The sequence below is a fragment of the Delphinapterus leucas genome, chromosome 10 (genome assembly GCF_059928025.1).
Source record: "Delphinapterus leucas isolate spDelLeu-1000000601 "Yukka" chromosome 10, BTC_Dleu_Yukka2, whole genome shotgun sequence".
Classification (NCBI taxonomy): Eukaryota; Metazoa; Chordata; class Mammalia; order Artiodactyla; family Monodontidae; genus Delphinapterus; species Delphinapterus leucas.
Genome location: NC_143138.1, coordinates 26,049,480 through 26,626,195, shown reverse-complemented (window position 1 = coordinate 26,626,195; position 576,716 = coordinate 26,049,480). Strand labels below are relative to the sequence as shown.

The 576,716-nt window shown below is 40.1% G+C and overlaps 1 protein-coding gene and 1 pseudogene across 1 annotated transcript; both read right to left on the bottom strand.

Annotated features, from left to right (window-relative positions):
- Positions 1-132,021: 132,021 nt before the first annotated feature.
- Positions 132,022-557,190, bottom strand: PKHD1 (PKHD1 ciliary IPT domain containing fibrocystin/polyductin). Its single transcript, XM_089918628.1, has 66 exons — positions 557,043-557,190; positions 555,509-555,586; positions 554,755-554,899; positions 551,910-552,018; positions 547,646-547,703; positions 544,229-544,307; positions 542,027-542,101; positions 541,013-541,077; positions 539,684-539,723; positions 538,764-538,834; positions 537,340-537,441; positions 536,460-536,555; positions 533,081-533,222; positions 531,037-531,151; positions 529,743-530,021; positions 528,560-528,649; positions 528,244-528,334; positions 527,356-527,498; positions 525,904-526,034; positions 524,969-525,144; positions 522,079-522,217; positions 519,826-519,971; positions 517,219-517,403; positions 516,197-516,319; positions 514,866-514,971; positions 513,630-513,902; positions 502,760-502,890; positions 499,867-500,002; positions 496,913-497,108; positions 496,136-496,203; positions 492,880-494,472; positions 490,644-490,787; positions 484,347-484,566; positions 474,366-474,516; positions 424,299-424,455; positions 401,861-402,073; positions 380,183-380,393; positions 378,747-378,904; positions 376,294-376,485; positions 373,055-373,180; positions 370,512-370,568; positions 370,146-370,276; positions 361,953-362,065; positions 360,376-360,481; positions 358,036-358,170; positions 351,958-352,093; positions 348,959-349,205; positions 336,556-336,733; positions 334,965-335,160; positions 323,512-323,577; positions 316,804-316,932; positions 282,874-283,011; positions 263,258-263,371; positions 260,503-260,590; positions 243,705-243,859; positions 242,194-242,346; positions 236,787-237,665; positions 235,916-236,084; positions 234,134-234,291; positions 172,619-173,633; positions 162,644-162,779; positions 161,355-161,442; positions 152,853-152,960; positions 146,383-146,541; positions 142,794-142,916; positions 132,022-132,687 (listed from the first exon to the last, which is right to left on the bottom strand). Exons 1-66 carry the CDS (start codon positions 557,092-557,094, stop codon positions 132,227-132,229), a joined length of 12,243 nt encoding a protein of 4,080 aa, XP_089774754.1. The 5' UTR covers positions 557,095-557,190; the 3' UTR covers positions 132,022-132,226.
- Positions 276,241-282,022, bottom strand: LOC111178911 (ubiquitin carboxyl-terminal hydrolase 1-like; annotated as a pseudogene).
- Positions 557,191-576,716: the final 19,526 nt, after the last annotated feature.

Sequence of the window (576,716 nt, the reverse complement as noted above, 5' to 3'; positions counted from 1 at the left end):
CGGCTGCTTAGTTGTAACATGATAAAGGAAATGAGACATAAACACAGCCAGCAACTGATGTGCAATTTACAAACAAGGGCAGAATTGCATGGGATTCTATGCATTAAAGTCGGGAATATAACAAGCTAAAAATTATAGGAAGTGGTTAAGCCAGGGTAAATTTCTTGGAAAAGGCAAATCAATGTCTGTCTATGTTCAGAGATCTCCAATTCGCCACTTTTAAACCTAATCATTTCCGACAGTGTAAGGCCTTTTGCCTTTTAAAATGCATTAAATCCCCTTTGTTGCTCCTGCACTAAGTTCCCACAGTTTTTTACTGAAGATTATATTTAATTCCTGGAAATATTGAGAAACTTGTTTTTATCTGGGTTTCACAAAGTTACCCACAGATGTTATGTGAAAATTCTGGCACTGTTTCTGGCTCTTTCCCCTCCCTAATCTCCACTTGGTATTGCAATACTTACAGAGGTCTTCCAAGTCATCTGTGCAGTGTAGCACATATTCACTGAGCAGTGAGCTTCTCGATAAAGATACTGATTTTTAAAAATGCCCTTGCTCTGTCGATTGCCACTTTTGTTGCTAGTAAAATGTGGTCCTAATTAGCAAGGTGTTGAGTAACTTCCCAATTAGGAAGTACTGGGCTGACCAGCATTTCCATTCTCTTCTATTTTCTTTCCATAACTTAGACTCATGGGGAATTGTACGTAAATTACAATATTTGCAATTCTGAGAGATCTGAACTTAAAAATGCATTCTTTAGGGTGAGGCTCTCTCACTCACTACTCCTGGGAATCTTCAACTGATAGCTTTTCACCTCTATGCTAATGTGAAAACCTACACCACTGGTTGAAATTTTTTAAATTACGGCAGTTGGCTATTTTGTTCATGTACACCAAACGTATTTAACTAATATATTTTTGAAATGTCTACTTATGGAATCAAATGATTGTTTTGAGACGCACTGGAGACAGGCTGTACTGGGCAATATAAACAGAAGGATAAGAAGGGAAGGGAGGGCCCAGGAGGAGAGAGGAATGAAACAGGATGGAAGGTGAAAGTCATGTAGGGGGATTATATCACTGTCTAGCTCCGTCACTTAGCACCTGGCAGCATCACTTAACACCTGGCAGGTCCTTCATCAGGTCAATTTGGGGTAGTAGGAAACACTGGTTTGGGAAAGGAATGTCTTGGCACTTAGGAAAATAAGGTCTAGAAAAGGCTGATGAGGTTATTAGTTCTATTTTTTTTTTCAAATTCTGTAATTACAGATGTCTGGATTTGCTAGGATGGTTACCAAATTTCAAGCATTTGGTGACAAACCTTTATTAAAGAGGAATCAAATTACAGATGTAGGATGGAAGAAATGTACCCGAGGTGTGAAAAAAAAAGTAGCAAAGATTAGGAAATGCAAGAAGAATTTTCAATAACACAACCATCAAGCCCTCCCATCTTCACCAAGATCAAACAAAAGCTAGTATGAGGGATTCAGACAGATCTCAGTTCAGATTCTATCATTCATTCATTCATCATTCCTTACAGCAGGGTAAAGTCTTTGAGGATGGAGTGTAAGAGTGATGATAACGATAAGGCTTTCTCTAGAGTTATCCATATCTAAGGTCATTGGATGATAGCAAATACACTCAGAACTCTAAGGTACATCCGACAGTCGGATGGCAGCCGATGTCGAAGGCATGCTAAGAATCCAGCCAAGTACTGAGAATCATTGTTTTAAGTCTGGTGTTGATGGGGGTTGCCATCATTCTAAAAGACTGTTTTCTGAACTTAGTATAATAGATTGAATGAGTTTGAAGGGTGTTCATTCTAAAACCTACTCAGTTTCATTTCAAAAAGAGCTGCCAAAAATGTTTCACGCACAACATGATAATTCTAATGCTCTCCTGTGTGACATACTCTCACGGAATAATATGGGGAAATAGCTAAAACTCCTTCCCCACAGAAGAGTATATTAGAATGCAAATAAGTGAGAGTGCCTTCTCGTTAAGGATTTTTTGGAAAATTCTTTGTGACCAAAGTTTGGAAATTCTTTGTAAAACAAACACACACAAAGCCCTCCTACGTGTACACAGGGACTTTGCCATGTTGCCCACTGTATTCACATGGTGAAAACGGTGTTTGGCATGAAGTGCCGGCTCAGTAGATATTCACTGAATATGTGAATAAACGCTGCAGTGCAGTAGGGCACCGGGGCTGGTAAGCACTTCTGTGTGACCTGTCAGAGTGCCTAGCTGGCAGAAAGCATTCAATTGCTTAATACAAATGGATGAATGAGCACTTGTTATAGGCAAGATAAATGATCTTACGTGGTTTGTGAATCGCCAGATCTGAATTATATATTAAAATAAGGGGATGGGGAGGACGACACCACCAGTCTGACATGAAATGTGGGATTATTGGAAGATAAAATGGCTCTTTGCGTGGCACCATTCCATTAGAAAGCCTCTGATTCTCAGACAGCGAATCATATATTTTTCCATATTCGTCATCCCCTTCAAGGTTTACACTGGGTGTGTGTTGGGGGATGGGTATCTTCAGGGGAAAGTGCCACGGTAAGGACTTTCTCATGCAGAGACTACACCCGCAGGGTATTGCCTACCTTGCACAAGGTTAGGGGTCTTGGTTGAGCCACTCTCCCCTAACTATATTCCCCTATGTTAATTCCTGGAATTCACATGGACTTGCTTTACTGTTTTCAATCTTTTATTTTCATGTTTTTGAATATCATGTATGCAGTTTTCCTTCTCGGCACAATTGTTATCAGACGTATCTAGTACTTAAAGGAAAGCTTTTGGAACTGGAAGGAGAAAAGAAATAGTTGAGAGGGAGAGAGAAAGTATATGGACACAAGAAACCTGAGAGGAACACCATCGAAGGAAGGAAAAGTGCAGGATGGAGCAGCAAAAAGGCAGAACTCTGAGGCTCAGCGTGTCCCTTCCGGTAGCAGGAAAAGTAAAAGACTCTTTGGTACATTGAAGAAACTAACCTGACTCCTCAACTCCAGGCATTCTTCAGTCTACTACTCTGAGTTTCTCTTTCTGACACCGAAATTAGTCCAAGTAAATATCTCATCCCTTCTTCAGTAGCTTGTGCTGAAAATTTCAGAGTGCCCTTTTGGGCACAGAGTCCTGGGCCCTTCACGATACCTCAACTCAAGGAGACCAGGCTGGAGGAAAGCAGGGGAAGGCTCTACCTGAAGCTGGGACTAGTTTCCCCTCCTGGTTGGCTCACCTCCAGGATAGGGTTTCTAAGGGACTGTTTACAACACAATTCTTTTTCTCACTGACATCTATCGTCTTAAGCCAGAGCATCAAGTCAGTCCTGGCTCTCAGCTGCACAGTCACATGTACCTGGGCAAACTCTAGCGCCGAGTAGGCTTGGAGTAATTAAACCTGAACTGGGAATCCAGAGAGCTAATAGAAGAGAGAGAACTCTTGGCACCTTCCTAGGTCTTGGATTTAATAGGGGATATATCCAAAAGAGAAAAAACAAACTAACAATAAAATGGCAGTATGTGGTGACTACCAAATGAACAAAGCAAACGCTGAGTGTGGTGAGAGGGGGTAAGTAGGAGTGGGGCTTGGAGGTTTGGGTTCCAGACCTGGTTTATTTTGATGGGTACACTTAAATGGATGCAATAAAAATACATTTTTCTGAGAGTTGGGAAAATATTGGATATTTCAAAAGAGAACACATTTTGCTTCTATCTAGGTCAAAATGTACTTCAAGAAGCTCTCAAGGAGCTATCCATATGCCTCTATAAGTTCAGAATTTGGTTATTATTTATTTTTGGCTGTGCCATGCGTCATGCGGGATCTTAGTTCCCGGACCAGAGGTCGGACCAGAGGTCGGATCTGTGCCCCCTGCAGTGGAAGCGTAGAGTCTTAACCGCTGGACCGCCAGGGAAGTCTCCAGAATTTGGTTATTTAAGATTTTGTTTAAAGTAGTTTTGGCTAGGACTAGGATACGGAAATCTCTGTTTTCAGAATTCTGTTGCAATAGGATGTGACAGGTAATCAGAGGTGGGAGAATCTGACTAGTGAACTTAAGGTTTAGTCAACCATGTCTTTTTTTTAACTTCTTTTTATTGAAGTATAGTTGACTTACAATATTGTGTTAGTTTCAGGTATACAGCAAAGTGATTCAGTTATATCTATATCTATCTATACAGATAGATATAGATATATAGATATAGATATATATAGATATGTAGATATAGGTAGATATATACACACACAACATATATATATTTTTCAGATTCTTTTCCTTTGTAGGTTATTACAAGATATTGACTATAGCTCCCTGTGCTATACAGTAAATCCTTGTTGTTTATCTATTTTATATGTAGTGGCGTGTGTCTGTTAATCCCATGCTCCTAATTTATCCCTCACCCCCCTCCTTCCCCTTAGTCAACCATGTCTTCATGTGGAGCTGGGGATGAGGAAGGATGGAAGACGTTTTTAAAAGTCTGTGGAGCCTGATCTTTCCAATCATTCATAAGGCACCAATATTAGACACCTTTGTGAATGAAAATAACTCAGTACACGTGAAACAAAAGTGAGCTTTCTTTTTTTTCACAAATTGGGAGAATCAAGGCACATATTCATTGAGGACTCCCAGAAAATGAACAAAAGACACATGCCCAATGACTTGGCAAGAGCTCTTAAGGAAACAAGAAAGAGCACCATCTCAACTTAAACATGCTCGGAAAGGGGAGGAGACCAAGAATGTTGACTTTCAAGTGAAATCAAGCCACAGAACTTCAGAAATATGAATTAAATAAACACTTGCTTGAAGGAAGCTGATCTGAAGGGAGCATATGTTTTCTAATTATTTCAGAAGCGGTCATGAAGTTGCTTTTGGAGAATACAGAGGACTACTACTTCTCAAAGTGTGAACTCTCCAGCTGGTGGTCCTAGGAAGATGGTCATACGGCACAGAATGTCAAGACTGGCTCCCAGAGTGAATAGATCTGCTAGGCTCTGTTTAGGCAGCATACCATTTAGCTGCCCGCTTTCCTCTCTGTAATTGACTCCGCTCCGCTCTGTACTTGTCAGGCAGACACATCAGTTCTGATAGCATGTGCCCTGCTCTGTATGCAAAAGATATCCATGAGTATTAACTAAGTTTGCAAGAGGAATTAGGAATCCGTAATAAATGCTTTAGCAAAGAGGCTTTGGGGACTAAAATTGTGTCTTCAGGCAAAATTCTCATAAACTAGACATCATCTTTGATTTACAGTTCATAGTATTTTCTTCACTGGATCCAATAGCCCCAGCTTGAGGGCTCCTGCCCCATGTGGCATGATTGACTGCCCAAGGTGGGAGGGTAGTTCTATCCATCGAAGTGAAGTCAATGAGATTAGAAATTCAGGAAAGCACAAAACAAGTAGAACTTTAGATTTTTTTTTTCTTGGTTTGTATTTTTAGTAGCTACAAAAAAAAAAAAAAAAGAAAGAAGAAAGAAAGAAAAGAAACTTTATCTACTACTCCACTCCCCCAGCAGGAAACCATTTCAAAAACCTGACTGCTATTTTAGAAAAGGCGACCCTACTCTCTCTTTTGATATTAGGCACAAGATGCAGGCCATGATCGGGAAGGTGTGTTGTCCTACTTTTTACTGTGGACATCAGAGATTCATTTACCCAGAGTTTTCAAACATGGAAAAGAGAGGCCTTGAGTAAAGATGAGGCTAGATCTTTCAGATCACTCAACACTCCACCAGATCTTAAGGGTAAACAAATTAGAGGAAGAAATGAGACATAGTTAAACAAACTTGATTTAGCATCAGTTCTGCTCAAGGCACAGTGGTAGGCACATTGGCAAACTGTGTGTACATGGTAATATACTGGCATAGGGTGGAAAAAAGGTCAATATCTCATCAATCTCCAAAAGGGGATAACAGTCATTAATTAACTAACACGCAGAGGACAAGAAAGGAATCGTAAGTTTTACAAAAAATTTTACCTTTTCTTTGAGCCACATATATATTCAACATACAAGACCATCAGAATAATTAAAGACACAAGAATATACTTCTACAGAGCCATATAAGTGGATGCATAAAGAGCTGATATACATATTTGGAGCTATCAATTTGGCAAATGAGTGCATGGGCACGTGTGATTTATAAGTTCCTTAGCGAGTGCTCATTTATTCAAAGAGACACATAGATGGTCGAAAGCATCTCTGAACATATTTTACCCAGTATGTTACACTGATAATTTTAATGATATTGCTATTAAGCGATTTATAAGCTACTCATAGTTTATGAGTAGGTTCCAAATTAATAACCTCCTTGTCCTTCTTTTCTGCACTTCAAAAGTTATTTATAATTGGCTAGAAACCATGGGAAAGTACATGGCTATTTCCACAAAATGTTCTTGTGTATGTGCGTTATGTGAAAAAAAAACAAAAAAGGTAATGAATGTGCTGAAAAATTATTCTGGAAAATTAAAAGTTCTTCCAAGAAACCAATAAATGGCAGGAGGAGATATCCTTGGGAACTTTGAGATGTATGCTCCAATAGCCTGCATTAATGCAGACAGGCAGAACAAAATAGTTCCATAAGGAAATTGTATAAGCCACCCATCCCCCCGGAACCAAAAGCTGAAAATTTTTTTTACGGTACTTCGCACTAGGTTTTGAAAGGACTTATGTGACTTTAGAATATATACTGGTTCCAGATTATCAGCTCTGTTTCTGGATTTGAGTTTTCTCATCTCTTAAAAACTGTTCATGAATTCCTGGGACAATGCCTGTTCTCACGAAACGTAGGTTTTCCATAAAGTAGATATACCTATATCCCGACCAAAATTTAATTTCTATTTCTTCACAGAATACTTCCTGGAGAGAGGCTATTTTTTACTTTCCTTTTCTAACTGCACTTGAAACGACCAAGTATGAGACACTATGAATATTCATAATCAATATTTACTATTTTGACAACTTCCTATGCTTTTACTTCTCTCAATGATGTCATGTCTTTTGTCTCAACCAAAGGGGCACAAGTATTCTTTATTTTAATAAAAAGCTTGATAATGTCAAGAAGAAAACCAACATATTCTGTGGCAAATCTGAGTAAATTAAATGTACGTCAACACAAAGTATAACACCAAGATTTCCAAAACTGTGTAGGGCTAAAACTAATCAAAGTAAATAATAAAATCTAAGGGAAAAAAATTCTTACTTCTTATTTTCCACATCCTACAGTAATGATTCAAATGGATGCTATTGAAATCTGCGCACTGATTCATTTTGGTGTGAAACTGGGGTGGGAACATGCAAAAAATAAGAGATATTGGATAAAGAACATAAAGCCTTGTGGGATGGCTGGGTTTCAGAATGGACACTTGGGCTTTAGTGTGTATTTGGGCTTAGAGTACATGAAAACTTTGGAAACAAATGCACATATTCACTTCCTAGCCCAAGAGAAACTATCTCTAAGCAACTTATTTTCAAATCATTTTCTAACTCCATTGTTTTTTATGGGGGGCTAAAAAGAAGAACAAGAAAGTCTTGTTAGATCATGCGGATGCACCAGACTCCTCTGTTCTTAGCCTGGTGGTCTCCTTTTCAGCAGAAAGTAGGAGATATCTTCCCTTCGTGCTGCATAAGGATGGGCTACACAAATAGACACTAAAACCCATGACTGTGTGCCTGTAGAGATCAGTTTCTCTCTGTTTCTTCCTGTAAGTTTTACCATATAACCAGCGAGTGAAGGTACAAGAATGAGGAGGGTTGTAAATAATAACATCAAGAGGAAATGTAGAAATTAGAAGGGTAGCCAAGGTTTCTGCTTTTATATGTGGATCTGGGTGAATCCTGTTCTCCTACAAACCCTCATTGGATTCCTCCCTACCAATGTCCTCTGAATACCACCACAATTTAGAAACAAAAACAAAAACAACAGACATACTTTGAAGATGTTTTTTTCCCCTTACTTAAGAACAACAACCTCCCAAAAAAACAAAAACAAAAACCCGAAAACCAAATTCATCAATCTCAGGACTTTTCAAGAACCTATGGAACTTTCTTCTCCTGGAGTCCCAGTTGAGCCCTAAAATAAAGACAGACAGTCGAAGATACAATTCTGGTCTTCCCAAGCTGGCTTCTAGACTAGTGTAGCAGCTGATTCTGTGAACTTGGCATCAATAAGGGAGGTGCCCTCCCTGTTTGTATTGTGTGTGTGTGTTAATCTACCACCCATGTCAAATTGCCTCAGCACTAAGTGTATTTGAAAGGTTCAGCTTGTGAGGTGGCTGAGGATTTGGGGGAAGGGTAGAAAAAGCTTGGCTTTTCTTATCTCATTCAAATTGGTTTGTCCATCTCTGTGACCATGTGTCTCACAAACATGAAGATGGGTGATCTCCTGGGGGACTTTTAGTACATTCCCCCCTGTCAGTTGAGGATTATATCCTACAATCTGTCCCCTAGCGCTTTAAACACACCCATTTAAAATAACTCCAGTAACAGAATCTTTAATTGACTCAGGGGATGGTGGGGGGCTTCCCAGTATGATTGTCGTTTTGGTTCAAAGGAGAAGAATGAAGTTGATTCTGTGCCTTGTGTCTGAGTAACAATATGTGAAAAGGTTCATTTAGTCCTTAATCCTTATGGAGGATCTGAAAAGAGCTGATCGTTTAACAGCTACGCGGTGTTCTGCTTTCGAGCTGTTTTCCTTATTTATGTCTTGGTTGTTAAAGCTCTAACCATTCCCTTTATTGTTCAGTGGAGAGAAAAAAAAGAAAGACAAATTGGTATTAGCAATTCACAAAGCAGTGACTCCACACTTAAAAATGAAATCTACTAAAGTCTTGCAGGAGGAAAAGGTTTGGTTTGGCAGATTTTGTGTCATTAGAGAACAGAGCCTCCTGCCTGACAACCGGTTTCTTGTGGAGAAATATGAAAAAATTTAAAAAGGGCGAAGGAAAACATCAGCTTTGAGCAAACTGATGCAAATAAAGTGAACTTGGCTTTACCCCAGCTGGGTCTGCCCTTACTTGGGCACAAATGAGTTGAAACAGGTATGGGATGCATTGGTCTAGTATTCATAGCAGAAATACTGGGCAGTTTGGAATTTCCATCATGAAATGTTTTGGGGTATACACAGGTAAAGGTTTCCTTTTAATTTCCACCACATGCCCAATAGTAAGTCAAACTAAGAATATTTATTACAAAATTACAAAAGGGTAAGATTATGCAGGCCAGTTACTGGTAAGCAAAATGATTAGTGTTTTCCTTTATTCTTAACAAACAGTGTTTGCGTGTCTCCATCTGTTCTTACCAGGTTGTACTGTTTATGTCACCTGAGAAACTATCAGAGAACAATCTAAACAAAAGTTCGCCAGGTTTCCTAGGATGGGGGAAAGTAGAGGCTTAATGAAAGAATGTTAATAGAGATAATATTTCCTAATTTTCCCTGGAGTGGTGAGTGGCTCACCCACTCATATCAATGTGACCCCGAAGTTTAGTGTATGTGGGACACAGGTTGAAAAACTCAGTTTGGCTGGGATATGGCTTTTTCTTACTGTATTGGATCGTGATTTTAGATATGTGCATAAGGATTCATCCTGATACAGAGTAGTTCTGGAAGATAAATAAATGAATCAAATCAAAACAAACAGAAGCATATTTAATTAAAGTAGCATAAAGTCCAATGAGACAAGGGCCATGTCCAAGGCACACATATGAACAACCCCCAAATTACTAAAAGAGCAAGAAATAGTGTCTAATATCTACTAAAATCTTGATCTGATTCCTTCTTTACTTTTTTCCTATCTTTCCTTTTTTTAAATTTTTGAGAGAATCAAAGAATTTGGGATTCAGTATATCGAGATCAAATTTCAAAGGAAATTGGACATCTAAGAAAAAAAATTTACATATAAATGTAGCCCTTAAAATCAAATGAGCTAAAATAAATTCTCAATTGAAGAAATTCTAAGTTATTATTGAAGAAAGTTCTGGAAAGGCAGTTTTGAAAGGAGTCAGTGCTATAACCCACCTTGGAGATCCAGAGCTTGGCTGCATAACTAGAAATAAATACGCTCTTGGCAAGAGACAATTGGGTTTTCACTAAAAATAAAACTTTCAACCTGAGATCTGAGCTAACTTCCATGACTGGCACTAATTCTAGACCAGGGAGAGGGACAGTGAATATCTCAGCAGCTTTCAACCATGTAGCGTTCCTATCCAGGAGATCCAAGGACTTCTGCTATACTCTTCATCTGTCTTGTGATCATTATGTACAGAATTTAACACAAGGAGCAAGCCTCAAGAACGTTTCCAGCTCTCACTCCGAGCCTTGTTGGCATTACTGAAGTAGGAACTACTCTTACTTGGTCAGTCAGCCAATTAGTTTTGTCTCGGTAATTAGAAAAAATTAAAAAGCAGGCAACTTTCCTGATGCCTTTCCTTAAATGACCACACTGGTATTTATTTCTGCATCGACCAGTATAGCTATCTTAACTTGGCAGTGGTATAATATTCTGTTTTAATTGTCAGTTCACAACCATTAAATCAAACAAACAAACAAACAAACAAAAAACTGGGTGTGTTGGGTCAAGGTCTAGAGCAGGTATCATGCTGGTTGACACATCTTTTTGCACCTTGAAAAAGTAATGAAAACTAATCATTCTCCTGCTAACACTTGACCTAGCTTCCTTCATCTGTTTCACTGAATAACATTAACTTACTCCATGAAAAATGAGATTGCTTTACTCAGAAATCATGACTAATATTTTCTACCTCAATACTGTGTTGTTGTTGTTGTTATTATTATGCTACCTATAGATATTAAATCCTCAAATCAATAAATATATTAGAAGTCTGCTATGTACAAAGCATGATAAAAGGGGCCATGTACGATTATAAAGAAAGCTAAGACATGGCTCTGCTTTTAGGGAAATTACAAAACCCTTCTATCATTCTATTAATATGAAAGACACTTTTTAGAAACTGAAGATGGACTTTGGAGAGGTAGACAATTAGGGACTTCAGATTTCAGCGTAAGATCAAACTGATCCAAAGTCACTATTACTCTATTTTAAAGAAAAAATAAATGTTTTATTTTTAAAATTTTTCTCCTAAATGTCTACGATGCTTAGGATTGATGGAAATCTTATTACATACTTGATATGTCTAGAGCAGATTTGGGTAGAACACTATCGACATGCATGTACAGAGAATTGAAACCTAAAGGATATTGCTTTAGAGAACTCATCTGAACTGATTTTTAAGGATTTGTTTATGGTTTCTCTTAAAGGAAAGATAAGGGTGACTTTTGTCTGTTTGCCAAAGTGATCTGTACAGTTGGGGAGTTGTCATAAAGGAAATCTTTTATTCGCTTCTCAAAGGAAATGGGTTACACATATGAAAGTATTTTAAGTACAGCAAGTATTAGAACAGACCTTTGGGGGAGGCTGCCCAAATCCTCACTGACAACCGAAGGACCTGGCAGAAACCCCTAAGGCACAAATAGTACAGTAGAGAAAATTTTGCAGTCTCCATCATGAGACTTGTTCACCTCACACCTCTCCTACATCTATTGACCTCTAGCGACTTTAGAAAGGATCCCTACAAAATCAATGAGATCTCCCTCTTATTGTCTATAAAGGAAGGGGGGAACAAAAAGAACAGCTCTTTGATATGGCCCTAGGGAAAGGAGAGCCATCATCTTCAAGAATATTTTCATCCTAAAGAATTATCCCAGAGAGAGACCATGAGCATGGGCTACCCAACACTCTTGAAGAAGATATTTCAGTGCCTAGAGATTCCTTTAGATGCCCCACCATGAAGGCCATCTGCTTACTACCTACTCCTCTGGCCCGCCATGGACCCTGGAACTCCAACTTAGGTGATTCATGGGATGAGATGCCAAACCTGAATTATAATATTCTGCGAAGACTCGTAAAAGACACTTTGTTGATCTGATAATAAAATCAGATAATAAAATCTTCCTGAAGGGAAGAACCAAGTGGCCATTTAGTCGTTCACTAAAGACCATGAGGAGTCTGTGATCTCTGTTCTTGGTGGCTGGAAATAAGGAAGGAAAATAAAGGTTGGAAATAAGGAAGGAAATAATGTTGTTAATCAGCTGACCTTAAAATAGAGATTTTTCTGAATTACCTGATTGGGCTCAATGAAATCACAAGGGTCCTTAAAAGTGGAAGAGGAAGATGTACTACAGAAGAAGGGTCAGAGAGATGCAATGTGGCTGACAGTGAACATAAAGGTCTATGAGTCAAGCTGGAAAAGGTAGGGAAATGGATTCTCCCCTAGAGACTCCAGAAGAGGAATACACCCTGACAAATCTTGCTTTCAGTCCAGTGAGTTCTGTTTTGGACTTCTGCCCTCCAGAGCTATAACATAATGAACTCGTATTCAGCCACTAAGTTCGTGGCAGCCCTACAAAACTGATATAGCTGGTATATACAACACCTCCTCCTTCATCCATTTCCATTGGCTTTGTACCCAACCCACAGCTTCACTTTCCAGTCTGGTCTCCTATCAGCTCCTGACCTCAGACCCTGAAATTTGTTAAACACTGAAGGCCACCTCTCTTGAATTGCCCCAGTGAGCAACAATGAGAACCTTGTGACAATCCTAGGACCTATTTATTCTTTTAGGTGAAGTTCCAGGGGTCTAAGTTGGATAATTGGACACTAATAGCAGAACTCATAAGCATATAATGCTACATCAACTAAAGAATGTATTGTGAGTCAAGGTGAAAGAAAAATTTCATGCTTTGAAATGTTCATAGCTTATTTAAGGCTGGAAAGGACTTCTTATTTTTTTTAAATTGAAGTATAATTGATATACAATGTCATATTAGTTTCAGGTATACATCATAGTGATGAGACATTTTTATATATTAAGAAATGGTCACCATGGTTAAGTCTAACTACCATCTGTCACCATGCAAAGTTATCACAATATTACTGATTGTATTCCCTATGTTGTATATTACATTCTCATAACTTACTTATTTTATAATTGGAAGTTTGTACCTCTTAATCCCTTTCCCCTACTTCATCCACCCATCAATCCCCTTCCCCTCTGACAATCACTATATTGTTTTCTGTATCTATGAGTCTTTCTCTTTTGTTTGTTCATTTGTTTTGTTTTTAAGATTTCACATATAAGTGAAATCGCATGGCATTTGTCTTTGTCTGCCTGACTTATTTTACTTAGCATAATACCCTCTAGGTCTATCCATGTTGTCCAAATGGCAAGATTTCGTTCTTTTTATGGCTGAGTAGTATTTCATTATATCTATATATACACATATATATATGTATATATATAAAGAAATAGATATATGTAAAAAAATATATGTTTTACATATATATATATGTAAAACATTTTTTTTATCCATTCATCTATTTATGGACACTTAGGTTGTTTCCATACCTTAGATATTGTAAATAATGCTGCAAGGAACAAAGGGATGCATATATTTTTCCTAGTTAGTGTTTTTGTTTCCTCCAGTTAAATAACCAGAAGTGGAATTGCTGGATTGTATGGTAGTTCTATTTTTAACTTTTTGAGGACACTCCATACTGTTTTTCATAGTGGTGTGCTAATTTACATTCCCACCAACAGTGAACAAGAGTTCCCTCTACTACACATCCTGGCCAAAAATTATTTGTTGTCTTCTTGATAACTGTCATTCTGACAGATGTGAGGTGTTATCTCATGGTGGTTTTGATTTACATTTCCCTGATGACTAGTGATGTTGGGCATCTTTTCCTGTGCCTGTCGGTCATCCATATGTCTTCTTTGGAAAAATGTCTACACAGGTCCTCTGCCCATTTTTGATAATGTTGTTTTTTATGATATTAAGTTGTACAGATTTTTTATATTTTTTGGATATTAATCTCTTGTTGGATATACAGTTTGCAAATATCTTCTCCCATTCAGTAGGTTGCCTTTTCCTTTTTTATGATGGTTTCCTCTGCTATGCAAACGTTTTTAGTTTGATGTAGTCCATTTAAAAATTTTTGCTTTTATTGACCTTGCCCAAGGAGATATGTCCAAAAAATATTGCTAAGACCAGTGTCAAAGAACTTGCTACCTATGTTTTCTTCTAGGAGTTTTATGGTTTCCAGTCTTGAATTTAAGTCTCTAATCAATTTTGAATTTATTTTTGTATATGGTGTACAATAGTGGTCTATTTTAATTCTTTTGCATATATCTGTCAGTTTTCCCAACATCATTTATTGAAAAGACTGGATATTCTTTCCTCCTTTGTCATAGATTAATTAACTGTAATTGCATGCATTTATTTCTGAGCTCTCTGATTTGTTCCATTGATCTGTGTGTCTGTTTTTGTGCCAGTACCATAGTGTTTGGCTACTGTAGCTTTGTAGTATAGTTTGAAATCAGGGAGTATGAAACCTCCAGCTTTGTTCTTTCTCAAATTACTTTGGGATTTGGTGTCTTTTGTGGTTCCACGCAAATTTTAGGATTATTTGTTCTAGTTATGTGAAAATGCCATTGGTATTTTGATAGGGACTGCCCTGAATCTGCAGATTGCTTTGGGTAGCATGGACATCTTAACAATATTAATTCTTCCAATTCATGAGCACAGTATATCTTTCCATTTATTTGTGTCATCTTCAATTTCTTTCATCAAGTCTTATAGTTTTCAGAGTATAGGTCTTTCCCCTTCTTGGTTATATTTATTTCTGAGTATTTTATTCATTTGATACAATTCTATATGGGATTTTTTTCTTAATTTCTCTCCCTGATAGCTTATTATTACTGTATAGAGACGCAACCAATTTATGTATATTAATTTTATATCCTACAACTTTACTGAATTTATTAATTCAAATAGAGTTTATTTGGTGGGGTCTTTAGGATTTTCTGTATATAGTATCGTGTCATCTGCAAATAGTGACAGTTTTACTTCTTCTTTTCCAATTTGGATGCCTTTCATTTCTTTTTCTTGCCTAACAGTTGTGGCTAGAACTTCCAATACTATGTTGAATGAAAGTGGCAATAGTGGACATCCTTGTCTTATTTCTGATCTTAGAGGAAAACTTTCAGATTTTCATTTTGATTATTATTTTAGCTGTGGGTTTGCCATATATGGCTTTTGTTATTTTCAGGTACAGTATCTCTATACCCAGTTTGTTGAGAGTTTTTATAATAAATGAATGTTGAATTTTGTCACATGCTTTTCCTGCATCTACTGAGATGATAATATGATTTTTTATCCTTCGCTTTGTTGATGTGGTGTATCAAGCTGATTGATTTATGGATGTTGAACCATGCTTGCACCCCTGGAATAAATCCTACTTGATTATAGTGTATGATCTTTTTATCACATTCTTGAATTCAGTTTGCTTACATTTTGTTGTGGATATTTGTATCTATGTTCATCAGATATATTGATCTGTAATTTTCTTTTGTTATGGTGTTTTTATCTGATTTTGGTATCAAGGTAGAATATGGGCCTCATAAGATGACTTAGGAAGTGTTCCCTCATCTTCAATTTTTTGGAAAAATTCGAGAAGGATAGGTATTAATTCTTTTTTAAATGTTTGGTAGAATTCACCTATAAGCCATCTAGTCCTAGACTTGTTTGTTGGAAATTTTGAAATTACTGATTCAGTTTCATTACTAGTATTGGTATATTCAAATTTTCTACTTCATGATTCATTCTTGGAAGATTGTGTTTCTAGGAATTTATCTATTTCTTCTAGGTTGTCCAATTTGTTACCATAAATTGTTTGTAGTAGTCTCTTATGATCCTTTATATTTCTGTGGTAGCAGTTGCAACTTCTTTTTCACTTCTGATTTTATTTATTTGGGCCCTCTCTTTTTCTTGATGAGTCTGGTTAAAGGTTTATCAATTTTGTTTATCCTTTCAAAGAACCAGCTCTTAGTTTCATTGATCTTTTCATTGGTTTTTAGTCTCTTTTTTATTTGTTTTATCTCTGATCTTTATTATTTTCTTCCTTCTACTAATTTTGCATTTGTTTGTTCTTCTTTTTCTAGTTCCTTTAGGTAAAGCTAGATTGTTTATTTGAAATTTTTCTTGTTTATTGAGATAGGCCTGAATCACTGTAAACTTCCCTCTTACAACTGCTTTTGCTGCATCCCATAGATTTTGGAGTGTTGTGTTTCCATTTTCATTTGTCTTCAGATTTTTTTTTTATTTCCTCTTTGTTTTTTTCATTGACCCATTGGTTGTTTAGTAGCATGTTTTTGGTCTTCATGTGTATGTGTTTTTCCCAGTTTTCTCCCTGTAATTGATTTCTAGTTTCATACCATTGTGGTTGGAAAAGATGCTTGATATGATTTCAATATTCTTAAATTTATTGAGACTTGATTTTTGGCATAACATGTGATCTATCCTGGAGAATGTTTCACGCTCACTTGAAAAGAATGTGTATGCAGTTTTTGAATGGAATGTATATATCTATTAAGTTCATCTTTAAGGCTGATGTTCCCTTATTGATTTTCTGTCTGGATGATCTATTCATTGATGTAAGTGGAGTATTAAAGTCCCCTACTGTTATTGTGTTACCATCAATTTCTCCCTTTATGTTTGTTAATATTAGCTTTATATACTTAGGTGCTCCTGTGTGAGTTCATAAATGTTTATGAATGATGTATCCTTGTATTGACCCTTTTATCATTATGTCTTTTGTGACAGTCTTTGTTTTAAAGTCTATTTTGTCTGAGTAATGCTACCCCTGTTTTATTTTCCATTTGTATGGGATAACTTTTTTCATCCTTTCACTTTTAGCCCGTGTGTCTCTTTAGACCTGAAGTGATTTTCTTGTAAGCAGAATATGGATGGGTCTTGATTTTTATCTATTCTGCCACCTTATGTTTTTGGATTGGATAATTTAGCCCATTTACATTTAAAGTAATTATTCATAGGTATGTCATCATTTCCATTTTGTTAATTGTTTTATGGTTGTTTTTGTAGTTCTTCTCTGTCCCTTTCTTCTCTTGTTCTCTTCCCTTGTGGTTTGATGATTTTCTTTAGTGTAGCGTTTGGATTTCTTTCTCTTCATTTTTTGTGTATCTATTATAAAGTTTTTGGTTTTTGGTTACCATGAGACTCATATATAACAATCTATATATAAAACTGACTATTTTAACTTGATAATCACTTAAGTGTGAAGACTCTAAAAGCACTATGTTTTTATCCACCCCCCATGTTTTATGCTTTTTATACCATATTTTATAAATTTTTACTTTGTGTATCCCTTAACTACTAATTGTAGATACAGTTGATTTTACTACTTTTCTCTTTTAACCTTCATACTAGCTTTATAAGTAGTTGACACACTACCTTTACTATATATTTGCTTTTACTGGTGAGTTTTTTTCTTTTATATGTTTTCTTATAACAAAGTTATGACCTTTTCTGTTCCTCTTAAAGAAGTCTCTTTAACATTCTTGTAAGGTCGGTTTAGGGGTGCTGAGCTCCTTTACTTTTTGCTTCTCTGTGAAACTCTTGGTCTCTCCTTCAATCCTGAATGATAACATTGTTGGATAGAGTATTCTTGGTTGAAAGATTTTTTTTTTCCTTTTTAGTGCTTTCATTATATCATACCACTTCCTTCTGGTCTGCAAAATTTCTGCTGAAAAAGCCACTGATAGTCTTTTGTGAAAGTTCCCATATATGTAATCAGTTGTGTTTCTCTTGCTGCTTTTAAAATTCTCTCTTTAACTTTTTGATATTTTAATTATAATATGTCTTGGTGTGGATTTCTTTGGTTTTATCATGTCTGAGATTCTCTGTGCTTCCTGGAACAGGATGTCTGTTTCCTTCCCCAGGTTAGGAAAGTTTTCAGCCATTATTTCTTCAAAAAAGTTTTCTGCCCTTTTCTTTCTTGTCCTCTGGGATCCATATAATGTGAATGTTAGTGTGTTTGATGTTGTCCCCTGAGGTCCTTTAAACTATTGTCATTTAAAAAAAATTCTTTTTTCTTTTTGCTGTTCTGATTTTGTCATTCCCTCTACTCTGTCTTCCAGAGAGCTGATTTGTTCTTCTGTATCATCTAATCTGCTATTGACTCCCTCTAGTGCATTTTTCATGTAAGATATTTTATTTTTCAGCTCTGATTGTTCTTACTTATATTTTAAAAACTTTTTAAATTCTCACTGTGTTCATTCGTTCTTCTCCCGAATTTGGTGAGCATTTTTGTGACCATTGCTTTTAATTCTTTATCAGGTGTATTACTTATTTCTGTGTACTTATCTTTTCTCTGAAGTTTTGTCTTGGTTTTTCATTTGGAACATAGTTCTCTATTCATTTTGCTTGGCTCACTGGGTTTGTTTCTATGTGTTAAGCAAATGCCTACCTCTCTCAGTCTTGAAGGAATGGACTTGTGTACGTGATGGTCCTTCTTGTCCAATCCTGCTCTTGCTTTTTGTTGTCTCTTGAATTTGAGCTGTCCATATCTATACCGTCTGATTTATTCTTGATTCACCACTGTTGTTGATGGTGTACTCTATCAGTGTTCCAATGGGAGAAATCTCATTTAGCACCTAGCTTCGGGCTGATTGAGTGCCAGACTCTCAGGCAGCAGCTTTTAAAATATGCAGATATATACTGTGCTTTGGGACTACAAGAATAACCCCTTCTGGCATTCAGACCAGGAGATCTGGAGGTGTCTCCTCGGTGACAGTTGCAAAAAAACTGGGGCTCCTTACAAGTGTATAAGCTCCTTTCTGGGGAATCTCATCAAGCTGTAGTAAGGCCAAGGGGCCGTGCAAGGATTTTGTCGTTCATGAGTCCCATGGAGCTCAGGAATGCCAGCCCCCTTGGTCACCAGGGCCAGGAGATCAAGTGGTGTCCTTGTGTGGATTGCCTGCACCCACTGGCTTTATGTAGGCAGCTGGAGTGTGTCATCAGCCTTGTTGGTTTTCTAAGCCAGATGTTTTGGGGGCTCATCTCTCTGGTGTAGAGCCCAGGGACTGGGGTGCCTGGTGTGGGGTGACAACCCTTCACTCCTCCTGGAGAAGAACCCATCTGGTGAGATCCATCTCTATTGTGTGCTACCACATGGGGAGTGGGTGTTTTGGCAAGAACATTTTTCTGCCTTTCCTACTTATTTCAATGTGGTCCTTTTTATCCTTTCTTGTGGAGCAGGTGTTCAGCTAATTCTCAGGTTCTTTTCAAAGGGAATTGACCCACGTATAGCTGCATATTTGTTGGTTCCATGAGAGGAGGTAAGTTCAGTGTCTCCCTATGCCGCCATCTTGAACCATCCTCCTGGAAAGGATTTCTTTGGTTATTTGGTCTAATAGTCTCATTTCAAATACTCAGCTTTAAGGTGAGGAACTGGGCTCAGAGAGGTTACTTCACAAAGATCTCACATCCAGTTAATAGCAGAGCCAGATCTAGAACAAACTCTCCAGATTCTGAGTGCAAGGCACTTTCCTGGCCTTCACTCAACCTGAGTTTGATCTTATAAGTGAAGTCTTAGAAAACCTGGTGGAATGAAGTGTTTTTCTCCCCAGAATTCTGAAGATACAGTTTCCTTAATCCTGAAATTCCAGTCCAGTATTTATTCTCCTAACTTAGCATAATTAACTTGATTTTCCCCTGCTTCCTCCCTCACTCCCCAACATTTGTAAACTCTGATTTACATCTGGACAGGAAACATACTCAAAATATACTCAAGTGTTTACCCAACAGTCCCCCAGGCAATACCAACAATGAAGAGCAAAAACTCATATATTTGTTATTGGTCATGAATGTTTACTTTGTGACAGAATCCTAATCCACTCTCAAATAGTTACCCAATTCACTAGAACTCTTTACTGGAAGAATTTTAAGTCTTTAAATAATTCACCTTCATCCCAGGCCCACAAAATAAAGTCTGCCCCTGGTCTTTAACTAGAGTGGTCCACGCTTAAATAATTTTTAAACATTTTCTCTTTTTAAGTGATCATTATCTTGAACCAAGTTGACACTTCAACCTTTACCTTCAAGCAATCAAGCACATAAAAACTCCTTCTTCCTGTTGCATATTTATTTGAATTAAGCCTATAACTCTAAACCCTGAACTGGCTGCTATCTTATCTTACCTCATTTCCCCTACTCATAACCTGACACCTCACTTACTGAATTTCTTCTAGTTCTTTGACTTCACTGCAGTAATTCAGGGCGTAATTTATTTGCTCTTACTGATTATTTTCTCCTGAAATATATCCATCTACTATTCATTTATTGCAGAGTGCATTTTCTGAAGACCACATGTCAGAAATGAGGCAATGTGCTGGAGTGGTCATGAGCAAAGCACAAAATCCATGAATTCATAGAATGTAGGATACAGTCAAATGAAATGGCAGTTTCAAAAGCACATAAAGTAGGTATAACAATAGGGTAAGTATAGATCTGTTTGGGGGAAACACCTAAGCTTGCCTTTGTGGAGGGGGTCTGTTTGAGGGTGAAACCATGGCTATCATCATCCCTGTATAGCCTGGGAGTGACCAGCATATAATACATACACACAGTATATGTTGATAGAATTAATGAGAACAATCTGTGATGAAATGCCTCCTGAGACACAGAGTTACTATGATTCTTTTATTTGCAAATGACTTTGTATCATAAACATTTGTTGTCTGTCTAGATAGGGTTAATCAGAGAGTGGTAGAAATTACTTGGATACCTCCAGTTTGTAAATTTAAAAGCTTTTGAGTTATTTCCCCCACTGAATTATCTAAACTGCCTGTTCAACTGAGTAAATGTAATCACTCCAAGGGTGAATAAAAATTTTGGGGTTAGACATAACAGGCATTGAATCCTGACTTTGCTATTTACGCACATGTGACGTTTGGCAGGTTACTTAAACTCTATAACCTCCATTAAACGGGTTTAATGATGATATCTTACAAGAACTCAAAGTAGTAACATGCAAAGGATCTGAAACCACGACTGCTACATAGTGAATACTCAGTAAATGTTAGTCCTCTTTGCATCTCATATCTTTGATGATATATATTTAGCACAGAGTTTTAGAATAGCTGAAAGTAGATGGAATTATGCACAAATAATTGAATTTCTACTCAGCATTTGGCACAGTCAGTATCTAATACTAGAATGAAAAAAATCAAGAATTGGAGCTTGGTTAAGTACATGCCCTTCCTGTCCTTTAAATGCTGCAGCTCTCAAACAAACAATAGGAAAGAAAGGCAGGCAGAAGCAGGATCCTCCCTCCACTTATCTTATTCTATCTCCATATATAATGGACTATCTATATAATGTTCCTGGATTTTAAAAGGTAAATAGAGTTTTAAATAGCATAATGGTATCACTTGGAAATTCAATTAATTGGAAAGTTGTTGGTGTAGGGATATGTCGTAGAGACCTCTGGCTAATCATCAAACCCATCTTCTCTTCTTCCCGGGCTCACAGTGAGACTACAGTTTCCAGTCTCCCTTGCATCTAGGATTGGCCATGTGACTAAGGTCTAATCAAAAGAATGTGATTATATGTGATGTATGCCACTTCCCAACCTGGCTCTTGAAATACTCCCATGCATGATTCTCCATATCTCTACATCTTCTAGGTGACAGGAAAGAATGAGTTCTTTGGTTGAGCTCTTGTGGAGATGGCAGAAACACAGGTTGGAAAGTCCCTGCATTTCTGTTTGGAGGACTGTCCAAACAGGAGCATCCTATTGGATTACTGAGTGATAAATAACATATTATGCTAAGCCACTGAGATTTGAAGGTGGCTCTTTTCAAGTACCTAGCATTATCCTTTTTTAACACATGACCTAAAAGATAAGGGTTCAAATTTCTTTTCCTCTCTTTATTAGCAATTGGCCTCATTTTAAATAATGGCTTACATTTTCAAGATTTTAGATAGACTGTTTAAGGGGAGATATCACTTCTTAGTTTTCTTATTATTCTCAGCACATAAACATAGTACCTAGAAGACAGTAGTCGCTCAATACAAATTTGATAAATGAAGTAATTCAATAAGCAATTTTTATACTGAGAAGAGTCTCTTTGATATAGTGTTAATGTGCATAAACTCTCCAGCCTGGGTTCAAATCTTGGCTCAAATATTTAATGGCTGACTTGGGCCAAGTTACTTAACTTCTCTGTGTCTCATTTGTAAAATGAACATAAAAATAGAAACCTACCTTGAAGTTATCCTCTACTGTTGTGGGAGTTAAGGAGTTAATAGATGTTACTCTCTTAAAATAGGTCTCAGATATAGCAAGAAGTCAGAAATATCATCCTATATTGAGTATTATTTGTGCCAGTGTTCTGGTATCATTACTTCACTAAAGACAAAGAGTGTGTGCTTCTTATAACCTACACCTGTATTTTGTGGTGATAAATTGGAATTCTATTGGAGTGTGTGCTTTATTGATAGTCATTTAGGCTGGGTATCTGAAACCAAGGATTAAGTGCAGGAATATTTTTTGGAAAAATTACAATGAAAATGGAGCTTCAGTCTTCAGAAAAGGAGTTTTATAAAGGCAGCTATTAATGCACAGAAATCTCTAGCATTCCTACACACTAATGGTGAAAAATCTGAAAATGAAATCAAGAAAACACTCCCATTTACCATTGCAACAAAAAGAATAAAATATCTAGGAATAAACCTACATAAGAAGACAAAAAACCTGTATACAGAAAATTATAAGACACTGATGAAAGAAATTAAAGATGATACAAATAGATGGAAAGATATACCATGTTCTTGGATTGGAAGAATCAACATGGTGAAAATGACTCTACTACCCAAAGCAATCTACAGATTCAATGCAATCCCTATCAAACTACCACGGGCATTTTTCACAGAACTAGAACAAAAAAGTTCACAATTTGTATGGAAACACAAAAGACCTCGAATAGCCAAAGCAATCTTGAGAACGAAAAAAGGACCTGGAGGAATCAGGCTCCCTGACTTCAGACTATACTACAAAGCTACAGTAATCAAGACACTGTGGTACTGGCACAAAAACAGAAAGATACATCAATGGAACAGGATAGAAAGCCCAGAGATAAACCCACGCACATATGGTCACCTTATCTTTGATAAAGGAGGCAGGAATGTACAGTGGAGAAAGGACAGCCCCTTCAATAAGTGGTGCTGGGAAAACTGGACAGCTACATGTAAAAGTATGAGGTTAGATCACTCCCTAACACCATACACAAAAATAAGCTCAAAATGGATTAAAGACCTAAATGTAAGGCCAGAAACTATCAAACTCTTAGAGGAAAACATAGGCAGAACACTCTATGACATAAATCACAGCAAGATCCTTTTTGACCCACCTCCTAGGGAAATGGAAATTAAAACAAAAATAAACAAGTGGGATCTAATGAAACTTCAAAGCTTTCGCACAGCAAAGGAAACCATAAACAAGACCAAAAGACAACCCTCAGAATGGGAGAAAATATTGGCAAATGAAGCAACTGACTAAGGATTAATCTCCAAAATTATAAGCAGCTCATGCAGCTTAATAACAAAAAAACAAACAACCCAATCCAAAAATGGGCAGAAGACCTAAATAGACATTTCTCCAAAGAAGATATACAGACTGCCAACAAACACATGAAAGAATGCTCAACATCATTAATCATTAGAGAAATGCAAATCAAAACTACAATGAGATATCATCTCACACCAGTCAGAATGGCCATCATCAAAAAATCTAGAAACAATAAATGCTGGAGAGGGTGTGGAGAAAAGGGAACACTCTTGCACTACTGGTGGGAATGTGAATTGGTACAGCCATTATGGAGAACAGTATGGAGGTTCCTTAAAAATCTACAAATAGAACTACCATATGACCCAGCAATCCCAGTACTGGGCATATACCCTGAGAAAACCATAATTCAGAGAGCCATGTACCAAAATGTTCATTGCAGCTCTATTTACAATAGCCCGGAGATGGAAACAACCTAAGTGTCCATCATCAGATGAATGGATAAAGATGTGGCACATGTATACAATGGAATATTACTCAGCCATAAAAAGAAACGAAATTGAGCTATTTGTAATGAGGTGGATGGACCTAGAGTCTGTCATACAGAGTGAAGTAAGTCAGAAAGAGAGAGACAAATACCATATGCTAACACATATATATGGAATTTAAGAAAAAAAATGTCATGAAGAACCTAGGGGTAAGACAGGAATAAAGACACAGACCTACTAGAGAATGGACTTGAGGATATGGGGAGGGTGAAGGGTAAGCTGTGACAAAGCGAGAGAGTGGCATGGACATATATACACTACCAAAAGTAAAATAGATAGCTAGTGGGAAGCAGCCGCATAGCACAGGGAGATCAGCTCCGTGTTTTGTGACCGCCTAGAGGGGTGGGAAAGGGAGGGTGGGAGGGAGGGAGACAGAAGACGGAAGAGATGTGGGAACATATGTATATGTATAACTGACTCACTTTGTTATAAAGCAGAAACTAACACACCATTGTAAAGCAATTATACTCCAATAAAGATGTAAAAAAAAAAAGGCAAAAGTTACCAAGAAGCTGCAATAACATCTTTGCCTGAAATGACTGCTCTGATCTGGCTGGATGTTCATCTTATCAATCCTTGAAAGCTCAGCTCAAATGTTACCTCTTTCACAAAGCCTCTGTTGAAGGCTCCATAAGGAAATTGTATGTTCCTCCTCTGTGCCTTTCATTTGAATTTTTTTCTACTTTGAATTGCAGTTGTGTATGTGCTTTTGTTATCTCCCATATGGAAATAGAAGGTTCTTAAAGCCTGAGTCCATGGCTTACTCATTTTTGCATCCCTAAGTCCCCTCCTGATAGCAACCTTGTGATGAAAGCATGAAATACAATGAAAAATGAAACAAACTGGACATTTCTCATGCCTTCTAACTTTTAGGCTTTCCCGAATGAACATCAGAGCAGAGTAGCACATGGAATTTGGTGGAAGAGGCAACTCTGTAAGAAAAATTGCTCCCCTTGTTTTCAGGAAAAGACTGAGGGTGATTTTTAAAGTAGAACATAGGGATAGTTTAAAAATAACCTCTATATGATTTTTTTTTTTAAAGGCAAAGCAAAAGGAGACTCTGAAGAGCCATTGCTGTAGGGACTCTGGGAGTAGCACTGACAGCCTCCAAGCCCTGGGAAGCAATTTAGAGGCATCCTTTTTGGACTCCGACACGCACTTCCACAGTGGCTGGGGCTTCTGGTGCCCGGTCCCAGCTTCCAGACCAATAACAGGGATCGATGATTCGGATAAATGCATCCAGCTGATAACTGGCCGTTTGGGTCAGAATCCCCAGCCTGTTTCAAGGGTAAAGACACCTGCCCGTGAAGAGAGAGTCCCTTTCTCTTTGGCAGAGTCTCAGCTGCCCAGCTCAGGCGAGTTATGTCAACACTGAGAGTGGCATGGTCCGGAGTCCAGGAAGTCTGAGCTCTGTCTTTGAGCTAGCAGAGGGTCTGGCACAGATGAAACAGACAAAGACCCCTGACTGGCTCTGGACAAGGCATTTAACTTCTCCGGACGCCCAGTTCTCTCTTTAGGAGAAATGTGCAGGTTGAACCACACTCTTTTTCATCTGGATCACTTTTGAGGGTATCAGAGCGAAAGCTGATGTCCCTTCATAGAGAAAAGACAAAACGGTGTTATAACTCCCTCACTCTTTACCATCAGCACGAATCTGTGTGTGCAAGTATGCACACACATGCATACATGCACACAAACACATACACACGCTTGCCCTGGCATCATTGTTCAAGCAATCTCAATTAAAAAAAAAATAATAAAAAAACCAGTTTACTGAATCTTCCTCTGGCAGTCTGACCTAATACTGCCTCTACCCAGGTGACATTCTAACTATGTACTGGATCCCCACAGGTGCATGGTCAGCTGACTTTGAGTGAGTGGCTTTTAAGGGCTGATTCTACAGATCAGATTATCAGGGCTGGCTGCAAATATCGCCTCAGTAGAGATCTCCATATAGCCCAGAGATTTTGAAGCCTTAGGAAAGCCTGAGAAGCAATCTTTTTGAGGTCAAGCATCCAGTTGATTAGAATACTCAGCTACGCCTTTAGCAACATTTGTTCATTCTGATCAACCCTTTTTCCTTGGGTTCAGAAATATCTGGTGGTGCCTAACCCATCTCTAGAATTCAAAGCCAAGTTTTTTCCCCTAGAGCACTTACGTCTTTACCAGCTACAGAAACTGGTGAGATCATGGGCTGTTCTTATTGGTAGTTTATTGAGGAGAGAGGGCTAATTAAAAAGCAAAGAAAGAGGGCTTCATCTCACACACACACACATGCAAACGTAAGTGCCATCTCTGCCCTGTCCTGCTTTGCAGCACCCCCGTGCGGGCCCCCGTACACATTCGCATCGCACGGAACAAATGGCCTATTTTCAATCAGCTGGAGTCAGCTGCCTCTCATGTGCCACTGCCTGGCTGCCCCCTCATTGTTCTTCGGGCCTCCAGCAGCAGGAGGCCCGGGACATGTGGAGCCACTCTCACCCTCTGGCCCGACGTCCAGCCCCTTTCATCACACCACAGACAGACCCTTTCCAAGAACTTGAATGGGGAGCCACAACCTCCCCTCTGATCGCTCATTAATCTGCTCCTTCAGACATTCCTCTGCCTTTTGGCTGGTCTGCACCCGCCCCCCGCTTGCCACCCGCCCCCCCAGGAGAATAATGTTCAGAGTGGAATCACTTCTTGTGAGCCATAAGTACAATTCAAGAAGGCAAGCTGTCTAGCGGTATCGGAGTGTTAAAGATACCTGAGCCCCCTAAATTTAAGCTGCTCTCTGGACCTGAAATGCCCTGAAATAGTCACTTTGGGAGGAATGGATGTGTATCCATTGGGGGGCTGCCATGAGCCAGGCTCTTAGGTGCCTGGTGATGCTAAAGGGAAGGAGACGTTTCACATTGCAGACTTGTCTTTAAGAAGCTGCCCTTAAAGAGACTTTGCAGAGTTTTTGCCTTTAAGAAGCTGCCTTTCTAGTTGGGAAGGTAAAACAAGACCATATGAAGAGGAAGTAAATTATGAATTTCAATGGAATACAACAGCATCAGGGAGGGAAAGGTGAATTTCCAAGCTGAAGGCTCATGAAAATCTTGAATAAGGAAGTGGGATTCGATTTGAGCCTTTAAAGGATTGGCAAGGTCTACACAAACAGGGTAGCGAAAGGGCAGTGGTTTGAATGACAACCATGAGAAAGCACAGGGAGTGCAGCTATGAGGTGACTGGGCAGAGGGTTGGGAAACAGGAATGGAGGGCGGGGGTTCAAGAGACCTTAATTTTCTTCTGTGATTGCCGTGGGACAAAGGTTCATTTGCCAGCTCTCTGCTATTTCTAAGATGAGATGGGAACACTTCCCTTCAGCCTCTATGATGTTTGAGGGTGATGAAAATGCTGTCTGTAAAGCACTTAGAAATAGGCAGCCCGTTCCAAATAAGAAAGATATTTCCTGATTGTTTCAAACCAAGCCTTCTCTGTTTAATGCAGCAGCTTCTCACCTAAGCTGCTCCCTGGGTGTTCACCCGGCACTTTAGGAAGCAGCGGGAGATCTCTGCCAGGCCCCAGGCTACCACTTAGCCCAGTGAAGCGGCAATGGAATGGTCCCCCGGAGGCCTGACGGGGTCCTGTTCTCTGTGAGGTGTCCATTTGACTCCCATGGAAAGGACTGCCTCAGTAGTTACAGTCAAGCACGTACAACGCAGGAGATGCTGAATAGAGCGCAGTGCTTACCAGTGGCCTTTTGTGTTTCACAGAACAGAGCGTGGGCATGTGGATGGGACATGTTGCTCGGGACCCAGAGGGCTCAGAGCTGGGGTCTCTCTGACGTAGGGAAACCTCATGATGTAGAGTCCGTGTACCAAATACTACTCCAGCCACCAAATGTAGATCTCAATTTTGACTTTTCCGTGTGCCACACTGCCCGTGTGAAACTTTGAAGAAAAGGAAACATGGGTGTTATTTTTGAAGGGGCTGCATACGTACACTCTCTGTCCTGTTCTATGTTGGGTGTGAGGCCACAGACTCATCTGAGCACTGAAGCCAAAGCAAAGCAATCGTATGCATTTGCCGTTATCTTTGAAAAAGAAATACATCTTAAAATGTGTTTTATAAGGTCATTTCCTTAACATCACCATCCCACCTTATTCCAAAAACCATGACATTTTTAACAATTTTCATGGGACCGAAGCTCAATTTTTGGTAGAGCCAGGGAACCAGTTTTAGTCTCACTTCATGGACATGCACGTATTGCTTTAGCAGCTTTCCTGAAGGTCTGCTATCAGTGCATGTACACAGAGTGACAGTCTCTCTTTTTTACCTTTAGCTCTGGGAAATGCGAGTTTACAGGAGTTCTCGATAGAGAGAATTGAAGAATGAATAAAATATCTGTAGAGAGCTGCAGAGAATATTTCAAATAAAGGCATTAGGTAACTGTAAGGTAACTGAGCCCAGTTCTCCCACCAGTGGTCCAGGAAGGGCAGGTGCTGGACGCTGCTGGCCTCCCAGGCAGAAGATCCCCGTCTCCCTTCCTTGCCTCCTGGATTCTGGGGAGCAAAGGGACTCATTCCAAAGCGCCCCAGCAGAGTCAGTAGGCTGACGATGAGAAGCCTGCCCCTGACACACTCAGGTCTTAGAATGTGTAAATCTTGTTTCAGCTTAGTGGGAAGAAGATAAGGGGCAAAGGAACGGAAGAATTATATGATACCAGCTTCAAAGTGATGAGACTCCCTGAACCGCCTCCCTTCTCGTATCTGGGCTAACAGAACACTAGGGTCCCAAATTCAAGGACGGAGCAATCCTTTAGAGGTCTTCCTTACTGGCTTTCTCGTCTCTCCCATCCCTTTTCCCCACCAGCCCACAACACTAGAGAGAGAAAAATATTCAACTAACAAGCCTCTTTGTTCATTTCCCAGGCAGAGAGAAGGCCTCATTGTTGACACCGCTGATGCTTTCAGAGGTGAAGACTAGCTCAAATGTCAAACAAGGTTGAAAGGTCAGGTTGCATTTATCACTAATCTCAGTTTCCACCATCCAGTCCCTGTGCTTTCCTCCACCAATGTTTTGCCAAAGGAGGAGATTCTTCAAAAGCCACAGTACCACCTGGCAGATGCTGGAGCTTCTGAAATTGGGCTGAGTCAGACTGAACGCATCTCTCCTATGAGTTACCCTATCTGGGTTCTTGAAGAAAAACTTTTGGAGGTCACTACTAGTTTCCCAGAATTCCCAAATGGGCTTAATATGCCCTGAGGTATTTTGAAATCTCATGACCTCTTCTCAGGCAGTGCTTTTGAAACAAACCTCCGTGGCAACCCATCCATGGATCCTGGTTAGCAATAAAAAAGAGAGAGAGTGAGAGAGAGACAGAGACAGAGAGAGAAGGAAAAAGAGGAAGATGGAGGGGGGGAGGGGTAAGGAGAGGGGGAGGGGTAAGGGGAGTGGGGGGAGGAAGAGGAAGAAATAAATACAGTGCAGAAAAAATATCAGAATACATTCATGTAAAGAGGGTGGGTATCGTTTAATGAAATGTGTTTTAGTTCTATATACATGCCAACACACACACGTTTAAGAATGTGTGTGTGTGTACTGGGTCATTCTTTAAAAATCTGTTTATTACTAAAAATTGCACTCAACTTTTTGAAAGCTGCAGCTCTGGGGTAAATAAAATATCCCTAGGGAATCGCAGCATAAAAACAGGCCCCCCTGGCTCAGTGACACACTCCTACCGGCCCAGAGGGTACAATTTTGTACTCTCTTTGAGTTTATTCAACAAATTGTACCCCAATGCCCCCTAAACTTAATGACTGAATTATTTAATCACATGTGCTTTATCCACACGTACGCCAAAATCAAGTATTTTCACTCCTCCTAAGATTCCGTACATGGGAATACAAGCAATCCACGTTTAATGCCATTGCTTTTTGAAGAGCTTGTTATTCCTTGTGATTAAAGTATTTGCACCAGGCTAGGCCTGAGCACCAGCTCTGGGCTAAGACTTCTCATATGGGCGAGGTGATCTCATTTAATTCCAGCCCATGCCGGGCTGCAGCTGAACCCAGCGTGAAGTTCTGAGGTGCCCAGCACGCTTTGTCGAATGGGTGGGGCCCACCCACCAGACATCTATTTACATGGAAGGCTGAGAAAACATCTGGGAAACAACACAACCCCGTAAAAAGGAGTTTGTCAAGACAAACGTGACCAAGGAACAAAGCTTTAGTTATCTGAGTACATTATTGTCCTTCAGCCTTGCCTTTTGGCTAAAATAACAACTGAGTCATGTTTGAATCCGAAGAGACCAGATGGTATGGGAGGAACCAGGAAGAATAACAGCAACCGGAAAGAGTTGAACTCAAACTCTATGCAAACAGCAGTGCCCTGGCATCCTTTTAGCAGAGCATCCATGGGTGGGATATGAGGCATTTCCCCTCCCCTCCCCTCACATGCTCACATGGCTTTGGTACCATTAGAGTTCCTGTGCTTGGGCATCAGTATCAAGTAGGAATCTGTGGTGTCGGGAGGAAAACAGCAGTGTGCAGTGGACAAGGTGGTACCTAGAAGTGGCAGTGGTATCTGGCAGGAGCAGTGGGTGATAACTGAATGAATGCTCAAGAGCACAGGTGAAACACCCTCTGAAAACTCCCAAGTTGTTTTTTTTTCTTTTTCTTTTTTTTTTTTTTTTTGGTACGCGGGCCTCTCACTGTTGTGGCCTCTCCCGCTGCGGAGCACAGGCTCCTGACGCGCAGGCCCAGCGGCCATGGCTCACGGGCCCAGCCGCTCTGCGGTGTGTGGGATCTTCCCGGACCGGGGCACGAACCCGCGTCCCCTGCATCGGCAGGCGGACTCCCAACCACTGCGCCACCAGGGAAGCCCCCAAGTTTTTTTTAATTGAGGCATAGTTGATGTACACTATTATATGTTTCAACATAGTCATTCACAATTGTTAAAGGTTATATTCAATTTATAGTTATTATAAAATATTGGCTACATTCCCAGTGCTGTACAATATATCCTTGTAGCTTATTTATTTTATACAGAGTAGTTTGTATATCTTAATCCCCTCCTCCTATGCTGCCTCTCCCCACTTCCCACTGGTAACCACTAGTTTGTTCTCTATATATGTGAGTGCATTTCTTTTTCATTATATTCACTAGCTTGTGAAAACTCCCAAGTTTACTTTAAAATTGGGACTTTGGAATGTTGAGAGAAATAGAAAAATCTTGGTTACTCATATTTTTAGAGTAAGTATTAAATGGCAAGAAACATCATAAATCAAATGTTTCCTTCAAGTGTCCTTTGGAGAATACAACTTATCATATTTTAGCTACTTGTTTTTCTCAGTTACTAATAAGGACTACACAGCATGTTCAAGGAGATGCTCTACATAATTGAAAGCTAGATATAGACACACAGATCAGAGAATCTGGGTCACAAAGGAGAAAATGCCTCAGACATCCTGGACATGCACTAAGGAAGATGCATGGCTTCAGGTGAGCTCTGATAAGAAGATACTGAGGAAAGAAATATGAATTGATCATTTCCAGATTCATTAGTTTACAGCTGACTCCAAAGGCACAGAGGGTGTCAGAGCATTTGAAAATTAAAATGATCAAGTATTAGTTTTTAAAGCTCTGGCTGCAAGGAATTTCTACAATGTAAGATATCAAAATGAGGTATCTGGTTTCCTTGCTGAAGTGTTCTGTTTACAAACAGGTAATCTCTTGATATTAGATAATGTACTATTTTTAGTCATTTTTCCCCTAGTTTTACTTTTGTGTCATTTCCCAAGTTTACATGAGAAGAGCTTTCATCTCATTGGGGGTGGGCAAAATGCTGTGATTGTTTTTATTTTTTCACATATTTTTGTATTTTATGATCTTGTGACCTAAAATTATCAAACACTATAGCAGTTGGGACACATGGTACCTGGATATTAAGCTCATTTCCTGGTATTACACTCTGGTTTTTGATACATTCTTTACATGTAGAACAATGGCTACCAACTAGGAATGGACAACAAAATAAGCATGGTTTTCAGATTTTTCAGGTTGGGGAATGGCATACAGTAAGCTGAAGAAGAGAACTGCTCTTCTTGTTTACACACACAGTGAATGCAGCCAAAATTTAAGAGCATGCAGGCAAGCATCTTAAATATTAAATCCATCCCTGTTGAACATCATTTATTAAGTGACTACCATGTGCAGGACCCTGTGCTGAGTGTAATACAGGCAAACCTGGTTCCATACAGTTGTGTATTTGGGGCACTTGTGATCAGCATAGACCAAGTAAAACATACCAACCATTATTATAAGGCAGATTATGAGAAACTATGCAAAAGCTTTACAAGGGCTTGATATATAGGTAGGAGAAGAACAGGGATAGTTTACAATAAGTAAAAGAAGAGTCAATAGAGGAGCCTAGGACCAAAAGAATTAAATGCTTCAGGGAGTTTAAAGGGAAGGAGGGGCTTCCCTGGTGGCACAGTGGTTAAGAATCTGCCTGCCAATGCAGGGGACAGGGGTTCGAACCCTGGTCCGGGAAGATCCCACATGCCATGCGGCAACTAAGCCCGTGCACCACAGCTACTGAGCGTGTGCTCTAGAACCCGCAAGCCACAACTACTGAGCCTGTGCGCCACAACTACTGAAGCCTGCTGCCTAGAGCCCATGCTCCACTACAAGAGAAGCCACTGCCATGAGAAGCCCGTGCACTGCAACGAAGAGTAGCCCCTGCTTGCCACAACTAGAGAAAGCACACGCACAGCAATGAAGACCCAATGCAGCCAAAGTAAATAAATAAATAAATATATATATATATATATATATATATATATATATAAAATATAGGGAAGGAAAACAAGAAAAAATTTTTTTTGAGATTTCCTCCATCCCCCTTTTACAGATGAGGAAACTGAGACATAAAGAGTTAAAATAACTTGCTTAGGTTCCTATAACCAGAAAATGGAGATCCAGAATTTAAATATGTTTATTTGACTATTAAAGTGTGGACCTTTAAGTAGCAATGAGGATCACACAGGGGTTAACCAGTGAAAACTGCTGAGGATCAAATCAGTATTTTTCTTTATCTTGGTCCAATAATTCTTACGATCCTGGAAGCTACAGTAGGGGTAGTAACTAAAGGATTTACGCAGGACTGGAAATGGCGTAAGTTCAGAAATTGAGAAATCTAGTGGTGGAATTGTTTTAAATTGTTTTAAATGGAAGAAATTAAGTGAACGTGAGCTGTGGTTGGATCTTTCATAAGAGCAGTAACAAGTTTAATAGAGTGAGAGAGTAGAACAGACATATTCAGAGAGAACTATTTTAGAGTTTAAGGTCACATACGTGGAGTTGCAAAGTAGTGAGGTCTGACACACGGACGTTCAGGCAGCATCTACTGAAACAGGTAGAAGTGAGGTTTCTGAGTTTGAATAATTGAAGTCAGGGCAATAGAAGTGATGCAGTGAAAATCTACGTGATTCATTTAAAGATGAAAGTTAGATATCACTCTTGTACCGAACAAGCCAGGAAGTCTCCTATTTTTTCATGCAGCAGGCATTGGGGTAAACTTGGGAAGCCAACTGGACATATGGAATTCTCCTTTTTCTAGTTTCAGCCGATGTACCCGATGACTGGATTGGAAGAATTGGAAAGAATAACAGCACCCATATTTGCATTGTTCTTCATCATTAAATTCTGAGTGACATATCCTATCATTTTAGCTCACATGATTATTTTATATTTTTCATGGATATATGGGAGAAACTCAGGCACAAATAGAGAAATTCAGTCACAGAGAAGCTGTATACCTTTAAAAAAACCCTCAGCCCAATTTAAACCTGACCCCATACCTCTTTGTGTTTGGACCTGCCAGGAGAGAAAAATTCTTAGAAATATATACTAACGCAGAAAAAAAATACTGAATACTTCCTCTGTACAAAGTATTGTGCTAACTACTTTATATTATATGATAGCTTCCAAAACAGTTTCCAATGATCACCACCTCCTGGTGTTAACACCCATGTTTCATTCCCTCCATTGTGAGAGTGGGCTGGATCTGGTGATGAACTTCTAGTGCATGTAAGATGGCGAAAGTGGTGGAAAAGCATTTCCAAGATTAGGTTAGGAAAGGTCGTGACTCCTGTCTTGCTTGCCCTCTCTCTTGCCTCTCCCCTGCTCACTCTGAGAAATGAGATGCCATGTTGTGAGTGGCCCAATGGAGGGACCCACATGGCAAGGAACTGGAAGTGGCTTCTGACAACATCCAATGAGTAACTTAGGCCATCAGTCCCGCAATCTGCCAACAGTCAGTCACATGAATGAGTTTAGAAGTAAATCCTTCCCCAACTGAGCCTTGAGATGATCACTGCCCCAGCCAACACCTTGATTGCAGCCTTGTTGAAGATTCTGAGTGAGGGAACACAGCTAAGCCATGCCTGGAGTTCTGACCCACAGAAACCAGGATATAATAAGTGTTGTTTTTAAGCCACTAAGTTTTGGAGGAAGGGGTCGTTTGTTACACAGACATAATAACTAATACACATGGTATATTTTGGTTAGCCTTCACAATAACACTATGTGGTAAGTATCATTATGTCTACTTTATAGGTGAGAAAACTGAGGTTTATAAGTCTTAAATGATTGCCCAAGATTACATAGTGAGTAGGTGGTAGAGCTGAGATATTAACCAAAAAATGTGGCTTTGCTCCCTAACACAGTGCTGCACATAACATAACTAGAAGTAGGTAGGATGGTTATAAAATGTACACTTATAGAAAATTCTTTTCCTGATTTTATGTGATTGTGTAGTCAGTCATGACACCAGTGCCCCAACAGGATTGAGGTAATTCATCTTAAAACAAACTATCATAACGCAAAGTCTTATGGTCCTCAAAAGTCTTCGTCTCCATTAAACTTATTTTGGGGACTAAACTGAAATTTCTTTAAAAAGCCCAGAGGATGTAGTAACCTTTTATTTCAAAAAGTGGTGGGAAATATGTCATCCAATCATCCAATGACCTCTTGTGGATGAATCTAACTGGTGAAAAATGCAGCCCACTGCTAAATACCTTCTAGAGTTTTGTCTTATACTGAATCTTTTTGACCTCAAAAACTCAATCCAAAATCTTAGCTCTTTTTCCGGTAACTCTCAAGATTCTTCTCTATGGTCTAATTTTACATACATGCAGAAAAAATAGATTTGAAATTCCCTGTGAATTTCAGATGTGCTGAAATCTGCTTCCTTCTTCTAACCTTTTGCCCTGAAGTGTTTTCCTAAAAATCACCATTTCCTAAAAGCTACTGGCATGGAAAGTTGCAGTTGTTATATTTCCTGAAAATATTTTTTTTTAGCAAATGTAAGAAAACAAACCTCAATTTATTCTGAGAAGCAATACCTTGCCTGTTGATGTCTGATAACCATAACATTAAGGTTTCTTCAAGAGATGATACAAGTTGATGTCAAACATGGAATATCTGTGTGAGAATGCGTGTTTATGTGTGAGTGTGTTGTGTGTTTGTGAATGTATATGTGTAAATGTGTGTGTGTGTGTATCCAGATGTGTATTAACACTCAGGTACCTGTGTAGATCTATGGCTATACTTACTACCTCTGTCACCTCTGCTTTTGACCAGTCCAGTTTCCCTATCACCTCCTCCTATTCTTTACACTTTCTCCCATATCCCCCATGAAATGATAACAAAAAAATGAAAGCTATAAGATAGATAGACCGTTCTCCTACAAACTCCATTTTAGAAAAAAATAAGTGAGGCTCAAAAAGAAGAAGCTAGTGCTGGATTGGGAAACAGAAGTAGTAATTGTCCTTTATGGAGGCAAGCACTGTTCTGAAAGCTTCATCTGGAGGAACTCATGTACTCATCAAGACAGTATTACCAGGTGGCATTATTAGTTTCCCTATTTTGTAGATGAGGAAACCGAGGAGCAGAATTGTGAGTAACCTTTAAAAGCCACACATGGTCTAAGGGATGGAGTCCAGATTGAAGGTCAGGATCTGAATGTATGAATACTAATCCCATGCTTATAACCTCTCCATTCAGAAACCATGCTAACATGTTTTTTTTTTCCACTATATCAATCCGCTTTATGTAAATCTAGACAGATCTGTACTTTTTAGCCCCAGATGTTGACTATCTGTGTTTAATCTTGAGAAGGATTCTGAAACACTGCCACATACTTCTTTTCTATATTTTATGGGTTCACAAAAGCATATTATGGATATAAGAGCTTTTCTATAATACTAGCTAAAATGTCAATCCTAATACTTAACCCTAATCAACATAGTATAAATATAGCTTATGTGTTTCTACCAAGGACATATACGTATTTTACCTGTGATACCCCATAAACCCACAATCTACAAAGTCTAAAATTGTACTGTAAATGCCTTTGTAGAGTAATAGACACAATCATAGGTGGTGTAAATTTCCAATTTGAAGTCTCTGTATAACTCTGTATATAGCAAAAGTCTGAGAACAATAAACATTATTTGGAGAAAAAAGATGATTTCAGTATGATGAAAGGTAACTTCATTCTATTAACATACAATATTACGCACATATCATTAAATCCTTTATTTGTGTTCCCAAAACTAACCTTTCTTCACATCTCCCAGAGTCATCCATATCTCGGCTAAGACAAATATTTGTTATTTGATCCTAACATAATTTATACACTGGCATCTCAAAACACAAATTTCTATGCCGTAGAATTAAGTATGAGATACTTTTTTTTTAAAACAATTTGATGAGGGTGGGAAAAGAGGGTGTATATTACTCAAGAAGCCAAAGGAACATATGATACCACTATGTTTAGTTTAGGATCTACAAAGGGACACTGAATAACTCCTGTTAATCACATCACTATTAGTAAAACTGATCCCAATTCTCTGACCAGAGATAGAAGACCAGAACTCATAGTCCTAGTAAGTTAATGTGAGTGGAGAAAAGAGGAAATCCTCTAAGTCAGTAGCTGGCAAATGTTTTCTTTAAAGGGCCAGACAGTAAATATTTTAGTATTTGCAGGCCATCTGGTCTGATGTAACCACTCACCTCTACCATTATAGTCAAAAACAGCCAAAGACAATACATAAATGAATGGGCGTGGCTGTATTCCAACAAACTTTTTTTTTTTTTTTTTTTACAAAAATAGGCTCTAGGCCATCTTGGGCTAGTTTACTTATCTTGCCTTAAGTTATAGGTTCACTATTCAATTCATTTCAACACGTATTAAATAAGTTCCCAAATTGTGTAAAGTATTATGTGGAATATAAGAAAAAAATGTATGACAACTTTACCACATTCAATAATTTTATATATTTTTTTGGATGGAGTATGATGCCTTGGGGGAAGAATTAGGTAAGAAGCAATTGTGAGATCACATGCAAAACAAAAGAGTTTATGAAGTATGCTCTCTTAACGTGACTGCTATAAGATCATAGATGTAAAAAATGGATGGGGTCCTCAAGTTCATCCCCCATTCATTCAGTCACTTATCAAATACTGAGGAGTGTTTGTGTGCAATGCACACTGGAAGGCTTAGGGTGACGATGAACACCTCATTGGGTAGCAGAATAGAGGTGAGCCCAAGATCAAAGGATATGACTTATCGTAAAGGCATCATGTGGTCCAGACCCTGCCTTCCTATAGGCTCATTATTTTTATTATTCCCATTTTGCAGTTGAGGAAGATCAGGTTCAGAGACTTTTGCAAAGTCACCTATTGAAGGAAGTTACTCCAGATTCTTAAAGAGAAAGACAATTTTCTCTTCCCCAGGCAGCCATCTCACACTTACCTTCCAGCTGGACTCTGGCTCTGTGAGTGGCTCTCATCTGCACTATCATAGTGCAGACCTATAAGTAAGGATGCTTAACCTTTTCTTACCTGCATCCTGAAATCGATGCTTTTTGTTCTGGAAATACTGGTCCCTTTGCTATTCATCTTTAGTTTTGCTGGTTGGTTTTTTTTTTTTTTAATTTTTATTTGAGTATAGTTGATTTATAATGTTATGTTAGTTTCAGGTGTACAGCAAAGTGAATCAGTTATACATATATCCACTCTTTTTTTTTTTTTTTTAGATTCTTTTCCCATATAGGCCATTACAGAGTATTTAATAGAGTTCTCTGTGCTATACAGCAGGTTCTTATTAGTTATCTATTTTATGTATGGTAGTGTGTGCATGTCAGTCCCAATCTCCCAGTTTATCCCTCTCCCCCGGTTGGGTCTTTTTAGTTGTGAAATTATTTACTAATTGATGGGGATCAGAATCTCCAAGTGTTGTCCTCATGATCCACCCCACAGACCCACTTCCTCACCTCTAACCCTGCATAAAGAGACACACACTGAATTGCCAATATCTCTAACGCTCCCTGGATTGGCTGGAGAAAGAGCCACCTGAACTCCCTAGCAAATTACCCTTTCTATACTTTTACTTCACACATTTACTTTGACTTTTAAGTCTGTGGTTTAAGAAAAGCCATATCTGCACACTTCTGATTTGCACTTTATTCATTTTTAGTGCCACTGAGTGATATTTTAGTGTCATAGGAGAAAAAGGAATAAGTTAAAACCAGGCATAAAAGATCCACCCTGAAAATAACTATCAACACATTTTCTGGGCTCTAAACCCACTCTCCACTTCTTCCTCCCGGACTCTGATCAGTGACGGGTTTGTAAGCTGCTTGGGGGCCCCCATAAGCCACGACACAAACTAAAAGACAATCTGGCTACTTTTACCTAGTCATTGAATGAGAGGCATTTAGTTTTTAGTTGGACAGGTAGGAAGATGATAGGAAGCTCTAAAAACACTCGTCCAGCCTCAGAGCCACAACCTTGTGTCACCAGGAGGGAGCAGAGAGGAAATATCACCATCAGTCTGCCATCCAAAGCAGAAAATCCGGAAGGGCTGATATCTGCCTGGGAAACTCACTTCCAAGAAAGCCTTGGAGAAAGACCTTACCTCTACCTGAGGTCCCAACCCCACTTCTATCACAATAACCCCAAGGAAATATAAAAAGATGAAGAAGGACAGAGTTCACTCATTTAATATACTTTCCTCTCTTGAAAGTTCGATATCCTCTTTCTTGGGGCATGGAGGCCGGATATTCTTTTGGTCTTTGGTCTCATTCCGAGTGTGTGAGTGTTCACGAACATCAGAGGCTACTTTGAAGAGAGTGGATGTGGAAAATAGCAAGATAATTCAAACTGCACCTCACACTATGTCAAAGCCTTAAACTGACCACATTCCCTCGTAGCATGGCTCAAGTGATAAAACGTAAAATTGAAGGAAATTTATAAAAACCTGTCCTCATGCCTGTATAATCACAACGCCAAATTAACACTGAATGACTAGAAAACAAACATCTAGAGTATTTTTCACTTTTGGTTATTCTCAGCACATATCATTAGTTGTGATAAAGGGCAAAAGAAGTTGAAGAGAATCAGATAGTGATTTAATTCCCATCTTTAAAAAGAAAGAAGGGTTGGAATGAGAAGAGATTTTGATTTTCGTTTTCGTTTCAGTTTCTGAAACTCCTGTAATTATGTGCAATTACCTATTATGTCTGAAATTGGTTCTCGAAGACGTAGAACCTACTTTGTGTTCTTAAAACAAAACTGTACAAAATATGCAATTTAAGAAGGGAACAGTTTGAGTGGGGAGAAAAATGAAGCTACAGCTGTAGGATTTTCTTATGCTTTTCATACGAAATCACAAGACCCATTAAATTATTTATCCTACAGACAGGCGTTGTACTGCAAACGTTGAATACAATTGCAGATTCCAGGAAAAGAAACGTGTGCATTTTAATGACCTCTGATTTAAACAATCCTTAATTTCATTAGCCTTAACTTCTTTTCTTCAAGGAATAAGAGTTCAGTTTTGGCACAGGGATGCGAATGACACTGATGTTTTTTTTTCTTTCCTTAAAGAAGCAGGCTACTGAGTATTAAGCCACGTAGGAGCACATGTCCACACATACATGCAAAGTACATACACATGCGTGGCGATCTGCAGTATGCCCCCAAAGAATTCACAGTGCACCTAGCATATTCCTGGCTCTTCATGAATGCATATAGATTGGCTTTACTCTATTTCACTTCCATTGTTTCTCCTGCTACTGTTACAAATGAAGAAATACTCCAGGAGTCTGGCTTAAAAAGCAGATTCTTGTTCCCAGATGAAGAAAACGTAAATTTACCAAAGGTCGGGTCACATGGGGGAAAGCTCTCTCTCAAGTCATAGTTTTGGGTTCATTTGAAAAATCTGGGTCTTGCCATCCTCTGTAGTTAAAACTCTTCTGTCTTAAGATTTGTCGGTGCAGTAGTGAACGCATTTTCAGAATGTTTCTTTGCAGCAGCCATTGGAAATCTCTAACTCTGCCTCGGGCAGGATGCCGTGGCTGCTGTATTTTTGGGGTCTATTCTCCCCATGATAAATGAGCTTAACTTCAAAGATAAGTTACAACAACTCTCGGAGGGGAAACCCTTATTACTGTTCATATACGTTAGTCTCTATCACTGCATTTCAAATACTGTTGCATGGAAAAGGAACCATACAAGACTGTTTACGTGTTCCTTTGTCAATAGAGTAAGGGTATGCATATGTAGAATTTAACTGAAATCTTGGGTAATTATTTCTTCCCTAAATTCTAGCTATTTTCTTTGTGTGTGGGGAAATGGGGATATTGAATTCTATACAATCCAATGACACCACCCGTGTGTGTGTGTGTGTGTGCGTGTGTGTCTGTGTGTGTATGAACAAAACTCAACCTTATGGTGCTAAAAGTATTATTTTACTATCTGATGCAATCAGTATTATGCAGAATTGGCCCAATTCAGAGACTCCTTAAAGTGAGTTTTTTTTTTTATTTCATTCAAATGCTACATGATCTTTAAAACAATATGTGATTTTAATGCGATTTTGACTATTTCAGATTTCATAGTTTATTTCTTCCTTTCAAAGCCCTTCTTATTCCCATTTTTATACTGTAGCCCTTTCTCTAAAGCTATGTTTCCTGAAGTTGTTTCTGAATGAGCATCTAAAAGAAAAAGTGAAACTTGTAGTTTGGGGAGTTTGGGTTTCCCAGTTCCTGAGTTCACCCCTCTCCCACCGTGCCTCAGCGCTTCTGGGCACAGGGTGTTTGTCGTCCTGGCTAATGAATGTTTCTCCTCTTCCTGGGTTGTTAGCAACATCTAGATGGATGGGTGTGTGCGGAGTGGAGCCTGGCCCCTTCTCCTCTGAAAGGGTTAAAGTGAAAAGGGGGCTTGTTGAAACTGGGGAGTTGGGAGGGTGGGGGGAGGAGGGAAGGCAAAAGGAAAAAGAAAAGGTTAGTGTTTTCTGTCCATTAAAGAGAGTATTCTGTTCTGAAACCGAATTGGTCATGCATTCCAGAAGCGTTTCCTGGTAGAGCGGGGTCTGACCGGAGCACCTGCTTTGCTATATTGTACTAGGTCTGCGTTGCTCTCCTCCGGCCCCTTCCTTTATATGAAGGGGAATCTGTCACTTATTACAGACAGATTGCTCGTGGGCCCAGAATGGCTGTGCGCCACCGAGGGATAGGGAAACACTACGACAGCCTGCATCTCCATCCAAGCCATCCTGCACACAGAGCTTTGTTTTTCCTCTCTTAAAAAATATTGACGTGAATTCCTAATGACATCACGTTGAAGTCCACCAACAAATGAAACCATCTGAACCCGGGGTACGGATGGGTTCATATCCCAAGCTAAAGAGTAAGAAATACAAAGAAAAGGTGGGAGTTAGGGGTTCAGCCTTTCCGGAGCTGGAAGAAAAGGGGGCATCGTAGCCGGCGTGCATGCCGCAGGTGGAATCTGTTAGCTCCGTAACACTGGAGGTGAAACATAGGACTTGTTCTGTGAATCCTGGGAGGAATTCCCTGGTGTCCCAGCTGTGTTTTTCTGCACCAAGTACCTCTGTGGATTTATGTCCTGGACAACACCAGCACGGAGGAAGGACACCTTATCCAGAAATGATGTCATAGCCTTACTGCTGCATATTTCAACTGGTTATTTTTTTAAAGTAATGCTGCTTAAGAGACACACACATTGTGTATAACTTTTTTAATGCATGCTTTTTTAAGGGATTAGTTGGTTCTTTTCATCTAGTTATTTTTGTTTTCTTCTTCATTGAAGAAGCGCATAATGAACAGAAGAAGAAAACTAGGTTGTTGGTTTTTTTTTATCATTGCATTCTTTTTAATGTGTGTACATCGAAGGAACTCACTGTGATAAAATCCAGTTGTGGAGAATACACATTGCCCTGTGGCTGTCTGTTCAGATTAATGAAAGGTGGCCTTTGTAACCAAATCTTCCAATCCCAGGGTCACCCTCTCTGGCCCTCTAGAACTGTCCTGCTGAACATGAGACAGAAAGACAAACCTTAAATATGTTGGACTTTGACATCTTGGCTAATGTCTCTGGATAGATGTTAATTACAAGAAAAAAATGATAGTAGAAATGTATATGGTATAGAAGATGTCTATTAAAACTCAATGGTTTTTTAATCTTAATTTTTTGTCAAAAGATTTGGTTAGGAAGAGCACAGGCAAAAACTTACGCAGAGCACCCCTACCCCCTTGTGGCAATGGCACTTGTAAAGTGGAAATTTCATCCTTTTTTAGAACTGTTGAGACTTTTGTACTCAGAAGCACCTGACTTAGACCTTAAGGCACCGCCAATTCTGCTGAAGACTGGAACATATAAAAAGATAGATGACTGCCCAGCTCTCAGGGAGAAGCGAACGGGTCTAAGAGATTTTGCTTTTTGACTATTTTGGTTTAAGTTGCAACACATTAAAATGTATATAGCATATTTAATCATTGGGCATCCTGGCTAAAGATAAAGACCTCACTATTTAGTTAACCTTAAATATTTGTTATCCTAATCAAAATAAATAAAAACTTCATAGTTTATAAAAAGTTATTATAACCATTAACTAATGTGATGCTTCCCATCACTCCAGAGGGTAGTTTGTAGTTGTTCTTATTTTGCAGATGAAGAAACTAGAGCTCAGAAATATAAAGAGACTTGCCTAAGCTGACATGACACTCATCAGAACCATCACAGGGTAACACATTTGGTCAAGGAGAAAGCCATGAATTGAACCCACTTTTTCAAAAACTAAACCTGGGATTTTGTGGTGTATCACCTGTACTTCATAACTTAAAAATTTCCCGTCCGTTTATGGCCTAAACTACACAATTTTGCACATTGAGCTCTTATACATTGTGCTCTACACCTTCTTCATCCACAAGGTCTTCATCTACTTCTCTGCCCAAATTCCTGCTCATCCTTGAAAACTCTGATGAAATGTCACCTCCTCCATGAAGCCTTTTCTGATTCTCATAAGCAGTCATTCATTTTCCCCTCTGTATTCTCTCTGCACTCCATTCATTCCTCGAATTTAGCAGTTACCATGTTATATTGGCATTACCATTTTTTTTTGAATTTTTGAATTTTATTTATTTTTTTATACAGCAGGTTCTTATTAGTTATCTGTTTTATACATATTAGTGTATATATGTCAATCCCAATCTCCCAATTCATCCCACTGTTGGCATTACCATTTTAACTCATCTATATCTACCTTTAGCCTGTGAGTTCCTTCTGGGAGAGGTCTTATCTCATCAATGTCTGTGTCCCAACATTTACTATGGAACATGGCACATAGTATCTGTCAGGAGATATTTGGGGCTCCATGTGATAAACTGAGTCATCCTTACTGATAAGTAAGCCCCTTGTCTATAATGTCAGTGTCTGGGAACTCTAAAGAGGCCTGTCTGTGAATAAGCTCCAGGATTCCTTCTCAGATGCCAATCGGTTCCCCCTTGCTTTCCATCCTTAATGTAACATATACCAGTTACCTAACATGGCTCTGGCTTCAATTTATTCATTCACGTAATAATTCAGCAAATATTGAGTATTTGCTCTAGGGTAGGTGCTATGCTAGGTGCTGGGAATACAGAGGTTAAAAAGATAAAAGAAAGAAATAGCTTCTGACCTCAAGAAACTCACAGGATAACAGCAAAGACAGCAAGCAAATAAACATGATGGTGGGGATATGCACGATCATGGGCATAGTTTTCTGTGAACGGCAATTCTAAGGGTCAGGAGATAGCTGGGAGGATAAATTTATAAAGTTTCCTGGAAGAGATCATACCTGAGTAGTATTTCGAGTAGGCGTCAACTGCACAGGGACTGTGAATGGAGCAAGGGGAGGTGCAGGAACAAGGGTTTGAGTAAGAAAATACATAGAGATTGTGAGAAAACACAGCACGTTCAAGGTATTTCAAGAAGTTAGGTATGGCCGTTATGGTATTAAGGAGGAAGACAGTGAATGATGAAGCTGGTGAAGGTGGCAGGAAGCCCACTATGAAATACTTTGAAAGTCCTACAAAAATATTATCCTAGAAATAAAAAGCAGTGAGGAGCTACTGAAGGATATTAAGGAGGTTGAGTATTGTGATCACATTCGCTTTTTCTTTAAAGAAACTTCACATTGATAGAAGTGTGAAGAACACCAGAATGAGTCAGACTTGGAGGAAGAGATGCTGGTGAATTAAGGATAAAATTGGAGGCGAGGAAACCTTTGGGATGTTACACCGACTGAGGCAACAATCCAGGTAATAATTGATGAGGGAGAAAACTAAGAGCATGGGAGTTCTTAAACATATTTTTAAGATCTAATTTATATAGAGGAGGTTCCTGGGAAAAAATGCTAGCAGAAGAAATAAATATAGAGGGAGAAGTGAGAAAACAACAGAAGACCCACTCCCTCAAAATAAGCCTGAAAACCAAAGTTCCGAAGTTTCATCATTTAGATGAAAAATTAAGTACTAATAAACAGTAAATTAAACCCAGACAGATGACAAAGACTTCAAAAATATATATATGTATATGTATATGTTTGGGATTTTCTTCTTTTTTAAGTGTACTAGTCAGTAAATTTTAATATATTCACAGAGTTGTACAATCATCCCCACCATCTAAACCCAGGACACTCTAGTCACCAAAAAAAAGAAATTCTATACCATCAGCAGCCACTCCCATTCCCCGCTCCTTCCAGCCCTGCAACCACTAACCTATTTTCTGTCTCTATGGGTTTGCTTCTTCTTGGGATTTTCAAAGAGACAAGTGAAAGTATAACTTCCGTTTAAAAACACAAGAAACGTATCAAAACCTACCTATCAAAAATAGGTACAAATTAAATGAAAACAAATATGAAAGGGACCAACTGGAAATTTTGCAAGTGAAAAGTATAGTCATTGAACTAAAAAAATAAAATTCAATAAATGAAATAAATTCTGGATCCAAATAGTTAAAGAAAGCTTAAGTGACTGAAGTATTAGCACAGAACCCAGCACCAAGAGACTTCCACCAGCATATAAAGTCCAAGAGTTTTTTGTTTAAGGAGGGTGAGAGTTTCTTACTTAAAAACCGACTAGTCCTGGGACTTCCCTGGTGGTGCAGTGGTTAAGAGTCCGCCTACCAATGCAGTGGACGCAGGTTTGAGCCCTGGTCTGGGAAGATCCCACATGCCGCAGAGCAACTAAGCCCGTGCGCCCCAACTACTGAGCCTGCGCTCTAGAGCTAATGAGCCACGATTTCTGAGCCCTCGTGCTGCAGCTACTGAAGTGCCCGTGCTAAATCAATCAATCAATCAATCAATAAATAAAAACCGACTAGTCCTGACTAATGCTTTCCTATTTCAATAGTCCCTTCAGCTATCAATGCCCCCTTCACATGTCCACTCTAACCTCATTTCTAACCATCACTACACACTCCATCCTCGTGGTTCATTCCAAATACCAGACCTGTGTCCAGGTATCCTAAGACCTGCTGTAAGTCTGCAGTCGCCCAATGCAGGAGAAGGCATCTGCTCCTCATGCTAAATATCAGGTTCAAAATATAAAGGCAATGGGCTCAATTAGGTTTTGGATTGGGAGGATTATTTTGAGGGAGAGAGGCGGAGTGGAACCATTCTCCCTGATGTCCCTAAAATCACAGGGGGTAGGAGACTGACTTTACAAACGAAGAGTCTGTCGTTTTAGGGGGAAACATCTTCCTTCCTATCAATTATTTTATTTGATTCTCAGAATAACACTATGAGATAGACAGGTTTGAAAATGTGCTCCAAAAGGGAACTATCACATAGACTTAGTCGTTCTATCAAAGTAAGGGTACAGATACCCAACATATCAGTGACAGTGGTGCCTTGCATTTTATTTCATAAAGTCATAGGACTTAAAATTAGCCTGGATTCAACCATGAAGATATGAGGATTATATGGATATTATGATCTTACAAGCAATCACTAGGTTCCTTTTGAACGAAGAGATACTTGCAGATTTAAGTTTTCCACCTAATGGAATTTTCGGGATTATTCAAGTATAATAATTTTCACAACCAATCTAATATTTTTATAGAATACTTGAGCAGTTCTTTAATTGATTGTTCCGGCTCTCTAGGGATAGCCTTTAAAATTAAGGAATGTCTTCATTAGACCTATACTGTATGGAAAAGTACAGAGAAAATGAGAAATGTCACTGCTGTTGATAAAGGTGATATTCACCACCTGTGAGATGGTGGGCTATATACTTTTCAGACTTAGTAATGAAATGATATTTATTAGCAAGGAGAGTCCCAGAGGGAGTCACAGGAATACTTGGAGGTCAGGACACTGACTTGCGCTAAAGAGGCAGGGACAGTTGAGGATACTAGAATTTGATGACCCCCTCTCTTTCTCCCACTTTCTGACCCAGCTGTTCACTAAAAGCGGTTTCCATCTGGCACAAGGCAATTTGGGGGTCCCTTTTTAAGAGGATGATGCAATTGCCTAGAGCCACTTCCCCCATTCCAGTAATGGGGTGCCTCTTCATGAAGCTCTGTGGTTATCAGCATGGTAACGATATCAGCTGAGCACCTACTTGGGAATCTGTTCTGACAAGTGTAATTATCAGAGTTTAGAAACTGTACCTGAAATGTGCAGGTGTAGAACTACTAACATTTATTTCATCTGTGGTTTACTGATATTTATTTAAGGTACTGCTTCTCAAATTTGTTTTGAGTCCCGAAATGTTTTTCTGTAACACAGATTACTATTCTATGGATCTAGTGGCGAATGGAAAAGAACACACTTTCGTGTACATGGTAATAGATGATCTTTACAGGCTACCTTCTCCTGATGCTTTATCCTATTTAGTTGCCACAGCAACCATATGAGGTTAGTACTCTCACCACACAGATTTACAACCAAAGAAACAGAGGCATAAGGAGTTTTAGTATCATGCAAAGTTACACAGCTAGTATATGACAGGCTTGGCTACAGACTCAAAACGCCTGATTCCATGATCACATTCTTAACTACCATGCTAATGGCCTCTAGTTAATACTTCCTCATTGCTGCTTGTGCATTAAATACTCACCATGGTGGCCCATAAGTACATGCTTGAATAGAAATCACCGTACACTTTGGGAAATGTTTATGGAGCTCATACCCTTCTGCAGAGCTCGTTGGCCATGTCATCACTAACTCTGGATACCATACGACTACCCAGGGTCTCAGTATCCTGATCTGAAAAGTGGCCCCAGAAAGAAGCAGTCCCTCCCCGGGAGGATAACGACATAGGGAATCAGGTTAGCTGGCCTCATAAGCTCTTCTCTGGGAGTGAGCCAGGTCCTTGTAGAAGGTGAATGGTTTTCTCAGGTGATACGGGTGACAAGAGCATCACCATTCCTGTGCCCTAAATGTTCACCTAGCATCCCAGAAGCCCTGACACTCGCCCATCCCAAGTGACACTTAGAGCCCCCTGCCCTCCCAGCATCTCATGGTTTATTGTGGTGAGATACGAGGTCCTCAGCAAGAGAGCTCACTCTTAGGTTGTGGAGTTTCGGGGGGAGAGTTTGGGGGTTCTTGGAACTTCTTAAAAGTTAAAAAAAAACAGTCTAAGAGTAAAGCAAGTGCATGTTATGATCTGCTGGTTTTACTTTGTCTCTAACTTGCAGTTTTTAATATTGCAACATGTTTTATATTTTATTCATCTACTCATTCACAAAATAAGTCCTGAGAGTACTCCACATGCATGGAGCTGTGACAGCAGACTTGAGATCTGGAGAGCTCCAATCTGCGGAACTGTCAGGGAGGGAAAACCTAATAATCTGTTGTCTTGCAGAAGTTACTAAATCTCCAGTATACATTTTAACTTGCATTTTAAGAGAGGGAAGCAACCTTACAGTTATAGGCAAACTACCAGGGGTTAGGCATGGTGGTAGGTCCTTTACATAGAGTTGATCCTCACTTCAGTATTATGAGATTGATATTATTTCTCCATTATTACCTATTATTTACAGATAAGGAAGTGAAAACTCAAAAATTAAGAAGGCAGGTACCAGTCACGCAGCTCAGGGAGTGTGAGAGGGCTGGCTACAGAAGTTCCTGCTCATGTCGAAAACCAGAGTCTCCCATCCATTCTAGTAATTCCGAGGATAGATTGTTTGTAATACTGGTTAGGAAGAGCCACTGAGGAAGTAGTAACCTTGAACCCTAAGCCACAAAATCTGGGACCATTAGAGAGAGTCTTTAAGAGAATGAGCCGTCATGTTTTAAGTCCCTCTACACAGAGGGCATTTACTAGGAGTTAGCATTGCATAAAGTCTGAATTCTCTTCCCAGTCAGAACTCAAAAGATAATGGGTGTCTGGAAGATAGGTAGATAGATAGATAGATAGATAGATAGATATAGATAATATATGGATAGATAGATGATAGGTAGATAGATGATAGATGGATAAATAGATAGACAGATGCTGGTGTGAGAGGAGTGAGAAGCAATGGAGGAGAGAGTCATCATTACATTTAGAAAAAGAATTGGGTGTCTAAACCTGCAAGGGACTTTGGAGGTTTACTCACTGACTCTCACTGAATGTAACACACATTCTCCAGGACATGCCAGCCCAAGGATAAAAATGGAGCCTTTGTAGTTTTCTCTCTCTGGTTACCACTTGGATCTGATAGAGAGAAACCACCAGCCCACTGTTTCTGGAAGGTATATAGATATCTCACCCTTAGTATCAGAAGTCTCCTTCAAGGACTTTTAGCTTCCACTGGCTCCAAGGGGCTTCACCCTCTGTGAAGTCCCTGAGGTTGCCTCCCCTCCGCTATGCTTGCTCACCCCAAACCCTGGCTGCCGCCTGAGACTCCATCCCAGGCAGAGCTGCAAGAATGAGTGGTTACCTAGGGAGAGAGGGGTGAGTCTGGCAATTTTTACTGAAGCCACCATCCCCGGGAGTTGAGAGACTTCTAAGAAATGTATCTAGTTGTGCCCAAGATGGAACAGTGAGTTTCTTTAGTTTGTCTTTGACAAACAACTACATGTGTTTAGGGAGAAACTAAGGGTCATGAAGAATACCAGTATCAGAACAGAGATCAGAACCCTCAAAGTCAATGTTTACCAGGCCAGTGATGTTTGTCTATACTACAGTAGGCATTAACTTCCCAGGGGCAGGGCCTGCGTCCTCTCCATCTTTGTATACCCAGGTGTCCAATACATATTGAACAGAATTAAACTTTCCAGACACTTTCTCTGAAGCCTGTCTCGCCAGTCAGTCATCAACATTGTACACCTTATTTCCAATAATAATCATTTTGTTGATTTTCATAGCGATGAGTGGGATCTCATTTGTATCACTTGGCAAATGATTTTCCAAAGCCTCATACTAGCATTGGGTACAGCATCTGGAACTCCGGGTGTCCTCTTGGAACTTTCCACCCATGGCAGCCTGAGGAACTGATGGCAGATCGGAGGGAGGAAAAGAAGAGGTGTGGCATGGATGTGCATGAGTCCACAATACCGCAGATTCTTCATCCCAAGACTCACCAAGTCAGGGGTGGATACAGATGGGGAGGAAACAGGCTATATTCCACATAATGGTTTTGTCAAAGTTCTAAGAGAAAAGATCATCTAAGCAAGAAACCAAAAGCCAGCAACTCTGGAGAAAGGTTTTGAATTATCAGGCTGGTGGACACAACACCTTCTATAGAATGACATTTTATCTCCTCCTTCTTTATAGTGAGTGACTAGTTAGAAATAGGTGGAAAAATACAAGTCAACATCTGAACACAAGGGCTCGACTCCCTGGCTTTCCCACTACGTCCAGAAAAGCTGCCTCACTGGGGCTGAGAAGCTGCAATTGTATATGTGTGTGTATATAATATAGGGTGGCTACAAACAGCCCCCAAGTTGTACCCTGGACCAGTAGAGGAGGCAAGGTTTTATTCCAAAGTTTGCTATTGTTCTTCTGGGATTCTAGGTTCTTTTTATAGCATTGGGCAGCTGGGAATCCCCAATATTACCCTAGTTAAAATTGTAACCGAGATCTCTGTTTTTAAACTAGCCTGGTTAATGCTTGACAGGTGGCAGTGTTTGAAGGCCACCTTCTGAGAGTGGGTTTACGAGAGCACCCCAGGCACCCTCTGCAGAAGGGTTTGTGCTAAATTCACAATCACTTTGTTATTATTTTTTTCCTTTAGAGTCCGGTGTAGTTTACATCTGTTTGCCCCATGAGTCCACTCGTAAAACAAGAGTCGAATTAACAGTTTGTGAGGATTCTTAGGGACTTTATATGTTTGTGAAAATGAAACTAATTCAGCCTAACTCCAATATAACTGCTGCTGCATGCTGCGCACAGAGCCCTGCCACCCAGTGGGTTCCACTAACGGTTGTTGACTGACTGATAAACAAGTTCCAGGGTTCTAATTGGCCCAGGGCCTCCCTGGATGCTCTGGTGATATATTGCTTTGGGTGAAAGATCCAGCCTATATCACTCAAAAACAAGCCAAACAAAATTAAACAGAAAAGATTGCTTTGTATGGATAAAACAGATCTAATACTTGAGGCTCCACCAGCTCCTGACCCCCTCTCCTTCCTGGACAGCCCTGGGTTGGAGACCCATAGACAATGCACTTAGACCCAGTGAGGATGTGTTAATAATGTGAGCCCAGAGGAAGGACCTGGAGCCACCTGCGGAGTCAAGGGAGGGCAAGTTCAGTTCAAGGGAGAGCACTTGAACTCAACAAACATTCATCAAACAACTTCAGGCCAGGCTAGACACTGGAGATGCAGAGATAAAAGGCACACTTCTAATTTCTCAGACGCTCCAAGTCCAGTGGGGTAAAAGGCAAATACATAGTTAGGAGACCGTGCCCTAAGTGCTTATTTGAGAGGTTACATATAGGGAAACGCCTTGGAAGGTCACCCTGTACACTGGGTGGTCATGGGGAATTGCAGGGAAGCTTTCCTCAGCTGAGCTTTGAGGAAGAAATAGAAAGGATCCTGGTGAAGATGCCAGGCGGCCCTAGCAAGAGAGGAAGAGGGTGGACATAGGGGAAGGCCAAGAGGATGGGAATGGCTCAGTATCAACCAGCTTGTATATGCACTCATCATGCAGTTTGTAAAGGCCCTTCACAATACAATACCTTCGCAATACAGCCTTTCCCCAGTATTGGAACCACCTATCACACTTGTAACAGAGAAGAACAAACCTGACTCCATAGTGGATCTATCCCTTTAGCTCTAACCCTTGTGCTCTGTAGCCTGTGCTTAGTCATGCTGGCTCTGCACCTTTTGTAAAAGAATGTTGCCTATAGCCTGAAGTACAGGATAGCCCATTCTTAAGGCTCTGACCTTTAAGGGTATAACACTTTTCCATTAAAAAGTTGCAGGACAGAGAATAACCGTTGTCTTGTTGTAGGTTTAAAGGAACATTGTGACCAGACCTATGTGCACAGCTGCAAGAACAAAGGATTCCAGCACCAAGAAGTTTGCAGCCACCAGCCACACCCCCTCCCCTTTTAGTATAAAAGCAGCCTGAATTCTAACTCAGGTAAGATGGTTCTTTGGGACACTAGTCCACCATTTTCTCAGTCTGCTGGCTTTCCAAATAAAGTCACTATTCCTTGTCCCAACACTTCATCAGTGATCCCCAGAGACTGGCACCCCACCAAATGAAGCAAAGTATCTGGAAAACTTCCCTTTGTAAGTCTTTGAACATGCAGACATAGGGTTCCAGGAAATTTCCACAAGCAAACCATCACATGCTAACGTGTGGAAGGCCCAGGTAGGGCTCATTACCAGGTAACCCTACCACTAGATAGAAGCAATCAGATGGGCCTGGATATTCTCTCTTTCTCCTGGGACCTTAACCAGAAGAAATGGGCTAACCAGGTCTCAGCAAAAAGGCAGGTTGTACTTTTAGGTCAGCTTCCTTATTGAGGGGGTTATAACTCATAGGGCTACATAAGAACTTTTTATATATAAGTTAGAATATCCACAAAATTATTTTGAAGCTAGAACATCTGAATCGGAAAGAAACCAGTCCAGTCTTAAAGAAACCAGGCAGTAGAACCATATAACTGTTATTTTTTTAAAAAAGATGTGACATGGGTCTTAATGCCCTAGAATCGTACTTTAAGCTAAAGGTCCTATTAGGTGCACTGTTGGAGTCTACTGTTGGTAAGCATATTAATTGCCTGGAAGGCTTTTTGAACTAGTTTACAAAGCCAAGGGGTACTGGTCTAGCTGGAAAATTTCTGGTGTTAGCTTGCCCAGGGGGGCAGAATGAAGGATGTAGACCACCTGTCCTTCTGGGATTCTTTCTAAACCTATATGGAGCCATAAAATTCAAAATGAAAGCAAAATAAAAATAGCCAATTGCACACATTCCATTCGCATACACTGATCCAGCGCCTCCAAGACATCAGCCAAAAAAGAGGCAACCGTGCAGTGCCTCCATCCTAATATTGTTGCTCCAGCTCTTCAACATGTTAGAAACAAACAGACATCTCCCAAATCAGCACAGAGTGAAGACCACGATTGCTGTGCAGTAGTCATTCAGCGAAGAACCACATTAGCACTAATTATATCCTGGCTTGCTGTGGTGCAGCCAGTGTGACTTCACAAGGGAAAATGGCACCCGTGGCACTAGGGGGCATCATCTGACACATTTACAGACTATTAGCCAGCGCTAATGTCATTTCAAAGGACTTGTGTCCAAGTGGGGAGAGCACCCTAGGAGAGCCGCTCAGCCTGCATGATCTGTGAGTGAAGCTCTGGGCGCTCCCAGTGGAGAGGAAGGGCTTGCACTGGGGGGTGTGTGTGTGGGGGGGTCCATTCCTGACTAACCTTGCTCCCAAAATGTAGGTCACTCCAGGCAGGTGGTATCCTGAGGCATGTAAAAAGAAAACTTCTGGAAACTTCTTTTTACTTTGAGGGGGGCAGGGGGCTGTCTTGTCAGGAAGTGCCCTTGCCTCATTAACTCATAGAAGGATCTCAGTCCTTCCTCGAGGTGTCTGAGAGTAGTGGCCACGTGCAGGAAATGCTTCCTTCGTAAAAGTGGTAGTTTGTTTCCGTCATTGGGCTTTCAGAATCAAGGCCCTCAGCCTCGCAAATTTCTGTCAGAGGGAGATGGGCAGGTGGGCTCTGTGAACTAAAGGAGATGCTAGAGCAGTGGGGATTCAAAAAAGTTCATGGAATGTTGAGAACCTAGGCAAGAGAAGCGGTCACTCAGAGTACAGCAGCCCTGGGGAGTTGGTTAGAAATGCAGAACCTCAGGCTCTACCCCAGCCCTCTAGGTCAGAGTCTATATTCTAATAAAATCATCAGGTGATTCCTGTGCATCTTAACATTTGAAAAGCACTGCTCTGGTCTATCCCTGACTACAAGGACGCTTTATAAGAGAAGGGGTCACTTTTTAAAAAAAAAAAAAAAGAATTTCTATACTCAGAGCTCTTTCTTGGGCTCAGAACCAGGTCTCCACCAAACCTCTTCTCATATCAGCCTCATCCCCCCTTTCACCACTCTCTCCCTCTATGCCCTTCTCTACGTCTTCTCTATGCCCACCCAGCTCATACATTCTGCCCTCCTGGCCATCTGGATCCTGCCAGGAGAATGCCCATTCTGCAGTTAGAGCAGTGGAAGTGGGGAAAGCACTCAGTTCAGATCAGAAGAACCAAATCCAAGCCTTGGTTCTGCAGAATCCTGAAAATAAGTCTCTTCATTTCTCTAATAACACCCGTTTTCCTGGATGCAGAGGCCAAATGAAACAGTACGTGTAAAGGAACATTATGAGCTATAAAGCATTAAAGCTATGCCTAAGGTCTTGCTCCCCAAGGGGCTATTTCTGAACACACGCTATTCATCAAGGGGCCAGCACTGTAGTCTAAAGGTTAAGAGTGCGGACTCAGAGCAGATTGCTGGGGTTCAGATCCTAGAGTTGCCACTTGCTGGGTTGACCACATTTAACTCAGCTTCCTAGTTTGTAATAGAACCTACCTACTACTCTGATCAGGCTGTCATAACGAGTGAAAGAATTAATGTATATGGCTAGCCTAAACATGTCCTATAAACGTCAGCTGGATTACCGCTTGTCCATAAATGTTTGTAATCTCCATAAATATCAGCTATGATCACTGCTAAGTGTGGGTAGCTTGACATCTGGGGACTTTATCTACATCCTCTGTAAGGGAAACACAGAGACATGAGATGAATGATCAGGGAAAAAACTCAGAGGCATTTCAGAGTGGACAGAAGGAAAGAGAAACAGACAGATAGAGACCCAGAGATACAAAGACTTTGAATAAGAGGCAGGCTTAAGTGAAAGGCAGCCCTGAGAAGATAAATTTTTTTCTAGAAAAATAAGCATCTGAAGGGTATCCCTGCAAGCAAGTGATTATTTGCCATAGATCAGAGCAAACGTAGAGTAGAATCTTACATCAGGTGATAGGCCACCTGCAATGACAGAATTGACACTGTGCGTGGAGGCTAATTCAACATATTATATCAATAAGTCATTGTGCCATGTCCTTAAATAAACCAACCCATGTTGATAAGAACGTGGTTTTACGCAACACAACAAAATTATGGAAATGCATTGAAATGTACTTACCTAACATCTCCAGAAAGAGCTCTATATGCCTGTGTTTAATACTATCACCCTCCTCTGTGTACGGAAGTTCTTGCTTTCAGTACTAAGCCAGACCCTTGACCTTAAGTCCTGACCACATAGGAGACCACAAGGAATTCTGTAAAATCCTGCCGTGGCCCTTTTCCTGTGGCCAGGAATCCCTATTCCAGCCATGGCTCCAGGGCCACCTCTCATTCCAGCCACGGCTCCCAGCTCCTTACGTCTGCTTTAAGTCACCGTCCTCCTTCCCAGAATCTTCTTCTGTCTGGTATCCTGGGAGGGAGTGTTTGATGTCTGCCTGGGTCATGATTTTTCCAGATAGCTTTGGATAGGATTGATAGGAAAGTGCCAGTGATGATGATCAAGGCTAGTCCTAGGAGAATTTTCCACCCAGGGCATTTTAAGTGTTGTCCTTCCCTTTTCACAATCCAACCTTTCTCCTCACTTCGGAGGCCCCCGTCCCTTCCCTCAGTGCTCTCATTCTGCCCTGTGTTGAGCATGGCACTCCATCACTGTACTCTGTTCTACTCAGATTGGTCTGCCTTGGTGTCTGAATTCCACCCTTATGCATCCATTTCTTAATATAAATACCCCTCAGAGGAGTATCAGTAACTAAGCCATTAATAACCATTTGGGAGAGGTTGGTGAAAGGGGATCCAGCACCTTAAAATGTTTAGGATTTGACTGGATGGAGCAAAATTCTACAAGTTCTTATTGGAACAAGAGTCACTATGCCAGGAGAAAAGGTAAGCGGGCTCTAGTCAGGACGCAATCCTCAGGTGGCTGCATTTTGCAATAAATGAGGCATAATGAGGGGATTCTTAGAAAACTCCATTCTGCTTCAGTTATATTCAGGTGTTAATTACAGCAGCAAGATCATTGCCAGAGTCCTCTAAAATAATCTTACATATGAAATTTTGTGGATTTGTGTTTGAAGTATTTAACTCCTTCTTGAGTCCAAAGGGCTACACAGGTCCACCAAGAATTCAGTTAATAGCCTTGCCAACTGGAACCAGGGTGCTGGATCAAGTGTTACTAAAAACTTGTGCCTTGGATGCAAATCAAACCACAATGAGATATCACCTCACATGTGTTAGAATGGCCATTATCAAGAAGAGAAGAGATGCACAATGTTGGTGAGAATGTGGAGAAAAGGGAACCCTTAAGGTGCCCTGTTGGTGGGATCGTAAACTGTACAACCACTCTGAAAAACATTATGGAGCTTCCTCGAGAAATTAAAAATCGAACTACTCTAAGATACAGCAATTCTGCTTCTGGGAATGTATCCAAAGAAACAGGAAACATTATGTCGAAGAGATATCTGCACACCCATGTTCATTTACAATAGCCAAGTTATGGAAACAATACAGCAGAAACTAATACAACATTGTAATGCAATTATACTTCAATAAAGATGCTAAAGGAAAAAAGAAAAGAAATAGACGAATGGATTAAAAAGATGTGAACTACAAGATGGAATACATACAGTGGAATACTGTTCAGCATTAAGAAAGGGGGAGGGCTTCCCTGGTGGCGCAGTGGTTGAGAGTCCGCCTGCCGATGCAGGGGACACGGATTCGTGCCCCGGTCTGGGAAGATCCCACATGCCGCGGAGCGGCTGGGCCCGTGAGCCATGGCCGCTGAGCCTGCACGTCCAGAGCCTGTGCTCCTCAACGGGAGAGGCCACAAAAGTGAGAGGCCCGCGTACCGCAAAAAAAAAAAAAAAAGTGGGGGGGGGCAATACTGAAATCTGCCACAACGTGGATGAACTTTGTGGGCATTATATTAAGTGAAATTAAGTCAGACAGAAGAATAGAAATAGTGTATGATCTTACTTACATGTGGACTCTAAAAACAACAGCAAAAAACTCACAGAAAAAAGATCTGATTTGTGGTTACCAGAAGCAGGAGGTGGGGGGAGGAAAAATTGGATGAAGGTAGTCAAAAGGTACAAATGTTCGGTCATAAGATAAACAAGTAATAAGGATGTAATGTACAACATGATGACTATAGTTAACCCTGCTGTATGTTATATGTGAAAGTTAAGAGAGTAGATCTAGGAGTTCTCATCGTGAGGAAAAGAATTTTTTTTCTATTTCTTTAATTTTGTATCTATATGAGAAGATGGATGTTCATTACCGTGCTCACCATTTCATGATGGACGTAAGTGAGATCATTACGCTGTACACCTTAGACTTATACAGTGCTGTAGGTCAATTCTATCTCAATAAAACTGGAAAAAATACATGCTTTGCTAAGGAGTGATTTAGTAACATTTGCAGACACTGTTCCCACAGAAGTTCTGGGAAATAGTCTTGGATCTCCTGGTCCAAGGCGTGCAGGAGTGAGCCCAGAGAAAGGCTACAGTCGGCTGATAAAAATGATTGAGATTAATAATCATTTATCTTCCCTCCATTTGTGAAAGGGCTTTCTCTGAGTGGATCGTATTTAGAGTATGGATTCATGATCTAAAAGAAAATAACAGAGGATGAAACTGTTCATTCATCCCTCCTCTTTGATTCTTCAACAATCTCCATCTCCACTGATTATGAGCACGTTCACACCTACATTTGGAGGCATCAGTGTGTTTTTCATTTCATTCAGGTGTGTGTCTTCTCTGTCTCTCTGCTACTCCCCTCTCTCTCTGACTCTCTTGAATTATTTAATGTTTTTCCCCAGTTAATCTAAATTAGAGTTGTTGTTTGTTGTTGTTTTTTGGTGGAGGGGGGATGGGAGGAAACTAAAAATAGTCACTGAAGCCAGGATATATTACACCAACTGCTTTTGCCTCTGGTGGTGACTGGAGTTTCCTTTGTTGTCTTGTTTGATTGTTTCATTTATATGGCAGGTTAGACAGCAACAGACTTCTGTTATTGCCTTTTCTCAGTGGTGGATTTTTTAGGCTCAGATCCCCTGAGGCAGCCACTCCCCAGCCACAGCTGGTGACAAAAGGTGCTGTTGCTCTCAGGACAGACACCTACTGGAGGAAGATCAACAGAGATGCTATTAAGTGGCATAGGGTGTCTCCATTTTTAACTGTTCAGGCTTTTGTTGAGAGGCAGAGAAAGAGAGAGAGAGGGAGAGCGAACACTGAGTAAGCTGCGTCTTCTCCATCTTTATGGACCACTTTTGCAGATGCTTGGTTATATGTTTCTTTATTCATGTCTTCTCACATCCCCTCCTTGGAGGGGATGTCTGCTGCTATTTTTCAATCCTCAGAAAAGATTTTTTCAATCAAATCACAATAGAAATATGTTCAAGTGAAGAAGACATTTGTCGGGGGCGGGGCTTTTGCAACAGAGTGAGAGTATGAAGGTCAGAAATTCAATCCTTGGGGCTATTTTTAGAAGTTCTCCCAGGAAAACTTTGGGTCCTCAGTTACTTTCTAACTTTCCATTACTCTTCTAGTTAATGCAGACACAGAGCATCATCCTTGGCATAAAACTGGGAATGAGGAGATTTATGGATGGACAGGAAGTAAAACTTTGTAAAGTTAAACAGATCAGATGGCTCTGGTGATACTTCAGGTGATAAATTAGCACTGCAAATTGAGAAGAGACCCCCCCAAAGAATCTTGGTCATTAGAAAAGGGTTACCACCTTCCAATCTTGTCCCCTTCAGGGTCTCAACTGCCTTTTTTTCCCCTTCTAGTCCAAGGGCTGAGAGCCAGAATAAAGAAACTCCAAATGGTCACTAAGTTTTTTGTTTGTTTGTCTTTTGCCAAGGACACTAAAAGCAAGGTAAGGAGAGGTAAGGTTAAAGAATCTCACCTAGTCTTTTCAGAGCAAATTAAGACCAAGACAACTTTGAGCGCCTACTTATGCGCACGACTGAGGCATAGGCTACCATACCCCAAAGGAGACAGTTCACAACTTTTTTTTTATTTTATTTTAAGGCCCCGGAGACAGGTACCTGAATTTTAAACCATAATACAGAGGATGGCAAAGGTCCTTAAGGAGATTACAAGAGAAAGGCAGGAGACTCTTGTAATAACAATGCGAGTCACCAGGTGACAAAGAGCCTGCATTAATCCCTAAAGAAGATCGAGGAGGCTGGGGTAGTTGGAGATGGCCTGGGTGTGGTCATAATATCACTGGGAATGAGAAATGAGACAGAAGTATTATAGACAGAAGGAGCCCTTTTAATATGTCTCCCTCCTGAAACCACAAACTATGAGCTACCTTGGCTCCATCTTTTAGAAAATACCTTAAGTCCTGGCTGTTTTCTCTTCTGAATAAACCTAATAGGTGCCAATAAATATTCTGAACTCACCCTCTGAGCAGAGTGAAATGCTGGCGTTGTCAGACGGTAGAACGCCACAGTGAGAAAGGCCTTCCACATTCTGTGATTTCAATCACTTGTCCCTGGATTAGTCCGTAATGGGATTTTGCAACATTTTAAAACTGTGAATCCCTTTCACAGAAACATAATCTCGAGAACCCCCTAAGCCATTTATTAATCATTTCACCATTGTTGCCTGGTACAGGGTAAGAAAATTTTACAAATAAAATATATTTCATTTAAGGACTGTATATAACTTAAAATCGTCTGATAAAGTACATTCCAATATCGTATTTAATAACATTTATGACATGTAAAAGTAAGTTTTACTTATTCCCATTTAATAAGTATGTACTGTTTCATTTACTCTTTTTTTCTTTTCCATTATGGTTTATTACAAGGTATTGAATCTAGTTCCCTGCGCTATACGGTAGGACCTTGTTTATTTTATATATAGTAGTTTGTATCTGCTAATCCCAAACTCCTAATTTATCCTTCCTCCACCCTCTTTCCCCTTTGGTAACCAAAACTTTGTTTCATATGTCTGTGAGTCTGTTTCTGTTTTGTAAATAAGTTCATTTGTGCCTTATTTTAGATTCTGCATATAAGTGATATCATATGGTATTTGTCTTTCTCTGTCTGACTTATTTCACTTAGTATGATAATCTCCAGGTCCATCCATGTTGCTGCAAATGGCATTGTTTCATTCTTTTTTATGGCTGAGTAGTATTCCACTGCGTATATATGCCACATCCTCTTTATCCATTCATCTGTAGATGGACGTTTAGGTTGCTTCCATGACCTGGCTATTGTAAATAGTGCTGCTATGAACATTGGGGTGCATGTATCTTTTTGAATTAAGAGTTTTCTCAGGATATATGCCCAGTAGTGGGATTGCTGGGTCGTATGGTAGTTCTATTTTTAGTTTTTTTAAAAAACCTCCATACTGTTCTCCACGATGGCTGTATCAATTTACATTTTCACCAACAGTGTAGGAGGGTTCCCTTTTCTCCACACCCTCTCCAGCATTTGTTATTTGTAGACTTTTTAATAATGGCCATTCTGACCAGTGTGAGGAGGTTAATTTACTATTTATTTATGTAAGACAAAACATTATTTGTGCACAAATTTTTTTTAATATATTAAATTTGGTTTGGGGGCCTTTGTATGAAGCCATGGATTAAAAATTAACTATGTTTTACAGCATTAAAACCCTTACAAATACTATTATAACCTCTTGTTTGGAATTTTGCACTTCATGCTAAAGTAATTATCTTTAAAACCTTTTTTTCTGTTGTGTTTATAAAGGAAAAGATAAGAGAAAATGTTTGGGGCTGCTACTTGCATTGTGTCTCTGAAAATAATATATCTTAGATATGGGTAGTCCTTGTTCCCAACAAATGAGCAGCAAAACCAGCCATAATACATGCTACATTTCTAATATTTGTTTTGAAGGACTGTAGATAAAGTAATATAAGAACTCTGATCAGATGAGTGTATGTGGGTTCTGAGGAGCTTTTATAGAGAGCTAGCACAGTGTGATGTTAAAAGAGGGGCCCTAAGGCCAGGCACCTGAATTTAACTCCCCTTCTCCACGTTCTAGCTGTGTGACCTTGAGTAAGTGACTTAACCTCTCTGTGCCTCAGTAGCCTCATCTGTAAATTTGAGATAACAATAGTGCCCACCCTCTGTGATTACTAGGAGGATTTAGTGAATTAGAAGTTTTAGAGCTATTAGAGTAGCACTTGGCATATAGTGCATACCAGTATTAAAGATATTAGATAATCGTTTATGTTCTTCTTGCTAATTTGTATTAAAATTAAAATACCAGTGGTATTTCTTAGTGTCTGTTATTTGTATAAATTATATCCTGGTGTCTAAGAGTAAAAATGATTTTAAAATGTGTAACTCTTTAAATAACAATTTTTTTTTCTACTTGATGGCCAGCTCCAGGGGCTGGGTCTCATGCATACTCAGAATCTCTCAGCCAGCATGCAGATTCTGTCCTTATTTGCAAATGTTCAAGCTCCTCCTTCTTTAAGGGAAAACATTAAGATAATTACTTTTTAACTGAAGTTGAAACTAACTTCATCGCCACATTTTAAAACAGGAGTTTCCTGTTTTAAACATGCTTCCAAATCCCATGATTTAGAAAAGCAGGTCGGCAATATCTCTAGATCTGAAGGCAGCTCATAGACCCTTGGGAAAGCTTGATTTGATTTTCACTCAATATAGGGAAAAAGTCTCCACTCCTTTCAAGCCTGCATCCTCTAAGAGCGGCTTTGTACAGTTGTACAGGCTGTATACTGCACATCTCCAGGGCTCCTGAGCTGCTTGCTATGTGAACACTGCCACCAGAAGTGTGTAACTGGGAAGCCCTGAACACACCAGCCCCTGGGTAATCCCTTGCTCCATTAGGACCCATCTCGTCCCTCTGTCACGTGGCAATGCTCCTTCAAATACTTAGAGATAGTGATCATATTTTTCCAAGTCTTCTCTTTTCCAAGTTAAGCATCATGACTTTCATCAATCCTGCTTCACTTGGCATGTTTCCAAATCCTAAATTTGTTCATTCAACACTTATGGAGTTGTGACTGTGTCAGGGGCTTCGTTGATACCACGCTTAATAAGGTAGAGCCTCTGCCCTCGAAGACCATACAGTCCATGCCCCAGCGTGTTGAATACCCTTCTATTTTGCCCAGGACTCAACAGCATACTTGGTTGATGGAATTTGAATGGCATCTATCTTTCTTGATTGCCTTGGCCTCCTGCCAAGCTTGGTGAGTGGCCCAAATCATGTATTCTGTGCTTAGCCTCATTGCTCTCTGCCCAGGCTTTGGCAATTGGTATAGCCTACATTTGTTCCTGCTGAATTTTATCTTCTAAGATTTAGTCTATCAAGCCCCAGTTATCGATTTAAAAGTATTCAATATATTCACTGTCACTCTAGATGATATGGCACTTTAAGTCATCAATTTAAAATGTTGGACAGGGCAGTCAAGGATGGAACCCTACCACCCAGCACTAATCCCACCCAGTACCCACTGCCCTATGGCTCCTGCTGTTTGCATGCTGATTATTTACCCGTAAACAGTCAGTGGTCCTCAAACTCATCCACTGAAAGCCCGATGAAAAGCTCTCCTGAGAGGCTTTTCAAATGTTTTACTAAAGTCTCGCTTGTATGTTGATCACATTTCCCTAATTCTTAGTCTAAGGATCCTATCAAACGAAAAACCTGAAGACTGAAGAAACTGCTTGTTTTTGGTGACCCCGTGTTGGTTCTTAACAATCACTACTACATTCTCCAGAGATTCTTAATCCAGCCCCCTTAATAAAAAGTCCTAATTATTTTCGGGGAAGAAGTACTAGAACGAAGGACCCTCGTAGGTTGTTTGCAAAATCTTTCTTTATTCCTCTCAAAAATCATCCTGACAACTCCAGGTCGTCAATTCTTCTGGCATTTCTAAGTTTCCTCTAACATCAAGAATTACAGTTCCGCCATCTCACTGGCAAATCCTCTCTGCAGAGATAAAGGCCAGGGTAGAACTCTCCAAAGCTGATAGGAAGCATCCCTTGCCTCTGACAGGATCATCTCAGTTAATAATAATCACAATAATATTGTGCTTTGCATTTTATCCAGGGACACCTGAACAGCTGAATGCTTTATGAACATTATTTAATTAAGCCTTATGACGATCCCGGGAGGGGAACTGGGAAACTGAGAGATTGGCTTCACCTCCGCGCGGGTAAAGAGACGTGTCAGGAGGAGACAGGCTGGCAGGTTAAAATGCAGAGAAGAGGGACCGATGGCAGATGTGCACCGAAACCTTACTGACCAGCCACCAGCCTCATACCTGGAGGAAATTCTCCTCGTATCTGAATCCTTCCGAAATGCTCCTGTGGAGTTTGACATTTGTCACTCCAAAATAAGAACAGTGTTCTATGCGATCCAATGTTCTAGGTGCGATTTTAAATTTACTAGAGAAAATGCTGATTAAACAATGTTTATATTTGTTTCCTCTCTCTCTTGCTGCTCCCCCCCCCCCTCCTTGGCCACCTCTCTGGGGCTCAAATCTGTCAGCAACAAGACTGACCGCGGCACAATCAAGTAAAGCAAATGCTCACGTTCATTGCCAATGCCAAGCCCAGACCCTATTCCTATCCCAGCGGTCAGAGCCTCAAGCTCCGGCCTGGAGAAAGCTATTCTAGAGTTTTCAAGGGCATTTCCGTTCTTGCCCAAGAGGACCGTGTGCATGTACAGGCATATTGCCCGGGGCACAGGCTGGTGCCTCTCTGCCCTGGGGAGCCAGATTCTTTAAAGGACTCCCCTAATCACCGAAGAAAACAAAACAGAATAAACAGTTCAACCTCGTCTTTGTGAAACTCCCTTGAGAAATAAAGTCTGTGTGATGTTGGATAATGGGAAAAATAATTTGAAATTTGCTATACTTAAATATAACGTGTAGGAACTGTTTTTTTTTTTTTTTAATCCTGGGGACTTCTAAATAAAATTTTAACCACTCTGAGAAGTATTCACTGAGCTAAATGGTCTTAACACCCCACTACAAAATCAAGGGGTGTTGAGTTGAACTACAGTAAGTTGAGTGGAGGTCTCTTTCTCAGAGGAGCTTACTGTCTGCTGTCCCAGTTCACCATCACCTAGCACTCACACACTGTGTCCCCTGGCCACGGCTTCCCTCTCCTGTACTGCATCTCACAATTCTATCTCCCTGGACCAAATGATGCACGAGAAGAAAGCAGAGGCATGAGCAACTGGTTACTGAGATAAACACCAAGTCACTTAGGTTACTTGGTGCTCTCTCTTAAAAATCAGTCTGAGGTGCCATCACCACATTTTGTGGAAAATTCCCATAATTTTCATCTTTCCCCCAGGGAATAAAACCCATACAGCAGCCAGCGATGGGTTCAGTGTATTTAGAATTGCCCATGCCTGTTTCTCTATTACAAACTTCTCGTGCATATATTTGAACAAGGAGAGAGAAAATGTGCATACATTTAAATATGCACGTAAAGGATCTATATCCTCTTCCTATCCCCTTGTTACCAACACCAATTGCTTCATTAATGAGGAAATGAAGTGCTCTTTTTGGAGAAAAGACTGATCTCATATACTGAGTGTCCAGAGACTGACCCAGCCTGCCACACATTCAGACCTCCAGGCAGTCAAGCGCTGCTTTGTTCCAACGCTTACTTCCATACGAAGTTCAGAGTCTCAGATTAAATGAACCTTCTTCAGCCAAAAGAAAAGGCTCCACAGGCATGGCTGCCACGCTCCCTGTGTCTGCCTGACACTGGAGAAAGAATGAACTTGGGCGATTCGAAACTGGCTGCCAATTATATTTTTAAAAAGATGTTTTGCTGACATCTAGAGGCATTTGGGTAATAACACTTATTAATAATAATTCCTCACACTTATAGGGTGTCTTGCGTCGTATGATCTCCCAGCACTTTACACACATTAATTAATTACTCATCACAGCACCCCTGTGAGGTAGAGTAGGTAAGCATTATTATGTGCAAAGGATTTATTGATTTTTCAAAGCAATATATAGCTGTTGCACAGAGGGGGAAACCATAGGAGCATGAATTAAGGATGGGAAAAAAAAGAGGTATGGTGAATGTTAAAGAAAACAAATAAAACTAAGAATTACCCCCACTGTGCTCTTTAGTGAGGAATGATTATTTCAAAAGTTCTGAGGGCCTGAACATCAACTAATTTGGTTGTTCGTAACTTAGGCAAAGGCACATAGGAAATTGGAGGGAGGGAGTTATCAATAAAATATCCAAGCTTTTCTTTTCTACCCCATTTACAAACCTTCTTGCTAAGGGTTTTCCCCTGCCTGGGCATTCCTGGTAGTTGTTAAGGGGCTGTGATGGAAGGACAGCCCTTGGATTTATGATGGAGACACTTTCTTTGTTTATGGTGGAGGTGGGAACTTGGAAGGGGGTGCAGAGAAGAGGAGAGAAGGAGAAACTCCAGCCAAGTTTCTATGCAAAAATACTCTTGGAGGCTGTGGAATTTAAACTATGTCCCTGAGTGTAGCTATATAAATTGACTATCTTTCGAACCCTCCTAGTCTTGGCTCAGCTGTTATTTTTTTTAAGTGGTAACTATTCTAGGTTCTTATTTTAGGCATGATTCTTATTTATTTTCATGGAGCTAACACTTCTGAGACTTACCGTTCATTTCTAAGCTGAAAGGTAATATTCTACTTTAAAAGAAAAGTGCCGTAAAATCACCAGCTTGCAGACACCAAGATATGATAGAAGACTCACGAAATGCTTTATATTCTTCGTAGAAGTTATTGTACGCTTTGTTTTTATGAGGCTAACAGTAAGCTACCTTTAAAACAACTTATTTTGCTCAAAACTCTTGTACTCATTGGGTTTGAAAAAAGGTAACAGCAAACTAAAGTGAACCTAAGCGAGCACAAATGGCTGTTGGGGACTTGGAGGTACTTATCTTCTGGAGTTGACACCAAAATTAAAAGTTACCAACTTGACCTTGACCTCCCTGGGCACTATTACTCTTCCCCCCACAATCCCAGGCACATCAAGAACCCACATCTGTCACCACAAACACTGCTACCTCATTTGCATATTTGAGGAAAATTAAACCCTAGACTTAGGCTCAAAGTTAGAGGAAAAGGAAATACTTAGACAAGCAGGGCCAAAGAGCAGATCTGATGCCTCGGCACCTGTCCTAGTGGGTCCCCTTCTTCTGTTCTCTAGTAACTTGTTTTCTTTTCTTTCACTTCATATTGCCATACTGACAGAAACCGTGCTCATTCTAAATTTATTAGCTTAGAAGATGTTCTATTTTTTAGACTTCATACATGACCTGTTTATTAGTCATCCATCCATTGGAAGGAAATCATTGGTCAATTTCCCTCCCAACATGTAGCTGGGACCAGGTGTCCTGGATCCAGTGGACTTAGGTTTGAGGTGGTGGAGCCATTTGCACCTGTGGTTCACTTTGGTGAGAGGCAGGCTGAAGTGTTACTGGACATAAGACCTCTGGAGACTTGGGAGGGGGACTACTGGTTAGAGGGAAAGAGGTGTCTAGGGACAGGTACCCAGAAAACCATCACTCAAGATGTTGCCTGGCTCTGTCTCAATGACTCAATGAGGGAAGAAACCCCTTTCTCTCCCTCTTTCTTCTCCTCTCTCTGCCCTTAGCTTGGCCTGCTGTTCCCAGACATCACCTCTTTGCTATCCTCCAACTATGCTTTGGGTTAAGGAGCCTTCAGAAGCTCACCAGGAAGCCCAAATACCACCAATAATCTTGCTTATCAGGGAAAATAATAAAGTTCCCAATTGTGGGACAAAAAGACAATTCTGAAAGCCACTCCCTTCAAAAACTGGAGACAGCTTCATCATCAAATAGTGCTGAGAGTCGAGGCATCCAATATCCATCAGTATGGCACTAGGCTTCTTTTAGTTTCAGGACCCAGTTCAGCTTGTGGGTATTACCATTTATACGTCTATGATTTAAGAGAAGAATTTAGTATCAAGCTTTTAGTGTACTGTCTTTTCCTACAGATATGCAGCTACTTGCCTAAGACAGAAACAATTTATACCAGGTGAATATTAACAAATATGTATTCCCCTCTTTTTTGTAAGGCTATATGCCTCCTGGGTGAAGAGGAAGTTGGGTAGTTAAAACACTGTCATGCACTGGAAATACGTTCCCATGTGCAAAGCAGCCAGTGATACAAAAGAACATGTGTAGGAACTAAAAACCAAGGGTTTTACTAAGAAAGACTTATTTTTAGGACTCGCAGCCTTGGAGGGTCATTTCCAGTTCTGTATTCTTTGAAACAAAATTTTATTTCAATAAAACATTTGGAATGAGTTGAAGGCAGAACTCAGCAAGTTTCTCCCTCAGTTTGGCTGTCTCTCTCCCCACTTAGGACCCTCACTTCCTTTTGTTGATCGCAGCAGCAACCAGGTGGTTCTGTCATCCAACCATGAGTATGGACTGTCCTCTGGTTCAAAAGATTAAGACACACTCTTAACATAAGCATCTCTCCTTTGTCCAAAACTCTCCAGTGACTTCTTATCTCATGTAGAATAAGAGCCAATTCACAGACATAGAAAAGAATCCTATAGTTACCAAAGGGGAAAAGGGGGTGGGGAAATTAGGAGTTTGGGATTAATATGTACACACTATTATATATAAAATAGATAATCAACAAGGACCTACTGTATAGCACAGGGAACTATATTCAATATTTTATAATAGCCTATAAGGGAAAAGAATCTGAAAAAGAATATATATATGTATACATATATACATATATATGAATCACTGTGCTGTACACCTGAAACTCCCACAACATTGTAAATCAACTATACTTCAATTTTTTTAAAAAAAGTTTAAAAAAAATAGAGTAAAAACATGCAAGCAATGAATAATAGTTTCGCCATGAGCCGTGACATTAAATAAGAGAAACAAGGTACTCTGATTTTATCCTAAACACTGGCCTGTTACCTTAGTATCAAAATAACTGTGGTATTTGAGTTTAGAGTCAATATTTTAGTATCTGAAAGCAAACAAACAAACAAAAAAGCCAAAGTCCTTACCACAGCTAACAGGCTCCTGGCTGGTCTGTCCCCCTCACCCCTCTGACCTCAGCTCCTACACTCGCCCAGTCATTCACTCCACTCAGGCTTCCCTGCTGTTCCTCAAGCACTTGAGAAACACACCTGCCTCAGGGCCTTTGCCCTTGCCATTTCTCCAATCTTCTGTTTCCCCAGGTATCTACAGAGCTCCTTCTCTCACTTCCTTCAGGTCTTGACTTAAGCGTCGCATTCCGAGGGGGGTCTTCCCTGGCCTTCAACCAATTTTTCAATGTTCCTTTCCCTTCCCAAACCCCGGAGGCTTCCCCTCCTCCAACTCTGCCATAGTTTTCTTCTTGGCACTCTTGTAAACCTGATATTGTTTGCATCTGACTTCTCCGTCTTGTTTAGCATTGGTATCCCCCAAGTAAGACAGACGCGCACACCATCAGGAACGGTTGCTTTGTTCACCGCTCTATCCTCAGGACCGAGAACAATATCTGGCACTGAGCAGGTGCTCAAGAGACGTGAGTTAAAGGAATCTTCGGAAAGTCCTGGGGATCAAAGGCAGAAATTGTTCACAGAAATCTGATGCGTAAATGTGGAGGCACCAGGCAGTGAGTTTAAGCACGCAGAGAGATAACTTTCTTTAAAGTGGCCAGTTGAACAAATGGAAATCACAGACCAAATTATGCCATCGAGAATTTAATGAAACGGCCACAAGTTCATTCAAGACCGCCCAGATGATTTCAAAAGCAATGTGGCAATGTGTGTCTGTTTCAGAGTGATAAATGCCTGTTCAACTGCTAATGTTGCTTTCAGAAATCTTGTGTAGCTTCAGTGAAGCTCATTTATAAACCTTAACTACTGTAGCTAATTTAAGGCAACGTGTTGAATTAAAATCTGCATTTTATTGTGTATCATTTTGTGTACTGCTAACATTAATATGCATTTTGTAACGTGGAACCACAGATGTTTTAAATACATATTTAGGCTTTCAGAAGCGTTTGTGTTAACTAGGTTTCTTTTCTTCTGTACATTTTAGAGGCTGTCCTTCAGACCATACATCCACCAGGCAGAGCATGTGAAAACATGCTTAGTTCTGCATGGAGCCAGTTGGGAGGGACCCTGGGTCTGAAGGCCTGATGGGAAATCAGTAAACTCTTCCCTTCTCTCCTCTTACTGGAGTAGCAAGAAAATGTGGTCTTGGGGAAGGATGCTGAAAACCTTGCAGCTGGTGTCTACCTGTGACCCCTCAGACTAATGGGATGAGGGCATAAAGGAGCTGTGTGGCCAAAAAAAAGAAGGGAGCGTCATTGGCAAATGGTCTTAAAACAATATCATAGCTGGTCTGCAAGCCTTTTTTTTCTTTTTTTGGCCTCATCCCGCAGCAGGTAGGATCTTAGCTCCCCAACTACGGATCAAACTTGTGCCTCCTGCAATGGAAGTGCAGAGTCCTAACCAGTGGACCTCCAGGAAAGTCCCTGCAAGCATTCTTGAAGAACACTATGTATTAAGGCCCTTTTCTCTGCTCCCATTTATTTATTCTTTTATTTTAATTTTTTAATTGCAGTCTAGTTGATTTACAATGCCGTGTTAGTTTCAGGTGTACAGCACAGTGATTCAGTTTTTCGTACATATTCCTTTTCAGATTCTTTTCCCTTGTAGGTTGTTACAAGATATTGAGTAGAGTTCCCTGTGCTATACAGTAGGCCCTTGTTGGTTATCTCTTTTATATATGGTAGTGTGTATATGTTAATCCTAAACTCCTAATTTATCCCTCCCTCCTACTCTCCTCGTTGGTAACCATGTTTGTTTTCTCTGTCTGTGAGTCTATTTCTGTTTTGTAAGTAAGTTCATTTGTGTCATTTTTCTAATGATCTGCTCCCATTTAAATCTCATCACTGTCCTATAACCCTAGGTATGTTGATAAGATGCTTTAGAACTCCCACCCGTGTTTCACGTATGTCCATTCTTTCTCCCTTGCAGGCTTCTCAAATTCATGCCGGAATTTCGTCTATGACCCTTGTCTCCAACCAATCCCCCGCAGACACATCTTTTCTTCCTGCCTTGAACCATCTGCTACAGAAAACAGTGCTACATAGGTAGAGATAATCTCAATAGATTATTGTTCATAAAAGCAAAAATTTTTAGATGTATGTATATGTGTGTGTGTGCCTACTTGCTCCTGGCCTCTATATAGAAACAGATACACTCATATCACGGCGAGGTTATCATATCCTCAGACTGGAGGTTAAGTTATTTTTCAGGCTGCTTCTACAACTATTAAACTACCTACTTTTTCAGGGAGGGCTCGTATCTTTTCACGATTTATTTCCCCAATTGTGAGGTTGCACGTACGCTTTTGATGCTTACTAGTAGGAAGGGCTTGTGTTATACCATCTGTAGACAGAAAATATTCTTAGAATAAATGCTGGAAAAGAATGGCTCTGTTATTTGCAGGGAAGTGTATTTCCTCACTTTTACAACACAGGAAGGATGAAGAGTTGCATTCCCTTACCCTCTTTTCTTAAGCATAATTTGCATTTCCTTTGAATGAATATCTATAAAATACCTTTCAGGGACTGGACCAAGTTGTAGTAAAAGTAATGAATGCATGAAGGAAAGAATAATAGTAAATAAAAGGGTTCACAATAGACTTTGCTGGAAGACAGCAAGGGGTGATAGGAAGAGTATGGTGTTTGGTGAAACAAGCTGAGTTTAAATTTTAGGTCCACTACTTACAAACTGTGTGTCATCTTTAGTAAGTTGGCACTCACTCACTTTGACATGGGTACTACATACTCATTATACAGAGGAAGAAAGAAAGACTCAGAAGGTTTACAAAAGAAAAATATGTAAGTAAAGTACTTACCACATGGTAAAAGCTTGACAAATGTTCACTCCCCCAAAATAACAATAAAAATCTTACCTGCAGTTACGAAGCCTTTGCTTTTCCCTGGGAAAGACCACAGCAGTGAGCACTTGTCAAAGACTCTGCCGTGGTGCCAACACTGAGATTTAGGTTCCCTGATTTTTTAACCCCAGTACAAAACCCAAACCCTTAAGTTCCCTTCATACTACAAAGGGCAGTTACACATTGAGTCATGTTTTAGATCTTTCTAAATAAACCCCATATATTCCTGAGACATCAACACTAAATGAGGTGTATTCTGTTTTGCAGAATCTGACTCGTAGGTAGTTGCCGATATTCCCAAGTTCATTTTCTGCAGCCAAGGACATTTCCCCTGAATTTGGTCTTTCCTTAAACAGTAAAGGAATAAGATATTCGGCCTTATAGATGTGAACCTTTTAGGTATCTTCTTATGTAAGGCTAAGACTACCCTCTCATGAATGACTTTTTGCCCCATTCAGATAAAGTCCTGTGCTGATTCTCTGTAGCAATTCTGATACCCTTCCATCCCCAAATCAAAGTGGAAAAGAAGGCTGGATCAGTGCTGTTGGAGGACTTCCTGGTCAGCATGGGGCATTGAGAAGGACACCAGGAGAACATGGGAACTTAGGAATTAGAAGCCCTACAACTCCTAGAGGATGGGAGCAGCCCCCAGTGCCTCAGAGGTCAATGCAGAGTCAAGGTTACAGCATGCACGCTTACCAGCAGAAGACGGATGGGGATCAACGGTGGTGTGAGCGACTGCGAGACCGTGGTCAGCATCGGGGTAGGAAAAGGGTGAATTCTTTCTTGGTTCCATGTAAAATGGCCTTTTTTCTGAGAAGCATCCCATTAGAATCAACACTGGAATAAAAGAGAGGTCATAATTGTGGTTTTATGATTTTTATAGCAGCTAACAGTTGTTGAGTGCTTTATAGTTGACATAGTATTTTTCTAACGGTTTCTCACTTCTGAGCCTCACAAAAGCCTTGCAAGATTCTGAGGATCATTGTTTCACTTCACAGATGAGGAGACTGAAGGCTCAAAATTAAGTGAATTCATGGGAAGGTTGACATGGCCAGTAGGCATGATGCAGATGTCACCTGCGGACAACTTTGCGAGGCTGGGTGTATCATCTCCATGTTACTGATGAAGAGAGAGAATCTAAGCAAACCAACTGAAAACAGAGCAGACAAGCAGCAGATACTGAATCCGAGCTCTTCACTCCTCGCTCCAAGGCCCACAGCATAACACGCTGCCTCCTCACCAACATTCCCTTTCGCTCTTTAAGGTCTCTTTAGTGTCTGTGCACCATCAGCCAATCCCAAAAGAGCTTTATAAAGATCATAAATGGGAAGAGGTAATTTAAGGTCCTTGGATGGATATCAAGTTGGGCTCCAAGAGGGGTGAAACACATGCAGAGGCCAAGAATCTGAGGCAGCTCCTGGTGAGCAATTTCTCATGGAAAACAATAAAGTGGAATCTGTCGGAAACACATGATAAATTGTCCACACAATTCAAAGGCATGGAACAAAAGGATATACATCCTTTATGAAAAATACCAGCAAGACCGTAAGGCACATATGTCAGAAGAGCTTTGGACTCACAGCCTCAGATGACCTCTCAAAACTCCTCTCCTTTGTGATTTCCTCTTAGCCATAAGTAAAATTCAGGTCTTATGACAAATCTGAACAACAGGTGTTTATTGAGAGTCTCCTGTGTAAGAGGTGTATGGAAATTAAGGTCTGACCATTAGGAAAACTCACCTGTTTTTTATTTCCCCTTGAATCTCATCAGTGATCTCAAATCACTTGAAAGCATACTTTAAGCCATTTTTTAAAGCTTTCTAGTTCTTTTAAGGAAGAAATTTAATGAAAATCAACACAGGTTTATTAAGACCCTTCTCCAACAAAATTGAATGTGGATATCTATCTACCGACGTGTCTGTCCATGTACACACATACATATACATACATATGTATGTATAACTAAGACTTTCAAGATGACATGGCCTTCACAAAAGTCGGTGTTTTGCAGAGAGCTAAGGAAACATCCTTACAAGCCAAAGGTTTAATTAAATTTGCTGTACAGCAGAAATTAACACAACGTTGTAAATTAACTGTACTTCAATAAAGAAATAAATTTTTAAAAATTGTATCAGTAAAAGGATAGGCTGCATATATACAAATAATTCTGCAGTCCTCTTTCTTACCCAACCATGCACTCTGCATCACACAACTCTCCCTTTCTTTCTCCTGTTCTCCCGAGTCCCCTGTCTCCTCCTCTCTTTCCTTTTGCCTTTATTAGGGAGTCTTTGTCCTTTAGCCAGAAGCCAGCCTCCAGGCAATACCCCATGTTCCAATAAAGCAGCCCTTTTGTCAATGGCAGTAATAATTACCTCTTTTGCAGCTGCCCCTGGTGTTGCATTTTTGTAACACAATTTGGCCTCTTTGGGCTCTGGTTAGTCTTATTTAACTTACTGCAGGGGTTCCCTGTTTGATCTCTAATTGATATAATTGACTGGGAATAATCGAGAAGGTTTTATGGATGTTTATTGATAGCTAATTTTCCTTCATCCATTGTTTAATTCGATAAGAGCATAACCTAATTTATTGTCACTCCAATAGGGATCCATTACCCTTTTGATAAATGCTTCTGGGGCTAACTTGTCAGTAACTGATTTCAAAGAGCTGTTTAGCCTACAGAGTCCATCATTAGTTAATGGCAGTTTAGAAAGCTAATGATGTTATAAATTACAATCAATAAGAACATGGAAATTACAGTAGTTGAGAGACATAACACTGTATTATTAAACAAACATTAGACCACACCTTTGCTTACTATACGTATGGAGGGTTTGCAAATCCATTTAATGATTCTCACAATTAACCCAGAAAGTCATGGATCAGGAGGAAAACTGTGGGACTCGGGATACTTATACTTAAAGGCCCATTTCAAAAAGATAGAGGAATTGTGCTATGTTCCTTGACAATGGAGAGAATCTACGGGACCAGCACACAAGCACAGACACATACACGGCTCTCCACCTTTTCATGTCTTCAATCTGATCCTACCACACTTTCTCACAAATCATAACTTAGCAAAAGCAATACTTGAATTCATGAACACAGATGATGAACTGACTAACCCTTGGAATTTCCAGATAAAGTCATCCAACTTATTAAAAGCGCCTTGTTGGCCAGGAGCAATTTTCTACTTTCTACTTAGGAAAACTTCACTATAGTACTTTATGTAGCTATGTCCAATTTTATATATGCGTACATTTAATTTATATATATATGTGTATATATATGTATGTGTGTGTGTGTGTGTGTGTGTGTATACACACACACACACACACACACACACACACACACATTTAATTTCTTCCCTAAATAGTACCACCAGCCAGTCTGGTAGAACTTTTGGTGTTCAGAGTTGCATAGCATAGCTGTCTTTCTTAGTGGATCAGAATTGATTCAGGACATCACACTGTGTCTCCATCCTTACTTGTATTGGTGGCCAGGTCTTCCTTACTGATTTCTTGATGGTTGAGACTGCCCAGCCTTCTTACTGGCATAGAACCTTAGTCTTTTTGCTTTGTTCTCTGGGTCTAATTTCTTTCTGGTGGTCACTCATCTTCCTCAACTGCTCATAGAGGAATAAATGCTGGTTCTTCCAATGACACATTCCACTTTTCCCCATCTATAGATTTTCAATCAGTTCGTCTTTGAGGAAAACCAAAATTGTTTGTCATCCCTTCGCTTGTTCTCAACTAATAAAGCAATGAGAATGGTGAGCCCAAGACAACGGTTGAGTCAAGCAGCAGGGTCTATCTTTTGGGACAACAGCGTTACTTTTCCAGTTTTCTTGTTTTTTTTTTGAAGTCTTAGTTGTACAAGGTAACATTAGAAAAACTAGTAAGGCACTATAGGTGGATAAGACACAGTTCAAAATCGAATCGTCAGAATGTAGAAAATTAAAGCACACATTCAGCAAAATGATTTGCAATAATCACGTAAGATAAAGGGTGAAAACATCTCTCTTAATAAGAGATTCATTTCAAGAAAGGTAGACAAGATGAAGAGGCAGAGGGCTATGTACCAGATGGAGGAACAAGATAAAACCCTAGAAAAACAACTAAATGAAGGGAAGATAGGCAACCTTCCAGAAAAAGGGTTCAGAATAATGATAGCTAAGATGATCCAGGACCTCGGAAAAAGAATGGAGGCAAAGACTGAGAAGATGCAAGAAATGTTTAACAAAGACCTAGAAGAATTAAAGAACAAACAGAGACGAATAATACAATAACTGAAATGAAAAATACACTAGAAGGAATCAATAGCAGAATAACAGGCAGAAGAACGGATAAGTGACCTGGAAGACAGAATGGTGGAATTCACTTCTGTGGAACAGAATAAAGAAAAAAGAATGAAAAGAAATGAAGACAGCCGAAGAGACCTCTGGGACAACATTAAACACAACAACATTCGCATTATAGGGGTCCCAGAAGGAGAAGAGAGAGAGAAAGAAACAGAGAAAATATTTGAAGAGATTATAGTTGAAAACTTCCCTAACATGGGAAAGGAAATAGCCACCCAAGTCCAGAAAGCGCAGCAAGTCCCATACAGGATAAACCCAAGGAGAAAGACGCCGAGACACATAGTAATCAAATTGGCAAAAATTAAAGACAAAGAAAAATTATTGAAAGCAGCAAGGGAAAAATAACATACAAGGGTACTCCCATAAGGTTAACAGCTGATTTCTCAGCAGAAACTCTATAACCCAGAAGGGAGTGGCATGATAATACTTAAAGTGATGAAAGGGGAGAACTTACAACCAAGATTACTCTAACCGGCAAGGATCTCATTCAGATTCGATGGAGAAATCAAAAGCTTTACACGCAAGCAAAAGCTAAGAGAATTCAGCATTACCAAACCAGCTCTACAACAAATGCTAAAGGAACTTCTCTAAGTGGGAAACACAAGAGAAGAAAAGGACCTACAAAAACAAACCCAAAACAATTAAGAAAATGGTCATAGGAACATACATATCAATAATTACCTTAACGTGAATGGATTAAATGCTCCAATCAAAAGACACAGGCTCGCTGAATAGATACAAAAACAAGACCCATATATATGCTGTCTACAAGAGACCGACTTCAGACCTAGGGACACATACAGACTGAAAGTGAGGGGATGGAAAAAGATATTCCATGCAAATGGAAATCAGAAGAAAGCTGGAGTAGCTATACTCATATCAGATGAAATTGACTTTAAAGAAGGTTACAAGAGACAAGGAAGGACACTACATAATTATCAAGGGATCAATCCAAGAAGAAGATATAACAATTATAACTATATATGCACACAACATAGGAAACCTCAATACATAAGGCAACTGCTAACAGCTATAAAAGAGGAAATCAACAGTAACACAATAATACTGGGGGACTTTTAACACCTCCCTTACACCAATGGACAGATCATCCAAAAAGAAAACAAATAAGGAAACAGAAGCTTTAAATGACACAATAGACCAGACAGATTTAGTTGATATTTACAGGACATTCCATCCAAAAACAGCAGATTACACTTTCTTCTCAAGTGTGCACGGAATATTCTCCAGGATACGTCACATCTTGGGTCACAGATCAAGCCTCAGTAAATTTAAGAAAACTGAAATCATATCAAGTATCTTTTCTGACCACAACGCTATGAGATTAGAAATGAATTACAGGGGAAAAAACATAAAAAACACAAACACATGGAGGCTAATACATTACTAAACAACCAAGAGATCACTGAAGAAATCAAAGAGGAAATCAAAGATACCTAGAGACATGGGCTTCCCTGGTGGCGCAGTGGTTGAGAGTCCGCCTGCCGATGCAGGGGATATGGGTTCATGCCCCGGTCTGGGACGATCCCACATGCCATGGAGCGGCTGGGCCCGTGAGCCATGGCCGCTGAGCCTGCGTGTCCAGAGCCTATGCTCCGCAACGGGAGAGGCCACAACAGTGAGAGGCCTGTGTACTGCAAAAAAAAAAAAAAAAAAAAACAACAAAAACCTAGAGACAAATGGCAATGAAAGCACAACGATACAAAAGCTACGGGATGCAGCAAAAGTAGTTCTAAGAGGGAAGTTTATAGTTATACAAGCCTACCTCAAGAAACAAGAAAAATCTCAAGTAAACAATCTAACTTTACACCTAAAGAAACTAGAGAAAAGAACAAACAAAACCCAAAATTAGCAGAAGGAAAGCAATCATAAAGATCAGAGCAGAAATTAATGAAATAAAAATAAAGAAAACAATAGGAAATATCAATAAAACTAAAAGCTGGTTCATTGGGAAGATAAACAAAATTGATAAACCATTAGCCAGACTCATCAAGAAAATGAGGGAGAGGACTCAAATCAATAAAATTAGAAATGAAAAAGGAGAATTTACAACAGACACCGCAGAAATACTGAGCATCCTAAGAGACTACTACAAGCAACTATGCCAATAAAATGGACAACCTGGAACAAATGGACAAATTCTTAGAAAGGTATAACCTTCCAAGTCTGAACTAGGAAGAAATAGAAAATATGAACAGACCAATCACAAGTAATGAAATTGAAACTGTGATTAAAAATCTTCCAACACACAAAAGTCCAGGACCAGATGGCTTCACAGGTGAATTCTACCAAACATTTAGAGAAGAGCTAACACCCATCCTTCTCAAACTCTTCCAAAAAATTGCAGAGGAAGGAACATTCCCAAACTTATTCTATGAGGCCACAATCACCCTGATACCAAAACCAGACAAAGATACTACAAAAAAAGAAAACTACTGACCAATATCACTGATGAATATAGATGCACAAATCCTCAACAAAATACTAGCAAACAGAATCTAACAACACATTAAAAGGATCATACACCATGATCAAGTGGGATTTATCCCAGGGATGCAAGGATTCTTCAATATACGCAAATCAATCAATGTGATACACCATATTAACAAATTTAAGAATAAAAACCATATGATCATCTCAATAGATGCAGAAAAAGCTTTTGACAAATTCAACACCCATTTATGATAAAAACTCTCCAGAAAGTGGGCATAGAGGGAACCTACCTCAACATAATAAAGGCCATATACGACAAACCCACAGCAAACATCATTCTCAATGGTGAAAAACTAAAAGCATTTCCTCTAAGATCAGGAACCAGACAAGGATGTCCACTCTCACCAATATTATTCAACATAGTTTTGGAAGTCCTAGCCATGGCAATCAGAGAAGAAAAAGAAATAAAAGGAATACACATTGGAAAAGAAGAAGTAAAACTGTCACTTTTGCAGATGACATGATGCTATAAATAGAGAATCCTAAAAATGCCACCAGAGAACTACTAGAGCTAATCAATGAATTTGGTAAAGTTTCAGGATACAAAATTAACACACAGAAATCTCTTGCATTCCTATACACTAATGATGAAAAATCTGAAACAGAAATTATGGAAACACTCCCATTTACCACTGCAACAAAAAGAATAAAATACCTAGGAATAAACCTACCTAGGGAGACAAAAGACCTGTATGCAGAAAACTATAAGACACTGATGAAAGAAATTAAAGATGATACCAACAGATGGAGAGATATACCATGTTCTTGGATTGGAAGAATCAATATTGTGAAAATGACTCTACTACCCAAAGCAATCTAGAGATTCAATGCAATCCCTATCAAATTACATTTTTGTAATCCCTATCAAATGGCATTTTTTATGGAATCAGAACAAATCATCTTAAAATTTGTATGGAGACACAAAAGACCCTGAATAGCCAAAGCAGCATTGAGGGGAAAAAAACGGAGCTGGAGGAATCAGACTCCCTGACTTCAGACTACACTACAAAGCTACAGTAATAAAGACAATATGGTACTGGCACAAAAACAGAAACCTAGATCAATGGAACAAGATAGAAAGCCCAGAGATAAACCCACAAACCTATGGTCAACTAATCTATGCAAAGGAGGCAAAGATATACAATGGAGAAAAGACAGTCTCTTCAATAAGTGGTGCTGGGAAAACTGGACAGCTACATGTAAAAGAATGAAATCAGAACACTCCATAACACCATATACAAAAATAAACTCAATAAAAAAAAAGTAATACTTTCTAGAGCAGAGAGGGGAATGAGCAGCTACTGTTTAATTTATATAGCTTCAGAGTGAGATGATGAAAAAGTTCTGAAGATAGTGGCGATGGTTGCATAGCAATATGAATGTACTTAATGCCACCGAACTGTACACTTAAAAATGGTTAAAATAGTAAATTTTACCTTATATTCATTTTACCATAACACAAAAGTAACGTGTTCTAAAGCACTGTTTGCCTTCTACATTTATATAATAGTTTTGATATATTAACATTCAACGATTAGAAATTTAATGTAGACAGAAAATTTACGGAAAGAAATTTTATCTGGAGAAGGCTTAAACTACAGGTGATTATATCTGCGTCCATTCACCTATTCCATCGAAGTTTTTTTTTTTGCGGTACGCGGGCCTCTCACTGTTGTGGCCTCTCCCGTTGCGGAGCACAGGCTCCGGACGCGCAGGCTCAGCGGCCATGGCTCACGGGCCCAGCTGCTCCGCGGCATGTGGGATCTTCCCAGACCGGGGCACGAACCCGTGTCCCCTGCATCGGCAGGCAGACTCTCAACCACTGTGCCAGCAGGAAAGCCGTATTTTTTTTTTTTTTTAATGAACCAAAGTCCATATTGACATCACTGTTTACTCTTGGTGTTGTATATCTATGGATTTTGACCACTGTATGATGACACATATCCACCATTATAGTGTCATAAAGAGTATTTTCACTGCTGTAATTTCTTATACTTAATTTTAAGAAATTATTATAATTAAGTTGCTATATTATTAATATACATGATTTCTTAGTGTTGCACTAAGAAAGCTGAAATGGTAAATAAGTATTGGCTCCAAAATATAAGATCAACATCTAATAGAGAGGTTTATATTTAAAAATATAACAAACAATATTGCTCATTATTTGAAACATCTTCCTTATTCTATTCACACACTAAAAAAATGTAAGCTCTGCAAGGGTACAAGTTTTTATCCATCTTGTTCACTGCAGTATCCTCAGCAGGTCGACATAATAGATGCTCAAGATGTAATTCTTAACCATATTTGTGCAGTGATTTGTCTTGCAACAATGCTGATTTAAAGCAATATTCTACACTATCTCTGTTTCTACAGGACTGTATAATTCAATTTTTCATTTGTTTATTTGATATTTATTTAATACTTGGTATGTATCTCAATGGGGATACTATGGTGAGAAAACCTGAAACAGTCCTTGCTGTAATGGAGAATAATAATCTAATTAAGAATCTAGATATTAAGAAAATTACAAACAAATGAAAGAAAATGGCAAACTCCGTGGTAAGAACTATGAAAGCTAAGTACAAGGTTCTATGGGAGTACCCATAGATGTGGGTCTCTGTGGCAACCCCAGAAACTGGAAGAGTCTGAATTACCTTAAATCCTGAAAAGCTAGACATTTATTTTTGTCTTTGGGGACAGCATTTAACTTGGGGTTCTGTCTACAGTAATTGATCAATAGGTATTTATTGAATGGAGTTATTTTCAAATTGATAATCCAAATATTTCACTCATTAATGAGAATAGTCAGTTAGCTAGAGTACAATCTTACTTAATAAATCCAGAAACAGGTACTTATTCTCATTTCTTTTTTCCAAAAAAACAAGAGAAAAAAATTAGATACACAGTTCCCCTCATATATAACTTTGCATGGTGCAAAGTTATATTAATTCAATCAATTTAATTCAAATCAAGGAGGAGTTATTTCCTGTACATTTCCTTAACACATAAATTTAATTAATGCTATTTCTATGGAAGGGGTGAGGGAACTCTATTCAATGGAAGGGGTGAGGGAACTCTATTCAATGCTCAAGTGTGAAGTGGGCGTCATGAGTCATGTCTACCATTACTATGCCTTAGATTTTCACTGAACCACTGCCTCAAAGAAACTCTTTTTAACACATTTTTACTGTACAAAGCAGGAATATACTATTGTGCATATTTTATATTTCTCTAAGGCTTAAAATTGAGTCATATCATACAGAATCTCCATTTAGGGTCAGAAGGAGAAGTATTGGAAAAGGGAGGGGCGTCTCCACCAAAGACTTGTCTCTCTTGTCTCTCCCTCCCTCTCCTGTTCTCTTAGCATCTCCACTCTGTCATTGGCAGCATCAAAGTCATTTTCATAGAAACCATTTGTAACCTTTCAAAAATGGATTGTGATTTGGGGTTGGGCTAAACAGCAGAGCAGATGAAATCTTTAAGAATAAATAAAATATTCTAGATCCAGACATGGGCCATTAACAATAAGCAAGGAAGCACCATGCAAGTCCCAAGGAGGGAGCAGATCCAGAGAGACCCTACATCTGTCTTCTGTGAACCACTGGCTGCCCTTCCACTGTGAGCTCTTTGCTCCTCTGAAGACACAGCAGAGGGGTTAGCAGGTCAAGGGAACCGCTTGCAGATTGATTTCCTTGCTTCAATAGCTCCTTGACATGGCAAAGTTTGGCTCCATTCTCTTTTCCAATTGAAAATGGATACAGAAATGAAAAAAAAAACCACCACACCCAACAATGAATTAATAACAGCTGCCAACTAGCTGCTAGGGCCATTATATTCATAATGCTCCCGATGCTGTGCCCATCGCCCGCAAAAGAGAATTTGTCCTTAAGCTGCTTATTTTCAAACTACATGTGAAGACAACAAATTGTATGGCATGTTGATCCAATAAGGCATAGCAAGAAAACTAAAGAATCAGCTGGGAGGGAGTGCAAAGAAATAGAAATTTAACAGCTAGCCAGCCTGAAATAAAGCAGGCGCGATTACAAGACACATGTACAATTCTCCATGGCCCCTAAAGTCTCTAGCGAAAAGGTAGAAATGAACTAATTTATTAGTAAAATCACATCAGGGGCAGTAATTTCATGTTAGTGAATTTACATGTAATAACATTAGGCTCCCTGCCTCCACCTCACCAGTGTGGCCCCGTCTGATGATGAATGAGGTGCCTAAAGAAAGATGATAGTTTGATTGTTTTCACAGCAAACAGATCAGCATTTTAATTTCTTGCCTCTGTGTTTATTGCTTATTTGGCCCTTTGCTTGGCTTGTAAAAACTTGGCTAAATGGAAATGAATAAATGTAATTACTGCGGGTGACAGTGGTAATCTGTGTGGGTTTTTCATATTGGCTTTGCCAGCACTAATCTAATCACCGGAGAATATGTGTCACCTCGCAAATGCACTGACGGAAAGCAGAGTCCTCAGTCAGTGCCAAGTACACACAGGCTGGGAAGCTCAGAGGCAGACGGCTGTCTGCACCCACTGCTTGTTTCCCCACTGCTATGGAAGCAGAAGTTACCAAAGAATCCTGAGAAATAAATGTGTGTGTAGGAAATAGGTCCTCGTTTGGGGGAACCCAAAAGGAGGCTCATGGATGACCCTGAAGCCAAAACAAACACTAGCCAAGGTGGTAGCCAATGTCTTCCCAGTGTGGGGATGAGATGTCCAGGGCATAGGGTGAGCGGAAACTGCAATTTTCCATTTCTGCCTAATAGTAAATGGCTGGGAAGTCTAGCTAATAAGTGGCTTCATGTTTCAGGGTTTTGTTTTCCATCTATAAGACAGACATGGGACAAATCAGATTGCTTGATGTTAGCATTGCAGGAGGAGCGGTGGGGAGGGACCCAGGCAATCAGAGTGGAGGAAGAAGGATGAAATGAGATAATGTAGGTTAAAGTGTCTTGTGAACTACAAAGCAAAGCTAAATGAAGCAGAAGAGGGTCCTCTGAAACTGACTTTATTATATATAAGATTTATTTTATCAGAGCAGCAGGGAAGAGAAAGATTATTCGGTAAATGGTAGTTGAATGGTTGCTTAGCATTTTGGAAAGAAAAATAAATCAAGACTTGTAACTCTGAATATTGGTCAAAAGTAATTCCAGATGGATAAAATAATTAAATATAAATATGAAAATCAAAATGTTAGGAAAACCAGATGAGGAATTTAATATTCACTGGATTTGGAGGATTTGAGAGAGGACACAACACAGAATAACAGTAAAAGAAATCATGAAGGAAGAATAAACAAATTTGATGACATTAAAGTTACAAACTTCTGCAGTCAAAGTAAGGTAACCCAAATAAGAAAGCAAATAATATTTTCAGCAAATAAGACAAGGGCCAATAACTATGTTATATTAAAAGCTCCCAGATGTTTATTTTTAAGTAAAATAAGACCCCATAGACAATTGACAGAAAGGAAATAGATGAGAAGTGTTCACAAAGAAATACAACTAATAAATGCGTGAAGGCAAAAGTATTCAAAATTGCCAAGAATCAGAGAAAAGCGAATTCAAACAAGTTAGCAAAAATGGATAATGCCTTGTGCTTTCAAGGTATGGAGAGACTGAAAATTTCTAAACTGGCAATGGCAGGTGAAGTTAGTATAAACTTTTTGGAAACCGAGAGACATAAAAGTTTCTAATTTGGACCTAGTAATTCCACTTCTGAGCATACAATTTAAATAATATTTTTTAAAAAGGAAGTGACTATATCTCTAAACATATGTATTTTTTAAAAAAATTAGAAATAGTTAAATGGTACAGTTTATTGGTCATCATTTAAATAATTAAATGAATTAGCTAGTCTTCCTGTACAAATAAAATTTTTGTGAATAAAAATTATGAAGATTTTAACAATGTGAAATTATTTGATAGACAGCTAACTGAAAAAAAATTCTGCAAAATTGTCTTTTTCCAGAAGCCCCCATTGGACGTCTCAAATATCATAAGCCAGTATTAGGTCACATGCCCATTTCTAAGCCAATCATTGCAAGAAAAATACTATAACCATGATTGACTTAGAACAATCATTTTGGGGAATGGTTATTGGGCAATGCTAAGAGAATAAAGGAATGAGGACCACCAAAAGATATTCTTAGAGAAAAAATAGGTACTAGACATGTATGGGGTAGGGGAAGAGGGTCATGGTATATAAGAAGGTAAAGGGAAATTACATGTATTTAGAAAATTATGGGAATAACTCTGGTTTCTTAAGTGAGATATTAAAAAGTCTTTGTCCTAAACTTCAGAAAACAAAGAAAGAAGGAAAGAGAGAGAGAAAGGAAAGAAGAGATAAAAGAAAATGAGATGAAGGAAGGAAGGAATAAGAATAAAGAAAGAGAAAATCGCTTCTACGGAGCCTCAATCTTAGAAGAAACCCTGGCATCTAACCCCTTCTATGTAAAACAAAGACTTCCATCATCATACTTTCAACCTGAAGATGGTATCAGAAGTGTAAGGCCTCAGGCAATCTGCTAGGAAGATGGCTGAGAGGCTTAGAACTTTCTTGTGAAGCCTAAAAAGCATGACAAAACCAAAGTGAGACCCTCTCCAAGGAAGGCATACAAGGTCTAATCTGACCCAAAGTGCAGTAGGTAGACCTCCACTCTTTTAAGATGTAGTGTGTGAACTAAGCCATGATGAGAGACAAGGAACTGGGAAGATGTAGCAGTCAACCAGACCTCTCATCAAAGAGCATCTTCACTCCAGAGAGTCAAACTTAAAAAAAAACAAAACCCACAACTCAATGAATATCGAGTCAGAGCAGCTAACCTCCAGAAATAGGACATCAGAGAACCAGGCAGTAGACATGATGTTCGTAAAATGCCTCTTGTTGGCAGTTTATTTGCTATTTGTGGAGAGGATGAGGACCCATTTCTAAATCCTTCCCCTAGCTCACATCTCTGGAGTGCATTGTGATGAGTTTAAACAGGAAAGCACTTCACGTGTGGCAGTCACTGGGAGAAAGAGCCCAGATCCAGCAAGAGATGTACAAACCTTCTCTATTGCCTTCAGGGATGCCATGGAGCCATCTTCTCTGGAAGGGAGTTTACAGTTATTTTTATAGAGTATCTATACAACTCTTTCCAGATCAGGGAAACATAGTCATTGAACCTTCCAAAAATTGGATTTTCTCATTCTTTAAGTCAGTGATTTGGATTCTCACCTTGTCTGAGAATCACAGAGATGGTTTGCCTCTGTTTATACCCAGGAAGCTGGAACCAGTGGTCCCAGGGGCAGGTGTGTCACCAGCCTCCCAACTTCACAGCCACTGAGAGGAAATCAAGTGAATTCAGTGCCTCTGGTTTTGAATGTGAGCACTAAAGTACAAACATCGTCCGCTAGCTTGACAAAAAATAAAGATGGTGAAAGGTTTCTTTTATGTTTCAGGAAATTATTACATTTTAGTGAAGTGCTTAGAGGTATAATATGAGCTGGATAATTTTCACAGCATTTGATGTAGTGAATGCGGTGGGGCTCTTCCATGACACATAACCAGTATTAAGCCAACATTTATAAAATAAAAAATGAAACCAAGTTTCTCACCGGGAAAAATTAGTTTCCGTTCAGCAAGATGTCCTACGGCATCCTTATAATTTTTAGGTTTCAGTTTTCAGTACTAACTTTTACCACAAGGGATGACATTTAGAAAATAAAGAATCCTAGATGTCCCCTAAAAGGAACTGTACCAAACGATTAGGAGAGTATCTGACCCCAAGTAAATCAATATTTAATTATAACCATTGGTCTGAACCTTCTTCTTGCCCTCTTCTTATTATAAAAACCCCAATATTGCTGTTTTCTTTATTCTTCCCTTTTGAGTAACTTTACAGATCAACCCTTTTCCTAATATTATACTTAGTATTAAGAAAATGGACTTTTGACATGTCTATGGAGAGCTACATAAATTAGTGCTATTAATATTAAATAATATTTAAGACATTGTGTAAAATAAATAGCAGTATAAAATATAATCCCTGCCCTTTAACAGCATGTAACTGAACAGGGAAATAAAACATATATGCTTATAAAAGTAACAAATAGGGCTTCCCTGCTGGCGCAGTGGTTGAGAGTCCGCCTGCCGATGCAGAGGATACGGGTTGGTGCCCCAGTCCGGGAAGATCCCACATGCCACGGAGCGGCTGGGCCTGTGAGCCATGGCCGCTGAGGCTGAGCGTCTGGAGCCTGTGCTCCGCAACGGGAGAGGCCACAACAGTGAGAGGCCCGCGTACCGAAAAAAAAAAAAAAAAAAGTAACAAATATATAAAACATTATGCTGATACTTCTAAAAATATGGTCTACAGGTGATCTGTATCAGATGCATTTAGTATGCTGTTAAAACAGATGTGCCTAGGTCCCATCACAGATTTACTGAGTCAGAAATTCATGGGAATAGGGCTGAGGAAGCTACATGTTACAGGCACTCCAAAGTTTGCACCTTTTTTTTTTTTTGTAGTATATGGAACTACCAGAAAATATTAAGAACTAGAAGTTCTCTCAGCCAGCAGTAGAAGGGGGAGATTATATCCAGATGATCAGGAAAGGTGGCTGAGTATGTGAGATTTGAACTTGGTTTTGAATAATGAGCAGTATTTTGGCAGTGGTGGGAAGATAATACAAAAGATAGGGATGTAACATTAAAAAATGCTGATGGGGGAAAAATAGCCAACTGGTTCTGCTAAAGGTGAGGAGTGTTTGGAGAAAAATCTGGAAGGATAAGTTAAAGAGCTTTTGAATGCCTAGCCAAGATCCCTAACCTTTTCCAGTTTTTAAAAAAATAGTGAGGTAAATATTAATTATAAATAATGCAACTACACTACTAACATAAGATTACAGACACTTCTGAGTTGTGTGGGTAGAGATGGCCTTCACAGAGCATGCGCCATCTTGAAAACAAAAAATAAAATGAAAAATCCCTCAAAACCACCTTTTCTAAGAACCAGCCCCAGAGAAATCAGGAGTTTTGTGAGAACTACAAAAATAATTTCTCCTGCTCCTGTAACTGCCACAGTGACCAACTGATTCTCTGTTTTCTATTTACAATTCAGGGGCACTGATGTATGGTGCAAGTCCTTCTTGCTCAAATGCATTTTCTTTCTTTTACAAGTGAAAAAAAGGGAGCACCGTGGAAAAATCTATTCTGATCCTGAAAGCAAAAACTCCTATCCACCAGTTGTTGAAAACGAGAAACAAGCTGAAAAGTTAATTCTTGGAAAATTGGCAGAGTGAATTCACTTCCTACTCTGCATATGTGTTAATAGGTGGATTCCTACTACTGCATTCACCTGCCAAGGTGAACCTTGGCCTGAGCCATGGCCCCTTTCCGGCTGGTGGCAGCAGGAGAGTTAGGGAACGCAATTCACAATTAGATGTCCAGCAGAGGGATGGTGCTGACAAACCCAGGTAAAATTACATCAGGCTCTTTGAAAGATGCGGCCCCTGGCTGGGGATGCCTCACTAATTCTGTTGAAGGCTTTCTCCTCAGGAAGGAACAAAGCAAGATCTAGGTAAATGAAGGAGGAAAAGAGAAAAAATGGAACTGCAAGACACTGAAAGAACAAAAGAGAATGTGATGTTGAAACCTGGAGAATGCTCTGAGTCCTGAATGAATAGGACTAAAATTAAAAATAGATCTTGTGCAGTAAGTCCCAGTAGGATTTTTTGATACCACTGGAAGAAATATATATGGGGGGGGGGTCGGGCTTAACTTAAATCTTTAAGAATATTTCTGCGCAACTTTTTCCTCTTATCAACATGAAGCATGAGAACACTGGGACTCATGTCCCTCCAAGGGACATGGTACAAAACTAGAAGCCAACAATGGAAGTTTAAAGCAAGATAGAAATGAAGTAAAGTTCTTTACTACAGGCAAGAACTGAGGTTTACCAAAACAGATGGACTTAGTAAGAACAAGGGTAGGTGGGAAGGAGGTGGGTCAGGAGATTTCTTAGTAACTGGGGAAACACACCTGAGGGAAATGCAAGGAACACAGATAAAGAAACAGCTTCTTGGGCTCTCCATAGCAACGTCTTCGTCTGCAACTCTCACTGTACATACAGTTTCATTTCTGCTGTGCTTTCTTCTCCCACATCCTCTTAAGACTTGAGACTTAAGACTTCTGAATGTAATTCTCATCCTCAGTACCAAGGACGGTGGGAACAATTACTCTCCCAGGAAAATTTTGTACAGTGGTTTTGCAGACATACTTGTGTTGGAGAGTGTTCTTCATCCTACTTAAAAAAAATTTTATTGACATATATTTGATATATTGTGTAAATTTAAGATGTGCAGCATGTTAATTTGATACATTTGTATAGTGTAATGTGAATGCCATTGTAGCAATAATTAGCACCTCCATCAGGTTACATAATTATCATCTCTTTTTAGTGGTTGGGCATCATCATACTTTTTATTGAAACATGTTACCCACAAATGAGGCATGCTGAGAATAATCCTGTCCGTGGATTTTGTTCTGCACTTCTTTCTGCTATTTTGTTCACCTACATATTTTAAGTGAACTTGCATCTTTCTTTTCACTTCAAGACTACATCTTCCTGGTTTAAAAAAATTTTTTTTGAGCTTGCTCCCATTTTCTGCATGATACGCTGTAGATAAGAGACTTGCAGTAAATTCTATCCTGAATATTAAAATACTAGAATCATTATTATATTTTGTCTACAGTATGCAAGTCAAGTAAAATGATTATTAAAATAGCAGCTAATTGTTTTTTGATTTTACTATGAGCCAGGAACTGTTTAGGTGCTTTTCATGCATTAAAACATTTAATTATCAAAATAGAACTGGGACATAGATATAATAATTATCTTCATTTTACAGATGTGAAAACTGAATCATACAACAAAAACAATGAAGAAGAGATGAAGCAATAATTCTAACTGCTAAGTTCACAGTCCTTAAGTCTTAATAACTTCAAATGGTGTGTTTTTTTAACTTAAAAAATCATAAGTGGAATATATGTACCTACATACCCCAAACTCAGAGGCAACAAATACATAAAACTTTGATTTATGCAAAATGAACACTCTGTGTGTTCAAATGAAAGGGTTATAGAAAACAAACCCAACATATATGATCATGAGGGACTTAATAAAAAATAATCTGGAGGGACTGGGTGCTAAAGGCATGACAATGAGACTAAAAAGAATTACCAAAAAAGTGAAAGACCACGGTATTTTCAGGAGCTCTGGTCTGGTTGTATCCTCTGGGTGCTCATCCTGTAGGCAAACATTGGAAGGAAGGATTCATTCCAAAAATTCTTCGAATTGGAAAACTGGAAGGGAGTCCACTTTATAAAGGATATGAAAGTTAGTGGGCTCTCCTGCCTGAAATGCCTAGGAAAGATCCGTTGTGAAAGGCTGGCTGTGGGAGTTCCGTGGAACTGAAACTGAGGAGGGTTGTCTTTTGAAGTCTTTTATTCATTAGGGCCAATCACTTCCTGTCCATGTCCACTGCCCATCAATTGGTTACTTTGCTTTCATGTATGAGAAGATTTCTTATTTCTTATGCAAGAAATGACCCAGGGAATATACTCTTGCTTTGGTATTCTCTGTCCATTGACAATTGTCTCAAGCCTTCCTCCCTAAGGTTTCAATTACGGAAGATAGTGTTAACTTTTCATAGTCTTCAATTTAACATCTGCTCCTGCCAGGTTTATTTCATCCAGCCTGGGAGAAATAGCATAAATAACACTTCCCCTCTCTTCTGCTCCACCTGATGAAATGGGGTATAAAACACAGAATGGTGGCAAACAGGGAAACATATCAGAGCTTCTCTACCTGAGATCATGAAGACTATTAACAAAGACGTAAGTGGCAGAGAAAAGGATTATCAGATGGACTTGTTTTCCTCTGATGGGTTAGAGAGTAAGTGTTACATATCATTATGTGACTATCATTAGCCCCCTAGTTTACAAGTATACTATAAAGACTACATAAAATGAAATAAGAAATAAAAACAGTAAGTAGGAATAATAGTAGATGCAAATAAATAAGGCATGAAAAAGCAGAAACTATATAGTATTTCATTAATCCTTACTCCTATTTCTATTAAATGTGGTAGGAAGTTTTAACACATATCTTTTAGAGATGCATGGTAGCAGCCCCTTGGATGTCAGACAGAGGTACATAGAAGGGACTCTTGCTGATTTTGCTGTCTAGACTAGGGCTTACATTGATCAGTTTATATAAAAATAATGAAAGAAGAACTGGCCAATAAAAACAGAATTAGCTAAAGAGAGGCTTCTTGACCCAAATGCAAGTCAAATGCCTGCAGCTCTGGGATGAGAATAGGTTACAGGTTATTTGATTTTTTGTCGTTGTTGTTTGTTTGCTTCCTGACCATAAGAATTAGAAGGTTAGTTTGGGCATATCTTTTGATTTTTCACATCAATATTTTCCCCAAATATTATTTCTCAAACTGTATTTGTTGAGACAACACAAAGGTTCTAGGCTACCTATTTCCTTTTGCTAGTGTATGTCTGAAAGGACAAGAAGTGGAAGCGGTAAATTAAGACAGGGCACCTGACATTCTTTAGAAAATTTACTAGTTGGACTTTTCAAAGATTCTGTCTTTAAAAATGTGAGGAAAAGTTAATTTTTAGGTTAAGGAAGAGTTTAACATTTTACCGAAATGATCATGTGTCTCTAGGTCTGGACTAATTTCCTACAATAAAAATGTCAAACCAGAAAAATCACACTCTCTTGTGAAATTCAAGTATACTCCTTCTTAAGCAGAGGCTATGATAAATGTAATTAAATGAGACTTAAACAAATTGTTATGGAGGTTATAATAAAAGTATAAACACGACCCAGTGAATTCACCATAGCTATTTAAATACATCATTAGTAGGTCCTACATGTCACTACATATAAGACATCCATATAAAGTTTTGGTTTTCAGTAGGGGTGTTGTCCCCACAAGATGGAAAGAGAATACTTTGTGGAAGGTGACACTGGTGGAACGTGGGATAAATCCAAAATTCTGACACCTAGTATTAGTGGGATAATCAGTCTAATGAATTTTGCCCATGGAATGGAAGAGAATCTAATACTCTACATTATTTTAAGGTAGATAATAAATATATAAAATTATAACAAGGTAAAAGCTGATTACCTTCTGTATAATCAAAAGATTATAAACCATCAGCTGATTTTTGTCACACACAAAATACAAAATGTCACATAGTAATTTCTCTAGATCAGTTACAGTTGGAAAAATTAATGAAAGTGATATCTTTTGTAATGGTATTCCAAAAATGACATGTCTAGGAATAAATCTATAAAAATAAATGTAAGACTTTTCTGGGGAATATTATAAACTTTATTGAAAACCATTTCAAAAATCTAAATAAATGGAGGTATATGCTACGTTCATGAATACAAAGTCTCACTATCATGAGGTCAAATTTTCTCAAATTATGTACAATTTCAATGACATTTTAGTCAAAATGCTAGAGTTTTGGGGGTTTTTTTTTGTTTTTTGGGTTTTTTTTTAAATAAAAAGAGAGAATTGACTAGATGCTTCTTGAATTTGAATGGAAGAGCAAAGCATTAGAAAAAAAAAAGCACCGAACATTCCTGAAGAAGAACAAAGAAGACTAATGTATGGCATGAGGGGTGTATGACACACACTAACAATGAGCAACTATTGTAGTTTGGGCCCAGAGATAGCTAATACAATGACCAAGAAAACAGAAGCTGAGCCACAAAACAGGCCTAGGCATATATGTCATCTTGACGTATGACAAAGCTCACATTGCTGGGTAAAGGGTTGGCTATTTAAAACAAGGTATGGGGGAAAATTATTTATTGGGAAAAAAATTAAATTTCTAGCTCACACTTACAAAAATCAATTCCACGTAAAGACATTTAGTCTCATTGAATTTAAGATTTACTATTTAACAAACAATACCATGAAGGCAACAATACACTTGGAATACATAATACGTATAACAAAAGGACTAGTATAGAGAATACAGAAAGGATGCCTATGAATCAGTAAGAAAAGAATGGCTAATCACTAGAAGCAGGCATTTCACTTATAAGGAAATGCAATCAAACAATAAATACATAAAAAGAAATCAATCTCATTAGTTCTATCAAGTACCAATTAAAGCCAAATGCACTAGTATTTTATATCCTTTAAATTGGAAAACAAATGAAAAGCATAGCAATGCATTAGTAAGGATTAATGCATTCAAAGTTCTCATCTTCCACTGGTGGTCTTAAAGCCAACTACAACTTTCAACACGGAGAAATCACAAAAATATGATGTTGTAAAAAAACAAAAAAGACAAGTCACAGAAAAATGTAGGCCATATAAAGTTGTTTGTATAAAAATCAAAACTAGCAGAACTAAACAATCAAAAACAATCAAAAAATACACACAAATATAGCAAAAAAAGAAAAAAAATTAAAAACATGTAAATGATTAACACCAGATCAGGACTGTCATTCCCCGGAGAGGGTGAAGGTTCATGAGTGGTTAGTGTGGAGGAGATGGCTGTATTGGACATACAGCAAGCTGGTAATGTTTCGTTTCTTAAGCCAAGTGGTAGCGATATAGTGTTTATGTTACTATTATTTCTTAAGCTGAACATAAAAGTTAATGATGATTTATATATAATATATTTTACCCTTAAAAATTGTTCATATGTAGTGGAATTTCACATTGAGTCTAAGACTCATTCTTTGCTGGGGCTAAGATAAGTTTAGAGATTTCAGGTAAACTAATTTATAAGGAGCACTGAGGAGATCCTTGGGAAGTAATGCAATCCTGAAGAAAAGGGGCCAGGTATGTTGCCTTTATTACTGGGAAAAATTAGAAAATAAGGATAATAATAAATTAAGGATCAGTCCTTAATTTTGCAGAGGGCTGGAGCCCTTTTTAGAGAGAGGAGTACCAGAAAGTGTTAGGATATCCACAGGTATCTCATTTAATGCTTGTAAGAACTCTTTAAGGTAGGTAGAATTTTCTCCATTGGGGCAAAACGGGCTTGTCTTGCATTCCACAAGGAGATGGACTCAACGATGTAATTTGTCCTATGGTCACATCTTAGTCCAGGTGCCCAGTACCTTTTCCCTTACCCTAGAATTTCTCAACTTCTGCACTATTGACATTTTGTGCTGGATATTTCTTTGTTGTGAGGTCTGTCCCATGCACTGTAGGATGTTAAGCTGCCTCTCTGGTCTCGACCCACTAGACACCAGTGGCACCTTGTCCCCCCACCTCTAGCTTGTGACAGCCAAAAATGTCTCCAGACATTACCAAATGTCCCTTGGACAGCAGAGACCCCCTTACCCCTCGCCCCTCACCCCCCAGTTGGCAATCACTGGCCTACACCATATTTCAAAGGAGACCATGATTTTAAACGTGTATGTGTACATCCTTATACATTTTTGTAATAGTGAATTTCTAAAAGTAGTTCGTCTTATGAAGCTCTGAGCCTCCAGAGTTCACACCAAAATTACTTGTAGCACGTGCTTATCAATATTGAAAGTCTAAGTAAATGTGCATAGAGACACATATGGTGAGATATATGTACTTTACAGCTATGAAAAGAAATACCAAATCACAACATTTTTAGATGCTGAGGTAGAAAGAGAGAGAGTCCTTTTTCTTTCTTGATTTCCATCTCAAAAATTTTAGATCAAATGAATCCAAAGCAGTTGTTGAAATAACTCCAGACAATACGAGGGCAACACTAAGGAAGGAAAAGTGGTGGCTGATGCGTATATTTAATCAATCAGTAACTTTATTGTTTCTTGATTGTTTGGTTTATTAGAGCAGTAATCTTTTTCATACCAATCTGGAGGATTCTCCTATCTATATCTGTGTCACCCATTAATTGATTCAAGGTGTCATAATTTGTTAACCTGCAAACTGGAAAATTTATTTACGTGATGCTCCATGAAAGGGGGGAATCAGGAGAACATATCTGGAAGTTGAGAATACAGTCTTTTATTTATTTAAAAATACGTTAGCCCCTATTTAATACCAGGGGCTATACTAGATATAGGTAGAAATGTGATGAAGATATTTCAAGATTAATTCAATGCTGCTTAGGAAACAGTGTTCAATCTATGGGTAGGAAAAATAGCAGAGTGAATTGGCTGGTTTTGTTCTGGAGGAAAACCTGCCTTCTTGGGAACTTACAATAGCATGCATGTGTTTTAAAGCCTAGAGGAAAAGAGACTTTAAAATCTGTTCATGATCTCCATCTCCACTGTGCTTAGTTAAGACTTCAGTTTTGTCATTAAAAACAGAGGAAGTATTACTCTTTTATCTAGTCTCCACAACAGACCAATTTTCATCCCACCAAAAGAAGTTTACAACTGAGAATGGTATCAAACAACTGACAATACTTTCATGCAGTGACTTCTCTTCCTACGAAAACATATCTTCAGTATGCTTTATCTATATTTCTAATTTATCAGTGTACACACCCACCTGGGTATGCACACACATACAGAGTTTTCTGCACGAGTCAGAAAGATAAACTAAGCCTCTTATCTGAGGTTTTAAAAATAATAATAATTACCTTTATTCCCAGCATAAACTCAAACCAATGTACCTATCTTATTCATAAGTGTGTAACTGTATTATCCACTTGACAAATTGGTAGTTTGTTACATAACCTTATTATCACCAACATGAATGTATGTCTTCCCCCTTAAAAACATCAACATTCGAAGAAAATGAGATAAGTTCCCCACTCTCTCAATCTTCTAAAGATTGAAAACCTAGTCATAATGTCGAAAATTATCATGGATTCTTAATTGACAGTAACTTTATTTGAGCTGCATCTATCGATTTGGAAAACATACTTTTGAAAACTGTAGTTCTATGAATGAAGTCATGTTTTAAGTACATTTACATTTTATTTTTCCTAACATCTACATATATTTGAAATACAGTAACTATATGTGAAACATTTAGCTCATAGAAAATGCCTGGCGTGCAAAAGGAGTTCTCACTCTGAAGTTGTTTGTCAGTAAACACAAGATGGGGATTACTGAAAGAAATAAAGGACGCACAAGGAATTTTTCTCCCAGATCTTGGGAAACACAAAGCCAATCAGAGACAGAACCCATAGAGTCCTCAGAGACTCTCAAGGGTGTCAATGTCCTTGGCCATAAGCTTGGGACAATATGTGTCTTCAATACAAGGAAAGTTTGGTAAGTCAGATATTAATTGTTAACTAAAAATTGTCCCTTGCCATCTACCTCTACAGAGAAATAGCAAGAAAATTGATCTCCTTTGCCCTGTTAACACTTCTCTCTGCACCCTTTCCCCATCTCACTTTAGACCCAGGCATCCACTCCTCCCTTCCCAGGTGCCTTTGGAGTACCAGGTGCCAACTAAAAATTGTCGCTTGCCATCCGTTTCTACAAGGATGAAGCCACTAGCCACTGCAATCACTGACTTTCGACACACCCTGAAAAGAGTTCCCGGTGGAGATCAGGAATGGGGCACTCTGTGCTCTGAGAAAAATGGCAGAATAGACCTTCACATAATTAGATATTTTCAGGAGAAGATTTTATAAGCCCAATTTCTTGCATCTTCTCATATCTAGAAAAGCACTAAAATTATTAAGAGACATCTGCCCCTCATGACTAGCTGCGACCTTCTTGTGACCAGCAGCAAACAAGACCAAAGGGTGCAATCGAGCTGCACAAGCAGGCAGCCCAGACTCTCTTATACCTGTCACTGTGACATTGCACCTCTCCCTCAGATTAGACCTGTGGCCACATGGGGTGTGTTCCTTATGACCAGCTGACAGAGGAGAGAAAAAGCCAAGCTTGGTTCATGGATGAGTTGGGTCGGTATGTGGATGCAAACTGAAGACAGACTGCCTGCCGGGGGCGGCCTCATTGATGGAGGTGAGGGGAAATCTTTCCAATGGATTGTCCATCTTCCCATCTGCTTTTTGTGGATTCTAAGGGAATAGGGACCTTGTCTACCTCCTTTAACTCTGTATTCCAAGTACTTAGGAGTTTACTGGCAGAGAAAGAGGTACTCAATAAATACCTGTTGAACGAATGAGTCAACTCAACAATATTCATTAAGCACATATTCGAACCCAGGAATATCATAAATATTTGGTGGCTTATTAATTAAGACTTTCATTGATTTTGTACCTGGCACGTCAACACAAAAACTAGGAAATGTGCAGAATCCGTTTTTAAAAAAAGCATTGGGTAGATCTTGAGTCTTTACTTGATTAGACAATTCATGCATAAATAACCAAGTTTGGAAAGGAAGCACAATGAAGGTGTCCAGATACAGAAGCATGGGGAAAAGGTGTGGATATGATTTGACACTATATTCTCCTCATATTTCCATAATTCTAAAACTTTTTTAAAAGTTTTTCATTTATTTTGAAGTAGATGCACATACTGCCCTTACACTTCTTTTGGAAGGAAAATTACTTTTCCCAGTCATTATTCCATTGGGTTATCCCAGTTTAACACAAGCATTTATAGATTTCTGCTGAAATGAATTGAATTTAGTTCAGTGAATGTGCAGAAAAGAAAATGCAACATGTAACTTAAATCAGATATTAGTCCGGGGGCTGATAAAATCCAATCAATTAGATTGTTTTATTTGTGGCAAATGTGTGTGATAGTTCATACCCTGCCCATAGGCTGTAATATGGAAAATGTGCACACACATACGTAGAATCCTGGTCCTTGCAAAACTTCTGTTCAAAATTCCATATGTACAAATAAGACTCTGATCCAGCAATCACGCTGCTTGGTGTTTACCCAAATGAGTTGAAAACTTACGTCCACACAAATACCTGCACAAAGATGTTTATAGCAGCTTTATTAATCGTCGCCCAAAGTTAAAAACAACCAGGATGTCCTTCAGTAGGTGAATGGATAAATAAACATCCAAACTATGAAATATTATTCAATGCCAAAAAGAAATGAGCTTTCAAGATATGAAAAGACAGGAAGGAAACTTAAATGAATATTACCAAGTGAAAGAAGCCAATCTGAAAAGGCTCCATACTGTATGAAATCCAACTATATGACATTCTCAGAAAAGGCAACACTATGGAGAGTAAAAAGATCAGTGGTTGCCAGGACTTAGAGTAGCAGAAGGGATGAATAGGCGGAGCACAGAGGATCTTTAGGGCAGTGCAACTATTTTGTATGGCACTATAATAGTGGATACTTGTTATCATAAATTTTTAAAAGTTCATACAGTGTACAACACCAAGAATGAATTCTAATACAAACTGTAGACTTCGAGTAATAATGATGTGTCGATGTGGGTTCCATCAATTGTAACAAATGTTCCACTCTGATGCAGGATGGTGGCAGGAGGGAAGGCTATGAATGTCTGGGGGCGGGGACTATATGGGAATGCACTGTACTTTCAGCTCAATTTTTTCTAAAGCTAAAACCACTCTAAAATATAACATCTATTAAAATTTATAGAAAGAAAGTAAGCAAAAAAAAAAAAGTAATTTGCTATAGGGACACTTATGGTTCATGGGCAGGATGTTAGCTAGGCTTGATAAGGGGCTGGGCAGAAAACAAGAAAACTATTTGGAATGCAGGCAGGCATTCTCTTTTTTCCTTCCTCTGAGACCAATCCTTAGTCTATGCTTTTCTAAAAAAACAAACTAGCATCTGTAACCCACACTGGTGGTTGCTTGCTCAGTGTCTATTCTCTGTATAGTTGTCTCTTCCCCATTACTAACAGAACTCCAGTGTGCTCAGAGAAGCAATATGCCTAGCTTTCCCAGATACCTTTGCATCTTGGACATTGTCCAAGCTAATGAGATGTAAGCAGAAGCAGATATCACAGGGTGATGATCTCAGAAAGCTGTGAATGAAAAAAACTCTGATGGTGTGGACCTTTTTCCATTCTGCCTAGAATGAACCACCATGCAAGGAGATGGAGTACCTATCTTGTGGCCGAGAGGGTGACAGCCACATGCTAATGGTCGTGGAGCAGAAAACTAGAAGAATTATGGGTATTTTACCAGCCCAGGACTGCCTATCTCTGTACCTCTCATTATGTGGAAAAAAATTTTTAAAGTAAGCCGAAGTAGTTGGGTTTCTGTTTCATTCTTTCAACAAATCTCTAATTGATAAAACATCTACTAGTTCTTTCTTTCTGGGCAGATACACATTCTCTGCTGCTCTGGTCCCTGGAGAAAGATGGCTGCCCACATATTTGCAGTTTATATTATCTCAGTTGGTGAGAATGGTCCAGACTGAACTAGAATCTCTCAGATTGCAGGTGAGCTTCATTAGAGAAAGAATCTGATGAGCCTGGCTGGTCCAAATAACTATGTGTAGGGGCAGGATAACATCTATAAATATGGCTGCCCGGGCCCTAACACTGAAGGATTTCAGAGAAAAGGGTTCAGCATAAAGGAAGAAGATAGTCTAACTGTGTGAATTGCTATCACTTTATTTAGATTCGGTGAACTCAACCACAGCAGCTGACTCTCTGATCACTTCTGTTATGCGTGCGCAGATACAACTGTGCCTGATGATTTAAGTTCTCCTTAGCAGGGAGCATTTCTGCGTGGAAATAACTTTCCTGGAAGTTGAGTTGAGATCAGAGATGTGTATAAGAGGGTCCTTGATCTGGCATCCATTTTTCAGAATTTCTGTGTGTGTTTGGGGGGGGTTCATTTATACATAAGTGGGAGCCAAATTCAGTCAGGACACTGTCTATACCATCTGTACCACCTATATGCAAGGACTGGAATATACTAGCAATAGGAGACATGGTGTCTGTCATTTCATACTTATAATTTACCTACAGAGGCAGGGTATACACATAAAAGTAATTAATAAGGTAAATAAAGTTCCAGTTTCTCTGCCCCCAAAATATGATTTAGATCACAGTTGTTATAAGAGATCAGAGAAAAGAGAGAAGATGGTTGTCATTAAAATTTGTTTGAAAATGACAGATCAAGTTCTATCCCAAGGTGAAGCAAGTATTATAATTAGACAAAAGAAAACTATATGTGATGGTTCTCCATTCAACCGCAGAGTTACTGTCTGAGAAGACACATCTAAACACAGATGTATAAAGGAGTGACTTGCCAAAATCTTCTGTAACACAGAGTGGAATGGAATCCGGTAGTCTGCAACTATTTGACACCACTATAGTACCTGGGCATAGACCTGACAGCCTAAACTTCCTTACGGCCTACAAATCTGTTAAAGGAAGTGATGTCACATGTCAGATGCACTTCACAACCTCAGGGTCTCCTGGACTTATTCTGTGAGATATACTTTCTATCACTGGTGTTTACAGAAACATTATAGTACTGGCTACTCGACAGCTCATTTTAATATATTTTAAAGACACCTTCTTTTATAATCCAAAGACAATAATCCCAAGACTGTAGTAAAAATTTTGATAAGAGATTCTGTGAGAATCATCACCTAAGACTTGCAACATCCTTCAGAATATTATATTCCCCATCCCTCAGTCATATTTAATTCACACATTCAGTCCATATTTGTTGTGTGCTTAATCAATACCAGGTGCAGTACTAGGCACTAGGAGTACAGAAGGGAATAAGACAAATAAGTGTCCCTCGCTCTACGGAATTTACAGAGTACTGAGGAAGACTGATGTTAAATAGTTCCAAATGTAAAAAATGCTACGAGAGAAAACATATACAGACTATGATGGAGTGACCTAAAGTTAACTCATGGGAGGAGAATAGTACCAAACATTTACACCCTTTCCCCATAATCCAAATTTAAAGTGTTAGATTATCAACCTTTGAAACTATCTCTGGAAGGATAAGATCCGAAAATGCTCAATTCCAAGAGCACTTCCACTTTTTGGAACGGTAACTTGGGCCTTTGCCAGTATCACACCAAAAATAAATAAATAAGCAACGGGACCCATCTATATGCAGCTGTATCGAAAATTGTATTCCATATGTGACAACATATTATTAAAAGAGCAAAATCACAGCTTCCAACTGCCTGTTGAGGTGCACAGCATCACTCTTTTCCCTGTAATGTTAGACTTTATTGCGTTTGTCAGCAGCATATTCTATTTTAATATTTGATAAATAGATACAGAACGAATTGTTTCAAGCTACAATCCTGTACTGCTTCAGCTGTTCACCTCCTTTCTGAAGCAAACTCTACCCTCAAACGAATATCCCCCCTCCAAAAAGGAAAATCAATTTTATATGACTGTGGAAATGTGTTTATTTTTCTACCCTCAGGATTAAAAAAGCTGAGAAATGATTAATAATAATTTGTCTAGAAAGATAACACAGGCATTTTAGGGGGGTAGTGATTTAGCATCTTTAATTTTCATCAGTTCTAACATTTTATCATTAAAACTGCATGAATATATATAGAGAGAGAGATGAAAGAAAACAAGAAAGGTAGTATTACCTCCTGTCTCTTAGGCGGTATTTCCTATGTTTCAGATTTCTACGTGGTCTGACCCCATTTCAGTCAATTTTCCATAGCCTGCCTGTCTCACATCCGCTGAGAGAACACACCAGCGCTGTGTTTATGCTAATTTTATGCTCTCTGAGTTGTGTCTGTTATTCAAAGCAGTTGAAGCAGTTATTGCCAGTAATCTTATTTCTGTGGGAGCCCCAGGGCAGACGAGGCCTCAAAATCAGGCCTGCAGACTGAGGCAAAGCCATCAGAGCCTGCTGGTAAATGGCAGTTCTTCCCCTCCGAATCTGATATCAGTTACTTCACAAACACAGTAATAAAATGAAACAAATCAGATTTTCAAGTAAATAAACCAGACTTCAGTGAGAAGCGACAATGGTCAGGGCAACAGGAGTTTAATAAGTGATACATAGGGGGAAATACAAAAGCACTACGCCCTTCCTCTACCCTCTTTATTTTAAAGCAACCTCCCTAACACTGGAAACAAAGTTGCTTGAACCCAACAGCAAGAAGAGAGGAGGAGAATCAAGCAAAACCAGCAGTAAGGTCGATGTCGACTTTCTCTTTTCTAAAATCAAGCAACAGTACTGAAAACTGTATTATTTGCTATTGAAGTGTGGCTAGGGATGTGTAAACAAAAGATTCACAAAGACTAATGGACTTGTCTGTTCTCTTCACCCATAAAAACTAACAGCCTTTAAAAAACTCAACAAAATGGAAACAAAGGTAACCAGTGTAGTTTCCTGATGAAGGGACATTAGTTCTCCGGTTAACACAGGGTAACAGAAGCGTTTTGATGCAGCAAAAGTGGTGACCAAGGTCTCTTTGTCTCATCGAAGAATCGCAGACTCAGGGGATCATTCATTTCCGGCAACTTCTTGTTTCCAATAGGTTGTTAACTCTGTTCATTCTTGGCTACTTCCCCACTCCACCCGCCTCCACCGTTATCACTCACTGGTTATAAACAACTAAAACAGCTGCCCCGCAACAAAAAATAAAATGAGGAGTGTCTAAATCTACATTAGTAGTATGACAGAATCCTTCCAGAAACCATGTGCCTTCCGACACTGGCTTCCTTCATTCAGCATAATGGACTTGAGACCTTCCCGTAGTGCCTGTGTTAGAAGTTGGCTTTTTTTCCTGAGCAGTATTCCGTTGTATGAATGTACAACATACTTTATTCATTCACTGAAGGACTTTTTTTTTTCCAATTTGGGGCATTTAAAGCTTTTTTTTTTAAGATACATTTATTTATTTTTGGCTGCATTGGGTCTTCGCTGCTGCACGCAAGTGGGGGCTACTCTTCATTGTGGTGTGCGGGCTTCTCATTGCAGTGGCTTCTCCTGTTGCGGAGCACGGGCTCTAGGCGTGCAGGATCAGTAGTTGTGGCTGGAAGGCTCTAGAGCGCAGGCTCAGTAGTTGCGATACACAGGCTTAGCTGCTCCGTAGCATGTGGGATCTTCCTGGGCCAGGGCTCGAACCCGTGTCCTCTGCATTGACAGGCGGATTCTTAACCACTGTGACACCAGGGAAGTCCCCAGTTTGGGGCATTTATTAACAGAGTTGCTACACACATTCATGTACAGATTTTTGTGTGAACACTGTTTTCATTTCTTTAGGGTAATTATCCAGAAGGGCATTGGAGGATTGTATGGTAAATGTATGTTTATTTTTATAAGAAACTGCAAGCCATTTCTATAGTGGACGAACTACTTTTTATTTGCTCCAGAATGTATGAGATTTTTATTTCCTCCACACCTTCACCAGTACTTGATACTGTGCTAGTATTTTTTAAATTTTAGCTACCTAAATGGATGTATGCTGGGTTTAATTAGCATTTCACTAATGGCGAATGATACTGAACATCTTCTCATGGGTTTATTTACCATTTTTGTCCTTTGTCTGAAGTGTCTAAGCCCTTTGTTCAATTTTAAATTAGGTTGTTTGTTTTACTATTGCAGAGTTTGAGAGTTCCTTAGTGTATTCTCAATACAAGTCCTTTGTTGGATACGTGACATGCAAATATTTTTGTCAACCTGTAGTTGTCCTTTAATTATGTTACTAGAGTTTTTTATAGAGCAATTTTTAAAATTTTTGAAGTCCAATTTATCAATATTTTCTTTGATGAATTGTGATTTTATGTCATGTCTAAGAAATATTCCTCTAATCTAAGTCATTAAGATTTTCTCTTAAGTTTTCTTCCACAAATATTATAGGTTTACATTTCACGTGTAGGTCCATAATCCATTTTGAGTTACATTTTGTATAAAGTCAGTTTACTTTTTTCCACCTTTGGATGACCAATTATGCCAATATAATTTGTTGAAACCAGTTGGGTGTGGAGGAGTCTTCTTAAGGAGATTTCAAACAATAAATTCAATTTTATCAATTATTATAGGACAGGCAGGTTATCTTTTTTATCTTGGGTATGTTTTTTTCAATATTTTTCTGTTGTTCAGATTAGATAATTTCTACTGATGTATGTATCTTCAAGTTCACTAACTCCTTTGTCATCTCCATTCTCCTGTGGAGCACTTTGAGTGAGTTTTATCTTGGTTAGTGCATTTTTACAATACAATATTTAGGGAGGGACCAGGCTGCTAACTATGAAAGTGACTTTTATGGGATCACTTGGAGAACTTGAAATACATGACCTCCTGGGTAACATTGAGGACTGGTGCCTGATTCATGCCACGGAGAGCTACAGTGGCATATGTCAACATCAGAATTGGCTTGCATTTGCAAAGTTTGGCAAAGTATGCATCAGTACTTCCTATGGTCCAGAGGCTGGTCACATGGAAGAGAGAGCCAGCTTGGAGCTTTTTATTTCTATTCTTCCAAGAGTGAATATATTTTAACAGAGAGTCTGTGTAGTGTGAATTTATGGAAAAGTAGGCACTGAAGAGGGAGTTGGGAGTCCCAGGGAATACATTACCCATGAGAAGAGAAATGTAATTAAGAGGAGGTTTCCCAAAGCAGAGGACTCTGAGGACCCAAGGAACATCCCTTTGTTAAGAACTGTGAAAGGTCTGAGATTTTGTTTTTTTGCAAGCTGGGGAGTTCACTTCCCACAGTTTCATGGATGCTGGCAGAGGATACAAGACTCCTGCATCAGAAACCAAGGGCTTTATTACATCACTAGCAATACCCAGAAAAATCAGCATTTTCTTGCACTAGTTCCCTAAGCTCCAGGTTCTACAGGGAATTGCAGAAAGGGTCAGACGACACCTACCTGAGCAATGGGTTGCATTACAGAAGAGAAGCCCTGAGCTCAAGGAATCTAAATCTTTTATACTGGAAAGTACACATGACTATTTTTTTCTCTGGAGGGAGACCCTATTCCTATCTTCTGAGACTATACACTGTATAAACACCCTGAAAAAGATAGTCTAGAACAAAGGCAATCAGTGCCTCTACTCATGAGGTGTCCAGAAACAGAAGAGACCCACCAACAACTGTCTTCCAACATCACAAAAAAATCAGCTTTGAAAATCTGCTCAGAGAGAGTGGCCCAGGGAGGGTAAACGTCAACTTCCAATAATACCTGTCACTTGGCCAAGACAAGTATTTTCTTGTCTTTTTTTCAAAGTGCAACCCAGCAGCTAGAGCAGGAAGCGATGAGCAGAATAAGAAAGCAGAAGCCAAGCACACAAGGCAAACTGTCCACACGTACAAGTCAGCAGGAGGTGGGGAGACTCTTACTTTCCCATGAAGCTGAAGTGTTTACTGCTATGTTGAATGGAACACCTTTTCTTTTTAATAAAACTACATTTTTGTATCATAAAGTACACAGAACTATCTAGTATAAGTGGAAGGAAAGGAAACTCATGTGGTCTGCTGAGTTTTCATCTAGTGGCAGAAGAAAGGTTTTCTCCAGCCTATAAAGTACAAATAGGTGGTGAAAGAGAAATATGTGTTACATTTTGATTATTACCACTTGCCATGTTGTTCCATTTATTGGTTACAATAATAATGATGACTACTCTTTATTGAATGTTTTCACCCTACTGGCACGTTCTTTTTCTTTTGCATAGATTAACTAACTTATAAACAACCCGCATGGTGGTGGCCACTATTATGCCCATTTAACAGAAGAAAAAAGTAAGGTATAGGGAAGTTAAGCAACTTGCCCAAGGTTGCAGAGCTCATAAGTTGTGAAGATTCAAACCCCAATATCTGACTCCAGAGCCTCCCTTTCTAACCTGACTTATGGCACCTGCCTCTGTGAAGCTAAGCATATGTGTAAAAAAAAAAAAAGAAAGGTGAAGAAGATGGGGAGGGAGAGATGCTGCTTTCTGGTTGAAATCCGTATATAATTTTAGAAATACACTAATGATGTTTGAAAGCCACCACTAAACCTTTGTGAGTGGATAAGCAGAAGGCATACTTATCATGGATTTTTAAATTATCCTTTTGCTTCCCTGTGGAGTTTAATGATTTAATCTATTTAGATTTTATTATTTATCTCTAATACAAGGGTATTAAATGGGGGAGAATTCTTAAGTTCCTTACGATTCTTTAAGTCCAACCTATGCAGGCAAATCAAGACCCCTATGACCTCAAAACTTCATAGGCAAAGGGACAGAAATGCACTTAGATAAATATGACAGAAATAGAGAAAGTGTGCAGCTACATAAAGAGATGGTATATATAGATTATTTTGTAGAATGAGGAAGTTGGCGCAGTTTCAGGAAAGAATAAAATGTACTTTAGTCAAGATAGGATCTTGTGAGAGACCTTCAAGATGGCGGAGGAGTAAGACGCGGAGATCACCTTCCTCCCGACAAATACATCAGAAATACATCTACATGTGGAACAACTCCTACAGAACACCTACTGAATGCTGGCAGAAGACCTCAGACCTCCCAAAAGGCAAGAAACTCCCCACGTACCTGGGTAGGGTAAAAGAAAAGAGAATGAACAGAGACAAAAGGATAGGGACGGTACCTGCACCAGTGGGAGGGAGCCGTGAAGGAGGAAAGTTTCCACACACTAGAAGACCCTTCGCGGGCGGAGACTGCGGGGGGGGGGGGGGAAGCTTCGGAGCCGCGGAGAGCACAGCAACAGGGGTGCGGAGGGCAAAGCGGAGAGATTCCCGCACAGAGGATCGGTGCCGACCGGCACTCACCAGCTCGAGAGGCTTGTCTGCTCACCCGCCGGGGCGAGCGGGGCTGCGAGCTGAGGCTCGGACTTCGGTCGGAGCGCAGGGAGAGGACTGGGGTTCGCAGCGTGAACACAGCCTGAAGAGACTAGTGAGCCACAGCTAGCCGGGAGGGAGTCCAGGAAAAAGTCTGGACCTGCCCAAGAGGCAAGAGACCATTGTTGAGGGGTGCGCGAGGAGAGGGGATTCAGAGCACCACCTAAACAAGCTCCAGAGACGGGCGTGAGCTGCGGCTATCATTGCGGACACCAGAGACGGGCGTGAGACGCTAAGGCTGCTGCTGCGGCCACCAAGAAGCCTGTGTGCGAGCCCAGGTCACTATCCACACCTCCCCTCCCAGGAGCCTGTGCAGCCTGCTACTGCCAGGGTCCCGTGAATCCAGGGACAACTTCCTCAGGAGAACACACGGCGTGCCTCAGGCTGGTACAATGTCATGCTGACCTCTGCCGCCGCAGGCTCGCCCCGCATTCTGTACCCCCCTCCCTCCCGCCTGAGTGAGCCAGAGCCCCCGAATCAGCTGCTCCTTTATCCCTGTCTTGTCCGGGTGGGAACAGACGCCCTCAGGCGACCTACACACAGAGGCGGCACCAAATCCAAAGCTGAACCCCAGGAGCTGTGGGAACAAAGGAGAGAAAGGGAAATCTCTCCCACCAGCCTCAGGAGCAGCGGATTAAATCTCTATAATCAACTTGATGTACCCTGCATCTGTGGAATACCTGAATAAACAACGAATCATCCCAAAATTGAGGCGGTGGATTTCAGGAGCAACTGTAGATTGGGGTTTGCTTTCTGCATCTAATTTGTTTCTGGCTTTATGTTTATCTTAGTTTAGTATTTAGAGCTTATTATCATTGGGAGATTTGTTTATTGATTTGGTTGCTCTCTTCCTTTTTTTTTGTATGTATATTTTTTCCTCTTACTCGTATTGTGAGTGTGTATGTGTGTGCTTCTTTGTGTGATTTTGTCTGTAGATATTTGCTTTTACCATTTGTCCTAGGGTTCTGTCTGTTTTTTGTTTTTTTATTAGTATAGCTTTTAGCAGTTGTTATGATTGATGGATTTGTTTATTGGCTTGGTTGCTCTCTACTTTCATTCTTTATTTTTTTAATGACTTTTAAATTTTTAATAATTGTTTTAATAACTTTATTTTATTATTTCTTTCTTTCCTTTTTTTTCTCCCTTTTCTTCTGAGCTGTGTGGCTGACAGGGCCTTGGTGCTCCAGCCAGGTGTCAGCCCTGTGCCTCTGAAGTGGGAGAGCTGAATTCAGGACATTGGTCCACCAGAGACCTCCTGGCTCCATGTAATATCAAACAGAAGAAGCTCTCCCAGAGATCTCCATCTCAATGCCAAGACCCAGCTCCAGTCAATGACCAGCAAGCTACAGTGCTGGACACCCTATGCCAAACAACTAGCAAAACAGGAACACAACCCCACCCACTAGCAGAGAGGCTGCATAAAATCATAATAAGGCCACAGACACCACAAAACACACCACAAGACATGGACCTGCCCACCAGAAAGACAAGATCCAGCCTCATCCACCAGAACACAGACACTACTCCCCTCCACCAGGAAGACTACAGAACCCACTGAAACAACCTTAGCCACTGGGGGCAGACACGAAAAACAACAGGAACTACGAACCTGCAGCGTGTGAAAAGGAGACCCCAAACACAGTAGGTCAAGCAAAATGAGAAGGAAAAGAAACACACAGCAGATGAAGGAGCAAGGTAAAAACCCACCAGACCTAACAAATGAAGAGGAAATAGGCAGTCTACCTGAAAAAGAATTCAGAATAATGATAGTAAAGATGATCCAAAATCTTGGAAATAGAATGGAGAAAATACAAGAAACGTTTAACAAGGACCTAGAAGAATTAAAGAGCAAACAAGCAATCATGAACAACACAATAAGTCAAATTCTCTAGAAGGGATCAAGAGCAGAATAACTGAGGCAGAAGAACGGATAAGTGACCTGGAAGATAAAATAGTGGAAATAACTACTGCAGAGCAGAATAAAGAAAAAAGAATGAAAAGAATTGAGAACAGTCTCAAGGACCTCTGGGACAATATTAAACGCACCAACATTCGAATTATAGGGGGTCCCAGAAGATGAAGAGAAAAAGAAGGGGACTGAGAAAATATTTGAAGAGATTATAGTTGAAAACTTCCCTAATATGGGAAAGGAAATAGTTAATCAAGTCCAGGAAGCACAGAGAGTCCCATACAGGATAAATCCAAGGGAAACACCTCAAGACACATGTTAATCAAACTATTAAAAATTAAATACAAAGATAAACATTAAAGGCAACAAGGGAAAAACAACAAATAACATACAAGGGAATGCCCATAAGGTTAACAGCTGATCTTTCAGCAAAAACCCTGCAAGACAGAAGGCAGCAGCAGGACATATTTAAAGTGATGAAAGGGAAAAACTTACAACCAAGATTACTCTACTGAACATGGATCTCATTCAGATTCGATGGAGAAACTAAAACCTTTACAGACAAGCAAAAGCTAAGAGAATTCAGCACAACCAAACCAGCTTTACAACAAACGCTAAACGAACTTCTCTAGGCAGGAAACACAAGAGAAGGAAAAGACCTACAATAACAAACCCAAAACAATTAAGAAAATGGTAATAGGAACATACATATCGATAATTATCTTAAGTGTAAATGGATTAACTGCTCCAACCAAAAGACATAGACTGGCTGAATGGATACAAAAACAAGACCCATATATATGCTGTATACAAGAGACGCACTTCAGACCTAGGGACACAAACAGACTGAAAGTGAGGGGATGGAAAAAGATGTTCCATGCAAATGGAAATCAAAAGAAAGCTGGAGTAGCAATTCTCATATCAGACAAAATAAACTTTACAACAAAGACTATTACAAGAGACAAAGAAGGACACTACATAATGATCAAGGGATCAATCCAAGAAGAAGATAGAACAATTGTAAATATTTTTGCACCCAATATAGAAGCACCTCAATACAGAAGGCAAACACTAACAGCCATAAAAGGGGAAATCAACAGTAACACATTCGTAGTAGGGGACTTTAACACCCCACTTTCACCAATGGACAGATCATCCAAAATGAAAATAAATAAGGAAACACAAGCTTTAAATGATACAATAAACAAGATGGACTTAATTGATATTTATAGGACATTCCATCCAAAAACAACACAATACACTTTCTTCTCAAGTGCTCATGGAACATTCTCCAGGATAGATCATATCTTGGGTCACAAATCAAGCCTTGGTAAATGTAAGAAAATTGAAATCGTATGAAGTATCTTTTCCAACCACAACGCTATGAGACTAGCTATCAATTACAGGAAAAGATCTGTAAAAAATACAAACACAGGGAGGCTAAACAATACACTACATAAGAACCAAGAGATCACTGAAGAAATCAAAGAGGAAATCAAAAAATACCTAGAAACAAATGACAATGAAAACACGATCACCCAAAACCTATGGGATGCAGCAAAAGCACTTCTAAGAGGGAAGTTTATAGCAATACAATCCTACCTTAAGAAACAAGAAACATCTCAAATAAACAACCTAAACTTACACCTAAAGCAATTAGAGAAAGAAGAACAAGAAAACCCCAAAGTTAGCAGAAGGAAATAAATCATAAAAATCAGATCAGAAATAAATGAAAAAGAAATAAAGGAAACGATAGCCAAGATCAATAAAACTAAAAGCTGGTTCTTTGAGAAGATAAACAGAATTGGTAAACCATTAGCCAGACTCATCAAGAAAAAAAGGGAGAAGACTCAAATCAATAGGATTAGAAATGAAAAAGGAGAAGTAACAACTGACACTGCAGAAATACAAAAGATCATGAGAGATTACTACAAGCAACTCTATGCCAATAAAATGGACAACCTGGAAGAAATGGACAAATTCTTAGAAATGCACAACCTGCCAAGACTGAATCAGGAAGAAATAGAAAATATGAACAGACCAATCACAAGCACTGAAATTGAAACTGTGATTAAAAATCTTCCAACAAACAAAAGCCCAGGACCAGATGGCTTCACAGGCGAATTCTATCAAACATTTAGAGAAGAGCTAACACCTATCCTTCTCAAACTCTTCCAAAATATAGCAGAGGGCAGAACACTCCCAAACTCATTCTACGAGGCCACCAACACCCTGATACCAAAACCAGACAAAGATGTCACAAAAAAAGAAAACTGCAGACCAATATCACTGATGAACCTAGATGCAAAAATCCTCAACAAAATACTAGCAAACAGAATCCAACAGCACATTAAAAGGATCATACACCATGATCAAGTGGGGTTTATCCCAGGAATGCAAGGATTCTTCAACATATGCAAATCAATCAATGTGATATACCATATTAATAAATTGAAGGAGAAAAACCATATGATCATCTCAATAGATGCAGAGAAAGCTTTCGACAAAATTCAACACCGATTTATGATAAAAACCCTGCAGAAAGTAGGCATAGAGGGAACTTACCTCAACATAATAAAGGCCATATATGACAAACCCACAGCCAACATCATCCTCAATGGTGAAAAAGTGAAACCCTTTCCACTAAACTCAGGAACAAGACAAGGTTGCCCACTCTCACCACTATTATTCAACATAGTTTTGGAAGTTTTAGCCACAGCAATCAGAGAAGAAAAAGAAATTAATGGAATCCTAATAGGAAAAGAAGAAGTAAAGCTGTCACTGTTTGCAGATGACATGACACCATACATAGAGAATCCTAAAGATGCTACCAGAAAACTACCAGAGCTAAGCAATGAATTTGGTAAAGTAGCAGGATACAAAATTAATGCACAGAAATCTCTTGCATTCCTGTACATTAATGATGAAAATCTGAAAGTGAAATCAAGAAAACACTCCCATTTACCACTGCAACAAAAAGAATAAAATATCTAGGAATAAACCTACCTAAGGAACAAAAGACCTGTATGCAGAAAATTATAAGACACTGATGAAAGAAATTAAAGATGTTACAAATAGTTGGAGAGATATACCATGTTCTTGGATTGGAAGAATCAACATTGTGAAAATGACTATACTTCGCAAAGCAATCCACAGATTCAGTGCACTTCCTGTCAAACTACCACAGGCATTTTTCACAGAACTAGAACAAAAAAGTTCACAATTTTTATGGAAACACAAAAGACCCCGAATAGTCAAAGCAATCTTGAGAAAGGAAAACAGAGCTGGAGGAATCAGGCTCCCGTACTTCAAAATGTACTACAAAGGTACAGTAAGCAAGACAGTACGGTACTGGCACAAAAACAGAAATATAGATAAATGGAACAGGATAGTAAGCCCAGAGATAAACCCATCACATATGGTCACCTTATCTTTGATAAAGGAGGCAAGAATATACAATGGAGAAAAAGACAGTCTCTTCAATAAGTGGTGCTGGGAAAACAGGACAGTTACATGTAAAGGATGAAATTAGAACACTCACCAACACCATACACAAAAATAAACTCAAAATAGATTAAAGACCTAAACGTAAGGCCAGAAACTATCAAACTCTTACAGGAAAACATAGGCAGAACACTCTATGACATAAATCACAGCAAGATCCTTTATGACCCACCTCCTAGAGAAATGGCAATAAAAACAAAAATAAACAAATGGGACCTAATGAAACTTCAAAGCTTTTGCACAGCAAAGGAAACCATAAACAAGACCAAAAGACAACCCTCAGAATGGGAGAAAATATTGGCAAATGAAGCAACTGACAAAGGATTAATCCCCAAAATTTACAAGCAGCTCATGCAGCTAAATATCAAAAAATCAAATAACCCAATCCAAAAATGGGCAGAAGACCTAAATAGACATTTCTGTAAGGAATATATATAGATTGCCAACAAACACATGAAAGAATGGTCAACATCATTAATCATTAGGGAAATACAAATCAAAACTACAATGCGATATCATCTCACACCAGTCAGAACGGTCATCATCAAAAAATCCAGAAACAATAAATGCTGGAGAGGGTGTGGAGAAAAGGGAACCCTCATACACTGTTGGTGGGAATGTAAATTGATGTAGCCACTATGGAGAACAGTATGGAGGTTCCTTCAAAAACTAAAAATAGAACTACCATACGACACAGCAATCCCACTACTGGGCATATATACCCTGAGAAAAGCATAATTCAAAAAGAGTCATGTACCACAATGTTCACTGCAGCACTATTTACGATAGCCAGGACATGGAAGCAACCTAAGGGTCCATCGACAGATGAATGGATAAAGAAGATGTGGCACATATATACAACGGAATATTACTCAGCCATAAAAAGAAACAAAATTGAGTTATTTGTAGTAAGGTGGATGGACCTAGAGTCTGTCACACAGGGTGAAGTAAGTCAGAAAGAGAAAAACAAATACCATATGCTAACACATATATATGGAACCAAAAAAAAAAAAAAGGTCATGAAGAACCTAGGGGCAAGATGGGAATAAAGATGCAGACCTACTAGAGAAAGGACTTGAGGACATGGAGAGGAGGAAGGGTAAGTTAGGACAAAGTGAGAGAGTGGCATGGACATGTATATACTACCAAACGTAAAATAGCTAGTGGGAAGCAGTCTCATAACACAGGGAGATCAGCTCGGTGCTTTGTGACCAGCTAGAAGTGGGGGATAGGGAGGGTGGGAGGGAGGGAGACGCAAGAGGGAGGGGATATGGGGATATATGTATATGTATAACTGATTCACTTTGTTATAAAGCAGAAACTAACACACCATTGTAAAGCAATTATACTCCAATAAAGATGTTAAAAAAATACTCCACATTGTATAATGTGGAATTAATAATAGACTCTAATAAATAGGATTGTTTTTTACAGTGTATCAGTGTAGATATTGTGATTTACAAAGCTTTTAAAATTCATTATTATGATTATTTCTCTTTATAGGGTATAAAATGGTACTGTACTTTTTAAGAATATACTTTCCTAAGGCTATTTATATGGCACTATATACGCAACAAAAATGCCTGTATTCAAAAGAAACTATAAACTATCTGTTATCCTACCAGAAAGGCAGCAAAATGAATAACAGGTGAATAATCATCATAATATTGTTTCTAAGATGTATGGCCTTTAGTTAACTTTACTGCCTTCCTCATCTGAAAAATGGAAATCAAACTATTTCATCACTGTGTCTTCTTCATTGGAAAATATGTTTATCACTACAAAGTGTAATTATTATTTTTACAATTATCAATACAAAGCATTTTTTCCAAGAAATCGATATACTTGTCAATTCTCCTTTAACTTGAATATTCTATTTCAAAAAACTTAATAAGTTTTTCAGTATTTATGTAAACATTTAGAAAGAGTAACAAGATAAAAGGAATCACGAGCAATCTAATTATTACCAGCGGCTGTAACCTGTTGCATGCAATGCAGGGACTACAATCTGGGCTACTTTAACCAAATGTTCAAGCATTTAAAACGCTTCTTTTCTCTGTTCTTGTGATTCAAAAGGAAATTACAGAGTGAAAGCCTTACGCCAGACACAAATGTGTTTTCTACCACATAGAAAAAAATCTTAATCCATCTCCAGGTAGCTTTGACACTTCTGAATTATGAGTCCCCTTAGTTCTCAAAAATGAATTCTATCTCCTATAAGTGGAGATGTCAAGTATTTCACACCATGTGGTCTCTTTTTCTCTGCTCTATTATATATCACTTTTAAGAAGATGCCATTGCAGTTTGTCATACTGCACAGTGATTGGAATAAATTGTTATGGTGTTTCATGGGAGAATAATCTCCTTTTAACCAAACATGATCAATGAAAAGTTGAGATTTGGGCTGATATTTTATTTGAAAATCACAATATACTTGATTTAAAAACCACAATTTCAAATAGCAAGTTGTCACAATTCATTTAGATGGTTCTATTTATATACACATATACAATTTACAATGTGCTTCTTACAATATTTCATGAAGCGAGATATTCCTCTAATGAAAAAGAAATCAAGGGACTTCCCTGGTGACGCAGTGCTTAAGAATCCACCTGCCAATGCAGGGGACACAGGTTCGAGCCCTGTTCCGGGAAGATGCCATACGCTGCAGAAAAACTAAGCCCGTGCGCCACAACTACTGAGCCTGCGCTCTAGAGCCCACGAGCCACAACTTCTGAGCCCTCGAGCCACAACTACTGAAGCCCACGCACCTAGAGCCCATGCTCTGCAACTAGAGAAGCCACCACAATGAGAAGTCCGCACACTGCAACGAAGAGTAGCCTCGGCTTGCCACAACTAGAGAAAGCCTGCGCATAGCAGTGAAGACCCAATGCAGCCAAACATAATTAATTAATTAATTAATTAATTTTTTAAAAAAGGGGTCAAGCTCTATTTCATTCTCAAGTTGCAATACACTGCGTCTTTTCCCCTAAATATATCCCTTAAATAAGCTTACTTATAGCCTTTGAGTGGTAAATGTACAAAGCTTCTTACAAAAGGTTCTGTGTATTATAAATGATGCTCCATTCTCTTTAATAGAATTTTCTTCATTCATACAATGGGAAAGGGGTGAAAGCAGAAAGAGGTTAGAAAATGCAGTGTAAGGAGAGAAAAATTATAAGAAAGAGAAATAAGACTTCCACAGTTTGTTTTCTTATAGAAAATGCAAACGACATGGGACAAAACCATGAGAAAATTTGTCTTCCTTTGTTTTAATTGAAATTAATTTTGATTTCTTTTTCTGGTGGTCATTGGGTGGGGGAAGCTTAATGCTTTGTACTATAGAATTGGAGAATTAATACTGTTCCTTTCTGGTTCCCTATAACATTGCCAAGTGTCTGATAATGAAAGTGTTTTGTATGGTGACTTTTTCTGTTTCCTCCCTCCTTCCTTAAAATAAAGTTTATTGCCTTTCCTGACCATAATAAAGGAGAAAAACATATATTATTGAATTTATTTTTTTTTTAAAAAGAAACCCCAAATGTTGTATGTTCAACATACAACATATGTGAGCCTCCCCTCACATCGAGGCTCGGGAAGAATTTAGTGCTAAATAAATGCTGCCTCAAACCAGGGAAGATAAAACATAAATCACTGCATTAAAACCTCTAACAAGTCTATCTGCTTTTTGAAATGACTGGGAGATGAAAGCGAGGAGTCTCATTTAAGAAGGCCCAGCGGATCAGTTCTGCATTTATAAAGCTGTTATCAAAAGCAATTCATTTGAAGATCAAATAGACTGACAGATAGGACAAGCAGGGGATCACCACTGCCTTCAGGCAGCCCAAAGCTGGGACGACTCCCCAGCACCATCACTAATATTGAGTCTAGTCAACGCTTGTGTTATTACCACTTCCATCCTCTGCCAACTGCACAGTAAGGCACACTTCTTCCATCCCATCTGAGCCAAGACACTGCAGAGGGAAGAGCAATGAGAATAACATTTCCCCAGCTGGGTCTGGTGGAAAACCCCTCTGCTGTACCACAATGAGAAGGCTATGTTCATCCTAATTTTGGACGAGGGTGACCAAGGTGATGAGGAATAAAAGCAGGAAGTAGTAGAGGCTTGCCAAGGGACCTCAGGTTGCATGACCCCTCTGTGGTTGGCATATTCCCCAGGACCTCACCACGCTGCAGCTGGGTCCTCTTCAGCTGACTCTCCCACAGGGGAACAAGGGGGAGGCAAGCCAGTACAAAGTGAATTTGCGCAGGTGGGCACCTCCCAGGCTAGCGGCGGTGGGGAGGGGTGTTTATCAGTGCAGAGGCTGGGGTCTCTAGTCCTTTTTAAATAGAACTTATTGGATTTTTATCTGATTACAAGGTAACTTGTTAATGGTTGAAATTCTGAATAAAACAAAAACAAAGAGAATGTAAAATACAAATAAAACCATCTTTCAGAGATAACTCTTGTTAACACGTGTACATATATATATAAATATGGGCTTAAGACAGACGTACAAATGTATGTGAGATCATGCTCTATTTGTACCCTATAAGTTTGACTTACTAGTGAAAAATAAGGATTTCTTATGCAATTATTACATGAAAACATAATTTTTAATGAATCAAAGTCTTTTAATTATATGGTTGTATCAATTTAATTATCTCATTTACTTAGTTTTTAATTTAATTTTTTCTCTTTTGTCAGTAGTTTGGGGAATTGGTTGTTATTGTTTTGGCATATAAGTGCAGTGTATATTCCAATGAATTATTTAGGTAAAACTTTTTTGAATCACTTAGACAAATGTATACATTTTATAGTCCTTTGATAATGATCAAATTGCCCTCTATAAAGTTTATACCAACTGAGAGCCACCCCACATGGGAACACTTATTAGGCAGTATTTTTGCCAATACCAAGAGTATTCCCATCTACTGGACCTTACATATTCTTTAAGTATTTGCCAATTGGATAAATGAAATGTGGAGTCACCTTGTTGTTTGAATTTGCATCATCTGATCACATTGAAATGAGCCTTTTTATATGTTTATTTTTGTTTGTATTTTTTCTTTTGTAAACAGTATGTTTACCAGTTTAGTTATGGGTGGGGTTTGGCCACAGTCATCTTTTCCTAAATAATTTTAAGAGGCTTTTATTTATTAAGTATATTAATCTTCATTTTCTTTGTTATAAATATTTTTATCCAGTGACCAGAGCTTTGAGGTAGCATTAAATTAAAGATCTAAAAGTGGTGTGATAGTGAAATAGACACATTACTGACTTTAAGGTATAGTATCTCTACCAAAGGTTTATGAAACATCATGTGATTATATAAACCTTAGGTTTTAAAACAGTACTACATGTGGTATATGCATAAAGTACTTGTTTTTAACTCACATTATCCAGGAGCAGACAAATGGGAAAAATATTATTGTAAGCTCCTCCTAAACTTGTTTTACACTTAAAACTTCAACCATTTTGGCATAGAATTTGGGGGGAAAAGGGCTAGAAAGCTAGCCAATGCCATGAAAATGAACCCAGAATAACTTTCCTTCTGTAGTACTTAAGGAACTATTTGTTGATTGATCAATCAACACATATTTATTGAGCAACTATTCTCCTCCTCTTTGCCTAAGAGCATCATAAATATTTAGAAATGTTTATTTACAAATGTGCTGAAAGCACAGATCTTGACTCAAGTCTGATTTAGGAAAACAGTTTTCCCATACTCATTCATTCAACATCCACATCCACTCTGTTACTAAGTCACTGTAGTAGGAGTGTGGTGGAGAACTCACAGATACAGGAGACACGGTCCCTGCTGTCACTATGTTTATAACCTGGTTGGGGAAAGACATATTCTCCAAAATGTCAACAGCCACTCCTCACCTGGGTATGGCCTCGTATTGTAAGGAAGGCAGTGTAGACAATCCCCAGGCAAGGGAAAGCTCACTGGGGCATGAGAGACCAGAGGCAGACCTTGTCTGGGCCCCAAAGAATGTATAGGATGTGAACTGTGGAAGGAAAGGAAAGGAAAATCGCACATATAAAGAAAAAGATAAATATTCTCTCTTGGATTTCTTGAGCATTAAAACATATCACTTTTGCCTCAAGATCCAATAGGCCCCATTACTTTGATCTTTGTGTCTGTGGCCCCTTTCCTGAAGCTCCTATAACCCCATCCCAGCAGCACTGAGAGGGGGCCTTAGAAAGGACTGGACGGAAGTGGACAGGAGGGCTTCATTCTATGACCTCTCCATTCTCACTACAACAGGGACCACAAAGGTATCTGATGCTGGTGGTTACCACCATGCAGTACTCCATCCCCAGTTCCCAAATTATATGCTCAGCTGCATGGAGGGATAAGGTTTGTCATCATTATAGCTTTTCCTTCCTACAGAGCCAACTTCACCATAGACATAAATAACCAGAGAGAATATTATTTGTAGGAGGCTGAATAATGACCTCTCAAAAGCTATCCTCACCCTAATCCCTGGGACTGTGAATGTACCTTACATAGCAAAAGGGACTTCCAGATGTGATTAAATTAAAGATCGGGTAATGAGGAGGTTATCTAGGATTATCCAGATGGGCCCTAAATGTAATTGCAGGGGTCCTCAGAGAGGCAGGAGATCAGAAAAACATTAAATGTGAATCAAGAATCCGAAGTGAAGGACATTGGAGATACATTTTGAAGATGGAAGAAGGTCCACAGGCCAAGGAATACAGGCAGCCATGAGGAGATGAAAAAGGCAAGGAAACAGATTCTCCCGTAGAATCCCAAGAAGGAATCAACCTTGAGAGCATTTTTATTTCAGCTCATTGAAACTGATTTCAGACTTCTGACATCGAAAACTTTAAGAGAATAAATTTGTGGTGTTTTTAAGGCAGGAAGTTTGTGGTAACAGCAGCAATAGGACACTAATATCAATACGTTATTGGAGGGACCTCTCCTAATATAGCCTTCTCCACTTACTGGAATTCAATCTTTAGATCTATTCCTTTAAGCCATGCCTTGAGAAATCTGTTAAAGTGAAAATACCATAGGAGGTGTGATATAACTAACATTAAAACACTAGTGTGAAGTATTCTATTAAACTATCTAGAAATTCCAGACAAAATGGGTCACTGGATAGGTAAGTTTGATGGAAGGATATAGAAATGATAGGTCCGGAGCTTGAAATACATATGGTATGAGCTGGTTTGAGTACCAAAGGTGTGGAGACTAAGATTGGAAGAAATAAAATAAGACAAAGGTCAGGGCAAACCCAAAATACACACGTTAATGATTCCACCATTTTGCCTTGAGTTAGTGCTGCTTTTATGCTCTTTACACATATAATTTGTGCCCATTTTTAAAACAAAGTACCCTATTTTAATTAATTAGTACACAAAAATACCAAAAAGGAGGAGTAGTTAAGAAATCAAATATATTTCGTTAAGCAATCAAGGATTGTGGCTTCCAATACAATAATTCAAGTTAAAATTTCTACATTACCGTATAAACTCTCTTCTTGTGCAGAAAATAGTGTGGCATTATTTTAAAATTCTAAACATAGCACCATCGATCTCAGGGGTCAGACCTCTGCCAGGTGGGAAACGAATGCACTGCTTAGCCCAATACTTAACTTACATTTTCCGATCTTAAATGCAATACTGTATCTAAACTGCGTTTTACCTTTTAACTAGAGGCATTTGTTTATGCAATATCAGTTGTGTTCTAGCACATCCCTAAGCCTCTGAAAAGCAAAACTCGGATGCCTTTATATTGATTACCTACAGCTGTATCAGGAAGCATGTTCTTAAAGCTTAACCACAAAGAAAGAAAAGGATAAGAATGCCATTTTCTCAGCTATCAAGTGTAATGCTTGAGCTGTGTCCTCACCTATTTTGGAAGCCTGAACTCTATCTGCCAAGTTTGACCAAGACAAGGAAATCACTTCCAGATACAGCTATAAGTTTATTTAGCTCAAAATCATTTCTCAAAAATAAAGTCTACAATACTAATAATTTATTAGAGTATAAGGGATTACTACTTTATATTATTTATAATAGTAATGTATTAGGGTGACCAACTCATCCTGGTATGCCTGGAACTTCCTGGGGTTTTCTGGTTTTCGCGCTGAAAATCTTATATGCTGGAAACCCTCCAGTCTCAGGCAAATCAGACCAGGTGGTCCAAATACCGATATGTTCTTGACAAAATGTCATTTCAAAAATAGTTTACCCGCTTAAATGAGCAAATTAAAAGAAAATAGATTCAATATTTTTTTAAAAACGTACAACAGTATTTACAGTTTTCATTTAAATTTGTCAAGTGGAATTTGGATAAATAGAGTGTGTATTTTAAGTAGTCGTGGTATTTTCAATGTTCACTTTTGGTTCAAATTTTGTTATTTTGAGAGGCTTCCGGGAAGATGGCGGAAGAGTAAGACGCGGAGATAACCTGCCTCCCCACAGATACACCAGAAATACATCTACACGTGGAACAACTCCTACAGAACACCTACTGAACGCTGGCAGAAGACTGAGACCTCCCAAAAGGCAAGAAACTCCCCCCCCCCCCCGCCACGTACCTGGGTAGGGCAAAAGAAAAACCAGAGACAAAAGGATAGGGATGGGACCTGCACCAGTGGGAGGCAGCTATGAAGGAGTAAAAGTTTCCACACACTAGGAAACCCCTTCGCGGGCGGAGACTGCGGGTGGCACAGGGGGAAAGCTTCGGAGCCGCGGAGGAGAGCACAGCAACAGGGGTGCGGAGGGGAAAGCAGAGAGATTCCCGCACAGAGGATCAGGGCCGACCGGCACTCACCAGCCTGAGAGGCTTGTCTGCTCCCCCGCCGGGGCGGGCGGGGCTGGGAGCTGAGGCTCGGACTTCGGTCGGAGCGCAGAGAGAGGACTGGGGTTCGCGGCGTGAACACAGCCTGCAGGGGGTTAGTGCGCCACGGCTAGCCGGGACGGAGTCCGGGGAAAAGTCTGGACCTGCCGAAGAGGCAAGAGACTTTTTCTTACCTCCTTGTTTCCTGGTGCGCGAGGAGAGGGGATTCAGAGCGCTGCTTAAAGGAGCTCCAGAGACGGGCGCGAGCCACGGCTAAAAGCGCGGACCCCAGAGACGGGCGGGAGACGCTAAGGCTGCTGCTGCCGCCACCAAGAAGCCTGTGTGTGAGCACAGGTTACTATCCACACCCCTCTTCCGGGAAGCCTGTGCAGCCCGCCACTGCCAAGGTCTCGGGATCCAGGTACAACTTCCCCGGGAGGACGCACGGCGCGCCTCAGACTCGTGCAACGTCACGCCGGCCTCTGCCGCCGCAGGCCCGCCCCGCACTCCGTGCCCCGCCCTCCACCCCGGCCTGAGCCGGCGACCTACACGCAGAGGCGGGGCCCAATCCAAAGCTGAGCCCCGGGAGCTGTGAGAACAAAGAAGAGAAAGGGAAATCTCTCCCAGCTGCCGCAGAAGCAGCGGATTGAAGCTCCACAATCAACTTGATATACCCTGCATCTGTGGAATACCTGAAGAGACAACGAATCATCCCAAATTAAGGAGGTGGACTTTGGGAGCAAGATTTATGATTTTTTCCCCTTTTCGTGAGTGTGTATGTGTATGCTTCTGTGTGAGATTATGTCTGTATAGCTTTGCTTCCACCATTTGTCCTAGGGTTCTATCTGTCCGTTTTTTTGTTTTTTTTTTCATTTTAACATCTTTATTGGAGTATAATTGCTTTACAATCGTATGTTAGTTTCAGCTTCACAACAAAATGAATCAGTTATATATATACATATGTTCCCATATCTCTTCCCGCTTGCGTCTCCCTCCCTCCCACCCTCCCTATCCCACCCCTCCAGGCGGTCACAAAGCACCGAGCTGATCTCCCTGTGCTATGCGGCTGCTTCCCACTAGCTGTCTACCTTACGTTTGGTAGTGTATATATGTCCATGCCTCTCTCTCGCTTTGTCACACCTTACCCTCCCCCCTCCCCATATCCTCAAGTCCATTCTCTAGTAAGTCTGCGTCTTTATTCCTGTTTCACCCCTAGGTTCTTCATGACATTTTTTTCCCTTAAATTCCATATATATGTGTTAGCATACGGTATTTGTCTCTCTCTTTCTGACTTACTTCATTCTGTATGACAGACTCTAGGTCTATCCACCTCACTACAAATAGCTCAATTTCGTTTCTTTTTATGGCTGAGTAATATTCCATTGTATACATGTGCCACATCTTCTTTATCCATTCATCCGATGATGGACACTTAGGTTGCTTCCATCTCCAGGCTATTGTAAATAGAGCTGCAATGAACATTTTGGTACATGATTCTTTTCGAATTATGGTTTTCTCAGGGTATATGCCTAGTAGTGGTCCATTTTTTTTTTTAGTGGTCCGTTTTTTTCTTAATAATTATTTTATTTTAATAACTTTATTATATTTTATCTTACTTTATTTTATTTTACTTTATCTTCTTTCTTTTTTTCCTTCCTTCCCTCCCTTCCTTCCTCCCTCCTTCCCTCCTCCCTCCTTTCTTTCTTTCTTTCTTTCTTTCTTCTTCTACTACTTCTTTCTTTCTACTTTTTCTCCCTTTTATTCTGAGCCGTATGGATGAAATGCTCTTGGTGCTGCAGTCAGGAGTCAGTGCTCTGCCTCTGAGGTGGGAGAGCCAACTTCAGGACACTGGTCCACAAGAGACCTCCCAGCTCCACATAATATCAAATGGTGAAAATCTCCCAGAGATCTCCATCTCAACACCAGCACCCAGCTTCACTCAACGACCAGCAAGCTACAGTGCTGGACATCCTATGCCAAACAACTAGCAAAACAGGAACACAACCCCACCCATTAGCAGAGAGGCTGCATAAAATCATAATAAGTCCACAGACACCACAAAACACACCACCACACGTAACCTTCCCACCAGAAAGACAAGATCCAGCCTCATCCACCAGAACACAGGCACTAGTCCCCTCCACCAGGAAGCCTACACAACCCACTGAACCAACCTTAGCCACTGGGAACAGAACCAAAAACAACGGGAACTACGAACCTGAAGCCTGCAAAAAGGAGACCCCAAACACAGTAAGATAAGCAAAATGAGAAGACAGAAAAACACACAGCAGATGAAGGAGCAAGATAAAAACCCACCAGACCTAACAAATGAAGAGGAAATAGGCAGTCTACCTGAAAAAGAATTCAGAATAATGATAGTAAAGATGATCCAAAATCTTGGAAATAGAATAGACAAAATGCAAGAAACATTTAACAAGGACCTAGAAGAACTAAAGATGAGACAAACAATGATGAACAACACAATAAATGACATTAAAAATACTCTAGATGGGATCAATAGCAGAATAACTGAGGCAGAAGAATGGATAAGTGACCTGGAAGATAAAATAGTGGAAATAACTACTGCAGAGTAGAATAAATAAAAAAGAATGAAAAGAACTGAGGACAGTATCAGAGACCTCTGGGACAACATTAAACGCACAAACATTCGAATTATAGGGGTTCCAGAAGAAGAAGAGAGAAAGGGGCTGAGAAAATATTTGAAGAGATTATAGTTGAAAACTTCCCTAATATGGGAAAGGAAATAGTTAATCAAGTCCAGGAAGGACAGAGAGTCCCATACAGGGTAAATCCAAGCAGAAATATGCCAAGACACATATTAATCAAACTGTCAAAAATTAAATACAAAGAAAACATATTAAAAGCAGCAAGGGAAAAACAACAAATAACACACAAGGGAATCCCCATAAAGTTAACAGCTGATCTTTCAGCAGAAACTCTGCAAGCCAGAAGGGACTGGCAGGATATATTTAAAGTGATGAAGGAGAAAAACCTGCAACCAAGATTACTCTACCCAGCAAGGATCTCATTCAGATTTGATGGAGAAATTAAAACCTTTACAGACAGGCAAAAGCTGAGAGAGTTCAGCACCACCAAACCAGCTCTACAACAACTGCTAAAGGAACTTCTCTAGGCAAGAAACACAAGAGAAGGAAAAGACCTACAATAACGAACCCAAAACAATTAAGAAAATGGGAATAGGAACATACATATCGATAATTACCTTAAATCTAAATGGACTAAATGCTCCCACCAAAAGACACAGATTGACTGAATGGATACAAAAACAAGACCCATATATTTGCTGTCTACAAGAGACTCACTTCAGACCTAGAGACACATACAGACTGAAAGTAAGGGGATGGAAAAAGATATTTCATGCAAATGGAAACCAAAAGAAAGCTGGAGTAGCAATTCTCATATCAGACAAAATAGACTTTAAAATAAAGACTATTAGAAGAGACAAAGAAGGACACTACATAAGGATCAACGGATCGATCCAAGAAGAAGATAGAACAATTGTAAATATTTATGCACCCAACATAGGAGCACCTCAATACATAAGGCAAATACTAACAGCCATAAAAGGGGAAATCGACAGTAACACATTCATAGTAGGGGACTTTAACACCCCACTTTCACCAATGGACAGATCATCCAAAATGAAAATAAATAAGGAAACACAAGCTTTAAATGATACATTAAACAAGATGGACTTAATTGATATTTATAGGACATTCCATCCCAAAACAACAGAATACACATTTTTCTCAAGTGCTCATGGAACATTCTCCAGGATAGATCATATCTTGGGTCACAAATCAAGCCTTGGTAAATTTAAGAAAATTGAAATTATATCAAGTATCTTTTCCAACCACAATGCTATGAGACTAGCTATCAATTACAGGAAAAGATCTGTAAAAAATACAAACACATGGAGGCTAAACAATAAACTACTTAATAACGAAGTGATCACTGAAGAAATCAAATAGGAAATTAAAAAATACCTAGAAACAAATGACAATGGAGACACGACGACCCAAAATCTATGGGATGCAGCAAAAGCACTTCTAAGAGGGAAGTTTATAGCAATACAATCCTACCTTAAGAAACAGGAAACATCTCCAATAAACAACCTCACCTTGTACCTAAAGCACTTAGAGAAAGAAGAACAAGAAAACCCCAAAGTTAGCAGAAGGAAATAAATCATAAAAATCAGATCAGAAATAAATGAAAAAGAAATAAAGGAAACGATGGCCAAGATCAATAAAACCAAAAACTGGTTCTTTGAGAAGATAAACAAAATTGATAAACCATTAGCCAGACTCATCAAGAAAAAAAGGGAGAAGACTCAAATCAATAGAATTCGAAATGAGAAAGGAGAAGTAACAACTGACACTGCAGAAATAAAAAAGATCATGAGAGATTACTACAAGCAACTCTATGCCAATAAAATGGACAACCTGGAAGAAATGGACAAATTCTTAGAAATGCACAACCTTCTGAGACTGAATCAGGAAGAAATAGAAAATATGAACAGACCAATCACAAGCACTGAAATTGAAACTGTGATTAAAAATCTTCCAACAAACAAAAGCCCAGGACCAGATGGCTTCACAGGCGAATTCTATCAAACATTTAGAGAAGAGCTAACACCTATCCTTCTCAAACTCTTCCAAAATATAGCAGAGGGCGAAACACTCCCAAAATCATTCTACGAGGCCACCAACACCCTGATACCAAAACCAGACAAAGATGTCACACACAAAAAAATACTAGAGGCCAATATCACTGATGAACCTAGATGCAAAAATCCTCAACAAAGTACTAGCAAACAGAATCCAACAGCACATTAAACGGATCATACACCATGATCAAGTGGGGTTTATTCCAGGAATGCAAGGATTCTTCAATATACGCAAATCAATCAACATGATACACCATATTAACAAATTGAAGGAGAAAAACCATATGATCATCTCAATAGATGCAGAGATACCTTTCGATAAAATTCAACACCCATTTATGATAAAAACTCTGCAGAAAGTAGGCATAGAGGGAACTTTCCTCAACATAATAAAGGCCATATATGACAAACCCACAGCCAACATCATCCTCAATGGTGAAAAACTGAAAGCATTTCCACTAAGATCAGGAACAAGACAAGGTTGCCCACTCTCACCACTCTTATTCAACATAGTTTTGGAAGTTTCAGCCACAGCAATCAGAGAAGAAAAGGAAATAAAAGGAATCCAAATCGGAAAAGAAGAAGTAAAGCTGTCACTGTTTGTAGATGACATGATACTATACATAGAGAATCCCAAAGATGCTACCAGAAAACTACTAGAGCTAATCAATGAATTTGGCAAAGTAGCAGGATACAAAATTAATGCACAGAAATCTCTGGCATTCCTACACACTAATGATGAAAAATCTGAAAGTGAAATCAAGAAAACACTCCCATTTACCACTGCAACAAAACGAATAAAATATCTAGGAATAAACCTACCTAAGGAGACAAAAGACCTGTATGCAGAAAATTATAAGACACTGATGAAAGAAATTAAAGATGATACAGATAGATGGAGAGATATACCATGTTCTTGGATTGGAAGAATCAACATGGTGAAAATGACTCTACTACCCAAAGCAATCTACAGATTCAATGCAATCCCTATCAAACTACCACTGGCATTTTTCACAGAACTAGAACAAAAAAGTTCACAATTTGTATGGAAACACAAAAGACCCCAAATAGCCAAAGCAATCTTGAGAATGAAAAACGGAGCTGGAGGAATCAGGCTCCCTGACTTCAGACTATACTACAAAGCTACAGTAATCAAGACAGTACGGTACTGGCACAAAAACAGAAAGATCAATGGAACAGGATAGAAAGCCCGGAGATAAACCCACGCACATATGGTCACCTTATCTTTGATAAAGGAGGCAGGAATGTACAGTGGAGAAAGGACAGCCTCTTCAATAAGTGGTGCTGGGAAAACTGGACAGCTACATGTAGAAGTATGAGATTAGATCACTCCCTAACACCATACGCAAAAATAAGCTCAAAAAATGGGCTTCCCTGGTGGCGCAGTGGTTGAGAGTCTGCCTGCCGATGCAGGGGACACGGGTTCGTGCCCTGGTCCGGGAAGATCCCACATGCCGCGGAGCGGCTGGGTGCATGAGCCACGGCCACTGAGCCTGCGAGTCCGGAGCCTGTGCTCTGCAACGGGAGAGGCCACAACAGTGAGAGGCTCGCGTACCGCAAAAAAAAAAAAAAAAAAAAAAAAAAAAGCTCAAAATGGATTAAAGACCTAAATGTAAGGCCAGAAACTATCATACTCCTGGAGGAAAACATAGGCAGGACACTCTATGACATAAATCACAGCAAGATCCTTTTTGACCCACCTCTTAGGGAAATGGAAATAAAAAGAAAAAAATGGGACCTAATGAAACTTCAAAGTGTTTGCACAGCAAAGGAAACCATAAACAAGACCAAAAGACAACCCTCAGAATGGGAGAAAATATTGGCAAATGAAGCAACTGACAAAGGATTAATCTCCAAAATTTATAAGCAGCTCATGCAGCTTAATAACAAAAAAATAAACAACCCAATCCCAAAATGGGCAGAAGACCTAAATAGACATTTCTCCAAAGAAGATATACAGACTGCCAACAAACACATGAAAGAATGCTCAACATCACTAATCATTAGAGAAGTGCAAATCAAAACTACAATGAGATATCATCTCACACCAGTCAGAATGGCCATCATCAAAAAATCTAGAAACAATAAATGCTGGAGAGGGTGTGGAGAAAAGGGAACCCTTTTGCACTGTTGGTGGGAATGTAAATTGATACAGCCACAATGGAGTACAGTATGGAAGTTCCTTTAAAAACTACAAACAGAACTACCATATGACCCAGCAATCCCACTACTGGGCATATACCCTGAGAAAACCATAATTCAAAAAGAGTCATGTACCAAAATGTTCATTGCAGCTCTATTTACAATAGCCCGGAGATGGAAACAACCTAAGTGTCCATCATCAGATGAATGGATAAAGAAGATGTGGCACATATATACAATGGAATATTAGCCATAAAAAGAAATGAAATTGAGCTATTTGTAATGAGGTGGATAGACCTAGAGTCTGTCATACAGAATGAAGTAAGTCAGAAAGAGAGAGACAAATACCATATGCTAACACATATATATGGAATTTAAGAAAAAAAATGTCATGAAGAACCTAGGGGTAAGACAGGAATAAAGACGCACACTTACTAGAGAATGGACTTGAGGATATGGGGAGTGGGGAGGGTAAGGTGTGACAAAGTGAGAGAGAGGCATGGACATATATACACTACCAAACGTAAGGTAGACAGCTAGTGGGAAGCAGCCGCATAGCACAGGGAGATCAGCTCGGTGCTTTGTGACCGCCTGGAGGGGTGGGATAGGGAGGGTGGGAGGGAGGGAGACACAAGAGGGAAGAGATATGGGAACATATGTATATATATATATAACTGATTCATTTTGTTGTGAAGCTGAAACTAACACACCATTGTAAAGCAATTATACTCCAATAAAGATGTTAAAAAATTTTTGTTATTTTTATTTCAATAAATATGCAGTCAAAATTTGCTTTTTTTCCACTAAGTTAATCACACTTAAGACCCCAAATCAAGATTTTTCTGTACACACAGTCAGACATCACCTGTCAAAATTCCAGACAAGCCCGTAATTGTGCACATACACCCAGAACGAAGCATCTATATTTCTAATGCAATTTCAAGCCAGTGTATCGGGTTTAAGACCTTTATTATCTATGAGACAGGACAGCATGTAGATAGATGTCTGGATGGTCCAAGCTTTCAAAGAATGTCGGCATTTATTCTGTTGATATGCATCCCTGCACAGCCACCATCCAGGACTGTGCATGACACAGCTAAATACAATTCTGTTTTCCCAATCCCCTACCTCTTCCCCTTTGCCCCCGAAATCTCCCCTCGTCTTTTCTCTGCTCTCTCCTTCAACTGTTCATTTTGAAGATATACTTTTCACGAGGATTAATACAGGGTTTGCATTTACAATTTTCATTTACCAAACAGAAAAATATTTTACTAGAAGGGAATGGTATTAAGGAGAATGATTTTCCATGTGCCCCGAGGCCGGGCATAGGCAGGATTTGATTTGCTATGTTCGGCTGGAATCTGAATTGATACGCAGAGAGAAGAGGGGGTGTTTAATAAAATTTACATTTCATTTTCTCACTTGACATCAGTCTCCTGTCACACATGGAACTGATGGGGATGCTGCAAATAACTTTTTTCAGAATCTAGTTGGGGGGACAGACTGGGAAATGAGAAGACAGAAGGGAGAGAGGGAGACAAGTACAGTCTGGCTTGTTTCCATCTTGTGGTTCCAGGACGGGAACAAATCCATGGTGTCTGGAGGACCTGAGAGCCGGCATCCTCCACCCTGGAAGGAGCGAGCGCCAGTGGGACACCCAGAGAGGCACCAAGACTGACGCCATCCAGATGCCCACAGGGTAATCTACGGGTCGATTGAGGGGTTTAAGCTTCTGGTGGACTGGAATTGATTCATGTCCACTGAAAAAGAGATCAGGAGACGTCCAAGAGACTGGAGCAAGGACAAGACAGAGGACTCGGCTCCCCTTTAGTTCAGGGACACCGTAGTGTCTCTATAGCTGCGTAACAAATTACCACAACTGAGTGACTTAAAACAGTACCCACCATGGAATATCACTCAGTCTTAAAGAAGAGGGAAATCCTGCTGTCTGCAACAACACCGATGGTCCTAAAGTATATTATCTAAGTGAAATAAGCCAACACAGATAGATGAATAATATATGGTCTTGCTTATATGTGGATCTAAAATAGTCATACTCAGAAGCAGAAAGTAGAATAGTGATTGCCAGAGGCTGTGGGCAATGGGGAGGTGATGGTCAAGAGGCACAAAGTTTCAGTTATGCAAGATAAGTTCTGAAGGTCTACCATCCAGCATTGTGCCAACTGCTAACAATACCGTATTACCGTCAGTGGTCCCTCGGTATCCATAGGGGATTTGTTTCAGGAGCCCCTGCAGATACCAAAATTCGCAGATGCTCAAGTCCCTTACTTAAAATGGCATAGTACAATTGCATATGTACTTATTGATACAATCTTCTGAGAGGGTCGATCCTATGTTAAGTGTTAAAAGATATAGTGATAATAAAAAATGAGTCATCATTTTGAGACTGAAATGAGGGATGATATAGAGCAATCAATTCAAATCCCAGTAAATTCTAGGAAGTCCTACAAATGTGTTAAACAGATCTTCCATCTCAAAACAGACCAGATTTATGGGCAGAATCTATTCTTTTTTTGAATTGTTCCAAGCAAAGAAATTCCCAGTCTTTTGAGGCCTAAAGATAAAAATGGCTAGAAGAATACTTGTAAACACCCAAATCTATGTATTCAACCATTTAAACCTCATTTAACTTTATAAAAAAATGTTTTATCCCTTTTTAAAATATTAAGTTCTGGAAATGTGATTTGCCTCTCAAATATAACTGTAATTTGTCCCAGTAATATAGTATACGCTGAAATCAACAGTTCTACACTCATCAGAGTAATTCCTTCTGCTTATAGCTCTTTCAAAATTGACACAATACATTGTAAGTTCTGGAAACAAAATATGGAACAAATGCATGAATTTTAAATGACAGAATTAATTAAAATCCTTTACTGTTATTGACATGTACATGACATTTTATAGAAGCTTGGTTGATTAATATTTGCATGTAATTTACATTCAATTTTCCCATGCTCGTTTTTGCATATAGTTTGCATACATTTCAATGTATAGTAATTTTATACTTTTGGAGTTAGACTGTTAGATGGAAGGGAGCCATTCAACTGAATAATCCTTGAAAGGGGACATCCCTGAGGTACTCAAGCCTCAGTACTCAGCAGCCTCTTTGGGCAATGAGACGGGCAAGTTTGCTTCAGGACACAACCTTGGTCAGATTGGCCCAGGCTCTCACTCTGAGAGACACACGAAGCTCTGTCAGAGTCTGGTACCTTCCCTGAACACACTCCCCAAAACTCAAGAGATGGTGGAAACTACCCTAGCTCCCATCATCCCTCTCAGCTTTAACATCCATAAATATTTACAAATAATTTTGAACTGTCTAGAATTTTAGTTTGTTCAGTATCTTGGAGGAAAGGAGTCCATCACACATAGAAAATCAGAAATGGGAGGCAAGAAGAGGTCCTTTGAAATTACACAGCAATAAGACATTTTAAAATTACTTATTTGAATAAAGGGTAAGGCTTGTTACTGCTGGGAAACACTTACTGGGTTCCCTATGTTAATGGTCTGAGTAAGTTTAGGGTTGACCTACAGCGGGGCTTTATTTAATCAGCTCATCTCCAGACAAAAAGGAACCAAGAACTCTTCTCTTTGCTTCCAGAATTTACCCAATTCTCCCATTTTCTGAGAATGAAAAAAAGAACTGCCTTACTATGGGCTGGGGATTCTGGCTAGACTCTGAAATCCCATGACACATGCAAGAGCCCTGCAAGTTACTCTGGGTATTTCTGGCTGCCGTTCAGGCCCAAAGAGTCCATTCTGGGCCCAGGGATCCTAGGTTTTGCTAGGGTAAAATTAATAGGTCGATTATGGTTGCTCCCAGCCAGAGGCATAGGATCAAACTTGCCTTCCAAAAAGATCAGTGTTTAGCACATGGAGGGTGGATAAGAAGATAGTAGAGATTGGGAGAAGGTAAAGAAGGTGTAGAAATAAGAGCTGGTAGCTGACTTTTGGGGAAGGGTTAGATAGAAGAAGAAGTTGTGGGTAACTTCTAGATTTCTAGTCTGAATGTGGTCATGCCATGCACTGTATGAGGGCAAGCCTGAGGAGAAGCAGGTTTTAGGCCCTGTTAACATTGTAGTGGCTGTGGGATAACCTAATGGAAGTTCTCAGTAGGCAGCTCGATAAACAATATAGAGCTCAGGAAAGACACCTGGGCTGGAATTGGAGGTGGTGAAAGGGAGAATGTACAGACAAACCCTTAGTGGGCAGTTTTCTACTCGTCAAAAGCCTGAACTTCTGAAATGTTTTTGTAGTGAAAGATCACAGCTCTCTGAGGACCCAGAGAATCCAACACAGTGTCACAGAGAAGACTGCCTACCTCCTTTCAGGGGCAGCTTTAAGATCTGAGATGTCTGCGAGACACCTAAAGAATGGACACAGGGGCTGAGAACTTCCCTGCCAGCTCATGGTAGAGTGAGACATACCTTCCTGCTGATGCCCTCAGATGATGACTTTCTGCCATTAATACCTCCTCCGGGGCTAATTCCAGGACATCATTGTTTAAATTCTGCCATGGAAGAGTGTGTTTCCTTCCTCTGCCCCAATTCAAACATAGGACAGCCCCTTCATCTTTCAGAGATTGGAAAATCCTGGTTTCGATTTAGGGAAAAGCTCAGAGCAAGTTCTTTCTAGATATTTTCTTCACCTTTGCGGTCTTGGCTTTACTCCCTTGGTGCATAAGACCTCCTGGATCCACAGCCAAGGACACAGGCTGCTTAAAGTATGTTAGTTAGGACACAGATGGGCCCTCTGCAAATGTGTGAATTGGGTGGAACTGCCTTTCATATCCTTACTCAACTTATCAGCATAGCTAACCCTCTGCTCTGGTCTCCACCTGAAGCCCTAGCACACAGCCTAGAGAGGCTGCATATGATGTAATCTCTCCCATGCACTGTCTTCTCCAAAAAGCAGTTAGTTCTCTAATAATTAAGTTAGCTGATAATCCACTTGGCCACTTGGTCACCTCTAGTCTCCCAATACAGTTTTTTTCCACTTGTAAATTTGGCTCAGTTATTAACAGAAAGAACTATTGAAAAATATAACTGTGGTCCATGGACAATTTCCTTACCCAAACTTGCTATTTTTATATTTTGTCCTTAACTAAAATCTCAGCAAAGCCCAAAAAATCTCAATTTCCATGGATCAGTACTCATGAGGTGCAAGCTTGGTATGTTTGCTCAACTGTGGGCTCCTAATAATGATTGAATTCAAGCCATGAAATAAAATCATCTTGTGAAAAACCAGGTGGTTGCCTGGTGGTTGGAAGGTAAGGCTGACAGACCAGGGAGCGGGGTCTTCTCCTGTCCTTCAAATATTCCCATAGGAAAAAGAAATGTTTTGCTTGAACACTGCAGAAATAGCTGTAGCAGACCAGACTTTTTCATGATCCCTTCAATAAGAGAAGCCCAAAGCTTTGTGGGTGATCATCCTAGAGGAAGCTTAATACCACCCCCTACTGGTATAAATCAGCATTACACCGTTATTAAAATTGGGAAATCAGAAAGATAACCAGCTTAAGCTAAAAACAAGTAAAAAATTATCTAGTATTTGGGAACCTATTATTTGCCTGACATTGGACTAGGATTCGTGATAAATACAAAAGATGTATCAGATACCATTTCAATGTACATTCATTTATATGACTGTCTTCCGTTTTAAAGTTGAAGACAGAGAATTCAGAATCCATATTCTCCCTTCTTAGTGTCCAGACTGCTCAGGCCTCATCTCCCCTACTCACCATGATCCAGATATATTTTGAACATCACGACTTTCAAATGCCCTCACTACTCCTTGATCACAGCTGCCCCTGAACGGCCTCCGGACACACTGAATGGAGGCAGAATGCCTCGGCGGCACTGCAGGAGGCTGGCTTCTCCTGGGGCAGCCTCAGGCTGACATGCTCCTTGCCCAGGCGACTCCGGCCCTGCAATCGCTGCGTCTCTCGTCTGAGGTCTGGGCAGGGCAGCAGCAGCTGATCTTGGCCCGACAGCTGGTATCGGAGCACCTGCTCCTGGGACTCCTTCCAGCTCCCAGTCTCCTGCAGGTACAGCTGCTGCGCAGGAGAACCCAAAGCACACGTGTTCCCATGTGATGCGACACTGGCAGTACCGGGAGCAGGCACAGCGGCCTCAGCCTCTTCTCGGCTGCCACCTTCCTCTTGGACTGCACGGCGGCTCACCTTCCTTCTGGACACACCATTCCGTGCCTGATGGGGGAGCTGGTTCAGCTTGCCCAGCATGACCTTCATCCTCAAATCTGTGAGAGAAAAGAAGGAGGAGAAATAGACTTGGTCCTCAAACAGCTGATTGCACATTTGGCACATTTAGCATTCCTGAAAAGATATCTCCAGCTAATTAAAGATTGAGTTATATCAACTTATCGATTTCCAAATATCTTTGGGAATACATACTTTTTCAGAAAAAAAAAAGAAAAACACGATATCCTAAGCCCAACTGATAATTAATATTAACTAACACAAAGTTGATAATATAGCTTCCCAGAAAAAAACTTTTATGATGTTAATAAGTCAATCAGGATTTTTCATTGTAAGCATGGCAGCTTAAATATGAAAATTAGGCCAGAGTCAGACCTTACCAAGTGGGTTAACTCACACCTGTATTTAGAAATGTGAGCTCTAAAAACAAGTCTTATTAATACTTTTGGCTTTTAAGCCAAATTCATCATTTAAATATTTTTGATTTTACAAAAACATAAATATAAACATATGCAGAGATAAATATATAAAAAACACATATCCATATGAGTGTGTATATATAATTTTTTTAATAGTGATCTTGGGGTCTTATTTTTTTATTTTGTTTATTTTTGGCTGTGTTGGGTCTTCGTTTCTGTGCGAGGGCTTTCTCTAGTTGTGGCAAGCGGGGGCCACTCTTCATCGCGGCGCGCGGGCCTCTCACTATCGCGGCCTCTCTTGTTGCAGAGCACAGGCTCCAGACGCGCAGGCTCAGTAGTTGTGGCTCACGGGCCTAATTGCTCCACAGCATGTGGGATCTTCCCGGACCGGGGCACGAACCCGTGTCCCCTACATCGGCAGGTGGACTCTCAACCACTGCGCCACCAGGGAAGCCCAAATTATTGTTTTTAAACAAATTAAAGGAAATTCAAAATTATTCTATGTTAATGATACTCATCCTTATACATTCCAGTATGTGTTCTTTGAAGAGAGAGAGGATAATAATCATTTAAAGTAACACTTATATAGCAATTATAGCAATTATCACATGCTGGCCACCAATTTATATATATATATAAATATATATACATACACATATATATATATACATATATATAATTTAATCCTTACCAGCACTCTGTGAAGTAAGTGCTATCATTATCTCCCTCTTAGAAGGGAAGCCATTGAGATACAGAGAGATTAAGTAACTTCTTAAGACAACATATAAAGGAATGGCAGATCTTACTTACATTACAGAGGTCAAGACTTGTGGCTCCAGAGTCTGTACTGTGAGAACCACACAATATACTGTGTAAAGTTAAGATGGCAGTGGGGAGTTAAGAAGAAAGTCTGGCTGGATACATGCATGAGAGTGGGGCATGACATTTCCCATCCCTGCTTATCTCATATCTCACCACCAAATGCATAATGTGAACTGTTGGGAACCAGCTGCAAGTTGACACGGTCCTTGCAGCTTAAAGCATGGCAAAGTCCTGTTTAATTCTTGACAGGACCCGAAAGAGTTATTAGAGAAGATGTGAGTCTTAGCCCGTGAGGTTGCTTGTGATTTCTCTAACAATAGTTTGCACTCGGAATGCTTCAGTAGTCACAGTCTGCTCTCACGCATGTTTATATCCTGGTTCGCAGAATGTTTTGTACTATAACTTCAACATTAAGGAAATACTATCTGATGATTCGGTTTGGTCATTTTAACAAAAACATGTACTGTCTACTGCAATATATAAAAACAAGTTTGACGAGAAATAAAGTGTGTGTGTGCTTGTACACCACCCTCCTGACCCCGTCTCTCCTTAATCCCCTCCCCTGCTCTCAGGACCTGTTCCTCAATCTAACAGCGACTGACAGTGAACTTTTTGTACATGTATAGTTTTAAATACAAAGTAGATGTTAATTTATGAACCTGTGTATTATTATCCTCTCTTAGTTTACTGAGACCCATCTTGGCTTGTGTTCGGAGACAGTCATCATGTCTATATCATGGTGTAAGAGACAGTATTGAGGCAAAGGGTAACAATTTCCCACCTCAATCTAATCCAACAATGAATGGGAGCTGAGGTGAGGAAGAAAGAAGGTAATAGCAACATAATATAAATCTGAGTACTCTCTCTATATATAAAATATATATAACACACTGTTAATTTGGAGCAGTAAAACAAGATAAGTAATCATGTTGTTTATATAGTTTTGATGATGTGTCAGTTAATATTCTACGAAGCCCACATTATCCACATCTTCTCTCTCTTCTTCCACAGTCATTTTGCCTAGCATGTATCTGCCATGGTCCTCTAACTATGGGATAATTCTCTTGCTTAGAGCTTTCAGGTTATCCTAGTCTCACTTATGGGATCTTCAAATCCTTCCAGAACTGTTCCTTGACAGCTTAAACTACATTGATTTGTGCCTCAATACTTGTTGGCTGGAGTTCCTCATTTGACTTGGGCAACTCTTTCTGTTACTGGACACCTTTCCTTGTATGATAGTCTCACCTTCCTCTTAGGACTTTGAGTTCCTTCAGGGAAGGAACTTTTTTTGCCATTAACCTTGTCCCTCTGTTAAGCCCAATCCTACGCCAAGTATTGAGCTTGGTGTCATCTCTATAATTACCGCTCCCACCAGGAGAAAAAGATATAGTTTATCAAGATCAGCAAATAACCAAACAACAAGAATACTCAATTGTCAGATAGAAGCAAAGTTTAAGAAGGAAAAAGGGCTTTGCATTTTTATCCCTTGGTACAACCAATACCATCTTATGTAAGGGGAATCAAACACTGCAAGTCACCTATTTTCAATCCATTGAAGGTATTGTTATCCTGTTTTTGAGAGACCGTCTTTGGAAATCTATTCTCCCTTGTTCTTCAGGTCTGCGTCTATTCATAAAAGACTAACACGAGTGTAGCTTTCCTCTGCAGGCCCAAAACCATTTAAAAATCTCCCATGAATTATTTACATGGCAGCTCCAATCAGCAACATAGCTGACAGACTCCCCAGCTGAAATGAGAGTGCACTGAGTAAAGGTGCAGAGGGGGGCTGGCCACTTCCCACTGTGAGGTTATAGACAGAACTAAGTCAGCACACATTATATGTCAGCACCGACATCAGAAGGAATCCGATCCTTTGATCTTGGACCTCCACAGGAAGCTTAGATCTCAGACAAATGAGATAAAAAAAATGAATTTATAGCAGATATGTGTCCTAAGGCATTCAGCTGAATATTTGGGTTTTAGGGAAGGAAGAATAGTGAGTATCAAATCGTATGAAACGGCATGCCTCCTTTCCACCTCCACCTCATTGGTGAGTCCCCATTAAAATGGAAAGATAGCATTTCACATTGCTCCTCCACGTTATCTCAGAGTCCCGTTTGTGGGTTTGATCAAGTTTCAGGAAGAATGGGGTAAAATATGGGAACACAGATCCTTTCTCTATGAAAAGGAAGACTCCATGGTTTTGGGTCCATCCAGGTTCATCCACAGTCAGTGAAACTTTTCCAGGTAACCTTGATCTCTTTTGGCTTCCAGAACTTTCTTGGGCAAGAAATATGCTGAGCTACGATTTTAAAAATTTGTGTGGGTAGTAGTCATTGGCTTCTTTTTATTTTTTTTTCCTGCTTTTTTGTTTCATTCACTAGTTTGTTGTATTTTTTAGATTCCACATATAAGTGATATCACAGTATTGGTGATATCAAAGACAGTATTTGCCTTTCTCTGACTTATTTCACTTATTGGTTTCTTTTGCAATGGGATAATTAACAATGAATCTCCCCTCTCCCCACCCCACTCCCACCCTTTATATTTTCATAGCATAGTCTCCATGTGCTGCATTTAGTGTTGGATGACCTGGATTCAGTACAAAAGACCCAGTATAATGACCTCTGTTTTGAAGCCTAAATAGGATCTAAAGCAGCAAGGTGGATGGCTGATCAGCCAGCATAAAGAATGGGCTCCACTTTGGTTTCTCATTTGTCAATAAGGGCACAGTCCTGCCCACTTATTGAAGAAGACATATACATAATTAATAAATAACATTAAATTATTCATTATTAATTGGTAAGTATTAATATTAATGGATAAATATTATAAATACTATCACCAATGTCCTTTCTAGATTATTTGTTCCTTTAAATGAAAAATTATTATTTATTTTTAATAAGCAATGCATGGCAAATAAGGAAGTATGAAAATTTTTAGAAGATAAAGAAAAAAATGCCTTTAATCCCACATATCATAAGTAATCTCCACTTTATTATGTTTGTAATACTCTAGCAATGGCTATGTTTTAGTAAACGTAATTTAACTCATTAATCTATCTACAGTTTACTTTGGTGTATTTTTTGAAGTGTGAATCTAGATTAATAAATGTTCTAAATAGTCAAATTTATAGCCCCATTTATAGACTAATGCTTGTGTTTTCCTTTATTTTTATTATCTCCATCACATGTTACATTTCTATATCTAATATCTATATCTATACCTAATTGAGATTATTTCTCATAATGTGCTCATATATTCTTGTGTCAGTATCACATTGTCTGAAGAAGAGTGACATAAATATTATCTCTCTGGTTGAGCTACCTTTTCCCACTGCCAAATAAAACAATTTCCTGTAAAAAATTAGTTTTCTAGTATTGATCTATAGTTTCTGAAGAATCTTAGAATCATCTTATACTGTTCTACTCCTGTATGAAATAACTGGAACTGTGTTAAACCAAAGTTAATATAGAAATAACTGAGGTCTTTGCAATATTAGTCAACCTAATTAGAAACATGCTGTAATTCCCTATGTATTCAAGTCTTCTCTTTAAACTATTCAATAAAATATAGTTTATTTTTTATATAAGTCCCATATATCTCTTGTTTAGATTTTTTTCTCCAAGGCAGCATATTCTTTGTCACTAACGTGTATTTCTTTGTCTTTCCTAACTGTATACCATGGGCTTATACAATATGATTTTTGCATAGACTGACATTATATTTGAGTAAGTTACTCAAGTTATTTATAAATTATAGCAGTTAGTGGTTGACTCTTTAAGTTACCATTAAATAATCATCTGAAAATCATCATATATCTTCTCCAAAATTGTCCTCTAAATTTTGTTTTATATCTGACTTTGTTTCTTCCCATCCCAAAATATATGTTATAAAATTATGGTAAGAATGAGCTCTGTGTTTTATCCTCATTTAAGTAGGAATTCTTCTAATATTCCGTTGTTAAAGGTAATATTGGATCTCGGTTGCAAATAGCATTGGAACGCTCCATCTTATTTACCAGGCATCTTATTTATTGCTGGTTATTTTATTTTAAAGTTTCCTTAAGGAGTAAGTGATAGATTTTATTTATGTCTTTAAATTAGGAGATGTTCATATCTCTTTATTATATGGAATGGACATGCTATTTATTAATAACTTCCAAATATAGTTTTACTTCCTTGGGAACTTGGGACAATTTCTTGTTCTAAACTGTTTTGCTCTTCACTGTTTCCAGGCATCTTGAGGCCAGCCCTCTCCTCTCCTCTCCCTGTCATTCCTATAGATTTGTACTTACAAAAAGGTAAATTGACAGTCTTTTTTATTTTACATTCACAACACATAGCATATACAGTCAGTAGAATTCAAACGTGGTAGAGATAAGAAATCCACAAAGTTAATGTTTATGGTCACACTTGCATGGTATGGAGCCCCTTTTCACACGTCAGTCTTTCATTCCCAATATTCGGGGCATGTATTTCACATACACACACACAATAGTGACCAGTAGCCAGGCACAGATCAGGGTGCGATTTGGAGAAGGTAGCACTGAGATCTCCAGCAGCAGCTGTCCTGCAAAGACAAAGGCAGTCCCCAGGAAACTGGGAGAGGAAACTCAGGTGGCCAGCAGACAGCATCGCCTGGAAGGAAGTTGTCGCTTTTTGCCCACTGTTAGGACCCAAAAGATGTGTGGCCATTGCCCTGTTGTTAATCTTATGAACCAGGATAAAATTTCTCCATCTCTTTTAGATGAGATGAGTAGCCGTTCTTTTTTTGTCAGCAGTTGTAGGAACTGCTGGAATCTAGGGGTCTCTGGAAAGGGGAGAGGGAAAGGAGAAAGGCTCATTTCATCTCTACCTTCATCATTTACTCAACAATGGTGATCAATGGTCTCATGTCCTAACACCCTCTGGTAAATGTGCTGCTGGGATTAGAAGAGATACAGAACTTAAACAGAAGAATCTGGACAAGATAAAAACAAATAATTATATTACATATAAAAGGTGTTAAATGAATAAAAGGGAGGTGTCACAAAAGTGGACAGAAGGCGACTATTCCTTCTAGATAAAAGATTTTGAAAAAAAGAGAAAAAGTATTTGATCTGGGATTGGAAAGAATGGAAACTTTAGATCTGTGGGTACATTATAGAAGGGTATCTTGAAACCGAGAGTCTTATTCTCTGTGTACAGGGAATACTGTCCTGGTGGGAAAAGAGAAAGAGTGAAGGAAGAACATCTATAAGGAGTGTATTAACTGAGGCTGAACTGAAGATATATCTGGGAAGTGGAGTGGGTGGGAGATGAAAACCAAGACACAACAGAGGTGGAATTGATAAAACCTAGCAAACAAGGGGGCAGGGTGGTAACGGGAGACTAGCAGTTAAAGGTAACTCTGAGGTGTCTAGCCTGGGAGATTTGGGGGATATTAACCAAATAAGGGGAATAAGGGAACAGGTGAGAAGGAATGGTACAAAACTGAGCTTCAGCAGAGCAAAGCAGGGCTGCTTCCCTCCTCTTCTGTGAACCTGAGTTTGTGCAAAGTACACAATTAAGCCCTTAGCAATTGGGATTTGAAACCGTGTGATATGATTTGGGAGCTGGAAGCACTAAACATGTAGCTTAGGATAATGGCATTCTTTCTCTCCTTTGGCATTCTCTCCCCTCTTCAAATTCTTCAAATACATATTGTTTGTTGTGATTGCTTTACACTTAACTGTTTATTGCCTGGAATTGTTCTTTCATTTTCCCCCAAATATTATTCTTGTGTCCCAATCATATTAGAAATTCATAAAGGATAGGAAGCCAAATATCATCTCTTTGTAACTATACAGAAAGGACCTTATAAGGTACAAAAAAACTCAGGAAATAAATAAATACTTATTTAATATGTATTGGAAGATAAAATTTAAGTTCATTCATTGTAATTCCAGCAATCTCTCACCTAAATGTTACAAAGACGAGTAATTGCTTCTGCCAGGATTTCTCAACCTTGGAATTACTGACATCTTGAGCCAGATCATCTTTGTGGTGGGGGTGATCTCTTTTCACTAGATGTTAGGAGCATCCCCCTCCCCCAAACTGTGACAACAAAAATGTCTCCAGACAATGCAAGGATCTGATGGAGGTAGGATGACCAAATGTCCCAATTCGTCTGAGACTGAGGGAGCTACTGAGACACAAGGCTTTCATTTTTAAAACTATGAAAGTTCTAGGAAAGCCAGGATGATTTGGTCACCCTACTTGGGAGACAAAATTGCCCCTAGTTAAGAACCATTGGCCTGTGGGAACAGAGAGCCATCTTTATGTGACAAATTCCAAAAACCATTAAGTGCTACTATGGAGGTATGATTTCAGTATTTTTGGAACCCCAAAGAGGAAAATATTCATTTTCATTGAGGTGGGGAGGATTAGAGAAGATTTTATGAAAAAAAAGGGCATAGCAGCTGGTGTTGAAAAGCTTGAGGAGGTTTTAACAGGTGAGTGTGAGGACGGGGCAAGAAGATGAAACCCAGAGCAGGAGGAGGAAGACACAGTGGAGTCAGGTCTTGGAGGGCGTTGAGTCCTAAGTAACGAGAAAGACCAACAATAAGTAACACATACACAGCACATACAATACGCCAGGAATCTTTCCGCACTCTAGAGTGACATTAACTCAATCAGCATCACAACATCTGAGTGTGGGCAGTATTCTTAGGACAATCTTCCTGATGAGGAAACCAAAAGGCACAGAGAGGACTGTGGACCTGCTGGAGGCCACGAAGTAAGTCAACAAGGGAATCAGGATTAAACCCAGTCTTGCTGACACCCGAGTTTCACGCTCTTAACTGTTACATTCTCCTGCCTGTCTAACTGAGGCTGGTAATTCATTAAATCTTCTGAGTAGCAAAGTCACAAAAGCAGATGTGAATGTTAAAAGCTAGCTCAGATGCTCCCTATGTCAAAAACCCTGGTAAACGTAAAACACAAGGGATGCATGCTTTACTCCCTTCCCTGCTGCGTACATACAATTTTTGCTAAAAGCCGTAACGTGAATTTACAGTCTGAATCTACTGGACAGTCAAAATGCTTGATTCTACCAGCTAAATATGTGATGGTGATGCTGTGTGTTTGCAGAGTGCTTATGAGAGAGACGGCCAATCGCTTGATCAGCAAATGCCACAAGTTTAAAAACACAGAAGGAAAAGGAAACTAGAGTGCCATGGTAATAATAAAATAAAACCTAATTTATTTAAAGCTAACAATAATTAGATGTTTTGTAGCTGGTAATAATCTCCAAAGAAAAGCAAGAGATGCCTCGTTACTTCCCTTGGAAACAATGTTCTTAAGATTCGGACAAAACTTAGAAGATAAGAAAACAAATCCGCTCTGATCCCCAGGGGAGGATTTGGATCACACATCTTTCTACTTTTAACTTGGATGTCCTAATAAAATGGCCTCTTTCATTCTTCCATCTCTTCAATCTAAACTCTTCCACAGGAGTCCTGTCCCTTGCTTCATTCCTGATAATTTATTAATAAGCTCCCACATAAAAAATGTCCCTTAATAAAACATCCAGGCATTGTGGACTGTGCAATGTAGTTAATTTAAGCCGGGAAACTGAGTTTCATGTAAATGGCCATATTAGATTAGGGGAAAGATTAGCATCACTCCTGCTGTTCGCTGGAAAATGCAGTTGAATATGCCCTTCTTCACAGAGCTGGGTTCAGAGGACCATTTTCAAACACCTGTCCTGAATTTGCACGCCATAATATGGACAAGAAGCTTCTGGAAACCAAAGTCAAAGTGGTCTTAGATGGAATCTAGAAAGATTCCTGCCCCCTTCTCTCTATCTTCATCCTTCACACCCCCACCCACTCACATTCCCTACTACTTTTTGAGGCAGGTCCAGGAGGTGAATGGAGTATGGATGGCTAATTTGATGGGAAACTTAAAAAAAAACCAAACAAAACAAAACCCCCTCATTTACTCTGTGGGAAAAAATCCAAACAGGCAAACAAACTGATACACCGATACACACAGTCACCAGAGTTCTTTAAACTCATTAGAGGCAGAACAACTTCGGACTGCTATGGTTTGGTGAAACATCCACTCAGAACTGGTAAGATTTGGATTCCTTTTCGAGCAGAAAATATCATGATAATTGGCTATCATTTAGGGGAAAAAAAGGAAGATTCTCCTGTTTAGAGCATATGTTTCAAAATATTTCAGATCCATGGAAGTTTCATGTTTTTCATACACCATACTCGTACTTGGCAAATCCATCTTGTGTTCTGCCCATTGTCTTTGTAATTTCTGTGTCCTTAGAAGGACAAAACATTGGTCTGCAATAAATGCTTATCTTTTCTCTGCTTGGCAGCATCTCTAATGACAATTTAACAATATAACAAGCAAAATCATCTGGCATCATGCACAACAGAGGCAAATAATACCTTTTGCAAAAAGTACAACGAAACACCAAAGCAGAGCTTAACAAAGCTGACTTGTTTCTTGAGGGTTCTGCTTTCAATCTATTTTGCATAGTTAGTATTTGGCAACTCCATTCTCTTCTTTCCCAGATTCAATTATGTTGCCAAACTGGCAGCTTTGCACTAGCTAAGGGAAAGATTATATGCCTATACTCTGGTTTTTCTTTCCTCTATATAACGAATTCAAATGTTAAACCCATAACCTTCTAGTAAGAAAAAATATATATAAATATCAACTCGGATAACTGGTTAGTAGCTGAGTGAATCAGCTGGACTTGCGTGTTCTTATGCTGGGGTATAATTTCCTTGAGAAGAAGTAACAAAGGCTAAAGAAGGGGCTATAAACTAAACTGATTCAGAAACTGGCAGCCAGCGGGAGGCTACAGTTCACACACAGTGGGTTTGTTTCTCTTGTGGGAATCATCCCACTGTCCAAGCTTACCTTCTGCCATCATGGTGCCTTCTTTTTCAGTCTCTACTTGTGATTCTTGGCGTTTGGGCGAGACGTGGCTATGATTCTTTTGATCATTAGTCTGGGATTCAGAAATCTCTTCACTTTTTATTTCTGTATTAATGAAAAAATACATTGGCTTTTTTTAGAATAAAGTGACATTTTTCTTATAAATGGGCCCTAAGTGTTAGGATATTTCCCTTCTCCGCTCCCCCAAAATTATTGTGATATACATGCAGTAGAATGCATTTAATAGTCTCAGAGCTTAAGGAATAATGAAATAAAATCCCATATACTGACCACAACATTGAGGTATAAAACTACCATCCAATATAGTTGCCACCACATGTGGTTACTGAACATGTGAAAAGTGACTAGTTCAAAAAGAGATGTCCTGTAAGTGTAAAATACACACCTGATTTTTCAAAAATGTAAGATATCTAATATTTTTATATCCATTACATGTTGAAGTATTATCTTGATATTTAAAGTTAAATGGCTGCTAGAAAATGACACTATGTGTCTCACTTTGGTGGTTCGTGTTATCTTTCTGTTGACCAGAGCTGCAATGTTACTAATACTTTTTAAAAACATTTTATTTTGAAATAATTATAGAGTCACAGAAAGTGTCAAACGAAGTGTACAGGGATGACCCATGCACCTTCACCCAGCCTTCTCTCTACTTCCAACAACTTGTATAACTGCAGTATGACATCAAAACTAGGAAATTGGCATTGGTGCAATCCACAGAGCTCACACAGCTGTGTGCTTTTGATTGAAGACTTTATATCTTCAGTCTGCTCTTGACTAGAGTGATGCCTTCTCTCCTATTCATTTATTCATTAAATATATTAATAAAAATACATTTATATTCTTCATGCCAGGCATTGTTCTAGACACTGGAAAGCCAATGGTAAGTATGAAACACCAGGTCTGCCCTTATAGAGCTTTTATTCTAGTTTGGATGGCAGAAGAAAAAAAAATAAATTGTAATATGATGTCAGATAATGCCATGCCAAGACATATGATGATTTTCTCAAGGAAAGGCACTTTTGTGATTGAGTTTTGAGCTGAACTAGTTGATTTTTTTCACAGGACACCATTTTTACGTTGAAAGAACTTGAAAGAATGATTGAAAGACAAATTATGGTTATTCATACTTTGGTACTTGGGAGATTTTTTTTTTAAGTAAATGAAGTGAGCCTGTAACTTCAAAGAAACGATTGACAGTATTTGTTGCCAGTGATATAAGTCAAGCTCACATGGGAAATTTTAGAACTTAGAAAAATTTTATCAACTACTATAAGCTTCACAGATTTCTAATTCTGTTGATATTAACGTGATTTTTTAAAAAAATTATAGAAGGAAATATATCAGCATTTTGTAGACCTGCATAACTCAGTGAAATAACATTTCCTAAATGGCCAAAGCATAATGTTTCAAAATCACGCATGCGCAAAATCTCTATTCAAAGTACAAGGTAGACTGGTGCATTTTCATGTAACAGAATACAAAAAGTACATTGAGATGTACCTTTAAGTAACTTCCTTTTGTCCAGTTTGGGTGCAGTATCAAAGAAGAATGTCTACAATATCTGTAAAGGTTATTAATATTCTTCCTTTTTCTACTATGTATCTGAGTGAGGCTAGATTTTCTTCATATACTTCAGCCAAAACAATACATTGCAACAGACTGAATGCAGAAGCTGCTAAGAGAGTCCAGCTGACTTTTTTCAGGCAGACATTAAAGGGGTTTATAAAAAATGTCATTCTTTTCACTATATATTTTTAAAACATAGCTTTTAAATTAAAAATATGTTATATTAACATATAATGCATGTCTTATTTGTATTTTAAAATAAATTAATAAATAAGCTTTACATGTTCTCTCTTAACTTCTAATTTGGAAATACTGATAGATAGAACACACAGTGACAAAAGCTCTTTGGGGATTTTGATAATTACTGAAAGTGTGATGAGGTCCCGAGATCAAAATTTTGTAAAGTGCTGCTCTAGTCTGTACAACTGGATCAGAGAATCACTTTCTAGGAGGAAGATGGGGAACAATATCCTCTCTGATTCTAAAGTAATAAATGCTAATTACAGCAATATGAAAAATACAGAAAGATATAAAGAGGGAACTAGAAATTACTCATATACAACTGATTACTATGTATTTTTTCATGAAGTTCCTCCTAATCTCTTTAGATTTTTTAAAAGAAAGTTAGAAGTCTGTGTCCAGTCAAGAAAATATGGAAATTAAATACAGGGAAATGTGTCCAAAGATATTGAAAGGTTGAAAAAGCAAAAAGAGGACACTGAGATAACTGATAATTTTAGTAACTACAGGAAGAAGCTTCCTCTAGAGTTGGGTGAACAAAAGAGAAGAGATGGGGTGAGCGAGCTTAGAGGACAGTCCCTCCATGGCTGGGAAGTTTAGCTATAAAATGGAGGATGAGAATTAAATCACCTACTTCACGAACCATGAGATTAAAAATTATGAAAGGTCTTTACTTTCAAGCCAGAAAGCACTACTCACATACACACACACACACACACACAGATTTTTAGATTTTAAAACAAAGACCAAAACCCGTGATTCAACAAATCACAGGCAACAAACCAGGATGAGATCCCATTCTTCTTGAGAAAGACAAGGGATCCTTGAGTTTTCTTTAAGTCTGTGAAGCCTGATGATGCCAGGGAGGGAGGGAGAGACCAGGCTGAAGCTTGGTTCAAACTAAAGAGCATCTAGTGGAGCTTCCATCCCTCAGCATCTCTCAGAAATCCAAGCATAGTGAGCTGTCTAGTGGTGGCACCAGGCTACCTCCTCTTTCCTTTCTTAATTTTTCACTTTCTCTCTTTGCCTCTCCTCATTTCACCTCTTTTATTCTCACTCTTCCTTATCACTTTGGTTTCCTAGTATCTCCTAATGTCAAAGTGTTTCATCCATGTCTCCACCCACTGCCCCCCCCAAAAAAAAAGAAAGAAAGAAAAAGATCAGCTTCGGGGAAAATGCCTAAAAACACAATTTCTATGCTCCTAGCGAAAAAAAAAACAACAAAAAACCACACCAAGCACTCTCTTCCTTCTGAAAAAGCAGAGGACATCCCCCCTTATTGAACTCTCCTTTTGGAGGGTCACATGGGCTGTAGGGCACAGTGTTTCAAAGAGTCAGATATGGAGAGAACCAAACTTTGATCCTGGCGGTGAGACCTTGGGCAAGTCACTTAGCCTTTCTGGGCTTCATGCTCCACCCCTGAAACACAGATGTAGAACTTAGTACCTACTTCACAGAGTTGTTGTGAGAACTGACTGAATTCACATCTCTAAAGTACTTAGAATCCTATCCATAGTGAGTATTCAAAAAATAAGAGCTGGTATTATTATCGCTATGATTACTATTTAGAGTTAGACAATCCTTGTCTCTGCTGTATGAGTTGAGTAATTTGGCTTCATGTAGTTTGATATGTTACAGAGGCTCATAAAAATGTCTCTTTGGGGGAAGAAAAAGAATAGTTAATATATTGTAAATGATGGCATTCCCTTCAGATATTTTTACTAAAAAAAAAATTACATACTTCTGCTTTTGCTTTTCTTAAACCAACAGCATACGAGGCAGCACAGAGCCAGCCACGAGACCCCTGAGCACAGGGAAGCAGCCAGTATGATCGTGGGCCTCTCGGATGGAGTTGCAGGTAAGACAGCAAACAGCCTGGAGCGAGCTGTAAAATTGACCCCTGTTCAAAAAAACACACAAATATAACAAAATAATAAAAATAGCATATTAATAACATGCTAATATAAAATATTGTGGAAAAGATATGGTTACAATAGTACCTGGCACATAGTTGATTCAATAAATATTTATTGAATTAGATGATTCAATACATGAGTCAATAATAAATCCAAGACTCATATTTCTAAAGAATTTCAAGATTCCAACAATAATATATGATTGTTCTTTCCACTTCTGTCCATTATGATGGGGAATTCTTCCAATGCTGTCCTATTTTCAGACCTTTTTTCTCCACCAGTGCAAAGCTGTAGCTTCACTCTCATGTTCCACTAATTAGAACAGAAGCACTCTGTACTCCAGATTGCGTGAAACTACTTGCTATGACATATGTATCTCATTTCAAATACAACATGTAACACATCAAAACAAGGGCACAGGGACTCCTACTATGGAACCAAGAGAATTTCTAAGGTCCACAAGAATTTTGTTATCTGGAAAACTAGGGGTAGAGCAGGGATAGATGGATAGAGCCACCGTGGCTATGGATGAAGGGGCAGAATGGCCGTTCCCTTCAGGGAGGACATCTTTCTAAGAACTCGTCTCAAACTCCTCCCTGTTTTGTAGACTGAAAAATTTGGTTCTCACTCCATTAGTGTTTTTGAAGCAAGGTAGAAAGGAATCTAAAAAAGCAACAAAACAAAGCAAACAAACAAACAAACCCTGTCTATACACACAAAAACCTGTACACACGTTTGTAGCACCTCAATAACCACCCAAACCTGGAAACAATCCAAATGTTCTTCAACAGATGAATGAATAAACCAACTGTATTTTTTTTAGGCAATGGAGTATGACTCAGCCAGAGAGAAAAAGAGAAAAAGAAAAAGGAGTGGGGAAGAGGATGAGGAAGAGAGGGAAGGAGGATGGAGGGAGGGAGGGACGGAGGGAGTGGGGAAGAGGATGAGGAAGAGAGGGAGGGAGGATGGAGGGAGGGAGGGAGGGAGGAAACTATTAATAACCTGTAACTACTGAAATGAACATCCAAAGCATTATGCTGAGTGAGGAAAGCCCATCTCTAAGGGGTATATATGATATGGTTCCATTCATATGACGTTTTAGAAAAGACAGAATTATAGAGATGGAGAACAGGTCAGTGGTTGCAGGGATTAGTGGGAGGACGTGAGGACAGAGGAACAGCATAAGGGAGACTTCTGGGAAATGTTCTGCATCCTGATTGTGGTGGTGATTGCATGAATCTCTATATATCTTTGAATTTATAAAATGACCCCCTAAAAAACATCATTTTTACTGTATGTTATTTCAAAAAATAAAAATTTAAAAACTTTGCCTATAATTTTGGGAATGATAGATATTTTCATCATCTTAACTGTGGGGATGGTTTCATGGAAGTACAGATTCATCAAAGTTTATCTAACTATGCTTTAAATATGTATAGCTTATCATATGTCAATTATATCTCAAGACAAAAATTTAAAAGTCAAAAAAAAAAAAAACACTTGCCTGTGATCATAAGTTAGCTATAACCAGCATTTTTGAGTAGGTCGTTCAAAACAAACAAACCCCAAATCTCTGCTTTCATCTGAATAATTCAGGCAAAAGCAGAGTTTGTATTTTCTCTACTCAAGGAAACACCATGTTTTCTTTGCTGTGCTTTCCTTGGGCTGAACCTGACAATTTGATTGGAAGTCACAGTTAGAGCTCCAGTCTCTTGACTCCTGGCTGACTCGGTCCCAAAGCTACTATAACAAAATTATCTAGAAATGCTTCTCCTGTGGGTACATCTTATCCTTGAGCCATATTTGGCTTGTTTGTTATCAATTAGTTGCTTTTTGTGGGCAACTGAATAAGCTAACTCTAGCCCAGAGACAGGGGTATGGATTTTACTAGGGATTTACAGAATTAAGAACAAAATTCTTTATTCTTTTATCCATTTTCCAATAACTGCTCAGTGATTGTTTACTTCACCACGTGGATAAGTTACTGTTCTCATTCTTAAGATATTTACAAGCCAATAAATGAAATAAGATACACATACAAATATTTTCCATACAAATCAGAATGTGACCCATGCCACCAGAATAATGCAAATCAATTGCCTTGGAAGGTTATTTTCTAGCAATATGATTGGGGAAAGCTTCCCAGAGGAGAGAGTATCTAGATGGGGATCTGCAGGTTGAGCAAATAAAGACAGAAAAGAGAAAAAAAGCAATCGATGTTGAAAAAAGTACTGCCAGGAGATACTAGGAATCAGTGCAGGAAAGCATGTGAGGCAAATTTTGGCGGGCATTAAATGTCAAAAGCCAAAAGGCCCTTGACAACATTCTGAAGGCAATGAGGTGTCCCAGATGGAAAAATTCTGACCTGAGAAGTGGCATGAGCCACCTGCGATATAGAAGATCAAGCCATGGAAGTGTTTAGAACACAAATAACGACAGAGAGGCTGAAGTCAGGCCTGGGGTTTATAAGCCTGGAGCAGTAACCTGAGTCTAAGGGTGAAGACCACCAGTTTTAAAATATTTTTAGCAGCAGAACATTATTTAAATGTAATCTTAGGCAGAATCTCAGTATACTCACTTATTCATAAACAAATATTTATTTGTTGTTTTTATTTTTAACACCCTGAGGATGTAATGCTGAACTAAGCAGAATTCCGGTCCGTCCTGGGACTTAGGTTCTAATGGGGGACAGAGCAGGCAGGCAATAGACAAACAAGCAAATACACAGATACGCTGACGCTAGAGAGTGATGAGTGCCATGCAGGAGTCAGAGGATGGCTGGGGAGGGGAGCAGGGTTGAGACTGTGGTGTGGACAGAGTGAGGCAGAAAAGGGCTCTCTGAGGAGGTGACATTTGAAAAGAAACCTGGGTGAGCTGGTGAGCGAGCCATGAGAAGTTAGGGAGGAGGAATATTCCAGACTCGGAAACGGCCACTGCAGTTGAGTTTTTCTGGGCTGGGTGGCAGGGTGCATCCTGTCTCAACCCAGCGGCCCTGGAGAACCCCCTAAGAGTCCCATGGCTCCAGGAAATGGTTAGAGAAACCGCAGCCTAGACCATGGTAATGACAATGCATGTGGAAAGGTTGGGTGGGAAGTCGGGAGAACAAACTTAACAGAAACTATGCCCTCTTGACAGTCTCAGGAAGCTCAGAAACAGATAAATGAGTTGGATTAGTCCACATGTTATAAAGACTTATGAGGATTCCATACATACTTGGTTAGACCTATGTAACTTCTCAGTTCCTCAATTTCTATATTTCCAAAATAGCATAGCGATTATAGTCAATGATACTGTATAATAAACTTCAAAGTTGCTAAGAGACTAGGTCTTAATTGTTCTCACCACAAAAAAGAATGATAATTATGTGATGTGATAATTATGCGATGTGATATATGTGTTAGCTAACACTACAGGGATAATCATATGGCAATATATAAATATATCAAACCACCATGCTATACACCTTAAACTTATACTGTGTTATGTCAATTGTATCTCAGTAGAAAATAAATTATATATATGTATATATATATATATATATATATATATATATATATATATACATATATCTTTAATGAACTAAAGTCCTTAATTATAAGTCTTTGGTGTATCTACGGAGCTGAAGAAATGTATGTCTTTGTATGCAGTGATCAATGAAACATTGATTAAAGTGACATCTAGTTCCACTTAAAAACATAAAGACATGGACAATGCTGGAAACTTTAGAAAGATAGATTGCCAACTTCCATGATCTAAATATAATCAGGAACCACATCTGCCATCTCTGGGCATTAAGCAGATGTTGAATTCTGTCCTTTTTCTTCCGTTTTAAGAAAAATAAATAAATAATGAGACAAAAAAATACTAAAATAGGAATAATGATGTGTTCCTCTCTCTAAGGGAGAAGAGGGAAAATAATGAAAATGATTGCAAGTCTTCTGCTTGATTCAGAGATGAAGCAACAATTACAGTCCCATGAATCAATGCTTGTCACAGCTATTCTTTTGGAGCTTACTAAAAAGGAGAAATGTCATTGAGTGGCCTATCAACGTGAGGATGAGAGCTGCTTTCCCAAATAATTCCAGCCTTAGACACTGATACACCTGGAAACGAGGAGTCACTCTCAGGATCTGTACTGGTAATGAACAGGTGGCTATGGGGTCACAGAAGTGCAGGCCTTCTGATGTTTTCTATTTCTCCTCCATCTTTTCTCTTCTCACTTAAACAGAGCCTCACCTCATAGAGTCAGTCTTGAAAATTACGAAGAATAATTTAAGGAAAATTCTAAAGGAAAACTTCTCAAGACGATTCCTCATTTAGGGGACTTTACAAGCTGAAGGTGGAAATTAAAGGAAGCAGTAGTCCAGTAAATGTGAACACCAGGGCCAGCTCAAAATCACACTGTCACTGAGAAGCTGCTGTCTACACTATAGTTTACATTCGGTTGTATAACTTATGCCTTAAAGTAAACTTGATGAAGTATTTAGTCTTAGTTAGCCACTGAGGAAGCTGGAGGGCAATGGTCTTTTAAATATGCAGCAAATCGGGACCAAAATATCCAGCTCTGCATGTGTTACCCTTCAAAATATATCCTTGGGAATCCCATGGTCAAGGCGCTGAACATTCTCCATGAATCTGTGCTTACATCAGGACAACGTCTTAGGTATTATAAGAATAGGTGCCCTACACAATTAATACTACTACCTGACCCCAGATGGTATTCCCTTTGTGAAGAAAAATTGTCCAAAACTTGGAACTGAGAGAAAAATAATGATTACAGATCTTAACAATATCATACTGGAGCATTTTCAAACAAGCCCATCCAAGGTTTATCAAATTCTCTGGAACACACTTTTGTTTAACTTAATATTCAATATTTAGGGGTCCAGTCTTGTGAATTTGTAGAAGATTGGTAAGCTGCAAGTGATTTTCATCCAGTAAGAATGGAAGTGATATTTGTAGACATGCAACTCAAAGATTAGAGTTTGATTGCCCTGTATCCAGTTTAGCAAACTGATTTCAAAGCAGTCCTTTCCAGGCTATAAACCTTGCCATCCTCCTGGTTCCCTCATTAAAGAGTAAAGTAACTTGTTGACAAGTACTCATTATATATTTTCATGAGAGCCATATTTTTAACTTTTTGAAAAGTATACTGGTGGTTTGAATTTAAGTTTCATGAAGGAGAACTAATACCTGGCCTTAATTAAATATTTGTTGTTGGGCTTCAGACACCTCACATCAAAACATTTAATTTCGTTTGCCATTTCCAATATCTAAGCAGTTTAAATCCACTCATGATTGTTCTAGTGTATTTTTTAAAACTTTGCATTATCACAGCTGCGCATTAACTACTTTCCACAACGGCATGTCTTAAGTACCAGACTAATTTCCCTGACTCAAATTAATAACTGATTATAATTATCTACCTTTCAGTTCAAACGTGGTGTTAGTATTTTTAGAACTCTTTCAGATGCTCTCTTAGGTGAGGAGGGTTTTTTTCTGGTAAATTACAATATTTAGATAACTTTTTTCAAGTGGTAATTCTGTGTCTCTATCAGAGTTCAATCCTTTATAAAAAGGATGTCCAAAACTGGACTCTCGCTACCCCTCTGTAGGGTGCAGCCTGGACTCTACCCATCATGGAAATGGGAGAGTAGTATTTTTCATAAGCTCATCTGGCTTTGAAGTTCAAGTAACATATTATTTACTACAAAGTTACTGAATAGTATTACACTCTAATAAAGCAAACTTTGTCAAGAATACTTCCGAAGGGAGAAGGTTTCTCTTTAATGTTTTGTCAAGAAGAACTGGATCATATAAGCAATTTACACACACCTTATACCTACCCTTCTAAAGTACCAAGATTTTGAGTGGGTACAGTCACCATTTTAAAGGTGGGGGTGGGGCAGTGGATGAGGAGGGCAGGACTGAAAGATAAGATTTCATAATACTTGATACCCCGGGACTCTCCTTCTTATAAATTAAAATTCTTAAATTAATACCCAACCAAATTCCATCAAATGTCATAGAAAAAAAATAGAACATTCAAAGTAAATTTTAATAACTAGAGGAAAATGTACATTTGGATTCTTGCTTACCATGATTCTCATGAGGCTTGATTTCTACATGTGTTCTTGCTTCTCACACCTTAATGATACAACCAAGGGGATTTTTTTCTCTAAACTACAATGACTTCTTATTCATGATAGAAGCTAGTCCCATTATAAAGGAGAAGGAGTTTTTTTTTTTTTTTTAAAAAGGAACAGATAATAAAAACACACTGTGCTGAAATTACCTGGAGGGAAAGTGACAGTAAAAATAAAGTGCCAATTTGACCCAGAGATCAAAACTGCCAAGTTGGAGAACCTCACATAACCATCTTGAGTTTCTGCCTGAGTACATCCTACAAATAAACACAAAACCAAAAAGTGAATGTTAGTTACCTACACAAGAGCGATTTCTTCAAGTCTTCCCTGTAGAGAGGCAAATGGACAATATGGGAAAAAAAATTTAATTGAAGAGGTTACTAAATCCATCAGGCTTCTCTTAGACAAATCTTGGAACTAAATAATCCAAGATAGAATAATAACAACAAAAGCCAACATATATTGAAAGCTTACTATGCCAGACGTTGTGCTTTATATTCATCATTGTACATAAACTACACAACCCTATAAAATATACTATTACCGATATTCTAGAGATTAAGAAATAGACTCAAGAAAGGTTAAATTACGTGGTGAGAGGGTTATAGCTCAAATCTGCCTGTTTTCAAAGTTTGTATTCTTAGCCTTTATTATATACTGAATATTTAAATGTCTCTCAAGAAAGAAAGTCTATTCTCTTTCTAGGTGGTCAGTTTCTAGGCTCTGCCTCTCTTCTATTCAAGGGATCTGTGGTTTATGCGGTGACAGAGTTAGGCCAATAGATCAGGACCACAGCAATGCATCAAATCAGGAGTGATAAAAGCTACCCTCTTCAGCAACTTGGATCGTCTGGGCTATGGTTTCCCTGAATAAAATGCAAAAAGGAAAGCTGACATCTTCTAACAATAGGCCATCCATTTATAAAGTAAAAGAAGGAAACTTAGCTCTGGATCCCATTCACAATGCCTTTAATTAGTCTTCTGACTCCACTATCCTCAAATTACTTTGCTAATTAACAGCTGCTCCATTTCACTCTGGAAATGTCACTATGATTGGTATGATGGACAATGAGATAGGAGAGTGGTCCTAAAGTTTAAAAATTGGTTTGAGATCTTTAAGGCTGAAAGGTATCATAAAGATAGAATATGCATAGTGTTCTATTTCTCAATTCAATTGCTCAATCCTTTTTGGGAAAACATTGTCTTTCTTCATCAATTTTTCAGAGCTAACTAAAATTTCCATTTTCAGAAACATCTTTTCCTTCATCTCTTCAGAGTCCCGAAATAAATAAAATGCCCAGAAAAAATGGAAATAAATAAGCCAAGACTGAAATAAACGATAGGCACCAAGACAAACGCTGTTTATACTCTTTAAAACCTATATGCATCAAAATTATGGTCAATAAACTCTTGCAAACAGTGAACTGCAGAGTACAGATGTTCAACATGAAATCATTTGCTACAGTTTTCCCTTTGACAAACGTTCTTATTGTTCCCATCTTTGGAGGAATACAAAGCAGCATTTAATTGAAATGTGTCGGGCGAGCACAGTGAGTCTGCCTCATAGAACAGCCGCCAAACTGCCTAATGGAAAGTACTTTAGCTCCAAATCGGTTTGCTTTTGTGTTAAATACAAGCTTGCCTCAGAGATCTCTACAAAGATTCCCATATATATCTACGATATTCTCAGCTTTGAAGCATATGTGCCCCAAAGCTGAGGCAGTTTGCTGCCAAGTACAGTACATGACTCCGGGGTTCATCATATCTCTGGAATGGTAATTGTAAAATAGACAAATGTCATTGACAGGCTCCCTGATCAAGCTGGTCCTGGCTGAGGGAACCTGGGAGGAGATGGGGTGTTGGGCTTCACACAAGATTGAAGCTGATGACATGCTTTATCAGGGAATGCTACTTGAATGTGATTCTGTAGGGCATAGGGTTTCTAAAATACTTTTCACCCCCAAAACTATCCCTCTTACCCTTAGCTATCCACACTAGCAAACTGTTACATCATTAATGTTGAGAGTTTATTTTTTTAGTATTAAGAACACATTTTTTCTACAACTAGGATCTATAGCTAAATATCAAAGGATCTGAAGGACCCTAAAATAATTGTCTTTGCGTATATAAACCCATTTTTGGTTATAACCTCTTTTTTTTTGAACTGAAGAGGATTTACTGAGACAAAAGAACATGAAGTTAAACTGCAGAACAAAAGATTTAGGCTAGACATATAGACCGGGTTTTGTTGTTGTTATTTTTCTGCAGGAAATACTTAGAATAAATTAGGTAATCCATGCCAAATGGTTTTGCTTCCATTCTTCCTGAAGTTAAGGAGAAATATTTCATGATGGCTTCAAGAGATACTTTCAATCATTGAAATAGGGTGTTTGGTGATGTGGGCATTCTACAAAGAAAATGACACCAGATTTTTTTCCTATTTCATAACACTCACACACATGCACAAAAACGTGTGCATATAAGATGACCTCAGCCCATTCCTCATACGCTCTCATTGAATCTCCCAAAGAGAACAACGGTGAATATACTGATCCAGGGGAGTCAGTTGGCTTGAGCATGAGTTGGTGTTAATGGAGGAAAATAACAAACAGTTTCATGCCTCATTCATTTTGCATGATCCAATATGATTCTAAGCTAGACAGTGATGATATCCTTGGGATAACTGAGAGGAAACCAATGACGAATGGGGGGAGTATGTGTCAGGAGTGGGGCACAGTAAAGTATGGAGGCTGAGTAAGGTATAGTAGAGGAGTAGGTATGGGATACAATAAGGTATGGAGTGTGAGTAAGGAACTGGGTATGGGTAATGTATGCAGTATGCCAAGGTACATATTTTATAGGAGGCATGTGAATGAGCTTAGACTCAAAGCCAGGGTAGAGCAAGAAGTAACTGGAAGAGGGCAGACAGCAGAAGCAAGAGTTCTACAATCCTGCAGCCTGTAGAACAAAAACCACATTCACAGAAAGATAGACAAGATGAAAAGGCAGAGGGCTATGTACCAGATGAAGGAACAAGATAAAACCCCAGAAAAACAACTAAATGAAGTGGAGATAGGCAACCTTCCAGAAAAAGGATTCAGAATAATGATAGTGAAGATGATCCAGGACCTCGGAAAAAGAATGGAGGCAAAGATCGAGAAGATGCAAGAAATGTTTAACAAAGACCTAGAAGAATTAAAGAACAAACAAACAGAGATGAACAATACAATAACTGAAATGAAAAATACACTAGAAGGAATCAATAGCAGAATAACTGAGGCAGAAGAACAGATAAGTGACCTGGAAGACAGAATAGTGGAATTCACTGCTGCTGAACAGAATAAAGAAAAAAGAATTAAAAGAAATGAAGACAGCCTAAAGACCTCTGGGACAACATTCACATTACAGGGGTCCTAGAAGGAGAAGAGAGAGAAAAAGGACCCAAGAAAATAATTGAAGAGATTATAGTCGAAAACTTCCCTAACATGGGAAAGGAAATAGCCACCCAAGTACAGGAAGTGCAAAGAGTCCCATACAGGAAAAACCCAAGGAGAAACACGCAGAGACATATGATAATCAAATTGGCAAAAATTAAAGACAAAGAAAAATTATTGAAAGCAGCAAGGGAAAAATGACAAATAATATACAAGGGAACTCCCATAAGGTTAACAGCTGATTTCTCAGCAGAAACTCTACAAGCCAGAAGGGAGTGGCATGATATACTTAAAGTGATGAAAGGGAAGAACCTACAACCAAGATTACTCTACGCGGCAAGGATCTCATTCAGATTTGATGGAGAAATCAAAAGCTTTACAGAAAAGTAAAAGCTAAGAGAATTCAGCACCACAAAACCAGCCTCTACAACAAAGGCTAAAGGAACTTCTCTAAGTGGAAAACAAAAGAGAAGGAAAGGACCTACAATAACAAATCCAAAACAATTAAGAAAATGGTAATAGGAACATACATATTAATAATTACCTTAACTGTGAATGGATTAAATGCTCCAACCAAAAGACACAGGCTCGCTGAATGGATACAAAAACAAGACCCATATATATGCTGTCTACAAGAGACCCACTTCAGACCTAGAGACACATACAGACTGAAAGTGAGGGGATGGAAAAAGATATTCCATGCAAATGGAAATCAAAAGAAAGCTGGAGTAGCAATACTCATATCAGATAAAATAGACTTTAAAATAAAGAATGTTGCAAGAGACAAGGAAGGAGACTACATAACGATCAAGGGATCAATCCAAGAATAAGATATAACAATTGTATGTATATATACCCAACATAGGAGCACCTCAATACATAAGGCAACTGCTAACAGCTATAAAAGAAGAAATTGACAGTAACACAATAAAAGTGGGAGACTTTAACACCTCACTTACACCAATGGACAGATCATCCGAACAGAAAATTATAAGGAAACACAAGCTTTAAATGACACAATAGACCAGATAGATTTAATTGATACTTATGGGACATTACATCCAAAATCAGCAGGTTACACTTTCTTCTCAAGTGCACATGGAACCTTCTCCAGGATAGATCACATCTTGAGTCACAAGTCAAGCCTCGGTAAATATAAGAAAATTGAAATCATATCAAGCATCTTTTCTGACCACAGCACTATGAGATTAGAAATAAATTACAGGGAAAAAAATGTTAAAACACAAACACATGGAGGCTAAACAATATGTTACTAAAAAACCAAGAGATCACTGAAGAAATCAAGAGGAAATAGAAAATACCTAGAGACAAATGATAATGAAAACACAATGATCCAAAACCTATGGGATGCAGCAAAAGCAGTTCTAAGAGGGGAGTTTATAGCAATACAAGCCTACCTCAAGAAACAAGAAAAATCTCAAATAAACAATCTAACAATCTAAATTTACACCTAAATGGACTAGAAAAGAAGAACAAACAAAACCCAAAGTTAGTAGAAGGAAAGAAATCATAAAGATCAGAGCAGAAATAAATGAAATAGAAACAAACAAAATAATAGCAAAGATCAATAAAACTGAAAGCTGATTCTTTGAGAAGATAAACAAAATTGATAAACCATTACCCAGACTCATCAAGAAAAAGAGGGAGAGGACTCAAATCAATAAAATTAGAAATGAAAAAGGAGAAGTTACAACAGACACTGCAGAAATACAAAGCATCCTAAGACACTACTACAAGCAACTCTATGCCAATAAAATGGACAACCTGAAAGAAATGGACAAATTCTTAGAAAGGTATAACCTTCCAAGTCTGAACCTGGAAAAAATAGAAAATACGAGCAGACCAATCACAAGTAATGAAATTGAAACTGATATTAAAAATCTTCCAACAAACAAAAGCCCAAGACCAGATGGCTTCACAGGCGAATTCTATCAAACATTTAGAGAAGAGCTAACACCCATCCTTCTCAAACTCTTCCAAAAAATTGCAGAGGGAGGAACACTCCCAAACTCATTCTATGAGGGCACCATCACCCCGATACCAAAACCAGACAAAGATACTACAAAGAAAGAAAATTACAGACCAATGTCACTGATGAATATAGATGCACAAATGCTCAACAAAATACTAGCAAGCAGAATCCAACAACACATTAAAAGGATCATACACCATGATCAAGTGGGATTTATCCCAGGGATGCAAGGATTCTTCAATGTACACAAATCAAGCAATGTGATAAACCATATTAATAAACTGAAGAATAAAAACCATATGATCATCTCAATAAGATGCAGAAAAAGCTTGTGACAAAATTCAACACCCATTTATGATAAAAACTCTCCAGAAAGTGGGCATAGAGGGAACCTACCTCAACATAATAAAGGCCATATACGACAAACCCACAGCAAACATCATTCTCAATGGTGAAAAACTGAAAGCATTTCCTCTAAGATCAGGAACAAGACAAGGACGTCCACCCTCACCACTATTATTCAACATAGTTTTGGAAGTTTTAGCCACAGCAATCAGACAAGAAAAAGAAATAAAAGGAATCCAAATCGGAAAAGAAGAAGTAAAACTGTCACTGTTTGCAGATGACATGATACTATACATAGAGAATCCTAAAAATGCCATCGGAAAACTACTAGAGCTAATCAATGAATTTGGTAAAGTTTCAGGATACAAAATTAATGCACAGAAATCTCTTGCATTCCTATACATTAACAACAAAAATCAGAAAGTGAAATTAAGGAAACAATCCCATTCACTACTGCAACAAAAAGAAAAAAATATCTAGGAGTAAACCTACCTAAGGAGACAAAAGACCTGTATGCAGAAAACTATAAGACACTGATGAAAGAAATCAAAGATAACACAAACAGATGCAGAGATATACCATGTTCTTTGACTGGAAGAATCAACATTGTGAAAATGACTACACTACCCAAAGCAATCTACAGATTCAATGCAATCCCTATCAAATTACCAATGGCATTTTTTACAGAACTAGAACAAAAAATCTTAAAATTTGTATGGAAACACAAAAGACCCCGAATAGCCAAAGCAATCTTGAGGGAAAAAAATAGAGCTGGAGGAATCAGATTCCCTGACTTCAGACTATATTACAAAGCTAGAGTAATCAAGACAACATGGTACTAGCACAAAAACAGAAATATAGATCAATGCAATAGGATAGAAAGCCCAGAGATAAACCCATGCACTTATGGTCAACTAATCTATGACAAAAGAGGCAAGGATATACGATGGAGAAAAGACAGCATCTTCAATAAGTGATGCTGGGAAAATTGGACAGTTACACATAAAAGAATGAAATTAGAACACTCCCTAACACCATACACAAAAATAAACTCAAAATGGATTAAAGACCTAAATGTAAGACTGGACACTACAAAACCCTTAGAGGAAAACAGGAAGAACACTCTTTGACATATATCACAGCAAGATCTTTTTTGACCCACTGCCTAGGGTAATGGAAATAAAAACAAAAATAAACAAATGGGACTTAGTGAAACTTAAAAGCTTTTGCACAGCAACGGAAACCATAAACAAGACAAAAAGACAACCCTCAGAATGGGAGAAATTATTTGCAAACAAAGCAACTGATAAAGGATTAATCTCCAGAATTTATAAGCAGCTCATGCAGCTCAGTATCAAAAAAACAAACAACCCAATAGAAAAATGGGCAGAAGACCTAAATAGACATTTCTCCAAAGAAGACATACAGATGGCCAAGAGGCACGTGAAAACCTGCTCAACATCACTAATTATTAGAAATGCAAATCAAAACTACAGTGAGGTATCACCTCACACCGGTTAGAATGGGCTACATCAGAAAATCTACAAACAACAAATGCTGGAAAGGGTGTGGAGAAAATGGAACCGTCTTGCACTGTTGGTAGGAATATAAATTGATTCAGCCACTATGGAGATTTCTTTAAAAACTAAAAATAGAATTACCATATGACCCAGCAATCCCACTACTGGGCATATACCCTGAGAAAACCATAATTCAAAAAGACACATGCGCCCCAATGTTCATTGCAGCACTATTTACAATAGCCAGGAAGCAACCTAAATGCCCATCAACAGAAGTATGGATAAAGATGTGGTACATATATACAATGGAACATTACTCAGCCATAAAAAGGAACGAAATTGGGTCATTGTAGAGATGTGGATGGACCTAGAGACTACCATACAGAGTGAAGTAAGTCAGAAAGAGAAAAACAAATATCGTATATTAACGCATATGTGTGGAATCTAGAAAAATGGTACAGATGAACCGGTTTGCAAGGCAGAAATAGAGACACAGATGTAGAGAACAAATGTATGAACACCAAGGGGGAATCGTGGGAAGGGGTGGTGGTGGGATGAATTGGGAGGTTGGGATTGACATATATACATTAATATGTATAAAACAGATAACTAATAAGAACCTGCTGTATAAGAAATAAATAAATAAAACTAAAAAAAAAAAGTTCTGAAATACGTTGCAGCATAGATGAATCTTGAGGACATTATGCTAGGTGAAATCAACCAGTCACAGAAGGACTAACACTGTATGATTTCATGTATATAAAGTATCTAAAATAGTAAAACTTACAGAAGCAAAGAACAGAATGGTGGTTTTTGATTTTCATATGCACAACTCCAGAAAAGTAAATGAAGCTAGCAGTGGTACTGGGACTGAACAGGAAGGTAACGGAGGACCAAGAAAGCTGGAGAGGAGAAAATGAGCTCTCAGGGCCTGTTCTGGGCCAGGCGCTTTGCATTTGCCATCACATTTATTCTTTTTAACATTGAGAGCCAGTGTTTGTTTCCCCATAGAAACCACATTGTACCTATGACTTGATACTGTACCAGAGAATCATCTGTACATGATTAGGGGGCCATGACCTTTTCCTTACACCATACTGAAGATACAGGTATGACAATAATACTCCTCACCATGTTGGCAGGGGTGGGGGTAGGTGGGTAGATGGTTTGTTAAACATCTCCTGCCAACCTAATGTTCCCTTTTGCAGACACTGGCGTTGTAGACTGGTGGTGAAGGGGATTTCTTCCAAACTAACAAAGATACTGAGTATTAGCGGCTTTTGTTATAGATTCCCAACAGCAGCAAACATTTCTGTGCGGATGCAATTATAGCAGGTCTCCGAATGTCACAGGTACCTACCTCTCAGCATGGAATCTGATGTCCCTTCCAGAGAAACAGAAATGACCCAAGGCTCTGATGGGGGCCCCAACGACTCTACTCTCCGATTCTGGAAACAGGAAAAAAGGGGAAAAGTTGGACTCAGAAGAGAATTTTGTGAAGTTATCTGAAAAAGAAGAGGATTCACACAGAATCTTTTATAAAGCGCACATTCATGAGAAATAAACAAAGGAAAAAAATAATAAATAAATATTTTCTTTCTCATGTTAAGAAGAATATATCAAATTAGCTTACTGAGCAGAGAGAAGGGAGATTATTGCAAGAAAAATTGGGGCAGGGCAGTGAAGAGGAGAAAGGAAAGTTAAGTTTACAGAAAAGGAGAGTGGCACGGTGTGCTGAGGGTTAATAAGGAAGGAAAGATTAAGACGACAAAGCAGGAGAGAGTTGGGTCAGTGCCAGGCTAGAGCAGAAGTGTGGACCTCAGGCCCATGGCCTTCCGCCCTCTGTAAGCACGTCAGGGGAGGCATTTCTAAAGTCAAGAGTGGAAAGCTGATTTGAGTACCATATTTCACTTCTTCCCCCCTTGATATTAGTAAATATAGACAAGATAAAATAGAATCAGAGGGCATGGACACTGAAATTAGAATTAAGCACAGAAGCCTCTTGTTGATGCTGTACTTAACCACATACAGGAGAAATCATTTAAAATAACATAGAACTATAATGCAGATGTGATGGCATAAATTCCTTCATTAGCATATGAAATGACTTCTTCAGATATAGATCCAACACTTGGAGAAGGCGAGATTTCTGAGAAGATACATGAGACCTACTGTAAGAATTTGCTTGAGGAGGGCTTCCCTCATGGTGCAGTGGTTGAGAGTCTGCCTGCTGATGCAGGGGACACGGGTTCGTGCCCCGATCCGGGAAGATCCCACATGCCGCGGAGCGGCTGGGCCCGTGAGCCATGGCCGCTGAACCTGCGCATCCGGAGCCTGTGCTCCGCAACGGGAGAGGCCACAACAGTGAGAGGCCCGCGTACCGCAAAAAAAATTTGCTTGAGGAGAAAAAGTATCAGAATTCTATTTTTACCCTTGATCAAATTCTGGACATTTATAGAAAGTGGAAGGAAAGCAGGCTGTGAAATGGAAGGAAAATAATGAAAGTAGTCAGATGTTCTAAGTGCACCAAATGTCACAGGGTGGGCACTCTGTACATGTGTATCGTGAAGATGATGCAATATGAAACGTGCGCCAAATACAACATGGTACCCGGCTCTGAATAAAGATTGTTACCTGTGCACAAGGTACCTGCTTATCCAGAAAAATGAGCTGTGGTTGTACTGTAAGCTCTTTTCCCACTTCTCCATCTGAAGGCTGGACTAGGACTGAAAGACCATAGGGCCGAATATATATCAAGTTCCCAGTTTCGAAATTGCTTGTATTTCTGGCACATGTTAAAAAAGAAAAGAATACATGCCTAAGATTACAGATATCATATCACTGCAGTAGCTTTTCTCCATAACACATTATTACCAGTGAGAAGATTTGCATTTGCCTTTGTTTCTAGAAACTGAATAATACACTGTATAGCAAACATGACCTTATAACTAAAGAATAATTATATATTTACTTTATATGTTTGCTTTGCCATAGGAAAGAATGCACTGGTTGGGGCAGGGGGGGTGGGGGAGGTGGGAGGAGAACATACTATGAACTTAGATTTTTATCACAATTTGTTAGTATCAGCTCCAAAAAAGCCTTAGTGAGGCAACTTAGCAAACTAAAATATTTAGAAGGTGGGGATGTGTTCTAAGTATGCTAGTAAACCAGCTCTCCCCCAAGAGGTGTTAGTGTTTTCCAATTTCCACAGTATAAATACATTCACCATGGCTAATTCTGTGGTACCAAGATGACGTCACCGAAAAGAACTGGAAAGAGATGCCTGGGAGCAACCTCCCACACCACTGTTTCACATGGAATAGCTCATTTAATCTCACAACCGCCATTTCATGTTCATTGTCTCCACAGGGTGCTTGCACTAAATAGAATCGACAACTGTGGAATTCATTGATTAATTGATTTCAGTTGAATGAAGTCCTTAGGGAGAATAATACTTATTTATAATTAATATATGCTGAGCACTTACACCCTGTACCAAGTACTATTCTATGCTTTCTACCTATAAACTCATTGCATCTTTAAAGTGACACTATGACATAGGTACTCTTATTTGCACATGAAGAAACTGAGGTCCAAAAAGGCTTAAGTATTTTGCCAAAGGTCTTACCAAGAGTAAGTGTATGACCAAGGTCCAGAGCTATACTGTTTTTCATCTCTTTTGAGCACATTAATTGCTGATGTGACTTAGCAATAAAATGGAATAATTATAAAATAAAATAGTTACATAATTCATGATACCTCAAAACATCTTTTTACCGGGGCTTTGGTATTTTTGAAGACCCAAGGCAGCTCTATTAAACGAATATTCTGGGTTATACACCTATTGTCCCATTAAGCCTATTGTGTATTACACATCAGAGGCATGCAATAGAGTTTTAGCAATTAAATGGATATATATAGACACCATATATCACACATATTACCCTAATATAGGGTAATAGATTACCCTCAAAACACCCTAGGTCAGGTCTAACAAGGCTTTGAGTTTTTTTTTTAAATAGTATCCTACCCAGCCCTCAATTAAATGCTTGTGAGTCAACTACTTGATCCCCTAATCTTTTTTTTTTTTCTTATGTGAGGAGAAAAGGATATTTATTTTAACAGAGAGTGTATGTGAGGTAAAGGTGACAATTAGTCCTAAGAAGAGGAAACAGTGCAAGAACAAATACAGAGGATCACAAACTATGAAGTTTCTGTAGGGAGCAATTTCCCTCTCCCCTGAGAATCCTGGAAAATGGGGGATGGGGCATGTGTGGTCCTACGAATCCCTTTTGGTCATTTACCAGCTAAGGCCCTGACCTCTGCTAGAATCACTCACTGGGAATTCCACACACACTAGTCTGATCATCATTTATTAGTTTGCTTAGCCTGAATGAGTAAGGCTCCTTTTTATTTAAAGAAAAAATTGAAATCATATTTTAAAACCCCATGTTATTCATTGCATCCTCTATGGCTCCTAGGTTACTGGAAAATTCTAACATTGTTATCAGATGCTATTTCTCCACTGGCCTATTTCTTAAAAGCTTTCTGATGCAGGACAGGATGCAGGCTGGCCGTGTAGGTTAAAGAAACCAAAAGACTCCATCCAAGGTCCTGACATAAGTACGTTGATGTCTAGAGACGAAGGGATGGGAACCAACTACCTGAACACTTGCTAAAAGGCCCATCCCTGACACACTTTAAAGTTTATTGTGAGCAAACATCTCTGATTAAATGTAAACAGCATCCCACTGGAGGTCAGAGACTTGCTGCTACAGCATATCCCAAGGTAATACCACTTTAAGCTCCACATAAACTCGTAGGCAGTTTCTAACCTAAAACCTGACCGTAGGTGGTACAGTTTTTTACGATATGTTATAATAGTGCAATAAATCTGTTAGCTTAAAATCGAATCTCCGTGGCCTTTTAGAGAAATCATCATTAAATGCAGGGTCTTGTTAATGATGCCATCGAAGTGAAATTGTTTAATCTGCTAAGGGGGTGAAAGGTCACCAAATGAATTTTTTATAATACATCAACTTGACACGCAATAGGGAAAACTGTAATAGATAAAAGCAAAGGAAAAGGGCACTGTCTTCTTCTGATAGGTCAATAGCAGCCAAGAGAGTCACTCATCCACTTTCCTTTCACGATGGGGCTCCTTTTGCATTTAATATGGACACCCAATTAATACCTCAGCACCACAGACAACCTCATTTTAGGTGACTTATAGCAATTTCTCCCCCTTCCCTGAAATGAAAGTGATCACAATACATCATAGCATTGTGCGAATTAACGTTAATTGATTCAAGTTACCAAGCAATGATGGGCCACTTATATAACCTAGGCGTTATTGGGTGCTAGAAGGGATGGAGGGAAGATTAGATTCCAGTGTCCGTTGCTGTGACGACGGGAATCACCTGACGCCTTGTTAGACAGTTGTAAGGTTCTATTGCTGGCCCCAGTGGGGTCGTCAGTAAACCGGAGTGATGTCCAAACCTCATTATCCGCTGCTCCGATATTAAAGCAAAGGGATTAGCAACTTATTGCAAGCAACCTGGATTTGTCATTGTGCTGTCGTTATCCAATTTCCAACCGCTAATGTGACTGTAGCCTGCAGGCGGAAGGACCTACAGCCAAACTTTAAAAAATGGGGGAGGAAAGTTCCCTCCAATCCTCCCAGTTTAACCACTATTTCACAGCTTCCAATAGCCAGCCAGGTATGTGGAAGAATTTTTTTTTCCTTCAGTGCTTAAGGGCTAGCAAAAGAGAAAGACCAAGAAAATACAGAAATGTCTGAGTTCAGAGATCACTACTATTCACTCCAACTCTTGCTTTTTAATCTGCCAGATCTGAAATGCTTCCCCTACAGAAGAGGGGATTGTTTCTATCTGCATGGCAAACTGAGCAAACAAATAAATAAATCATCTTGATGAAGGCTAGCTCTGGGCAGTGAGGTGAGGGTGGGGCGTTTTGAGATACTTCCTCACTTCCTCTTCAGCCTTGGCCTCCTCAAAGTTACTAAGTCAGGTTCCTATAAAAGAGCCCCATGTTTTGATTAAATTTTTTAGGGTATGCCGTGAGGGAACTTAAAGTTCAGAGGAGTTTGCGAGATTCTGTACCCTGGAAGAAGAAAGCAAGTTCTCCACTCGGTTCAGTTTAACAAACAAATGTTAACCCTTCCACCATGTACAAATATTGTTTTAGGCACTATGAGATAGGCAAAGATAAATACAACACCATAACCTCGGTCCCTCAGGAATGTTCTTCCACAGAGTCCGTAAGGCAAGAATGACTTTCCTGGCTATCTTTCAGAGCTGACACATACCATTTTATTTATATTTCATAGTCCTAATGCTCCCTGTTAAACCTAGCCAAATGCCCTTAGCTGCCATCAACTCCTAAGAGAGAAAAAAATGTCTTATGATCTCATGGTTTCTTTCTGGCACCATAGCATAGTGATTCCAAACTTCACACATTACAAGCATCCAATACATGTTACTATAGGAACACTATGACCAATCAGTACCCACCATGCACTTCCTCTGTTCTTAGGTCATTAAAATGCCTCTAGAAAGCCGCCACCTATCTTGGACTGGCCAACTTCAAATTCTGATACACTCTTGAACTGGTGCACTTACTGCTGTGCTCTAATACTTGTTATTAAACTCTTATGGTTCTTTGGAATTTTTCATTTCAAACTGAGATTTGAGGAACCACAGGCATAGGTTGCACTGTGCCATGAGAATATAAAGACACAAAATAAACATGGCACATCCTCCAACAAGGTCAACTCAGAGGTCAAAACCTAAGTATTTTAGTCAGAAAATTGTTCAAAATAATATTTTATAATAAATCTAGCATGAATATCTTATCTGGGATAATGTAAATTCTGAATACATTTTTTAAGATCATACACAAATATTCAAAATTTCCTGTTTGTGATGGAGTCCCCTAGCAGTCATAGTCTAACCAGGAAAAGAGAAATCACTCAAGATCTTTCTGATGGAAGAGATTTGTTACAGGATATTGGTTGCACAGGAGTATTAGAATAGCAGAGAAGTCAAACTGGTTACATTTCACTATTTGCAACATGTATTTAATGATCACTTATGGTGCATGACACTGCTTAGGTACTCTTGGGAGTATAATAGTAAATTGAAGCCTTGACCAACGAATGAATATTATAAAGATAAAAATATACTAATTTTATGAAAAACTAGATTAATGGTTAAGCAGGTTCATATTGAATTAATGATTTCCTTGTAATAGATATAGAATAATGAGATTTAATATACCATATTCTTATTAGACAGTTGTGTAAATGTTTGTTTTCCCTATCTATTAATTTTAAAATCTCTAGATTTTCATATGAGCCATACAATTTTTTGGACATAATAACTGTTCAGTTAATGTTTGGGAAATAAAAAACATTCAAATGTAAGTTATCATGAGTCTTTATCATATTTAGCTACAACTTCACCACCCGTACACATAAATCTTAAATTGATTGTAAGGTAGTACGGTTCCGGTTCAATTTTGGAATTAGAACTACATGTGCATGTGGGTGGAAAACTACTGGATGCAGATAAGTCAACAGCAATAATGGATTAGAATTTTCCTCCTGTTTATAAGGAAGAGAGAAGGGAAAATGTAAACTGTAGAAGTAGAATCAAAGATTTAGTGGTCTGGGGCCACTTAGTATAAGAACAAGGGTCCCTAAGGGCATCACTGCAGTAACAGAGCTGTGAAATAAATGATAGCTTTAATGATGACCATGAATCATCAATAAAAATGTGAAAGGTCTACATTATTTTCCATTTAATAAGGCTGGATAATATCTATTTCTTTTTAGTTTAAGAGATGAAGTCTTTTTAAAAATGTAGTGATAAAATAAACAATTTTTAATTAAATGGAAAGTTTACTTATGCAGAGCATCTCATTTTCCCACAAAGCCACATATATAAAATACCATTATGATAATTTTGCCATCCACCTAACTCAACAAAGCAATGAATTTGTATTGTAGTGAAAAAAAGAAATGGTGCAAAAACACTCTTTAATGGCAAAGCTGTGGTTTTGCCAGGAGGGAGGAAAGAGACAGGCTAGCAGTACGGGAATCCCTTCCCGGATGAATATTCTGCCAGTCTTGAGAAGAGCATCCTTCAGTGTTGACAGAAAGACCCTGTCCTTGCATACTCCAAATAGCTGTTTCCTAGAAAGCAGGTGCCCAAGGGGCAGGGAGAGATTGCACAAGAGAAGATGTTAAATGAGCCTGAATGTCACCAAAAGACTCATGTCACCAATTGTCTCTCCTAGTTTTCTTCTCTATTCCAAGTCAGCTTGATAAGTTGTGCCTTATACACAGTGAGGAAACTTAAAAAGCTACTAATGTGAAGGGTGCAAAAACACATAGGTGTATACCGCCACAGAGCCATGCTCACATTCCCTATAACTGTTTTTAGGGTCCAAGGTTCATGGCAATGTCAGAAACAAAGAGTTTTATGTGAGATAGCGTATTAGTTTTCTACGGCTGTGAAACAAAACTCCACACACTCAGTGGCTTAAAATATCACAAATCTATGATCTTCAGGTTGTGGGTCAAGAGTTTAGATAGGCTTGGCTGGGGGTTCACTGCTTAAGTGGAGGCTCTCAGGAGAATCCACTTCCAAACTCATTCCAATTGTTGGTGGAATTCATTTCCTTGTGGCTGTGGAATGGAGGTCCCTGTTTCCCTGTGGGCTGTCAGCTAAGGTCCACTCTGTACTTACAAAGTGCATCTGATTTTTTTCTCATGTGGTGCCTTTCATCCTAAAAGTAGTGACACTTCAATTCCTTCTCACACTTGGAATCTCTCTGCCTTCCTCTTCTGCCACAGCAGGATAAAGCTCTCCTGTTTTAAGGGCTGTTGTGTGTAATTGTGCCACCTTGATAATCCTGGGTATTCTCTCCAACTTAAGGTCTACTGTGCCACATAACACAGTGTCTTCATAGAAATTCTATCTGATCCTATTCATAGGTTCCCAGGATTAGGGCAGCATACCTTTGGGTGGTCATTTTAGAAATTCTGCCAACCACAAATAGCTTTAGCATTTCAATAGCTAAACTTCCATGAAAGATACAGATATATTTATGCTTACTATATGACAAAGGATATTATTTAGAGGTGGGTTGTTTTTATGAAGCAGGAGAAAGAGAGGGAGGAGAAGAAAAGACAGGAGGGAAAGAAACTCAAAAGAGCAAAAATCAAATTTCTACTGCCAGGATTCCAGATAAAAGGCAGAATATAAAATAAGACCCTCGTTGGGAACCCCAAGTTTAAAAAGCAGAGGTTGAACATATGTTTATCTCTGTTCCCTCTACTCCACCGAAATTACTTAAAAGGAGAAAAATGAATAAAAATGGTGTAAATCAACATGGATAAAGAAGGCAGGAGAGGAGAGAACAACCAACAACAGAGGTTAACAAAGCTTTGGAAGACGGAAGACAGGTTCATGGAAGTGACTTAGCCATGCAGAAGACACTTAAATCTAGATGCCTCTAGAGGAGGGTAAAGACTGGGAGAGGCCAATGTGTTGTATATTATTTGATTAAAAAAATAGCACTCCATTTCTCCCCACAAAGCAGAAAGTGGGTAGCTTTTTGAAAGCAGGTAGTACTCCCCTTGATAAGTAAATATCTGATATGGCCTCAATTTGTTGAAATGCATGTAACGCCATTAAATTAACAAGAGTGAACCTTTAAAGAACATTGTAGATGTTTCCACTGAAAGGCCTGTGTCCTCAGACTAATTTCTGCTGTCTAAAGGTCAATTCATTAGCTTGTCAATGGCTCTCCAGTGAGTTCAATGGAAGTCTGAGTTGACACTGATCAAAGTTGAAAGAAACAGGGCTGGCCCTGGGATCTGCCCCGGGCTTCAGGGTTGTTTACCGTACTGTACAATTCTTAGGACCATGGGAAAACTTGCTGGTTCTCGTTAAGTCCCTTAGGACATGGCATTTCTCATTCTGCAGAGATTTATTCAGATATACTTAAGAAGCAGCCTTTCGTTAGCTTCAGAAGCTTTTTTTTTTTTTTTTTTTGCATATCTAGGAAACCTCTCTTAAAATACTAAAGAAACAGAGAGATGGGGACTATAACACATCCCAACAGAAAGTTGATGCTACATGTCACCAATTGTCTGTCTGAGTTTTCTTCTCTATTCCAAGTCAGCTTGATAAGGTGCTCCTTATACAGAGTGAGGAAACTTAAAAAGCTACTAATGTGAAACTGCCGATACATGTTCAGCAGTTTCTTATCAAGTCAGAAATACATGAGTCAAAAATGAAAACATGATGGCTATGACAGATGGTGGGCAATAAAGGTGCTCTTTTCTCTGAAGCTCACGATAGGATGATATCCCACACACATATGTGTGCATACTTACACTTGTGCTGGGTCCACTCTCTTTCCTGGGTTTCCTCTGCTTTATCTCCATTGCTTCTACTCTTTGACTTTGCTCTCCTTCTAGTTAAAAGCTAAATATTCACTGAGTCTTTTTTGTTGTTGTTGTTGTTTTGGGTTTTTTTTTAATTTATTTTTTTTCTTATTAGTCATCCATTTTATACACATCAGTGTATACATGTCAATCCCAATCGAGTCTTTTTTTATATAATATAAAAATCAGTCATTTTGGAAGGATGGCCTATTAAGAAAGCTCAGTACTGTAAAATCTAAATAAAATTGAGCAAAGAACTGGCTCTATTTCTCTCTAGTCACCCATACATAGAATATGCTCATAAGAACTCGGTGGAATCTAAATGAAACTGGACTAAAGGAAAGAAAATATATTTAAATGTAAGCTAAGATACATTAGCACCATCCTTTCTCAGATTCCTGATTTTTATATTATCATGCATAATATCATAATTACATCAATAACATGGTGAAGGTTTAGTGGTTAGTAAAACTATCCAAGATATAATAGATTCTGAGCACTCATGCAACTAGGAGTATTTTTAAATTCTAAGCTAACAATCCTCAAAGCCCTTCACATCAACCAGAATCCAGAAAAAAAATTGCTTGAGTTTTCTTTCCATATCTTCCGTACATACTAGTGTCCTGTAAGGAAGAGGAACACCAAAGACAGGTAAAATATGATACATAAACATTAGCAAAGTTTTCATTTGGATATGTTGCTCTACGTATAAAAAGGCAATCAATGTATTAGTTGAATATTCCTTAAAATGTGAAGGTATGTCTTTTTGTTTTGCTTTTTACTTTATAGTGAATACCACATCCACTGGAGATGGTTGTATAGAAGTAATTAATACCCATTAAATATTAGTTGCTTATTTATTAGCACTATGACAAATACAGTGAAAAAGCAGCAAGAGAATAATCTAAAACAATATGAGCATTCTAAACTTTCACTGAGTAACACAGCTCAGAATCTAAATAATTTTTACCTATTTCAGGGACCCAACATCAACTATATCAACTCAAAACGTGCATAGGTTTGAGCTTATTTTTCCAGTGGTGATGACAAGCTTGCAGGGAATATCCATGTTTGAATCTTCTGAGTCCTCTATAGCCAAGCAGCATGCATGTGTGAAACGGTTAGTTTATACACGTTTTCTAAGCATTATGGCAATTTCATATTGTCTCTCAGTTTGCAGTATCATTTCTGGTTCTTTTGTATCTGCTAAAAATTAGAGCTTGGGACTCTAACAGTCTTGACCTTGTGACAGATGTCTTAGATGAACTTGGGCTGGACAATTCATTTCTTGGGTAATACAATGTACAAAAAAATTGAGAGTCATTTATACTTGCCTCCTCTTATTGTGTACTTCATGTACTTCTTCATTTACTAAGCTCGGGGAAATATTCAGCTAAATTTACTTCTGAAGTGTGTAGTAAACATTGATCTGGTAAAGAACTTCAAAATACAAGCTTGTAGAGTCAGAATAGCATAGCACAAAGGATGTTATGGATCCTACACAGGTCTGTGCCATAAACATAGTTGGCAGCAATTATGTTCTGCCTCACGCAATTTGACATCCTTTCAGGGCTTTATAATCCTAGGTTAAATAAAACCCAATCAGGGTCACGGCTTTAGCTTAGTAAACTCCTGGGCATCCCTCCAAAATGTTCCTAAATATAAGTCTCTTCCCCAGTCCCTACAGGCAGTATTATTAACAACACCCTGAGTACTCAAGTCTTAGCTCATAGCTCTATGGAATTGTGATAGATAGTGTTTTTGTCCCATAAGGCAAAGATCATATCTGTTTCACCTTAGCAAACCCAGAATCTAGCCCACTGCTTAAATATGCATTACATGATAAATGAATGAACAAGCATATTGAAAACAAGTTGCCTTAGAAAAATCTCTTCCTCCATGTTTTTCATTTTAAAGTACCAAAATAAAACGTCTACATCTACCCAGGAAATAGAATAACCATGAAGACTACAGATTTAATAAAGAATTTTAAAATTGAGAATTTAAGTCTATAAGTGGCTCTTGACATTTTTATTCTTATCTTAAAAAGCAGACAGGTTATGTGACTCAGTGTAAGTAGGCTGACATTTGCAATATGCATCCAAGAAATCAGCTCTCATTTAGAAGTTATTATAATTAGTACTTACCCATAGCCGATGACTCCCTTTGACTGAGTCACTAGTAAGGCCCCAATAGTCATATTCAGAACATTCTCTAGTACTCCAGTCTGTTGAGCAGTGATAACCTGGTGAGCCAAAGTCTGTAATTTGTTACTTGATAAGGATGGAATTACTCCAGTGTTCCTTACTGCTGGCAGATCACCAATTTCAACGACCATCACTTTTGAGATAGTTTCCATAGTGGTGGGTGGTAGGACTCTATATGAGCTCATTTCCATCATGAGAAGTCTACGCTGACCAACTCTATCATGACTGGCACAAGTCACAGTTGGGCAATTGCGCTTTCTCTTTGCTCTACGGTCAGCCATGGCCTTTAAGGTTGCTTCATTACCAGGCATCTCATGAATAAACCTGATTTGGTCTTGGCTAACCTGCAAGAAGTCAGTTAGTCTTTCAAGGGTCATCATTTCCCAGCCTTTTTCTAGAACTGAAAACATCACAGTGAGGGCCAAATGAATGGAAACACCTGAGCGAATTTCAATGGGCTCCTCTCCTTGTAGGACAACATACAAGAGGTTATCCATGATGCTGAAATAGTTGGCGCCAATAGACCCATTCAGCAGTGAGGAAGTTGATCGAACCTGAGTAGGTGTAATGAATCTTTCCCCTAAGAAAACATTCGGGCTCTGGAGTTCATGGTAGAATACAGCCAAGAGGAGCTTGGAGGTACTTTTGTTCCCCAATAGAAAAAAACGCAAAACTTGAGGAGTCTGATCCACAAAGCAGACCTTGGTGATTTCCTTGGTGGGTAAAATGGAATAGAAAGCAGATACAGACCCTGAAGTGGAGCAGGGAGTATTGGCATTTACGCTACTGAAGGTGTCAACAAAACCACTAGTCACAGATACAACTGGATATAACTTTTGCATTGCCCAAGTGGCATCAGCACTGTCAAGAATTAAGATCACTTGGTCAGTCTGTTTGCAGATGTAGCCTTGTATCAGCGATCGGTATGTGCATTTCTGCTCGTCTCTAAATGTGCCTATAAAATAAAGGAAAATAAACAAGTGACGTAAGAACCACAATCTCTCAAAGATGATTTACAATCCATCACTCTCACCATCATCAGTAACCTCAGGAAACATTTACTGAATATTCAAGTGTGAGAATGCAAAAATTCTTGGGCAAAATATGGAAAGATACAGCTCTTTAATATAATTTAAATTTATATGTTACATAATATGCTATTTAAAGTTAATAATGGGCATACTAGCTAAGTGGTAAAAGAGCTGAATAAACAAAGTAATTAAGAAAAAGGAATAATCACTAAGGTCTACATAATGGAAAAAGGATAGGCGAGAAGAGGATAATGATATTTGAGTCAATGGGAAAGAGGTAGATTGAGGGGGCGGGAACAGAGATTTTATGGAGGTATATTAAAATTGAAAAGGTATATTGTAACCAGATTGTGAAATAGTTTGGATGTCAGACTATATAATTTCCTCATACTTTTTCTCTAAACACGAAGAATAAAGAAATACAACAGGCGGAGAAGAGGAAAGTAGTAATTTGGGGAGTGTTGACATTAAATAGAGCCCAAGTTGAGGATGACTGCAGCTAATGAAAACATTTAAAGAAACAGCATTATTCACTATTCCCACTATTCCTAATCTTCCTGTCTATGAACCTAGAGTACTTCCTGTTCTGAATTCAAAGGTATATGTTACCTTCCAACCAAAAAAAGTTCCTTTGACTTTAAATTAATAGTCACAAAATTGTCTTGTATTGTTTTCTACATATTTTAATTTTCCTTACTGCACGTTCATCTAAGTAGCCTAAGGACTGGAACCAAAAAAAAATCAAATTATTACTATGTAGGATGTACTACATTTGAGCATGATCTAGCCTCCTTCTGCATCCTTCCTTCCATGTAATATGAGAAGAAATCTGTGCCAAGCAAAAGTACAGTGAGGTATCACCTCACACCAGTCAGAATGGCCATCATCAAAAAGTCCACAAACAATAAATGCTGGAGAGGGTGTGGAGAAAAGGGAACCCTCCTACATTGTTGGTGGGAATGTAAATTAGTGTAGTCACTATGAAAACAGTATGGAGGCTCCTTAAAAAACTAAAAATAGATTTACCATATGATCCAGCAATCCCACTCCTGGCCATATATCCAGAGAAAACTGTAATTTGAAAAGATACATACACCCAATGTTCATAGCAGCACTATTCACAATAGCCAAGACATGGAAGCAACCTAAATGTCCATCGACAGATGAATGGATAAACATGTGGTATATATATATATATACAATGGAATACTGCTTAGCCATAAAAAAGAATGAAATAATGCCATTTGCAGCAACATGGATGGACCTAGAGATTATCATACTAAGTGAAGTAAGTCAGAGAAAGTCAAATATCATATGATATCACTTATATGTGGAATCTAAAATATGATACAAATAAATTTATTTGCAAAACAGAAGCAGACTCAACAGACATAGAAAACAAACTTATGGTGACCAAAGGGGAAGAGGGGAGGGAGAAGGATAAATTAGGAGTTTGGGATTCACAGATACAAACTACTATATATAAAATAGATTGAAAAAACAAGGTCCTACTGTATAGCACAGGGAACTATATTCAATATCTTGTAATAACCTATAATGAAAAAAAAATATATGTATAACTCAATCACTTTGCTGTACATCAGAAACTAACACAACATTATAAATCAACCATACTTCAATTTAAAAAAAGAGTGTTATAGGGCACTGAGGAAAGCTGAAAGAAGAAAAAAAAAATCTGTGCCAAAGCTGCCTATGGTGTCAATAAACTTAATTACCAAAATGCTACTTCAGGAGTAGGACACACAGTTTACCTGAACCTCAAAAATAACAGCAACAAAAGGGTCAAAATTATAAGGAAAACTGTAAAATATTTCAAATGGAATGATAATGAAATTTTAGCATATCAAAACTGTGGGATGTGGCAAAAACACTGCTTTGAAGGAAACTTATGTTAAATGCTTATATTACAAAAGAAGAATTGTCTAGAAGTGATGCCTTAGGTACTCCCTTACAAATCCAGAAAAAGAGCAAAGTAAACCAAGAGTAAGTAGAAAAAAAGGAAATGATAAATGTAACAGCAAACGTCAATGAAACAGACAACAAACAAACAAAAAAGAAAAAACAGAGAAAGTGAACAAAGCTAAAATTTCGTTCTTGGAAAATGTCAACCAATTGATTAACCCCTCGCTAGACTGATCAAGATATAAAGGAAGAAGACACATCACCAATTTCAGGGATGAAAGAAGGATTACTACTTCAGATCCTACCGGCAAAGATTAAGAGACTCTTACAAACAAACTTTATGCCAACAAGTTCAAAAACTTCGATGACATAGGCAGATTCCTTGAAAACTGACACAAAGCGGAAAATTCTAATTGCTCTATGTCTCTTAAATCACTTGAATTCATTAAATATGAAATTGTTAATCTAAGTAGAGATTTAATTATAAAATATTTTTTAAATGGTCACCTATACACAGTGTGTTTTTCCCCTGTGGTAATATAATATGGAAACGCTAATGTGAAATCAAGAATTATCTTCCAAAGCATGGAACCAGTATGAAGGGGATTAATTAATTGCACGATCTTAATAGCCATGGAAATTTTGCTTTGAGGCCCTGATACATCAATCGCTACTACAGGTATATCATTTTCAAATGAGATAGTAAGGTAGCCTTTCCTCATGGATTATCCTCAAATCACACTAGTTCCTCTTTTCTAAACCTACTGCTCACTCTCCTTTTTACACACTTTTTTCAGCCATGCTGATGCCATTGATGAATCGTTCACATTCCATCCAGTTTTATAGATCTCTGACTTTATTTTTCTTGCTTCTCATTCAGGAGTTATAAGGTCTTTCATAGTGGCCTCTGTAGATTGCTAAATTCTTGGAACTGTACCTAAATAAAATACTTATTCTCTTAGTTGATATGATTCTCAATCATTCTCTGCTACTAACTAACTATATGTACTTTGATAAATTACATAAACACTAGGAACCAATGTCCTTAAGGTGTTATTTCTCAAGGCCCAAGGCCATATCTCATATTTAAATTACCATAGGGTTTAACATCCTACCTCAAACACAGTAGAAATTCCTTAATATGTATTAGTTGATTGACATGTAATGTCCTTTTCAAAACTCCTATTCTTCAAATAATTTTTATCTATTATTTCCAGGTGTCTAGTTATAAGATTATTATTCTATAGCTTGAATGCAGTTTAAACCAACTCATCACAAGAACAGAGTATACTACAGAAGGGCATTGTGAGAATTGCCCCTTGAATTAATGTTAATATTTGATAGTGTTCTGTGAGAGATCCAACCATTTCACATGAAACCATAAGACTAAAATTATGGCTGATTATGTTTATATGAATCTTCTGCTCTTGAATCACATAATAGATTTGTCCACACTCAAAAAAATTCTGTTATGACAAAGCATTTTTTTTCTTGGCTGATTCATTCATTCATTAAACAAGTGGAGGAAGGGAGTGAAAGGTTGGATGAGCCTATGAATGAATCAGGAGAACAATGTGTCTTCTGCAGACGGTAAATAGAATGTGCTGGTGGATTTGCTGTAATGACTGAGGCAGCAGGGATACTAAGGAAAACACACCGTATCCTTATATTCTGTAACAGTGGCATGGAAACTATCAGAGGGGTCCTCCTGATAAGACAAAACTTTCACACAGTTTTGTCAATGGGAGACTCTGACTTATTGCTTCAACAGGTCTTAGATGGCCAGAGGGTGGTCATCCCATGTTGTTGCAAATAATATATAATGGTTGCTTGGGAGAGCTTCAGATAGAGAAATATCTGACAGGAAGTCCATAGACTCATGGGAATGGTACCTGGAAGGGGTATGGGATAAAACAGGGATTAGAATGCCAAGAGGAAGACTTGACCTCACTACAAAGATACCCTCAAGCTATAAGGTTGGTGATCCTTCCTTCCTTCCCTTTTTCTTTCCTCCCTCCCTCCCTAACTTCCTTTACCTAAAACTTTCTAATAGCAAGTTTAATTATCCGTAGTTTGTAGATGGAAAAACCGACTCACAGCAATTATGATTCACACAATTACTTAGTAACAGCCATGAGGAAGAGGAGGAAGAGAAAAACATATTTTTTAACTTCTACATGTGCTTTTGGCAAAATAAAATGGAATCCAAATAGCTTCATTTGGGGACTGTATTTAGATGTGGGGTCAGCTGTGATGATTAACCCTGTGGGAAGGGTGCTGTATAGTCAGGAGTTCTCTTAACACAGTCTATTGACAGGAACTCACGGAAAGGTTTTTGGTTATTTGTCAAGTCACATATTTGGCAAGAGTCCATTTGCTTCTTTTCTATTACCATTTGGCCTTTTTAATATTTTAGCATACTTTCCCTGAAGTATAACCGTATAGCCACTAATTTAACAAAGGCAATAGACTAAAGATTATCAGCAAGTCACATTATGTAGTTTTGTAGCCAAATGTGGAATCCTGGTGTTCATAAATAAGAAACTTTACTTTTATTTCTCCAAAACTTACCAATGACTAAGAGACGGTGGTTTATTGGTATCTTACCATCAATTTTCCTATTTCACCTTCAGAGTTAATCAATTCCGGTATTTTAATTTTGATGTGAGGCAAAAATCAAGCATAGGAAAGCAATGCCCTGGGATTCCAAAGCTCCTACGTGGGTGCAGTTCTTCATTGTGGGAGAGAATTGACATTAACTCCTTAGGAGAGGGCTACACACACCCAAACACATGTCATGTCCCCTCTCCCAGACACAGCTGGCAGCACCAACATGGACAGTCTAGCTTCCCTTCTAAATAGCGATCCATCTCTTCCTTCCCTGGGTTTCTCTTCCTCCTACCTCTCTCCATTGGAGAAGGATGTAGTTTTCAGTAATGATTCTCTTTCTCACTTTTTTTTGTCTTTTCTTTTCTGATTTCTCCAAATGGCCTTATCTGCCAGTCACAATTTTTGTGGTCTGCAATTCTGATCACTTTTAAATGAAACCCATGCTGGCTTTGGTAATCATAATGTCATTTACAATTTACCACTAAGCACGTTTATTCAGTTAGTAGCACACTGGAGAAAGAGAACTCCATATGAACTCACCGTGAAAGGCCTAATCTGATTATTTCCTCATGCAAATCCAGGCAGGGGTGCTTGTAAGAGGGGCTGAGAGAAGAAGGGTGAAAAAAAAAAAAAAAAAACCACCAAGGTCTGGCCACAGCTGACTTTCATAATCAATGTGAATAGATAAAGTGACCCAGCCTGTCAGGGGCAGCCACCCAGTCGCCCCAGGGCATTCCTCTCCAGAAGGCAAGAGTGGACAGGACTTAATAAATGCTGAGTGACCAGTGAGTATTGGCTTGGCCTATGCTCTTTCATTCAAGATGGACAAGACCAGTGATAAAGTCCAGAAGCTCCTCTCTAAGTGGGGGAAATTAGATGAAGCAGGTCGTATGTGTGTGTGCATGTGTGCATGTGTGCACTTGTTTCTGTGTGTACTTCAACATCCTAAAATATCCTAGACATACAATACGCTCTGTCCGCCTTTCCCTAGATTGGAAACCGTGGACCTAGAAACCAGAAAGGAGGAGCGTTAGGTACTCCTGGTAAAGGAGGAAGCAGAGGAAAAGGTGGGTGGGTATGTATGTGAATGTGTGTGAGTGTGTGTGCACTCAGGTTGCTTCCAGGGTTCTAACAATTATTAACTTTATGTCAATATTTGTCCTTCCTGTCTTGAAATGAGGATTTTCCACTTCATTTCACATTTGGAAAGAAAATATGCCAAAGGGGTCGTCTTTGCTAGAAAAAAAAATTAAAAGAAAAGGAAAAAGAAAAAATTTCTATCCTTTATTTAGAAAAATGGATCAGAAGGAAAGAAAGAAGTATTTTAAAAATAAATGTTTTGACTCAAAGGCACATGGATTCCTTCCATCTTCCCCATTTCAACAAAAGAGAAAAATTTATGTTTGAAAATAGCAGATAGCAGATTTTGACAAAAGTATAGCAGATTTTGACAAAAACAAAATATATAATCATTCTCTTATTTTCAAGAAATGAAATCATTTACAATTCTTTTCTGTCAAACAACATTTACACCTCATTGTTTCTAATTTAACAAATATAAATGGCCACAGATCAAATAAAGTGAAGACAAGTTGAATTTATCCCCATTTATATAGGTTGTCATAGACCTTCAGGCTATGAGGAATGAAACCCCAAAATCCGTGTTCCTAAATGTACAAATGGAGTAACTGAAATCTTGCAAAGAAATATTAAAGAAAATATGTATTTAGTCATATTAGCAATAATAGAGGAAAACTATCTACCTTTTGGAATGGGGAATTCAAGCTAAAAACTAGTTGAGTCTCCTTGCATCATTCTCAGTGAGGAAGACACTGTAACAGCTGGTGGTTGGCATGGCGAAGTGACTCCCCGTGTTCAGGAGTCAAGAGAGGACAGAAATAAGCCATAATTGAAAAGAGTATAAAAAAGGAATGTACATATGTGTATAACTGAGTCACTTTGCTGTATAGCAGAAATTAGCACAACATTGTAAATCAACTATACTTCAATTTAAAAAAAATAAAATTAATAAAAAGAGAGATGTCTGAGCATGAAGACAGCTCTAAACGACAAGATACTGCAGAGGTGCGAAAGGCTCTTAATGACGAATGCACATCTAGAGGGGTAATGGGCTAACAGACTTCAGGAGCTACAGATTCTAGGATCTGTGCCCATTTTTGAGCAATCTCACCAAAGTTCTTGAACTTGAGTCTATTTTCCGTGGGAATACATATTCAAACTAATGTGAGAAAAATGGAAAACCACATAAGACCAACCATTATATGAAGCAAGGATGCCTGTAAGGCCTTCTGTGAAAGGTCCTTCTGTCCTTACTAAGTTCTCTTGGTGAATATTTTGAAATATTTGTTCCCTTTTATAAAAAGTGTTACTTTGATCAGGAGATGAAACTACTTTGAATGCAGTGGTAATGAAGATGAGGGAGAAGGTCAGATATGTATCAAATAGACCTTTCTTCTGAATCAACCATCTTTCCTTTTTCCTTTTTCAAACTAAAAAAAAAAAAATCTTAATTTTGGTGATGGAAGTCCATTCAAATTAATTCTAGAGGACTACTTTATATGATTTCACTATGTTGAAATGTCATTGTCTATATTTTGCTTGAAATAAGTGTCATAGAAAATATTTTTGCAGTTTTGTTATTTTATTTTGGGTTGTGTTGGGTCTTCAATGCTGCACGCAGTCTTTCTCTAGTTGTGGCGAGCAGGGGCTTCTCTTGTTGTGGAGCACGGGCTCTAGGCACGCGGGCTTCAGTAGTTGTGGCACTCGGGCTCTAGAGCACAGGCTCAGTAGTTGTGGCGCACGGGCCTAGCTGCTCTGTGGCATGTGGGATCTTCCTGGACCAGAGATCGAACCCATGTCCCCTGCATTGGCAGGCAGACTCCTATCCACTGAGCCACCAGGGAAGCCCAATTTTTGTTATTTTGTTGTATCATGATTTCACCTGCAAACGTCTACAGGTATGGTCTCAATTATGATTTTTATTCAGTGAATACTGCTCTGAAAACAGCCAATGTAAATCTAAGTTCAGGAAGCACAGTTTTGGGGGCAAGAGATCAGGTTTTCCTGTTAGAGAAACCTGCATTGCGTCCTGGCTCTGCCACCTTCCAGCTGCAAAACCACAGGCAGGTTACATAAGTATCCTCTCTCTGACTCAGGTAACTCATCTGTAAAAGTGGTTGAGAGCAGTTCCCAATCCACAGGCTGATGAACAGCATTAAATGTGATGATGCACGTGCAGAGTCAGGAACAAACACTTGCTAATATATACAAGCTGTTACATTCGCCATAATTTAAAAAGGAGTATTTTTAAAAATACTTTTTGCACTCTCCTCTTGCTTTTTTTGGCACTATCCTTATCTCCAACTAATGACATTTGCCTCGTAGGAGTCTAAAACAGCACCTATAAGCGTTGCAAGCATTCACAATAAAGGATTTTGAAAGAGACAAGTTACAGGTGAAGAAAACACTAAAATGTGGGCATAAAATCCTGTGATTTTAGAAAATACAGGTCAGAAAGAAATACATGTATACACACATACATAGGTATGTGGGCACATGCACACACATGTGTCTCTAAGCAGGACACCTATTTTTTTCCACTAATCAAAAAATAAATTAAAACCTGCAAAATTCAAGGTGATTTCCCTTTCATCTAATCTTTACTTTTCCCTTAAATACTCATATAAGTAGAGGACTACTTTATATGATTTCATATACTCTCCACCCCATTCCACCTTTTCTCGCCACCCTCCTATTTCTTTTTTACTAGCAAACTTTGCCTGCCAGCTTTGAACAAAGTGATGTCCATGGGCTATATTAAAGGAAGGGACAGCCAACAGCCTTCTTTACAAATACAATTCGGGCACACTCTCTCCCCAGAATGATAAACTTATCCCCACTCCAGTCCTCGGCGTGAAGCTAGAGCAGTAATTCTGTCGGATGCCAAAACTGAAATGGATGTAGCCATGCCATGCCCAGCTCTGAGCTGCGGCTGTAATGAGATTTGAATGGGAAACCCCGGACACAATAAATCCGCACCATATGTGACCGTTTCCTGTGTCAGTTCCTTTCTCATAACCAGTGGAGACTTTTTTTTTCCCTCTCATGACCCCACACCACGACTCTGAAATCCTTCATGGCTGCTTATGGGCCGCAGGCTCTTTCCAGCAGTTGTATAAATAAATGACTTTGACAGCAAACATCATAACAGTTAGCAGTAATGTGTGTTCGCCACAAGTGCCTATACTGCTCAGTGGAGAAATGGCAGAGGAAACAGCTTGTTTTGTCACCTAAACAAAAGTAGTTTCATTTGACAAGTGGTGAAAGAATTAGTCAAATAAACTTGAAATCCACTGGGACTATTTTTGCCAACTCCTCCTGCCGGTGAAATGTTCCCAGCTTCTCAATGCCCATGACTCATGAGAGATAAATCCCCCCCCTTTATTCTGAGATAAGATCTGGGCTGGGAATACCAAACCTCTGGCTGATATTTTGTATTAATCTGCTTTGCAAGGCAAGACTGTCATGTATGGGAACTCAGTTACAGCAGGGGGTTTTCAAGGAGGCTTGTGGCAGACAAACCAAGGACACTTCAGGTGGGAGGTAGAAGAGGTGACAGTAATGACCCAGCTCATTGATTACCTGTTGACAGCAAACTGAAGCCTCTGAGTGCTTCCTTTTCTTTCACATTCCCTTCATTCCAGAAAGAGAAATGTCTACACCAGACAGTTGCTGAAAGAAAGGGGGTTAGCATTTTCCCTGTTATCTCCACAGTCCCAGGAAAATGAAGTTGCCTCTATTCAGTGAATCTGTGGTCAATTTAGATAAACACCAAAACAGCACAGATTTTCCTACATGACATGGATTGATTGTTTATAAGTCCTTAAATTTTGCTGCTTCTTCACTGGCGTCTCAATTCTAATCCAATTGTCCCAGCTGTGAAAGATGTCAGAGCACAGTGGTTATTCCTACAGTTGCTGGTTATTTATGGATTCTGGTGCAAACTGCGGTGGTTCAAATCTTGGTTCTGCTACTTACTCTCTGTGTGATATTAGGCAAGTAACAACTTCACTGTGCCTCAGTTTCCTCCTTTGCAAAGTGGGAAGAAAAATGGAGTGGTAACAAGCTCATAAGGCAGCTGTGACGATTAAATGTATTTTAAAAGGTTCAGAACAATGCCTGGGACATAATCAGTGGTATTATTATCATTATTATTATTCCAAACAAAGAAACTTAGACAATAGTCTCTTTAGAAACACTAGAGCTTTTCTCTATAATAGCTTGATATTGGCAGTTAATCTGAGAAATGAAATTTGAAAACATAGCACCTTCAAGTAAATTACAATTAATTTCAAGGTATAGTACAACAGTACTTTAAATAAAAATATCATCTGGACCTTGAAAGTACTTCTTTTACATGTAGGTTATTCTCACTCTTTTTAAGTGAGTGTCATGGTCAAGTAACCTTTGCCTTTAGAATCTTCTCATATTCAACTGAAATATCACTGATTAGGAGGACGAAGGTTAAGGGCTATCACCAACTAAGGGATCTTAGTTCAGGTATATGTTTTGTTCTCTGTTTTTTATCTTTTTGAAATGTAACTATTAAAATGGCTTACTGAAGTGTTTTGCTGTCTGATAATATGCAAAAAATGCCCTAAAGTTCTAGAAGATATGGATTATAATCAATATGAGCAGATATTTCCATGTATAGAGAGCCTGCTACCTGTAAATAGATTCCTAGTGTCTCTGTTTTAACTGACAGATCCACTTGAATATACATTTCTCTATATCTAGTCAAACTCTTCCTATGGAGAAAAGTCAGATATATTAATGAGTTGAAGTGTGTAAAAATAAAGGCACTCATTAAGTTTTGCTCTTAGAGCAGTAAGTACCAATAAAACTTAAAAGAGGCGAGTCAACGGAAGGCACGGAACCACTTGACTTTATAAAACAATGGTGAACCAGGAGGGGGCGAGGTGGGATGAGGTTGGTTTGATTTGGGGAGGGAGGTAGGTTTTGCTAGAAAACCAGATACATAAAGTGACATCATCCTGTGGTACAATGGGTTTAAGTGAGACTCCATCTATAGTAAAATGAACCGAAAACCCCATCTGTCACTGCTCCCTGTGACCAGGCTGCACTGCAACATCAGGAAACTTCTCAAAAACTGGCCTGCGAGAAAATGACTTGTCCCCTAGGCAATTTCACTGTTGAGGAATGTCATCTGATACAATGCCTCTCTTGCTCCTTCCAAATCCCTTTCCAAGGTCTGCTTCCAGGGTGCATATCCTGACTCACTTTAGGATCCCCAAAGGTGAAGGCACATGGCCCCCAAGGCTGCATAAACAGAGCTGGGCAGCATCCTCTTTGACTACCCAGCCACTTTCACCTCCTGTTAAGGAGCAAATGAACACTGCACCTTGTAAAGTCTGATTTTCTGAGTTAAGGAGAAAATTGAGGGGACAGGGAAACTTTAAAAGACCTGTAGGTTTAATCAAGCATTGTGGAGCTGTGAAAATAACTGCTCAGCTATTCATCATTTTCCAGGTATGTGTGTGAACACATGTAAGGTCGGGCTTACCTTGGGAAGTTACAGGCTTGTACTTCCCCATCCTCTCGTGGTTGAGTAGAATCATTAGTTAGCCGTTAGTCATTGAGCAGAGGTACCAAGTGTCCCTTTGGGGCTATGCAACTTAAGTGAAACAGCTGGCAAACTACAGGCCATAGGCCAAATCCAGCCCACTGGCTATTGTTGTAAATAAAGTTTTATTGGAACACAGCCCATACTCATTTGTTTATGCATTGTAAACTACAGTAACCTCTGATTTTGCACTGCAGTAGCAGACTTGAGTCATTGTAACAGAAACTCTATGGCCTGTGAAGTTGAAAATATTTACTATCTGGCCCTTTATAGAATATATTTGCCAACTCCTCCTCTAAAGAGTTCCAAGTTTGTCGCTAAGACAGTGACCAGCTAAGTACAAGATGAAGGTTGATTTCTCAGACTGGGTCCCTGCCAACCAGAGATAAATAAGAAGTATAAGCAAGAAATAAACCTTGGTGGTGTTTTTTTTGAGGTACTGAGATTTGCAGAGTGTGTGCTATGGCATCCTAATCTAGCCTACCCTGATGGATACAGCATCTTTGCTCTTCTCATATGTATCCTTTTCTCTGAACATACATAATATATCCAGCTTTAGGGAAGCGAACAAAGAGCATAAAAGGACTTTTGTTGTTGTTGTTGTTCCTCAGGAGACAGGATGAGGACATGAAATGTTTGAATTCTCAGTTAACGTTTGGCCTAGAACTTTCTAAACATAAATATTCTTTACATAATTGATCCTGATATTTGCTTCTAATACCTGAGAATCAATCTTCTCTGTTAAAGCTCCTTGAAAAACTAGTCCCCTGGATCTCTGCAAATTTACTTTCTTTGCCATAAAATTTCCTCAATATACTGCACAGAGAAGGTTATTAACGTCATTGGGGGGAAAGATTTCCATAAGCCCAGAACTGAAATGCTCGTGTCTTTCAGAATGAGTTCTTGCATTTGGGCTTTAGGAGTTTTAATATGGGTGAAAAAATGCATACAGATGGCCCAACTTGCTCATTTTGCTATATCTAGATCTTCTCCTTTGGAAGAATAAGAAAAGGTCCATTTGGGGGGCAGAAGACAACATGGTCCTTTTCAACTTCACAGAAGGACAAGTAGGGTGGACAGCCTGCTGCTCTTTGGAAGCAAGAAGTGATGGAGACACCTTGAGAGCATTGTGTTCCTGGTGTCAGACACTGAAAGGGGAGCCAAGGGGTATCTTGCCAAGAGAAGTGCTGTGATCAGATGGAGAGAGACACTGGAGTGAAATGTCAATTCCAAGTTATCTTCTTCCTATTCCTGGTAACCTTTGACAATAGACCGATCACTATGCACCTCAGTTTCTTTATCATGCATGCAAAACAATATACATGGATATTGACCTACAGTGAGATGGCATAAACGTTAATGCGCTAATGTCTAGGAAACGTGACAGGGGAAAACGGGTTGAGAGAGGAGGCAGCCACCCAAGCAATCTGCTCACCGAGGGCAATAAATAGGAGCCAGGAGGGAGAGTGGATGGGAAACATGATCAGGTTGACCAGACACTGTTCAGTCATTTGAACAAATAAGTTGTTAGGATTCTTACAAATAAGGTAACAGACCAGGGCCTTGCAGGTAAGCAACTTCCAAGTCATCTTTTAAATTCAATGTTTCCTTTTGAAAACTGGTGCAACACAATTCAGCAAGGTGAAAGTGTTTTAAGGACATTTTGGAATTCAACTTTGAGTAACAAAACATAGCTAGATTACTGAGATGCACAATTGGCACCAAATAGTCAGACAGAAAAATAGTGCAAGTGAACTTATTTACAAAACAGAAACAGACTCACAGGCATAGAAAACAAACTCATGGTTACCAAAGGGGATAGTGGTGGGGGTGAAGGGGAGGGAGGGATAAATTAGGAGTTTGGGATTAACACATGCAAACTACTATATATACAATAGATAAACAACAAGGATTTACTGTATAGCACAGGGAACTATATTCAATATCTTATAATAACCTCTGATGGAAAAGAATCAGAAGAAAATATAGATATACACACATATATAGGTCTATAACCGAATCACCTTACCACACACCTGAAATTAACACAATATTGTAAATCAACTTTACTTCAATAAAAAAAAAACTGAAATTTTCATCTCCCTTTTAATTCTACCCTTCCACTTGTTTACCCTATCTTGGAAAAAAAAAAATTCAGACAGAATGGCTTATTTATAGCAAAGGCTTTACACAAAATGGGAGACAAAGTAGTGGCTGGAGCTATGAAAACAGGTACTTCAAAAAAGATCTACAAATGCCAGCAAACACTATATACAAGCTTAACATGAAAAGGATAACAGATTAAGCAAAACTTTAGTTATACACAACCATACATAAGATTTTTTTAACATCTTTATTGGAGTATAATTGCTTTACAATGGTGTGTTAGTTTCTGCTGTATAACAAAGTGAATCAGCTATACATGTACATATATCCCCATATCTCCCTCCCACCCTCCCTATCCCAACCTTCTAGTTGGTCGCAAAGCACCGAGCTGATCTCCCTGTGCTGTGCAGCTGCTTCCCACTAGCTATCTATTTTACGTTTGGTAGTGTATATATGTCCATGCCACTCTCTCACTTTGTCCCAGCTTACCCTTCCCCCTCCCCATGTCCTCAAGTCCATTCTCTACGTCTGTGTCTTTATTCCTGTCCTGACCCTAGGTTCATCAGAACCATTTTTTTTTTTAGATTCCATATATATGTGTTAGCTTTTATAAGCAGTTGCATACTGTGGTTTGCATATAGGGATCCTTCAAGATAATCTCTTCAATTTGGATGAAGGTTGGTATAGAATCAGGAAATCGATAGCCATCCTGAGCATTACCTTATCATCTTGGATTTTTGTAAATTCTGGGGGCAGGTGGGTGACGGAAAGAGAAAACAGGAAAAGAATCTAACTTTCTAGTTCCTTCATTGCACTGATTTAACCCTACTTATTAATCATTATCCTGATAGGATCTAGACCCTGGGAACATGATAGTGAACAATAAAAGGAGAGACACAGTGTTTGCCTCCATGGGACTGACTTAGTCAAGTTTCTAGTAACAAATGTGCCTCCTCTTTTAGAGACAGTGAGCTCGTGAGCAGTTTGAGTATAGGTATCAGCCCCACTTCCTCTTGGTGTGTCTCTCTCCTTCCCTATACACTCACACCTGTGCCTGATACACACACAGAGGGAAGAAACATCAAAACTTCCTGACCATGTACTATGCACCAGGCCCTGTGAGAGTCATTCAACATGTCATATTTTATTTAATCGGCACGGCAAACACAGAGGTATGTTTTTATGGCTTCCATTTTCCAAACAAGGAAACAAACCTGAAGTTGGACTTGAAGGACTCTAAAATGGCAAAGCCAGACCTTAGCCAGCCTCAATCCCGGTGTCACCACCAGATGCACAGCTGCCAGGGGTACCACGCACCCACTCTTCATCAGGCTGGCATGTGAGTAGAGACAAACTTTCCATTTCGTTAAACAATAGAGATTTGGGGGTTATCTGTTAACTGGAGTTAATTGCTCTGCCCTACACAACGTTCGTCTTATACCTAAGTAAATGAAGTCAATTTTAAAAGTGAATCAGTACACAGAGGCAAAGAACAAACAAGGTTAAGGTCTCAGTTGGTTTAGAAGCATTAGTAAGAGGAAAGGCCAAAGGCCCTGCCTCTCTGACCTAAACTATATCTACCATTTTAAAGAGGCTCCATTTAATAAGAGTAGTGGCTTTCCTATTCTTAGAAGTTCACTGAGGATTGACTACAAATGAGTTCTGCCCTCCTAGGTGATCTCCACTCAGTGGCCAGCTCAAAATTTATGTGGGAGCCCTTAAAGCCAGCTAAGGATTCAGAGCCTCACTAAGGTCTGGAATACAAGAGTTCCAGCAGCATCCTACACGCCAAGAAGGAAAGTCCAAAGCGACAGGCAGCTAGTTTGAACTTTGAAAAAATTTTGGCAAAAGGGCAAGAACATATTTTTAATTCCTAAGGGATAGCTCATGTGCTTTCCATTGGACCTGCTCTGTGTCAAAGGCCAATTTCCATCCATTACGATACTCTAAGTTAGTTACATGAATATTATGTTTAGACACATTCACACACTGGGTCAAAAGCAAAATTAGACCGTATCTGTCATTGGGGAGTTTATCCTTCCACCAACTACAAAATTCTTTTTGTTTGGATTCAAGGCTGATTTCCCCTAAAATACAGGATTTTCCAGATAAAACTAGCCACTGGTCTTTCAAGAATGGTTTTCCAGGTTAATAAGAGCTGTCTCCTGGGAAAATATTACACCCCATAATGCACCTGGTCAATCGTTTGGTGTCATTCAAATTGTTAGGGGTAAGAGTGGGAGAATTCCTTCCTGTCCTCTGAGACAATCATTTTATGCCCCAAAGCTTCAACCTCATTATTCTTATCTTAAGGCATAATTACAATGTTATTATTGGTCATAAAATTAACCAGATTTTCCTCTCTTCTGTTCCTCTTCAACATTTGACTCCCTGACCTTCCTCAGCTGAAAAGTCTATGGACTTATTATGCACTAAGTGTAGAAGTATTTCCTTTTATTTGTTTTAAATTTTCCCACTGTTCATTTCATTGAGAGCATACTTGTTCTCATATTGTGAAATGGGGTAAAGAAAAGAATAAAAGAAGAAGAATTTCCACTACTCCTTTGAAACGTGAAAATGTTTACTCTTGTCTCCCAGTGATTCTAAAACTTTTCACTTTTGTTATCTCACTATCCAGAGGTCCTACTCTGCGTTGACTTCACCCTGTGGGTCCATGGTTAACCTTATAATCCAAGCTTCTTTGCCAGTTGCTCCAGTGTACTCTGTGCAAACTTCACCTCACTATTTTCCAAAGCAACTTCTTTGCCAAAATGGCCAAAAAGGTTTCACTCCAAAGGCTGGTGCCCATCTGTGGCAGCAGTTGCTAAAATACAGTCTTAGGAAAGGCAATGAGACCACATGCAAAGAGTCATTAGAAAAAGTGTTGTGATAGATGAGTAGTCTGCTGGGATGAGGGGTATACCTATGGTGGGTCTTCAACAAAATTTACTCTCAATACAAATACCACTACATCTGCTATGCAAACATCTTGCTCAATAGAACTTACGTGAGCCAGAATTTCATGGAACCAGAATCTCAACCCTAGTCCACCCACTATCCAGAATTCTATCCAAATTCTGTTCTACCAATGCACATCCTTTTAAGCATCTAAAAATATTTTCCTAATATTCTTTCCGTGCTAATCACTGGCTGGCAAAATGTATTCCATCATGTACTCTAAAGTTGAAAATTATAATCACTGGCTGATAAGAATCATTATAAACTGACTAAAATTGAAAGTGTTGTCCCAGATGGATGGCAGCCTTGGTTGACACCAACTAAATCTTACTTTTCTGAATTCAGAAAGGCAGTAAAGATGCAGGATGAAAAGCCTTTTGAACAACTGATTCATGCTCCTTCATAAAGATGGATGATTCCCCTTCTACTTTATATGTGAAGGGAGTTTGACTTGATAATCCTTAAAACCACACCAAAAGCTGGATTTCTTTGCAAAAAAACAGGGTGCCTTACGTCTGACCTCATCTTTTGATAATTTTCCTTTCCAACACTCTGCTCAGACCATTCACCCTCTTTGGGGCCTCGGACAAGGCAATCTCTCCACTCTTCTCCCAGCTTAGTCATGTGGCCCATTTCTACACCTTTTTTCACTTTTCTCACGTTTCCCCCTCCATGAAGCCCACCTTGATCAGCCTATCCTCACACATGCTCTTGTTGTCTCTTATGATGCCTTGCATTTTAACATTTTGTCCATGGCATTTTTCCCTTTCTAACCTAGTAGATACTTCACTTATCTTTTACAGAGATCACTTACTGTCTCTTGCCTCTGGAAGGTAAGCTTCATGAGGGTGAAGATCTTTGTCTCATCTTACACTTATGTACCCCAACTAACTGACATCTTAGTCCAAAGATCTTGCCATAACATGATGCTCTTTGTGTTTCCTATAAAATGAGTAGTGGGTAGACTTATGAGTGAATAAATCAACCAAGGCTTGACTCTGTAATCGTCAAAGTGACCCTGAAATTACTGTATTTTCGTATTTTCAAACCATGTGGATTAATACCCAAAACATTTTTAATGAGAACATAGAAGAGGAGCTAAATTCTCAGACTGAATTCTACAATTACAGCCTCGAGTGCCATCCACTTGAATTAATCAAAAATGCCACTAATTAGCTAGACTTAAGCAAGGGCTGGTGCGAGGCAATGTGACTTTTTTATGTCACGTGTCACCTGGATTACATTTTCTTTCTGATATACAAGCCATTGGTCAGGATTTGACACTGTGGATTTATCTGATGAAGTCTGCAGAAGAGATTGGTTTGTTAATTTCTAAGCATGATCTAGAATCATTTTATGAGTGTTTCCACCTTTACTGAGCAAATCAATACTTCAGTGTTTCAAGTATATAATGGTATGTTTTATTAAACATAGTCCCATATTGGGAACAAGGGGATCTGGGTTCCTTTGTTTTGCCAAAATCCACCATTCTTAAACAAGTTGCCTTAGCTCTCAGAACTTCCAATTTACCATCTTAAAAATGAGATTAGGCTAAATAAGTTATTGTTGAGATCCCTTTCAACGTTCTCATCAAAAAGGATTTTATCACTTACACATCATGCTACTATCCCCTCAAATGGCCGTACTCTGGCCCTTTCATTTCTCTGACATCTTAGAAAGGAAACTCATCTCTCCAACCAAACCTCCTGCCTTACAAAAACAAATGAACAAGCAGGCAAACTCCTTGTGTTTATACTCCTGCTGTACCTATTCCTTTACCTCCTTGAAACTTTAGTCTTGGTTCTTCACCCTCTCCTCACTTCCTTCCATTTCTTACCTAATGGTACTTCTTCCTCATCACTTCTTTGACCCTGTCATCAGCATTTTCAGTAATCCCAACATCTCCTCCCTCATTCTCCTCCCATGTCTACATATAAAATCCCCATCCTTGACAAAGCTATGCATCCATTTCCATCACTTTTGCTCCTGGGAAGTTTAAGAATTCTGTAGAAAATCACATAATTAAAAAGAAACTTCCAGTTGCAAAATAAATGAGTTATGAAATGTACAATGTCGGGAATATAAATAACTGGATATCTTTGTGGTGACATATTGTAACTAGACTTGTGGTGATGATTTTTGAAATGTACAGGGAAAAAAATCACTATGTTGTATAACAGGAACTAATAGAGTGTTGCAGGTCAATTATGCTTCAAAAATAAACACTCATAGAAAAAGAGGTTAGGTTTGTGGTTCCTAGAGGCCAGGTTGGAAGGAGGGGAATTGGATGAAAGTGGTCAAAAGGCACAAACTTCCAGTTACAAGATAAATAAGTACTAGGGATGTAACGTACAACATGATAAATATAATTAACACTGCTGTATGTTATATATGAAATTTCTAAGAGAGTAAATACTAACAGTTCTCATCACAAGATAAAATTTTTTTCCATTTCTTGAATTTTGTATCTATTTGAGGTTACAGATGTTCATTAAACTTATTGTGATAACAGTTTCTGATGTATGTAAGTCAAATCATTATGCTGTACATCTTAAAGTTATACAGTGCTATAGGTAGATTCTATCTCAATAAAACTGGAGGAAAAAATACAAATAAAAATTACAAGCATAAAACAAGAATAAAAGCTCACATAACTGAGAACTGTATCATTTGGTGCTATCACAAATATTATATCTGCAACCTCAATTGAGCCTTTAGTATTAACCAAGCCCTCTTCCGCTCACCGCTAGTTAAAGTTCTCTTCTGTTCAAGGATTTAGTTGCCCCTACCCTCTCATGTTAATGACCAAGTCACCGACTTCACAAATAAATCTGGGGACACGAGGAACTAATTTTCCTACATTTACTCCTAACATTTTCAAATATTCACTGTTCTTTTTCTTCTTCTCATCTGACTCAAAGAAATGGGTATCTTTCCTCTTTCCCAAGCTAACTTCTATATGGGCGACCTCAGCCCTGTCTCCTTCTCCTTGAAAGTCACAAATTAGCCTCATCAACTGCTGCTCGTTTCTTGGGTCTTCAAACCTCTTCCCATTACCTGGAAGCATGTATAAGTTTCCCACCTTCCTTTCTTTCCGTTTACTCTCACATTCCTTGAAAACATAGGTTTTCTTTTTATTTTGTTCTGTGTTATTTATTAATTTTTCTCATCTTCTAGATGGGTCTCAATCCACTGAAATCTACATTTTGCCCAACTCACTCTATTGATACTATTCTCAGGGATGCTACTAGAAGCTTCAGTTCCAGTTCTAAGATCCAGTTGCTTTTTTCTGATTTAATCATAGTTGGCTTCATTATAGCACTTGTTGTTCTTCTTGAAATACTCCTTTGTCCTAATTCCTAGGACATATTTATCTGCTATTCCTCTTACCCCTGTTTCTCCTCAACTGCTGTTGTTGTTTGGGGGCCTCCTTCATCCAACCCTTTAAGGGATGGTATTCTTCAGGGTTCAGTTCTCTGTCCTCATCTCACAACACATATGCCCCCTGTTTGTATGCCCCTCACATATAAACAGAACGAGAGAGAGAGAGAGAGAGAGATTGATTGATTGATTCATGTGCTAATGGACCCCAAACTCATCATCTCTCTTGAATGACAGAACTGAGTCAACTACCCTCTCTTTCAAGGCATTACACACACCTCAAACACACCCACTGTCCTGCAGCCCCTCTATGCCTCAACATGAACTACATGCTCGTTATCTTCTACGTAAGAATGATTAGACCTAAGAAACCCAGAAGGTAACATCACTTATCACATATGTAAGTTTATAGAGAGAGGTTCCTATAGAATAACTTCTAACATTGAAACCCTGACTGTATGCCCGAGACTGTGGGGAGTGGTTTTACAAGCATTGTGGTAAGTCTAACCATAACAATAAACCTAAAATGTCTACACTATTTTCATCTTCATCTAAAGATGTGGAGACAGAGTAAAGAGAAGCTCAGAAACTTGCCGAACAAATATGTGATAAAGACAGGACTCCCAACCAGCCCGCCTGGAGGCAGAGCTGCTCAGTGTGTGATGCTGCATCCAGAAGTATATGCAGCTTCATGTAAGGCACCTGATGACCGTGGTACAGCCGTTCCCCCCTTTGCCCATTGAAAACAATCGCAATAATAATAATAATAGCAGGCTACATGTATCGAGTGATTTTAATGTGATTCATACAGTTTTAAGTGCTTTATAAGCATCAACTCATTGAATCTTCACAGTGACTCTATGGCACAGGTACTACTATTACTCTCCTTTTACAGATGAGGGAAATGAGGCATATATGGTTTAAACATCTTTTCCATTTTTCAGTAGCTTGAGGAAAGTGAACACGAGGCAGTCTGTTCCAAAGCCCATGTCCTTGACCTCTATCCTACACTCTCCAGCTATTTAAGCATTTTACTGTGTTTCTTAAAATAATATTATGGGCTGGTTCCTATACATCCCTTCCTCCACTCACACCATCACCAAAACACCTGGCTTTATCCTAATAATTATAGCCCTGTGGTCATGATGCTTACTTGTATCTTTTCTCCCTCTCCCTGTTTTGGCTTGTTAATTAATAGCAATGTCTGCAAATGTTTTCTTTCTCAGTTCCTACAAAACCCTTCCATATTCAGTTTCATTCTGGATCATCTAATTTTATTGATTCTTTTTCACAAGCCACACACTCCCAATACCATAAAAAAATAAACAAGAAAAGTCAAAAAATAAACACTTGATCCAATTACCATTCTCTCCATATAGCCTCCTAAGTTGATGGTGATCATGTAACTTATTGTTCAAACCAAGACACTTTTGAGAGTGGATGTATTACAATTACACTGGAACAGCAGGTATGAACTTAGGTTGTCCTGGGCAAACCAGGAGGTATGGTCAAATCACTTCTGGCACACAGAGGACAATTTAGCTACACAACCACATTGTGACTAAAAGAGATTTCCTAGCTAACAGCTTACCCACTGGCAATGATATCATGTCTTCTTCCAATAGCACTGGCTACAGAAGAATCAGAATTCTGCTGGGGCCTTCGAATAACAACAAGCACAAAGAAAACAATCTTGCCAAAATTTTAAAACAAAAAATGAAGAATAAAAGAATAAGCCTTAAGGTTCTAAGTCTATTATAACCAATAGCAAGTAGACAGAACTGAATAAAAATGGACTTAGAAGTATTTAGTAATATTTCTTTAAATCAGCAGGGTTTAAAGAACAGAGACCTTACTTCTTAAAGTCTTTCCAACAAAATCCTCAGTTAAATCTTATTGAAAACACTCATTTCTTGTTAAATAAACATTATCTAATGAACAAAGGATTTTCACAAAATCCTTTCATATCTTGTTATTCTCAAGTATAAATTAAAGCTTTTAACTTGTCTTTATAATGCAACCTCAGTGTCAACCCTCTAACCTTTCTCCATAGTATTTAATACTGCTATTTCTGAAACATAAAGAACAGCCACGTTGCCAAAAAGAAAATAAATAAAAGAAAAAGAAGATGAATAATATATAAAATGAAATCCTGACCTTGTAATTTATTAAATTGGTAATGATCAAGAAATAACTTTGACCTATTCAACCTATTTTCAGGGTTCATTGCTATAGTACTTCAGATTAAAACAATGTTGCATTTACCTGTCTCAGAAATTGATACTCGAGAACATTCTTTCATAGATCGTGAAAATAACTCTTGGCTATTTAATATCATTGGTTTAAAATAACAATATGGATATATGTGAATATCTCTGAGAAGTAGATTAATTATAAATTTCTAGGTTTTGTAGAGACTTTAACGAGCCTGAAATTCTATTAGGTAACCGTGAATTCTAGAAAAGAAATCTTAGTCCCTTCTCTTCCCTGCTCTACTATCTTGTATCTGTTGTACATCTGGATAAGAAAAGTATAAGAAAAATGGCACAAGCCCAAAGTGAAATTTTGAAGTAAGAAAAGTTTGCCTTTGATGGCCTTCCTGGCCAGGAAGAAGAAAACCTCTCCTGCTTTTGGGTTCCCAAAACTATTCTCTGTTCCTACAGAAGAAGAAAGAATCTGCCAACCTTATTTGAATTTTTATGAAAATTTGTTCTAACAAGTTGGCACCCCCAGTTTGCATTTATAAGTTTAACTTTTAAACTCTCTAGTGGATTTGAAAGTTTATCTTCATGTAAAGGAATGCAACAAGCTTTCAAGCAGTGCTGTGATTTTTAGAAAAGCGTCTTCCCCAGTCTGCAAACCCATAGCACTCTGAAGGTGGATCTGAATCCAGTTCTTCTTTAAGGATTTGGCAGTGATAGACAGACACTAAATTAGCCAAGGGTGCTTGTTGGTCTATAGCCCATAGACCCATTATTGATCCCCAGGAAAGGGACAAATGGGACTGAAGATTTTTAGGAGGTGAGTTCTTCTCAGGACCAGCACAGCCAGATTCACAAAAGCCATCATGAGCACCACCCAATAAGGCAAAACTCTATCCAAACTTTTTTGGATAAAAATCACCCAATCCAAGGACTGAGATACCCATCCTGTCCCCATGCATTTTCCCCTGCACAACCCACTGTATATAGTCATCTCCTGGTCCAGATACCCTACTATTTACTATCTCATTATAAAAAGTTTATTTTCAAGATCCAGAATCCAGAGAGAGACAAATCAACAGGATTTTTCTGCTCTAAACCCCCTCAAGTTTAAGATCATACAGCTAAAGAGAGGATTAGCAAAACAGAAGTTAGAGGTGAAACATAAAACTGTAGCCCTGGGGCTTCCCTGGTGGCGCAGTGGTTGAGAGTCCGCCTGCCGATGCAGGGGACACGGGTTCATGCCCTGGTCCGGGAAAATCCCATATGCCGCGGAGCGGCTGGGCCTGTGAGCCATGGCCGCTGAGCCTGAGCGTCCGGCGCGTGTGCTCCGCAATGGGAGAGGCCACAACAGTGAGAGGCCCGCGTACCGAAAAAAAAAAAAACTGTAGCCCTGGAAAACTGTCAGGGGCAGCAAGAGAACCCCAGCTGGTGGAACACGTGCTCCAAACACTGAGAGCCGTTGATGGTGGGAGATGAGGAAAAACCAATGACCGATCCTTGAAAACTATAACAGAGAAGAGAGGAAAACAATGCTTAGTCTCATAGGTTAAAAAATAATACTAGTAATAGTCCTCTTAATAAGCTGCTTTGCATGTGTGCCTAATCAAACATGCTATGAAAGAAGTGTAATGCGTATCATGAAATTTGTGGTCAATACGCATTGCTTTGCAACTTGCCTGATTCCAATAATAAACACTCTCCCTTTCTGCCCTGAGTCTGATTTGAGCAGTCCCTTGTGAAAATCCCCTCAATATATTCTCTGCACCTATCATATTCAAGGCATTGTGTTTGACGCTCAAAGCACATCTTCTGTACTTTATAGAGCAGGGGTTCTCAATCTTGGCACAATTGACATGCTGGACTGGACAGTTCTTTGTCGTCAGGAGTGTCCTGGACATTGTAGGATGTTTAGCAGCATCCCTGGCCTCTACCCACTAAATGTCGGTAATTACACCTCCAGGCCCCCAGTTGTGACAACCAAAAATGTCTCCAGATATTGCCAAATGGCCCCTGGGGGTTAAGCATCCTGGTTGAGAAAACTGCTGTAGAAAATTCTCTACATACCCTATCCTTAGGTTATTTACTACTCACGTGGTGTAGTTGCCTCCTTACCAAACAAACACCTCAGCTAGAACTCTGCTTAAAAACAACAGTAACAGCAAATATTCTCATTGAGCAGGAAGCCTAAATTCCAATTCCTGCATGTTTGTAAAAGGATATGTCTCTCACCTGGCTTTCATTTTTAAAAAGTCTTTGTTAAGAAGATGTAAATGCTAAATAAGTTGCTGTTGACCCTAAAATAATGCCTATGCATTTAATATCTACCTAGGAGATAGGAAGGCAGAAAAGGATCACATTGTACCAGTCAATTAAACTGTTCCATTTTTAAGGAATCAAAGCAATATATTAGAAAGAAAATGGTAAAAAGTAACTGTCTAAAGAGTTATTAGTTGTCAATTATTTGGGAATAATTAGTTCTGAGACCATAGCACATAAAGCTCTGAACAGTCATCTTACAAACATGGAGAGGATCATTTGCTTTTCGCCTTATAAAATATAGGACTTCTAGAAGTATAAAACACGTTACATTATATGGCATTTTTATCTAGTCATTCTTGTAGCCTCATAGGGAAGTAGAAAAATCAAATCTTTGAGCATTAAATCAAGTGTTTCTTATCAGTTGGGATCTAACCAGTATGGTCAAAATGGCCAAAATAAAATTAGATTTTGAAAATACAAATGAATTTAATTGCACTAAAAGAAATTTCAGCCCAAGTTTCTCATCCACATCTCAACAATGAGAATCAACACTATGTGAAACAATGGTCAGATGCTTTATAAGAAAGATTTAAATGTCCCTCAAAAGCATCAGATAATTACCTAAGCCAGAAGCAAGATGTTAGACTAGGCAGACTAATGATCTGATCTAAGATGGTAATTCCCATGGTTCCTGAGGAGTACAAACATCTATCATTTAATAAATATGTGGTTTCCATTGGACTCCAGACTGGGTGAAAAAAAAATCTCAGCAGTGAGAAAATTGTCCAAGTTTTCCTGGCATATCAATATGCACGTCCCTTAAAGCAAGGCTATTTCTAACATAACACATTTCTAATCTTTCTTTCAGATTCTGTTAATGCCAGAATAAGCACCAGAGGGGAAAATCTACATAACTGGACAATAAAGTGATGGCTTCAAACAAGATCTCGCAATTCTGTTTTTTGAATAAAAGTATAGGAGAGTTTCCTTTTTGATAGTACTACTTTATTTCTTTTGTAAAAAGTATACTATAGCTTACTTTTCTAACTTTCCACCTCTCAGATAACTAGATCATGGCTTTTAAAACCCACGGTCTCCAGTTGTGATGTGCCTGGGAAGATACCACTTGACTGTAAGTAAGCAGCCGTTGGTTATACAATTACTTAAATCTTACTAACTGAGAGATTTTTTATGTTATTTTTTAAAATTACCATATGGTAATTTATTTTCTGTTGCTGTAAGGGTCTATGGATTTCAACAATGTATGGATTTGTGTAACTACCACAATTAGGATACAAAACAACTTGCTGATGCACCTAAAACCCCCTGTGCTACCCCATTATAATACTATTCTCACCACACCCAGACCTCTGGCAATCACTGACCTTTCACTGTCTTTACAGTTTTCCCATTTCCAGAGTATCACATAGTTGAAATCATACAGTATGTAGCCTTTTCATACTGACTTCTCTCACTCCCACATGTCTTTGGGAATCATCCATCTTGCCTGTATCAGTACCAAAATGTATCAATAGTTTGTGCCTTTCTGTCTCTGAGTAGTATTCTACTGCATGGATACATGACAGCTTGCTTATCCAGACCCCTCGTGAAGGACACTGGGTTGTTTACAGCTTCTGACTATCACCAATAAAGCTGCTCTGAACATTTTAATGTAATAGGAAAGAACAAATCTGATTCCATGTTAGACCTGGTCTATTGCCTGTGCTTAGAAATGTTGGCTCTGCACATTTTGTAAAAGAATGTTGCCTATAGCCTGAAATATAAAGGATAGCCTATACTCAGTTCTCTGACCTTTACGAGTCCTTTCATATAGAGATAAAAAGTTGCAGAACAGAGAATAACATTTGTTTCATTGGAGGTTTATAGGATCATCCTGACCTGACCTAAGTGGACAGCTGCTAGAACAAAGGATCGGACACCAAGAAGTTAGCGACAACTAACCACACCTCTCCCTCACCTCTCCTTTAGAAGTGCTTTGCTGGAACCCTTCCAGGAGTTCAGGGCTTTTTGGGTATGAGCCACCCTTTCTCCCTGCATGGCCCTGCAATAAATCTTTCTCTGCTCCAAACTCCAACGTTTCAGTTTGTTTGGCCTCACTGTGTGTTGGGCGCACAAACTTGCACTTGCATTCGGTGGTAACAATATGTCTGCATGTTTTAGTGGGAACATAAGTTTTCATTTCTCTAGGGTAAATAACCAGAAAGAGGATTGCTGGGGCATATGTTAAGTATATGTATAACTTTGTAAGAAACTGTCAAACTGTTTTTCAGAGTATCTGTACAATTTTGCCACCATCAAAAACTCAAAACTCCCACCAGCAATGCATGAGAGTTCCAGTTGTTTCACATCCTCACCAGCACTTGTTATTACAGGTTGACAGTTTTAATAAGAATTCTAGAATGACTTAATTTACAATATTTTTTTAGCTTTTTAAAAAATTTTTTTATTTTATATTGGAGTACAGTTGATTAACAATGTTGTGTTAGTTTCAGGTGCACAACAAAGTGATTCAGTTATACATATACATGTATCTATCCTTTTTCAAATTCTTTTCCCAATTAGGTTGTTATGGAATATTGACTTCCCTGGTGGTCCAGTGGGTTAGGACTGGGCACTTTCACTCACGGGGCCCAAGTTCAATCCCTGGCCCTGGTCGGGGAGCTAAGATCCTGTACACCAGGTGGGGCAGCCAAAAAAAAAATATCTTTATCAACTGTTATAATACATTTTAGCACTCCAATTGGGAAATAGCATTATTTTCCAATAAAGTGTTTTGTAGAAAGTACTTTGAAATCAAATATTTGAAACCATAATAAAATGTTTTATTCAATACTGTAATATCCTCTAAAATTGTATTATAAAATTGGTCAGGGGAGGTGTAATGGCTCTGAACTACTTATTTACTTCTTTTTGTATTTATGACAACTATAAAAATGTGCTGCATGCTTTTGGGGCTGCTGCAAGGACCAGAACCACACTCATCAGTTCAGCAAACAAATATTCAGTGAGAGTTATTATCCTAGGAATAACTGTGAAGAGAACAGACTCGGCCTCTGTACTCGTGAGGCATATATATATATATATATATATATATATATATATACACATACAATAATTCAGTTATTGTGATTATTCAATCACAATGTTATTTGGTCTAAAGATATGCATAGGGTATATTAGCTGGGGATGTTTTAGAACTTGGCCTTAGTTTGAACAATGCCTGGTACTCACTCTTAGGAAGCATAAATAGAAAATGTCAAATGTGCTTTAATCCTGACTTTGTAGCAAATAATGAAATTCCCAAGTGTTCCTGAGACATTAGTACAAATTAAAACCTAAAATATAATACAAATTGTGATAACTGAACAAAAACCTCCAATATTGGAAGAAGCAGATCTATAATGCAAACAGAAAACCATGAACGGTGCTTTACAATATCAAACCTCTTTAGATAAATGGAGGGAACATATGAGTGTTATCGATAGCTAAAAGTCAATTCTCTTTGGCTTAGGAATGTCACCAGTCCCCACAGCTTTCCCCTCTTCTTTCTCTGAATGCTCTCTTGTCCAGATTCCCAGCTCTCATCTCATTAATAAGGATCATATCAGGGTTCTTATTCTCTAAGTCCTCTGGATTGCTGACTCTGGATCATATCTGGAGCTTCGCAGTGGCAGACAACAGACCACGAAGGACTGCATTTGTCCCAGTCTCAGACTCCTAACTCGCTACACCCCAGCCCCTCGACTGGCTCATCCAGAGAGGGAATCAGACATGAAAAGCTCATTTGTGATTCACTAAGGAAAGGATAATATCCCGAACAGTTCTTTACACATGCACTTAACATTACTCCCTTCGGTAACATGCAGCCATTACCTGAAAGCCGTGTGAAATTTGCAGGGAATTGAAAACCTCATGCTTATACAAAAGGCTGAGTCGTTTTCTAAGAGTTAGGCAAGTCATTCAGAGAGTTCAACTGCTAACAAGATTCCTCAGACATGAAGCCAAGGGAACATAATCAGTTCACCCTAATTGATTGCTCACAGTTTTATTACAAAACTGATGGTTTTAAACCCCAGCCAATTAGTTTGTCAAAGAGAGGTTAAATTCTTGACTGGTTTATTCCAAGTACATTTAGGCAGGATTTACAATACAACCCGCCTTATCCAGGCAGCCGGAAATATACTTTTAACAAGTGAATTTAGGAAGGACTTCCTAGTAACCAAAAGGGAAAAAGAAATTCCACTAAAACGCTCAACTTAACTAACCAGGACATTAACTCTGGGTTTTTTTTTCACTCGATGTAATTCCTTTGCTATGTAGTTACCTGATTTTGAGATCTTTTAAAATATTTTTATGGTTGGTGTCACTGGTAATGCTGCATTTGAAAATATCAAATTAGAATTAAGTAACAATCAATCTATTTAGCCTGACATGTTCATTCAGAGCCATTTCTTAACCTGGGTGAGTTATCACCCCCGGTCCTTCACAGATTTTGCCAACTGGTAACATGCGGCAGAGAGTTAAGTCTGCCTGAAGATTCTGGCATTTATTTCTGAGTGTACGCCTCATAGTCCAGGCCAGTCATTTAAAATAATCCTCATTATAACTATCTGGGTTTCAGGGATTCCCTGGGGGTCCAGTGGTTAGGACTCTGCACTTTCACTGCCGAGAGCCCAGGTTCAATTGCTGGTCCGGGATCTAAGATCCCGCAAGCCTTAGGGCACGGCCAATAAATAAATAAATATTTGGGTTTCCACTGCATTTTTAAGAAGATGCCATTCATTAAAATTCTAATGGGATCAAGCAAAATCTTTTCCTAAAACTGAGCAGCTTGAGAAAAAAATCAATTAACCGTTACTACTAAGCATCCATTCTGCGTTCAGCCCTATGCCCAGTCAAGTAAAGTACAAAAGAAGGTCAGACATAGCTATAGGTGAGAAGCAGAACTCACCGTTTTAATGTGCAGGCCAGTGTTAAAATGTTACATTAGAGAAATTTTTACAAATCAATTGTTTCTTAAACTTATACAAAGTATTTTACAGAACAGTGGTCAGCAAACATTTCCTGTAAGAGATCTGATAGTAAGTATTTTAGACTTCACAGGCAAAGAGGCCAAGTTGAGGGTATTACATACATACCTATATAATGAGAGAAAACAAATTTCCACAAACTTTTAAGGATGAAATCCAAAACTTGTATCAGATTTACCTTATCTCAGACAATGTAGTTAGCAGAAGTAGCTGCCACATATTTTATCTTCTAAGACCTCAGTGAATAATATGGAATGGACCAAACTTTCTCTGCGACTCAGAATGATCAGAAATCCATTTTTTGCTTGGAGTTGCCATCCATTAAATATTATTTACTATAATTCTCCTGGAATTTGTGCTAGGTGATGAGGACACAAAGAGAAATGGCCTCTTGCCCTCAAAGCACTAAAATTCAAGAGCAGAAATACAAATGGACAAAGTACAGTAATGGTATGTAATGTGGCTGCAATAAAAGTATGTATAGTGTTACATAAACATTTGTTTAAAGTGCTACATAAACACAGAGGGAGGACTTAGGAATATGCTGTTGAAAGTTTCTCATCATAAAAATGTATATTTCTCCTCTTGCAATCTTAGCAATAAGGACATTGCATCTTCAGAATATTTAATGAAGAATCCCTGTATCGCTTCTGAATAACAATTCTGGTCTATTTTCACTGTATAGCTTTACAGACAGGCATTGCAGATAATTTGACTGAATTGAAAGGGACGAGGAGGACACAGTCAAGAGTATTTTATTTATATTTTTTCACTACATCTATCACAATAAATTTTCTTTTATTCTGACAATTAAGATTCTTTTTATTTCAAAGCTCCAGCTAATGGAGCATTGTTCCCTAGCCATCTCAAGAATTAAAATGAGGAATTATAACAACAAACAAGAAAACCCCAGATTATTCAATACAAATCCAAGCTAGAATAAAGAAGAGAGAAAACTTTAATATTATTTTTTTTATCTTTCAAACTAGTGTAATATACAATAGGCAATAAATACCAAAACCACACACATATTTTATAAATTCAGAAGGAAACCAAAATCTTATGTCTCCTCTCTCCTGAGGGGGCTGGTGGTGAACTATGACCTAAAATGTGGCAACGTGGCTGATTGATGAAGACTTAAAAGGCTCATAACCTTTTCCTCTTCAGATCAGTCAGATGATGACTTCAGCATCTCCCTGTATTATACCAAAAGCTCCACCTTTGGATTTTTTGTTTGTTTTTTTTAAAATTTTTATTGGAGTATAGTTGCTTTACAATGCTGTATTAGTTTCTACAGTACAGCGAAGTGAATCAGCTATACATACACATATATCCCCTCTTTTTAGGATTTCCTTCCCATTTAGGTCACCATAGAGCATTAAGTAGAATTCCCTGTGCTATACAGTAGGTTCTCATTAGTTACCTATTTATACATAGTATCAATAGTGTATATATGTAAATCCCAACCTCCCAGTTCCCACCTCCCCCTTTCCCCCTTGTTATCCATACGTCTGTTCTCTACATCTGTGTCTCTATTTCTGCTTTGGAAATAAGACTGTCTATACCAATTTTTTCAGATTCCACATACATGCATTAATATATGATATTTGTTTTTCTCTTTCTGATTTACTTTACTCTGTATGACACTCTCTAGGTCCATCCACGCCTCTACAAATGACCCAATTTCTTTCCTTTTTATGGCTGAGTAATATTCCATTGCATATATGTACCACACCACCTTTAGTTTTCATTCCTGGAAAGCTTTTCTGGTAATAAACATAAATACAAGGGTTTAGAAGATGCTCTGCTGTTTCTGAGGGATGCAGGCTCTTCACATCTCTAATGATCCTAGTTTGGAGGGTTCCTAGCACATTTCCAAAAAGTTATTTCTACCTCAGAGTCCTGCCAGTCCTGCTAATACAGATGAGAGGCAGTGGTAACCAGATGAGAAATGATACGTCCTCTACCCTTCTTTGTTGTTCCCCTGACATTCACGTCAATCGAGCAATACCTGTAGAAAGGGATTTTACTCCACAATCCCTTCTAGCATGGAGTCTATATTCTAGATAGATAGACACTCATGAAACTGAGAGAATGATCCAGAAGCACATACTGTCCAAAGGTACAGAGGCCTCAAGCAACATGAAATGTTTAATTGTACTGTGGAGAGAAGTGGTGCCTGAAGAGGAGGGTGGGGTCTTGTGATGGACGTTCCATCACAAAGTCCATCAGATGTTATGCTAATGAACTGAGATTTTATTCTGCAAAATTAAGGGAAGCCAGTTAACAGTTTTATGCTGACACTTACATGATCAGATTTGCATTTTAGAAAGAGCACTTCTTCCTTGTGTAAATTGTAGAATTATAGAGGTTTAGAGTAGGGAAAAGGAGAACAATATTCACTGCTACAGCTCAAATAAAGGCTTACTCTAAGGCAGTAGGGAGAAATGGAAGAGAGGATGAATTTAACAACCTTAATGGATTTGGCAAGCCTTTGTGACTGCATGAAGGAAGAGGTTGAGAGGGCAAAGCAGCCAAAGGTGACTACTAATTTGGGAGATTTAAGAGTAGGAGGGCTGAAGATAAGGCATTCTAACATGGATAGAATGGAGATATCACACAGATAGTTGAATATTCAGATCTGGAAAGAAGGGTGAGTCTGGAAGAGAAGTAGAGATTTGTGACCTAAGAGTCGAAGGCCAGGTCATAGATAAGATCAGGAGGGGGAAAAGAGGGAAAGGAGAAGATTGTTACTGACAAAACTTTAAAGATCACTAACATTGGAGGGATAGGAGTAAAAGGACTCAGATGGAGAATATTAGGAGGAGGCAACGGCTGGGGCAGTGGAGATTCCAAACTTTCTATTTTGAAAGGACTCAGACCAGGAATCAGGTCAGAAGGGGGTTTGAATATTCATTACAAGAATAAGGAAATTCAGTCATGTGTACCCAAGAGTGGGGATGCTGCTGGACATTACACTTCCACCCCAGCCCCCACTTTCAGTTACCCTACTACTGAGAGGCTGGAGAACCAGGGGAGCACGTTGTCTTGGAAACCAAAGCAGGATGCAATTTAAAGAATCAGGGAGCAGACTCAGAGTCAAATTCTGCAGAGACCATACAAATAAGGAGAAAACGTCCAGTAATTTGCAATTGCTGATGCTGGTCAGCCACAATGCAGCGGGAGAAACTGAATGAGACATAAGGAAGAGTCAGTCAGGGCACTTTTCCTTAAAGAAGTTTGACCATGAAGAGATGAAGAGGATATGGCAGGAGCCACAGTGGGATACAGGGTCAAAGGGCCTCAAGAATAGTTTGAAGACACAAGTAGAGACCCTGTCTCAGAGCTGTTCCTCACAACCCACTGTGATAGACCTGCAATGCCCATCGCACAAATTGATGGTTGCCCTTCTCCAGAAAACACCTCTCCCATAGGGCCCCATTTCCACCTAAAAGTCCACTATGAAAGATTCATTTAGCTGGACCTTAAAGGCTTTTTACCGGCAGCAAGTTTCTATTAAAGTGCAAATACCCAAGTAACAACTGGAAATGAGGCCAGGATAGATGCTTGAAGTAGAGAAGGGAAGTGAGAAGGCAAACACCAAAGAAAACCAGTGCCTGCCTCACAGCTTTGCTTGAGTTGGCCCTGAATTCAATCAGCAGTAATAACCGAAAATGGGCAGAGAGCACTGATTAATCACTGGTGCTGTTTAGCTGAAATTATCCTTTATGCCCTACATACAGAGAAGCATCATACATAGATTGTCAATTTCCAAGAATAAAAATTCAACTTAATACACTTAATACTAATCTGGATAAAAATTCAATCTATTAGGTGATATACACGGCACTTAAAAGTGTTAAATGCCCAAGGTCAAACATAGGAATTCATTGTAATTTCCCCTAACTACAATCACAGAAGTGAAATGAGGATGTGGGGAAATCTGACAGCGGTTACTAGGTGACTAGGTAGCAGAATATGCCTCCCCGCAAAAAACACCAGTTTGGCAGGCTGATTATTTTGAGCTGAAGATAATTTAGAAGTAAGCAGATACAAGAAAAGCCCTCTGCACTCCCCCTAAAAGCAGAATATACATTTGCAAAGGTGTTTCCCCTCCCCTCTCTACCAGAAAGGACTGAAGTTAGTCATCTGAGATGCTAGACCCTTATTAGCCCAGAGATAGTACCAGGGAAACCATATAACTCTTATCTACCATTAGTGTCTCCGTACATTTACCTTCCCACAATTTGCCACCTCTGGAAGCTCAAAGTCCCTTTCTTTTGCCTTGTCACTTTTCTTTGCAATTATTGTTCTTTGCTAAGATGCTCAAGGTCTAAGCTCAAGTTCGAACCACCCTTTTGAGTTACTCATCACTGAGTACTTCCATGTCCATGCACAATGTACACATTAATGAACTTCTGTTTGCTTTTCACTTGTTAATCTGTATTTTGTTAAGTCTAAGTTGTGGGACTCCAGCCAATGAACCTAAGATGGGTAGAATATTTTCCTCCCCTACACATTCCTCTCTTGATATTTCTTCAACAGCCGGAACAACTCACTGATATTTGTGTCTGTTGTGTCTGCTGCTCTCCCCATGCCAAGTCTTGTTTTTTGGATCATGTTCTCTCATACACTGAAGGCAGGTCATTCACAATTTATGCATGCCCAACCTATTCACATCCCTATGTGCACAGAAGCAACTGAAAAAACACTTTTAACCTGTATCAGAGGTACCGCAGCCCCAAGAAGGACCTTCCTTTCTACTTCCAGTTGAATGTTCTTTCCCATCCCTATCAAGGACAGCTTCATACGTCATCTCTAATTATCACCTCACCCCAGGTTTGGTCTATATTGGTAGAAAATGTGTAGCATAACTAGTAAAAGAAGGAGAAGAACGAAGAAGAGGAGGAGCAGGTAGACTAGGTGGAAGGTGACTCATTAAACACCAGAAACTGTTTTGCATCTACTTGCCCAGCCATTCCTTCAATATTGGGAGACTCTTCTCACCCTATACACATAATTCCATTCAGTTTCTTGGCCTTGGTTCCCATCTACACGATGAATCTTACATCTTTGACCTTTCCTGTGAACTACAGAGCTGTGCATCTAACCCCCTATTGGGCACTGCCTCTCGGAAGTCTAGCATACACCTCAAATTCAGTCTGTCTAAAATGGAATTCTTATTCTTTTCCAAAGTTGCTCCTTCTCCAGGGTTCTCCCTCAGTAAATGGTATCACCAGCCACCCAGTTATTTTAGGAAGAACTCAGAAGTCATTCTTGACTCCTTTCTCTTCCTCGTCCAATCAATCAACAAGTCCAGCCATGTACACCTCACAAATCTCACTTGAGTCCCTGTATTTCTCATGTCATCATCCTGATCTGTGCTGCCTCATTGTCTATCCTTTGGACCTTTGCCACTGCACTGGATGCCCTGCTTCCTCTCTTGTCCCATCCAATCTGTTCTCTACAGGGCAGTCAGAAGAATCTTTTAAACATGCAAATCTGATCATGACCCTCCTTCCTTTTAAGTCCTTTATGAATGCCTCTTAACCCTTAGGATCAAGTCCAAAATCCTTAGCAGGGTTATAAAACATTCTGGGAACAGATCTCACACATCTCGACATAATCTTGGGCCACTCCCAACCAGGATGGATTTCTTTTCATTCTCCGGTCCCTGTGCCTTTGCACATATTACCTTTCCATATCCTTTTTCTACAACTCTTCCCCTGGCAGACTCACTCACCTTCTAAATCTCTGCTTACATAGCCCTTGCTCCAAAAAGGTTTCTCCTAGAACAAGGGTTGACAAACTATGGTTGACAAATTTGCCTGTGGCTGTTTTTGTACAGCCCTCAAGCTAAGAACGGGTTTTAAATTTTTTAAAGAATTTCGAAAGAAGAAAAAGAAAAGGAGGAAGAGACAGATGAGGAGGAGGAGGAAAAACAGAAACCATCTATGATCATTAAAGGCTAAAAGAGTAACAACCTAGAATATCTCCTATCTGGCCCTTTACAGAAAAGGCCCCTGCCTTAGAGCATCAACCTAAGGTCCCCTACTATGTGCTCCCCTGGTGCCTGGACTTCCTCAGTCATCACTTAGGCTTTATTACAATTAGCTGTTTAATGTCTCTTTTTTGCACTAGACTCTAAGCTCAGCAAAGTTGGGTACCATGTTCATCTTTACCACACTATATCTCCAGTATGTAGTACATGGTAGAAACTTAGTAAACATTGTTGAATGAACTGCAACGAAAATGAAAATACGTGAGAGCTTCATATTGCTGCGTCCACAGACAGGCCATGGAAGTACTTCTAAACGAGTATGACTAGGACAACCATCCTCCCAGTGCTCTCAGGACAATGATGGTTTATGCTCGTTCTCACAGAAAAAATATTAATAGCTCCCCCTCTACTCTCAAAAGTGTCCCTCTTTGGAGGAGTTAGGAGACTTGGAAAAAGTTCATAGGTCCAACTGCCTGGGAAGAGAGAAATTTCCTAAGATCACTGGAGCAGAAACCACAGTGGCTTTTGTAATCAAAAGGTGGAACTCTTTCCATGGAAGAGTTCAAATCATTATAACACGTAGTATTCAGAAACCAGACTAATAGTAGAAAAGTACTGTGTTTATGGAACATCATGATTAAAATAGACTTTTGCTTTACTGACCTGGAAGTCTGCCTATTATTTTTAACATAGTCATTGTGTGAGAACACATCCCTCATTGTAAATAACCAACTTTCAAAACTCAATCCACCTTGAGTTTGGAATGGCCAGTATAATTACTGTGAATAAATACTTTTATGACAAGCTCTTTTTTTGACATACACAGGTGACTCAATCTTTTTGTCTTTCAGTACAAGTGGGAAATCAGGTATTCTAGCTAACTAATATTCAGGAATAATAAAATAAGTTATTTGGGGATACAAAACTTAAGAATTGAAGTAAACTTCAGAAATCATCTGATTTAACACGCTGACTTTACAGATATGAATTTGGAGAACACAGGAAGCAAATGTTCCTGCTCTGTGTAAGGCTCCCTTGGAATCAGGCCTGTTTAAAATTTTCCATTAAATTAAACATCATTAATAATCAAATTTATCCTGTATCTATTTCTTTAATGATTGTGACATCACTTTGGTATCTTCATGCCTGAGATTCATCTTCAAGAACAGAAATCTATATTGTAGTTTATGTGTACATGAATCTCACCTGTCTAAAGAAAGGCATGAGTCCTACATCTTTCTTAAATTCCCTTTTCACTTCTTCTCTACAGAGTGTTTTGCCACCATCGGTCTGAGCTGTAGGCCAAACTCATCAAACCTATGTCGATTATTCATACTATTGATTATAATGATAGTATTTACTGAATTTGTACAAGGCACTAGGCACTAAGCTTATGTGATTCACTTTCTTGTCACGACAACCAGATGAGGTTAAGTGTTATTAAATTAAAAGGGAGAAAGGTGGGCCTAGGAGCAAATAACTTGCCCAGGATACAGAGCTGGTAAGTCATCCAGATGGGGCCTCAACTCATATCTCTATGAACTACCAGCCTATAATAACAAATTCCTCAGGGTGCTGTGTTGGATACCTGCGTGTACCATGTCAAGTCCTCTCCATCCCATCTCTTATTCCAGTCACTGACGTGTGGCTCCCATTTCCACGCAAAAGAAAGCTGACAGTGCCTTGCCTTCCGCCCTTGGGCCTCTCTCATGCTGCCACATGAGATGAACCATTTAGCATTCATACCTCTGCAACCAGGAAGTGTTGGGTTTGGAGCTTTGACCAGTTGGAGACATGAACCAGTGTCTTCTCTTTTTGCCCATGGGCAGAATTGAGATACACTTCAAAAGGGTCCTCACAGGATCAAGCATCTCCTGTAGACATCTTGAGCTGCTTTCCCTCCTTTGTTTCACTACTTCTGTCCCCCATTCCTGCTCCCTGAGATCATCTCCCAAATAAATAAACTCTATGCAAATTTTGTCTCAGGCTCTGCTTTCAACAGCATCCAGGATGAGAGGAGGCCTTCTTCCCCACCATCAGACCATCTTGTTTCTCTCCTCCTGAGCTTTCTATCACTAATATGCAACAGCTAACATACTTTATCTGAAGAGGAAATCCTCTGTCTCTGATGGACCTGACTTCTTCATTTCCTGTGAATAGCAGAGCTATCTGCATCTGTAGGGTCTCAGGACCACATTGAGAATATTTGTCTACCTCTGCTGGAAACCCTTCTGATTAGTCAGGCTCCTTGAGCTGGAAACATAAGGATTTATAATGAAAAAGAATCACACAGTAAAAACAGAAAGAATGAAAAGAAAACAAACCAATAAAGAACCTATCCTATCATAATATTTGAGGTTCTGGTATTTGCTGGCTTTGGAGGGAGTTCAAAATAAATGAAAGAAATGTGTATTTTATTAAATGCTAATATTTAGAAGATGTAGGGGGGGAAGGAAAGATAAAGGCTTCCAATCATATTTGCAAATATGGGTCGTCTCCTAGCCCCTTCAAAATGGTTAGATGTTTTCCTTGCATCGGAGCCACCTCCGCAGTTTTGGAAGTAACACCTGGGACCAACGAGAAAATCATGCAAGGGGTAGCGAAGCTGCACGTGTATCCAGCCCACAGAGCTGGGCACCACACCGTGCTCTCAGCCTGGACTGTATAATACGATAACGAGCTCTTTCTAGCCCAGTTGCAGCTGCCCATCTGACTTCCTCCCCAGGAATAGCCTATTGCTTCTGACCCCACATAGGTCTGCCTGTAATAAACTCTATCCTTCCCTTGCAACATCTGCTATTGTTAAAATGATCTCTGTTTGTCTTGAAGTATAAATAGGCCCCAAATTTCAAGAGTTCAAAATACACTGAACCGTAACAGCATAGCTTTTTCTTTTCCTTCTTGGTAAGAGCCTTATCCCTCTCTTGGGTTTTGGAATTCATTTTAAGAATAACAATGAAATAAAGTGGAGAGGAAGAAGATTTGAGAGGGTCAGGAGGACTCTAGGGGGTCAGAAATGAAGAGCTGGCCCTGGCTTTTGTTTTTCCTATATTTGCCGGAATACATGTTGATGGTCCATGTGAGCCATTTTCTGTATTCTTGTTTCTCCATACTAAACTTAAGACTTTGGGGCAAGAGAAGGAACTAATTTTGTTACTAATTAGTACCCAAAGTGTTTTGCAATGTTCCAATCGACCAACTTTTAATTTTGCTTGAACGAGACAATTTCTTGTTCCTCATAATGAATGTACTTGTTTTCAAGAAGAGAAAATAGGGGAGCCTTAGTCCTGGCCTCAGATGTAGGGTCTTGGTGAAAAGCAAGACACTGAGGCCTGGCGGCACTAGATTCCCAGCCTAGACCTGCCAGTAGGTAAACTGTCCTCACTCCTCTGAACCTCAATGGATAAAATAAGTGATTGTTTCATAGCACAGTTAAAGTAGTAAATGAAATAATGCACATGAAATGCCTGTTAAGTGTGGTTAATAACTACTAGATGATCATGATTTTTCAGTATATGAGATTTTATCTTCCAGTGAGACTCAGAAAGTCTTCCAGTCCAGTTATCAGAGCTTCCTCAGATAGAGAGGAATCAGTTCCATATGCATCTCCAGCTGAGGGGTTAAAACAGATAACATGCTTAGAAGAGTGCCTAGCAGGTTGTAAATACTTGATAAATGTTACCTATTCATCACCATCATCATCTATGTATCATTAATAATGTACAATTATCCTTATTATTATAATCTGTTTACTGAGTGACCTGGACTCAGCAGGTGCAAGAGAGGAAATTTAGTCTTCCTAACCCATTCCCATTTAAACTCATGCTGTCAAATTACTTTTCTCAGATCCTGGATGAAACCCCAGGCAGATGACACAGCTTTTCTGATTACTTTCACATATGAAACATTCCAGTCCAATCCAATGCAATCTCAAATCCTTTTGAAACCTTCTTCCTTCCTTCAGCTTCAAAATCTGGGAAATCTGTGATGGGGAAAATATTGTTGGCTTTGCATTACTTCTCCCCCTTGATTCCTCTTCCTCCACTCACTACAAAGCCTCTGGTTTTCCAGAGGCTTTGTAGGCTCAGAGGGTTTGATACCCTCTGAGTATTGCAGATGTCTAAAACTGACTCTTTTTTGAGTCCTCCTGTGGGTTCCACAGAGACTTGCACTAAGGATCTGCGGTTGCCTGTCTGGCATGGGAGATGCCTGTTCCTGGTGGCTACTTATGACTTATCTGAAAGCCCCTGATGCCCAGTGTCCACCCCCACTTGAGGTCACCCCACACCTCTTGGGTGGGTCTCTGTTAAAATGGTACATGATACGCTCCCCTAACAAGTCCACCCACACCTGGAATACTGTGGGCCTGGCATCTTTGCTCAGCAAGCTAGGAAATGGAAACTTCTTCAGCACAAGGCACTTCGGCCAGTCTCTCACCAGTAGACTCTTCTTCAGTGTGTCAGACAACAGTCTCTGTCAACTTCTAGTGGAGCTTTAAAACCCAGCTCCTCTGGCGAGGAACATGATGGCAAGCACTAAGCTCTGCCCTCCTGTGAGCAGAGATGAGGAGTTCATTGCACACTGAGAATTAGCTACCATACGGTCCTAGAACAGTTCCCTTCCACCTCCCAGTGAATTCTCCTCTTCCCGTATACCCGGAGGTACATGAAGGGCTAGAGAGTCAGAGGCTACACTAGGTTCTAGCCACTTCGTTTACAAGATCAACATAGATTATCTTAGTCTGCACTGTCCAACACAGTAGCCACTCACCACATGTGGCTATGTTAAGTTTAAATTTTAATGAATCACAGTAAAACAAAATAAAATTCAGTTCCTCAATCTTCCCAGTCACTTTCAAACACTCAATACCCACATGTGGCTAGTGGCTACCACACTGAATAGCACAGATGTAGAAAATTTTCATCATTGCAGAAAGTTCCACAGACAGAGCTGGAACTCTGGAACCTCACTTTAGAAGGTGAAGGTTTTGTCAACTATTGTTTTGTTCTCAGGGCTTGGAGCTTCTCTTAAGGTCATAGTACGAGAGAAGATTCATATTTACCAGTTTTTTAGATAATCATTAAGTAGGTCGATTTTGACATCTGGGTTCTGGACTAAGAATGTGTTAAAGCAAATGAATACAAGACCACTTTTCATGATGCTAAAATCTTAGATAAAGCAGAAAAAAAATTAATTGGGGTTCTTATGTTCAAGCCTCAAGTCTAAAACAATGTCTACTAAAAATAAAATTAACAAAAGGAACAAAAGTAACCCATATCACTATTTTTTCTCACCTGGATCACTGCAATAGAACGGCTAACTCATCTTTCTCTTACCCATTCCTGCAAACCTCCAGTTACTCTTCCAAAGTTTAAAAAATGCAAAGTAAATTACATCAGTTTCCATTGCAAGTCGAATAAAATCTCATGTTCTTAAAATGTCCCATAAGCTCCTCAGGATCTGCCTCTTGTTCACCTGTGCAACCTCATCACAGGCTACTCGTCTGCATGCAAGCCCACTATTATTCAGTCCTTGTGGCCGTCCTTCCTCCGAGGCTCTGCTCCTCCAGCCTTGGGATTTACACACAAACTGCTTTCTCTGCCTTGAAGGTTTTCCCCTCCACATATTACCTGGCCAACTCTTATTCAGTCTGGGTCTCAGTTTTACTATTTCTTCCCAGAGCAGCCTTCACTGACTCACCACCACCACCACGACCACTGTGGTGCACTTATGGCATGCCTGTTCTCTTCTTTATAGCATTTATATGTAACCATATATTTAGATGTTTACTTTATGTATATATTGCTTACCTTATGAGGATAGGAACCATGTCACTTTGTACACCAGCTTTTATCCTGATACCTGGAATGCAGCAGCTGCCCACTAAATAACAGCTGGGTAAATGAACGGATGAATAAATGAATGTGCACATCTTAACACTGACTTTCTTTTCTTTTTCTTTAATTTAATTTATATTTTATACAGCAGGTTCTTACTAGTTATCTATTTTATACATATTAGTGTATATATGTCAATCCCAATCTCCCAATTCATCCCACCACCCTTCGCCCTTGTTTTCCCCCCTTGGTGTCCATATGTTTGTGCTCTACATCTGTGTCTCTATTTCTCCTTTGCAAACCGGTTCACCTGTACCATTTTTCTAGATTCCACATATATGCGTTAATATACGATATTTGCTTTTCTCTTCCTGACTTACTTCATTCTGTATGACAGTCTCTAAGTCCATCCATGTCTCTAAAAATGATCCAACTTCGTTCCTTTTTATGGCTGAGTAATATTCCATCATATATATGTACCACATCTTCTTTATCTATTCATCTGTAGATGGGTATTTAGGTTGTTTCCATGACCTGGCTATTGTAAATAGTGCTGCAGTGAACATTGGGGTGCATGTGTCTTTTTGAATTATGGTTTTCTCTGGGTATATGGCCAGTAGTGGCATTGCTGGGTCATATGGTAATTCTATTTTTAGTTTTTTAAGGAACCTCCATACTGTTCTCCATAGTGGCTGTATCAATTTACATTCCCACCAATGTGCAAGAGGGCTCCCTTTTCTCCACACCCAACACTGACTTTCTGAAGGAATAGCTCTAGCAGCAAAGGTAGCACTTTCAGCCTAGAAGGAAGGACACAGCATGGGTAGGGAAAGTGTTTGGGGGTCAGCAAGGCCCTGGGTGGACCAGTTCCTTAAATCACCTTGTACCTGCACCAGTTTCCTCCATCGACACACAAGACTGGCCCAACTTCTCCTCTCACTAGAGGACAACCCACCCCATCTTTGTCACAGCTCATTGTTTTCCTTAAAACACCTCAGAACCCAGCAAGGAAGCAAAGAGTGAGAGCTTTCCCGCCTCTGGTGGGTAGTCCTACCTCTGTGCCCCTTGTCTCTGCGACAAACAGTAAAATGTTAAGCCTCGCTTATCTGCTTGCACATTTCCCAGTGAAGGCTCTCCTCAATGCCATGCATTCCCCAAAGTACGGGCTTCAGTTTCTTTTCTTTCTTCCTTCTTCAGCAATCATTTGCTCTATTGTTTCACCTACCAGCTAATTCCAGACAATTTTCAGTTTTCTCTCTAGCTGTGCTTTATCTTTCAGTTTCTAATCCCAGAGATTCCCGCTGCCAGATGGATATTTGAATAGTTCCTCTCCCCTACAGTGGGCATCCCAAACTCACTAAAGACAAAGCTTAGGCCAACAACCTGTTCCTTCTTATTTCCCCATATCTACTGTTGGAACCTTTGTTCCACAGGATATGCTGACTATGGACAATAGAGTCACTCTTGATTTCCTCTCATCAGTTCCCAACAGTCAGGAGTGGGCAAGCCCTTTCTTCTCCCTCTCTTTTGTATGTCTTTGATCTGTACCATCCTCTCCCTTCTGATGACCATCAATCTCCTCCAGATCCTCAATGCATTTCCTCTAAAGCTAAACAACTAAAACAGTGTCCTATCAGGTCTTTCCATTTGGTCCATGCTCCAACCCAGTCTTCGCCCTGCTTCCTGCAGCCTGAGTACAGTACAGCTTCCCATAGGCTCCTCCTCTATCCTGGACTCTTCAAAGTGTCCTCAACAGCTCATGAAGTAAATAAAGAAAAGTACTTCAGTCTGGCTTTCAAGGCTCTCCAAAACTACAGCTCTGTCCTCCCTTTCTTCTGAACATGTTTCCCATTCTACAGCCAAATGAAAATACCCCACACGTTGTGATGTCAGTGTCCTTTACTCATGCCTCGATAAGGGAAGTTTTTTCTCCTTCTGTCAAAGTCCCACCCATCCAGTTCACTCAGAGTACTATGTATGTATTTGCAGGTGCTTATCTTACATTGTTTCGAACTAGGGTCGAGTACTCGAATTATCATACTAAATTATTATACTAAATTATCTCCTTGAGGGTCAAAGATGAATCTCACCTATGCATAATTCCCCAGACAGCCTATATCCAAGAAAGGTCATGGTCATTAAGAAAAAAAAGCATGGGTTCAGACAGATTTGGGTATAAATCTTCCCTTTATCACTTGACGTACATCTTAAACAAAGCCCCTAAACTCTGTGAGCCTCAGTTTCATCATATTTAGAATGATAAAAATGAGACTTACTTCCCAAGTTACTGTAAAGGTATGATATATAAAGCACCTAACACGATGTCTGGCATGTAAGAGGCACCCAGTAAATGGAAACTACTGCAATAGAAGTAACTATCATTAAATTGTAATAGGGAATCGATATGTATTGGTTAAACTAAGCTAAAACTAGCATAATAAATCTATTCTGCCTTCCAGAAGGTTATAATCAAATTGGGGAAAGAAGGCACCACCTGATTCTAATATAATTAATCATGCTGAGCAAAACGTAACATGAATGATGACATTCCAGTAAGAGCCAAGGCAGTCTGAGGAGGAAGACTTCACTTCCTCCTGGAGTGGAGAGGGCATCCCCTTGAAGGACGTGTAGATCCTCAGTAAACTCTTGAAAGATGGAATAGCCACAGGAATAGGCCTACTCTGAACAGTAAAGGTTACCCTCTATTACTTTTTCTTTAAAAAAAATATTGAAGCTTGTTTTAAACGAGACCTTAGTCACTTCATTAGTGTTTATTTCACTAATTACTGATTTCTTTTGTAATTAACTTTTTCTTAAAAGGGAGTTTAATACAGGGGGAAAAAATACCGGCTTGAAAAGGAACTAAAAGTTTGGTCTGATAGGCTATACGATTGTAAAGGAGTCACTTTGCTCCTGGGATCTCTGTGATATCAGCTGCAGACAGTAAAATGCCAGATATGTTTTTGAGGAAAGAATCAGGTGATGAAACGCATTTTACAACAGATTCAAGAATGAGTTCACAACATGGATGGACCTGGAGATTATCATACTAAGTGAAGAAAGTCAGACAGAGAAAGACAAATATCACATGATATCACTTATATGTGGAACCAAAAAAAGAAAATGATACAGATGAACTTATTTACAAAACAGAAACAGACTCACAGACACAGAAAACAAACTTATGGTTACCAAAGGGGAAAGCAGGAGGAGGGATAAATTAGGAGTTTGGAGTTAACAGATACGCACTACTATACATAAAATAGATTAAAAAACAAGAACCTACTGTATAGCACAGGAAACTATATTCAACAACATACTGTAGTAACGTATAATGGAAAAAATCTAAAATATATATATTTCATGTATATATGAAATATATATAATATATATGTATATATATATAAAATATATATATGTGTATATATATATATATATATAAAACTGAATCCCTTTGCTGTACACCTGAAACTAACACAATATAATAAATCAATTATACTTCAATTTTTTTAGAAAAAGAGTGAGTTCATATGGAAGATCTAAATGGCCTTGGGAATTCCCTGGTGGTCCAGTGGTTAAGACTCCACGCTCTCACTGCCGAGGGCCGGGGTTCAATCCCTGGTCAGGGAACTAAGTTACCACAAGCCACTCACGTGCGTACGATATGGTCAATAAATAAATAATTTAAAAATAAAAATAAATAAGAATTTAAAAAGATAAAAAGCCTTTCTCCTTGTCCCGTAGGGAGATAATCTTTGTTAGCACCCAGCCTCCTGCAATATTCATTCCCCAGCACACATGACCCTGTGTGGAAGGGGAATATATATAGGAAATTTACAAGCCTTTCTAATTACTAGGTACTATCACACAAACCAGTGCCAGAGTTGATAGCTATAAAATGATTGACTACTCAAGAACAATTCATGTGTGAGTGGAACCATTTTGAGAGAGATGGGAAAGTCAACTGTTGAGAATTTCAAATGGTGATGATAAACCTACCTACAAAACCAGAAGTGAAAATTTAAAATGATATAAAAAAGTGATGGTGAGGTGTTATTTTAAATTTGTTTTGAGTGTGTGATCAAGAGTGATTTAGGTGATTCAGAATATTTTCTTTCCCCTTTCTTTTTCATTCCTGTCAAGAAGAGAAAGGGAAAGAATATACCCTAATTGTCAAATCTGGACTTTCTAGATTAAAATTATATATATTCTGTATTATCCAGGTGGGCTCTGCTGGGGAGGGAGAAATTTCCCCCTCTACTTCTCTTGAGTTCTTTTGGCCAGACTAATAATAAAATTGACACAAGACAGATTAACAGCAGAAAGAGGAACAAATTTTAATTCATGTGCACAGAGGTCTCATAGAAATGGGACCTAAGAAGCGGCCAAAGCCAACAGCTTTTATATTTTTTTAGACATAGAAACAATAAATTTGAGAGGAATTGGCAGGACAAAAGAATTTAGGTTTGGGTGCCCAATTAGTAAGAAATGTAAGCAAAGTTTGGGCTTGGGTAATAAATTAGGAAAGAAGTAACAAGGTTTATTTATACAAGCTTCTTGGCCCTGAATTCCCTGTGCCTAGCGATAAGGGTGTCCCTTCTGCCTCCAGATGCATGAAGGGCACCTTTCACATGGGAGATTTATTTCCTCCTTTCAGGGAGACAGAGAAGAGGGTCAGAGTGTCCCTCTTGCATCGAACGTTTCTTAAGTAACTTTAATTCAAAATAATCATATGCCATTAAGGCATATTTTGGGGTCATCTACCCTGGGCCCTAACAGTTCTAATATGATCACAAGTGTCCTCAGAAGAGTGATGCTGAAAACGTTTGAAGGAAGAAGAGAAGACAAAGTGACTACAGAGGCAGAAAGAGTCATGCAGGGACCTGCAAACAGCAATGTTACTGAACTGAACTTGGGCCCCCTTGCCCGATGCACAGCTGAGTCAATCTACTGACACAGGTTGTGGAGAAGGAAAGTACAGCATTTATTGCAGGGCATCAAGCAAAGAGAATAGGCAGCTCATGATCAAAAGACCCAAATTCCTTGATGGCTTCCAGGAAAGGGTTTTTAAAGGCAACATTTGGGGTGAGGGCTGCAGGGGGCATGACTTTCTTCTGATTGGCTGGTGGTGAGGTAACAGGGTGGTGTTTCAGAAATCTTCATCATCACCCTCTGATTCCAACAAGTCTGGTGTCTATGCTCAGCATGTATTCACCCTCCTCCACCTGGGTGGGTGGGTGGGGTCTTAGTTTCAGCAGAACAACTCAACGATGTGTATCAGATTGTTATGTATATCTCTTGAGGAGGAGTTAGGACTCTGTTTTATCACTGAAATATTGTTTCTTGACTGCTTTTCCTTTGTTTCTGTATTCCCTCACTTCCCTAATTAGTAACTGCTGGAGTCTGCTCTTTGAAACTCCAGAAAGGTCTAGGAGACTAAAGCCTTTTTCCTACAAACAAGAAACTGGGGACCCATAGGGGCCCTGCTAAGTTTCAACAAGATGCAAAATGAAGCAAAACATTCCAGTCATGCAATGAAAAAAAATTATAAGACAGGTGCCAGCTACGAGGTTGTAGGGAGAAAAGGGTCAGCGAGAAGAAATGCTCCAGAAGCAGCTTTCATGCCCTGTGGTTCAGTGCTTCCTGGTTGGGGCCTTTGTTATGGGGGAGTTAGAGTAGGTCTTGGGAGAAGGGAAAGCAGCTCAAACTAGTCAGGTTCCTGGAACACAGAGGCACTTCCTGTGACCTGTGTGCATTCCTGCTGTGGGAAGGACCCCTCCCTAGGCCAGAGAAGGTACATCACCCATTCACACGGTTGGCTTACCTGGAGGCAGTTACTAGGCAACCAGTGTGGGAAGACTAGCACGTACCCATCAGGAACAGGCATTTGGATCTTTTTTAAACAAGACTAAATAATTGCTCCTTCTTTTTCAAAACTCTTCTGTTTCTGTAGCTGTTTTCATGTTCAAGGCAAACAGAGAGCCAGTGGAAGCTTGGCAACTGAAACCTTGCCTCTGTTTTGTAGGAGATGTAACTCCAAGTGTCCTTTGGAAAAATGTCCCACCATGGATTCCATGACCCACATATTCCATTTGGAGAAATGGAGGGAAAGAGGAAGAAAAGGGGAAATACAAAGAAAAGAAGAAAAATGAAACAGGAGCACGAGAGTAGGAAAGTCTAAGAAAGAAAGAGGGAGAAGGGAGACCATCCTGCTCTTGTGTGCGACTCTCTTTCATATGGAATTAATGGTGGTTTAATGGGGTATGAAGGGCTGTTTTACTGGAAACAATGAGGAACAATTGTCTAGCTCACGTTTCATTTCACAGGTCATTATTGCATTAAGAAGTAAATCGACCAAGTCCGGTAAATAACAGTCTGCGTATTGCCGAGAGCTTCAAACCAACAATTTTAGCCATCGCCAACTAATATCTCTGTCATTTTAACCCTTGCAGGGGAGTGCTAGGGGGCTAAACAATTACAGACTTCACCCAGCTCTAGCAGGTGAGCATAATTCATTGCCCCTCCAGTCCCTCCTTTTGCAAAACCCAGGAGGCCATATTTTAGCATTGTTTTGTTGACGAACCAGCCAGAGCCCACTGCAGCTCTGGTGGCCTTGAAAAACAGCCCCCATTTTAGTGAGTCCTGCAGGCATCTTTAAACAGACTGCTTCCGCTGCAAAATTAATTGCTGCAAAATGCGGTGCTCCCTCATCTAAGCTTTTGCAAGTTCATACTCAGCTATTTGGGTGGGCCATTGATGTGTCTGAGAGAGCCAGGGAAAATGAGCCGCTTTCCCTTATTACAGAAGTTCACATTTGTGTCACCAAAAATCATCAGGCACTGGACGTTCAGGAGTTCCTAATGCCTAGATTCTGTTTCCCTTAATTCAGGGGAAATTCGGTGACTGAGGCTGTATTTTGAAGTGATAGCATTGTAAATAAATATATCAAAGACAGTTTATAATAAAGTCATAGTTAAAACACATGTAATAAAATACATATTTAAATGCATATCAGTACACAAGCATACCTCATTTTATTACACTCTGCAAATACTGAGATTTTTACAAATTGAAGGTTTGTGGCAACCCTGCGTTGAGCATGTCTGTCAGGACTATTTTCCCAACAGCATTGGCTCACCTCGTGTCACTGTCGTATTTGGGTAATTCTCACAATATTTCAATCCTTCCACCAGCAAAAAGATGACAACTCACTGAAGGTTCGGATTATATTCAGCAGTTTTTAGCAATAAGTATTTTTTAATGAAGGGCTGTGCATTGCTTTTTAGATAAATGCTATTGCACACTTAACAGACTAGAGCATAATGTACACATAACTTTTATATGTACTGGGAAACCAAAAAATTTATGACTTGCTTTTTTGTGATATTCACTTTATTAGGCGGTCTGGAACCAAAACTGTGATATCTATGAGGTATGCCTATAAAATATTTTTTGCTTCAAATTGTAACAAAGATGAGACAAAAATCAGGCTAAGAATCATAATGTTACATAATCATATCAAATAAATCCAGTTCTACTGATAGTTTTTCCATCAAAACCTGATGTTCACCCCGGAGAGCAGATACGGAGACCTCCATATTTCTACAATACCTCTAAAATCAGATAAACCAGGTCTTCCTTCTTTCCTGAGATAAAAGAAATCTTTCAGTGATAGCATCAGTATTCCAACTTACTATTTCTTGTTCTTCCCCTTTCCAAACTAAAACTAAGGCCTTACAAAGAACTATGGTAGGCTGAGTAATAACCTCCCAAAGGTGTCCATGCCCTAGTCTTGACCATGTGAATACGGACTTTGTTGGTGTAATTAAGTTTATGGATCTTAAAGTGGGGAGTTTATCTGGGTGAGCTCAATCTAATCCTATAAATTCTTAAAAGCAAAGAACTTTCTCTGGCTAGAATCAGAGAGATGCAGCAGAAGAGAAGGCAGGAGAAATTCAAAGCATGTGAAGGACACAAGCCACCCTTGCTGGCTTTGCAGGTGAAGCAGGTCACAGTCAGGGAGTGTGGGCAGCCCTAGAAGTTGAGCATGATTCCTCCAGTCTACAACCAGCAAGGGAATGGGAACCTCAGTCCTACAGTCACATAGAACTGAATCAGGCCAAGAACCTGAGCGAGATTAGAAGTGGATTCATCCATAAAAACTCCAGAAAGAAATGCAGTCCTGCTAATATCTAACTTTCAGCCTTGAGAGGCTCTAGCAGAGAAACCAGCCAAGTATCCCAGGCTTCTGACTTGCAGAACTGTGGGACAATACATGGGTGTTCTTTTAAGTCACTAAATTCATAGTAATTTGCTATGGCAGCAGCAGAAAACTGGTAAAATAACCAGTTAAGGTGGATGCTCAAATGTTCAAGTCATCACCCCAGTCAGAGGCAGGATAAATGGAGGCAACAAAACAGTGGTCACTAGTACTTACTTAGTGCCTATCCCAAGCCAGGTGAGGGGCTGAATAGTTTATAGGCATTGTGAGTTTTATAGCTCTAGGATCTGCTCCTCTGCCTCTAAAGTGCTCAAAGAAGAGAGAATATGGTCTAGATGTAGGGATAGGCTGGTTTCCACATGGGCCATGCTTAAGGAAAGTTGTATCTCACCAACATCACCCAAAAGGGAAGAGATTATTATCCACAGGCACAGAAAAAAATCAGCTTCAAATCCCTTTCTCCATGGCAATTACTTTCAGGAACTTATATTCAATTTTTATTAACATTTTTCCTGTGAGGGAGTTAAGCAAATTGGAATTGGGTCCTACAGGGAGTCCGTAATTCCGTAGTAGACAGATTGGCTTCTAGGGCTAGGAAAATTTCTTTTCTTCTGCGTCCCTTTTCCTGACATGCTTTACATAATAACCAACTCATATTTCAGGATTCCCATTTGTTATATAAATGAGTTTTACTATCATTATTCTTATTAAAATAATAAGTAATACATATATATGATGTTTAAAAATGGAAACTTCCCTCTAAGCTGCAGCACTGAAGATCGGGATAGCAGAGGGTAAAGACAGGGAATTTTTTTCTTTTTCATTATATATGTTTTACTGTCTTGTTTATTCGTTCAACAAAAATTTTTAGGATAACTTCCTAAAAGTGGAGTTGTGGAGTCAGAGGTATAGGCCTTTAGATAGTTGCCAACACTACTGCTAAAATAATCGTATTAATAGTAAATAATAGTGGCAATGGTCATCACGGTCTTGGTAGTAGTGGTGGACACTTTTGTTGAGTTGCTCTCTTTTAATCCTTCCAATAAACGTATGAGGATATACCATTAATATCTCCACTTCCTAAATGAGGAAACGGAGGCTCAGAGAGAATAAGAAGCTTTCTTGGAGTTGCCCATCTAGTAAGTGGACACAATGCAGACAGCTCAACTCAGTATAAAAACTCTTAACCAACGCTCTGATTATGAGAGAAACCGTCTTTCTCTCTTTGTATGTTTTGTATGGCTTTTTGTATGCTTTTTGGCATTTGTATTTATTTCTCTGTGAAATGCACTTTAGAATCCTCTGAATATTTTTTGAATTGGTTTGTTCTTTTTTTTGTTCTTAAATATTAGTAAGAATTTTTTTGGTATATTAAGGAAATTAGCCCTTTTCTATATGAGTTGTATTTTTTCCCTAGTTTTTTAGTTTAATTTTTAATATTCTTTGCAGAACTTTTTAATTTGAAAAGAGTCAAATTTATCAAATATTTACATATATGTCCTAGATTTTGATTCATGCTAAGAAAAATCTCCATAACTCTAAGGATATATAACCTCACCAAAATTTCCTGGTAATTCTATATTTTTTTTTCATCTTGAATCTGTATGAAATTTATTTTTATAAAGAGAAAGATATGAATTCCTAATTATTTTCCCTGAGTGATTAGTCAAGTGCCTCAGTATCATTAATGAATAGTTTCTATTTTCCCATGATTTAAAATGTCATCTTTGTTATAAACTAAGTTCTTTAATGTATTTGGTATCTATTTCTGACCTTTAAAAAAATGTTTGTTCCATCCACATATTTATTTCTAGGAGATTTTAATGATTGCATTCAGAATGTCACAAAATAGCATTAATTTTACACCTAGTGAGTGTGCAAATATATGGAGAAAAAAACTTTAAACTAAATCAAAGAATCTTTCAGATCCATAATATTGAAATGAAAAGGTCTCAGTCATGAACTTGCTTAGCACCTATTGGTAAGGCACAAGTGCTTTATGTATCAGTGGGACTGCCCAAATGTTTCCTTCCATTAAAATGCGTGTGCACGCATATACACACACACACACACACACACACACACACACACACAATAATCAAACACATAGAAACCATCCATCTGTCTTAGGCATAAAACAAGCTAAAGTTTGAGCTTCTGCCTTCTAAATCTTTCAATAATTCTTGTACCAAAAGAACGAAAGCAGCATTGAAGGATTCCTCCATTATTAAAATTTTACTTATAAGACCACAGTTTACTATTCAATGAAGTCCTGGAAATAATCCAGGGGCAGAGGCTGGGGGAGGCAAGGCGAAAGAAAGACAAGAAAATGAAAAAGAGAAAGGAAAGAGCCAGTATATCATCATGGCAAAAAGTTAAGTAATTTCACTTAGTGACCGACATTCAAAAATAGCCCCTCTTGTGGAACACTGATGTTACTACTTCTCATATAACAAACCATAGATATGTGAATAGGTTTCTCAATAAAGGATTATACCCTGAATAGTAAAATTCCCAGGCTCAGAAAACCTTGATGCTTTATTTGGAGGACTGGATATTTAAACAGTAGTTTCTGCTAATGGCAGATAATCCCAGCTAGGCAAGCTTCTCTCTTTTACTGACCGAGTTATATGCCCAGAACCAATTAGGTGGTCTCCAGAATGGCTTCTAATTCTGTGGTTAGTTTCTAATTGTAGAAACCCAAGATGTATACGATGACCTATAAAAAGGACTTATAAAAGTGAAACTTATCAGAGACAAATACAGTCTAGCACATAGGTTTTAAAAAATCAGTTCTCTTTAATATTTATCCCTCCAGAACAAAGGAAGAGATACTCATCTGCGTGTAGCTATTTAGGCCTTGAAAAATGACTAGTGCAACTGAAGAACTAAATTTTAAATTGTATAATTTATATAATTATATAATAATTTATAATTATAAATATATAATTTAAAGTGTAAAACTGATAATTTAGTTACAAAAAATGTTTAGGTATATTTGGAACAAATTGTACGTGCATCTACTTTTCAATTGTAAAGTTTATGAAATCTAGATACAGATCAAATATTTCTTATGAAAATGTAGTTTCTGAATTGAGATATGCTGTAACTGTAAAATTCATGTGAAATTTTAAAGACAGTATGAAAAAAATACAAATATCTCAGTAATTTTGTACTGATTACATCTGCAAATAACTTTGAATATATTGGATTAAATAAAATATATTATTAATTAAATTTCACCTGTTTCTTTTTTCCCTTTTTTAACCTGGACACTAGAATATTTAAATTACACTTGTGGTTTGCATTATTATTTCTATTGGACAATGTTGTTCTGGATAGGCAATGCTCAGTTCTGGTTTCTACATTTTGGAAAGATCATCAACAATTGAAGAACATCAAAACAAGCCAGTTTAGAAAGTGAAAACCTGAAAAAAATCTGTCATATATTTCCTAACAGAAAAAAGTTTAGAATTTCTATGCTAGAAAAAGGTAACCGCTTTTGAATATGTAAAAAATGCAATATGGAAAGAATTATTTATACTCTGTCACCAGAAAGCAGACTAGGTTGGTAGATAGAAATCATACAGGAAGATCCTAACAATTAAAATTATTCAAAATATATTAGGCAGTCTTGTAAGAGAATGAATTCCCACTTCCTGGGAAAGTTAACAATAGAGGCCAACCTCACATTGAATGGGAAGTGCAACTGATTGACCTTCAAGAAACCATCAAAATCAAAAATACTGTAATCTTATCATTTTGTTTCCAACTGGCATGTATTTCTGCAGGCTAATGGATTAATATGCATTCTGAACTACACTAATTCCAAGGAGTACTCATGCGTAGTGTGAAAATGTATTCTGTAGTCAAAAAGTTGGAGAAATACTGGATAACACAAAGTTGAACAGTTTTTGCTTTTGTTTTTAATTGCAGGACTTATCAGAACCTTTAACATTTTAATTCATGTGATGAATCTCCAAAACGGGAATGGTCAGAGTTTTCAACATATATCTGGCCATGCATCACATTTTTCACAATCTCCTAAGATAAGTGAATGGGAAACACTCTTTAAAAATGCTAAAACAAATTATACATTGAGTAAATCTACAAAACATTTTGTGAAACAGCTGATGGCAAACTTCAATTCTTGACTTTTTCACTCATTTAGTCACCCATTTATTCATTTATTCCCTCACTCAGTAAACATATACTGGGCACATATTATGTTCCAAAGATTGTACTAAAAATTCAAAGATGTTTGCCTTCAAGGTACTCAGTCTGGTGAGAAGGCAGGCTTGTAAAGTGATGGCTGTAGAGCATGAGATGAGCTATAATGGAATTGAGTGATAGATGAAACAAGGACATAAAGAGACAGAGTCCCAACTGCATGTGGGAGCCAGGGGCATTCCATAGGAGAGCTATTACATTGCAACGCACAGGAAGCCCTGCATCTGCTCCTTCTAAACACAATTATTTACTTGCCTCTTTCATATATGGCTTCTTTTCTTATCTACCTTGATGTTCTTTCTAGGTTACTCCAACAGTACACAGTGCTTTGCTCTCACTGGGTACTCGATAACTATTTGCCTAGGTTGGAAAAAAAAAAAAACCCTACAGTAAGTCACTGGGGGAAAAGGAGAAGCTACAGAAAAATTACCACAATACACTTTTGATCTCATGACCAAAGCTTCTTCTCCATACAACTCTATTGCCATCACACAACCTTCAGTGGTTAATGCTGGCAAAATGCTTTTCTTGGATGTGACAGAGTCCATTTAGTTTGTCCATGAAAACTAATATATATACACATATATACTAAGAGAAGAGGAACTAAATGAGGTTTTTGTGTGATTGTTATTACATTGTTTCTTAAGAATGTCATAGTAATCGACAGTTATTTTTTTTAAACCTAAACATCTATTTCCTACCGTGTAAAGTGGAAATATGTGAATTACTCGGTTAAATATATCTCTGTACAGCACCCCACCAGATGATTCAGACCACACGATGATAATTACCTAGAAGTGGTTACAAGCCCAGACTTTGGAGTCAGACAAATACAGATTTAAATCTTGGTTCTGCACATTCTAGCTGTGGGACCATGAAAAATTAGTTAACTTTTCTAAACCCTTATTCCCTCAAATGCTGAAAGGGATAATAATTCCTACATGTTAAGGTTGTTGTAGGGATAAATGGGAATGTTTATAAGCCACTTAGCATAATGCGTGGCACATGGAATATGCCAGATAAATGGTAACTATTATTATTGCTAGTTGGGGTGGATAATTGCTGGAATAATTGCACAGTTTCAGTTTGCTTTGTTCTTCGTAGATAGAGCTTTGTGTGTGAGAAAAGCTGATAGATCTAAGAGAGCTTACCTTGGACAATGTAGTGAAAGAAGAAAGAAAAAGTCGAAGGAGGGTACTGTGTACAGTACAGCACAGTGTTAAAAACACGAGTTCAGTCCTGAATCTTCTATTAATTAGTTGTATGACTTGGGCAAGTTGCCTATGTGTCTCATTAGCTTCCACATCGATAAAATAGAGGGGACAAGAATATTTATCTCCTAGGATAGATCCTGTCCATGGCATTAAATGAGATCATTCATCTGAAGGTCTTAGCACAGAGTCAGAAACATACTCAACAAGTATTAGTTGTTAATGGAAGGGCTGAAGAGCAAGAGAATCACAGAAATAGGATGTCTAGATTGAAGAAAGGAAAGGGAAATTGCTCCTGTAGATCATAATGCCTCTTTACATCACCCTTTACAAGTCACACAGGGAAATCATTCCAATTCACAGTACGGATTATTTAAAAATGCAATCAAATATTGTTATGCCCTTCACTGCCTGGAGACCAGACAAGTCGTGGAAGAGGGAGGGACTAAGGTGGAAGAAAGGTGCTCTTTGGGTCTTACAAAGCATCCCCGGAAGTTTTATCCTCCTCTGCTCAGGATAAAAATCCCTGCAGTCACATATCCCAAAGGTTCTAATATTTTCTGAGACTCCACTGTGCCTTTATATTTTAATACCCTGACATCTGGAATCCTAAAAGTCTAATGTTTAACCATAAATACCTGCTGAGATTAAAGAGCTATAGACCAAGTCTCAATCTTTGGGGCCTATAATTGCTTGGGAAAAGAGAATGGTATTTCCCCCTCTAGCTAGAAGAAAAGACCTCTACAAGCACATATATTGGCAGACAAATTTTCTAACAACCGTTTTCTCTCTCCGTTCTGTCCTCTCATTTTCTCCCTCCCTCTCCTTCTCCCATTTTATAATACCATGTTGCTGTCATTCCCAGGGCAAATGGGAAAAAAGAGAAGCCTGGAAAACTTAAAGAAAAGACACATTTCAAGACCTAGCAACAAACAGTTGAAAACATGCTGGCTGCTCTCTGTTAGGCAGCTGAGCACACGTCTCCACACTGAAACTTGAGTTTCCCCATTATTCAGTTACAAACCACTTCATCACTCTATGTGCTCACAGTCAAATGCCAGCTTTATTTTCTTTTTCACCAACCTCATCTTTTATTTCTGATTTGAGGCTAGTCCCTTTTAAGAGCTCCATAATGGTTTATAACTTTCTTTCTCAAGAAGTGTCCAAGAAGTAACACGGTTTGAAAAATGTTTCTTACTCTTTCCTGGGAAAGAATGGGAAACTCTCACCTGCCCTGAAGGTGGATTTGGTCAGAAGTCCCAGTCAGACCACAGTACTTTGCTGGGCATGATGTTGAGGAAAGTGTGGGAAAAGCTTATCACGAGTTTATACTTTTAGTACAATGATTCAATATATAGTTTAAAAAATAAACTTAACATTGAACCCATTTTTATCCAGTGATATATTGTGAAAGTGATATGTTGAGGTCATTTAACTCACTTCAACACTGGGAAAAATAATCTGAATTTTTTAAAAAGGTTTAATATATTCTTATTATTAAAGACTTAATTTAGATTGTAAATACTCCTATGTCTTTTTAGTTAATGTTCTTTTCCCTTTCAGAAATATATCCAGTGTGTATATAAGCAAGTATGTTTATGTCTGCTGGTATTTGGCACAGAGGGCTTATTCTTGATTCTTCATGAGAAACTGAAACTGCCCACTTTTTAAATTAAAAACATTAATTGTCTTCTTAACATCCTGTCTGTTTACTTCAAAGGGGGCGTATAACTCTATAACAGTGATTCTCAAACCTTAGCACAGCAGAATCACTTGGGGAGGACATCTGTGTGTGTGTGTGTGGATGTGTACGTATGCGTGTGTGTGGGTGTGTATGTATGTGTGTATATATGTGTGTATGTGTGTGTATTTGTGTGGATGTGTGTGTGTGGATGTGTGTTTGTGTGTGTGTTAAATACAAAGGCTTGGGCTTCACACACCTATCGACTCATGCAAACGAATGTTTAATGTCCTAGGTGATTCTGATAATAAGCCAGCTTTGGGAGCCACTGTCCTAAGCACATCAAATTTACCTCCTAAATTGAAGAAGGAGAAAAAGGGCAGGAGAAGGAGGGGGTTTTATGTTTTCTTTGTTTGTTTCAAAATTTCCAGTCTATTGAGAACCAACACATTTAAAATATAATGCAAATTATCAGACAAATTAGACACACAAAATGAAAGCCCTAAGTTTTGTTCATTAGATCCAAGAGATGTACAATTACTGTCAAGTAGCTCTGGTTCTACAGGTGACATTTCTGTCATCACCTCACTGTGGACCGGCGCAGTCTGTGGGCAGCACAGGGCGGTGGACCACTCATGGAGTCCTGCGTCTGTTGGGCCCCCTCAACCCCAGCTTTCTAACTACACTGCCTACTCCCAGCCTCGCTCTCACCGTGATCCACTCACTCCACAGCAGCTTGTACGATCTTTTCAGAAAGTGAATAAAATCCTAGCACCACCTTCCAACCCCATCTTACTAAATTACTCTGGCCTATAAAGGGGCTAAGCCCTGACTACCTGCAACTACGCCCCCTCTCATTAACCATACATCACTCCTATGGGTCTCTTTTCCACCCACCCCTCAGACACATTAAGGCCATTCTGGTATCAGAGCCCCTGCTCTGGCTGGTCCCTCTCCCCGGAAAGCTCCTCTGTCTGCTCAGAGGAGTGATTCCTCGCTCCTCATTCAGGCCTCATTGAAATTGTAACTCTATTTCTAATAGCAGCTCCCTTACACACACACACCACACCACACACTACATACACCCACACACACCTGAAGCTACCCCTCTAGCCCAAAACTCTGTTTTATTTTCTTCATACCTCTCATCACTATTGAAATATTTTTATTCATTTGTTTATAGATATAGATATATAGATATAATCTCCACTGGAACGTAAGTTTGATGAAGGCAGAAATGTTATTCACAACTATAGTTCCCATCCTTAGAAAGGCACTGGTAGACTACAGATGGTCAAATGCATTTGCTGAATGAGTGAAAATGCCAACTTCAGCACATTGTGTGAGGGTGCTCAAGGGATGCTAGCTTCCATTACACCCCCTTTCTACTTTCTATATCACGGCTAAGAAATTGTAAAATGCCATTGAAACCAAAGCTCTGATTTCCTTCAGTCTTCTCCCAATAACATCAGTAGCCATATGTACAAAGTGGGCTGAGAGGTGATTCCATGCATTTGTAGACTGGGACAGACAGGAAATGAGTCAGAAGCCAGGGTGGAAAGGTCTAGTACTGATCTAGTCCTACCTAAATGGGATATTAATTTCAAGACTTTGTTTTTATGATTTTGGATTTTCAGATGATCAGATGCCTCCATCATCAAAAGAAATTCTCTCCAGAATAAAATGCAAATGGCTCTTAGAGGTTCTCCTGCCTGGGATTAGCTGCCTTGTACCCTGTTGCCATGCATGTTTCAAAGTTGGCTGCAAATGCGAACTTACAGATAAGTACAAAACAAAATTAACAGCTCACTTTTCTCCTGGCTACACACCCTGCATTACACAGATAGCAAAACCCACTGGCACAGTGTTCCCCATAGCTGATCCACGTGGATAATTTTTGCTCCCAACACCAGAGCATATGACAATACATTGGGACCTGTGGATATCTGTCTGAATTTTGCATGTGAACTTATATGTGCAAATAAAATTTGTATTTTTCAAATTAAAAATAAACCTCAAAGGCAATGGACTCCAAACTGTTTGTTAATAAAATGGAGAAAGGCCAAAAGGGTGTGTTAAACTCAACGCCATTTGGAATAAATATAAGAGCTGGTTCCAGAGGCCTCCATTTTCATCTTTGCTGGCTGCTTCCACTGTTTTATAGATGACCATAGATTCTTGTCTTGAAGAGGAAAAATACAAAATAGACATTTATTCTCTTAAGATTAAATTTGTGCTTTTCTCCTCTACCATATTGTGGACAGAAACTGGAAAGTAGCATAAAACTATGGTTTAAAAAATGAGAAGGGACTTGAACTAGGGAAGGAGGGATCTATTCCCATTTTGGAAGTCACAGGAAAACACTCCAATCCTGTTAGTACCTGGAAGGCACCATTTACTATGTACTGTCTCCTTCACGGCAAGAAGACACAGACTGTATTTGTAGTGCGATAAACAGTGGATTCTACTGTGGGAATCCTTACAGTTGGGACCTACAGCCACCTCATTTAAAATGTTATAAAGCTTTAAAACATCAGGAGTTTAAGGCAGTCCAGCCTACACACCTCCCAATATACCTTCAGCCTCCCACACGCATGCTCACAACTGTCCATATGCTGAAAGTAAGTAGCATGTAATATTGTAATACCTATCAGAGTTTTACCATTGAATCATGTTTCATAACCAAGACAAAGAGTGGTGAAAAAATAAAATATACAGCTTTTCAACCAGCAGCAAATATGCTTGTGCCTAAACAGTATATTTACACCACATGGTAATAAGCATCACCTGAGAATTCACTGAAAGAATATTATTATTCACACCTGGAGTATTTGATGGACATTTTAGAGTTCCTGTTTGCAAGAGACATTTTCAATGTCACCCCATATCTTCCCGGCATTCACCTTCACATACCAAAGATGGCTGCTACAAAAACCTACCACTCCTTTCTGAGGAAGGTTTTTCCTTCCTCAGAAGGAAACCTTCCAGGAAACGTTTTTCCTGGCCTTGGGAAAGAGCGTGATTGGCCTGTTCAGGGAAAGCCAAAGGGCTGGAGAGTTAGTGTACCCAGGAGCATCCCTCGGCCAATGAAGAGTAAGGTTTTGAAGTGTCAACATTTTAGCTTCTGCATGGCTTAGCTGGGACAACTGTGGGTCACGTCTCCAGGAGTCCCCATTTGGGGCATATTGAGTCTGAGATGCGAATTATACCTCCCAGTGGAGTCATTTGGTTATAACAGACTACAGTTCAGGGTGGAGTCTGGGCTGGAGATATAAATTCATCAGCAGTAAATGGTATTTCAACTTTGGACTTAGGAGCAAGATAGGAAGAGAAGATAGTCCTGGAATATTCAAAACTTCAAAAGAGAAAGGGAGACTAGAAAAGAAGTCTGAAAAGAGACATCCAATGAAGTAGGAAGAAAGTTGGGAAAGTTCTTTGGATGTACTTGCAGCAGTTTCCACCTGAACAAAAATGTAAACTCAGAGTTGCGTTGTTTGTAGAAGCAGAAAGAGGATGATCTCTCCAGGGGTCCAGCTATAAAAACTGATAGCCCGATGGGCTTGTAAAAGCAAGAAGAATAAGAAGGGATTTTGATCATAGCCCCCAGGGACAATTAGAAGATGGAGAAAAGGAAGGCAAAAAGAAGGCATGCCATCTAGTCTACCACCCTTTCCAGAGTGAGGGCCTTTAGCTCTGGTGGAAGAGAAAGATTCAGAATCCAGAGGAACTGCTTCCAAGGCAGACACTGCGAAACGCTGAGCACAGAGAGTGCTGCTTCAGGCCCAAGAGATCAACCTAGTGAGAGGACCATTCTCTTCACCTGTGCACAGGTGGGTGTTGGGAGTCTGTACCTTTGACATGGACCACAGGCAATCTCATGGAGGGCAAAACAGTGGTATTGTGACATCCCTTAAGCACCCAACATTCCTGAGATAGAGGTGAGTTGAGCAGCTTACTGGCACAGACTCCAACTCTATTGCTCAGTTCCTCTCCAGGATATTTTGTTCCCACTGGACCACACAGCCAAACCAGCTCCGTCCCATGCTTGTTCCCTCTACTGGAGACATCGAGTTCAGATAGAACTGACCTGTGTTGAAGAAGGATCCAGTCCATTCTGCTTCAATTTTAGGAAATACAGAAACTGGTGGAGGCAGACCCAGAGCTCTCCCATCCAGATCCTTAAAGAGATATTTTCTAGGACTTTCACAGTCAGATTCAGAGCAGACCAGTATTCCTAAATCTTTCCTGGGAAGATAGATAGAAAGCAACTCTCTCATTTCCATGATAAGCCACCAAAAGGAAACATATATTGGTAGTGCTGACGTTATGAAAAATAAATTCAATAAAATTTTATTATTGCTAACGTGTTACCTAGATATGAAATAACACTCTATAGAAAATGTTATTTCCCAGTTATATGGTCAAGAAAAAAAGACAATTCTTATTAACCAAATATTCTGGATATCGAGTTATATAATCTTTACATAAATCACTAATTTTCTAAGATACAATAAAATGCCCCTAACTAATAATATTTATTAAACATGATGTGATCAATGCAATGTTCCAATGCAATGGAACTTTGGGGCCTTGCAGTATTTTAAGATTATCATTATAAATATCGATTATACTTGTACTATATAAAAACAATGTAAAAAAAGATGTTCTCATGCAATAAATATCTATTGAAAACCTACTACTTGTACGTTGGGGAATACAATGGTGATAAACATAGGCATCAGAATTTAGAGTCAAGCAGGGTATATAAAGAAGTTATTGGTTATAAATAAATAAGTTATTATTATTCAATTATAACACTGAATTATAGAGAATTTATTTTATTTCCTCTCATCTAACATTTTTAGGTATCATTAGTAATAATACTAAATATTTATTGCATGCCAACCATGTGTCGGGTATTAATAGTACAAATAATCAAATGCTAATATCATTTAGCTTTATAACTATTTCATCCCATAGGTAAGACTTGAACATAAAGAAGATTGGACAGTAGAAAAAAATGACACACAAATTGTATACCTAATAATGTTTAGGTTCCAAAAACGGTTCAGGGATGGGCATCAAAAAGAGATTGGTGTTGGGCCAAACATATAAACTTTCTAATTAGGGTGCTTTTCCTGATTCTTTTATTCCAACTAAAGAATTTTTCCCAATGTTATAGGAAAGAAAAAAATAACTATTTTCCCTGCTCTGACTTTCCCACTCCCTCTTACAGCAAAAAAAACCAAAAAAAAATTCCTTGTCTAGTTTTCAGATTCTTGAATAAAATTCTCAGATCATATGTTCAAGAACAGTAGTTATGCCTGGTCTGAGAGCAAATATCTGTCTAAGCCATACGGTTCATTCTAGGGACTCCTAACAGCAGACATGGTCTCCTTCCCCACCAGTGCCTGCACAAGGACACCCAAGCCTCCTTCTGAAAACTAGTGACACCATACTCCATGGAAGGTTCAAGAATCAGGGTCAATTTTTTCCATTGATTTAGAAAACATCCCAAAGAAGTACCTCTAATAAAGATAAAACAATTAAACAATATCAATAAAACTTGCAATCCATCACTTCTGCCGCTTTTGTCTGCCAGAGGACATCACGTGGTGGATTCCAGATTCAAGGAAGAGAGAAACAGTGTCTTTCTCTTCAGTGAGAGAGATTGCAAAAATTGTATCTCAAAGGGCACAAATATAGGAGGGTAAAGAATTGGGACCAATCAATCTACCGTATTTTTCTAGAAGGACTTATTTCTATTCCCATTGATGATTTTATCCTTGTTTAAAAAACATGTTGAGGTATTTGGAGAATTACCAAACCCTTCATAAATATGGCTCACCATAAATACCAAAACCGGTACCTGGTTTGTAAAGGAGGAAAGTAGAACTTGTTTTTATCTTTGATCTTTAGCATCCTGGTCCTCTCTGCCGTTATTAGAGGCACGATCCCAGTGTCCTCTGCATTGGACAGAATGCAGACATCTAGATCATCGCTATAGCAACTCTTCACAAAACTAGAAAAGGTCACATCTGAAAAAAAATGTTTAAGGTATTACAACATTATATCATGTAAACTACCAACCACAAATACAGACTACGCAACTAAATATTCCTATACTAATGTATGTCCAGGAGTAAGTTTAAGCTACTGTCCAGGGTAGTTCCAGGAGTTTACATAAATCTTGACTTAAAATATCTTTAATTCTTGAAGACATGGACATTGTATACAAAGCAGAAGAGCATTCCAACACATTGACATCTTAAGAGCAATACTTTCCATCAAAGGTTTGATCAAAATCCAGTGAGGAGTGAGTACAATAGTACAAAAGAGAGCTGATAGAAGATTCTCTGCGTAGGTTGTAGTATAATTGGATTAAATCCTGGCTGCCCCACCAACTACTTGACAACTTCACTGAGGCACAACTTCCGCGTATCAATTTCCTCCTCTGTATGACAGGAAAAGTAACACGTACCTAAGAGATTAGGCATATAATCAAATTAAATATTTCCCTGGGAAAGCTCTTCAACAAGTATAGAGCGGTGACTTTTTAAAGAAATCACTCACTGTCATTATACACTACCATTGTGGTTATCAATGCCCAGTAGATGGTCAATTGGACAGCAAGCACCAGACGACACTGTACGCTTTTGTTGATATAATTTCAAAATGCTGTTAAAGCTTCTATGCACAGATGTATGACACTACATTGCTTGGAAACCCAAACATCCTACCTTGAAGTTTCATGATGCCTGAAATTAAATGGCCATTCCTCACTTTGTGCCATGGCTCCTGAGGCCACCGATTTGGTTCCGAGGTGAATACAGGCCACAAAATACCAACTCGACCCCCTCTGGGATTGGAAGGAGCTCGATCAGGTGATGTCACGTTGGCAGAACGAGGCTTAACTCTATCCTGAATGCAGTCAAAAGATGAGCTAGTGGCCACGATGACTGAATTCCTAACCACAATCTGTAGATTTTCACTATAACACTGTGGGGCAGGAGACACATAAACTACTGCCAAAAGGCCAATAGTATTGTCGACCAGAGTGAGGTTCTCTATTTCCATGGCATGCTCCACATGGAGCATGGCACCGTAGTCAAAGTTCTTGAAAGCCAAGAAGCCAGAGATATTGGTACAGTTGTCAAGTCCAGTCTCCTTATAGAGATGAAGGCCGTGAAGACTTGAGTGGGCCACGTTGTCAGACCAAAGGGCTTCAGGAGAGGAGCACCTGTAGCCTCGGATGTGAAAGCCAAGTCTCTCTGATCCTGCCACAACGTTGCCACGGAGATGGATGTCCTTTGCCTGATTCACTTTGATTCCTGCCACCCAAATGGGAGACCAGGCTGACTGTGTCATCAGAACCACAAGGTTATTAGAGAGAGAATAGTCCTGACCCTCCAAATCAATGCCATGGCCAGCTGTGCTAAACACTACATTGTCATTTAAAACGATCCCCTGACTGGCAGCTGCACGAATGCCCCCACCACAGCTTTGGTGCAGAGTAGAAGATATTATCCAGGATCCTGCCGACGTATCAGTGAGCTCGATGGAGGAATACAGTGGCGAGCCAAAGTTCTGAATTTCCACATTGAAAAGTTGAAGGATACCTGCAAGCAAAATGCATGTCATCAGGTACTTGCTTCTTCCCTACAAAAGGCAGGATGGGGCTTCCCTGGTGACGCAGTGGTTGAGAGTCCGCCTGCCGATGCAGGGGACACGGGTTCGTGCCCCGGTCTGGGAAGATCCCATATGCCGCGGAGCGGCTGGGCCCGTGAGCCATGGCTGCTGAGCCTGCGCGTCCGGAGCCTGCGCGTCCGGAGCCTGTGCTCCGCAATGGGAGAGGCCACAGCAGTGAGGGCCCCGCATACAGCACAAAAAAAAAAAAAAAAGGCAGAAGGATGGTCCATCCAATGGCATCGGGATATGCAGATTTTTCATTAAAATATGTTTATTTTCAGCACCAGAACTATATTTTACGTCATTGAGTCTCACTAACAAAATCTGAATCATTAAAAATATCACAATACTGCATGAAAATTTTCCTGTGCATTCTGAAGAGTCTGGTGATAGGATGGAGAGAGATGAAAGAAAGACAGGAGAAGGAGATAGGCTTTGGGGATGGGCACAGCTAGCTTAAAGATTCTGGGCACCTGTCTGTAGGGCTGGGTCAAGGAACTGGCTAAGAATGAAAGTAATGTGGCTTCCTGGCCACTCACCTCAAAGTCATGTCTCCTTTCAGGGACCCCATGTGAAAAGGCCACAGCCATCCCCACAAAGATATTGCATGAATGAAATGCCAACTATATACAATATATTAAGCATTTTTAAAGAAGAGTATAAGTGCAAAACTTCTGCTCAGTGGATGTCCAGAAACATAACATTCTTCTTGATGAAGACATAATACAGGTGGATAACATATTTTTAAGTGACTTTAAGACCCTTAAATTTTTTTCTGTATTTTATTCTAGCCATACTATAATCCCTGTTTCCTTTTCACAATAAGAAGATTTTCTACATTTTTTATGTCAAGGGAGAATAGTGAATTATTTAGTCTTATTGGGAATTTTATTTGTACTTTAAAAATAGATATTGTTAAAACAGTATAAAATACAGTCACTAGATTGATTTAAAAATATAATGAGCACAAATTTGTCAGTGTATATACTCTTGGTAAAATAGATAATAACATGAATATGGGGGGAAATGAGTTGAATTAATAAATATAACACCTAACTCTAATATAGCACTCATTATATACCAGGCACTGTTCTATATGTGTGTGTGTATGTGTATCATATATATATATATATATATATATATACACATATATACTCTTAATTTTTGTAAAAATCCTATATTTGATAGGTGCTGTTATCCCCATTTTACAGATAAGAAACCTGAACCCTTGCAAATCAGCTGCCAAGAAGAACCAAGCTATTGTGAGAAGGGCAGATGACATGTGTGTGTCTTTCTTGATGGTCAAACAGGATTCCAATGTATCTAGATTTCTCAAATGACACTGATTAAGGAGACACTGGTAGGCGGTGTGGAAATATTCACAGAATGATAAAACATCTGAAAACTATTTGTCTGGTGATAACACTTTTTGATGTAATTTAAAGCATCCCCTGCCAGCAGCACCTAGCTGAGAGGGCCATGGGACCTGCCTCTGAGAACTTTGGCACAAAGGACACCATGCTAGAGTGTGTCCACACATAAAAGCTTATTTTGTAGAATGGAAAGTGGTTCTAGAATCTTGGTCAAGGCGATGGATCATTATCATTTTACTTAGTGTTCTTTTTTTCCATCATACTTACATGGTTATAATTCATAGTTTTTAATTGTACAAGATCTTTTTACTTGTGTGCATATTAACCAATGATTGAAAACTAGTCAATAGTAAATACTTAAGATGTCTTGAGCATTCAGATGGAGAATTAAGCAATGATTTTGTTCACGACTGTTTTCTTATTTTTCCTTTTGTTTATCACAATTCTGAGCACAACGTGCTGGATATTTCTGGTCAGAAGGAAGAGAATGACAGAGGCCTCTGATTTAAAAGCAGGAATTGTTAAGTCCTGGCCTACGTTTCTGCCCTGTAACCATTCAACACCATAGCTGGCACCCTTGACCTACACCTGAAGATGCTACCTCATCTAGGCTCTGGAATATGTTACAGAAAAACGCAAGGGTTCTTAATACAGTGTCGGGACCTGGATTGGATTCTGGAATAGAAAGAGGACATTAGTGGAAAAACATGTGGAATCTGTATAATGTCTTGAGTTCAGTTAACACTAATGCACCAATGTTAATTTACTGGTTTTGACAAATGTATCAGAGTTCTCTCAGATTTTCACAGTAAAGGAAACTGGATGAAAGGTACACAGGAACTCTCCATACTACCTTTGCAACTTTTTTATAAATCTAAAGTGATTATAAAATTAAAAGCCTATCAAGGGCTTCAGAATCAGGCTTGAATTTGAATGTTACATCTGCCACTTGCGAGCTGGATTACTTTTCTAACTCTTCATTTATTTCACTCACATTTATTAAGCACCTAATACTCAGCAGTTACCATATTAGGAAACCAGGGCTGAAAGCCCCAAACTTACCCTCTAGAAGTTCAGAAGTTCATAATGGAGTTTTATAAATTAGCAGGCTATTTTATTATAGACTCAGTTTCCTCATCTATAAAAATGAGGATAGGGCTTCCCTGGTGGCGCAGTGGTTGAGAGTCCTCCTGCCGATGCAGGGGACACGGGTTCGTGCCCCGGTCCGGGAAGATCCCACATGCCGCAGAGCGGCTGGGCCCGTGAGCCATGGCCGCTGAGCCTGCGCGTCCGGAACCTGTGCTCCGCAACGGGAGAGGCCACAACAGTGAGAGGCCCGCATACCGCAAAAAAAAAAAATGAGGATAGGGCTTCCCTGGTGGCGCAGTGGTTGAGAGTCCGCCTGCTGATGCAGGGGACACGGGTTCATGCCCCCGTCCGGGAAGATCCCACATGCCGCGGAGCGGCTGGGCCCGTGAGCCATGGCCACTGAGTCTGCGCTTCTGGAGCCTGTGCTCCGCAACGGGAGAGGCACAACAGTGAGAGGCCCGCGTACCGCGAGGATAAAATGTCTTTCTCACATAGATATTAGGATTAAATGAAACAAAGTAGGCATGGAAACCATCGTGGTTCCTAGTCCATAAGAAGCATCGAATACAGATTCTCTTTCCCTTCCCCAGGGATGATTTAAGAGCCCTGACCATCAACCCAGAGGCTCAGGACTGAGCCAGCATTGCTGGTGGTTGGGCTCTGGCTTTGGTGCTCAGCTGTAAGAATCGGCCTTCTGTCCTGCTCTGGTGATCAGGTTCCAGCCTGGACTGCAGTTACCGTGGAAAGGGGCCCTGTCTTGTGCTCCCTCCCTAATTCTCTGTCTTCATAAACTGCAGGGTAGTTTTCGTTTTACACAACCACAACCGGGATTCAGCCTTTGTCTAGCCTTCCAGAGCAGGGTTCCTCCACCTCAACATGACTGACATTTTGGACCAGATAATCCTTTCTTGTGGGAGGCTGTCCTGTGCCTTATAGAATGTTGAGCAACTACCTGCTATATGCCAGAAGCTCCACCAAAGCTGTGACAAGCAAAAATGGCTCCAGATATTGTCAAATGTCCTTTGGCCAGGAGGGAAGAGCAAAATCACTTCTGTTGAGAACTGACGGAGCTGGAGCTTATGGAGAGAGAGCTTGTTCTATGAACCAGAAATCGCGAACTTCGGACGCGCAGGCTCAGCGGCCATGGCCCACGGGCGCAGCTGCTCCGCGGCATGTGGGATCTTCCCGGACCGGGGCACGAACCCGCGTCCCCTGCATCGGCAGGCGGACCCTCAACCACTGCGCCACCAGGGAAGCCCTCGAACTTTTAAGGTTCAAACATTGCTCTTTACTATACTGGTAAAGCAGATATACCCACAAAAAGTGTTCCGTGCTCAATATATTTGGGAAACCGTTAGATCCTTTGCTCTAGGCTTTCTCAGAGCCTTTATTATATTCATGTACGCAGTGACTTTCTGAGATGGAGCTTTATTTGACTAGGAAACAACTTGGGAATCAATTTTAAGGAACCTACTAAGTTTAAGAAAAAGGTACTAATCAAATAACTTTGCAGCATTCCAGAAGAGCTAAAGCTTGAAAGAAATGAGAGAAATTTAACTGATCCCTAAAGCAGTCTAGAATATGGAAATCATTCTTATTTAAATTTACACTATTAATTTATACCATGAGATGAGGCCTGCCATCAAATAGAGCATGCTACTGGGAAAGAGTAATAGAAATTCAGGAAAGAGATAAAATTCAATGGGTCATTAAATCATCTATAATTTCAAAGCAGAGGAAATTTCACATCTGCTGAAGATTTTTTTTTTTGAGGTAAAAATGTGCCTGTGTGCTGATAGCTAGTATATTATTTTAACATCACACTGATAATTAAGCACAGATTAGTACTGAAAATTCATAGCTTCTCAGAGCACAGAGAAGTATCTATTTCAAATATTTTGTTTTATAAATGAAAATTCCCACCGTTGGAATTTCTGAGTGTCCCAGATGCATAGCCTCCAATTGGTAGTGCTTAGTAACTTAAAATTTCAGTTACCTGAAAATTCTTCCACGCTGGACTTCCTGAAGGACCCCACAAGTAGTCTCCCCCCGCATGATGTATCACCTTGGATTTGTATGTTTCGGGTCAGAAGTCCAACCTCTGAAGCCAAACGAATGTGTCGGCCATCCTCCATGACGTGGACACTTCCTGGGGCAACGGGAGTTGGGAAAGGAAAAAATTTTTAAAACCTATTTCGGAGATCGCCAGCTGGGGACCCAGTGAACCTGACAAATAAAAACACTCCTTTCCCCGCGGAAGTCCTCCCAACATTAAGGTCTGCTTTTCCTCGGGCGTCCTCCACAAACGTCGGCTGAGAAATGAAAAGCCCGTTCACTGGTCTCTCATTGGGATCAGAGTGAGCGTGTTTGAGCAAGAATTCATTTGTCCTCAATCACTATGGGTACCGGGACAGGGATGTCAGGGAAGACCGGTCCAGTTAGTGGGGTCCCCGGTCTCCTTCCTTCCATTCCTCAGTGTGAGATTCCCGCCTTTGGTTGTGCATTGTTCCTGAACCTCTTTGAGAGAGCGAGGAATCGCAGATCCACTGAGGCAGTGATAGGACTGAAGCAGCAGCGGCAACGCCCTCTCCTGGCGGGTCTGGAACTCGTCACTCCCAGAAAGAGCCTCCCCAGTCTTGCTGGTTTGTTCCACTGCCCACCCCACTTTGCATTGTACGTTGTGTATTATAGGCAAGGATTGCTAACGATGTCTCTTTTCCCCGCCGCTCTTTAGAAACAAAATCATCCTTAAAACCATGATTTAGAAATAGCTTTAGATACAGTCCTGCTGAAAGCATGTATTTCCCTCTCACATATCAGAGACAAGAAAGATATCCCCTAATCCCTTTATGTCCATGTTTTTTACTTATTAGCTATATTTCCTGGGTTAAATTTATTTATTAGGCTGAAGCGGGAAATATGGTTATTTATTATTTATATGCAATATATTTTAAGTGTGTATACTGTATTAAAATATTCAGTACTTTTTTTTTTGAAGAAAAAGGTATTTGGCTTTTATTTATTTATTTATATTTTGGGGCAGTAGTAGTAGTCAATTGATACAATGAACTTCATGTCATGAAGGACACATTCCTAAGTATGGAAAAAGGAGCCATTATTTACAATGACTACCACATTCTAAGTGGCTGTGTGATTCAGTATGCCAGGAAATGAACTGGAAACTCATCTCCCATGAGATTTATTCTGGCTCAGCCATGAAAATGCCCGGTGACCTTGAACATGGTTCTTAACCCTTCTGCTTGCTTCTAGGCTTGCCATTATAAATAAAAAGTTTAAAAATTCCCTCACATCAAAGATTTTTTTTTAATTAGGCAATAAAATTAATGAAGGGATGGAGATAAAGCCTTCTAAGGATGAGCCTAGGGCAGCAGTAAAATATTATCCATCCCCTCTGAACGCCGATCAGATCCAAGGTCCCAAGGCAGGTTGCTGAACACGTTTTTCTTGGCTCATTCACTTCCCTTAACTAACAAACCAAAGCCTTACCGATGTGCCGGTGTCTGAGCCGTTCATGGATGCTAACATGGTGGCCCCTGACTTCTTTCACAGTGAGGACCTCTGCTTCGTGAGGTTCATATGAAGAGGAACTAAGGACAATCTTGTCTTGGGGTCGCCAATCCACTGTGTTCTCGACTATAATTCTGTAACAGCATAAAGATGGAATCAGGTACACTGGCAGTACAACACAGGTGACCTACTAAACTCCAGGGAGAAGAGGAAATCCACTGCAGACAACAATTCCCACCAGGGAGAGTAAAGTAGAAATATCAAGTCAAGACAGAGAAAAAAGGTCTTTGCAAAAAAATTAATGCCAATGGAGTTCATCTTCTGGCTGATATGTATACAATACAGGGTTAACAAAGATATTCTGTGGCCATGAAGTACCAGACAAAGCAACAAGAAAGAGTGAAAGTTCCAGAGTTTAGTATATGCCGTCTACATATGGCTTCCTAAAATGGAAATCGTCTTCCTCGATTGGGAAACAGTTTGAATAATAAAGGTATTTCAGAAGGGATCTTTTCTCAAATTTTCTGAAGACCTCTAATACCATTTTCAGACAACTAATCATCATGCATTAAGGCTCATACCTTCGTGGTCAAGCAGAAACAGTGTGAATCCTAGAGGTTCCACTTAGTAGCTGTGTGACCTTGAGAGATCACATAACTCTTTTGAGTTTCATATCTTCATTTGAAAAGTGACGATATTTCGAGCTTCCCTTCCCCATCTCTCTGTTATTGCAGGGACAAAGGTATGTATTCTCTGAGGGTGCTAAGTTCCAAGCATTGTGCTTTCATCACAATATGTAATAAGGGTTTTGTTCACTTTTATTTTTTTAACTCACATTTAATAAAGTTTTTGTTCAATCGTTCCCTGCTGCCTAGCTTTTCCAGTGAATATATTTGCTTTATTCTCCATTTACAGTCATTACCAACTTCAATAGCGTAAGTTTATATTAATGGCCTGCCTCTTTTGCTAATGTCCACACTTTAGCAAGTGTTGACAATAGAGTCTCCTCTACCAGTAAAGGTTCATCCAGGCAGCAGGTCCACGTGAAGGCCATTCAACCGAGCAATATATATTGTCCGCTCTAAGCAACAGTATGCACCAGACACTATCGTAGGTGCTAGAGACATAATGGTAAATAAAACATATGGCCTTTGTGTTAAAAAATGACAACTTAGATTTTGAGTAGCAGACACCCTTAAAGAGTCTATTGTGTGAGTGGGGAATTCACAGATGCTTCGTACATAATATTAACACCAAAAAAGAAAGAAAGAAATTAAAGGGGGTCATTCTTGGGCCAATGATATGAATCTGTTATGAACCAAAGATTGTAATTAATTTAAATCTGTGTGCCTGAGGTTAGACAGAGAATAAGAGAGAGTAAAAAAGAGAAAAAAAAAGACAATTGTGGATGGTTGCAATTTTAATTAAAGAATTTAGAGTCTTTGTAAGACAGGATTTGCTGATTTGCTATTACATCCTAGAAAACTCACAGTTACAAAATAATAAAGCAACCCCTAACTTTTAAAGGTGAGGAAGCTAAGATTCAGAGAGAAAAAATAACAAAACTCAAGATTAGATAACTAAATGGAGTTAGAGGTTGAATTAGGACAAAGGAAGGCTCCTGATCAAGTCCTCGTTCTTTCCATTAAATGACATCACTCCACCTGTTTGATTCTTAGTTCTTCACCTGCAATAAAAAGCAAAACTCCCACATTTCATAATGACTGTATTACGATAATCCATGAATTTATGAGGTCTATGACCCATACAGTGGATTATTATACAGCCATTAAGAAGCACATTGTAGCAGAGCACTGAATTACAATGAATTCTGCTCATTATGTACTGGTTGAAAAGAGATGGATATAAAATAATATGCCCCATTTATTTTTAATAAAAATAATGCATGCACAAAAACAGAAAATAGGAAAGATGCACACTAAAAATGTCAGCTCACCAGTGGAAGGTGGGTTTATTAGTCATATTCACTTAAATCTAAATTTCCTAACTTACCAGGTAGTATATTGAAGTAAGAAAAAAATACCTCTTAAAAATAAAACCAGGGCTTCCCTGGTGGCGCAATGGTTAAAGAACCTGCCTGCCAATGCAGGGGACATGGGTTCGAACCCTGGTCTGGGAAGATCCCACATGCCATGGAGTAACTAAGCCCGTGTGCCACAACTACTGAGGCTGCGCTCTAGAGCCTGTGAGCCACAACTACTGAGCCCACATGCCACAACTACTGAAGCCCACACACCTAGAGCCTGTGCTCTGCAACAAAAGAAGCCACCACAATTAGAAGCCCATGCATCGCAACGAAGAGTAGCCCCTGCTCGCCATAACTAGAGAAAGCCAGCATGCAGCAACAGACCAAACACAGCCAAAAATAAATAAATAAAATAAATAAATTTATTTTAAAAAACATGTTTAAAAAAAAAAGAAAGAAAGAAAATCAGGTGATGAGTATAAAGTCACACCAAACCAAGTTAGCAGTATAACTGAAATCAATTCTTTCCTTCATGGCCAATGTTACTGGGATAATCTTTTTATTTTTATCTATATTATTGAATAGAACTTTTCAGACAATAGGTTACCACAATGTTCAGGAAAGTTACTTGTGAAAATGAGATTAAAACTTATTCCCTATGGAGCACAGGAGATTTTTAGGTCTGTAAAAGTCTTATGTGTAATACTATAAGGATGGATACATGTCATTATATATTTGTCAAAACCTACAGAACAACACAAAGCATGAACCATAATGTAAACTAAGAAATAAATAAAGCCTCATCCCCCGACTTCCTTATATAAGTCCTCTGCTCCAGCCTGATAAACCTACTCACTCTGCCAAGAAACAGATAATGTTTCTCACCTGTCACTTAAAATGTCATCGCCCTTATTCTGCTCTTCAGTCCTAAAAACTTACTGGAGTTCCTTTGCCTTCAAGAAGGGGGCAAAGGGGGTCTCATGGCATGGGGGTCTCTTCTCCACCCAGTCACCTTTCTGTTCATCATTTTGACACAATAGATACTGCTGCCTTGTAAATGATTTTGTACTCTTGTCTTCTGTGGCTGTTCAACTTTGATATTGTTAGTTAATATTTAATGAAAATGTGACTATCCAGCTATGTAAACCCCAGAGCACCTCGCAATTTTCTAGGCAAAGAGAAAAAGGAATTATTGAAATTATTATCCCAAACTTTATATTAAAAACATAAATGAACTTAAGTCAACCTTTTTCATGAAGACTTCCCAAACTTTACAGATTCATAAACATTTCTCTCTCCTCTATACTCCTGAAGCCTTGAGATTCTATATCTCATAAGAACATACACAGATGGCAAGGGAGCATGACCCTATGTCCACACAGCAACAGTGGTAACTTGAGAAAATTTTGATCCTCATATCAATAGACTAAAAAGTTTTGCTAGTCAAGTATCAGTATTCAGTATTCCTTAAATTCCAATATCCACTCTTCCTATTTGCAGTCTTTGACTCTTATGGTTGCCCTTCAACCATTTCAAGAAATCCTAGCTTGGGCTTCCCTGGTGGCGCAGTGGTTGGGAGTCCTCCTGCCGGTGCAGGGGACACGGGTTCATGCCCCGGTCTGGGGAGATCCCACATGCCGCGGAGCAGCTGGGCCTATGAGCCATGGCCGCCGAGCCTGCGCGTCCGGAGCCTGTGCTCCGCAATGCGAGAGGCCACAACAGTGAGAGGCCTGTGTACCGCAAAAAAAAAAAAAAAATCCTAGCTTAAGGATTTGAATCCCAGCTTAAGGATTTGAATCCCAGCTCTATTTCATGTATCTGATTAATACTAATAAGAATCTTATAGCTACAGGGAAGAGGAGAGACCTGCTCATTGTTCTGAGCAAAACACACCAAAATTAATAAATAAACAAAAAAATTAAGAGTTGTTTGCAACATAATTGGACCTAAATAGAAACCATATGAGAAGAGAGAGGAAACAATAATCACTGAAGAAGTCTCCTGAAAGATAACTTTTGAAAAGTATAAAGAAGATATCAGCAGTTTCCATTATTCTGGCATTAAATTTTACCTAGTATAGGGAAAATATAATACTTTTCGTCAAAAGAACATAATTACAAAGAATGAAAAAGAATATACTTCCAAATTTGATTTAAAAGTTTTTACCACTGTGTATAAAACATTCATATAGAAACACCCATAACTTAAATGAATTTAACTAAACTTTGGGGAGGTCTTAATGATAATAGCTGCACTTGACCACAGTCTCAGAGTGTCCAGATGCCAAAATGTTTTCCTCCAAGGAATAAGAGTGGCCATAGACTTCTGAACTCTAGTAATACTGAGGCTTTTTTTTTTTAAACTCCAGTTTAAACTTTCTTTTGTCAACTGCCGTTGAAATCTCCTGACACTCTCAGACCACACTGGACTATGTGAGGTGTTTAAGAAATCGAATCCTGTAATGATGCTGATGGTGACAATAAGAATAGCTGTCGTAGGTGTCAACTGTTTGTCTACCTGACCTCCTTTCTCCTTTGTTCCAGGAAATCCACCACATCTCTTCTGAGAACCGCTCTCCTCACCCACCACACTAAGTGGTCCTAGTGAGATCTGAGAATTGCAGTCTCACAAGCCTTTTACCAAAGGGTGAGCAAGGGATCCAACCTGTCTTTGTTGATCGAAATCCTTCCCCTTTTCCAGCTTTATGAGGTATAATCGAAAACTAAAATTGTAAGATATTTAAAGCGTAGAATAGATGATTTGATATACGTACCCATCGTGAAAGGATTTCCCCCATTGAACGAATTAATACATCTGTCACCTCACATATTCACCCCTTTCTTTTGCTGGGTGAGAACACTTAAGTTCTACTCTCTTAGCAAATTACACAGTACAGTGTTATCAACTGCAGTCACCTGGACTTTTGAATTGAAACTAAGGGGAAAGAGAAATGTCCTCCCTGGTGGTAAAGCTGGGAAGAGCCGACAGCTCTGGGTTCACGTGCACCCTACAGAACGTGGAAACCTCTTCAGCAGAACTAAATGAGGTTGAAATATAGAAACAGGAGAGGTGGAGGGAGGGCCTGATGCAATCTCCCAAGTGGATGAAGAAGGGTGGCTTTTACTTTTACTTTTGACTGAAAGAATCAGGATTCTTACAATACAATACAATAACTACGATAACTACCACGTCGTGAGGCTGACTTGGAGCCAGAAACCGGGCTAAGTTCTTTATCCACATTAATTTACTTAATCCTTATAACTACTCTATTAACCAGGCATTATTATTCTCATATTATAGAAAAAGAAACTGAGACTCAGAGAGAATACTTTACCCAAAATTACACATTTAGTTAATTGCATAATTAGAAGTATTTTAACCTGCCTGCCCTAAAAGTCCAAGCTCATTTTCATTGTAGAAATCTATTGCCCTCCTCCCTTCCTAACTCACATGTCTTTTCCTAGCATGGAGACAATAGGCAATCTGAGATTAGCACCCACTAGTTCATTGGACCAGAAGGAATCATCTTCTTTTGGAGACTACAAAAGTGATCCTGAATTCCTGCTAATAAATGAATGAGGCCACCAGCTCTACGTTCTAACATTTGAACTAAATTTTTATAGTATAATAATGAGGTTTGAATAATGAGCCAAAAAATGAGAGTAGTTTTTGAAATTAAATTCAAGGTTCTAATTTATTAGACAAGATGCCATTGAGTCAACAGGCTCAACAAGCTCTGATTTCCAGAAAAGATACATCAATCCAGCATAGCAGGCATTTATTGGAACTCTTCTTTATGCTCTGTTGTGTACTAGATGCTAAGTAATACACCGAATCAATAAAAAAACCCAATATTTTCCTCTCCTATAGAAGCTGCTTGGAAGAACAGGAAATACATACCTGAAGCAGTTCAGTATCAATCACTAAGAAGCGTATTTAAATTAAAATTATAAATCAGAAAATCACATGGAATAGTGATTCAGACAGTGGGAAAATCATTGTGTGCTGGAGGGGAGATTGAATGCCTTGTACGAGATGTGATGGAATCTTTAAGGATCAGTAGGAAGTGTAAAGGTAAAGAGGAGATGCAAGGGTACTTTTGACCCTCTAATTGCATATATCAAATATTTAGTAAGCCAGTACAGAAGCTGTTATAGAAAACCATGTGGAAGTGCCAAAGTGAGAATGTAGCAGAAAGGAGACAAACAAGAAATATTCCAAACAAATGTATCCATAGAGCAGCCACTGTGGAAAATAGTACAGAGGTTCCTTAAAAACTAAAAATAGAGTTACCATATGATCCAGCAATCCCACTCCCAGGCATATATCCAGAAAAGACAAAAGTTCTAATTTGAAAAGATACATGCACCCCAATGTTCATAGCAGCACTGTTCACAATAGCCAAGACATGGAAACAACCCAAGTGTTCACTGGCAGATGAAAGGATAAAGGAGGTGTGGTATGTATACACAATGGACTATTACTCAGCCATAAAAAAATAATGAAATAATGCCATTTGCAGCAACATGGATGGGCCTAGAGATTATCATACTAAGTGAAGTTAGAGAAAGACAAATATTATATGATATCACTTATATGTGAAATCTAAAAAATAATACAAATGAACTTATTTACAAAAGAGAAACAGACATATAAAACAAACTTATGGTTACCAAAGGGGAAGGGGGGTGGGATAAATTGGCAACATGGGATTAACAGATGCATACTACCATATATAAAATAAACAACAAGGATTTACTGTATAGCACAAGGAACTACATTCAATATCTTGTAATAAACTATAATGAAAAAGAACAGGAAAAAACCCAAAGTATATCTGTAGAATACCATCATTGATTGGATATGGTAGATAATAAAATAGATATCATCAATGATAACCTTAGAATTAAAAGCCTAGGTCCTGGAAAAAGTTGAGACAAGAAATGATTTGTTCTTCAGGTCAGAGTTATTTTCTTATAAATAACAGAATAAGTTAATAAACCACTTAAGAAACAGAAAAATACCAGGACAAAGAGGCCGGCCAAGGCTTTACGCACTTTCTTTAAAAAGTAAATGAGAGGGCTTCCCTGGTGGCGCAGTGGTTGAGAGTCCACCTGCCAATGCAGGGGACACGGGTTTGTGCCCCAGTCCGGGAAGATCCCACATGCCGTGGAGCGGCTGGGCCCGTGAGCCATGGCCGCTGAGCCTGCACGTCCGGAGCCTGTGCTCCACAACGGGAGAGGCCACAACAGTGAGAGGCCCGTGTACCGCAAAAAAAAAAAAAAAAAAAAAAAAGTAAAAGAGATAAGAAAAAAATGAGGGCCTTTGAGAAAGGTTCCCTATAAGCCTACTCTTTTCCCTGTTGTCCTCTTCTCACTAAATTATATCTCACTAAATTATATCACTCTTCACCCAGTTGTTCAAGTCAGTGACCTCTGAACTCTTCCCTTTTGCCCAGCCCACCAGCAAATCATGTTGGCTCTTCTTCAACATCTATTTAACCACTTCTTTCCTCTTCCATCCTCTTACCCCAATCTAAGCCATCAGCATGTGTCACCTGAAATACTGCAATGTTACTGCAATGTTTTTTTTAATTTAATTTAATTAATTTATTTTTTATATAGCAGGTTCTTATTAGTTATCTGTTTTATAGATATTAGTGTATATATGTCAATCCCAATCTCCCAATTCATCCCCTCTTGCTTTCCACCCTTGGTGTCCATACATTTGTTCTCTACATCTGTGTCTCTGTTTCTGCCTTGCAAACTGGTTCCATGTGTACCATTTTTCTAGATTTCACATATATGCGTTAATCTACTATATTTGTTTTTCTCCTTCTGACTTCCTTCACTCTGTATGACAGTCTCTAAGTCCATCCACATCTCTACAAATGACCCAATTTCGTTCCTTTTAATGGCTGAGTAATATTCCACTGTATATATGTACTACATCTTCTTTATCCATTTGTCTGTTGATAGGCATTTAGGTTGCTTCCATGACCTGGCTATTGTAAATAGTGCTGCAGTGAACATTGGCAAAGCTTCAGTAATCAAGACGATATGGTACTAGCACAAAAACAGAAATATAGACCAATGGAACAGGACAGAAAGCGCAGAGCTAAACCCATGCATCTATGGTCAACTAATCTATGACAAAGGAGGCAAGGATATACAATGGAGAAAAGACAGTCTCTTCAATAAGTGGTACTGGGAAAACTGGACAGCTACATGTAGAAGAATGAAATTAGAACACTCCCTAACACCATACACAAAAATAAACTCAAAATGGATTAAAGACATAAATGTAAGACCAGACACTGTAAAACTCTTAAAGGAAAACATAGGAAGAACACTCTGACATAAATCACAGCAAGATCTTTTTTGACCCACCTCCTAGAGCAATGGAAATAAAAACAAAAATAAACAAATGGGACCTAATGAAACTTAAAAGCTTTTGCACAGCAAAGGAAAACATAAAGAAGATGAAAAGACAACCCTCAGATTGGGAGAAAATATTGGCAAATGGATCAATGGACAAAGGATTAATCTCCAAAATATATAAACAGCTCATGCAGCTCAATATTAAAAAAACAAACAATCCAATCCAAAAATGGGCAGAAGACCTAAATAGACATTTCTCCAAAGAAGACATACAGATGGCTAAGAAGCACATGAAAAGCTGCTCAATATCACTAATTATTAGAGAAATGCAAATCAAAACTACAATGAGGTATCAGCTCACACGGGTTAGGATGGCCATCATCAGAAAATCTACAAACAACAACTGCTGGAGAGGATGTGGAGAAAAGGGAACCCTCTTGCACTGTTGGTGGGAATGTAAATTGATACAGCCACTATGGAGAACAGTACGGAGGTTCCTTAAAAAACTAAAAATAGAACTACCATATGACCCAGCAATCCCACTACTGGGCATATACCCTGAGAAAACCACAATTCAAAAAGACACATATTGCAATGTTTTAACAGTTAATCTCTCTGCTTCCACCTTTGTCCTCCCAACAGTCAATTGTCCACACAGCATAAATCAGATTCAAACATAAATTGGACCATGTCTTGTTTAAAATCTTCCCAGACCAGGATAAAATCTGAAAACTTTATCATAGGATTCATCAAGTAACCACTTAACTTCAAAGAGCACATGGTCTCCCTTAAGAGACCCACAGTAAAATATACTTAATGGATACAATACATACTTGTAATGGATAAGAAATGAATTTCTTTTAATCTAGGTATAACCTCCTTTGACTTATCTGTAATCCAAAAATCCAACATTTTTATTCATCAGTCTCCCCAAAAGTCAACTGAAGCAAGCAACAGCAAAGAGTAATTTAATTTAGAGAGAAATTGATATAATAATATATAACAAAAGAAACTTAATTTTTTTTTCAAATATCTGGCTAAGCTTACTTTGGTTGGTAGTGTAAGAAATGAGCCTAAGTTTACAAAGTTAAAGTTTATAAAGTCTAAGTTTATAGAATGAAAATTTTCCTCTGAAGATTTCACTGTAACATCCTTCATAAAATAAATACATTATATACAAATAAATTCAGATCTACAATTCTGGTAGAAAGAATTCTTGGTGAAAGTTCATAAAGGGGTCCAAGTAAAATCTGTCCCCATAACAGTATATTAGAAAGACTTACTAAACTGGCTTTTGATGGAAGAAAGATTGTAGATCAATGTTTAAAGAAACAGTTTGAATAAGGTCTGTAGTTCGGTTAATACTGTACTAATATCAACTTGCTGGATTTGATAAAGTCTATGGTTATGTAAGATACCACCAGGGAGTGCCAAGTCAAGGGTACATGGGAACTCTGTACTATTTTTGCAACTCCTTGTGAGTCTTAAATTATGTTACAAAATTTTAAAAGGTTAAAAAAAGAAATTATCCATAAAATGAATACACTGTGATAATTACATATCATTCATATAAACTCATTAAAGTACTCCTCATCAGGACTGATACTAAATAATTTTGTTTTTAATATGATTTTGTTTTTAATATCTGCAGTATGTAGAACACAAACAATGGAATCAGACCAACTGTGGTAAAAATTCAGCCTCAGGAATTCTAACTTTATGACCTTGGAAATTTTACTTACCTTCTCCAGCCTCAGTTTTTATATCTGTAAAATGAAGATAATAATACCTAACTTTTAGCACTCAGAGATTTAAGTGAGATCATGTATATAAAATGCTTGGTAGATGCCTGACAAAGAGTGAGCCCACATGATAAAAACTCAGTAAATGGCAGCTAGTTAATTACTATCGCTAATTTTAATTAATAAAATTGAGTTTCTTTCAAAATAGCCTGTAGCTCAGATTCTGAATGAGGTTTTTAACACATTCTTATAAGAAAAATCCACTCATATGGCTCCTGCCAAATTCCAACTTGCTAACCTGCTAACGATGAAAGATTCTTACTGATCCCTGTTGGAAATGCCTCCCTCACAAATCCTTCTGGGGATCAGAAAAGCACTTCAAACTCAACATGACCAAATCTGAGCTCATAATCATTTCCCCAAAATTTAGTCCTCCTCTAGTGAATGGTGCCACCATCCATCTACGTAAACCAGAACCAAGAAAGCACCTCACGCCCGATTCATCCAAGAGATTCTATGTCCTGTCTATACATCTGCCCACTTCTCTCCATTGCCACTTCAGCTCCTAACCACAAGTTACACTATCTCTTGCTTGCACCTCCTAAGTGATATCCCTAGATCCATTTTTGACTCCTCTTATAGTCTGCATTATAGCTAGAAATATTTTTTTTAAGATATAAAAATGTGATTATCGGTGCTACCTCCCACCCATACTATCCCCTTAGAAACCTAAAACAGCTGCACAATGTTCAGGAGGCCAAACACAAAAATTCTTGACATCACCAATGAATATGGCCCTGACCCGTAACTACCCCTTGGAATCCTATCATCATGGCTTGGTCTGTTCTCTTTGTCAGCCATCCTGGCATTCTTTCAAGTCCCTCGTGTTCTCCATTCTTTCTCCCAGCACAGAATCACCTCTTAGGTCTCTGTTTCTCAATCACCTGTGCTGGGTTCTCCTCTATCAACTTCTAAAAAATAAGACTGGCCCCAATCTCATTTCCAGGATCCAGTTTTCTCCTCTACCCATTGATAGTGTTATCAATAACATCATCCACTTCCAGGATGACTCCCTGTCACTGTCTCCCTGAGCCCTAAGTTATGTGTTAAATTGCCTTCTTCACATCTCTACTTGGTGTCTCCAACTCAGCACATCCCTACTATCGTCCACCCTGACAAGCTTGTTCCTCTCCCAGTCTCCCCATCTCAGTGTGTGCTTCCACCACCCACCAGGTTGGTCAATCAAAAACCTGAAGGACTCCCCTCACCTCAACATTCAATTCATGAGCAAGTCCAGACAGCATCATTTCTTCTCTCGATCTCCACTCCCTTTAGTCCTAGCCATTATGATTTTTGACCTCGACTGACCTCCTGATACCCCAGCTTCTGCTCTTGTCTCCATGATCCATCATCTACATAGCAGCCAGAGTGATTTTCAAAACCTAAATCAGACTCCACCAATTCCCCTGCATAAAACCTTTCAGTAGTCTCCCTTTGACCTCTCACACCTAAACAAGGTACCATGTGACTTGGCATCTGTCGTGTCATGCAACTCTACCTACTGCTCACTCTGGTCCAGCTAGAGTGACCACCTTTCTGTTCCCCGAGCCCCAAAGGCCACCTCAGAGACACAGCTGGATGTCCATCCTTCACTGAGAACCCTTGTCCGTTCTCACCAAACAGGAGGATCCCTCTTACCATTCATATCTCAGCTTAAATTTCCCTTCTCCAGAAGGATCTTCCTTGTCCATTCAGTATAAAAGGGTACACCTGATACCCCCACCCCCAGCTATCTTGGATCATACCACCCTATTTATTTCCTTTTTCTTTTCTTTTTAACATCTTTACTGGAGTATAATTGCTTTACAATGGTGTGTTAGTTTCTGCTTTATTACAAAGTGAATCAGTTATACATATACATATGTCCCCATATCTCTTCCCCCTTGTGTCTCCCTCCCTCTCACCCTCCCTATCCCACCCCTCCAGGTGGTCACAAAGCACCGAGCTGATCCCCCTGTGCTATGCGCCTGCTTCCCACTAGCTATCTATTTTATGTTTGGTAGCGTGTATGTCCATGTCACTCTCTCACTTTGTCCCAGCTTACCCTTCCCCCTCCCCGTGTCCTCAAGTCCATTCTCTAGTAGGTCTGTGTCTTTATTCCCGTTTTGCTCCTAGGTTCTTCATGACCTTTTTTTTTTTTTTTAGATTCCATATATATGTGTTAGCATACGGTATTTGTTTTTCTCTTTCTGACTTACTTCACTCTGTATGATAGACTCTAGGTCCATCCACCTCACTACAAATAACTCAATTTCTTTTTTTTTAATGTCTGAGTAATATTCCATTGTATATATGTGCCACATCTTCTTTATCCATTCATCTGTTGATGGACACTTAGGCTGCTTCCATGTCCTGGCTATTGTAAATAGAGCTGCAGTGAACATTTTGGTACATGACTCTTTTTGAATTATGGTTTTCTCAGGGTATATGCCTAGTAGTGGGATTGCTGGGTCGTATGGTATCTCTATTTTTAGAAGAAAAAGTATCCTTATAGTCTTAATTTACTGTTTATTCCAAGAATGCAAGCTGAATTTTACTAAATGCATTTCTGTTTTGTATCAAACTGAACACATTCTTAGTCTTTATGTTTTTTGTTTAGGTAAATTATATTAATTAATTATTTCATTTTGAACCATCCTTCACTTGAATAAATCATACTCTTTTTTTAAAAAATAAATTACTGGATTTCATTTGTTGCTGTTTTATTTAGGATATGGCTTGGATGTTGCCTTAGTTTTCTTTTTTTGAGTTACCTTTAGCAGCTGTTTTATAAATTACTTTATGCTTGCTTGCTAAAACAAATTGGAAAGCTTCACATATTTTCCTATGCTATGGAATAGATTGTACAACACAATAAGTGTCTGATGACTAAGTGAATGGCTAGAAAAACATGACATAAATTTACTTGAGCCAAATGTATTCTTGGGAATAAATTTGTGATAACTTTATGTCTTGCTGTTATTGGTTCTTTCAGTTTTATTCTTCTTTAGCTGATTATGATCATTTATATTTCTTTTTTTAAAATTTATTCATTTATTTATTTTTGGCTGTGTTGGGTCTTTGTTGTTGTGCGCGGGCTTTCTCTAGTTGCGGCGAATGGGGGCTCCTCTTCGTTGTGGTGCATGGGCTTCTCACTGTGGCGGCTTCTCTTGTTGTGGAGCATGGGTTCTAGGCATGCCAGCTTCAGTAGTTGTGGTACGTGGGCTCAGTAGCTGTGGCTCACAGGCTCTAGAGCACAGGCTCAGTAGTTGTGGTGCATGGGCTTAGTTGCTCCGTGGCATGTGGGATCTTTCCAGACCAGGGCTCGAACCTGTGTCCCCTGCATTGGCAGGTGGATTCTTAACCACTGCACCACCAGGGAAGTCCCAATCATTTATATTTCTATATATAATTTTTTAATTTCAGAATGACACTATATAGATATATACATTTTTAGATTACAATTTTAATTTCTTTGATATCTATTATAGTTGTATCCCCATTTCTGAATTACATTTTGTTCTCTTTGTATGGTTAGTTATTAGAGATTAAACCAGTACCTCTAAAAAAAAATCAAGTCTATTAATTTCCTACTTTGTAATTCATCAATTTCTGCCTTTATCAGGTACAGATTGATTTCATTAGATTTGTTGGTTATTTTCTTCCTGATTTCTTACATTGACAACTTAGTTTATTTTGTACTTTCTTATTCAACAATGAAAGCATTTAATGTGATGACACGTATGGCTGTCTCTCATGTAATACTCTCATTACTGTTATTTTCCAAGTAGTCTATTGATAAAGGTTTGATCTCCTCTCAGATACAAAAGTTATGTAGGAGAGCGTTTATCTTTTTTTTCTTCCATCTTGCAAGAGATTAAGGTTGTTGGCTAAACTTTTATTTTAATCTCCATGTTTATTTTATTGTGATTATATTGTATCAATATATAATTTCTGTTTATTAAAATTCATTAAGGTTTTTAATTATATATATTGGAGTAAAGATATAGTATACATATATACAAATTAAATTGCCTTTATTATATTGGTTATATTTCTTAATATTTTCTTTATAATTTTAATCTAAAGGTTAAAAACTGAAAGAGGTAAGTAAATTTTATTACTTTCATTACTATTTTTGTTTCTGTTAATTTCCTCTCATATTTTTTACCGATTTACTTTATATATTTCTATATTATGTTATCTGGTATAAAACTTTCCTTACTACTGGGGTCTCACTGAAGATTGAAGTCTTTATTAATATAAAATGTATGTATTTTGATTTTTTACTTTTCTTGTGAATAATTTTGAAGTCCTTGCTTCCATTTTATTTTTATTTTAAGGATTCGTTTTGTCCAATATTTAACTAAACATTTTTCTGAACTGGTTTGTTTTCCTCTGATAAAAAAAGTTATGATTATATTTTTATTCATTACTAATTTTTTTTTCTATATAGGGTCATTTTTAACAAGCATATTTTCTTTTTATAATTGGCAGATTTAGTCTTACTTTCTTACTTTTATTGTCATTTTGTACCTTTTTTGTTGTTTTAGTTATCACTATTTCATGGTCTTCTCTGTATTTCACCATTTTATAGTTTCTTTCATTCTTTTTTCTCTCTGGTGATTTGGAAGGTATATGTCTTATTTTATTTATTTATTTATTTATTTTGTGGTACGTGGGCTTCTCACTGCTGTGGCCTCTCCCATCACAGAGTACAGGCTCTGGATGCACAGGTTCAGTGGCCATGGCTCACGGGCCCAGCCACTCCACGGCATGTGGGATCCTCCTGGACCGGGGCACGAACCCGCGTCCCCTGCATTGGCAGGCAGACTCCCAACCACTGCGCCACCAGGGAAGCCCTATATGTCCTATTTTTAATTCTGTTAGAATTAACTCATATTTACATATTTACTTCCTATGGCTCTCTTATGTTCCATCTCCAGTTTCCTGTGGCTATAGTCCCCAATTTCAAACCTAGATTTTTATTTGAGAATTATAACCTGTGATGGTTAGTTTATGTGTCACCTTGGCTAGGCTATAGTAGCCAGGTATTCAATCAAACAGGAAGTTTACTGTTGTTGTGAAGGTATTTTGCAAATGTGGTTAACATCTACAGTCAGGTGACTTTAAGTGAAGGAAATGGCCCTCAATAATGTGGGTGGGCCTCATCAATCAGTTGGAAGACCTTAAAGCAAAATTGAAGTTTCCCTGAAAAAGAAGAAATTCTACTTCAAGATTACAGTATCAGATCCTGCTCAAGTCTTTGCACCCTGCCAGCCTGCCCTACAAAATTTTGAACTTATAGCTCTCCTAAGCATATGAGCTAATTCCTTGAAACATATCTCTTTATATATAACATATACTGTATATAATATATATATATACATACATACATATATAATCTACTATTATATATATTTTATAGAAACAGAACCCTGACTAATACATTAACTTTCAGATTTTATATAGTTTCTTTTATAAGTGCAATTAGAATTTGTCTTATTTTAATAACCATAGTTACAGTATTATATTTAACTTATTCCAATGCTTGCCTTTGATATCCATACTTTATCTACCTTTATAGAATTCCTGAATTCTATTTGTATTCTTAAATTTTAGACTCAGTTTAATCTCTTTATTATAACACATTTTTGAATTTTTTTCAGTTCTTGCAAAGCAAAAGAAATCTTTTGTTTACATTCACATGTGAACAGCATTTTAGCAGGGTCTATGTTTACAAGCCAGGCCTTTGCTTATAATCTTTTTTCCCCTGAACATTTCTAGGTTTTGCACCACTATCTTCCTACATTTGATGTTGTAGAAAATTCTAATGTTATCAAGCTTTATGTCCCTTTTTGTTTTTCTTTTACTTTTTCACTTTTTTTTCTTGTACTGTGAGGATATGTATCTATCATTATTCTCGATGTTATTCAAATTAAATAGAAATAATCCCAGGTCTGTTTTGTGTATTTTAGTTAAGTTTTAGTTATTCTTTGTGTTGTCATTATTCTGGACTCATTAAAAAGAGCAGTTATCAAAATGCGCTTTTATTTTCTGTTCTCTATTTCTAATACCTTCTCTTTTATTATTTTTATCTCTTGATTTTGTCTTCTTCATTCATGTAGACTCCATCAATTTCTTCATGTTGCCTGCTCACTTTGACACAGTAGTGATTTCATTCTTTACTGCCTCCAATGCGTTATTAAATTCTATTACTGCAATTTAAATTCCGTAAGATTCTTTATGTGCTTCATCTCACTCTTATTTCATTTCTATCTATCTCTTCACCACCTATCATTTTAATTCAGACATTGCGGTCCCTCCTTATATTTCATCTATTATCTCATAGAATTCATATTTTTAAAGATTTATTGGCAGCAGAAAACATGTATGATCTAAAATTTACTCCTTAAATAAATTATATCCCCCCTGCCTTTAGCTTGTTTTGTTCTTCCTCCATTATGTTACAGAGAATATTTTAAATTCCTTCTAGCCTTTTATTTTTCTATTTATTCATCCTTAAATTATGATCCTTAATCTAAAATTTAATTTCATATTGTAACAAAACCTCCAGCAGAAGCAAACCAAACCAAAAACTACATCCCTAAGTTACTCTCATTCCTTACCTCTCATTGCCTGAGGCAATGTCAGCCCCAAGATGTGTCCAGGATTTCTTAGGATAAGCACTATGAAGCTGAAGTTTCCCAAACACCCCTGAAAATAAAAGGAGCAACAGTTGGATAGGAAAATCCTTCCAAGAAATTAAGGCCATATAAGGAAAACTCATTAGAGAGCTTATTGTGCAAGATACATGATATAGAAACTATATATGAAGATGTCCACCTTATCAGAAAAAGAACACTTAACATCTCACTTGTCTATGAAACATTTTTATTCTCTCAAAATCTATAGAGAAATGAATGCTACACCACATCTAGTAATCCAAGAGCTGGGAAATAGACCACTCTAATGGTCTATTCCCAGCTAACTAGTTAGATTTCTACCAGTAAGTCACTCCAAACCATTTGCAATTCTGTTGGAAGTTAACTGGTTTTGATATTTTGTGTTATACAGTAGACTTTCCAAAGGCAAGGTAATTTTGTTTCCTGAGGAAAGAGATTTGCTGCTATTAGCTTTGTTTTCCATAGCTGGACCTCAGATACTTTTGTATTACAGATATCAAAGGATAAATCTCTAGCTCATTTGTTCAAAATATAATTTATTTCAGACTCATAAATTAAAGTCTTACCAGGGACATGCTTGATGCAGTCCAGTTTTATTCCTTCAGGTATTTCCTCTTACACATTTTATTGCCATTTAAAATCACATGAAACAAAATTCCTCATATTCTAGTGGTCTAAACATGTTTTGAGCATGAACCCAAGCAGTAACAAAATTATGATCATGCACACCTAACACACGTCTATTTGTTTGTAGATAAATAACCATACATACAAATGAATATATTCATACATGTTTGAATAAAAGTTCTAATATTTTCTTCCTGCACCCAAATGGATTGATTGTCTTCATACTCCTGGATTAGTGCACCCCCATTTTATTGCAAATCACTAATTGTGAAATCTAAAGATTTCACAAATTTTAGCAGAAAATGTGTAAGGGAAGTAAAAACCAGTAAGGTACAAATAATATGCCTTGGGTTTTCATCCAGTGTGAACTAAAAAAGCTCAGTTAATTAGAACCAAACCAAGTGTTTAAGTCAACATCCATAATTTTACCATACTCTAATTCAGCAAAACTTCAGAAGATAATAAAACTAAAATAAGGATCAGTGGAAATGGAAAAAATACTCCCACTTTTAGGACATGACCTGGAATCAATCTTTCATAATAATAATATCATCATCAAAAAATGAATCACTATTAGCTAAGTAAGCTAGACAGGAGAGTAACATGGAATAGTTTAGAGAAATTTCCAACTACAAAGATTTTAACAAAAACCAGTTTATTTCCTTCAATTTACCAGAAAGCAGATTTCTTGATCATTCCCAATCACCAAAGGTTAACTGTAAAATGACACCATTTCCTAGTTGTTTCAAGGAGATTATAATACTTGAAGAGATTAAAATATGTTATTTACTTATGATATCACCAAATTTTAAGCATGCAGTGACAAACATTTCATTCCTTTTTCAATTTAGTATCAGAGAAATTTTTAGAAACACTTGTTTGGCAATACAGCTGGCACTGGGGATCAAGACAGGCACCCTCACATGCTCCTAACACAAAGTCCAGTTCAACATGGCACTCCCTGGAACAGAGTGGACACCACAGGCAAAAAGAGTCCACGCTCCTGTTGTGATCCGTCTAGTTTGTCAATTTGAAAAAAGTAAAATATTTCTTAACCTCATATTCTTAAAAAGATAAACTAAATAGCATATATGAAAAATCATTTGAAAACAATAAAGCACTATCAAAGTATTAAACGGCAATGGCTATACTTTATGAAACCAGGTTACCAAACTTCAAACTATCCTAACATGATTGTTTTTACTGAGTCACTGAAATCTTATAAAATTAGGATTACCTATTGGCTCGGTGATTTGTGACAGCCTGGAGGGGTGGGATAGGGAGGGTGGGAGGGAGGGAGACGCAAGAGGGAAGACATATGGGAACATATGTATATGTATAACTGATTCACTTTGTTATAAAGCAGAAACTAACACACCATTGTAAAGCAATTATACCCCAATAAAGATGTTAAAAAAAAAATTAGGATTACCATACAAATATAATTTTAAAATGCTAGAAATCTATAAAAAGCCTCTTATACCTTTCCGTTAAAACTAAGTTATTGCGTGGCCCTTACATCATAGTTATACAAGTCCAGTCCTAGTTTCTGTGCTCTTCTGTGCTTTAAAAAAGGATTTGAATTGGGAGATTGGGATTAACCTGTATACACTGATGTGTATAAAATGGATGACTAATAATAAATAAACATTAAAAAAATAATAAAATAAAACAGGATTTGGTATTGTGGCAGTATCAAAGGAAGAAACTACCAACAGTAAATGTTTCTTAGTAATCTATAGAGCTATCAGTTTAAAAAATTATCAGTAACCACACAGAATTTAAAGTTGATAACACAGACTCTTCATCCAGCCTTCGGTGTGTGATCAATCTGGATATGAATCTAAGTTCTGACAGTATAAAACTGTGTGGCTTTCTGCATATTGTTCACCATCTCTGAGGCTTAGTTTTGACATCTGTAAAATGTATACTCCTTACAGGAGAGCTGGTAAGTGAAATAATAAATTCTCTAGAAGAGTGCCTGGAATTTAGTAGGTGTTCTATGAACGGTACTTCCCTATCAGAAACACACACACATTTCATTTTTAATAAAGCTGCACTTTACTCTTACCAATTGTTCCTGGATCAATACGAATTCCGATGAAACGGTCACAAAAGACTCCCTCTGAAGCTCTAAGGAGAATCAGAAGCTTTTTTTCTTTTTCTAAGGGATTTTCTAAAGTACCTGTTTACAAGAAAAGTATATCATGTAAATTAATTTGAAATTTAAGGAGGGAGAGGGAAATTGTGATGTAATTTTGAGAATGCAAAGTAGATGCTATAAAGTAGACTAGATGGAGAAAAGCCAGTGTTCATAGATGAAAAAAGAAAAGGTGGAAAAATGAGATGCAGTAAACTTCTCTGAGGGAGATTGGATTATTGTTCAGCAAATATTCACTCTTCTTAGGGCAGAGTATACTTTCCTGACCTATTAATATTGAGCCTGGACACATGACTTGTTTTGCCCAGTGAAATTCGGGTAGAAGTGACAGTAATGCCAATTCCGAGTTGATGCTTTAAAATGCCTGGCAAGTTTCACCAGATCACTTGCAATAATGTTCTCTGCCATGAAAGGAGAATTCCTTAAATAACCTCTAAGGCCTGGATGAAGAGACGTACACAGCAGACCCGAACAGAACCCATGAGCTGGAACCAAGTCAAATCAAGTCCCGCATCAATATTTGTTGCTGTGAGCCACTGAGACTTGGTGATTCTTTGTTACACAACATTATTACAGCAAAACCTGATTGATACACTGTCTACGGCTGGATCCCCACATTGCTCTACATGTATTTTAGCATTAAATCTTCACAGCAGGGGCTTCCCGGGTGGCACAGTGGTTGAGAGTCTGCCTGCCAATGCAGGGCACATGGGTTTGAGCCCTGGTCTGGGAAGATCCCACATGCCGCGGAGCAACTGGGCCCGTGAGCCACAATTACTGAGCCTGTGCGTCTGGAGCCTGTGCTCCGCAACAAGAGAGGCCGTGATAGTGAGAGGCCCGCGCACCGCAATGAAGGGTGGCTCCCGCTTGCCACAACTAGAGAAAGCCCTCGCACAGAATCGAAGACCCAACACAGCCATAAATAAATAAATTTTTTAAAAAAATACTGGGGCTTCCCTGGTGGCGCAGTGGTTGAGAGTCCGCCTGCCAATGCAGGGGACACGGGTTCGTGCCCTGGTCCGGGAGGATCCCACATGCCACGGAGTGGCTGGGCCCGTGAGCCATGGCCGCTGAGCCTGCGTGTCCCGAGCCTGTGCTCCACAACGGGAGAGGCCACAACAGTGAGAGGCCCAAATACCGAAAAAAAAATATATATATACTGATTACCATAAATCTACTGCACCCATTCCCCTGGCATTTAAAAAAAAAAAATCTTCACAACACACTTGAGAAGTAAATATGATTCTTATCTCAGTGTTAAATATTCATACAGAATGAGGCTAAGGGGTTAAGGGACTCATCCAAATTTATCCAACTAGTAAGTATCAGTCTGAATTTGAACAATGGTCTGTTTATACTGTGTTCTATTAAACAAGTAATAGGTTATCATCTAAGCCTAAATTCTTTTAGCAGTAAAAGGACACAACCTTCAAGCTGTGATACTCAAATAGCAGTTGGGAATTAACTTTTGACCTCAATCTGCTGATGTAAACAGCAGACTTTGGTCACTTTCACAGTATGAGAATAATTTGGGGAAATTACTAAAATTGTGTTTCTGAGTACGGACCTGGCAAAGATTATTTTCTTCAGAAAATATACCTTAGAGTACATAAAATATTACAAAGCATTAGATTTTTTAAGAAGCAACTAGTGAGAAGATTGTCTCCAAACTATATACTGTATCGGAGAAGTTGACAAAACACATCTGCTATCAAACATGCCTTTCCACTTAGAAATTCCTGAAAACATAACCCAAAATGAGTTTGCCAAATATGGTAAAATGAGGTTGCTAAATATGGTAAAATGAGGTTGCCAAATATGGTAAAATGAAGTAAATGGAAACTTAAAATTGCCTGGTTGTGCTTTTGGCTAAGTGGTCTTTCAGGGGCATAAAATCATTTTCCCCAGTTGGCACCCCATATATATATACCTGGTTAGCCAAAGGCTCGGTGTGAGTTTCCAGCTTGCTACATACCTAGCTCTAGAGTTCAGCCTGCACAACCACTGGTCTACAGGGACTGTTGAAAGTAAGACTCAGAGGGGTAAGTAAATTTCCCTGGAGTCACACAGTAGGCCAACGGGCATGCAAGGATTGGACCTCACAGCGTGTGCTTTCCCAAGAAAACGCTAAGGTACACAGAGGCTCCACGTAGGGAACGTCAATCCTCAGCTGAGTGACTAACACATCCTCTTAGCCAAAACAAAGATGTGCGAGAGCAGAAAGAAGGGATGTGGGGAGGAGGAGAATGTGAAGAAAATGTGCGTGGTATAGCTCTTATCTGGCCAGTAAGCCGTTTTCCAACTGTGATTTCATTTATTTCACAGAGGGTAGTTTAGATTCTTGGGGGAAAATGGTCTAGCACTAAACAGATACCAGAGAGAAAAAAAGTAGGACAGTTTTTGCCCTAGAGAAATGTACGCAGAGTCCCACGAAAAGAGTTCAGTGTTCCTCTAAAATCAGAGATTAAATCAATTATGCAACCCAAAACGGCAGCACATGTGGAGCTTTCACAGAAAGCCTGTGCAAAATTAGTCAGCCTGCCGTGATCTTTTGGTATCTGAAATGACCAGAGTTTGTATTCTTTTTTGTGATGTGGAGGAAGGGAAAGATGGAGAATAGGGACGGAGCAGAAAGAAGGCAAGAGTGACCTAAGAGAAGGAAATAGATACTATTTTAACATGAAAATGCAGTGCTTCTCAAATGTGTGAAAGCTGGTAAAGGGAAAGCCTTAAAGTCCGGACTCCCCATTTTATTCTCAAATCGAGCGCTCAAAGAAAGGTGAGGTGCTCTCACCAGCTTGGGCTTTGCCCCTAAATGAGAGGAGCCACCGCTAAGAGAAGGCTCATGGGATCATGCAGTTCTTCTCTGATTTCCCTTTTCAAAGCTGCTTCAAGCTGCTCTAAACTGTAACAAAAGGCATTTTCAACCTGGATGAATGCAGATACTCACAGTGGAGGGGAAATCCTTGTCGTCATGCTGCCAAGACAAGCCAGGTGTTTTTGCATATGTGATTTCATTTAATTATCATAACCCTGTGAAGGGTATTGTTGAGGCTCTCACAAGGAAACGGAGACAGAGAGAGGTTAAAGAACCTGTCAGAAATTACACAGCTAAAAAGTGGGGAAGCTGGGCTTAGACTTATAAGTCCCATCCAAGGACACATGGACGTAGCGGAATAGGAAAGAAGTAAACGGAAGTTGTCACAACTTAGGATGATGGTGGGCAACGGAGGGGAAACAGAATATGTTCCAGATGCTAAAATCACCTGGGGAGATGGAAGGAAAATAAGTTCTGGTATATAAAAGATAACGGTTATAATGATTTGAGGAATATGGTACAAATGGATTCCATGAACTTCAAAGGTAAGAAAAAGGTTAAAGGACTTTATATGATTTTATTAACTGAACTTTTTGATGGAATCAAATATAAACCTAGTTTACATTTAAGTCCACCCTTTTAGCACGACTCCCCACAGCTTGTGACTAAGCCAGCCCACCCTGAATTATTTATCTCCACCCTCCTCTGTGCCCGTGAGATTTCCCAGGCTTTTATAATGCCTGCTTTCATCCTGTCTAACTCCTAATCATCCCTCAAAACTTGGCTCCACTATAATTTATTTCTGAAAGCCTCCTATGACCTAGAGCTAGATGCCCCCTTTTGTGCATAAAAATGTCCGCACCTCTTGCTGCAGTAAGTCTTCTTCAAGGAACTTGTCCTAAAGAAATAGTATAGAACACGGGCAAGGGTTCATGCTCAAAGTTCTCCACTGCAGTGCTACCTATTTACAATACCGGACATCGGAAAACTCCTTGAAATAGCAAATGATTGGGAACAGCTTTGTGCATTTAGAACCCCTTCCTTCCCCGCCACCTGCGCCCCGGTTTCCTCGCCATGCTTGAGAGCTGAGCCACCTAAACCGAGTCCCCAAACAAGAGCAAACCCAGCTCAGAGGCCACCTCCTCTGGGAGCCTTCCTTGTCAACTACGTCTGTTTTCAGTAGCCCACTGTGGGCTACCACACAGGCCATGCTTTACCTCAGTGCTTCAAGACTGTACTGTAAGTGTCTTTTATCAGACTGCCTCCTCTTTACAGTACACTCCCTGAGAGAAGGAGCTGTGTCTTTCCAGCAAAGTTCACATCTATTTTGTTCCCAAAATGGTGAACTAAGTAATTTTAACCAATCCTCTTGCAGAAAACAATTAGAAATAAAGAGGGATACTCCACAGTAAAAAAGACACCGATGTTATAAGAATAGTAAGTATGTGTGTGCCTAGCATCATAGCTTCAGAATAAAGCAAAAATGAGCAGATATACCAAAAATAACAGTGGCAAATTAAATAAACAAGAAAATAGTAAGGATGCAACAGTTTTGACTAATATAATTAGCAAACAACATAATATGTGTAGATGCAAAACTAGACTCACAAAGAATACATATTCTTTTCAAGCTTGCATAAAATATTCACAAATATTGGTCATATGATGACCCTAAAGCAACTTGAAAGCTTTTGCGCAGCAAAGGAAACCATAAACAAGACCAAAAGACAACCCTCAGAATGGGAGAAAATATTGGCAAATGAAGCAACTGACTAAGGATTAATCTCCAAAATTATAAGCAGCTCATGCAGCTTAATAACAAAAAAACAAACAACCCAATCCAAAAATGGGCAGAAGACCTAAATAGACATTTCTCCAAAGAAGATATACAGACTGCCAACAAACACATGAAAGAATGCTCAACATCACTAATCATTAGAGAAATGCAAATCAAAACTACAATGAGGTATCATCTCACACCAGTCAGAATGGCCATCATCAAAAAACCTAGAAACAATAAATGCTGGAGAGGGTGTGGAGAAAAGGGAACACTCTTGCACTGCTGGTGGGAATGTGAATTGGTTCAGCCACTATGGAGAACAGTATGGAGGTTCCTTAAAAAACTACAAATAGAACTACTATATGACCCCGCAATCCCACTACTGGGTATATACCCTGAGGAAACCAAAATTCAAAAAGAGTCATGTACCAAAATGTTCATTGCAGCTCTATTTACAATAGCCCAGAGGTGGAAACAACTTAGGTGCCCATCATCAGATGAATGGATAAAGAAGATGTGGCACATATGTACAATGGAATATTACTCAGCCATAAAAAGAAACGAAATTGAGTTATTTGTAGTGAGGTGGATGGACCTAGAGTCTGTCATACAGAGTGAAGTAAGTCAGAAAGAGAAAGACAAATACCGTATGCTAACACATATATATGGAATCTAAGAAAAAAAATTTTCATGAAGAACCTAGTGGTAAGGCGGGAATAAAGACACAGACCTAGTAGAGAATGGACTTGAGGATACGGGGAGGGGGAAGGGTAAGCTGTGACAAAGTGAGAGAGTGGCATGGACATATGTACACTACCAAACGTAAAATAGATAGCTAGTAGGAAGCAGCCGCATAGCACAGGGAGATCAGCTCGGTGCTTTGTGACCACCTAGAGGGGTGGGATAGGGAGGGTGGGAGGGAGGGAGATGCAAGAGATAAGAGATATGGGAACATATGTATAACTGATTCACTTTGTTATAAAGCAGAAACTAACACACCACTGTAAAGGAATTATACTCCAATAAAGATGTTAAAAAGAAAACAAATATTTGCTTTTTGTAATAATAATAGTAATTATTAATAAATGTTGCTTGATTTGAAAAAAAGACTTCAACAAATCAATATAAAAAAGATAATTCATCATTTTAAAAGGGCAGGGCAGGAATAAAGATGTAGACATAGATAGTAGACTTGAGGACACAGGATGGGAAGGGGAAGCTGGGGCGAAGTGAGAGTAGCAAAGACATATATACACTACCGAATGTAAAATAGATAGCTAGTGGGAAGCAGCCGCATAGCACAGGGAGATCAGCTCGGTGCTTTGTGATGACCTAGAGGGGTGGGATAGGGAGGATGGGAGGGAGGCTCAAGAGGGAGGGTATATGGGGACATATGTATACATATGGCTGATTCACTTTGGTGTACAACAGAAACTAACACAGTATTGTGAAGCAATTATACTCCAATAAAGATCTATTTTTAAAAAAAAAAAATGGCAAGAGAACAGCTACTTCACAAAACAAGATACCAAATAGAAAATAAAAATTTTAAAAGTGCTCAAATCACATTAAATATTAGAGATATGCAAATTAAAACAACCATGAGATCCCACTACATACCCACTAGAATGGATTCTTATTTAGTTGAACTTGTACTTTTTACTTTGCAAACTTTTCTGAACGTGTGTGTCATAGTTCATAATAAACTATTATGTTTCAAGGACACTCATCAATACGTACTTGTTCATCAATAGAATGGGAACTCATCAAAATTATATTTGTTTTTCTGCTTCTCTAACGCATTAAATTCTTTTACAGCTTTAATGAGGTATAACTGATGTATAAAAAAAACTGCATATATTTAATAAATATTGACCAAAAATTTAGACTCATCTCCCTAATAAACTTTTTGTCGGGTCCTGTTCACTGAATCCAAAACAACAAATTGTGTTTCTAAATAATCTGTATTTCCCTCCAAGTTAACCTTGAAATTCCATAAATATCATGATTGCCCATAAAAGATAGGTTAAGAAATTACCCCCAATATCAATTTTACACATTTTCTCCTGCCCTCAGAACTAAGTTATACATTGATGACTTTGGAAGCTGAGCTTCCAACTGAAGCATGACTATTTTTCTCATGTCTTGCTGTAGCTATTTTCTTCAGAGTAGAGCCTCCAGAACATTCTGGACAAATAGTGATAAATCAATTAAATTGTGAAGACTGTTTTATTCTGAATTAGCTTTTAATTCCCAGTGTATACTTGACCCACTTAGCCCTAAAACACCCCTCCTCAACAAAATCAATCCCACGTGAAAAAAAAAAAAGGAGGGTGGAAGGGCTTTCAGCCCAATGAAATAAGACATGGTTATAAGAATAACCAGTAGACATTACCAAATGACAATCTCCAGCCCCTCAGAGAGTGATTTTATTCAAACTGACAAATTTCCATCATTGATGAGGAGGGCTCTCAATTTGTTAACAGTTGATAGAAATTAAAATAAAAGTTAATATATAACATATTCATTCACATATTTGCAACATGTATAAAAACCCTTATAATTTCATAAATAAGACTGAGCTAATTTACTTCTGTAAGCCTCAGTTTCTGCAACTTCATATAAAACAGGCACAGTAAAAGCATCCATTTTTAATTAGGCTTAAATAATTTAGTACATGTTAAAGATACATGGCAGGGTCTGCATATAATACATGCTCTTAAAAATGTTGGCTCTTAGTAGTAATAACAGTGTAGACAGTAGTGGTAGTAACAATAGAGAAATGAAACATTTTAAAATCAATGTTTAAATTTGGAAATTAAGAGAAAGAAGGCAAGCTCTTCCTAGCAAGTAAGGTCCTATCCCTAAGGTACTAGAAACTAGACATTTCAAAGGTAAACATATTATGTGATCACTTACTTGAATGTCCAGACCAAGGAACTGCAGAAAACACAATTAAATTCCTCTTAAACTCAAATACTGTCATAAGAATTTTCTAACCAAGAAAATATTCATTCATTCATTCATTCATTCACTTGTTTGCTTAAAATTATCTAGCTTTTCCATGAAAAAATAATTAATATTTAACAAATTTTAAATTTATCATATAATTAACTATTTAAACATTTTAAAATAATTAATAAATTTCTAAGGAATTTTATGTTATTGTGATAGAAGTGTCCAAAATATATTTGGGGAAATGCTGATTTAGAAAGTATTAAAATATTAAAGTAAAATGATTACTACAATTGTGTTTAGTAGAGACAAACCCAGCAAGATAGAAGGATTATTTCTTGTATCCATGTTTTGCTTAAAAATACATATACATTTAAGAATAATGTGATACATGGGCCAGCTTCCAATCTTTCTTAACCAAACTTTTACAACATTTACTTCACTTGCCTTCCCTCTGGTTTCCCCCAAACCATCCACCCTTTCCTTACTTAGGGTAAAGGTCAAGCTCCTTAATGTGACCCACGATGCTCTGCTTTCTCTGATTCGCAGCTCTATCTCACAAACCATTCTCTCTCTTGCTAACACAGCTTCAGTTACACTGGCCTTATTTTAGTTCCACAAATGTTCCAGCTTCCCAGTTTTGGGGACTTCAACATGCTATTTCCATTGCCTGAAATGCTCTCTGGACATGACTTGCATCTCCATCTACCACTCCATTCTTTCTTCATCTTCCCTGCCCTCTCCCCCGAATCTTTTGCTTTCTCACACAGGGTGAGCAGAAGGTCTTTAGTAAAATAATATACCCACGTTGTACTATAAGAGGAGAGCAATATTTGCAGGAAAAAACTCTTGTTTTCAAAATGTGTCTGTGTGTTTATTTTGTAGGTGCTACACTCTAAAGATCCTAAAAGGCCTTAGTCAATTAACATGAAGGTTTGAGAGGTCTCACAATTGCCCTCCTAGAACTGTAGTAGAGCCAGGAATTTCCATGGACTTGACCACAGAGAGCACTGACTGGATGGAGAGGATCCTGGGGATAGGGCAGAGGGAAAAAAAGGGAAGACGAGATGAGATGAGAGCAAAAAGGGACCCTGGCACCCATCTGATGCTGTCTCTGTACGGAGTTAATTTAATGGAAAAAATTAAAAAATGTTTCACATCAAAAAAAAAAAAAAAGAAGAAGAATGTGATATTTGTCAAAGAACTAATATCCATCTGAAAACAAACAGATATTTCTATGCCTGATCTAACTTTGAAATATGTATTATTTAACTGTTGGCTACCAATCTTCTGAGGAACTCACAGAAGTGGAGTTTAGTGCTTCCTGAACCTGTAAAGAACAAAGGTTTTATGCTTTTGCCCTTACAGTTAAGTATGATATTTAAAAATCACATCTCTTTGATTTCACCTTTTTATTAACTAGTAGTTTGATTAGAGAACGGTCAGTATAAACAGAAACTGATTTGTTGACTGATGATCTCTATTAGCTAACTTATAAACCATTTACTTTATAGATATCTATGTACACTTATATTTACACATTAAATTTGTGGTTAATTTGTATTATTTTTTAATCATAAACTTGAAAGAATATATTTTTGTTTGGTTTGTTTTTTTTCCCTTAATATATTATTTTTAAACAAACATCACCACAAGATTCTCGCTGGCTACTCAATGAGTCTGACTACTGGGTATTGTGTCTTTAAGCTGGAGGATATGTTTTAATCTACACTTTTCTCTGGTTTGTCTCCTTCTTATTACTTAATCATCCAATGAGCCTTACAGAACTGTCAGTTTGGAAGGCAATAAACTGTGTATGGATTTTTCTTCTTCTTTAGGATTGAGAAAGTCCCAATCATGCAAGCAATGAAAGAAACTTCCATACACCTAGTACTTCATTTCCTGACAATCAAAGTCATGGGCTAATGATGACCTTAGGCTCCTGGCTACAAATGTGAGACAGGGCTGACAAATACACATCACTGGCTCTGCAAAACAATATGTGACAAGTTTTAGGATAAAAACCCAGTTCCTAGCATAATTACTGAGTGACTAGGCAGTGCATCACGTGACTTGGCTCTGACAGGCTGAAGGAAAAATGCACTGCTGAGTCCGAAGGGACTCTGAAATGTGGGGCATGTGTTGTTTACTTAGGGATCAAGGAGACGTCTGTTAAGTTTTAAAGACACACATATATTATTACTGATTATCCCTCTCTGAAATCCTCCTACAAACTATCACAAGAGAATTTTCCATTTGCAATTTTAAAAGTATGCATAATATTAAAACACTTTCAGTGAGTTGCACATTTGGATCAATAACATGTTAATATCACTGATATCTAACATAACAAAGGATGCATATTAAAGCATGGAAATGATGTCTCAACTAAAAAAGGACACTGGTGAAAAGGATGAGTTCAGACAGCTATTCCTGTACAAAGAAATACAAACATTTAAAACACTCAACAAACCAATGCTTATTGAACAGGCTTTGAGTCAGGCATTTTTATTAGCTTTCCTCTCCTAGACAGAATAAAATTTAGATTTGTACAAGATCATCAATTTTTTCTATGTGTTTTTAGCCCCTGTTTATTCCTTTCATATAGGGAGAGGGGGGAAACATTGTGGTCATTTATACATTAACACTGTAAGCCCTTCCTCACAGATGCTGACATTTAGGTGTCAATAGACTGGATGTATTACAAGAAAAAGGCATTGAGCTGAAAGACAGACTTAGATGTGTCCATTCATTTATCAATAAGCTAATCAGTCACACAGCACATTATCAGAAGCCTACTATGCACAAGGTAGTAGGGTTACAAAATTCTGTAAAGAAGCCTATCATCTAATACAGAGAAGACATTCATGAAAACATACCATTTCATAATAGTAAAATGAATGCAGTAATGACAATACGAATGAAAGAATGGACCAGGAGAAAAGATACACTGAAACCTATTGAATGGAAAATGCCCATAGTAAAGGTAGTCCTTGGGCAAAGGCTTGAAGAACAAATATTTGAAGTGACTAAAATAACCTCTAATCCTGGTCCTGCTCTTTACGAGCTATGAGACCTTGGAACCAATCAATAATCTCTTTGGATCTCAGTTCCATTATCCATACAATGATACAGATGATTCACATAATCTCTGAGGTCTGAGATATCACAGTTATAAATCCACTATTGAGGAATTTTCCAGAAGTTGTAATAATGACTTGCTAAACTAGATTTATAATCCAGATTTCTAGAGTTCCCCTATTCATGAAGGTCCTAAACTAATTTCTGTCTTCTTAAAGTCATATGCATGAGTTTATCAAAAAGTAGCAATTTTCAGCACAATTTGGACTCACTCGCGTTCTTCATCACTTTAGAAAACAACCCTGCATAGCTTAAAATCCATCCTACACTGTGAAACTCATGCCTACTTGTCACTAGTCTCCAGCTACCAAGGCAGCCTTTCTGCCTCACAATTATGTAAAGCACATGCCTGGCTCTGCCTCAGGACTTCTGCACCAGCTCCTCCTTCTGTCTGAAACCCTCTTGTTCAAATCTTTGTGAGTCTAGCTCTTTCTTGGCTCTATGGTCTGTAGTCACACTGATTCTTCAGAAAAGTGTTTACTGACTACCTAATCTATGGTGCCAACACCTCTCTTCAGCTCACTCCTCCATTTAGTTTTCTTCAGAGCATGTACTGCCATCTAAAATTATCTTCCCCATTTACTTTACTATTTCATTGTCTATTTCCCCAACAAAAGAGTGCATGCAGGAATCTTACCTGTCTTGCTCACTGCTGAATACTCAAGTCCCAGGGAGAATGCTTGGCACTGAGTTGGCATTCAATGAAAGAGAAAGTGAGAGAAGTGGGGAGGAAGGGGATGGAGACGGGGCAAATCTATTTTCTCCTTAATATCTACTGTTTTGCTCCATTTTATCATCGAAAAGAAAGTTTGTTACTCATGAAAGCATAGAAAGGTTTGATGACATCACTCTTAATATAGACAACGGTTTATTTTCAAACATGAGATTGAATCTGTTCAATTGTACTTAAGGCTATATTTTAAGCCAAAAAATGAAGTTGTTAAAGTATAGGTAAATGGCATTAAGCTTATTAGAAGTTACTGTCTTTCATGTATTGTGTCGAATTTTTTTCTTTGTTCAAGAACCTACTGTGGGGGCTCCCCTGGTGGCGCAGTGGTTGAGAGTCCGCCTGCCGATGCAGGGGACACGGGTTCGTGCCCCGGTCCAGGAAGATCCCACATGCCGCGGAGCGGCTGGGCCTGTGAGCCATGGTTGCTGAGCCTGCGCGTCTGGAGCCTGTGCTCCACAACGGGAGAGGCCACAACAGTGAGAGGCCCGCGTACAGAAAAAAAAAAAAAAAAAGAACCTACTGTGTAGCACAGGGAACTCTACTCGATGATCGGTGGTGACCTAAATGGGAAGGAAATCTAAAAAAGAGTGGATCTATTTATACGTATGACTGATTCACTTTGCTGTGCAGCAGAAACTAACACAACATTGTAAAGCAACTATACTCCGATAAGAATTAATTTTATGTAAAATAGATAGCTATTGGGAAGCAGCCACATAGCACAGGGAGATCAGCTCATGCTTTGTGACCACCTAGAGGGGTGGGACAGAGAGGGTGGGAGGGAGATGCAAGAGGGTGGGGATATGGGGATATATGTATATGTATAGCTGATTCACTTTGTTATACAGCAGAAACTAACACAACAATGGAAAGCAATTATACTCCAATAAAGATGTTTAAAAAAAAAAGCCAAAAAAAAAGAATTAATTTTAAAAAAACATGCAAAGTAACATTTTCTATCACAACTATATTTGACAGCCATTATATTAAAAAAAAAAAAAGAAGAAGATGGACAATTTCCTTTCCTGCTTTCTTTATTCTCTCCGCTGTATCTCATACTACTAACCACTCCCTCTTTCTTGCAAATTTCTTCCTTTGTTTCAAGACATTATCTTCCTTTTCTTTTCTTTTTTTTTTTTTTTTTTTTGGCGGTACGCAGGCCTCTCACTGTTGTGGCCTCTCCCGTTGCAGAGCACAGGCTCCGGATGTGCAGGCTCAGCGGCCATGGCTCACGGGCCTAACCACTCCGCAGCATGTGGGATCTTCCCGGACTGGGGCACGAACCCGTGTCCCCTGCATCGGCAGGCGGACTCTCAACCACTGCGCCACCAGGGAAGCCCGACCTCTTGGTTTTTTAAAAAAAAGTTAAATTTAAGGTCACACCTCTAAGTTCAATGCACTATATACAGATCATGCAGAGTATGACTATGAAGAGATACAAATTAGTCCATGCCGAAAAAGATTTACTAGGGTACAGAATCACTTTCATAAATACATATAAAAAGTCTTGTGAAGATAGAAGAGGACTGACTCTTCAGGTTTTCTGAGACACTTTTCAAAGTGATTCAAGGCACAAAATGTGCACTACTGTGAATACATACATGTGCCTCTAATAGAGCCCATCAAATATTTGGCTTCATGACTTACAAAACTAAATGTACTGAAATGAGATTCTGCTTCTTAGCTGAAAAACCACAGAAGCTATAAACATCATGTAGATAATTACTCCAAAATATGGAGATACAAATACAAGCACTTTATTTGAAAAAGCAAACACAAAAGATAGGTAAATTCAAAGTATTTAAATGCTTCCATTTTGAATAATTCAGTTAAGAACCTATACAAGTTTGTTCCCAGAAGCTAATGCATCAATCACTAGTCTCCACTAAGGAAAATGAATTCTAAAAATTAACATGGTTTTCAATAATTCAAATTTCACTATTTATATAAAAACCTAGAGAGACCAGTAATACCCAATAGCTTCAAAAGATAAGCTAAAGACTTTTTTGATGTAATCAATTTACCGATGTTTGTCCAGGTCTGTTTAATATATACGCAAGGAAAATACACTCACTCTATAATTTCTTATAAAATAGCAAGTAAGGAGTAGATGTAGGAGATGTAGAAGGGGAAAGGGAATTCAAAAAGTCCTTCTCCTCAGTAACTTCCACTTCAGAATCATCAAAAAGCAACCACTTCCCCTCATACTCCTTTAAGCTTTGCACTACATATGAAATTTTGTTTTCAAAACCACTCATGTTAATGCCTGTTTGGTCACTGGATTCCTTGTTTCTATCAGATTCATGGGTCTCATTAGTACTATTAGTCTCAGAATTTCTATTTTCAGCAAATGCTGTACTGGCAACTTTATCAGGATTAGATGCTTTGTTGTGTAACTCATAATCTGCTTTACTCTTTTGTCCTCCAAGAACTCCGATAGCGTCTACATATTTTTTGTTCAAAACTTTGCTTGGCTGGGTATTTCCACTGACTCTAATCGACACTTCTTCATTGTCATAATTTTCAACCACACCCCTGGCTTCCTCCTCATTCAATGGTTCTGGCTTACCTATTTCACACATTGGTCGTTCACAAAATTTTCCTTATCTAGTTCCAAACTGTTAAGGTCAGTGACTTTAACAGAAGCAGTATAATGCCCACTACTAATTGTAATGCCACTATGCATCACAACTGCAAATAATCCATAGCTGTCATTGGTTGGTTTTGTGCTCCATTCTTCTAGTGACAGTTTAAGAGGTGTCAGTAAAGGAGTGTTGATTTTGGAAAGTCCACCACCATAACAATCAAACACAAAGGATACTGAAATAAGTACTAATATTCAGGTGCTTCTGTGAAGGATATATGGCACTTCCCCCCTTAATCTTCTTTATTTTCTCCAAGCCACTAGCAGCAAAGCACTTCAAATGAATAGCTATAACTTCAGGCATTTTGTCAAACAAAAGACTTCGTTCAGCTTCAGTATAATGATGGCAATTTTCATAGAAATATTTATCTTTTCCTACAATCCTCTCCACTGAAGCAAACTCTGAAATTGCCCATCTCAGGGTCTTCATTTCTGTTTTTGGCTCTGGAGAAATTTCAGAACTCTCCTCTACTTTGGAAAGCTCATCTTCTTGCACTGGTACACTGATGTCTTGAAAATCTTCTCTTCTTTCTGTTAAACTTTCACATTCTAAGCAATGAGTCCTTAATACCAGCTGACCTTGAAATAATTTCTCCACTAGCTCAAAACCAATTTGCTCTGCACCTTTGTTTATGGGCTTAACTTCATTAACAGGCATAACATTATTCCCTGGAGATACAAGTACACAACCATTAGCTGTATTATCATTCTCATACTTCTCCAAGTCCTCTTCAAGATCATATTCATTTTCTTTAGATTGTCCTTTGGATTCTTGGTTTGTTGTTATTTTACCCAGACTACAGAATTTAGAAATAATGCTGGGTTGCTTAGCTGCAGACTTTAACCAGTTTATAAACTCTTGATTACTTTTGTGAGGGTCTTGCACTCTCATTTTCAGAAATGTACTTGGGGATTATTTTAGCAGGAATATCTAATGAATCAACTGTAGCTTTTCTTTTTGATCTGGTTTGTCTCTGGTTTTCTTCCAAAGACTAGTGTTCCTTAGAGACTTTAACTTTTTCCTTCATGTTACTAAATTCAGTGTCACTTTTTTCTTTTCCCATTTACTTTTGGCAATTTTTCTTTATAGTCTTCCGAATGCCTCATACTGTCCATCTCCATGCTGTTATTACCACTCATTTCCTCTTTCTGATGTTTTTCTTCTACCTTAGTAGATAACTCTGCCACATTTTTTACTTCTTTGTTTAGGAGTTGGCATGTTTCTTGAATGTTTCCCAAAATACACTGTAATACTTCCTGTGCATCATGCTGTAGATATCCTTCATACATAGGGTTGAGTTCCCTGAGCGTGTTAAGTAGTCGCCTTGGCTGAGTAGCAAGTTCACCAGTATATTTCTCTGGATTTAAGAGAAAACTAGCCTGAAGCTGTTTGACTGAAATGATCAAGGACCGTAAGCTGCATATTAGTTCATAACTTGCTGAAGAATCATCTTTGCAACTTCCCTTATCTTTTTGACTGGCTTCATCTTTTAGGGCTTCCACTGAACAAAGAATGAAACTGAATTTGGCATTTGTGATGCAGCTGCAGCCCTCTAAGCAAAGCTTTTATCTTAAACTTCCTGTCTAATGCTAGCATTATGATTCCACTCTACTAAAAGTCAATTGATACCTTTTGCCAGCACCAGTTGCCTTAAAAGCAGGACCACCAAGAAATATAATTCCACAATGTTGGGACTTGGATCAAATGGCATCAGATAGCAGACAGACTCTGGCAGTGCTCTGTGCCAATGTCCACATCTATTAGATGTATTTGCTAACTAGTCTTATTATCTATTTCATGTTGGGATTTCTGTAGGGTGTGGTAGAATGGGACAGATGGGTTGAAAGTCTTCCTTCAGGCATCATACAGATAGGATTGGGCAGATGGGTTCCTTTCAGATAATCAACCTTTAAGCCTGGAACACATGGACAAGCAGAGAGAAAAAGAACATACCATGTCTAGTAATAGATAAAAATATAGTTGGTAATGGACACAATTAAAAATAAGGTTTGAAATGTATAAATCAAAACTGGAAAGTGGCATTGTGTCACTTCCCTTCAAAAGTACAGATTTTCACAAGTAACAAGTTTGAATTATAGTAATAAGTGACCTCAGAAACCTAAAAAACTTACAAAAAAAGATCACTCTTAGCAGTAGAAGATGCCAACCTGAAATAAGTTTTGTAGTAACAAGAACAAGGCTCAATTTTATTGAATATTTCTATCAGTTAACTGGATGAGAATTTTATAGAATATTAAACAAATGAGCAAGTGATATTAATCTGGGAGGAAAAAATCAGAAGCCAAAAGGATTTCCTCACTGTGGAAAGATGGATTGAAATAATTAAAAAAAGACATAAGTAAAGAATATTGCACTTAGGTCTCCCTAAAACCCAAGTGAAAACAAAATAATTCTTATACAAGTGTACAATGTAGAGATATGTATTTGAGGCAACATATGCAAAAAGAGAAGGAATTAGAGTTGATGAAGTAGTTGGCATAATCAGCTGGATGAAGTTGAATCTTTGGCTGTTTTAAAAGAAAAACTGTATCTGTGGTGGAGAGCGCCCACTGATACCTCATTTCCAAACTCTGCCCTCCTTTGCTCACTGCCCCAGCTGTCCTGGACACAGGACATCAGTGAATCTTCCTTTATTCGGAGTTCTGGTTGGGTTTGGCTAAATGGTAGCATGAGCAGGAGATGAGGGAGGACAGAGAGTAAGATGTGGGTATTTACTCCCAGAGGTCCTTCTGGGTACCGAGTGTGTCCCAGTCACACAAAAGTTCATGGTGCTGTCTGACAACCATCTTCAGGCATTCACCTCCATCTCTGATTCCAGTTAACAATCTCCTCTTACTCCTTTAGGGGAAGGGATGATAAGGATACTCTCCTGTTTCTAGCCCTGGGGTTTGCCCCAGGCCTTTTGGATTTTTGTAAATGGTTCCTTCATTAAAATCTCCTCCAATTGCCCAAGTTAGTATGACATGTACTTCCCGCAGGCACCCTTACAGATAAACTAGCATTTATTAAACACCTACTATATGCCAAGCACTTAGTAGGAGCTGTTATACTTATGGTTTCAGCATCCCTCTGAGGTAGGTTCTATCATATGTTACAGATGAAGTGATGGAGGCATCCAGAGGCTGATTTATTTAAGGCCAAACATCAAGTAGGTAACCAGGTCAGATGTGACCCCAGGCTGTCTGACTTAGAGCCCATGAATATAGCCCAATTCTGCTATATTCATTTCACTCTGTTCAGAATAAGTCATGACTTATGCTTATACTCTTAATCTGGAGAATAGTTCTTTCCCCCTGGCTTCATACTTTCAGAGGAATTAAACAAAACAAGTGTGTTTAGTGACAATTTCAGGAAGCATGAGGGGATCTCATAACTCAGAAATGTGGAGGCAGTGCAAATTTGTAAAATCTTTCCAAAAAGCAATTTGACAATATGCATCCAGGACCTTAAAGCATGCACTTACCCTTAGGCCCATTAATTCCACTTATAAAAGTCTATCCTGAGAAAATAATCAGAGTTGTAAATAACGACTTAAGTACTAAGATGTTCATTGCAGAGTAAGTTACAAGGACAAAAAAAACAAAAAAATCAAAACCTGAAATAACCTTGAAGTTCAACAATAGAAAAATAGTTAACTAAATTATTATGCAGGTATGTATATGTATAGACTCACATGGATGTGGAATATTAAAGCTATCAAAATTGTGTCTTGGAAATAGAATGAATTGAGGAAATTCTCATATTGTTAGTATAGGATTCAGAAGATTATCAGGCTGTATACTCTATGTTTTAGAGCACGTGTGTGCATGTACACATGCACGTGTAAGGAAAAAAAATGATTTTAGGGCTACAAAACATTAACTGCATCTATCTTTACATTTGGGAGTATAAGTGATTACTTTATTTCTTTGGTATAACTTTCTACTTGCTTTTCTGTATTTTCCAGGTGGCACAATAGAAGCAAAAATAAAAATTATTTTAAAACATCAATAACTGTGATTAAAATGATATAACTATAATTATATAATCATAATGATAACTGTGATTAAAATAACTGCGATTTATATATGGCTAAAATAGTAGGAACTGCATAACCTGAAAAAGAGAAGATTCAATAAAATGTAGATGAAGGGCTATCAAAAGAAGAGTTTGACACTCGTCCTAAATAGATCAAACAGAAGAACCTGAACCAACAGAAATTAGAGGAAGATAGATAGACTTTGTCTATAAGAAGGGAAAGAATTCTAACAGACTTTTTAAAAGTGGGAACATGTTGTCTCAAAATGTTTTGATTTTTCTGTCACTGGAAGCATTCAAGAAGAGGTTTGACCAAAATTTTTCAGGAAGCTTCTTGCAGTGATTTAAACTTTGGACAGGTAGTTAGGCCTAGAAGTCTCTCCTTCCAGAGAGTCTAAAATTTGCATGCTACTGAACAACAATATCTAAACATTTCCTCACCATCAGAGATTGTTTCTTTGGGATAAGGTATTTTTGTTTCTGAAAATTCTCTTTTAATCTCCTCTGTGGGGTCAAAGTAGAATGCCTTTCTGAGTTCAAAAGTAGTTCCTTTGAGGGCAAGGGACATGTCTTCCCATCATTGTGTACAACAGTTTCAAGTACAGAACCTACCTAGAGCAACTCGGGTTTTTATTTAAGTAAGCCAGTGTACCAGGCCTGGTTAAAGACCACCCCAGATCCACTCCATCCTGCAACATCCCTCACTTCCCAGCAGGAGGACCCTCATCTCCTAGCACCATTGCATCTCTGGCCCCTGACCAGGAAGCCACAAAACATAACAGACAGAGCAGTTCATGGGTTTGGGGGGGAGGGGGCCAGGTGAATTGCTTGCCTTCTCCCAAGCTTTCTCCCTTTACTGTCCTAGGATGTGATGGCTCTATAAGGCTCCTCTCAAGGCATCTCCCACACTGCGCAAACAGCCCTGCTTCCTTGAGAGACTCACTCTCACTTCACAGCGATTTCTGCCCCAGTACAGCACGAGCGCACAGCTTAGCTTTCAGGTCTGTTCGCTGAAGGATGTGCACTAAGATAGCAACTGAAATTTTCCTGTGAGTTGCTTGATGAAAGGATGACAAATCCACCCTATAAGATCTTCTGAAAGAGTGAGCCACGGGTAAATTCTCACACAAAGAACTAAAGGGAGAATTGATGTGTGGCCTGAAGGAGGCAAAAAGAGCCCTGCAATGAGTATGAGGACCCTGGGACCAGATGGCAGCAGACAGCGGGTGGACAGGAGGGGTTGACCAACAAACATCACCTCTGTCTGTGTCCAAAGCTTGCCAGGGAGAAGCTTTACTAGCAAACTTCCTCCTTGCCTCAGCCCTCCCCACACTCCCTCAAGCAACCCTGCTGGAGGACACCATACTCTCCCAAGGTCTCTCTCTCCTCCCAATTCTGGTGCCCTTGCCTTTGACTCACCGACTTTCAGTTCCCCGCCTGCAATGAGCATGCACGCCAGGCTCAGAACGTTGCTTCTGTCCACAGGGAATTCTAGAGTCCCCATCACATAGAGGCCTCTGAGGGACGGAAGATCTGTATCCACAAGGACAGTCCTGTCTGCAGAAGGAAAAGAAATTGCTCAGACCCATAAACACAACGAGAATTACCTCCTCTCCTCCAGCGACCTGCACTGCGGTGCTCGAGACAGTTCAGGAGCTGCTTCCCTTGCTGCCTGGGCCAGGAGAGGGGCAGGAAGTGGAATAGCAAATGGTTTTCCAAAGTCTAGGCTTTCATAAAGAGGCAGGGGAAACAAGAGGCATGATGCATACATTCTGCCATCATTTTACAAACTGGGGGTCATGGCCAAAGGCATTGCTGATGCCCCAAACCCTGCCCCAAGCCTACTTTAGTGCAAACGTCCAGATGAGCTCCACACCCTTTGTCCCCATTCCTCCAGTTTGGCTCTCCTGTCTAAGAGGTAGACAACCATACAGACGACCTTGGCCTCTGAAGTCAGACTATCTGGATGTGAATTCCAGCTCTGCTACTGTCTGACTGCGTGGACCAACAATTTTACCCCTCTGTGCCTCAGTTTTCTAATCTGTGAAGTGAGGATGATAATAAAAATACCTGCTTCATTCATAAGGTTTTTGTGAGGATTAAATGAATCAATAGACCTAAAGGGCTGAACCATTCTCAATTCCCCAATCCCACCACGAAAAGCCCAGTGTCTGGTACATGCTCAATAAACACTGGAAATTTTCATTATTAGTACTGTTGTCCATTAGCTTGGCAAGCTTACAGAGCTCATGGGACAAGTTAAAACTTATTCTTAATTTCCCCTTCCATAAAAGCAGTTTCCATACAACTTCAGGAGAAACATTGATTTTTGTTTGAAAGTAACAATAGAGTAATACATGAGTAAAAATTCACCTTTAAAACAGTAAATATTTCATGTGTGCCAAAGTATTAAGTGTTACTTTCTGAGGTTTGGTAGTAATTCAACCCAAATTAAAGATATCAAATAAACATTTCTGCTTACATCTTAAGTATCATAATCACTGACACATGCAAAGATTTTTAAGGAATTTAAAAAAAATTATTTTGTTGAAGTATAGTTGATTTACAATGTTGTGTTAGTTTCTGGTGTACAGTAAAGTAATTCAGTTATACATATATATATATTCTTTTCCATTATAGGTTATTAGAAGATAATGAATATAGTTCCCTGTGCTATACAGTAGGTCCTTGTTGGTTATCCACTCTATATATAATAGTTTGCCTCTGCTAATCCCACACTCTCAGTCCTTCCTTCTCCCACCCCCTCTCCCTTGGCAACCACAAGTCTATTCTCTATGGCTGTGAGTCTGTTTCTGTTTCATATTTAAGGAATTTTTTAACATAACCTCACTTCTCATTCCAGAAAACAATGCACCTGTTGTTCTTAAGGACCTGCTCACCCAAATTAACTTCTCAGGAGTTGTCTTTTCTGGTTCCTGCCTACTGCTCAAAGGATAAGACCACCACACCTTCCTATGGCAGAGAGTAGAGGGTTGTGAACCAATCATTTCCCTCTTCCTCCTGGTTCATAGTTAGACTACCTTTTCTAGCCTCCTCTACAATTAAATGAGCCATGTGACTGAGGTGTAGTCAATAAAACGTAGGCAGAATCGAAGTGTGACATCCCCGGACCTGGTCCCTAAATTCTCCTGCACATATTCCCTCCCTCCCCTTGTGTCTCAGTTAAATAGTAGAACACAGGTTCTCATGGTGTGGGCGTGGGCCAAACAGCATCTGCATCACCCACTCATTCATCAGAAGCAGCCCAAGTTTTAGCTCTGCTGGTAAGCCATTCATGGTCTCACACTGGATCCACCACTCCCCTGTGAAAATCTCTCTTCTTACAACATAGCACTAAAACACATTATTGTAATTACATACATGATTATTGCTTGTAAGGAGGGAACTGTCACTGGGCTGGTCCTCAGTGTAATTATGTCTTTCTCTCCAACTGTTACTTCCTTAGGAGAAGAGAACATCCCTTTTTCAAAATCCCTAGTGCTTACTGTGACATCAAAGATAAAGCCGTTAAATAAACATTGCCCAGATCTGTTGAGTTTAGTTCCCGAAACCCCTTAAAATTCAAGTTTATTAGTGACTGATACAAAATGAATTATCAGGCTAAACAGATGAAAATAAATTTGCATTTCAATTTCATGTCTGCTCCTTTCCACACATTCAAACAAAAGAGTGAAATATCTAGAGAATGTTCTAGGTTTAACATATATTTTATAGATTCATGGCTTTAACATGACTTCAAAAGCAAGATAGAAATTATTTCAAGCAAACACTTTTCAATACAAGAGTTCTATACAAATAGCCTTTATCTCTGCCAACCTATGGTCCACTCTACCAGTGTTTGGCTGTTGAACCTGATTGTACAAAATAACTGAATTTCTTCAATAAAGGTTTTCTCTCATTCACAAAATACTTACACACAACACACACACACACAAAAGCATGATATTAGGCCTCTTTTGAATATACTTCTCAGTTAAAATATGTCTATTACATGGAATTTAAAGTTTTCCCTTTGGTCTTTAGCACATTCCCCCTTCGTAGATGTTTTTCTTTCTTTCTTTTATTTATTTTTTTTACTGCGCCACGAAGCTTGCGGGATCTTGGTTCCAAGGCAGGAGGTCAGGCCCAAGCTCCTGTGGAAGGAGCTCTGAGTCCAAACCGCTGGACTAACAGAGAACCTCAGACCCCAGGGAATATCAGTCAGAGTGAGGCCTCCCAGAGGTCTTCATCTCAGCACCAAGACCCAGCTCTATACAACTGCCTGCAAACCCCAGTGCTGGATGTCTCAGGCCAAACAACCAGTAAAACAGGAATACAGCACCACCCATCAAAAAAAAGAAATGACAAAAAAATATGTTACATACAAAGGAGCAAGGTAAAAACCTACATGACCAAATAAATGAAGACGAAATAGGCAACCTACCTGAAAAACAATTCAGGGTAATGAGAGTATAGATGATCCAAAATCTCGGAAACACAATGGAGAAAATACAAGAAACATTTAACAAGCATCTAGAAGAACTAAAGAGCAAACAAACAGTGATGAACAACACAATTACTGAAATTAAAAATACTCTAGAAGGAAGCCATAACAGAATAACTGAGGCAGAAGAACGGATAAGTGAGCTGGAAGATAAAATGGTGGAATAACTGCCAGGGAGCAGAATAAAGAAAAAAGAATGAAAAGAACTGAGGACAGTCTCAGAGACCTCTGGGACAACATTAAATGCACCAACATTCGAATTATAGGGGTCACAGAAGAAGGAGAGAAAAAAAAAGGGCCTGAGAAAATGTTTGAAGAGATTATAGTTGAAAACTTCCCTAACATGGGAAAGGAAATAGTCGATCAAGTCCAGGAAGCACAGAGAGTCCCATACAGGATAAACCCAAAGAGAAACACGCCAAGACACATATTAATCAAACTATCAAAAATTAAATACACAGAAAAAATATTAAAAGCAACCAGGGAAAAGCAACAAATAATATATAAGGGAATCCCCATAAGGTTAACACCTGATCTTTCAGCAGAAACTCTGCAAGCCAGAAGGGATTGGAAGGACATACTTGAAGTGATGGAAGAGAAAAACCTACAACCAAGATTTCTCTACCCAGCAAGGATCTCATTCAGATTCAATGGAGAAATTAAAACCTTTACAGATAAGCAAAAGTTAACAGAATTCAGCACCACCAACCCAGCTTTACAACAAACGCTAAAGAAACTTCTCTAGGCAGGAAACACAAGAGAAGGAAAAGACCTACAAAAACAAACGCAAAACAATTAAGAAAATGGTAATAAGAACATACATTTCAATAATTACCTTACAAGTAAATGGATTAAATGCTCCCACCAAAAGACATAGACTGGCTGAATGTATACAAAAACAAGACCCATATATATGCTGTCTACAAGAGACCCACTTCAGACCTAGGGGCACATACAGACTGAAAGTGAGGGGATGGAAAAAAATATTCCATGCAAATGGAAATCAAAAGAAAGCTGGAGTAGCAATTCTCATATCAGACAAAATAGACTTTAAAATAAAGACTATTACAATAGACAAAGGAAGGACACTACATAATGATCAATCCAAGAAGAAGATAGCAAAGATCAATAAAACTAAAAGCTGCTTCTTTGAGAAGATAAACAAAAGTGATAACCCATTAGCCAGACTCAACAAGAAAAAAAGGGAGAAGACTCATATCAACAGAATAAGAAATGAAAAAGGAGAAGTAACAACTGACACTGAAGAAATACAAAGAATCATGAGAGATTACTACAAGCAACTCTATGCCAATAAAATGGACAACCTGGAAGAAATGGACAAGTTCTTAGAAATGCACAACCTTCCAAGACTGAACCAGGAAGAAACAGAAAATATAAACAGAGCAATCACAAGCACTGAAATTGAGACTCTGATTAAAAATCTTCCAACAAACAAAAGCCCAGGACCAGATGGCTTCACAAGCGAATTCTATCAAACATTTAGAGAAGATCTAACACCTATCCTTCTCAAAACCTTCCAAAATATAGCAGAGGGAGGAACACTCCCAAACTCATTCTACGAGGCCACCATCACCCTGATACCAAAACCAGAAAAAGATGTCACAAAAAAAGAAAAGTAGAGGTCAACAGCACTGACGAACACAGATGCAAAAATCCTCAACAAAATACTAGCACATTAAAAGGATCATACACCATGATCAAGTGGGGTTTATTCCAGGAATGCAAGGATTCTTCAGTATATTCAAATCAATCAATGTGATACACCATATTAACAAACTGAAGGAGAAAAACCATATGATCATTTCAATAGATGCAGAAAAATCTTTCGACAAAATTCAACACCCATTTGTGCTAAAAAAAAACTTTCCAGAAAGTAGGCATAGAGGGAACTGACCTCAACATAATAAAGGCCATATATGACAAACCCACAGCCAATATTGTCCTCAATGGTGAAAAACTGAAACTATTTCCACTAAGATCAGGAAGACAAGGTTGCCCACTCTAACCACTATTATTCAAGGTAGTTTTGGAAGTTTTAGCCACAGTAATCAGAGACGAAAAAGAAATAGAAGGAATCCAAATCGGAAAAGAAGAAGTAAAGTTGTCACTGTTTGCAAATGACATGATACTATACATAGAGAATCCTAAAGATGGTACCAGAAAACTACTAGAGCTAATCAATGAATTTGGTAAAGTAGCAGGATACAAAATTAATGCACAGAAATTTCTTGCATTCCTATAAACTAAGGATGAAAAATCTTAAAGAGAAATTAGGGAAACACTCCCTTTTACCATTGCAACAAAAAGAATAAAATACCTAGGAATAAACCTATCTAAGGAGACAAAAGACCTGTATGCAGAAAACTGTAAGACACTGATGAAAGAAATTAAAAATGATACAAAATTAAAGATGGAGAGATATACCATGTCCTTGGATTGGAAGAATCAACATTGTGAAAATGACTCTACTACCCAAAGCAATCCACAGATTCAATGCAATCCCTATCAATGGCATTTTTCACAGAACTAGAACAAAAAATTTCACAATTTGTATGGAAAGACCAAAGACCCCGAATAGCCAAAGCAATCATGAGAAAGAAAAACAGAGCTGGAGGAATCAGGCTCCCGGACTTTAGACTATACTACAAAGCTACAGTAATCAAGACAGTATGGTACAGGATAGAAAGCCCAGAGATAAACCCATGAACATATGGTCACCTTATCTTTGATAAAGCAAGCAAGAGTATACAATGGAGAAAAGACAGCCTTTTCAATAAGTTTTTCTGGGAAAACTGGGCAGCTGCATGTAAAAGAATTAAATTAGAACACTTCCTAAAACCATACACAAACATAAACTCAAAATGGATTAAAGACCTACATGTAAGGCCAGAAACTCTAAAACTCTTAGAGGAAAACATAGGCAGAACATTCTATGACATAAATCACAGCAACATCCTTTTGACCCACCTCCTAGAGAAATGGAAATAAAAACAAAAATAAACAAATGGGACCAAACGAAATTTAAAAGCTTTTTGCACAGCAATGGAAACCATAAACAAGAGGAAAAGACAATCCTCAGAATGGGAAAAAATATTCGCAAACAAAGCAACTGACAAAGGATTAATCTTCAAAATATACAAGCAGCTCATGCAGCTCAAAATCAAAAAAACAAACAACCCAATCCAAAAATAGGCAGAACACCTATATAGACATTTCTCCAAAGAAGATATACAGATTGCCAACAAACTCATGAAAAGATGCTCAACATCACTAATCATTAGAGAAATGCAAATCAAAACGACAATGAGGTATCACCTCACACCGGTCAGAATGGCCATCATCAAAAAATCTACAAACAAGAAATGCTGGAGAGGTGTGAAGAAAAGGGAATCCTCTTGCACTGTTGGTAGGAACGTAAATTGATACAGCCACTATGGAGAACAGTATGGGGGCTCCTTGTAAAACTAAAAATAGAACTACCATATGACCCAGAAATCCCACTACTGGGCATATACCGTGAGAAAACCATAATTCAAAAAGAGTCATGTACCACAACGTTCATTGCAACACTATTTACAATAGCCAGGACATGGAAGCAACCTAAGTGTCCATCAACAGATGAATGGATAAAGAAGATGTGGCACATATATACAATGGAATATTACTCAGCCATAAAAAGAAACGAAATTGAATTATTTGTAGTAAAGTGGATGGACCTAGGGTCTGTCATACAGAGTGAAGTAAGCCAGAAAGAGAAAAACAAATACCGTATGCTAACATATATATATATGAAATCTAAAAAGAAAAACTGATTCTGATCAACCTAAGGGCAGGACAGGAATAAAGACACAGACATACAGAATGGACCTGAGGACACGGTGAGTGGGAAGGGTAAGCTGGGACGAAGTGAGAGAGTAGCATTGACATATATACAATACCAAATGGAAAATAGACAGCTAGTGGGAAGCAGCTCCATAGCACAGGGAGATCAGCTCGGTGCTGATCCCACCTAGAGGGGTGGGATAAGAAATGTCGGAGGGAAACGCGAGATGGAGCGGATATGGGGATATACGTATGCATATAGCTGATTCACTTTGTTATACAGCAGAAAGTAACACAACACTGTAAAGAAATTATACTCCAATTAAGATGTTAAAAAAAAAAAAAAGATGAGTTAGACATGTCTCCCATCATCAGGTGAAGACAGACAAATAAATACAATGCAATATCCTTGAAATGATAATATACTTTTTCATTACATGGAGATTGACCTCATCTTCATTTTCATCGACTTCAAAATAGAAGGTCTGTCCAAGTGCCTATTATAAAAAAAATTCTGTGAAAATGAAATAAATCTATTACCACTAAACAATTTTGTAAAAGAATTCTCCTTGTATTACGGTAACAGAGATGACAGCTAGCATTGCAAGTGATGCAGGCAAAACACTTCCTCCTGACTTAGTATCTAGAGCAGATCAGGTCCAAATGGACCAACCCTCAGCTATAATGACAGCTTCTAGAGGATTTCTCTCTGTTCCAGGTGTGGAAAGTTAGGACCAATATGTCACATTGTCTAGGAGTAGCATGATTTCCATGAAGTTACTCAAGACATTTCAGAAAATTCAGAAGCAGTTATGCACACAACCCACTTAGAAACTTGAATGGCAGACCACATCTAATTTAACTGTGGCCCAGTGCTTTTCACCTTGTCTTGACTTGGCCAAGGCTCCTGCATCCTACTATGTCAGTGACCAATCTATCCTACTGAAGAGGATGAGCACTGGCATATGGGGGGAACCATCTGGAATTTCTGTTGCTCGAGGGGAGGTTGATGGGGGAACATATCTGGAAAGAGACTCCAAAAAGAATTAATGAGTACCAGATGTAATTAAAGACTTCTTTCCCCCTCAGAGGAGCTCAGGACCAGCCATGGGGTGGTGACTCTTGGTCCAGAATTACACCCTCTTTCTATTTGTTCATCCATCAAACACTAAACATCCCACCATCTTTATTTTAGTGTTTTTTCCCATGCGGTGTTTGGGTTTTTTTTTTCCTCCCCTGAAATGGTTGTATTTTGACAATGAGAAGGATAAAGCTTTATAAATAATATCTGGAAAGTTAACACTCAGGAAAAACCACCTGACTTTCCCCACGTATCAAATACAACTACAAAAATAAAAACAAAGAGGCATTAGTCTTCTATAAATGCATAGCTACACTTAAGACCAGAAATCCTGAGCCACATCAAAAGGCAGATGTCTCCGACAGAAGGCGAGGGCTTCTTTGTATCAGGAATGATCTGACTACTATAGCTACAAAGCGTGCCATATAATTTCAAAACTAGATTTAAACTCATTTTTTTCCCCCAGCAAAGTCAGGGGATCAAGGTCACTATTGTGTAGCATTCCAAGGGTCTGACATTCATCTAAATCCTGTAGAAAAGAGATCAAGGGCGAAGGGCACAGATCCTGGGAATAATGATGGGGTCTCGCAAATAAGCATAATTTAGGGCAGGCAGACCCACTGCTTGTGTTATATTCACTGTATCAGGCCCATAACTTAGGTGGTGAAGACAGTTTCCACTACAACCCTTCTACTGTCAGGAACACAGCCTACACCAACTTTGGACATGTCTCTGACTTCTAGGGGAGAATGATGGCATGCAAGGGCAGAGCAGGACATACAAGGACTATTTGTAGGCTTGTTATTTTCCTGTACCTTCCATAATTAATAAGCTTGTTTCCACATTCAGTCTTAGCTCCAATACTTTCCCATAAATATGTGAACCAATGGAAAAATAAGTTTTAATGCCATTTCAATCACTATTAAGTGACCCAATCTTCCTTTTTAAAAAGAGAAGACTATTTTTAGCTCTAAAGTAACATTTTAGATACTTAGATATACATATGTACACAGTCATTGGTAGTATTTTCTCTCCTTTGTAGTCATTTAGCTTTTGGTGACTCTAACGATTTATCCAAATATTCCATCTATCACGATATATGAGGATGGCTCATCCAAAAAAATTACTTTTAGAATAGAATGGAAATTGTCATACATAAACAGTTCACAGGAATGAAAGGTTAACATGATTGAAAATGAAAGTCAAGTAGACTAATATACAGAGATGTTGGTATTCATTTATAAAGAATTCGTTGTCTTATAGAAAAATCAGAACAAAGAAGTGCTAGAAGATGATGCAGTCTTTCTATAGCTATATTCTTTTCAAAGAGCTGCTAACTTTACAGCCTGCCTTTTTTATCAAATCCACACAGGTGGTTTCTTTATTCTACTCTATCATTCTTTTCAAACTGGTCTTAAATATAGGCAGAAGAGGCAGTTTTCAAAGTACCCAGAAGCACATGATTCAGGCCTGAAAGCCAGCTTCCTTACACCTTGAAGAAAAGCCATCTGCCTGCCTGGTGTGTGTGTCTTTGGGGTGGGGGTAGGGGGAGGCTGCTCTCTTCACTCTCACCTCATGAGAAGAGTCCAATTTAAACTTCGGACAACAAATTCCCATCCCCTCCCCACACACACTCTCTCTGTGTCTTTCTCCATCACAGACAAACATGCATAATTCCCACAGTAGAATCAACATTTTAAATTATGATATTTTAATTGATCAATAAAATGTTTAACATACAGTGTTTATCTCTTCCTCTAATCTATACCATCTGTTCTTCAAAAATATTTTGAATCTATTTAATAGGAAGGTCTTTAAGTAAAGTTACCAACTGTATCAGATCAATCCTCTAAAGCCCAAATTCTGAAAGGAACATACCAGAAGGTGCTGCCATTTTTATAGAAATAGAAAAGAATTTGTGCCTTCTTTTATTCCAGCTTTCTTGGTTTTGTTTTATTTTTAGTCTTGAGATGCTGTTATGCTGCAGTTCTCTCCATTAGGCTTCAAAGAATTCAGCGTGGCCAACTTGGTATTGCCTTTTTTTAATACAACTTTAATATTTAAAAAATTGATGTATAATTGACATGCAAAAAGCTGTACATATTTCATGTATACAACTTAATGAGTTTAGAAATAAGTATACACCCATGTAACATCACTGCAATCTAGGCCATAAACCTATCTATTCTTTCCAAAAATTTCTTCCCAACCTTTTATCAACTTATTTACTTATTATTACTTTTGGATAAGAACACTTAACCTAATATCTACCCTCTTAGCAAATTTTAAGTACAGAATATCGTATTGTTTGCTATAGGCACTTTGCTGTACAATAGCTCTCTAGGATTTATTCATCATGCATAACTTAACATTGTACCCTTTGACTAGTACCTCTTCGTTTCCCCATCTTCCCTGTCCCGGCAACCACTCAATTTAAAAAATGGGCAAAGGAACTGAATAGACATTTCCCCAAAGAAAACATAACAAATGTACCACAGGTATATGAAAATGTGCTCAACATCACTAATCATCAGGGAAATGCAAATCAGAACTACAAGATATCACCTCACAACCCTTAGTATGGCTTTTATCAAAAAGAAAACACAGGTAACAAGTGTTGGCAAGAAATTGAAAAAATGGGACCTTAGTGCACTGTTGGTGGGAATTATAAACTGGGACAGCCACAATGGAAAACAGTATGGAGGTTCCTCAAAAAATTAAAAATAGAACCACCATATGATCCAGAAATTCCACATCTGGGTATTTACCCAAAGGAAGTGAAAACAGGACCTCAGAGATATCTGCATGCCCATGGTCATTGGTTTTGCCACTTGAAACAAGGTCCATGGTGCTCTGATTGCTCAGGTGACTCAAGACAAAAAAACAAGCAACAGGATAACAACAGCAAAAACCTAGACCTTGCAATCCCCAGGAGACATAAAAGTGAAGAGCAGGCATTCTGATAAATTTGAGGTCAGATGTTTTATCCACATAATGAGGGCAGAGGCTTTATCCACATAATTCTGTTATCTCAATGTATCATTAATGAATCTGTACTAACCTGAAGTTTCATGATTAAATTCCTCTCCATCCCTTGTCGTACATGACACATCCATATTTGGAAAGGCATAAACTGATAAGTCTCAGGTGATCCAATTATCAAATTTTTACATGTGGCAGTTAGTGTTAAAGCCAAATGAGGCACCAAATTTATTTTCCTATGTGGGTTTTTGTTTTGATTTGTTTCCTTAAGAAAAATAATGAAATCAGCTTGTAGTAAATAAATATATTTTCCCAATTTAATCCTGAAGAAAAAACATGAAGATCTATGAAATAAGTGATATAGCTCCATGTAGCAAACATTATTTTCAATGAGTTTATTTCCCCTTCAGCTCTTTTTTGAAAACAAATCCTCTCTTTTTTTCTCTGCTTGACACTAGAGAGGGCAATGTGTCCAGAAAACTATGAGATTCTTTACTTTTCTTTAATGTTACTGGTTATTGTTTTCTCAAGCTTTCAATTATTTCTTCCAGCTGGAGGGAAAAACCCCTCCAAAACACTATTAAATTCCTTAAAAATAAAATGCTTGTATTCTATTTGTTTTAAAAATTATATGCATTATTTCATAAATGCATAATTGATGCTTAAAAGAGAACTTAGAATATAGTACCTGACTAATAAATATTGAGTAAATAATCTCTGTTCTACATTTTAACACATTGTATTCAAGTTCATAACTTCTGAGCAAACTAGTCTGTATTTTCCATTCCTAAGATCGTGAAGTGCTTATGTTCTATATAAATATAAGAATTACTTCTGTAGAGGTGTTCACTGTTCCCAACATTTCCATTGTTATATATTTTAAAAATTCCCAAAGTCTTTAAGAATTTCTTTGTAAATTCCAATAAATTACATTTATTTAATGCTTGGGGTTTCCAAAATAACTTCCTTTCCCCTTGAGTTCAAATACATCCCAGAGACCATGAAGGTTCCTAAAAACTTTTATTCACAATTCACATGTATTTCAACAATAATATCCAGACTTTACAACCCCTGCCATAAGTCCCAATACTCTAAAATATCTTCATACTGCTTGGCAAAGATACTGAAATCCCCATCCTTAGGTTTAATCCTTCTTTTTAATCCAGGGTGTCTAGAAATTCCCAAGAGAAGAATGATATATAAAGCAAAATTATCACTGACCAATAAGTTTATTCATTCACCCATTCATTCACTTAGCAAATATTATCAAGTGCTTTGTTGGATACTGACATATGTAAAAGAAATGAATATAAATAAAATAAGGCTTCCCATTCCACAGGGAGAAGTAAATACTTTTATGAGATTGATCGGATGAGTTTTTGGTGGAAGGAAGAAGTAGATCTGAATCCTTTTTAGTATTTGCTTCTGATATGCACCAAAATAATCATGGCAAGACCCAGGCACTATTTCAAAGTAAGGAACATTGTGTCTGTTTCTCCCTTCTTTCTAGTGCCCATCCATCCCCGAGAACCCAATGCCTTCATTTGCTCATAACCCCCAATGGCTGGAATCCCCATGATGCCCCAACTACCTACCCTCCACACATATCCAGGGTCTAAGTAGTTCTATAGTCCCATTCACATCTCAACTATACCCCCATTCTCTCCAGGCTATAGTCACTGACACCTGACTAATAAAGAATTAGTGTAAGAAAAACATGTAGGCTAATCCATCTACTACTATTTGCCCAAGTGCAGCAGAATGCTCACCTGATTAGAATTCAGAGACCTAAATTTGAATCCCAATTAAGCCATTCCTTGGGAAAATTGCTTAGCTTCTCTGATTTTCTGTTCCCCGCGTGCAAAATAAGAGAACTAAAACTTCATGGAGGTGATAGTAAGGATTAGGTGAAACATCACATATAAAAGTATTACAGTGGGGCTTCCCTGGTGGCGCAGTGGTTGAGAGTCCGCCTGCCGATGCAGGGGACACGGGTTCGAGCCCCGGTCTGGGAAGATCCCACATGATGCGGAGCAGCTGGGCCCGTGAGCCATGGCCGCTGAGCCTGCGCTCCAGAGCCTGTGCTCCGCAACGGAGAGGCCACAACAGTGAGAGGCCCACATACCACACACAAAAAAAAAAAGTATTACAGTGCCTGCCCTTACCAGGCATAAAAGTATTAGCTATCATCTGTTTTTTACACCCAATATATATTTTTGAATGTTCGCTCTATGCCTGTCACTTCATTATTTGGTGAGCCAAAGAGACATAGGCCTGGCTCTCATGAAACTTAAGTCTTTGTGGAGGAAATAGACATCTAAATATAATCACACAGATAACTATACAGGCACAAACTGTGCTAAGTGGTAAGAAGGAAAAATGCAAAATATCATGGGGATAGAGCACTCTAGACAGAAAAAGTAGTATATATGAATAGCATAAAGTGGGGGAAAGCTCCATACACTCAGAAGACTGAAAAATAGCAAGGGCACCTAGACTGAAGAAGCTGGAGGGCAGTGGTGAGAGGTGGAGGTGGAAAGGCAGGCAGATGAGCGGGTCAGGCAGGACTTTGAAGGCTACGTGACAAATTGGAGACATTCTCCTAAGAGTGACATAAAGCCAACAAAGAGTTTTAAGCAGGGAAATTACATAACCACTTTGTATTTTTAAAAGATCACTCTGGCTGCAGTGGAGAAGAATGGAGTTGATAAGGGCAAGACAAGCCAGAGGAGAATAGCTAAGGGGCATCCTAGTGGTTCACCTGAGAGGTGGTGAAAGGAGAGATGATGAAAAGCAGGCAGATGGGAGAAATACTTAGGAACAGAATATACAAGATTGGTTGAAGTGTCAAGAAGAACTGTGCAGTCGGTAATGGGAGACGACATCATGGGCTCAATCCGAAAAGCTGGGGAGGGGCAAGGTGGCAGCTGGGAATGGCAGACTTGTGCAGGGAGGAGAGGAATAGAGGATGCTCTCCAGGGGTTTAGTTTGAGATACCTGTAAGTCATCTTTGTAGAGGTTTCAATTTGACAGTTGGACATATGGGTCTGATACTTGGAAAAAGAAAAAATATTTTCCTGGCTTTAAACACTGTCTATAGGTTGATGGCTATCAAACTTACATTCTCAGAAATACTGGGGAAGCAGAGACAGAACGAGGAGAGAAGAACTAGCATCAAGAAGTCGATGAGGGCTCAAGGGAATTTTTTAATCATATGGACATGCAAAAAGATGCATAAGTGCTGTTGGGAAGCATCCTGTACCAGGGAAAGGTTGTAGACAGGGAAAGGAAACAACCTGGAGGGGAAGACCGGCACGTGATGCAGGGAACGCCAGGTGAGACTGACCTTTGAGAGAAGGTAAAACACTTTCTCTGTTAGAACAGAAGAGAAGAAGGTAGGGGCACATGCAATCCGTGTGCACTCATCTCCTTTCAAGAGGAAACTGAATATTTGTACAAAGTGTACAAATTAAAACACCCTGCAAAGATTACAAACTTGGGACACCCTTTCAGCTCACCTTTAAATCACATAATGTAAACATTAAAATCCACCTGACAATAACCAATCAGGGATGATCTCTATTACAAAACTTTTAGTATGAAATGAATCTATATATCTGGGCATTTGGCTTAGTTTCTCCCTAAAAAATTATATTCCCTCTACAACATCTGAATGGGGTTCTTTTAAAAGTAATTGAATTTATAGATTCATATGGGGGAAAAATGTTTGCAACGTTGTGTCTTCTTGTACTGGTGTGTCATAATTTATTCACCTAAGTTTTAAGGGTTTTTCTTTTTTTCATATGCCTTGTTAAGTTTACATCTAGGGTTTTTTTCCATAAAAATTAGAATCTTTTGTCTATTACCTTTTCTAATTGATGATTATTATGATATAAGAATGCTATTGCTCATTATATATTGGTGTGGTTTCAGCTGTTTTACTGACCTCTTTTGTTTAACAATATTTCATTTGAATTTCTTGTATTTTTCTAGTGAAAAATAATATGTTTACCAGTAATTGTTTTCCTCCTTCTTTCTCATGGTTATGCCCTTTATTATATTTTTTCTTGTCCTATTGCATTGTCTGTCATCTCCAGTCATAAGAGCTGGTTTGCTCCTGACTCTAACAGAAAGTAATTAATCTTTCATGGTTATCTTTGAACTTTCCTGTGGATTTCTTATAAATACTTTATATCAGGTTAAGAAAAATTTCTTCTATTTCTAGCCTAATAATTTTGGGGTTGGTTGAGTAGGCAATGAAATCGATCAGATGCTTTCTTTTCATAAGTTGGTAAGCCTTTGTGGGAAATCCTCTTGTTACTCCTACAGAATCCTCTTGTTATTACCATGTAAACATTTTTCCTTTGGGTGGGGAGAAGATAAGTTTGACACACTGTGATCATTAGTTGTAACTTTTGCCCCTAAGTAATGCATAAAGATAGCTCTGTGCCCCATTCAAGAGGAAGACTGCATATTTTTCACACCAAGAAAAAAAAGCAGAAAATGGAATACTGTCAAAAAATCTTGCTTGAAATATTTGCTTAGATTTTATTTTTATTTTATTTAGATGCTTCTATGAAATAACTTGGAGAAATTTTCCCTTCAGTGTCCCAAATATGCTGAGAAACTTGTGACTGGACACCATTATAAACCTATAATTTGTTTCAATGATTTAATCCTTCCTCAGCACTTCTTAACCCATCCTCTTTGCCCCACTGTCCTACTATGTTTTTTTTCTTCATACTCAAAGTTAGTTCCCCAAAATAACACTTCCATCACTCACCCCCATGACTACATGGGCTCTGCAGCCTTGGACGTTTTAGGTCTTCAAGAGCCCATTCTTAGGTAGAGAGACAGAGTAATGTAGGTGAAAACTGGCACTGTATTTGATAAGGGGAGAAAGTTAAACTTTTTTGGCCGTTCTCTGGATCTTCATATATTGAAAAGTGTGCCTTATTATTATAAAGAGATTCAAGGTACAGTCTTGGGGAGAGAAAAGTGTTCCAATGTTGCCTTAATTAATTACATTAATAAATTTTTCCTGAAGTAGAAACATACTTGCATTCCTAGGATTAAACTCTATTTAATCATTATATATGATTCTTCTAAAGTACAGGTACATTTGATTTTCTAAAACTTCTCATCAATGTCAATTAGATTAGCACCTAATATTCTTTCTTTGTGCTCTCTTTGTCTAATTTTAGAATCAATTTTATAGCTTTGAGAATGAATTCAGAAGTTTTGTGTCTTCTTCCGGGCTCAAAAAGTGTTGATATTTTGGTGATTACATGTTCCTTGAAGGTATGTTTTGAATTTTTTAAGAAGCATCCTGAGTGATTTCAGACATAGGTGGGCTATGGATTCCACTTTGGAAATCAATTGGCCCAGAGAAATTCTCCCACTCGTACAATAAGGTATAAATATTTTTGCTGTAATAATGCTTGTAAAAATTGGGGAAAAAATTTAAGTTCATCAGTAAAATAGTAGTTCAATAAATCATGTTACATTTTTTCTCTGGAATAGTATGCAGTCATTTAGTAGGACGCAGTAGATTTCTTTTTACTGATATGTTGTCTCCAAGACATATTGTTAATTTTTTAGAAGTCCATATGAATAATTAGGACATATTTTCCTGAATTGATTCAAAATGCAAATGATTAGTAGTTTACAACCATCTCAGTTGATCTCATGCATGCTAAAGTTTAAGAACTTCTGCTCTCAATCTTGGTTTCCTTGTGCATAGAATGTGGTGCCAACATCACAGCATCTTTATAAAACTTAAGTGAGATAAAATAATATTAACACAATGCCCGGCACATAAAAAAACTGAACTCATTTTATTATCTTATTAAACAAATGAGTGTATTATTACCACTGGCACTACTATTATCACTATACTGTAATTACTGTTACTATTACTAAATGAAGGATCGAAATCTCTTTGATCTGTCATATGTTTCTGTAGCCTTATATTTACATAATGTATTCCTTTTTTTGGCTCAAAAAATTAAATTTGAATACTTCTGCTATTTCTTGCATCATTTCTTGCTGATAATATTTTACTGCCTTCTGATTTTAACCCAGCCTCTCTGACTACTATCATTCAAGTAATGTGGGACCTTGTAGCAAGGCCAGCACTTGGCACTGAAGTGCTGGAATGGTCCTTATTATGCAGTGTGATTTGGGTTTGTCTGTGATGAAATATGGTGGAATTTGGATGGGAGAAGAAAAGATACTAAAATCATAGAGTTGCCAAAAATTGTGGCTAAAGTTTTCCTCTCTGAGTGGGGCTTGAATTAAGCATGCTATGGCAAAAACTATTTACCATAAAATACTCTATTTTCCAAGTACCAACCAGTCTCTCCCTTTTCTCTGTTACCTGAAAGACCTTGGCACGAAGCTACATGCCCCTTTGGTCCTAGTTCTCCTTTTCCCTTGGGGAAAAAAGTCCACATTTCTCACACAGCTTAAAAGAAGAGACTCATAACCATACTTAATGTATAAAAGCTGTGATTTCCATGCAAACTGTTGCCTTCCCAGAAAAACAGAAAAGCCCTCTTTAGCAGTTTAAAACCCTTTAACTGTTTCCTTCCCTTTCCACTTGAACTACTGGGCTGCTCTGCCGGAAGCCTTCTCTGATGAATGAGGTAATTTAAGAAGTGTGAGAAGCCTTTTTAATTCATTCAGACTCTTAAGATATCATTAAATACACACCAGGTACACACACCCGGAGCCAAAAAGACATACTGCACCACTCCGAAGATTCCCTCAGTTACAATGATTTCCTCACTAGTGCTGCGATTCAGACGTGAACTAGTCAAACAGCAGCACTTGGGTCCCTTTGCAGTAGCCAGTGTCATAGCTCTAAGCAGGCGCTGATGTTTTCTCGTTTACCCTCTTCCTTTTATAGTTTCACCAAAAAAAGAAAACAAACAAAACCAGGTGCGTCCACGCTACGCAAATGAGAAAAGGTAACCTCTGAAACAATTTCCCAGCAAACAGAAGATCCTCAAGCTGCTCTAGCTAACACCACAGGAGGTGTGTCATCCGCCCAGGTGCTAAGCCAGGGCGGGCCTGCGGGCTGGGGAGGCAGTTAAGTCCCCAGAGAGCTCCGAGCTCCTGCTCAGCAAGCCACGCCAGGCCCAGCAGATCCTCAGGTGCTGACCCACGGGGGGAACATCAGGCTCCGGTGCAAGGTGCGGGGAGGAGCTTGAGCGAAGGCCACCAGCTCAGCAGGGGAGAAGGGAAAGCCACTGGGAACACAAGAGTTCGGAGAACTCCATTGACAAAAGGAATGAGCCTGGGGCTTCCCTGGTGGCACAGTGGTTAAGAGTCCACCTGCCGATGCAGGGGACGCGGGTTTGTGCCCCAGTCCGGGAAGATTCCACATGCCGCAGAGCGGCTGGGCCCGTGAGCCATGGCCGCTGAGCCTGTGCGTCCGGAGCCTGTGCTCCGCAACGGGAGGGGCCACAACAGTGAGAGGCCCGCGTACCAAAAAAAAAAAAAAGGAATGAGCCTGCCCTCTCTTGCACAGAGCATCCTCTTAGCTGTGGGAAGCACAACTCACAGAGAGTAAGTTTCTGGCCCAAGGAACCTGAATAAATGCTGGAATTGAATGATTCCCAGGCCGGGTTCTGTGGTAGACCACCAGGGCTCCCCAACAAGGTCAGCACCTGCTAGTCAGTTGCTAAGGTTCTTAGGGTCTCACCACCCTCCACCCATCCCTAGTGTGCAAAGATTCTCAGAGTGACAGTGACAGCTCTCCCTTCGGCTTCCAAAACCCCTAGAAACACTTTCACAGGAACCGACTAGGCAGTACCTGCCTCTCACTCTCCTTTACTCACTCTAGCATTTATGGAGTCTCAGCTCCACGCCAGATCTTGTGTTTTCCACTGGGATAAGTTGAATAAGATAGGGCCTCTGTCCTCAAGGCAACATAAACGTAAATAATAATTACAGAATAAGGAAATAGGCCCAAGGTGTTGTAGGAACACAGAAGAAAGAGAACTACATCAAACGGGATTCAGGGACACTTTCTGGAAGAGATGACACTAAGTTGAGCGTTCAAAGACAGAAAGTAGCAACTGGCAGAGGGTTAGGGTGGGAAAGGGGGCGGGGGTAAGTGGGAAGGAGGGGTGGGGCAAGTGCCAGGCAGAAAGAATAACAAGTATAAATGAGCAGAGAGGAGAAAGAGCCGCCTCCGTCCGAAAACAGTAAGTAGACGCGTGCGATTGGTCGGCAGGGCGCACAGGGGAGAGCTGGGCAACGAGGCCAGATCACAAAGGACTCTGTGGTCCAAATCAATGACGTGGAGATTTACCCTAAAGGCCTTGGGGAGCCCCTGGAATATTCTACAATATTCTATACCCAAGACCAAGGCCTTCGGAAAATTGAAACTTGCTGCTCTTGACAGTTAGGTTTTTCAGGTTTCCAAAAAGGTTAACCTATTCTCAAAACAAAATAGGTTCTGAAGTCAAATTTCTAATTTTATATGTTGTCACTTAATTTTTAAAACATCTAAAGTGATATACATATAGAATGATATGTACCATACACAGCACAGTCCAAATAAAGAGGACTCTTACTATAGTTAGTAAACACTAATATGGTATTACAGCAACCACCCCAAGGCATCCAGCCTCACTATGCCAACAACAATCATTCCTGCTGACCCACTGCAAGTCCAGCAAGGATGCCATCAATATGAATGGAAGAGAGGGGCTGGGATTCATCAGCATTCCATCCAGTTCACTGTTCATTCATTCATTTAACAAAAACACAGAGAGCATCTCCTCTGTTCCAGAGCTATCATGGACCATAGGAACACAAAGATGCGAAGTTCCTGTTGGTAGTCATCACATGCTGGAAGACAGCAGGGTGACGCCCGCCTTTTGCACCTGTGAGCACAGCCCAGCCGATCCTGGCACAGTGCAGCAAGCTCACCACCTCTGTGCAAACCCTCCACACACTACTGCCACCTGAGAAATGCAGTCAGAGGGGCTATCCAACTGTCCTTAAACCAGACAAAAACCCAGCTCAATCCAGGTAAGAGCAATGTTTTTTTATCCAGACACTAACTTGCCATCAGGCAATGTTATCATGTAAATAAAGAGAGGAAAACGGATGGCTTCAGACAGGATCCAGGGCTCACAAAGCATCACTGATGTGACAAATGCAAGAAAGTGAGGACAAGCCATTCGACACAGAGCAGGCCCTAGGAGTACACAGCAGCCTGACAAACAGGATCCTGGTCTTAACAACACATCTGTAGCAAAAGGCAGTCACATCCCACCTATAGGTTTTTGTTTATTAAATGCTATTAATTTTCAAATATGGGGATATACCTCTAAGAAACAGATATTCCTAACTTTCTCTTAAAATATGCTTTATGGTGGTGTATCTGTTTATATCACCATGACCCTTTAGATCATAGCCTTTGAAGGGCTCTATTCTGATCCCTCCCACATGATTAAATAGGGATAGTGTAATGAACTAAACACACTCAAGGAATCTGGAGGCCTAGATTTGAATCTGTGCTGTCTCCATGATCTCTGAACTCTTTCTTGGATACCCCTTTTGGGTCCCATTTTCCTCAGTTATAAAATGAGAGATAATTGTGGCAGAGACCATTAGTTGTCTCCCAGTATCTTTTTTCTTTTCCCTTAGTCACAAGAACTCCAAGTTTTAGCTGAATACATTGTCACCTAGCCAAAAGATTACATTTCCCAGTCTCCTTTCCCATTAGTTATGGCCATTCGGGCAAGTTTTGGCCAATAAGATGTAAGAAGTGGTGTCAAGTGTGACTTAGAGGTGGAATCCTTCCTAATTCCTGCTGCCTAGAATGTGGTTGCAATGGCTAGAGCTCCAGCCGACATCTTGGACCACAGAGTAACTTTGGGAATGGAAACAGCACATAATGGAGCAAATAAGAGTCCAAGTTCCTGACACCACAGAACAGACATAAGAGAGATAGAAATTTCTCTTTTTCAGGTCTTTGTTACTCATAGAAGACCTAATCTTACCTAATACAACTGATGCCTAACCTCATGGAGTGGTAGCAAATGTTAAGTGTGAGAGTACTTTGTACTCAGAGTGTTTCCCTAAAATCTTGGCGTCATGAGCTGCTCTGTGAATAAAAGGGTTACATGGTTAAACATCCTGGAGAAACAGCACATACTATATCCCCCTGGAAATTACACAATCCATATTATCATATAAAGGGCTTTGAAAAGAACGGAAGCAAAGAAATTATTTTTGTTTAGTCCCAAATTTCCCAAACTCATTTGACGTCGTTATCTTTCTTACATGGGATGCTTATAAAGAGCTAATTTCATAGGAAACAATTTGAGAAATTCTGGGTAAACTTACCGTTAGTAATAGGCAACATCTACATGACTGTTTTAGCCTTACAGTATGGTTTACCTAATTAGATTCATGTCATTACAGTCCACGTCCTCAGGTATATGCTTTCATAACTCTCTGTATGTTTTCTACAGCAATTCTTTTTATTTATTTATTTATCTTTGGATGCGTTGGGTCTTCGTTGCTGCGCGCGGTCTTTCTCTAGTTGTGGTGAGTGGGGGCTACTCTTCATTACGGTGCACAGACTTCTCATTGCAGTAGCTTCTCTTGTTGACAGCATGGGCTCTAGGCATGAGGGCTTCAGTAGTTGTGGCTCACGGGCTCTAGAGCACAGGCTCAGTAGTTGTGGCTCATGGGCTTAGTTGCTCCACAGCATGTGGGATCTTCCCAGACCAGGGCTGAAACCCGTGTCCCCTGCATTGGCAGGTGGATTCTTAACCACTGCACCACCAGGGAAGTCTCTCTACAGCAATTCTTAATTTTATTAGTTTATAATGCTCACTTTGAGGAGGAGTTTTAACCACTTTCACTCCCTGGATAGTGTGAAGGCCAAGGACTCCTCAGGGCCCATGTGGATCCTAATGAACTGAATGTAGGAATCCGCCTTCTAAGGGAGCATTCCTGAATACACATAAGAAATTCTGAGAAACACTGACATAAGGGTAAAATAAGAGATTTTTAATGTGTTTTCAAGTAAGGGGAAAAAAACAGAGTTACCAGCAAGACCCCATTACTGGGCTCAACTGGTCTGGATGTCCAAGAGAGATAACTTACATGGCTGGAAACTGATGTTGGCTACTAGCTAGAGTTCATCTGGACTGCCAAGCAGTGTGAAAAACACAGGGCCTCCATAGAATTTGGGGTTCCCATAGCCTGAGGGCTGCATCCCAAAAGGGAGCATCCCAAGAGCAAGAAAGACATCCAGGCAAAATGGTCTTCTTATGCAAGTGTTCTTGTGACCTAGGCCTGAAAGTCCCAGAACATCACTTCTACTATATTCTATTGGTCAAGCAAGTCAGGAAGGCAGACTCACATTCAAAGGAAAGGGAGTGAGCCTCCACTTCTCCAGGGGAGGAATAGCACACACTTACAGGGAGAGAAGGAATTTATGGCAGCACTTTTCAAAGAATATCTACAACAACAACACGGACGTTACGATAGTAATTAGAACCAGAACTAGATACCGTTATTTAATGTGCTAATAAAGAAGCATATATATTAGTATATCACAAATTTGTTTTTTAGTATTTTGATAGCTGGATCAATACAACTGGCTTCTTTTCTGATCCTATTTTATTTTATGCATTAAAAATATTATTCTGAGAATGGATCTAGGCTTCACTAGACTGCCAAAGGGACTTAGGGCACACGAGAAGTTCAGAGTCCCTGGGTTGTGTGAAAGGGTGGTGACCCCCAAGGATCAACAGTGAACCACTGTGTTAGCCCCGCCCCTGCTGGCCGGGCTGTACCTCTCATGGGCAAACTTCTTATCTTTAAAGCTCTACATACGAAGAGACTCCAAAAGCTCCCTCAAGAAAGTATAATCAATTCAAGAAATGCCAACTGTACCTAAACCAATAATTGGGAAATCATGAATTATTTAATTCAACATTCTGAGAATATCTGCATGGAAAACAGACCATAAAGTAAAGTGAAAAAGAAGTAATTCAATTAGAGCAAGTGAAAAAAAGCCCTGCTCTAGATTAAGGGCCCAATGGGCAGCTGTTCCTTACTTGGCTCAAACTTCCCTGGCCCCAACCAGGAGGGTAAAATACATATGCAGTCACTCAGGTCCCCTTCTCTTATAAGAAATCCCTGTGTCTCCTCAAAGAATATTAATTCCATGAGACAAATTTCTTAGGGGAACAAAATGAGGTAAAATATAGGTTTCTGCATTAACGTCAAGGAAAAGTTTCATTAATTCTCAGCAAATTTGTTGCAGTGCAGATCACAGACTATGAGGTCGGTAAGAGCTTGAAAGGTGATTTCTTAGTAGGGTGACCAACTCGTGCTGGTTTGCCTTGAACTTTCCAGGTTTTATCACTAAAAGTCATGTGTCCCAGGAAACTCCTCAGTTCTGTATAAATGAGAGTAGTTAGTCACTCTATTTACTAATGACTTTAAAGAGATTAGCTCCTAAGGTCAACATCCCAAAATAAATATCAAAATCTCTGGATGCTGCTTTCAGTATTCTGAATTTGAAAGGACTTCACCAATGTACTCTGATGGACTACTACTGGCTGTTTAAAATATGACCTTCAAGGCTTCCCTGGTGGCGCAGTGGTTGAGAGTCCGCCTGCCGATGCAGGGGACACGGGTTCGTGCCCCGGTCCGGGAAGATCCCACATGCCGCGGAGTGGCTGGGCCCGTGAGCCATGGCTGCTGAGCCTGCACGTCCGGAGCCTGTGCTCTGCAACGGGAGAGGCCACAACAGTGAGAGGCCCGCGTACCGCAAAGAAAAAAAAAAAAGACCTTCAATATGACCTTCTGACCTCCAGAATTGAACTCATTGTAACAATTATATACAATCTTCTACATTTTTATAAAAAATGTATTTATTGTGTTGATTTATATTTTTGTAATATTGTACCCCTTTAGGAAATGACAATGATATCTTGGAGAAGATAGCCTAAGTCTACTCTATTCTCCCAAACTGACTGAGCTATACAAATTGACCAGTTCTGCTGGACTAAGCCTATTATATGACCTATTTATTTAGAACATTTGGCAATACTCTAGAGAGTGGCTAGGGACAACCGGGCCGCCACCCTAGAAGTGCTGCTGTCTCACCAGGGAGTAATTGCTTTAAATTTTAACAAATTTTCTTTCTTTTAATTTTCTCCCTTGTGGAGGAAAGGGAACCCTCATACACAGTTGGTGGGAAAGTAAATTGATGCAGCCGCTGTGAAAAATAATATGGAGATTTCTCAAAAAACTAAAAATAGAACTACCATATGACCCAGCGATTCCACTCCTGGATATATATCCAAAAACAAAAAACAAAACCACTAATTTGAAAAGATACATGCACCCCAATGTTCATAGCAGCATTATTTACAATTACCAAGATATGGAGCAACCTAAGTGTCCATCAACAGATGAATGGATAAAGATGTGGCATACACACACACACACACACACACACACAATGGAATACTATTCAGCCATAAAAAAGAATGAAATTTTGCCATTTGCGGCAACATGGATGGACTTGGAGAACATTATGCTAAGTGAAATAAGTCAAAGGAAGATAAATACTATATGATATCACTTATATGTGGAATCTAAAAAATACAACAAACTAGTGAATACAATTTAAAAAAAAAGAAGCAGACTCATAGGTATAGAGAACAAACTAATGGTTACCAGTGGGGAGAGGGAAGAGGGGAGGGGTAATGTAGGGTAGGGGAGTAAAAGATTCAAACTATTATGTACAAAAAAAGCTACAAGAATATATTTTATAACACAGGGAACATAGCCAAATATTTTATAATAACTATAAATGGAATATAACCTTAAAATAATATGGGGATCCTTGAAGGCACTGATCTCTACGAGGGTTTTTACAGAGATCCAATACAGATGTGTTAAACAATAAGCCAAGACAAGCATTAGATTCTGCATTTGATTTGTAGGAGCCTGCAGAGAGTATACAGTTTTCTCTCAGGCAGCTTCTAAACTACCACCCTCCTGGTCCTCCATGGAACGTTTACTATGAACCACCTCCACCACCTCGGTATCACTCTTTTCTTGCCTTCTGTTGTCTGACTTCTCCTCCTGGTTTCATGATTGCTCCTTCTCTGGGTTCTCTTCCTTCCATTTAAATTAGAATTTCCTCCAAGATGTTGTCGCCTACCCCCTCCTTGCATCTCTCTGTTGGCTCCCATGCTGGCTCTAACCCTAGTTCAATCTCCAAGGCTTCCTTAGTCAACTCTTCGAGGATTACCAAATCTAAATCCAGATTCCCAACTGGCTTCCTTCCCAAACTCCTGAGTCATCTTTTCAGCTTCATTCTCCTTTACCCTTCACAATTAATAAAATGCCAGGTCCTGCCAATTCTCCTTTCTTATCAAGTTTATGACACATACTTGTATTTTTCCAAAGCAACCACCAATGCATTTATTGCTACTAGGAATCTTATAGTTTGTACTGTGATGGTCAAAGTACTCTTAAAAGTCCTAAGGAAAATAACACATAACTCCTTTAAAAATTAGTTTTAAACTGCACATGGAGAAAGAAGTTGTTACAGTAGCAAAGGAGTCACACCTAAGTCAATGGAAGAAACGCACCAGAGGTGTTTTATAGGTATACCTGTTAGGTTCCTCTCAGGCTAGAACCCAAAGTTCCCAGAAGGGTCACACTTCTGGGAGACTGGAGTTAGGAGTTTGTAAAGTTATAAAAGTAGTGATTCTCTAGGTGCAGTAAGTGCCAAAAATAAATCCTAGGTCTCCTACACACTTCACACTCCAATATCCCCCCACCCAAATTATGATCCGCAAGCCCTGGGGAAGTATGTGCCCTCCGAGAAAATTGCTATGATCCTAATACTAATGGACTATGACAATGAGTGTGTTTCTCAGGTGAGTAAGGAAAGAAAAGAGTTTGAAAATCCGCTCAATTAGACTAAAACTCCAATTAGTTCCAGCAAGTTAGCAAGCCATAAAGTGTCAGGGTCTACATGTCTTGGGCCCCAAGAGAAGATTCTAAGTAAGTTCTAATTAGCCCAGAAACAAGCGCCATGACTGAGTCAAGCAGAGATTGACAAACTGAGATTAGAGAAAGGATATCAACTTATTTTAATATTTTTTATTGTGCTCCTTTTGTCACTTGCAGGAAATGAAAATCTCTGCTGTGATTTTAATTGAAATTTACTTTTTATGGGGAAAACATATACAGTTGTAAAAATACCTAAAAAAAAAAATTCAACTCCTGGTTGTCTACCCCTGGCAAGGACATCCTATCACAGGTCTTGCCTGGTAGTTATGGCATTACTGCTATTCATTTGTAAAAACCCGTTTGAATCACAGTCATTGCAACTAAAAGGAACTCCCTAGCCTCCAGTGTGTCTCTCAAATGTAAACCTATTTTAGGGACACAAATCATCTAAAATTTAACAAATAAAGCAATAGTGTTTCTTCTTATAAATTTTAGAAGGCAATTTGCAACACTTGGGTTGAAAACAAGGAGACTGAAATCCCACTCTTATCCTTGATACAAAATGTCATATATGTTTGGGCAATGATAATAATGTGTTTCATAGGATTCTACAATTTAGAAAACACTTGCATTATCTTAGCTCATTTGAGTTGAGTGTCACTAAGTTCCCTACCAGCTCAACAATTCTATGTATCCATATTTTACATATATATGTTTACTTAATACAACTAAATTCACGGAAAAACACCAAAAATACAACAAATAAATTGTTTGACAATCATTCATTTCATCAAAGGAGTCCATATTGCAAAGGATTTTGCACTTAGATTGCCTTAAATAGTAAGCTTCTATGGTACATTCTTAAATATTGGATATATAAAAAGTCAGTTTAAGTTAAACATTTCAGAACTGTTTGGGGAGGCCTGTGGAAATACTTGCTTCAGGGAGCTTGGGATCCTGATGTTTCCTTCCTGTGGGAAGGACATGGCCTCAACACCCTTTACCATGAAGAAAGGTTTCCGGAGGTCTGTGCTCACCTCTAAGAAACTGCCTAAAAGAAGGAGATTTATACAGTATCTAAAGGTCCTTTGATCTCTCTTTTCAGATTTTCTTTTTATTTATTTGCTAATAATGCTGGTTAAAATTTCTGTGTCGAGTACCTCTTGAAATCATATTTGTTTGTTCTTCCCTTATATAATCGTAAAGAATAGCTTTCCCGGGCTTCCCTGGTGGCGCGGTGGTTGAGAGTCCGCCTGCCGATGCAGGGGACGCGGGTTCGTGCCCCGGCCCGCGAAGATCCCACATGCCGCGGAGCGGCTGGGCCTGTGAGCCATGGCCGCTGAGCCTGCGCGTCCGGAGCCTGTGCTCCGCAGCGGGAGAGGCCACAACAGTGAGAGGCCCGTGTATCGCAAAAAAAAAAAGAATAGCTTTCCCATTCATGTTCTAAATAAGGTAAAAGAATTGTTGACTGTTATCCTTGCAGACTTTTCATTTCTGCCCTGAAGGAAACAAAATGCTCAACGTATTCGTGCTCCACTTCTCCCCTCACCCCAAAGCACTCCTCTCTCTCCCAAGAAGAGGCTTCTGGTCACCCACATAGAGATTTGGACACAGGCTGCGGCCCAAACACTGTCATCCATTGCCCGTCTCAGGGTGAGAAATCCCAGATCAGGGCCCCAATTTTGTTCAAGGGTTGAAGAAGCCGACTTTCAGGCAGTGAAGAGGCAATACCATAACACCTGGCATGGTAGGTAGTAGAGAATAAAGAAACTAAAATCCTTTGACCAGTCTGTCTCCTGGTGTGCTTCAATTTCTGACTCACTTAAGCCAACAGGATCTAAATAATGTCTGCCCAGGGAGGGAAGACAGCACAAATTGACCAGACCCTAAAACTCTCAAACCTTTTGAATTAAGTCAGGTACATCTGCTCTTAATTACATACATGCACACACACTACACACATAAACGCATACACAGTGGTAGGTTAAAGACAGCTGCAAGTTCTTTGCTCTTCTTGCCAATAAAAGTAGAACCTAATTCTCCTCCTTTGTATCTGCGTTGGCTTTAGTGCCCTGCTTGACCAAGAGAATGTGATGGTCATGATATTCTGAGTCTGCTAAGGCTGGCTCGGAAGGCATGCAACTTTCACCCAGGTCTCTTGGACTGCTCACTCTTGGGGAACTCCGCTTTAGGATGTTCCTTCTTGGATTCCAGCTGCCACACTGTTAGAAAGCCCAAGAAGCCCCACAGAGAAACCCATGTGGAGAGGAACCGAGGCCTCTTAGCTGACTGCCCTGACTGAATTCCCAGCCAATAACCAGTGTCAACCACCAGCTGCATGAGTGAACTCTCTTGGACCACCCAACCACGCTGGGCCTTTAGATGAGCCCAGCCACCATCGACGGCAATGCATGAAAGACCCCAGCAAGAATACCCCAGCCTAGCCCTTCCTCACAAAACTGTGAACAAAATAAAACATATGTTTTAAGCTATGAAGTTTCTAGGTGGTTTGTTAAATATTGATAGATTTCCAGAATACACACACTCCCGCAGTCACCATACTAATGCCATGCATCCTACAAAGGACTCCAGTAACTCAAGTTTAAATTAACTTCCCCTTCCCACTTGCTAGTAATCCAGAATAAATGGGGGTGATGGCTTGTGTGACTTTCTGTCCCATCCAAATGGGACAAGACCAGAATTTTGAAACTATTCAAGAGACAACACTGATATTTATGGTATTTGGTTTCTAATTGACTTTGCAGACCCAAATCTCTGTGTTACGTGTATCTTATCCTATATCAGTTATAATCTTGGGTAAGAAAAAAGTATATTAAGCTTGTAATGCTCTACTCTCAACATTTTGTAGAAATTCCTCCCACAGAAAAATTATTTCCTGATTTATGGTCATCTTAACTCATATCTCCAACCTCAACGTCTTGTGATTTAACAAGGAAATACGTTAAACATTGTTGACTTTGAAAATCCCAGGACATTGATGAGCCTCACTGCCATTTAAAGTACCCGAGTACTGAAAATCAGAACAAACAGAAGAACTATTATGAAAGAAAACCAGTACTTCTCCATTCATCTCTTCAAATAACGACAGTTCAAAGTAATATGGGAAAATGGAACACAGTGAATTCTACCACACATACATGCAAAAATAAAACCATGCTGGAGGCTATATGATATCATATCTGTACCCTTAAAAACAGAATCCTGCCACCTGGAATTGTAACACATTTTCCTTTCATTAAAGCTGCTCTGTGTGAAAAGGGTGTCATCCTGTCATGGCTGAAACTCCTTCAGAGAAAGAACTGGAAGCATCAAATCCTCGCAGGTCAGTTCAGGACAAAACCTGTAGTACAAGTTAGCAGGATCATTTGTGAGGGTTTGCGATTTGCATGATTTATTAGATAGAACTTGTTCCCACTCTGTAAGATGTCTTGAATGCATTTAGACCAATTCTCCCAGTATTTAGGAGGCAAAGACAATCAGATATACTTGTTTGTGTGAAGCAAAGTTATCATAAACTAAACTACAAAAGCAAATTCTCCATGATGACTTCAGCTCACTCCATATAATACCACCAAGAAGAATTTACAGCTTTCAAAATCCAATGTCTATAAAGACAGAATGCCTCAAAGGAAAATGGTACCATACTTAAAACAGTGATATCTTTTATTAGTACAGTAAAGTCCTATTTTTATGGAATAGGATGGGTCTGAGGTCATTCCATAAAATTGATTTCCCAGAAAATGGAAATAGGCAATTTACCCTAAGAATTTTATTGAAAAATTATGCTAGTCTATTTGAATAATGATGGGAATGTTCTACACATTTCCTTTATTAATGAATTAAAATACACAAAACATCATAAAATTATATTAGAGGTTCAAAAGTATCACTTAAATCTTCTTTACCAGTCACTTTCATTTTGTAACATCAGCAGTTCCATTAAAATCGTATTATGTAAAAATGGGTTTTTACTGTAATAATAGTTATTACCTATTTAGCTCCCAAGGTTGGTGTGAAAATTAAATAATAAGCCATTGGAAAGCAAATACAAAGTGTTGCTAATACCAGAGGCCAAGAGGGGCAGGCAGATGGGAAAACGAAGGAAAAGAGCACCTGACACATTAAAAATCACAGCGTTCATCTATAATTCCATTATTGCCAACACTCCACGCAGCAGTCATGTGTGCTGATGTTATCTCATTTAATCCCCTCAACATGATGATATGTTAATTTTAACCCTCATATTACAGATGAAGGTCGGAAACGTTTAAAACGTGTCTAACGCCACACAGTTGGTAAATGTCAGAATCCAAATGTGAACACAGCTTTGCCCTCGTCAACAGCCCATCCTGTACCTCCTAAAACATTGCTCCCTCCCCAGTACACCCTTGTGTCTCGTAACTGACCTTCAGTTTCTTATCCCATCTATCAAGGTCCTCTTCAAATGCCTCTTCCTCCCTGAAGTCATCTCTCTTCATCTTGCCTGGGACAAGTGTTTGATTCTAAACACTTCTGGTGCTTATTACAGCTATTTGTTGTATTATTAAGTATTAGTATGTGTTTTATCAACCCAGCTAAGTTACTAGCTGTTTGAGATCACGGGTGTATCCCATTTGCCTCTGGAGCACCAGATCAGAGCACCTGGTGTGGTGACTGTTCAGTTATTGTTGGTTAAATTGAATTGGAAAGGAATGTTAACTTGAATTAAAACTATATTTGCTACCAGATGCAAAGCAGATACTTCTACCAACGGCTCATGGCATCAGATACCTCTTTGGGAAGTTTCTCCAGTTTCTCCACATGTATGTACCTAATGAGAATGTAGCAAGATTGAATTCCTCATGTAGAGTATCTGACATATGCTAGGTATTCAATAATTTTTTTTTAAATTCCAAGTGAAGGGAACAATGGGAACAGGAAGTAGAGAAGTATAAATTCAGTATAATATGGAGTCTGATTTGAGTGACTCAGAGCAAGTAGGAATGGTGAGTTTTTTAAAATATATATGTGGTAAAGAGTTAGGGCTCTGGAATCAAACTGTCTGCTTTCCTGGGCCAGCCTTTTTACTTATTAGCTGGGAGAAACTTGGGCAAGTTACTTAACCTCTCTATGTCCCAAATTCCTCAGCTATAGAAAGGAAGATAACAACAGGATCCAAATCAAAGTAGTTGTGAGGAATGATCGAGAAGATCCATGTGGAACACTTAGCACAGTGCATGGCAGACACCCAGCACTCAAATTATAGTTGCTGTTACCATCATCGTCATCATCAGGAACATCTTAATTCTTAGGACTCTGTTCAAAGGAAAAGGCATTACTTTCCACAGACCTGTAAATTCTGATAGCTGTACTGGGTCGATCCTGTGAAATCCAAAGATTCAGTTCTGGTATGAAATTATGGATGCAGCATGGAGAACATGCGCTTCATTCAAGCAGTACTCGGTGACTTTTTTGTGCCAGACTTGGGTGAACAAACTGACTTGTTTCAGAGGAGGCAGGGAGTGAAAGAAACCAGAACAGCCAGAAAGGTCAAGAAGGTAAAACCACAAGTAGAAAGACGAGATGAATTCAATCCCAAGGTCCATCAGAGGTCAAAATATCAGGGTTTGCCAAAAAAATCAAAACAGAAGAGTAAAGCCAGTACAGTGCCTACAAAAGACCCCCAAACTAGGGCTTCCCTGGTGGCGCGGTGGTTGAGAATCCGCCTGCCGATGCAGGGGACACGGGTTCGTGCCCCGGTCCGGGAAGATCCCACATGCCGTGGAGCGGCTGGGCCCGTGAGCCACGGCCGCTGAGCCTGCGCGTCCGGAGCCTGTGCTCCGCAACGGCAGAGGCCACAACAGTGAGAGGCCCGCGTATCGCACAAAAAAAAAAAAAAAAAAAAAAGAAAAGAAAGAAAGACCCCAAACTAAACAGAACAGATTAAAACACTGGCAACTATAAGAAAATTTTCTGGAATTAGGGCTTCTTTGAGGAGAGAGGCAGCAAGAAGTAAGGACTTCATTTATTATATATTACAAATCTATTTTCATTCCCTTATCTTTCCAACTGAAAACTAAATAATGAACAATAACTGCAGATTTTAAAAATCTTAACTTCTCTGATCTTTACAATAATACTGAAGGACCAAGTGGGAGATACTTCAGACACCCAGTATCTGTGCCCGCCCATCCCCCTGCCGCCCTTTTCCAGAGCACTGATCTGTGCTCTTTAAGAGCAGCTTCACGGAGAACTCGGGTCCATCTTACAAGCTGACCATGAACAAAGGAATGAAGGATGATGGCGAATGCCAGGGGCCCCAGCAACCAGGACACACAGTGGATACAGTCAATGCAGTGCCAAGCAAGATAGCTAAGATTGCTCCTCGCTCAGCATAAAGGTCCCAAGGATACGAAAAGCTTGGCAACCTTCAAAAGCTTCTCTTGCTTCCCGCATGCAGTGGGGGAAACAGTTTGCTCAGTGGGAAAAACCATAGCCCAGGGCCAATCCACTGGCTACATTCATCAGAAAGAAGGCTGAGGCAGAACAGATTTTTCCTTTCCGTATAGGAATGACTCATGAGCTTGTTTATTCAAAAAGTTCCATCCTCCATGGAGAGAGGTGGATGATAGGGGGGTGGGATGATAATAACAGTTTAAGTTTGTACTGGTCAGCCCGCTCCCTCTGTCCTCACCTCTCTGTGCAGTTCCATGTGCACCCCACCAATGCCCAGAAGGTGGTCAGTATGTTTTAACCTTTCTGCCTTCATTTCCCATCGTAAATAAAGCAAACAACACCACCACTCTTTTCATTTACCCTTAGTCCTTTTAGAAAGGAAATGTACTTGATTGGTTAAGAATAAGGACTTGGAGTCAGATCGTCTGGTTCAAAATCCTGGTTGTGCTGAATTGCAAACTGTGTGGCCCTGGGCAAGTAACTTAACAGCCTTGGACCTCTGTTTCTCTGTCAGTAAAAATGGGAATGATAATATTACCTGTATTGCAGAGCTATTGTGAGGATTAAACTAGTTAATATATGGAGAACAATTCCCAAATATTGTTAGCTGTCAACAAATGTTTGATATTAGCATTATTATTATTTCACAGATGACCAAATATTCTTTTTCCAGTACTGATCTTCTTTTATTCAGTATTACTTTGAGAAGTTCCGAATTAAACCATAAATGGAAATAGGTCTTAAGAAATATATCTGTTGTATGAAAAACATTTTCTTCTTGGGCTAGGGAAATTTTCTAGTAGTTTCAAGAATTCTCTCCTAAGAAAGAAGAATTTTGTAAGTATGGTGTGTATTTCTGCACCTCTGAGGAATCGCCTTTCCCTTCTTATGTCAACAAAAAGAGAGCTCTAGGTAGATGGACGATGGAGAGATGGGTGATAGATTAGGCAGCTGATAGATTGATGGAATTTTATTTTTCTATTTGATTTATCTGTTCCTTTTCCGTCATCCTTGAAAAATCAAGGCAACAGAAGACCTTGTCATTCTTCTCAGTCCTATATTTAAAAGATTCACAAAGGCAAACGATAGGAGGTGTTTGAAAGTTGCTTCTTTCCATATACCCTGTGTCATTCAAACATAAGGATACTAAAATTTTCTGTAAATCTGTTCTCTGACACATTAGAAAAATTATCCAGCTAGTGGATTAGTCTAACTCCTTTTGGCATGGAGACTATTTATCCCACCTTTAATGAAGGTAGGCTGAACTATTTTTTCTGATTTTTACTGGATTATGAAATTCCTCTCCTGTAATAACCCAAAAAAGAAAGTGGTAGACATAATTGCCTATTTATTTCCACATTCTTTACTGTGTTGTTCAATATATTTAAATGACAGATAATCCCCAATTAGATTGGCCCAGTTCAGTCTGTCTGTGATTATTTACCCCATAGATTGTTTCACTCACTGGGTAAAATCAGGACGTCATCCCCAGGGCCTGGAATGGTACCGCTGTGTCCTCCCCAGCCCTTCTCCATGCCTTCCCATGCTTCGGGGAGGGACCATTTTAAAACTGACTCAGGTGCAGAGGAAGAAGCTAGAAAACAAAAGGAAGATAGCAAGGGTAACTATGAAAATCTGATTCACTATGATAACTTACAAATTCTATCCTTTATATTAGGATCCTGGTGACATTTTCACTTCCCAAAGAAGCTGCCTTTAGATATTTTATAATGTTCCATAAAAACATTTATCAGGCATAAGGCAGGTAATTATTCAATCCTTAGAAGACTACCTCCACTTCTAGGGAAAATATATTCTACTTTTGTTATTAAACTTTTGTGTTTTGCCTTTACTATAAATACTACAACATATGTTTATCACGAAACATTTGGAAAATGCAAATATAGAAAGAAAAAGAAAAATAATAATTGTCTACTATCTCACCACCTAGAAATAACCGCCATTAACCTTTTATTTGTATTTCCTTCCAGAATTTCTCAGCATTTTTACATAATTTAGATCCTATAACATGCAATTTTACATTCAGTTCTTATTTTACTTGGCAGTTTTTCACATGCATTTTGTAATGTCATTAAAACTCCTTGTAAACATGATTTTAATGGTTACATAATATTCTATCACATGAAAAGCCCACAATTTATTTAATCCCTAATGTTTGGCATTTAGGCTTTGTCCACCCTCTTTTCAAATTATAGAGAATGCAGTGTTAAATATCTCTGTGAAAATCTGCCAGTAATCATGATTTCTTCTTAAAATAGAATCTTAGCAATGGAATCACTAAGTCAAAGGGTATGATTTTCTCACAGCTCTTAATGCGTATTAAAGGCAGGGCAATCATCTGAACACCTCTCACTGCAATAATTTACATATAGTTCATAAGTTACAAATGGTTTTTATTGATTCTGCCACTGATGATCAAGTGGCATTTTCTTTTCAACCATCCCACTGGCCTCTTCAAGAAACTGTAGCAGAAATCTAATAATTTCCAGTGGGGACCATACCACGCCAATGTGAAATGTACCCACACATTCTTTTCTGGAACATGATCCCTGGTACAGAGTCAGAAGGGCAGAGAGATTGGCTCAAAAGAGGAGGATGAAAAGATTCACAGATGACCAAACTCTCTTCTTCCAGTACAGATCTTCTTTTATCCAGCATTCACTTAAGAAGTTCAAGTTAAACCATAAGTGACATTAGGTTCTTTTAGGGGAAATATATTTGTTCTATGAAAAATATTTTCTTTTCCACCTAGGGAGATTTCCTAGGAGATTCAAGAACTCACATGATGAGGGAGGGAATCTCATCTATTACTTGCTAATTTCACAAGCATAAATAATGAGTGCCCTCTCCATCAGAACAGTCCTAAAAAACAGTGATGCAAAAATAAATAAAATGTCATGCTTGCTCCCAAGGAGCAACTGGCATTGTGTAAGTATGTAAGTAAATGCTGGAGGGATAGAACGCTAAAGGGAGTACCTGACCAAGGGAGGGAGTGAGACCTTGCCAGGGGAGGCTTCCTGGAGAGAAGCATCTGAGATCTGAGCTGCACTGTAAAGGCTTGGGACCTACCCAGGTGAAGGGGGTGAGGGTGTGTGGTGAGAGTCTGCACTCCAGACGGGTGAGCACGTGCTGTGGCAAGAAATGAGAGATCACGTGGAAAAACTATAAGCAGTTTGGTGTTGCTGAGTCACAGAGCTGTAAAGAGGCAAGTGGTAGGGCTAGAGGAATAACCAGAGGTCAGAGTGGGAAGGGTGACAAAGATGGAGGAGCCAAGGGTAAGCCCTGGGTTTCCAGCAGGTGTGGTATCTGGTGGAGATGCCCATTAAGACAGACATCAACGAATTCAGTTTGGGCCATTTAGAGTTTGGGGTGTCCTTGAAGCCTCCAGGTGGAGATACACAGCAAGCAGGGGATGGCTGTGAATCTGAAGGATGGGAAAGAGCTCTAAGTCCGAGAGATGGATTTTGGCATTATCTCCCCAGAGGCTGTATTTGAAAATCTGAGGATGGTTGTGAGAGCTCCAGGGGACTACAGTGTGGAAAGACAAAATGCCTAAGGTCAGAACCACGGGGAACACCTGACTATTTTGTCTACCTGAACCCAACTCTCCAGTGGTCGTGGCCTAATTAGGGCCCTGGGATAACTTAAAAGTACATGGATTGTGGTCAAGTAGAAATCCTAGGGATAGGGAGGGTGAGAGGGAGGGAGACACAAGAGGGAAGAGATATGGGGACATATGTATATGTATAACTGATTCACTTTATTACAAAGCAGAAACTAACGTACCATTGTAAAGCAGTTATACTCCAATAAAGATGTTAAAAAAAAAAGAAATCCTAGACAATTTAATTAACACAAAATATACCCCACACCATGGAAGCCAGGCAATGTTTTGCAACAAATCCTACTCAGAAAGAGGCTTTAGAAATATTTTATACTTATTCAATATCCTGTAATAAACCATAGTGGGAAAGAATGTGAAAAAGGATATATATATATATGAATATAAAAAGAATATATATATATATATATATATATGTATAACTGAATCACTTTGCTGTACACCGGAAACAAACACAACACGGTAAATAAACTATAATTCAATTAAAATAAAATAAAAAATATAAATATTTTGGGCTTCCCTGGTGGCGCAGTGGTTGAGAGTCCACCTGCTGATGCAGGGGACACGGGTTCAAGCCCCGGTCCAGGAAGATCCCACATGCCACGGAGCAGCTGGGCCCATGAGCCATGGCCGCTGAGCCTGCACGTCCGGAGCCTGTGCTCCACAACGCGAGAGGCCACAACAGTGAGAGGCCCGCGTACCGCAAAAATAAATAAATAAATAAATAAATAAATAAATATTTTATAAACACCAATAATGCCTTTCTAAGTTTCCTCCCAGCTTTGTCTCCTTTTCAATACTATACCCTAAATACCCAGGTGGGGATAGGGTGGGAGTATTTGTTGAGGTGCCCACTAACACCATAAAGTCCAGAAAAAGATGTTCTTACTTCCAGTGATATTTCAAACAGGCAATGACCATTTCTTTAAAACCCTACTCCAAGCTCCAAAAACCCTTAATTGCTTCAATCTTGTATCACAGATGTTGGAAACAAACATTCTTCAAGTTTGTCATCTTCACTCTCGTTTATGGGAAGGTTGAAACTGTCTTTAATTGAACAAACTAAATCTTAAGGTAGCTATTCTAAGCAATGTTATGATGAATGAATTTGATCATTCTATACCATCCTGCCTTAAAATAACAACCCTAAATGGAAAAGGACATGTTTAGTCTCCTGCAGAATTATGAGATGTCTATACAGTTAAAATCAAGCTTCTAGATGACTATTTTTAATATAGAAAGAAGAGGGGAGGAAAAGAAGCCTATAGAGTTAAAGCTATCAGAGGCATACATGGAGAACCAGAAGAGAGGAATGTCTTGGAAGACTAAGAAATAGAGAATGTGCAGAGAGTAGAAGTGATCTTGTTAATAGTAAATTTCCAATAAGAGAGGGAATAAGAAGTGGCTATTGAATGTGACAATTAGAGCATAGTGATCAAGATGAAGAGGGTCCCAGTGGAGGATGGAGGTGGCAACCACTTGGATTACAGTGGATTGAGGAATGCACTGGAAGTAAGGAAGGGAAGACGCTGGGTCTGATCCTGCAAAAAGCTCATTAAGGAATGAATAGCCTTAAGATTTGAGACCCTCAGCCTTTGATCTGTCTTCCCAATCGTTAAATACACTAGACTTATCTTGAAACTGGAGTCCATGAATTTTGGTCAGGACCAACCTTTGTGATGAGCCCTCACCCTGCTTTCCTCTCAAATTTGTCAGTCAACAACAGCCGCCATTTGAGATGGTCTCCAACTTGGTACGTGAGCCAAGTATTCCTTCTCCACCTTAATCCTTCATCTACCCCAGCATTCTATGGCTCCACATCAAGAGGAGGCTAGTATTTTGAGAAGTTTGCAGGAGTGATACAAACTACAGGAGGATTTAGGGTCCACGAATTTTGTTTTGATTTGATTTTTTTAATTGAGAGGTGACAAAGAGTCATTTGCTGATAAAACAAAGTTCAGAAGATGTTAGGAGGGGTGGGATGAGTTTAAACAGGAGAAAGGCTGACAGATCCAGAGACCAGAGCAAAGGAAATAAACTTGATCTGTGGGGAAAGTGATGGCAAATTTACAAAGACAGTATCTGATCATCTGAATATTTTTATATGACTGTCAACAATATTTGCAACTAGCCCCCACTGAAAAGACAACATGGTTGAGGTAAAGGTTCTTCAGAAATATTTTTTGTGTTCCCCCAGTGTGGGTTGCTTCACCCTCCTCCTCTCTCCCATCTTTTATAACGCATCATGGACACCAAGAGGAAATCAATGGAGCCACAGTGTTGGAGGAGCATGAAAAACCTGCATTGGCGTCTTCAGAAACCTGGGTACCATCTTCACCCAAATTAGCATACATCCTTATCCCAAACCCACTAAGCAACCCATACAACAACTTTCATCAGCACCACCTCCTCTGCTTCTTCCCAGCATTGGCCCACGTATACCCTAATTTCTGCTGCCTCTGGAGTATCCTGTCTACCAGGTCCCCATAATGACCAGCACAATCCTGTACACAGAATAAACCCTCAACTAACTGAGTGACCTAAAAGGCCCTATAGCAGAACACCTCAACCCAAAATGTTTTTTCTGCATTACATATTCATTGTATCTCTGAATCGGTCAACATATAGATGGAACTCCATTATTTATTCAATTCTTGTTTTGTCAAAGAATTTTTGATATGGCAAAAATTGTATTATTTTTCATAGAGCTCTCCATTAAAAGACATGCCATATTTAAATTTTGACATTATCACTTATACCCCACACGACAGAAATCAAGCAATGTCTTAGAACCATATTAATAATAAATATTTGAATATAACGAATGGTAATGTACTAGTTCTGTAACTCCCTGGGTCTTAGGAGTTTTCTGTCCCAACCTGTGTAAGATAGGAAAATGGCTATATATATATAATTAATTTTAATCTAACCAAGTTAATATATGCCAAAAAGGTAATTTGAATACCTTAGGGTTTAAATGGTATAACAGAAAGAACACTGAACTGAGTTAGAAACCTGAGTTCTCATCCAGGCTCAACCACTGATTACTGATGTGACTAAGTAAACTATTTAATGATTAGGCTTCCATGCCCTCATTTGTAAAATGAGGCAATTGGATAGGACAGCTTGTGAGGTTCCTTCCCTTATTAAAATTCTACAACTCTATGAAGCATCAGCTTTCTATTTATTCAGCATGTTGTAACTGACAGGCCAAGTGAAGCATCTCCCAGTTAAACTGACCCCTGCTGAAAAGCCCTAGATTCCAGCCACCCACAGTGTCCTTCCAAAGAGTCCTTAATACAGAAATCTTCGCACTAAGTGCTGAGAGGCACGTCATGCTGACGAAAGCTGCCCAACCCAAGAATGGCCACCCACAGATGGTCCAGTATCCTCTGAGGGGGCCTGACATGAGAGCTCCCCCAACAGGTAGGTTCTCTACAAAATAGGGGCTGACCCAACCAAACGTATCTCTTCTCGGGGGAATTTGAACACAGGACATCCAGAGAGGAGAGAGTTGTAAGATACTATTCTTTGGTAACAGTTATTTTAAAGGAAACATATTCCTTGATTATTTAGTCATTTGATTGACATTCCCCGGTGACCATAAGACCCCATGAAGTCAAAGACCATTCTATCTTGTTCACTGTTGTCACCTCCCACACCTCACATGAGAGGCATTCAACAAAGCATTTTGAGTCACCTAAAGGAAAAAAGTGATAAAGAACTAGGGACAGAAAGAGCAAAGGCTATGGCAGCTCAGAAACAGATATAAAAACAAAGAATCCCTTTCTTCTCGGTCCAATAAGCATGAAAAGGTCATCGTCAGTACTTCTAGTTTACATACAGTTTTAGTCCCATACCGTAACCTCATTTATTTATTAATTTAAATGGAGAAATTAGATCATTTTCTGATTAGCCTGGGCTCTTCTTTGACATAACACAAAAATGCCACTGGAAATCAAAGGAAAACTCAGCCTTTGAAAAGATTTATCCCGGCTGCAAATGTATAGTTAAAACAGACTCAGGGTAAACAAAAACAAACAATGAAATACATTAGAAGGCGCTTATGAGTCATTTAGTCTTTGAGAGTTTAGCTTTTATGAGTTAGAAAGATTTCACAGAACCATCTGACTTATGGGGAGGATTTGTTTACCCTGATTTCCTGAAATTACTGAGAACAATTACAGTTTTAAGATACCCTGAATTTTTCTTTCCATTTGGTGGGGGCCTAATGGCTCATCTGCAGATCTGGACTCCTGTGTGCACATATGGTCCATAATTCATGAAATGTGCTTATTTACATGTTGCAATTCTTACTTTCCTATGTTTTGAAATGCACCAATTCTTATATCTTTCTTTGACATGCAGACATATATTTTAGCTGTAGGGGTGACACAATAAGGAGTTGTCAGACATAAAAGCATTAGGGCTCATACTTGCCCTACAAACAGTATGATGGGAGGAATTTATAAAACGACTGGAGGACATTCTGCTGTACCAGACAATTCTATTTGATGAGTTAATACTCACCTGAAATAGTTGGCGCCACACCTTCCCTCACCTGGAGAATTACTTGAACTTGGCCTTCACCTGAAACTGAACACAAAAAACCATAACTTGGATGTGATACAAAGATTATCTTGATACGAAAGACATTCACGTTTAAGAACGATGGCTTTGTGCTAAATTCTCCCCAACCTAACTAAATTTTCAAAATAAAAAAATGAAGTCCTTGTTAATTAGTCTAACAATTGATTTCCAATATTTGATTTTGATTGTTTTTATTTGATTAAACTTAATTGCAGTGAGCTTTCCAAAAGAATTGGCACATAAATAATTAGGGAAAAAATTGTTTCACCATATGTTCTTTGGAGGCCAGTGTTGGTGAGCAGGACACCCCTCATATCCTATTTCCCCTCCATCAGTTTGAAGGCTCCGCTTTTAGAATTCATGTATTTTTCACCAGTAGAGTTCAGATCACCCATGAAATGTATTTGCTTTACCTTTATCCAAACAAATTGTCCTTTTAATGAAGCCTTTTCCCCACCCCGCTTTCTCCTCCTATCTTCCAAACCAACTGAGCACATTTAAAAGGCCTGGGGTTCATTAATTTTAAGCGTTCAATAAATTAGTGGAAATAATCAAAAGGCCTGATTCTTTCTGATAATGACAATTTGATGTCAGTATAAACCAGTAGATTAAGCTGGGAACATATGCTCCTTTGCCAAGAGAGGCTGCTGTAATTAAATAGTGAATGCATCTACAAGGTGCTCTCACGCCTGATTAATTAGTAATCAGGTGCGCGAACTCCACTCTTCAGTAACACCTTGTCTCTTAGTGGTTAATTACCTTTCTGCCTTATTCGATGCCATGGAGCAGCACCTCCCACCACCGAAGGACCCAATGATGCTGAAGGTTGCCGCCTTGGGGCCCTGGTCCCACCCATGCTCTCCTTTTGCCTCTCCCTGGAGCCCTAAACTCTCTCCTCTATCACAGAATGGAGTAGACCTAGGATCATTCTTTCTAATCACAAAGCATAAGCGTCAGAACATTACAAAGAAAATAATCCCCCAAAACACCCATGATGAGACCTCTCTGATTCTATTCTTATCTTGTTCATTATTCTCACTTAAAAATTTTCTGTAATAACCTATAATGGAGTATCATCTGCAGAAATACAGAATCACTATGCTGTATACCCAAAACTAACATAATATTGTAAATCAACTATATTTCAATCTAAAATTTATTCCCATTATAAAATGCATGAGTCTGTGGCTTTCTCCTTCCACTGTACACACTTTTTTGACCAGGTAGAATGGCCAACATGTTCTTTATGTGCTCTACTTTATCATCGCTTCCAAAGCTTTACCTATATTGTTTCTTTATACTATTGCAAATTTCACCCACTTTTCTAACTTAAATAATAAAAGTAATTAATAATAAAGCCACCAGCTTAACATCTCTTTTTTTCTATAATGTCTAACTCATCCACTTCTGCTCACACTGAACTATGCATTTTCTAAAGTTTAAAAGCATTTCTAAAACCACACAGTGATACTTATCCCAAGCTCTCTTTCAATTGAGCAAATACCACTGTGCATCAACTGTGGTGAATTTAGGATTGTCTCAGTCCTTAGCTCTGTCTTTAAATCTTTGAGGGAGGGACTTTTCTCCTGTACCTTAAGACACTAGACATTATTGGACATGTACATACTTAATTATCATGGACCAATCAGAAATCCTAAATTTATACTGCTCTACTCTGTATGCCAGAACTTAACTGGCAATTTTGACAAATTAAACAAATGGAGGCAGGAATTAACCCTTTTAAAGGCGGCAAAAGACAAAATGGTAAAAAAGATAGGTTCCATCAGAAAGAAAAGAGAAAGGGAATATGGCAAAATGACATCTAAAAACATGTAAAAGTCTGTAACAATAGAATACCCTTGTACAAGAGAAAGTAATAAAATATTGTAATGGAATCAAACTCTAGGAAAGGTAAAATTTTTTAAAATTCCAAGAATCATTTGGAAAGGGAAGTCAGTTCATTTAAAGATGTTATAAAAATCATCCTTGTACTCACTGATATAGAAAACAAATTTATGGTTACCGAAGGTGGGGAGGAGGGATAAACTAGGAGTTTGGGATTAGCAGATACACACTACTATATATAAAATAGATAAACAACAAGGACCTACTGTACAGCACAGGGAACTATATTCAATGTCTTGTAATAAACCATAATAGAAAAGAATATGAAAAAGAATAACAAAACGTTGTAAATCAACTAGACTGAAACATCGTTTTTCCCACTATATAGAGGAGGGAATTTGAAGTAGAGGGAAAATAATCAATGTATCCAGAATCCCCTGGGTGAAAAGGATACCGCCAGCCAGTACGGTATCAGGAACTGTAGTTGTGATGATTACATAGTCTTCATAGGCAGCAGTGATGATTACCCGGAAAACTGAAAAGGCGAGCCCTGGACATACCTGACCCCCAGTACAGGCTGTCCCACTTTTCTTCATCCATTAAAGCCCTTACCCAGGCCCTGTTCCTGGTAAACCAAGGCTCCCTGGAGCAGCGAGCACCTCGGCACCGGTGGCTTCTGATCTGGGTGGACTCTGACTTTGTTCAGCCTCTACACGTACACAAATGGCTCCCACCTCCAGAACAACCTCTTCCCCAAAGCAGACACTGAAACTAAAACATGCTTTGAAAAGCTATTGTTCACTTTATTAAAGCAGGTGTGTGAATATCATTCAATCTGAGGAGAGAAGCAGTTGCAGTATCACAGGAAATGGAGCAAGATCACCAAAAGCAGGAAAGATTAGAAAAGCCTGATTTCCTATACCACAGGCCCCCTGCAGGCTGGCTCTGCGAGTGGGAGCAGAGGGCTCTTTCTTCCCAAACACCGCTTCTAGGCGGAGAGAGACCGCAGAGACGGAGCGGGAAGTGCGTGGGTGAAATCCAACAGCCTGGATTTGAATCTTGGGTCTTCCAGGTCCTAGATGAGGGTACCGGACAAGTTCTGAACCTCACTCACTTCCTCTGAAAATGGGAATCATCGTACTGTCTTACATCATAGGGCGATTGGGAAGAAAAGATGGAAAATCCAGGTAACGTGCTTAGCATAGCATTTGGCTCAAATGAACAATACGCGTGAGTCATCATCAATACCGTTATTACGACAGGCTCATTATTCTAGGAGCCAGTTAACAAAACCCCAAAAATATGCTTCCACTCTTTTGACAGCTGCACCTAACCACAATAAGCCCTAGTATTCAGGGTTGTAAAGCAACTTAACCAGATCCGCTGAAGTTTGCTAAGTGCTTTGACTCTATAAAAGCGTAAATGCAGTGTCATTTCCAATTTGGAGAAATACCAAGAGGGATAAAAATCATTTGAGAATAAAGGTATTGACTCAGGAAGAGTTTAAGAGCCTAACACAAGCTGTGACATTGTACATATGCTTTCTCAGTGCTTATGATTTCTGATTTTGTATTTGTAATATGAGAATGGTTAATCTCCTTTGTTTATCAATGGAGCCTCACTGCCGTTGATCCTTCCAAGACTGTAAGAATATCTGGTTGGTCCTCAAAAAGAAAAGAAGCCTTTGGGTCAATTATAGCCAAATTATTCTGATGAGTGCTACATGATCTAAGCTTGCTATAAACACAGACATCTAGGAGAAAGAGAGAAACGTGTAAGAAAATGGCTCCCGGTGAGAGAAAAGAGAGTTACTCATGTAGATCTGATTCTCATGCCTGCCAGAGTGATGTGTTGGCAAATTTTGTCCTCACGAGGGCCCCAGGGAAGAGAAAAATTAATTGATTCTCTCCCAGGGCAGGTCCCATCTTCTCTTGGAATTTTGGAGGGAGAGAGTACCTGCTTACCTAAAAAGAAAAGCCAGCTGGTATTTTAGCAATAGATCCCTTGCCTGTTTTCTTCTTCACTCTATCCCCAGGCTCACTTTGCCATTGAGGACTGTACATGTATTAGGACCTCTCGCTCAACTCACATTTATCTAGCATGAGTCAGCTACTAACTACACATGGAAAGAACGGGAAACAGCAACTGCTTCTGTGTCTGTGAGTTCCTTCCAGTCTCACCTGACTCGTGCCTGCTCTCCCTCTCTTTCGGCCCTGGACCCAGTTCCAGTGCCATGTTCATGGGCCAGCTCTTGGGTTGGTCCTCTCTTTGCATTTTCATCTTCACCTGCCCTGTCCCCGACCTCCACCTCTTCTCACACTCCTGCACCCTCCTGCTCTGTTTCTCCCTCCCTGTTCAGTTCTTGCTCCCCAGAAATGAGCCTCATTCACTCAGCCACAGAGAAGGCTTTCTTGTCAACTGGTCCCTGGGCAGCTAAAGCTTGATTCGCAGGACCACTCTCGTCTGATTCCAGCCTCTCGGAGAGAGCCACTGAGTGACCTTGACCTCGTCACCCAGGATCTTTTCAAGACCTTCACAGAAATATGATATGAAAATCCTTCCAACACTTGTGAGTCTTCTATTATTCCCAATAACACTCATTCATAAAAAGGTGTAATTTTTTTAAAAGAACTTGATCAAGATGCTGAGAGATACATCTGCATTAACCAGTCCTGAGAGTTAGCTCAATTAAACCTTCTTAATTAACTCAGAGAACAATAACAACTATTATTCTGACTCAGAGCAAGGTTTGCCATGCTTGCACAGGGCATATGTGATTCCTGGGCCCTGCACAGATCTACAGAACCAGAACTTCTGGGGGCGGGGGACCTGGGAGCAAGCATTCCAGCTGTTTGCCCATGAGGCATACTTAGAAAGCACTTCTTGAAGGAATTTTACAAACTTTTCCATACTCTACTCTTAAAAATGTGGTTTTTACTCACAGGTAAAAACCTGTGAGTAAAAGTTTCTCTTAGCAAGTGGCAGGTATTCTTAGCAAGTGAGGAAAGGAACCCAGGTTAAAAAAAGAGAGAGAGAGAGAGAGAGATACTTACATTCACAATTCTTACTTTTCATCAATTATACCAAAAATTTGAAAACCAAAGTATACTCCCAAAATACAAAATGTAATGTGATAATTTTAGTAGTATAAAAGTTTTATTTTAATAGTTATGAATGTTAATGTGTTTTAGAGAAAGCAAGTAGGTCATTAAACCCATGATTTTATGGATAATATTGCTTAAAAAAAAGACAGGTTTTAAAAATAAGGCAGTGTGGGAGTTGATTTAAGAAAAAAATCAAGTAAGTAATAGCACAGGAGGCATAAGGATGTGACAAAGTGTGAAGGCGGTACTCAAATATGTAAAGTTCAAGAAGCACAGAGGAGTTAACAAGTACAGCTTTTTCCTACAAACAGGAGAAAGAAGAACTGGTTTACAAGGGTGGGTAGGTACATAAGCTTAGATTAAAACAAGACAAAACAAAACACTAGTATACTAGAAAAAACACTGAAATAAAGTCAGAAAAGCCAAGTCAGCATACTGGTTATACCATCCATGACCTGTGTGAACGGAGGCCAGCCACCAGCATCGCTGAGAATTAGCTCCTTAATCTTGAGTGATTCCTTGAAAAAGTATCTGATTCTGATTCCTGAGTTTTCCTTCCTTCCTTCTTTCTTTCCTTTCCTCCATTTCTTCCTTCCTTCTCCTTTTGGAGAAGTTGCTTGTAACTGAGAGGCAAAATCCCTTTTCACATCCGCAGCTCCTGTTCCGTTCTCTATATTTTTGCCATAAAGGTTTGTCATGCATTTCCCTGAAGTCAGCTCTCTATATTACCGGTACCAATCCTTGGGGGTCTTTGGGGAATGAGTTTTCTATAAGAATGTAAATTAATTTATTAACTAGAATGCTATAGATTGCCTTAGAGGGCCTCGGCATGGGAATGGCTGCATATTTTCAAAGGATTATGATTCTGCTCTGCTCATAAAATCCTCCCAAAGAGCTCTGGGGAGCCAGCTGAGTCCTCTCTCATTAGAACCTAACAAGATTCCTTCTCAAGGAGTTGCATGGGGTCTCCTAGACCAGCTGAAGAACAGAAGGGTCTAGGCAGCAGCCTGCTCCATCCCAGTGCCTTAGCGCTTTGAGAAAAGAGAAACCTGGGCCGAATCCCTGCTCGTCTCACTGCCAACTTAGGAAAACATGTCTTATTTTCAGGATCTCCCAAGTTAACAGCATCTTTTCTGAGCCTTCTGGGTGATGTGACTTGAGTTGTTTTCTGAGACAATAAAGTCCATCTGTCTTTCTATCCACAGCCCACTTGCCCTCATAGACAACAGCCCCGGCTTCTTGCCAAACAGCCTGCCTTTATCCTGGTGAGGGGGACATTTGGAAACAAGCACTGACCAGCCTGGCTAGACGTGTCTTTTTTTTTTCAGTCTGATCAGAAGAAGGTGGTACACGAGAGCCTCCAAGCCTAGCAGGCGGACTTTCTCAGCTGCCGCCTCACACAATATCCCAGCTTGGCTGCATCTCTGCTGTATGAACTCGGGCGGGGGGGCGAGTGTGAATGGCTCAGCATCTGATAGGAATTTATCACCCACCGGCTGCTGGTTGGGCAGGGGATAAAGCAAGGGGAAGGGGGCTGTGAGTGTTTAATGCACACTGCCACAACCCAACAGTTTTCCCTAAAGAGCCTCTTCCCAATATAAAAGGACAGGGTCAAAAGTAAGTTGACCCCGGACAGAATGTACAATTATTAGAAGAGAACTGTGCAGGAACAGCTGCTGGGACCCCACTGGTTCCGCATCAGGCTTCCAAGAGTCAGAATATGAATAATCAACTCAAGGGTGTTTTCTCCACCCCTCCTCACCCCCACCACCTCCCCCAGCCTTGTCCTCCTGTTTTGGGCAAGTCCTATTGCGTTTCTACAGGAAGAAGCATAGCCCTCCCTAGCAGCTGCAATAATTGTGTCCCTATTGTGATGAAGACCTCCTCCTGGCCACCCCCCTACAAGTGGCCATTGTCAGCGTGGAGTCAGTGATTACACGCTCCGCCTGATGCTTTGGGGGACCCAGCTGCCTAAGTGCTGACACACGAGTGTGCGGAAGGCCAGGGAGGGGACCGGTGGAGGTGGAGGCAAGAGGTGGGGGGAGCCCACGGCTGTGAGATGGGATTCTGACATACCAGACCTTTTGCATAAGTCAAGCCCAGAACAAATGAGGCTTTATCAGGCCCCAGTGATGAGGGGGTCTCATCTCCCTTTGAAGTGGAGCAGAGCATGGGGCCTAGCAGCTTTTCCTCCTTTGGACCAAGCAAACATCCTGCTTTTGATACGCTGCATGCTCATTATCTCTGCCCCATTTAATGATTTTTGATTGAAGGGTGGCGGCTGGGACGCCGAGAAGATCGTTAGAGAGGCTCCATCCAGCCAAGCCCGCAAGAAAGGCTTTCCTTGTGCCCGGGCGTAAATTCGGAATTTCTTAACAGTATGCGCTTGTTCTTAGAGGCAGATAAGGGCAGAGCGTGAAATTCTTAATTAAGCAATAAATAGAGAGTGGGGTGTCAGCAGATGTAGCCGGTAGCCATGGCAACGGGAATCACATGGGCAAGAGAGCTGAGACTAGATGTAGGCCTCGGGCCTGGGCCTGACTGACAGCTGAAGAATCCTACAAAGCTTGTAAACCAGATTAATTAGCTGACTAATTATTTCATAGCGTGAATGTAACTAAAAAATAAAAATAGTTCACCACGAACTAAAACATCCCTGGGAAAAAAACAACAGGGACAGAGGCAGTGGGAAACTGGCTGTGTAAGTCAGAGACAGGAGTAGAGTGAATCCGATCACAGAGACTGAAAAATGGGCTCTCTGGATTTGACTCCAAGTTTGACAATATGAAGGAACGCTTGTTTTACAGTCAGACCTGTTCGCAAGCATGGTGTAGAAGTTGCAGTTCACCACTGCCGTTCATGATACTTTATCACACCAAATATTTCCCCTCCGGGATCCTACCACATAGAACCAATCTCCTTAAGAAAGATTCTTAAATGAGCAAGGTTATCTTATTCTGTGGGTAACAACTGCTTAAGTGATATTAAGTTTCAATCAGGGGGCCCATATATCATATACGCCATGTTATCATGAATCTGTTATCTTACAAAAGCTAGTCAAGGAAAGTAGAATGAGACTCTTTCAGACAAGTTATGACAGGTATATGGAATTCAAGGCACCTGAGATTGACCACCTTCCAGGAAAAAAGAAACATTCTAGAGAAATAATCTACTGAGAAAATGTGTAATAAAATAACATGGCATGCTAATCACACTTGAAGATGTTTGGGTGTTTTGTACCACAATTCCAAGAGATAAGTAAGTATTCTTAACCTCCTTGTATAGATGCAGCCATGGAGGCATGGAGAATTTATAATTCCATGCCCCAGGTAAAACAGCCAGCCAGCCACTGATTAAAACCCGAAGCCCTAAACTCTGGCCGTGAGCTTTCCAAATAAGCTGCATTCTGTAAAGACATTGCTGAACAAAGACAAAACTTGCCTTGGTAAAGAAGAGAAAGGCAAGAGTCAAAAAATATTATATGTGCGGGACTTTTTTCTTTGTCATGGGGACCAGTGAGAAGTTTTCTCCTGCACCACTGCCTGGCACCCCCCACCCTTGTGGGTCAGTGGCCCATGATTCTTGAGTGGGCAGCACACTCTAGTGGAGAGAGTCACAGCCAGGAGCCAGAATGCCTGGGTTCTGCTCTCTGCCATTCTCGGCTGGGTCAAAGACAAGTCAGGCATCTTAAATCACACAGCAAGGAGCTAAATGGAGGAAATGAAGATAATTGTGATTTTTTTAAAACTTCCTCTCTGGGGGGATGTGGTAGGGCTGCACACAAACAATACAAAAGACGGTCTGCTTAGAAGTGGTCAAGGAATGAGTGAAAGCCAGCCAACTGTCAGTGCAGCAAGACTCCAGATGGAAGGCCAGCAGGGAAAGGGGCAGTGTCCCCCCAGCCATGCCCACCCCCCAAAGCCTGACAGGAAACTCGGTGGACCTGGAGGAGGGTCAAGCAGTTTCCCTATAATAAAACGAACCTTCTGTATACACAACCTCCCCCTGCGTTTTTTGTTTTGTTTTGTTTTTTTCATTGCAGGAATATGTCCACATAGACTGTGAGGGCTTCTCTTCTTGGATTAAATGTACTTTATGTAAATTATCCCAATCACAGAGACCTATAAAGCCCCATGGTCCAAAGAAAACAATTAAGTGAAAGTAACAAACTAATCAATATGTAACTGAACTCTACTGCTTGGAGGCTTTTTGAGGGGTCAGCCACAGCTACCTCACTGCTGTTGGGCTGTTGGGTCTACGGACACCATGGTAGCCTCCTCATCAACTTCCTAGTGGTGGTGCAGACTTTACACAGAAGACATCCAAAGTCATACCTGATCCACACAACCCAATGTAGCTGCGTGGGACAACACCACGGAAGACCAGTGTGAGCCTCAGTTCCTCCTGAAACCTCAAGTCCTCACTGTGCCAGCCCAGGAATGGGAACAGGCCTGGCTCTCGCCACCTACCTACTCCATTCAGACAGAGGATGGCGGAAGCACAGATGGCCATGAAAGCCGCTACTTGGAGGACCAGGAATCCTCTCCAAGGAGTCCGGGTATCCGACTTGCAACCCTCTGTGACCTCCTGTTCCTTGTCCAACTCATATTATTCAAAAGTGGAGATACCAAGGTATTCTGATACAAAGACTCTTTAATTAGTAAAAGCCATCTGCCTAATAAAAATGGCTTATACTGAAATATTCATCTAAGTCCTATATATGTATATATATAATACAGATGCACATCTACATAAAATATATATATACTTATACAGATATGCATTTATACCATATGTGTAAATATAGTATAATACTATAACTTGCTGTTAATTCAATAAATAATGGGGGGGAAGAAAATCTTTAGCTGCACGACTTGATTTTGTTTTCTTTATGCCACAAATGTTCCTTTATCATGCTTGGTTTATGCGACTGTTCAAATTAGTTTACAGTTCATGAACAAATCTGATCAATGGACAAGACAGGCTCCTCAGAAGCATGCTAACTAATAAAACAAGAGCAATTTGAAACTAAAATTTTGTTTCAGAATATACAGCAAATGAATAGCCGTAGTTAAAGTTAATGGCAACTACCTGCTCTTACCTAATGGCTGTATGTGACTCTAGTGGTAAAACAGTCTCAGGGTTCTCTGTCCATCCTGATTTTTTATAGTTTTAGGTTATATTTATGGATGAATCAAATCTGGAATAAAATGTGAATGGTACAATTCAGTGCAAATAAAATAGAGAGTAATCCATTTGGCCAAGACTTTTTAAAAGCCCGGGAATCACCATCCTCTCCTCTCTGGTGCTATTAAAATGTAATCGCCCCAGGGCTCAAGTGTAATCAGACCCAGTTGACAAACGGCTATAGGCACCAGTGAGAGGGACAAAGAACTCAGGGCGCCTACCAGCTCCCCAAACCCTTAAGGCCAAGTCTGGCTTGTGGCAGAGACTGGGACTTGCCATGCTTGACATGGCCCTGATTTCAACCAGGATCTAGTAAGACCAATTCATAACAAAATTGTCCTTTTAGAGACTCATTTTGTCAGATTCTCCTTCTTAGAGACCACACTGAGCTAAGGTTGGTAGAAGCGGACACCATGTACTCAGAGTGACCAATGCTGAAATAATATGGAAAAGAAATATGAGATTTCAGGAAGTCAAATATGAGATTTCAGGAAGTCCAGGAAGTCAAAAGAAATGTATGGCCCTGACCCACACATTGGGCTCCCGTGAAACATGCACAATAAGAAGGTAAGGAAATCCTTTTGGCCCCTGTTACTCTGCAATCACTGTAGGGTTTCTGGTTCTATAAAATGAGGCTCCTGGACCCTTCACCCTGATGCTGCCTCTGACACAAGACAAGACAGCCCATCCCCCAGTCCTCAGATAGCCTTCCCTGCATCTCATTTTTCTGACCTCAGATTTCCTTCCAAGGCTTCTCACCTTCCACATTGACTACACTCTTCATCCTGCCTCTCTGTACCTTTGCTGTTCCTTGTATCTGTGATCACAACCAGCCATCCTGTCTTTACATGTGCAGTTGACTTTTCTACAAATGCAACATGGCCTTAACATGAATGAAAAATATGAATAGCAGTCAAAGTTTATTAAGCACTTGCTCTGGGTTAGACCCTCTGCTAAAGAATTTTACATGTTATCCTTGATTTAATTTCCTATCCTTTAGATAGGTCCTTTTATTATCCCATTTTACAGATAAGGAGGCTGAGGCTTAGAAAGGATACCTGCACGATGTCCCATAGCTAGTAGGTGCTAGAGCTGGGATTCAAATGCAGGCAGTCTGATTCAGAGCCCAGCCACTTAACCATAACATGCAGCGGTCTCTTTCAGCTCCTCATCACTTCACAGCACCAATGTTTGGTATTCCAAAGGGAATAGTGGTTTCTGACTATGTGCTCAACATGCTCATCCAATTATACTTACCCAGATAGGTGAGTTGTCTCAACTGGCTGTGGAAGAACCAGTCACAGCCTTGGTCCCGACCAGGTGATGGAAGAGACGGAAGGGACCGCCCCACTTGACTCCCGCACCTTATGAGGATGTCAGGGTAAGGCCACAGGTCTGTGTGCACCAGCAGCAGGTAATTCCCAGGAGCAAAGTTCTCAAATATCGCTGAGTACTTGAAGTGAGAGAAAAGTACAGAAGTGCTCATTGAGTGAGGAAGACTCTTCCCAGAAGAAGAGTTACAAAGAACTCAGATGGAGTGGTTTAGAAACAGGACTGTTCACGCCGGCTACTTTTCTTGTGGGAAATGGGCTTACTTAAATCTACTCCATCATAAATTCATAACTAAAGCTACAAAATCATACAGTGTGAGGACTGAAAGCTGTAAGGTTCTTCTTGTTTAACAATCTCAATTAACAGAGGAGAAAACCAAAGTTCAGACAAGCGAAGTAACTCGTCCCAGGTCAAACAGCAAGAAGAGACAGAGACACATGTAGAATTCCTGTCCAGTTTTCCCCAAGAATCAAACAGGCAGGCAATGATAGGAGTGCCATCCATTTATAAGAGTAACAGCTAACACGGTTGAGCATTGGCTCAGGTATCATTCATATCAAGGCATCCAACCCTTGAAAGACTCTGGGGATTGTGACTAGTATTGCCTCCATTTTATAGACGAAGACACTGAGGCAGGTGGAGGTTCAGTAACTCTCCCTACATCACAAAGCAGGACAGTGCTGATCTGGGACAGAGACCCACGTGTCCACCTCCAGAGTCACCATTCTACTGCCTTCACCTTCCCAGAATGTTCTCACAGGAAGCTCAGGGGAAGGGGAGAGAGGTGTACATTCTTCCTGAGAGCTGTGGTGAGGGGATCAAATGGATTCTGCTTTGAATTCTTCAGATCTATGGCACACCTGCTTCCAGCTCCCTAAGACCTGCTCTTATGACCTTTAGGGAGAATGCGTGTGATGAGACGGGAAGAAAGAAATGTGTTAAAAGGAATAAAAGAAGCTTGAGGAAATCCACTGGATTGATTTTTCTGCAGAAAATGCACCTATTTTTCTTATGGTTTTTCCTACCTTCCCTCCCCCTAACCATCTGACTCCTTCAACTCAATCCAAACGAAAGGCTAGTGCCTTTCGTTTTCAAGTGCAAGTTAATCTTTGACCACAAGGTGGCAGTGTGCAATGTAAAAAAATGCCTTGTGAAGCTATTATCTCTCGGCTACAAACGCTTCCCTGGGGTAAGTTGGTTCTTAACCCATAATATATAAGACTACAATTCTATAGGATGCTTAGAAGCTGTTTTTCATTGTATTAATAAAGTTAAAATTTCAGGCAGAACCATTCTGTGTTCAAGGTGAGGTTTAAAGGGATTCTAAAATTTTCAAGTTTAAGATAAAAGACAATCATACCTCAAATTCAGGTTACATTCATCTGGTCAAAATGCTGCTGCAGTTTTCTTGATCAGCACCAGAAGATGCTAATACCTGCAAACTACTGCGTCACAGAAGGAAAGATGGGAACCCCTGGGGAATGGAATCTACCATCAAGTGGATGCCGGGGGTTACCTGCAGAGAGCTGCTGGTCCAAGGGCTCTCAAATCGCAGTGAGTAGGTCTCTTGATCCAAGAGCAGCGCCATCCAGCCATAAGGGTTGGACAGTGTGTCATGCACATAACTGACAGTGGTTGCCTTATTTCTGCTGTCCGTTATGGTTAAATCATAAGAAACTTTTGGGGCATTGGCTCTAGAGTGATTTAAAAAGAAAAAAAGCAGGTGGTAAGTTTTTTGTCCATCCTGGATCTAAGGCACTCCTCTCCCATCAGCTATAATTCATCTATTTTCTCCATGTACGTCTCTCGTCCCAGTGTCTATAGAGGTTTTAGCGGTCATGGTGTGTGTCAAAAAGCCCAGTGGGAAGGTGTCACTGGACCATTTGTGCATCACACTGACCTGTAACACTCAGATCTTAGGCCACTAATCAATGCCATCTTAATGAGTTCATATGGGCCAGGACTATATACTATTATTTTAAAGAAATGTCCAAGGTCAGAATATTGCCATAGCCCGGGTTTATCAGCAGCAGCATGCGTATTACACAGTCACTAGTTATCCCTCTGGGGAGCAGTGGCTGAAGCCCAGAACCTCAGAGCCTACCTCCAATGGCCCAGCAGGAACAGCCTCAGTAAGCTTCCCCAGAACGCAGAGGGCCCTGGGTCCTCTCCTGTGGGCTTACACGATGCCCAGGGCTCACTCAGTGCCAGTGGGTTTGCGTTCTTGCTTGTTAACAAGGAATGCGACATCCTGAAGCTAGAGACATTTTGTCTTTTCTGGTGTCCTGCCCCTTGGCACTGGGCCCTGCACATTATGGGCACTCAAACCATGTTTGTTACACAAACGAAGCCTGCATGGAGGAGCTCTTCCCAAAAGTGATGCCAACTTCCCAATGTATAGAAAGGGTTTCTAGAAGAACAGCATTTTACCAAGTGAGGAAACTGAGACAGAGTATGGTAAAAGTAGTATGTGAACATCACAGGCAGAGCTAGAAAGTTTTAAATTTCTACAAAGTATTCTATGCAGCCCATTCCAGAAAGTGATTTTTAAGACTTCACTAGAAGATAAATAGATTTTGCCACCTGCTTAGACCCTAAAAGAAAAAGTGGACAGAAAAAAAATAAAGCAAAAGCTAAAAAAAATCAACACCCATTACGACCTTCCTTCCCCTTCTGGTTTAGTTTTGATGAGAATCTTTAACTGTGGCATGTTGCTACAGGAAGATAATTAAATTCTCAAAGTAAAGGGAAATGAGACAAAGGAGGACGTTGGGTTTTCAAAGTGAAGGGGTGATGTGAGCACATCGAAAGCCAATTTACAATCTAGTGGCATATTATAGAGAGGAGACTGGTTTTAGTGTTAAATGCTTGGGCACCATTGTCAAATGGGTGTAAACTGCAAGTCTATATCTGCGTGCACTAGATGTATGAATTTGGGGGACCCACTGACCCTCTTTACGCTTTAATTTCCTTTTTTTTTTTTAGTGGAGACAACAACAGTATGTATCTCCTATAGCAACTGTGAAACTTAAAGTCATAATCTATGTGAAGTATTCAGTAACCATCACTAAGCCCAATAAGTCTACCTATAGCTCATTTAAGAAAGAACCTCAGATGTGCCTGGTTTGCCACGCTGTCTACTTATTTTACTGTCTAGAGTTTATCCAGGATATTTGGTCATTTAAAAACACACTCAAAACCTTTCATGGTGCAGAGCTGTAGCCCTGGCAATGTAGCACCTGATACATATTTCTTGTAAGATTAAATGTGTTTGTTTCATCCATTAATAAGTAAAATGAAAGGGATAAAGAATGCTCAGGGCATTTGGAATAAAAGAACTACTCTTTCCCAGATGTTCCTACGTAGCATTCACCAAACCTTTAGAAATCTTGGAGTAGGGGGGCCTCTTCCTCTCTTTGGGCCTGGGATATGGAGGGCTTTTTTGCATGTATATCAAGATTTAAATTGGAACTTAAGTAAATCCTGGACTCACATTCTTAGAATCAGAGTGGATATGAAGGGTCATCTGTTCTAACATCCGATCTACTGTGGAAATTCCCTCCATATTTTATCTTGTTCCTTCTTCCAGCTTTGGGGAGTTCACATCCTCAAATTCCTCCTCCATTTATGAAAGTTATTTGTAAATTTTAATTTTAGACAAGCTTGAGAAAGCTTAATTTTCTCCCTTGTATTTTCTAGCCCTTTCTCCTCAATCGCTATGGCTTTCTCTTACCCTGACTGAGTCCCAGGGTCCCAGGGTCCCAGGGTCCCAGGAGATCAGCCAGCACAATTTGGCCCAACTAATATATTTACTAAGTGAAGATAGGTTGCTGGGAAATATATGTAAAACAAATGTGATAAGAAGAGATAAGTTGAAATACCAAAGAGGCAAATGAGTTAGCCGCAGCAAGTACCAAGGTCAATACATCAGGTGGGATTCCCCACAGTCCAGAAAATGATTCCGAAAATTTCAGGTTCTGAAAGAGCAGCCCTTCAGCTTTCACAGAGACATATGGGCTCTGGAAAATGAATCACAGGACTGAATTCCAAGAAAGACTCACTGATAAATCAGAATTTCCATTTAGTAATTCGCAATGAGAAATAAAACTGCCTTTCACATAGTGGGTATTCAACAAATGTTTGCTGAATGAATAAATGAGTGTTGAATGGACTAGAACACCCTAACTGGCTATTTAGTGATGTTTGGTCCCAGGGAAGTCTACCCAGAAAACCACATGAGTGTCAGGAGATTTCTTGTAAACTTACTTATCGAAGGAGATAAGCAATTGATCGTAAGTTATCAGATCCTGATACAGTCAACCCCATTATCAGTAAGATATTCACCCAAAGGACTTACACACTTAAGTTTAGTGGTCAGAAAACCTCTCCTGGACATACACAAGCAATCTGCACTAACAGTGGGCCCTGGTTTAGTAAAATGCTAAGATTTCCTTATGAACTTAGATTTCTTCTATCCTAGTTGAGTGCTCTCAATTGAACCACTTTTACATTAGGGTTTTGGGGTGTTTTTTTTTAACTATAGGCCAAAAGAATTCTATTTGTTGAAATGCATCCATCTGTTCACAACTAATCACTCCAACCTGTATTTTGTCACTTACTTTGCCTGACCATCCTATATTTTATCACTCTTTTCTTAAGAGATAATGCATATTTCCAGAAATTCTTCTTCATTCCAGCAATGTGGCCCCAGGAATTCTCCCTGGTCACTTGGACTAGACTTAAATTATTTCTCAGATTTCTATCAGCATCACATTTATAAGTCAGTTTTAAGATCTAATTTCTCCTGATTCTGTTTCTATAGATTGTAATTTCACTTACTGAAGGAGCCATTTTTCAGGCCATACTCCCCAGTTTCAGAAGGCCCCCCTATAAACATGACCCTGTTTTCAAATATTGTAAAACCACTAAATGCTAACATTAATTCAGTTCTATTAATCTTTGGGACTTTTCCACCTTCTTTTTTTTTTTTTTTTTGCGGTATGTGGGCCTCTCACTGCTGTGGCCTCTCCCGTTGCAGAGCACAGGCTCCGGACGCGCAGGCTCAACGGCCATGGCTCACGGGCCCAGCCGCTCCGCGGCATGTGGGATCTTCCCGGACCGGGGCACGAACCCGCATCCCCTGCATCGGCAGGCAGACTCTCAACCACTGCGCCACCAGGGAAGCCCTGCACCTTCTTTTTGATGCCCTTCTTCCAACAGTATCCAGTAATCTGATACTAACTTGGTCAACCAGAGACCCAACCATAGTGCACTGTGATCCTAAACCATCCTTTCCTCTACCTTTTCCTCATTCACTGCCCGACCCTACCAAGCCGCCCCATACATCTTGACCAAGGTTTATGTGGAATGCAATTTCACAGGCACTCGAGGGCAGCATGAGCTTTCTTTAGGGAAATACAGGTAGAGGAGGAGGTTATCAAATATTCCTTTATCACAGTCGGTAGTGGAAAGGATCGTATTGTGCATTCTGAAAAGCAAATCAAAATGTGAAAGACCCATCTCCCAGTAGGCAAGATGCCTTTTGTTGACCATCACCCCAAGGGCCAAAAATTCTAGGTCAAATCAGCTCCCATCCTTCTAGGACAAATGCCAGCAGTGACAGTGGTGAGCTCTTCTGAAAAGCACCCAAAGAACATCAAGAGTAGAAGAATACCGTGAAGAGAATTTACCAACCATGATTACTACAATTTTCGCTTGCCCTAAATAGCCACCAATCTCCCTCTCTTTACTGTTAATGAAGCAAAGGAGCACACAAGTATTTCTAATTTGGAGAAGCCAAGGGAGTCTGCATGGGCCATTAGCAGCAGAAAGCTTCATTACTAGGGGAAGAAGTCTCTCCCTGAACTTCTCATGGCTTTATGTGCAAGAAATCAGGAGGCAACCAGTCCATTTGAAATGTTAACCCTTACCTCCGAGTCAGCAATGGCTCCTGTATACAATCAAAATGACAAGAGGACTTCAAGCCTTTCCTTTTCTATGAGGTAGCTTAATTTTTTTTAAATCACCAAGCCTGTTTTTAATTAAGGGACATTTTCCTTTAGAAATATAGCACTATCACTTGATAAAACTTCCCAACCTAAGTACCAACTTACAATACTAGTTGCATCAACAGTTATGTAATTTAGTGCCCAGATACTGTGCAGAACTGTTGAGTGTATACTGCCCACAGAGGATTTGCTAGGCAATCAACAATACCAGTGAGAACAAACATTAACTCCCTGGTTTGTGTTTACCATTAGCTTACTTTTCCTGAGGGTCCACATCTCTGTGTATTAAGACAAACACTGCACTGAGCTCTAAATGCTCTAAATTTGGAGCAATTGTGAAATAAACCCTTTATAATTACACATCTCCTAAGCCAGACACATCATAAAAACGAGCCCCAAATGGTACTGTCAGCATTGCCTGGATATTCATGCTTGCTGCTGTGACTCTCATCTTTTACTGCACAAAGAGGACAAAATCAAAATGCTGAGCACAGCCGACAAATTTTTGTGGCACGACTTTTCTTGAGCATCCTTTAAAAATACACTGGGCTCATAAGAAGTCCCTGTCAGAAGCTCCCCACTGTCCTTCATTTTGGAGAGTCTTATTTTTGCATAAGTAGCCCATCCTATACAGGTTGCTAACCGTGTATTCCCCTTGCCCCTATGGCCATTGGTGTAAATAAACCGCACCTCCCCATTGGTGAGCAATAATAATAAACAGAATTTTTTTACATGAAAAAAAAAGTCCTGTCCAAGAACCACTATTCTATCTGCTGATCTGCCATCACCCAGTGATAACTGACATGTATCAGTAAGGGGTTTCCTGTATATACTACCCTTATTGATTGAGAAACAAATATTTCTCCTTCTGAGTAAGAAACCTAAGAGAAAAGAAACCCTAACCCTCAGTCTTTCTTCCAAACTTTTAACAATTCTTAAATTCATGTAAAAAAATAGAAATGATAGGCAGAGAGGCAAGCCGTATGAATCCTTGCATTTCTGGCAGGTACACCCCACATCACTCCTCCATGACTTTGCAGATATATATTTCTGTTTATCTTTTTTCAGAGTTAGCTAAAGCAATAATAATTGATTGTAGAAAAGTCCCAAAATCAACCTAGCACCTCCCCAAAGGTAGTGTCTAAAGTTTTTGCGACACACTTGGGATAATAATTCTTGCTTACGATACCCTAATCCTTGAAGAGAAGCAATAGATGTCTATTGTCCATCTGTCTATCCTTCACACACTATTGCGTCTCTTTCTTGATCTGTGGAATACAGCTGGAATGGCTATCTCAGAACATGAAAACACCACCCTTGGAGCTACACAACTCCAAGGTAGACAACTGCTTGTCAGGAATACTGAAAAACAACTGTATGCATCTAGTAGGGAGTTAGACTATAAAGCCTACCTCCTCTTTTATATATATGCACACCTGGTGCTGGTGGGGCTGACAGACTCCCCCTCATGAGCTCACCATCAGCCCCTCTTCCCAACTCCGTGTTCAGTGATATCAGGACAGATCATGTGAGAGTATTTTCACCACGGAATTAAGCAAATGCTACAAATCAGGGTCTTTATTCTAGAAAGCTAGTTGTAAAACAGGTACCAGCACACCCCTGGACCCCTTTATTATTCATAAAATTTAATAACCATGGAGTATTGTTGATGATATTCCTCAGTGTGGGCTCCATTTTGATGTTTAGATCCTTTTCTATTTTACTGCTGTAACCTCTGCTGCCGAGAGCGGATAAAACTTCTTGGAATTTTCCTGTCTCACATGTGGTTTTTTTGAGAACTGAAAAGATACCATTAGTGATGCTATGCCTATTTATCCCTAGGAAGGAGCGTTAGGTGATTATTAAAGGAAAAGCTAGGCCACAATTTCCATTTCAACTCTTCTTTACTTTTGCATTCATAGAGGCAGGGGGTGCCTTGTACTCTGAACACTGACACATTAAGAGCAGTTCCATAGGTAAACCCTGAGCACAAGCACTACAGGGAAGGATATTAAGCAGGATCTAAGAATCAAGGTGATCAACAGCAACATTAGCCTTTTCTTTTCTAGGAGAAATAGGAAGAGAGAAACAGAAGCTTTGGGGCACAATGAATCATAAACTGTGTCCTGAAAGACTCCAGATTCCACGACTTTCTGGGATATTTCGTTGGATAAGTGCAATGTCATGTGGCTATTGGAAAGTGTTCCCTATTTTTCAAGAATTGGATTAAGTTTCATTTGAGCAAACTTAATTCCCTTGCCAGGCATTTGCTTCTCAGAAACGTAATCATCTATAATATTTTATTCTATTAGTAGTAAGTTTATATGTTGTTTTGTCAATCATAAATGTAGAGACTTTTTTTTTAAACTTCTTTATTGGAGTATAGTTGCTTTACAGTGTTGTGTTAGTTCCTGCTGTACAGCAAAGTGAATCAGCTATATGTATACATATATCCCCATATCCCCTCCCTCTTGCGTCTCCCTCTCACCCTCCCTATCCCACCCCTTTGGGTGGTTACAAAGCACCGAGCTGATCTCCCTGTGCTATGCAGCTGCTTCCCACTAGCTATCTATTTTACGTTTGGTAGTGTATATATGTCAATGCTACTCTCTCACTTCGTCTCAGCTTACCCTTCCCCCTTCCCGTGTCCTCAAGTCCATTATCTACGTCTGCGTCTTTATTCCTGTCCTGCCCCTAGGTTCATCAGACCATTCACAAATGCAGAGACTTTTGAAAGACAACATTTACTGAGCACTTACTACATGCCAGACAACGACCCTGTGAGTTAAGTACCATTTGGCTCATTTTACTGATAGGAGAACTGAAGCAGAAAGAGGTGAAGTAACTTGTCCAGGAACATACCTAGGAAGTGGCAGAGGGAGGGTGGGCTATGATTTATGCCCACAAATGATTCTTAATTACCTCTCTATTCGTCAGCCTTTGAAAAATAATTTCAAACATATGCACATATCTTGACTTTCTTTTATGTACTTCCTATTAAAACTCAGAAGGACTGGTTGGCCAACCTACAACATCTTGTAAACTCTTTTAATTTCCCCCACATTCAACTCAGTACATAATTGGAAGACAGATCAAGGCTTGATTTACTGACATTTGAATAAATCTATGTCAACTGAAGGAGCTGTAGAGTGCTCTAAACCAAAAAACAAATAATTCCCAGATGGTAATTGCGAAAGTTCATTCTCATTCCCCCCATCACAATTCTATGCATCTATACCACCAGGAAAAGAAAAGGATTGCAAATGTACGCAAACTGCTGATTCGGTGGGTGGGGTAGGGGCAGAGTGGAGAAGAAATCAGCTGTTAAAATAAATCATCTGATCAACTGACAGCCCCGGGCAAGCAAAAGCCCAGAAGACATTATGAAAGGATATTCTTAAGTATTTGATGTTGCTAGGAATTTTAGAAACAAAGACTGAGGATAGTATTTTAATCCTGGATCTTCTAAAGAAAAGTTAAGGGCTGTGGACTCCTCATAAATATGTCCTAAGAGAGAAATGGACAATAAGGGCACTACAGGAAGATTTGGGGGAGTCCACAATTTCTTAAATGATATTCATTTATTCAATACTAATTTTATTGAGTCACTATATGTTCAACATGGTACTGGGCACCATAATACAAGCAAACAGAAAACCCTATCCTTGCCCTACTTACCATGTATGAGGAGGGAGGGGCAATTTATAAAGCTATGTAGGAGCTATGAGTATTGGTTAGAGCAAGTATAGAGAGCCAGCACACAGCAGGGATACAAAAGCTGTACAGAAAGCTCGGGGAAGCTTACCAGAGAAAACAACCTTCATGTTGAGTTCATGGAAGCTGAGCCTTATGGGCTGAAAAGCACAAAGAAGTTGAGTATGGCTGAGGCATAAAATGCAGGGAAGGGAGGGCAGAGCATTGAGAAATGATGCTAGAAGTACAAACAGGAGCAGGTCATGAAGTGCCCACAAGACATTACAAATGGCAGGCTTTCATCGGGAGGCACTGGGAAACCTTGACAAAGTTTCTACAAAGAAATGCATGGATGGCAAGACCAGATCCGATCTACAAAGCCTCAAAAAGTTTAAGAATGGCATCACAGCAAGGTGGCAAGCTAAGAGGCTGTTGTGGTTATACAGGTGGGAAGCAGTGTCAACCTGGACTAGAGTAGCTGGGAAGGAGAGAAGTAGAAAAACTCAGGAGAGATTTTTTAGGAGATAAAATGGGCTGGACTTGGTAGGTGATTTCTGTGAGGAATAAGTAAGAAGATGAGTCAAGGATGACTCCCATCTCTGGTTTAGATATAACTGAATCAGTTGTCTGAACACCCAGAGATTCTGAACACCGAGGGAGGAATAGGTCCGAGGAATAAAGACCATACGTTCACTTTTGACAAGTTGAGTTTGAGATGGCTGTTGAATACTCTAGTGGAAATACTGAAAGCATAGCTGCTTAATGGAAATATAATACAAGCCATAAACGCAGGCCGCAGATAGAATCTTAAATTTTATTGTAGCCACATTGAAAAATTTAAAAGAAACAGGTGAAATTAATTTTAATAATATATTTAACCCAATATATTCAAAACTTATCATTTCAACGTAAGCAATATAAACAAATTGTTGAGCTCTCTTACATTCTTTTTTTTCATACAAAGTCTTAGAAATAAGGTGTATAGGTTAAACTTATGGCACATCTCCATTTGGGCGAGCCACATTTCACGTGTTCAGTAGCCACCTGTGGCGAGTGACTTCAATACTGCGCAGGGCAGATTGGATAAATGGATCTGGAATTCAATAAAGCGATGTAGACTGGAGGAAAAAAATCTAGAATCAACAGTGACTGTTAACTGAGGCTGTGGAATAATCCAGATCACTTGGGAAGAGCATGACGTGCAAGGAAAGCTTCTCACAGAACCGTAAGGAACACTAGCATTTAAGGGGCAGGGAGACGAACTTACAAAGGAGGTCTACAAGGAGCTCACAGAAATCCACTGGTGAGATGATCCTCATTCCAGGTAATTTATCTCTAGACATAAGAAATGTGGGATCAGTAAATCCAGGAACTGATTTCTGGAATGTGAGGCACGTTGCCATTATGAGCCCTCTATAGGAAACGTGCCTGACATTTTTCTGAAATGAGGTCCTGACTTACACTGATAGGGCTAATGCTTTCCAGTCTTATCAGGAAGGATGGGGTTGGGAGAATGAGATTGGAAGCCAGGAAAGGAACGCTATGCTGAGTACCTGTGGCCCCTAAAGAAAGCACGTTTTTAGAACTGGCAAGTGAGAGGGAACTCACCCAAACCAAGCGTGTCATCATTTTAACAAAACAGAAACTAGACTCTGCCTTGTAGAGGGTGGGAATCTTTCCTTCACCTAAATATTAAACATTATTACCAACTTCAAACATTTTTAAGCCTCAGTCAACCCAACTGCAAGGTCAAGTCAGAGGAAGGTACAAAACCGGAAATGCCACAAGGTAAGCACCCATCACTCTTGGAAAAGTTAGTGAGGGGAGGTCGCCAATGTCAAACAAGGAACTTATAGTGAACATGAACCAGAAGGGGCCTCCAAGGAGGAGATCACACTCCAAGCACTCGGTTGCTGGTTAGGGGGCAGAGGTGCCCCATTAAACAGCTGTGCAGCCCTCACGCCTTGCCCTCTGGGGACCTGGGCTGAGGGAGGCAGGAGGAGGCTAAGAGTTGAAAGGGAAGAGGGCAGGGTCCTTGTGCCACATCAGATCTCCATCAACATGCAACCCCAAAAGATGGGGACCGTGAGAGCTTTGTAAATCAACTCTTAGGGTGCGTGCTCCAGGGCAAATAGCACAACAAATTAATCCTTTCTCCATGAAATGCAGCAAAGTTTGTATCTACGCAGAATTCAAATTGCTCATTAGCTCTGACATGTTCCTAATGAGGTTATAATGTTCTGGGACAGAGATCAAGTCACTGAACACAAATAGTTGAGGACAGAACCCTGGAAAGCTCAAGTTAGAAAGACCTTAGGGCAGTGCTTCTAAACCTTGAGTATAAATCCCCTGTGGGTCCTGACTCAGAACGTCTGCGGTGAGTCTGAGATTCCCAAGTCTAATCCCAGACCACACTGATGCACTCTGACTAGCAAGGCCTTCGAGATCATCTAACCCAACCACCTTACCCTAGAGATGAGGACATGAAGGCTAAGAGGCTCATAATTGGGAGTGTGCTAAGACTCCCCTGGGGCGAATTTGGGGTCATTGAGCACTTGTCCGCAGACCTGTGAATCAACCTGAAAATGTTTAAATAGAAGCCTAGGGAGTAGGGTGACCAACCAACCTGGTTTTCTCAAGACTGAAGGGGTTTCTGGGACACGAGGTTTTCTATTTTAAAACCAAGAAAATTACAAACAAACCAAGGCAAGTTTTTCACCCCAGTAGGAGTCTTTTGAATCTACTTAGAAGACAGTATCAGGATTATTATCTTTTTGACCTTGTCAGTCCCTGAGTGCTGGGATCATGACCTGCTGCCTAGGTAAGCACCTAATTATCCTGTCCGAAGATTCTCCAAGAGCAGATGTTCAGAGGATTACACCTGCAGAGCCTTCTAATGCCGCTAAACGCCTCTGTAAGACACAGTCTCCCAGTAGGTCTCCAAGTAAGGCATAAAAAAGGAATATCAACAACACAGAGAAATCAATATCATGCAAGCACAGAATGTTCTTTTTAACTACATAAATCTATTTTAATTTTCCTCATTTGGAAAAAACGCATATAAGAAATAAATCGCTAACTTTAATAAAGCTCAAAATGCTCATTAAAAACATCTTTGTTAAAATCACTAAAATGATAAAAATCAGGATGCATTCCTAAGGATGAAAAGAAAAGGCATGCTCTGCAAAATCCAAATGATTAGAAATGAAAATATATCCCTCCACATTGTTATTTTACTCGCTGGAATTGGGTCCATTAACATTAGATAGAATAATAAACAGTTTGAAAAGCAAAAGTGGAGCATTTTCAGATGATTCAATGCTAGCAGGGTATTATATTACTAAGGTGTCTAAAACAGCATGTCAAGATACTGATGCCATATGCGTTCAGAATGCAGACTTAGTGCAATCCTGACCATATAGGCTCACTCTCTGGAGTTTACCTGTTTAAATAAGATGCCAGCATGATCTGGCTGAGGCACTTGACTTAATATTCATGCAGTTAGGACACAAAACAAAAGGAAAGAAGTGTGGCTAAATGTATATAATGCATTTGAAATAGGTAAAAGATAGAACCCTGGACACTCAGCAATCTTTACCTGGAAATTAAAGAGGGCAGAAGCAATCCTATTATGCATTATAAACAGCCCAGGTGCTGACCTAATGGTAGTTTGGGTAGCATAACCAAGGAGTCCTTGCTCCAATATCAATAGGAAATGTATTGTACAAATGCAATAGTTCAAGAAATTAACAAGGAAAATGAACTGGGGTGAAGCAACTTTGCAAGTAATAGGGAGGCATCAGCAATTGCTTCCCTGGAGCATACTGAACACCTAAAAAGAGCTCAGGGGGACTAGGTGTACATAAATGAGAATGGACATTACTGGAATTTTTAATAATCCTCTTAATTTAAATATATTTCAAATTCTCTGTTGGTTGCAAGTCTTTTCAAGAGGAAGCTATCAGCTCAAAATGCCAATAAGAGGTCAAGGGCTATGAGACCTGGTCCATTGTTATTGAAAGTTAGCTGCCATTTGAATCAGTCTAAAACTACCGTAAACTTATGATTTGACAGTTGTCAAAATTATCCCGTCACTTTTGTAGAACTAAATACTTCCGAAAGATTCCAGAAAACAATTTCGCTTCTATAAATATCAACAGCATGGATGATATATGCATGTGCACTGACAAGCCAAAATGTAGAGTTAATTCAACTTACAAACCAATAGACATACGATGAAAGAGAACATTTTCCTCACAGACACTTCCATGGACAAGCTGACTGAAGCTGGCCTTGACCAAACAAGAAGCTGGAAGGGTTTCCATAGAAGCAAGAACGTGACTTCTATTTTTCCCGGACAGAGACCCATCCAAGTCTTCCAAAATTGCTGCATGAGGAAATGGAAACGCTACCAAGTTTGGAGAGTTTGTAAACTTCAACTGGTTGGTCTTGACAGTAAATCCACCTATAAATTGGAAGAAAGACTGTGATGCAGTGACACCAAAGAATATGATCACAAATGGCAACTGAACTCACGGGGATATTTTCAGTATTCTAAATTGCATATTTATACAGTTTTACAATCCACTCAATTTATTCAAGAAAAAAAAATCCTAGGTGTTGACTATATGCCAGGCTCTGTGCTATGTACTGGAGAGAGAGGGAAACAAGAACAGTAGTGGCACTGCCCTCATGCAGCCTGTATTCTAGGGCAAGGATTCTCAACCAGGGGTGGTTTGCCCTCCAGGGGACATTTGGCACCACTTGCAATCATTTTTGGCTGTCACAACTGGGTGGATGGCAGGGCTACGAGCATCTGGTGGGTAGAGGCAAGGATGAGGCTAAACATTCTATAATGCACAGGACAGTTCCCACAAGAAAAAGTTATCCAGGGACTTCCCTGGTGGTCCAGTGGTTAAGACTCCGTGCTTCCACTGCAGGGGGTGCGGGTTCCATCCCTGGTCCGGGAACTAAGATCCCCCATGCTGCTCTGTGCAGCCAAAAAAAAAGTTATCCAACCCCAAATGCCATAGTGCCAAGGGTGAGAAATTGTGGTCTAGTGGGAAATGATGACACATAACATTAATTGACTAATTATTAAATACTAAAATTGCTGTGGGTTAGTCTCTCCATCTTTCTGCTCTAGTTCTTCTATGGCAAACCGAACCCCACTTTTTATGAGATTTATACTTTAATCATTTACTCTCAAAAGCAATATTCAATCAATCACGTGGGTAGATAGTAACAGTAACATTTTTCAAATACTAGCTCTAGGGCTACACTTCTTAGCAGGGTTTCCCTCATGCCACCTCCATGTGATTCACTGTGATTCTGTTGCCAGTCCAGTTGCCCAGGAAAAAACGATGGCAGTGGTCTAATACTCACCTTCCTGTCATTAAAATTTAAAAATTCAGTACACATCTCTAGTATATATGCTACCATATTACTACATACCTTATAAAATACACCAAAAAAGGAAAATTTTAAAATAAAATATTGATACAAAGAGAGGCCCTAATGCTTTCATTCTCATCCCAGTAGAGTCCATGGACTGAATTGTCACACATTCAAGATGCCACGATTCCACCTCTGGCAACTTCTGTAGTTCATCTAATACCACAAGCAGCTCTACAATTCAGTTATACTGGATTTCTTTGCAATTCCCCAATCATAACTTGCTCTTTGGAATTTTTTTTGCATATGCTGTTTCTAATACGTAGAAACTTTTCTCTGCCTATTCCTCCTTGCAAACTTCTCTTCACCTTTCTAAATCCTGCTCCAGGCACTCTATGATGAAATCTTACCTGACCCCTTACCTTGCTCCCCTCACTGACCTTGTTCAATCCTCTAGTACTGGACTTATCACACTATTACAATCGCTGGCTTAGACATTTATTTTTGTGCCTAGATGGAGAGTACGCTGGAAGACAAGAACTATGTGTTTTTCATCTCTGCACTGCCCAGTTCCTTAAACCGAACCTGGACTAGACAATTTTTAAACAAATGAAGGAGATGGCTCCGCCAAGACCATCCAGTGGGAAGAGATTAGAGCTCATAAGGAGCAGGGTGCTTTTTTTTCAGTGTCTTATGAATGATATGAAACAGTGAAGCTATTAAATGACTGAGGAATTATGATTTGAAGTGATTGCCATAAGGCATTTTTTATTCCCATTATTATTTCTACAATCTTAAACTCAGATGCCACCCAAGTAAAAACAATATTTGGCTCTGCCTATGGCGGGGGGGGGGCGGGGGGGAGGCAGAAAAAAGCACAGTGGAAACTTGCTGATTATTCATTTAATTAAAAAAACAAACAATTATCTAAATTGGTGATTCAAACCACAAGAGCATATTTACTTGAATCACTTGGTTTGTCTGTATACAATGATCAAATCAACTAGATTGCTCTCTGCTTCTTTTCACCTTGGCCCATGAGTTCTCCAAGGTATTTCTCACTGCCTCTGAGGTGTGGTTAACAAGTGGACAAGAATTCCTATGGTGCATACAACAAGTCTTGGGCTGTTGCAAACATAAAGTACCTGAACTCTGGCTCTTTCAGGAAAGCTTGCATGTGTGTTAGTTTATATCCATATGTCTATCCGTCCAGTTCCATTCATTGATTTAATCAATGAACCTACTGGGCATCAGGCTACTAGTTACTAATGATAAAACTCTGAGCAAAAGAGATGTGATCAGATATAGAGAACAAACTGGTGGCTAGGTTGGGGCAAGATGGGGGAGGGGCTCAAGAGGAACAAACTAGTATGTATAAAATAAATAAGCTACAAGGATATATCGTAGAGCCCAGGAAATATAGCCAATATTTCATAATAACTTTAAATGGAGTATAATCCATAAAAATATTGAATCACTATGTTGTACACCTGAAACTAACTGTAAATCAACTCTACTTCAATAAAAGAGAGAGAGAAAGATGTGATCCCTGCCTTTATGAAGCTGAGAGTCCAGCAGAGACATGGCACCACAGTCACAGAGTGTGATAGGCACCATATAGGGAAAGACTGGGGAGCTGCAGGAGCCACATTGGGAGCACCTGGCCTCCTCTAGAATTTCTCTTAGGAGATTTGAGCAGCAGTTTCAACTAATGCAATCTTATAACTAAAAGAAACAATGAGTCACAATGGCTTTTGCCACTATTTATCACATTTATATGAGTACTCGCCTTATTCACTATCTATCTTATCTACTTAACTTACCCTGTCCTCGGGAACAGCCTGAACAGGTCCTGATGGCCACACAGTCAGTGAGATCAAAATTCACAAAGGTTGTGTTAGACACTGTCAGTTCCCACCTTTTGGGAGTTTTGATCCCAGCTGACATACACAGGCTTCCCTGTGATTTAGAAGGGGAACAAAAGGGAAGAAAAATAAGGGGACTGGCCACATGAAATACAATTTTAATACATGAATAAAAACAATTAAGTGAATAAAAAGACAAACTACAGACTGGGAAAAATATTTGCAAATCAAATATATGACAAAGGATCACAATGAAATATGCTACACACCTGTTAGATGGCTAAATGAAAAACTCGTGACCGTACCAAGTGCTGATGAGGAAAAGAAATAAATGAACCTCTCATACATTGCTGGTGGAAATGCAAAATGGTACAACCACTTTGGAAAATAGTATGGCACTTTCTTACAAAATTAAACATACTCTTAACATTGACCTAACAACTCAACTCCTAAGTGTTTAGCTTAGAGAAATGAAAACTTATGTTCATACAAAACCCTTACACAAATGGTTAAAACAGTTTTCTTTGTAGTCAATCACCAAATCTGGAAACAACTCAAATGTCCTTCAACAAATGAGTAGGTAAACCTGTGGTAGATCCCTATAGTGGAATACTGCCCCACAATAACAAGGAATAAAATACAAGTTAGATAAATACTAAAGGATTCGGGAACAAAAGAAGCCAGTCTCAAAAGGTTACATACTATCTTATTCCATTTATATGATTGTTGAAAAGAAAAAACTATAGTGACAGAGAATACATTAGTGACCTCCGAGGGGTTAGACATGAGAAGAGGATGTGGCTACAGAAACGGAGTCAGAGGGAGGTTTTTTCAGGCTGATGCAACTGTTCTGTATCTTGATTGTGGTGTTGGTAGTTACAGAAATCTACACATACGTTAAAATTTATAGAATTGTATATCAAAAGTCCATTTTACTGTATATTAATATAAAAATAAATAGTAAAAAGTCTAAAAAGAAACAAAAACTGCTTCCAGGATTTTCCACAAAATCTCTTCAACAGACTCCATCTAATCAAGCTGTTAGTGCTTCACTGTTCTGCTGCTAAAGATAATTGTCTGTCTGAGGATCACCAGAAATTGTCAAGGGTCTCCAGCATGGAAGACAGTGATAAAAAGAAACAAACAGAAGAAAACAAACCCAGTGGAGACAAAGCCAGTATAGAAATCAGAAGAAAACTTAAAAACTATCATTAATAACATCAGAGAAATAAGAATATCATGTGCATGAAACAAGAAGCCTAAAAAGGAATTTTTCGGAAAAGAAAAAGAGAACAGAAACAGGAGAGCAGTAATAATAAATTCAATAGAAAAAATGAAATAACTTAGAAAGTAGGCTAAAAAGGCAGTGGGGCAGTGGGAAATCAGAAAGAAAATTAAGAAGATTAGATAAGTAATTTAGAGAGCCAATATCCGAATAATAATACTTTCAAGAAAAAGGAAAATATATAGGAGATAAGTATCAAAGAAATGTGAAGGAAACTTCCCAGAAGGAAAGGATATGATTTTCCACAGTGAAAAGTCTGGCCCAGAGCCTAATACAGTGGTTAGAAGAAAAAGCCACACAGCAAGGTACACCATATTGAAATTGCAAAATACCAGGGACAAGAGCGAGACCCTAAAAATCTCCAAAGAGGAAAAATTAATAGGTTACATATAAAAGACCTAGAATTAGAGTATCTAAAAACTCATTTCTTTTTGCAAAGTGATTCGGCATATATATATGGTTTTTTAAATTATTTTCCATTATGGTTTATCACAGGATATTGAATATAGTTCTCTGTGCTATAGAGTAAGACCTTGCTGTTTATCCATCCTATATATATACATAATGGTTTGCACAGAGTATCTAAAAACTCTTTAACCTCAAGACTAGAAGCTAGGAGACAATGAAGAATTGCCTTCAAAACGTCAAGGCAAAATGAACTACAACCTAGTAGTCTATAGCCACAACCTTCCAAGAAGGGGGTCTCCATTTGTAGGTCAAAGTCTTTAACTTCCATAGACCCCCAGTTAGTTAAGAAAGTTACTGCAGGCTAATAAAATGAGAATTAAATCAGAAAGGAGGGAGACAGGGGAATCAGGAACAAGAGTTCCAATATTACAGAGACATGAAGAAAATCTCCAGAATGTTGGTCAAGAGAAATTCCAAGACCTAGCTATGAAACCCTTCTCTCACACTGCTGGTACAAGTTTAAATACTTGTAATTGTTGTTTGTCGTTTGGCATCGGCCACGAAAGCTGAAGGGATATACTCTGAGCCAGCAATTTTACAATCTGGCACATGTTCAACAGAAATGCATGCTTGTGAACACCAAGAGACATATACAAGATTGTTCATAACATCTTTCTCTGTAATAACCTAAAACTGGAAACAAGCAAATGTGCATCAAGAGCAACATAGCTTTAAAAAATTGTGATAGAGTCCATAAAGTGGAATACTACGTAACAATGGGAAGAATAAATGATTGCAACATATAAAAACATGGATGAATCTCACAGACAATGCTATGCCAAAGAAGCCAGGCACAGAAGAGTTACACGATTTATGATTCCATTTATATAAAGTTCAAAAACAGATTTGAAATTAACCTATGTCTGAGAAGTCTAAATAATGGTTCTCCTTTGGCTCGGGGGCCGGGGGTTGGGTTAACTGGGAGCAGGCATGAAGGGGTTTCAGAGGAATTGGTGATGTGCTATTTCTAGATCTGGGTGGTATGCACGTGGTTTTTGCTTTATAAAAGTTCATTGAGCTCTTCACTTGTGATTTGTGCACTTTTCCCCATAAACGTTATATTTCCATGAAACAATTTGTTTTAAAAGGCGGGACAATACTAGAGAAAAATAACGTATAAGATGGGAGGGTGAAGAAATAAGTTAGAGAAGTTTAAGGTCCTTGTATGGCTCATGTAATTAAGTGCTGATGTAATTAAGACTTTGTGAAGACGAGCAGGTGTGTCACAAGTTTAAGTCCAACGTGAACAATCATAACAGAATGAATAACGTTCGAATGAGTAAATATAAAAAAGATATTCAATGCAGGACAAATCAAGTTCCGAAAGCAGAAAAAATGAACCATAGAACACAGGTTGCAAACTGAAAGCACGAAATAAGATGGTGGAAATAAATGCAAATATGTGGGAGACATCAGCATGTGGATGGTAATAACTGAAACCACTAGAGAAAATGAGATTTCTCCCAGGGAGAGCAAGTATATGGAGAGAAGAAGGGGCCCTACGATAGAATATAGACAAACAAAAAGATGAAAAGTCTGAACTGGGGAAGAGAAATCCACAAGTGAAGATGAGGAGTAACCCTGAGACAAATAGGAGAAAGAATGAAGCATCCCGCACAGCATCTGTCCGAATAAGACTTTTTTTAAAGTAGTATCATCTGCTTGAATTAATTACAATAACAACAAAAAGGCAACCATCCTACAGTTACTTCCAAAAGGAGGATGACCATAATTTACACCCAAATCAGGACATCCTGAAGAGTGTGAAAAGGGGTGCTAATTAGATGGAAGGCTAGGACCGCACAACAAACAAAACCACACAACCAATCTAGCATGTATAGTCATGGTTAGCGCACCTCCTTCTCTTGCATAATAAAGCCATCCTCATTGAAAATTATTCTACCCATCTCAGCAACAAGGTAATGCTGGGTATGAGGCATACACAAATATGCCTAAAGGAAAAAAAATCCTTTTTTCTTCCAGAGAAAACTTAGTTTTCTTCCAGAAACTAGTGTTTGTTTTAGAATAAGACTCACTGATAGCAGAAACTAACACAATATTGTAAAGCAATTATACTCTAATAAAGATGTTAAAAAAAATTTTTTTAATAAAAATAAATTTAAAAAGTCTCACTGATAATTGTGTGTCACCAATTATACGTGGGTGGAAGGTCTAAGAATAGTTAAGCCAAATTCTCTGAAAATTTTAACTCCTAAAGAAATGGCAAGTTTGAAAGAAAGAGGCTAAAATCAGATTTCCACAACCACAGAGAGGTTTGGCATCCTCCTTTTAAAAAAAAAAAAACAATTAACACAGTTTTATACAGCAATAAAGTGGTTCCCAAATAAATCTGAGCAATGTTGTGTTAACTAAAGATTCATAGATATTTTTCTTGTTTGTTTTTAACTCTAGAACTTTGTGAAGATTTTAAAGTGTCAATATGCAATGTGAGTTTCAGGGGATGGGAGGGATGGTAAACAGCATATCCTGTATGTAATTAACCTAAGAATCTTTCTTTTCTCAGAGTCTCTCTTGGGACCAGCCTTCAATGAAAAACACTTCAGAGAATACTGGAGTAGGCACTAATAAATGCTTATTGCCAAAGCCATTTTCCATATGTAATTAAACGAGTATTAGACCAGGCATGGGAAGATATCCAGGTGGTCCTAGCTCCACAATACTGGGCATGATTTTGGGCTATCATTTGACTCCCCAAAGCCTCCATTTCTTTACCTGTAAATTCAGGAGTTCTAACTAGACCAACTCTTAGGTAATATTTACCTCTAAAGTTGCATGGTTTTATGATTTGGATGCCTAATCAAGATCTAGACCTTTCCTAGAACAAGCTGTTTAACATTTTCCATCCAGGGACTTTGGTTCTGCACTTACTTGTTAGGAGACTCAGAAGCCCTCAGTTGCATTACCTTGCTGGTGAATCACACCCCAGGGGTGAGATTATTTTTTGTTATCTCATGATAAGCACCCTTTTGTCATAATCTATCTCTTAACTTATGTCACTCTCCCATGAATTATGATGTCTATTTAGCATCAGTTAGGATGTTGTGACATTGATTTGCCAGGACAGTTATTTACTCAGCTTGATGGGCATTTTATTTTTAGCATCTTCTCTATGGTTATTTCGGAGACATTTAAGGGCCTGGGTCAACCAGTATCACAGAATCTAAATCTGGGTCCCATGCTCTCTCGAAAACTATGCAACCTGAAAAGAAGAATAATCTCTCAAGGTGGTAATCCTTTCAGAGAAAAGGAAAAACTGGCAGGTATTTTCCCTCCTGAAAAGAATGGTTCAGAAGAGAAGTAATGAAGGAAGTTGGAGAATTAAATATAGGAAAATGTAGCTTAGTAAGAAAATGATTTTTTTACTCTTAATGTTTGTATCTATAGCTATGAAATAGTCAAGGGAAGTACTAAAGTCAATAATTATCACTTAAATATCAGTTGATCAAAGCATTCAGGAACAAACTAAAGAGAATGCTCTTTCCTTGGTCCCCAGAAGTACTCTAGGTCCCTTCCATCTATGATTATTCTGACAATGTGACACTAATATTCATGTAACTCCTTCAAGAAAAAGAACTTGGGGGACCCATTATAGGTCTGAAGCCAATGGCAGCCATGGACTTCCCTTGAGAACTAGTACTTCTTATCCAGGAAGTCCTCTAAGCTCACCTACATTCTGGGCCCCTGGCCATGCAGTGGCAGGGAAGTCATCTATAGGTTGATGTTTATCATGTAGAAACCCACACTGAGGCAAGGATTAGGGAATCACATAAGAAACCGTAGTATATTAAGCAAACAATGTAAATTATATCACCTTTTTCTCTGGGGCAGGGACCCTAAATAGAGTAAGAACTCTATGAACAAAATGTTGATGTCGAAACTTGGCAAACCACAGATGCACAAAGACAAATTGGAATCACCTCATAATCCTTGTGAAGTTAGAGTAAATGACCCTAAAATTATTAGGCTTATTATTGAATTGTATGGACAATAACGCTAAATCGCAAACAAATAAGAGTTCTGCGAACTACTCAGGGCTTTTGTGATGTACATGGACACATAACATGGAAATCTTGTGTGTATTTGAATTTTATGATAAACATCACCACTGTTACAAATCAAAAGCTTCCTCCAAATTTGACCAATTAAATACAAGATTTACTAAAGAATGCTATTTAAATTACATATCCTGCATTAGCAGGGGACCCAACACATGCGATTCTGTTTTGATGGACAACATAAAAGAATCACACGAAGGCACTTACCTTGGGGGCAAAATGAGCAAGTAATAAGCTGTCAGTAACTGAAGTATTTGCATCACTTTCCAAGATGTCAATTCCAAAATCTCTGCATGCATAAACCTGGAAGTTTTTCAGGTGAAGATTGCTACTTCTAAAAATCTATAAAACAACAGCATATATTATGTCAAAGGTCTGAGGCTTGGGTTTTCTTGCAGACTTCCTGTAGCTTCTTTAATTATTGATGAAGTATAAACAAGCATGCTATACCATATTTAAGCAGCTTTTGTCCATCAATATCTGTGCAGGCGTCCCAAAGTTGCCGTGAGGTCAGCACTAACTAGTCCCCTTTGGTAACATCCCCTCTATACTTTTCATTTCTCCTCCTAACAATTGATGCATTAAAAGGTCAATGTGGGGCTTCCCTGGTGGCACAGTGGTTGAGAGTCCGCCTGCCGATGCAGGGGACACGGGTTCGTGCCCCGGTCCGGGAAGATCCCACATGCCGTAGAGCGGCTGGGCCCGTGAGCCATGGCCGCTGAGCCTGCGCGTCCGGAGCCTGTGCTCCGCGGCGGGAGAGGCCACAACAGTGAGAGGCCTGCGTACCGCAAAAAAAAAAAAAAAAAAAAAAAAAAGGTCAATGTGAATTCTTTACTTTAGTAAACTTGCAACTGTCAAGTAACACAAAATGAACGGAGAAAAACAGAGCATCCAAGAACTCCAGTACTTAACATTTTCCTCGGTGTTGTATATGTTTACTAATATTGTCAGAAAATTGTAAATATGAAATAAGTAATTCAGCATGACTACAGACTCAAAATATGTTATATGCATATATAATGATGACAGCTTGGGCTAGTGGCCCTAAACAAGGATCAAGTATTAACAAAATGAGCTTGTTAGAGTTGAATCACACTACCTTGAGGGACAGAGCCCTTGGTTTTTACCTAGCACTCATATTAACTAATTATGTGATCTTGGGCAAGACATTTAACTTTTCCTAGGCCTCACCTCAACCACCCTGAAAATCAGGGTGCTGTTAGGACTACCAGTTAACCTTACACAGTGGCCTCTTTGTTTACTAAATAGGGTCATGCTTACGTTTGTACCTTAAAGTGGGAGTTTCCTATTACTTAAGGCCAAGGAAGCCTTGATTTATCACAGTATGGTGCTTCTACTTGTCGATCAGTCTTTGTGCTTGAATTTTCAAGAACTGAATAGCTTGCATTTCCCACTATGTATGCGCTGACAGCTTTTATAAAATGATAGATCTTTGAAGACACGTTTATGTAAACAAAATGGGTACGATCTGAACTGATAACTTGACAACAGTTGTTACCTAATTACAGGCATCAGCCCTTCTGCAAGGCACGAATTGCTTCCCTGCAAAAGAGGGATTTGTCACCTCTATATTTATAATGCTTATGGGAAACAAAGTACTTTATCGAATTTAATGAGAAGAAAATACTTAATACAATAGGGATTCTTCCTGTTAGCTAACCCAATTTTGTATTTTGGGACTTTCCCAAATAGTTCTCCTTATGTTGGATAGGTGAAATATATGCCTAACTTTCTTACTGTGACTTAATTATATGTTTTTATTCTATTTACTGAATGCCCTATAGATATATTCCTTCATCTGTGTATCTTAGGCTCCCCATTTCTATGTGGCAGAGACCAAATGTATGTAATTTTCTCTGTGCAGCACCAAACAGTGACCCTGGATAATTTTTATATGGTGCTGGTAATAGTGAGCATACAAAGCTTTCTTATAAAACATCACTGAAATAATGAAAATTAAATGGATAACATGAACATTGTTTCCTTTCAAGGAAAATAGGAGAAAATCTGGCTCATTGATGAAGGTAAGAATGCCACCTTGAGCTGGAATTTTTGCGTTTCAGTGATGAACAGAACTTTTCCTTACAACTGAAACATGTACTATTCAGGATATTAGGGTATCAAATGCACAACTTTTGGAGTCTGGATTCTGCACCTGGTTTTGCTGCTAACAAACTGTGTGACCTTTGGCAAATCCCTTTACTTTCTGAACCTTAATTTTTTCTCTCTAAATAGGCATGTGAGGAGAAGAACAGATGACCCCTATGATCTTTCTTGGTTGCAAATCTCTACAGTTCTGTTGTTCCCTATTAGAGCTGCTGGAAAATCGCCATACAGGCAATGAACTAACCTTGGCTTACTGACTAGGAATCTGTTCATGCAACAACTATTTCACACACATCTATGATGCTGTTGGCTCCTTAAAGCTGTGAGAATATCGCAGTGCTCCCCCAACAGCAAATCATCCCCCTTTAAGTAGAGATGCACAATAAATCACCACAAGAACAAAAAACTAAAGAAACGTACCTGGGCACCACCTGCACTTCCCCAAACCGTGAAATTTTGGAACAGGGTGGGACCAGTGCCATTATCCCAAGTTGGCTGAAACTTAGGGTATACAAAGAGGCCACACCTAGGAAGAAAGATAAAGAGTGAAATTCAGCCAATTTCTGCATTCCAAATGTCTCACTTTTTCTCATTGGAAAATATAAAACTAAAGGTACTGAATAAGGGAGAGTGAAGAGAAGACCTGCGAGCCTTCTCTCTGACTGTCATTGCCTATCCCTCAGCCTTTCCTTTCTGTCACCCTCTGTGACCTACTCCTGGATCTCAACAAGACACAGACTGCCACGGTCCCATTCCATTCTCTCAGCCCTTCTAGATTCATCCCCTTCCTAGGAGCATGGATACCCCTGCCTAGCCCTTCAGAACATGAGCCTCACTCTTCCATCAGTCCCTTCTAGATCCATCCCTTTGCTGAAACAGCAGATACCAGCCCCTGTAATCCCTGCAACTTTTGTGCTTCTCCCTGAAATGCCTTAGCATTGTGGTATTTTGGATACCTTCTCCCCTCACATCCCAGGGCTGCTGAGAGCTGCTAGATAAAAAACTTCATAATCTTAATAATAATCTCATGACACATGTACTAATTCTAGCCTCAGCCGGCACTTCAACATGGCAGAGCAATGGTGCTTAATCCTCATTCCACTCTCCTTATCATTTCCCATCATTGCAGTATTATTTCACTATTATTAACGTAACTACTATCAGAATTATTTATATCGAGGAATTCCCCGGCAGTCCAGTGGTTAGGACTCCATACTTTCACTGTTGAGGGTGTGGGTTCAATCCCTGGTTGGGGAACTAAGATCTCACACGCCACACTGCATGGCCAAAAATAATAATAATAATAATAAATAAACTGTTTAATAGAATTATTTATATCAATTATTGAGTTCCTACCATATTTGAGATGTTCTCTTAGGTGCGTTATAGAAGTCATCTCTAATTTTCACATCAAACTTTCACTAGAGATCTGTCCCTATTTCACAAATAAGGGATCTAACTCTTTAGAAAAAAAAAAAAAAGGCAGTTTACTCAGACAAAGTTCAGATCTGAATCGGGGCCTGACTGATTCTGAAGTTCACATTTTTCCCACGTTCCCATGTTTCCCAGTCGTTGCTCTTAGCAGACGACCTTATCCTTTAAATAGCAAAGACTTTGAACGAGCCCCTCTCATCTCACAGTGTGCAAGTCACAGGCAAAGAGCCTCTTCTCCAAACTTCATTTCCCCACTCAGCTCCTGAGCTCAGGCACTCTGGCTTCCCAGGTGCCCCCAGTCTGTTGGGAGTTTAATTCATCTCTCTATTGAATTCTCCTCTGGCCACAAAAGGTGCCCTCAGTCCTATGCCCCTTCAAGTGACCTCTCTCTCTTTCCCTTCCCTTCACCACCAAATTTATGATCCAAGATGCTCACTCAGACACATCATCAAATCTCACACGGATGCCAAGCATTACACAACCCTCTCTGTGAGTGTTGTGCAAAAAAAATGTTAAACCATAATGCTTACACCCAAAATGTAGATGAACTTCCCCCAAGTTACCTCGTACAAGCATGTGCACTGTTCCGGGTAAAGGAAAGAAGCGGAGCTTGGGATGTTTGGTTGGTCACAAGGTGAAAAAAGTAGCCATAGCCAGCAGCACACACCCTGTTTCCCTATGGAAATTAAGGATAGTTAAATCATAGTCCATCACAATAAGGCTGCTGGAAAGAAACACTCTTCTATGCGCTCATTCTGCGTTTTCACTTACTTGCTGCCAAGGTATATTGATATACCTTGGGTCAAAAATACGCTCATTCCAATAAAGAAGATGTGGTGTGTGTATATATAGATATATAGAGATATATATATACACACACACACACATACAATGGAATATTACTCAGCCATTGAAAAGAATGGAATAATGCCATTTGCAGCAGCATGGATGGATGGACCTAGAGATTATCATACTAAGTGAAGTAAGTCAGACAGAGAAAGACAAACACCATATGATATCACTTATATGTGGAATCTAAAATACAACACAAATGAACATATCTATGAAACAGAAACAGACTCACGGACATAGAGAACACACTTGTGGTTGCCAAGGGGTGGGGGAGCAGGAAGGATTAGGAATCTAGCATTAGCTGATGCAAACTATTATACATAAAATGGATAAACAAAAAGGTCCTACTGTATAGCACAGAAAACTATATTCAATATCCTGTGATAAACCATAATGGAAAGAATATGAAAAAGAATATACGTATGTGTAACTGAGTCACTGTGATGTACAGCAGAAATTAAACACAACATTGTAAATCTAAAAATATATATATATGCTCATTCCTCTTCCTCCAGGCAGCTCAATTTGACTGTACTTTGTCCACCTCAATAGCTGGCATCTCATGTTAAAACGTCCTTGTAAATTTCCACAGTGAGAAGCTTACTTGTGTCACTTCATACAAGCTCTCCTCTTTAGTGTGTAAAAAATACTCGGGAGCAAAGTCGTCCCTAAAGCCAAGTCTCCACAGAGTGTTCTCTCTGATCCTTTGAACAGAAGAAAAAACTGAAATTATCTGCAATGGTTATTTAATATCAGTGTAGATGGTAAGGGATATGCACGTTGGGATGAGACACAGAAAAGGGTTAGAACTGAAAGAGGAAATTCTGACCCACTCCAGGACAGAGCTCTTCCTCCCAGCCTTTTAGAGAGCTCAAGGAGTTTAGTATACTACACTGTGAGTAAGGATTAAGACCAAAGACCGCAATCACACCCTTTGAATCATAGCTGTTCTCTGTTTATCCTTAGGTTAGCAAACTCATTTCATCCCATAGCTTCAGCCATTCTAGACTAATATTTTATTGGCTTTAATTTTTAAATGAAAGGACTTTAGGTATTATTAAAGGCAGCCCTCTGAACCTGGGTGACCCACTGGCAGTCATTATATAGCAGTACTCCCTACAGAAGGGGATTTTAAAAAGTCTGTTCCTCTCTGGGAGTGCCACATGTTCCACACGCATGTGTGCACACGCACACACACAAACACACACACATACGCACAAGCACACAGAAGCAAGCAAAGTCGGTATGGAAGAAAAACTAAAGTAGGATGTTTTAAAACAAACAGTACTCAACTCCTGGCTTATGTGAGAGAAGGCACCCCAGCACCTGGAGGCCATCAGCCTCTGGAGAAGTATGAATGAGGGCCAGAGTTGACACTGAGACGGGAGGCCTGGCCAGCAGGCAGCAGCTGGGACCTGGCCAGGGGAGCCAGCTCGTGCTGACACAACCACAGGTACTGTTTCCTGAACATCAGCCGGTAGTTCACTGTGGGCACTGAAGGCCCTCTCACCCTGGGTATCTGTAATCCACCAGCCATGCCTCCTCTTTCACTCCATTACAGAACGCCTTCTTTCTTTGTGCACTAGTGGCCCATTCGTTACTGCACTTCATTCTTTTGGATTCTAAGCATTTCTCCAGTTTTCTGAGGCCACTTAAAATTCCAATCACATGTCTTACCACATACTAAAAGTGCTTTTGGACATCATTGAATATGAAGCTGAATCACTATTCAAGATGTTAACATGACTTCAGGACACCTGGGACACATCTCTGGGACACCAGTTATCTTGGGGTGGCAGAGTCTGGAGCTGTGGTTGTCATCCAGGGATGATATTGTTCCCCAGAGAGCATCTGGAAATCTCTGGAGACCGTTTTCATTGTCACACTCAGAGGGAGAGGGGTTTTACTAGTATTAAGTGGATAGAGACCAGGGATGCTGTTATATAGAGGACAGCCTCTCACAAATGTGAGAGGCCCCAAATGTTAATACAAGCACAGTTAAAAAAAAAAAAAGTCTAAAGTCTTCACCTGTTCTTGAAATAACCCATACCCACTTTCCAGTATCCCATCTCCACATTTTGATGGAAAGGCCAACCTAAATATAAAAACATGGTTAATTACAATAAGAATACTTTGACAGTTTTTACTGGGAGGGCATTTATATCTTTTTAAACAACCAAATCTGCCACTAGACACTCCCCCAAAGAACACTTACTGGCATTGCATCAGTTATCTCATTCTTCCCTCATGCTAGAAAACAAGACATGCACTTATGATCCTCAGTTTTGGAATAATCACTGCCATTGGGCTGGCAAATACAAGCATCCAACAGAAGCACCAAATACAAGTGCCCTCACAGAAGCACAAGCAAGTAATATGGCTGTGTTTATGGAGTTCCACCTTCCACAGAGCCGGCGTTGAGCGGCTGTGTCTCTACCACCCCCATGAGCCACGAGAAAGGCCATGAGTATGTAAGAATTGAGGGTTAGGGAATGGGGGCTTCTGAAACACCCACCTTTTCTGCAACTATACAAACAATAAGAAAGGTGCACTGGGACTTCCCCGGTGGTCCTGTGGTTAGGTCTCTGCACTTTTACTGCAGGGGGTTTGGGTTCAATCCCTGGTCAGGGCACTAAGATCCCACATGCCTCACAGCACAGCCAAAAAAAAAAGAAAGGTGCACTAGAGGCTAGAAATGATCATCTCACTTGGACGTACACCTCTATTTCACTACCAGCAAGATGCTAATTCATTACCATGACTCCATGAGGAAGGGAAAGATTCAAACATATGCAGAATATATTTCAAGGACTTCATCCTTATTCATCACCTTGGCCATACAGGTGCTCAGAGAGCATGTATTTTGACTGAATGAACGGATTTGTTGAATCATCTTCCGTGGTGTCAATAGTATTTTTGGAGCATCTGGGTGGTCATGTATAAATGCTTTCCAAGTGCATTTATAGTTGGGCAGGATATTGCAACTTCGGTCTTCTGTTAGCCAATAAGGCTCACTTTTCTTTTAAAAGAAGCACTTGAACAGTGAGATGACATTACTTTCCAGTCCTTTTTACTCTGCATTCCAGTTGGGTATGCTACAAACGATTTGTGAGCAGAAACCACATATGTATGCAGGCAGCCGGCGGCTTGTGGGGAAGGGTTTAAGGCAAGCAGGGAATTTTGTGTGGAAATCAATTCTTTGCGGAAGTCAATGTATTATGGACATTCAAGCAAGAGAAATTCCAGAGAGAAATTAACTGCCCAAGTAAGCCAATTCCTTGTGGTGCGCATCTGTAGTCACTAAAAAAAAAGTGAGTTAACCCTTCAGGCAGCTCTTAAATATACATTAGCTATTGAGTGGAGAGAGCTAGAGAGCTGAAATCGGCCTTTAAACACAGAATTCCTTACAAAATTGATTCACAAACCAGAACAAATTCCCCTCAAATTAAATGGATGTTTTCAAAGGGCTGGTCTTCAGGGGGTTTCTGTTGGCTGTTCTAAACAGGGGTCTGGTCGTGGGAAATGTCCAGTGCCCACAGACACACGGGATATTCTGGAGCTCTGGGAGTGAACAGTCTCTTGCTGATGGAGAGCAAAGACCTTCCAGCCTGAGGTCAACATAGGTTATGTCTCCCGGAAAGATGAAGCCTCTGGACAGATAAGAAACACCCATAAAGGAGTCAGAGACTCAGATGCTGGAGTGCAGTGGGGAGACAGCCTGGAAATGAAGTGCTCCAGACACTGCAAGGTGATGCATGCAAAGCCTATCTAAGGAGTATACAAAGGATTTTCCAAGTTCCTTGTACATTCAGATGGGAATATCATGTTGAGTCCTCACTAGCAAGAAGGCACAAAGCTCAGGTTTTGCTTCTCAGAAAAACTGCCCTGGACCTGGTTCAGCAGCAGCCTGGGCAGGGAGGCAGGCAGACCACTTGTGGCTATGAAAACTAAAAAGGAATATCGCACTTGAAATCCCCTCATACCAAGCAGGGCTGAGGGTGAGTGAACTGTAAAGATGGCTTCCTGGGAGCCCAGGTGAATTCCATGCACTGGGCAGAGCATTTGGTCCTAGGCTCTGTGTCTGAGCATTCCAGGAACAATGTACAACCACAAATAACTGCAGAGACTTAATTAAGGATCAGCTCCGTTTCTTCCTGCCCACCTGCCAGGCCAGAGATTTTAAGGTCAACTTCTGTATGCAGGAGAGAGGGTTTAGGCTATCTGGATTGGTTGCCCAGCCACTAGGATTAGGTCACCTTCAAGTCTAAATAAGGGCTTTCATTTACATAACAGTCTTGTCCCAATGTCCATTTCCAGGTTTTGCCATTGCTCTACGGCGATGGTTATGGTTATGTTACCATTGGGGGAAGCTGGCGGGAGGACACACAGGAACTCTCTGTTCTATTTTTGCAACTTCTGAGCCTAAAATTATTTCAAAATTAAAAGTTTAAAAAAGAAATAGCCTAATGAATCACAGTAATACAGTGGCTTTAAAAAAATGTTTTGCCAAACTGCAAGGAAACTGAAAAGCAAGGTGGATAAAGGGGTCACAAAAACTGAGCACATGCAAGGCTTGGCTCGATCCTCTTAAGGGGCGGTCAGTTCTGAACCACTCACAGAGCAGAACATAAACGCCATGCCCCGTGACACAGTTCCTCACAATATAAGGGATATCTCTCTCTTGAGCATCAGAACAACACTGGAAGAGGATAGGTTTCTGACACACACACACATACACACACACACACACCTCACCACTACCACTGCCACCCTTATCATTGTTGTTGTAGCCTCCTTATTATCACTTTGGGATAAAAATATATTTCTAAAATATATTTTTCAAAGCACTCTGTGTATCATCCACATAGGACACACCTATGTGGATGATAAACACTAGCTTACTTTTTGCCCACTGACTGAAATGACCTTCGTTGGCACTAAGAGAAGTTCCTAATTTTTAGGTTCTGACACATACTACCAGTCACACCTATGTCCTTGGTTGTGGCACACTCCAGACAATAGACTATGAAAGAGACAGCACAGTGGAACCCCAGTGGCGCAGCTGCAAAATTGGAGAGGACTGTGCAAAATTTAACACTGAGAGGTGAATTCCACAGGATCTAAATGCTGACACAGATGAAACATCTTACTTGTCAGTCATCAAAATGATTGTGGGATCTTGGAATCTATTTATTTTCCTTTTTCTTCCCCCTATTCTTTGATTATGGAATTATACCTACAGCCATTCATTCATTATATTTCATTAATTCTTACTAAGCAACTATTACGTTTCAGATGCTGTGCTAAGGTCTAAAAGTTAATAAGCGAATGAAAAGAGAACTACAGAATTTTAAGATCAATGAAGATGAAAATGTCAGGAATTTACCTAATGAATATACTTAATGAATTTACATTACCAGCTTAAACTAAAATCTCATTCTCCAAACACATGCATTGTATTATTTTTCAATTTTGTAAAGTGGATATAAGGGGAAGAAAGTAAATGGATGGAAAGGGAAGGCATCTAACAGAGAACAAACAATTTGTTTTGGGCTCAAATTTTTCATTGCTTTCTAGGCACTGTTCTGCAGGTCAGTCTGCAAAGACTCAAGTGACCTATAAGTTTGTAGGTGGCTCTCTGGTTCTCTGCACCTATATAGCCAGCTCATTTCTTTTGTTTTGTTTTGCTTGTTTGTTTTGTGTTAGTTTCAGGTGTACAGCAAAGTGATTCAGTTATATATACATTATATATATATGTATGTGTATGTATATATACATATATATATTCTTTTTCAGATTCTTTTCCATTATAGGTTATTGCAAGATACTGAATATAGTTCTCTGTGCTATACAGTAGGTCCTTGCTGTTTATTCACTTTATATATAGTAGCTGGTATCTGTTAATCCCAAACTCCTAATTTACCCCGCTCCCCCATTTCCCCCTTGGTAGCCATAAGCTTGTTTTCTGTTTGGGAGTCTGTTTCTGTTTTGTAAGTAAGCTCTTCTGTATCATTTTCTTAGATTCCACATATAAGTGGTATCATATGGTATTTGTCTCTTTCTTTGACTTACTTCACCTTAGTATGATCATCTCTAGGTCCATCCTTGTTGCTGCAAATGGTATTGTTTCATTCTTTTTATGGCTGAGTAATATTCCATTATATATATATACCACATCTTGTTTATCCATTCATCTGTTGATAGACACTTAGGTCACTTCCACGTCTTGGAAGCATTGCAAATAGTGCTGCTATGAACACTGGGGTGTACGTATCTTTTCGAACTAGATATACGCCCAGGAGTGGGATTGCTGGGTCATATGGTAACTCTATTTTTAGTTTTTTAAGGAGCCTACATACCGTTATCTGTGGTAACTGCTCGTCAGCTCATTTCTTACTAGTCAAGTAGTAGCCAGAACACCCACCCAGGAGGCAATGAGCTACCCAGTGAAGTAAAGCCAGGCAGCACCTCTGACACTCAACGTGGGATTTAGATACATTCCAGCCTCCTGAAGGAAAATGACCTGGGCAACCCTGAGGGTCTCCTACTTCAGAGTAGTCAAGATTATGTTACCCAAGAAACTAGGCAAAAACATTACTCTTTAGTCCCCAAAGCTTGCTGGCATAATTGTGCAGCAAGCCCTGTGGTCACCAACAAGTTAAACGTCACTCTCATTGTTCTGCGTCTACAGGCTGGTTTCCTTCAATCCATGCACTGCTGCCTCCTGTCCTCACTGGCACATTAGCTGCCCCCATTAGGCACCGAAAATAGTGTGTAAGCTCTGCGCTTGGAATAAAGGTAATTAAGAGTCTGGCGGAGGGTTGAGGAGATAGCCATGACTTTTATTAGGGGTTATTCAGCTGGGGGTAATTAAAAACAGATGATCAGAGAGGGAGAAGTTCCTTCTCTCCGGTCCTCAGAAACTTGGCATAACTGTCATGACACAGTAGGTACTCAGAGCCGAGTCCTGAAGAGTGAGACCCTTAACCCTTTCATAGATGGTCCATGGGACAAAATTATTGGAAAAGGGGAAACTAAATGGCCTTCCCACTACTCTGATGCAATTCCTCATTCACGGATCTATGGTTAAACTACCAGAAAAATTAATTTCTTAAAGTGTTTAGAGAGAAATTTACCAAGAAGAAGTAACGTTAAGTTGTATTAAATAATGGGATAAAAAACCAAGGCCATCAGAGTGTATAGCTGACCCTTGAACAATGCAGGGGTTGGGAGTGCCAACCCTCTACGCAGTCAAACATCCACCTATAATTTATAGTCCACCTTCCATATATATGATCCCTCGGTGTCCATGGTTCCACATCCAAGGATTCAGCTAACTGTGGATAGTGTGGTAGTGTAATATTTACTATTGAAAGAAATTCGAGTGTAAGTGGACCCATGCAGTTCAAACCCGTGTTATTCAAGGGTCAAATGTAATTCATTCATCCTGGAATGTGATGTGATCTCACACACCTCGTGACTCCGCTGACCCTCAGTTTTGAACATTCTTAAAGGGCAACAATATGACCACATTAGTATAGCAACGTAGTGAAGATTTAGTAAGTAATTATTATTGGAATCGAGACCAAATTCAGCAACCACAGCAGATGGCTCAGGAAGATATTTTAGTTTGCATTAATCTAAATGACCAGAAAATAATCAATATCTACTTTGTTTTGCTTTTTATAAATATTGCTTCAAAGTATGTTCACGTGAATTCTGAGGGAAGTGATAGCATTTATCCTAAAGCACTGTTTAACCCAAAATCATAAAGTAGTTTCCTGTTACCATTGTGCAGCTAGTAGATGCTGCATTCCACACCACTGATGCTGCCACTCTGGATAACTTCCAGAGTGAATTTTATGCCTCTCATTTCTGACCGTCCTGGGAGCTGAAGATCTTACCTCTACAACATTGGTGGGATCGCGGATGTAGATACCAGAGGGTGTCATCATTTCAGTACTGGAAAGTCCCTCGGCGCCAGAAACACTGATGATCACATTGTTTCTTATTATATTCCCCTGTTCTGACCAGTCTAATTTAAGAAAAGGGGATTCACCAACATAATTAAAATGTACTCAACTCAACGTTCTTATTTCTACTAATACACGTTATAGTTCTCTTCATGCATACACATATATGTATATATATAAACATCTAGTGTGTTCAACAAATTTAAGATATCTAACATACTGCCAGCAGGCTTGTCTATAAAATGTATGACGACTTAAATGGATGGTAAGGGTTTTAAAACCAGTTTACATATTTACCATTTTCTCTTCCAGGAATAACCTCCCAAGGAATATACCTTATCTCGGGGGGTGTACCTGAGAACAAAAGATCATGTTAGCTCAGCATGTTTCATGCCACCCAGGAAAATGAGAGATGCTGAAATACTATTTCTTTTTCTCGGTGTGGCTTGTTTTGATTTTGTGTTTTGTTTTTATCTATGAACCAGACAAACAGATTCAGATTATGTGAACTTTTTAGTTCTAGAGTATCATGAATCAGAAGCTCATTTTAAATTAAAAAAATAATAACAAAGAGATAGATCTACCATTTTACTTCTTAGGAAGAGTCTGACTGTCTTCGTAGTTAAATGTCACACACCCCTGTGTCAGGTCCAGCCCCATCCTTAGCTATTGAATTGGCCACTAGCCATCTGCATGCAGGAATGTCCTGGAGGAACAGGCTGGACAAGACCTGAGACCCTCACAGTCAAACCAGAGGTTTGAAATAGAAGAGAATAAAAGAGCATGGGCCATGCTACACAGAGATCAGCCACTTATGTGGTATCCACACAGAGCAACCCCACAGACCCCCTTTCTTCTAGGTCTTTAGGTGTCTGGGCTTCCCATGTCACTTCATGAATCTGAGTTTGCAAACTCATCTTGCGTGGATTGAGTACATTATCTAAAATGCACTGACAGATGTTCTAATTCCATCGCCTGTAATGCAGTAGATGTCAAGAGCCTCCAATTCATGATATCCAAGCACTCAAGGCCAAATTCCTCCTGCAGGTTTTCTTCCTTGCCTAGTTAATGTCTATTCCATATAATTGTTTCCTCCTAAAATAATATTGTTAGGGTACCTCCCTGAATTTCTGCTCCAGGTTTCAAAAAACTTTTCCCTTACAGCAACAAAAGTAAGAATAAGCAAAGTCAATCCTCCACATGTTAGTCTGACTGCCCTGTAGCTGTCCTTTTCCAATCAAAAGATTTTCCTTCACCTGATGACTTCTACTGTCCTTAGCTCTTTGCCTTTTCGAGCTTGAGTTAGTTTACATGATCCATAATTTCCCACTAAACAGTTTCCCTCTCGGGGTTAGAACCTTTCTAGCGTTTATCTTAACAGATCATTCCTAAATGAAACATACACATTTTCTCACTGATGATATCATAGAATTTATTTAAATAGAAAACACTATCTAACAAGTACAGTTAGAGTCTTACTTTCTGTGAAAACCTCTGATTTGCTTTTTTATTCCGATATAAACAAAGAGCCGTTGTTCATTAATACATTCACTTCTTTCAACAAATATAACTCCAAATGCACTAGTTAAGGTGCTAAGCGTGAAGGGGACAATGTTCACATGAAATCTGGTGGTAAAACACATGATCAGAAACGTGATATATAATTTTTAAAATCAATAAGTAATGATTGTTGGTGAAAGAGCTCAGACAGACGGACTTGCCTTGGGCGTGTGGGGGAGACACTCTTACAGGAGGAGAGTGAGTGGTATGAGCAGAAGGAAAGAGCCGTGCAAAGGCCCTGATGCAGGAGAAAACGTGGTCTTTGGAAAGAATTAAAATAAAATAGGTCCGTGCAGTTAGAGTACACAAGGAGAGGACAATAGCCGGATAAGTGTACCAAGGTTAATAAAGGCAAAATCACTAAGGGAGGCTTTTAAGCCAGAGTAAGGATTTTGGATTGTATTCTAAGAGAAATAAGTTTTTAAAGGGCTTTAAGGAGAGGAGTGACATGATGCAATCTGAGATTGTTAAGGATAATTCTAGGCATAGCAAGGGGAATGAACTTTAGGAAACAAAAGTGGATACAAGTGACCATTTAGAAGATTCTTGAAACATGGGCTTCTTCAGCAAGCCACAAAAGCAGCAAAGAATAGAATTCAACATTTTTAACTCCTTGTTCAACATCCAGGTTTGAGACTGCACAAAAACCTATTTATGTGACTTTGAATTATTGTTAAAATTACTGACAATAAATTTTTAAATCTCCCATTATATATTTATTAACCTGAACTGAAATGCCATCTTTAAAAATCAGTTTCCTCAGAAACAGACTCAGAGACAGAGAACAGACTTGTGGTTGCCAAGGAAGGGGTGGAGGAAGGAAGGATTGGGAGTTTGGGATTAGCAGATGCAAACTATTATACAGGATGGATAAACAACAAGGTCCTACTGTATAGCACAGGGAACTATAGTCAATATCCTGTGGCAAACCATAATGGAAAAGAATATGAAAAAAAAATATATATATATATATATATATGTATAACTGAGTCATTGCTGTACAGAAGAAATTAACACAATGTTGTAAATCAACTATACCTCAATAAAATTTTAAAAATAAAAATAAATAAAAAATAAAAATCAGTTTCTTATTGGTAAAGCTTAGTTAGCCAATAAGTAATGACTAAATTTAAAATTAGAATTTTTAACTACGGCCTATTTCTAATGACCAGAGGCTAAGGTTTTTACAAATTGGAAATTTAAATTTGGGGATGATTCCTTTTATAAAATGATGCGTCCTCCACCAGAATGCCAAAATTAAACAAGCTTGTTTCACTTACCCACCAGCAGTGTGTGGCCTAAAATATCGTAGAACACGTTACTGTCCACCTTCAGGCCCAAGGTCCTGGACATGCTGAGGCCTCTGCTGAAAGATCGCCACACGGTACAGCCCCGCATGTAGGAACCTGAACAGCAAAGAGGAAGGTAAAAATTAGATGGGAATTTTGAAGGTTCCTCACATTCTGTTAATCATCTCCAAAGCAAGCTAGAATATAACTAAGAACATTCTCCCACACAATATATAAAACTCAAGAAATAAGGAGTTGGCAGCATGAATCAAATCAAGAAAATGGGCAGCACAGACCAAGGTACCTCAAAGATACCAAAGATAAGCAGGGTGGAATCCAAGGACCACGTGTAGTAAAGAAAACCACCTGAGAAAGAGACAGTATGGCCAAACCACAGAGGAATACGTGGCCGTCAAGATTTCCAACGGGCCATCATCTTTGGTATCTACTCTAATCACAATATGGTGCATAGCAGCTCAAAAGATGTTAAGGACGATGTGAAGAGCACTGCTTATGGACCAACACTGATCTCTGAAAACTGCCTCTGGCATGAGGAGAGGTAGTCATTATTTCCTGAGCTATGAAGTAATTTTTAAATTGAAGTATAGTTGATTTACAATGTTTCAGGTATATAGCAAAATTATTGAATTTAACCACCATTGAATACGGTGGTTTGTGAAACTGAAGGGGAAATACCCTCTACCATATTAAGAGCCATTGACATTTTAGGAAAACCATTGCACTGGCTCCATGGCATATTTTATGATCCCCAAATCATAAATCATGTATGTGGACTGAATCAATCAATGAATAAATATTTACTGAGTATCAACTATATATTTCAGGAATTGTGCCTTGTGCCGGAGACATAAAGATGAATAAAACTAAGTAAATTCTGAACTTGTGTATCTTGAGTCTGATGGAGGAAACTCACATTAAAATAATAAAAATGGATTATTTGGATAGTAAAATTCTAAATCCTCAAAAAGGAGTTTTGTATTATTTCCAGGTAGTGAGAGAGTTTATATCAATACCAAATGTCTGAAGTATTGGAAAAATGACTTTGGATTACGTAATAATTTGACTTTTAAATTGGGACTCTCAAGAAAATTCTCAACTATGATGTCCCCTAGACACAGAGCCTGTAGATTCCTCTCGACCTCAGCTCCCCCAGTACCAGATGCCCTCACATCAGTCACCAATGAGTTAACCCATTCATATCCACTCACGTAGGAAACACTGCCTGCTGCAGACTTTTCCCGACTCCAGACCTCCACCATAACGTCACTCCATCAGAATACGCCTGCCCATCTGAACAACCAGGAAGTACTAATGTGCTTACAGAGCTATCTATTGTGGGTGGAGGTCAGGGCCCAGTAAACCTTTAAAAGCAGCTTGCATGCCAAGATTCCAACACTCTCCAACTCCAGTAACTGGCGACAGTTGGCCATACACGTCATGGGAGTCTGTAGGGCATGAACCAATAAAGGATTCTTTGGCAAGCATGCCAGAAGTTTCTAACCTCTGCGTTAATGGGTTTCCCCCTCCCAGGAAACACATTTGCATTTTAACAGAGACCTATAGGAGATAATGTATTAATTCAGTGGATTTCAAACTTTCGTTAAGCACCGACCCCTTTTTCAAATAAAACTTAATGTATATAAATAAATAAAAGTGCAGGTACCCTGAAGCAGAGGTTGAGGAGGCAGATTAAGCGAATTTTTGATGGGGGGGGTTGGTTATGTTCACTGATAACTCATATGTGACTACTCCCCTCACTTCTACTGGAACTGGCCCACATCAAATATTCCTCAGCATCATAAGCACCATGAGACCGAAGAAACAGAGAGAAGGACACGAAGATACTGATGGTCCTAATGTGCTAGGGAAAGAGCCATGTGAGGAGCCATCCTCCTATAGGGGCATAAAAAGAAATAAATAAGGTGGAAGAGATCTGGAAAATTAGGATAAATAGACATTCTTGGCATGCAGATGATTTGAAATAAGAAAAATAAAATGCTACAGCTGTCTAGCCAGGATCTTGCTTTCAGTGACCTCAAGGATTACTTTGTCACTACCTGTTGAAATCCTAGCACCTCTCAAGGCCCACCTGAACCTCCAATATGCCCTGATGTGCTTTGCCAGGCATCAACCCCCAGAGCACCACCCTACCAAGGAAGGCAAAGCTTGCGTACGTGGGTGCTGAGGTGCTGAGGTCTGGGGAGCATAACTGTGAAACGGCGCTGCTGTCCTCATCACTCAGCATCTGTGCCCAAGTCTCTCATCTCTGTATCTCAGGTTCTGGCATTGGCATTTTGCCCTGGATGCTCCCACATCCCTCCAACTTTGATCTCAGAGCCTTTATCAGGACATCTGGTCATATTCTTCTTTTCTGATTCTGATCTTTTTTACCTACTTGTCCCCACCTGCCTTGGATGTCTCCTAATTCCTTCCTATCTCTTTAGGTCTGGCCAAGATCTGCACACTCTGCCTGCTCTATATCCCCTGGAAGAGTGCCTGGTTCTCAGCCATTCTCTCCCATTTTCCCAGCAGGAGATTCCTCTGCGTTAGGACATCTTCACAAAGTGCTTTCTGCTAGCCTTGATTGATGATTTACACTTTTCAATGTCAATCTGCCTGCAGTCACAAAGCCAGTAAATCGCAGTGGTAGGATTCAGAACACGGAGTTGTGTGGTTCCCTCCACATCTGCTGTACCTATAGTGACATTTCTCAAAGTGTACTCCTTGGACTACTTGTTCCAGCATCAGAAGGTTTGTTAAAAATTCAGATCTCAGGGGCTTCCCTGGTGGCGCAGTGGTTGAGAGTCCTCCTGCCGCCCCAGTCTGGGAAGATCCCGCATGCCACGGAGCGGCTGGGCCCGTGAGCCATGGCTGCTGAGCCTGCGCATCTGGAGCCTGTGCTCCACAACGGGAGAGGCCACAGCGGTGAGACGCCCGCGTACCGCAAAAAAAAAAAAAAAAAATTCAGATCTCTAGGCCCACTTTATATCAGAATTTGTCTCAGCAGGGTCTCTAAGTGAGAATTTTAATAAGCTCCCCAAGTGACTTTTTAGGCATGTTAAAGTTTGAGAATCACAGATCTAGGGTATAGTTATCCATCTCTGATCCCCACCATGTCCCCACATACCACCTACCAGGACCCCCTGCATGGAGAGCCTAGAATATGGAAGAGGAAGGAAAAATGAGACGTTATGCCTGGGCCTCCTTACCTCTCAGAGCTCCCACCAGAGTCAGCGAGCTCACATGCTTACAGAAGGCTTGCCCCAAGTCCCGGAACTGCACTCCCTTCAACTGGACCCAGCTGGGCTCCTTTGGAAAAGACTGAATGATGACTCTGGCCCCCAGATCCCTGGATCCCAGCATCTTCTCACTCTTGAAATACAAACAGTTCTGCAAATCACCTGAAACACAGAACGAAGTCAAGGGGAGCAGAAGTATGTACAATATGCTTCGGGACAAATCTCCCAGTACGAAAAGAAAGGCACTGTTGGCACAAAGGGCAAACCATGATTCTTTGTTTCATTTAATAATCTTACTTCCCTTTTACTTTGATTCTCCCCTTTGGATTATTAATTAAAACATCCAATAACTAGGACATGATGTTGCCTTCACTCTATTATTTCCAGAAGGCCCCAAATCATTCTCCTTAATTACTGTCACAAAGAGGATGACTAGAACCCACAAACCCAACCTAAACAGATGCTTATTTCAATCCAAAGGATCCCCCGGAGGGAGTGTGCAATCAAATGACCCTCTTGTGGTGGATAATTGTAGGGAAGAGATGTGAGCGCTGAAGGTAACCACGGCTCTTTTTAGTCTTGAGATGTCCAGTGGGGCTTTCCCAATATTTTGCCGCTTTATGGTTTGAAGGCACAGCAATCACACCACTGAAGAAATGGCAGAGGGCTCCAGAGGAGTGACTGAGCAGCCCCCCACACCAGGGCCTCCTTCCCAGCAGAGCCCCTAGTGAGAGCAACAAACAGCATGAACATAATACCACACGCAACTACCAAAGTGTTGTGACCTCAGGGTCCAGACGCTTTGTGTTGACACATGGCATTTGGTGGTGTGGACTGACCTCAGGATGGAGAAGAAATCATCTCCTGAATTAACTCTTTATTATCCAGGTTAGTAAACCAAAAAAGAAATGTCACTAATACAAAATGATGGACCATTCAACAGTCATTTGCCAGCACCCAAAGGATGAATATATGAGGTGAATAAAGAGGTGTTTTATATTTGTACACTTTGTCACAATTTTGATTATACATGACATTGATCCATAATGTTTTCCAGTGTCCAGGCCTCTTGTTATTGTATCTGGCTACCTTGTTCCCATACTTGAGCCCCACACAAAGAAGAGGTGAGTGACATATTATTTTTTTAATAAGGGTCTATGAATTTTGTTTTATTTTTAGAATTCTTTAGTAATGTTTAAAAGTTGTGGTGTAAGTAGGGTTTTTTTTTCCATTAGGAGACAACAGATTTATACTGGTGTAAACCTAGAAGCATGGTCTCTCTTGCAGCATGATCAAATGCCATGATTTGTACAATATGATCTGAGAATACCTGTACGAGAATTACCGAGAGAGTTTGAATGGACTGCAGGTCCCAATTCAGCAGAATTGTTAAAGTTGGCAGTCACTGGATTCTAACCCACTGGATGCAAACATTTTTTTCAGAATGACACATGTATGAGCTAGATGACTAGAGGGGTGGAGAGTGGGATCCAGGTCCCTCTTACCCAACCACATCCCAACATTACACCCACAGGTGTCTATACATAGGCATGACTCGAATCTTTAACTCCAGCCTTGACATTTCTTCCAGGCTCCAGACACTACCAGACATCTCTACTCACAGGCTGGCCTGGCATCTCAGCCCCGACATGTACAAAATTAAACTCATGATCTCCACCCTCCCACCCCCAAAACCTGTTCCTCTTCCCATCTCAATAAATAACCCCCTCATCCATCCAGAGCTCATGCCTGGGAGTCATCCTTGACACCCACCCCATCCTGGACCAAAGCTGACAAATGATGTCTTCACGACATGTGAAAGCCTCATAATCCACAGCCTGGGAAACCAAAACATAACCTACTAAACTAACCATCCCTGAAATAGATGTTTAATAGGTACATCAGTGTGATTCAGTGCCTGTTATTCTTCTAGAAGATAAACTGACTTTTTCAACCACTTACTTAAAGTATGTGGTAATTTCACTCAGAAAACAAACTCTAAAAGTGGGGGTGGTGGAGGGATGGAAGAGCCTTACAGGTCTAACCCATAAGAACGTGCTGCCTGTATCCCTGACCCTGTCATTAATCAGTTTTCCTGAGAATTTTAGAAGAGGGCTGGAATCAGTGTCAAGACTTCATTATAACCTCTAACCTGGAAATTTAATTCAACTCTCCAGATTTCATTATTTAACAGGAATATTTTTCCCCAGAAAAAGAATTACTTTCTCAAGCAGATACTTTTGTCTATCTCTTTCACAAGGGGGTTGAAGGCAGGAGGGGAAATGATGACTTATCAAGAGCATGGTGAAAACTACAGAATATTAGGAACATGCACTTGAAAGAAGTCATCCACACCACTTATCATTGGACAGTAAGAACATTCTTTTTCACCCACTGGACTTCCCAACAAAATGCTTCTCTACCTTGTGAAGCACTGGCCCTCTGGCATGAAGCAAGGAGCTGCACCCTCTCATCAGTGAGATTTCCCTGTATGGTAACACTCCTGCTGAGGAGAACCACCATGACCTTTAAAACACGGAGCTCTCCAGCCACCCAGTTCTCTGTGGAGTTGTGAGAATATCTGAAACAAAGAAAAAGAAAATGACACATCTGAAGATATCACCCAAAATCTTTGTTGTTGTTGTTGTTGCATTATTTTTTTAACATCTTTATAGGAGTGTAATTGCTTTACAATGGTGTGCTAGTTCCTGCTGTATAACAAAGTGAATCAGCTATATGTATACATATATCCCCATGTCCCCTCCCTTTTGCGTCTCCCTCCCACCCTCCCTATCCCACCCCTCTAGGTGGTCACAAAGCACCGAGCTGACCTCCCTGTGCTATGCGGCTGCTTCCCACTAGCTATCTATTTTACATTTGGTAGTGTATATATGTCAATGCTACTCCCTCACTTCGTCCCAGCTTCCCCTTCCCCTTCCCTGTATCCTCAAGTCCATTCTCTACGTCTGCATCTTTGTTCCTGTCCTGCCCCTAGGTTCATCAGAACCTTTTTTTTTAGATTCCATATATATGTGTTAGCATACAGTATTTGTTTTTCTCTTTCTGACTTACTTCGCTCTGCATGACAGACTCTAGGTCCATCCACCTCACTACAAATAACTCAATTTCGCTTCTTTTTATGGCTGAGTAATATTCCATTGTATATATGTGCCCCATCTTCTTTATCCATTCATCTGTTGATGGACACTTAGGTTGCTTCCATGTCCTGGCTATTGTAAATAGAGCTGCAATGAACATTGTAGTACATGACTCTTTTTGAATTATGGTTTTCTCTGGGTATATGCCCAGTAGTGGGATTGCTGGGTCATGTGGTAGTTCTATTTTTAGTTTTTTAAGGAACCACCATACTGTTCTCCATAGTGGCTGTATCAATTTACATTCCCACCAACAGTGCAAGAGGATTCCCTTTTCTCCACACCCTCTCCAGCATTTATTGTTTGTAGAGTTTTTGATGATGGCCATTCTGACCGGTATCACTCCAAATCTTACTAGGAATAGTAAGCCACTAAATTAGCCTAATTCTCCATCTGGGGCTCTATTTCTTTAGAAAACTCAGATAAAGAAGAGTGAACTATCATCACAAGTATGTGAAAATTAGGAACTATGCTGACTATTGCACTGACCATCTACTGCAAGACGAAAGTTCTAGAGTCTTACCAGAGAAACTTATTTAAGAAGTCTTAATCTTCCACATGTTTCATGCTTTGTAATCTTGTCAAAATGTCTACTATTATTTAATGTAAAAATGCATTATCGAAAGACAAACAAATGTCAGACAACAACACAGTGAAGACCTCATCTTCTTCCATCTAAAAGGAGCCAAGGTGACATGCAGTACCTCAAGGGTGACCTCAGATGGAGGTCTGTATTCTGTGCAGTCTCCACAATGACAGTCTCTTCCAAGGGCTTGGCGCCTTCTGCACCCATCCCACTGATGACAATAACTTCATCCCCCGCGTGCCAGTCCACAGCATCTTCCAGAGCCAACACCGTGTCACGGGCATAGGCAGCTGCTCGAAGATGGGTGACCACTACTTCTGGGAGTGAACCTAAAGCAAATCCGAGGGAAACCTGCCTTTAGACATTTTTAAAACTTATTATGAACGTGATGTTATTCAGCCAAAAAAATCCTGTGAAAGAAGAATCTGGGAAAGCAAGCTTCAGGCTCAATAGGCACCAATGCCTTCACTTTTTTGGATATTGGGTTTTTTTGTCTGTCACACAGGGACAATAAAAGCAATCCAGGATAGACAATGATATGGGGTGAAAAACACAGGAATTGGAGTCAGACTAACTTTACAGTTGAATCACAGTCTTGCCATAGTCTAACTATGTTTCTTTGGGTGATATACTTAAAGGTGAGTCTCAGTTTCCTCAGTTACAAAGCAGAAGCAGCAAAGCCTTCCCTCCTGGGGGTTTAGGACGGTTCAATGAGAAAATATCTGTGAAACAACTAGCGTGGACCTTGCCACATAACAGACCCTCAATATATTTTAGTCTGCTCTCTTCCCTCCTTGCATCACACTGTTTTGAGGATGGAATTTGTCACCTCTTTCTTCTTCCAAGTAGACTCTCCAAGATAGAAGTTCACCATGTATTTCTAAACTGAAGACTTCAACTCACTATACAAATAGTAATAGTAGAGTTAAAAGTCAAAATTACCCTCAGAATGGTTGTCCTAAGTCTTAGGGTATTAAGTGATCCCCTTATACTGTAAGACAAGGTGTATCCAGGACAGGATGGCTCAGCAAAGCTGAACAAGGGGGAACGTGTGACTCTAGATACCTTGGTTTGTTTTAGGCTCCAGTGCAGCCGTCTGATCCTCCCCAAACCAGTATGCTGCTCCTTAACCAGTCTCGTAGTTTACTCTGGCCTTTTCCAGCAAGGGTCAAGGCAAAGATTTTTTTCCAGCCATTACCTGAAGCAATACCTCAGAAAACACAAGGCTTACTCCCAACTCCTCCTTTCCTCAGTACATTTCCTTCCTCCTTCGCAATAGATCATAATTTACCTCTAGCCCACAGCAACTTCCTGTCCTCCCTTGTTGCACTAAAGTAATAATCCTTGAATCTCTAACTACAGAGGTGGGCAACAATAAATCATTTTCAAATTATTTTAAACTTCCCTCTTTATTTATTTGTCTATGTTGGGTGGCGGGGGCATTGTACCAGTAATGTTGTTCTAGGCTTAGGAAGGTCTCTGGGTTAATGATGTAATTTCCGAAGTTTACTTGGGCAATAATTTTATCTTAAAAAAAATTCCCAGAGTTCAAAATGTCTAATTATAGAGCAGGTGAAAATTAAGACATAAATCATCCCCAAAAGAAAATAATTTTAATTTTTTTCCTGGTTTGTGTGTTTTAACCTTTGGGAACAATAAATGAAATAAAGTCTATTTTGATGTATATGCATATATATGTGAATTTCTATGATCTGTTCTTGAATGTCTGCACAGAAAAATCTCTAATATGCATAGAAAATGTTTGTCAAGGACAAAATTCTATTAAACGCTGTGATCAATGGTTCATAATACTCAGTCAATACTCAACAAACACCTGCTGTGCGCCTATCAACAAGCAGCTACATGTGGCAGAACCAAGAATAGGCACAACAAAGATATTTTTTAGCTAATCATTCTTATAAATAATAGTCAAGTCAGAATGAATGGGAAAAAAAATCACAGAGGATCTCTGAAGTGAATTTTTAACTATTAACATAAACTTAAGACCTTTCAAATGTTGACAGAGCCTCTAGAAAGCAGTAAAATTATCTCATAATTTATTCGCTCTCATTGCGAAAACAACACACCTCTACATGTCTGACTAAAACATCAACCTGAGTGTCTGATGCGTGCCAGCCTCATATTTGCAGCTACATAGCAGATATGGATATTTGGATGAGTTACCATCGTCTCAAACTGGAGAATGTCAAAATAAATTTAATAATCACCTGAGCTAGACCCTCTGCAAACAGCTTTTATTCTTCTGACCATTATGCATTGTTCTTTTTTAATTACATCCCTTCATTGTTCATTAACCTGCAGTATCTGCCTACAGTACTCAGTAACAAAGGCACAAATTCCCTTCTTGACTTTCAAGAGTCTCCTTAATCAGACTCCACTGTATGGTCTCTGACTCCTGAATAAACTCTCCATTCCAGGAAGCCTCTTTACTGTACTTCTTCTCATTTAACAGGATCATTCCTACCTCTACTCCTTTGCCTGTTCTATACCTTCCACTGGGTGCCCAGTTTTCTTCCCCTCATCTGCTCTCCTAAAAACAGCTCAAGCCTCACCTCTTCTGTTGGATGTCAGGGAGCACTTCAGCCCATGCTGATGTCCACTGCCTCCTATAGACACCACAGTGATAAGGGAGGGGGGCGGTTCTTATTGAGTAAAAGGTCAGTGTACATCTGGGACTAGGCACGCCACATGTCTGGCTGGATTGTGGGCCATTTAACTGAGTTGCTTTGCGTGGGAGAAGAAGTTCCACAAAGGAACAGATAGGAAAGGATGACAGAGATGGTACGGGGTCTGTCTCAGACATGGGCTCTCTCTCATGGACCCGTGACTGAACCTGAGGAAAGAACCTGCAGGAACTCTCCAGATGGATTTTGTACCTGCTGCTCCTCTGCCAGGGATTCCTTCATCAACTCACTCTGCCTCATTCTTCAGAATGATGTTCAACTTGGTCCTTCAGAGAAACCTCTGAGACCTCCAAACTAGGTCAAACCCTGACTTATAATCTGTCATATCACTGTGTCCCTCTCCTTTCTAGCACTTAACACATGTGGTTTGACCTCTATTACTGTCATTCTCCATCTCCCCTATTAAACATGGCAGCAGAAGTTATACCTATACTTGCCCACCATCATAGTACCAATGCATATCACAGTGTCTTGTATATAATAAGTGTTCAATAAATATGTACTGAAGGAGGAAAATCATGACGGAAACATGGAGAAGCAAGCACCCCAAAGTTTTGGCACCCAGATGGTCAGATGGGACCCCAAGTGGCAACAGTGGTTGCCTTTGGTTCCATCATGGAACACAACCCTCCCACACCTGAGGGTTGGACCACCTGGGCAGCAAGGAAAGTCTGCACCCTTGGCACCCTGTGTTCAGTATTTTCATGGCAGGTACCCAAAGCAAGGGCAGCAGGGCAGCCCCCAGCTGCCTTCCTTCTGAAGGGAGCACAGTGACCAAGAAAACCAAAACAAGAGGAAAATAGACTAACTGATGAAATTGTCATGAGAACACCTATAACAAGCAGGCAGGGATGTTGGTAAGGGCTGGAGGATCTGTGAGAGTTGGGGGAGGTGAGCAGGAATACTTTTGTTATCACTATTGAAGTATCCACAGGCTGAGAGTGTTCAGGGGGGCCTGGGGAGACTTGAGTGATGTAACCTATAGTCAGCACCATATATTTCATACTAAGTTATTCTGTAATTATTACAGTACCTATGTCTCTTGCCCCACCTTGAATGCAGGGCCACTGCCTCATGCCTCCTTTACAAATGTCACAATTTCTAACACAGCGTTCAACTGGGTTCATGATTAGCATTCAACTCATAGGGATTTAAATTATTCTGACTATTGCCATACGGACCATCACCTACAAACCTTCATCAGATATATACCTAAGTGAGCATATGATATCCAGCATGTAAAAAGCTGAAAAACAACACAAACATTATTGAGAATTTAGAATAAATCCAACCTATGCTAAGTAGTGTTACTCTGAAGTAAGAATTGTTGGTTTTCTGGGGTTTGCTTTGTTTTGTTTTCCTTTTGACAGATTGTACAGATTAGGAGGCTAAAATAGGCTAAAGTAACGCTTCCAGGACAAAATCACACAGTAGGAGATGTCAGTGCCAAGTTCTGAAACTGGCTCTTCTGAATCCAGAACCAAAGAACTGGACACCTAATGGAATTCTAGCCTCTGGAAGCAACTGTATATTAACTGTGCCCAATTAGCTTTGATACTCAAAACATTATAGCCTTTACTTTATAAATACTATTTAAAAGCCATACAAGGTGGATCAACTGACTTCTCTGATGAAAACAGCATCATACACATTTCAAATGTGAGTCATTTCACTTCACAGAACTCTTCAGAAACCCAGCTTAGGTGTCTCCCTTCCTTTCTGTACCACAAATAAATAAAAAGAAAAAAAAAGAAAAACCATGTAAAAATACACTTTAAAAAGCTCAGTAATTTATGCATATGCTTACAAGAAAAAAAGATTGTGCTCTTGACTCGTAATTTAATACAATGTTTAACCTCTTTGGGCTTTCAACTTTGACCTGTTAACCAACAAACTACTCATTTTCTCCCACTAATGATTTCTACTCATAATTGTACTTCCTACAAATTATTGTTCAAGCATTTCAGTGCCATTCATCCATAATTACACAGGCCCAGAGAATCATCTTGCCAAATGGTCATGGAGAGAAAGAAAATCATCTTTGTGGGTTAACACACTTTAAAATCACTAATTATCCTCTGTTTGTTTTGTAGGACTTCAATCGTTCAATTTATTCCAAGTGAATAACTGCCAAGACCTTTCCAAATCAGTAAAGGGCAGGGGGAGGGGAAAAGGGGGGTGGGGGAGAGGGAGAGAGAGGAAGGAAGGCAGAGAGAGGAGGGAGGGAAAGAGGGAGGAAAGAATTATTTCATCAAAATCATGTTCACATCAGAACAGAAATATAAAGAAATTCACAAAAGAATTAGAAATATTTTTCTCAAATATATGTAAATTATTTCCCCTTATTTCTGCATGCAGCTTCACTGTTATCCATAGCAAAACAATGAATGCTATCTTTCCTTTCGTGTAGATGAACATCTGTCAAGCACTGGCAAGACAGACATAAAGGGAACAGAGTCACTGTCCTCCAGGGTCCATGAATAGTACAGGAAATAAACAGAAAAATCACAAATGCACTCTGTTAAGTGTTAAGGCAGAGGGACACCCAGGGTCCGCCAGTGAAGAGACATGGAACACCTCACACAGAGGCAGGGGTTGTTTCTGGGAATGCTTCCCAGAAGACGTGACAACTGAGCTGGGTCTTGAAGGATAAGCCACGGTGGAGCAGAGGACAAAATGGGCAGAGCCCTCCAGGCAAAGGCAACACTGTGTACAATGGTGTTGGCCAACATGACACACTCAAATAACTGCCATAGAGGTGGCACAGCCAGAATGCAGGTGTATGGCAGGGATGGGGACCTGACGAGGGTCAGTGGGAATGCACCTGGAAGGGTGAGCAGGCCCTGCCCTGGAAGGACCCCGCAGGCCCTCCCAAAGAGCTTAGAGTTTACTCCAAAAGTGGTTTGGAAACCACCAAAGAAATATTTCACATGACAACTAAGGAATCATACTGCTGTGAAACCAGCCATATTTTAAGTTCATAAGCTTTTACATATCAAACTGAGGGGAGAGAATCCTCAGAGAGAAATTGTATATACTGCACACCAGGGAGAAGGAGAAAAGTCTGAGTCATGTCCTGAGCTGGGTAGGAGCCAGCCAGGGGGGAAGGCGGGAGCTTGATGTGCTCCAGGGACTGAATGGAGATGGGGGTTTCTGGAGCAGATGAGTAAGAAGCCATGGTGTGGCTGGGACAAATAATGCCGGACCCTCTTGGCCTGCTTTAAAGGAACTGAACCTTATTCAGAATAGTTACTTGATCAGATTTATGGTTTTAAGCGTCACACTGGATGTGGCATGAAGAGTAGATTACAAGAAAGTGCAAAAAAGAAAGAGGTGTATGTAGAAGGCTTCTGCAGTTTGTAGAAGGCTAATGTAGTAGATCAGACAAGAAGTTTTGGAGGTCTGAATAAGAGTAAGGCAGCAGATCTGGAGAGGAGTATAAAAATTTGGGGTACCTTTTGGGGAATCAAGAGGACTGGGTGATTGGCTCTAAAGGTAAGGGGAAAGAGGTTAATAATGCCTCACAGATCCAGAGCTGATGCAAGTCGGTAGACAACAGGGACATCTTGGGAAAAAGATAACAAATCCATTCGATAAATATTTATTGAGCACCTACTGTGTGCTATGTGCCATGTGCTGTTCTAGGTACTGGGAATACAGTAGTGAGAAAAACAGTCAAAAATCCCTGCCCTCATGTACTTTATATTCTAGTAGTATTCAGTTTTAGACATACTTGGTTTTAGATGACCATTTTAGACAGGTTACATGTTAGATACTAAAGAGAATATCCAAGTAAAAAGTTGAGTCTGAAGCTCAGAAGAGAGGTCTGAGGCTCGATATATAAAGAAATATGTGCATAAAGGTTAATGCTGGGAATAAGTGGGGTTTCTTGAGAGAAAGTACATATTATAAATGAAGAATATTCAAGACCAAGCCCACGGGAACATCGTCATTCAAAGATTGGGCAGATGACGAGGAATGTAAGGGGATCAGAAGAAGGAAGAAAACCAAAAAATTGAAGGTATACATTTACCCATAATTACAGAAAATAATGCAGTGGAAGGAAAGTTTTAGCTCTCCATACACCTGCTTGAGGACTCATTCCTCCCCCATCTCCTTGCTCTTTTTTGTAATGTTTAAGCTCTGGGCATCTGCCCAGCATTTCTTGTACTTGAGCCCTGTTTCCCACTGTTCATTTCATCCATCTGCCAACAGAAGGTAGAGTAGCAGGATATGAGCTTTGAGAGGAAAGGGGTGGAGAGAAAACCCTGGCTTTCTGCTGTTTCTCAGTTCCCCTCCCCCTGCCAGCAGCTGGCCCAGATTCTCTGATCATACACTACCCCTAACAGCAGCAGAAGGTTACAAGTAACCAGAGGAATCAGGAAAGGGCTGACTACTGCTGATTACTCCACCTCGCATCTAAGCTGGCTCTCTCTGCTCCCAGAACCCACACTGTGCCAGGCCATCGTGTCGCCTCTGGGCCACAGAAGCCACTCTCAGGGCAGAGGGACTTAGCACCCTCTGTCACTAGTACTCAACAGGAAAAGACTGATATAGTAGAGTCCAAATGGGATGAGAGCCCAGAGAGATGTGCCCCTGACATCTCATGTTGAAAATGGACCTGCTTCCCCACACAATTATTCGTATACACAAAGGTCAGCTGCTATACTCCCCTTAGCATTAGACAGAAAAGTAAAACACACTTTTGAGGGCTCACATAGGCCCTTAACCATAGGTTTATCAGCATTTCTTTTTCTTAATAGAAGTATAGTTGATTTACAATATTGTTTTAGTTTCAGGTGTGCAGCACAGTGATTCAGTTATACATATATATCTATTCTTTTTCAGATTCTTTACCCTTATAGGTTATTACAAAATATTGAGTATAGTTCCCTATGCTACACAGTAGGTCCCTGTTGTTTATCTATTTTATATATAGTAGTGTGTATATGTTAATCCCAACCATCTTTAAACAAATGTATTCCAAGTTACAAACAACCAACTTAGAAGGGAATTCTTTGCACCCAAACCATTTGTGAATCGGAGGTGATCCAATTTACTTTACTTCAGAAGAGAAGACTGTGACATTAGCGTTAATACAGGACTATCTGGCAAACCAAAGAGATGGAATGGAGGCATTTTGCGTGCACCATTTCCCTCTGCCCTTGAGAATCACTCGCTATGATTTCTCTCTTGGATGAAGACAAACCCTGGCGGGGGAATCCTGTATGAGATTGGCTCTGTGTGTGCACTGCGAGCCTCCTGCATCCTTACTGGTCAATCTCCAGCGGTATTGATGGAGCCGTTCTCTAAATGTGCAGATCAGCTGGCTCCACACACAGCTACTCAGCAAACATTTATGCCCTGCAATGAAAGACCTGGGTACCGCATCTGTCCCCAGTGCTAAGAAGTCTGCCATTCTTTTGGCACAAAGGGTTAGGCCAAGGCTAACCAAGGTTATTTGGATGGTGCAGTGAGCCCTACTATAACTGAAGGCCTTTTCTAGAGGTATGAAAGAAAGGCTAACTTTTTATTTTGACCGATCTGAGCTTTACTGTTGCTACTATAATTTAAAAGTGACTGAGAAGAATCAAAGGATAAAGTTCAAAATACCAAGGAAATCGTACATTGTGAGATAAGTGGAAACATCTGGAATGCTGTTCCTAGCTCCTGTGTGAATTTCAGGCCAGTTCAACAAATGCCATTCTTAGGCCCTATAGAACTGTGCGGAAATTTCGTTAGAGGGGCAAGATAAAGACTTCTGACTTGGTCAGAGATAAAGACTTCTGTAGAGTATCTTTAACATCCACTTCTATTCATTGTCAAAAAAATATATAAAACCTCAGACATATTTCTGACCAGATAGACAATTGTTTTGATAATCATTGCTATGGATTATGCTGTGGAGTGGAGGTGACAGTGAAGAAAGAGCTATTTTTTAATAACATAATTTCTTTTAGAAAGGCAATAAATGTATAATGTTTAAAATAAAAATATAGACAAGCAAAAGAAGACAATAAAGGCATCCATGATCTTATTACAACAGGTTAATATATGTCTTTTCTGTCCTCCTTTTCCTGTATTCATATGTTGACAAGATTTCATATACATATAAACAAAAATGCTATAATTCTGTACGTACCATTTTGTGAAATTTTCTTTACTTAATGGAGAAGGAACATTTTTCAATTGGATTATATACTATTTAATATCATTATAGCATCATAGTATCCCACTTTAAAAATCTGTATTTTATATACTAATCCATTATTTCTTCATATTCAGCTTTTTCTCCATATTTTTCTTTCATAAACAGTGAAGATGTAAACATTCTTGAGCGTAATTTTTATGCATACGCATGATCATCTCACTAGTATAAATTCCTAAAAGTGACACTGCCATATCAAGGCATATGCCTAGGTTTAACCTGTTGATATTACTACCAAATTGCCTTACAGAAAGACTGCCCATACTCTATACACATTAGCAGTACATGTGAACGCCCATTCCTCAGACTTTCTACTACTCTTTTTAATATTGGTGAAGTTGATGGTTAAGGGAAAAAAAAATCACTTTTGTTTTAATTTGCATTTCTGTAATTACTAATGACGCAAAGATAGGAGAAAACTCATTAGAATAAAAAAGAATCTCTCCCTCCTTGTGAGCACAGGATAACCCAAGCCCTCTCTACATGCAGTCATGTTGGTCATTTGCATTAATTATACTGATATGTCTATTCACACCCATCGCCAGATTTTAAATTTGTTCTAAAAAGCTCTTTATTTATAAAAGACATTAATCTGTACCTGTATCAAATAAGAATTTAGTGTCTGATAAAGGTAACATTTAAAATTCCCAGGGAAATGTATTAGTTTCCTATTGCCGCTATAACAAATTACCACAAAATTAGTGTCTCAAAAAAACAATGCAAGTGTACTGTCTCATGGTTCCAGATGTTAGAATTCTAACATTGGATTCACTGAGCTAAAATAAAGGTGTCGACAGGGCTGCTTCCTTCTGGAGGCTCTGAGAAGAAAATCTGTTTCCTCGCTCGTCTTTTTCAGCTTCTAGTGGCCACCTGTATCCCCTGGCTTGAGGCTTGTGGTTTGTGGCCCCTCCTTCATCTTCAAACACATCACTCCTCTCTCTGCTTCCACCATTGCATCTCCTTCTCCTCTGACTCCTCCTGTGTCCCTCTGATAAGGACCAATGTGATTACATCGGGCCCATCTGAATTATCCAGGATAATCTCCCCATTTTAAAATCTTTAATTTAATCACACCTGCAAAGTCTCTTTTGCCAAACCTTCATGGGTTCCAGGAATTGGGGTGTGAACATATTTGGAGGCCATTTTTCAGCATACCATAATTGCACTGTTGCATCAATAGTGTTGAGAAAATTGACCAACCATTTGGAAAAAAGATTAAATAAATAACTTATACACTATATCAAAATAAATTCTAGATGGACTAAAGAAGCGGTTGGCAAACATTTTCTATAAAGGGCCAAACGATGAATAGATTTTGATCTGCAGGCCAGGTTGTCTCTGTTGCAACTCAGCTCTGCCATGGCAGCATGAAGCAGCCATAGATGATACCTAAACACATGGGCATGGCTGTGCTTCAGTAAAATTTTGTTTGCAAAAATAGGCAATGGACCAGATTTGTCCCATGGGCCATCATTTGCTGACCCTAGATTAAAGACACTAATGTGAAAAAACAAAACAAAACAGTAACAGAACCAGGAAACAAATAGATAAATTTTTATATAGTCTTTGTACAGGTGAGAATTTTCTAAACATGAAATCAAAGGAAGAAACCATAAAAGAAGATATTTGTAGATTTGCCATTATAGAAATCAGAAAATGCCATAAAAAATACTGAACATAATAAACAAACTGGGGAAGAAGCAGGTTCTTTGTACCCCTATCAAGAATACTACAAAGGGAGCCAAAAGGAACAAAGCCCTACTTAGAATCCCAAAATAACTTGAAAGAATTAAAATTAGGAAGAATGCTCCAGAAACCTGGAAGGAGTATCTTCTGTTTATCTTTCTGCCACAGGTAAACACCAGCTATGTGTATACAAAATAACAGAAAGCCCATGTGCATCATAAGCCTATGAAGAGGATGGAGTGAATACTAGTTAACTCCCCTTCTGGGCTCCAGTTTCATCATCTCTGAGATCAAAGTAACAATCCCAGTCGTTCCTACTTCACAGAGTTGTGAAAGTTAAATGAGAGGAAAGAATGGGAAGCAGCTTTGAAAATTATAAAGTGCCAGGATCTTGGTAAAACTCCAATTCTAACAAATACTGAATATAATGCCCAATCCAGTGATACTCCTTCTTCAGGACCAGGCTGAAAGCAATACCATTAATAATATTGCTTTGATGATACATGTGGAAGAATTCTCTTTGAAGGAAAAATCACATGCTCCTGCCTATGGAGCATTCCATTTACTTAACAAAGCTGAATTTCTTTTGGTACTCAAAAATGTAAAAATTGTAAAATCTAGACTACATTAACCATTTAATAAGCTAAAAGAAGGTTACTAAGGGCTTCCCTGGTGGCGCAGTGGTTAAGAGTCCGCCTGCCAATGCAGGGGACACGGGTTCGTGCCCCGGTCTGGGAAGATCCCACATGCCGCGGAGCGGCTGGGCCCGTGAGCCATGGCCGCTGAGCCTGCGCGTCCGGAGCCTGTGCTCAGCAACGAGAGAGGCCACAACTGTGAGAGGCCCGCATACCACAAAAAAAAAAAAAAAAGAAGGTTACTAAGACTGAAAAGCACCGCAGTGAGGGAGGAGTGAGGGTTGGAGAACACAGCAGGCGATGCAGGCAGAAACCTACATTAGAGAGGGTGCTATAACCATGTTAGAAATTTTGGACTTTCCCAGGGACAACAGGAAGCCACTAAAGGTTTTGAGCAGAAGCATGATGTGAACAGATCTGTGAAAAGATCACCCTGGCTCCAGGGTAAACAATGAATTGGAGAGGGAAGACAATAGCAACTAAAAGATAAACTACAAAGCTTAAACAAGAGTCCAGGCACAAGCTCATGGCATCATGAACTAAGGTAATAGTCACGGAAGTGGAGAGAAGTAAATGAGTTACCCAAGAATTAAAATCAAGACCTAGTGATGTACACAATACGGGGAACGACAGAGATGGGGGTATCAAGAATGACAACCATGTTTCCAGATGACAGATTACTGAAAAGCAATAAACACCATCCCAGCCTTCTTAGAATAGCGAGGCAGCTTCATCAAGTCAAAACTGTAGGCATATAATTAATAATAATAATACTCACTGAGTAACTACTCAATGCCTGTCCTTGTGCTAAGTGCTTTACATGTTTTGTTTCATTTAAAGCACCTAACAGCACCATGAGAAATGTTTTAGAATCATCTCTCCAACTTGTATATGGAAACTGAAACACTGAAGAGTTGACCTTTTCAAAGACCACCCGACAGTTAGTGGTAGAGATGGCGTTTGGAGCCAAGCAGCCTACTTCCAGAGTCCTCGCACCTAACGCTCATCCAGAGGAAGATGAGTGAGTGCTCTGTGACTGAGCAAGGCCAAGTTCATCTGGAGAAGATGCAGAATGTCAGCCAAGATCCTCATGACTTAGAAGGAGAAAGTAAACTACAGAAATCTTCAAAGGAAGACATGGATCTCCCTTGGAAAGCTTTGTGTCAAGACAAGAGGCTTGCTACCTTCCTGGATTATGTGTCTAAGATGTGATACAGGGTCAGTTATAGAAAATGGGATCCACTTTAGTAAAGGTGATGCGTCAACTTGACTGGGCTTTGGGGTACCCAGAGAATTAGCCAAACATTATTCTAGCATGTCTGGAAGGTGTGTCTGGATGAGACTAACATGTGAATCCATAGACTCCCATAAAGCAGACTGTCCTCTCTGAGGTGGGTGGGCTTCATCCAGTAATCCATTCAAGACCTGAATAGTACAAAAAGCCTGAGTGAGCTGGAACTCCTGCCTAACTGCTGAGTTAAGACACTGGTCTCTTCCAGGCTTCAGATTTGGACAGAAACTCTGGCTCTTTGGTTTCAAGCCTGCTGGCTTTTGAACTGCAACTAACACCATGGACTCCACTGGTTCTCAGGTCTTTGGACTCAGACTACAGCTACATACACATCAGCTCTCCTAGGTCTCAGCCTCTATAATCACATGAGCCATTTCCTTATAATAAGTTTCTTCATATGTATATATATCTATATGAATGTATATATAAATAGGTGAATTAGTGAATGAATAAGCCACTAGTCACTGTAGGCAGGGTGCTCTGGATAAGTAGAACCAATGTGATATCTATGTATCTGTATCTACATCTATCTATATACCTATCTATCTATATGTATATATATGATATCACATTGGTTCTATTTATTTGGAGAACCCTGACTAATACAGAGACTTGTTCACTCATGACTAACACTGCCAAAAGAAAGTACAGAAAAACCTTTGGAACCATAAGGGCTTAGATAGGAAATTTAAGCCCTTATGTACTATTTTCATTACTTCATTCTATCAACGGTTAGAATTTTAGAAGGAAGTAGTTCACGGTTTTAAGACAAATCCATTTTTCTTATTTGAGAAATACCTTCCTAATTTATCTTTCATATGGTCTAAAGACTCTACTATACTACCAATATTTATAACATGCCAATGACTCTGCTTTTAAGTCCCAGGGGATGGAAAATTCACTAGGCCAAACAAAGGGGAGGTCTCTATTTTTACTCTCCTCCCATTACAAGGATAGGGAAAAGGGTCCAGGAGGCAGCTCCCTGGTTTCTGCCTCCTATTCAAGAAAGGCCTGGACTAGGTGGGCAAGACCAGCTCTCCCCTGAGCACTGGGGCAAGTGTGTTCTCCTCTCTTCTTGGACTGACTGGCTATGCTGGACTTGTCTTCCATCAAGGGCAAAGTCCCCAGTGTCTTGTGTGGCCTTAAGGAAGGAATGCTAGCTGTTGTCCATCCCCTTCATAGCTTAGTCAAGAATTAGTCACATGATACAGCATTGTTCACGAGAGGTTCTCTTTGGCTTGGGCCAAACCCGAATATGCAATGGTGATGCCTTAGCTGGCCATTCCCTGGGATGTACTGATACATATTTACACAAGAGTGGCCAGTCCAGATCAAGATCCATGTGGTCCTGAATCCCCTAACTAAAAACTATCTTACAAAGCAACTTAATACTTTCAATAACACTTTCTAAATATAATTGAATCTAGAAAATATCACAACGTTGTTAGACATTTTTTAATTCTAAATTTTCTATTAATTGTGTTTCTATCAATAGTGAATTTGGTTTTGCTTAGTGAAGTAACTGACTGGAATTTTTCTTATTTTCCTAGCCAAACTAAACAGGTTTGAAATATCCAGTAAAATTTTATTAATTTTCTCCAAATTAGTAAAAGTAGTAAAAATGTCAGATTGTCAAATATTTTAAAAGTAGACAAGCTATTGTTTTTACTTGCTCATTCTCTTATTCTGGTTAGATAACACACCTCTAATTTTAAGGAATCATCCTCTCTCAGTCTCAGACCATGTAGTTCTGGGGGGGTCTATTATACACTTGCTCCATCCCAGCCAGTAAGAGCACCACTTCCCCAGCCACGGTAGCAGCTTCAGTGATGGGCTTATGACCCAAACAGGGTCAAAGTTAATCCTGAGTCTTCTGCTTAAGCTTTTCATTCAGTTATTCACACAACATATACTTCTTGAAAGCCTACTGTGAGTCCAGCCACTGTTGTAGGGATTAGGATATTGTCAATAAAAAACAAAACAAAACAAAACATGAAAATCCCTGCCCTCATGATACATACATTCTACTAAGGAAAACACTAGAATAAGTACAATAAATATCACAAATAAACTGTATATAATACGTTAGACAGTGTTAAAAGCCAAACGGGAAAAACAAAGGGGGTGTGAAATTTTGATGAGGGGAAATGTTGGAATTTGCTCAGAAATAGTCATTGGAAAAGAGCCCTTATTTCATCTGTAGCCACAGGGGCCTATTTCTACCTCTAGGAGTCAGATTGGTAAAGGAAGCCAGTTCAGGAGAAAGCAGAACCTAGAGCTGCAGAGAAACAAAGGCCTAATGACTTCATCGAAGCACCTGGACTCAGCTGTGCCTCCAGTTGTTTTAGTTTTATGAGGCAATAAGTGCCCTTATTTTTTGTTCGAATTGGGTTTTCTGTCACTTGCCACCAAAAAAGACCTGATGAATGCCAAGATGTTCAGGTATATATAGAAACTTAAAGTATCTTATAATGTGTTTCTAAGTGGGATTCCTGCTGTACTTGGATTATCGGATAGCTAGAACTCATTTCTAATTAGCATTATACATTTACATGTAAACACCTAAAATGCTAAGGACCTTAAAAACAGCATGTTCACTTTAAAGCGTTTAAATGAGCTCCTTAAGGTGTGCTTTATACTCTGAATGGAAGGAACCCTTTCTAATCCATTGTTCCAAGGTCACTCTTGTCCAGATCAAGCAATTACAAATTCTAAGTTATCTCAGTTAAGAATCAATGAGATTTTACCAGATATGTTTCTTCTATTGCACATATACAATAGTTGTATTTTGGATTTTTTTTTTTTGAAGCCTTGTTAGGCAACAGAGAAAATTTCTGCCTCAATTTTGTTAGTGGTGTTGGTTATATTTTCAGAGACACATAGTTAAGGACCAATCCTCAGGTGCTCTGAATAGAGAACCAGTCATTAGTCACTGGCCATCCTACATGCTGAGGGTTCCAAGTCCACCAGAACCACACTCACCAGCATTAACTTGACTGAGTAATTACCATCTGCCCCAACATACCAGCTGACCAGAACTGCCATGCTGGACTGAAGTGTGTTTGAATTTAAGATTACAGAAAGCAACGAATAGGTTTTTAATTTTTCTTATCCTTCCTCCTCTATTTCTCCTTTCACTTTGATCTTACTTTCTTCCCACCCCTAAATCAAATAAAACCACACACACACACACACACAATAGCTGCTTTCCCTTTCACCTAATATCCTTCTGCAGCACCCTTTCACATATGTAGCAAACTGTTGAGCATAGACTTCTAGTCCCCCAAACCCACCAAGAGGACCCAGGCCAGGGACAAAAGATGATAAGCACCCACATTGTATGTGAGCCATAAACAGACAGGGAGCAGACATTTCCTTGGGGCTTTTTTTTTTTTTTTTTTTTTTGCGGTACACGGGCCTCTCACTGCTGTGGCCTCTCCCGTTGCGGAGCACAGGCTCCGGACACTCAGGCTCAGCGGCCATGGCTCACGGTGGCTCACGGGCCTAGCGGCTCTGCGGCATGTGGGATATTCCCGGACCGGGACACGAACCCATGTCCCCTGCATCGGCAGGCGGACCCTCAACCACTGTGCCACCAGGGAAGCCCCCTTGGGGCTTATTTAAAGGAGGCTAACTAACTCTGCCATCTGAGCCATGCCTGGACAGACCCCAGCCCCCAGCTACATGATCAACCAAGAGAGGAAATTAAAAGAAGTTCTCAGAGATGGGGGTGAGTCATTAGCCTCAGTGAACAGCCATGGCCTTTTCCTCTCCTTCCCATACAGGGAGATCTGAGGCTACTTCTCTCCATTTAAGCAAAGAAAAACGGCTTCAAATGTACCAGTCATACAGTTGCCTGCAAGAAAAGGAGATTGGCTTCTTTTTCCCAGGTTGGATGTCTGCATATGCAGCATATGTGTGGGCTACCCATGCTTATCTGAGCAGGGGAGAGGAGACTCAGAGAGAGAACAGAGGAAAGGGTGCTGAGAGGAACATCTCTGGTGTCTAAAGATTTGTAAGTTTCCTCTGGATCAAGTGGATTCTGGGGAAGGTAGCTTGACTTGAGCCAAATTTCTGGTGGAAGCTAAGGGGACTGCAAACCCAGGTGGGGCTTCCACACTGGAAAACAGTGGGAAGATTTCCTACAGGACTCCAGTGGTCGAGGAGAGAGAATCAGCAGTCAGCCAGTATTATCCAGAGAGGCAGCAATGCCCAGCAGAGGATACAACTGCATGGTTCAGTAAAAGGCTGGCCAACCTTCTTGCCTCATCTTTCTACCTGCCCATCACCCATCTCACATCTTCCACTTGCCAAGCACACGCCTCACCTCTTCTACCTGCCCCAGCACCAGCACCAAGAGACCACAAAATAAGAAGGATGGATCATATGGTAATTCTAGTTTTAGTTTTCTGAGGAACCTCCATACTGTTTTCCATAGTGGCTGCACCAACTTACATTCCCACCAACAGTGTAGGAGGGATGTAAGCTATTATATATAGGATGGATAAACAACAAGGTCCTACTGTATAGCACAGGGAACTATATTCAATATCCTATGATAAACCATAAACCATAAGAAAAGAATATACAAAAAGAATGTGTGTGCATATATATATATACATATATACACACACACACATATATATGGTGAATCACTGTACAGCAGAAATTAACACAGCATTGTAAATCAACTATATTTCAATTAAAAAAAGAAAAAAGATGAGCTACTTGAGTAATTTTTAGTCACTATTTTAGCAAAAGAACTCTTTCTTCCAATGAAATATTACTTTAACACAAATTTAAGCTAGAGATAAAAGCAATGAAGCAATTACTTGAGCAATTTAAACCTTTATAGCTTGATCCTCAAATACTTCATTGTTGGCAGAACCCCTGAAGTTCCCCCAGGAAACATTCAGATTTTGTGGAGCCCGGTAGGAAAACCACTGCCCAGGACACACGTATCAACTCCATGCACACAATATTGTGCTTCCAGACAGCCTGATACCCTTTAGCAACAGAATATGAGTGTCCATAGACAGTACTCATAAAAAGCATGGAGTTTACATACAGATATTTGGTACTTTGAGAAGGGAAGCAAACTGTATTTAAACCTGCTTATTTTAACTCCTTTTTTCCTATTTATTCCTACAAAAGTCTCCTGTTCATAACATTATACTAGTGTTTTCCTCAACCACGTTCCCACATTCTCGCTTTTCCCAGAAACTTCCATTTATATTTAATGCCTGATCTTGTAATTTCTTGAAAAGGACAAAGACAGAAGTCCATTCAAGGCCAGAAGACGGCTTTTTCTCCTAAGAAACTGTCAGCCAAATTTCTCAGGGAGGAACTGGAAATGAAGTGAGAGACATTGATAAATTTCCCTTCTGAACAATCAATAAAAGCCCCACCATCCTGTTCAGACTCCCACTGTGGAAGCAAGGGCCATAATTAGATTGTCAAAAATTCAACTTGCCCAAGCTGACAGCGACCCCCTCGAAAGTGACATGTGATTGGCACTCGGTCTGGGGTGGTGATCCTGTATTGGCAGACAGAGGGTAGGGAGCAAAAAGCAAGAGTGAAATTTCCTCATTGAAAACAGCCCCCCAAACCCCACACTGATGAAGAATCTGCGACCCTTTAGTCATATTAACATAGCAAAGTGTGCAGCTGACAACTTACTAAGCCATCTAATCTCCACCACAGATTCAGAACCCAGCCTGCCCCATCCACTCCCAAACCCAGAAAAAGAGGAATGTCATTCCTTCACGACCTCCAAAGCTAAAACCTCTCTCTTGCTGTGATGAAGAGGTAGACAAGAACATGAATAAGGAGAAAAATCTCCAGACAGAGATGGACCCGTGCCAAATAGAAGTCCCTCCATCCCTCACCCCTGAAAGAAACTATGAGATCATAGGCACAGGGGACTCACTGCTTTGGGGGAAAAATATCATGAGAATAGCCATAACTAATAGTGCTGGAGTGTTAACCGTGTGCCAGATACTTTGGAGCAGTTCACAAGCGGTAAATCTATGAGGTAGGAACTATGTTTTCCTGGTTTTATAGAGATTGATTTGCCCAAGGTCTTAGTTGATGAATAGCAGAACTGGACTGATTTCTGACTCCAAAACTTATATAAACCACTAAAAATAGCGTTTCTCCACGGGTAGTCAGTGGGCCCCCTGAATCAAATCACCTGATGGTTCCATTGAAATGCACATTCCTGGGCCCACGCCAAACCCACCGAGTCAGATTCTAGAAGTGAGGTCCAGAAACCTCTATTTTTAAAATCTTCCTGAGAAGAGCCTTCCATGCACTAAAGTCGGTGAATCTCCTCCCTACAGCATCCTGGGAAGCTGAGTGAATGTTGGGTCTTTAGGGACCTTCTGGGGGCAAAGCAGTGAATCAAGTTGCTCACTGTTTTGCATACTTGACAGCAAGAGAAAATTAGTTTTTCCCTAAAGCCCCAGTGTCACTAGACCCACCTCTGGCCCTGGGAAAAGGCCAGTGAAATTACGTAACGATTTCAACCGTGATATACCACCACGCCGCCAGAGGGGAAGTCTGTTTGAGACCTCAGGTGGTGAGGGAGAGAGAAGGGAGAAGATTGATGGACCTCAGGCTGTGACTGGGATTCCCTGCCAGAGAAGGCAGAAGGGAATCCCTCTCACCCAATGGCTAAGCTCTTTCCTACATACTATTTCTTTCAAATGGATGAGATGCGGCAGCATCACCTCAATGAGGAAAACAGCTTGATTTCGCCTGTGTTCAATGTGCAAGCTCTGTGGTTCATGAGAGATTCTACTCAGGCCTATATTGACAGGGCTGTGGGGAAATGGGTAAAACAGCCATTGATGACACCCTAGTCCTGGGAATACAGGAAAGGAGAGGTGGAGGGAGAGGAAGGAGAGGGAAAAAGAGGAGAGGAAGAGTGTTGGGAGAGGAGAGGTGGAGGGGAGAAGACAGAAACGAGGGAAGCAGGGGAGAGGAGGTGTCCACGCTCTCAGTATCCAGTAACATCACCAGGATAAAGTAGCAACACTTGTAACTTCCAGAATTCTCAGAACACATTACAAGTATCTACTTTGCTTTAATTGCCCCATCTTAATTATAAGCAGTGGTCCTAGGGATTTTCTTAACTTGACATCTGTTAAAACACAAAGGTTAGGAGCACAGGGTACATTTACAATGCAAGCACATAAAGGTTATTTGTAAACTCTTTTGCTGATCCTTCATAATAGAATGTGAGGAGAAAAAGGGGCTGGAATGAAAGAAGCCGAGTAAAAGAATGAGGAGAGTTTCATTCTTCTTCAGGTGAATTTCCATTTCGAGCAAGAGCTGTGCCATCTGCATCTTAGAGGACAGTGGCTCTCAAACCAGAGGATCCCTGTTGAGCTGCAGGATACTTCAGACGGCCTATGGGCTGGTTGAAACACTGATCTGTGCCCTCTTTTTCTCCAGCTGTGTTTTCTCAATGGTAAACAGCAGCACATTGGGTTAGTGACCTAACTGGCTGTTAGACTACAGCAAACACTTGAAGACCATCGCTGACCTGTGAATAGACAGAAGCCCCTCATGGATCCTGGGCTACAAGATCGATATAAGTGCTTGATGAGGGATACAGGAAGAAAAAGGTCCTCCTTAGAAGTAGAATACAAGAATCAATATTGTAGGTATTTTGAATTTCGGTCTAGATAATTGTGGGTTTTTTAATCCTTACAAAATTTATCCCCAGTGTGTATCACTCTGGCTGGTCCATGGTCAACACTTAATAAATGCTTGATGGGGCTTCCTTGGTGGCACAGTGGTTGAGAGTCCGCCTGCCGATGCAGGGCACACGGGTTCGTGCCCCGGTCCGGGAAGATCCCACATGCCGCGGAGCAGCTGAGCCCGTAAGCCATGGCCACTGAGCTTGCGCGTCCGGAGCCTGTGCTCCGCAACGGGAGAGGCCGCGACAGTGAGAGGCCCGCGTACCGCAAAAATAAAAAAAATAAATAAATGCTTGATGATAAGATCTCACTTCCTCTCATAGTAAGCCAAAAAAGGCAAAAGAGGGCTTTTAGTAGACAATGATTGAGGGCCACAATTTGTGATGGACAGAGCCTTAATGGAGCAAGAAGGGTGATTCCTCAGCATAGCCACATGCCATGCCTAGAATAACTACTCTGTGATAGGTGGCAGGGTCTTATTTTGCTACGTCAGCACAGAAATTCCAATGTAGAGAATGTCACATTTTCTGGAGATCGGGCTACTATCTGGTGCCCACATTTTTGATCTGACTTTGGCTCGTGCTATGTAATCAAATGTATATAAGCATCCACTGAAAGACACTCCAAGCTCATCATGTTATACTTACATTTTCTAGTTGATACTAAGGATTATCCTGGCACGTTTGGTAATTTCCTGAATCTCAAGGAAAATAAAAATGTCCATTTTGCAAAGTGGGATGAAGTTATCAAAAGGCAAACGAAATTGTAGCAGAAACACATTATAGTCTAATTCCTATTTTTTCCCAGCAATCCATAAACACCAACCCACCTATAACAAAATTCTAGGTAGAACTCTAACTGAACCCTGTTCCCAGGGGGGTGAAAACAGCAACAACAACAACAAAGTGAAGTCGTCTCTGCTTTGGGCTGCCACCCGTGTACACAGCCATGGGTGTAGGCTAAGTAACAGGAAGTAACCATGATGGTTGGTTTTCACTAGGTTAAACTGCAGCTGCAAACACAAATCTCAGTGGTTCATGACAACAAAGGTTTATTCCTCACACACATACATAGGAGCAGTATGCAGCTCTGCCCAAGCTTGAGCTGCCCCTATCCCTATGGGGGATGGGCTATTCTCAAGCAGAAGGAAAAGAGAAAAATGACCAAAGTATCACAATGGCTCTCAAAACTTCTGCTTGGCCATGCAGTACATCAATTTCTGCTCACATTCCATTGACCAAAGCAAGTCCAAGGCTAAGCCCACTCTCAGTGGGACAGGGAAGTATGGTTCACCCACGGGGAGGCACTGAAAGTCACCTGACAGTGGGCAGAGATGACAGAAAGGGGGGCAAATAACTGAGAACCACAGTACACTCTGCCGTGAGCATCATCACAGTTAATATTCCTTATTTAAGGAAACAGTGTTCATGCTGTAATTGACTTTGTTGCCTCTGCGACTAACAGCCAAAGAGACGGAAGTAGTTTTATCATTTTCCCCATTGTCTGCACCTTGGCTAGACACACACAGCTCTACCTCAGTTCCTCTGGTCAACTGCCTCACTCACCATGCAGGGAAAGAGTTCCATTCCTCACAGCCAGGAACTTGACTCCATACGGAAAGAAGGGGGTAGAGTGGGAACTCCCGTAGAGTTTGATCTGAGCTTTGCCTTGGAAGGGCTTGTCCTCGGATCCAATCCTGAGCTCTCCACCATCAGAAACAAGGATGGAGTGTGCTCTGAGCTCGATGGGTCCTGGGTCCAGGAAAATCAGCTTTCCTCCTAATAGCCAAAGAGAAGACAGTCAGTCTCTGGGAGAACGAGGCTCACTTCCTTTTGACACTTCCAATGTCTGATGAAATCCTCTTCGTTTATGTACTTCTGCTGAAATTTAGACTCACTTTATCTTGCCTTCTCTTCTAGAAGCACAGTTGAGTGGATCAGACACCCAGAAGCAGAAGCACTATATTACTAATCTAGCTTAGGGTAGCTATCACAATTCACAGCAGCTTTATTTGTAGTATTTTTAATGACAATAACCTAAACGCCTAGAAATTTAGGACTGGTTAGATAAGAAACAGAAGGTCACCGTTTTTACCATGTAACAGCAGCTTAGAAAATTAAGTTAAAAAAAACTGGGAAACAGTAAATAGGAAATAGGAATAGAAGAAAATATGCCAAAATTGTAAGAATTACAGTAAAAGGAAGTGTAATTAGGAGGCACTATGAAATTTTTAGCACTTTAGCTGACTAACATCTATTATCCTTTTCTTTGGACAATAGACACTGACTTCCACAAGGAACTGTTCTGCTCCATTGAATAGAGTTGAGTGGGACTGTCAAACATGGTGTCTTATCCTACCATCAACTGAGTCATGTACCCAGGCTTCAAAAGGAAACCTGAAGCAAGCAAATCTCCCTCCCCAGGCTGGAGAAAATAGCATGCCTTGGCCCCTTACCCACGTATATTTTCCTTCATAACACTTAGCATCAGACATACCATATATTTTTACATGTTTACTGTCTGCCCTCCCGCCCCCCCAGGAATGCATGCTTCATGAGGGCACTTATCTGCCTTGTCCACTTCTACATTCCCAGTGTCTAGAACAGTGACTGGGAGAAGGTTGGCACTCAACATATAATTGCTGAGTAAATGAATAAATGGTTATATCCTTTTAGAGTATCTAAGTACCTGAATTTCCTTATAGACACACACACACACTCACTCCCATTTTCTCAGAAAGGATACTGTTATGACATTGAATCAGTAAGTCCACACATTGTCTCAATGAGCTAAATAAAGGTAAGCCCAGAATGCGGGGGAGGCAAGTGGCAGAAGTGGCTCAAAAGGCAGATTCCACAGGAAGAAAGAGGGTCATGGTGAGGGCCAGTGAAGAGCAGAGACTCCATCTGCTAAATGGAGTCCTGAATCCAAGGTACCAAATCCTTAAGTTGGATTGTTGTTTTGTACTTAAACACGTGCTGGAGGAATGAGAGGGAGCGAAGAAAAAGGCCAAGACGCTTTTAGTCGTTTCTGTTATCTCCATCTTAGTACAGAGATAGTGACCAATATAGATGGAGGCCACTCCTCCCCTGACCTTCTGTTCTAACGTTCTCTTCAGCTTTCCTTGGCTCCTTTATCTTTGATCCTAAAGCCCGAGCCACACACCATCAATAACAGTCACAGAGTGTTTACTTGGATTCAACCTCTTAAAGTGCTCTTTCCTTTCAGCCACATTTTAGAACAACACCCCCCCGTGGGTATCCAGTTTCACCATCTATAAATTGTCCACGGCTAGAACTCTTCCCTCAGAGATTTGTGGTGAGATTTCTTGAAATGATGCTTGTAGATCCCTGGTCCTGGGTCTGACCTAGTAGACACTGAATGCAGTGGTGTAATAGCCCTACTAGACCACCTCCTTCCAATACCTCACTCTCCGTTGTCCTGACGTCCCTTTTCAAATATGGCGTAGAGATCACAGTCTAAGGTAATCGACCCAAGAAGCAACTCTCCTTTAGTGACCTAGAGGCTTGATGCTTGAGTGGCACCACACTGCTCACCAGACTTCCAAAGGGCCTGCTGGCAATTCTGACCTTAATTTTCCCTTCCATTGTCATCATGGTGACAAGAATAATCATTAGAAATGCAATCGTATCACGCATCCTGCTGTGAACAAGAGGGAAGAAATGTGACCTGTGGTACAGGCCACCTTCTTGAGTTCACTAGAACTTTTTCACTCACAGCCATGTGTCATTAATGTCTCAACTAATTATCTTCAACTGGTGGACCATGGGTTGGGCAATGGGTCCCACCATTATGAACAGTCAGGAAATCTGAATCTGAACCGAGATGAACCAGTGATGGAGACAGGATATTGGATCAGGTTCCTGTCCCCTCTGCTACTGACCTCTGAATGACCCTCAGTAAGTCTCACAAAATTGCTGGGCCTTGGACTACTCAGTTTCCAAATCTGTCCCACTCACTGCTGAGGGATGGTCTGTTTGCCCCTTGGTGATGTGCAGAACAGAATTGTTCGTTCGTTCGCTGAGGCTCCTTCCAGCTCTAGAACATTTGGCATCTGCATCTGCGAAGATGCAGTCGAGTGTGCGTTTGACACTGATGGAGACAGGGACCTCATGTTCTCTCACCACCACCTACCTTGCAGAGAACTTTGAATATCACCACCTACCCTGCAGGGAACTCTGAATACCACTTGAGGAAGGGATTACCTGCACAGTCAGGAATTCAAACGAGATTATGGGGAAAGCAAGGGAGCTGACATGTATTAAGCACCTACCATATGCCAGTACCTTTAGGTATGTTGTTTGAAATGACCTTCCAAACAAGCCCAGGAGGTCGATGTCACGCTCCGTATTTCAGAGCAGACAGTGAGCTGGGGGAGGCAGAGCGAGCATTAGAACCAGACCTCCTGACAGAGGCACTCACGCTCTCTCCACTTTGCAAACCCTCCCAAGTAGCTTTTTCATTAATTAGGAAATTAATTTCCATTAAGTATTTCATTAATTTCATTATTTATCATAGTTACTTTTAAGGAAAAACACGTGTTAACCTAAGTAGCTTTGCCTATGGCTTGTTTATATGTGGTTTATTTTAATTTTGCTAATGTAGGTATACCTCGCCTCATTCCGAAAAGGATTTGAGGCAGACTACAAGGATTAGTGGGTACATTTATAACCTGGGTTTTGTCCCTTACATCATCAAGCAAAATATTAAATACACTGAAGCAAACTGGTAGAAATCTGAAAATGTCATTTACTGACAGGAACTAATTATGACGCTAATGAAGGGAGAAAAGTTCAGCCCCAAAACATGAATGACCTGTGTTGTCAAGAGTACTATAAATAGGACTAATTAGTTAATGCAGTAATCGCTCTTCCCTGCTAAAAAGCCTTTCCTCCTTACTTTATCAGTGGCAGGTACGTATAAGAAATCTAGGGAAAGGAAGAGAGTTTGATGCGGAATTCAGCTAATTTTGGTTGATACGTGATAACCAAGGCGAAAGTTCCTTGGTGTGAAAGAACGGGAAGTTTATATTTAATCTGTCTCTGTGCCAAGGCCCCAAGTGTTTTCATCCTCACACTTTATTAGCTTAAGTCAAATATACAGCAGGCTGCTTTAAAGGATAGTTATTTGAGTATGGGAGGGCAGTGGGAGGACTTTATTTCTCCACTTTATAGAGCTCAGCCCCATCTGAAAGCTGAAATAAAGAGCAGGGCTGAAATCAGCCTTTGGCTGTGACCCTTACATTGCTTGTTATGATTGTTCATGAAAGCTGAGTATGTCCCACGAGTGACCTTGGGTAATTTTATAAAAATCAATCAACCATCATTATTGTTACTTCCCCTCCAAAATAAATACATGAACACAACTTTGTACATGTAATCACTTCTTCCCGTTAAACATCTCTTTTATTTCTTTTAAAGGGAAGTAAAAGAGACTTTTAGCAGGTAGCTAATGTTTGCAAAGTACATCAAAACCTGCTTTGGGCTAACCCTACAATTAGCCATCCTCTGTAATAACCGCAAAATGATTCTGTTGTATGTGTGTGTGTGTCTTAAAGAAAAACAAATACACAGTTCTAGCTATTTTCCCCCTTACAGAAAACATTTAGAGTATAAGTATTTTACCTTACAAGAATACTCCTCAAAAGAACTGGGTATACCTTCTATCCCAGTTTTTTCCCTCTAGTCTCTTTGGAACCCTCCCCAGCTCTGCCTTTTCCTGGCCACTCCACCAAAACTGGTCCTGTTGAGGTCACAAATGACAACCACATTGCTGAATCCAAGGCGGGATGCTCAGTGCTCACCTTTCCTGAGCAGCCAGCAGCATCTAACATACTTGTTCACTCCTTTCTTGATACTCCTTCCCCTCGTGCACCGAGCACTGTGCCCTCCTCGATGGCCTCCCACCTCCTGAGCCTTCCCTCCTGACCTCCTCTGCCTGATTCCTCCTGCTTGTCCCAACCACTGACACTTGGAATGTCACAAGACTCAGTCCCTTGATCACTTTTTTCTCACCTTGTCTTAAAGTTTTAAACCCCATCATATGCTCATCGCTGATAACTCCCAGATTTAAATCCCTAAGGCCCACCTCCGCCCTCAGCTCAAGGCTCATCGCCCCAACTGCTACTTGACATCTCCGCCTGGATGTCTCAAAGGTTTCTCAGCTTAGCACGTCCAAAAAGTGAGCTCCTCGTCTTGCCCCACAGTCCTTCCCTTTTCCGTAAATGGCAACTCCATCCCCCCTTTGCTCAGTTTGAAAGTCCTTTGCTTTGTTTGAAAGAGTCAGCGTTCACTCTCTCTCACACCACAACCAAAGCTCCAGGGAATTTTGTGCATTCTTCCTTCAAAATATCCCTGTGATCCAACCCCTTCTCACCACCTCCACTCCTATCACTGGGGTCTAAGTCACCCTCATCTCATCCCCAGGTAACTCTAAAAGCCTCTTAACTCAGCTCTTTTCTTCTGCCCCTGTCCCCACCCCAGGGTCTACTCTTAAAACAACAGTCACTGTGATTTGTTTCATGTAAACTTTATCACATCACCTCTCTGCCGGCAATTCTCCACCGGTTCCCAACACACACAGAGTCAAAGCCCACCAAACCCTGCAGCGCTGGCCCTTCATGGCCCCCTCTCCCTCTGCTCTCCCCGGCTCACAATCCTCTGCCTCCGTGACCCTCTTGGTCCCCTGACTCACAGTCTTTGCCCTCACTGTGTGCAAGTCCCCCCAACCACCACCAAACCACAACCCAGGTCCCTGTCCACCTTCCCTCCTGCATTTTTCTCCGTGCTGCTCAGAAAATCTAACAAAAAATACAACTTGCTGACTTGACTGTTTTCCTTATGGAAATAAACTCCATGAGAGCAAGAATTGTGGTCTATTTCATTCAGAGCTGCAGCCCCTGTGCCTAGAACAGTGCCGGGCATACAGGGAGCTGGGAAAGTGGTCACTAAATACGTGTGGAATAAATAGAAGTTGAAGTTACAGAAGTGAATGAGGTCTCCCTAGACGGACACGTAGACTGAGAACACAAGAGAGACAAGGCTGTCAAATAGTATTTAAAGACTAGACTCAGGAGAGGAAGTAGAAAGATTTTTGCATGTGAGTCAAAGAAACAGGCGAATTAGGAGAAGAATCAGAAGGTTGGGGTGGGTTCCTGGAAGAGCTTTAAGAACTGGGGAAACTGGTAGATGATGATGGCAAATACTTAGTGTCATTTTGAGGAGGATCTGGGGGAAAAGGGTGCAGAGCAAGAGTGTACGTGGTTAGGACGGACATGCCAGGTGAGGAAATGAACTCGAGGGGAGTGGCTTCCATTTTAAGCAGACGGAAAGCCAGAGATGAACGAAGGCAAGATGCAGGGAGAGATCTGATGACCCCCAATTCATTAGATCAATCTGCATCACCAAGCTAGATCCTTCCTTTATTCAAAGCTTGAGCTACCTAAATTTTCAGATGTAAGTTATCCAATTTACTTATCTATGTGGCTGAGCCTCCATTCAGCTTTTTGTGTCAACTCTGAATAATTCCTTAAAAAGTTTAGCATCCTGTATTTTGTTACCTTTCCAGTAATTCCCCAGGGGGAGCCTGTGGAATTCCCTTTCCCTGGAGAATTAGAGATGATCATCCATTCAGGATGCACGGGTCCTGCTCTGCCTGGATTAAGAAGGGCAGACTCAGTGACTACACAGAGTTGGGGCGCTGTGCTACACCCTACTGTACCCTACAGCACCTTCAAGAGAAGGTGAGGAAGAGAAGGCTAGCATTCAGGGAAGGCAGCCACAGCCCGGAGCCTGCGTTCTGATGGGGATGCACAGAGCTTCCTTTGTTGGTCAGATCCGGATTAGGCTTTTGCCTGATCCACTGGAGCAGAGCCTGGAATCTTTGAGGTGGGCTTGTCCCCAGCCAGAGAGGCGGAAAATCAATTTGGCTGGCAAATGAGATCCCCCAAGAGCTCAGTGCACACTCCATAATCTTATCCACTAGCAGCTCCGGAAATAAATGCCTGGGCCCTCACGTATTCATGGGGGAGGTGAGGCATAAATCAGGCTTTAAGGATTGGGGGCAAAGGCAATGGACTTTCTGGCTGGCCGCTAATTAATCAAGCACAGGACACCTCAGCCTAGCAACCTAGGAGTGAGCCGCACACGCACAGGCTACTGCCGCTTTACTCAACTCTATTTTCATTTCAATTAAAACAGATATCAAATGAAATTCTCCCCTTTAGCCGATGCTGCTTATGCATCCCCCTGTTCTTCCTTTAATTAAAAAACATGCTTATTGCAATACTTGCCAGAATCACTTTAATGGTATTTTAATTGTAAGGTCTCTGCCTGATTAAAAAAAGAAAATATGAACCAGAAAGTGTTTACAAAAATGTTCTCAGGATGCAAGAAAAGAATCACACACCGCCCCGAATGGATGCCACATACTAATTCCTTAATTAGCCTGGCACCGCTAGTCAAGTGGGCAACGTGGAGGAGAAAACATATCGGAAATAAAATCACTGACTCAGAGCCATGAACAATAGGGAGGAATCGTTTTCATCAGCTCGTATTTCCCTTGTAGGAGAGACAACTGCATAAAACTAAAAATACCATACTCAGGACAGGCCCAGTAAATGTGGCCAGACAGATTTTTTTCCACTGTTCTTTGGGAAAAGAGTAGCTGGGCCAAAGACACATATTAATCAAACTATCAAAAATTAAATACAAAGAAAACATATTAAAAGCAGCAAGGGAAAAACAACAAATAACACACAAGGGAATCCCCATAAAGTTAACAGCTGATCTTTCAGCAGAAACTTTGCAAGCCAGAACAGAGTGGCAGGACATATTTAAAGTGATGAAGGAGAAAAACCCACAACCAACATTACTCTACCCAGCAAGAATCTCATTCAGATTTGATGGAGAAATTAAAACCTTTACAGACAAGCAAAAACTGAGAGAGTTCAGCACCACCAAACCAGCTTTACAACAAATACTAAAGGAACTTCTCTAGGCAAGAAACACAAGAGAAGGAAAAGACCTGCAATAACGAACCCAAAACAATTAAGAAAATGGGAATAGGAACATACATATCGATAATTACCTTAAATGTAAACGGATTAAATGCTCCCAGCAAAAGACACAGACTGGCTGAATGGATACAAAAACAAGACCCAAATATATGCTGTCTACAAGAGACCCACTTCAGACCTAAGGACACATACAGACTGAAAGTGAGGGGATGGAAAAAGAGATTCCATACAAATGGAAATCAGAAGAAAGCTGGAGTAGCAATTCTCATATCAGACAAAATAGACTTTAAAATAAAGACTATTACAAGAGACAAAGAAGGACACTATATAATGATCAAGAGATCAATCGAAGAAGAAGATATAACAATTGTAAATATTTATGCACCCAACATAGGAGCACCTCACTACATTAAGGCAAATACTAACAGGCATAAAAGGGGAAATCGACAGTAACACAATCACAATAGGCGACTTTAACACCCCACTTTCACCAATGGACAGATCATCCAAAACGAAAATAAACAGGGAAACACAAGCTTTAAATGATACATTAAACAAGATGGACTTAATTGATATTTATAGGACATTCCATCCAAAAAAAACAGAATACACATTTTTCTCAAGTGCTCATGGAACATTCTCCAGTATAGATCATATCTTGGGTCATAAATCTAGCCTTGGTAAATTTAAGAAAATTGAAATCATATCAAGTATCTTTTATGACCACAACACTATGAGACTAGCTACCAATTACAGGAACACATATGTAAAAAACACAAACACATGGAAGTTAAACACTACTTAATAATGAAGTGATCACTGAAGAAATCAAAGAGGAAATCAAAAAATACCTAGAAACAAATGACAATGGAGACACGACGACCCAAAACCTATGGCATGCAGCAAAAGCAGTTCTAAGAGGAAAGTTTATAGCAATACAATCCTACCTTAACAAACAGGAAACATCTCAAATAAACAACCTCACCTTGCATCTAAAGCAATTAGAGAAAGAAGAACAAAAAAACCCCAAAGTTAGTAGAAGGAAAGAAATCATAAAACTCAGATCAGAAATAAATGAAAAAGAAATGAAGGAAATGATAGCAAAGATCAATAAAACTAAAAGCTGGTTCTTTGAGAAGATAAACAAAATTGATAAGCCATTAGCCAGACTCATCAAGAAAAAAAGGGAGAAGACTCAAATTAGTAGAATCAGAAATGAAAAAGAAGTAACAACTGACACTGCAGAAATACAAAGGATCATGAGAGATTACTACAAGCAACTCCATGCCAATAAAATGGACAAGCTGGAAGAAATGGACAAATTCTTAGAAAGGCACAACCTGCCGAGACTGAACCAGGAAGAAATAGAAAATACGAACGAACCAATCACAAGCACTGAAATTGAAACTGTGATTAAAAATCTTCCAACAAACAAAATCCCAGGACCAGATGGCTTCACAGGCGAATTCTAACAAACATTTAGAGAAGAGCTAACACCTATCCTTCTCAAACTCTTCCAAAATATAGCAGAGGGAGGAACACTCCCAAACTCATTCTACAAGGCCACCATCACCCTGACACCAAAACCAGACAAAGATGTCACAAAGAAAGAAAACTACAGGCCAATATCACTGATGAACCTAGATGCAAAAATCCTCAACAAAATACTAGCTAACAGAATCCAACAGCACATTAAACGGATCATACACCATGATCAAGTGGGGCTTATTCCAGGAACGCAAGGATTCTTCAATATACGCAAATCTATCAATGTGATACACCATATTAACAAAATGAAGGAGAAAAACCATATGATCATCTCAATAGATGCAGAGAAAGCTTTCGACAAAATTCAACACCCATTTATGATAAAAACCCTGCAGAAATTAGACATAGAGGGAACTTTCCTCAACATAATAAAGGCCATATATGACAAACCCACAGCCAACATTGTCCTCAACGGTGAAAAACTGAAACCATTTCCACTAAGATCAGGAACAAGACAAGGTTGCCCACTCTCACCACTCTTATTCAACATAGTTTTGGAAGTTTTAACCACAGCAATCAGAGAAGAAAAAGAAATAAAAGGAATCCAAATCGGAAAAGAAGAAGTAAAGCTGTCACTGTTTGCAGATGACATGATACTATACATAGAGAATCCTAAAGATGCTACCAGGAAACTACTAGAGCTAATCAAAGAATTTGGTAAAGCAGCAGGATACAAAATTAATGCACAGAAATCTCTGGCATTCTTATACACTAATGATGAAAAATCTGAAAGTGAAATTAAGAAAACACTCCCATTTACCACTGCAACAAACAGAATAAAATATCTAGGAATAAACCTACCTAAGGAGACAAAAGACCTGTATGCAGAAAATTATAAGACACTGTTGAAAGAAATTAAAGATGACACAAATAGATGAAGAGATATACCATGTTCTTGAATTGGAAGAATCAACACTGTGAAAATGACTCTACTACCCAAAGCAATCTACAGGTTCAATGCAATCCCTATCAAACTACCAATGGCATTTTTCACAGAACTAGAACAAAAAATTTCACAATTTATATGGAAACACAAAAGACCTCGAACAGCCAAAGCAATCTTGAGACTGAAAAATGGAGCTGGAGGAATCAGGCTCCCTGACTTCAGATTATACTACAAAGCTACAGTAATCAAGACAGTATGGTACTGGAACAAAAACAGAAATATAGATCAATGGCACAGGATAGAAAGCCCAGAGATAAACCCACGCACATATGGTTACCTTATCTTTGATAAAGGAGGCAAGAATATACAAGGGAGAAAAGACAGCCTCTTCAATAAATGGTGCTGGCAAAACTGGACAGCAACATGTAAAAGAAAGAAATTAAAACACTCCCTAACACCATACACAAAAATAAACTCAAAATGGATTAAAGACCTAAATTAAGGCCAGACACTATCAAACTCTTAGAGGAAAACAAAGGCAGAACACTCTATGACATAAATCACAGCAAGATCCTTTTTGACCCACCTCCTAGAGAAATGGAAATAAAAACAAAAATAAACAAATGAGACCTAATGAAACTTCAAAGCTTTTGCACAGCAAAGGAAACCATAAACAAGACCAAAAGACAACCCTCAGAATGGGAGAAAATATTGGCAAATGAAGCAACTGACAAAGGATTAATCTCCAAAATTTATAAGCAGCTCATGCAGCTCAATAACAAAAAAACAAACAACCCAATCCAAAAATGGGCAGAAGACCTAAACAGACATTTCTCCAAAGAAGATATACAGATTGCCAACAAACACATGAAAGAATGCTCAACATCATTAATCATTAGAGAAATGCAAATCAAAACTACAATGAGATATCATCTCACACCAGTCAGAATAGCCATCATCAAAAAATCTAGAAACAATAAATGCTGGAGAGGGTATGGAGAAAACGGAACACTCTTGCACTGTTGGTGGGAATGTAAATTGATACAGCCACTATGGAGAACAGTATGGAGGTTCCTTAAAAAACTCAAATAGAACTACCATACAACCCAGCAATCCCACTACTGGGCAGATACCCAGAGAAAACCATAATTCAAAAAGAGTCATGAACCAAAATGTTCATTGCAGCAGCTCTATTTACAATAGCCAGGACATGGAAGCAACCTAAGTGTCCATCATCGGATGAATGGATAAAGAAGATGTGGCACATATATACAATGGAATATTACTCAGCCATAAAAAGAAACGAAATTGAGTTATTTGTAGTGAGGTGGATGGACCTAGAGTCTGTGAAGTAAGTCAGTGAAGTAAGTTAGAAAGAGAAAGACAAATACCGTATGCTAACACATATATATGGAATTTAAGAAAAAAAAAAAGGGTCATGAATAACCTAGGGGTAAGTTGGGAATAAAGACACAGACCTACTAGAGAATGGACTTGAGGATATGGGGAGGGGGGAGGGTAAGTTGGGACAAAGTGAGAGAGTGGCATGGACATATATACATTACCAAACCTAAAAGAGATAGCTAGTGGGAAGCAGCCGCATAGCACAGGGAGATCAGCTCGGTGCTTTGTGACCACCTAGAGGGGTGGGATAGGGAGAGTGGGAGGGAGGGAGACGCAAGAGGGAAGAGATATGGGAACATATGTATATGTATAACTGATTCACTTTGTTATAAAGCAGAAACTAACACACCATTGTAAAGCCATTATACTCCAATAAAAATGTTTAAAAAAAAAGGAGAGAGTAGCTGGGCCAGCTTAATTGGTTTCCAGTCCTGACAGTCCTATATGGTTCCCTCTATTGTTTTAGGCTAGTAGTTCTCAAACTTGAGTCCATCAGAAACACCCAGAGGTCTTAAAACACAGATTGGTGGACCTTGCCCCCTCATAGTACATTTGCTATGGGGCCCAAAAATGTGCATTTCTAGCAAGCTCCCAGACGATGCTCTTGCTACTGATCAGGGAGCACACTTTGAGAACCACTGCTCTAGGTAAATGAAGCTTGTTCTAGATGTCCACAGTCCATAGTCTAAAACAGGTTGAAAAATAGAAAGATGGAATTGCAGATTAATTCACTTTGTCGTTCAACTAACATTTGCTGTTACTTCCAAGCCCTTCTGCTAGGTGCCATAATAAAAATATTAAAAATACACTTTCAGAAGGTCACAGTGAAGTTTAATTGCTCCAGGTGAATAGAAATACCTTGGTTTTAGTGAACTGGCCAACTTTACAGATAACCAAGAAAGAAGATAATGGTGATGACTCAGCCTTTTACTTTTTCTATAAAACATAAAACTCATGAAGTTAACCTTATCAATGAATTAACTCTATGCTAATTACAAAGTATAAACATATTTGTGGAAGAGAAACATTTAAAGGAATTCAAAACACTGAGATGTAAATAAATGCCTTTTATTATAGCTACTGTTGTCAATTACTAGTTAACTAAACCTTGATTTCCTTTCTACCTCGAGAAAATCAAAACTTCCTTTTACCAACAAAGTTTCTGATATTTAAGTTCTGAAGCCCCTCAGCTGTTCCATGGATTCTTAGAAAGTCACGTAAGGCCTCAGAAAGAAAGGAGAAAACGGGGAAGAAACTGTCTTCTCCAGGCAGGTAAAAATCTCCGTAACTACCAAGATACCCACTGATTCAAATAATCTCCTTCTTTCTCTGTATCAAAGGTCAATTAGCATTGATCCAATCACATTTTTTTACCAGCCCTGCAACCTGATACGTTTCTCTGAGCAATCTGTTATTTAAAAGGTTCCAAATATAATTATTCTCTGAGTATTGTAACCATGATTCAGCTACAACATAATAATTTTAGAAATGAACAATAATAGTCGTTCATAGTACTTATTTAAAAAATGAGCGTACATCCTACCTTTACTTGACCCCCAGGAATATTACAGTACATGGGAAATGATAATAATGAAAAGTTGTCTTCAGTATATTTCAGTCTGCACAAGAATCCCAGATACATAAGCATCCCAGGTTTCTAACTTCACTCCCAGTCTGGATAAACAGGATGTGAGAATCATTAATCAACAAATGAGGTAGAGAGGTAAGGAGAGACCAAGTCCTGAAGGACATTGTAAGCCATATCATGGTGTTTAGACTTGATGTTAAAGGCTAACAGAAAGTCCCAGAAGGGTTTTAAGGAAGGATGTTTGAAATATTTATCTTTTGTTACTGAAAATATTGTAGCTTCTGCGGTAGGAAAGGACTGGTCCCTTTCAATAGCATTTTTCATGTTACAACATCCAAGTTGTCAAGACATAAACTGTAAATTGTTTAATATCTATCTATCTGTCTGTCTGCCCATCTACTGAAAGCAAGTCCTTTCTCATAGCAGTGGCTTATCTTTCATTTAAGGCTAATCAAGTATGTCTGGGACTGTTCTCTGGAGGTAAATATTGTAAGTCATTGTCTGACTGGGAAAAATAAGGGGTTTCAGAGCCAAGTGTCCCCCCACATTAAAAAGTCTTTGTCTCTGATCTCCTGATACACAAATAGTAAATGAAATTGGTCACTGTCTGGACTAATCCACTAACATTTGAGGATACCAGGAAGGACTCTGATTACAGAGAAATTCACAACCAACATTAATCTGCCTCTTCCAGTCAGAAATTCAGTCATTCAACAATTATTTGAGTACCTACTATGTGCCTGGAAGTATAATGATCCTGGCAATACAAAGGTGAGCAAAAACAGACCTGGCTCCTGCTTTCTTCAGCTTACTTGCCTAGATTGCACATTGCCAGAAGGTAAAGGGCAGAAAAAACACACCCTAATATTAAATTTTGTAAAGAATTAACATAAAAGCAATTCATATAAAAGTTATATGAGTTGTATATGAACGATATTAAAGTTCTTAGCCTATGAAAAATTCTATCAATGATCTACTTAGCTTTGGATATAAGTAAGGTCCCCACTCATAAAATAAGTAACACCAATTTGTCACCAAGAAAAGACTGACACATAGAGACGCACAAAATTAAGGGAGTTAAGGGTGGATTTCACAAAACTCAGGTAAATGTTTTCTGGTGCTGACTTCTCCATCTGGCTTCCACTTAAGATCACTGCACAGCCCAGGCCCTTCTCAGCACCATGCTTGAAACTGTGGGAAGGAAGTTTACCAATTCCTTTACCACACTTCCCTCTCAGGGCTACAGATGAACAACATTAACAGCTGGTAGACATTTATACAAGCCACTCTCCTCCTGTAAAGGGAGGAAGTCACCACCATTTCCATTTTGTGCACTGATTTGAGGCCCAGATCCTTACCCAAAGCCACAGGAAAGTCCATGGGTGCCTCATATTTGAACTCAGGCCCCCTGTTTGCTGACCCAGCCCCAATCAGACAACCTTGTCACCTTGTCTGTACATAATCATCCAATTTCCTGCCTTGAAGGGTAGCTTTCAGCTGGAAGAAGAGTCAATTCACTCAATCTCCTTTTGCAGCCAACTTGCACGTAAGTTGTTTTAAACTTACCCATTTGAAACAAATTTTATCAGTTCACAAAACCCTCCTATGTTGACCAAGACATTCTATAGTTAGGAGAGGAAGGAAAAAAAATATTAACAGGGTATTTCATTTGTATCCAATGCCTTCAGATGGATTTCCTTTAAATCCAAGCTGCTCTCAGTGAAGTCTTAAAACTGCAGACACGGGGTAACCTGCCCCGTAACTCCCAGGGTCCTGATGCACAGAGAGGCCACACAGGATGTCCCAGGAAGCCCTGTTTCACAGCATTCCCAGATCACTGCATTGTAAAGCATTATGTGAAGCATGCACCTACTGAAACTGAGGTCGGTTTGGTTCTAATTAGAAGGAACCAAGTGTACAAACCCTGGGATAAAAAGGCTGTGCTGGATACAGCACTTAATACCTCACTCTGAAATCCTCAAACCCTTGACTAAGATGAAGAAACTGTAGAAGACACACAGATGGCCAACAGGCACATGAAAAAATATTCAGCATCACTAATAATCAGGGAAATGTGAATCAAAACCACAATGAGATATCACATCACACCTGTTAGAGAGGCTATTATCAAAAAGACAACAAATAACAAGAGCTGGCGAGGATGTGGGAAAAACGGGAACTCTCCTACACTGTTGGTGGGAATCTAAGTTGGTGCAGCCACTGTGGAAAAGAGTATAGAAGTTCCTCAAAAAACTAAAAATAGAACTACCATATGATCCAGCAATTCCACTTCTGGGTATCTATCTGAAGAAAACAAAAACACTACTTCAAAAAGATATATGCACCCCTATGTTCATTGTAGTATTACTTACAATAGTCAAGGCATGGAAACAACCTAATGAATGGATAATTAAAATGTGGTGTATATATACGTGTGTATGTGTACACACACACACACTGGAATATTGTTTAGTGATAAAATAGAATGAAATCTTTCCATTGCAACAACAGGGATGAAACTTGAGGGCATAAGGCTAAGTGAAATAAGTCAGAAAAAGATAAATGCCATTTGATCTCACTTATATGTGGAAGATAAAGAAAAGAACAAAACAAAGAAACAAACAAAAAACAGACAAATCTAGCTCACAGATATTGAGACCAGACTGGTGGTTGACTGACGTGGGTGGATGAGGGGTAGGCGAAATGGGTGAAGGGGGTCAAAAGGTACATACTTCTAGTTATAAAATGAACATGTCCTGGAGATGTGATGTACAGCATGGTGACTACAGTTAATAATACTGTATTGTATATTTGAAAGTAGCTAAGAGAGTGGATCTTGCAAGTTCCCAACACAAAGAAAAAAAATTTTGTACCTATCTATGGTGACTATTGTGGTGATTATTTTGCAATATATACAAATACCAAATCAGTATGTTGTACACCTGAAATTTATATAATTTGTCATTTATACCACAATAAAAAATTTTTTAATTTTTAAAAAAGAAACTCTACAATGAACCCAGTAGTTGGTCAAGAAAAGATGGCTCATCTCAATAAACCAAGAATATGCATTGCTAGACTATAGAAATCACCAGTATAACAGACTAAAAAGATCTGACTGTCCTCAGAACTGTGAAATAAAAGAAAGAGTTTGAAGAAAACGAGACCACATTCCCAACTGCAGCAGAAAAACACACTTCCACAAAGTCAAAATGCCAAGGAGAATGAAGGCAACCTCATGGATAACTCTGCTACTTCCACCTCTGTATCCTTCCCTCTCTTGCCGTAGAAAAACACTTCAATATGCATTCTGAAGATAACAGAGGCAGAAGCCATCTGAGGTCTTTATTGCCCAGCTAATTCTTTGAGTAATCCAGTTTGCTTTGTATATAGAAGCAGCCACTAGCTGTAAATAAAATTGCAACTTAGGCCTGACATGCAGCCATCTCTTCTGTTATTCCCTTCAATCCAAAAGAAACAACAACTAACATGAACTGAATGCTTGTGCTGGGCCAGACCCTGTACTAAGGGCTTTAGAAACATTCTTTCATTTAGTACCCAGAACATCCATAATCGTTGGGTGATACATTGTAGTATGGCTACACAATAGCAAACAGTAAACGTTAGCAATTGCTGTCCCTGCTGCTATTACTAAAACAGGCCTTACTCTAAAGAGGAGAAACTTGAGGCTTACAAAGGCTGTGCAACTTGCCCAAGGTCACAAAGCCGGTAAGAAGCAGAGCCCAGATTCAGACTCAGTTCTTTCTGGCTCAAAAGCCTGCCAAGCATTTAACTGCTTTGGTATACACCAGTAGACCAAGAAATAGAAAATCACATGAAAGGAAGCCAGTGCACTATTAAACAGCACAAGTTTCTGCTCAAGCCTTGTAAAATGAAGGTACTGTAATAAGAAACTACAAAATGTCTTCCTCTTGAAAGCCCAATGCCAAGGGAAGAGGGGTTTCTAGAGCTCATCCTCCCCTAATTGACCCTTTATTAGTCATCAGCTCTAGACCACTTCACATCAAGCTGCTTGACCACCAGGACAGAGAGTCACTGCTTCATTCAGAAAATATGGATGCTTCCCCAGCTACAGACCACAAGCCCAAGATCCTTGCCCAGAATCCATAATAGTGTACACAAGAGGGTAACGTTCCGTCTCTGTTTTTATGGCTCATCATAATTACCTGGAATAAAATAATAAATTCAGCGATGTCTATGGCCGTTGGGCATCTTAACATAAAAGAATGAAAAATATAATTAACTAAATCAAGGCAATATGCCTATTTCCATCCCAGCTCATTAGTATTAATTGATGGGGTTAATTCTCTTTTGTGTTTAACAGTACCTCCTAAAAAATAATTAAAAAAAAAAAAAAGGAGAGAAGAAGGAATGGAGGGAAGAAATCGAAATGGTAAGTAGACAAAAGTTCTAGGCCTTTTGCTAATTAAGATGAAATCATAAGAGATATAGCTGAAGCTCTTATCAGCGTCACAAAATAATGTGCCATTTTTTCCAAAAAGTTCAGGAATCAGTACATACAGCAGCATAAATAACGGTGAAAACTTAGTCTTTGGGTGCCATTTCTCAATTGCCTCAAAGAAATTTATAATCCTCCTTTCTACTATAAGTTTTACTTGTAAGAAAAAAAAGTGTGTTCTATATAAACATAAGGAAGGCACAGAGAGTTCAGAACTCTCAAGAGCCATATGTAGAACTGTTGGTTTTCCTGATGGAGGAGCCTGGTCCCTGTATATACTGGGATTCTGGTTTCCATGAATGGAGAAAATATGGAGGATGCAGTATCTTCATAAAGTAGTTCCAAATGTAGTTCCTAGGTGATCTAGTTTCACTTCTATTTAGCACTAATCCTTTCAAAGTGTGTACATACTTCATGTGGAATGTTTTCTTCATAATACTGTGGAAATGGCTGAGAAAGTACTTCCACTATAATACTTTATATCTTGTTCGTTAAAATCTTTTTTTTTTTTTTTTTTTTTTTTTGCGGTACACAGGCCTCTCGCCACTGTGCCCTCTCCCGTTGCGGAGCACAAGCTCCGGACGCGCAGGCCCAGTGGCCATGGCCACGGCATGCGGGATCCTCCCGGACCGGGGCACGAACCTGCGTCCCCCGCAGGCGGACTCTCAACCACTGCGCCACCAGGGAAGCCCCGTTAAAATCTTTTGAATAAATTATTTTTTGGCTTGAAATTTTTCATGACTTGTTTCATCCCATAGATGGTATCAAAAAATAAAGAAAATTTCACACAGCTATTTTTCTGATACCATGAATGGGTATGAAAAAGACAGACAGTAACAGATACTCAGAGAGTGAATTGCTGTTATTGATGATGATGATAACAATTCAATCTTATACTTGAATAGATTTTTATTGTCCTTCAAGTATCTTCACACCTATTATAGACGAAGAGAAGACATTAGGGGTTGAGAGCTACACCATATCAACCAGATAGTTGAGAGCTGGGGTTCTTCCCCAGTGAAAGCCTTCTTCATATGTCTTTTAGAAACAAACAAACAAAAAATAACTTAGCAGTGGATTTTGTATTTCTAACTCATAAAGATATACTTTTTTATGTAGATGTGTATACATGTGTATGTATGTGAATATATGTAAATTTATGTATTTATGTGTGTATATACGTATATAGACAGATATCAGTGAGCACAACTAAGGACAGTAAAAGCAAATTAGTTGAGAAAAGTGATATTTAAGAGAGGAAGAACTTCAAAATTATACTTCTTAAATTTCATCTGGGATCTGAATTCTGCACCATTTTACTTGTCCACCCATTCAAAAATCAACACATGTACTTTGAGCCCACATCATGAGTCAGGCACGGTCCTAGACACTGAAGAGACAGCAGTAAATAATTGATGGAAGTTCTTTGCCTTTTTGAGCTTATCCTAGCAGAGGAAATGAACTGTAAATAAACAAGTAAATTATAGTATCTCATGTAGTGATAAATGATATGAAGAAAACTAAAGCAAAATAAATGGAGTAATAGGATTGCTATAATTTTAGAAAAGATGGCAAGTCCTCTCTAATAAGTTGACATTTTCTCAAAGAGAGAATGAAATAAGTGAGCTAGACACATAAATATCTAGAGGAAGAATATTCCAGGCAAAGGGCATTATGTGCAAAGGCCGTGAGGCAGGTGTGTCACTGGTATATTCACAGAAGAGCTGGAGCAGAGTGAATCAGGAAGGCAAGGTCAATGAAAGGATCAGAAGTTTAATAATGGTGTGAACCTTATTCCTAGTGAGATGAGAAGCCATTGGGGTAGGGGTGGTTGAGGAAATAAGATCTGACATATTTTAAAGGGTGTGGACAATAAACTATTGGGGATTATTTTAGCATATAGCACAAAAGTCAAATACCAATGACTTAAACACATGAAGGCATATTTTTCTATCACAAAAAGTACTTCAGAGGTGGGCAGCCCCAGGTGCCATGCTAGTATGACAACTCGGAAGGTGGGCAGCCCCAGGTGCCATGCTCGTATGACATCAGAGTCCCGGGTTTCTTCCATTCTTCTGTTTCCTCATTCTGTTTTTTGGCCACACCAAGGGGCATGTGGGCTCTTAGTTCCCGTGCCCTTGCAGTGGAATCATAGATTCTTAACCACTGCACCTCCAGGGAATTCCCTATTTTTCCATTCTTAGCAAGTCAACTCATGGTCCAAGATGGCAGTTGAAAATGTAGCTATCACATTTACATTCCAGGAAGCAGGGAGGAGAAAGAAAGAGGGACAAATAGGGCATGCCTCCTACTAAGCCAGCTCTACTTTAAGAAATGTCCTAGATGTCCTGCACCACTCTTCCCCTTACATATCACTGGCCAGCTCTTAGCCACAGGCTATGTCTACCTACAAAGGAGATGAGGAAATATAACATTTTAGCTGGATACACTGCTGCCCCAAATAAAAACTGGGGTTCTTGGGCTTCCCTGGTGGCACAGTGGTTGAGAGTCCGCCTGCCGATGCAAGGGACACGGGTTCGTGTCCCAGTCCGGGAAGATCCCACATGCCGCAGAGCGGCTAGGCCCGTGAGCCATGGCCACTGAGCCTGTGCGTCCAGAGCCTGTGCTCCACAACGGGAGAGGCCACAACAGTGAGAGGCTCACGTACCACAAAAAACAAAACAAAACAAAACAAAACTGCAGTTCTGCTACTAAAGAAGACAAAAAAATTAGAAACATGGGAACCAGTTAAGAAGTTGTTTGAAATGGTCCCAGCCAAAAGTTAGGTTGAATAGGACTAGGTTGGTACTAATGGGACACATGTTGAAGATTCAGCCAGTAAGACTCACTGATGGATTGGTCATGGAATATAAGAAGAAGAAAGATATCTAGGGTGCCACCAAGGTTTTTGGCCTGAGCCACTGGCTATTAAGTGAGATGGGGAAATTCCTCCCACATTGAATCTGTGTGTATATTGACGTCTACACGATCAAAACTTGTCTCATGTACAAAGTACATGCTCTTCACCTCCTCTCCACTATCCAACTCTAATCTTACACCCTGGACACTCGGATTACTTCTGTCTACATTCTGCCTTACCTCCTACATCACGTGTTTTAGAACTAGACATTTTACTCTTTTATATTTGCTCCCTAATTACTTTTTCTTTAGTAGTAACGCACATTATTCATGTTAAGCATTATTCCTCACTTCTTGTGTCTCACACAGAGCTCCTGGGCCACTTAATAAGCATTCACAAGTCATCTGTTGAACCAAATTTCATCTGCGTCCTTTCCCAGTTCTCATGCTTTCTAGAACCTATGACCCATATCTCTGTGATTAAAATCTTACTTTCACTCTAGGCAACCCTGCTCCCTACCAACAACTCCTGTTTGTACAGAAACAGGTGTCCACCACTTATCCTCACGATCCTACCAATGGGGGGGATGCTTCACATAACAGACTTTCCCTCTCCATGGGATGAGGGTTAGCCCTTCTAAACCTAGTCACTTATTCTAAATAATGAGAGTGAAGTATTGCCTGAACAGGAACATTTAGGAATAACCACCACTGAAAGGTGACAGCTTGGGGCAAGTATCTGGGTTACTAGGATCTTGAAATCTCCAAGAGTGGAAGACAGGGACAGGTATCCACATACCTCTGCCTTTCCCTTGCCCTCTGTTCTCCTCTGATGCCTCTTCTCCATCTTCAGTCTCTGGCCCTATCAACAAACACCATTCCTTGCTGGAACATTTACCTGGAACTACTAGGATATCCAGAGACTCAGATGGGCTGAGTTTGAGGACTTTTAGATGCAAAACTTCTCCCAAATTGTATCAATATCAGGCAAAGACCCTTGAGCTCCTGAAGGGCATCCCATCCTCCAACAGGATTTGACTCCTGTGGCGAGAATCCTGGTTAAAGGCCTGTAAAGAGCATCTTTTCTCTGAGCTGAGACTTGAAGTCTGTAATTTTCTTTTGTCATTGCCAGTCCTTAGGTAGCTGCTAGCTGTCAATAAGTCAGTACTCCCCATAGCCACTGGCTACACACACACACAACCACCACCAAAAAGACAGGTCAGGAGCTCAAGCTCACAGGCCTTTTTCCTAAAGGGTACTAATTAATTGATTTGCCTGAAATCTTCTCCTTGCTACCAGAGGGAAAAAAAATAAGCTTGCAGAATAAAGAATGTAAAATTCCTAATAAGTCCACCTGTAAGAGACGGGTAGTAACACTCCATCAGTTTATCCTCTGTAAAATATTTTATTCTCCCTCATATAGCCACAAGCTTACTTTAACAAGAACAAATGCTCCTGTAAATGTTAAATATATTTATAGTACAGAATGGTGTTTTAGTGCAGTTTTATAGATCTCTGTAACTAATCACATTTGCCAGTGAACAAGAGTCCCTTTGATAACCATTCGTTATTATCTGCCACTGAAGGAGGCAATGATTTTTATTCTCATTTAACAGATAAGGAAACAAACTCATGAGGAGGTAGAAACAACTGACTTAGTCACTTGGTAATGAGGGGGAGGAGTTAAAATTTGAATTCTCAGTCTCTCCGCAATTCCCAGACCCTAGAGCTATGTGCCCGGTTTTGCAATAAGGAAGCCTATTTATATGACTTTCCACGGGACAAGGAAGTCAAAACCACAACAGGGTAAAAGCAGGAAGGCATTGCTTTCTTGGCAGAGAATTTCAAAGGCAGCAGCATTAACTGATTTCAGAGCCTTCTGCTATATCGTGAGTGCTGCCAGGGACAAGCATGAATACAAAGGACTTGAATAAAGAAGCATATTCTTGGAGAACACTGATCACCCTCTTGCATTTGAAAAATTAAAATAATCAAGCTCTGTGCTTTTAAGAGTCAAAAGAAAGGGCTTTCATTTTGAACCTTCTGACCACTTCTTCCTTTCATAGGGAAATCTCAATTTGGTCTGAGAATAAATTGTCAACCAAGGGCTGGAACTTATCCAAAAATTTCCCCTTCCTTCTGCCCCTAAAATGATAAAATCATATATAATAATGCCACCCCCATCTCCAAATTCCGCAAACCTTTCACGTGCAGGAAGTTGAGGATGCTGGTGTTGGTGTCCAACAGGAGCAGCTGGCCTTTCTCTACCGTGACGTTGTCGCCCTCTTGTGGCAGTCGCTCGGGAAACCAGCTGTGAGCCCTGGACCACCTCCGGCAGAACTGAAAGGGAAAGTTGCCCTGGAAAACAGGTTTTGTTATTTTATTTTGTTTTGTTTTCAAGCAGGATAGTCTGGGTGATCCATCAGAACAGAAACTCCTTAAACTCAAATTAATTTAAATATAATTTTAAACATCTCCATAAAATTAGTCACCCTCATACAACTAACTCAAAAAAGGGAAAATACGGAAGGGGCAAAGTCGTACTCAAAGTTCTGTGTTCAGCCTCTGGAATTCTCCAGCGATATGCTGGTAATACTTTCTTACCTTTTTGCCCAAGAACAGCCCACCTTCCACCTAACAGATGGGGTCGATTCCATTTTTTATTTTTACAGACGTGTATTGAGTCTTGGACAAAAAGTCATAAATAGCCAGGAATAGAGAGAATTAACACATTCTGCTTGATGGGTGGCATTTTGCTTTACATAAATGGTACCACTTTTCACTGGCTCTACTGCCAAGTGTCCCTGTCTTATAGGAACATTCCTCTCTCCACGTGTTCAGATCCATCCTCCCACCCTGCCTCTTTTGATATTACTGATGCCTTTCCCTCTGTGTTTGGTGCATCCATGCTGGCAGTTTGTGCACAGGAAAAATGCCAGCTGACTTCAGATGACAACCCAGAACCTCTGAGGGAGGTGCCGGGAGTGGGACTGTGAGGCGCCTAGAGGAGGAAGCACCCTTGACCTCCCGCAGTCTCCCTCTCAGAGCTTTTGGCTTCCTGTTAATTTACAGTCACACTGAACTCACGTGGTTTTCAAACCAAGGATGTGAAAATCACAGAAAGCAGTATCTGGCTCATGCAAGAGGCAGAGAACAGGTTTAAATGTCCTGTGCAGCTACGGAACTGTAATTCTGATAAATGTAATGAAATCCTCTTGGACAAGGTGATTAGCTCAAGGTCATACAGATGACATGGGTATGCCTCTCTCCCAACAGTTCTTCTTCCCACACAGATTCCAACCTAATGCGAAGCCCCAGTTCCTATAAAACAACTGCCTAGAAAGTCCTCTTGTGAGATGTCTGAGGCAGATGGAAGAAGATCGTGAAGAAGGGGAGGCATGTTTATAATACCAATAACTGCACCTCCACAGAGAACAGTGCCCTGGAGTATTTCTGAGAGAGAAAATGGACAAATGTGTTGCCAGAAGTCAGTAGATTTTCCAGGTATACTGACCCCCAGCTCACTAGTCCTGAGTTATATACTGAACCCGATCACCAACAAGACTTGGGGATAAGGAAAAGCAGGATCTTTTCATTTTCTGCATCTACAAAGGAGAAATAACTCAGTGACTCATCCCAATTTAAGAGATGGAAAGGCATCAGGCACAGTGATAAGTAGTCCCAGCACCACAGGAAAAAAAGAACGTGTGGTACCCAAGCATCATTGTGAGCTGTATGAACCGTGACCACAGGATGACCATCCAAACACTCAAAAAGTGGGAGAGAAGTTTACCTCTCCACCTATTTCACACTGAAGCTAGGCATGGGGAGGTGAAATTACAGAAGGGGCTCCTCATACGACTAGACATTCTACCTTCCTATAATCCTTTAATTCACTCCTGCAGAATCCACAAAGAAAAAGGGGGGCCAATAAGAGGAAACTGGAGTGGAATACATTGGTGAGAAGATGGAAAAGACCAAAAGATGGTGAAGACAACTCCAGAGAAGGTGAACCAGATTATCTGTAAGTCAGCCCTGAGTCACTAAGATAAGACATGTGAAAAAGCCTGGATTTCTAGAAGGTCAGAGATGGAAAGAACTCCTATCCCTTTATTTTAAAGATGATGTTTCAGACAGGGTTTCTCAGCCTAGAGCTGTTTACGGTGCAGATTCTCTCAGTGCCACCAGGATGGAACCAAAAGCTCAGGAGGAGGGATCAATTAGGAGACTGGAATTAACAAATACACACTACTATATATAAAACAAATAAACAACAAGGACCTACTATATAGCACAGGGAACTATAGTCAGTATCTTGTAAAAACCTATAATGGAAAAGAATCTGAAAAAGAATATATATATATATATCCAAATTACTTTGCTGTACACTTGAAACTAACACAACGTAGTAAATCAACTATACTTCAATTTTTTAAAAAAACTCTCAGGAGGTGGGAACAGGGAGTCATTTTAATCATCTCCTCAGTGGCACTTCTGCATCAAATTTTGAGGACCAATTCAAGGCAAGGGCTAGAGAACAGGGAGATAGATCCAAAAAAGGAACTGGGAGGCTCCCTTCACACCAGGCCCTGAAGCTCAGAGAAGGCCAGCAAGGGTGTGTGGATGAGCCATGAGGAGGAGTGAAGAATTCAGCAGCTTCAGCAGCTTGACTTTTTCTGAGACGTGAGCCTCATGTTCAGACCCAAGCCCAGCTACAGAGCTACACAAAAAACTTGTGTTCATGACCCTCACAATGGGAAGATGTGGAACAACTAGACGTTGGTTAGGTAAAAGGAAGTCAGAGGAGGACCATTCCATGATGTCTTCCCGTAATTAACTTGAGAACCTTTCAAACCTCAAGGTTAGCACTGATGCCTGTCATCTTAGCTCTGAGGGAACTTTAAAGACTTTCTCTCTGGCTCAGAAGCAGCTGTGTGTATCACTGGCTTCCTTCCCTGTGTTCTATCATCTTGGCCTGGCCGAAAAGCCTTTGAAAATTGCTATACTCAGGACCTTCAAGATGGCGGAGGAGTAAGACATGGAGATCACCTTCCTTCCCACAAATACATCAAAAATACATCTACGCGTGGAACAACTCCTACAGAACACCTACAGAATGCTGGCAGAAGACCTCAGACTTCCCAAAAGGCAAGAAACTCCCCATGCACCTGGGTAGGGCAAAAGAAAAAAGAAAAAACAGAGACAAAAGAATATGGATGGGGGGCTTCCCTGGTGGCGCAGTGGTTGGGAGTCCGCCTGCCGATGCAGGGGACACGGGTTCGTGCCCCGGTCCGGGAAGATCCCACATGCCGCAGAGCGGCTAGGCCCGTGAGCCATGGCCGCTGAGCCTGCACGTCCAGAGCCCGTGCACCATAACGGGAGAGGCCACAACAGTGAGAGGCCCGCGTACCGAAAAAAAAAAAGAATATGGATGGGACCTGCACCTCTGGGAGGGAGCTGTGAGGGAGGAAAGGTTTCCACATACTAGGGAGCCCCTTCACTGGTGGAAACGGGGTGGGGGTGGGGAGCTTCAGAGCCACGGAGTAGAGCACAGCAACAGGGGCGCAGAGGGCAAAGCAGAGAGATTCCCGCACAGAGGATTGGTGCCGACCAGCACTCACCAGCCCGAGAGGCTTGTCTGCTCACCCTCTGGGGCAGGTGGGGGCTGGGAGCTGAGGCTCAAGCTTCAGAGGTCAGATCCCGGGGACAGGACTGGGGTTGGCTGCATGAACACAGCCTGAAGGGGGCTAGTGCACCACAGCTAGATGAGAGGGATTCCAGGAAAAAGACTGGAACTGCCTAAGAGGCAAGAGACCATTGCTTCTGGGTGCATGAGGAGAGGAGATTCAGAGCACCACCTAAATGGGCTCCAGAGATGGGCAGGAGCCATGGCTATCAGCGTGGACACCAGAGACGGGCGTGAGACACTAAGGCTGCTGCTGCCGCCACCAAGAAGCCTGTGTGCAAGCACAGGTCACTATCCACACCTCTCCTCCCGGGAGCCTATGCAGCCCGCCACTGCCAGGACCCCGTGATCCAGGGACAACTTCCCCGGGAGAACACACGGTGCGCCTCAGGCTGTTGCAACATCACGCTGGCCTCTGCCACCACAGGCTCACCCCATATTCCGTACCCCTCCCTGCCCCCGGCCTGAGTGAGCCAGAGCCCCCTAATCACCCGCTCCTTTAACCCCCTCCTGTCTGGGTGAAGAACAGATGCCAGAGGGCGACCTACACACAGAGGCAGAGCCAAATCCAAAGCTGAACAACAGAAGTTGTGTGAACAGAGAAAGGGAAATCCCTCCCAGCAGCCTCAGGATCAGTGGATTAAATCTCCACAATCAACTTGATGTACCTGCATCTGTGGAATACATGAATAGAGAACGAATCATCCCAAACTTCAGGCGGTGGACTTCAAGAGCAGCTGTAGACGTGGGGTTTGCTGTATGCAACTGACTAGATTCTGATTTATATGTTTATCTTAGTTTAGTTTTTACTGCTTGTTATCATTGGTGGATTTCTTTATTGGTTTGGTTGCTCTCTTTTTTATTTTTTATTACTTTTCTATTTTAATATATATTTTTTATTTTAATAACTTTATTTCTTTTATTCTATTTTTCTTTCTTTCTTTTTTGTCTCCCTTTTCTTCTGAGCTGTGTGGCTAACAGGGTCTTGGTGCTCCAGTCAGGTGTCAGGCCTGGGACTCTGAGGAGGGAGAGCTGAGTTCAGGACATTGGTCCACCAGAGACCTCCCGGCCCCACGTAATATCAGTCAGCGAGAGCTCTCCCAGAGATCTCCAACTCAACACTAAGGCCCTGCTCAACTCAACAACCAGCAAGCTCCAGTGCTGGACACCCCATGCCAAACAACTAGCAAGACAAGAACACAATGCTACCCATTAGGCACCCATTAGAGGCTGCCTAAAATCATACTAAGTTCACAGACACCCCAAAACATACCACCGGAAGCAGTCCTTCCCACCAGAAAGACAAGATCCAGGCTCATCCACCAGAACACAGGCACCAGTCCCCTCTACCAGGACACCTACACAATCCCCTGAACCAACCTTACCCACTGGGGGCAGACACCAAAAACAATGGGAACTATGAACCTGCAGCCTGTGAAAAGGAGACCCCAAACACAGTAAGTTAAGCAAAATGAGAAGACAGAGAAATACGTAGCAGATGAAGGAGCAAGGTAAAAACCCACCAGACCTAACAAATGAAGAGGAAATAGGCAGTCTACCTGAAAAATAATTCAGAGCAATGATAGTAAAGATGATGCGAAAACTTGGAAATAGAATGGAAAAAATACAAGAAATATTTAACAGGGACCGAGAAGAACTAAACAGCAAACAAACAATGATGAACAACACAATAAATTAAATTAAAAATTCTCTAGAAGTAATCAATAGCAGAATAACTGAGGCAGAAGAACAGATAAGTGACCTGGAAGATAAAATAGTGGAAATAACTACCACAAAGCAGAATAAAGAAAACGAATGAAAAGAATCAAGGACAGTCTCAGAGACCTCTGGGACAACATTAATCGCACCAACATTCAAACTATAGGGGTCCCAGAAGAAGAAGACAAAAAGAAAGGGACTGAGAAAATATTTGAAAAGATTATACTTGAAAACTTCCCTAATATGGGAAAGAAAATATTCAATCAAGTCCAGGAAGTGCAGAGAGTCCCATACAGGATAAATCCAGGGAGAAATATGCCAAAACACATATTAATCAAACTGTCAAAAATTAAATACAAAGAAAAGATATTAAAAGCAGCAAGGGAAGAACGACAAATAACATACAAGGGAATCCCCATAAGGTTAACAGCTGTTCTTTTCAGCAGAAACTCTGCAAGCCAGAAGGGAGTGGCAGGACATATTTAAAGTGATGAAAGAGAAAAACCTGCAACCAAGATTACTCTACCCAGCAAGGATCTCATTCACGTTCAACGGAGAAATTAAAACTTTAAAGACAAGCAAAAGCTAAGAGAATTCAGCACCACCAAACCAGCTTTACAACTGCTAAGGAATTTCTCTAGGCAGAGAAAACAAGAGAAGGAAAACACCCACAATAACAAACTCAACACAATTAAGAAAATGGGAATAGGAACATACATATCAATAATTACCTTAAATGTAAATGGATTAAATGCTCCAACCAAAAGACATAGACTGGCTGAATGGATACAAAAACAAGACCCGTATAAATGCTGTCTACAAGAGACCCAGTTCAGACCTAGCGACACATATAGACTGAAAGTGAGGGGATGGAAAAAGAGATTCCATGCAAATGGAAATCATGAGAAACCTGGAGGAGCAATTCTCATATCTGACAAAACAGACTTTAAAATAAAGACTATTACAAGAGACAAAAAAGGACACTACATAATGATCAAGGGATCGATCCAAGAAGCAGACATAACAATTGTAAATATTTATGCACCCAACATAGGAGCACCTCAATACATAAGGCAAATACTAATAGCCATAAAAGGGGAAATCAACAGTAACACAATCATAGTAGGGAACTTTAACACCCCACTTTCACCAATGGACCACCAAAATGAAAATAAATAAGGAAACACAAGCTTTATATGATACATTAAACAAGATGGACTTAATTGATATTTATAGGACAGTCCATCCAAAAACAACAGATACACTTCCTTCTCAAGTGCTCATGAAACATTCTCCAGGATAGATCATACCTTGGGTCACAAATCAAGCCTTGGTAATTTAAGAAAACTGAAATTGTATCAAGTATCTTTTCTGACTACAATGCTATGAGACTAGGTATCAATTACAGGAAAAAAAACTGTAAAAAATACAAACCCATGGAGGCTAAACAATACACTACTAAATAACAAAGAGATCACTGAGTAAATCAAAGGGAAATCAAAAAATACCTAGAAACAAATGACAATGAAAACAAGATGGCCCAAAACCTATGGGATGCAGCAAAAGCAGTTCTAAGAGGGAAGTTTATAGCAATATAATCTTACCTCCAGAAACAAGAAAAATCCCAAGCAACCTAACCTTACACCTAAAGCAATTAGAGAAAGAAGAACAAAAAATACCCAAAGTTAACAAAAGGAAAGAAATCATAAAGATCAGATCAGAAATAAATGAAAAAGAAATGAAGGAAACGATAGCAAAGATCAATAAAACTAAAAGCTGCTTCTTTGAGAACATAAACAGAATTCATAAACCATTAGTCAGACTCATTAAGAAAAAAAGAGACAAAACTCAAATCAGTAGAATCAGAAATGAAAAAGGAGAAGTAACAACTGACACTGCAGAAATACAAAGGATCATGAGAGATTACTACAAGCAACTCTATGACAATAAAATGGACAACCTGGAAGAAATGGACAAATTCTTAGAAAAGCACAACCTTCTGAGATTGAACCAGGAAAAAATAGAAAATATAAACAGACCAATCACAAGCACTAAAATTGAAACTGTGATTAAAAATCTTCCAACAAACAAAAGCCCAGGACCAGATGGCTTCACAGGTGAATTCTATCAAACATTTAGAGAAGAGCTAACATCCATCCTTCTCAAAACCTTCCAAAATGTAGCACAGGAAGGAACACTCCCAAACTCATTCTACAAGGCCACCATCACCCTGATACCAAAACCAGACAAAGATGTCACACACAAAAGAGAAAACGACAGGCCAGTATCACTGATGAACATAGATGTAAAAATCCTCAACAAAATACTAACAAACAGAATCCAGCAGAACATTCAAAGGATCATACACCATGATCAAGTGGGGTTTATCCCAGGAATGCAAGGATTCTTCAATATATGCAAATCAATCAATGTGATACACCATATTAACAAACTGAAGGATAAATATCATATGATAATCTCAATAGATACAGAAAAAGCTTTCAACAAAATTCAACACCCATTTGTGTTAAAAAAAACTCTCCAGGCTTCCCTGGTGGCACAGTGGTTGAGAATCTGCCTGCTAATGCAGGGGGCACGGGTTCGAGCCCTGGTCTGGGAGGATCCCACATGCCACGGAGCAACTGGGCCCGTGAGCCACAACTACTGAGCCTGCACGTCTGGAGCCTGTCTCCGCAACAAGAGAGGCCGCGATAGTGAGAGGCCCGCGCACCGCGATGAAGAGTGGCCCCCGCTTGCCACAACTAGAGATAGCCCTCGCACAGAAACGAAGACCCAACACAGCGAAAATAAATAAATAAATAAATAAATAATAAACTCCTACCCCCAACATCATCTTTAAAAAAAAAAAAACTCTCCAGAAAGTAGGCATAGAGGGAACTGACCTCAACATAATAAAGGCCATGTATGACAAAAACACGCCAACATCGTTCTCAATGGGGAAAAACTGAAACCATTTCCATTAAAATCAGAAAAAGACAAGGTTTCCCACTCTCACCACTATTATTCAACATAGTTTTGGAAGTTTTAGCCACAGCAATCAGAGAAGAAAAAGAAATAGAAGGAATCCAAATCTGAAAAGAAGAAGTAAAGCTGTCACTGTTTGCAGATGACATGATACTATACATAGGGAATCCTAAAGATCCCACCAGAAAACTGCTAGAGCTAATAAATGAATTTCGTAAAGTAGCAGGATACAACATTAATGCACAGAAATCTCTTGCATTCCCATATACTTATGATGAAAAATCTGAAAGAGAAATTAAGAAAACCCTCCCATTAACCACTGCAACAAAAAGAGTAAAATATCTAGGAATAAACCTACCTAAGGAGACAAAAGACCTGTATGCAGAAAACTATAAGACACTGATGAAAGAAATTAAAATGATACAAACAGATGAAGAGATATACCATGTCCTTGGATCGGAAGAATCAACATTGTGAAAATGACTATACTACCCAAAGCAATCTACAGATCCAATGCAATCCCTATCAAACTACCAATGTCATTTTTCACAGAACTAGAACAAAAAATTTCACAATTCGTATGGAAACACAAAAGACCCCAAATAGCCAAAGCAATCGTGAGAAAGAAAAACGGAGTTGGAGGAATCAGGCTCCCTGACTTCAGACCATACTACAAAGCTACAGTAATCAAGACAGTATGGTACTGACAGAAAAACAGAAATACAGATCAATGGAAAAGGATAGAAAGCCCAGAGATAAACCCACACACATATGCTCACCTTATCTTTGATAAAGGAGGCAAGAATATACAAGGGAGAAAAGACAGCCTCTTCAATAAATGGTGCTGGCAAAACTGGACAGCAACATGTAAAAGAAAGAAATTAAAACACTCCCTAACACCATACACAAAAATAAACTCAAAATGGATTAAAGACCTAAATGTAAGGCCAGACACTATCAAACTCTTAGAGGAAAACATAGGCAGAACACTCTATGACATAAATCACAGCAAGATCCTTTTTGACCCACCTCCTAGAGAAATGGAAATAAAAACAAAAATAAACAAATGGGACCTAATGAAACTTCAAAGCTTTTACACAGCAAAGGAAACCATAAACAAGACAAAAAGACAACCCTCAGAATGGGAGAAAATATTTGCAAACGAAGCAACTGACAAAGGATTAATCTCCAAAATATACAAGCAGCTCATGCAGCTCAATATCAAAAAAACAAACAACCCAAACAAAAAATGCGCAGAAGACCTAAATAGACATTTCTCCAAAGAAGATATACAGACTGCCAACACACACATGGAAGGATGCTCAACATCACTAATCATTAGAGAAATGCAAATCAAAACTACAATGAGGTATCACCTCACACCGGTCAGAATGGCCATCATCAAAAAATCTACAAACAAGAAATGCTGGAGAGGGTGTGCAGAAAAGGGAACCCTCTTGCACTGTTGGTACAGCAGTTGGTGGGAATGTAAATTGATACAGCCACTACAGAGAACAGTATGGAGGTTCCTTAAAAAACTAAAAATAGAACTACCATATGACCCAGCAATCCCACTACTGGGCATATACACTGAAAAAAACATAATTCAAAAAGAGTCATGTACTGCAATGTTCATTGAAGCACTATTTACAATAGCCAGGACATGGAAGCAACTTAAGTGTCCATCGACAGATGAATGGATAAAGAAGATGGGGCACATATATACAATGGAATATTACTCAGGAATGAAATTGGAGTTATTTGTAGTCAGGTGGATGGACCGAGAGTCTGTCATACAGAGTGAAGTAAGTCAGAAAGAGAAAAACAAATACCATAAGCTAACACGTATATATGGAATCTAAAAAAAAAAAAAAAAAGGTTCTGAAGAACCTAGTGGCAGGACAGGAATAAAGACGCAGACATAGAGAATGGACTTGAGGACATGGGTAGGGGGAAGGGTAAGCTTAGACGAAGTGAGTGAGTAGCATGGACATATATACACTACCAAATGTAAAATAGATAGCTAGTGGGAAGCAGCAGCATAGCACAGGGAGATCAGCTCATTGCTTTTTGACCACCTAGAGTGGTGGGATAGGGAGGGTGGGAGGAGACACAAGAGCGAGGGTAATGGGGGATATATGTATACATAAAGCTTATTCACTTTGTTATACAGCATCAACTAACACACCAATGTAAAGCAGTTATACTCCAATAAAGATGTAAAAAAAAAGAACTATACTTAGCCCCAACCCAGCAGGTGGGAAGGTCAAATACTGTTATATCCTCTTTACAGCTGAGGAAACAGTATCCTCTTTACAGCTGAGGAAACAAAGCCTCAAAAAGTTTAAAGGTTGTGCTAAAGGCTGTGGAGGTGAAGACAACCTGGACCCAGCCAAGCAAGATCCTACCTTGGGTATTCCCGCTCACATGGCCTCTCTTGGGATGCTCTCAGCCAAAATATCTGCAAGGCACACTCCCTTACTTCATTCAGGTCTCTGCTCAAACAACACTTCCTTCTCTGTCTCCTTATTAAAATGTCCCATCACTCCTTCACCCTAATACTGCTTCATCCTTGTATTAGACCATATCATTCCTTGTGTATTTATCATCCATTGAGCTTATTACTCAAATGAAAAACAGGGACTTTGTTTTGGTCATTGCTATATCCCCAACCCCCTAAAAAGTGTCTGACACATAGTTAAGTGGAAAATAAAAATTGACGAAATGATTTCTTAAGTGAATCATCCACCTGCAAATTCCACACGCATTTATAGATATCTCACATACACAAAAGCATACATGCCTTCTTTATACAATAGGTGAGCAAATAAGTGATAAGGTCTAAAATTACTTAAAAATGTTATGCTCCCTAGGTCTCTTGATCCATTGAGTTTGGCCCACATCCTTTCCCACTCCTTTCTGTGTTTTCAAACTCTATGTAAACTTAAAACCAAACAAGGGTAAATGTACCAAAATTAAAACCAGAGACTCAGATTCAATCTCCCTATGAAATCTTCCACTGATTTTTTCTTTCACCTTAAGTCTCTTTATTGAATGTGGTACTTTTCAAATGGTTATCAATGGTAAGCATTAAATTTCGAAAGATCTAAGTTTCCCTCTGCCCAAAGCTTTTCCTTATCGTAATAAAGGTATCTTGAAATTATATAAAATGTATCAATGATACATGCCTATTACAAAACAGTGACTAAATACTAAAAGTAAAAAATTCCTAAACTTTTAGCAAAATTTTTTCCTAAAAAATTAATGCATCCTCAACTGTCCAACAGCACCTAGGGAAGTAGAAGAGTCAAATATCTCCATGATTTCAAGTTATCAGGGAATTCATTGTTACATGTGTGCTGCTATAAGAACTGTAGCTCTACATTTTCATAGTTGACACAATGGTAGTATAATTCTATTCCACAGGCCTCCTAGAGCAATAACCCCATGAGACAGAGGAGGTGGTCCACTTTCCAACATCTTTATCCTTCAGTTCCTTCAGTTTGATCCAATCAAGCAAACAAGAATGCTGACAGCATCACTAAAAAGACTTCTTGTCCATATATTGGAAAGCCTCTCAGTTGATACCAATGTAATGTTTTGGTACAAGCCATGCTCTGCATCACCAACTCAGCTCCCAGGTCAACGCAAGTTTCACTTTCACCAAACAACAGGTCTTTCCACCACAGTCCCCAAGGTGTTCAGCCTTTAGCTCTAGTTTTCTCCTTCAAGATAAACAAATCACTCATTCCCATTCTGCAGATGAAGAAAATCATCTCCCTATGGGCATATGGGGGTGGAGTAAAAATAGACTTGGCAACTATCCAGAACACGCCCTCATTTTTAACTTGGAACATACAGCCCCAAATAAACCAAAACAGAAACCAAAAAACAAAACAAAACACAAGCAAAAACTTTTCTGGTTCAGCGAGAAGCTTATGCAATTTGTTTTCTTCTTACAGCTTGTCAGCACTTCTCTGAACTTCAGGAATGTGCAGTGTCTGCAAATCTTACATGTCACCTTAAATGTACTTGCAGTACCACCAGAGTTATCTTGAAAGAAAGCACTGATCAGCAAGGTGGAACACCAGGCAAAGCAAAGACCTATTTGCAAGCATCTGTGTTAAGCCAGGGCTGTGGAGAAGGTAGAGTGTGGGGGTCTTTCTAGTCACAGTGCCTCCTAGATGACAAAGATAAGGAGGAACTATTTTGACACCTCCCCAGAATGCCTGCTTCAGCAAACAAGCCCTGGAAATAGGAAAAGACGCGTCCCTGTCACCAACGCTCTCTCCACCCTTTACACCACTCTGTTTTCTCCAAAGAACTTATCATCACTGAAACATTGTGTATTGTTTATAGTCAGTCAAGTCCCAGTAGAATGTAAGCTTCATGAGAGTTTCTTGGTTTTCTGCTGTATCCCAGTACCTACAACAATGCCTTGCCACATGGTCGGTACCCCAAAAAACGTGTTTGAATGAATAGTCAACTCTTATGTGGGCTCATAATCACTATGCCATAATTCAAAGTATTGTTTTAATAACTATAATAATTTGATATGACACTGCAGTTTTACTTTTTTCAGTGCTCTTTTACATAGAAATGTTTTTAATTCTTATGAAACCAAATGTATTGATCTTTTTTTTGTAACGTCCTCCATTCTTTTACACATAAGACTCCCTTCTTTCATTCTGACACAAATAGCACTTATATGTTCTTCTTGATTTGTAGGGTTTTATATTCGCATGTTTATCCTCAACTAATTTAGAATTTACGTTGGTGGGAAGTTTTCCATTTTTCCTTATTTTTTATCTTTGCTTTGTTCCCCCCGACCCCAAACATAATGAAATGTCTTCACACCATTTATTAAACAATAGAGTCTTGGCTATTTTCATAATTGTATTATAATGTTGGGTGATATTTAGCCTGTTGGCCAGTTAAAATCCTAAACCTTTCCTGTATGAGCTAGTGCAAAGGTATTTCTTTTAGATACATGTAACTTCATCCTTGTTCTTAAGGTGCTCATGTTATCCCTGAAAAAAAGACAAATAGCCAGGTAATTAATATAAAGTGTGATTAATTCAATAATTAAAGGCATAAGCAAGGTACTATGTGAGTTCAGAAAATTAGATGGCTAACTCTGGTAGAGACCGCCTTACAGATGAAAGCCCGTGCATTAATTACTTTTCTTCTTTTCAATCTGGACACTACACATGAATCAACACAGGCTGAGATGACTGCAGCTGACTATGAAACCCAAACATGCGCATTGTAGGAAAAGTCAACCATCTACAAACCCAGGATTACGAATAGAGCCCCTGACCTCTAATCCAATAACTCCTTAGGGAACAAAAAGGAAATTAAATTAGTTTGGCATAATTTGTTCTTACCGGGCTCATGCTGGCTCTAAGTGATCACTTTCTTTTCTCGGTGACTATAAACCCTTCACGATGATGAGATAACATGAGAAAGTCCCCCTCTGTTGCCCGGCACATTGACTACTCAAGGAAATGTCAGTAACGCCCCCTGCCAGCCACACGGGCCCAATTCACATTTATGCTTTGTCCCTGTTAGAAAACCGGGCAGTTCACTAGCTTCTCTCTCCCTTCTGTGCACATCCTATACGCCATGATTTCTCTAAGAATATTGATGTTAGCTCAGTGCTTCATCCATGTAAGTTATTTTAGCACTCCTGAGCTTCAGGAACTAGTACAGTCTGCAAACAGAACAAATTTACAGAACCTTTCCTCATCTTCTCTTCCATTCAAAGCTTCAAATCTCCTCAGATAATGTCTCTTCTGAATTATAAGCCTGAAGATCATTCCACGACCCAGCGCCTCCAATGTCCCAGGCACAGTGCTAGACATTTGACTTCTGGTATCACTAATCCTCACAAGTGAAAAACCTATGCATTACCCTCTCTACTTTAAATTTTTTTAATGTGACATTTTAAAATTTACTCATAATGACTAACATTTTTGAGTGCACTTAACAGTATAATACATATATACATTGTACTTATGTAATACATATGTACATGCATATATACATTATCTGTATATGCATAACTGAATCACTTTGCTGTACAGCATAAATTAACACCACATTGTAAATCAACTATACCTCAATAAAATTTTTAAAAAACAGGTATTTTCTTAGTCATCACAGACACTTTTCGGCCTCCTTGCCTGGAACTATGGAGCAGATGGATCTCTGGATTCAACAAATATTTATTGAGCACAAAATAAAACAAATCCCTGATCTCAGGGAGCTTATATCTTAGGGAGATAAAGTTAAATAAATAAAACAAATAATGTGCTCTGAAAAGAAAAAGCACGGGGAAGTGCAGCAGAAGTGTCAGAGTGGGTGGAGCTATTTCATATGGAGTGATCAGGGACCAGCCCCTCCGATAAAGGATCGGAGCAGAGGTGGATGGAGTGTGAGCCAGAGGTACTCTGAGAAATGAGATGTGTGAAATGCTGCAGGCTCAGCAAGGAGCCCAGAGAGGGCAGCCGGGCCCAGAGGCAGGAAGGCTGCACAGCTCTTCAGTCTTCCTGCTGAAGCAGCAGGACACTCATTGACGTTTCTCACTGCCTGAAGACTTCAAGTTCTCCACATGTCATAGAGAAAAGGATCAAGTAAAATATTCAGTAGTCTATAACAGGGTCAGCAAACTACAGCTGAAATCTGACCCACCCATTGTATTGATAAATAAAGTTTTATTGGAACATCGGTTCAACCATTCACTTACATATTGCTGAAGGCTGCTTTCCATTTGTGACAGAGACTCTATGGCCCACCAAAGCTAAAATATCCTACCTGGCTCTTTACAGAAAAAATCTGCTTACTCCTGGTATATTATAATTTATACAATCAGTATAAGAGTAAGAATTGATATTGTCCAAGTACCTATAATATGCTTAGTACGCTACATCTACATTCTATCAATACTGCAATATATTCAAAATAGAACTTTCTATGATTAAAAATAAATAATTATAATACAACTACCTAAGAGTCTGCAGACTGGCAAGCAAAAGGTTATATATTGAAATACTGAAAACTGGTTCAATTATCCTCATTTTCCAGTGAGCAATAAGCCAGGTCTCTGAAGGCTACATAAAGGCAGGTGGAAGTGACGGTGCGTGTGTGTGTGTGTGTGTGTGTGTGTGTGTGTGTGTGACCCAGGCGTGCACACATACACATATACAGTCAAATCGGAAAACTGACATATACACGCTAGCCTTTTCTGCAGAGCTGACACACTGCCATTTAACCAGCAAGCACAGAGCACGTTTTTCTGTTCCCAGTCACTAGTAAGAGACAAGGTTAACGTTTTAAGTGATGGACTACAGCGTGTTATTTCCCCATGCAATGGACCCGTGACTGCACCGCCTTAGAAAACACTTAATTTCAGTGATTGAATACAACACGGGAGCTCACTTTCCCTGCTATGAACCTTTGACAGCTCCTCTGTTTCATGTACCAGGGGAACCTTTTTTTTTTCCTCCTTTTCTTTTTCCCTCCCCTTTATACCTGAAGGGAAGCAAAATGAATACGTGGTGGCAGAGAGAAAAAGAGGAAGCCTAGAGAATGAAAACTGGTTTGTAAGCATCAGGGTACTTTACAAAAGCCGTATTCACTGCCATCTGCTCTAATTACTTTTAATGTTTGGGCTACCATCTTCATACAGTAGAAATAATGACCTCCTCAAGGGCAAAAAAAAAAAAATTTTTTTACAGAAACAAACAAAAGTTGATTGCATTTAGCTCCCAGGCTAAAGAAGCATCAAGCTACGTTGTAGTGAACAGTCAATTAGGAAAGTGGATAGGTCTCCAATGAACACAAACAAATTGGTTTCTTCATGGTTCCATCCCCCTTCCTCCTTTTCCCACCTCTTTGGAGGAATCATGCCCACAGCTCACAGAGGGCAAGGAGATGCCCAGCCACATTTCTAGGTCTGAGGTTACACCACACCAATTCCTTACATTTGGATCAGAACCAAAGCCAAGTCTTCTCCCCATCTTTGTGCTGGCATTAGACATGTCCAGTTTCAAGAAACACTGAATATAGAGATAGGTATTCTACCAAGAGTACAAATCCTCTCTCCTGGGGTAAGTTCCTCAGAGACCACCACAGACCTGAACCCCTCATTGGAAGCTAGAAATAACAGCCTCATTAAAGCCTTCAGGAATGGAAATGATCCAGAATGGGTCCCTTCCTTGGCACTCCAGGAGAACTCAGGACTCAGCAAAATATGTGGAGTTCAGAAAAACATGGAACAGATGACTGCAATGCCAGCAGAACCCTGACTTTCACAAAGACTATCTAGGGATCTTCTCAAATCCCCAAATTCAAGCATACTACCTGTATTAAGAATTCTGAGATGCCCCCCAGGATTCCTGCCCCCTGGTGTACATGCCCTGGATACTCCCCTCCCCTGTAGTACAAACAGAGCTACTGAATATGATGGGATCTCACTCCCATAATTAGGTTACATCACATGGCTATGGTGAAGGAATTTTTCAGGTATAATTAAGTTCAGAAATCAGTTGACTTTGGGTTAATCAAAAGGGGGATAGACATCTCTTGTTTAGGTGAGCTCTTGAAAGAGAGATTCCTCCACTGACCTTGAAGGAGCAAACTGCCATGTTATGGAGAGGACCCAAGAGCAGCCTCTAGGACCCAAAATGGTCCCTGGCCAACAGCCAACAAGAAAATGAGGTCTTCATCCTACAGCTGACAGAAATTGACTTCGGCCAACAACTTGAATGAGACTGGAGGAAGACCCTGAGCTCCGATGAGGATGTAGCGAGGCTGACACCTTAACTTCAGCCTTCTGAGATGTTGAACAGAGACCCCAGCTACTCTGTGCCCAGACGTCTCCTGCAGAACCTTGGAGATAATAAATGGGCATTGTCCTAAGTTGCTAGGATGGTGGTACCGGACAGAAGGCCAGATGGTTCTCCCACTGGTGACTCCCAGCACACAGGAGAGGCAATAGAGAATTTTTTTCATTTATGATGCCAAGAAGTTTAAATTAAGACCTGGTAGAGAACTCATTTGCTCAGGAAGAGTTAAGACTGCTAAAGAAAAACAGCAAATACCATACGACTGCTATGTCTTCACAACCTTTCTCTGTTTAGGCTGAAGAAATGCAAAACCTTCCTGACCCTGAACAGAACCATGATGTGTGTCCTTTGGGAGATACTAAGAATTTTTGAAAGCCCAGATTCCAGCTTGACTTCTGAGAATAGTATTTGAATATAATTGGTATTAATAGCACTACTCTTTCGCTTGCATTTCTTCCAAGGAGAGACGTGAATCTGACTTTTTTATTCCCTCACTTAAAAAAAAAAAAAAAAAAAAAAGCTATGCTCTGCAGGGGAAAACCAACCTCAGAAACCAGAGAAATCCAGCCTGTACCTGTATGTGGTATCTTCATCGGCCTTGACTAAATAACTTTTCTCTCATTCTTTAAGTGGAGAGATTAAGGTACTTTTTAGGAAGAACAAAGGAAATGTTAATTTAGGTTTTTAGATCCCCTGATATCAAAGTAGTATCATGTTTTATCATTAAACATTCATGCACGTATTACCTGGTATTGTCTGATGATGCAAAAGATGATCTGTTTTAAGGCTAATACCACAAAATTATCAGTCCTACTTGGGAATGAGGAAGCCCAGAAAGGTTAAATGATGGGTTTCGGAGCTGGGACACAATCTCAAGAATCTAGAATTTGGGGAAATTGCCTGTCCACTGCAGTGCAGATGCCTTTCTTGTATACACAGGTTGTGTTTATTAAATCATCACCATCCCCTCTGTGAACCTTCACTGGACATTCTCTATGGGCCAGGTGTTACAGGACCCAGCCCGGGACCCACAAATGCATAACTGAATTTGTAAGCTCTTAGAGCCCAGTTTCAAGTGCATTGTTCCCTTTCCTCTAAACGCATCTGCCACACACTTGTCCCTTTTCGGCCAAACCCTGTTTATTGGCTCCAGATGCAATGAATCATCTACTGACTTGAGCGACATTAGAGGTAAACACCAAGGTTAAAATGTAGAGATAATTGAATAATACCAACTACCAGTAACAGCAGTCCAGGCAAAGGAGGAAATAGACCCGGAGATCTCAGATAGGGCAGTCTGATGGAAAACCTCCACTCTCAGGAACAAAACCACATGCTATTTTGACATGATGGAAAAAAATCTCTGTTTTATTTTTCCGAATTTTCATATGCCAGTTATCAGTATGGGTAGGTGTGGCAAGCAGGCAGTGACATAATTTAAATGTCCCCATGATTGAAAATAAAACATCTAAAAATCAACTGAACTGCCATCTATTTAGTATCTCAAAGCAGTGTGCTTTAAACTGTTTTTTAAATATATATGTGTAAGTTATTGCTTTGACTGCTGATAAATAAAATTAATGAAATATATGCATTTCTTCCAACAAACTCTTCTTCAGAGAAAACCCCATAAAGCAAACATTTTCCAAAGCCTTTCCAAAAATTCATAAAGCTCACTATACTTTCCAGATAGCAAAATGTACTTTAATCATTTGCTTTACAGTCACCTGGCATTCATTGTATACAATGCACGTCATGTATAAACATGGGTATAACATATACACATGTTTATACAAACACTTGAAAAACTTTCCTTATTGTGTCTTTAAAGGCAGAAAACTCAGAACCCTTAATGAATACTAAACAATCCACAGGCATAGTTATCACCCAAGAAGTTTGGAAGTTTAAAAGCCACAAAGACCCCCATGAAATGAGCCTTAAAGCAGCAGTACTCACTCTCTAGGGATCCAAGGCTAGACTAATTCAATAAGCAACATGGGACAGCGATCAGAGGCCACAACATCTGACATAACACATGCAAAATGCCTTTCCATGGAATTCTCCCAACTTTGGGAAATTACCCTCTCGTTGAAAATCAGGACCTCAACTTGCTGAGGGTTAATTATTCACATAGCTCTGTTTTGCCTTAAGGAAATAGGAGCTTCTTCTTTCCCCATTTTCCCAATGGGAAGAAATATAGCTCCCAATAAGCCCCTCTATTACTTAGGGTTAATGAAAGCTTAGATATTTATTCTAATATCTCATTTCAAAAAGGTGAAATTAAGGGACTGCTACAAGACTACTTACTCAATGAATTGAGCAGGGGTAGAGTCAGGACAAAAGCCAAACAAAGTGATTTGTTCTTTCCACCAAAAGACGTGCCCTTTATTTTTAAGTTAACATAGTGTAAGGAGCTCTTCTAAAATTTTCTTGATGGACCCATCAACATGCATTCTGGCAGCTATGAGCCACATGAATGGATCCCATGGAAAAGCTGGTAAGCACATGACACAGCTTCCCATTAGTCCCCATTTCCTACTTCTGGACAGCTCCTCCAGATGAAGCCTCCTTTGCCCAGGATCTACCCAAAGGCATTTTTCTTGTTTTAGAAAATTGAGAAAAAAAATCACTTCACCTCCTAATCAATCACATGAAGCAGAAAGAAATAACCTTTCCTTGTTACTCCCTCCTCTTTCCCATTATACTCAACTAAGTGGGGTGGGAAAGGTAGCTTGTAATCTGCAAGTCTTTACGTTTTTCATATGGGGCAGCCCAAAGCAAACCTAAACCATTGTTAGTTTAAAACATTTTTTAAACCTTCTGAACATATTGGGAACATTCATAGACAATGTAATGGACATAGATAATTGACACCTTGCCTAAATCCCCAAGAAACTGAGAAGATAAGAAGGTACCCAAAGGATATTTTGAGAATAGGAGGCAAAAGCAGAAAATAAATGAAGTTTAATTACTTTCTGCAGACTAAGCTAGAGATACGGATTTTTAAAGATAGAACTTAAGCCGACATGATTTATATAAAAAATACTTCTTTGTTTTTATGTAGGGGAAATCTTCATGACATTTGGATTTGGCAATGATTTCTTCACTATGATATCAAAAGCACAACAACAACAAAAAATAGATAAATTGGACTTGATCAAATTTAAAACTTTTGTGTATCAAAGGATGCTATCAACGGAGTGAAAACGCAACCCGTGTAATAGAAGAAAGTATTTGCAAATCATATATCTGATAAAGGATTAATATCCAGACTATATAAAGAAATTCTGAATTGTAACAACAACAAAAAACTCTATTAAAAATGGTCGATGGACCTGAATAAACATTTCTCCAAAGATCTATAAATAGCTAATAAACATAGGAAAAGATGTTCAACATCACTAATCATTAGGAAAATGCAAATCAAAACCATGAGCTGTCACTTGACAGCCATTAGGATGGCTATTAGTTAAAAAAAAACACAAACAAAATAACAAGTATTGATGAGAATGTGGAGAATTAGAACCCTTGTGCATTGCTGGTAGGAATGTCAAATGGTGCAGCCACTTTGGAAATGGTATGGCAGTTCCTCACAACATTAAACATTGGCGTACCATATAATTCTGACCATTCCAATATTGGGTTTATACCCAAAAGAACTGAAAGCAGGGACTCGAACAGATATTTGTATATCCATGTTCATAGCAGCATTATTTACAAGCCAAAAGTTGGAAGTAGCCCAAGCATTCATCACAGATGAATGGACAAAGTGTGGTATATCCATGCAATGGAAGACTATTCAACCTTAAAAAGGAAAGAAATTCTGACACATTACACCATGGATGAACCCTGAAGACATTATGCTAAGAGAAATAAGCCAGCTACAAAAGGATAAATATTGTATGCTTCCACTTAGATGAAGTGGACAGCCATTGTTGCCAAATTCACAGAGACAGAAAGTGGAATAGTGGTTGCCAGGGTCTAGGGGCAGGGAGAATGGGGACTTAGTGCTTAATGGTTATGGAGTTTCAGTTTGGGAAGATGAAAATGTTCCAGAGATAGACAGCAGTGATGGCTACCCAACAATGCCACTGAACTGCACAATTAAATATACTTAAAATGGTGAATTTTACATTATGCATATTTTACCACAATTTAAAAACTGGGGAGAAAAAGATATTTCTTCACTTCTAATAAGGAATTTTAGAGCCTCCTGTCTTGTCTTTTTCAGATGAGGATGCTGGATCTCAGAGAGGCTAAATGACTTTTTCAAGGTTCTAAAACCTGATGAAGGAATGCAAAACCAAAAATGAAGACAAGGCGTAGCATATAAGCTTGCCTTGCTGCTCTGTGGAGAGTGGGTTTGTCCCCTTGTTTTTGTGAGTGCATGTGCATGAGTGTGTCCAGAAGTCCTCTGTGCTCTAGTCCCTGGGCACCTCTCTACTCCACTCGATAGCATATAGAAATCACCTGCAGCTCCCCAGATACACTCTGCTACTTCCCATCTCCAGCCTCCAGTCCCAGAGGTGACCTCTATTACCTGTGCCCAGAAGACCTTTCTACCCTATTCCACTAGGGAAACCCTTGCTCACTCTTCAAAAGCCAGATCATCTCCCTTTCTCTGTGCAGCTTTAGCTAATGTCCCCTCACCCTGAAACAGAGCTGTCTCTTTTTTCTGCTTGCACTGGGCTTTGAACTTATTGCTATAGTATTTATCTTCACAGTGTTTGGTATCTTGTGGTATTTTCTATCTCCACGCCCACCTCATCTAAGCCAAATGAGACAGATTCAAGGGAACCAATGGGAGAGCTTAACAGGAAAGGCACCAGCATTTGCTTCAGACCTGGAAAGTCTAAACAAGAGACTGTGGCTGGAGCTGCCCTGGCCCAGCAGCAAAGGGAAAAGATGGAGCTGGTCTGGGAGCAAGCTGCCTGTCACTACAGGAGGAACAAAGGTGACTGTGGATCCCATTAAAGGGAATGGATTGGGGGTGATAAAAAAGGATTCTTCCCAAGAGGCAGACTGAACTATTGGGGAGAGCGAAGTTCCCCACCCCCAAAAAACTCAATGGGCCAGAAATGGGCCAGAATGGGTCAGAAAGAATTGTAGGCCAAGGACCTTAGTTGGAGGATTTCTGGTGAACCCACAAAAAAGCCCACAAGGAAGCTAAAAATGGTACCTCTGCCACCAGCAGTGCATTTGTTACCTTGTTGCTGTACCTGCCACATCTGATATATAATTTTACCCTAATCCTCCCTCCCCCAGGCCAACTCCTACAGGAAGTGGGGAAGGGGATGGAGGGAAGAGAGAAATAACCACTCCCCCACCACAAGCTTCAAGCCATCTGGGGATGGGGAAGTCAATTTTTAAACTGATAAAAGTTTGTGGCTTTGAAATTACATTGAACTGAATTGGAGTTAGATGATTATTAGAGCCTATCAAGACTACTGCATTCAAAAGCAGGTCATAAGATAAGGATGAGGTTACAGGGGACCCTGGTCTGGGCGTTTCAAAGCCAAGAAGCTTGAGAGTAAGGATGCACCTGAGAGTGTGGGAAACTAGAAACAGCCAATGGCATTATCCTTTAAAAAAACACAGTTATCAAGGGAAGGAGAGAACTCAACCCCTTTGTAAAAGGAGCCATAGCTTCGAAGGAAGATTAGGGAAAGGCTGAAGTTCTTTGGTTAAGATTAAACAGTTTATATACTGAGGAAAATGAGCTAATGGAACAAGAGAAAAGAAAGGGGATCAATAATGACCTCGAATGGTGCTGAGATGGGAGACGGGGTGATTTACATACAACACGTGGGCAGGGATCAGCCCCTTCTCTGCTCATCCCACAAGCACTGGCAGCCCCCAAGCATCCATCCCCTTCTTTCTCATCTGCACATGCTTCCTGGATACTGTCACCACCTCCCTTAGCCTCTGTTATAACCTACCTTATGACAGCTTTCAAATTTGTATCTCAGACCCTGAACTCTCTCCTAAGCTCTGAATAGCCAGATAGCTCCACATGTATGTTACATGGAACAGTCAGCCGTAACAAGGGTAAAACTGCATTTCTTAGCCTCCCCTTCCTACAAACTCACTCACTCTGCCATCAACACTCAGTGATGCACTATCCACCAAGGTGACAGTGTCCCCCAACTCCAGAAATATAGTCACCTGCAATTCCTCCTAACCTTTACGTCCCATGGCCAACAAGTCACCAAACGGTGTCCATTCACCCCAGAAATGCCTCTTAGTTTAGGCTTTTCTTTGCCGTGTGTAGGGCAACAGAAGGTGCTCGTCGCTAGCCTGGATCTTCTGGAATAAAGGCTCCGTGAGGGCAGAGAGCAGGTCTGTGTGTGCGCCTAGAGCTTAGCACAGTACTTGGTCCACAGCAGGTTTGTAATGAATCCTTGTTCATTGAATGAAGACAGGCTGCGTGAAGGACCACCATGGCGATGGCGGAGCTGGCCTCTCTGCATCCACTCTGCTCGCAGCCCTCCCCCCTCCTCCTCCCCACAGGCACTGCCCATATTCGATATTCTCTTGCTAGAAAAGCTAACCTCATTAATTCATATTCTCTCCCTCTCTCTCTCCCTCGCTCACACACACACACACACACACACACTCACAGTCACACACCTGGCCACACCCCCCCTTAGAATACAGAGGTGTGAAACTGATTCCCAGTGCCTAGAAAATAAAGTACAAATTCAAATAAGTATATAACCCCCCACCCAAGAATTGGTCTCCGCAGCCTCATCTCCCACTCCTTCCGACTCCTCCCCTGGGATGTGCACCATCCTCAGGCTATACCAAAAGCCGCACCACCTCCTAAACACGTCATGACCATGCTGATGCCTAAGTCCCTTCTCTCCTGGGCAATACCATCATCTCTCAAGGTCTGGCTCCACTTTAAATTTCCCTGCGATGACTTTCTCAGTTCCTCTTTGAGAAACTATTCTTTCCTCAGTGCCTGCCCTGCATCCTGCTCCTACTACTTCTGCGGTCCGTATTTACCTTGACAATTACGTTGCTAGAATGTGAGCTCCACAGGGCAGGGGCTGCATCGTAATCAACTGCATATCACAAGTCACCAGCACGGTACCTGGCACACAGTGGGCACCTACCGAGTCAATTAGATCAAATTCGTGAATTAGACCGGCTATGTGAAACAGGCAGCAGCAAACAGCAGATTACAGCGCCACCGAAAACCCTTCTCTTGCCTGAAATTTTACAATTTCTTTGTCCTCTGTTAAAATAATGTAATGTTTTTTAAAAGATTGCAGAATACATTCATCAAGGCGTAATCCAAACTACTGGTGCTGTGTCTGCCAGAAGAGTGCCTCCAGACCTGCTTCGATAAATTGATAGCACTTATTTGTAATTTGCAGCCCCCATTTGCATGCAAATAATTAATGCGCTGGAGTCCATAAAATTGATTTTTCTCTTAAGTTGAATATTCCATCTACAATCTTGTTAGGGTATCAATTAATGAAGTTTTACTATATTCAACCAATAAACATCTGTTGAGCCAGGTACTGCGGTAGGTCCCGAGGATAAAACGATACATAATTCCCTGCTCTCAGGAAGCTCACTGTCTAGAAGAAACCAACATAAAAGCCAATCCTTATAATATCACACATGCTTGTTTCTTTTCTCACAAGGGCAAAATCTGGATGTTTACAAGAGAAGATAGAAAAGATAAAAGCTAAAAAAGTATACTTAGAAATACTTCTCAGATTATGATCCTGCTTGCAGAAAATATAATTAGTTGGCTTTTAAAAAGAAATCATGCAAACTTTTGATACTCTGAACAAGAAAACCTACTCAACATGATCTCATGTTATTAAAGCCTTTACCTGGGAGTCAAATATTATCAAAATCTATAAACAATAACTGGACACACATCATTTTAGAGACTGTAACTACGTTTTTTTCATTTCAAGAGGGTGGACTGTTCACTATTAATAACCTTTGTTCAGCATAGCAACATTTGTCCAAATCAGTCAGCTGCTTTAAAAACCTAAATAAAATTATGGGGGAAAAAATTCCCTTATCTTTTGGAAAATGGGAGAAGGCCACAGGGCTCATAAACCTCTGATTGGGACCCATGCTTGCCCCCAAGAGGCAAGTGCCACAAATCTTCAGAAGAAACCCCTGATTCAACACCATCCCCGGACACACACTCCCCCTAAATACTCGTCCACTCGTCCACCTACACTCCACGTCTGCTCTAATTGGAGTCACACAAAAACCTCAGTGCAACCCAAGCTCAAATTCCTTAAGACAATTGTGGTCACTGAGTCCAATAAGAGAACCTTTGAGATACCCATACCCAGACCATCTCTGAGGCATTTGCCCTGGGTCCTTAGGCCTCCTGCACCAAAGCTGAAATTCAGGCGTTGCTTACATGGTGCCCAGGAAGCCTCTGCAAGATTCAGGAAGGAAACACGGTAAAGCCTGCTGCTAACAAAACCCAGAATCAAAAGGGAGGCCAAGTTGATGTCAAATTTGTAATCGGCAACTCTATGATGAATTCGTTTTTCACAGACTTTAACACAGCAGGCCAGCCCACAATCACAGCTGCACAAGTAAACTGAGACCAGGTTAAAAAGTCTTTTTTGTTTTTCATTTAGTTTTCCAGTTCACCACAGTGGTGAGAACTGGCCAGACCACAAATAATGGGGGTGTAGCTCGTATTCATATTTTAATTCGAAACATCGTTATTGCGTAAACGGAATCTCCTTTGACATTTGTATTCAGACAAGGCTGGAAACAGCATCTGAACTGGGATAATCATATCCCAGTGTGTTTCTCTCACTCAAAAGCTGAACCGTCTGCCTTAACACTTTCACAGACTCCTCCAGGCCCGCTTCAAACAGACAAAACACTCCTAAAACTCAAAGAAACATCGAGACACCTTTGTAATAGGCCTATTTCCCAAGGGGGGGGATAAAAGGACAAGGCAAATTAAGGGAAATGCAAAATATAAACTTGAAACCTACTGTCAATAAAACCCCAAACAAACTCGAAGCAGAGGTGAAAAAAGCAGAGGGAGGAAAAGCAATGTTCAATGGTCATCTTTCTTCTCCTTTTATTTGAGGAAGTTAAGTGTGCACAGCTCCTTACAAGCTGTCTTTGGCTACAATCACTATTAATGAGCTTTGACATTTGAAATTCAACTGAGCATGAGCTAACAGCTTCCAGCACTGCACCACCCATGAAGCCAACTGGAAATATCTTGCTAGGGCCTAACGGTGTGTTTATTGAAAAGACACAGCTTCCAAGAGAAAGTGTTTATAGCAGCCACTTTACCTGCTATCCTTGCCCTGTGATGTCTGTTTGGTTTCAGGGTTTGGGGGTCCCTCTTGAACTCATCCTCGTCACAGCTCTAATTGTTTTCAAGTCTAGCAGGAAAACATTAATGAAGCTCTTTGCTCTACAGCAACCTGGATAATAAGGACGGATCTGAGAACATGGAGTTATGACAAAGGAGCAGGCCACAAAGAAAAAGAAGTCAGCCCTTTGGAAAGGCAAGATGACAATACTTGTGTTATTGGCAATGCCATTAAAATGATCCTTTTCCAAAGACAGCACAGTGAGTAGACCAATGAGGCTGGAAAGATGGCCTATGTTCTTCTTAGCTAAAATCTTGGTTCATTGAATGGAAGTGAATCCATCATTAACCAGTCAGTCATTTCCTCAAGAGAAAGGCCTAGAAGGAAGCTGTTCCCTTTACTCCTCACCAGAGAAGGCTTTGGGCGCACTGACTTGTTGAAGAAGGGAGGATAGGGACAAAGAGGGAATGAACTTGACCTCAAAGATGCTCACACACACCCCGATCCTGCACAGAGTCTGTGCATTCAGTCTCCACCTTCATGCTGTATTCAAACAAAATGGAAGCATCCTTCTGGATCTCCTGCCAAAGTCCTAAGAGCACTGTCCCGTGTTCAGTGATCCTGTACATATTCTTGACCTCAAGCATACCAGATGTCAATATCAGTATGAAATTCAGAACCTCCACCCTCTCCCTGAAGCCACTGTTATGCTGGAGAATTTAGGGGTATCCTTTCCTTGAGGCATTCCCCGACCCAGCAAAGTGAAAGCAAAATTTCTAACCCAATCTGGAATGCCTCTGAGGAACGCAGACAGGATCTCAGCTACAAAGAAAAGGAAGTTCAGAATCTGTGACCTAGAAATCACATACAGTGTAAGGTTTCATTTACCAAACCAAGTTGGGCCACACCTACAACACCAAAAAGGGAAAGGCTTGAGGATGACACCAAATCTTGAAGGTAATTCAGAGGTTACAACCGGAGGTGGAGGAGGAAGTGGGAAAGGTGGGCTCTTTGTCCAAAGATATTTTCTCATTACTAGATTTTATTTTCATAGAAAAACCAAATATTATCAGACTCTAATTTCTTTTAAAATATCAAATATTATAGAATCTTTATATGTTCCCTTATTCTCATACATTACGTGACTTCTAAATTATTTCTAAAAGTTATACAATAGGCAGAATTTTTTAATAATATATATCAATTATTAATGCATCAGAATGTACTTTTGACAGTTATTACTTAACAAATGGCACATGGTTGCATTACCAATTCATTGTTCATCTTAGCATATTTCCAGTTATAAACGTAAGAGGGTGAAGTAAAAACTTAATGATAAACAGGAATAATTCTGTTTGGGGGGGAATCTGTGTAACTATAATTACTTTGTGTCTTAAGTATTAAAAAAAAAAAAGAAGCAGCAGCAGAAGTGTAAGTGACATAGAGCACCTGGTCCTCTAGGATCATGAGATTAGGTCTTCATGGTGGAAAGTACATCCCAGACCTCTCACAAGCTCGGTCATGAAGACTAATGAGACACGGCTCGGGGGGTGGGAGGGCAGGAGTAATTTCACAAGATTCACACACTGAACCTCATACACTTCTTCAAGAAGTATCTTTCAAAGCTGCACTCAGAATTGTTTTACTTTGATTTTGCACATCTATCTACCAAAATTGTGTTATCTTGTCAGTCGGTGAAGAAAAGAGCAGAAGGACAGATTAGAAGGAAGTGGAGGCTGCTGACAGCAGCCCGCCTGACAGACACCTGCAGTCTGAACAGCAAAGGAAGGGCAGGATGGGTCAGTACGGTCGTGGCCATTTGGCGAGGAGCACACACCTTCCTGCTACTTCAATACTATCTCTGGCGGAAGGGTTATTTCTAAAAAGCAAAATCACTGAGGTTTATGCTAATGATCCAGAAGTATCCAGAGAACATTTGATTCTGCTGCCTAGAGTCAGTCAAAAAGGCAGGAAAGCCTTTGCTCTGTTCTAGAAGATAACATCCAAACTAAACAAGGCTCGGTATTTTAAGGGCAATGGTTTGGTTGCCCGGAAAATTAACTCCTACATTATCCCTCATTCCTCTAGAAAAATAGAAGATGAGGATTCTGGTCCAGGGTGAAATCTGGAAGTGTCATTTATTCAACAAATAGTGGGGCAGCACCTACTAATGCCAGGCACAGTGCTGGGTGCTTGAACTGCCTGTTCCCCAGGACACGTCATCTAACAGAAGATGGGTATCACAGCAGGTATCAGGTACAGCAGTGGGTACAGGGGATGTCAGGGCACCACAAGAAAGCACCAGCCACAGGACCAGAAATCCCTCCAGGGATGGGGCAATGCATGTGCACAGCACAGTCCCAGACTCAGTGGCTTCCTCACTCACTCAGATCCCCCCCATTTGGGGAGGACTTTCAATTGACCTGAATTCGGAAAATATCAAAATAAAAACCAAACCAACTAAAACTTCAGGGCTGAAGGCATGAGGCTTGGAGGAATGACAATTACAACAACGATGATGGTAAACACTGATTGAACATTCATCAGACACAGGGCACTGCACTAAGACCTGTGCTGTCATAACCCTATTTGAACCTCACAACCACCATCTGAGGCATCTATCTTATCAGTCCCATTTACAGATGGGAAAACTGAGACTTGCAGAGGCTAAGAAGGATGCCCAAGGACAAAACACTGGGAAGTGATGGGGCCAGGGCTCACTGCTCTGTTTCCAGACACAGACACCTGTGCCCTAAAGAACAATCTAGGGCAATATAAAAACTGTCTCAATAATAGTAAAGTTTTCAGAAATCTGAAATTATGGGAAAAATATAACCCTGGGAACAGAAAGAGTTCCACCAATCAAAAGTTGTAACCAATCACTTTTCTCCCCTCATGGAGGAGAAGTTCTTTTTCTTTAGCCCTTTTTTCCTGAACATGTGGACTTTCAGTATTTCTGACTCTGCAGAAGACCCTCGGGTCCCCAAATCTCAGCGATCGTTTTATCTTATCAGTTGAAGAAAAAAAAAAAGGGTTTTGAGGTAGCAACACACATTCAAATTCCAACTTCACCACTTACTCACTGAGTTACCTTGGCAGTCATATAATTTCCTTGAAGTTCAGTCCCTCAACCATAAAATGGAGATTCTTCAAGGGCCATTATAGTTATATATAATAATATATGGTTAACAAACATATATGAAGACCAACTCAGTGCCTGACACATAACAGGTGCTTACTTCTTGCTTTTCTCACACTTTTCCTTAAACAAAAACAAAGAGAAGATATATTTCTTAAGTTCAGTTGTTGCATCACCATTTATGGCAAAAGAAAAACAAAGTAGAATCAACTTTCTTGGATGATGAAAATGTTCTATACCTTGATTTTGAGTGTGGGATTCATAGTATATACATATGTCAATGAACCATACACTTAAGATCTGTGCATTTTTGTTCTATGTAATTTATTTGTCAATAAAAGACAAATTCTTGACAAATAAACTTTAATTTTAAATTTAGTATTTCAAGTATATTAATTCTATGAGCAAGCCAAATTATACAGCATACATTCTATGGTGCCAAGCTAGAACCTGTTAAAAGCCAAAAAAATACACACTACATATTTTTCAGCTAGCCCTAAAATTTTATTCCTCCGCCTTGCCCCTACTTTAATCAATCTTGTGGAAATTTATAGGAACTACCAATGCATTGCTCTATTCTGCAAGCGCCACGTTATTTCCAACCACCACCTCCATACACCAACGGAATCCACACTGATACAGGACCTGTAAGAGGTGAGTAGCGCTTTAGTACTTTCAGAGGGTTTTCACATCTGTAGACTCATCTAAATTTCAAAATCTTTGCAGGAAGATGCTGTGAAGCACTAGTGCCATCATGTACATGAGGACAGTGATGGCTCTGAGAAATCGAGCCATGAATCCGGGACCTCTTAGTAAGGTGGTCTTGGCAGAGACTAGAACCTACATCTTCCAGCATCAAGACTCATCTCTTTCCATTACTCTGAGGAAAGGATGGCAAAACAAGTTTTCCAACCTGTGCCAACTAAAGATGACCCCTCCCAGTACTGGCTACTGAGAACCAATATCGTAAAGCCAGGAAGTCACATCCTTAAACTCCTCTGGCCTTAGAAAAGGATGGATTCTGCCTAAAGCCTATTTCTCCACTCTTTCCAGAGTTGCTTTGGGGCACCAATATTTTTATAACCAACATGATTCTTCTCAAAGGAGAGCATTAATGCCACGGATCCAGCCCAGCCTTCAGGCCTTTTGCCCTGTAACCATCTTACCTTCTACAAACACTCTATATGAGGGAAGAAAAAAACTAAATTTTTCCAGGTCAAATAAAAAGAAAAAATTCATAATTAAAGCCATGGTCTTTTAGACCAAAAAACTCAGTTCTCCCTTCTTTTCTTTTCTCCCTGCAAAATGTATTTCAAGACTAAAAGAGCCAATTAAAAATTCTATTATCATGAAGTAGAATTCTGTGGATGCAGCAATACTGAGCAAAAGCAATTATATTCCTGCCTTTCCAAAAATGTATAAAACCTATGCCTACAGGTGTGTGTGTGTGTGTGTGTGTGTGTATGTGTGTAGGAAGGCAAGAGAGTTACTACAGAATTGAATTCACATATCTACAACAAATCAATTAATAATACCATATTATAATGACATATTTTCCATTATCTAGAGGAATTTCATTTTATTTGTTTTGTACCTTTTACACTTGAATTATTATTTCACAGACAAAGTGGGGGGCTAATTAAGGCCTTTAATTTCACCTCTCCAAGACATTTTTTTAAAAGCCTTAACAATCCTAATCAGACCATTAGAAAAGTTCAAGATAAAAACGAAGGATCTATGGCTACATCCGTTAAATTCTCCCGAATAGCTCAAGGCCTGTGTTAACTTAAAAAAAAATGGGAGAAGGAAGGGAGAGAGAGAGAGTGCGGAAGAAAGAAAATAAAGAGAAAGAGAGCAAGAAAAAGAGGGAGGAAGAAAGGAAAGAAAGAGAGAGGGAGGGAGGGAGGGAAAGAAAGGAGAGAAAAGGAAGGAAAGCAAAGGGAACAAGCCATCTCACTTATCCATCCACGCATCTCACAGCCGCTTTTATTGTTATTTATTTATTTCTTCCCCTTTGGAGCCAGATCCTTTTTTCTCATTTACTCCGACAGAGACTGTCCTCCTGGATTGACCTTTTATTCTTTCCTTTTCCTTCACCCCTCAGGGTTATTGCCCTCGTGCCAGTAACTAGATAACATACTCTATCAAAGATTTTTTTAAAACTCATTGGGCAGGCACTAGGGCTGTTAGTGGCATCAATCGTGGGCTGACACGGGCCGGGGTCAACCATTTATCTCTGCGCGTAGCCTGTGGTTACCGGGCAGCCATCTTGACTTGCAGATGTCACCTCCCCAGCCTGATAACATCTGCTTCTGAGTCGTTTACTTCCCTTGTTTGGTCTGTTTCTTTGTTTTATTCCACTGGACATCTTTTCATACAAAATCTAGGTAGGAATGAGTGAAGCCCCTCCCTTTTTTCAGAGCCTTTTCAAATTCCAGAGCCAGGGAAACAGTTATGGGCTGGGAAAAGAATCTGGCTTTCCGGGCCAGATTTTTCAAAATAAAACTGAAACACTTTTGTTCCTTAGGAAATTCAGCCATGCCCTTGAAGTTAAACTAAACTCACAGAGTGTTGCTCTAATTCCACTAGACATGAAATTTTAGTAAAAGATTTCTTTCAACTCAAATTTATTTTCCATGCTACTCCATCCTTTTCTCATCTTGCCTTCTCCTCACCGCCCCGGACCCATACCATTTGCTATCATTTTGGTAACTTATTCAGCAGGCAGCATCATAGTGAAAAGAAGTTTCACATGAGGCAGACTGCACTTCTAAATCCCAGCTCCAACATCTTAGCCATGGGGCCTTGGACAAGTCTCTCAACCTTCAGAAGCATCCATTTCCTGATCTATAAAATGGAGCTAATAATATCTACTCATAGTGCTGTGAAAATAATGTACACAAAATAGTCATATGCCTTGTGCCCGTCACATATAAAAGCTCAATATACATGAGCTACTATTTATTGCCTTAAAGTTAATAAATAGTCACTTAGCTGCTCAGGCAATGGAATTTGGTGGGTACCAAGCATGGCTCAGCCCATACACGAAAATCATCATCACCACCTATTTTTCTACCATTATAACCATTTATTTGAGTCTCTAAGAATTGTTATAAAATGCAAACATACCTGGAGAGTTTTGGATTTTATGAACTTAAACCTTAAATAGGAGTTGAAGTTAATTAAGAATGGAAGACCAAAATTTTTTTAAAAAAGAAAAAAGAAGAGATGCTCAAAGGGAAACTTTATATATAGATATAATTTTTAATCTGAATGCCCTTATGTTCCTATAAAATTGAATAAATGTGAAACGTAGTCATCCTTTTCACAGCATTTTGTACTCTGTGTGAAATACTGAACTACGAGAGATTCCCAGGTTAAAACTTACCTTCATCCTCAAAATTCCCACTAGCAGATTCCCCTTTCAAAATTAACCCATATAAAATAGTCTTCCATTCAAACTTAAAAAACAAAAGTAAGTAAGTTGATAGTTGTTGAAGGTGGGAGATGGGTACATGGAGTTTATTATGTTATTCTCTCCACTTTAGTATATTTGAAACTGTCTATTTAAAAAGAGGGGGCTTCCCTGGTGGCACAGTGGTTGAGAGTCCGCCTGCCAATGCAGGAGACACAGGTTCAAGCCCTGGTCCGGGAAGATCCCACATGCCACGGAGCAACTAAGCCCATGAGCCACAACTACTGAAGCCGCGCACCTAGAGCCCGTGCTCCACAACAAAAGAAGCCACCACAATGAGAAGCCCTCGCACCACAACGAAGAGTAGCCCCCGCTCGCCGCAACCAGAGAAAAGCCCGCGTGCAGTAACGAAGACCCAACGCAGCCAAAAATTTTAAAAATAAATTTTTTTAAATAAATAAAAAGTTAAAGAAAAAAATGGGCCCCAATTAATATATTACTTTATATAGGCCAACTGCACTGCTCTTCCCAATTGTACCGTTGAAGCGTGTGATACACAGTAAATAATACGGTCAGTTTTCCACGGTGCTGATACTGAAAAGGATGGTTTCTTAGGATGGAACAAAGAAGTCTTAAAAATTGTCTTTAAAAAGTCATAAAATTTATGGATAGGTGTATAGTCATAGACGTGAATATATCACCCTCACGCATTGCCAACATTGAACCTATGACCCTTCCAAGTTTATTCATCCAACATACAGAACATGTCTTTTAATTACTTCACCAAACTACCATACGTCTACACTCAGTGCCTGTAGACATTGAACTCAGGAGTGGCCATCTCTAAACTCTCCAGCTTGAAGGTTATGAGGTAGAGGAGCCGGGGAAGCATTAACGGCTCATGACATCCCTGGCCAATATTCCCTTGGCCAGGATCAAAGCAACAGGATGCTGAAATTGTAGAGAATCTTTTTTAGTCTCTTTTTATTATCTCTTTTTACATTTTCTGCTCTAAGCAGGTATCCTTTTTGCAGAAGATGAAAAGGTGTTTTGTCTTGTTTTGTTTTGTATACTAAAGCACTTAAATGGAGAGTTCAAAACAGTAGGAAGAGAGAAGCTGGAATTACCAGGCAATATGATACTGGCAGGTGCCTAAAAATTATGACACCTGTGTGTCTCCTACAACAGCACCCCCATCCCTAACCTTACAAGACACATTGCCTCATTTCCCAGAAAATTTAAAAAAGGAAAATTAAGCTGAATATTCTGGAACTACGGACCTAGTCTCCAATTACTTCACTAATATAATACAGCAAAGGAACTTACGAGGTTCTCTCTGTACTGCAAAGATTAGTAATTTCTACGAAATATTACTCACATTATCAAGACTTAATGAAACAGTTCAGAAAGATATTGTGAAAATCACCTGTCAAGCAGATCTCTATTTCTGCAACCCTCAGGAAAACCCAGCTGGCAAATGGCCAAACTATTATGTTTGTGGAGGCCAGATGCCTTCCTCTGTAAATGGAAGGCCTTTCTGAGTAAATCACCCTTTGTACAACTTATTTCTTTGGTAAGAGTATGACGCTTCTGTCTTCCCCAATGTCTCCAGTCTCAATAACAGTTTCTAAAAGCTTCACAATGAAAGTTTTCAGACCTGATTTCCATCTGGTGACCATCAGCTTTAATGATGTTCACTCATGTATTCATCCAACAAAACTTTATTCCTATAGAGTTCCTAGAGTTCCTACAGTTATGAATATCAAGCCTCAGACTGCAAATTGCTACCCCACCGGCATAAATGAGCACACATCCACACACGGGCACGTCCACTGAAATCACTGGCAGAGCAGAAGGGTAGAGGAAGCAGAAAATCTCGCTGGAAGGACCTAGAACACAAGTGGTAGGACAGGGCCCACAAGAAGGCAGGGGCTGAAGGGGCTGTGGTGGGTGAGGGAGCACAGCTAGACCCATGCCGCTAGCTGAGGTTGAAGCTCGGAAAGTACATTTTCATATACTTGTACTTTCTCCACTACCCAGAGATCTACTTCCACAAATTTATATTGTAACTTCACATACTTATTTTGGAATTGTTTATAAAAGAGAACAGGTTTCCTTCTTCTTCTTTGAAAGCTTTTTTCCAAAGAACATTATTAATTTAGTAATATTGCTAAATGACTGTTCTATTGTTATTAAAATTACTATTTTAATAACAATACAGGCTCTGGAATTCTTCTGTCTTTGAGTCTCTGCTCTGCCACTTACCTGCTGTGGGTCCTGAAACAAGCTACTGAACCTCTCTAAGCCTTTATGGATCTGTAAATTGGAGATGATAGGGACTTCCCTGGTGGTCCAGTGGTTAAGACTCTGCACTCTCAATGCAAGGGGAATGGGTTCGATCCCTGGTTGGGGAACTAAGATGTCGCATGTTGCACGGCGTAGCCAAAAAAAAAAAGGAAATGATAATAGTAATCACGTCAGAGCTCTATTCTGAGGGAACGGGAAGTTCAAGTAAAGGGCTTCACTCAGTCCCCAAGAAGAAGTCACTATTCAGCCAACGTTACGTCCTTCCCTTAGTAATAGCAGTGTTTCTTTCCAGGAAAATACAGAATATACTTCCCTAGATGGTATCATATCTACTACTGAAATACCCTATTATGTTTTTCCTTCCATTTTCCTCAGTATTCCCAAAACAGCAAGTATACACTTGGTTGTTCCATTTTAATGTTTGAAAACCATAGATTTATCCAGATGAAGTGATGAATTCTGTGAGCAGAAGGGATTCAGCAAAGGAACGAAGAATCACCTTCTGAGGCTGTGGTCCCTGGATTGGAGAGGGTACAATGTGAAGATGAATTTAAATGCTGGAATGGCTCTGCAAGAGAACTACACAATCTCCTTTTCAAGAAGCTACCAGTACAGGACAGTTTTATAGTAATTTTACCGAGCCGAGGAACTGGGAATTGTTCCCCATGCATTTTCTAGGCCCCCTCAAGGCCTGGGTGCTGAAGGCTTCAATCAGTGTGAGGCTAGAGGATGTGAGCTGTAGCCCAGATTTCATGCCACATAGCAGAGTGAGGCTTTCTTCCAGGAGTCTTTTCCATTGTTAACATGTAAGAAACATTAATGAATTCCTATCTCAAATGTGCAGAAGCCTCGCACAAAGAGAGAAGCAAGCCTGTCCTCTCCCTGCACTCTTCTAGCTCTGGATTAAGAAGGTACAACTTTCAGGGCTGCTGGGACAAGGGTCCCAATTCAAACCTTCAGTCTCTGCCCCCATTAAAATTTAAAACCAGATTCAACCCATTATAGAGTGGCACCAGAGGATTGCAATTTTATCCAGCATGATTTTTATTAGCCCTGCAATTTCTTAATGGGCTCCCCTGAGGGCTGGCTGGTAGAATCCTGCACTACCTGTCCAGATTTGCTACAGGCAGCTTAATAAACATGGCATCTGTCCTGTGACAATTGTCATAACCTCCGACCAGAGTGCAGAAGACAGAGCTAAAGGTTAGCAAAACCACCATTCAGGTGGCAGGGTGGGGAGGACGCTGGAAATTGTCATCTGAAGAAAACTACTGCTCCCTGGGTCTGCGGCTCCTCCAGCCCGGCCAGCGTTCCCAGGAGCCAAGCCGGCAGCTCGCCGCCTCCTGCAATCAGCATGTTTTACACATCTCATCAGTGTCACCACTCCTGACATCTCATTATGCACCAGAGGTGGAAGTGGACAGGTATGGAACACCCGAACTTTTCCTTTTCTTATTATTTCTGCAGCTCACCATGAAGCTGGGAGTTAATTAAGTCCTGTGGGACAATCAGTGTCTTTTTTGCTAGGTTAAATTACATTATATACAGATGCAAAAAAGAGAAGAAAAAAATGATCCCTCAACTCTTTCCTGGTTAATAGAGTACGTTAGAAATATGATGATTCCAAACTAGAAGGTGAAGTCGAAGGCTCCTTAGCATACAACGTTTCTAATGAAGTCATATGATGAATCCACCAGGGATCTCCTTCCTTAAGGATCTCAAAGCACTTTCAAAAACACTTTTAAAGAACTCCTTGCCTCAACTCTGAGAGAAAGTTGACTGGGGGGATGATAGTCAATCCTATATTACAGGTAGGAAAATTCCCTCAATCAGACTGGAGGAGAAAACTTCCTTTAGATTTGTAAAATCCTAGACGGAGAAGAAACCTTCAGAGGTGACACAGGATCAGAGAATGTGAGGATGGGACCTTTCCTGAAAATGATCTAGTCCAGAATTTCCCAAAATGTTCCCCAGGCAGCCAATGGGTATTGCATGGAAGCAGGAATTAAGTAAGATTCTTGTGAGCACAGAGGTCTGGGAAAAGCTCAGTTCAACAGAATGAAACTACCTTCCCCTTAATGTGGACTTCGTGAGTGAGTCTGCAGCGTTTCCCAAACTTATTTGACCCCAGACCGTTTTTTCTAATGGGCCATTCTTTGTTACTAATTGTCCACAGAACCCACCTTGGAAGATGCTGCATTGGTCCCATTGCTCATTACAGATGAAGAAACTGAGGTTCTCCCAAGGACTTGCCCAGAATCACACAGGTAGGTGATACCCAAGCTGGGAGGTAGGACCCAGGTCATCCACTCTCAGACCGACCACTGTCCCACACTGCCTCTCTGTCACTCACAGCACAGAATCACCTGTGCTTTCCTGTCCCTCAACGAGACATGGGGTGTCTCTCCATATTACCTTCAGCACACCCATCCTCAACCCTCTCTCAGCTGCAGCTTTCTGATGCCTCCTTTCCTGGGCTCCGGCCTCAGCACTGCCCTGCATCCACTTGCATCTGAGCTGTCAGTACTAACCTGGCGTCGGGCCACACTTCAGCCAGCGGTTCTGACTCTGATACCAGCCCTAAGAGATATTTCATGAGACAAAGTGGCAGCTATGAAATTTACAAAGCCTCAAACAGCCCTACATTTTCTCCTGGATTAAATCCACACTCCTTAGTTTGACACTCAAGACGGCTTATGTTTCCCAACCTTTGTTTCCAGTGACTCCCTTCCCCATTAATTCCTTTCAAACTTTACACTCCAGCCAAATACAATTACTTATATAAAAACCATGTTTTCCCACTTCTGGGATTCTGTAACACTCGTCTCTTCACTAGTATACATTTTCTCCTTATCTCCACTTACCCTTCAAATCCTCATAAATTTAGGCCCAGATAAAATGACACACCTTCCAGGGAATTTGTAGGTAATGATTTTTCCATCCAGAAGATTTCTTGGCCTTCACTGATTTCCATAGTAAAATATGAATACCTTTATTATCCCATTTATTACACTTTGCTTATACTACAGTTATTGGGGTTTTTATATCTCCCCTATTGAAGAGAACATTCCACACAGTAGGGGTTATTCATCTGTAGAATTAACCCAACCCTTTCAAAGTTTACCGAATTATTTTATCCAAGCCCTTCATAGTTGCAAAGTCTTCTTTGAAAAGGGAACTAAGATCCCACATGCTGCGTGGCATGGCCAAAAAAAAAAAAAAAGGCTGGCACCCTGAGAGTGATCTGTAAATGATATTTGAGAAGGGTTGAGGACAATAATCTTATTTTCCCAGTGTAAAAGTACCTTGCCCTCTCTGCTGGCCATATTGCTGTATTTGCTCGCTGTCTTAGTAAAGTCATCATGTGGTGTCCAATGCATACTCATTGGTGTCAAGCAGAAACAGAACAAAATATATTTGCTTCTGCTTGACCATGCATACTTTTCCCCTCTGGGAAGTAAAGAAGTTAAATGGCAGTGCCTTCAAGCAACTGGTCCTGGAGCCATGAGCCCAACAGTCCAGGCCCTTGCTTTTGACATTAATTCATGGAGGGGCCTTGGTCAGTTGACTCTGTCTACTCCACCCCGTGTATATATAGGTATTCATTACAAAGGGACGCTGGGAGGATTAATTAATATTTGCCAAGCATTTGGGAAGACCCATTATGAGAAACAAACACTATAACAGACCATTTCTTTCCCTAGATTGCTCTTTTCTTTGTTGTTAGAAGAAGGTTAGAACTGAATAATGAGCCACCCCCTTTGGGAGCTGGTACATCATAAAAACGACTACTGTCATTTTGAATCAGGAAGATGCACATCACAAAAGAAACACATAACTGGTTTTGAGGTCCTGCAGGCTACTGAAGGTATGTGTGTTTTATGTAGTCGTTATGCTTTCTCATTTGCTTGTTTGTTTGTTTCTTAAAGAAAACACTCTACAGAATTCTAAGGGGGGTTTACCAAACTCTTTGTTTCCTTTTCACTTGGCCAGATCCCTTATTGGCGCCTTGTTCTCACCCCCATCAAAATTCCATGCAACAGCAATGCCTTAGATTATCACAAAGGACCAGTGAGGAGAATCAGAGGAAGAGGCCTTAGTTTAGAGCCATAAAGACAAAAGTGAAGCCATTACGGTCAAGTGTTGGCTGGCCTTCCAATGTCTATTCCCCTTCATCAGTAGCCCTAAGATTTTCCTTCCAGGCATCACTGCTGTCATATTCTCACCCAGGTGCTGGGGGCTGGGATTGACTCTGTTCCAAGGTCCGCAATAACTGGCCAAAAACAGCCAGCAAATCCTATCACCCTGAGCACAAGGCAGTATGGTCACGTACAATGACTCAGTTTGGACCAATGAGTCATGAAGAGACATTTGTTGAGGGCTTTTGGAAAAGAAACTTCCTCCTTCTGAAACCACGCCCATAAAAGACCCCTTTATTCACACGCAATGTAGATAGGGGAGCAAGTAGCCCTGGGCGCCACTGGCAACCATCTTTTGCCCACAGAGGAGGCAGCCTTAGGTTGAATCTGACCCCACAGAAGGCAGGGCAGAGACATGGGAAGAGCTATCTCATGAGTGAGCACGGAACTATTGAGTCAGGCCATGCCTATGACTCCTGACTGAACTTTTCTGTCCCATGAGCCATTCTGTGAGTCACTTTATTAAGCCTACTTGAGTCGTGTTCTTTTTCCCTTGTGATTGAAATCTTCATAATAAGATTTTTTTAATAAAATTTAAAGAAAGAAACGAAAGAGCATAAGTGTAATGGAAAAACACCTATACATAGATTCTACAGGGCTATGGATATGGATATAGACTACAGTGTAAATACATGCTCTGTTGGAACAAACTTTCTTCGTACATAATGTTCCAGAGTGATTCTTAGGAGGAAATAAACAGAGATTCAGCACAGGTGGAGATACCAGAAATAGCCACATCGATCCCCCAAACTCCCACAGTTTGCAACAACACTGCAAAAGAAGATGATCAATTTCTCGGCACTAGAAAATTCCACAGAGGATCTTCAGGGCATCAGGGTGAGAAAAGAAGCACACCACCAATGAAGGGGGCGGAAAGTGGGAATCCAGAGTCTGGTAAGGAGACTGGCTTTACCCCGCTAACTCCCATCAGGCCATAAGTTCTGCCTAATGGTCCCATCTCATAGTCCAGCTTGTCATCCCTGCCACCAAGAACATAAACCAGGACATCATTCCATGTGGAGTCACAGAGAAGAATTAAAGGCATCATGTGGAATGCAGTGAATCAGCCACCAGGCTAAAGGTTAGATGGGGTCATTAGTCTATAGCTAGGACTGGCTAGATGACGTGCAGTAACGAACAACCCCAAATCCTCATAGGCACAACACAAAGTCCACTACAAATGTTGGCAAGTCTCCAGGATGGAATAGCTGTCCTCTATAAGTTGACACCACACTCTGGACCATTTAGTCATCACGGCAAAGGAAAAGAGAGGGCTGGAGAGTCGAGCCCGAGACATGAAGTGTTTCTATCCACACGCTAAGCAAGTGACATGGCCCATCACACTTCAAAAAGGGGTGGGAGTGTGCCAAGCTTCCTAGGGCTCAAAACAGATGAGAACTGGATAGTGGAGGAGACTACCACACAGGGAACTAACTGCAGAGCTGCTGTACGTTCTTAGTTAAAAGATACAGTTCTGGAAAATCAGTTAAATATCCATTCATCTTGGGAGGTGACTAGCACTTAATTGTTAGGCACTTAGGCTTAACGACCAGCTCAACTCTGCTTCCAAAAGCATCTCCCTCCAAAGGCACACACCCCTGAAGACAAACACTGAATAAAAGAGGTGGTTTAAAGGGAAGAAAAGGAAGAAGAGAGAGAAAAGAAAAAAAAGGAAAAGAGGAGAGGGGAAGAAAGTGAGGGGAGGGGAGGGGAAGGGAAGGGAGAAAAATAAGAAAAAGAAAAGGAAAGAAGAAAAACCAAAAGGAGAAGAAAGGAAAGGAGAGAAAACAAAAGAGAAAAAGTGTGTGGGGATTTCAGTAATACAAGAAAAAAAATCAATTAGGGACTAGAAAGTAGTTTCAAATTAGCCTCTAACTAGCTATACACATTATAAAGAAAACGTAAAATTTGTTGCATCACTGTATCGCACCAATTTTCTAGGAGAAGCTCCTTAAACAGAAAGTAGGGATTAAGTTAAGCAGTGGGGTTTTGCTCTTTTAACAGCCAAGTATCAGGGGCGTGAAAGCTAGTTTGTAGTCAGTAGAAGAATGAATAGAGTGAGAGACCTGCAGAGACTTGGTCTTGTCAAATCAAGTAACATTCTGGAAGACTCCAGCTTGAATCAAAGCACCTTTAACATAAGAAACCATCCCTAGCGCCAATGATAGTGAGGTAGTGAGTATGGGCACAAGGAAGGGGCTGGCTGCCCACCACGATACTTACCTGCATCCCTCCTTTCCCTTCCTACTTGTGATCTGTATCAGCTGCCTACATTTACTCACCACTCACTTATTCCTTAACCCCTCAAAATCTGGTTTTCCTCCCCAACAATACTGTCCTGCAGCCTCAAGCATCACTAAGGACCTTCTGATCACATTACCTTTTGATGTGCCTCATCACCCCTTCCTTCAATTTCTCCCCTCCCCTGGCTTCCACGACACTGCAGCAAGAGTTTTCAAAGATACTTTTAGCAACAGAAACCTCCTTTCAAATGAGATCTTGCTTGGAACTCCTACTGACTACCATAGCTTTATAGTAGACTTGAAATCGGGCAGAGTAAGTCATCAAAGTTTGTTCTTTTTAAAGGTAGATTTTGCTATTCATTACATTTCCATAGAAATTTTTAATCAGCCTGGAAACTGCTACCAAAAAATAAAGTTGGGTTGTTTTATTGGAATTGCATTGTCTCTAAATATTACTTAGGACTGACATCTCAACAGTATTGAAAACTCCAATAATGGATCTCTTAATGTTTCCTCTGATTTGGATTCATTAAGCTTTTTGGATCTATGGGATTGTATTTTTCATCAAATCTGAAAAAATGTTGGCCATTATCTCATTAAATATTTTCATATCCCTCCTACCTCCTCTTTCATTTCCATACCTCCTACCTACATAAGCAACCCTGAGCCCCAGCCTCCGATGGCTCCCACAGGGAGACTGCTTCTCTCTGCCTGAGGTCTCTTTCCCTGGAATACTGTTCTCAGACAGAAAGCTGCTCTCCTTGTGTGTTTCCCTTCTCTCAAGGATCACAGCCTTGTGCCGTCTATTATCCAAAGCCTGAAATATATTCCAACTAGTTTCACAGTTGTGTACAGCAGAAGGGTAAGTCTAAAATCATCACTCTCTCATGGCCAAAACCAGAAGTCTGTCCATTCACATTTAAGAGCAACGCAGTAAACATCTAAGTGGATGATCTGTATAAGCGGGATGTCATGAGGCTTCCAAATGTCCAAATCTGTGGGTCTTTACTCTGGTTTAATTGCTCCAGAAAAGTATCTTTTAGTCTCCTTTCTGGAAAGAATAGAACATGAATTGCCAGGATGCTGGAGCTGGGGGCAAAGGACAGAATTTCATGCGGGGTCGGAGAAGGTTGACCTCTCTTCAAAGAGTAACCAGATCTTCCAATCATCTTCAAGATTCTCCATCCCCTCCTCCCCTATGCTTGATATCAGGCACCTAATTAATCAATCTGTCCATAAACTATGCCCCTGCTTCCTGGAGGAAGGAGTAGGAAAGAGATGTCTGCTTGGGTCCACCAATAGCAAGGTCCTGGGCTCCAGACACTCTTTATCGAGGATTTCAAGCAACCCCTTCCTGCCTCATGACCATTTCCTGGTACCTAAATTTCTCTAAATCCAAAGCTCTTCTAGGGCCCAGTAGAGCAAACTGTCTTGCTTTTTATCTAAATGTCCCTTTGCAGGAACTTAATTTTGGCTTTCCTCCTCCCCATGAAGTCCTCCACATTCTCCCATATACTTTCCATCTTCACATAATGCTGTGCATGTGCTACAAAAATCTCATTTTATCAAAAAGGGAGGTTTATGCCTCTGTTTCTTGTCCTCCTTTTATTATATCTACTTGAAACAGGAGGTTCCTGCCTCAGTTTGGTTAAGAGTTCATTGTTAACTACGTTAAGCTTCACAGCCATATTTTCACCCATTTTTACTCCGGTTTTGCTATTTTCAGGTTCTTTGTTCATTACTGTTTCTTGTTTCTCATATCATCTTCATCCTTGGATTCATTTTATGGTTTGCCAGAGCACGTGATTTTTCAGAGAGTGCACAGGGGTGATAAACGTTCTGAATTTTGTATAGCGTACATGTCTTTATTTTGTTTCTGTTCCAGATAGTATTGGATGGGGTACAGGATTCTAGGTTTAAAATCATCTCCCAGATAACTTTAATAGCACTGTTTCCAACTTCTTTTTCCACTGATATGGCAGATCAGATGTTCAGAGAAACCTCTTCAAGTTATCACAACCGAAATTGCTAGGTGAAACATCTGGATGAGTGGAGGGAAAGTAAAGGGATTCCTTCGAGGCAGAAATTAGGAGAATGCTGTTTTTCCCTGCCCTTTTCTTCCTTCTTTCCCTGAGTCTGTCCTGGAGTTTCAGAGTTGCCTTGGGTTTGGCCAAGTTTAACAAAGACCCTAATACTCACAAAGGACCATACCCATCTCCTGTCCCCAAGCAAATAATCCCCTTTTTGCTTTGTGAGCTGCTCTTAAGACTTTGTCTTGAGAGCCACAGAGCCACCACTCTGAGTACACAGGGACAGAGAAAAAGAAACGGAGAGGGAAAAGGAAGGGAAATGGCCCTAGTAGTTCTCCCAAGCTATCCTTTCTTCAGTTACCCTGATACCTGCCCTATATGACTCTCAAGTTGGGAATTTCTCCTGGAGCTCCACTGAAAAGTATAGCTGACTCTTTCTATCCATTTTCTCTAAACGGCTTTGCATTGTGTTTATTCTGCTGTGATTTCTCTACCCATCCAACCCAATCCACTCTTTATCCTTCAGAAATCCCTCAAAACCTCTGGCTGTCTTATGGCACCTTATTGTGTTTTCTAGCACTCTTAGATTTTTGCTTTTTCTAATATCTTTTCTCCTGTTTCATGTATCACGGCGATACACAGTAGGTATAATCAATGTCTTCTGAAGAAGAGACAAATGTACCTGTGCTAAAATGGAAAGATGACCATGATGCATTCACTCATTCATAAATCCATTCGTCCATTCAATAATTTTTAACAGGATCTGCTGTGTATTAGGCATAGTTCTAAGCTTTGGGAAACAGCAGTAAAAAAACAAAATTCTTCTTTTCAAGGAGCTGATACCCTAGAGTGTCAATAGGTTTTTTAAAAATACAAGTTGAACAGTATTAATGACGCAATAACATCTTTGTGTGCAAATGAGTGTATGTACACCAGTGTGTGTGAGTGTGTGTGTCTCCTTTCAGATATACTCTTCAGGGGATGGAATAGGAGAAGCAACATATGAGAAGGCTTCTTTTAACTGCCTTTATTTGTATTTCTATATTGTTCATTTGTACAACTGATTCAGGCTCTGTTCTAGGTAGTTGGGATACACCATCAAACAAAGCAGGTAAGCATTTCTGCCTTCCTGGAGATCATGTTCTAGCAAGAAAAGTCAGATGCAAAACAATAAACATGATAAATTAGTATCTTGGGCTTCCCTGGTGGTGCAGTGGTTGGGAGTCCGCCTGCCGATACAGGGGACGCAGGTTCGTGCCCCGGTCCGGGAGGATCCCACATGCTGCGGAGCGGCTGGGCCCGTGAGCTATGGCTGCTGAGCCTGCACGTCCGGAGCCTGTGCTCCGCAGCAGGAGAGGCCACAACAGTGAGAGGCCCGCGTACGGCAAAAAAATAAATAAATAAATAAATTAGTATCTTACATAATATATTAGCAGGTGATAAGGACTATGGAAAAAATAAAGCAGACTAAGGAAAACTGTAGGTATGATATATGGAGTGAGCAGCACTGGGTTGTAACTTTGTGGTAAAAGTAGGCTTCATTGAGGAAGTAACATTTCAGCAAAAAGTTAAAACAGAGGGCTGTACTTGAAAAGGGATGGAGAAAGATGCTCAACATTGCTAATTATTAGAGAAACGCAAATCAAAACTACAATGAGGTATCACCTCACACCAGTCAGAATGGCCATCATCAAAAAGTCTACAAATAATACATGCTGAAGAGGGTATGGAGAATGGAGGAACATTTCTACACTGTTGGTGGGAATGTAAATTGGTGCAGCCACTATGGAGAACAGTATGGAGGTTCCTTAAGAACTAAAAATAGTAGAGTTGTCATATGATCCAGTGACCCCACTCCTAGGCATATATCTGGAAAAGATGAAACTCGAATTTGAAAAGACACATGCACCTCAATGTTCACAGCAGCACTATTCACAATAGCCAAAACATGGAAGCAACCTAAATGTCCGTCGACAAATACCACTTATATGTGGAATCTAAAAACTAACACAAATGAACCTGTTTACAAAACAGAAACAGACTCACAGACATAGAAAACAAACTTATGGTTACCAAAGGGGAAGGGGGGAGGGAGAAGGATAAATTAGGAGTTTGGGATTCGCAGATACACACTACTATATATAAAATAGTTAAATAACAAGGATTTACGGGGAACTATATTATCTTGTAATAACCTATAATGGAAAAGAATCTGAAAAAGAATATATATATACACATATATATGTGTGTGTGTGTGTGTGTATAATCAAGTCATTTTGCTGTACACCTGAAACTAACACAATATTGTAAATCAACTCTACTTCAATTCAAAAAAGAAAAAGAGACAGTATTTTAAGCAGAAGACAGTATTTTAAGGAGGAGACAGTATTTTAAGCAGGAGGAAGAGCAGATGCAAAAGTTTCAGTGTGGAAGTGAGCCTGGCGTGTTCCAGGAACAGCAGGGAGCCGCTGGGCCTGGACAGACCAGGTACAGGTGACAGAAACAAGAGGTGAAGCCAAAGAGGAGTTGGAGGTGGGAAGCTGGTGCAGAGAATGGCCCTTTACATAAGTGTAAGGACTTGCTTTTATTGAGAGAGAATTTGGGAGCCACGGAAAGGTTTTGAGAGGAGTGTAATTACCTGACATATTTGGAAAGGGTCACTGGGGCTCCATTAGAATAGACTGAAAGGGGAGGCAGAGGGAGAGGCAGGGAGACCAGCTCTGTAATCATCAGTAGATGATGGCGGAGGTGACAGCCGCAGACTTGCTACAAAGCAGTCGGATGAAAGGTACAGACAACAGAATTTCCTGATGGGTCTGACATGGGATTCAGAAGATCAAGGATGCCTCCACAGCCTGAGCAACTGAAAAGCTGCCATCAACTCAGTTCAGGACTATGGTGGGGGGAAGAGGCGCTAGGGGAGAGCAGCAGTGGAGATCAGGAGTTCAACTCAGAACCTGTTAGACTTGAGATGCCATTTCGGTATCCAAGTGAAGATGCCAGGAGGCAATGAAGTTTGGGAATCGAAAGTTCAGGAAAGAGTTCTGGGCTGGAGATTACAATTCTGGAATCAAGAGCATGGATATATAGATATAGATATATAGATATAGATATATAGATATACTTCAAACATCTGAAAAGACCATTGGGAAAATTGACCGATAATTTTCCCACCTCCCACATTGAATTTTCAATCTCTCTGAACACTTTGCCGAACACAAGTCATCGAGTGCTGACTATTGCATGTGTCCCCTCCCCTCCACTCCCTCTGCCACTTCCCTCCTTCGATTACCTCTCACCCATCTCCCCTCCGTTTCCCAGGGCGTCCCACACCCAGCTACCAGACCAATGTGACTAAAGCACGCCTGGGATCTTGCAGTAACTCCTTGAGGACTACTTGTCACCTGATGAATTGAAGGAAAAACGCTGAACCTGCCATCACAATCTCATCCTAGCCCATCTTTACAAACCTACGACTCACTAGTCCCCTTCATATACACCATGCTCTTCACACTATTCCTGTGGGTTCTTGCCTCAGTGCCTTGTGCATCCTCGTTTCGCCACCGAAAATACCTTTCCTCTGCATCCCCGCCTGCCTGAATCCTGCCCATCCTTCCTGGCATAATACAAATGCTACCTACTTACCTTCAGTTGACTGCCCCATCTGAAGGTAACCTTCCCCACTCTGACCCTCCACTCTAGGGTAGGGGGAAGAGCATGGCATGGGCAACAGTTCCCAAAGTGAGGGCAGCAGGACAGATACCAGCCCCCAAAGAAATTCTGGGAATAAAGGGCTCTGTGGACAAACAGGTTCAGGTAATACTCCACACTACAGCCCTCTCCTGGAATTTTACATTATATATTCACATACTGAATGCTCTCAATAAACATATATATATATATATATATGTTTTGTATATAAATATATATATATATTTAATCCAACTTTCATAAATGTATTTGAGTTTGGAACCCTTTTATCCCAGAATACTTATTAACATTCCATGGAACTAGTGTTCCAAGGTTCTCACATAGTACTTGGACCTAGAGACCAGAACTCTAGCCCTGATAAAGCATCTGGCAGTGTTGGTTCTTCCCAGGCCCAGAAAAGGCAATTGTGTACCTAAGGTCCCCAGACTTCCCAACATCTATGGGACAACCATACATCCCAGGACTGGAGTTTCCTAGGCACTGACATTAGCCTAGTAGGTTTAGACACATGCCCCTCTAGTTCCTAAAGATTAATTGGCTTATTTCCTCCACAATGACTTATGGCTGCATGGGTTATGATGCCAAATTACAGCTGTGTGATTTATCAGATCACCTCTCTTTATGGACCTCAGTTAACTCATCCCTTGCTGAGTCACTGGTCGGATGGTGTCCAACATTACATCCAACTGTGATGAACTGACTCTTCATGTGCTTCTTTGAACCTCACCTACCTCCATACACGACCTGTCTTCCCTACTGCCCCCTAAAGAGGGGTCTCTTTCCACATTTTTTTTTCTCTTTCATAGTAGAGGACCTTGAACATGATTGGAACTCAATAAATACATGCTGTATAAACATTTAAAGATGACAGACATTTAAGGCCCTCAAAAAACTCAAAATTAGTCTTTGAGATGATGGGAAATTCAATGAAATCTAAGAAGTGAAATGATCTGGTCAAAGCAGCAAGCACTATGGAGAAAGGATCCTGTATCATTTTCTAGCACTGAGACTAGCAAATGAGCATGGACAAGAACCACCAACATTGGACATTTACTGTGTGTGACGTGCAGTTCACAGCGGCTCACATGCTAGAATCCTCATACCAACCCTATTTCGGGCGGGGGTACCATTTTTCTCCCCACTTTACAGATGAGAAAACTGATGCACAGAGGGGCTAAGTTGCCTGAAGTCTCCCAGGGAGCAACTGATGTATTCCATTCCCAGCAGTCCAGCTCAAAGCCCCTAACCCCTGTGCTACCTGCCTCTCCCTCCCTGTCACCGGCATTTGCTCAGAGGTGCACCCTAACAAACCAGCTTATTATTCCCCAGGTGGAAACTTAAGCCCAGAAAGCCTTAAAGAATGCTCAGTGTCCCACAGCTGGCCTTCAGCCCACAGCTCTCTTTCCACAATTCAATGCTGATTCAGCAGCCTCACTCACTACAGTAAACCTTTGAGACATCACTGCCAGCCAACTGCTGAGAAGGGGCACGGGCATGAAGAGGAGGCTGTGATTAGGGGACAATAGTGCTGCAGATAAAGAATTAAAGCTATCAATACACTGAAAGGAAGAGGTGAATTTGGCAGGGGGGGACACAATGAAGGAAGAAGCAACAGCCCTGTGCAACAACCTGAAGGTTTGGGAAAGGGGTGTGAAAAGCCTAGGAGGTAATAGGATGGACAGGGAGACCCCGGGGGACAGGGGGTGGAAAGGCAGACAGGGAACAGCTTAGAAAGGACAGAAAAATCACATTATTTGTAACTGCATGTTTTTTCAGCACCAGCCCAAAAGTTATAGAAAAACAGGCCTCAAGAACCCAGGAGGTACAGTTTGGGATTGCAAAGATTTCATCGGAGCAGCATTCATGAGAGGATCTCCGATAGCGTGTGTTACTTAATAGGCGCTCAATAAATGTTTGTTCCAATAAAAGAGACAAAAGAGGGAGATCTGAGGATCGCTTTCATAAAGAGAAAGACACCTAAGGGAGTAGGTGCTCAATAAATATTATTTTTTATCTGTGTACCAAGAGAAGCCTGGAGAGTTGTAAAAGATTATCTGATACATTTCCAAACAGCCCTTTGTCTCTGATTTCAATTTTCGAAAATTTCCTGGGAGGCTGTGGAATCTCCCACAAGGGACTTTTAAGGACACATTCTTACAAAACCCACTTGGAGGGGTGGCTAAGATGCTTTAAAAATGGATGGGTGAGGTAGGGAGGCTGGACCAGATGACCCCGCAGACTTTTCGGGATGGACCAGGAGACGCTGCCATCCCACCAACTGAGGATGGCTGAGTGATTTGGAAACCTTCCAGAAGGGCCTGGTTAAATTGTAGGCCATTTATTTCATGGAGAAATAAACCACTGAGAGCTTCCTTCAAACATGCTCGCGGAAAGCAGGACAAAATGCTGAGATTATCTGTTCAGAATTTGCTTTAAAAGAGCCCAGGCAGCACTCATTTATTTTTGAGAAAATATATGATTAACCATAGTTAACTATGAATTCAGATGCTGTGCATTAGACCAGCTCCTCAAAGTTTGAGAGCATTTAATATTATATATCGCTGCCATTTGGGCTAAATTGTTTTTTTAATGTACACAATATTACAAATTTAATTTGAGCTGTTTGAATCAGTCTGTAAAAAAGATTTGATTATACCTGAGTGTTCTGGCCCCAGCTTTTCTGTATCTCAGTAATCTTGGCGGTAATTGGCTGATTAGGCGTCTCACACTCCATCTTTGCCTCAGTTTCCATGGTAATGGTACAGGAGCTATTATAGATGAGAACTTCATCTCTTTCCACTTTAGGGCTGAAACGAGAGGGGAGGTTAAATGGGGTGTCATCAATCTTAATGAAATGCAATTATTTTTACTCTTATTAATCATTGCAAGCCATTAGCTTGTGGCAACCACAGGCCACCATTTGTCAAATTTTGCAAATTTCTGTAATTTTGTTTCCATTCTTTTATTGTTTATTTGTTTTCCCTTTATCTGCACACCCTGCAATGAAAATGCACATGGTAAATATCTTTCACTGAGGCCTTTCTCTTTTCCAGCTCTATCAGGAACATTAGCAAAAGCTTCTCCAAACCCAACCAAAGAAGCAATGCACAGATAATACTTCCAGTTCCAAAAATGGAAGCAAATGTTGGGAAAAAAAATTTTTTTTCTTTTCCCCTTCCCTCTTCCTGTTCTTACATTCAGTGATGGGGGAGTGAATTGCCTGAATCCCCCCAGGGCAGATGGAGAAATTGGAAAACCCACACAACTGGCTAACTGGTCCCTAATTCCAACTGTGAAAAAATGAGCTCATTTAGGCTTTCAATTCCCTCTCCCCAGCTGATGGCAATGAGGCTCTGTTGCTAGCAGTGGAACATTAACTTAGTAAATTAATTAAACTTACTTAACCGCCCAGACTAAGGAGATTCGATATATGTGCCAGTTATACTACCAGCCACTTGCTTTAAAAGTCCTCTTGCTTTAAGGAGAGAAACCAGACTGGATTTAAAATGAAAAACTGCAGTGTAGCATTACAGAAAGTCTACAAATATGTGGTCCAGAGGAGAGGAGAGCATGGAGTTTGCAGGGTATGGCCCCGAACAGGTGTGATATTTACTCAAGAATAATCCTGGCTTTAGGCATTGTTGCAACTAGCTCCAAGATTATTAGTTATAATAATGCATGATGTTTTACACTTTTTAACAGTTTCATACGTATGATCTCATTTCAGCCGGTAAATTAGGTAGAGGCATAAAAAATGTAACTCAAAGAGATTGGTGATTTGCATAAAGTCAAACACAAAAATAAGGCAATTCCGAGATGAGAATCAAAGGGGTCCCGTCTCCTAGAGCAATACTCCCAAGTTTTGAGATGCTGATGGGACATCACCACGAAGTTGGCATATCCCACGGGAAGACCAGGACTGGTGATGAAAAGGGCAAAAGATCACTGCTTGAGAAACTATAACTCATGTCCAACTAGAACATCTTTTTTCAAATCAATGTCGAAATGGTTTCTCCCACACTTTGCTAGAAATAATGAGCAGGATAACTATCACATCTACGTCATCTCCTCGTCTTCATGCTAAAACGTTCCCAGCTCCGTATCCACCCAGGACATGACTTCATACTCACTGTCTTCTACACCTACTGTAGACTGGCAATATGTTAATATTGTGCAGCCCAGTTTGGCTGACCATTGAGGCTGTGGTCTCCCTTTATCGAAGCCCTCCCCACCATGGCACCTAATACTGTGTTCATTTTGTAGCCCCTAAGCTTAAATTAAGATGGTGGTGAACTCAAAGTCTCAGAGCCACAATTACCTGAGGATTTCACCATGCTGCATGTGTTCAGCCGATTTTCTGAGAAGCATTATAATGCAAAAGTGAGGCTTGAAATCCAGCCAGCTAGATTCGAATCCCCGAGCAGATATTTACCATCCATCCGACATTGTTGAAGACATGACTCTCTAAGCTTTGTTTTCCATGTTTATAAAATGAAGTTACTAATCATAAAGATACTCTTTTAAAGAGGTGTTTGGGGAATGGAGCAAAATGAAGCCTACAAAAGGACCTGCCCAGAATCTGGTGCAAGGAAGTGTCCGATAAAGCCAGTTCTTGTTATAGTTTTAGGTGGTAGTGACATAGGTGGTATTATTGTTGAAATGTCAATGTGGGAATTTACATTCATTGTTGTTACGGGTCGTCTCACTGATGTGGACCCATTGCTCAAATACATTTTGAATCTGAGCCTGTAATGTAGCTACACATCCATTTAGCTGAGCCATCATCCAAGGGTAGACAAAGCCACAGGATAAACACAGCATTTGCTCCTGGAGTGTCACTTGCATGCAAAGATTCAGAAGAGCAAAGCAAAGTAATTTAACTTTCAAATTAAAATGTAATATTTAGATACCTATGGAAATATGATGAAGTAGAATGCAAAATTCACATAGACTTTTCAAATAAAACACCTGACTTCAAAGCAACTTGATTCTGTGACAGGGTACCTTGGGCTTTGCAGCTAGAACCTTTCTTTTGCTACTGGGGGGCGGGGGGTAGGAGGGTTGCTAGAATAGTTTAAGAAGCTCTCCATCACCACTGCCATTATAAATCTCTTATAAAGCCATCAGAAAGGAAATGAAGTTGGTTTTCCACACCATCTCGTTCCTTGTGAATCGGTTCCCAGATTGCTACTCCCATTTCTGAAGGCTCACAAGCCATCTGATTAATAATTCATTCTGGAATTTTGTCAGGGATAATGTAAACTTAGTTGTCTACCTTTCCAGAATTCCCTTTTTTTGCTTCTTAGGCAAGGGAAAGAATATTTGCCTGTCACCTCTCTGTTCTGTGCTCCCCTCTCATGTTCATTTCCAACTGTGGATCTTCACTCATATGAGCAGGTTTTTTATACTCACTATATGATGATCTGGGATACTGACTTGAACTCAAGGGAAGGAGTGACCTTTACAACCTTTCTTGATCATGGGCTTCCACCTCCTAACAAGACTTCTTCTGCCCCTTCTAGGTTCTTCATCAGCAAAGGTTAGAGTAAAATGAGGTAAGTCACCCTGCCCTCTTTTCATCTGCCTGTAGCAATGCCCACCAGCTCACAGTGGATTGTTCCATTTTGCTAGTGACTCCAGAAACACAATATATATCACCTGCCATTGGAAGGTCACTCCAGCTGACCGAGTCCTGAACAAATTAAACAAAGCCTGTTTCTTCAGCAAGTGCTCTAACAGCTGGTCCCCCAGTAGAAGACCCTGCTGATATCTGTCGATGCTGTAACAAGGGTCGCTGTGGCTTTCCAGGCTGTTCCCGGAGGAGACAGTCTGTTCCCCGCAGTTGTAGGCACACGACAGAAGAAGCAGATGTCACAGTGGGGCCACTGATCTTCCCAGGAAAGACTAGTGACCATGGTACAGAAGGTCCTTCACACCTCTGTGATGTCAGGCGTAGGCCTGGGCACCACGGCATCCCTGAATCTGCCTTGCATTGTCCTGTGTTTCCAGGCTGCTTCCCACCCTGTGTGCCCTGCTTCCCGATACAAGAAGAGTGTGAAAACAAATCATGTTCTTTTTGCTCTGAAAGAGTTAAAACCCTTTTCTGCTGGCTTAGACTTTTTCACAACCTTTAGCTCATATTTCTTTTCTTTTTTGGCCCTGATTATATGACTAGAAATTTTTTTCATTAAAAAGCCATCATCAAGATGAGCAGAGACACCAGGATGTCAAAAATGGACTAACATTTGCAAAATTTCAAAGTTTCTTAATATTACTATGTCATGTTTTCTTCCACAACCATCCTACAAATTAAGGAGCACAGTTGGCCAGTTTTAACTATAGACATATATGTACACAGAGAAATACATAGATATAGATGATATGGATGTGCATGCACACACGCATGCACACAAATATTTATTTTGAGGGAATGTGGTAAGAATATTTGGCCCAAATGGTGGGAGAGAGAGTTCTAGAACCTAAGTTTCCTGAGTCCCAATCTATTGCTCTTTCAGTCGGTCCAACCAGATCCAAAAGTAAGCAGATATTCTCCTTGGATGCACTCTCTATGGTAGGCAGTAAAAACACATGCCATCATTCTGTCTCCCTCACTTAGCCTGAAATTGCTCCCCATGTCTCAAATTTCCTGGACCCTCCCAGCCCAGCCAAGGTTCTGTTACTGATGCCAACAATACAGCATCATGCTGAGTACACTGTGAGTCAGAAGCCTTGGGTTCCAGTCCTGATACTGCCGGGGCTTGACTGTGACTTTAGAAAGATACTTAGTCTGTTCTTAGAATAGAATCCAAACTCCTTACTATGGCCTTTGAGGCCTTAATACATCCCCGAGCTCTTCTCGAGCCACTTTTCCTCCTTCTAACCCTACTCCTGCCCTTCTGACCTCTGGCAGTTCATGAAACTTGATGGGTCCTTTGCACTTGCTGCCCCCACTGCCTGACTCTCCATAATGACACTTGTCCTTAGCTCAGCTGAAAAGGCACTTCTTCAGAGAAACCTCCTCTGAGCTGATCCAGTGATCCCACACCTGGGCATATATCTAGAGAAAACTATAATTCAAAAAGATACATGCACTCCGGGAGGGGGAGGGTTGAATTGGGAGATTGGGATTGACATATATACACTAATATGTATAAAATGGATAACTAATAAGAACCTGCTGTATAAAAAAAATAAATAAAATTCAAAAAAAATGTAAAAAAATATAAAAATAAATAAATGAGTATCTTTCCCTTGGGGGAAAAAAAAAAAGATACATGCACTCCAATGTTCACTGCAGCACTATTTACAATAGCCAAGATATGGAAGTAACCTAAATGTCCATTGACAGATGAAAGGATAAACAAGATGTGAGACATATACACATACATACACGCACACACACACACAGAGACACACACAGTGGAATATTACTCAGCCATAAAAAAGAATGAAATAATGCCATTTGTAGCAACATAGATGGACCTAGAGATTATCATACTAAGTGAAGTAAGCCCAACAGAGAAAGACAAATATCATTTGATATCACTACCTACTGTGTAGCGCAGAGAACTATATTCAGTATCTTGTAATAATCTAAAAGGGAAAAGAATCTGAAAAAGAACATATATATATATATATATATATATATATATAAAAAATATATTTGTATAACTGAATCACTTTGCTGTACACCTGAAACTAATACAACATTGTAAATCAACTATACTGCAATTTAAAAAATAATAGTAACAAAAAATGAAATAAAAAAATTTTTAAAAGCAGCCTCCATTGTTTTTTATCACTTTATAGCCCTTATCAGAACATGTGATCATCTTGTTTATTGTCTGGCCTCCTCCACTACTCTTAAGGACAGGGACTTTGCATCTCATTCACCATTGAGTCACCAGCTCCTGGCACAGTACCTGGAACATAATAAACACTTGATAAAACTACTAGATGGATGGATGGATGGATGGATGGACAAACTGGGCATATATTTGCCACAGATACAAATGTCTGTCTTTGCCAAATGACATCAAATCCATAGTGGTAGTGGCTGGCAGGGCAAACCATTTAATGGAAATGGGTTCTTTGCAAAGACCCTGGAAAGTAGTTCTCTGCGTTCACAAGCACAATCTTAAGAGGAACCAAGGTAAGCTATTTAGTACATGATATTCCTAGCACCCCATGTAAAATTTATATTGTGTTTTCTGGTTATTAAATTAGTACATGTTCACTGAAAAAATTACATAAAAACTCAATGAAGAAAACAAATATGATCAGTCCTCCAGCCCCCTAGGGATAGGCACTATCAGCATTTTAAAATACATCGTCCGGTCTTTTTCCCAATCACCTGTTGTGTGACACATGTACATGTACTATAAACACCATCAGGACTTCATTGAGGCACTATTTTGTGACCTGTACCTTTCACTCCTCAGTATATTGTAAGCATTTCCTTCTTTGGTTAAATGTTCTACACCATGGTTTTTCAAGGTTCTTAGTATATTATCACTTGGATTCATTCTTTATTACTAAACGCTTACTTCATTTCAACTGTTTTTGTTAATATACCTAAAGCGTTGAAGACTATAGTTCTTCATAAATGTACATATTTCCAACTGCTTTCTTAAAATCCTGGAAGTAAAATCGCTGGATCAAAGTATGAAGAATTAATAAATGAAAAAGAAATGAAGAAAACAATAGCAAAGATCAATAAAACTAAAAGCTGGTTCTTTGAGAAGATAAACAAAATTGATAAACCATTAGCCAGACTCATCAAGAAAAAAAAGAAGACTCAAATAAATAGAATTAGAAATGAAAATGGAGAAGTAACAACTAACACTGCAGAAATACAAAGGATCATGAGAGATTACTACAAGCAACTCTATGACAATAAAATGGACAACCTGGAAGAAATGGACAAATTCTTAGAAAGGCACAACCTTCAGAGACTGAACCAGGAAGAAATAGAAAATATAAACAGACCAATCACAAGCCCTGAAATTGAAACTGTGATTAAAAATCTTCCAACAAACAAAAGCCCAGGACCAGATGGCTTCACAGGTGAATTCTATCAAACATTTAGAGAAGAGCTAACACCTATCCTTCTCAAAATCTTCCAAATATAGCAGAGGGAGGAACACTCCCAAACTCATTCTACAAGGCCACCATCACCCTGATACCAAAACCAGACAAAGATGTCACAAAGAAAGAAAACTACAGGCCAGTATCACTGATGAACATAGATGCAAAAATCCTCAACAAAATACTAGCAAACAGAATCCAACAGCACATTAAAAGGATCATACACCATGATCAAGTAGGGTTTATCCCAGGGATGCAAGGATTCTTCAATATACACAAATCAATCAATGTGATAAACCATGTTAACAAATTGAAGGAGAAAAACTATATAACCATCTCAATAGATGCAGAAAAACTTTCGACAAAATTCAACACCCATTTATGATAAAAACCCTCTAGAAAGTAGGCATAGAGGGAACTTACCTCAACATAATAAAGACCATATATGCCAAACACACAGCCAACATCAATCTCAATGGTGAAAAACTGAAACCATTTCTACTAAGATCAGGAACAAGACAAGGTTGTCCACTCTCACCACTATTATTCAACATAGTTTTGCAAGTTTTAGCCACAGTAATCAGAGACAAAAAAGAACTAGAAGGAATCCAAATCAGAAAAGAAGAAATAAAACTGTCACTGTTTGCAGATGACATGATACTATACATAGAGAATCCTAAAGATGCTACCAGAAAACTACTAGAGCTAATCAATGAATTTGGTAAAGTAGCAGGACACAAAATTAATGCACAAAAATCTCTTGCATTCCTATATACTAATGATGAAAAATCTGAAAAAGAAATTAAGGAAACACTCCCATTTACCACTGCAACAAAAAGAATAAAATACCTAGGAATAAACCTACTTAAGGAGACAAAAGACCTGTATGCAGAAAACTATAAGACACTGATGAAAGAAATTAAAGATGATAAAACAGATGGAGAGATATACCATGTTCTTGGATTGGAAGAATCAACATTGTGAAAATGACAATACTTCGCAAAGCAATCTAGAGATTCATTGTAATCCCTATCAAACTACCAATGGCATTTTTCACAGAACTAGAACAAAAACTTTCACAATTTGTATGGAATAGCCAAAGCAATCTTGAGAAAGAAAAACAGAGCTGAAGGAATCAGGTTCCCTGACTTCAGACCATACTACAAAGCTACAGTAATCAAGACAGTAAGGTACTGGCACAAAAACATAAATATAGATCAATGGAACAGGACAGAAAGCCCAGAGATAAACCCATGCACCTATGGTCATCTTACCTTTGATAAAGGGGGCAAGAATGTACAACACAGAAAAGACAGCCCCTTCAGTAAGTGGTGCTGGGAAAACTGGACAGCTACATGTAAAAGAATGAAATTAGAACACTCCCTAACACCCTACACTAAAATAAACTCAAAATGGATTAAAGACCTAAATGTAAGGCCAGACACTATCAAACTCTTAGAGGAAAACATAGGCAGAACACTCTATGACATAAATCACAGCAAGATCCTTTTTGACCCACCTCCTAGAGAAATGGAAATAAAAACAAAAATAAACAAATAGGACCTAATGAAACTTAAAAGCTTTTGCACAGCAAAGAAAACCACAAACAAGACGAAAAGACAACCCTCAGAATGGGAGAAAACATTCACAAATGAAGCAACTGACAAAGGATTAATCTCCAAAATTTACAAGCAGCTCATGCAGCTCAATGTCAAAAAAACACACAACCGCAACAAAAAATGGGCAGGAGACCTAAACAGACATTTCTCCAAAGAAGATAAAAAGATTGACAACAAACACATGAAAAGATGCTCAACATCACTAATCATTAGAGAAATGCAAATCAAAACTACAATGAGATATCATCTCACACCAGTCAGAATGGCCATCATCAAAAAATCCACAAACAAGAAATGCTGGAGAGGGTGTGGAGAAAAGAATCCTCTTGCACTGTCGGTGGGAATGTAAATTGATACAGCCACTATGGAGAACAGTATGGAGGATCCTTAAAAAACTAAAAATAGAACTACCAAATGACCCAGCAATCCCATTACTGGGCACACATCCTGAGAAAACCATAATTCAAAAAGAGTCATGTACCACAATGTTCATTGCAGCACTATTTACAATAGCTAGGACATGGAAGCAACCTAAGTGTCCATTGACAGATGAATGGATAAAGAAGATGGGGCACATATATACAATGGAATATTACTCAGCCATAAAAAGAAACAAAATTGAGTTATTTGTAGTGAGGTGGATGGACCTAGAGTCTGTCATACAGAGCAAAGTAAGTCAGAAAGAGAAACCAAATACCCTATGTTTACACATATATATGGAATCTAAAAAAAAAAAAAAAAAAAGATTCTGAAGAACCTAGTGGCAGGACAGGAATAAAGACGCAGATGTGGAGAATGGACTTGAGGACACAGGGAGGGGGAAGGGTAAGCTGGCACGAAGTGAGAGAGTGGCATGGACTTATATATACTACCAAATGTAAAACAGATAGCTAGTGGGAAGCAGCCGCATAGCACAGGGAGATCAGCTCGGTGCTTTGTGACCACCTAGAGGGGTGGGATAGGGAGGGTGGGAGGAGATGCAAGAGGGAGGAGATATGGGGATATATGTATATGTATAGCTGATTCACTTTGTTATACAGCAGAAACTAACTCACCATTGTAAAGCAATTATGCTCCAATAAAGATGTTAAAAAGTAAAACACGGGCTGTCTTAGGACATCAGAAATTCTGACTGCCATGGAAAGAGCTGGTTCTCACTTTTCCTCTGGGTAGTTGGTCTTGTTTAGTTTTATTTTTTAATGGGGAAAGAGGCCTTCATTAAATAATCGGATGTAACCACTCTATCTAGATAAGAAATAAAGAAGGACGGAGGGCCACATTCAGCACTGAAATATCACACTTCACAGTAAGGAAGCTGCTTGCAGAAATGAAGGTCATCTAGAGCAACCGACAGGGCCACACTTTTTTTTAAATGTGTTTAGAAAAAGGGATTTTTACCTGGAAAGTTGTGGTATTTATTTGTTTGCTTTTTAAGTTCAAAAACTTATAAGCCTATGGCTTTTAAATCCTAGATCTACAGTCCTTCGGCCCAGGCATCCCCCTTTCTTCTGAATAAACATTGCACAATCTGCTGGATTTCTCTATGACTTTTTCTCATACTTGTGAATCTGTTTGGAAAGAAAAGAAAAAGGAAACGGGAAAAGAGCCTTCTGTTTTTCATAATGTCTAATCTTTTTCCCCCCATTGGCATTCACCAGATGTTGCTCTGGATCGGAAGATAAATATTAAAATCTAAGCAAGAACAAAGCAGGCTGTTTACTGGGCAGATTTTTCAGATGTTCTCTTGAACACTTGAAAAGACAGGAGACTCTTTGATATGCAGACTGGCTGGAATCCACAATGGAACAGTCCCTCCAACAAGAGGGTTGGCCCTAGGGCTGTGTCCACGCAGCCTGCAGTTCCTGAGAATTCCATTAATCCACTGGCTATGCATTCGTGGGGAAGGTCAGGGAGGGAGAGGACTGGGTTACCTGATGAAGAGGCCTGAGAAAGATGGAAAGACGGACTCTGTCCAACGATCTTGTGCACAGATGCATCGGGAACTCTCTTCACAGGTGTAGAAATAAGGCCATGATTCGGGCAGGCTCTCTGTCCCCACAGCGACAGTCAAATCACACTGCACGTAGCTGCAGCCAGAGGTCTCACAGTTCTCCTCCTCAGGCCTCAGGCCACACAGGAAAGCCAAGGACACTGCATGAAATGGTCAACGTTGGGTTAGGTAATAACCACAGAAAGAACTAAAGGCCTTACTTTATTACATCAAGCAAGCCCATGTGTTTTTCCTTGACCAATAGGAAAATAAACATATTCATTTACTCTTCTTAAAAGTGTACTATGTGTACATAATTCATACAGAAGATACAAATCATGTTTTTGTAAAATATGAATCACCTAGTCAGAAAACTCATGTGAATGTACCATAAATTCAGCCAACATAAGCCAATGCCGTCAAGATGCTCTCCAGTCTATGTGCTCCTGGCCAAGTCTACCCACTTCCTCCTCATTCTCAGAAACAAACACTTGCATTTTTTAAATAGCTTTCTCACATGGGTTTGTATCCTAAACAGGAGATTGTTGAGTTTTACTTCTTTTTGAACTTTAGAAAATAGACTACATGGCATAATATCCTTAGACCTGCTTTCTTCACTCGATATTATGTTTCCAAGATTTAGCCCTATTATTGCATGTAACTGTTGTTCAAACATTTTCACTGCTGTTCAACACTGCATTCTGTGAAAGTACTACAATATATTTACCTATTCTGTCACCAATGGACTTTTGGGTAATTCCCAGGTTTTGCTACTACAAACATGTATGGAATTTTCTCTAGGGTATATACCTCTAAGAAAATTGTCTACTCATAGGGTAGGTGCAAGTTCAACCTTACAAGGCAGTGCCATGTTATTTCCAAAGTGGTTGTGTCATTTCACGTTCCTACCACCTATATTTATGACTTCCCAGTAACCCACATAATTGTCAGCACTTGGGATTATCAGACTCTTAATTTTGGCCAGTCCAGTGAGTATACAACAGCATCTCATTGTGGCCTTATTTGAATTTTCATCATTACTTTTTAGGTTGAGGAAGTTTTTATATGTTTAGTAACAACATATTTTCCCTTCTATGAAATTCCCATTTCTGTCATTTGCCTTTTTTTCTATTGGAATGCTTGTCTTTTCCTTATTGATTTGTGAGTTCTATATTCTGGGTACTAATCCTACAGAGGTTATATGCTTACTAATACCTTCTCCAGATTTGTGGCTAGACTTTTCATTCTCTTTATGGGATCTCCTGATTAACAGAAGTTCTTGATTCTCATAGAGTTATGACTATTAACATTTCATAAAGAAGAATAGCAATGATTTGAAGGCCTCTGACCCTGAGACCATTTCTTTCCAGGTCATGAGACACGATGTAAAAAGCATCACCAAGCCAGACTGGCAATAACCTTTAACAGGAGGATGAACAAATCTCTACATGAGATGGTTTGGGAGCATCTCTGCCTGAAAACCTTAATAAAGTAGAAAAGAAAAATTTTCTCTAGCCTTCTACCTCTGCAGCTAGCTTGTTCATGCAGGTACGTAACACATGTTATCAAGGGCTATGAGCTTGAAGCTAAGAGGCCTGCCTACATCACAGGGCTACATGCAGCAAGGGATAAGACAAGTACATGAGAGGGTTTGCCGTTATTCAATCACACACAAATAGTATTATTATTGCTGGTATATTCCAAAGCACCTAACACAAAGTAGGTTCTGTGGCTGTGTTCCCAAAGAATTACAGCAATTAAAATGTCTGGAAAGTAAGAGTCTTGTATGGATAGAGGAAACATGAGAACTTTCCAGTTAGTAAGCCCTGGGGCAAATAAAAACAGGCTTAACACCTATAAAATAATGAACTCATTATGGGTGATTAGGTGGATGCAAATTGACAAGGTGGATTATGAAAAGTGCCCAGCGTTGGGGATCAGAATCCATGGATTTTACTCAAGGTTCTGCCACAAAATAGCTGTGTGACCTTAATCACTTTAGCTTTTCATGCCTCATGGAAAAGTCAAAGTTTCCATGAAGAAGTCATGTGGTATAACTCAAGATATAAATGCAGGAAACCAAAAGATCAAAGATCTTGCTGATTTTAAACAAATACAGAGTATTAGACTGACAAGATGCTTTAGCAACCTATCAAATGAAGAAAGAAAATTCTTCTTTTGTTAGAAGTACAATTTGGGGGAAAAGTAAAGATGATGACCCCAAAAGCAGCAACAGGATATTTTTAGAGCTCTACATTTCTTAACTTTTATTGAAGTATAGTTGATTTACAATATTATGTTAGTTTCAGGTGTACAGCATAGTGACTGCATATTTTTACAGATTATACTCAAGAAGCTCAGAGGAGAAATACTAAAATGTTTACTTGCTGTTAAGTTTCTGATACAGTAGGTCCCAAGGATTCGCACTGTTAACAAAATCCCAGGTGCTGCTACTGTTGCTGCTCCGGTAATAATATTTTTTTCAGTAATTCTCAATAATAATATCATTGAGAAGCACTGTGTTAGAAGGACTGAAATTATTCAGCTTTCCCAAGGGCTGCCAGCTGATTAAGGTTGAAAAAAGTAGAGTGGGGAGCATTAGTAGGTAAAAGGATAGATTTCCCTGAGAAAGGCAACTGTGAAACACTTGTATGGGTCGCTGCTGTGAAAGTGCCCGCTAAAAAATCTTTTAAAATATAACAGATTCTTAACTAAATTGGTTCTGTGCAATCCTATCTGAAAGTAGGGGAATTATTTAGTAGTTTTTAATAATTTATGAGACACACTCCTTTGACAATTCGATGTACACTGTAGACCTACTTCCTACAAAAAAAATACACAATCATATTCTCAAAATGTCTTATCCAATTTCAGGGATACATAGAATCCCCAACTCCCATCCTGGATCTTAAGTAAGAAACCAGTGGAGTGACAAAGGATTAATCACCAAAATACACAAGCAGCTCATACAGCTCAATATCAAAAAAACAAATAACCCAATCCAAAAATGGGCAGAAGACCTAAATAGACATTTCTCCAAAGAAGATATACAGATTGCCAACAGACACATAAAAGGATGCTCAACAACACTAATCATTAGAGAAATGCAAATCAAAACTACAATGAGGTATCACCTCACACCAGTCAGAATGGCCATCATCAAAAAATCTACAAACAATAAATGCTGGAGAGGGTGTGGAGAAAAGGGAACGCTCTTGCACTGCTGGTGGGAATGTAAATTGATACGTCCACTATGGAGAACAGTATGGAGGTTCCTTAAAAAACTAAAAATAGAACTACCATATGACCCAGCAATCCCACTACTGGGCATATACCCTGAAAAAACCATAATTCAAAAAGAGTCATGTACCACAATGTTCATTGCAGCACTATTTACAATAGCTAGGACATGGAAGCAACCTAAATGCCCACTGATAGCTGAACGGATAAAGAAGATGTGGCACATGTATACAATGGAATATTACTCAGCCATAAAAAGAAACAAAATTGAGTTATTTGTAGTGAGGTGGATGGATCTAGAGTCTGTCATACAGAGTGAAGTAAGTCAGAAAGAGAAAAACAAATACCGTATGCTAACACATATATATGGAATCTTAAAAAAAAAAAAAACGGTTCTGACAAACCTAGAGGCAGGACAGGAATAAAGACACAGACATAGAAAATGGACTTGTGGACACGGGGAGAGGGAAGGGTAAGCTGGGACAAAGTGAGAGAGTGGCATGGACATATATACACTACCAAATGTAAAACAGATAGCTAGTGGGAAGCAGCCACATAGCACAGGGAGGTCAGCTCGGTGCTTTGTGACCACCTAGAGGGGTGGGATAGGGAGGGTGGGAGGGAGATGCAAGAGGGAGGGGATATGGGGTATGTGTATACATATGGCTGATTCACTTTGTTGTGCAGCGGAAGCTAACACAACGTTGTAAAGCAATTATACTCCAATAAAGATGTTAAAAAAAAAAGAAAGCAGTGGAGTTGGATTCTGCCAGTTCCTCTCCATCTTTATAGACACTACTTAAAAGTCTTTTAAAAGACTTTTTTAATTTTGAATTTTATTTCATTTATTTTTTTATACAGAAGGCTCTGATTAGTTAACTATTTTATACATATTAGTGTATTTATGTCAATCCCAATCTCCCAATTCTTTTTTAATGAAAGAGGAAAATAAATTATCCATTTCCCCAGAGTAAATGAGCGGCCCTTGTACAATCAATGAGTGTTTGCTGACACCTAGTGACAATGGTAAAAGTTACAGCGCCTCACTCATGTTTTCCTCTTCTAAAAATCAAGGAATTTTGAGAATTCTTTTTCTAAATTTAATCAAATCTTTTAAAATATAATAATTTATTTTATTCCTCTCCTATGAGTTATAAAACTCCCAATAACACAATTTACCTGACCCTGAAACTTCACTGGTTTTTAGTTTGTCCTTCTGGTTGAAACTAGATGTCTTGAAATAATAGCAAAGAGTTGATTAATTTAAATAGTGCATACGTGAAAGCCCCCCCCCGCCCCCTCCAGAAAAACTGTAGCAGTATTTGTTAAATATTAGGACCTAGAAATGGGGAGTCGGTTTTACGTTTCCACCATTTCCCAATTCCCGTATTTATTCTTTCATCGAACATTAATTTTGCACGTCCCCTAAGCCAGGACAGTTCTAGGCACAGGAGTTAGAACAGAGAAAGAAACAGACATATTAACTTCAACTTTCTACCATATCCTAAATTTCCTATTGTGGAATCTTAAGTAGAACAGATCTCTCGTCTGTGATGTTCTGCTCATATACATGATGGTCATAGGACACTCGATTTCCAGTATCGTAAGCAAGGATTCTTTCTCCTCTCCCCTCCTTTCCTCCTCCTCTCCTTCCTCCCAATCCCCACGGCCACCACCACCACTCCTCCTTCTGGTCTAAGACCATCCAATGTAACTGCCATCACAACAGTATTATCCATCATGGAATTTTTGTCCAAGCTCAGAAGTGATGCTTTTATCACTGTAAATCTTTCACCAACATTCAAGTTGCGGACACAGAAATTAGGAATATAACTTAAAGCATTTTACAGAAAATGTGAGTACAAATGATTTTTAAATGCACGGGTATAAGATCTATGATTATGCAAACCAAATAACCACCTGGCTTAGCTGACCCTGTAGTGATAATAGTAATTTCATCCCTGAGACTTTATTTTCTGAAGCTCAGCGGGTAATAAGCATGTGTTGTGAGCCCCATCATAGAAATATCAAAGCTTTGCACCTTCCATTCTAAACCCTCCACCCCACAAAGACATGGCTTCCCGTGCCACAATTTACGTGATGGCTACAAAGCTTAAAGCAGTGAGAGATCGTGGTGTTTTACTGAGTAAGGGCTCAGGTAATTATCTGGACTTTACAGAATAAAAGGATAATGTTAATGTTGGCCTCTTTTTCCTATAATAAGATTCAAGACCTGAGCACACTAATATGCAAGAGCTCTCCAGCAAAATGATCTAATCCCTTCACTAGGACCTCCAGAAGGCAGACATTTTCAGCAGCCCCACCTCAGAGCAAGACAAGATTGTTTTCTCCACGATGCCTAGGCTGTCACTGAAACTAGTATTCACCACTCAGTTCTACTTTCTCCATCTTCATATGACTGCCGTCAAGAACACAGACCTACTAGAGGATGGACTTGAGGATATGGGGAGGGGGAAGGGTAAGCTGTGACAAAGTGAGAGAGTGGCATGGACATATATACAGTACCAAACGTAAAATAGATAGCTAGTGGGAAGCAGCCGCATAGCTCAGGGAGATCAGCTCGGTGCTTTGTGACCACCTGGAGGGGTGGGATAGGGAGGGCGGGAGGGAGGGAGACGCAAGAGGGAAGAGAGATGGGAACATATGTATATGTATAACTGATTCACTTTGTATAAAGCAGAAACTAACACACCATTGTAAAGCCATTATACTCCAATAAAGACATTTAAAAAAAAAGAACATAGGTGATAAACGTTTTGTTGTCATTAATATGACAAAAGCTATTATGACTCATCTTAACAGGTGGTCCCCAATTCTAACTACCATTTTAGATGGGGATCAGCATATTTTCCCCCACCAGGAACACATAGAAAAATTTAAAGTCAATACAGCATTAATTATCAAAAAAATGGAGTTAACCAAAGTATGTCATTTTCACATGCACTCTTTAAAAAACGAATATGACACTTTTCCTGACCATCCAGGGGCAGAACCAGGCAGCTGAAGGCAGACACTGTCGCGTTAGCCAAGACTTGGCAGGGAGCACCACACACGGCAGCTGAGGTGTTCTCGGGAGAAAATCCTGCTCCAAACACATGCACGAGCCTTCCACCCAGGCAGCCTTTAAAGACAAAATGATGAGTTCACCATCATAGAGGCAAATCTTTCTTTACTCAGAATTCAAACCCATGCTTTTCTGCTCCCCTTCATCCTTTCTATGCCCTCCTGAGTCCACACACTGGCCTTAGATTCCCTGTTTTCTCAGTTTCTTCTCACTAAGCTCTGCCTCCAAAGCCTAGAGCCCTTATTCTGTCAAACCCCAATAATTCAACAACCTATAAAACGTGTAAAAATTCCTATGTAGAAAAATAATGCTTATTTATAGTTCTTAAACTTTTTATACAGAGGAGTATAAAGTGAAAGAAAAACTTCCCCTAACTACTTATCTCACTCCCCAGAAGTAGCCATGGATAGAATTTCTTGTGAATTCTTCTTGAATTTTCTAAGCATATCGGTTTTTTTATACAAAGGGGTCATTCTATACATAATATTCTACAATTTTTAAAAATTAGAAGTGTAGCATAAACATTTTTCCAAGTCTATATATACAGATCTAGCTCATCATTTTTATTTTTTATTTATTTATTTTTTTTGCAGTATGTGGGCCTCTCACTGTTGTGGTCTCTCCCGCTGCGGAGCACAGGCTCCGGACGCACAGGCTCAGCGGCCATGGCTCACGGGCCCAGCTGCTCCGCGGCATGTGGGATCTTCCCGGACCGGGGCACAAACCCGTGTCCCCTGCATCGACAGGCGGACTCTCAACCACTGTGCCACCAGGGAAGCCCCCTAGCTCATCATTTTAATAGCCACTTAGAATTCCATCACATGATTATTCCATAATTTATTGAGCAATCTTCCTATTGATTGATAGTTCCATAATTTCTCCTCTTTTGCTGCAATTAAGGATGGTGCAATGAACTATATACACTTATATGAGTAAAACTGGTGCAACTTCTTAGAAGTGGAATTGCTAGGTCAAAGGAAAAGTAAATTTTTAATTTTGACGAATACTGCCAAATTTCTCTCCAAAATAATGTTGCCCCAGTTTATACTCCTACCTGCTGTGTAAGAAGAGTGCCTGTCTGATGGGTAAAATCATGTCAGTTCTTAACAGACAACATGTTTTGCTTCAGTCTGAAAATCAGTAAAGGAAAATGTCAGCTGACATCTGAAAATGTCAGATGTGCAGAGACCTCTAGTCTACATTGAGATAGAGGTCTAGTTTCTCCTGCCTTCAATGTCAAATCTAGGTGGTATTTACACAGCTACCTGACAAACTTTTTGCTTGGGTGCATTCTTACCCCTCCTCTCTCACCATAAAAGTCATGGATTCCTAAAGAGTTGAAAGGGGAACAAGGGAACATCCAGCCCCAAACCCTTTATCAAATAAGAAATCTGAGGCTTAAAAAAGTTACCCAGCTAAGATAGTGACAGACTCAGGACCAAACCCCAATCCCCACAGCATCCCGCCCAGCTGAGGCCAGACATATTTGTTCCAAGAAATGGCTTGGTTCGTACTTCATCAGTCTAGGATCCTGCTCCCATAATTACTTCTAACCTTTCTGCATCACAATCGCATTTGAGCTATCTCAAGTGTAGTAAGACATTAAGGGGACAGAAACCCAAACCATCATTGGAAGAAAAGGCAAGGCAAATATCAAAACATCTAAAAGGAGAAAAAGTTCAACCAATGAAATCGTACTGTGCAATTGGCTTATTATTGGTGGAGTATGAATTCATCTGTGAAATAGTACAAAATGATAAAAATTAATCATATTTAATAAGTTTAAAACAATTCAAATTGGCAGATAGGTTTAAAAATAAATGAAGGCATTTATGTTCTACTTAAATGATCAAATTATGAGCTCTTACAAATGGTATTACTTAAAGCACAAATTAAAGCGGGTTAATGTATCAAATTAAAATACAATCAACACTTAGAGAATATGCACAATCTCCTCGATAAAAAACAAAGCCTCATAAATGGAGCATGACAAAGTTTTAGGAGGAAGCTGGGGCTGTAAGAGGAAAGCCGGCTTCTCTCTCTTTCTGTCATTCAGACTGACGTTGATTTCCTACCTCACAGAGTAGGGACAGGAGCTACTGATCCACTTATATAAAGAAAGCTCTTCTGCCTCATCTGCCTGACTTACCGAAGTTCTCGGTCACTGCTGTAACGGTCACTCTGGATGTGAACACCAGGATAGATGAGGCCCACCCTCTCAGGTGGTCATAACCTCTGACCTGGTACTCCCCGACAGGAAGGGATGGGACCACACACTGGAGAAGGGTACGGTTGCCAGAGACACCCACACAGGGGAACATCCCAATAAAAATGTCAACGTTTGCAGCTCCTGAGATCCCAGCCACTGAAAACGTTAAGACATCATCAGTCTGAGAAACTGAGAGCAATTCGGGGGTGAAGGCGTCGCTGTAACCAATGACGCCCACCTGGTAAGAAAGTCCATCTACCTCTATGACCAGGGCAACGGAGCCATTCCCTGCAGGAACAGCGCACTGGATGAGCTCAGAGCTGAGGTTCACAGTCAGGCAGGCCTGCTGGCCAATGTAGACTAAAGTGGAGTTCTGTCCCCTCAGGGCTGTACCCTCCAAGGTCAAGAGGCTTCCACCATGGAGGCTGAAATTCTTGGGGAAATAATGAAACACTTGAGGCAAAATGTGGAAGTGTCTGTAAACGTAACCAGAGCAAGCATACCCATATCTTGTATGAAAAACCGATAGGTAGTGGGGTCCTGGGGCCAAGTCACTGATCCAGCATGCCACATGGGTTGTATTAAAGAAAGTCACAGTGCAAGGAAGGCGATCATCCACAAACACCATTGGTTCATCAGCCGCGGTACCTAACCTCTGACCCCTAATCAGCACTGTGGTCCGAGACCCACTGATGGTTGTGGTCCAGGCATCCACGACAGGAGTTGTCTCTTCACACAAGAAAAGAGTGCAATTCCCCTGACAGGCGCTGGGCAGCCCATTAACCAGGACAGTAACATTCAGGGTGAAGGAAGCGCCAGGCAAGGGGTTACCCGCCGGGGTAATCCGACAGAGGACTGTCTGGTCCCCCAAACTCAAAATCACACAAGTGAAAGGACCTGAAATGTCAACCTGAACTGACCTCCTGCTGGAATTGAGAGCCAAGCCCCTCACCGTGAGTACTGTCCCTCCACAAGTGGACCCAAGTGTTGGGGAAATGGCTGTTATCTGAGGCAACACCACAAATTGCTGGGGCACCGCAGACATGTCAGCAAACCCCATCTGCCTCTGACGTACTTGGAGAGGATAGATGCCCGCCTCCAAACTGTGAAGAGGAAAAGCGCACCCAGACAGGCTTGTGTTGCTACTGGGAGACTGGGTCTCAACATCACAGCTCAAGTTCCCCAGAAGAACCTCTGAGTTGGAGAGATTCTGCCCTTCCACGTAGAGCCTCAGGCTGTGATTTGTGATTTCTCCTCGCGTGGCTGTGACCACCGGGGTTGCTGCCATTTCATATGTGAAGATGAAGCCCTTCCCCACCAGGCTTGGCAAAGGTTGGTGGGGGAAGGGCTGGCTGCCAGCCCAGACCTCCACAGGGGCTGGGGCACCAGGCGGCAGGGGGGCTGGCGGGGTCTCACACCAGACGTTCGTCTCCGTTGAGTTCACAATGTCACAGGACCGATTGCCCACGAGCACCCAAACCAAAGCTGGGTCCCTGCTGAACCCTCTTCCTGAGATGCTGAGGATGGTTCCACCTAAAGCGCAAATATTGAGAACAAAACTGAAAAGCTGGTATTTCAGAACTAGGAACTCACAGCCCCTGTGTGAGCCCCAGCAGGACCAAGTAAAAGGTGGAGTAAGTGTTAGTGAAAGTATCTCACCTCACCCATCAATGTTGATGTGTGATCAATTTTGGCAGGAGTCAGATGCGCTAAATTTCACATGACAGTAAAACAATATAAATTGTCCTATAAGAGGAATGTTTATGCTATTTAAGACAAAATTTCCAAGTATGTTTATAGATCCTTAGAAACCTCCATCAACTTGGACACTAATGAAAAATCAAATTTCTTGAAGTGCTCTTGTCATCTGCTATTTTATCTTAACATGTCAGTCTATATGATTCTACAAATTATTATGTAGAAAGAGAATATGTATATTTCATATACATATGTATACAACATACACATAGTGAAAAATCAAATTCTTTAGTCTTCTTGTCATCTGTTGTATTATCTGCCCTAATATTCCATATTATTCTCTATGTTATTATGTAGTATATATATTGTTCTATATATATTAAACTTACTAATGAAAAATCTAATTTGTTGAAGTCTTCTACTTATCTTCTATATTATTCTATGTAATATTCCAGTATTCCATATATTATGTAGTCGTGTGTGTGTGTATATGACATATCAAGAAGAACTGAAACATTGAAGCATGCTTGTAATTTTGCTGCTGTATTCATAGACATTGTCTCACTTTCTAGTTGGGGCACAATCAAATCCCATCTTCAGGACAGGGATGGGGGCAACGTACCCCTTATCATTACCAAATCAGTGGTATAGCCAAGCAGCTTTAAAAAGGATTATACTATGTTCAAGAAGGAGAATGTACCTACTGTATAGCACAGGGAACTACTCAATACTCTGCAATGGCCTATATGAGAAAATAATCTAAAAAAGAGTGGATATATGTATGTGTATAACTAATTCACTTTGATATACACCTGAAACTAACACAACATTGTAAATCAACTATACCCCAATCAAAAAAAATTTTTTAAAGGATAATGTGTTATTTCATCCACTATCACAATGATTATCATAGGCAAATACATAGCTTTCAGTTTTTTCTGAAAATGAGTAGTTTTCTAGATTTCTCTATTTGTCCTGTCCTGACATCTCCCATGTTGACATTTGTGTTTCTGACTCTGTCTCGTCCTTCATCTACATCCCTAGAGCAAGCGAAGACATCAAAGACTCATGCCTCTTGCCCTTGCACATGCAGTATCAAAACGGCTAACTCAGGAAGCTCTTCTCTCGTTTACTACTGTTGTTTATATAATCAAAATATAGTTTATCTACAATATTGTGTTCATTTCTGATGTACAGCAAAGTGATTCGGTGATATGTACTCGAGATGCGCCACTTTTTAGATGTTTCAGCCTCCTTCCATTAGGAAAAAAGAAAACCAGGCACATCTCCTTTTCGTAAAAATTCTTTAATTTCCTGAACTCACTGGGCTAAGGGATCCTGAGTTTTCACACCTTCCAAAGTACATCACTCAGTTCCCAGTGCAGGGGAAAGCACCTCTCCCTGCAGCCCCTTCTCTGGTCTCACCAGGAACAAACTCTGAATATCCAGGGAGTAGACTCGCTGAATAAATAATACCAGTCAGGTCAAAGCCACTCACCCAGAACGGACCCACAGCAAGGCTGGATGCTGAAGACTTCTGTGATGTACTGGATGTGAAGATCCACCCTATAGAAAATGGGGAGGTGGTCATGAAATAACTGAGAGTCAGAAAAAAAAGAGAAAAGAAGGCACGAGACAGCCGAGATGTATGTATTGAGGGGAGAAGAAGAAAGAAAGGGGGCTGTGATGGAGAGCACAGGTGAGGGGCACAGTCCACCAGAGAAGGAAGGAAACGTGAAGAAGAGAAGCTATGTGGGATATTTTCCTGCTCCAATATCAAGTGGGCACATCAGCCTCATAGAGTTTAGCTACTTTCTGGAATGAAGCAAGGGAACTTCTGGAGAAATACTGAGCAGGGGGACTTCAGGGTAAAGAGGACTGAGCACGGCTTGTGCAGTAATTGAAGCCATTTATTCAAAGCCCAAGACACTGTTATCATTAAAGGTCTTAGTGAAATCACAGTCTCTTATTAAGCGCAGACTCTTCCTCCTCACATAGAGATGCCCATCCCATCTCATCCCAACCCAACTGAGAGACATGACATCTTAGTTCCAGAAAGTTCTCCTTTCCCCAACTAGTAAGCCAAAAACTGGTCTTGAGAGTGAACTGTCCTGTAGGGTCTCCAAGATTTGTTCAAATTTTAGGGTTCTCATATGTTTATCCCTTAGCTTCAGAAGAAAAAGAAAAAATAAAGACCTAACTCAAAACTAGAATTCCTCAACTGAATCGCTAGACCATCAACAGACTTAAAATGAATGGCAAGGGTCCACCTCACCCTTGTGCGTGAATGTGGGCCCCATTGATGGAGACTGAGATTCCGTGGAGCCCAGCAGGCAGCGGGGGCAGCACCACCTCCAGGCCCTGAGCTGCCTGCGCTCGGACCCGAGCTCTGGTGTCCCCAATGTGGACTTGGGCATCGAAATCGGTGTGGTTCATTGGCAGCACCATTCCAATGGAAAGGGTCTCACCTCCTGTGTTGAAAAGAATCCATTAGCCCCTGTGAAGTGGATTTGTGGTCTCAACCGTTTATTCAATTCTAAGATTAGCTTTTGAGATTAAACACGTGGTTAGCCCTGTGCATAATACTCTGATTAAGAGTTTTAATGCCGGGAATTCCCTGGCGGTCCAGTGGTTAGGACTTGGCGCTTTCACTGCTGGAACCAGGTTTGATCGGTGGTCAGGGAACTAAGATCCTGCAAGCTGTGCAGCGTGGCCAAAACAAATAAAATAAAAATAATTTGAAAAAGCTTTTAATGCCAACCTAATTTTTATCATGAAACTTACAACTCATTTAATAGAGCTACAGCCTATAACTTCAAGGGCGTAGAAAGAAAAATTGTCAGGACAATTGTACACAAGAGGCATTAATTCATCTCCATACAAAGGTAAATCAAGTAGCTATGATGGTCTTCATAACCAGAAAATAACACCCCATGTCCTTTTTGTAGCCTCTACTTTTCTGAAGATAAAAGTCTAAAGCTCTGTCTTGATTATGCACCGAGCCCCGTAGCAATGCTATATATGAGCGCAGTCATTCGCAGTTACAGAGCCCTTTCACCCACATTATCCCATTTGACCCTCACACTGTCCTGATAACATATGCAGGGCAGTTAGCAGGATTGGCATTTTGCTTTTGAGGAAACTAAGGCTCAGTAGCCCAGGTCTCAGAGCTGATTAATGGAAATGTGAGGGCCTGAGTCCAGTCTTGTATCTCAATGCCTTTTTAGTTTATTAGCAACTCTACTAAAATGCCATGTATACTACGGACACTTCATTTTATCTCATATATGTATTGAGTATCAAGAGGAACAGATATGGCTATCAGATGTTAAATGAAGTTTTGCAGGGTATGTAAAGCAGATAGGCTCTAAAAGGTTATAGGAAATCTGCTTATTGGGGCTATATTTAAAACAATTAGGTGTGTAAGAATTTGAATTTGGCACTGGCGGACTTTTCAGCTAATGGATCCCAGCCTGCTGTGAAGAAGGAAACCACATGGGGCCAATGCAGAGAGGCCATCTTTGGCCCATTTATACAACACCCAGTATCTGGCAGAATGATGGTGCTCACTTCAATAAAGCATTTATTGAGTGCTACTCTGTGTTAGTTCCTGGGCTAGGTACTTTTACCTATTGATACTTTATCTCCATTTTTCCCAATAACGTTGAAAGACTTATTCCCACCTAACAGCTGGAGAAGCTAAAGATAAAGGAAGTTAAGTATTGTGCCCAAGGAGTGGTTGAGTTGGAATTCATTCAGATCGGGCGCTGACAGCAAAAATCACACTAATGGTCTCCCACATCAAATCCTTCCTCCTCCTTCCCTGCCCCTCCTCTTTTCTCTTGGATTTCATCTTGGCTCTATTGTCCTCATCAGCATCAGCATCTCCTGGATGGAGATACGTAGCCCTCCAACTTCCAAAAGAAACCTTCCCAACAGGGCACCACTCACTGTGGGTTTTATAACAAGTTCTTCTTTATTCTGCCTGTAGAAAGATCTCATTGCAAGTGTAAATCCTGCAAATAATGCATCATGTTGTATATATCAATAACATGATCTCCTTGGGCTGTTGGTCAATTGTCAAGCTAATCTGAGATGCCTTTGAGGCACTGATGCAATGTATTTATTCTTTTCATTATAGGTGGGAAATTTTATTAGGAGCCAAAATCACTGAAATCTGAATAGAACACGGAGCTCCCTCCTCCCTTTTCTACTTCGTTGGGAAGAATCTATACCACTAAGGAATTTTACACACTTTGGTCGCCTCAGGCAGCAAGTTCTTCTTCTGCACTATCTGAGCTGAATAATATTGAGAAGCTGAAGGACACCTCCCTTTATGTACTCTTGAGCAATGGAAAATGAAAACAGTACCAGAAAAATTGAGTCCAGGCTGTTTCTTTAGGAAATTTGATGGTCTTGTATAATAAACCCTTAGACATGTCTGCCATAAACTCTGTCAACTGGCACCCAATTAACCAGAACACAGTGCTACCTGCTACTTTTCCAAATCTATATGTTATGACATGATAATAAATTGTCATAATTCCATCCAGTCATATCATCTGAATCATCAAAGAAAGATTAAATCATTTCACGTAGTTGGATGCTAAATAATACACTCTTTATATATATGTCTCTCAAGGAACAAGTTAATCAGAATACTATTTTCTAATCATATCAAATAACTGCTATAAAAGGACCTGCTGCCCCAAATGCTATTTTACAATAAACTGTAAGTGGCTGTGTGCTTGGAATCTGCAACCAGACTGCCTGAGTTCAAATCCCCACTCTGGTACTTACTACCAGGTTGTTACTACCAAGTAACATCTTAGACAAGTAACTTATTCTCTCTGTTCTTTAGTTTCCTAATCTGTAAACTGAGGCTAATAATTCTATAAATTAATGACAAAGATTAATGTCTACTATATGTCTGTGCTATTACTATTGGCACATAGTAGGTACACAATACATATTTATTGAATTTTTAACTTCAAATTCCCATGTCATTTTCGGGATAGAAATGGTCCCAATTTTACAGAGAGAAAAATAGGTATAAGGAGATTTATTCAATGATGGCTAAGAGGAGAAAATCAGTCTCCAGGTTTTCAGAAAAATAACTCCCATCCAAAATATAATACTATCTTCAATAAAATTAATAGGCCATTGTTTTGCCTTTTTATACAATCAGTGCTCTAAGCTGAAAAGATCCTGCAGGATCAGGTATTTTACCTGCTATGCTGCTTCTGTTTCTGCTGAGAGACACAATTACTGGATTTAAAGAGGAGACGTAAGTAAATGCCTTGGGAAGAACCACAGAATGGTCCCCTCTGATCACAGTCACATTCACTGTAGGTCCATCTTCCCCCTGAAAAATTAATTTTTAAAATCAAAACTCTGGGGACTCCCCTGGTGGCCCAGTGGTAAAGAATCCACCTTCCAATGCAGGGGACGCAGGTTCGATCCCTGGTCGGAGAACTAAGATCCCACATGCCGCGGCACAACTAAGCCCACGCGCCACAACTATTGAGCTCCTGCATCTCAACGAGAGAGCCCATGTGCTGCAAACTACAGAGCCCACTCACCCTGGAGCCCTTGCGCCACAACTAAAGAGAGAAAACCCACATGCCACAACTAGAGAGAAGCCCAGGTGCCGCAACGAAGAGACCACACACCATAACAAAAGGTCCCACATGCCTCAACGAAGATCCCGTGTGCCACAACTAAGACCTGACACAGCCAAAAAATTAAGGAAAATAAATAAATAGTTTTTAAAAAATAAAATAAAAACTCTGTAAATAAGACTGAGTTGAGCAAAGTCCATACAGAATTAGTTTAAAGGGTTAATTTCAAGAAAATTGTTTTTAAAGACTATATTTGCTACTTTGAAGTCTTTCTCTGTGTCTCTCTGTGTCTCTCTCTGTCTCTGTCTCTCTCACATGCACACACACTCACAGTGACAAGTGCTTAGAATAGGCAAGTGCAGCATCCAACAGATTAAAGGGTAAAGAAGAATGATTTGCAATTAACACTCCAATTGGTTCTGCAAAAAAAAACGCAATTTCAAATAAACATCTATATCTAGCTAAACTACCCATCAACTGTGAAAGTACTTTGAGATATTTAAGTACTAAGAAAACTTCCCTCCCACATTTTCTTTCTTGGGATATTTCTTAAGGCTATTATCTTATAAAATAAGCAATAACCAAAAAAAGAGAAAAAAAACTCCAAGAAACAGTGAATCTACTCAGGAGAGCAGTCAAGGGAAATACTAGGATGAAACCTATAGAATAAATCTAGAAAACACCAAGTTAGATTGAAGCAGAAGAAGAGGGAGCGTCAAGAAAAAAGAGCAACTGATATAATGAAATATTTTTTAAGATAGAGGATTTTTATAATAAGGAAGACATGTAAAAAAAAAACTCTAGGGACTTCCCTGGTGGCACAGTGGTTAAGAATCCGCCTGCCAATGCAGGGAACACAGGTTTGAGCCCTGGTCCAGGAAGATCCCACATGCCGCGGAGCAACTAAGCCCATACGCCACAGCTACTGAGCCCGCGTGCCACAACTACTAAGGCCCACGCGCCTAGAGCCCGTGCTCCGCAACAAGAGAAGCCACCACAATGAGAAGCCCACACACCACAACGAAGAATAGCCCCCACTCACCGCAACTAAAGAAAGCCCACGCACAGCAACGAAGACCCAACACAGTCCAAAAAAACACAAATAAATAAATTTATAAAGTAAAAAACCCTAAGAAAAAGACAAACTACAAAATATATATATTGCCTGATTCTGTCAGTATCATTCAAATAGTTTAATAATGTAAATATGGTTTATTGATTTAACCAACAAATGACACTGTAACTATATTCAAAGGAATTTAAAGTGGTTGTTTCAGAAAGGGGGACTGAAGAATGGGGAAGTGGGTACGAGAGAGTATGATTGTCTTACTATTTTCTTTTGAACTTTGCATGTATTGCTTTTTTCAATTAAAAGTTGGCTTTCCTAATTTTTATTCTCTCTAGTAAAAGAAATTCAAACAGTACAAATTTTACCCATTAAAATAGTAAATATAGCTAAAGTGCTGATACTCAATGTTGGCCAAGGCACCAGAAATCAGACACCCACACAGCGATGGTGAGAGTATTATTTAAAAAGTGTTTCAGACAACTGGATATCCATGTCAAAAGCTTTATATCTCTGTGCTGTTATTGTTGGCTGGTAAGTACACAGGAAATTTTGGAAATTATCTAAATGTCCAATAATGGGAAATATACAAATTACAACACAAACATATTAGAATTGCATGCAGTTTATATATAAAAGCTAACATTTCATAATATTTGAATAACTGGATGAGATAAAAATATGGGACCAGAGATCAAAGATTACTCTGAACCCTCTCTTCTTCCAGAGATCTTTATTGTTCAGCAGACAGCCTTCTTTGGGGGTCATGGATGTGCTAGGAATCTTGATGGCACTGAAGTGAACTCTGAATAGGAAGTTCAATTTCAGCTGTGAGCATGACTCTCACCCACAGCACCAGGGAAGGGTCTGAACCAAAAACTCTTATGCCATCTATGGGATAGCACCAGCTGAAGAGGGATGGGAAAGCTAAGGGACTTGTGTTTAAGAAACAAGGGAAGCAGTAGGGACTAACTAGGAAGCTATTTCATAGGAACCAGACATTCTAGAGGATTCCAAGTTCCACCAGTCACATCCATGCCAGAAAACAAAATTGCTAATGAAAACTAAGTTATTTGTTTACTTGAGAAAGAAGCGAGATTCTAAGATATATGTCTTGCAAACCAACACTCAGAATGTGCAGTAGGTAAATGTATTTATTCTGTGGCACTAATACTCATTAAGAGTATGGGACTGGGACTGCCTGGTTGTCTTCTTTTAAAAGAAATTAACTGATGCTAATTACAAGCCCCATTGGCGGGGTCAGCTTCCCAATTCATAACAGAAGTGCTTCCATGTAAGCAACATAAGCATGCTCTCATGATGAAAACGTCATGTCAGTTAACTTAGTTCTAAGAAACGATTCACTGAGAACCTTACACTACACGTTAATAATGGTCACTCACTCAGAGAGGAAATGCCAAAAGATTCCACTTACCTTGGGTGGAACTTTGCATTGAATCCTTCGTGAATTGCTTGTGGTGACATTAATGGCACAAAACTGGGATCCAAATAAAACCAGGCTAACATCTTCCAAACTAGAGCCTCGGATGGTGGCCCAGAGCCCTCCTGTACAAAAGCAGCATTTTCAGATAGGACACATAGCCGTACAGACAGACAACAATTAATTATCCACAAGAGAAATAAATGAAATCAAAATATGAAACTCCTTAGTCAAAACACAAGGCATGTTCAAACTGAAGAAAAAGACTGAAGTTAAAAATATAAACTACTAAATGAGATGGGAGATACAGTGACTGAAGGGCAGAGAGAAGGAAATATTTAAGACTAAAACATAGAGATAAAACACAGACATGGAACAGAGAAGTAGAGTATCAATAGATGGTCTCTGGAAACTGCTTCTGCTCTAGATTTCTGAACATCATCCCTGCCAATTCTATAAAACATACTCTCTTCCCAAGAAACCAGTATAAGAGAGCAAGTATAAGACAGTAGATAGAGCAGGCAGCCCAGAGTCAGGGCTATAGACTGCTCTACCACTTAGAGCAGGTCATTTGCATTATTGTCCCTGAGTTCACTGGTCCTCATCTCCCTCATCTTTTTTTTTTTTTGGCCATGCCACTCGGCTTGCAGGATCTTAGCTCCCCGACCAGGGATTGAACCCAGCCCTCAGCAGTGAAAGCTCAGAGTCCTAACCACCGGACCACCAGGGAATTCCCACTCCCTCATCTTTAAATGACAGCCTTAACCCTTCCAGCTTTGTGATTCGATACCACACAGACTATGTTCTGGTCTCCATAATGATATAGAAGGGACTGTCATTGTCACCAAGTGCCACCAGGATTTCTGTACTGACCACTGAGGAGGAGCAACCACAGAAACCCCCATCTCCTCACCACAAACGTCAGTAAGAGAAGGAATGGCACCAATCGCACTGATATCACGGCACACAATACCATTTGGAGGACCAGCCCTTGATCCAGCTGATGGACAGGAAGCCCACTTATTGTTGATCAGCAACGATTCTGGTCTGCCATCTTTCCAGAAAGGGATATAAAAGAGGCAGTGAAGCCACCAAATAGAGACACATATCCCATGCCAGTGGGAAGAGGCCACAGAAGCAAGGTTGTCATTCCCCAATGTGTCAGGGTGAGAAAGGAAATTTATACAACCTGATGAAACTCTTGCAGGAGCATGTGACTAAGTGGAATATCACCCTGAAGTTAAATATATAAACATGCCCTTAAGATTCAGGACAAGACTACAATAAACTTCTAAGTTAAAGAATAACATTGAGGAAGAGCCAACATACATTAGCAACATAAAAGATACAATATCTGGAAACAATCTTGACAAGAACAATTCAAGAGTATGAAGAAATGTGAAGAAAGCTTTGAAATGCTGCTGACAAACGTAACAGATGAGTTAAAACTTAAATAAGAAAACTAAAGTAAATGTACGGAAAGAGTGAACATTGTAAGGTGGCATATGTTTCTTTTCTTCTTGAATTTTACTTTATTTTTTATACAACAGGTTATTAGTTATCTATTTTATACATATTAGTGTATACATGTCAATCCCAATCGCCCAATTCATACCACCACCACCACCACCACACCACCTGCCACTTTCCCTCTTGGTGTCCATACATTTGTTCTCTACATCTGTGTCTCTATTTCTGCCCTGCAAACCGGTTCATCTGTACCATTTTTTTAGATTCCACATATATGCGTTAATATACTATATTTGTTTTTCTCTTTCTGACTTACTTCACTCTGTATGACACTCTCTAGATCCATCCACGTCTCTATAAATGACCCAATTTCGTTCTTTTTTATGACTGAGTAATATTCCATTGTATATATGTACCACAACTTCTTTATCCATTCATCTGTCAATGGGCATTTAGGTTGCTTCCATGACCTGGCTATTGTAAATAGTGTTGCAATTAACACTGGGGTGCATGTGTCTTTCTGAATCATTGCTTTCTCTGGGTATATGCCCAGTAGTGGGGTTCCTGGGTCATATGGTAGTTCTATTTTTAGTTTTTTAAGGAACCTCCATGCTGTTCTCCATAGTGGCTTATCAATTTACATTCGCACCAACAGTGCAACAGGGTTCCCTTTTCTCCACACCCTCTCCAGCATTTGTTTGTAGATTTTCTGACGATGCCCTTTCTAACTGGTGTGAGGTGATACCTCATTGTACTTTTGATTTGCATTTCTCTAATAATTAGTGATGTTGAGCAACCTGTCGTGTGCTTCTTGGCCACTGTATGTCTTCTTTGCAGAAATGTCTACTTCTGCTCATTTTTTGATTAGGTTGTTTGTTTTTTTACTATTGAGCCGCATAAGCTGTTTATATATTTTGGAGATTAATCCTTTGTCTGTTGATTTGTTTGCAAATATTTTCTCCCATTCTGAGGGTTGTCTTTTTATTTTTGTTTTTATTTCCATTACTCTAGGAAGTAGATCAAAAAAAGATCTTGCTGTGATTTATGTCAGAGAGTGTTCTTCCTATGTTTTCCTCTAAGAGTTTTATAGTGTCCAGTCTTGCATTTAGGTCTCTAATCCATTTTGAGTTTATTTTTGTGTATGGTGTTAGGGAATGTTCTAATTTCATTCTTTTACATGTAGCTGTCCAGTTTTCCCAGCACAACTTATTGAAGAGGCTGTCTTTTCTGCACTGTATATCCTTGCCTCCTCTGTCATAGATTAGTTGACCATAGGTGCGTGGGTTTATCTCTGGGCTTTCTATCCTGTTCCATTGATCTATATTTCTGTTTTTGCGCCAGTACCATACTGTCTTGATTACTGTAGCTTTGTAGTATAGTCTGAAGTCAGGGAGTCTGATTCCTCCAGCTCTGTTTCTTTCCCTCAAGACTGCTTTGGCTATTTGGGGTCTTTTGTGTCTCCACACAACTTTTAAGATTATTTTGTTCTAGTTCTGTAAAAAATGCCACTGGTAATTTGATAAGGATTGCACTGAATCTGTAGATTGCTTTCGGTAGTACTGTCATTTTCACAATACTGATTCTTCCAATCCAAGAACATGGTATATCTCTCCATCTGTTTGTATCATCTTTGACTTCTTTCATCAGTGTCTTATAGTTTTCTGCATACAGGTCTTTTGTCTCCTTAGGTAGGTTTATTCCTAGGTATTTTATTCTTTTTGTTGTAATGGTAAATGGGGTTGCTTCCTTAATTTCTCTTTCTGATCTTTTGTTGTTAGTGCATAGGAATGCAAGAGATTTCTGTGCATTAATTTTGCATCCTGCAACTTTACCAAATTCGTTGATTAGCTGTAGTAGTTTTCTGGTGGCATCTTTAGGATTCTCTATGTATAGTATCATGTCACCTGCAAACAGTGACAGTTTTACTTCTTCTTTTCCAATTTGTATTCCTTTTATTTCTTTTTCTTCTCTGATTGCCGTGGTTAGGACTTCCCAAACTATGTTGAATAATAGTCGTAAGAGTGGACAACCTTGTCTTGTTCCTGATCTTAGAGGAAATGCTTTCAGTTTTTCACCATTGAGAATGATGTTTGCTGTGGGTTTGTCATATATGGCCTTTATTATGTTGAGGTAGGTTCCCGCTATGCCCACTTTCTGAAGAGTTTTTATCATAAATTGGTGTTGAATTTTGTCAAAAGCTTTTTCTGCATCTATTGAGATGATCATATGGTTTTTATTCTTAAATTTGTTAATATGGTGTATCACATTGATTGATTTGCATATATTGAAGAATCCTTGCATCCCTGGGATAAATCCCACTTGATCATGGGGTATGATCCTTTTATTATGTTGTTGGATTCTGTTTGCTAGTATTTTGTTGAGGATTTCTGCATCTATACTCATCAGTGATATTGGTCCGTAATTTTCTTTTTTTGTAGAATATTTGTCTAGTTTTAGTATCAGGATGATGAGTTAGAATGAGTTTGGGAGTATTCCTTCCTCTGCGATTTTCTGGAAGGGTTTGAGAAGGATGGGTGTTAGCTCTTCTCTAAATGTTTAATAGAATTCACCTGTGAAGCCATCTGGTCCTGGACTTCTGTTTGTTGGAAGGTTTTTAATCACAATTTCAATTTCATTACTTGTGATTGGTCTGTTCATATTTTCTATTCCTTCCTGGTTCAGTCTTGGAAGGTTATACCTAAGAATTTGTCCATTTCTTCTAGGTTGTCTATTTTACTGGCATAGAGTTGCTCATAGTAGTCTCTTACGAAACTTTGTATTTCTGCGATGTCTGTTGTAACTTCTTTTTCATTTCTAATTTTATTGATTTGAGTCCTCTCCTTCTTCTTCTTGATAAGTCTGGCTAAAGGTTTGTCAATTTTGTTTATCTTCTCAAAGAACCAGCTTTTGGTTTTATTGATCTTTGCTATTGTTTTCTTTGTTTCTATTCCACTTATTTCTGCTCTGATCTTTATGATTTCTTTCCTTCTACTAACTTTGGGTTTTGTTTGTTCTTCTTTCTCTAGTTCCTTTGGGTGTCAGGTTAGATTGTTTGAGATTTTTCTTGTTTCTTGAGGTAGGCTTGTATTGCTGTAAACTTCCCTCTTAGAACTGCTTTTGCTGCCTCCCATAGGTTTTTGGATCGTCGTGTTTTCGTTGTCATTTGTCTCTAGGTATTTTTTGATTTCCTCTTTGATTTCTTCAGTGATCTCTTGGTTATTTAGTAACGTATTGTTTAGCCTCCATGTGTTTGTGTTTTTTACGTTTTTTTCCCTGTAATTCATTTCTAATCCCATAGCGTTGTGGTCAGAAAAGATGCTTGATATGATTTCAATCTTCTTAAATTTACCGAGGCTTGATTTGTGACCCAAGATGTGATCTATCCTGGAGAATGTTCTGTGTGCACTTGAGAAGAAAGTGTAATCTGCTGTTTTTGGATGGAATGTCCTATAAATATCAATTAAATCTATCTGGTTTATTGTGTCATTCAAAGCTTGAGTTTCCTTATTAATTTTCTGTCTGGATGATCTGTTCATTGGTGGAAGTGAGGTGTTAAAGTCCCCCACTATTATTGTGTTACTGTCGATTTCCTCTTTTACAGCTGTTAGCAGTTGCCTTATGTATTGAGATGCTCCTATGTTGGGTGCATATATATTTGTTATATCTTCTTCTTGGATTGATCCCTTGATCATTACGTAGTGTCCTTCCTTGTCTCTTGTAACATTCTTTAAGTCTATTTTATCTGATATGAGTATTGCTGCTCCAGCTTTCTTCTGATTTCCATTTGCATGGAATATTTTTTCTATCCCCTCACTTTCAGTCTGTCTGTGTCTCTAGGTCTGAAGTGGGTCTCTTGTAGACAGCATATATATGGGTCTTGTTTTTGTATCCATTCAGCAAGCCTGTGTCTTTTGCTTGGAGCATTTAATGCATTCATGTTTAAGGTAATTATCGATATGTATGTTCCTATTACCATTTTCTTAATTGTTATGGGTTTGTTTTTATAGGTCCTTTTCTTCTCTTGTGTTTCCCACTTAGAGAAGTTCCTTTAGCATTTGTTGTAGAGCTGGTTTGGTGGTGGTGAATTCTCTTAGCTTTTGCTTGCCTGTAAAGCTTTTGATTTCTCCGTCAAATCTGAATGAGATCCTTGCCACGTAGAGTAATCTTGGTTGTAGTTTCTTCCCTTTCATCACTTTACATATATCGTGCCACTCCCTTCTGGCTTGTAGAGTTTCTGCTGAGAAATCACCTGTTAACCTTATGGGAGTTCCCTTGTATGTTATTTGTCATTTTTCCCTTGCTGCTTTCAGTAATTTTTCTTTGTCTTTTATTTTTGCCAATTTGATTACTATGTGTCTCGGCATGTTTCTCCTTGGGTTTATCCTGCCTGGGATTCTCTATGCTTCCTGGACTTAGGTGGCTATTTCCTTTCCCATGTTAGGGAAGTTTTCGACTATAATCGCTTCAAATATTTCCTCGGGTCCTTTCTCTCTCTCTTCTCCTTCCGAGACCCCTATAATGCGAATGTTGTTGTGCTTAATGCTGTCCCAGAGGTCTCTTAGGCTGTCTTCATTTCTTTTCATGCTTTTTTCTTTATTCTGTTCCATGGCAGTGAATTCCACCATTCTGTCTTCCAGGTAACTTATCCGTTCTTCTGCCTCAGTTACTCTGCTACTGATTCCTTCTAGTGTATTTTTCATTTCAGTTATTGTATTGTTCATCTCTGTTTGTTTGTTCTTTAATTCTTCTAGGTGTTTGTTCTTTAATTCTTCTACGTCTTTATTAAATATTTCTTGCATCTTCTCGATCTTTGCCTCCATTCTTTTTCCGAGGTCCTGGATCATCTTCACTATCATTATTCTGAATTCTTTTTCTGGAATGTTGCCTATCTCCACTTCATTTAGTTATTTTTCTGGGGTTTTATCTTGTTCCTTCATCTGGTACAAAGTCCTCTGCCTTTTCATTTTGTCTGTCTTTCTGTGAATGTGGTTTTTCCTTCCACAGGCTGCAGAATTGTAGTTCTTCTTGCTTCTGCTGTCTGCCCTCTTGTGGATGAGGCTACCTAAGATGCCTGTGGCATACCTTTCTAAGTTAAACTAAAGGATCAATACATCATGATAAAAATACAAAAAACATTTTTAATTTAAATTAGACATGCTGATTTTAAAATTCAATGAAAAATAAACAATAGCCAGAAAACAAAATTTCAAAAATAAGAGTGAAGGGGTCTTCTGCCAGACATTAAAATACCTTATAAAACAGCTATAATTGGGGAGATCAGGTGGCAGAGTAGGATGATGCAGAGCTCACCTCCCCCAACAAACACATCAAAATACATCTACATGTGGAGCAACTCTCACTGCAAACAACCTGGATGCTGGCAGAAAGGTTCTTCTACAACCAAGGCTGTAAGAAAATCCTCACAGAGTTGGGTGGGAAGGGAGGAGAAGCAATCAGCTCAGGACGCACACCCCTAGCAGGGGACACAGAAGAAAAGGGGGATATCTCAGGCTCGGGGACCCTCCCTGGGGAGTGAGGGGTTTGAGCCACATATTGGGCACCCCAACCCTAGGGCTCAACACCAGGAAGATGAGTCCTGAATTGTGTCCCCCTCAAAATTCATATGTTGTAGTCCTGGCCACTTGTACCTCAGAATGTGACCTTATTTGGGAATAGGGTCATTACAGATGCACTTAGCTAAGACAAGGTCATATTGGAGTAGGGTGGGTCCTTAATTCAATATGACTAGTGTCCTTATAATAAGGGAAAATTTGGGCACATAAAAGACACAGGGAGAACACCATGTGAAGATAATGGCAGAGATCAGGGTGATGCTTTTACAACCCAAGGAATGCCAAAGATTGCCAGCAGACTACCAGAATCTTGGGGAGAGGCATGAAACAAATTCTTTCTCACAGGTTGTTGCAGAAGGAATCACCTCCACTGACATCTTGATACCAGACTTATAGCCTCCAGAACTGTGAGACAATAAATTTCTGTTATTTAAGCCATCTAGTTTGCAGTACCTCGTTAAGCAGCCCTAGAAAACTAATACAGACCCCTAACCCACACTATATACGAAAATTAACTAAAAATGAATTATACATCTAAATGCAAGAGCTAAAGCTATAAAACTCTTAGAAGAAAATATAGGCATAAATCTTGTGACATTGGATTAGGCAATCGTTTCTTAGATAGGACACCAAGGCACAAGCAACAACAATAAAATGATAAATATATATTTCTAAGAGATATTGCCCTAGTCCAACCCAACATGCTCTCTCCCCTGGATGGCTTCAGTAGCCTCCATCCTTGCCTCCCTACAGTATTTCCTCACACAGCAGCCTAAGTCAGATCATGTTGCTTTTGCACTTAAACTTTTCCAATGGCACCTGTCTCGCTCAGAATTAAAGCCAACATCCTTTCAGACTTCCCTGGCAGTCCAGTGGTTAGGGCTCTGAGCTTCCACTGCAGGGGGCGCAGGTTGAATCCCTAGTCAGGGAGCTAAGATCCCACATGCCACACGGCATGGCCAAAAAACAACAACAACAACAACAAAAACCCAATATCCTTTCATAGCCTCTAAAGCCATATGATCTGCTCCCAGTCATCTCCTACCACCCCCCTCACTCAATTTATTCCAGCCACAGAAACCTCCTTGGTTGGAACAAGCTGAGCTCATCCTGACTTAAGATTTTATCATTTGGTGTTCCCTCTGCCTAGAATCTCCTCCAAGATTTCCCCAGGACTCATTCCTTCACTTCCTCCCTGTCTCCATCCTCCAGTGACATCCTTGACATTTCTCCAATGTCAGTGACCATCCTATCACAACCACCACTCTCTCTGTCACTATTCCCCTGCTATATTTTTCTCTTACACACTTACCTCCAGGTGAGCAGGGACTTTGTTTCAATTTATTGTATCCTCAACATTCATAGTGACTGGCACATAGTAAGAGCTAAATAAATTGTTGTCGTTATTATTGTTGATAATAATTAAAAGTTGGAGAGGCAGTGACAATGCCATTCCCATTTGAAAGCTGAAGTGCCTCACAAGGGTCCACACCTTAGGACCTAACACACAGAAATGAACCAATATTTTTTTTTAAGGGCACTTGGCATATGGGCAAGTGGTGATTTGGAATATTACTGATCACATTATTACATGTATTCATTACATACTCAACTGTTCTGTAAATTCCTTGTTGGTAGGACTCAGCCTGGTTCTCTTTAAATCCCCAATAGCAGTGTTGCTCAAACTACCCTATTCATAGAAATTGCCTGAGGATCCTGTGAACATGCAGATTGATTAGGAGGTGAGAGATGGGGCCTGAGACTGCATTTCTAACAAGCTCCCAGATGATGGAGATACTGCTGGTCCAGAACCAAACTTTGAGAACGAAGGTCTTCAGCACCTGGCACAGAGCTTTCCACAGGGTGGCTTAGTCAGTGTTGAGTGATTGATGGATGGATGGATGGATGGATGGATGGATGGATGGACTGATACTGGTTGGTACTAGGTAGGTGGCAGGGTGGAGGAAGGGTTCAGAGGGAAAGTTTAAATCCAGTAATAAAGAAAGTAGCAGCTAGAATCTCTCTCTCCTTCCATTTCCCCTCGGTCATACCTGAGATTAATTTGGACCCACCCAACATTATCCCTTCTCTGAGTTTTCCATCTTTCACTAAAATACAGAGGGGTGGTGTACAGTCCTCCTAGACAAACTCTTCACCATGTATTGTTGGTACAGCATACCCTGACAGGGTAACCAACTCAACTCAGTTTGCCTGGGACTTTCCAAGTTTTAGCACTTAGAGTTCCATGTCCCAATTTTAACACTGAAAGTCTTGCATCCTGGGAAACCCCTCAGTCCCAGGAAACTGGGACAGTTGGCCAGTCTGCCTGTGTGAGTCACTCTGTGTAGAGGACAAAGCTGACTGAGTCACCTGTCTGCCCTGGAGGTACCTGCTGTCCAGTGGGGGAGTCCAGTGGGGAAGGATGGTGTGGCCTGAACTGCAAAGATAACTTTATAGGAAGATCAAAGCCACTTATACATCTGGTGGGAAGACTCAAACTAATAATTATTGGGTTAATATAGAGTGTGATCTTTCACTCTGAGCACCACAGACCATCTGGCTCCCTCCTTATATCACTGAGAAATAAGGGCAAGCTTGTTCGGTTTTATGTGCGAGAAGAAAAAAGCAGGCCTCTTGATTTACTCTATAAGGCCAAGTAAATTCAGAAATCAACTGTTCCTTTGAACAATGAATTTGTAGCCAGGAAACACTACTTTAATAAGTGCTCTAAGCCACGAATCTTTGGCCAACAGAATAAACAATGACAAAAATCCAAGGCATTACGGAAAAATTTTTATGCTCTAAAAATCATATATTAACATATAAAGCATGAGTGTTCCTGAGATTCTTGCAGTCTGGCTGGGTTGTTTTAAACAGGTTGTGTCCCTCAGAAAGCCTGGGGAGAGCCTTGGTTGCCATGGCACTAAGACCCAATGCAGGGGGCTGATGCTGGCAAGCCCTGCTGACCTCTCCATACCCCACTACTCAAATGGTAGTTGGCTTTGACTGCTAGCCAAGTATCCAAGTGTACGTCATTTTACAAACATTTGTGAAACACCCATTAAGTTCCTAGTGGGCCAGGCCTGTACTTCACATTTGCAAATGTTTTTAATTTTCAAGGGACTTTCCCACCTGTTGGCTCATTTTAATCTCACTCAAAACTAAGAGGTCTACGCATTGTTCAGCCCATTGCATGGGTAAGACAGCATGGTGAGGTAGAAGCAGCAGGAGCCTTGGCGTCCCACAATCCTGGTTTGCATCCTAGCTCCACCTCTTTCCATCGGGAAGCCTTGGGCAAGTCACTCTTCTCTTAGAAATACTGTTATCTCATCTGAAAAAATGTGGATAATAATTCCACCTTTCCAGTGGCTGTAAGCATTTAGGGTGTGCGACTACCTAGAACAGGTACTCAGTAAACGATCCTGTGCCCATCCTCATCACTGTTAGGAAACTAAGTCCCACAGAAGTATCTGAAACTTCTAAGGTCACACTTCTGAGTTTGGCAGGCTGAAAACCCAGGCACATGTCCTAACTCCCCCTCCTAGTGTCATTTCCATTTGATCAGATTGTCTCAATGACTCAATGATTGACCCAGTAATGCCTGACACCATCAGCCAAACTATGGTCCTTTAGGTGGCAAGTGAGTTCATTTAAGGGCTCAAATGTCTATTACTCACTGGAAGAAATGCTGATGGCCTAAAACAGAAAGCTGTGAATCACAGTGGCTATAGAATTTATTACATGGCAGGACTAGATTCCTGCAGATGGGCAAGAATGCTAGCTTCAGAGGGTCAGATGCAATGCAGGTGTCCCCGGATTACCAATGTCTGCAGCTCTGGAAGGCTCCACAGCATCCAGTCTGGGCTCCACGTTTAGGAAGAGGCCTCCTCCACTGGCATTGACGGCAAGACCAGAGGGTCTCACCAACATTGAAATCTGATGCACTCCAACGGGCAGCAGGCCTGTCTGACACACCACATTCGTTTGGTTTGAGAAAACAACTTTGCAACTTGTTTTGTTCACTGTAACCTGCAAGGCCTCGGAGTCACCAGAGAAACTATTTCCAGTAATATAGACCAGTAGGTCAATGTCATCTTAAAAGAAGAAAGAAATTAAAAGAAAGAAATCATTTCTCAGTGATATCACTCCATTTACAAGAACTCTATCAAATATTCATTCCCTCTCACCTTCCTCTCCCAAAATTCAAGGAATTAAATGCTGACTCATGCATTGGAATCTATATTGATTTGAATAGCATAGAGCCCTCATCTTAAATTTTCTCAATCTAGTGATGAGAAATCACTAGTCAACAAAAAATGGGGAAAAAAATAAAAATAAAGAATATTTCAAAACAAGGGACAAAGAGAATACAACATTTTAAAGTCATCAAAAATCCACCATTTCGGGACTTCCCTGGCAGTCCAGTGGTTAAGACTCTGCACTTCCACTGCAGGAGGCGCGGGTTCGAACCCTGGTCAGGGAACTAAGATCCCACATGCCACACGATGCAGCCAAGAAAAAAAAAAAAAATCCACCATTTCAAATCATAACCAGTTCATTTAGATTGGCTAAAAAATTCACCTTCTGCTGCATCACTCAACATCCACCCCATGAACGGACACACCTTCTACCCACATCACCAGGTACACGGCCTCCAACAAGTCACTCTCAGTCTAAAGTTCATGCACAGAAATAGACCCACAGACATAGAAGACAAACTTATGGTTATCAGAGGGGAAAGAGGTGGGGGAGGGATAAATTAGGAGGTTGGGATTAACATATACACACTACTATATATAAAACAGATAAGGACCTAACGTATAGCACAGGGAGCTATACTCAATATTTGTAATAACCTATAAGGGAAAAGAATCTTAAAAAGCATATATATATATATATCTATATATATATATATATCCATATATATATGTATATGTATGTGTATACATATATATAACCGAATCACTGTACTGAAACTAACATGACATTGTAAATCAATTATACTTCAGTAAAAAAATAAAGTTCATGCCCATCTCAATGCCAAGTGCACATCATACCAAGGGCATACCACACAGAGTGGACCCGGGGAGTTGACCCTTCAAGGTATTGGAAGGAACAGGAACCTGAACAATGAGCTGGTATGTCGTTCACTCGCACAACCACCTGGAAAAGACAAAAGCATTAAAAGCAAACGTACATGTTTCATATGCTCCAGCGTATTAATAAAGTACTTGTGAAGTTTGCCCAAATTAAAATGTGTTAATGATTCACTTATTCTCTTTTTTTTCCTTCTATTTTCCAGTAATAGACCCTAAATTGTAAAGCATGACTCCAAACATGTTAGGCTTTTTTAAAACGATGGTAAATAAGCGGAAACCTAACATTTTTGCAATTAAATATGTTCAATATGGAGTAAATTCCCTCTCTGTCACATAGAAGTAAATTCAAACTGAGTGAGAACTTTTTATCACTTTATATTTTCAACTGAGTACCTACTTCCTGTGAAAAGCCCTGTCTTTGCTGGTAAATGCCAGTGAAGTAGGCACCTCTGTTCTACCATTGCTACATGGATGTGTAACTGAAGATCAGAGTGTATTTGGACATTTGGCTTGGGGTCTTTTTTATCCTAAAATGGGAGGTCCCCAAGAATAAATTATATGTCTTTTCCTCTCACTGGGACTAAGATTAATCTAATAGAACTCTACAATACTTGGAGATAAGAAAGGCGAAAAAGATTGAACTCTGATTCTCTACATATAAAATAAGGATTAAAAGCACACACACTATATTTATGATAGTGTTTGCTTATAAGGGAAGGGGAACTGGGATGGCATGAAGGCACAGGTGATAAGAAACTCTTCATCTGTAGTGTTTCACGTTATTCATAAAGACCAAAAATAAAATAAAATAAATACATCAAATGTTGGCAATTGTTAATCCTCGTTTGGGTACCCAGGTGTTGGTTATATTATTCTTTATAGTTTTGCATTTCAAAATTGTCTCTAATTAAAAGCAGATGACTTATAACAAGAGTATGGGCAGATGGGAAATAGCAAAGGACATTTTTAAAGAGAAAAGGGGTTGACTTAGCTCATTTACTTTCCAAGGCCACTGTGTGGAGGTATAAATCATATGTAGCTAGAGAGGTTCTCTATTTTTGGTACCATAGTAGCATCAATAATTATAATAACAGGATGTTGTATTTACAAAGCACTTATATTTTCAGCGTACTCTTCCTACCCTGTGGAGGTAGAAAAGCACAGCCACAGCTCTCTCTGTTTTGCGAATTAGAAAGCTGACCTTTAGGATTGGTCCACATTACAAATCAGGAGGGGCTGCAGTAGACCTGAAACTAGTATTTCACTTTGGGTGGCCCATCCGCTCTCACCTGAGTGTACTGGTTGGCAGTGACCAACATGTCTCCAAATATGGGTCCAAGGAAGACTCCACCATCATATACCACACGAGTGGTTACAGCAGGGTTAACTCCCGTTAGGTTTTCATCAGATACCTAAGATGGTTACAGTTCTGGTGAATTCTGCCATGGAATCAAGTCTAATCTTGCTTAAAACAAATAACAAAGGGTGTTTTCACATTCTGTTTAAGATAATCAGATAGCTACAAAGTGAAAATGGAGAGACAGGGGCTTGAAATCTAGTAACCTAATAGTAAGCAATGGCTAATGAAAGCCCCAGTAGACTAGAAGAATATTTATATGCAAGTAGAGTTACCCAAAAAAATGCACGCTATACTGATCTTCTAAGTCTTGAGATATTTTGTTTCCATGTGCTTTTCTATTTTACAAGTTTTCAATCCAAAATATTAAAATAAAATGTCAGGAAACAAGTGCCATGAGATGACTCCTATCCTTCCTCCATCTCCACCCAAGGATTTTGTTTGAAAACCAGATGACCCGCAATACCAAATAACAAGAATAAAATTTCATCTCGGGTTTCACTTCATAAAACCAAATGCTAGATGATCGTTAGATTATTTTTTAAAACCCTAAATATGCAAGAGCATCTGGTTTTGTCATTATCCAAAGACAGCAAATCCTTTCCTAAACTTCCTTCTGCTGTGCCATCTGCCTCCATGATAATCTAAGTCAATCACATCTGCTTAAATTATGCAATAACAGATGTGGAATTATTGTATGCTGGACACTGACCAACAACTTCTCTACCTACATCAAGTTAGAAAAGGTGATATTGGGTTTAAACTGCTTTATCAGGAATATGAGATATAAAATACGTCTTGAAAACTTTCAGAAAGATCATTGAACCCCTTTACTTGAATATTCCAACAAAATTCACAAATCATGACAGTTTTCATTCATATAATTCTGATTTTTATTCACAAAATTGCTCCAGAGCACTAAATCCACAAAACCAAAAGGGATACCATACATACCCTTATAAAGCTGGGCAAGTCCCCAACCTGGTTGGACCAGGAGAGAGTCCACACATGTTCATAGCAAGACTTTAGATCCTCCGTCACAGTGAAGTCACTGACATTAAGGTACCTAGATGTGAAGTCATCAGCGTTGGTTTGTAAGAGCTTTTGGAGATGACTAGCTGAGATGTGCACAGGGACAGCTGTGGGAGAAGGTCATGATATAAAACGTACAGGACACTAATTAGTCCACCTTGCAGCATCTCATCATCAAGACAGCAGAGAATACACATCAGAATGCCTACTACACACGCAGAGACCATCAAGTTCAAGAAAACCCTCAGTCCAGTTAAGCCATTTTTAGGGCAAATATAAGTAGGTGCTCACTTTTTATGTCATGGTCCCTTTAATCAGCATCACATCTCTCAAGCAGAGAACACAATCGCATCAGACAAACCTATCTCAACTGTCAACTCAAAATGTAAATTCCAGACACCCTGGTAATCCCTGAAAGTCTAATTAAATATTGGGTTTTCCCCGGAAAAATTTAGCTGGCCCTGTGAACAGGGAAAAGTTGGCCGGCCACCTTTCACAAGGAGTAGGGAAGGCACAAAGCAGCTGACACCCATAAAAACTTAGCCAACCAAGCTGAGGAATGTTGGCATTGAACTTCGGTTTCTCCATTACAATTTCCTTTAAGCCCAACCACCTGCTTCCCCATCTCACATCCCCGTAGAGAAATAACAGCAATTTGGGCTTAAGCCTTGCTGTGTTTGAACGCTGTTTCATGCTTTACCAAAAGTTTCCATTTCCTTAGGTACTCCCAACATCTCTGTGAGGCGGGTCATCTAAATACCCTAATACCTCCTTGGGAGATGAAGAAAATGAAACCCAGTATGATTCAGAAGCTTGTCAACCAAGTGAGAGGGGTTTAGATTAAAACCCAGGTTGCCTTCTACCTACTCAAGAGCTTTCTTTTGAATCCCACACTGCCCTGGAGTGTTGGTGAAATACCACTGTATTTCCAAAATGCAAACAAAATTCTCATCTTTTTTGAAAAGATTTTATATGTCATTTGAGGGCCATTTCAAATGGCCAGGTGAAGGCTGGCTGTCCCCCCAGTTGTTCTACAGGCAGTGATGTAAGGAATATCAGCAACAGGATATGACAGCAGGACAAGTCTCTCTACAGACAGGCTGCAGCTTTCTCTTTAGTGAGAAGGGAAACAGCACAGTAGTGGGCTTCATAGAGGCAGGGCTCTGATGAACTTATTCACCCACTTATCAGACTCCAATAGCCCAGGGGCCATCAACTTTTCCTAATTTGCCCTACTAGAGAAAAAACTCCACTCCATTCCTCCAGCCAAGAAGATTCTTTGCAAGTCCAGCATCTTTCTGCTTGAGGGCAGAAGACTCCTGGACCATTTGCCAATTTTTTTTTTTTTTTTTTTTTTTGCGGTACGCGGGCCTCTCACTGCTGTGGCCTCTCCCATCGCGGAGCACAGGCTCCAGACGCGCAGGCTCAGCGGCCATGGCTCATGGGCCCAGCCGCTCTGCGGCATGAGGGATCTTCCCGGACCGGGGCACGAACCCATGTCCCCTGCATTGGCAGGCGGACTCTCAACCACTGCGCCACCAGGGAAGCCCATGTGCCAATTTTTATACAGCCATTCTTGAGTTCTCCTGAGCCTCCTTTCTGATTCCCCTATGTTTTTACCAAATAAATAACATATTATAATCATGTCTAATCCTGTCCTTTGTGAAATGTGTATGTACTTGAAGATTTAGAAACTGTTCTACCCTCATCGCAGCTGAAAGCTCTTTCTACATGTGTTATGATTCCTAAAATCCTCAATATCATGTGGTGTCACTGTGGAGTTTAATTTGGAAGGGCCGTGGCTACCATGGATTTTGGCCTAGGAAACTCCAGAGAGAAGAGGACTGAACTGAGAAGCAAAGACTCAAGTTCATACCTGGACCCTGCCATCAAATATTTTTATGGGCTTTGGGCAAGCCTGAGTATAGTGGGCTGAATGGTGGCCCTCAAAAAGATATGTCACTGCCCTGATCCCAGGAAACTTATGAACATTACTTTATAAAGCAAAAGATGTGGTTAAGGATCTTGAGAAGAGGAGTTCATCCTGGATTATCCAGATGGGCCCTAAACGCACTCATACACAGATGAGGAAGAGACAGTGTGACGAGGAAGAGACAGTGTGACCAGGGAGGCAGGGGTTGGAGTGATACGCCCGCAGCCAAGGGATGCTGGCAGCCACCAGATGCTGCAAGAGGCAGGGAACAGATCCTCCCCTAGAGCTTGAGGAGGGAGAGTGGCCCTGACAACAACTTGACTGTGGACTCTGACCTCCAGAACTGGAAGAGAATAAATTTCTGTCGTTTTAAGCCACCAAGGTTGTATAATTTGCTATGACAGCCCCAGGAAGCTAATCCACTCAGTTTCCACATCTACAAAACTGAAAGATTGGGATCATATTAACAATGATGTGCTGTTGTTATTGTCCAGATCTTTAACTTTAAGAAGGTCATTCTCAGACATTGGAAAACAAAATAACTTTAAGACTGTCACCCTGCCTGGCAGGATGTTGTCAAATGAGAAACACTGCACTCCCAATGGCCCCTTTACCAGGAATCACTGTGTGAGAAAGCTGGATGCGAAAGTGTCCTCCTAAGGGTGGACTTGTCCTCTGTAGTCTCTGTGTTGTCACCTGGACCAACCCAGATCCTTCTTCTGCTCCTCCAGTGGGCACAGAGCTGTGACATATCAGAAGCAAAGCATTACCCATGGGGACCCTCCAGCAGCTGCTCCAGACAGAACATAGCTCCATCTCAAAGACCAGCGGTCTCCCATGTTTCCAGACCATGAGCTCAAGCTCCCAAATACTGGGCACCCCTCTCCCATCACAGCAGAGGAAATGTAAGGTAAATATGAGGGTTCTTTAGGGCATTCCACAGTTCCCCTCTATTGATCCTGGAGGCACAGGGATGCAGAGCAAAGAGTGATGACTCTGGTCCTCACAGCTCTGGTCCTGATGCAGAGTGGAAGGAGAGCCCAGTGTTCTCTAACCGCATTTGCACAGTCAGATGAAAACTTGGGCCCTAGTCCACAGATCCTCTGCACTCAGTATCCCCAGGAAAAACAGGTCACTCCATCTAGTGGAGTCCTTATCCAGCACCTGTATGCAAACACACTGCCTGACTAATCCTGCTTTTAATACAATAAATAAGTCAAATAAATCATGACACTCCATGAGATGGAATACTATTCAGCCATTAAAAACCATATCTAGAAGCAGGCTTAATGAAATGGGGAAATATTCCATTTATACCAGGAGGTGAAAAGGGCATGTTACAAATATAGTGTCTTATGTGTGGTCCCAATCTGAGATTTAAAAAGTAAACATATACATGTATATATGCATATAAAAACTGCTTGGGGAAAAGGCTGTTAGAATATGGATCCAATGCATTAACAGAAGTTATCTCTGAGCAGAGGGATTCTGAGTGCTTTGTAACTTTTTCTAAGTGTTTTTCTGTTATTTTCCTAATTTTCAACAACAAACATGTATGATTTCAATCAATAATATTACCTAAGTGCTACATATTGATGTGCATACTTAAACCATACAGAAGATACTATCTGTTTTGGGGGCCACTCTGAAGGTTGTCCTGACTTGCTCAGGCTGGAGGCTTCCAGAAGGAACTAAGGGACTTGAGGAAAACTCAGAAAGGGAGGCTGTGGGAATTCCCTGGTGGTCCAGTGGTTAGGACTCTGCGCTTCCACAGTAGGGGGCACGGGTTTGATCCCTGGTCAGGGAACTAAGATCCCGAATGCCACACGGCCAAAAAAAAAAGGAGGTTGTGAGGACCGCTCTAAGTGTGGACCTAAATTACACTCCATCATTTCAGAGTTAATAACTACATAATTCAGTAGGTTTGGAGCACAGGACCATGGGCTGGGTAATCTGACAGCTCCCTCTCCACCATTGAAGCTCTTTCCCTCCTTCATTGTATTGATGATTTCCGTGTCTGTCCTGCCCAGAGGCCCATGAAACACTAAGTCAAGGAAAATGGAGCACAGATTCAAGGTTCCTTTGCCTACTTTTCACACACTGTCCAAAGCATAGTATAAGTAGGAGAACTCATTTCGAAACATGTTAGAAAGAGATGGGAGGAAAAAAGAAATTTTAAAGCAGGGCATCTCAATTCTTCCCATCCTACTTGGATTTTAGTGAAAATCTAAAAGAACAAATTACAGCATACATGTGTTTCAAGAGCTTGGAGGAGACTTGATTCTTAGTTACTGCTTTGTAATCTGTGGCCAGAGACGTTTGATTATTGAAGAACCAATGCTTATGGCGCTCTAGTGCCATCTGGTGGTGAGCTCTTAGAACTGGCTGGTTTTGTTCCTTTGACTATTTCCTTTGGCCTCAAATGATTCCAGTAAGATTAATATATGGGGAATGGAAGGAGAGGAACAAGGTCTTCCTCTCAAACAGTGGTAATGTGAACCCGTGAAAAGCATAAAAATACAACTACCTGTAAACAAATTCACTAGGAACTAGTTCTCAAAATGTAGTCCCCAGATCAACAGAATCAGCATTGCCTGGGAACTCATTAGAAATGCAAACTATCAGGTCCTGCCTCAAACGTACTGAACTATGATGGTGTGGTTAGGGGCCAGCAATTTGTGTTTTAACACAACCTCCAGGTAAGTCTGATACGGCATTCTTAAGACTGAGAACTATTGCTTTGAGCAACACGGCAGGTAGCTTTTCCTGATAAAAAGTCTCACCTCTGCGTCTTCTAAGGGCAGTTAACAATTTTAAGCAAGGATAGGTGAGCAAAGATGGTTCCCTACCTTGCAGTGATGAGCGGGAGCTCCAAGCCACACCCTGCCAACCAGGAGGTCACACTGTAGACAGGAGGGGATCCCACCACAGAGAGCAATTCCAGCAGATTCCCGCCAGGGCGAGCTGTTCCAGAGTCAGCCTGAGAAACTAGAGATCAATGATCCAATCATTATCAAGTAAATCAAGATGGAAGACCTGCTGTGTGGAAGGTCCCCATTGGAGAGGCTGAGTTACTCACATCCCAGCATACACTTAAAGCAGAGATTCCTACCTACCTGCTGCCAGGAAAAGAAAAGGAAGAGGAAGTAGGAATTTAGTTGCGAAAGGAAAATGCAAGGTCATGGTATAAGGAGACGATGACTAATTCCACAGCAAAGTTCAATAAGCCCCAACTCAGCCAAGCATCACTGCCTGTATCACTGGAGGTTCCCACCACGACACCGCCACACATACACACAGCTCATCTATGGCAGTGTGGACTGCCCCCTTTCCTCCTTTTCTTCCCAAAGCCTGGCAGCTCCAGGAACACAAGCTGACCCCCTTGGGAACACTGAACACACAAAGCACATACTAGAGGTACCTGAGCTTTATCCGCAGCCATGGCGTCAACATGTGTGCAGAGAGAGTGCAAGCTTTAAGATGGACCAGTGTTCAAATCCTTATTTTCCACTTCTATTGGGTTACTATTTGGCTAATCACTATAACCTCTGTACGACTCTGTTTTCTCATTGATAAAGTGGGACTCACGACAGGTATCAGTCTGCATGGCAGGGAGAGTTTAGTGAAATGGCAGGTTTAAATGACCAGCAAATATAGTTTAATATCCTCTTTTCCTCCTACCAGGCACCATGTAAAGGCAGCTTCTTTTCCAAGTCTGTACAGTCGAGGCAGTCTTTGCAGGCCCAATGCTGAGCACAACGCCAGGCACAGAGTAAGGGCTCAATAAAAGTTTATTTGCTCAGCTGAGTATGGAGTCATTGAAGGTTTGGCTCTGGTGTCAACCATCTCTGGGTTCCAATATCCCCCACATCCCAGCTGATTTGAGGCAAGACACTTAGTATCCTGTCAGTTTTGGTTTCCTCATCTATAGAGTGGGGATCATAGGACCATCTCATGGGGTTCTGAGAATTAAATGAGAAATATTTGGTAGCTACCACTAGATGAAAAGAACTTTCATAGAGGACATTCGGTGGGAGAATATAACCAAGTGTTAAGCTGATCAGATAAATGTCAGACAATTAACTATGAATATGGAGCCCTATTGTGTAGAGTTTATGTTACCATTAAATAATACTCACAGGAAACTTGTGGCCATCAGGATGACTGGACAGTGGGAATCAGATGGTTTTACCCAAGCCATCTCCCATCTTTCTTGTCTCTGCCTCCCTGCTCCCCTCCCACCTCACCCTTACATGGCTCCAGATACTGGAGCATTTGGTGGCAAAGCGGTGATGGCAGTGAGAAAGGATTCTGGATCCTGGGCCTTGAGGGTTTGGGGAGGATAAAGGGAAATGACACCTATTATCCAGTCCTGAGTTTCCCAGTCCAGTCAGTGGGTTCGAGTGCACGCAGTAATGATCCCCTCAGTGCTCTGGGAGTCTGGGTAGCACTTGGGGTCACCAAAGGCCCCAGCCAGTTGTCTTGCGCACCAAGAAACTCAGATGGTTACCCCAGCACACCATTTGAATATTATTTTCTGTGTGTCAGAACACAGAGTTTGAAATAAGCAATGACGCACTCTGACCCAGATACCCCCAAAACACTCAACATCACTGAAACAGATAAGAGATGGAATTCTGAAGAGTATCAAAGATGATGTATTTTCAGGGCTGAAAGAGAGTTCTCCTACCCCACCCCCCACCTCCATGCTCCCCTGCCCCCAGCTCTACAACTTCCAGGCAAAAGATTAAAAAGCTGCACACTTGAAAATCAGAATGCAAATGCCTGTTCCATACTTTTCTCCTTGGAGAGAGAAAAACAGAGAAGCTATGAGAAGCAGGAAAACCGAGCCCCAGAGTCACAAGGGATTTGACAGAAAAGAGAGAGGGAACAAAGTTGGAAGCCTGGAGGCCCTGCGAGCAAACCACACCATCTGTCTGGGCTTCTGTCCCCAGGGTGTGCGTCACACGTGGCCTCAGGAGAACCCCTGATGAGCACCTTGCCCTTAAGACAAGCAAAGCCAGGTGAGAGCACTGCACCCAAGAGAGGTCAAGGGACTTTGTGCAGAGAGGGGCCAGGCCTGAGCTCTGAGTGATGTGTGAGAGGAACCAGATAGGGAGAAGGAAAGACGAGGCTGTTCTCATGCGGATGCGGTGACCCTCCAACTCCCACCAAGTCTGTCCTAAGGATTGTAAATCAGACTTGTGGCCCATTTACAGGGCCAGATATTGCTGTGTTCCTTATAGCACTTTGTATGACAGATATTAACAGATGGAGAGATGGAGAAATCCTGCTGGCCTAACAACAGTAATGATAATAGTACTAATAATTGATTACACTTATTGAGCACTTACTAGTCAGGACCCATGATGAGCGCTTTACACTATACTTCAGTTATTCGTCATAGTAATCCAATGGGGTAGGGCCCTCATTAAGCCCATTTTATGGATGAGAAAACCAAGGCCCCTCAGCAAGAAAGTGGTAAAACTGGGGTAAGATCACAGACACCCAAAGCAAGAGCAAGCATTGGAATAAATAGGGGGGAAAAAAGGAACTAGTTAGAGAGATATGGGGGCCAAGGACACAGAATTCCAACTCCATCTTCTCTCCAGGATCGAGGCAAGAAAGATGGAGAATCATATGTTCTCTCACCATTAACAGAAAAGCAGCCCCTCCAGAAAAGTTCAAAGACAGCATTTGATGGACAGGTCCGTGGAGGAGAGTGGATTTGATAATCACCTGTTAGGTTTGTGTCTGCAATAATAATCTCATCCACACAGAACACGTCCATCTCTGGAGACAAAGGGAGGAGGTCAATCTGATGAACCAGCACTGGGGAGTTTGCGGGAGGTGGCTGGAGCTGCACGGAGCGATGCACACACGTCTTCCAGAGGTCGGTGCAGGCGAACTGCCAGCTGAAAACAAGCGCAGAGCAGAAACAGGCCTCCTGTGAGCACCGCAGTTCTCTCTCCTGAGAGCCCCAGTTCTCTAGCCTGGGCCTGAGGACCATGCAGCCAGGAGACCCAATCCATCATGGCTGCCACGGTACAAGCATCCATCCAAGATGGGCTCAGCTTGGCTGGGATGCAACACGAGTGAATCACGTTTAAGTCCACCATCCATTCATAACAATGTCAGCAGTACTTCCAAATTACAATATGATTATGTGTCTTAAGCAGATCACCTGTTGGGCTCTACTATCAGGGAAGATTAATACTCTGGACATTTCCAGACTCATTTAAGTTTAAAAACACTTACAAAACCCTTAAGAGATGTGGAAAGAGAGCTGAATCAAGAGATCAGGATGCTGAATTATATTCCAGCATCTTTGTTCACTCGCTGAATGAATTTTGGTGAATCACAAATTCTCCAGGTCCCAATTTTTCTCATCTGTAACGTCAAGGAATGTGCCCTAAAATCTCTTCCAAATATGGCGGTCTATGATTCTATCCCTATGAGAAATGTCAGGCTCCTTCTGGGGAGTATTAGATTCGTAACAACTAACTGCTCTTAAATCAAATTTCTTTGCCAAATAAAATGTGTTCAGAGCTGAAGTTAGTATCCAAGTCCCCAATATCAGAGACAGTTAGTACCTCCCACAGGCCACTGTCCCCAGGAAAGCTAATCATCCCAGCTGGCAGAATTCCCACCACACCTGCCCGCAGATGAGCTACCTGTTAGGGCTGGCCCCCGTGAGACTCCAGTCACAGGTGACGTTCTTCTTAATGGTGTTTTGAAAGCCAATTGTGAAGGACACTGTCACTGTCAGGATCGTATTCATGTGGCCTTTGTATGCAAGGCACAGCTAGAGACACCAAACAAGAAGTCCTTCAGCTCTGTCACTAAGGAGCAGCAATTCAAGCAATGTTTATCAAGGACAATCCACTCCCTAGAACCTGCCTTGTGCTCAGAGAGACAGCCAGCCCGCTCCTGCCCTCCTGGAGCTTACCGGTCTAGCTGGAGAGACAAATAGTTTAGAGCAAATTGTTATTCATCCAACAGAGAGTTATTCAATGCCTAACATTGTGCGTGGCCATGAGGATTTTAGAGCATCTCAATTATCAATAGAAACCCCCTGTTGTGACCCAGATACCTGTTCTACCTTGAGCTGTACTCTCTGAACCTCACTCCTTAACCCTAATTCACCAGCATCCTTGGGTTCTAACCCTGAGTTAAGTCAAATTATATGGCAGGATTTTTCAACTGCGGTGCTACTGACATTTGGGACTAGATAATGCTTTTCTGTGAGGGGGACTGCCCAGTGCATTGTAGGACGTTTAGCAACATTCCTAGAACCTACCTGCCGGATTCTACAAACACTTCCCCAGTTTTGGTGACCAAAAATGTCTCCACGCACTGCCAATTCTCCCCATGGGGCAAAATCCCCACCACCCAGCGTTGGGAGCCTGTGCTGTAGAGGAAAGGCTGGAAGTCGGGCAGTGCCCTGTCCTGAACCGTTTAGTCCTGGCTCCCACTGCCATTCAACTAGGAAAGGACCTGAAACCACTACCATGAGTTCAGCCACCCCAAGAAGGTTCACTCTGGTTCCCAAAGGGCAAGTAAGCTGCAATTTTTTATGAAGGACAGCAGAGCTGCTGACACAAAGATATAAGGGGTATTGAAGGAATGTGTCAGTCTATCCATCAATAACAATAACTATGATAAATAATAAAAACTATCCTTAAATGAGTCCTAATCACTGCCCAAGCACTTTACTGGATTATCTCATATACTCTTCACCTAAATCCTGAAAGCCAAACCTCATTATCACCCATTTCACAGATGAGTAAACTAAAGTAAGACATGGAGGGCATGCAGGGTATAGAGTCAGAATTCAAAACCAGAGTCTGACTGTAGAATCGGCGCTCATACCTGGAGAGCAAAGAAAATACTACAGTGTAGAAAAACTTCTGTAGGTCTCAGCTAATAGAAAGGCATTTCCATGCAGCAACTAGCTAATGGGAGGACCAGAGGTGTCTGTTCACCCCTGAAACCTAGCATCTCAGCCCGGAAAGCCCGACAAGGCACAGCAATCACTCTCTTGTGCTTCCCCAGGCTCAACCCCAGAGAATAACTCCAATCCCTCCCTACCCACCTCGCCTGCAAGCACGAAGGCTGCTACTTACATGTGTGTACTGATCCAGCCGGTTGCCCTTCTGGGCAGCCGGGGGTACCAGGACAAGGTGTCGAGGCTGATGGAAGCTGAACCTCCCACAGAAGGGCTCTGTCCCACTGGTGAGGTGCCCATCAGAGCTGGAACCTTCTAGGCCTGGATGCATTTCGAACAAAATAGGAAGATGGGTGTAAATGTTATATAGAGTTTTCCAACATGTCTGCAGGGAATGGGTTATGGGTTCACCATGACATTGACCCCTCAGCCCTTGAGTGAGCTGGGCAGGGATCGAAGTAGTCGGCCCACCCCCCAGCTTGAAGGCTCTAGACATGAGAAACCCATCGTGTCTGCCCTACAGCATCGAAAATCTATTACCCTTTTCTATGTATACCATGACACAGAAAAACTACTGAGAAGCAAGGAGGTAAAGAGTGTTGACTGTAACTTAGTTCACCTTAGTATTTTTAAAACATACCCTCACATTTTTAGAATTTGTTAGATTACTGTCTTATATATAATTCCTTTACTTGAGATGCAATTTGAATTAAGCAAGATTTGCACTGTTTTGCTGTTTCCCTGCTATGTCTGTTGCCTGTTTCCCACTGTACGGCATGAGACACAGTTCCTTATTCCAGCTCCCCGGCATCCAGGTTTCTAACTCTGCTCCACCTGACAGCTCAGGAGGGATGCCTTTTCTTTCTCTGATTCCCACACCAAACAGCTCCCTCCCAAGCACTCGGGGTCCGAATCCAGTTTCCATATTTTCATTTGACTCTTAACAGAGTCACCTGGGAGAGGAAATGAAGATTGTTCCCCTTTGACAGAAAAAAAAAGAAGAGAAAGAAAGGAAGAAGACAAGGAGGAAAAAGAGGGTAGGAATTTGTCAAACCAGAGATCATACCTTGCTCGAATCCCAGCCGGAGGAGGATGTTCGCTGAAAGGGGTTCCAGTTTGCATTTAACTGCAAGTAACTCCTCAAGGGCTGTTTGAATCTGTTAAAAAGAAAAACAGGGAATTCCCTGGAGGTCTAGTGGTTAGGACCCAGCACTCTCACAGCCGAGGGCCCAGGTTCGATCCCTGATGGGGGAACTAAGATCCCACAAGCCACACAGTGTGGCCAAAAGAAGAAAGAAAGAAAAACAACCAGGAGTTCCTACCATGGGGAGAAAGACCACCTTTACTTCCCCCACCTCTGCTTAAGTGAAGAAGGTTCCCACCTGATGGGCCGTGGCATTTGCAGGGATTGGCTGGCTAGAGACATTGTCCCAGGTAAGGAAGAAGTTCCCTGTGCCAGACACCATCAGCATCTGAAAAGTCAAGAGTGACGGGATTAAAGAACAGTGCTCATTGAACCAGGGAGACAACCTAGAAACAAAGGACATACCTCCCTGGTTTGTTATTTCCTTTGTATTACAATTTCAATTTTTAAACTCACTATCCTCTAGAACTATCTGGAGAACACAAGTGTCATCACGTAATGAAAACTTTTCTTGGAAGAATATACATGTCTATCTCCCCATTGATGCCTGCCTCCCTCCTTCTCTTTAGAATGTGACACCTAAATGTCACCACTGAAGGGCCCACTCTCAGCCCTTCTCACAGAGCTCCCTCCCAGGGGTGGCCTGGGAGGGAGAAGCATCCCCATGCGTGTCACACCCTCTCAGAGGCTGATTCAGCCTCTGCTTTGCTTCCACTGCATTCCCTGCTGGGCACATCCCACTTTTGTAATGGGGTGAGACCTAACATCTTATATTACTTGTTTTTTCCTTTGCTCTGTGGTTCTTTATCTGCATGTTTTACTATTATACCGTAAGCTTTAAGAGGCACAGTCCATACTGAGTCAACCTTGTACACCAAAAAGCGGACAACAAAAAGTACAACAAACACAACATTGTAAATCAACTATATTTCAATTAAAAAAAAGAAAGCACACCAAACTTGTTCAACCAAAATATGGGGCACAACCAAGAGACCCAAAGGCCCTGACCCTTACAAAGCAGACTTAGAAAACACAATATACAGGGAAATAGGACCCGAATGGGTCAAAAAGCTATGAAATCTCGTATGTGTACGCTCACAAGCATGCATACATGGGTGTGGGTGTTAGGATGACCTTATCTCCTCTCTGGGGAATATGTTTCCAAAGGAAGATTTACCAGGAACTTAAATTCCTGGAACTAAATCCATAAATCAGGGCATATCAACAATAAGACTTTGCATTTTTTTTTAAAGTCCTCTCAACCCTATTGGATGGATACCCTATCTCTTTGGCAGCAGAGTTACCATCACGGCTCAAGTCTCCTGGCTCCCAGCCAGCGATCCTTCCACTAGGCGGGACTATATTCCTCGCAGAGTTCACCCCCTGAACCTAACCCCATGGGACAGGGAAGACACGGAGACCTGGATTTCCGGAAGTCTCTGGGCCCGGGCTTGGATCTGATGCTTCTCCCGGAGGTACGTGCTGACCACCTCAGGATTCAGCCAGGTGTTATGGATCTGGACACCAATCCTCACCCCGCGGCTGGGGGCTCTCCCTCGATGCTCTGCTTCCAGGTAGTACCTGGCTCCCCCGAGCAGCTCCAGCTTGGGGGTCTTCTGTTGCCAGGTCTCTTCACTCCCATTCTGCTCCCAGGAGTCAAACCAGTCAGCAGTGCCCACTGTGATGGAGGCCACTTTCACCTGCATCCCAATCAACACATCAGGACTAGCACTATGAAGCTTCTGGGTCTCTTCTTCAAACAGCAAGTGTCTAGACAGCTACTTAACAGGAATTTGGGGGCTGGTGGCCTTTTCCAACAAGTTAGGACCTGTGCCTGTGTATGTTTCTCCAGCCGTTCTTCTCTCTCTCTTTCTCAATTACATAGTATTCAGAAGAGGCTGGATGGTCCATGTTCAGAGCTGAAACAGACAACCTGAAACCCTAGCTTTACATGATGCTGTGGGTAAAGTTGTATGAAGTCCTCTGAGAAACCTAAATGTTACTTGACTGCATCATAATCTATGATGTTTCTCTAGCCAACTACCAAAGCAATTTCATAGAAGTATATTCATCATTTGAAATACTGTGTTTCTTTGTCAATGGCACTAGTTAATTTTGGCTGTTTGTTAAAACACTTCTTCTTATCCTTCAAAGCTGATCAGAAATTTCCTGCATAAAACTAACTACATCCCTACCCAGAATTAGTGGTAAAGATGCAAGTTTTGGAATCAGACAAGTCTTGGTTTGAATTCTTAATATGCCTCTTATTATCCCAGTGGCCCTGGATTGGCCATACAATCCTTCTAAGCCTCATTGCCCTTATCTGGAAAACAGAGATAAAGGGACATAGCTCACAAGATGCTGTGAAGGTTAGAAACAAGGTGTATAACAGCTGTAGCATAATGCCCAGCTTACAGTAAGACCTCAATAAACATGCCAACACATTCAGCCAAGCTCTTTTTCAACAATTAAAATCATGTCAATTATATCTCAATTTTTTAAAAAAAACTTTAATAAAAAATAAAACACACACACACAAAAAAACAAAACGTTAAAAATCTCTGGTTGCAAAAAAAAAAAAAAAATCTCTGCTTGCTTAATGGCATGTTACAACTGTCAGTAGAATATGAGAGCTTTCGTTGTGAGTTTTTGGTTTTTTTTTCAGGAGTTAAGGACTGGGGACCAGAAGAAGGAAAATGAGAGGGAGGTGTATACCTTGGTCCTCGGGTCCTCCGACTGACTGAAATACAGGGAAGCCTGGTTGTCAGCCTGGATCCAGAAAGTGTAATTATTTGTCTCTGGGGCCACAAAGAACCCACTGAGCCGCGCTCTGGAAAGCAGAGGAACACAGACAAAGAAGTGAGGGCAACCAAGTCCGGAATCACTGACCCAAAAAATGGTGTCCTTGGACCTTGTTTGTCTTTATGGCAATGAGGAGGAAACACCTGACTCTTGTGCCATGTATTTGGCCAAAGCCCTCTGGATGCAGCTTTTCCTGTGGTGCTTGCCTGGCTCAGTATCTCAGCCCATCTCTTTGCACTGGCACAACTCCCTGAGCAATCCTGTCATCTTTGGGAAAGTCGTAGTCGCAGCGTAGGTTTGCCTGGAGGCTTAGCTGAGATCACCCACCTAACACAGCCAGTGCAGAGCCCGGTGCACGGTAGGAACTCAATCAATACTAAATATTATTCTCATTATTACAAATAAAGAGAGATCACCAATCAGAGTTTGTGCTGATTTGGTCTAGATACCAAGAATACCAAGAATCTTTTCTGATAATAGTTTTGAAAGTAACTATGTAAAGGTCCATCATTATCATAATTTTTCAATCAATAAATATTTCAGTTTTTTCATTTAAAAATTTTGAATTTTATAGAAGCGAATGGCAGAAAGAATGGAAAGAGTTACTGTCTGGTTTGTGCCTCCTCAAAATGGCAATTAGAGAGACATACCCTACAGGTCATACCAGACACTCCAAATGTTCTTTTGTCTTTTGAGGTGGCCTGACTCTCCTTGACACTCCTGCACACACTGAATATAGCTGAAAGGTTTTCCTTTGAACACTATTGATGAGCCTCAAAAACTATGACAAAGACGCAGTACTAGGTGCCACAAATATATATATATATTGCCACTTTAAAACCATGTATACTGGGGTTAGATATCTAATTAGTATGGCTTCCAAGACAATAGAAACTCTACTCTGTTCAGATTTCCTTCCCTACTTGGCTTTTCAATGTCTGAAATTCCCTGAACAGAGAACAAAACCTTCCATTTCACAACTGAATTGAAGTTTTAAATAGCCAAGGGACTTCTCTGGCAGTCCAGTGGTTAAGTCTCCGTGCTCCCACTGCAGGGGGGCATGGGTTCAGTCCCTGACTGGGGAACTAAGATCCCTCATGCCGTGTCACATGGCCAAAAAGAATAAAGTTCAATAAAATGGCCAAATCCTTGAAAGAGGTCACAGGTTGGCTGGAATTCACACTCAGGAGTCATGACCAACCTCTTTGAGAAGAGTTTCAAAAGGAGAAGAGATCCATCACACCTAAAGGATTCAGTCACCTGAATCCACACCTTTAGAGTACACTGTGTCTCCACAATTCTCTAACTTTCTATATTTTTAAGCCCACATTAAAATATGAGAAATTTTGGCCACATCCTTGAAGGGATTAAAAAGACAAAACTAAACTAAGCAGGAAAAACTATCACACTGCAGTCACCACTATAGAAAACAATGTCTCCAGAGCCCACTGGAGTTTCCCCTGCTATTATACCAGCCATCTGGTTGACCTTTGGCACTGGATAATTGTTCCCACAGAACTGTTGGCTGCCCAGCCTCTGCTCCCTCATGTGCCCAAAGGGCAAATTCTAGAGTCTTTCTTTAGTATCATCCAGATATTAGTTTCACCTCTTAACCACGTTCCTGCGGCAAGTTTTGCCCTGCTCTCTACCAAGCTTCCTAGACTATCCGGCTCAATGTTCTCATGAATAGTCCTCCCCAAAACAGATTTCAAGCTAAGCTGTAGAAAATACAAATTTTAGCTATTGATCAAAATTTACTGTGTACCCATAAAGGGCCTGTGGTCCACGAGCATAACCAACACCACCTGAGAACAGCGGTCAAACTTCGTTGCTGTTGAATTAGTAGATATTTTAAACTTTCCCCTGGAAATCTCATTGCTTACTTACCTGTCTCCTAGCCTCACCTAGGCCAGTAGAGACACTTGTGATATGGACCCCCACTTTTCCGACAACATACCTGAAAGGTTGCCCTTCTTTTGACCAAAATCCAAACGGAGAGCTGGCATTAGGGACAATCTGCCATCTGTACCCAGGGGTGGCTTCTGTCAGGTCCAAGCCCTCAGCCGCGTCTCCAACTTCAAAGAGAAGCCCTCGATTGCCTGAAAGACATGTAAGCCTCATGAACATCAGAGGGCACTTCCCCAAGCAGGGGAACTGCTTTACTACAGATTACAGAGAGAAGATGATCCAGGAACTATCTAGAAGGTGAGTTAACTGAGAAACAGATGGAGTAGCCATGTGAGATGTTCTACAGATAATACAAATGTTCTAGAAAGTGGAAACTACTGCTTGATGTAGGATTTAAGTTCTTGGAAAGAGAGACTTGACAAGGAGCGGTAAGGGGAAATATTCTCAGAGAACCAGAAAAGACGAAGGAGCTCTTTTTAATGCGAGTGTCTGGATATGAGAAAATGTAAAAGAGCAAATGAAGGCTCGTAAAGCCAGGACTGGACTTCAGTCTCTTTTAATATTCAGTTCAGCTTGGGAATTCTATTCCCTAAAACCCTGAGTCCCAGAAATTTGGCAATCCTTAAATTTTTCACAGGTCATGGCCTCAATTTGTAGCCATGGAGCAAATCACGTGACAGGCTGCTATTACATAACATTCTAAATGATGTCGTACTTATTCATTTGTGTTTTATATTAAACAAACCCTCAGAGCGAAGGCATATGTGCGATCAATATTGGCTACTAATTGGGGTGAGGGTAAAAGCTCTGGAATCACACATGGGTGAGTTCAGAGTCCAGGTCTGCCACTTAGTCGATGTGTAGCTTTGAGCAAATTGCTTCATGCCTTCGTTTTCTCCTTCATCAAAATGGGGCCAATAGTAAACAGAGATACTGCACTAAAGACTAAGGGAGCTGAGTTATATGTCAATTATATCACAGTAAAGCTGGGGAGAGAAATAAAGTCAGTTTGACAATTCTGAGGGAGAAAAGACTAAGGGAGTTTAATATATATACACAAAGAGCCTGAAATATAGCAAGTACTCAATAAAGGATAGCTAGAGTAGTTATTATTATTTTAAACTACTATTGTTATTCCTTGTTAAATCCTAAGAAGGGAAAACAGATAAGGAATAAGCATAAAAATAAAAGCATATTTTAACACACTATTTGAGGTTTCTTAACCTCAGCAGTATTGATATTTGGCCCTCCGTTGTGAGGGCTGTCCGGTGCATTGAAGGATGTTTAGCAGCACTTCCACCCTCTACCCACTAGAGGGCAGTAGCACCACCATCCCAGGTGTAAGGACCAAACATTGCCAAGTGCCCCCTGCAGGCCATTGAGAACCACTGCAGTACAGGATCCTTTGTCCTTCTGTTACGGAACGCAAGTCCGTGTGCCCAACACAGTGAGGCCAAACAATACCAAAACCTCGGAGTCTGGAGCAGAGGAAGGTTTACTGCAGGGCCATGCAAGGAGAGGGGAGGCTAATGCCTTAAAAAAAAAACCCAAACTCCCCGAAAGCCTTCAGCAAAGCCCTTTTATAGGAGAGGTGAGGGAGGGGCGCGGTTATCTGTTGCACACTACTTGGTGTCAGATCCTTTGTTCTTGAAGTCAGGTCACGGTCAAGTAACGATGTTCCTGTACATCTCTACCAAACAAATGTTATTCTCTGTTCTGACAAGAAAGGGCAAGGTCCCAAGGCTCAACCTTCTCCCTCCGAGGTCCAAGCCCAGGCTAGGAGGGGGTCCCTTGGCGGGCTGGTTACCCTGCCCAGAAGGGTTCGTCCAGCACCCAGTCTGGGTCCTCCCACCAGTGCCCCAGCCCGGCTGACGAGGCAGCTCTCAGCTGGTGGCACCCTCAGGGCCAGATCCCCAGACCCCACCCAGCCATCACCACTGAGGTAGCCAGACGCCCAGGACCCGGCCGGCCCTCAGGCTACTAAGGCTTCCCAAACGGGGGCTGAGGTCCCTCTGACTGGGACCCCTGGAGACTGCCACTGTCACTAGGTCACAGAGGTGGGGAGAGGGGAGAGGTTCGCCGCCGCCTCAAGGCCTGGGCCCGGCCAGCGCGCGGCCGAGGCGAGGGCTCTGGAGCCCTGCAGGACACAGCCCTCAGCCTGTCCCGGGGCCCCCCCAGCTCACCCACGGGCCCCCCCCCCCAGCTCGCCCACGGGCCCCAGAGAGAAGGCCGAGATCCGCCTCTCACCGCACTCTACCCCACGGACCGCCACGAGTTCCGCCGCTGGCGGGGCCAGACCTCTCACTGCCCCGCACGCACTCAAGGTCTCGCACTAAGGGTCTCGCGATAATGGTCTCCTGCTAACAGCTGCGCGCCCGCCCCGCCCCATCACGCTTCCATGGAAGAAATTTCCAAAGCGATTCAGAAAGGACATTATCAACCATCAAGAAAAGCTGTGTTCAGGAAATTCCTCTACCGCGACGCCAGTAGCTAGAGCAGGCGCCCTCTTTCCTGACTCTGGAAACGCATTCTCTCCATCACTTGCTTCATACGGTAGTTTTGTTTCCTTGCATGGGAGCTTTCCCTGAGTAAAAACCGCAGACCGGGGACCTGGAGAATTCCCAGCTAAAGCTTTGCATGTGTTTTCACACCCGAATGGCCTTTCTTTAGAAAGTTTTCTCCCCTGATGAGATTCAGGAGACGAGCTCCCTGCCTGTGGATTAACGGTGAAGACAGCCCTTGCGGGGCACATAGGGCTCCCAACTGGTGGCCTGTGATTCAGGCTGCCCAGCATGCCAACTGCCCTTCGTCCCTAACTAAGCCTGAGCTCCTGTTCTAACGCTTTCCAGAAAAGTGCTCCCGCGGTGCACTTGCAATCTGCAGCCGTGGAGCAGAAGGTTTAAACAAACACAGAAGGACAGATGGAACCTGTCCCCTCGCCCCCTCCATTTCTGCCCACTTCAGGGGTAACCTGGTGGCCCCATCACAATACATCTCTACTTTTCAGAGTAGCAGACAGTGCCCACAGGGGAGAAGAAACAACATTTAAATGCACCCCATTGCACCCCACCCTCCGCCTCGTCTAAAGCTGTCCTATGAACATAGAAGACATGGTCTGAAGCTCTGTCTTCTTAAATAGTAGGCAAGAGGGCAAGTGACCCAGAGGATGGAGGAGGCCACTCAGGGGTTTCCACCAGTCACTATAGCAACGTCTTGATGGCAGTTAGGCTTCCTGGATCATGGTTTCCACTGAACCGCATTGGTCATTCAGCTGGCTGGGGCTAGGAGTGCAGGGCGTTGCCAAGCATCTGAGTAAAGCTAAGAGCCTCTCTGAAATGAAAGCTCTGACTCAGGACCCAGGGCTCACTGAGCAGCCAAACAGCTGAGACCAACCACATATCATAGACCAGCCGTGGAGACTTCCTTACCTGCCTGAGGAGCGGAGAGTCTTGCACCTTTACCTGGAGCTCCGGTGGTGCACTCAATCCTCCTGGGAGACACGTGTCTAATATCACACAGAATGCCTGAGGGGAACATTTAAATTAGATACAGATGTCAATATCAGTGGAGATATAGATGTGGCGGGACAGAGGACCACACTGAGGTAGACAGGCAAAGGGCCAGAAGTGGAGAGTAGAGAGAAAGTTGTCACCTCAATGGAAGGAGGCAAGAAAGGGGGAGTGGCAGAGCAGTGGAACACGGGGCTGCTCAGAATAATCAGGAAGAAAGTGCCTTGCCATGTCGTTCACTGGAGATGAACTGAGCTGGGGAGAGGAATTGACAGGAGAGTGTGAGGACGTTTTCCTGCATCCTTGGTGTCACCAACTAGAGGAGCATCCCACTAGGCAGAACAAAAGGTTCTAGACGTGTTCTCCACAAAAGGGTTCGCTAAGGGGGCATTCCAGAAGAATCTGCATAGCAAAAGCCTGCCCACTCTTACTTATTCAGACAGAGCTAAGGGGAGGGAGAGGGGTCGCCTTTTAGAAGTAGACCTTTGTGAAGACGCAGCTGTGCTTTTCCTTCTCTTCCCTCCCAAGATGGGGACACCTGAGGGACTTGCCCCTGAGTTGTGAGTGTGTCTGCAGCAGGACACCCTATTTCCGTTACATGTTTGCCAAGCTGCAGGACCAAAACACCCCCCAACCCCTGCAGCCTCAAACACAGGTCAAAGACCTCAGAACAGGGTCCCATGATGAGTCAGAAGAGGCAAATATTGCTTCCCCCCATCCTCTCCAGGCCGTAAGAGATACATCATCTCCTATGGCATTTAAATCTATGAACTCTTTTCAGCCATTTCAACTTAGTTACCTGCAACGGTAACCTGGGCAGGATTGTCAAAGAAGTCCCCTGTAATTGTGATGTCTGTTCTTCCCCCAAGGCTCCCAGTTTCTGGAAACACAGATAGTATTTCTGCAAGAGGGGAAAAAACAGTAAGCTTCCAAATATAAACCAGGATGTGAGCCAGATAATAATATAATCATAGAAGCAATCCATAATTTATTTCTTACTTTAACCTTCTAGGACCAGAAACAGTTGTAATTTTTTTCTAGTAATAGTCATTTAAAAGTGCACATAATAAGAAAAGGATTCACATATAACAATATGGATAATAATACATATTATACAGGATCAATATGTGAAAGGAATGGGAAATGCAGTCACTCATGCTATCAGCAAAAGTCCCTGCATACCATGATGCTTTCTTAGGAACTCTGTCTCCTGACCTCAAGGACTCTGTTTACACATCACAGAACGGTCGGTTACACTTTATGGAGGAATCAACTCTGGATGCACCAGGCAAGGTCTCAATTTACCCATATGAGTCTGCAATTAGCTCTAAGCAAAAGAATGAGTTACACTGTCATATGCCACAAATCCCCAAGAATTTAACTTTTTCTGATCCTTCCCCCTCCCATGATCAAACTCTGAGAGTTCTAAGTTTCGTCTCCGCAACGGGAATGAGTAGTCGTGTTCTCTGATAAACTGAAGGTACAAAGAGGCTAATTATGCATGGTTACCGCTTCAAAATAAAACCAAGGGTCAAAATTCAGCTTTGACAGAGGTAGGCTACCTACAGAGTGAATGGCATTGGCCCCATGACTTAGGAAATTTCTTGCACTTTTGGCAAAGGCGGACTCTGCTGCCTCTGGAATCTGCACTAACCTCGCAGACATTTTTTAAGTGGTTTTGGGACTGTATTCAAGCTGAGAACCTAGCACTCACATTTAGTAGCCAGCTTTCTACTACTGGACTGAGTTCACGATTTCACGCAAGTTTCCAGTTTTCAGATTCTTTTGGTATGAAGATTTACTCATCAGATAGGAATATGCAAACTTAGCATCTGTATCAGCAAGTCATAAATTGTTGAATGAATGCTCAGAGATGAGATGTTAAAATAACTGCAAAGATGTGCTTTAGATTTTTCAGTGCCATCCCTTTTCTGTTATTTGTTTAGAACAAAAAAAAGGGATGACTCCCCTATCTTTTATTGTCTATATCCCTAGACTTTGTATAAAAATCTATGATCAAGCCTCTTTTAATATAGCAACTAAAGTGGACACTCACACAAGCAACCTATTCTCATACAAAACCAAAGGGCCATCCATGACTTCAGGGACGGCTTCAGGTGTTAATGGTCATAGAGAAATGGCCAGAAAGAAGGGACGGAGGGTCCAAGGTCCAGGGCCGAGTGAGGGGAGGGATGAGAAATACACGATGAAGGGAAATGGTACCTGAATACGTCTGGTACAAGAAAAGGTCCTGCTTAGCACTGACCAGCCATGCATCCTTGTGTACAATTGACCTTCAAAAAGACAAAATTGTGTTTTGGATGAAAACTGCATCTGGGCTTACATTTTTTAAACTGATTGCCTGAAAGGAAAATCACTAACTTTAGTGATCTTTAAAGCTGTTCCAATACCAGCTCCCTTTGATGACTAGAGAATACCAATGGGGCAAAGTTTGTTTTCTGATCTAGAAAATTATATGGGAATAATAATACTTACTTTACAGAGTGTGACTAGCATTAAATGGAATAATGAACGTGAAAGGACCTGGTATGGAGCTGGCCTGTGGAAGATACTCAATAGATACTGTTTTAGTCCTTCCTAAAAGAGAGACAGCGACAGAGAGAAACAAAGAGCAAATCTCTCTACTTTGGGCTGTGTCACTATCTTCACAATGAAATTAATATCAGCTAGACAATGCCCTTTTCAGGAAAACACTGACAAAGTACATAGTGTCAGAACATGAGGCAAGCAGAAATCCAGAATCCTAATAGAGCTCTCCAAAGCGCTATGAAATTTGGACACTTTCCATTTTGAAGAAGGCATTTCCCGGAATGATACAAAGCATTTTATGGAACTGTACTGTTTTAAATTTCCAGTATTATGAAATTATTTAAGAAGTAATTCCCCAAATTCTGTACCATTATCACACTGAAACATTTACATTGCTTCAGGACGAGTGCATAGGACACAATTATATTCACCCAGGTAAAAACAAAAAATCAAGTGGGTACGTGGGGTTTTATTACACTACTCTATTTGGGTACGTTTAAAATTCTCCATTATAAAAGGTTAAAGAAGCTAAGCAAGACAAAAGAGTAGATAGTGTAAGATAAAGATAAATCTGCTTCCTCCCAGTTACTTACTTTCCTTTGTTAAATACTGAGAAACTAACATTCTGGGAGCCTGTAACAAAAAGAAACAGACATTAATACAGGAACCCGCACGAACTGCCTGGACTAGGTCACTGCTACCATAAACCCAAGGACTCTGGCGATCACCAAGGTACCACCCACACCTTAATCTCTTTAACAGTGCCCAAAATAAACACGTTCCAGACTCACACCATCAGCGATGGTGACTTCTAACCACAAAAGGATAAATGTAGAAGCACAGAGCAGGGAAGAGCAGGCTTGGAGTTACACCAAGCATGATAAATCCTGCCCCACTGGTTACTAGGTTCAACTTTCTCACCTGTAAAACAAAAACAATTCCACCAGCCTCCAGGTTTATACATGAGGATTACTTTAGTTTATATTTAAGTTGCTTCATATAGTGTCTCTCAGGGAGTTCTCAGCAAATGGCAGTTATTATTATCATCCTCAGGAGAACCAATTCTTTTTTTTTTTATCTTTATTGGAGTATAATTGCTTTACAATGTTGTGTTAGTTTCTGCTGTATAACAAAGTGAATCAGCTATATGTATACATATATCCCCATATCCCCTCCCACTTGAGCCTCCCTCCCACCCTCCCTATCCCACCCCTCTAGGTGGTCACAAAGCATTGAGCTGATCTCCCTGTGCTGTGCAGCAGCTTCCCACTAGCTATTTATTTTACATTTGGTAGTGTATATATGTCCGTGCTACTCTCTCACTTTGTCCCAGCTTCCGCTTCACCCGTGTCCTCAAGTCCGTTCTCTACGTCTGTGTCTTTATTCCTGCCCTGCCACTAGGTTCACCAGTACCGTCTTTTTTAGATTACATATACGTGCGTTAGCATACGGCATTTGTTTTTCTCTTTCTTAACTTACTTCACTCTGTATGACAGACTCTAGGTCCATCCACCTCACTACAAATAACTCAATTTCGTTCATTTTTGTGGCTGAGTAGTATTCCGTTGTATATATGTGCCACATCTTCTTTATCCATTCGTCTGTTGATGGGCATTTAGGTTGCTTCCATGTCCTGGCTATTGTAAACAGAGCTGCAATGAACATTGTGGTACATGACTCTTTTTGAATTATGGTTTTCTCAGGGTATATGCCCAGTAGTGGGATTGCTGGGTCATATGGTAGTTCTATTTTTAGTTTTTTAAGGAACCTCCATACTGTTCTCCATAGTGGCTGTATCAATTTACACTCCCACCAACAGTGGGACAGTGCAGGAGGGTTCCCTTTTAGGAGAACCAATACTTGAAATCGTTTTTTTCCAACACAGAGAAAGACTTTAAAATTCTGTTACTTCTCACACTGACCAATGTAGTTGCCTTCCACACGGCACTGCAGAGTCCCAAGACCATGGTCTTCCTGAATAGGATAGCTAGGGAAAGAACCGAAAAAGGTGAGAGGTAAGAATCACCAGACAATTCAGTTCAGAAGCTCTGGCTCTTTAGCCAGGAAAGAAAATAAATAAATAAAATAAAATAAAATAAAGCACAACTGTAACTAGAGTTATCATCAATACCAGTCAAACACACAAAATTTTGTCTACTCCTAATCTCCACTGGGTCCTTTCTTTCCAAAATCTATTTTATACAAGGACAGCAAGATCCTTATCCCCCCAAAAAAGTCTATTAGCAAGTGTAAACTGAAACAGGACAATTCTGAGCAAATGTAAGAAACCACATTATAGAATTTGGCTCTACTAAACGCTAGTCCTGAAAGCTAAGCCATAGGGTATAGAAGGTTAATCCACTCAGTCCAGAGGGAAGTGAAAATCCAGCAAAATGTTGGTTATCTGAACTACAAGCACATAGACACTCATTTTCTAAATTTTCCTTGTAATAAATAAACAACTGAATATTGAAAAGTTAGCTGTTTTCTCTCTGGCTAGTCGTTACAGTATAGTGGTTAAGAGGATGAGCTTTGGAGGCTAGTTACTGGGCCCAGGTTGAAACCCGAGCTCTGCCACTTGCTCTTTGTGAGACACTGGACAAGTTACTTAACCTCTCTGTGCCTTGGTTTCCTCATCCGTAAAGTGAGACTAATAACCGTATGTACTCACAAGGTTATTATCTGCCTTAACTGTGAAACCGTTAGTGCAGTAAGCACTTAGTAAGTATCAGCTATTTGTTTTCAAGAAAGCTTTCAGAACCCACTTCAAGTTGCATTGTGAATCAATTACTGTGTCTTTTCCAGGGAGTCTAAAGATGAGGCAGTCAACAGTTATGGGTGATTTATATTAAAAATAGATGTGTGTGTGTGTGTGTGTGTGTTATGCCCATGTGGGAGAACCTAAAAGCATACATGCTGGCAAGAAAGGCACTCACCGGCATCCTGTCTGTCTGTTTACAAGAGAACAAGGAGTGACCCATTTGTCTCCCTGAGCTTCCAACATCAATGGGCTGGATACAAAATAGAAACAAGAGACACAAGTCAAGAGTGAATGCTCTCAACAAACATTCTTGGAAAAACCCAGAGGAAACACTGTTATGGACATTCATCTCTGAACTTATGGGGCATTAATGCAGGTGACTGGGGACTGTCCCCCAAGGAGATGCTAAATCAGACCCTCAGCCCAAGAGCAGGGTGCATAACACTGGTCTGTGGCCCACACTTTCACACCACAGAGGGAGCACTTCCCCTTTCCTGAAAAATCTTCATCATCTCCTTGGCTATACTGGGTTCACACAGAGCCATGGAGGAGTTCCTGTCTTTGTTCCCCCTTGCAAAGGCTGTATCCCAGACCAAGGCTGTGATGGGACCAAGTCCCGGGAGGGCTTCCCTCCACAGAAAGAGTAATTTCCGTTCAAGACAAGTTGACCATTAGAGTAAGTCCCTTACATACGAATGAGTTCCTTTCCAAGGGCGCATCCGTAAGTCCAATTTGTTCTTAAATCCAACAAAGTTAGCCTAGGTACCCAACTAACACAATCAGCTGTATAGTACCGTACTATAATAGGTTTATAATACTTTTCACACAAACAATACATAAAAAACAAACACAAAAAATAAAGAAAATGTTTTTAATCTTACAATACAGTACCTTGAAAAGTACAGTAGTCTAGTACAACAGCTGGCATCCAGGGGCTGGCATCGAGTGAACAGGCAAGAAGAGTTACGGACTGGAGGAAGGAGAGGAGGTGGGAGATGGTAGAGCTGAAGGATTGTCAGCAATAGGAGATGGAGGGCAAGCTGCAATTTCACTCATGCCTGACGTTGATGGCACAGGTTCTGGTTCCTTGCTAGAACCAGATGCACGTTCACATCTTTGAAAGTTCACAACTTGAAGGTTCATATGTAGGGGATTTACTGTATTTTTTTTTTTTTTTTTTTGGCTTCACCATGTGGCTTACAGGATCTTAGTTCCCCATCCAGGGATCCAACCGGGGCCACAGCAGTGGAAGTGCTAAGTCCTAACAACTGGACCACCGGGGAATACCCTGGCCATTATTTTATTACAGAAATGTATATCCTGAAAGTTTGCCAAATCACGTTCTTTTCAACCAGAACAGAATCAAAGGTTTGGAGCAGAACATGAGGATCCCCCCATTCTGTCCAAGGGGTGGAGGAAATATTAGACACAGAATGTAGCATCTCTCAACAGAGCATCTAATGAAGCTGTGGTCCTTCTACCCTATAAATCCTCATTATAATTGCTTCATACGTTGAGTAACCACAATTCCTTCCCACAAACACCTCAGCTTCAACACTTTCCATCCTGTCCCCCCCTTTCCCTGGCAAGGATGATTTACTAGTACCACTTTGCACTTTAAAAGTCTCCAATGAAAAAAGTCATGTTGGCATCCTACTCATTCCCAGAAAACATTAAAAACTCAATGGCTTTCACAAATAACATATGATGTCACTCATATGTGGAATCTAAAATATGACACAAGTGAACTTATCTACAAAACAGAAACAGACTCACAGACATAAATAACAGACCTGTGGTTGCCAAAGGGGAGGAGAGGTAGGAGAGGGAAGGATTGGGAGTTTGGGATTAGCAGAATCACTTTGCTGCACAGCAGAAATTAACACAATATTGTAAATCAACTATACTTCAATAAAATAAATCTTAAAAATAACTCAATGGCTTTCAGTACCTCTTCCACATTTTCCTCTGATCACACCAACAGAAATTCTATATACACAAATGTATAACAAACAAGGATGTTATAGTGGTCTTTTGAGTTCACACATCGTTATAAAGAATTTATTTCAGCCTGAGAAACAAGAGGGAGAAGGGGAAGAATCAAGAAAGAAAATCCACAGATGCAATTACAGTACAACTCACACTGCGCCCAGAGTGACTAGTTGTCAGTAAATAAATGGACCAACTTAACCGACCAGTCGCAATTACATTAACCAAGTTTGTTGAAGCCCAGCTCACGAGGGACTGTAAACTGCAAAGAGGAAAAGAGGAATTCCATGCCAGCTGCTTACAATTTATCGTTATCGGGGAAGCTGGTCTCAGGAATCAATCCAGCATATCTGTAACTAGTTGAACACAGAAACAAGCACACGCTTACCTATGAATGTACTCGGCATCAAAATCAAAGGTTTCCGACCTTCCGGTGATAATCCAGCCATACACATGTATAAGGTTTCCTGTTTGAAAAAGATGCTTTTCAATTAATCTACTTAGCTCACACTCTAAATATATAACGTAAACTGTATTTCTCTTTTGTTACCTCTACTCAAAATGGCCAAGCCAGTCATGACTCAGAATATTAATACATTTTTATAAACTGTACAACAGGAAAGGATCACCAAGTATAATCCATTCATCGATATTAAATATCAAAGAGGCAAAAATAATGAATCATTGCCACTGTGGACTTATTCATGTATGTATGGAGCACAGAAGGAATATCAGGGCTTCTTCACAGTCCCAGGAAGGGAGGCAGGGAGGGGCCCATTTAAACACACTGCCTTGTTCCACTCTCTTGGCTGTGTGTAGACCATCCACCCACATGGGATTTAACAATAATATTCTTTGGGGGTGCTCCATGCTTCATGAGACTTTCCTCTGGACACATACGATAAGAGGAAGCTCGTATCACACAATCTGGATAGATATTCAAAGATACTAAACTTCTTTCTGTATCTCAGAGTACAAAAGATGAATGTCATGGATGAATCAAACGGACAGGAAGTCAGAAAGAAGGGCACGAGAGAGCAGCAGAGTTATGGCTTAAAGGATGGGCTACTGCACATGCAATTAATTCAACAAATATGCTCATGTTCAAAGATCAGGCAAAATGGGCATCCAAAGACGGTTGGCGTCTGCCTTGTCCACTGATAAATGGATGACTTCCACTGCTGGGTCTCCTCTATGCAATGTGTAGGGATTCCCATTGGGTAGCAAGTTTTTCCTTGATACTCACCTCTTTTGAGTTCATAAAAATGGGGGTGCAGGCATCAACAACCCCCTTTCGTCAAGGGGAACTCTCAGCATTACCCCCACCTTCTCTGCTCAGAGGATCTGGGAAAGAAATCTAGAGTAGCCCCTTCTCAGAAAGAGTTTGGGGCCCATACCTGATGCTACATGAGCTGCTTTCCTCCAGAGTTGAAAAACACCTAAATTCAGTTCCACGGAAATGCCAAAGCAAGGTTTTAAGCAAACACACCAGAGCAAGTTAAAGTTCACCACTCAACCCCACAACGTGGAAGTGTGTGCCTTCCAAATAATGACGGAATTTAACCATCAAGGCTCTTCCAGCATCACAACACTGAGAGGTAAGAGAGGTGTTGGTTAACGAGGCAAAACCTCACAAATAAAAGAGAAGAGAGCATCTCTGGGGCTCATGAGGTCCCTGAATTCAGAGGACTTTGGGTCTCTTCACGGCTACACTTCAGGCCACGAAAGAACATGAGCAAGAAGTAATGCTTCCCTACATACTGTGCATGTGTTTTATTAATAGGAAGTGACTTTGATCAGCAGTCATTGGATGACTGGCCCTAAGACAGTGGAAACCTTCCAGGAAGTATGGCGGACCCTTGACCAAAGAGTGGGTAGAAAGAGAGGAAATTCAGTGACTTAGACAAAGGTTGTGGAACTGGCAGAAGCCCAGAGTCTGAAGGTCTCGGCTACTGTTGCCAGCCAGCAAAGTAATTCTTCATTTTACTAGGGCTAACCGATGGACTTCCTGGCTTTGGCAGGCATGATTTCTACAACTGATGGGCACAATTTTACAAACGAATAACGGGTTATAGAAACTAGGAATTCCTGGGAGTTTTTGTTTTGTTTCTCAACAAAGAAGCCCAATAAACAGCAGGTGACAAATGGCTAAGCCAGACCGTGTGCTGGGCGGGGAGGGGGGACCCCGCGTCACAGTGGAGGCCTGTTAACCGCATATGGGAATTCAGCGGCTCACAAAACAGCTCTCCTGTCTCTGCCACCTCCCCCATTTCCCTGCCTGCTACTCTGGGCAGGCTTCCCAAAGGAGGTGAGACTAATCGTCTGGCAAGAGATTTCAAAGATGCAGCCGTGTGGATCCTGCCCGAGGGATCACTCCAACCAGCTCAGTCACCAATCGTTCTCCCTGAAAGTGGAGGAGACAGTGTGCAGAACTCAAACTGGGCGGGAGAAAGGGGCTTGACAGATCTGGGCGCCAGCTGATGCCCCATGTCACATCTCTCACGGCGGGGTTTCCTCCTCAACCCTCACCCTCACAAGGTTTCTGCCATCCGAACGGGAGTTTTCTAACAACACCAGAGCAGTGGGGGGGACAAAATGACGGCGTGTGACTTTCACAGACCACAGCTCTTTTTAGTAAAACATGATCACGTCTTGATTATTCAGATGAATGGAAAGGAACAGATATGTGAATAACAGGCCTTAATAAGACAAGGCCGAATTCATACTCTTCAGGATGTAATTTAAATACACACATACATCATCTGTGTCTATTCACACACACACACCAAAAGTACAGACACTTTTCAGTGACTCAGATATTCATTTTGACATTCTTGAACCGTTCGAAACAACTAGATCAGTTTATGCATTGAGATGCAACCACATGGAAAAATTGAGCAACTTGTATTCCCATACTTATACCATCTGAAAACCCTGAACAAATAAAACCTGAAAGTGATGTAGGAGTTTGTCAAGAATCAGACAGCATTATTGTGATTATGCAAATTATATGTGATCCCAGCTCTGTTTACTACTTAGTTTTAAGGCGGGCTTGGCAGGTCCTGAACCTGTTTCTTAGTTGCAATTCCTTCTTTTACAACCACCCTCCCAGCGTTCTCTCTCTTCTTTTCTAGCCTCCTAGTCTCTGCGTGTAAGTGTGCTCTCTAACTCATAAACCCCCAGGATCAGGACCAGGGTTAATGGCCTTCCAAGTGGTACCCAACTTGGCTCAACACAAAATAAAATGTAAGGTATATGGGCCCACTCTGGATTCTGACTGTCTGTGTTCAAATCTCAGCTGTACCACTCATTACGACTTTAGGCAAATAACTTAACCTTTTGGTACCTCATTTCCTCACCTCCAAAATGGAAATAATAATAGTTCCTATATCATCAGGTGTTGTGAAGATCTAATGAGATAATATAATAATAAAGCTTAGAACAGAACCTGACTCCCAGGAAGGGTCAATAAAGGTTATTATGTGGATGATTATAAAGTTAGGAGTGATGATGATATCTATATTCTCCATTCTCCAGCAACGTCTGGTTTGATTTCGCTGGCCTCTTTTTCTTTTCATGTTAAGATTCCTTTGGTTATCAGTGAAGTAATAGAGCAAAAGTGCCGAGAGGTGAAACCAAACCAGGTGAAAAATAAACCAGAGATTGACACTTATTTTCAAAACAGCATCAGAGAAGCAGTTAAAATTTCCTATTTATAGAAACCATCCACCTGGGTAGAAGAGTTTGCAATAAGCTTCAGCAAAGGGATTTCTATTTATTGCTATCTTAATAGGAGATTTCTTACCTGGCACTCCACTTGGTGGATTAACTTGGTAAACGATGGGTGTCTGTGCCCTGGAAAACTGTTTAGAAAATGTTATCACAGTGAGCATTTCATTAGAACATCACAGCCACATACACAGGAAGTCTAAGTCATTCTGCACAGAGCATTCATCTAAGGCAGCAAGTGGCTACATTTCCTCAAATCACCTTACATCTATCTCCTTTCATCTTCAAGATATTTCTGTGAAGCACAGATAACAGACATTGTTATAGTTCTTCCATAGATGAGGTCAAGGGAATCTGATCAAGGGCATTTGTCTTCCCTGCACCATATCCCTCACACCTGGGCAAGTCCGTTTCTACTTGCTCACCTGCCATACCAGGAACATGTTTTACCAAAGGAAAGGTAGGCAGGCCATGCTTTAAAATACCAACCTTCTAATTCCATTATTGCAACTTGATATCTTGGGGTCTTGAAGGTTTTTTTTAATTTTTCTAGACGATAGTTTGCTTATTTAGATAAAAAGGATTGCAAATTAAATTATTATCAGCCAGCACCTTGGTAGGGATTAGCAAGCTACAAAAAATTGGAAGTTGGAGAGGTACACAAGGGAAGTTTGTTTGGGAAAATGGAAGGTGCCTGTTGGGAGGAAAATGATTCAAAGGATGCAAGGAATGAGAGGCAACATTACTCTCCAAGAAGAAAACCAGCATTGATTGGAGAGGCAGGAGCCTGGAGAAGCCTGGTCCTGGCACTCAAGTCACCCTATGATGCCCTCACCCCCTGAAGCACATCAACTGCTAACTATAAGCTCCAGAAAGGCAGGGGCAATGCCTGGCTGAGTCACTGGTTGTATCCCTGGGCACAGCCTGGTATGTAAAAGACATTCACATTTTTGTGAATGAATGGAGTGGCCCCATCCGAGATGACTGATACACTGCCTGGAAGCAGAGGAGAGAAGGAGACAATTCCGGGAACTCCATCTCACCTATAGGCCTCTGGGTTAGTTCCAGATTAGAGCATTTCACAGTCAGGGCCAGCATGAAAAAAGAGAGAATCATAAGGATGGACTGCCCTGGCCAAGGTTTGAGCCATGGCCTAATGACTCACCCAGGAAGAGACCTGGTCTCCCCTTCCTGCTACCTTCACCCCTATCCTACTCTAGATGCCTAGACCACCTTCACTCCCCTAACCTACTGTACCTCCCATTTGCAAAACAAAGACAGCAAATTGTTTTGCTTGGTGTGCTTCCAGCACCCCAGGAGTCCACCTTCCCAGGGAGAAGAGCAATAAAGAATAACTCTGGTGTTAATCAACAACCCTCATCAGACATGGAGAATCAACAGACATTTTAACAAAGCTGATGCTGGCTTGGCAAGTGCAGGTTTTATGTATTGATTCACATGGTTGTACAGTCTGTCATCAAGGCTTGTTTCCTCCCTTTCTAACAGAAAGGGTTAGAAAAGAGTTCACAGAAAATATGTACAGTTAGGAGGTCAAAATAAGAATGCTGTGACCTCACAGTTTGGGAGCTGGCTCCGATCTCACTGAAGGATAAAGATTAATGCAGCTACACACACACCTGCCAAACGTACACTACACCCCTCCCAGCCTCCTCCTGCACCCAGACCTTCAACTCCCACTGGGATGCCCTTCATACCATTGTCATTCCCACTGGAACTTTATCATAGGAGCTTCATGATACAGAACAGTGGTTACTGCCCATCTTCCAGATGTTAGAAACTGAGGCAGACAGAACAACTGAATCCAAACCACACAAGGAAACACACCTCTCGATTTCCAATTTAAAATACAAGGTCTAAAATACCATATGCTAACACATGTACATTTGGAATCTAAAAAAAAATGGATTTAAAGAACCTAGGGGCAGGACAGGAATAAAGACGCAGACATAGAGAATGGACTTGAGGACACGGGGAGGGGGAAGGGTAAGCTGGGACGAAGTGAGAGAGTGACATGGACATTTATACACTACCAAATGTAAAATAGCTAGCTAGTGGGAAGCAGCTGCATCACACGGGGAGATCAGCTCGGTGCTTTGTGACCACCTAGAGGGGTGGGATAGGGAGGGTGGGAGGGAGATGCAAGAGGGAGGAGATATGGGGATATATGTACATGTATAGCTGATTCACTCTGTTATACAGCAGAAACTAACTCACCATTGTAAAGCAATTATACTCCAATAAAGATGTTAAAAAAGAAAAAAAATCCAGGTCTATCCTTCAGGCTGAGAGCCTTCCACCAGAAGTGCAGGGGAAATAAGGCGACTCCTGCATCACTCCCTCCCAGGTCCTCAGAGAGTGGCAGGGCAGGCTCAGAGTGAAACCTCAAAAAAGGCTTCACTTGTGAATCTCTCTGAGCTGACACAATATAAAATGGCACTTTTCTAAGAGAAACAGGTCTCTGGTCACCCACGAAGCTAGAGACATGACAAAGTGAAAAATTAACGAGCTTCCAAATCCAGCTTCCTGCATGCTGATCCCTGAGCCCGAATGGGGTCAGCAGCAGCAAGGTGGGGGGAGCAGAAAAGCAAAGGATGAGAATGATAAAGCCGCAGCTACCAGCTGCTTGATAAACCTTCTGTGAGTTGTTCAAACTCGTCAGTGCCTGCAGCAGGCTCTTTGGAGTGGACTGGAGAGGTGGAATTAATTTTTAATACATATGGTTCCCCCAGCCCCAGTCCCCAAACAAAGAGAGACACTGGGTTTCCTTCAGCTCAGAATGCCTCTCATTAACTGCATCCCCTGGTGATTTTTCATCAATTCACCAAGCTAGTGGAACCACCGGAGGACTTGCTTTCTTTTATGTGCAATTTTAGGAAGTGTTTCTCTTCTTTCCCCTCTCTCTCCTTACCCGTCTTTTAATAAGTAGGAAAACTATTATCTGGGGTGAAAGGACATCAAAACCAAAAACAGCACAGTGATTAAGGACCATGCTCAGCCGTCTCTCTTCTGTTTTATTCACTGATACAATGTAGAGGTGCTGGTGTGGGTCTTAACAAAAAAGAATTTTTTTTTTTCTTTCTGCCGCATACGTGCAAAAGCAAAATTCTGGAAAACAAGATTCTCTTGGAGTAAGAAACAAGTTGTTAAATGTGATTTGATGGCAAATTCTAAAGATGAATTGCCTATGTAAAATGTGGATCGTATGAGAGATGAATTTAGAAGATGAAGTCTTGTTGTAAAAGAGCATTGATTAATAACTAAATTGTGTTATTAGGAACTGCTCTTAAACAGAGGCTCCCTGGGGCAAGTACAACCCTGCCAAACTGCTGCATTTTATGGAAAGTCTAGAACCTATGCTTTCAGAGAGCATTTTAGTATAAAACCAATCTGAAATGGACAGTAGACTCAACAACATAAAACAAAGCCCCAACATAAAATTAATGCATCTAGAAGCTCTAAAATAAGCAGGCATCGACTCGTAAACTCTCTCTATCTGCTTGCTTTTTGCTCTCTCTGAGCTCGAAGGAGAATTCCAACAGCACATGCCCTTTCGGTCTAGGGTTGGAAGAAGCAGCAGAAATCAACCGTTAAGCAGAGAGGAAGGTGGAACTTGGGTCCCTGAGTCCCTTCACCATTCTTACACTCCAGATGATCTCAGCTGTAAAATGAAACACGGATGCACAATGGTAATCTTTGTGGCTCCTCTATGGGCTTCAGTATAAGTGAGGATTTAGATGCAGGCTCCAATCCTGGTTCTGCAATTTACAAACTAGATGACATGGACAAATTATTTAATCTCCCTGAGCCCCAAGTTGCTCATCCGTAAAAGCAGGATAATAAAAAGCTACCCCATAGGGCTTCCCTGGTGGCGCAGTGGTTGAGAGTCCGCCTGCCGATGTAGGGGACATGGGTTCGTGCCCCGGTCCGGGAAGATCCCACATGCCGCGGAGCGGCTGGGCCCGTGAGCCATGGCCGCTGAGCCTGCGCGTCTGGAGCCTGTGCTCCGCAAACGGGAGAGGCCACAACAGTGAGAGGCTCGCGTAACGCAAAAAAAAAAAAAAAAAAAAAAAAAAGCTACCCCATAAAATTGCTGTAAGCATTAAATGAATGTGCATAAAGCACTTAGTGAGAGCCTGACATACACGTGCTCAATACTTACCTTCTTAAGATAGTCTCGGAAACTCCGTAACTATTATCCACCTGTCCTCTCATCCTGGCAAAGCAGAAAGACTCCCCAGCTGATTTATAACCTTCTTGTCGATAGCGCAAGCACACTCTCAGACCAGGCAAACACACATTCCTCCGTGCTTGGTACCCACCTTGAAAGTGCAGCTGTCTCGTGGTCCTGAACTTGGGCCGCCTACGACCTGTCCCCCAGCCTGCACTTCCAGGTAATAGAGACCTTCATGTGCTTCGGACAGCAGAGATCTGAGGGCAGAACGTGGCAATCCTTGTGAATCAATCAAATTGCCAAAGCTGGCAGCCCCACTTGACCACTTCAAATTTCCCCCCTGCACCTGTGAAACAGAGCTAACCCAGGAGTCCTGTATTTCACCTTTCACCTCCTCTATCCACTCATCCAATAGACTTTAAACATCAGATCCTTCAGCAAAAGAAGTTATGAAGTTTTCACTGAAAGTGCCAAAAAATTTTTTAAATTTTGTCCTGTTTCTCAGCCTCATAGTTTCTCAGGACTTTACGAGTTGGAGGGGACACTGATAGATAATCTATTCCAGTTTCCGTTAAAAAAATAACAAGTTCCATATAGATTAAGAGACCTGGGTATGCAAACACCACAGTTTAAGGGCAAAGGAGGATCTGAATCCTAGGCTCTTTCTAAGAAAACGCATTGATTTTATATGTTGCCAAAAATTCTTGACTTAATAATTACCCCAGCAGCCCATAAACACTTCACATATCCATAAAGAGAGCCCTAGACCTTCTCTCCTCTTTTCAAGAGGATCACAGTGATTTCTTTGCCTCTTCGAGGCTGCCATTCAATCTGAATTTTGAGAGGGGGAATATGATGAATAAGGAGTTAGATTTTAGGTGTGCCTCCCCTCCAAAACTTCTCCTAAAATCTTTAGTATGACCTTAAATCTTTACATCTTCACTGTCCAATGTGTTTAACCATTAGCCATATGTGGTTATTGAGCACTTGAAATGTGGCTAGTCTCAATTAAGATATGCTATTAGTGTAAAATACACACTGGATTTTGAAGACTTTGTATTCAAAGAAGGATATAAAGTATCTCATTAATAATCTATATTACATGTGAAGTGGCAATATTTTGGATATGTTGAGTTAAATAAAATGTATTATTAAAATTAATTTCACCTCTTTCTTTTGACTTTTTAATGTGACTACTAAAAAATTTTAAGTTATATTTGTGGCTCGAATTATATTTTGGCTGGCACTGCTGATTTAGATGCAACAGTGCCTGTTTTTGCGAACGCAGACTTGTTTTTTTATAATAATGAGTATGACAGGATTTCATTGATGATAAAATGCACATTTTCCCACATTTGAGTGTTAATTTAATTTGATATTCATCTTCCAATCAATGAGTACATTTAAGAGGGTGCTATTTCTTTTTTTCTAAAATGATGTTATAAAGTCACTGGTGCATTTTTTTTTTTTTTTTTTTTTTTGGGGGGCTGCACTGGGTCTTTGTTGCTGCACACGGGCTTTTTCTCTAGTTGCGGTGAGCAGGGGCTACTCTTTGTTGCGGTGCGCGGGCTTATTGCTATGGCTTCTCTTGTTGCAGAGCATGGGCTGCAGGCGCACGGGCTTCAGTAGTTGTGGCTCGCGGGCTCTAGAGCGCAGGCTCAGCAGCTGTGGCACACCGGCTTCGCTGCTCCGCGGCATGGGGGATCTTCCCGGACCAGGGCTCGAACCCGTGTGTCCTGCGTTGGCAAGCGGATTCTTAACCACCGCACCACCAGGGAAGCCCCATCTTAAAGTCATTAGCATTTGGGGATTGAGGAGATAGAACATACAAATCGTTAGAGCTTTGACTTATTTCATAGCAAGTTCTTGCAGGAACTCTATGCCCCAATATACCATAAAACCTATGGAAATCATCTCTACCAACAGCAGTGCTATAAGGAACTTTAGTTCAACAGACATCTTTTGAGCTTCTACTAGCAAGATATTGTGCTCAGCATCATAAGGACTACAAGGTGGGTGAATCACATCCTCTGTCCCCAAAGCACTTAATTCTGTGAGGATGAATCTGAAAAGTGGGCAATTGACAAAGTGTCATGAGAAACATAGGGCTGAAGAAACAGGGCCACTAAGTCTGTGCATCCTATGCCTTTGTGTAAATTACAGAAATTGTGTGTGTGAATACACAAACACATGTCCCATGTGTTGAATACACAATCCTCCACGTCCCATGGATGAATGACTAAAATGTGCTCCTTCCTCAAAAGCTGGATTTCAGTTCCTACTTGTCCCCTATCAAAGAAGGGAAAGATGACACTCAGTTGGCTGTTCAGGGAAGAGGCAGCATTTGCAATATGGTTGGTTCAATAGGCAGAGATGGAAGAGAGGGAACTTTCCTGAAAGAGGGAACAGAAAACAAAAGGAAATGACAATCTCTTTTTCTCTTAACCAATGATCCACTTTCAGGCAACATCTCTTAGATATTAAAGAAAGAACGAACTAGTGTAAGCTTTAGAAGTCAACAAAAACTTAAGTAGGACAACAGATAATCTGGAATCCTGTAAAAATCATATCAGACTCAGCAAGCAAACTGAGGACTAAGGTGAATTTCCTTTCTAACTGATTTTTAGTTTATGTACAATCATTACAATTATGCCTATTCCAAAAAATTAGTTGGCAAAATGGCCCCATTTATTGAAATCTGAATAGCAATAGAGACCTTCACACACACACACACACACACACACACACACACACACACACACACACACAAAACTGGAAACATCATCCAGCCCCCAACCCCTCCTTATAAATGTCTCAGAATTCTCAAAAATCTTTCCCATATTCTCATCCTCCCTTAAGCCCTAAAGCTCTGATAGGGAACTATACTGGTAATTGCAATCATGGCAGGAGTTGCTCTAATTTGCCACTGAAAGCTACTGAGATGAGCAAAGCACTCATCCTGTCTGGCCTTCTCATTCCCGGGGCAGGTGTACCTGGTCCTACACATCACTACCGGCAAATCCAGGAGGACAGGAGAGATGTCACAGGGTATGATGGGCAGCATGGGTACAGCCACGTTCACCAGGTGGATCTCCAGCTGAGAGCCGTTGGCAGGATAAAGGAGACCTGGCTCCAAACCTAAAGGCAAGGGAGAGTGGAGTCTCAGGCTGAACCGAGCAGTAAGCCACACAGGGTAACACAAAAACCTGCCACACGGGGGCAATGGCAGGCCCTGAGTTTACCGAAGGGTTAAAAGTAATATTTCTCATTTCCAAAGGCTGTATGAATGAGTGTGCTTCTTTATGACTTTATTTTTTTTTTCTTAATTCTCTCTTCAGGTCCATCCACTTAAATCCAGGAAAGAATTTTCCAACCCTCAAAGTTACTCTTTTCCAGTGGTATAGATGGATACACTGAGCCATGGCTTAGAAGCTCCCATATGTAGGATTCTCGACAAGGAAGATAACCAAGGTTCTGAGGGTCACCTTGCCAAGTTCTGTGCTACATGGGTATCATCTCATTAGGGTTCCTAGAGTTCCACCCCACAGCTTGGGATAGGGAAGTGGACACAGACATATAATGGTGTGATGTAACATTTGCATGTGGGCATCCGGTAACACAGAAGTTGGTCAGTTGGTCCATCTCCCTTCCAGATCTCTTTTACATCTGTCCTTAAACAGGACTCATTCTTTAGGATTCTTTAGATCAACAAATAAGAAACTTGCATTCGGTAAGGCCCAAACCTACCGTCAAAAATGACAGTGATCCACGTTCCTCCTGCGAGGCTGCCTTCTTCAGGTTCAATGTGGACACTCAGACAAGGCACTATAAGTGAGTAGGAGAAACCCTGGCTTCAGTGTGCAGATTCAATCCACCGGCTTCCTTTGAGCATTCCTCAGAATCACCACAAGGGCTTCATACAGCACAGATCGCTGCACCCACCCCCAGAGTTTCCCATCCAGTAGGTCTGTGGTGGATCCCAAGAATTTACAGTTCTAACCAGGTGCTGCTGGTGTTACTGGTCTGGGGACCACACCTTCCTCCCATTTTAAGGAAAGTTTTGACTGATCTTCTTATCTTAGACATCCAAAAACCATGTGTTCACGAGGACAATCCTGAACTTCCACTTCCTTTGGAAAAGGCTCCAGGATACATTTGGTTCCTAACTGAATCCATAAAATGTCTTCTCTCTTTCCCACTCTTTAATTAGGTGGTCATATTTAACTGTTACCACTTATTTCTTATATTTCCACTTCCCAGAGAAGAGGAGAAAGTTCTGGAAGTTATCCTTATTTCAGTCCTCCTGCTTATAACACCATCCTCTAGTTTCTCCCTTTTGAATACATGATCAGAATGACTCCCCAAAGAGACACAGCATTCTCTAGATTTTTGCTTTGCCTGCTCAGAGAGGGGCTGAAGCATGAACCAGTGCTGGAATTTTTTTAAAAGCCCACTATAGACTTACACACTAAGCTAGACTGGCTTCTCGCATAGAGACTATGGGCTGAGCGTGACCTTATCAATGCCTTATTTTTGAAGATGATCCTGGATGGACATGCCTTGTCCGAGGTAAAGCCAGCAAAAATCAGTTAGCTCCTCAGTGAGGTCTACAGAACGCTTTTCGGTTTCTATATCAGAAAAGTTAAAGGACCACCCAAGCCACGCTAACTCTGGCTAGCCCAGGGCTTCCATGTACATTTATGCAGGGGGCGCTCTGCAGAACCAAGAGTGGTGAAGAATCATTCACATCGACACAACCATTCGTGGCAGCCCTGGCCAGATGGGCTCATGCTTACCCCTCAAAGGTGTATTAGATACTTCTACCTAACGAAGATCAAAAACAAATGTCATAAAAAGATACAGAGGATAACCAAAGTCACTGAGAAAACTAGAGACCTGGTTTGAGAAAAGGAAATTTTTATTGGTCATTAATCACTAAGACAAGATAAGCTACTCCCCTTGGGAAGATAAAGTAATAAAATCTAAAAAGAATTGCATTGTATGGCTCAAAAAGAAATTATAAAAGGAAGGTTATAAGTTATTATTAAAAGCTCTAGACTTAACAGCAACTTCCACTGGCTGTTAAAAATTAAAGTATATAACTCTTTAATATATAACCTCAACTACTAAACAGAAAAAAGTTATTAAGCAGAGAAAATTTAAACCTAGGGGAGATACTTTAACACTTCCTCCCAAAGTAATATTTAAGTAACAGTAAATTAGTTCTCAAGGTAACCTGCTGCATTCTATCCAAAATCCCTTCAAAACACATCCAACTCACCTGCTAAAAGTAGTATTTTGATACTTGTCAGAGAGACCAGCCAGCCAGTCATCTTGTTCACTTAAATCAATCCTTTCAAAACTGTTCAGACATTAAACACATTTTCAATTTTGATTGAAGCAGCAGAGCTTTATAAAAACAAAATGAAAAATTACTATCACTTTTGCTTACATACAACTGCTCTGCTTCGTTAAAACTTGGGAAATTAAGGAAATTATACCGATATGACCCTAGAGTCTTCAGAGGGACCCACCATCTTCCCAAGCTTGGAAGAAAAGGATAATCTAAGAATCTTACACAAAATTATCATTATTCTACCCCCTTGTCCCACTGACTTATTTTATGCATGTTTAAGCTGGGTAAGTAATAATAACCTCTTTCCTTAATTCATTATTAAATAAACACTTAAATTTTTAAAATAAATGAATTCCACATTCAAAATACTAGTTAATGGCAATTACGGAGAGGGGGTGCAGGTTGTTTTGTTCTGTTTTCTGGAAGTCTCAGTCCTCTAGGAACCAATCAACACAAAAAGAGTAAAGAGTTAAAGCAAATGTTAAACATGGTAACAAGTTGAAAAAAAATGGTGTTAATGGAAATTTAGGGGAAATTATCTTATCCTCACAGCAGAGGAAACAGGAAGGAAAGAAACAGGAAGAAAAAGCTGGACCCTCCAAACTGGACCCTATGACCCCAGGTCCCTCTACCTCAATCCACGATGCCCGGATCAATCTCTTTAAACTCTGCCTTCACTGTGCCCTTCTCCTGCTTAAAGCTTTCAATTCAAAGCAAAACCTCTATCACTTCAAAAATGATAAGAACACTTGGTAGGATTTTTATTAAGATTAACTGAGACGATAGATACATAAAGAAATTAACACAGGGCCTGGCACAAAGGAGATGCCCACGAACGTTAGTTTTCTTTTTGAGGGTTCTCTGCTTCCAAAGGAAAGCCCTCTCTCTGACTTTGCATTCCCACCATGATCTGCCCCCCACCTTTCCAACTTCCCCTCGCATTGCTCTCCTAGGTGACCCCTGCACCGCGGTGAAGCTGTTCTCCCCACCGTCTCCCGGACAAGCTTCCCACACGGCAGCCTCTACCTTGGATCCTGCTGGATGCTTTCTGGATTCCCCAAACTTTCTTGTGCCCCAGTGAACTCCTGGCCCGCATCAGGGCCCAGCTTGGGAGCCACCTCTCCACGTAACCTGTCCCTGTGTTGGTTCATAAATTAACTGGCCCCCAAACACAGAGGGCAAGGAGAGACCTTAGAAAGAGGGAGACACTCCAGATTGGCAGGTGTCAGGTCTCAGGAAAACTTACAAACAAGGAGGCTTGTCGTGGGCGTGGGCGTCAGCGAGATAAGTAGATCTCCACAGCCGCCACAATCTTCAAAGTTTATAGAGTCTTCAGTGGAATTCAGTCACGTATTCAATCCCAGTGGTCTCAACACCACATGACTCTGAAACCTGCTTCCTTGAAAACAGCTCCGGCTGTGGGACCTGTGGGCAGAATGTACATTTCAATGACAGGGAGGGAGGGAGGAGCCTCCAATTGCCCGGGGTCTGCTTGCAGGTCAACTGGCGGTCACGCCCTGTGCATGACCTCCTCCAGCAGTCCGCCCCTCATGACTAGCTCTAACAATCTCACTTGCCCCCTCTTCCGAGATGTGCCCTGAGAGCTCAGCAAAGGGTTTCACCAGCATGCAGAGGGCTCCTTTGGCAGCTATCTGGCTGCATAGGAGATAGAGGCCACAGCAACGGCATAGGCACATGCGAGAGAAAACACAGATTAACATTCCCAACATAAGTAACATTTTTTTCCACCAGGAGCTCCATGATCTGAACCACTGATTTTTCAAGTTCCCTGGGTTGGTGGTCAGATCACTCAGGAAGTTCACTTGTGTCCTCATGTGATTTAATAAAGACGATACATCAGCAGATTCATGAGGTGCAAACACGCAACGTTCTGCTTGGGTAATGGCTCAGGTGCCTCCTTGCAAGGCAGGGATAGTATCTGAGGCCATCCTATGCTGGAGGACAGCTTTTCTCATTAGGGACATTTCAGTGTTCCGTAAGGACAGGCTTTGTTGGCTATCATTTAAGGACTGTTGGGTGAATTTAGTAACAGCTTCTATGTGCTCCAGGCCAACGGAGGGAACAAAGGCAGCAGTCAAACGATGGCACCAGTGGAAAGCAGATAAGCCCATCTGGTCTTGAGGAAGGGGAGGTCGGAAAGTTTGGAAACTTGACCTGGCTGTGTATACCATACAAGGCCAGGGAAGGCAGCACTGTTAGGCATGAGGAAATGGACTGGGGGATATGCCACACCAGGACCGCACCTTCTCCCCTCTTTCCCATGGTGCCGGCTCCATTCCAGATGTAGTACATTTCCATAGGTCTGGCTGGCAACAGGACAATGGGATCCTGTGGAGATTGAAGTAATTCACCTGTCCTGGTGGGATGTCCCATAGTAAATTCCAGTAGATAATGTCTTAGGATACCTGAGAAGGTGTGATAGGGCTTGCTATTATCAGCAGCATAGCACGTTGACGCATGGTGAGAGTCAGGGCAATGGCCTTCTCCCATGACTTTTGTACCTTTACAATGTTGGGTGTCCTGGTAAGGGTACTCAGTCTCATACATGGGGCAACAGGTTTTACTGGTTGATTAACTATATTAAAGCCTAGGATAATACTTTAGTGCACGCAGCCAAGGTGGCTTTACCTGTTATTAATTTAATCTGCCGCTTTAATATTGCACTTTTCCTTGTTACTAACCCTACTCCTTACAGGTTATAGAGGAGATGGAACCTCCATTCATGTCATGTTCTTTTGCCCAGTCTTGCATATCATGACCTTTGAAATGTGACCCATCAATCACTGTTTTTTGGATGAGGGTACCCAAACATAGTGCTCGGTTCTCTAATCCCCTAATGGTGGCAGCCTGGTTTGTGCAGAGACAGAGGAAAGCTTGGGTTAGGCCAGATGCAGTGTTCATAGAAACCAAGGCATATTTAGAACCCTCCCTCAGAGGGAGGGGTCCAATATAATCAATTTACCAATCCTTCACCCGTTGGAAACTCCAGTAGATGGTACCAGACCACTTTGGAAGTTGTTCTGGGTGTTGTTTAGAACATATAGGACATGCCGTTACTTACATTAACCAAGTCACTGCATTTCAAGGGCAATCCAGCATCCTTGGCAATATGCCATCTTACCCAGGTGTTACAGTGGCTGCTCTTCCTATGTACCCAATCTGCTGTGGCTACTGAAGGGTCAGTTGCTTCAATCAGCTTCCTGATTGCCAGAGGGGGCATTTGAAGGATCTACATATTCTACAGGACCTAGTAGCACTCACATTTCTAGAGACAGGGGCCTGGTGGACAGGGTGTTCCCCTGCTACACAGAGCCATGCCACTTAGTCAAACTGGGCCTTTGAGTCATGGCAAATGTGGGTTGATGGAACATATTCTCAATCCACCCCTTGAAAGGAAGGGAAGTTCTTACCATGATATGCTGTGTACACTGCTAGAGCTGTTGCTCTCTGGGGGCATATCAGAGTTTTGCCACCTTCTAGAGCTGGGACCAAAACCCTAGGGACACTCTTTCCTTCTGTTGTCTCTGCCACAGGGCCTAATTGACACTTTCTGGAGTCACAGACACATATAACTCATGGTAGCCCTGCTTGGGAGACGCCCAGAGCTTTAATTTGCTTCACTAGTATTCTTGCCTGCTCATAGGTAGCTTGTAGTTTTGACTCGCAGTTCCACATGTGCCCTTTTTTTGCCCGGTTGTATAAGGGACAGAGGCATTGTGCCAGGTGGGCAATAAAAGTCCTCCAAATCCCCAAAATGCCTACAAAGACTTGCATCTATTTCATACTCTTAGGGCTTGGATAGGCTTACATCTTAGTTATAGCTTCTGGAACAACTTGAGTCTTAGCCGACTACACAACTCCCAACAACTTTACAGTGATGCCTGGGCCTTGAATGTTCTGTGGGTTCACTGCCCATCCTCTTCCTTGCAGATGTTCCAGCAAAGTCTGCAGAATGTCCTGCAGCAGAGGCAAGGCTTCACATGTTAATTTTCTATCATCGATGTAATAGATCCCTTTCATTGATACAGGGGGATTAAGAAAACACTGAGACCAGAAAAAATAGTTATACCATTTCAAAAAAGTAAAAGCCAAGATAAATGCCCAGAAAAGGAATATCTACAAAAAAACTTAGAATAAACGTGTCTTATGTGTAATACGAGCTTCCCTGGTGGCGCAGTGGTTAAGAATCTGCCTGCCAATGCAGGGGACACAGGTTCGATCCCTGGTCCGGGAAGAACCCACATGCCGCCACAACTACTGAGCCTGCACTCTAGAGCCCATGAGCCGCAACTACTGAGCCCACATGCCACAACTACTGAAGCCCGCGCACCTAGAGCCCGTGCTCCACAACTAAAGAAGCCACTGCAATGAGAAGCCCGTGCACCACAACGAAGAGTAGCCCCCGCTCACTGCAACCAGAGAAAAGCCCACATGCAGCGAAGACCCAATGCAGCCAAAAATAAAATAAATAAAATAAAATAAATAAATTTATTTTTTTAAGAAGCATATCTTATGGGTATGTCCTTATTAAGTTGGTGCAATGGATAAAATCATCTCTAGTTAATTCAACTCCACAAACACTTATCATACACCTAATATATGCTGGGCACTGTGCTAGGAGCTGGGAAAACAGAGGCAAATAATCTGTGTACCTGCCAACAAGTCCCCAGTGGATGGGGTAGGAGTGGAGTCTACTTGCATTTACAAGAGGAGTTCTAAAGTTTTCAAGTAGATTCAGCAGGTGTTCCTTTAAATTGCAAAATTCCCTACATTTTTACACCTATTTGGAATAGAATTCGTTTTTAAAACATTCAATTTTCAGAAATACATCTACTGCCTAGAGAAAGGTACCCAGGACTATTTTCTACTTAGTCCAAAAGCACAGGATCTGATTTGCTTGTTACACCCAACAGAATACGCTCAGCACAGGAGAGTCTATTTCCAATCTGACTGTGATTTTAACATTTTTTTTCAAGCTTAAAACAATGGAAGTAACTAGTCACACATTGGTTTTCTTCAAGCCCTATGTTCAGAGCTACATCTTTCCTTTAAAACAAAACAATCAGATCAATAATACATGTATTTTCCTTTATATGATTTTCCACTAATTCTTCCTAAGAACAAACTCAGCCTCCATTTAATTCTTTTAACCAGGATATTTTCAAACAGAGGAGAGCTGTGTGCATTGGGTCAAGTCTTCTCTCTCCCCTTGTCGCTCTCTCCTCTGCCCTCATTCTTCCTCTTTCTCCTTTCCTCCCTCCCCTCCCAGCCTCCCCCGACTTTGGGACTTTGAAAGACAGAGCTGCAAGGTTGCTACTACAGATCCCCCATTTCTTTTGTTCACCACGACATTGGCAAGAAAGGCAACACCTAGAAAACACAGAACAGAGACATTTCTGAACCCAACAGTACCTTTTTCTGTTTCTCTCTCGTTGCGACTCAAGGGACAAATTATCTTTCCTTTCCAAATGACCTTGTTTCTCTCTGTCAAGAACCGATGGCCGTGTTACCTGGTTAGAGCCCAGCCTGCAGCTACCACGCAGGTAACTCACTCATGTTGGACTGTAACTCACCTAACTCGTTTGTGTCCCGACCAAACCTATGCCAAAGTGAAAGCTCAGGCTGACCATGGGGCAAGTTTAATGATTAACACAAGCTGTTTAGGCTTTTTCCCCAGGGTCTTTTTTTAATGACCAAAAAAAATCGTGTCCTACATTTTTCTCCACTTACTGCATGTGCCCTAGACAAGAATTTTAAGTGAAAGTCCACCCAGTGACACAAACAGACATTCAATGATTGAAAGAATTTGCCAGTAAGTCAGGGACCGAACACAGGCCCAGGAGAAAGGGCCACCAGGGGCTGGTCCCCATTCATGAGCAGTCTCTGACTTTTCATCAAGAGAAATGGCTTGTAAGTGCCTGCCACGGGCTGGCATTCTCACTATCGGGGGCGGGGGGGGAGTCTAAAGAAGCAGAGAGAGGATGATCGACTCAAAGACTTGCTGAGAAAGGGCCAACTAGCCCTCCCTGTTTTTTACTTTCCTCCCTCCCTCCTGACCTTGCTTTCTTGGCCAAGAAGAAGTCCTTGACTTGTACCCATCACCTTCTGTGAGGACCCAGAGACCATGGGTCTCAGTCACTGGCTTGACTCTCTTGATGAGACAAGAAGCTGACCTAGGAAGTCAGCACCACCTCCTTACCTGGTCCACATCTGACTTCCTTGTCTCTGTCCCACCATACACTCCAACTCACATCACCAGCTTCCTGACTGAGTCAGTCCATGCCCAGTGTTTCCTGACCAGAAGAAACTCTCATCTTCTTTCCTTTGAGACAGAAGCCTTTCCAGCATAATTTGATAGCCCTGAGTCTCTGCCTCAAAGGACCTGGGAAGCATCCCCAGCAAGACCAGATTTAATCCATGGAAATAGAGCACAACTCTCATAAGAGTGCTGGAACTATCCTCTAGAAAGTATGGGAGTTTATACCAAATCTGATGTTCATCTCAGCTTGGCAACGAGCCACAAGAAGAATGATTTTCCTAGCACTGCTGACAGTAGTGTAGAGAGAGGATGCCTGGCCAGGTTAGGCAGCCAGGGTGTCAGACATCGGGCCACCCTCCTGCCTACTGAATCTCAGGTTCCATTCTAGATCTTCCAATTCAGGTCCACAGGCATCATCTGAGCCACACTTGTGTGCTTGGCACGTGGGAAATAAGGAAGAGGGGACAGACCAGGTTCTGGGGAGATAAAGGAGATTTCAAAATTATTGGTAATTTTTATTTTTGTAAAGAAAATTATATTCACGAACCACTTAGATGATCCAAAATTATTTTTTTAAAGAATATAACACAGTTTCTGCCCTCAAAGTGCTCGCTGTCCGGCAAGGGAGACATCATGATGAGATTCATTTACTATATTGTAGTCAAGTCTCGTGATTAAGACTTAACCCATGTTTTATTTCCCGCTACTTTAACAAGAGATTCCAGAGATTAACCCCATCTATCCTTGAGTAAAGAGCCTATAATGGATATTTATAATTCTTTTTGGCAGCCTCGCTATCAAGACTAAAACACCCTAATTTTCTTATGGGTAGATGTGTCTCTTTACTCTTGACTAAAAGAAACCTAATGATACGCAGGACTTTGGTTTCTGTGCTCTAGAAACTTCCTGGTGGGCAATCAAGCTCCACGGTTACAGAAATGAAGTAGAATGAGCCATTTCATGCTCCAAGGCCTAAAAGGAGAAGCTGCAGAACTCCACAGGCAGTGGCTTTGCCACATGGAAGTTGGGGGAGCCTTAAATACTCCTCTCTGTGAGCTCCATCCACCTCAAGACCCTCAAATATACACACATATCTAAGTTTGTCATGCAAACACAACCTCCAGACAAGTCCCCTCCACCAACTCTTCCATCTAATCATACTCCAAAGTCCCTGTCATACAGAAATTCTAAAGAAAATCTTGAGCTTGGGTCTCTGAAGGCAACCAGAGCATGGTTCCCCTACCACCCCAAGGCAGGTAGCCATGCTCACCCCCAGACACTGACACTCTTCCATAGGAAGCTATTTTTACAAGACCTTGTGAAATTCTCAACACACAAAAAAAATGCCTATAAAGCAAACTCAAAGAGGTCAAGGGAGCAGGTCATTTTCTGACCCCTTTCCCTTGGATTTCAACACCACTCTGAATTCCTGGGGACTAACAGCTTTGGGAATTGGGGAGGGGTGGTAGGAAAATGCATCTCAACGATCTCCAATTATAGGAAGCATAATGACCAAAGGCCTAGCTGCTGTCCTTTCAGATTCATCTCCACATTTGCACTAAGGCCACACTTCTTCAGACTCTAACTGATATACAGGCCCTGAGAGATAACTAAGTTCCCACATGGGCAAATACAGAGTTACAAGTCATCAAAATGTGGGTGCCACTGTAAATGTGACCTCATGAGTGTGGTGATGCCTGGCAACTTTTGGGTTATATGTGTCATTCCCAGACTAGATGCTGCCTTTCTTAAAGAAAAAAATGATATGTTCCCTCTGTACCCGCAAAACATTTTGCACAGTGCCTTACATAGAGTAGGTACCCAAATGGAAAGGAATGCCTGGGAATCCATTTGAGGAAAAACATTCTGGAATGGATGAGGGCCACCAAAGTCAAAAGCAGGTTTTAAATGGAAACCAAAAATGCTCAATGCATTTTTTTCTTTTTTTGCTTTCTCTTTATCAAAATTGTTTTATCATACCCTCTTCAACTTACAGGCATATTTCTTTTTTTTTTTTTTTTCTGTCTTTGGAATTCATTGTTTCATTACGGTTCTCACAAAATACAAAGCTCAAACGTAACTGTCTACGTCCACCACAAAACAGAATCAAGTAATTGGTTAGCACACAAACAATGATCTTTTTCATTTTTTTATCAGAATCTGTATTTTATTTTATTTATTTTTTAATTTATTGGTTTTGTTTTGTTTTTTGTTTTTGGCTGCCTTGGGTCTTCCTTGCTGTGCACAGGCTTTCTCTAGTTGCAGTGAGCTGGGGCTACGCCTCATTGCAGTGCGTGGGCTTCTCATTGCGGTGGCCTCTCCCGTTGCGGAGCACGGGCTCTAGGCGCACAAGCTCCAGTAGTCATGGCGCACGGGCTCAGTTGCTCCGCGGCATGTAGGATCCTCCCAGACCAGGGCTTGAACCCGTGTCCCCTGCATTGGCAGGCGGATTCCCAACCACTGCGCCACCAGGGAAGCCCCTCTTTTTCATTTAAAAAAATATAAATAACAACGTTCAGCGTTTGACAGTTTTGTGTGTGTGTTTCTCTTTAAGGCTTTATGTTGCAGACCCTTAAGTACGCACATACCTGTTGTCAGGATACACCACCCACAAGCAGGGAAGGCCACCGTGGATACATTCCTGAGGGTGACACGCACTTATCCATGTTGTACAGGCATATTTCTGATAGGAAGTGAACCTGGAACAGGACAATAACATGGTCCTTCCATCTAAGTAAGAACTTCACTGGGTAAGTGGGGCTCTGGAGTAAGCTGTGTTCTTACTCTCCTGATACACCATTTGTGTGACTAGCCCTGGAGCTATGCCTCAGCCACAGCCCTCACATTTTCTGTGTGGTCAGGGTCCTCCCCGGTGAGGTGAGACAGGTGAATTCCCCTTTCACCTGTCTAGGATTGACCCAATTCCTCCTCCTTCCTTTTCCTCAAGTATTCCTAGCCTCCCTTTTTCATAAAGAAACAAAGCTAAAGGAATTATATTCTCTCTGGTTCAATATCATACCTCTGATTAACTTTGGATCCAAAGGATAATGAGTATATGCACTCAGATTTGTAGAAGAAATGAATCTGTTCCACTAGAGGGTCAAAGCTATGGATAAAATATTTGCTTCATAGTTTCTTTAGACAAATTTTCTTTCCCACTAGAGTAAAATTACTTAAAAGTTATCTATCATTATTGCCTCTGACCGGAGTCAGTCTTGCTTATTAACTTATTTTGATAACAATGACCCCCACTTATCTGGAATCCAAACTGTGGTACCCTGCATCATCCTGATGAGGGTCCTGAAAACCATCAATGGTGCCCTGGGTGACACAGGTGAAAATAACTTAATGAAGTCCATGAACTTGGGAGTAACACTGAACTGCGGGTAGGTTCCTCATTTGCATGAGCAGAGCTTACTGGCTACTCCAGCATCATATAGCCTGGGAGCCTATGGGGCCACATGCTCAATCATCCCGAGGGCATCACTGTCTCACAATGCTCAACATAGCTAGGTTCATACCAATGACGTAGGGTAATCGGAAAGTGGTGAAATCGAGTTCATATCTAACTTGTAGGATGACCAACAGTCTCAGTTTGCCTATAACTAGGAGGTTTCCGAGGTCATGGGTCTTTCAGTGTAAAACAGGTAAAGTCCCGGGAAAAACAGGATGGCTCATCACCCTACACTTTAGACAGCTCCTAGCCCAGACATAGTCAACATTTTCTAAAATGCTTTGGCACTCAAAGAGGATAGATTTCATTCAGTTCCTTATAAAATTCACTTATATGTCGAGTAACTCAATTCCTGCCATGTCAGATAAAACAGGTGTTGCAATATCCAATGTTTTCCAGACCACAGAAACGTCTTTCTCTTTGAATTTGGAGCATTTGTGAGAAATGTGGGCAAAACAGCATATGTCAGTTTCTGAATTACATACAGTACAGCGTCTTCTCCTGGGTTCAGCAGAATTTAAAATAAATCATGTCAGCAGGGAGCAACAACACAAAAGCAATTAATTTTTTTCTAGTTTGATACCATGCTGCTCTCTGAGTCAGGAGCCCAACTGAGATGCCCAAGCGTATCTCACTCCTTGTTTTAAAATTAGGAGTGACGTGGAAGTCATACATTTCTGCAGCCCAGTAGAACGCTTGCTTTAGCAGCAGAATTTTATGATACTGTCAAATTCTATATCTTAGAGAAAAATTGTTTTTAAAATGAGAAAAATTTTTTAAAATGGAAGAAATGTTTTCCCCTTCTCTGGCAAATGTTGCACAGCTGATGAAATAGCAGAGAGTCCAATACCTGATATGAGGGGAACTCCAAAAGTCTAGAAGTAAGATTGCCTTCAGAGTTAAACAATGAAAACAACCAGTAATGGATCAAATTGCTCAGTAAGACTTAAAGCTATTACTCTATCTAAGGAAAACCATTCGGATGCTTACTTGTGAAGACAGATAGTGTGGCAGTGTTTTTACAAATGGTAACAAGTTGTTTGTCAATTATCTCTTTGGAAGGAGGTATATGTCTCCCCCCTCTTGAACCCTGGAGGACTTGTGACTCACTTCAAACCAACAGAAATCATCGGAGAAGATGCCGCCTGACTCCCGAGGCTAAGTCAGAAAAAACAGTGCAATTTTGCCATGTGGGTTGGAACATTAACTCTTGGGACTCGGAGCCAATCCCTGAGAATTCTGACTACCTGGGGCCACCGTGCCAGGAGGAAGGCTCCGGTAAGGCTTACAATCATAGGGGCTATCGTACCCATGTTTCATGATACCTGGAAGTATCGAGCAGCTCTTCTAAAGTCACAGCTAACTAATGTGGAGTCGGGCCTAGAAACCAAATGCCTGGATCACAGACCCAAACGTGCTTTCTCGGCTGTAACTAGTATACGCCTTCTGCTGTATGGACTGAATAGGCACCGATGCCATAAGGGATGCTCAGGACTCTGGCAGAGAGACGGGAGAGGCACTTAGAAAGAAGCCTCTCCCTCTGCCCCCACGAGTTCAAATATTACCATTTTCTATGTGTGCCTAGAAGTGAAAAATTGGGGAAAGCTCCCCTTCTGTGAGATGGAAATTCTTATACTCCCACTCCGGGGGGAAGTCGTGAGGATGAGATGAGATAACCTAGCATCTTAGAGTCAAATAATGCAGTCATCCTTTGTGTTACCACCAGAAGACTCCAGGAGGCTCTGCTGCTGGGGGAAAGTCTGAACTGATATGGGCTCCTGGGCTCTTATCCAAATGCTCGTTTCCTTCTTCTTCCTTCTTGTCAAAAGGAAGCAAGGGAGAGTCTGCCAAGTGTGACGGAGCTTTGATTATTCTCTCTGGGGCCTTCATGTATTTTTTACATGAAGTCGGAAGTGGGAGAATTGAGGAGAGGTGGGGGAAGAAGTATGAAAGCAGGATCTCTACCTAACACTGTCCTGCACTTTCAGCAATCTTGTAAGTGAGCCGTGCCCTTCATCTCAGAACTTTGATGGTGCTGGGCATGCCTTATTTATAGACAACAACTGCTGCAGAACTTCAAAGGGGGCACACAGCCAAGCCAGAGAGGTGGAGGGAACACTCAGAGGAAAGGATGGGACACAACAGCTTCTGGGAGCCAGCTCTGAGCCCTGCCAGAAAGGCCTGATTGCACCCCCCCGCGCAGTAAATGGCCAAAGCCATTTATGTCAATCCCAGAAGTGCAGCTTTCAGACAAAGCAGGTGATACAAGTGGGCTTTCTTTGCCTTTCTGGCAAGATCTGACCAACTCTCATATTTATCAGATTAATCCATGGCCTTTAGAGACCATGAATTCCAGAAAATGAACACCTAACTCTCACCTTAAATCCTTAAAACAAAACAAAAAGAGAAGAAAAACGAGAAGGAGGGGGAGAAGCCAGTATGTATGGGGGACTGAATAGCGGCCCTCCCAAAGTTATTCACATCCGAATCCCCAGAACCTGTGAATACGTGACCTTACATGGTAAAAGGGACTTTGCAGGTGTGATTAAGTGACAGGTCCTGAGATGGGGAGATTATCCTGGATTATCCATGTGGCCCCAACATAATCACAAAGGTCCTTAGAGGACGAAAGCAGGAGGATCAGAGTCAGTAGTAGGAGATGTGATGATAGAAGCCAGAATTTGATGTGATAGGAGAAAGGGGCCATAAGCCAAGGAATGTAGGGGGCCTTTAGAAGCTGAAAAAAAAAAAAGCAAGGAAACAGATTTTTCCCACAGAATCTCCAGAAGGAACCAGCCCTGTCAACATTTTGACCTTAGCCTTTTGAGACTGATTTTGACTTCTGACCCTCAGACTGTGAGATAACAAATCCACATTGTTTAAGCCACTAGGTTTGCGGTACCTTGTTACAGCAGCCATAGGAAACTAACACAGCCAGGAAGGGTTGTCATTTGGCGCCACTAAAGTGTATAGGTCCCTCTTGGAAGACACTGGTGCAATTACCCATGAAACATAGTGGGTTACTTAGCCCCTGAATTACCCCTTTAATGTTTCACCCTCTCTCTCCTCCTGGCTCCTTCAAAAGGACCAAAAATACTCAAGGAGCAGGTTCTTAATAATTGAAGTTCAAATAAAATGGGCATGCAAGAGAAAGGCTGGAAAAAAATATTTGTTTTAGTTTAGGAGCAGGGAAAGTCTGAATTTTTATGTGCATGTAGATAAAAAAGACTGAAAGGATATACACATTAGAATGGTAATGGTTAACCACTGAGGTAAGATTATGGGTTATTTTTATTTTCCTCATTTTGCTTACCTTTATTTTCTCCTAAAACAAACACATATTATTGTGTCATAAATTTTTTCAAGTGATATCAGGTATGATAAAAGTAGTATCTTTCTTGTGACTTTAAAAGATTTTTTTTTTTTTTTTTTGTAGAAACTACCAAGGTCATTTCCCAAGTTTAGGACAATTGCGCAGAAAATTTTAGGATCTGACTGGACCCACTAGGGGGCAATATTGAACCCTTGAATACGAACACAGAAGCAGACTGCTGTGAGCAAATAAATATTAATTCGGACTGTGAGAAATAAATTTCTGTTATTTAAGCCGAAAAAAAAAAAAACTAATTCGGAAAAGACAGCCATCCAAAATGTAAAATTTCAGGCACCTTAGCACCCAATCTGGCCCAGAATATCTTCCCATCAATCAACTTCACAGTATGACATTAGAGCAACTTCTTTCATTTGAAGAAGCCTTAAAAAGTATATTCTGTGCAACTCAATAATTTAGAAAGACAAGTCATGAGAAAACAAGTTCTGTGGTCAAATAGGGTGGAAAAGGCTATGAGCTATACACTTCTTTAAAGACTCACAAAGGATATTTATTGGCTTATTAAAGCCTCTGAGATGTCCTGCCGAAATGAATCTTATTTAGGTTCATTGAAGTATTTCCCAAATACTTACTTCATCACAGATCCATCATTTTCATTGGAACTAGGGTTTCTGAACATTCTTTGGAAAATTCTGCTGTGATTATGTGATTTGTAATAAGAAATATATATTTGTAATAAGAAATGTAGATCTGGCACAGAGCTCCTAAGACCCTTGGAATTTCCTAAGTGATAAGAGGAGTAAAGGTGACTTTTGATATTCATCACAAACCTCTTTCAACTACCTTGTGTTTATGTCAATAAGATGACTTCTGAAAAGTAAGGATGGGGGATGGTTACCAGGGGACTAACCCTACGATTAGGGGGTTGGAACTTTCAGCCCCAGCCTTGGAACCTTTAGGGAGAGGAGAGGGGCTAGAGATTATTAGTTCAATCACCAACGGCCAATGATCTGATCAATCGTGCTCATGTAATGTGATGAAGTCTCTATAAAACCCCAAGAACTGGGTTCAGAGAGCTTCCAGGTTGGTGGACACATGGAGATGTGGGAGAGTGACGTGCCCAGAGAGGGCGTGGAAGCCCCGTGCCTCTTCCCACATACTATCTTGCTTTATGTATCTCTTCCATCTGGCTGTTCCTGAGTTTTATCCTTTTATAATAAACCAGTCATCTAGTAAGTAAAATGCTTTCCCGAATTTAGCTCACAGAAATTAATCTATCCTGAGGAGAAGTTCATGGAAACCTCCAATTTATACGCAGTTGGTTCAGAAACACAGGTAACTTGTCCTTGCCATTGGCATCTGACATGGGGACAGTCTTCTGGGACTGAGCCCTAAACCTGAGGGTTCTGACACTACCTCTAGGTAGATAGCATCAGAATTGAGTAAAATAGTAGGGCACTCAGCAAGAATTGCTTAATGTGTGGAAAACCCATACATCTGATGTCAAAAGTGTACAAATATCATATGATATCATTTATACGTGGAATCTAAAAAAAATGACACAAATGCACTTATTTACAAAACAGAAATAGACTCACAGACATAGAAGACAAACCTATGGTTACCAAAGGGGAAAGGTGGGGAGGGATAAATTAGGAGTTTGGGATTAAGGAATACAACTAGTATGTATAAAATAGATAAACAACAAGGACTACAGCACAAGGAACTATAGTCAATATTTTGTAATAACCTACAATGGAAAAGAATATGAAAAATAATAGAGAGATATATGTATGTATAACTGAATCACTTTGCTGACACTAACACAACATTGTAAGTTAACTATACTTCAACAAAAATAAACAAATAAATTATTTATTTATTTATTTATGGCTGTGTTAGGTCTTCATTGCTGTGTGCGGGCTTTCTCTAGCTGCGGTGAGCAGGGGCTACTCTTTCTTGCAGTGCACGAGTTCTCATTGCAGTGGCTTCTCTTGTTATGGAGCACGGGCTCTAGGCGTGAAAGCTCAGTAGTTGTGACATGCGGGCTCTAGAGCGCAGGCTCAGTAGTTGTGGCGCAGGGGCTTAGTTGCTCCACGGCATGTGGGATCTTCCCAGACCAGGGCTCAAACCCACGTTCCCTACATTGGCAGGCAGATTCTTTACCACTGAGCCACCAGGGAATTCCTAATAATTTTTTTTTAATTTTAAAAAAGTGAAGTGGTGTTGTAGTGAAGTGTTGAGAGTAGAGGTGACACCCAGGAGAGTGTTTTTTGGTCACACCTGATTTAGATGGTTGGATGCAAAAAGCCCCCAATATATTACCCGAGAGAAACAACATATTCCACAAATGCCAGATAGGATTTCAGAAACTGATTTTTCTGTAATTTGGTAGAGTTCAACCATTTCCAGAAGTACTAGCTACCTGGTCCATCCTGTTTACCTGTTTGACTGCTAATGTCTCCTCTATTTGCCAAAGAATTTATGAGATGGGCTAGGAGCAGAGAGATTTCATCTTAAAAGTTCTGGCATGTAGGACCAGTGGCAGAAGCTTAGAGACATTCTGGGAAGCAGGAAATGACATCATTGTTTCCTGCAAATAGGACTCTTCTCGTGGAACTCTGAGCCGGGGAGACCCCACAAGTTTAAGGGCACGTCAATACATTTATGCAGATGAAATATGGATAAAATGAGTTCCAAGTACTGACTTCAGTAACTCAAAGGCACATAAAATAGCACTCGAGGGGATAGGGGGAAATGGAGAGGAGCATCTCACCTGGTTATTTAGCCCTAATTATGACGGGCTGCATGGAGGGAGGGGGAAGGGTGGGGAGAGGGGAGGGAGGGAGGGAGACCTGTGGGCATGGGATATTCACACCATTCCCCAGAGTCTGTGGTTTGTATTTCGTTATTTAACTCTAGGTGGCTGCCTCCTTGAACCCCTATCCATACCCTTGGTCACCAAATCGGAGTACCCTCCTTCCACAAGTATGGGATCTAGAAGTCACCTGATTTGAGGGGGTGAGTGTAACAAAGGGTGGGACCAAGGTCAGGAGCCACTCAGAGCCTCCTGGGCAGTGATTTAAGGTCATTGAACTAAATTAGGAACTAGACCAGATTTGCTTTCTGACCTCCCACCTCCAGGCAGATACCTTCTCCCTCTTCCTCCATCTCTCTTGCCCACACTTGCTCTAGAAAAGTCTACTGGCCAGGGCTGTTCTCCCAGAGTCTTTCAAAAGATACGCAGATATGGACCATTAGCTGAGAACACCTGCTAGTGAAGATCAGATGACAGAATAACTGTGAATACACTTTGTAAACTGTAAAGTCCCTTCAAATGTGAAGGATGGGTGTTATTTGAACATTTTAGTAAGATGTATTCATACATAACTTGTGTGATTTTTTTTAAAATCCCAGGTGGTTGGTGCTGGGAATGAAGGTACTAATGATATGTTTCAGAGTCAAATGACATTAGGAAAGAAAATAAGTGCAACAACATGATTACGTGTTCGCTGAACTTTAATAAGTTATTGAAGATAAATCAGTCTCACAGTACTATATTTCAAATTGGATTGGAAACTGAATTAAAATGAAAAAAATTCAAAGGAAAGGAAAAGATTAAATAAAACAAAAAAGTACTGATAAATCCTTAAAGTGTGAGTTATTCGTTTGATGATTCACTTCCATGAAAAGTTGAAGGGAACGCTGGAGGTATCTGGCCACCTCCACTCCCACCCCGCCAGAAGGCACCCCTTTCACCCCAGTGCCTCGTGACTCATCACCTCTCTTTGGAGCTTTCTTATCCCCTATACATACTTGACAGCCATCCACACGGCTTCTCAAGGGCAACACAAGATTCCTGAAATGTGATCCCAGCTTGCTATCCTGGGACAGTTGTTCACAGCGGAAAAAATCTCCCTGTGGTATTCAGCCCGTTTGGCAGCCTCTGCTGAGGAAGGATGGAACTTTGCAAGGGATTTGGTGGCATGCGGCCCTCTTGCCCCACCTGCTCCCTCTCCTCCCACAGGGAGGCAGCTGCCTGTCCTCAGAGCACGCCATCTCCTGCCCAAGAATAAAAAGATCTGACTGTTCTCCCAGGTGCCTTGCAGTCACAGGCTGCCTGGAGAAGCCACATAGAAGACCCCAGCCCAAGCAAGATATTCATTCATGGCAAACAGCTGCCACAAAGAAACCGGAGAGTGAATCACGCTGTTGCTGAACCCAATCAAATTTGAATTTAAAACAAAATGTAACAGGGTAAGCAATGGAACCGGTTTCTTTCTTTTTAAGTGGAGAGGAGGAAAAAGAACTTGTATTTTTCACTTATACTCTTCTACACTGAACTTTTTACCATAAATATGTAATGTTTAAAAATATTTTAGTGTTCATTGCAGCCCTATTTACAACAGCCAGGACATGGAAGCAACCTAAGTGTCCATCAACAGATGAATGGATAAAGAACATGTGGCACATATATACAATGGAATATTACTCAGCCATAAAAGGAAACAAAATTGAGTTATTTGTAGTGAGGTGGATGGACCTAGAGTCTGTCATACAGAGTGAAGTAAGTCAGAAAGAGAAAAACAAATACCGTATGCTAACACATATATATGGAATCTTAAAAAAAAAAAATGGTTCTGATGAACCTAGGGGCAGGACAGGAATAAAGACGCAGACGTAGAGAATGGACTTGAGGACACAGGGAGGGGGAAGGGTAAGCTGGGACGAAATGAGAGAGTAGCCTTGACATATATACACTACCAGATGTAAAATAGATAGCTAGTGGGAAGCAGCTGCATCACACGGGGAGATCAGCTGGGTGCTTTGTGACCACCTAGAGGGGTGGGACAGCGAGGGTGGGAGGGAGACTCAAGAGGGAGGAGATATGGGGATATATGTACAGATATAGCTGATTCATTTTGTTATACAGCAGGAACTAACACAGTATTGTAAAGCAATTATACTCCAGTAAAGATGTTAAAAAAAAAAGAAGTGTTTTAGGACTTCCTTGGTGGCCCAGTGGTTAGTATTGCCAGGCTTTCACTGCGGTGGCCCAGGTTTAATCCCTGGTCAGGGAAGATACTGCAAGCTGCTGGGTATGGCCCACAATTTTTTAAAATATTTTTTTAATTTTTAAATATTTTAAATAAGAAAGAGAAAAGAAAAACAAGCCTAAAATAAATGCATGGTTTCCTACAAGTACCATTTCAGATACAAAGATATCAAAATGCTCTCAAAACTACACCAAGATCTTCGTTCAATTTAAAGCCCTTCTGTTTGTCCTGAGCTCCTCTTTTCTTGAGCTGTCTGTCCCGCTGCGCGCGTATAACACTGAATGATGGTGGTCTAAACACAGGTCCAAAAGCTTCAGGAAAATACTGTCCCCATGCACATCTGGGTTAGGTGACTGTCACCATCCCCTTGCCAGCTCGGTTGTTGAGGAAGGCTCAGACCTGATGCAGAAGGGAAACTTCAAAACAGAACTAAGTCTAAAGAGAGAGGTCCAGTCTTGTCCAGAGTAACCCTGGTGCGAGGGTCGCAGGCCAGACCAACAGAAAGCTCTGGCTCCAGTTGGAGACTCTGAGTACTCTGACACTGTAGAGGAGTGACCAAGCAAACAAGCCTTCCCAGAGAGAAACAGCTGTGGGAGAAAAATGTCACCTGCCATTTCAGTAAACAAAGGATGTTGCGGCCATGAAGCCCGCCCGCCACTGCAGCTGCTCCCCAGCGGTGCACCCTGAGGGGATTCAGGATGGAGAAAAGCAGGATACTAGCCCTAGACAGCTAAGGTGCATAAAGGAGTGGTTTCAATGAGCGTGGACTCTTGCATCTTCCCAGACACAGAAAAGTGCTAAATTCATTAAAATTCTTTAATTAACAATAATCTTTTGATGTTCTGACTACCTGGTTTTTGTTGCAAAAACCCCTATATATTCGGGCTCCTCCCTTCCCACTTTGGAGCAGTCCCTCAGAGCTATCTGAGAGGCTGCCTCCCGAGCTGGAGCCCTCAGAAAGTTCGCTGAATAAAATACAATTCTCAGCTTTTAGGCTGTGCATTTTTTTCAGTTGATAAAGCCATGCTAGAACCATTAAACTGTCTGAAGAATTTTGACCTCACAGATGCAACCCAATGCCGGTTTTTGTTTATCGTCTATTTCCATGGCTTCGTGTACTATCTATGTGCTGATGACTCGAATCTTCTGAGCTCCTAACCTGAATATCCAACTGCCAACACAGTATTTCCACTCCGCTATCTCTCAGACGCTCGAAGCTCAGCAAGTCCAGAGACTTTAAGCCCTTGATCTTCTGTCTGAAATCTCTTCCTCCTCCAGTGTTTTCTGTCTCCAGGAATAGAACAACCAACCATTCACAAGGGAAAACCTTAGATTCATTCTTGATGCAGCTTCCCATTTCTTTTTTTGTCCATGGTTGTTCAGCAATTAGTTGTGATTCTTACAGATTCAGACTCTATTTTTTTTAACTGTTTTTTTTAAAAAATAAATGTATTTATTTATTTATGGCTGCGTTGGG

Coding starts and splice junctions, on each gene's coding strand:
- PKHD1 (XM_089918628.1), bottom strand. CDS start 557,094: ATGACTGGCTGGCTGGTCTCTCTGACAAGTATCAAAATACTACTTTTA. Junction 402,074..424,298: donor CAACTTCCTGCACGTGAAAG/GTTTGCGGAATT, acceptor TTTGGCTATTAG/GAGGAAAGCTGATTTTCCTG. Junction 161,443..162,643: donor TCATTTTTCTGGATAAGCAG/GTACCTTGTGCA, acceptor TCCTGTTTCCAG/AATCGGAGAGTAGAGTCGTT.